The sequence below is a fragment of the Lithobates pipiens genome, unplaced genomic scaffold, assembly GCF_037356315.1.
Source record: "Lithobates pipiens isolate NorthernLeopardFrog02 unplaced genomic scaffold, aLitPip1_a1.2 Scaffold_16, whole genome shotgun sequence".
NCBI lineage: Eukaryota > Metazoa > Chordata > Amphibia > Anura > Ranidae > Lithobates > Lithobates pipiens.
Genome location: NW_027507748.1, coordinates 603,766,878 through 604,343,593, shown reverse-complemented (window position 1 = coordinate 604,343,593; position 576,716 = coordinate 603,766,878). Strand labels below are relative to the sequence as shown.

The window sequence follows — 576,716 nt, the reverse complement described above, 5'->3', positions numbered from 1 at the left end:
CACACTTTAGTGGGCAGTGGCCCCTTACCTATAGCAAGGAGGGGTTCGCATAGAGGTATATAGATTTCTTTATAGGTCTTCTCTTCTGGTAAATTCGGTCACCTTCTCCTTTAAATTTTATTCTTATTGCTCCATAGGACCCAATAGATTAATAGAGAGGGAATACCATAGTGTAGTATTTCACAAATAGCATTATGATTTAAAAAAGTGAAACAGTTGATGCTTCAGCCAAGCACTAACCATGAGTGAAAGAAAAGTTTTTGTGTTATCTTTCATATTCTCTGAAAAATGACCAAGAAATCATAAATTCTGCCCGGGTATGTAAACTTATCAGCACAACTGTATGTTGAACCCTATGTAGAATTTATTTCCCACTTTGGCCTTCTGAATTATTTGGTTTCAACCAATGAAATTTATCAATTCAACAATGCCATTACACAACTGGTGAAAACGCATGGCAATAACTGTACCTTGCTATTGGTCAGTGAATCGTTTTATCACATTGAGGGGCAATTATTGTGGCGCAGAATGTAATGTTGGGAACAATAGGCTGTTCAGAGCTGCATGTCAATTGGCTGTCGTGTTTTTTTTTTTTTTTTTTTTTTCAGTTGTTAAATGTATATGAAGCAGTTTACCACTGTTGCAATAATCACAGGTTCACTTTAAACAGAATTATTGGTCCCCGATTTTTATTTTATTTTAAACCAACACATGTTTAGCAGGTGGTTATTCATCTAGTAAGTAAGTTGTCTACGTTAGTTTTACCAGTGGCAATCAGGGAGATGATATACATGAGCTTTAACTTGTCAGTTTTGAAAAGGTTTTTGCTTTTGGTAATTAAAGCGGACGTGTGTTTCAGACATAACTGAGAATTCCTGTATTCTGCTTCACCCCATGGACACCCGCTGGTGTTTACAATTTACATTAACCTCTTAAAAGGTTGAAATAGCTGCCATTGTTGTGGAATGGTACTGTCACTTTAGCTGAACTGAGCCCCGGGAGAAAGGCGGTGACACACGAAGGCTATTCAAGTTTGATCTGTTTAGGTATAGGACAGCAAGAGGGGATTAGGTTTGGCGCGTGCTAGCTAAGATAACAAGCGCCTCTAAGGTCAAGGTATTGACATGAGAGGCATTTTATGTGCAAAGATGCTGCAGTTGGTGGCAGCAGGGCTTGACTGTCAGCTGTTGTGTGAGCCTGCATAAATAGTATCATCACCACTTTAATCTTCTGCAGCACAGAGGTATTGGCCATAGCTCAGTCTAAACCTCAGACGTTTGCTTGTGTGCGACACTGTCCCCAGGGCATAGGCTTGTTTTTTTATGGAGCTCAACATTTTACTCCATCAAAGCCCACTTTTTTTTTCTGTTTCTGAATTTGTTGATGTGGAGTGTTTTTGGTTTTTTATTTTTTGGGGGGGGGGGGGTTTGGTTTTTTTTTTTGTTTGTTTTTTGTTTGTTTTTTTCCATACAGTGTTTTACTTTTTTTGTCCAAATATTTTGCAAACAAATAACCTTTCTTTATAAATTTAGGTCAAAATGTATAATGCTAGATTTTGTTGGTGAAAATAACCCAAATCGGTGTTTATTTAGTCTTTAGGAAAGTTTGTCCATGAACTATGATATATATGTACTGGCGTCTCATTTCTTGAGGCCTGAAAATGCCAAACTGTCACCAGTGCAGTACAGCATTATATAACTGGTGTGACAATGATCAGGGGCATTGATGACAGTGTTACTTTTTTTTTTTTTTTTTTTTTACCACTGTTACTTTAAGCCCTTGTACACACGGTCGGAGAATCCGTCGGAATGTGTCCTATCGGACCGTGTCGTCGAATAATCCGACTGTGTGTGGTATGCATCGGACTGATTCCGTCGGACCCAATTTTCCAACATGTTGGAAATATTTTCCGACCAACTGGGCCGATCGGACATACTCCGATCATGTGTAGAGAATTTTGATCGGACCAAGTGCCACGCATGCTCACATCAAATTCCTACATCAAAGCTATTGGCTACTAGCCTGAATGTAGTCCCATCGTAACGAAATTACGTCATCATTCATTCTGAAAGATCGGATTTTTCGCCAACTTTGTCCAACCGTGTGTATGCAACAGTTTCGGACAAAATCCGACGGGCAAAATCCGACGGATTTGGTTGTGGAAATCTCCGACAGTGTGTACAGGGGCTTACACTGCTACTCTGGAGAAGTGATTTTTACACATGATTGCAATGTGATCACATTGACCATACGTGCCCAATGTGATCTGCTGTTTTTGGTCACAGCAATCACATGAAACTGGCAGTCAGACGGTATAGAGATCAGTCATCGACTGTGTCAGGTGGACACAGCTGATGAGAGATCGCGCCACTGCATGGCCCTGCGAGTGGTCACCTTTTGAGAGGACATCATATGACCAGTCAGAAGGACAAAAGGCCTGCCCGGCTGTCAATCTGCTATAGGCTGGGCAGTAAGGTGTTAATGTGGTGTGGGGAAAGCAAAAATAATCACCATAATGTGCCTAGTTATAAGCTCCTTTCCTGTACTAAAATGTATTCTTAATGCTGCACAAAGTGAGCTTTTCACAGTGTGTTTAAGAAGCTGCAGCAGGTTGGTAGAGCACACCTAATGTCTTGGCTACAGGATGTCCAGCATCATCTAGCCCAACCTTTTTTTTTTTTTTTTTTTTTACATATTGATTGCTTATTCCAGTGAATGTCACTGATATAAGCAACCATTTTTACTGAATAAAATTGATTCATTCAATGTATATTTTTTCTATTGGCTGTTATTGGCCACAGCGAATCGCACAGTACAGATAGACTGACCCTGTCTGTTCCATGTGATCACATGACCAATCGCAGCTAGCAACAATTGTACACGAATGGAAGCCATCGATTGTTTACTTTTGTCATGTGATCTGCTGTGATTGGTACCAGCAGCGGCCTGGTAGAATGTCGTCAGGTGGACACAGCCGGTGACCGATCACACCGCAGCGTGAAGAAAAAGAGGGGACAAACTGCAATACGGAATACAACAAAAAAACTAGTAACCCAAAATACAAGGTCTATCGGAAGCTGCAACTCTGTACACCAAATATACACAAAATCAAGATAAGAAAGAAAGGAATTGCGCTAACCTATATAGACTAAAATTGGTGTAAATATATGTACCAATCAAAGAGTGAAAACAGCTGGAAACCTCCAGTCGTTACACCTGAAAAGTAAATCGCCTAAACAAATTGTGTATATATGTGCAACACTAGCCAACAAAAATAAGATAAAGCTATGTATCTCCAGTGTTCGCATCAAAGAAAAAAACACGGTGTACTAAATTAATAAAAATGAAAAATACAAGGCATGAGTGATGAACTAAAACTCAAACAAGGTGCAAAACAATATAAACATAAATGGGGGTAAACAAATGAATATAAATGAGTTAATTACCGTATTTATCGGCGTATAACATGCACTTTTTCCCCCTTAAAATAGGGGGAAAGTCGGGGGTGTGTGTTATACGCCGATCCCCACTGTCTGCGAGTCAAAAATACCGAGCACTGCCGAAAAATACCGAGCCGTCTTGCTCGGCTCCGCTCGTAGTCCCGCCTCCCTGCTGTTTCTCTAGCGAGCGCTGCCGAAAAAGACCGATCCCACTGTACTGTGTACTCGGCTTGCAGTCCCGCCCATAGTGGGCGGGACTGCGAGTGGAGCCCAGCCGAATACACAGTACAGTGGGCTCGGTCTTTTTCGGCAGCGCTCGCTAGAGAAACAGCAGGGAGGCGGGACTACGAGCGGAGCCGAGCAAGTCGGCTCGGTATTTTTCGGCGGCGCTCGCTCGGTCTGTCTCGGCGGCGGGAAATTTAAACATGGACAAGGCTGTAAACGGCGCTGGCCAAGCTGCAAATGACACTGATTATTCTGCAATGATGGGCAAGGCTGCAGATGCACACTGATAAGGCTGCATTGACTGGCATTTAAATGTAAGGTTTTTTTCTCGCTTAAACTTCCCTCCTAAAACTTTTTTCCTTTAAAATGCCCTCCTAAACTTGGGGTGCGTGTTATACGCCGGTGCGTGTTATACCCCGATAAATACGGTAACATTATATAGTGTCCATATAATATAAATGGAAATTAATAATAATAATAAATAGTGTCCATATAGTTAATTGACCACCCGTGGTGAATTTACAGTGGATGACTGGATTCCAAACAAAAAGAACTTTTCAAAGTGCGAATGTGCTCTTGCCACCACCACACACATAAGTTGGCTCCTTACCGACTCAATATGAGAGGGTCTCAGCAGGCAAAAATAGATTGAATGGGCATTCACATTTAATGAGCTGCTTGTCCGGTCTCAAATCTTCCACAAGATGGGGCTAATGCAGTCTCTGCCGTCTTTCCCCTCCCGTACACCACTCTCCACTCAGCGCAATACCACATAGAAGATAAAGGCTCCAAATGGTGTAAAACCAACAGCTTTTTAATTCAAAAAATAGTAATGCACTTACAGAAATGACTTGGCATCAGGCTTAATAGGAAGTGTGCGCCGGCCGGACGCACACAAACAAACCAACCCGTACTTCCTGGTGATTAGCAAACAAAAAGACAGAGGTGACGTCAGCACGTCGCTCTGCCCTATGCGTTTCCTAATAACTTGCGTTGTTTGACATGCTTTACCTTGTTGGTGATTTAGATCTCTGTTCATTATTTGTACCCCTGTGTAGGTTAAATGTGTAATGTCTTTCTTTACCAAACAATAAAAATAGTTCAAGCCTGCGTAGAAATGCCCACTCCTCCAGACTGACCTATGCCATTTGCATATTTATACAGGGAGGAGCCGGAGTAGGCAAAATAGATGTAATTATACTTCAGCTTTAACTATCTGACTGCTTTACTCTCAGGGAACATGTACACTTCATGGACAAGTGTTTTGCCATTGATTTATTGTTTTTGCCCTTTGGGGTTTAATAAATAGAAGTCCCTATTGTCTTGTAAAAATACATTCATAACAAACAGTGAAAATTACTACATATCCCTTAACATTAATGTCACAATCAGGGTTTTAGGCTCGGAGGCCAGTGGCTGTAGCAGTAGAAAGGTTCATGCACAAACCAGCAGGATAAATACATTAGCAGATTATCCCTGGCAGGTGAGCAAGTCCGGGTGAGTTAGCAGATGTAGCATGTCAAGCAGAAGGGATGAAGCGGAAGCATAGGTGTGGAAGAAGCCAAAGATTGGTAACAAATGGTAATGAAGATATGGAGGGCAAAGAGCACAATAATCTGGAGAACAGGAATTCCAAGGCATAGCCTAAATAAGAAGTTCATGGGAGGAGCAAGGAGTTCACGGTTGACCAAAAACAAGATAGACAGTAAGGTTGTCTAAGGTATCGGGCCAGAAGCTGCCCAGCTTCTCATGTGGCTCCGCTAGAATAACTTCTGCCAGACACAAGAGGTCCTGGGTTCAGATCCGGGTAATTTCTCTGCTTCCAGGACAGGCCCTGGAAGTCTTAGAGCCAGGTTTGTGAGGGAAACCTTTGATGAAATTCTCTTGTTAATCTAGGGGCATAAATATTCTACTCGGGTTCACAAGAAATTTTCTTTTGGCCCTTATCCTTCTCATTGAACCAGACAGCTATTGGAATTTAATCCTAAAAATCCTGGAATGAAGATTTTTCTCAACCACAAATCTTCTCCACTTTGCACCTCAACAGGTTAAGGGGGTGGGAGAATTCTCCCAAAGAGTGTTTTCATAAAATGATTTGAGTGTACATGAAACATGGGGTGAATCTTCATACGGTCATGAAGTTTTAAGTAAAAAAGTTTTTGTTAACCAGTCTGTCGCCCACATGAAAGGTAGGAAGTGAGCTACCTACCTTTGTCTTTGAGAAGCCTCTGGAACATTCTTGAGCCACTTTCAAAGTCTTGATCAGTTTCTCCTTAATCGCCTGTAGTTAATCTGATGATAACAGCAGATATTGGAGTTGAGATGGGGAAGATCACAAATAAAAACTGGATTATACCTGGTGTTTTAAGAAACTAAAAAAGGACTTTGAGAAGTGGAGTTATGCTTAGAATTGTTTTATAAGCAAATTTTGCCATAGGAAGATGATCCACCCAGTCATCTAGAAAATAACTGACAATACATTGAAGGTATGACCCTTAGCTTGTGGATGAAAAGCAGAAGATAGATTTACACCTGGAAGGCTTTTCCAAAACTTTGAAGCAAACTGCAGCTCTGTCTGGTGGGTGATGTGGGCTCACCAGAAGCATATGGTCTAAGCACTAACCAGTCTTTACCAGTACCCTGATGGTGGAGATGGGTTTTACTGTGTGCTAGTGCCAGGTCACTGTCCTCAGTATCTCCCCACCAGGTGGTGAGCAAGCCAGTGTAAGACAGTAAGTGCTGTCTAAAATTGGAAAAAAAAGTTTTGACCGAAAGTCAACTTAAACAATAATCCTACCATCGGACCGGGCTTTATTCAGCATTTAGAGAGCAACAGTAGATCTCTGGGTACAGTAGCAGCAGTCATTCAGACACGTAATGTAAGTGTTTATATTGCACCTTTAGTTACTAAAACTGGAGCAAACAATCTGGTGCTGCTTTGCATAGCAACAAATCAGCTTCCAACTTTAGCCTGTTCAATTAAGCTTTCACAATAAAATGTAGAAGCTGATTAGTTAAATCCCCTCCCATTGTGTGATGAAACTGCTTAATTCCTACATGGTCTGATTGTCACATCCTTTGCATTTCAGGTTGTGTAAGCAATATGGTGCGTGCAAGCACAATTTCAGGAAAAAAGTACAATGCATAAAGGACTAATTTGCATAATATTGAGTTTTCCTTCTGTCACAGTATAATCATCCCCTGGCATCTGTAGTTGGAAAGCGTGAATCTGGCCTTCATGCATATTAAAAATGCTTGTGAGAACATAGTTTTCATATGATCACTCCTAATTAATGGGCTAAGTTAAGTTTTGCATCCAAACTAAACAGCTGTTCCTCTGTATTGGTGGTTGTTATACTAATGGAAACATAATAATACAATACTACTTTACAACATATTATATGCTTTGTCTTTTATATTCTCTCCACAGCAGACATTGGCTTGTTCCATATTAACGGCACTACTTATAGAGTTTTCAAGTTCCAGTAAAACCAGTAATATCGGCCTCAGTATGGAATTTCATGGGAACTGCAAAAGAATATTCCAGGTGAGGATTTTCCATAGTTTGGGGATATAAATGTAATAGAATGATTTTGCAAAATGGAACATCCACATATATAATAGCATGGAACCACTATTTAAAGGTGACCAGCTGAGATCAACTATCAATGCCTTTTGAACTGCGTAAGATAATTGAGAAATTCTACAAGTTAAACATAAGAATGGATAAGATTTATTACTATATTTGGAGAAAACAAGACAGTTATGTATGAATTGAGTTTACATATGAAAGTATTGAAGCTGCACACTTCTAATTTTCTGTTTATTAACAAATTCTGTCAGCAGTTGCAGAGGCATTCTACCCATTTCATGCATTTCGCCCGCCATGCTTAATCCATTCAGGGGAGTGGGCACTGCAGGCAGTTTTGAGTTTCTAATTTGTGAGTACCCATCAGCAAAGGAGCAACCAAGGCATAGCAGTGAGGGACAAGGTAGTTTGACTGAGATGTAGTCGCTGCCTAACATCCCAGAGATTTTTCTTTTGCCTGCTGAGGTATCCAGGATTGGAGCTGTCTCTCTTCCCCCCCCCCCCCCCCCCCAGCAGGCAGTGAAAGAAAAGCAGAAGAGTGACAGCAGAAATAAGACTAAGTTGTCCAAGTCTTTTGTCTGAATATAGACTCGTGTTTGTGCCATGCATGTTTGAGTCCGCTTACTGATGACTTACTACCTTTTGCTGGAAGTCTTTCAAGCATTAACTATTCTTCCAGTGAAATAATACTTTCTAAGATTTGTTTTGAGCTTTCCTCTTGCTACCTTAGTTTGAGGTCATGTCTCCGTGTTCTTGATCTTGGCGTTATATTGAAACTACTGCCCTCCTGAACCTTATTCACCCCCTTGATGTGTTCAAAGGTTTCAGTCCTATTTCCCATTTCCCTTCCTTGCTCCAGACTGTACATATTACATTCCTGAAGTCCCTTCTGATTTATTCCTCAGGCCTTTCACAATTATTGTTGTCTGTCTCTGGACTTGTTCTATCTTATCAATATATTTTTGTAAATGAGGTCTCCAGAACCAAATACAATATACCAAATGAGGTCTAACTAAATATCTATATAGGGGAATCAGGACCTACTTTCTCCTGCCAGTGATGCATTCTAGAATTCTGTTTGTTTCTCCCACAGATTAGCCACACTATTTGCTAAATATGCATTCATACCTTTTTTTTTTTTTCATCTGTAGTCCTGGCCAACACTGTACACCCCAGTATTTTACTTTAAGGGATTCGTTTTCACTGGGTGCATTATTTTACATTTAGAAATCATGAAACTCCGTTTACACCTCCAGCAATGCCAAAGTAGAAAATCTTGACCCCTTCAGACCCCCATAATTGGGTCCACAGTTCCCTTCACAGGGAAGTGATGCCCCCACTGATGTGAGTTTTGACGGAAACTCTTGGACATCTATGTTCAGGGAGTTGTGTCCTTAGGTCACGAGCTTGAGCTTCCCAACTCACTACTTGCCCTCCAAAGCAGAATTGCCCTTTCTATGCAGAAGATATTTACAAAGAGCTGAAGCTTAGCTCTGTTGGTTGTGGCCATGGTCTGAGTCTACTTAAAGTAATGTTAAGGGTTCATTTATTTTATTTTTTTTAAATAACAAATTTATCTTTCTTACCTACACTGTGCAGCTTGTTTTGCCCAAAGTGGCCCTGATACTTGTCTCCTGTGGACCTCCCCACATCAGATAATCCCCTAGGAGAAGCGCTCTCCCGAGTCCAGCATTTGGCGTCCATAGACGCCGAATGTATGACTCGGCCCTGCCCACCAGTGCCTACATCATTGAATTTGATTGACAGCAGCAGGAGCCAATGGCTGTGCTGCTATCAATCTATCCAATCAAGAGCTGAGAACTCCAGGCAGAGAAACCGCGCATCCCAGCCGGGTCAAGTTCCAGGGCTCAGGTAAGTAAAATGGGGGGGGGGGGGTGGGGGGGGGGCTGGTCACTGCCAGTTATTTTTTTCACCTTCATGCATAAACATGCAGCTTTACAACCCATTTAAAGCTGTTCACAGTTCCAAAACTGAACGTTTATTTCGGACCCGTTCTGGACCTCCAAAACCTTGAACCCCTTTTTTGAAGGTCACAAATTTCCAAATGGACTCTGAGATTTTAACTGCTCCCATCTGGGAGTACTCATGGCTTCTATCAATACAAAGGATGCATACTTGCACATCCTGATATCACCAGCATTTTGTATGCTTTGCAGTGGTGAATCAGCATTTTTAGTTTGTAGCCCTTCCCTTCTGGCTGGCCACAGCCTGGCTCCCGTGTTGGCCTTGCTTAGGTCCGAAGGATTCACATCCTGGGCTACCTGGACAACCTTCTCACGGGGAGGGGGTAGCCTTTTGTCTTTCAGAACCTCCAAAAGACGATCAACATCCTGGAGTTCAGAGCATATTACTTGTCCCTTCTACAATAGACCCTCTTGCTTTATGGGCTTCCAGTCAGAGTACAGTATGATGTCTTTTTTGGCCTCCTCCCGACCAACCAGATCATTGTCTCATGGTCTCATTGTTTTCTCTGCTTTGTGGTCACTGGTTTTTATGACGGGGCTGTTGAAGTATAAGTCCTGAGGGAGAGGAGGGGGATATTGGATTTGGTGATTCTCATACTGCAGACCGGAAGTTGATTCCTTTCATCATACGTGAAAGGCATACTTGGACTGGTGTAAGTAAAGAAAATCCTACCCTCCAATATTCTTTGGTATGCTTACTGGCTTTCTGCAGCCAGAAATTGGCATTTGATTACTTTTGAAAGGTCAGGTCTCAGCCTTGGGGAGCCCCCACCCTTTTTTTTTTCTTACTCACAGGCCTTTGATCAGGGGTGGCTCACATCGTTGCACCTCACTGGCCTCCCATGACACCATGGAGTCTTCCTCTCCATCCTCCAGCTGCCACCTATTGAACTGATCCTTGAGAGTTCTGTGATGGATCTTACTGGTAAGGTAGCTTTGCTAGGGTCAACAACTTTGGATAAGATGGATGTGGTGCAGGTTGTGTAGGTTTAAAAAAATTGTAAATAAGTGTAGCACAACAGGTATGTGGAGAATGTATTCACTTGTGTGTTCACATATCTGTTGTGCTGCACTAATTTATATTATTATTATTTTTTTTTTGTGTTTTATTATTCTTGTTGTGCTGCACTTATTTACAATTTTTTAGTACCAATTTATGGTGGTTGGAAGTGAACACACCTATAAAATTGTTAGCGGCAATTCAGCCTGGGTGATGAGGCATATTGTGTGTGTATTTTGTATTAAGGGAGGTTGTGTTGATTAGTTTCACCTGTTAAATAGGTTGTGTGGGTTTACCTCATTGCTGTGGTATCTTACAGGAGATCAGATTCACTTTTTGTTCTGTCTGTGTGGGACCCTAGAAGAGTGTCCCGACCTCAGTTTATTATTGCTGGGTGGATTTGCCAGGTTCTTTCTTATGCCTATTTTCTGAAAGGTAGCGCGCCTCCTTTTCCTGTTGAGGCTCATTCTACTAGAGCTATGGGCATGGCTTGGCCATTTCAGCATCAGTCTTCTCTTACTCTCTGGTGTAAGATTACTACCTGGCCTTTGATTCACACAAAGTTTTACTAGATAGATGTTTAACCCTCTGCTGATGCCAGTTTTTGCAACGTTTTTTAGGCGGTAGTTTAATGCCATTTCTGTTCTGAAAGTCGGGTTTTCTGTTGATAGTTTCTTGGTTGCCCTCCCTTCACTTTAATGCTTTGGGACATCTCGTCCATTATGAACATGGATATCTACTTTCTGTACCGTGAGATAAAGAAAATATAATTTTTAAATTGCTTGTAGAATTTTTATTGGAATACAGTATAGAACACAGGACCCTACCCTCGGTGACATGAACCTATAATTGCTTGTTTTTTGGGAGGGGTTGTATGCGATTGTGGTCTGTATTTGATTACTTTGCCAGTGTTTAGTCACCTGAAAGTGTGGCATATAACCCATCTGTTATAAATACGAAGACCCGTGTCTTGTACTCTGAGAAAAGGATTTTACAGGAAAGTCAAATCACTTTATTACAATGTTACTGAGAATTTTGTAACTCTAATGTACATTTACATTACATAGAGTAAGTACATATCCAGCTGTATTTGAAAGCAGACACCTACATATGCCGTACAACTTGATGCTAGTTGAACTTTCAGCTCAATGGGTAAGTTCACCTTTTTTTTTTTTTTTCTAATTTTCATCTCCCCTATGTACCATTCTAGCATTAGTGTACTTTTTTACAAAAATATCAAAGCTTTCCATAAAATCTACAGACACGTAGCTTACTGTCCTCCATCCATGTTTCCAAATGTGTCAATTGCTTCTGTCTTATGTCCTTACAGACTGTAGGTCATGACACAGGAAGAAGTTGTCCAGCTGACCTCACACACCCTGCATCATCGACCCTCCCACTCCCAGGTGCATGTTTTTAAATGAAATGCAATCAATTAGTGATCACCCTTCTCTAAATAAATACACAATCAGATTGCATAGTGTATGGCCATCTTTATACAAGTACATAGAAGGGAGTGGACAGAATCACTCAGCTGTCAAGCCCTGTTCACATTTTTGCATAACGAGAACTTGCATTCCCACATGCGTTTTCATTTTTTTTTTAGTGAAGTGGGAAGGCGTTTTGGAGAATTTTCACTCATTACACATAGGGTAGCCCATCCCCCTGAATGGGCTGCCCTGCACACAGCAATCTTTATTTTTTATTTTTTTGGGTGGAGCTTGGTGTGTGTTTTTACTGCAATTTTTTTTTTTGTGCAGCACATTTCTAAAATGAAGAAAGGAAACGCAAAGATGTGAATGGAGCCTCATTCTTGATGCGTTATCGCACCAATTTCACTTTCAGGCCCCATTCACATCTAGCATAGTGGGAGTGAATGTTTTGTGTCTCGTTTTTCCTGTGACACGCATAGGGCAGCCCGTTGATTTAAATGGGCTGTGCTATATGTGGCTTATGGGACATGTTTGCATTTTGCGGGTTGTGTTTTTTACTGTGCGTTTTACAGCATTTGCCACTCGTTTTTTCACATGTCAAAATGTGTGTTTGGTTTTTTTTTGTGTTTGGTGTGCCGTTACCAATTAATGGTGCTGAAAGTGCAACTAGTAATTTTAGGTGTATAAAGGTGGCCATACACTATACAATCTGGATGTACAATCTCCTTTAGATTTACCAAATTTATATAATAGGAGCAAACACATCTAGCCAATTACTCTGTATCCAATCAGGCAGGCCCTTGCACTACATAATTGATGGCAGATCTAAAGGAGATTATACAATCCGGATTATATAGTGTATGGCCACCTTTATACACCTAAAATTACTAGTTGCGCTTTCGGTGCCATTATTTGTTAATACACCAAACACAGAAGCAAATGCACATTTTGGCATGTGAAAAAAACGAATGGCAAATTCTGCAAAATGCACAGTAAAAAACACGCAACCCACAAAACTCCATGTCGCATGTGTAAATTCCCGCTATGCAGATTGTATATTGTGTATTTAGTGAAAAGGGTGATCGACTGATTACATTTCATTTAAAAATTGTGCAAGTGGGAGGCTAGATGATGCAGGGTGTGTGCTAATGAGCTGGTCAACTTCTTGTGTCACGATCTACAGTCTGTAAGGACGTGAGACCGAAGCAATAGATACGTTTTGGAATCATGGATGGAGAACAGTAAGGTACGCGTCTGTACAGTTTATGGAAAGCTTTGATAATTTTGCAAAAAAAAGTACAAGAATGCTATATTTGTGCATAGGGGAGCTGAAATTTGGGGGGGGGGGGGAGGGGGGGGAGAGAATTTAGCCTTTAAACTGGCTAAATGTATTTCTAGTGCATAAAAACAAACAGGGTTCTCCTAGTTAATTTTCTATAGAAAGTAGCTGTGGCCACATGTAAAGCCTGTCCTGCAAGTATGCTGACCGCAAGTATGCTTCACTTTAAGACCACTTGCTCTTTCTGCAGTAGCAGTGGTCTTTTCACATACAACCAACACCCCCTGCTGAGTCACAGGTAGAATTTTCCATATGATGAAATCTAGCTTTAAAATGGTCTTAAAGTGAAAATTGAAAAAATCTGCTGACAGGAAGGGTTTTTTTTTTTTTTTAAACAGATCTTAGAGGTCTCTTTTGTCGTAAATGTTCCCCCTGCCTGTCAGCGGGTAATGCGATCTCAGCCGCACATGCGCAGCTCAGACCACATTTTTGAGCTGACTCGATGAGACTCCATGTAAATGCGCGGGATTCACCTCCCCTCACCTCACCTCGGCTATTCAAGCGGCCGAAGATACGAAACCCAGAAGGCAGACCAAGCGATTTATAATATATAAAAAAAAAAAAATCCAACTTCCTTTTTCTTTGTACGAACAGTCAGAATCAGAGTCAAAAGCACTATACTAACGACCAGCTAATCAACCGATCATCTTACGGAAATTTACATCCGATTTTCTTATCCTGTGTACTGGCCATTCGGCTCTGAAGAAATTGTTTAAGGGTAGGCTTTTCTACTGATAATGTGGCTGATTTCTAAGGAAAATGTTATCCAAGATTTGGAATATATTTTGTAATGTATTTAGCTGTTTTTAGTTTTAAAAAAAAAAAAAAAGCTTTTTCTTCTGTTCCTTACTATTTGCTTGGTGAGGCCTTCATGTTTAGGGACTTAATGGCCAGGTAGAAAAGGGGGTGTCCTAGAGCTTTGACATTGACGTTTAAGTATTTGAATGTTCAATGCACTGGAAAGAGAGAACCCTGGAAGAAACTTCAAGCAAGATGCTTACCTGTAGGTGCATGCTTTAAAATACCTTTGCTTATTTTAGGTAAATTTTAAGCTTAGTTGACTGCCAGTTGAAGTGGTCATAAGCCCTCACATATACCCAGTAAAGTGACTGGCCTCAGATGAAACAAATCCTTCTACATACGCTGTACCTGTTTTATCTACAGCCATCTTTCCCTTACATCCATGCAAAGTACACAATTTAAACAGGATCTCTCCGCTCTGAAAAGCAGGGGGTGGAGAGCTGAAGTAACAGCAGTGAGGAGAGATCTGAGGGCTGATTGGTGGAAAGTGACCACGCTTCACACACGAATAAGGCTAAGGCTGTCAATCAGCTGGAGTTCCCTCCCTGTGTCATAAGTGACTCATGCTTATAGTAGAGGGACGAGGCAGAGGACAGAAATGACACATGGTGCTCTCTATTGAGAAAAGCACCCACTATAGACAGACATGCTTTGTTTATATTTCATGTCTGAGGTTTACAACCACTATAAGTTGCTGCTCTACCAAAAGTTAAAAAGCACAAACACAAATTTTGTTTGAAAGAAAAAAGCTCTTGTCTGTCTTAACTTTCGTAAGTTTTAGTGTTAAAATAAAAAACAAAGTCCAGCATTGAACCTCTAACGATCGTTGACACACTGCAAACCCAATTATTTATTGATTTAAAAAAAAAAAAAAGGCAGACAAACCTTAGGGCTGATTAGGGTTATGCAGATCAAATATATCTCCTTTTGCTCTTCATATCAATGAATCCCCGAGTCATTTTGCCTTGTATTTTTTCTGAATCATGTCTGTGCAGTGTTTAACTCTTGTAAGAAGCCATTCAGAAGAAATGCAAACACGTTAGAATGGTACTTTTGTATTTCTTTGCCCTTGACTACTTACTGTACAAATATCATCTGTAATTTTGACAGTGGGAAATGTCTAAGTGCCAGAGGGACCAGGGTTAAAGGGGGACGCCGGCTGCAGGCTTGGATGTGATTGGCAGCCAGATCACATCCACAGACATGCACAGACGTTTCGGCCACAGCACTGTAGAGCTGTAAATCTATTTCAGCAGCCTTGACTGCTGAATTGTATATTCAGACCTTTGCACCTCTTGCACACTGCAACCACTAATCGTTGAAGCTGTGAGTAAGCTTGCGAATTGTGACGCCAGAGGAGGGGTACACTTGATTGGTAGAAGCAGGGTGGTGGCTGAAGAAGCCAGCAGGATGACAAAGCCAGTGACTGCAATAAGGGCAGGTACTGTGATCATTGATGGGAAGGAGAAGTGAAAGGAACACAGAGGGGGAGGAGGCCATCCACTGTTGACTTTGTGGATGTGATCAGCAGCCATCCAGCTCCCTGATCAGTCACAAAGTTGTGCTGGGTAGCCACACTAGACTCACCAAATTTATACACTATTTGGATTTAACCAGCAGCTTGTTATCTGCTGAGCACATTCATTTAGTAAAATTCAACGTGTTGGTTACTATTTGAGTGAAAGTTTGCTAAAGCGACTAAGTTTACAGACTTGTCCAGTTGGTATAAAGGTTATGAAGTTGGCCAGCTACTGGCAGTTCTCTTCCTCTAACCTTTAAGACTGGTTCACATCAGAACAAGCATGTTTTTTTTACATCCCAGTCATTTCAGTGGGCTGCCAAATGGGAATGCTCAAAAAGTATGGGGTACCATGTGGTTTGGTGTCTGAAAACGTGCTGCATTTGTTAGATGCTTTTGGGGTGCCATTAACAATAAGGTAAAACAAGCTCTGGACTTCCGCACTCTTCAGAAAACCACTTTCTTTTATTGGAAAATCACATCACAGCTCAACAAACACAGCTGTGTTTGTTGAGCTGTGATGTGATTTTTCCAATAAAAGAAAGTGGTTTTCTGAAGAGTGCGGCAGTCCAGAGCTTCTTTTTCATCTGTTGCTAGTGGTAATAGCCAGCACCTGTTGCTCCCCAGCCGAAGAGACAGTTTACAGCCCACATGTGTGCTCCTGGAGCGGTGAGATCCCTTCTCCTTCATATTAACAATAAGGTAGCATGTTCTCGTGCGGTGTGGGAAACTCACCTTTGCCGCACCCTATTCTGGTTTCAACAGGCCCTTACATCAGTAGCAACGAAAGATTAAAATTAATGGATTACAATTGGGCAAAGGTGATATAATAATTGGCATTCACCTTTTTTCTAAAATACTTAAATTGATTAGCAATTTATTTCCTGTACAGTTCTAATTTTGTAGTAAGAAAAAACAAATTGTCTGAATTGAAGAATGAAAGGTTGCTGTATCTTTGTACAAAGAGGTGCAATTTGATTTCACCTCTTTATAAATAGACTCCATGGTGCATTTGTAGCAGTCTTATGTAATGTTCATTGCTTGGTCCTATAGGATACTTTTCCATTGTGCCAGCCAGACCATTGGCATAAGAGATGAAAGGTACAGTAGTTAGATCCTTTTGTTTTCAAGAAATGACTTCTGAGAAATGTATCCGCCTGCCCAGTATTTCTGTTTCTTTTCCGCGACACCCGATCCCGGTGTTGTCAGTCTGCTATTTTCACTGGTGTGGCACTACTTTGCTACACACAGAGAGCCAGCACATTCTGCCTAACAATGACTGCCTTAAAATAACTTTGGCCACTAGCCAAAACTATCGCTTCAACTATTTTTCCGGTTGCAGATGGCCAGCTTGTCTCGGATGCATTGTTCTGCTCTTGAGAAGTGCTTGACACCATAAAACTGTCCTTGGAGAACAAGGGAGCTTTATGTCTGGAGGAGCGTCAAGAATACCACACTTATTAAAGGGTTAGAGTACAATGTACCTAGAGGCAAGAGGTTAGGACATAGCCAATTACTTATCTAAAGAAAGACAAATACATATGTGGTATATTTGTTTGGGGGGGGGGGGGGGGACTGGTATCCAGAATATTCAGGAAATTAGAGAATAAAGTATTCCCTGCTGGTTAAGACGTGTTCTAGTCTCCGTAATAAGTAGAATTCAGTACAGTAGGTACATGGAAGTTGGGAGAATGTTTAGACTTATTTTATAAGGCATTGTAAAAGATTATTAATAGTATCCAAAACTTTTTTCTTTTAGTTTTGGATGGAGCAGGGAACAGTTTAACCTTGGCGGGTTATTTTTTTGCGGTCTGTGTACCATTCGTAAAATTTTCTTTCATTTCTAGTCCAGATACTCAACAGAAGTTTAGATGAAATCTCCTTCCTTACTGATTGTTATGAGACCAACTATTTTAAAGTTTTCAATTTCCATACTTTGTCATTTACAACGGATACCATTGCAAATAGAGGGGTTTAAAAGTCTTGGTTTAAAAAAAAAATGTAAACAAAGTTTCATGTTTGAATATTTAGCTCTTTTCTTTTGTACTGTTTTTACTCTTTTCAAAATCCTCACCAAAACTCAGAAAATTAAGACAAAACTAATAAAAGGCTCTAGCATTTCTGTATGGAGCTCTCACTTTTTCTCTCGCACAAGTCAAGTGAATAGAGAATGTGCTCCTTTCCTAGTTTTAGGTTCTGTAAAGAAAACATTTGAATTACTTCAGTACCGGGCACTTTTACCTCCTTTCAGCTTAAGTCAGCTTTCAGCACTGTCGCACTTTGACACTGTACCCAAATTAAATTTTTATAAAAAAAAAATTCTTGCACAAATAGAGCTTTCTTTTGCTGATATTTAACCACTTCAGCCTGGTAGAATTTACCCCCTTCCTGATCAGAGCACTTTTTGCGATACGGCGCTGCTTCAATTTAAGTGACAATTGCACTTGTGACGTTGCACCCAAACAAAATTGATGTCTTTTTCCCCACAAATAGAGCTTTCTTTTGGTGGTATTTGATCACCTGCGGTTTTTATTTTTTGCGCTATAAACAAAAAAGAGCGTCAGTTTTGGAAAAGAAAAACAATATTTTTTACTTTTTTCTATAATCAATATCCCCAAAAATATATAAAAAAAACAAAGCAAAAGGCCGATATGTATTTTTCAACATATTTTTGGTAAAAAAAAAAAATCGCAATAAGCGTATGATTGGTTTGTGCAAAAGTTATAGCGTCTACGAAATGGGGGATAGATTATTTTTTTTTTTTTTAATTGGTAAGGCAGCGATCTGCGTGTTTTTTTTTTTTTTTTTTTTTATCGTGACTGCGACAATATTGTGGACCCGTTTTGACACTCTTTTGGAACCATTTTCATTTATACAGCGATCGGTGCTTTAAAAATGCACTGATTACGGTGTAAATTACACTGGCAGGTAAGGGGTTAAACACTAGGGGGCGCTCAAGGGGTTAAGTGTGTCCTAGGGAGGGATTCTAACTGTAGGGGGAGGGGTTGTCTTGCTAGAACATGACAGATCACTGCTTCCGATGACGGGGAGCAGTAGGTCTGTCATGTTGCTAGGCAGAACAGGGAAATGCCTTGCTTACATGGGCAGTGTACAGCATTATCAATGCAGTGTACAGCATTATCCTATAATTTGTGTGGCAGTTACCAGGGACACTGACTGATGACACAGCACGTGACGGATCACGCTGAGCAATAGGGTTCCAGTCCGACTTTACAATGGTGCAGAAAGCAGTTAAACAAAGCACGATTCTTCAAATTTGAATGCACAATTTGAATGCTGAATTTTAAAAGTTTAACAGCACTTGGAGAAGCAGCAAAAAGTTTTTTTAAATGTTAAAAATAAAGGTTGTGTTTCAGTATCTAGTGTACAGAAATGAAAAGAGCAATAATAGTTGCATATTTTGATTGTCGGGTAAAGTATTATGTGGCAAAATGTATGTATAAGGGATTTGGGCACCTCGTATGAACTAAGTAAGAACTTTTCTATGCAAGTCTTTGGGAATACAAAACTTGCTTGAAGCAAGTCAAATGGAGGTCAGTTGCAAGTTAGATGCGCCTACTAGTGACCTCTGATGATCTCAGAAGCTTGTCAAACTGATACCTTTAACACAAGCCCAAAGGCCTTTTAATACAGGCTCATACACCTGCTTTTGTGAAACTCGCAGCATTCAACCTTTTTGTAATCCACTGACTTCTGTTTTTCTTATTTTTACCACTTTCCTGGTCAGATTAGTTAATGAGTAATTTTACCTCCCTCTCTCTCTCTTTTTTTTTTTTTTTAATTACCTGGTGTTGTGCACAATTCATTCTCCTCCACCTAGCAAGTCCACCACACTGCTGTCACAAGCTGGGTCCCACACCACTATATTAGATTCTGACATCATCAAAAGCCAGCTGTCTCTTCCAGGTTCAGGCAGCCTTTCCTCCTAATGATGCGCCACCGGCTCCACCCCTTCTCTGGACAGTATGGCATTTGAAGCATCCCAGAAAATGTGGCATGCATATTCAAGAAGACTTCAGAGCAGGAGAGAGCTCATTCCCCCCCCCCAAGCGAGAAGAGTGTCCATTGGTGGGCTGGACAGAAAAAGAAAACAAAAGGTTTGAGCCATTGGGACTCATCTGTATGGTGGTGCACTTATTATCAACTCTTTAACGCTGTATACAGTGAATTACTTTCACTGTATGCAGTGGATAAACAAGAAGGGCAGTCTCTGATGTACTTATCTCCCTGAAATAAGTACAGTTCCATCTGTTCACCAATCCTGGTACCAGTTCTGAAATAAGTACAGTTTCATCTGTTCACCAATCGTGGTACACCGCAAACCTTGTCCTGAACACTTGGCGGTCTACAGTCCTGCGGAGCCTTCACATTCACCGAGATCTGTGGGTGTCCAAGCTCCATCCACTGTACTGGACAGCATGCCGCTATAGATCAACACTGTGCAGTACCATCAGTTCTCTCCCTCTGTATCTGTGTTGCTGCTGCAAAGGAGCGAGAAGGGTGAGTGAGGGACCTCAAAAACACAGCCTCTTCTGTGTAGCACCAGGAGAGTAGAGGAGAAAGGGCACAGGATTGCACAGCCTGCTCCTCAGACAGCAGCAAGGTGGTGGGGCTATGGACCTGAGCGCTCATCTAGCCAGTGTGCACCCGACTACACAGTTTAAAGTGGTTGTTGCCTTTCTTAATACATTCACTGGCAGTCCCTTATTTATCACGCATATCCTGTTGATTAGGTTATGTATAAGCTGAAACACACTTCGGCAAATTAATGAGTTAAATTCCTATATAATAAAAGAAAATTGTGGAAATGTGTTTCTATCAGGAGTTTACCTTTTTAATGTGTTTTTTTTTTTTTTTTAACAGTAGGCAAAGGTAAAAACCCCATCAGAGTTTTTTTCTATTTTGCCATCTGTATTTTCACTAATTACTGTCCTATATGCACAGCAGGAAGCAACAGAAAATATTTTAACATTAGGAAAATCCTCTTAGTTGTCACTCCAATAAGCACCCTTATTGTAATATTTTCTCTATTCCATTTTGGTGATGACTTTTTTTCTTTTTTTAGATTTTTCCTTACTTCCAGTCAGTGACAGTGTGCATTAGAACCATTTTTACTGCCGTCTGTGCTTTAACAGGGTTACTAACAGCATTTTGACTTTAGGGCATGGGTACTCAACCTGTGGCCCTCCAGCTGTTGTGGGAACTACATGTACCATGAGGTATTGCGAGGCTGACAGTTAAAAGCATGACTCCCAAAGGCATGATTGGACTTGTAGTTCTGCAACTGCTGGAGGGCCACAGGTTGAGCACCCATTCTTTAGGGTCTGCTTCCAAACCCCCCCTGCACATTACATTTTGTTGTGGTGTGTTTGATTTTTTTTTTTTTTTTTTTTTTTTTATCTTTTAATCCAGGAAATATAGTGATTTTAAATCTTGTTTACTTTCATTTCATACATAATTCTACCTAATTTCTTACGGAAGAAAATAGTTTTGCCCTCCTAACCCTCCCTGAATGGTATTGTAACTGTACTATGTCTCCCTTTTATTCTGTAAAGCACTGCATAAACTATTAGTACGATATAAATTCTGTATAAGTTAAACTAAGCAGTCAAAAATATAGAAAATATATCTGAAAGATATATTTCTTAATTCTGATAATGTAATCTACTTTTTTTTTCTTTTTTTTTTTAAATCCGTTTATTTTTAGTTTTGTGATGGAATTGTTCATTGCATTGTGACACTTGATCCATTTTTTAGGTTAAAGGCCCCAGGGTGGTGGCAAGAATATGACATCTGGGGAACGGTCAGTTCATAACAATTAGATGGTTTGTAACGGAGTAACATGCTTTCTTTTACAGGAAGAGGATCTCCGCAGGATCTTCATGTTAACGATAGAAGTTTTACAAGAATTCAGCCGGCGGGAAAACCTCAATGCTCAGATGTCCTCTGTATTCCAGCGCTATCTTGCGTTAGCCAATCAAGTTTTAAGCTGGAATTTTCTGCCTCCAAATTATATCCTTTTCCATTTTTTTTAGGACTCACAGCTAGTGTGAGAAATGTCTTTATTGCCTGTAATAATTATGAAGTGTTAGAAGTTGTACATATTTCTGTATTGTGTCTGCACTGCATTGTAAAGCATAACTATAATATATAGTGTAACACGTTTTTTCGCAAAAGGGAACAACATTAATCTGAAGAGATGCAGTTTAACGTATAATTAGACTTTTTTTTATAGAGTGGTAGGGGATAGGTTGTCCTTGATGTCTGTGTGCCCATTAAAGAGAATCATGCTCTGTATTTGTCCTAAACATTCCTGTAAATGGGAATGAAAATGAGGGTAAATCAAAAATTTTGGGTTGCCATCATAACAAGGTTAGGGGAGAAATCCTCCATTGGGGACCCCCTTTTCTAATTAAAGCTGTCTTGAGAATTTCCCTAATGAGAAACAGATGGCAAAAATGCAGTTTGTTTTGTTTTTCTCCTGTACGCTATCCAAATGAATAATTGGACACTGGATATAAAAAGTCTGCACACCCTTGTTAAAATGTCAGGTTTCTGTGATATAAAAAAGAGACAAAGATGAATCATTTGAGAACTTTTTCTACCTTTTTAATGCGTCCTATAAACTGTACAACTCAATTGAAAAACAAACTGAAATCTTTTAGAGGGCAAGAAGTAAGAATAAAAAAATTTAAATAATGCAGTTACATAAGTGTGCACACCCTCCTATAACTGGGGATGTAGCATCATTTAAAGTGCCTCTGATTAACCCCAAATTAAGTTCAGCTGTTCTAGTAGGTTTTTTTCTGACCTTTCCTTAGTCACATCTTATAGTAAAAGCCATGGTCTGCAGAGACCTTCCAAATCATCAGAGGGATCTCATTGTTAAAAGGTATCAGTCAGAAAAAGGGTACAGAAGAATTTTCAAGACATTAGATATACCGTGGAACAAGGTCAAGACAGTCATCAAGTGGAGAAAATATGGCACAACTGACATTACCAAGAACTGGACGTCCCTCCAACATTTAAGAAAAGGCAAGAATAAAACTGGTCAGGGAGGCTGCCAAGATGCCCACAGCAACATTAAAAGAGCTGCAGGAATATCTGGCAAGTACTGGCTGTGTGGTATATGTGCCAACGATCTCCCGTAGTCTTCATATGTCTGGGCTAGAGTAGCAAGACGGCAGCCTTTTCTTGCCGAGAAAAACATCCAAGCCTGGCAAAATTTAGCAAAATGCATCTGAAGTTTCCTAAAAGCATGTGGGAAAATGTGTTATGGTCTGATGAAACCAAGGTTCAACTTTTTAGCCATAATTCCAAAATATATGTTTGGCGCAAGAACAACACTGCACCTCAATGGACCCAAAGCATACATCCAGATCAACAAAGGAATGGCTTCACCAGGAAAAGATTAAAGTTTTGGAATGGCCCAGACCTGAATCCAATTGAAAATCTGTGGAGTGATCTGAAGAGGGCTGTACACAGGAGATGCCCTCTCAATCTGACATATTTGGAGTATTTTTGCAAAGAGTGGACAAATATTGCCATGTTTGGATGTGCCATGCTGAATAGACTCATACCCAAAAAGACTGAGAGCTGTAATAAAATAAAACGGCGCTTCAAAGTATTAGTTTATGGGTGTGCACACTTATGCAACCATATTATTTATTTTTACTTCCCTCCACCTAAAAGATTTCAGTGTGTTGTTAAACTGAGTTGTACAGTTTATAGGTCACATTAAAGATGGAAAATGTTCTTAAATGTATCTTTAATTTTTTTACATCACAGAAACCAGACATTATAAGTATGTTTTTAGGTACTTTGTGGCTTTGTGTAAAACAAACTTTACTTTCAAGTTACAAGTAACCCAGGGATACAAATCATTCTTATGAGTATGTTTTGGAACAAAATCTTGTCTTTTTCAAATCTTGGAGTGTTATATGGACTGTTGACTTGGCCAAGTTGGGAATTATGTATAAGACTGTTATTTTAGGCAGGTGCTATTTGCTCTGTATTAAAATAATATTGTGCATTTCTTAATTGATCATTTTCTCAACATGGTATTTTTGTCTCGCATTGTGAGACATAAGCAAGTTTTTTTTTATTTTATTTTTTTAGTCGCATGTACATCAACTTTTAAACAGGACAAGTGAATTACATTTTTTATAGGGGATTCTGGAAAAGTAGAGTAGTATTACTTCTATATGTTTACATACATTGCTTTGTTATGTCCTGTAATAGTAGTTTTGAAGCTAGTTGGCCAGGTGGGTAAGGCCCCTTTCACACATGCTTATCCTGGGAGGATCCGTTTTTGGACATCCACTTGCTCAGTGGGGATCGCTCCATTGTTCCCTGCTGAGCCAGCAGATGACTAGTCTAGTCTGTCTCTGCACACTGTGCAGAAACAGATCGGTCAGATCTCTGTTTTCCTCTATGGGGAGATTGGATGAAAACGGACCATCTGCCCTTTTTCTTCTGATCCGCAGACGGATGTTAAAATGGGGTTTTCCTCCGTCATCAGAAATGGAGCATAGCGGAGACTGATGCCAGCGCATGTTCATCTACTATCCCATAGGGATACATGTACGTCTTTTTTTTTTTTTTTCGAAAACGCATGGATGAAAAAACTGACATGCAGTCTGCCCATGTGAGAAAGGGGCTTTATGGTTTTTTTTTACTGCCCATTGTTGCTCGTCACTACATAAAATGGCAACATTTAACAATTTCTGTTCTGAAAGTTCATTTTATTAAAAAAAAAAATAAATAAAAAATAAATGAAAGTGTCTCTAAAGCCCAAACATTTTATACCTTGAAGAGGAAGTAAACCCATCAGGGGTTACTTCCTCTTTGCTTCCCTGCAAAGGTAAAGCATAATGGGCTACTATCCATCGCATAGTAACCCATTATGTGTCACTTACCTGACACAGGAGCCAGCAATGTCACTGCTGTCCGCTCTTCCACGGAGCGTCCATATTATTTCCGGGTACCGTGGCTCTGGCGCTGTGATTGGCCGGTGCCATGAGCCTCCACTAATGGCATATAACTGTCAGCAGCGGCATGCTCGGTGCACCTGCGTGCCACTGTTTACGGCGCATGCACCATAGACAGCGGTACCTGTCTTTTTGCAAAAATATATACTAAACCGTGTAGGATATTTTTTCGCTGGCCCACCACTTTAAAAGATTAGATTTTTACAGTTACCCAGCATTCAGCTTTGTTTGGAAACACGACAGTAAAACAAAATGCTAATGTAGTTGATTCAGTCCTTTTTTTGTGCTTCCAGCCTTTTTTCACCTATGAGTTTCATTATTTGGGGAGCAATAAGTGTTCGGGACGTGTTGTCAGAAGACACAGAATAAATGTACAGGCTGATGGAAGTGTAAGGGAAATGCCTTCAACATGCAGTGATATACAGAGGCAAATGTGGAGGATTATGAGAATTCCCAGTTTGAGTAGAGCGCAGTGTTCCATAGGACCTGCATTATTGTTCTGGTAGTGTCATTACAGGATGCCTTTGCTTGGTCCCCTCCTGTCTCATATGTTTATAAGATGTGACTTTCATACCTCTAGTATAAATAAATCTGGGTATTGTATTACTTTTGTCTCTGCAAAGCCCTTTTGATATTATTGTGTTTCAAGCATCCTTTGGAGTCCTTTTGGCAGACCTCATTGTAGTTAAGCAATAGACAATGCACTATAGGAATGTGGCAGCCAACAAGAACGCTCCTTTTAAAGTGAAGATTGGGCAGTCTATATTAGCAGAGCAGCATTATAGAAATTATGTCCGTCATTAGCACAGAAGATCTCACCCACCCCCTCTTCCACCAGCATTCACAGTAGTCACAGGGATAACTGAAGATAATACAGCTTTATTACTTCATGTAGAGAATACTGAACTTCATTCCTGGAATAATTATGCATTCTCTAAACACTTGTACCTTTAAAGAAAATGTCTGCAGGTAAAAAGGCAATTTTGGGGTAATATTGCCAAGAATATTGTGCAGTGCAGAAAATTAGCAACTTCTCCACTAATTATGAAAAAAAAGCTTTTAAATTGGGCTGTTGTCTTGGTTCCAGAACTACATGTCTCCTTTAAGAGCTGCAACCATTGGGTTCTTGATGTTTTCTTCAGTGTTCCACATGGTTTGGTTTTAGGAATTCTACCTTTGCAACATTCTATTTTCAAAAATTGGTTTTCAAAGTTCTGAATCGCTGTGTTGATTTCTTTTTACACTCGAGCTTGAATTTCAAATAACTTTGTTTTGCCATTTTGCTCACCTATACAACCCTTTTGAATCACAGCAACTTTGATAATTCTGATATGTGCTGGTTTATTCAATAAATAAATCTCATTGCCTACAATACCAATGTAAAGCACACTTTTTTTTTTTTTTTTTTTCCAAGACCAACAAGATTTTCTTTTGGTTATATTGTTAGTTGCTTTTTTGTAGCTTATTTTCTATGCTCTCCGTAGACCAAAAAAGTAACAAAACTTACAAAATGTATCAAAACTTAAAATGCATTTGTTCAATTTGGAGTACAACAAATTTGTTTTAATGTAGATGAAAAATATAGGAGGTTGATTTACCAAAGGCAAATAGACTGCACTTTTCTTGTGCAGTCGCTGTCCCTTACTGAAAGTTTTAAAGCGCTGCTGATTTCCATAATCCAATCATGTGCAAATTTTTGTTTTTGTGTGATGGGATACTTACAAAGTGAAGCTTTACTGCCTTCACTAAGCTCTTGGGAAAATTAGTGCAACTGCATTTGCTAAGTGCGCACACTGTCTTTACTAAATCAAACCCCATTGCATTCTATAATGTGCCCTATTTATATTAACACTTGCATTATAATTCAGGTACAAAGCATTTGAAAATGATCTACAAATGAAATAAAGGCATTTTTTTCCCCAACAATGCTTGCGAATTAACAAATTAACAATTAACAAATAAAACAAATACCAATAGGAAAAAAAATTATAAAAATAAACAAAATGAACAGAAATGTATTAGTGGAGAAAAAGGAATTAAATAAGACTGATGACTACTAGGTGGGTAAACTAAGGGTTTGCTAAGGGGCTAAATGGGAACAAATTTTATTTATGCTTTAACTGGTTATATATGCTGATCAACTATTACTCCTTTGATCTGTACACAAATGAAAGAGTACTACAAAGTAACACTAATATTACATTGCTTCCTGATTCACACTTCTGAGCAAGATTTAAAAACACTGTTCAAAAGGTAGCACAGTTTCAAAAGCAATGGATTGTGTTCAGTAGAGACAAAACTAATATTTACTAAACTGCTAAGCAGCGATTTCTGGAATGATTCATTACAATTAAAATATATATAATATAATATGTGGAAAATTTCAAGGGGTGTGAATACTTTTTCAAAGCACTGTAGCTATTACAAAAAAATATAATTCAGCGTGATCTTAGCTTTTGGTGAAGTGACAGAGATGGTTTTGCTGTGATGAGCATTCAACAGTCCAAAACTAAAAAATAAAGCTTCTGCTTATTAAAGTAGAACCAACACAACGTCTCATGACTGACCTTGTCATTACTCATGTAGGCTACAGAGAATACCTTGTATAGGGTTTTTAAGAGCTCAAGCACTTGAGTTTTACATTCATTTGTGTGCCCTGGCTGTCATTCCCTTGTTACCAGCACATCTATAAATACACAGATATTACTTCCTTTCTTATCCTCTCTTCTCCTTCACCAACCGCTTAAAAAGTTTAGAAAACAATACGAACTTTCTACTGAAACCCACACCACCCTGTTTGTGCTGTCCCCTTTGCTTTTCTAAGTGGAGATTAATGGTAAACTATAAAAAAAATGTGTTTGCCTAAGTTACAGCACCTGTTCTCTGTGGCTGCTGTTTCCCCTCTTACTCCTGTCACATTAGCCCTCTGCTTATCAAAGTGATGGTGCAGCCATGGCATGCTATATTGTAACGATCAAACTGTTATCTAGCATTCCATGGGCATTCTTCTTTTTCAGAGTCTAATAACTTTTATTCCTTGGCCTCGTGTGAATTATGTGGTGTATGTGAAGAGGCTTAAACTTTGTTTCCAGTGTTCTTTGATGGATGCTGGGGCTCCTGAACTTTTTATTCTCTCTTCCCCCTTCTTTAAAGGCTTGCAGGAATGTTATTGTTGACCTTGACACCAGATAACTGGGCAGACATTATATAGCTATGTTTGAATCCTCCCAAAATGTGATGCTGAAGCCAACTGAGTCCTGGCGTGAAACCCTTCTTGACAGTAGAGTCATGGAGCTGTTCTTCACAGTAAGTCCTAGATTTCTTTACCTGTTGCATGATTGTCTGAGCATTTATGTTGAGTGAGAGTTCTATTTTGTCTAAGGTGACATGTCTTTCAGTGCCTGCAGTTAGAATTTTTATTTCCACTTTTTTTTTTTTTTTACATTACGTTAAAACTGTATTTTCTTACAGTAAGAATGAGTACAGACATTTTTTTGACATTTGGCAGTCTCTGTATAGTTTTGGAATACACCTTTAAACAAACCTTGCATTACGACTTTTATTTTTTATTTTTTTACCAGTTATCACACCTTTGAGGAAAAAATAAAGAAAAGTGTGTGTGTGTGTATATATATATATATATATATATATATATATATATATATATATATATATATATATATATATATATATATATATATATATATATATATTAAATACTACATCATGCTATGTTTTGTTTTTTACAGCTGAAGGCAAAAAAGCAAGAAAATGAGACATACAAAATTAAACAATGGGGTTTATTTACTAAAGCTAGAGAGGACAGAATTAGTCACAATTCTGCATAGAAAATGATCAGCTTCCACATTTTATTGCTAAGGCATATTTAAACAAGCTTGGATTAGAAGCTGATTGATTTCTGTGCAGAATTGTGACTAATTTTTGCCCCCTCTAGCTTTAGTAAATAAACCCCAATGTGTTATGTCAATTTTCTACCTTTTTAGATAAGGGAATAAGTGTGGGAGAAAAAAAGTAATATGCTTATTTTAGAGTATATTCTTAGGCATTTATGCAAAAGGTAAATGTGTGTTTTTTTTCTATGTGTTTGAAGGTTCAATTCCTTAGTCAATCAGACAGTAATAAACGTACAGTGCTGTTTAAGTACACATGGGCCTTTTCTATATCTAAAAAGAATAGAAAAAAACTTGACAAAGAAAATTGCAACAGGTTACCCAAAACATAGTAGTAATAATGGTTCTAACAATGGTAATGAAAGAAATGCAGAAGGAAAAAACTACAGTCAAAAAAGAACAAAGTATAGCAGAATACTAATTTATTAAACAAGCATATTTTCTATTTTAAAAAGAACTGGGTTGTAGGGTTTTATATAAACCTGTTTTTAAGGGCTTTTTTTTGTAATAAAGGTTTCTTTATTGGCTGGGCTACCTGGGCATTTTTTTATTCATGCATAAAATGCACTGTTCATTTTTGAATTAATTACAGTGTGGTTTAAAGGTAAATTATAAAAAGCAGTTATTTCAAATATATCATCATCAATACATTTGCTATTTTTTTTTTTTTAGAACTATTTACATTGGCTACACTGACCATTGGAGTAGTCATTGAAGATTGTTAAATATATATTTGATTGTACATTTTCATCAAAAAGACTTCGAGTAGAAATTTCCACCAAAAAAAGAGTGCTCACTCTGTTTTTTGTGCAGTGTTCTTCTGGGTATGATTGCAATAGTCTGGCCCCTCTTTCTTCTTTGAGGATGCTGACAATTGTGAATTATTATTTTTTTTTAGACTTGGTAGCAGCATTTTTTTACAGTATTTTGACAAAAATATATATTTTAATACATGAAATGTTGCCATTCCCTGGAAAACATTTAAAATGCATGTAGAATATGCTTACATTTTGAAGGGGAGTTTTTGTATACAAACATATTGAAAATTATTCTTCAACGATCCCTAACTTTACTCAAAATGGAATATTAATTTGGCTATATACCATCTTGCAGACTGTTTTTCATCTTTTGCTTATTTAAACTGTATTTTATTGATGTAGTTTTAACGAGAGTGAATGCAGCATGTACACTGTAATAAAAACAGAATTTCATGTCACAATCCTCTGATAAATAACCTTCCACGTCCGTGAAGTTAAGACATACATGAAATGGAGAAATAAATGCTGTGACATAATAGCATATTATGCTGCAGGACTGTTGTAAAACACAGTAATACTTAAAATGCTTTTTTAGATATTACATCACTTCTCTCACGCGTATTGAATTTGTTTAGTTATTGCGCTAAAAATATATTGGAATATAATTAATTGTAATTTCAAGCGACGTTGAATTTCTTTGGTAAATTCTGTAAGAATGGTTTCTACATAATTATTTAACCATGTGAAATCTGTGACAGATGAGCCTCATGCGACAAGAGAACCTTGCCTACAGTTGTATAATAGGTTAACTTTCCTGGCTTAATCAGAAAGAGAAAATTGTGTATCATCACTTTTCATGTGTAACCTTGGAGAATTTTTTCATGAAAAATCTAGTTACAGTCCACCAGGGGCAGTTTATTGATTATATAAATTCAAGAGTTTTTGGGGATGAAGTTTTTTTATTGGTAATTCTGGATGTGTAAATCCTGTATGTGTGTTTATACAGATAGATCTGCTTATCTTTGCGTACATCATACTTTTTTATTTTTATTTTTTGTCAACCCCAGGCAGAAATAGGACTTGTAATTTAAAGAAAACAATTTATTAACATTTTTTGAATTTTGCCTGTAATTTGACGTGGCTAAATTATATTGACTCCTACGCTCTTGATATTGCACTTAGATTATTATATTGTATAGTTTTATAACCGGTGTTGCAGGCAATGTAATCTATCTACTTCAGTTTTAAACAAGCACAATAATTGATGTAACATGTAAAATTAACATGCTGACTCACTGGGCAGCAACCATTAGAATTATTTTTCATACTGTAAATATCAAATCAAATATTAAAAAAAAATTCAGGCAAAACATATTTTAGACCATGGAAATTATGGTATGTTAAATCACCCATTTGACTTTTTAAAATCAGTTGAAGATGTTCTATATCACTATCTATCACTAGTCCTGGGTTCCCAAGTTTGCCTCCTGTCATGGCCAGGAAACTATCAATCGGCTGCTGTTCATCTATCCACATTTTCTCTGTCTCACAGCTCTAATGGCCTGCCTATACATCCCTACAATTCTACATCCTAACTCCTCTGCAACTGTAGCAAACCGTAAATGGCTTAAAATAGTTACCTTATGATATGTAAAATATTGTGTTAAAAACCATTTAGTAGCAGTTATCCTTTAACCAGATAGCATTGGCAATTGGCTATTACATTTCTCAGACGTGGCGCCCCATACTATCAAAGCTAGAAACCCACATCTTAAGCTGGCCTTACGTTATACAGTTTTCTTCAATTTCCTTAAGATTTACCTTCAACTATGTTTTGCAAAGGCCTGGCTGATTGCATACAAATTTGAAAGTGTTTAGGTTTGACCTCATATTCTATGCTTTTGCGAGATCTAAAGTAAGACAATTGTATAATGTATGGCAATCCTTACTCAGGGTCTCCCCTGAAAATTGCGGACCAATTAGCATGGTTCCTGACTGTTTGTTCACCATGACAGCCAATCACAGTGATCACTTGCAGGTTGGAGCTTTTAATTACCAGATAAACCCTTTTCAGTCTGTAGATTCCACCACAGTCCGAAGAAGGTATGCCTCTGATATTGCCATAGTAAAAAAAAAAAAAGTGAAAATTTAGGTAGGCATATCGCTCATAGGGTTGTCCTGCCGGTTAACTAACGCACGCTAGTACTGCAAAATGTGGCCTGAACTTCAAGACTTCTGTTCATGGAAGCAGGGGGGTTTAGCCAACTCCTACCATAGAAACAAGACCCGGTATTATCTTGGCTATCTTAGTGATGAAACGGTTCTTGGCACATTGGAAGCTTCCCACCAAAACCCACCTAATTTTGATACAATGATGCCCTGCTTCCAAACACTGCACTGCTGCAGTTTGTGCCTGCATGTTAGCAGACGTTCTGTAATTTGTTTATCCTTTCAGCAGGAACAAGTGCTTTTGAAATGCTTCAGTGGGTAATTGGTGGAAGTAGGTTTCATAAACATTATTGGATTGCATCTTTCAGTTTAACTTCAGAGGGTACACAGTGCAGGCTAGATTTCTTATTTGTCACTGAAACTACCTCGTTTACCCATCTCCTGCCCTCTTTTGTCTGTGAGACAGGTTTATAAAGTCACATGTTATTTTCTTCACTATTTTTTTGGACCAAGTCTGTGACAAACGCTGCATAAATCCATTTGCCTTACATATTTGCTGCACATTTGATTAGTTGAGTCAGTCAGATTTGTTGCCTATAACTGAATATCTGGATTTCTTTAAAGTGCTGTTCAACCCTAAAACATTAAATTTCCTTGTAGCTTACCAATTCTTAGATGTGATGGCTGCATTCATTATTTTTTTTCTATATTTAACCACTTCAGCTCCGGACCAATAAACACCTTAAGGACCAGAGGTCTTTTTGCAATTTCGCACTGCGCTGCTTTAACTGGTAATTGCGCGGTCATGCAATATTGCACCCAAACGAAATTTGCGTCCTTTTCTTCCCACAAATAGAGCTTTCTTTTGATGGTATTTGATTGCCTCTGCGATTTTTTTTTTTTTGCGATATAAATGGAAAAAGAGCGAAAATTTTGAAAAAAAAAAGATATTTTCTTCTTTTTGTTATAAGAAAAATCGAATAAACTAAATTTTAGTCATACATTGAGGGCAAAATTTATTCAGCCACATGTCTTTAGTAAAAAAAATGTCAATAAGCGTATATTTTTTGGTTTGCGCAAAAGTTATAGAGTCTACAAACTAGAGTACATTTTCTGGAATTTACACAGCATTTAATTTATGACTGCCGATCTCATTTCTTGAGGTGCTAAAATGGCAGGGCAGTACAAATCCCCCCCAAATGACCCCATTTTGGAAAGTAGACACCCCAAGGAAATTGCTGATGGGTATGTTGAGCCCATTGAATATTTATTTTTTTTGTCCTAAAGGATTGAATAATGACAAAAAAAAAATAATAATTTTTTACAAAAAGTTGTCACTAAATGATATATTGCTCACACATGCCATGGTTATATGTGGAATTGCACCCCAAAATATATTCCGCTACTTCTCCCGAGTATGGGGATACCACATGTGTGGGACTTTTTGGGAGTCTAGTCGCGCACGGCACCCCGAAAACCAATCACCACCTTCAGGATTTCTAAGGGTGCAAATTTTTGATTTAACTCCTCACTACCTATCACAGTTTCGAAGGCCATAAAATGCCAAAATAGCACAAAACCCCCCCAAATGACCCCATTTTGGAAAGTAGACACCCCAAGCTATTTACTGAGAGGCATGTTGAGTCCATGGAATATTTTATATTTTGCCAAAAGTTGCGGGAATATTACAAACTTTTTTTTTTTTTGCACAAAGTTGTCACTAAATGATATATTGCTCACACATGCTATGGGCAGAAGTCAAATTACACCCCAAAATAAATTCTGCTGCTTCTCTCGAGTACGGGGATACCACATGTGGGGGACTTTTTGGGAGCCTAGCCACGTACGGAACCCCGAAAACCAAGCACTGCCTTCCGGATTTAAATATAAAATGCTACCAAAAAACCTGTTAGCGATGGCAGGGATCAGGCCTGACTCTGCGATCGCTGCAGTTATGTGTTTAGTGTTTTGTAAGTGACAGTGATCGATCGATACTGCACTTGGGTGGGCTGGGCAGAGGGGCAAAACGCAGGTGCTAGCAGGTATCTGGGCTGATCCCGCTAACAATGCGTTTTTTTGGAACCCTAAACTGCTGGGGACGCTAGTATAGATCTGATCAGATATTGATCTGTTCAGATTCTATAGCACTACGGGAGGTGTATGCTTTGCGTGTGGGTGTTAGCGGTACTGGCACTAACCTAGCGCTGCCTGGGGCGACGCAGACCCTGACCCTAAAACCTAATTGATATCACCCGCCGGGTGATCAGGGGGTTAAACCTTTATTGGGTAATAAATGGTGGGTGCCCTGATGCTATAAAAAACAAACTAACCAGAGTCACCCGTAACACTTATACGGTGATCAGTGGTGAAAGGGTTAACTAGGGGCAATCAGGGGGTTCAAATTTTTATTAGGTAGTATATGGGGGTCCCTGGCGCTATATAAAAACCTGACGGGGAACCTAAATAACTAACTGGCTAACCAGCGTCACCAGTGACACTTATACTGTGATCGCTGGTGAAAGGGGGTGAAAGGGTTAACTAGCAGCAATCAGGGGGTTAAAACCATTATTGGGTAGTATATCGGGGTACCTAGCGCTATAAAAACCTGGCGGTGAACCTAAAAAAATAACTAGCTACCTAGCGACACATGCAGCGATCAGAAAAATGATCGCTTAGTGACACTGGCAAAAGGGGCTGAAAGGGTTAACTAGCGGCAATCAGGGGGTTAAAACCATTATTGGGTAGTATATCGGGGTACCTAGCGCTATAAAAACCTGGCGGTGAACCTAAAAAAATAACTAGCTACCTAGCGACACATGCAGCGATCAGAAAAATTATCGCTTAGTGACACTGGCAAAAGGGGGTGAAAGGGTTAACTAGCGGCAATCAGGGGGTTAAAACCATTATTGGGTAGTATATCGGGGTACCTAGCGCTATAAAAACCTGGCGGTGAACCTAAAAAAATAACTAGCTACCTAGCGACTGTAGCGACACTAATGCAGCGATCAGAAAAACGATCGCTTAGTGACACTGGCAAAAGGGGGTGAAAGGGTTAACTAGCGGCAATCAGGGGGTTAAAACCATTATTGGGTAGTATATCGGGGTACCTAGCGCTATAAAAACCTGGCGGTGAACCTAAAAAAATAACTAGCTACCTAGCGACACATGCAGCGATCAGAAAAATGATCGCTTAGTGACACTGGCAAAAGGGGGTGAAAGGGTTAACTCTAGGGGCAATCAGGGGGTTAAATCTTTATTGGGGGGTGATAGGGGGCTACCCTGGACCTAACACTAACTGTCCTGACAGTTTTTACTGTCACAACTGAATGCATTGATCAGTAAAGAAATTATCAATGCAATCAGTGACACTGTGACTGGGGGGGGAGGGGGGGGGCGATCGGGGGGGGGGGGTTTGTGTGCCTGTGTGTACCTACATGTCAGTGTAGTGTTGGTGCACACTTACTATTAGTCTTCTCCTCGTAGTCCGGTCAAAAAGACCGCCCCGAGGAGAATGACATCACTTCCTCCTTCCTGTGTAAACAATACACAGTGGGAGGAAGCTTCTCATTGGCCAGGAGCGATCCAGAGGGGGTGGCCGAAAACCAACGGCCATCCCCTCATCACGGAGCGCTCCTGGAGCGAACCGGACCGCCGTATCCAGCGGGAGGGGGGTCCGATCGGACCCCCCACCCGCTGGAAGGCAGGCACGTACATCTACGTGATTGTGCCTGCCTGTGCCATTGTGTTGACGTACATTGGCAATACGGCGGTCCTGAAGTGGTTAAGTTTTCTTCTATTTACATCTGGTGCGCCAACCAGTAAATCGGTTTTCAAAAGCACACACTGTCCAGTAGAATATATCAGTGTTGGAGATTAGAAAAACTATTTAGCCCCGACAGCGGTGCTTACAATGATCATCGTTTATGTAAAACCTTTATCCCTAAAGGGAAAAAAACTGTTTGCTGGAACTGCTTATAAAGTATTAGCTGAAAATTTTCTTTAATTTACCAGGGTATTTAAATCTGCTAGTACATCTAACACCCCCCCTCCTCCCAGACTGACAATGCTGCTGCCCAAAGGTGCCCCCTGCTTATTCATCCTAAATGTAGGCATTCAAATACAGGAGGTGTGCTACTGGCCAGAACTGCAAGTGAAAACAAAGGAAGAAGCTTAAGAAAATAAAACTGAAGCAGCAACCACATGTAATGATTTGTAAGCTGCAATATATTTTTGATTTTGGGTTTAATATGGAGTTTGCATGTCCTCCCATGGGTTTCCTGTAGGTCCTCTCACACTTCAAAGATATGCTAGTAGGTTTATTAGCTCTGGTCTAAATTCGCCCAGTATGTGTATGGATGAATGTGATTTAGGGACCTTAGATTGTAAGCTTCTTGAGGCCAGAGGACTGATGTGACTGTACAATATATATGTAAAGTGCTGTATAAATTGTTGGAGCTGTACAATTACCTGTAATGAATAAATACTACTTTAATTTGTGCTCCAAGTCTCGATTGCAAACACCAGTCACTGTGAAGCATGCTGTGGCAGATTGTAGATTTTATACATGACAATTTGCGATGAGGTGATGTTGGTTTTAGAAAATATTTAAATTGTGGTATAAATCTGTTGCTTGCTAAATTGTTTTTTCCTTTTAAAAGAATCATTTCAATCACAAATCAATTATATTCTGGTCCAACAGGTAGGTAATGGCACCACGTCCCATAACATCTCAAAAATGATGTAGATCGGTACAGAAAATTTATCATGCCTTTTGAAGTGCAATATATTACACTTTACTACATATAAAATATTGTTTTAATATTTAATTATGTAAAAATATTAACATCATAAAAAAAGCATGAGCAGAAAAACCAAATTTCTTCCCATCTCATTAGATAGTTCTCCCTCTAGAACTAATCCCCCTTACTTTATATTATCCGATCCATTAAGCATATTTGTGTGGGAGGGGATTTTTTTTGTAAAAATGCATTTACACTTTATTAACATTTGCGGGCGAGAATTTTTATTCTCCAAAGATAAATCCCACTCTTCACAATCACGCTTTATTCATGTCTTAGTTTTCAGCTTCACCTATATTTGTAAACAAATACTTTCAAGGATGAAGCACGCGAAGGGCAAAATTTAGAACCCAAATATCTGATTAGCACTTTGAGAATTGCTACTATGTTCATTGAACCAGATATTGATGTGTTGGTGTATAAACAAAACCATGTCCGATATCGCACTAGTTATAATAAAAAAAAAAATAGACAAAAAATGAAGATAAATTATTTATATCCGTGAACATGGACTTGTGATTTGCCCCACTTTTTGCTCATCAACCATCCTTATTGCTAATGTATCTTTAAACAATTCCTCTTCTTCCAATGTGCCCCAGGAAAGTCAAAAAGTTGGACACTCCCGTTTTTTTTTTAACTTTTTTTTTTCATAGCATTCATGTCCTTCCAAATAAAAATACCAGGAATTCCATGGTCAGATTAGTGCTTCAGTGAGGACTAGTAGGGCTACCTGAGATATCTGCGCCTGTAGTCAGCAAGCATGTATGTCTAAAAATATAGAATTATAAAATTTGTTTCTCTAGTCCTTTTTATTATTGTAGGATTTTGTAATGGGGTTCCTTCACGAATAAAATGTTACTATAATGTGGGTAGTCCTCTAGATTAATTTAGATAATATTTATAATTTAATAGCTATCCATCAGACAACTTGGACAGCTCAACTTGACCCTGAAGGCAAATATATGTGTACATGATTAAACATTTTACCTCATCTGTGCTTATAATAGACATGTGCATTCGTTTTCATCCAAATGCATTTTCGTTATCGTTTTAACAAACGATAATGAAAGTGCAGAATCCAAAAACGAAAGATCCGACAAATGCTTTATTTTCATTTTCATTGTGACAACAGTTCGATATAGATAGGCGATTCGACATGATACTTACAATAACATTCTGTGTCTATCTAACCTGTGGTCGAATGTGCCTAACCTTGACTCTTAGTCCAGGATTATTCTACATAGAGAGAAAAGATCGCTGCTGGAATTGGGTGGGGGAAGTAAAATAAAAATGATGATGATGAATGTTATTGGCTGATTGTAACCAAAGAGGAGGAGCAGTAAAATGGCTAGAACTAAGTACACACCTACAGCCAACTTTCACTTACGATTGCTAGCAGAGAGAGAGACGCACACACTGAATCATTTCAGAAGACAGTCAATCTTGGCTGGTCTGTTTATCAGAAAACCTGAATTATTTAGCAATTAAGCATAAGCAGCAGAACAATAGTGAAGCAAGCTACAGTTCAGCTTAACTTTTTCATAATAATCTGCTATTGTGTTAGTGTTGTGATCTTGATAGTGATACTAGTGTTGCTAGTGTTGTGATGTCCTCAGAGGCTGCCCGTGTTGTGGGGGGGGGGGGGGGGATTTATTATTATAGATTCTATATTATAGATAGGGTATATAAAATCTCAATCTTGTTACCTGTCTGATCAGTGATCACTATCACCAGTCCATTTTCTGTTTGAACTAGACACATTCAACATGAAGACAAAGATTCGACAAAGCAGCGAAAAAACATACAAACGTTGAATCTTTGGCTTATGGTGTCTGTTGAAAGCTCTAAGGCCGCGTACACACGGGCGGACTGTTCGCCCAACCTTGTCCGCTGAACAGTGTTTGGGCGGACAGTCCGCTCGTGTGTGGGCTTTCAGCGGACAGTTTCAGCGGACAGTTGGACGGACAAAGTCTTTCGGAAATTCCGAAAAACTGTCCGCTGAAACTGTGTTTGAGCGAACAGTCCGCCCGTGTGTGGGCCTGTCCGCTGTACTTTCGAAATGAGCGGACTGTTCCCGCTCGGAAAGTCCGCCCATTTCGAGCGCGTGTACAGGTAGGCGGGGCCCGCGAAGGAGACGTCGCGGGCTCCGCCGCCTGGAATGGGCTTAAAGGGGAACCCCAACGCCGAAAAAAATCGGCGTGGGGGTTCCCCCAAAGTCCACACCAGACCCTTGTCCGAGCACGCTACCCGGCCGGCCAGGAAAGGGGGGCGAGCGAGCGCGCCCCCCCTCCTGAGCCGTACCAGGCCGCGTGCCCTCAACATGGGGGGGTGCCTTGGGGAAGGGGGGGCCGCGCGGCCCCCCCACCCCAAAGCACCTTGTCCCCATGTTGATGAGGACAAGGGCCTCTTCCCGACAACCCTGGCCGTTGGTTGTCGGGGTCTGCGGGCGGGGGGCTTATCGGAATCCGGGAGCCCCCTTTAAGAAGGGGGCCCCCGGATACCGGCCCCCCACCCTATGTGAATGAGTATGGGGTACAATGTACCCCTACCCATTCACCTGTGAAATAAAGTACAAAAAAAAACACAACACAGGGGAAAAAATATTTTATTGCACAGCTCCGGGGGTCTTCCGTCTTCGGGGGTCTTCTCGCCGGACTCCTCCGCTATGTGTGTGTAGCTCTTTTACTAGCGGAGGAGTCCGGCTTTCTTCCTCCCCGCCGCCGGCCTCTTCTCCCGACTTCGGGGGTCTTGTCCCCCTCTTCGGTTCTTCTGCCGGGCCACCGCGCCTTCTTGTAGCTCTTTTACAGGCGGTGGCCCGGTCTTCTGTCGCCGCTGCCTTCCGTTCTTCTGTCGCCGCCTTCGGTTCTTCTGCCGGGCCACCGCGCCTTCTTGTAGCTCTTTTACAGGCGGTGGCCCGGTCTTCTGTCGCCGCTGTCGTCGCCGCCGCCTTCCGTTCTTGTTCTTCTTCTTGTTCTTCTGCTTCTTCTCCTGGAGATGTTGACTCGACGAGCTCTCCGGCCGGAATGCCAGAGCCGCGCTGTGCGGTCACTTATATAGTGACAATGGGGCGGTGTCACATGGGTTGGTCACATGGTGACCCCGCCCCCTTACGATGTCATAGTCCCCATGTGACATCAACCCATGTGACCAACCCATGTGACATATACCATGTGACACCGCCCCATTGTCACTATATAAGTGACCGCACAGCGCGGCTCTGGCATTCCGGCCGGAGAGCTCGTCGAGTCAACATCTCCAGGAGAAGAAGCAGAAGAACAAGAAGAAGAACAAGAACGGAAGGCGGCGGCGGCGGCGACGACAGCGGCGACAGAAGACCGGGCCACCGCCTGTAAAAGAGCTACAAGAAGGCGCGGTGGCCCGACAGAAGAACGGAAGGCAGCGGCGACAGAAGACCGGGCCACCGCCTGTAAAAGAGCTACAAGAAGGCGCGGTGGCCCGGCAGAAGAACCGAAGAGGGGGACAAGACCCCCGAAGTCGGGAGAAGAGGCCGGCGGCGGGGAGGAAGAAAGCCGGACTCCTCCGCTAGTAAAAGAGCTACACACACATAGCGGAGGAGTCCGGCGAGAAGACCCCCGAAGACGGAAGACCCCCGGAGCTGTGCAATAAAATATTTTTTCCCCTGTGTTGTGTTTTTTTTTGTACTTTATTTCACAGGTGAATGGGTAGGGGTACATTGTACCCCATACTCATTCACATAGGGTGGGGGGCCGGTATCCGGGGGCCCCCTTCTTAAAGGGGGCTCCCGGATTCCGATAAGCCCCCCGCCTGCAGACCCCGACAACCAACGGCCAGGGTTGTCGGGAAGAGGCCCTTGTCCTCATCAACATGGGGACAAGGTGCTTTGGGGTGGGGGGGCCGCGCGGCCCCCCCTTCCCCAAGGCACCCCCCCATGTTGAGGGCACGCGGCCTGGTACGGCTCAGGAGGGGGGGCGCGCTCGCTCGCCCCCCTTTCCTGGCCGGCCGGGTAGCGTGCTCGGACAAGGGTCTGGTGTGGACTTTGGGGGAACCCCCACGCCGATTTTTTTCGGCGTTGGGGTTCCCCTTTAAGCCCATTCCAGGCGGCGGAGCCCGCGACGTCTCCTTCGCGGGCCCCGCCTACCTGTACACGCGCTCGAAATGGGCGGATTTGCCTCCGCCTTACGTGGGCGAGTCCGTTCATTTCAAAAGTTGAGCGGACTGTTTGGCAAACAGTTCGTTGAAACAGTCCGCTCGTGTGTGGGCAAGTCCGCTCATGCAAATTTTGAGCGGACTGTTTGCCGAAACTGTTTGACGAACAAGGTTGGGCAAACAGTCCGCGCGTGTGTACGCGGCCTCAGAAGATTCGATGGAGCAGCTAAACGATAGGGAGTCATACAGTTTAGCTGCTTCGTCGAATCTTCTTTGAACATTCGACAGACACCATAAGCCTTCAATGACAGATTCGACTTTAATTAGGATTTTCAGACAAATGCAATTTTTTACGAAATAAAAACGAATTTCGGGAGTAAATGTATTTTTCGTACGAAAACGAAATTCCAAAATGAAATATTTCCGTGTGCACATGTCTAGCTTATAATCCAAGTATAACTATATACTTCATTTATATGTAAATATATAAAGCTCCTAAATGCCTCTAACCCAGATGAAATAAGACTCAAATGTGTCAGTGTATATATAGGACTATACTGGACATAGGTGGATCAGAAGTCCCAATGGTTCTAAACCAATCTATATCTGTTGGTTCAAAATGATGGTCAGCAGCAGTAGTTCACGGTCGCAAATACTAAAACAAAACGGACACAATATATATTATTTTAATTTAATTATTTTAATTTATTATGCTTTCAACGTATTTTATCTGTGCAGATTGAATTTTTTCCCAATAAAACATTCTATTTACTTGCGGGTTGGCAAATGACCATCTGACTCCCAAATAAAATAGATAGCTAGTAAACCCCTATACCAGTAATGGTGAACCTTAGCACCCCAGATATTTTGGAACTACATGTCTACATAATGGGAAATGTAGTTTCAAAACATCTGGGGTGAGAGGGTTTGCCATCACTGCCCTATACCATTGGGGAAGTGAACCTTTGTTGTAATCATGCAGCAACTAGTGTCATCCGTGTATACTGATGGCTTCCCTGTGCATACACCAAGGTTCGCAAAAGGGACCCAGCAGGTATAAAACATACCCAAGGCCATGACTGCCCATCCAGCAGGGGAGGGCACTACAACTGTCAAAACAAGCTGTGAGCACCACCACCTCCACCAGCGAACATGTACTTTTATGTATATCTTATTATCTTGCTATATAAACCCTCCTTGTGTCCTACATATCTTCAATCACTCAAAGTATGGGTTAAAAGGAAAATTATTTACAATGGACATTGAAGGGGTGTCTGGTGTGCAGCAGTTGTGGCAGTGCCAGCTTGACCTTATGGTAGCAGCTGTTTATCTGCTGTATATGTGCCATGGGTAAACTACTGAACCAGGTTAAATCATTTAAAGACTTAACAAAATCTGGAACCTGTGGCCATCAAAGGGCAAAGGACTAGTTGATTGCGCCAGTGGTCCTAAAAGCTGATCTTTTCCCCATTACTGATCAGCCATGCCTTGGAGCTCTTGTATACCATGAAGTCTACTCCTGTTTTTCAGGTGTAATTCAGAGTAAGGTGAAATTTTCATGGATCCGTTTTGGCACAATTAATATTTCTAGGTGTTCTCTATATCATTGCAAATCCTTTTTTTGAGTTCAGGTACACTTTAAGAACGCTTTAGGCGTGCCTTATTAATGGGGATGTCATTACTCACTTAAGGGCCCTAATTTCATTGTATGCCCAGCCCATGATTATTGTGCACAACCACCTGTGTCAGAGGAGCAGCGTGTTGTGTCTATGATTTGCATGGCTTGGCTTCTGAGACAACACAGAGTCTGTATTTCTTGCTTGTGATGAGGTGTAAAAGTCGTCCATAAGCAGTGACAGGCACACACATAACAGCTGTCTACTAGACTTCTAAACAGCTGCTGTAGTCAGCTGTGACCACCTCCTGCAAATATCCCCGTCTCAGTCAGTTAACCCTTTACCTTCTCAATTCCACGGTCCAGCTATTGGGTCTCCATGGTGAATGAGTCAGAATATAAACACCTCGTAACCATGCACCATATATTATCTATCTACTAAGAGATTTGCTGTCGGGAGAGAGAAGCGTGTTCTTTTTATTGCCAGCCGGATTGACTTTGCTTAATCCATCTTCTTGTTTTATGGGACATCTTTGATCATGGTTTAGATGAGGCATGGTGTAATTATTGCATTGTTTATGTAGGGCCCGTCTATTTCATATCCCGGCAGTATTGTATTACTAAAAATAACATTCTGTAGCCTACAGCAATATTGAATGTCTGCATATGTCCAGCTGTTTGCTACCAAACTGGACCTGTCCTCATACCTAGTGAAGCTGCAGTGTTGACTCCATCACTTTAATTTTCACTTTACTAAGATTTAAAGGAACCCGGGTCAATAATTTGAAAAGATTTGGAGGCAGAGGGTCAGCATGATTGGCAGGCTACAGTGATTGATTAAAGCATATATACACCCAAAAATAAAACTGTAATATTTTGCAGTTTACCAATTAAATTTGTGGTTGTATCTTCAGGCTTTTTTACCTTTTTTCATTTGGTAAGCCAGGTATTACATACTTCATGGCCCTTCATGTCTATGCTAGTTCCACCACTGTAGAACTCCTGTTTGTCACACAGGCTATACTTCCAACATATCTGCTGTGGTTACTTCCATTCCATGTTGGATTAAACTTTAAAAAAAAAAAGACACAGAATTTCTGGAAGATTAATGGCTGTTGTCTGTATTTGTTGAAAATATTCTTATCTTGAAAAGTGCACAATAGTAGCATTTGCTCCAGTTGCTGTGTGTTTTTATAAAGTCGTACATGCACTGCTTTTGGTGCAATCTGGAGCACTTTTAAGCCCTTTAAAATTAATGGCCTGAATTTGCATTGCACCTGGAATCGCACAGAAATGCGTCGCACAGGAATGTGCTGTGCATGCTGTGAACTGGCCCTAAAGCAGTGGTGGTCAACTTTATTGATATGGAGGCCTCAAGCTTGGCCCTCAATATCACCAAAGGGCTGCAAATAAAATTCAGTGGATATTCAGAGACAGCAGACACATGACAGGATATAGTCAATGTCTGTGGACATGCCAAAGGAAATTGTCAGACTGCAGACAATAATGCAAGAGATGATCAGAAACTGCGGACGTGATACAAGAGATGGTGAGAGACTGCGGACATTGTACAGGAGATGGTCAGAGATGATACTGCTACTAAAAATCACTGCTATAACAGGGGAATAGGGAAACGGAGTAGTGTTTTGCAGGGGCCTTGAGGTTCACACAAAGTGCCAAAAGGCCGCAGATTGGGCACCAGAGCTGTAAAGACCCTAAAAGATTGTGGTCTAGATAAGTGGTTCTGAACCTCAGTCCTCAAGTATCCCAAACAAGCCAGGTTTGCAGGTTTTCCTTTTATCTTGAACAGGTGCTTTAAATCGGTCAATGGCTTGGTATTTTGGACAGCTATTTTACTTAAGAGAAATTCCCAAAACATGACCTGTTATGGTACTTGAGGACTGAGGTTGAGAACCACTGGTGTAGACAGCTCAAGGATTCAAATAAATGAACAGATGAGTTAGTTTAGATTGGAGCAATGAAAGCTTATAATGAGCTAATAATCAAAGCAGGGGTAGGCAACCTTGGCCCTCCAGCTGTTTTAGAACTACAAGTCCCATGAGACATTGCAAGACCCTGACCATCACAGGCTTATCTCCTACAGGCAGAGGCATGATGGGATTTGTAGTTTCACCAACCACAGCTGGAGGGCCGAGGTTGCCTTCCCTGGCCATGGATCGGTGCCAGTCTGACCTGTTAGGAACCAGATTGCACAGCAGGAATTAGCAATGGAACAGAGATCTGCGGTAGGGGGCAGTGTGGTGCACGATTCCCACATCTGCCTTTTCTTTTTTGGTTTGTTTTGTACACACTTTATTTAAGGTGTACAAAATGTACGTGTGATTTATGGCAATGTACAGCAGCACGATGCGCTGTGCTTCTGTACATTGCTGTGTGATTGGGCACGAGGCACTGCGTTAAAAAGGCATGTCTTTGTCCATGCAGGGCGATGCAACGTGTATTTCCAGAGAGCTAAAAAAACAGCCCTGTCTTATTCATATGGGCAGCTTATATTACCGTATTTATCGGCGTATAACGCGCACTTTTTCCCCCTTAAAGTCAGGGGAAAATCGTGGGTGCGTGTTATACGCCGATCCCCGCCAATCTCCCTCTGTATAGAAACGAGAGAGTACACTTGGCTTTCTGTATGTCAGCGGTGCTCGCTCCTCTTGCAATCAGTGGAGGTGGGTGGGACTGTGAGAGGAGCCGAGTAAAGTACTCTCGGCTTTCTGTATCCTGGCTCCGCTCGCTCCTCTCCATCGGCACCAAATTTAAAATGGGGAAATGCTGCAAAGCCACTGGGCAAGGCTGCAATGATGGACAAGGCTGCAGATGGACAATGACAAGGCTGCATTGATGGGCATTTTAATGTACGTTTTTATTTTCCTTAAAATTCCCTCCTAAACTTGGGGTGAGTGATATACGCCGATAAATACAGTACTTATCTGATTAGATATTTACCATAGTTCTTCTTTAGACCTGTCTGGAGTGAAAAATAGGGGCGCCTATTGCTGTTACACTAACAAACTAGGTTCAGTACCCGTGACCACCAAGCTGGAGCAGTAATGCAGATGATAAAAATTAGACCCATTACATATGCTTTAAAGATATAGTGTCACCTGACCATCCATTTCAACAACAATCATCCAATTTCATGTATTTTATGCCTTATATTTACCTTTAAAAGCCTCCCTTGTGTAGACAGAGCCCTGAGGCTGCTGCTCAAAGCCGCCATCTTGGATGGGATGGGATTAGCCCCAGCAGACCCAGAGTTGTCGTTTAAAGTGTATATATGGTAAAAATGAAAAATCACATATTTACTTCTACAATGTATTTCAATTATTTCTAGCCTACTCCTATTAATCTGAATCAACTTGAAGTTTGTAAACTTACTTTGTGAAGATCCCCACACGTTTACTTCATTGAATTCTGTGACACCTAATCTCGATGCCCTGTGATTAGACACTGCTGTGTCACACATTTCACAGAGCCTGCCTTCTGAACTACAGAGGTGCTGAGAGGAGGAGTTTCAGGAGGAGGAATCAGTACAGAAATCACATATAATTTGTGTCTGTATCAAGTTGATGTGGGGCTCTCTGGGAGGTATGTATGAGTGGAAAGATTTTCTATCACACCTGTAATAGACAGTTAATTTATTTGTTCCTGGTTTTTATCCTGTAATGTTTTTGGAATTAACTTGTCCCTTTTAACTTTCTGTTGTCTTGTCTAAGCACCTTGGCATGCATTTCTATTGTAATTTATACTAATTTATATTTAGGCTGAGAGTACATGTGAAAAGAGGTTCGATCCAGGGGTTCCTTGTGTTTTTGAGTTTTATCATAGTACCTTTTCCTAATGCAGAAAATTTTACAAAGAGCATTACATGGGATACTTTTGACCCAGTGAAAGGGATAGCGTTTGGATACAGTAAGCCAAATTTAATTGCAGTCATTATAGGACATTTTAAACTCCTGTTCCCGTTTCTGCACATATGTAAATTGAATAGTCTGTGTTGCATCCAGTAAGGACGTATTAATAAGTGAGATCTGTGCACTGTGGGTTATTTGTGATTTCGTTTTTCAAGCCGTGTAAGTGGGGGCAGTTTTTCTGTTTGAGGTGGTATCAAAAAGTTTTGAGACTAGTGCATGCACGGTCGCAGGGAGCACTGGCTTTCAGAAGTCGGTGAGCCAATAGACATCGGGAGCTGTGCAACTGGTGCTAGTCTGACCACATGCGATGGCACATCTGCTATTTCATCATGGACAGCAAGTTAGAACAAAGGGCAAATGTGAAATCCTGAGTGAAACTGTGCAAATATGCCACCGAGATGTTTGACATGATTTAGCACGTTTACAGCAATGCTGCAAGAAGTCATTTGAGATGTTTTGAGTGGCAGGCGTGATTGTTGTCTGATCTTCATGCATGATTATCTGAATGGTTTCAACATTTTCAGGGTTTGTGCTCATTGAAGGTCTTACTGATCGCTCCTTGTCTTCCGCTCTTGAAGTGCACAAGCCACTCAAAACACCTCTAAAGACTCATTGCAGCATCGACTTAAACTTGCCAAATCATCAGACGTCTCTGGAAGATTTGCCCAGTTTTAGGTTTGCTCTTTGTTCTAACTTGGTGCCCATGATGAAATGGCAGACGTACACAAAACGATGTCTTTTGGCACATTGACTTATGAAGGTGGTTGCTCACCGTGACTGTGCAGGCAGCCTTATGCTGCCATCTGTTGGCGTGTTACAGAACTAGTCTCAAAACTTTGAGACCCCCCTCGTATTTTAAATGGTAAAGCCAGCTGGATTTCCCCTGTATCCCACAAAAAAGTGCTGGAGGAAGGGTTTGAGCAGGGATTTTTACATCCTTTCCCTAAGCTCCTGAGAGCAATGGGCTGTCATTCTGAAGAGTTGTAGGTAGAGATAGTTGTGACTTCACTTTTAGGGCCATCAATAGTACCTTCGTCTAAGTCATTGACTCATAATATTGACCTAAAAGGTTCAACATGACAGCCAAGAGAGGTCTGCAGTGGAAGCCTTTATAATTTTCTCATGGCAGGCTTACTTTAATACAAAATACAGGGAGAATATACTTTTCCCAATCTGGCTTGATACCAGTGATTGTTGCTGCTCAAAATTTGGGGGGGGGGGGGGTACAAACATCAATAGCAGCCTCACTGTGCCCATCGAATGTAGCCACTGTACCCGCCTGACCGGCACTTGCCCTGTCTCGGTGGGGCAGCGGATGACGGTGGCGAGCGGTGTCCTCTCATCTCCTCTGTGTCCTCGATGTCCTCTCCCATTCTCTGATTGAACGCCTTATAGGGGTCCAATTACAGCGCCTGTCTTTTCAGCCAATCAAGTGAAGGGTAACAGACCTGAGCACCTGATTGGCGGAGAGGCGGGTTAATAATAGTTATTCGCTTTTCGAACACACCTGGGTGAACTGCAAACATCAAGCATGGCACTTGCCATTTACCTATTTTGACTCCTATTAAAGCCTATGGCTCTAATCGGGTGCTTCAAAAACACTTCCCACCGCTGTAATTCAGGTACCTGAAGAGGGGCCAGGTGCCTGATTAGGGGGTGGCAGCGGCGGCCGTGGCTAGATTCATGCAATGCGTGAATATATCTATTGGAGATAGAGGGGGTGATTGGAGAGGGGGGGGGGCGCCTGAGTGCCCTTATGGCCGCACAACCACTGCTTGATACAGCCAGCACAGGAAATGTATATTTTTATGGACTTCCCTATATCTGGTTAGACATCCCTGGCCAAGCTATCTTGGCAGGAGAAGAGGATTGGCTGGTTTGAATTTTTCTGGCCACTCACTGTAGACTTACCCCAAGATAAATTATCTATGTACCTTTGGCTGACTTGACTGTACAGGTTCATGAACAATTCTTTCAGCTGTTTTATCTCAGAAGAACTATAGAAAAGGCAGATGACGTGATCATTTTGAGATTTTTATATATTTTTTTGTTATATTTTTGTTTGCCCATCATTTTCATCTTGTATGGAACAAACCCTAGACGTGTGTCTCATTAATCTTAGTACCGTATGTAGCTCAATGTGCCACATTTAGTTAATTACAGCGGTCTAATTTCTTTTGTATTCACTGCTTCGTGTGTGTGTGTAAATGTTATCGCGTGGGCTGTTGAAGTATATTTGAGCGTATTGCACGCATACTCATGATGTGGCTAAGAATTGTTCTCTTTCTTTCTCAATCCCCTTTTTTGTTTGGTTGTCATTACATTACCACTGCAAATGGAGCATTTGGGAGTTCTGCCATAACCAATGTCATAAATGTACCTTTTTCGATTTATATTTACTGCTGACCCTCATAAAATATAAGTAAAATTTAAACTGTATGGTCACATTCTGTGACTGCCGAGTATGCCCAGCTGCGTTCCAGTAGACATAATATACATTGTGTGGCACGATCGGGTTTCTGTAGTATTTTGATTAGGTGAAAATGTTTGGGACATCCTTCTCGTAGGAATTGGAGAATCTGAGCAATTCTTGCAATGCTGAATGATATCCATTTTTGTATTTTTTTTTTTTTTTTTTTATGTAAAAAGCCAGCGTCGCTTTTCTTTTCAAAGACTATAAAAAAAGGAAAAGCAATAAAATATCTGGTTTAATTACATGTTTTTCAGGACACTTTCAGGGAAAAGTTTACAAAACCTGGATTTGATGCAAAATTCTCTCTTGAGCGAAATGAGATATCTGCCAATCTGGACTCTTTGCCTTGAACATACTATTCTGTCTTGGTAAATCCCAGGATAATTTTTTTTTAATAACTCGCTAACCGATGACAAGGATCAGAAGTTATACTATTACATTGACCTTGATGGCGGCATATACATATTCTGCTGCAACAGTTGCAGCTTGTGTATTTCTCACATGACTGGTTTCCTTTAGTTTGAGTTCTCTGGAATGTGCTGCAGCCAGATTCAAGAGAGATCCAATTGTCTAATTCCTGAGAGCGCCAATGTATAGCTTCTCTGCTACGTTAATGACCAATCAGATGTGAGGAAATTTCTCTGTATCGATACCTGGAGACATAAGGCTGCCGGGTGTGCATTATCCTGCTTTTTTTATATTGCATTGGGCAGGTATGTTGACATGCGCTGCCTTTTCAATAAGTAATTTTAACACACATCAACACATCAAAAAGCAAGTATAACATTTCCAATCATTGCACCATACAGATGTGAACTAGCGTCATTAAAAACCATGGCCATCCAGCCATTGTCCTTTTTAACACTCGTGAACACATCAAAAAGCAACTTTTTTTTTTAATGTCCCATGCGCCACACAGATGTGAACTAGTGCCATTAAAAACTGTGGCAAACTTGGACACTTGTGCTAAAGTGAACCTGTCATTACAGAGTCAAACTAATAAATATCTATACTTCCAGATAGAAGAGGCTCTACACTTGCCTTTCCATTGGCCTGTGTACTAAAAACACACCTTAATTCTGCTCTCCTGCTTTATTCGACCGGATGAGTCAAATACATGTTTCCCTAATTGCACACAGTGATTCCTCCCTCCTGCTTTTTTGACCCTGTAGTGACAAGGTCACTTTAACATGTGTTGAAACAGGTAGGTGTGCAATAGCCCTTAAGCCTTTAAAAGTAAAAGCCCTGCCTTTTGGAAACCTGAAGGCTAGTAGGGCCAAAAGTTTTACAGGCTCCAAGCTCTATACCAGCCATCTAACCAGAAGGAATGAGATGACTAGGGCTTGGATGCATAGTCAGAGAAGTCGCAGTGAAACTATGATCCTTGGGGGTACACAGAACTATTTTTTATTTTAAAGAATCACTTGGAAGTTTACATATATAAGAAACTGTGTGTGTGTGTGTGTGTGTGTGTGTGCGCGCGCGATAGAATTCCCATAGAGATACAAAAATCTAAGTAATCGAATAAAAGAAAGCAAACGCATCTCTAGAAAAAGTGCATTATTCCTCTTCGAGGTCTATATTGTAAACCACACCAGAGATGTAGTCTCACAATGGCGACCTCAATTGTCTATTTTTAGTTTTTATAGAGAGAAAGGTACAGCAGGGAGGTAGAGGTGGGTCAAAGGGGGAAGAGGTGGGAAGGAAAAAAAATGGGGTTATGGGGAGGGGGATCATGGTTCCCTTGGGGAGGGACAGTCTATATAGAAGGTGAGCCTCCAGCTGGAGGAAAATGATCCTCAGCTAGTCAGGTCTTCCCCTCATCTGAGGACAAGTGTTATGTTTGTTGGCTGAAAGGATTAGGTCTTCCTGGGTGCGTGTGCAGGTAGAGGATTTTTAAGCTAGGTGGAATCCCATATGTCTTTGTTGTGAAGAGAGTACAAGGTTGAGGTCCTCTTCCCATTTGGATAGAAAAGAGGGGCAATAATCTTCCCCAGGTTGAGAGGAGGGAGTATACAAAAGCGGGTGCTGCCGACAGTGTTATATTGTTTTTTTTAACATTTTGTCAGGCTATTTTATATGCTGGACCAATTCTTACAATAGAATATGCACTGGTGGTAACGTATTAAAAGTGCAGTAGCCAGTTTTTGCACCGCTACTCATGGAAAACCAATCCGTAAAGCTTTGAAAATGAAAGATAGAAATTGGTTGCCATGCACAGCTCCAGATTCTGGCAATTCTCCTCATTGTCTCAGCAGTTATAAATGTTCTGAAACAGAGTGCCTCATGCCCGGTCTTTATTACTTGTGCATCATTAGTTCTGACATGAAACTTGCTTTTAAAAAAAAAAAAACATGAAAACTGAATCCCTTTACTTAAATTTTTTGTCAGTTTTCTACATCCAGGTTTAGTTCATTTTTCATCAAAATACGTTTGTTTTATACAGCTACACGCATTTAAGTTTTTGAAGAAAAGGGTCATAGATGGACAAAAAATAAAACCGTTTCTTACCCCAAAACTGACATAAACAGAATAGGAGATGCCTGTTTACATCTGTTTTTGTCTCCAAAAATGGAAAAGGACTCAAACTGTTAGTTTTTTTTCTACGGACAGAAACGGACTCCGATGTAAGTGAATGTAAACAGGCATACGTCGGTTTACATACGTCTGTCAGGTTTTCAGAGGCATCCAAACTGTACCACAAGTTATGTCTGTGGACAAACGAATCCAGCTTATGTGAAAGGATCCTTACTCATGTTTCTGTTTCCTGGTAAAATTTATATGCTTAATTTCGGGTCAATGCACACAAACATTTTTCTATTTTGTACTGGTCTGATTGTTTTTATTGTAATGCTTCTGCTACCTTTTGAAATAGTGTTAGTAATTTTTTTTTATTACTCCCACTTGGGGGCACTGTGCTGCCTTCCATTGTGTCTGTGGGCCAAATGTTAACCAGTTCCTAGCAGCAGGCCTGGGAAAGTGTCTCTTGACTGTAACAGGGAACGTTCTGGCAGCGTAGTGACTTATTGTCTTTCATATAAAGTGCTGTGAATGAATGATTGAGTGCGGTACGGTTGAAAGGCACGGCCACAGCACAGACCCTGATTAACTCCCTGCGGTTTTTACCTCCATCAAAGCTGCATCCATATACACTTGATTTGAAACTGTCATCTAAGTATAGCCAGACGCAGTAGCCCAGGCATAGCTGGCATAATCCAGATAACTGTCATGACTGCTGTTTTTAGACGGAGAAGTGAGTGGCGGGCTGGCATCTGTTTTAGCTCGGCCTTCAAGATGAAGGTATCACCCAGGAACATTTTAGCTATTTTAAATGATGAGCCCGAGACTGCCGGAAAAGTGGGCTGCTGCCGAACCTCGTGTGGATTAGAGGCCTACTCATCCAGACTGCATATAAAAACCTCCATAAGTCGGCTTCTTTGCCAGGGGTATATGTGTGGTCTTTGCTACAACTGGTGACCCTGCTGTGCTCCACTACAGGTTCACCGGAAGATCAGAGAGGATTCAGATATGGCCCAGGACTCATTACAGTGCTTGGCGCAGCTGGCATCCCTCCATGGTCCCATCTTTCCCGATGAGAGGTCACAAGTAGACTACTTGGCACATTTTATTGAAGGATTGCTGAATACAATTAACGGGTATGTACAGATTATTATTGTAGGATGTTTTACCTGTATAGAGAACGCTTGTGTGTTTATGTATATGTAACACATTAACATGGCTATGAAGACTTTCAACAACACTTTTTCTCCTGTCATAGTTCCTTGAATCATCAAGTGCTCTTTGTTATTTCTCTAGACTGTAATATGTAGATGTATTCACCATAGTCATTGGCGCTCTGCTCTATGCAGATGCCAGTATTCATTGATACTACTGAACTCTGGGTGTACCACAGGTATGGAGGGCTTGCTTCACAGGGGTGTTCGCTGTGATCAGTGTGTTGTGAGTAATGACACATACATCAGATTATTATTATACAGGATTTAATAGGGCTCCTCATTTTCTGCACTTATTTTTTTTTTTTTTTTTTTTAACTCTATTAAATATAAAAAATAGCACTGAAACTTTTTGAAGACCCCCTCATATATAGTGCCAACAGCTTGCGCAGAGATAACTTTATAGTAGACTGTCTGTGTCTGGGAACACAAAATACCACCGCAACATCAGCCATGGGTTTATCCTTGTAGGCTTTTGGATTTCAGCCTTTAAAGGCAGATGCATCCCTAATTACAATTTTGTATCCGTGTTACTTATATTCCCATAAAGATACAGAGATCACACATTTTCAATGCCAATTTAAAGTGGTATTAAACCCAAAACCAAAAATGTATTCTATTGCAGCTTACCAATCCTTAGATGTGGTGGATGTACTAGTTTTTATTTTCTTTGTTTTGGCTTTTCTCCTTCACCTGGTGATCTAGCTAGTAACACACCTCTGGTATTGGTGAGGAAATAAGCATAACAGACTGCAGCATTGTCAGTCTGGTTCAGTCTGTGCATCTAAATCTGTTAGATGTACAGATTTAGATACACTAACAAATTGAAGCCAAACTCCAGCAAATGCCGGCCATACATTATACAATTTCTAATTTCCTTTAGATTTACCTTCAACTATGTACAGTTCATCCAGAAAGTATTCAAAGGGCTTCACTTTTTCCACATTTTATGTTACAGCCTAATTCCAAAATGGATTTAATTTTCCTTAAAATTCTACAAACAATACCTCATAATGATGATTTGTGGTGCTGCGCTGTAGTGAAATAGTTGGTAAATATACATCAGTAGAAAGGTGACATCAATGAAACAAACCCACTCAGTGAGTGTAAATTCTACTGAATACACATAAAATATGACAAAAAAACAGTGAAACAGAAAGTGATTAATGCTTTCACTATGCAACAAGTAATGAGAATGTGTCACCTTCTTCTTTCAGTGCAGTGACACCTGTGCAAATTGGCCTCTCCCTTTACTGTTCTGAGAGGCCAATAGTCCGTATAGTGTAGTAATGTTTAAAACGATTTGATAGTAAGAATAGGAAGGGGTACTCGCATAAATACAACGATCAACAGCATAAAATCCACAAGCAGCGAGTTTGTATTCCTGCATCACTTTTGGTTATGTCTGTCTACCAAACCCGAGGCGCATCGTCATGCCCATTTGACTTCATCAGGCGAATTCCTGATGAAGTTGCATGGGCGTGACTATACGCATTGGGATTGGTACACAGGCACACTGTTCGTGAGACGCAGGAATGCAAGCTCGCTGCTGGTGGATTTTATGCTGTTGATCCTTGTATTTTATTTGAGTAGCGCTTGCTATTTTTACTATTAAATTGTTTTAAACACCATACGAGTATTCTTTCCTTCTACATATCACATGGGTAAGCCTGGGAAGATTCCCAGCTTTAGGATTCTTATAGAAGAGCTTACACCCCCCCCCCCCCCCAATATGAGCCAAACGCCGGATCAAAGAGGGGATGACCCTTAAGTTTCTATGCGCTATGTGAGCGAGGAGGACCATCTGCAACCAGTGGAGCTCACCAGAGCATTTACAGATGCTGTTGCCTTACAGTAGTAAGTTGAGAGGCCAATTTGCGCAGTGGTGTCACTGCACTGAAAGAGACGCACGTTCATATTACCTAGGGCAGTGATGGCAAACCTTGGCACCCCAGATGTTTTGGAACTACATTTCCCATGATGCTCAACTACACTGCAGAGTGCATGAGCATCATGGGAAATGTAGTTCCAAAACATCTGGGGTGCCAAGGTTCGCCATCACTGACCTAGGGCATGGTGGAAGCATTTATCACTTTTTCTGATTCACTGTTTTTAAAGATGTTTCGTGGACTTATGTAATATTTTATGTGTATTGAGTAGCACACTCCCTGTTTTTTGAGTAGGTTTGTTTCATTTCTGTTATCCACTTTGTGGCATTTATCATTTGATGATTTATCACCTATATATTTGGTTTTTGGTTATTGTTTCACTACATTACTTTGCACCTATTAGGAGAGTCGTATATATTTATACATTGATGTCACCTTTCTACTGATTTCAGTATACCGTATTTATCGGGGTATAACACGCGCCGACATATAACACCCACCCCAAGTTTAGGAGGGAAGTTTAAGGAAAAAAACTTACATTTTAAATGCCCATCAATGCAGCCTTATCAGTGTCCATCTGCAGCCTTGCCCATCATTGCAGAATGATCCGTGTCCATCTGCAGCCTTGCCCAAAATAACAGGATGATCAGTTTTAAATTGTTACCACTGCCAAGATAGACAGAGCTGGATGGCCTGTGTACTTGTCCCAGCTCCTATGATGGACACAATATCGGTCCAATGGCAGGACAGAAATGCTAGGAGGTGGGACTGAGTGTGACTGCGAGCAAAGCCGAGCCTAGCCGAGTACACAGTACACTCGGCTCTGTCTATTTTGGCAGCGCTCGTTCCCTCCTTCCCCTCCAAGGAAGCAGTTCAGTGTATAACAAGCACCCACAATTTTCCCCTGATTTTAGGGGTGGAAAGTGCGTGTTATACGGTAGTTACCATCTATTTCACTACAGCGCAGCACCACACATTATTATTTATCTTATTTCGGAGTCTCAGATTTTTATCTATTGGTGTTTGCCGTGGTAACTTTCCTGCCTCTTTTACAAGTGAATAACGCATGAGGCAACATAATATCCCATAATGACAATGTGAAAGAAGTTTGTTTAAAATCTTTACAAATTTTTTAAAAATAAAATACAAAAAAAAAATCCCATGGCCATGAGTATTGCTAGCCTTTGCTCAATACTTTGTTAAAGCACCTTTGGCACCTATTACAGCCGCACGTGTTTTTGCGTATGATGATAAAAGCTTGGCACACCTATTTTTGGGCAGTTTCTCCTATTCAACTTTGTAGGGCCCTTGAAGTTCCATCAGGTTGGATTGGGAGCATCAGTGCACAGCCATTTTCTGATCTCTCCAAAGATGTTCAATCAGGTTCAAGTCTGGGCTCTGGCTGGGACGTTCACAGAGTTATCCCCGTAGCCACTCTTTTGTTATCTTAGTTGTGTGCTTAGGGTCGTTGTCCTGTTAGAAGATGAACCTTCGCCCCAGTCTGAAGTCCAGAGCGCTCTGGAGCAGGTTTTCATCAAGGAAGTCTTTCCCTTCGTCCTGACCAGTCTCCCAGTTCCCATCTTTCCCTGAATCCTGACTAGTCTCACAGTTCCTGCCACAGAAAAACATCACCACCGCGGGATGCTGCCAGGTGATAAGCGGTGCCTGGTTTCCTCCAGACACAACGCTTGCCATTCAGGCCAAAGAGTTCAATCCTGGTTTCATCAGACCAGAGAATTCTGTTTCTCATGATCTGAAAGACCTACAGGTGCCTTTTTAGCAAATTCCAGGTGGGCTGTCATGTACGTTCTACTGAGTGGCTTCTGTCTGGCCACTCTACCATGCATGCCTGATTAGTAGAGTGTTGCAGAGATGGTGGTTCTTCTGGAAGGTACGCTTCTCTCCACAGAGAAACACTGGAGCGCTGTCAGTGACCATCAGGTTCTTGGTTACCTCCCTGACAAAGACCCTTCTCTCCTGATTGTGCAGTTTGGCCGTGCCATCCACTCTAGGAAGAGTACTGGTGGTTACAAACTTTTACCATTTATGGATGATGGAGGTCACTGTGCTCATTGTTAGCTTCAATGCTGCAGACATTTTTCTGCTGCCTTCCCCAGATCTGTGCCCTCGATACAATTCTGTCTCTGAGGACTACGGATAATTATTTGGACTTAATGGCTTGATTTGTGCTCTGACGTGCACAGTTAACTGTAGAACCTTTATATACACAGGTGTGTGCCTTTCCAATTCATGTCCAATAAACTGAATTTACCACAGGTGGACTCCAATCAAGTTGTAGAAACATCTCAAGGATGATCAGTGGAAAACAGGATGCACCTTGTTGAGTGTCATGGCAAAGGCTGTGAAAACTCATGTACATGTGATTTTTTTTTTTTTTCTCAATAAATTTGCAAAGATTTCAAACCAACTTCTTTCACGTAGTCATTATGGGGTATTGTTTGTAGAATTCTGAAAATAATTAAATTAATTTTGGAACCAGCTGCAACATAACAAAATGTGGACAAAGTGAATCGCTGTGAATACTTTCCGAATGCACTGCATGCAGATTGAAAGTGTTTAGGTTTTGACCGCCTTTTTATGTGGTTTTGGTAAATCTTAAGGAAAATAACAGTTTCAGCAATCAATTTTCCCTTTTTAGGATAAAGATTTTATATGAAGGCTGATAATTGTAAGCACCACTACCAGTGTTAAATGGCTTGTCTCGTTCAGGTAAACTGACACATTCTACTGGAGAGCTTGTGCTTTTGATAAATAACAAATCTCACCAGATGAAAATAGAAACCTAAAAAAGTAAATGAATGCAGCCATTACAGCTATCAGTTGGTAAGCTGCAATATAATTTTATTTTTTGTTTTAATACTGATTTACTTGGGAATGCATTCTAAACCTGAGAAGTGACATTTTCTTTGTACAGCTGATACCATTTTAATTATCAGTTATCTTTTATTGCGTTACAAAGCAATGTTGAGCTGTGGTTCCCTTTGCTATGTAGTATATGTACATATAGTGCGATCAGCCTTTAATGTTAAGGATATGTGGGTGTATTGGAAAGCTGTTTTGTAAGTGGATTGTGTTTTCTAAACCCAAAAGTACAAATGTAATGTATTACTGCCTACCATTTCTTAGATGTGGTGGCTGCATTCGTTTTCTTTCTTTTAGGCCTTTTTCCTTTCATTTTACCTGGTGATCCTGCCAGTAACACACTGCATGTACTAGGGTGACTACAGTCATTGTACTGTAGTATCTATGGAGGTGCAGCATTGTTAGGACCACAGAACACCTCCCTCACTTATTTTTGTTTGTATAACATTCGGGAAAAAATGCTTATTAATAAAGAGTGTAGAGCTGAAAGTTACCGTCTCACTAGCTAACTGGCAAGGTCAACATCTATTTTTATTTTGCATTTATCAAACCGATATAACAAAACACTTTTAATAGTCTGTACTGCCTTGTAGACAGGGTTGGGTAGACTATTCCACAAGCTCACAATATAAATGAGCATGCTAGATGAAAACTGGGAACTGTGGGGGCCTGATCCTTCTGCATGTATGGCTATCTTTATTTTGTTTGTTTTTTCTGTTCAGGGTAGAAATTGAAGATTCCGAAGCAGTTGGAATTTCCAGCATAATTAGCAATTTAATAACTGTGTTTCCACGCAACATTCTGACCGCCATTCCGAATGACCTTTTCTCCTCTTTTGTGAACTGCCTCACACACCTCACATGTTCCTTTGGAAGAAGTGCCGCTCTGGAAGAAGTAGTAAGTAGTGTCACAGTGATTTAATTCTAGGAAGTTTTGTCACGTTTTTACTGCTTGGGATCCTTTTCACATGGACCTCATCTGTTCAGTCTAAGACCCCTTTCACCCTGGGGGGGGGGGGGGAGTTAGCGGTAAAGTGCTGCATGTAATGGGGTTGCATCGGTATTTGGCCGCTAGCAGTGCGCTTTTAACCGCCACTAGCGGTCGAAGGTTAATTGTGCCTGAATGACACATCAAAATGAATGGACAGCACCGATCCCCCACTGCCTCAAAGATGCTTGCAGGAGACTTTTTTCCCGTCCTGCAAGCACACCTCCACTGTGTGAAAGCACTCGGCCTTTCACACTGGGGCTGCAGAAGAGAGAGTTTTCAGGCGCTGTTTTAAGTGCAAACACCTTAGTGTGAACGGGGTCTAAGAAAATGCTGGTAAAGACTGATTCAGGTTAACATCAGTTTGCACCTCCGTCTTCAGTGCAGTTCAATTTACATCCATGTTTGCATCTGTTTTTTCTAGTTGTTGAAGAAGTTAATCATGAATGACCGTAGTATAAAAGTTTTTTTTGCCTAAAAACAGACATAACATGAATGGATTTAAACAGATGGCATCTATTTACACCTGTTCAGATCTGTCTAAACTGAATAGGATACAGCCTTTTTATATTTAAAAAAAAAAATGGACCTAAACAGACACGGATGTAGGTGGATGAGTACATCTGCAGGCCCATAAGCATGAATTAAGCCTAGTACACACGGGCCAAATGTCGGATGGCATTGGCCATTTCAGTAGAAACTAGACGACATTCAGCCCATGTGTACAGAAGCCTAAATGACAGCCGATATTTCGTCCGACTTCTGTCTGCTGATCTGCTCCCGATCAGCACTCTCAGGCAAGCCAATGGCTGAGAGCGCAGACCAGAGTGTTCTGGTGGGGGGAGTGTCCCCCTGTCAGAATACAATAGTACAGCAGGGGAGATCGTTGTACTGATATTGTATAGTTAGTACATCGACTCCAACCGGAGCTTTCAGGCTTTTTTTTTTCGGTCAGCCTGCAAAAAATCTATTAGTGTGTACTAGGCTTAAGACCGGGTTCACAATAGAGGACAGAGCGCCTCACAGCAGGGGGCCCTGTCTCCATTCAGTTTCAGGTCCAATTTCAACCCAGCTTTTGGGCTTAATGTGGATCTGAAATGGACAAAAAGATGCACATACTATGCAATTCGCACCGGAACCACTCCAGAGATGTGTGAATCGGCTCCATAGAGAGCCGGTCACAATCTCCTTCTATGCGAAGAAACCCACATCCAATTCACAATAGTGTGAACCCAGCCTTACTGTTTCTTTCATTCAAAAATGAATAGATGAATAACAGACAAACTGCGATGCGATGTACTGCGAATTTGATCCGTTTTTTTTCTCCTGTGTGAGGTGCAAATTTGCCTTGCATTTTGAGGTGGATGGGTGCAAATTTACAGCGAATTTCAGGAGGCAGATAGTGAACAATTGGCAGAGATGTAAACTGTGTGCTTGCGAATTTACTGCAAGTTCAATTGAAGCCTATGAAGATAAAATTTGCATGTCACCATAGGAATTTGCATTGCACCCAACACGCACAGGACCCTTTTTTTTCTTGCACCAAATTGGCAACTCATAGATGTGAACCAAAACCATGGAATACTATGCTTTTTACATGACCTGCGAATCTGTGTTAAACCCACTGTAAATTCGCAACAGTGTGAACTGAGGCTTAAATTACTTGTCGCTATACTTGTTTCGAGTCCGCATCAGAATAACAGGCAGGGTTACTAGCATTTTCAAAAGGAGAATTCAGCAGCCTCCATTATTTTTCCATGCTGTTTGGGTTCCAAGGCTATTGTTTTAAGCTTATTGCTGCTATTAAATATAATGGCATAACATTATTAGAAATGGTCAAGGCTTGTGTAAAGTGGAACTCATGTGCAGAGTGGTCCTGACTGTCAAAGAGCTTAACATCTAAGGCCCCCAACTCACATTCACACATACTAGGACCAATTTAGACAGGATCCAATTAACCGACCAGCATGTCTTTGAAGTGTGGGAGGAAACCCATGCAAGCACAGGTAGAACATGCAAACACCATGCAGGTGGTGTAATGGTTGGGATGAACCAAGTGTTTAAACCGACGGCCAGGCTAGTGCTGCCAGGCAGAAGTGTTTACTATGCCACTGTGCTTCTCACATAATAGTTGCGGGTCACAGGCATTCAAAGGCCCTGTTTTCAAACCATCCAGATAATCCACCAGCAACATGTTACACATAAGTAACAAGAAGTAAATTTTATTTAATTTTTTTCATACTGTCCCTATGTACTGCACTGGAGACGGTATGTAAAAAAATAAATAAAATAGAAAATTGTGGGGAAAAAAAATGATTTCTTTATTGTGCCATAAAAATTAAAATTTCAAAAAACTTGCCATGCCTCCCACTAAATGCCTGACTGCTTTCCAAAAAGGTGTCATTTAGGGGGTATTTGTGCTGTCCTGGCACTTTAGGGCCTCAAGTAATTTAGATCAGCCGTCAGTACATCAGAATTGCTAATATTGGGATTTTCTTTTTTTTTTCTTTTTTTAAACCAAAGATATGTAGAGTACATTTTGGCCTAAATTTATGAAGAAATTAGATTTTATTGGATATGTTTTATAACAAAGTAGAAAATATAATTTTTGCCTCTATTTTTTTTTTTTTTTGTTGTTTATATTGCAAACCATAAGAGACAAAGTGGTTATCAAATACCACCAAAAGAATGCTCTATTTGTGTGAAAGAAAGTACATTTTATTTGTGTGCTGTGTTGCATGACCGCGCAATTACCAGTTAAAGTAGTTCAGTACTGATTAGCAGAAAATCCTCTGGTCAGGAAGGGGGTAAAACCCTTTGGAGCTCAAGTGGTTAAATGTTGATGTGGCTCTAACAGTTGTTTCAGGGCCATCTGGATGTGTCACATCCAGTTACAATAGTCATAGAGTACAATACAATAAGTTTGCATAGGCCATTTAAATCAGAACCTGCCATGCTATGTCTATAAAAAGAGTGCCCCTAGGAGGTATAAAAACAGGTTGTTTTATGAAGTGTTTGCGGCTGTGAGGGTCCTGTCCAGCTGCTGGCTCTTCAGCAGTCCTGCCATATGATCTGTTGACCGAGTCACAGCAGCTTTGAACTTAAGAGTCTAGACCGTAAAGATTATAGGGCGAGCACAGAGGCTTTAGAGGCGATGAAACGACACCCATATGTTTATATACACACAGCAGTCTGTGAGGTTGCTGAAGCTTAGAATGTATTCTTATGTTTTTCATGTACAGTCCTGTTTAATTTGAAAGGGTTTGATGTAGTGAGGCAACAGATCAGACTGGGTGACACTTGTCCTGTAACCAATAGACATGACATGATTGTCATCTGATCTGTCTGATTAGCCATGGTGTTTTGCTTCTGCAACAAGTCCCAGGTCTATTGCTATAGCCTTGGTCTTGTAAATAATGTGATTTTAACATAATGTCCCCATATGAGAACTACAGTACATAGTGGACACTGACGAGGAGGGGATAGTTTTTATGAATGGCAACAGAAATCAACTGCAATATAGAAATGCAACAATGCAGATGGTCTGATGTCGCCAGGAGCAGGTCACTGAGATGAAGTTACTTGTAGAAGTAATACAATTTGTTGGTATGTCCATGTTACACTTTTTTTTGTGATACTGTAGAACAACCTTAAAGTTGCATGTTGAACTGTGATTGTAATAAAGCATATCTAAGACCTTTATTAATCTTTATTTGATGCCCGATCTTTTGATTTCAGCTTGACAAAGATGATATGGTGTACATGGAAGCTTATGATAAGTTGCTTGAATCTTGGCTCACATTGGTGCAAGATGATAAACATTTCCATAAAGGCTTTTTTACACAACATGCCGTCCAGGTGTTTAACTCTTACATCCAGTGCCATCTAGCAGCTCCTGATGGCACACGGAACTTGGTAAGTGATCAACTCAATAAATGCTTTTCTGTCTAAGGAAGGTTTTCAAACATGATCTTTAGCCTTATTAAAGTCATTCTCGCTGATTAGCACCTTCTGTTTAAGCCAAATACATCTGTGAGAAAATACTAAATTATACTATGTGTCATTTTTATGTTGGTGTGTATGTAAAGTAAAACATTTTTTATTTTAATTTAGTTCAAGTGTCTAAGAGGAAAATCCCCTAAGTATTGCAGACCATATATGGGTCGAATACTGAATGATTTTGTTGATCATATATCAGGAATTGTGTGTTTGTAATCCAATGGTGCCACCATTGCTCTCGAAATTCCATCAACCAAGCCTTCGATTTCACCTCATGTTGCCACAGAAAATACATTTTGTGACTGGGAATCTTCTTTTATTTCCAAGTCACAGCTCATGCGCACTTCTGTTTGAATTCTGTTTCTCGCACGATTCCCCAATCATTGATTAGAAATTAGTTTTTCCAAAAATTTCCAATGTGCCGATCACTCAAATTCAATGCCCACATGAAAATCGGAAAATTTGTTGCGGCCCACTAATGGTGCGAAATTTGAACGAAGGCTCAGAATTACGATTTTCAAAAGAAAATTTGTTTGGGATTCAACCCATGTTTGGCCAGCTTTAGAGAAGATTCCCCTTCACTTCCAGTTTTACCTCTAGGATAGTAAGTGAAGAATAATCTCCCCAACAGGACACAGGTGGCCAAAAAAAAAACCATAAAAAACTGACAGTTTTAAACCCTTCCCACTTGATCATAAAATAAAAAACAGCTTTATGTTTCACTTCGCTTCCCATAATCTGCCTGATGACTTGAATTGCTAAAAACTAAAAAAAGCTCCAGTGTTTGTCAATGGAGCTAGAGTAATAGATGAGAGGCAATTGATTTGGTTGTATCTGCAGTCCTGTCCTATCAGCTAAAGCAGTGTCCTATTTTATACCAAAGTAATGGATGGGAAGGTCTATATAGCATAGGTTGTCCAGGCGAATATATATCACTAAATCTCTCCCCGCTATTAGGCCCGACTAGTGACAAATCAAAAATATGGGTAAAATTAAAAATGTAATTGGTAGGCAGGGTAAACCTTACCAGAATGACATTCATGCCACAATTGCTATACATTCTGCACAATACTCCTATGGTAATCCCACTTAAGTTTTTTAGAATAATTAACTCTTTAATTAGAGCCTTCATTTGGCTCAACAAACCCCCTAGAATTAAACTGGAGCAGCTACAGAAACCTAAAGAGGCAGGTGGACTTGCCCTTCCCAACCCCTGGCTATATTAGCCTCTCAGCTTCAACATATTGCCAGGACTATGACTAGAGTGGCAGAGGGGGGGTGGTACGGAAGATCCCACGACGACCATCCTTAAACCTAACACAGGAGCAGATAAGGTGGTTACAGGACTAGAGGCCTTATCGTTTGCCAAGTCGAACAGGCTCCTCCCCTCCCCATATGCCCTAATCCAGAAAATCTGGAACAAAACTCGCCAACTGCAAGAGGTAAATGGCTTTACTGAGCATAGCCCAATATGGAACAACCAGTATTATGGGGAGCTGCTCCTTTTGACTTGTGCGGAACGATGGAAACGATATGAAGTCACCCACTTAGTCCATATTTTTACTAATGGAAAATTGTTCTCCTTCACAGAGCTACAGAAAAAATTTAGACTACCTCAATCGATGTATTTTCACTACTTGCAGCTGAGACATGCTATCAAAGCACAGGCAGGGGACAATCCGTGGGTACTGTCCTCTGCCCCGATCTTCCATTACATGTCAGAAGTTTCCAGTTATAAGGGCTTCATATCTAGAACATACGCTATGCTACTTACTGCATTTCTGCCTGGCTTCTCTGCAAGGGTGACTTCGTCCTGGGAGAGAGATGTAGGAGTATTTGAGGAGGACCAGTGGGCAGAGGCTCTACAGTCAATACAAGGGTGCTCACTGAACACGGCACAGCGACTGTCACAGCTGTTTATAGTAATGAGGGTACACCTCACACCAGCTAGACTGCATAAGATGGGCATTGGGGACAGTGACACTTGCACTAGGTGCGCCAGAGAACACGGGGATTTGATTCACCTGTTGTGGCGATGCCCCAAACTGCATCGCTACTGGGCGGGGGTCATCAAAACTATAAAAGATGTATTCATGATTAAGATCCCACAAGACCCTAAAGTGTGTATCCTAGGTATTCTGGATGATCTCCTAATTGACGATAATCCAAAGAAGGCCATTGCTAGATCGCTTTTCCAAGCCCGTAAACGAATCCTTCATCATTGGAAGGCAAGTGATCCTCCTAGGGGGGGGGGGGGGTTGTCCCCCCTGGAACTGGTTATGGACAGATTACTAATCTAAGAACTGTATTAGTGGGCAGAAGCAGTCTGCATTGTTGATATAATAAGAGAAGTGGAGGGGAACGTCCGGGTGCTATTAACAAAAATATAACGGGCAAATGATAGAATGCAGCAGGTACTTGATTTCACTACATGTATGTTCTAATGATTCACTGGAATTATATGGTTGTTCTTTTCTTTATTTTTTGTAAGAACATGTATTTCACTTTGGTTTATGTCAATAAAATCCTTTTTGAGAAAAAGAAGCCCAGTGCTTCTTTCCGTTAGGTCATCAATGCCAGGTAGCATCCTGCTGAACAAAACCACAAAGCTTTCCCCGCCCTGCTGATCTCTTCTGGCCTCTCTCCAGTGTTGCCTGCACATCGTAACTTTGGAACAGTTTCCTTATGGTGACAGTGGTGGACCATGCCTGTGCAGTGTGTTTTGGCATGACCACAGCTAACATGACAGGGTGACAATGCAATAGTACAGTTGGGGGACAGTTGTCACACCACAATAAGGAAGTGCCTGAACAAGTGTTTTAATGGGAGGATCACCGGGTATTCGTTTACTGAAGTTTTAAAAGGATTGGAAACCACCTTTGAAATTACATTAATATTAAAACCTTAGTGATTGTAGTGATTGCATTTAACTATGGGCTTTAAATGATTAAATAAATCTAATTTGTTACTGTGATTTAGCAATTAGTTTGGCGTGGTATTTTTTCCATTAGGAAGTGTTTTTCTATATATATATATATATATATCTGCCATGGTCTTCACTGTTTTAGTAGTAGATGGAGTGTTTCCTTAGCTACAGTTTGTTTTATGTGGTCTGCAATCCTGGTTGCCATTTTCCTCTGTACACAGCTTGATGAGCATGCTGTGGGTTTGTCACCCTAGGACAGGGCCAGATGGACAGTCCTATCTGATGTTACAGCAATGGTGGCCATTTTCACAGAGTTTTAATTGCACTCTGATACTCGGGGTATAAAGATGAAACGCTGCAACTGTATATCACAGCCAGTCTGTAGCCATTGAGTGACACATAATTCATTCTAAATGTAGAAGTAAGTCCGACAATCCCTGGCATACTGCAGGCTCCCATCAAAGACTAACAAATTTGTTAATTCATATACATAAGATGCGGAGGGCATTATGCTAATGCAGTCGGAGCTGCACGTGTTGGGTATTTGAAGGGGAGCTCATCTCTATCAAATAAGTTATTTAGCTCAAAGTAACAAATTAAAGCACAGCTGACATTCCGCAGCTCGACTGGGTTTCAAAGCGGTAGTCAGGGCTTACGAATAGATGTGAGGCTCTCTGCGGTTGGCAGCTGCAGCTTTGAAGTCACCAAAAGAGATGTGTTTGCTGGTTTAGATTAAGGAGAGACAGGAATCTAAGAACTGTGTGCAAAGAAGTGTTGGAGTGTGTGGAAGATTTTCTGCACTGCGCTCACTTAATACTCCTTACACACGTTAATTGAGAAGCGTGCATCGGACTCCCCACAAATTGATGAAATACAACTTGCAATTTACATCAATTGTCGCCCTGTATAGAGGGAGTTAAAATAACTTTTCAAATCAAAATATAACTCCAGACAAGATAAGTTTACCTTTTTGGATAGCCTAGAAAGGGTTAAAATATCTGTCACACTTTAACTGCTCTGTCGTCACAGGGGAGATTTAACCTCATTATTTGTCCTGGGGATCACTGTCATCAAAGGAGAAAATGAGACACTCCAAAATACAGCTGTCACTGGAGTGAAGGGGATGTCTGCCAATGAGAACTTTTTGTTTTGAGAACTATCGGATAAAGGATTTCTCCATATATTGGGAGATTTCCACTTCCTGAAGACGAATTGTAGAGAAATCTGCTGGTGGAGACATAAATAGCAGCGGGCACAGGTTCTTCCTTTATTGAAAACAAAGTTTTGGCTGAAATTGCAATAAGATCTTACGGAGACAGACCTATGTTTACAATTAGTAATCCTTTTTTATACACCCATCAGTCACAATTGTTTCTTAGTGGATAGACCAAAACTATTGTTTAATAACCACATTGCATCTTTTGTTTGTGTACGTTACTAGTGATTGTAGGTGGGCTGTTTAACCATTGGTAAGATATTCCCACTGAAGTTCTGCCTGTGCGCCCCCTCCCCAACTTCCATGTGTAGTAGAGGAAGAGGCGGGTGTATTGCACTTGTTGCTGCACCATGTCCATATCCTATAAAGGAAAAAAAAAAAAACAGGCAAACTAAAAACCTGCACTGGCCGCACTGGGTGGAACGGGGATTTTTAAAAGTTTTTGTTTAAAAATGAATGTTTTTGTTTCCGGAGAATGTGTAGACTTTTTTTAAGCTTCTTTCCCCCATGTTTTCACTTTCTGTGTTTGCTCTCTCAGACTGCTAATGGTGTTGCCTCCCGAGAGGAGGAAGAAATCAATGAAATTCAAGAAGATGACCGTGACTTGTTCTCCGATCAGCTGGCCAGTGTGGGCATGCTAGGAAGGATAGCAGCCGACCACTGCATACCTCTGCTGACCAGGTAAGACTACTGCCTCTGGAACACTTTTTAGGCTCATTTCACAAAGTAATGATTATTTTTTAGCAATAACAGCCGAGAACCGATGAGAATGGCATTTGTTCTAGAGACAAAAAAAATACACATCATACCTTAGTGAATTGAGCCCAGTGTATCTGAATCGGACTGTGTGTGTTGAAAAATGTCTGTTTGTGAGCAATTAAGACCTTATCTCTGTATAAGCTCTTAAACCGCATCTTGGAGTATTTCATTGAGCGTGCAACTTTAGATTTGTAATGTACAGTATACATTTTAAAGTGTTTCTAAACCAAAAAAAAAAAAGAAATAGGAATACATTGTAGCTTACCAGTGCTTAGATGTTGTGGCTCCACTGAATTATTTATTTTTATTTATTTTTTTATAGCAGGTTGATAGCAGTTACCTTGTTTTGGAGCAAGTTCCTACACTGATACTGCTCCGGCCTCCTAAATCGGGCTCCCTCACAGTCTTGCTACATGCAGCCTGTCTGAGTAAATCGGAAATCTCTTCCAAAGGCTATCCTCACTTATGGAATGGATGGGTGTGAACACCTGTAAACGCTTTTCGGCCCCCTGGCTATCTTCAGATGTTACAACCTGAACTGCATTGTGCACTTCAATTTCCAAAAATCAAAGAGGATGCTGAGTTTTTAGTGAAGACAGTGGAAGCTTTTTCACTGTCAGAATTGTGTAGTTACTGCTTCAGCTACTGTCTACTCATTGGTTGAAGCAGTAAGTTCAAGTCTCTGGATATATGCACCTAGTGCTGCTCAATCCCCCCACATGTTCTTTGAAGCATGAAAAATAAGGCTATTCCTAGAAAGCATTTGCAAATTCTTGACCAAGCCGATTGGGCTTTTTATCATGATTTACCCAACTGAGCGGTTATTCTCTCCTCTTGATAATTTTGATGCCTTGTACGTTATGGGAGGGGAGTTTAGGAAGAAACGGACCGTTCCCACTGTGGATTGCTACACTAGGTAATCTACCCTTTCTATGGGCAGTCATTTCCTCCTCTAACAATGCTGTTGATAGGCATTTGACTCTTTTGAAGTTCTCCTTTGCCTTGCTACAGGCTAATGACACCTTGTCGGTTGTCGAGACCATAGCAAACTGGACCAGTGAAGTTACTGGTGAACATTTTTTGAATATAGATGATCCTAATCTTCCTGCAAGATTATAACTTCTGCCCTTGGCATTGCTCTTTTGTGTGGACGCCATGAAGAAGGTCACCAATCAAATTTTTTGAATGTCCTTTCTGGGCATATGCACAGAATTTTAGAGGTTAAAGCTTCTTCCTAACACTTTGGCTTTTGCGCTTTTGTGTACCCTTTTGCAAGAAGTTGCCTTTCTTCTTTGCTGAGCTAATTTCTGTGCCCCTCTGGTGCTGCTTAGGTTCTCTTGCCCACACAGAGCGCTCCCTTTGTATTCAAAGGGGTTACTCCATTAAAAGGGACTCTGTAAGAACAGAACCTTTTCTCCATTAACCCTGACAGCTGTAGTTCTGCCTTGGCTCCCACTGTGTTATTCCTGGGGGCTTCTCCCTTTTTAGGCTATATGGGGACAAAATATCCTGGAAGCCACTCCTTGCTTCTCTGGGGCTGTTCTTATTGCCTTCTGTGGGAATGTCATTCTCCCTCATGTCCTGTCTTGAAGGCATGTCAAACACTTTCAGTTCGGCTTATGGGCAGGGTCAGGACTGTCATCTATGGCTGCCATGAGTCCAACTGACCCCTCTTATGTTTCTAACAAGGCAGTCCCTCTTCAGTCTGGCTGAATTTTTTTTTATTCCCTGCCCTCGATTATTGCTTAGAGATGTCCCATGGTCTAAGAATCAACTCCTGTGTACTTCAGTACATTATGATTAAAGTGGATGTAAAACCGATTCGTTAAATTTTAGCCACGCACATACATCTGCAGTGTTTTCTTATCTCTCTTCAAATTCCTAAGTCTTGTGGCTTTCTCCTGCTCCGCTCTTTTAGCATGACAATGTCTGACAAGTTCTCTGTCAACTGTGATAAAACCAGGCTGAAACTTGTCAGGGTGGAAGCTATAAATAGATTAGCAGAGAGCCGAACTGAAAGTATCTGCCTATGTGGAGAGGGGGTGTGTGCCTTTCCTCCAATCAGCTGTCTCCCAGTGTAAGCAAAGAATCCACACCCAGTGCTGAATGAGGAAGTGAACATTCTAACAGTGCACATTCTAAAGGGTATGTAAACCTGAAGACAGCAGATATACATGTAAAACTTATGAAGGGAGATTTGTTTCATCCCTGTGTATCTTTTTTTTTTGTATATGAAGTAAACAATGATGAATACCAATGTTTCAAGTTATTTCAGAGAATATTGTGGGTTCATTTGTTTTTCTGTAGAAGGTTACCAACACATTTGTCCACGTGTGTATTACTTTACATGAAAAAAATCAGACCCATAGCAGGAATGTAGAATTTTCACTGGTTTATGGGGGGGTGTACAGATGTGAAGGCTGAAGTGGTTAAAGTAGACCCAGGGTCAAAACTGACTTCATGTAAAATCCTTTTATTAAAGGTTTTCAGGTTGCAATAAAAGGATTTCCAAATAAGGAAATAAAGAAAAAATAGCAAACATACGGAACATATTTATGCATCTAGCACAAAAGTGTAGCTTACAGATAGAATATGCAGTGGTAGACAACAAATTTAAAAAAGTAGTGGTGCCAGTATGAAAAAAAAAATGTGCAACTGTAAAAATGGGTGCAACTGCCCCCTTTGAAAGTGGAAGAGACCACCTTACAAATAACACCAAAAAGGTATGAAAGTAATGGCGCCAACTCAAAAACACTAATTATATACAATAAAAAGCAAAATTCTATTTCATATAGTGTAGTAATCAACATAAATCAAACAGTCCAAAGAGATAAAAATTTCCATTAAAAAAGACACAATCTTCACACAAAGATCTAATCACCGTGATTCAAAGATAAGTGACTTCAATTTTCTTTAAGCCGTGCTCCACCGCAAACAGTGTGTGAGAAATGAACACTCACCAACCATCTGAACTAGATCGCTTTCTAATAGTATTTCCAGCTGCTTAATCGTCAGCCCTTAGGGCCAGTTTACACCAGATGCAGTCGAGTGCTTTTTTTTTCCTGCATCAAAAATGCATGGAAAGTAGGTTGTGTGGTTTTCAATGGCATAGTTCACACCAGTGCTTGCAGTTCTAATGTGTTCCAGTTACAGAAAAGAAGTAGAGCATGCTGCATTTTTTCTGCATGGACTGTATTGTAACGCTGTAAAATGCATCAAAAACACACCTAAATGCACCAAAAACGCACGTCAATACACTTGTCCTTATTTAAGGTTGAGAAAAAAGAGGGGGAAATAAAGCACTGGACTGCATCAAAAATGCACCAAAAATGCACATGTTGAAAACCACCTGGGACACATCCGTGCTGTGTTTCTGTGGTGTGAACTGGCCCTTAGGGAGATCCAATACTGGTGATGGCTCTTAACCCTATAAAGCTATCATCGCGCAGTAAGTTTAATAATTCCAGATCACAGAAATATATAAAATGTGCACTTACATTCAAGGGTGTTATAAGTTAGCACCGACATGTACAGCTCAGTTCGAAGTGCGCTCGCCGTCTATCCAAGATGTGGCATGCGTTCCAAAGTGCTGACTCTGAGAACCAGAGTACCGGTAGTGACGTTCATAATGGCAGGCGCTCAGCCTCTCTGCATTTCACGGTATTTGCGTCATCAGGAAGCTTACCTGTCACCATTTTATTGACGCCTTATAATACCCAATTATTATTTTCTATTGGCTAGGGAGAATCTCCCTCGCTCGTTGTCGAATCAGGTGCCGGGAAATTAAACATTGCGTATTCATTGCATATACATTGCCGAATTCCAGTAGTTTTTAAGTTTATTAAAAGTCGGCAGCTACAAAAAGTGTAGCTGCTGACTTTTATTGAACACTCACCTGGCCCCATGGTCCAGTGATGCGGCTGTCTGAAGCCTCACTCCTCTCCCTCTCCTCTGCATTGCAAGTGTGGGCATGCGGCTGTGACAGCTTGCGGGTTCACAGCCGGGTGCGCATGCTCGTGTTGTGTGGTGCCTTCTCAGTGGCAGGGCACTCTTCTGGGACCTGTGACGTGTCCCAGAAGATAGCAGGAAGAGGAGCAGCTGCCTAGGAGGCGATAGCAGAAGTGGGAGCTGGGTACCTGTCAAACCTAGGTACCCCCTCAAAAAGAATGACCAAATATAGCATATAAGCGGGCGAGGGGTGCCTAACGTGGAAGTTCCACTTTTGGGTCGAACTCCACTTTAAATATCCTTACGAGCGGCTGTACATAGTGGTGTCAAATTTTTACTAAATGGATATGTTTAATATATCTATACATATTTAAAACAAAATACTGGTTCCTACAATATAATCAATTCAGAAAATGAAAACACATCTTTCATAACTGATAGGAATTCTAAGACCCTAACTTACAATAGGTCATATATTAACCTGACTGGTAGCTGCCTCATGTCCGCTTCCCATGAGTAGAATCTGTGTGAGGCTAAACTGGCTGCTCTCAAGTCTGTTAATACCAGTACAGGCTGCCAAAAAATGAAGAGCCCTAAAGCAGGTTTTCCCTTGTGTTCCCATCCCCTTACTTTTTCTTTGCTTCCCTGACCCTCTATTCCAGTGATGGCGAACCTTGGCACCCCAGATGTTTTGGAACTACATTTCCCATGATGCTCATGCACTCTGCAGTGTAGCTGAGCATCATGGGAAATGTAGTTCCAAAACATCTGGGGTGCCAAGGTTCACCATCACTGCTCTATTCAGTGCTGGGAGCCAAAGGGTATGGAGGGGCATGCAACTTATTCACTTTGACAGCACTGGACCAATCTTTACTGGTACAAAGGGAGTCCCTAATCGTGTCGATGCTATGACTTTTCTTTGCTCTCATTGTATGAATGGAGAGGCAGGGGAGCAAAAGGAAGCTAAATGTATGTTGCTTGGGATGGCTGCAATGAGATGAACCAATTTCTTTGCCCTTTATAAGCAAAGCACAGGTTCACTTTAGCAAGTTGTTGCTTTTGTCACTAAATGAGCCCCCAGCAATATATAAAAATATAATAAAGGCGGATATGATGGCCAAGTCACATAGATGGCATTCCTTATTTAGACTGCAAATCTTGCCATTTCAGCTTACTGGAGGACAGAGTAACGCGACTTCATGGGCAGCTACAAAGGCACCAGCAGCAGTTACTGGCCTCACCGGTCTCAGGCTCCGTAGATAATAAAGTTCTGGATGACCTGTATGAGGACATTCATTGGCTTATTTTAGTTACAGGTAAGTGACATGTCTTCTGTTTTGCAGTGATGTGCATGTTCTGGAGCTTGTGAACTGTTTAGAGCAGTTACAATGTAGCTCATTACATTCATTATGCCTAGTACACACGATTAGAAAATTGGACCAAAAAAATACCACTTTCAAAGCAATTGCACAATAATCTGATCGTTGGTACACAGCTTTGGAGAGCCGATCATGACTGTTCAAGTGAAATTATTTGCAGGAACAGACCGAATGTTTTTCATATCATACCAGACTGTACGATGATCGATCATTCAGTACAGTATTTGTTAGAAATAAAATCTGAAGACCAAGACCACGCATGCTCAGAAAAGACAGAATACATTACAATATAAATACAACACACTGCATCACTTCCGAAGTTGTATTCTTTTGAATGAAAATTTTTGTAATTTAAGTGATATCCTAATTTTCTATATGAGACTAGCATGCAAAAGAAAAAACAGACGATCATTCGTCCTATATTCTCATCGTGTGTACGAGGCTATAGACTCCCACATGAAATTTTTGATATTTGATTATTTATAGCTTACTATATGACTGTTTTTTTTTTTTTTTTTTTGTTTGTTTGTTTTTTTTCCCTTCCTTTCTGTGTTGACACAACAATTACAAACCTCTGAGGTTGTCCTCAAATAGTCTCTCACTGGAGTCATATAGCCAGGTCACCTCTGAGGTTGGTCCCCAGACATAGTTAGTCTGAGATCCTCTAGGAAGAGTTCACAGCCGAGGTCAAGTTAGTTTACAACATCTCAGGCACTTTGTATCATGTTTCAGGCTGTGTCAGAGCAGTCTGGAGAAAGTGCCACAGCCTGCAGTTTTGTGTTGATCATAACACAAGTCATCCTCCTGCTGCCAAGTCATTTCTTGAGCCTTTGTTATGCCAGCAAGCTGTACTTCTCCATTCATGTCTTTGTGCAGGCTACCTCTTGGCTGATGATGCTCAGGGAGAGACTCCATTAATACCTCCAGAAGTCATGGAATACTCAATTAAGCAATCAAATGACGTTGACATCAACACAACACTTCAGATCCTGGGATCTCCTGGAGAAAAAGCCTCATCTATTCCGGGTTGTAATAGGACAGACTCTGTGATCAGGTCAGTTTAAGTAGACTTTATTATGTGTTGAATTACAAACCCATGGAGGGTTAATGACAGGTTTACTTGCCTCTAGCTCTCTCATAAAAGTTCAGCCCTTTTTTTTTTTTTTATATTAACATAGTAGGTGGCACTGCTCTGGCTGTGTTGCTTGACCGTTGTAAAGGCAAAACTTTTTTTTTTCTTTTAGATTTGAATAGAGCAAGGAAGGGTTAAAACGTTTAGGTTTTTATTTGTCTGTACCCTTGCTGGAAGGATTCATCCCTTTTTTTTTAATTGCCCCTTTGAACATTGTCACAGAGGCAAATTATTCATTTTAAAATGTTTACCGGAACAAGAGGTAAGGGTAATTTTTCAATGGAAATTCATATTTTGGTGACAACTAAGAGAACACAACTGACATTTGTAGAGATTTCCTCTTATTGTGCATTTCCAGGTCAGGAGGTGAGAGGAAAATCTTCCTAACGGGACACAGGCAGCAAACAATAGACAGCTTATACCTTTCCCTACTCTATTTAAAACTATATAAAACAAAAGACCCAGTCACCATCATTGGAATGGTTTAATTCTTGCAAGTTTGGGGGTAGAGAGACAAAGTGTAATACCTATTATATTGCACAGTCCATCAGGTATCCTCTATGCTGTGCAACCAGTCCCCCAAAGCCTCCTCTCTAAGATGCTTAGACTGATGTCCTCACATACAATGTAGGTCCAATAGTCTGGCATTGTACGTGAGGATGGCTGTCCACAACCTGGAGCATCAGAGAGAAGAGGAGAGTGCTGGAAGAGTGAAAAAGTAAGCTAAGTATTGCACCTTTTTCCTTCACCACTAGACTTAAAGCGGAGCTCCATCCAAAAGGAGAAGCTTTGCTTGTGTGCACCCTCCCTCCACTGCCACATTTGTCACTTTTTGAGGGGGGAGCGGGAACCTAGTTCAGACAGGTTCCTGCTCTCGCTCCATCTTCCTGTAAGATTGGCACACTGCGATCTACATCCTTTCCGGCCCCTCTCCCAAACACGGGACACAGGCAGCAAACAATAGACAGCTTATAACCTTTCCCTAATCTATATAAAACAAAAGGCCAAGTTGCCCTCATTGGAATGGTTTCATTCTTGCAAGTTTGGGGGTAGAGAAACAAAGTGTAATACTTATTATATTGCACAGTCCATCAGGTATCATCTACGCTGTGCAACCAGTCCCCCAAAGCCTCCTTTGGGGGACTGCTGGCACAGGTCCCAGAAGACAGCGGGACTACTAAGAAAGTGCAGCGTGACTCGCGCATGCGCAGTAGGAAACCAGCTGTAAAGCTGCAAGGCTTCACTTCTTGTTTCCCTTACGATAGATGCATGCACCCGAAGCCAATTGATGAATCGGCTAGTGGTGACTACATCTCAGGATCAATGAACAGGTAAGTGTCCTTATTTTAAAGTGATTGTAAAGTCTCGCTTTTTTCTAATGACAAACTTGTTATATTTACCTCCTCTGTGCAGTTGATTTTGCACAGAGCACCCCGGATCATTCTCTTCTCGGGTCCCATTTTGCTGCTCCCTCCTATCAAGTCCCTTCTCAGCCAACAGCTTTCTATTGGGGCACCCGAGCCAAGTCAGAGCTCCGTGTATCCATTCGCACACTGAGCCCCAGACCTGGCCCCCCACCTTTCTCCCCTGTTTAGTTGACTGACAATGGTCCCAAAAATGTCTGTGTCCGCCATAATGTCGCAGTCACAATAAAAATCACAGATCGCCGCCATTACTAGTAAAAAATAAAATAAATAAAAATGCCATAAAACGATCCCGTTTTATAAACGCTATAACACTTGCGCAAACCAATCACACACTTATTGCGATTTATTTTTATTTTTTTGTTCTTGTTTTTTTTACCAAAAATACATAGAATACATAAGGGCCTAAACTGAGGGAAATTTTTTTTTTTAAATATATTTTTGGGGGATATTTATTATAGCAAAAGAGAAAAAAAAGCATTATTTTTTACAATTGTCGCTTTTTTTGTTTATAGCGCAAAAAAAAAAAAACGCAGAGGTGATCAAATACCACCAAAAGAAATCTCTGTGGGGGGAAAAAAGGACATGAATTTTGTTTGGGAGCCACGTCGCACGACCGCACAGTTGTCAGTTAAAGCGATGCAATGCCGAATCGCAATAAGTGCTCTGGTCAGGAAGGGGGTAAAATCTTCTGGGGCTGAAGCGGTTAAGTTAGCAGTTGTGTGTTTTGTTTTTTTACAGACTGGAATTGGCCCCATTACAAGGTTTTTTGTTTTGTTTTGTTTTTATCCTGGAATTCAGCTTTTAAAAAAAGATTTGGATTTACATGAGCATTGTAGTGTGTGATCTGAAGTCAAATATTAGTAAAGCAATATAAATCTGGCCTGAATCAGGAAATAGGCAGCATCTGCTTCTGTGGGATCCAAGCAGCCATAACGCACATAATTATGTCCATTTCTAAGATGTGGTGGCTGCATTCGTTTTCTTTACATTTTTTATAACTAATCCTGCCAGTAACACACTTCCTTGTCCTAAGGTACTCTCAGCTTGAATGTGATGTGTAAAAAGTAGTTGTATACCTGCACCCACAAATAGAGAAATCAGCAAGTTTGCATAACCGGCTTTGCTTTGAGTTTTTATACTACCCCAGTGGTATGCGTTCAATCTTTCTCAGGAGTTTGATCTTCCACCACATTGACTAATCAAAGTGTTGCACATTTTTACAATACAGGCTACTGTCTGCGGTCTTAAGAGCATCAGAAGTAGAATCCAGGGCCACGAGGGCAAACTTAACACATCTCTTAAGCCCTCAGATGGGGAAGGACATCGTCTGGTTCTTGAGGCGATGGGCAAAGACGTATCTTCTTGTAGATGAAAAATTGTATGACCAGGTAGGAGGCATACAAGTACAACTTTGTGTATAGTTTTGGATTATAGAACTTGTGGTATTGACTTTTACTTATGAATTTCCCACTTTGTCTTGTAGATCAGCTTACCGTTGAATACAGCATTTGGAGCTGACACAGAAGGTTCACAGTGGATCATTGGTTATCTTTTGGAGAAAGTGATCAGTAATTTGTCAGTGTGGAGCTCTGAGCAAGAGCTGGCCAATGACACTGTCCAGTTACTGGTGGCTTTGGTAGAAAGAAGAGAGCGGTGAGTAATGTAGAAATAATGCCATGATCTTACCTGCGGCAATTATTGATCCACTTGCTTTTAGAGATGAGATAAGATTACTCACCCTTGATGGATTGATTCCTTGTGATTTCCTCTGCAGAATTTAGTAGTCTCACCGTGATTTCCTTATATAGCCCATGGCTCTATTCGCACTCGTGCATTCATTAAGTTAAATGAACATGAAACTGCACACAGAGTGCTTTTCTTCATATGATTCCAGTGATGTCAGTGTCGGCGCCAGATTACCTGCTGACAACCGCCATTACTAGTATAGCGTCTACAGCTGCGTAAATTCCAGTATATTGTACCCATAGTTTTTATGCTCTCTAATTTTCACGCAACCCAAGTTTTCTTTTTTCACCGATCTAAATGCAGCCGATTATTTTCAATGTGCTTCTACACGCAAGTGCAAAAACGTTATGTATATTGAGCAGTAGAAAAAAAAAAAATATCTTGGTTGTTGGTCTGTATTTTTGTTCTGTATACACAAATATGCACAAGTTCCACACTTCCTACTTGTGTTTACATATACAAGTGATATACAGCCCATCACATTTTTCCTGCCAGGAATGTCTGATACTCATACCACAGTAGTGTGCAAGCCTGGTTTTTCCTAAAACCAAAAAACTATTTTATTTGATGACAATGTTATTGTCAAACTAAACGGTAAAAATTGCTGTGGACCATAGCTTGGTGTAGAGATTTTTAACAACTACACCCCCGGACCAATAAACACCTTAAGGACCAGAGGTCTTTTTCCAATTTCGCACTGCGCTGCTTTAACTGGTAATTGCGCGGTCATGCAATGTTACACTCAAACGAAATTTGCGTCCTTTTCTTCCCACAAATAGAGCTTTCTTTTGATGGTATTTGATTGCCTCTGTGATTTTTATTTTTTGCGATATAAATGGAAAAAGAGCGAAAATTTTGAAAAAAAAAAAGATATTTTCTTCTTTTTGTTATAAGAAAAATCGAATAAACTAAATTTTAGTCATGCATTGAGGGCAAAATTTATTCAGCCACATGTCTTTAGTAAAAAAAATGTCAATAAGCGTATATTTTTTGGTTTGCGCAAAAGTTATAGCGTCTACAAACTAGAGTACATTTTCTGGAATTTACACAGCTTTTAATTTATGACTGCCTATCTCATTTCTTGAGGTGCTAAAACGGCAGGGCAGTACAAACCCCCCCCCCCCCCCAAATGACCCCATTTTGGAAAGTAGACACCCCAAGGAAATTGCTGATGGGTATGTTGAGCCCATTGAATATTTATTTTTTTTGTCCTAAGGGATTGAATAATGACAAAAAAAAATTTTTTTTACAAAAAGTTGTCACTAAATGATAAATTGCTCACACATGCCATGGTTATATGTGGAATTGCACCCCAAAATATATTCCGCTACTTCTCCCGAGTATGGGGATACCACATGTGTGGGACTTTTTGGGAGTCTAGTCGCGCACAGCACCCCGAAAACCAATCACCACCTTCAGGATTTCTAAGGGTGCAAATTTTTGATTTCACTCCTCACTACCTATCACAGTTTCGAAGGCCATAAAATGCCAAAATAGCACAAAACCCCCCAAAATGACCCCATTTTGGAAAGTAGACACCCCAAGCCATTTACTGAGAGGCATGTTGAGTCCATGGAATATTTTATAATTTGCCACAAGTTGCGGGAATATTACAAACTTTTTTTTTTTTTTTTTTTTTTTTTGCACAAAGTTGTCACTAAATGATATATTGCTCACACATGCCATGGGCATATGTGAAATGACACCCCAAAATACATTCTGCTGCTTCTCCTGAGTACAGGGATACCACATGTGTGGGACTTTTTGGGAGCCTAGCCACGTACGGGACCCCGAAAACCAAGCACTGCCTTCCGGATTTAAATATAAAATGCTACCAAAAAACCTGTTAGCGATGGCAGGGATCAGGCCTGACTCTGCGATCGCTGCAGTTATGTGTTTAGTGTTTTGTAAGTGACAGTGATCGATCGATACTGCACTTGGGTGGGCTGGGCAGAGGGGCAAAACGCAGGTGCTAGCAGGTATCTGGGCTGATCCCGCTAACAATGCGTTTTTTTGGAACCCTAAACTGCTGGGGACGCTAGTATAGATCAGATCAGATATTGATCTGTTCAGATTCTATACCACTACGGGAGGTTTATGCTTTGCGTGTGGGTGTTAGCGGTACTGGCACTAACCTAGCGCTGCCTGGGGCGACGCAGACCCTGACCCTAAAACCTAATTGATATCACCCGCCGGGTGATCAGGGGGTTAACCTTTATTGGGTAATAAATGGTGGGTGCCCTGATGCTATAAAAAGCAAACTAACCAGAGTCACCCGTAACACTTATACGGTGATCAGTGGTGAAAGGGTTAACTAGGGGCAATCAGGGGCTTCAAATTTTTATTAGGTAGTATATGGGGTCCCTGGCGCTATATAAAAACCTGACGGGGAACCTAAATAACTAACTGGCTAACCAGCGTCACCAGTGACACTTATACTGTGATCGCTGGTGAAAGGGTTAACTAGGGGCAATCAGGGGGTTAAAACCATTATTGGGTAGTATATGGGGGTACCTAACGCTATAAAAACCTGGCGGTGAACCTAAAAAAATAACTAGCTACCTAACGACACTAGTGACACTAATGCAGCAATCAGAAAAACAATCGCTTGGTGACACTGGCAAAAGGGGGTGAAAGGGTTAACTAGGGGCAATCAGGGGGTTAAAACCATTATTGGGTAGTATATCGGGGTACCTAGCGCTATAAAAACCTGGCGGTGAACCTAAAAAAAAACTAGCTACCTAGCGACACTAATGCAGCGATCAGAAAAATGATTGCTTAGTGACACTGGCAAAAGGGGGTTAAAGGGTTAACTAGGGGCAATCAGGGGGTTAAAACCATTATTGGGTAGTATATCGGGGTACCTAGCGCTATAAAAACCTAGCGGTGAACCTTAAAAAAAAAACTAGCTACCTAGCGACACTAATGCAGCGATCAGAAAAATGATCACTTAGTGACACTGGCAAAAGGGGGTGAAAGGGTCAACTAGGGGCAATCAGGGGGTTAAAACCATTATTGGGTAGTATATCGGGGTACCTAGCGCTATAAAAACCAGGCGGTGAACCTAAAAAAATAACTAGCTACCTAGCGACAGTAGCGACACTAATGCAGCGATCAGAAAAATGATTGCTTAGTGACACTGGCAAAAGGGGGTTAAAGGGTTAACTAGGGGCAATCAGGGGGTTAAAACCATTATTGGGTAGTATATCGGGGTACCTAGTGATATAAAAACCTGGCGGTGAACCTAAAAAAATAACTAGCTACCTAGCGACACTAATGCAGCGATCAGAAAAATGATTGCTTAGTGACACTGGCAAAAGGGGGTGAAAGGGTTAACTCTAGGGGCAATCAGGGGGTTAAATCTTTATTGGGGGGTGATAGGGGGCTACCCTGGACCTAACACTAACTGCCCTGACAGTTTTTACTGTTACAACTGACACTGAATGCAGTGATCAGTAAAGAAATGATCAATGCAATCAGTGACACTGTGACTGGGGGGGGGGGATTGGGGGGGTTTGTGTGCCTGTGTGTAACTACATGTCAGTGTAGTGTTGGTGCACACTTACTTTTAGTCTTCTCCTTGTAGTCCGGTCAAAAAGACCGCCCCGAGGAGAATGACATCACTTCCTCCTTCCTGTGTAAACAATACACAGTGGGAGGAAGCTTCTCATTGGCCAGGAGCGATCCAGAGGGGGTGGCCAGAAACCAACGGCCATCCCCTCATCACGGATCGCTCCTGGAGCGAACCGGACCGCTGTATCCAGCGGGAGGGGGTCCGATCGGACCCCCCACCCGCTGGAAGGCAGGCACGTACATGTACGTGCTTGTGCCTGCCTGTGCCATTGTAATGACTTACAATTGCAATACGGCGGTCCTTAAGTGGTTAAGGAACAGATGGTATAAAGGAAGCTGCTAGTTCCGTTCACTTCCCATGACCATCATGAACAGGTGATGTTCTCCCTGTTGGAGTTTTTACTTTATAGAGAATGTAGCGGGAGTGTTGGGACATCTCATGTAAAGAGTGATACCTTCACCTTGAGACTAGCCTGGGCCAGGAACTCTAGTGAGGGCATTATACTGCACATGTTTACTTTATTATCTTAACTGTCTTTCTTGGGATCATCCCATACCTGTCCTTTGTTTTTGATTCTGGAATTCTTCTTTGCAGGGCTAATTTGGTAATACAGTGTGAAAATTGGTGGAATTTGGCAAAGCAATTTGCACGGAGGAGTCCGCCCCTTCACTTCCTGTCCAGCTCTGTGCAGAGGACGCTCATGAAGGCTCTGGTACTTGGAGGATTTGCTCACATGGACTCAGAAACAAAGCAGCAGTACTGGACTGAGGTGAGAAGACCTAGCAAGCATTGCGGAAGACTCATGGCCTTTTTGCATTTGTGCATTTTCCTGGGATCAAGTACATATTACTGCAGAAAAATACAAAACAATGTCCTCTAAATTTCTGAGTTCTGTTATGTACATCTTTGATTAGTAACAGACTGCTACAAAGAAAATTCCCAAATCGTTTCAATACCCTCCTATTGCCTCTATCTGACTGCACACAAAATTTGTAGAGTAAAGCCAGGTACACACAATCAGATTATCGGACAAATTTCCGTCCCATTTTTGTTGCATGCTAGACTCAAATCGAAAGTGAGTAGGTTACCCAACATACGAAAATTCTCGTACGACTTCAGAAGTGAAATGTTTTGTATGTGTTCTTTCGTTTCGGAGAATACATAGTCTTGCTCTTGCCGTTTTTTTTTTCCGGAGGAAAACTACTAATTAAATGAAAATTGGACATTGTTTTCACGTACGACAAACATTTTGTCTGCACATCCACTTTTGGTCATCCTAAAATTTGGAATCGGCTGTTGAAAGCACCATACTAATTATCAGAAAATCGGCAGATCATCGGACAAAATGTCATCTTGTGTACGGCCTTTACTCTGTGCATGATGCCCAATCGCTGCAGAGTGTGTTACAAATGGGGGTGTGGTTTGTGGGTGTGTCTACAAATGGGGGTGTCACAAGATTTTGTAGGTATGGTAGGAAAGTGGAGGTGGTCAGTAGATGAAGGTTTACAGTGCCCGCCTAAAAATGTAATCAATACCTTCTCGTGCCATTCATTATCGTTATTGGCACCCTGGGAACCATTAATCCCTCTTGCTCACCCCTCCTACAACATAATATATACTCCCTCTCCCATTAGTCAGGTCTGGGGTTTTGCGGTTTGTAGTGGATTCCAATTAAAGTTTTTAATATGTGAATGTGTACATTTTAAAACAATATGCCCATCACCCTGAAGCACGTGTAAGGAATTGTAGTGCTGGCCCAAGCTATGATCTTTGTTGGCAATAAGAGTAATTTGCATATTACAGTGCTTTAGAATTCTGCATATCAAGGTCCATGCAACCTTTTTAAAGGGTTTTCATTTTTGGAAAAAATGAAAAGATGACAAAACACTTCACAAGGGAGATGAGCAGACAAATCCCCAGACAGCTTGTTGTGTGGGCATCCAGAAATTCAATTTTTTTCTAAAAAGGAGAATATGCATTTTACTGTTTATAAATGTTATTTTGTAAACCAACTTTTTGTACAGAGCAGCTAAGAATAGACAGATAGCCATATAGACTTTTAAAAAAATTCCAGATTTGCACAAGAGAGAAAAAGCTCTCTCTATGCACATTGTAAATGAAACGTATCAAAAACATGACATTGTATATAAGTGCTGCCTATTAGCCTGTTAAACTGAACCCCATATTGTTTGTCTGGCAGGTGCTACAACCTCTTCAGCAGAGGTTTTTGAATGTGATAAATCAAGAAAACTTCCAGCAGATTTGCCAAGAAGAGGAGGTGAAGCAGGAAATTACAGCCACACTGGAGGCGCTATGCGGCATTGCAGAGGCCACTCAGATTGACAATGTTGCAATCCTCTTCAATTTCCTTATGGACTTTTTAACTAACTGTATTGGGTTAATGGAAGTATACAAGAATACGCCAGAGACTGTGAACCTAATTATAGAAGTTTTTGTAGAAGTTGCACATAAACAGATTTGTTACCTTGGCGAGGTAAGTGAAATTACAGCACAGGTGGGTGAGGCGAGACCGTATTGGGGCATACCCAGATCTTCAAGGTGCTATTTGTACTTTACAGCTCTTGTGCAAACCTAGGGAAAAGGGCTGTTTAAGTTGAACCCAATTAGATGCTCACATGTATAAATGAACAAATCTGTGCTCGGAATAGAAAAAACACACAGAGCTATTAACCCTGTGCTTTGATACCTAATAAATATATGCAGTATATTACCAAAAGTATTGGAACACATCAAATTTACGGGCATCCCAGTCTTGGTCCGTAGGGTTCAATATTGAGTTGGTCCACCCTTTGCAGCTATAACAGCTTCAACTCTTCTGGGAAGGCTGTCCACAAGGTTTAGGAGTGTGTCTATGGGAATGTTTCACCATTCTTCCAGAAGCACATTTGTGAGGTCAGGCACTGATGTGGATGAACAGGCCTGGCTCACAGTCTTCACTCTTTCATCCCAAAGGTGCTCTATCGGGTTGAGGTCAGGACTCTGTGCAGGCCAGTCATGTTTATTCACCCTAAACGCACTCATCCATGTCTTTATGGAGCTTTCTTTGTGCACTGGTCCAAATCATTTGGTAGTATGTTTTTTTTTTTTTTTTGGGTATGGGCTTGGCCCTTATTCCAGTGAAGAGTACTCTTAAGGCGTCAGCATACCAAGACATTTTCATAATCCCAACTTTGTGGCAACAGTTTGGGGATCACCCCTTCCTGTTCCAACATGACTGCACACCAATGCACAAAGCAAGGTCCATAAAGGCATGGATGGGTGAGTTTGGGAGGGAGAAACTTGACTGGCCTGCACAGAGTCCTGACCTCAACCCAATAGGAACACCTTTGGGATACATTAGAGCGGAGACTGGGAGCGATGCCTTCTCGTCCACATCAGTGCCTGACCTCACAAATGCGCTTTTGGAAGAATGGTCAAACATTCCCATAGACCAGGGATATGCAATTAGCGGACCTCCAGCTGTTGCAGATCCATGCCATAGACACACTCCTAAACCTTGTGGACAGTCTTTGCAGAAGAGTTAAAGATTTTATAGCTGCAAAGGGTGGGCCAACTCACTATTGAACTCTACAGACTAAGACTGGGATATCTTTAAAGATTATGTGCGTGTAAAGGCAAGCGTCCCAGTACTTTTTACAATATAGTGACTGTTTATAACCCAATTAGATTGCCTGCTTGCTGATAAAGAAGCATCAAAACACTGATGGAGTAACAACTCTGAGTTTTCTGTTACTCAGCATCCTGATTGATACCACTGTGCAATGTAGTAGCGCTGCCCCTCCGTCTGTCCAGTTCTGCAGGGCATTTCGGAACACTAATATAAAGAGATTCAGTTAGTATTCTACTAGCTGTAAGTTACCTTAAGCGATCTGTAAAGGAAATTTAATTCTATTCGATTAAACACTGGATTTTATGGGAGTATGTTAACTTCCTGGAGTTCAGCTACGTAGAAATGTGGCATGCCCACAGATCATATTTGATTAACCTTGAGTGGCCACAGATGCTTAGAATATAAACAGGGTAACTTAAAAATATATTCTGTTATTTTTTAGGTATGCAAATGTAGTTTATTTTTAAATGCCTTGCAAAAGTATTCACCCCCTTGGCATTTTTTGTGTTTTGTTGTCTCAGAACCTGGAGTTAACATGGATTGAGGATGTACCTCATTAATTTACAGAACATGCCCACAACTTTGAAGATTTTTTTTATTTTTTATTATTGAAAAGCAAACAAATAGGACAAAATAACAGAAAGTCAATGTGTATAACTATTCACCCCCCTCAATACTTTGTAGAACCACCTTTTGCAGCTATCACAGCTCCAAGTCGCTTTGGATAAGTCTCTATGAGCTTGCCACATTTTACCACTGGGATTTTTGCCCATGCCTCCTTGCAAAACTGCTCCAGCTCCTTCAAGTTGGATGGTTTGCACTTTTGAACAGCAGTCTTTGTCTGACCACAGATTTTCTATTGGATTGAGGTCTGGGCTTTGACTAGGCCATTCCAACACATTTACACATTTCCCCTTAAACCTCTCAAGTGTTGCTTTAGCAATGTGTTTGGGGTCATTGTCTTGCTGGAAGGTGAACCTTCCAGCAAGACAATGAAAGATTTTGCTTAAGAATATCCCTGTATTTAGCACCATCCATCTATCCCTCAACTTAATTGGCTTCTGTCCAAAATTGGCCCTAGTATATGAATGGGGACCTTGGATTGTGGGCTCCTTGAGGGTAAGGACCAATGTGAGTGTGCAATGTACAGGGATAGGGACAGTTGTAGATACTCAGGTTGAACTGGATGGACTGGAGTCTTTATTCAACCTTACTAACTGTGTAACTCTGACCAGTTTCCCAGTCTCGACTGCTGGGATAGTGTTCTTTGGGTGATGTGATGTGTTGGGTTTGCTCCAGACATAGCGTTTTCTTTGGCCAAAAAGTTCAAATTTAGTCTCATTAGACCAGGCACTTTCCTCCATATATTTTGGGAGTCTCGCACGTGCCTTTTCACAAACTCAATGTGCCATTTTGTTTTTTGCTGAAAGTAATGGCTTTCTTCTGGCCACTCTTCCATAAAGCCCAACTCTATTGAGTGTACGGCTTATTGTCGCCCTATGTACAGATACTCCAGTCTCTGCTGTGGAACTCTGCAGCTCCTCCAGGGTTACCTTAGGTCTCTGTGCTGCCTCTGATTAATGCCCTCCTTGACCGCTCCGTGAGTTTTGGTGTGCGGCCGTCTCTAGGCTGGTTTGCTGTTGTGCCATGTTCTTTCCATTTGGTTATGATAGATTTGATGGTGCTCCTAGGAATCATCAAAGATTTGGATATTTTTTTATAACCTAACCCTGACTTGCACTTCTCAACAATATTGTCCCTCACTTGTTTGGAGAGTTCCTTGGTCTTCATGGCAGTGTTTGGTTAGTGGTGCCTCTTGCTTAGGTGTTTCAGCCTCTGGGGCCTTTTAAAAAGGTGTATATATGTAATGACAGATCATGTGATGCTTAGATTGCACACAGGTGGACATCATTTCACTAATTATGTGACTTCTGGAGGTAATTGGTTGCACCAGAGCTTTTTATGGGCTTCATAACAAAGGGGGTGAATACATAAGCACATGCCAATTATCAGTTTTATTATTTCTGAAAAATAGTTTTATTTATGTTTTTTCAAATTTTACTTTGAGCTCAACTATTGTGTTCTGATCCATCACATATAGTTCAGATTAAAAAAACATTGAACCAAAAGGCTGTAATGTAACAAAAAAAGATAAAAAGCCAAGGAGGATGAATACTTTTGCAAGTCACTGTATAAGACTTTTATTTGGTACACTGTTTTAGGCCCCTTTCACACGACTGGCCCTCTTAGATCCGCATGTCCGTTTTTCAGGTGGCCCCGGCGGGCCATCTATTGACTTCTATGGGCAGGCGGATGTCAGTGGAGATGTGTCCACTGACACCCGCCTGCCATCCAATCCAACAAGATCCACTCAAAACAGACGGGTGGCGACACGTTCACCATCCGTCCAGCGTACAGGCTGTCCGTTTGCATCTGATCTTCCCATAGAGAACAGCTGGGCTCTGACAGGTCTTCTCTGGCCCCTCTTCGGTTCTCCTGACCCCTCCCCTCCTGTCGAGTGACCTCACAGCAGGCTGCTTGCTAAGGGGGCACCTGAACCAAGCTCTGACAGGTCCATCCCTGCACAGTGACCTATCTGCCTCTTCAGCAAGGATCAATGGATCGATCCCCCGATGAGCTAGCGGAGTCGGTCCAGCAGATCTGCCCCATGTGAAAGGGGTCTTATTCAAAACATTGCTATGTTATTTGGAAATATGCTGAAAAAATGTTAAAGAAAATACATTTTTTTATTTTTTAATAGTATTTTTAATACTTGACAATTTCAGTATAAAACGGATGTCACTGCAGTCTGAAGGTGATTGTGTTTATCTACAGACTAAAATTTTATTTCTTTGTTGAAGCATTAACTCGCTTGACAGTATTAAGAGCCAACAAACACACATTGTTGGCTGCTGGTTCTCAGTGGGGGAACTTTTGGGGGTGGGGAGATGCCTCAACTTCTGTTTTAAAAGCCTGTTTTAGCTTTGGTGCAGTTAATAGCTTTCTATTCTATAGGTTGGAGTCACTTGGGCTAATCAGGATAACTTGGTATAATATCTGCGTAAACCAATTTGACAAACTGTAGTCATGAGTGGTTTATCCACATATGGAAATTATTGCAGAAAATGTTAAGATACAGTTTTTGTAGTTCATGTTCCACCCTTTTACTGAACATTCTTTGAATCAAGCCCAATGGTTTGCAGTAGTAGTAGTAGTTTTGAAGGAAAATTGCCTATTCATCAAAGAACCGGTGTGAGAATTAAGGATGCGCTCAGGTGCGTTCACAAGTCCATGTGCCCACGCCTGCCAGGAAGCTGACACTCCACGCTAATCACGGGGAGTGAGAACTTTCCCGATCTGCGGGTGCACAGACCAGGAAATGTCTCACTATCTGTGATTAGCACTGCAAAGTGTCAGCTTCTTAGCAGGCAGGGGCACGTGGACTTGCGAACACTCCTGAGCTCATCCTAGGTGATAACCTTCAGATGGAAACGGACATCATGACCACTTGTGCAAAGTTCCTCCTGTCTAGCCTCTAACTGTCTAACCTGTTGCAATGTTAAAGTGATTGTAAAGGCAGAAGGTGTTTTATCCTCATCCATTCTATGCATGAAGATTAAAAAAACCTGCGTGTGAGCTCCCCTCAGCCCCCCTATTACTTACCCGACCTCCCTCTATCCAGCGATGTGCACAAATGCCTCGGTTATCCTGATTGGCTGAGGCACAGCAGTGCCATTGGCTCCCACTTCTGTCAATCAATCAGTCAGCCAGTCAGGAGAGAGGGGGGCGAGTCTGAACCACGGCTCTGTGTCTGAATGAACTCAGGTAGCTGCAGCTTGGTTCAGGTGCTCCCTTAGCAAGCAGCCCGCGGTGAGGTCACTCGACAGGAGGGGAGGGGTCAGGAGAGCCAAAGAGGGGCCCGAGATGAGGAGGATCGGGGCTGCTCTGTGCAAAACCATTTCACAGAGCAGGTAAGTATGACATGTTTGTTAATTTTAAAGAAAAAAAAAAAGACTTTAGTATCACTTTAAATCTGCGTTCTCCATAATTTCTTTTTTAATCCTTTTGTGGGGCCACAGGAAGCAAAAATGGAATGGTCTGGTGACCAATGGCTTAATATCTATTTTGTGCCCTGATCTGCCAAAACTTCATACAGGTGCCCATTTTAATATATGTAGCTGGGAACGTAGCTGCAGGGGTTTCTCTGTTGGGGGCTTCAAAAGTTTTACAAAAAATATGCTATGATTAAGGCTATTTGCCAAAATGCATAAGCTGCTTTTTTAATGTCACAACTATGTAGGCAATAAAGCCTTCAGCACAGATGTCCATGTTTGCCAGCTCTTTATTTTTATTTGAAAAAAATATGCCAATATATGTTTAAAGCTTCAATATCAGTTTATGGTGTGCATCCTTTACAATTCCCTGCTGCCCAATAGATGTACCTTCAGGCCAGGTTTAGGAAGCTGTAACTACATTTAGCGACTGTGTACACATTACAGCTTCATGTATTATCGTGTCTGGTTATTTGTCCCTGAGAAATATTTTCTACTCTTCCTTCAGTCCAAAGCCATGAATCTGTATGAAGCATGCCTGACTCTGCTTCAGGTGTATTCCAAGAACAATCTGGGCAGGAAACGCATTGACGTGACTGCGGAGGAGGATCAGTACCAGGATCTCCTGCTCATTATGGAACTTCTTACCAATTTGTTGTCAAAGGAGTTTATAGACTTTAGTGACACAGGTATGTTGTGCAGGCTATTGCTGCCCTTCCCCCAACACACACAGCTGTATGAGAATATATCTTGTATACTATAACCTGGGGTAACCAGATAACTAAAAAATGAAAACTGGATTTTGATGGCCAGACAGTTTTCTTGTCTGTCTGCTGACCTTACTAACAGGTCTGGGTAATGAGCTCAAACGGCAGACTACCAAAAGTAGCCTGTTTCAATATTGGTCTCTGTTCTGGGCCCAGCAGGAGGTTCAGCTATAGTTTTGTCATCTCTGTGGATATATTGTTTTTTTCGTTAATACTGCACCATCCAAAATGTCACTAGGGACAATACCTAGAGTATTTGAAATTAAAGGCAAATCACTCCTTCAAGTGCCCTTGTTGCATCATTGGTCATTGTTGAAGTGTCCCCATTATATTGGTCAACGTAAAAGTGTTATATTTCTGGTGGGCTACAAAGTGCCCTTGTTACGTTGGTCAGCGGGGAAGTGAGGCAGTAACTTGCCAGTGATGTTGCCAAGGTAGAGCACCAACTTCTCCTGCGATATGGCTATGCTGATGCTCCAATGCTGTTTCTGCAGTGTTCTTTTCTCAGAGAGAGAGCTGTGCCTAGCACTAAACATGTCGACATAGAACTTGTTCCTCCTGGCTGTTTAATAAAAGGAAAAATCGCATCTCTATGTGCTGTATTCTTGTTGCTGGTACAATTGAATGTGATTGAATTTGTTTAGTAATATTTAGTATTGCTGTTTAGTAATAACCATAATGGTCTGATTTTGTAAGGTGGCCAGACTATAGTATATACTATGTTGCCTGAATTTACAAGTGGTAGCGTTGAATTTTTAAAGTGACTCTCTGTCATGATTTTAAAACCCAAACCAAAGTCATGCCTGCAATAAAAAAAAGATTAAAAACCTACCTCTTAACATTTGTTTGCTGTCTTCTTGGAGCTGCACTAACTGAAATATCTTCAGCATCTGATATACTGTATGCTATAGTGTTGAATATCTGCTCCCCCATGTACTACTGTGTCATGTAATGGTGTGGAGTCGGATGTAGGAGCCATGGCACGCAGAGAGGGACCAGTGGCTCCAAACAGCTCAGAAAGGGTCAGATGTGGCCTTCACAAGCCAAGCTTTTTTTTTTTCCGGATAGAGTAGAGGAGGGTTATAACCCGTCTGTCTATTTTTTTGACATCTGTGTCCCATTGGATAGATTTCCCTTCACTTCCTGTCCCATAGCCAAAATGGGAAGTAAGAGGAAATCCCTGCATATGTGTCCCCATTATTAGATTTCCCCTATCTTACTTTTCTGAGGACAATCCAAAATTTGGGATTTTCTTTTACTTTCCCTTTCAATGATAATGGTAAACTGGACAATCCATCTCCTCTGTCAAAAACTGAAAAAAAAGTTTTGCATTTAGTTGTACTTTAGTCCTTTTTGCATGCATCGATTAAATTCACTGTTGAGGAATGCTTATAGAAGAGAAGATCAGACTGTATTAAATGAACAGAGCTGGAACTTTTTCATCATAAAATGCTTGGGATAAAATGTCGATTAACTCTTACTCTGACTGTTTTAGATGAAGTTTTTCGACCACATGAGCAGGGACAAGCAACTAACCGACCAGTTTCAGCGGCAGATGTAGTTTTATACGGTGTTAATATTGTGCTGCCACTAATGTCACAAGATCTGCTAAAGGTTGGTCTTTCACTCATAACTCATCATAGATGTGGCTTATTTGTTTTTGTTTTGTATTTCAACTCTCCTTACTTTTCATTTGTGATTACATAATGATTGTAACAATGTTTTTTTCTAGTTCCCGTCACTTTGCAATCAGTACTACAAGCTGATTACGTTTATATGTGAGATTTTTCCCGAAAAGATTCCACAACTTCCAGAAGACTTATTCAAGAGCCTAATGTATTCTCTAGAGCTAGGGATGACTTCGTATCCTTTCCATTTGAACCACAATCAACTGTAGTGGCTTCTTTCGATGAAATACACTTTACTCGATTGACTAACAATATAAAAATTTTCAGAGCAGAAGGATGCAGCTTCATCATTAACCAGTTCCTAACTGGCCTATAGCAAAATTATGGCCAGGCGGGAATTTCATCCGATCCTGCTGCTGGTACCATGTGATCACTGTGACAGATCAGAGCAGATCACATGATAATTGTAAACAAAGGATAGCTTTCTTTCATGCCATCCATTGTGCCGAATTGTGTTGCTAGCTGTAATTGGTCACAGTGATCACATGGTACAGACAGGGTACATCTTTACCATGTGATTAGCTGTGTCTAATCGCAACAAAACACACAAAAAAAGAAAAATCCTGATCACTTCCTCAGAGTATTATTGTTACTATGGTAGCATGGGATTGCTCTGTCATAGTGTTAAAAATCATGAAAAAATGAATGTAATAATTGTTTCTATTCATACATCAGGGGACACAGGGCCATAGTAGTTACTATGTGGGTTAATAGGCCACCCCAGGTGATGGGCACTGGCACGCCCCAAGATGGGAAGTGCACTTCCCATACAATCCCTCCCACTACTGGGAGCACCTCTGTTTTTTCGCCAGTGTCTAAGGTGTTGGTCACGAGTAAAGATGTGCTGTGCTGAGCTCCACTGGAACAATCCTTGCTGGGGCTAGCCATGCAGACCGGATCCATTCAAAGTGTCCTTTTTTGGGCCTAATGGAATGGTAACCGGGCCTCGTATCCGAAGAAACAAGGTTTTGCCTGCAAATGCTTCTCTTTAGAGAGCTGGACCCTGGGATCCAGTACTTTTTGGTAGTAAGGCCATAAAGTTTTACTGGCAGGGTGCTGTTGCAGGTCCAGGATTGTGGGTTACCTCTAGGTTCCCCTGCTCCTGAAGGTTTACGGAGTCCACCGTGAATGGTGAAGATTGGGTTTACCACAGAAAACCCTGCGACGAGAAGGTAAGTGGTGTTTTCTAAGAAATATCTTTGAAATTTTTTATGCATGTTTCCTTTAAGAAAAATAATGTTGTCATGCCTATGTGTCACCACTGGGGGCTGTATTGTGCACTCACCGCCTCATGCTGGAAACAGCGCTGTGTCGGGAGCCGATCACTTCCTCCTCCGGTAAGCAAGAAGGGGGACTTGTTTCCCTGCCTGTGGTCCCCCTTATGCTGGGATTCTCCCCCCTCCAGGGGTTTAAGAGCCCGATTCACTTAAATCCCCCCCCGCCATGCTAGCTCTGAGTACTAAGGTACCTGTAGTCCGCCGCTCGCACGGGGAAAACCTGTCCTTTTCAAAACGTGGGTGGAGCCGTAGGCAACGTGGGGGGTGGTGCTAATGGCGTTGGTGTTCTCAGTTGCCAGGTACACGTGGAGGAAGCTTATAAAAGTATGCTGCTGCTGGCTGAGGGGGGACACGAGCAAAGAGGTGGCATTACTTCAGGTTTGGGGACACAGGCATTTTCTCTCGACGCATTATTACTGTTCCAGGCTGGGCATTAATAGCAGCATTATATTGCTGGACTATAGCCTAGCAGTGTGCATTCTTCTGGTAATGTGCCTCTGCTTTGTGCATCAGGCTATGAGTGGAAAAGGGGCCAGGAACTCCTCAAAGGGTTCTAGGGGTTTGATTGTTTTACAACAACCTAAATCCATCTCCAAAATGTCATCCTCAGAGTGATGAGGCCGGTCAGAATGAGCCGTCAGGGAAGACTGATGTTGCAGCAGCGCTGGACACTTCAGCACCTATGTATATCGCACAGGAAGTTTTTTTCTTCTACCATTTCTAATTTGGAAAAAAAACTGCTGCTGTGATCACACTCCATAGTTGCTTCAAACGTAGCAGATCCCCATCCAGTGCTCAGAACCCTCATACTGAGGTGCAAGGCGCAAGGGATCAGGAAGGTCTTCCAAAAGATCTGGAAGATACTAATATATCCTCTTCCAAGGATCCTAATGTGAAGGGAGTAGTGTCACAAGACAGTTTTCTTGTACACTCCCTTACTAAATGGGTTCGCTCAACCATTTTGCTGCCTGTAGTGCAGTCTGTTGATGAGCCCACCTCTGGTTTGGGATCACTAAAGCCTCCCCCATCTGAGGATGCTTTTCCTATCCATTCATGGCTAAAAAAGCTGATCTATTCGGAATGGGAACACCCGGATAAGCAATTTTTTTCTCCAAAAAAGTTTTCTACACTGTATCCTATGGAGGAGGCATTCTATAAGAAATGGGGGGTGGGGGGGGGGTTCCAGCAATTGATGCTGCAATCGCTTCATTGAATAAAAATCTTTTCCGGTAGACAATGCGCAAATGTTAAAGGGTCCAACAATTAATTTCTTTTTAAGAACAACATGTCTCTGGCAAGTTCAGTAGTGCAGACGGTTCTTACGGCAGTTGGTGTATCTCAGTCCATAAAGGATCAGTTTGTAGAGATCCTTAAGATTCTTCCTGATCAGCAGGCCCAGCAATGGGCTGACTATCAGATGCACTATGTTTTATGGTGGATGCTATGAAAGATTCTATCATTCAAGCCCCACGGCTTATGCTAGGACTAGTGCATACACGCAGAGTCTTGTGGCCGAAGAATTGGTCAGCCGAAGCACTGTGTAAGAAGCTCTTGGCCAGTTTCCCATTTCATGGTGACCGTTTTTTTTTTTTTTTTTTTTGGGGGGGACAATCTAGATAAATATATCCAAAGGATCGCTAATGGGAAAAGTTTTCTCTTTTACCAGTAAAGAAGTAGTTTTAAACATTTCTCCTTTAAGCGTGCTTCCTCTCCAGTGCCAGGGGCATCTGGTTCTAGGTGGTCTCGATGGCCTCCACTGTCAGGTTAAAGAGGAAGACCTCAAGGGCAGCCACAAGGCCAAAAGAGGACTTGGGGCAGAAAGCCCGCAAAACAAAATGCTAAAGCCTCCTTGAGGGGCGCCCCCGCTCGCTCGGGTGGGGGAAGGCTTTTTGCAATTTTCAAAGATCTGGCAGGAACTATGTCAAGACAGATGGGTGGCTTCCTCGGTTTCTCTAGGTTACAAACTAGAGTTCCGAGAATTTGTCTCCTCATTTTCAAAAATCAAATGTTCCCAGAGAAAAGGAAGTCTTTCTTTCTAGCTCTGGATCATCTTATCCCAGGAGGTGATATCAGAGGTTCCCTTAGAGAAACGGGGCTCAGGGTTTTATTCAAACCTTTTCACGGTTCCAAAACCAAATGGGGAGGTAAGACCCATTCTAGATCTCAAAGGTCCTTTCGCATGGAGCCAATCCAATCGGTTGTTTCCATTTTGCAAGGAGGGGAGTTTTTGTCATCGATCGATATCAAGGATGCATATCTTCCCGTGCCGATATTTCCCACTCATCAGACATTTCTACTCTTCAAGGTAGAAAATCATAATTTTCAGTTTGTGGCTCTGCCATTCGGTCTAGCCACCGCACCATGGGTGTTCACAAAGATCCAGGTTAAGGACTCGGGGCATAACTGTCCTAGCCTAATTAGGAGATCTGGTTTAGACCAGAGACTAATTGATCTACTAAATGCAAAGTTTAATCTCAGCTGTAAGCTACCTGGAATTCCTAGGTTGTATACTCAGCCTAGAAAAATCCTCCTTAAAATCATCAAGGAGATTACAGTACTTGGGGCTGGTCATAGATACCATACAAAAGAAGGTATTCCTACCCCAGGCAAGAATCGGCTCCATAAAAGAACTGATTCAACTTGTCAAAGCGAAATCCTTCCATTCGGCTGTGCATGAAATTGTTAAGGAAGATGGTGGCCTCCTTCGAGGCCATCCTTTATGCGCAGTTTCATTCAAGACTGCTACAAAACACTGTTCTGTTGGCCTGGAACAAGACGTTTTCAAGCTTTGGACTTTCCAATGCGTTAATCCCCCGAGGTACGTTGGAGCCTCAATTGGTGGTTGAGACCCAGCAACCTCCAAAAGGGGAAATCCTTTCTACCAGTATCCTGGAAAGTGGTAACAACAGATGCCAGCCTTCTAGGCTGGGGAGCAGTCCTGGAAGAAGCTTCTGTCCAGGGGAAATTGTCCAAGTCGGAAAGGACCTTGCCCATCAACATTCTAGAGATTCGGGCAGTACGTCTGGCCCTAGAATCCTGGATGCTCAGGCTACGGAATTGTCCTGTCAGGATTCAATCCGACAATGCCACGGCTGTGGCTTGCATCAATCACCATGGGGGCACGAGAAGTTGTGCAGCCCAAAAAGAGGTGACTCATGTTCTAACTTAGGCAAAAAGCAACATTTCTTGCCTATCAGCGATTTTCATTCCAGGGATAGAAAATTTTCAGGCGGACTACTTGAGTTTTCAACAGTTGTTTCCGGGAGAATGGTCCCGACATCTCTCTATTGATATATCAAAGATGGGGTATTCCGGATGTGGATCTGTTTGTGTCAAGATTCAAAAACAAAGTCGACAACTTTGTTTCAAGGACAAGGGATCCACTAGCGTGCGGAACAGAAGCCTTGGTCTTCCCATGGGATCAGTTTTCACTGATCTATGAGTTTCCTCTGGTTCTGCTACTTCGGCGCCTTCTCCGCAGGATCAAGCAGCAACAAAAGGAGGTGATTCTGGTAGCTCCAGCGTGGCCCAGAAGATCTTGGTTTGCCGAGATCATAAAGATGATGGTAAGAGTCCCTTTTACCCTGCCATTGTGGCCAGACCTTTCTCGCTCAAGGTCTGTTATCCTATCCTACCTTACAAACGCTATATTTAACGGTTTGGCTATTGAAACCCACATTCTAAAGGACCATAGGTTATCCCCTTCGGTAGTTTCTACTTTGGTTAATGCTAGGAAGCCGGCCTCCAGAGTCATTTACTGTAGAGTCTGGAAGGCATATGTTTCCTGGTGTAGATCCAGGGGTTGGCACCCCAGGAAGTATGTGACATAGGTAGGATCCTTGAATTCCTGCAAATGGGATTGGAAATAAAGCTGGCCTCGAGTACCATCAAGGGCCAGGTCTCAGCCTTATCAGTATTTCTCCAACGGTCTCTTGCTTCTCACTCTCTGGTGCGTAGTTTTATTCAGGGGGTAACATGAATTAATCCCCCTGTCAGGGTACCTCTATCAAATCCTTTGGATTTGAGTTTAGTCTTATCGGCTTTACAGAATCAGCCTTTTGAGCCTATGCGGGAAATTCCCTTGGTCCTTTTGACAAGAAAAAGGAGGAATTTTCTTCTTCACTTGACAAGTCCATTTGGTAATAGTAGATTTTGATGCTGACTGTCCTCTTTTAGGACCTTCTGGCAGTACAAACAAAACATCTGTTTTGCGAACCTGAGCAGTCTCCTTTTAAATAGACTTTGACCGCTCTTACTACATCAAGGAAATGTAGTGCCTTCTTTTCCCTAGATCAAGGCTCTGGGAAGAAAGAAGCCAGACTAATATCCTGGTTCAAATGAAAACCTATCACCACCTTTGGTAGGAATTCAGGCTGAGGCCGCAATACCACCTTATCCTTATGCATGATCAAATATGGCTCTTTACAAGACAGAGACGCCAATTCTGATACTCTTCTGGCAGAGGATATGGCAACCAAAAATACAATTTTCATGTTAAAGCGCACTCCAGCAGGGCTGTTGGTGCCTCTTGGGCAGTGCATCACCATGCCTCTATGGCTCAGATCTGCCAGGCCGCAACTTGGTCTTCAGTCCATACATTTACCAGATTCTATCAAATTGATGTTAAAGGTCATGAAGTTATTGCCTTTGGGCATAGTATACTGCAGGCTGCAGTATAAAACCTCTAGCCTCTTAATGCCCTACCTTTTTTGTCTCCCTCCCTTCAGTTGCCATTGCTATGGGACATCACACATAGTAACTACTATGGCTCTGTGTCCCCTGATGTATGAAAAGAAAACAGGATTTTTAAAACCGCTTACCTGTAAAATCCTTTTGAAGTACATCAGGGGGCACAGAGGTCCCCGTCCCCCCCTTGTCTGGTATACACGTGTATTGCTTGGCTACAAAACTGATGCTCCCAATAGTGGGACAGGTTGTATGGGGAGTGCAATTCTTGTCTTGGGGCATGCCAGTGTCAATTACCTGGGGGTGGCCTATTAACCCACATAGTAACTCCTATGGCTCTGTGTCCCCTGATGAACTTCAAAGAAAAGGATTTTACAGGTAAGCCGTTTTAAAAATCCTGTGTTTTTTTTTTTTTTGTCATACTTTCACGAGTCAGTGTCGCTGATCCCCCACCACACCTGTACTGCACTGGTGACAGTATGTATAAAAAATAAATTTAAAAAAGTGAATTTTCTTTTACATTTCTTCATTTTCAAACAAATTGTGACAAAAAATTACAACTTCAGAAAACTTACCATACCTCTTACTAAATACCCTGGACTGTCTATTCTCCATAAGGTAAATTTGGAGGATATTTGTATTGCCATGGTGTTTTTGGGCCTTAGGACACTATATGAGCTGTCAGATCTTTAGGAGTGATCTATAAATATTCATAATCTCATAGTTTATGCACAAAATTTAACCGAATACATTTTGGCCTAAATTCATGGAGAAAGATCACTTATTTGCAAAATGTTATAACTGAAATGAAGAGGGGGGATTTTTTCAAATTTTTGCCCTTTTTTCTTCTTTAGGAAAACACATACTCTCTATTTGTGTTTTAAAAAAAAAAAGTACTATAGGTATAGTGTTGCATGACCATGCAATTGTTAAAAGTGCGACAGCGCTGAAAGATTAGCCTGGGAAGAAAGTGGGTGGAAGTGTCCAGTGTTTAAAGCGGATATAAATCCCCACATACACCCAGTGAAGTGAACAGCCTCAGATAATACAGTGAATATTTTTCTGTTTTTATTAATCATTTATTCTTAATTGATTCTGTATTTATTGGGGTTTTTCTGTTTTCTGGTAGGAATATTGGTGCCTAGTTACTCTGCTGTCAGTCTATTAAGTTGGACTAGCTGTCTTTTTTTTTTTTTTCCATTAAAAAATAATACTTAACTCTTAGTAAATCAGGATGAGCTCAGAAGTGTCACAACTTTGTCTGGAAGCATTAACCCCATTGGCTGAGCAGTGTGCTAAGGCTCAGGACACAGACTCTCCACTGCTGGCAGCAACACGGCACTTTCTCAAGGTGAGTGCTTGTGATTTGTTTGCAATATGGGGGGGGAGACGGAAAAGAAGCAAATGCTTACCCATTCCCTCTTATTTCAGTTGGTCTTTGACATGCTTGTTCTGCAAAAACACAATACAGAAATGACTACGGCAGCAGGTGAAGCATTTTACACATTGGTCTGCTTGAACCAGGTATGTATGTTTGTGCACCATTTGATACCTTTTACTATGGAATATAACACAACAGACCTCATCCATGTTTTTATTTGTAAATCTCGCTTTTTATCAAGGAAACCTGTTTCATGAAATCATTTTTACATCTTGAATTTGATGTGTGGTCTTTTACCTTGAATTATGGTGTGTGAGACTAAAGTACCTGAAAGAAACCCTTATAAACGTTAGAGCATGGAATCTTTTTGATATGGTCCTAGTGTCAAGGTGATCGCGTATTGTCTGCAGTCTGTGCATAATGTGTTAATATATTTAGTCTTTACATGAAAGACAAACAAATGGAACCTTAAGCTGAAGCTTTTTAAGTGGTACAGCAACAGGGTTTTGCTTTTATGGAAGCACCCCCAGCAGTGTAATGTAGTTTTTTCAAACCCTGTAATTACCACTTTTACTGAACAGCTTGGTCTTTTACAGTAAAAATGAATCTACTGAAAAGATGAACAGTAATCATACTGTTACAGGGAGGCAAAAGGAATACAAAAAAAAAACTTTAAGTGATAGTAAAGGTTACTTTTTTTTCTATGAAAAATGTTATACCTGCCCACTTTGTTATGATATTGCACAGAGTGGTGATTTACCTCCAGTTTTTCAGTCCCCCAGCAATGCTTTCCACTCCTCTTCCTCCAGTGACCTGAGTGCTAAGAGGGGGCAGCCAAGCCGGACTGTGTGCATCCATAGATACATACACAGCCAGTAAACCACGCCCCTACTCCCTCTTCACAGGAGTTGACTGACGGCCATAGTCTCCTGCTCAGTGTCATGTGAGACCAGAAGTGAGGAGTGTAGAGCTGCAGCTGGGGCAACACTGGAGCTGTGGCTTGGTCTGGTACAGTGCATCTGGAATGTATTCACAGCGCTTTAGTAATTTCTAAATCGATTCAATTCATTATTTCTTATTGTACATCACGGGACACACAGCCATAGTACTTACTGTGTGGGTTTAATAGGCCACCTTCAGGTGCTGGACACTGGCTTGTCCTAAATTAAAAAGTGCCCTCCCTATATAACCCCTCCCACTGGTGGAAGTACTTCAGTTTTTTGCCAGTGTCTTAAGGTGTTGGTCACGAGTAAAGATGTACTGTGCTGAGCTCCACTGGAGCAATCCTTGCTGGGGCTAGCCATGCTGACCGGATCCATTCAAAGTGTCTCTTTTGGCCGAATTGAATGGTACCTGGGTCTCGTGTCCGAAGAAACAAGGTTTTGCCTGTGAATGCTTGTCTTTAGAGAACAGGACCCTGGGATCCCCTACTTTTTTTTACTGGCAGGGTGTAGTTGCAGGGCGAGGCTAGTGGGTTTCCTCTAGGATCCGCAGATGATGAAAGTTTATCGGAACCCTCCGTGAAGGGTGAAGATTAAGTCTGTTGGTTTACCACAGAAAACCCTGCGTTGGGAAAGGTAAGTGGCGTTTACTTTAGAAATTTTCAAAATTTTCCTATGCCTCCTTTAAAATTGTAAATGTTGTCATGCCTATGTAGTCACCACTGGGGGACTGTATTGAACACTTATGTGACTCATGCTTCTCAGAAAGCCACTATGTGATCCAGGAAGCAGAAAGTTCTTCCTCCCCCGAATGGCAGCGAGTCCTCCAGTAAGCCGGGGGGGGGGGGGGTCCTCTCCCTACCAGACGCCACATGTGCAGTCTGTTTTCTCCCCCTCTTCTTGGGGGGGGGGGGCGGGGGGCTCAATAAAAAAAAAAAGGCATGAATGGACTCCACTCGGCGGCTTCTCGCCCCCCCTTGCCAAGCTTGCATGTGCCTGGGATCCTCCATAGGGTCAGCAGCACGGGAAAAGCACATTTTTTTTAAAAACGGGAGGGGTTGTAGACGGCAGGGGGGGGGGGGGGGGGGCTTAGCGCTGCATTTGCATCTTCCAACGTTCAGGACTGGAAGAGAGGCTTTTAAAAAAAGGCACCATTGTGTCTGTTCATGCTGCTGGAGGGACACAGGAGCAGAGTTTTTTTATTTATTTTTTTAAGATTTGATGACACAGGCATTCCCTTTGACACATTTATAGCAATTAAGCTGGACTAGTGTTCATGCAGTGGATGCATTCCTTTTGGTAGTATCTCTGCTTTGTGCATCAGGCTATGAGCGTAAGGGGGGTAAAAAACACCTCAAAAGGGGGCTCTAGTAAGACTACTACAGTCACACAGCAGCTTAGAAACATCTCAAAGATGTCATCATGCCCTGAAAGTGATATGGCTGATCAGAGTGAGCCATCAGGAGGGGCAAGTGTTGCAGCTGCTCTTGACACTGCAGCCTCTATGTATATTACCCAGGAGGTTTTTTCTCCAACCATTTCAAGCTTGGAGCAAAAAATTTATGCTTTATTTGCACTCCAGACTGGGGCTAAGCGTAGCAGGTCCCCAGGCCATTGCTCAGGACCCTCATTCTGAGGAGCAAGAGAAGATGATTTGCCTTCTAAGGACCAGGAAGAGGCTAACATCTCTGCGTCTGAGGAACCTGTTACAGAATATCAGGTCCGCAGGAAAGATTGTTGGTACAATCTCTCACTGGGTTGGTCCGCTCTACTTTTTCACTGCCAGCAGCACAGTCAGTTGATGAGCCCAAGTCTGGTTTGGGTTTACTCAAGCCTCTCCAATCTGACCATTCTTTTCCTATCCATTCGTGGCTAAGGAAGCTTATGTATTCTGAATGGGAGCATCCAGATAAATTTTTACCTCCAAAAAAGTTTGCTTTATCCTATGGAGGTAGACTTTTATAAAAAATTGGGTATTTCCAGCAATTGACGCTGCTATATCCGCTGTAATTTAAAAACCTGACTTGTCCAGTTGACAATGCTCAGATGTTAAAGGATCCAACAGCTAAGAAGTTGGCATTCCTTTTTAAGAACTATACTGGCAGCGATCGGAGTATCTCAGTCCTTAATGGACCAGTTTACAGATGTACTCAGTTATTCCTGATCAGCAGGCCCAGGATTTGGCCGGTATATCAGAAGCATTGTGTTTTACAGTAGATGCTATGAGAGATTCTATTCTCCAGGCTTCACGGCTTATGCTAGGGCTGGTACATGTGCGTAGAATCCTATGGCTGAAAAATTGGTCAGCCGAAGCGCCATGCAAAAAGCTATTGGCCAGTTTCCCTTTTCATGGTGAATGATTGTTCGGGGATGATCTGGATAAGTATATCCAAAGAATTTCTTATAGGAAAAGTTTCCTTTTACCGGTTAAGAAAAAGATTTAACATTTTACTTTTAAACGTACTTCTCCAGTGCCACGGCCTCCACCATCCTATTATAGAGGTAAACCTCTTGGTCAGTCCCAGGGCTAAAAGAGGACCTTGCGGAGGAAGCCCACAAAACAAAATACTAAAGCCTCCTGTATGAAGGCACGCCCCCGCTCGCTTGGATGGGGGAAAGGCTTCTGCAGTTTTCAAGAGTCTGGCAGGAAAATTGTCAAGACAGATGGGTGGCTTCCTCTAATTTCTGTAGGTTACAAACGAGTTCCCGGGTCTTCATTTTCCCGGATCAAACATTCCCAAATATCAAGTAGATGTGAGAGGTCATGAGGAATATATCGCCTTTGGGCGCAGGCTGCATGAGTTCTCTGGTCTCTTGGTGCCCTACTTTTGTTGTGTCTCCCTCCCTCCCTTCAGTTGGCATTGCTATGGGACATCCCACATAGTAATATGGCTCTATGTCCCTGATGTATGATAAGAAAATAGGATTTTTAAAATCCTTTTCTTTGAGGTACATCACGGGACACAATGGTCCCTTCCTTCTTTGGTATACACGTGTATTTCTTTGCTACAAAACTGAGGTACTCCCACCAGTGGGAGGGGTTATATAGAGAGGGCACTTTTTAATTGATGGCGTGCCAGTGTCCAGCACCTGAAGGTGGCCTATTGAACCCACATAGTAAGTACTATGGCTCTGTCCTGTGATATACCTCAAAGAAAAGGATTTTACAGGTAAGCTGTTTTAAAAATCCTATTTTCTTTTGTTCATTGACGGACAAGCATCTTCATCTTGACTTTAGGGTTATATCACCCCTTCAGGAAAGAACTAGGCAGAACACATTAACGGCAAAACTGCACATTACCGCCCAGGGTGTGGTCCTACTGGCTATAACCCCTCACACTGTATTCAGCAGCTCAGTTTCAGCTACGACCTGCCCCATCTTATCCAGGGGCGGCCAGTGAGCTAAATGCTCCGGGGCACACATATGACCGGGTACTACTGCTGTCCGTGTCACAGTGTGCCGTGGCCGACCCCGTACTGCTTGGAGGATGGGTATGTCCGTGGAATGCGTCCAGCAGTCCCTGCCGGAGGGGTAGTTCCACCTGTTTTGGCAGGATGGAGCAGCTGGGAATTCCCTGGGAGGTCGACTAGGGGGTCTCTCACGCTCCCTTTCTTCTCTCCCTGTCCCTTCCCTCCTCCCCATGCTATGGGCCGCTGTGTGACTGGGCACATGGGGGTGCGGTGCACGTACCTGGCCAAGGGTCCTCTGGGGGTGCTCCTGGTCATGGCAGGGGGCTGTGCTTGGTGTCGGGGTCCGCTCAGCCTCTTCCCTGTTTCTGGGCCATGGTGGGGTGTTTTGGTGTGTATGCCATGTGGTGAGGCCGCCACGCAAACCCTGGCCATTTTCCTGTAGCCACAGCCAGTTTTTTTTTCCTTTCGGACATTTTTTGGAAGCCCAGCTGCCATTTTCCTGGTGCTCTCAGACGTTTTTTGCTGTGGCGGCCATTTTCTATTAGCCTCAGCTTGTTTTCCCTCTAGTGCTGGGTGCTTGTTTTCCCTCTAGCGCTGGGTGCTTGTTTCCTTCTAGAACAGCACGCTTTTTACACAACACCTTGTGGCTGACAGGGGAGAGCAGACGACAGCAGCACAGAGCAGTACCTGGGTCAGGGTGGTGAGTCCTGTGGGGGGCCCCTCAGTCTGTGGCAGCTAGGAGGGTGGACATTTTGTGACTTGCCTTAGGTCCCTAAGTGGTGACAGGCGAGTGTGGGTCAGCATGGCGTCAGAAGCTGGTGCTTCTTCCCTAGACACCCCTGTTATGGCAAACGGTTCCCCTGCACCTGCGGTGCCTATGGACGCTTTGTTGTCCTCGAGTCCTTCGTTGCCAGGTTGGAAGCGCCGTGCGGGTACAAGGGGGGTAAAATACGTCCCCGTCTTCTGGGGAAAGCTCTGATTCAGACTCTGGTTCCGCTGTGGAAGGTGGCCCCTGTTCTGACATGTCAGAGGATGCGGACCAGGACCATTCGGACAGTGAGAATGACTCCGTGTCCGGGTCAGAGCAGGAAAAAACGTGGGAGCACTTATCACAGTGGTGCGGGATACCCTTAAGATGGAGGATATGGCGGGGGCATCTACAGAGGTGTTGGTCCCTTTCGGGTCCCACAAGCCAGCCCGCGCGGCTAAGGTGTTTCCTTACCCAACCCAAGTTTATTTACAAGGAGTGAGTTTATTTACAAGGAGTGGGGAAGACAACAGTGGGCCTTTTCACTTCCAAAAAGCATGGCAGTGTGTTACCCCTTTGAGGAGAGTTTTCTGAAGAAATGGACATCTCCTCTGATTGCTGAACCCCCCCCCCCCCTGGTATCCAGGTTAAATAAGGTAACCACCATTCCAGTGGAGAGCACCCCTGCTTTCTGAGGACCCTGCCGACAGGAGGGCCGAGGCGGTTGTCCGGTCTATGTTTACAGTGGTGGGGTCAGCATTGCGGCTAGTGTTGGCCACGGCCCTGGTGTCACAGGCGATTACTGAATGGGCTAAATTGTTGCACCATGAGTTGGAGAAGCAACAGTTTTCCCCGGTCTGCTTGGAGTTGGCGGACCAGTTGGTGCAGGGCCTCAAGTATGTCTGTGATGCGGGTTAGATACAGCCCCCTTGCTCTCTAAGCCTCAGTATCAGCAGTATTGCTACGTTGCCTGATTTGGCTGAAATGCTGGTCTGCGGACCAGGCATCTAAGAAAGCACCGGTGGATTTGCCTTTCCAGGGAGAGAGGGTGTTTGGAGCCTCACTGGATGACATTATTAAGAATGTTACTGGGGGTAAGAGTACGTTGCTCCCACAGTCCAGGAAACAGTCGCAGGCTGTAAACAAGGGCCCTCCTTTTCCACTCAGAAGCGGATTTTTCATCTGCCTGAGTCGGCAGGTAAGCGGTCTGTCTGTCAAGGTGCCCGCTGATGGGACAAAAGTGTCCCTGGTTTTGCAAGCCAAAGAAACCTGCAAGAAAGTCTGTTGCCGCATGAAGGTTTCGAAAGTTTACAGCTCGGTGGACCTCCCTACTTTCCGACCAGTGGGACTGGTTTCATCCGGATACAAGATGGAATTTCTTTCTTGTCCGCCAAACCTTCATCTTCTTTCAGCTCGTGGGAAGCCCTGTTCGGGGCAGTACAGGACCTGCTGCTGCGCGGGTTGATGGTACCTGTACTGAAGCCGGAAAGGTTTCAGAGATTCTTCTCCAGTCTGTAGTCCCAAAGAAGGTAGGGGTTTGTCCGGTCCTGGATCTCAAGGCCCTCAACAGCTTTGTGAAAGTACAAAGGTTCAGGATGGAATCAGTTCGCTCAGTGGTCGCTGCACTCAATCGGGGTATTTTCTGTCATCCCTGGACATCAAGGATGCATACTTGTCCTCATATGCATCAGAGGTTTCTGCAATTTGCATTTGAGACGTGCACTACCAATTTGTAGCTCTCCCTTTTGGCCTAGCGTCGGCACCGAGGGTCTTCACCAAGGTGCTAGCCCCAATTCTGGCTTTGCTATGGCAGGGAGGGGTCGCAATCATGGGTTACCTGGGCGACCTCTTGAGAGCAGCTTCCGCCTCAGAATTAAGAGAGGATGTGGCAATCACCATGCAAACTCTTCGGGAGTTTGGTTGGTACTCCAGGCGTTGAGTTGGCAACAGGGCTTGCTTCTGGACTCTTCAGAGGTGAGAGTTTTTCTCCCTTCGGACAAGCTGCATACTCTGCAAGCTGCAGTTAAGTTGTTGGTGTCTCGCAGGTGGTTGTGGCTGTGTTTTTGCATGCGAGTCCTGGGTCTCATGGTAGCCACTTTCGAGGCGGTACCGTATGCTAAATTTTACACTAGAGTCTTGCAAAAGGAGATCCTGTCCAAATGGGACAAATCTCCGTTGTCCCTGGATTGTCAAATTCAGGTGAGCCAGCTAGTCGGGTATTCCCTGCTCTGGTGGCTGAGGTCACCGGCCCTTCGGTCCGGGAAGTTGTTCCTGCCTCTTCATTGGACGGTGATCACAACGGATGCTAGCCTGACCAGTTGGGGGGGGTGGAATTTAGGGCGTACAGTCGGCCGATCAATGTGCTGGAGCTTCGGGCGATCAGGCAGTGCCTATCCACATGGCCACAGAGGCTTCAGGGGTGTCCGGTCAGGATTCAGTCGGACAACGCCACGGCGGTGGCCTATGTCAATCATCAAGAAGGAACAAGGAGCTCGGCTGCAGCACTGGAGGTTACTCACATCCTGCGGTGGGCAGAGCGGAACGCGTCGGCTCTGTCGGCTGTGTAAATGTCGTCAGATGCTGGATCAAGGGGAATGGTTGCTGTATCCGGATGTATTTTGGCTCCTTTGCCTAAGGTGGGGCATGCCAGATGTGGATCTCCTGGCCTCTCTACTCAATGGGAAGGTACAGAGGTTTGTGACCAGGTCAAAAGATCCCTGGGTGTTTCCATGGGGGCATTATCGGCTGATTAATGCCCCCCCCCCCAAACTTCTACCACGTCTGCTTCGCAGAGTGGAGGCAGAGGGGATTCTGGTGATTCTGATTGCCCCAGATTGGCCTCATCGTCCGTGGAACACTGACATAGCCCATGCGAAAGGACCTTCTGTCGCAAGGTCCAATACTTCATCCTGCTTTACAGTCGCTGGCTTTAACGGCATGGCTGTTGAAAGCCAGATGCTAAGGGACCGAGGTCTGTCAAATTCAGTAATCTCCACTATGCTGAGGGCACAGGAGTCCTCTTCTTGGAAGAGTTATCATTGTATGTGGCAGGCCTACAGCTCCATGTGTCAGGAGATGGGGTGGAGTCCGTGCACAAACTCAGTTTCCAGGATCCTGCTGTTTTTGCAGCGAGGAGTGAATCAGAAAATTGCCTTAAGCACCATTAAGGGGCAGATATCAGCTTTGGCTGTCTTTTTTTTCAGCAATCCTTGGCGACTCATTCATTGGTGAGTATGTTTGTTCAGCGGTTTTGACATGTGGCCCCTCCAGTTAGACCACCACTGCTTCCGTGGGATTTGAATCTGGTGCTCCCAGTGCTTCAGAAACCGCTGTTTGAAAACATTAGGGAGATCCCCTTATTGACACTCTCTCAGAAAGTAGTCTTTCTAGTGGCTATTACATCTGCCAGGAGGGTTTCTGAGTTGGCGGCCTCATCATGCAAGTCTCCCTACTTGGTCGTCCACAAGGATAAGGCGGTGCTGCAACCGCAGCCTAAGTTTCTTCCAAAGGTGGGTTTTGGCCTTTCATCTAAATGAGGACATTGTGCTTCCGTCCTTGTGTCCTCGGCTGTCACACCCCAAAGAGGTTGCTTTGCATTCCTTGGACGTGCTCCGGGCTCTACAGTGGGTGCATCTGTCTGCTACGGCTCCTTTTCGGAGGTCAGACTCACTGTTTGTATCGGTGGCTGGTCCGAAGAAGGGCCTGGCGGTCTCGTCGGCCACCATATCTCGTGGATTAGACTGATTGTGGTTCAGGCTTATGCCATAACGGGGCGGGCGCCTCCCTTTCCTGCCATGGCATATTCTACCAGGACAATTGGTGCCTCTTTGGCTTTCCGACATCAAGCGTCTGTTTTTCAGGTGTGTAAGGCAGCGATCTGGTTGTCCATTCACACTTTCACAACATTTTACAAGGTTGATGTGAGCGCATCTTTGGATGCTTGCTTCGGCCGCAAGGTTTTGCAAGTGGCTGTTTAAGGTTGCAACTCCTCCGTTGAGGAGCTCTGGTTGTTATGGGTGGAGTTATTTTCTTTCTGTTCCCACCCCTTGTTTTTTTTGTTTTTTTTTTGTTTTTTGGGGACGTCCCTAAGGTCAAAATGAAGACGCTGTGTCCATCAATGAACGAAAGAGAAAATAGGGTTTTTGTACTCACCATAAAATCCTTTTCTCTGAAGTTCATTGACTGACACTGAACTCACCCGTGTGGTTATAGCCAGTAGGACCACCCCCTGGGTGGTACTGTGTAGTTTTGCTGTTTTTAACATGTTCTGCCTAGTCCTCTCCTAAAAGGGCGATATAACCCTAAGGTCAAGATGAAGATACTGTGTCCGTCAATGAACTTCAGAGAAAAGGATTTTACGGCGAGTACAAAAACCCTATTTTTTTTTCCTCACAATTCTACAAACAATACTCCATATTGACATTGTGAAAGAAGTTTGTTTGAAATATTTGCAAATTTATTAAAAATAATCCCATGTACAAAAGTTTTCACAACCTTTACCATCACACTCACAATTGAGCTCAGGTGCATCCTGTTTCCACTGATCGTCCTTGAGATGTTTCTACAACTTGAATGGAGTCCACCGGTGGTAAATTCAGTTGATTGGACATGATTTGGAAAGGCACACACCTGTGTATATAAGGTCCCACAGTTAACAGTGAATGTCAGAGCACAAACCAAGCCATGAAGTTCAAGAAATTGTCTGTAGACCTCCGAGACAGGATTGTATTGAGGCACAAATCTGAGGAAAGATACAGTAACATTTCAGCAGCATTGAAGGTCCCAAAGAGGACAGTGGCCTCCATAATCTGTAAATGGAAGAAGTTTGGAACCACTAGGAATCTTCCTAGCAGGGGCCACCCAGCCAAACTGAGTGATCAAGGGAGAAAGGGCCTTAGTCAGGGAGGTGACCAAGAATCCCATGGTCAATCTGACAAAGCTCCAGTGTTTCTCCGTGGAGAGGGGAGAGTCTACCAGAAGAACAACCATCTTTGCAGCACTCCACCAATTGGGCCTCTATGATAGAGTAGCCAGACGGAAGTCAATCCTTAGTAAAAGGCACATGACAGCTAGTCTGGAATTTGCCAAAAGGAAGGACTCAGACCATGAGAAACCAAATTCTCTGGTCCAATGAAACCAATATTGAACTCTTTGGCCTGAATGGCAAGCGTCATGACTGGAGGTATCCAGGCACTGCTCATCACCTGGCCAATACCATCCCTACAGTGAAGCATGATGGTGGCAGCATCATGCTATGGGATGTTTTTCATCAGCAGGAACTGGGAGACTAGTCAGGATTGAGGAAAAGATGATTTCAGCAATGTACAGAGACATACTCAATGAAAACCTGCTCTAGAGCTCTCTGGACCTCAAACTGGGGTTGAAGGTTCATCTTCCGACAGGACAAAGAACCTAAGCACACAGCCAAAATAACAAAGGAGTGGCCTTAGGACAACTGTGAATGTCCTTGAGTGGCCCCGGCTGTGCACTGAAGCTCACCATCAATCTGATGGAGCATGAGAGGACCTGCAAAGAATATGAGAAACTGCCCAAAAATAGGTGAACAAGCTTGTAGCATCATACTTGAAAAGACTTGAGGCTGTAATTGGTGCCAAAGGTGCTTCGCCAAAATAGTGAGAAAAGGCTGTGAATACTTATGTACGTGGATTTTTTTTTTTTTTTTTTTTATGTGCAAAGATTTCAAACAAACTTCTTTCTCGTTGTCATTATGGGGTATTATTTGTAGAAGTTTGAGCAAAATAATTGAATCCATTTTGGAATAAGGCTGTAACATAAAGTGAAGTGATGTGAATATTTTCTGGTTGCACTGTAAGAGCCCTTTCACTCTGGTAGCGCTTCCGCTCTAGATTTACTGGCACTTTACTGTCGTTTTTAGAGGCACTTTTTGGCCGCTAGCGGGGGTGTTTTTAACCCCTGCTAGCGGCTGAATAAACAGTTAATTTCAATGGGCAGAGGCACTTTGGGAACGGTATATACTATATTTTTATTTTTTTTAACATCCTGTGAGGGCTATTTTTCAGGTACTATCTTTAGTGCTAAAACGTCTCCAGTGTGAAAGGGGGTCTAAGTGTTCGGGATGAATCCCAAGTGTTTAAAGTTAAACCGATAAAACACACTTTAACAAATATAGCCCTGTTTTCTCTTGTAATTACAATGGTCAAAATTTCTACTTTTCTTTGCTTTATTGTAAGTTCCCCCTCCAATAAATGTCCTCTGTAAATTTACATTCATGTTTTAAGCTTCTATCTTGGCTCTTTGGTCCTTTTTAAACTTCATGGAGTTTGTGGCTTATAAAAGTTTAAAAGATTTTTCCACTTGTGTTCATACGGTTCAAATAGTCTGCATAGCTTTCTGCTGATGGAAAAGTGAGCAGGCAGTGATAGTGTTCATCATCTAAATCAGACCACTAAACCCAGCTACAGATATGTTTCTATATTTGCTTAGCAGCATTTAACCCAATAACCTGCTGCCCTTTTATCATATCCAGTTTTCCAAAAGGGTGAAGCCTCCAAAGGAGGAACTCCAACTGAAAAATCTCACTGAACTTTGTGCTATTTAGGAAACTTGGCAAATGTGATAACTTTAGAAAGTCCTCTACGTTTATCTTTTGAAACTGTAATGCTTTTTGGCACCATTTTTTTTTTAAGCTGAGCTTTTATTTTTTGGGATGGTTTTATTTGTTTGTTTTTTTTAAGTTACTTGATTGCAGTCAATGTGTGTGAACATACCAATGCTAATTGCTCTCTCTAAGCAATATGTCAAAGAATTTATATGTCAAATTATCGCAATGCAAGCATACTAAGTTATCCCCAAAACCTCTGCTTTAAGGAGAGGAGCAACATTAAATATGCGTTTCTGCCTCATAGAGGTCCACACTATTGAATGCCTAACTACAGGAGAATTGGTTGGGGTGTTTGTATGGCAGATTACAAAAGAGCATTCTGATGTTACATGGTTAGGTTGAAAAAAGACACAAAGTCCATCTAATTTAACCAATTAAAAAAAACATACAATCCTATATACACAATCCTTTATCCACAGTTGATACAGAGGAAGGTGAAAAACCCAACAAAGCATGATCCAATTTGCTACAGCAGGGGGAATTATTTTTTCCTGATTATACCCCCCCCCCCCCCCCCGAGGCAATTGGATTTTCCCTGGATCAACTTTTCCTATAAATGTCAGTACCCAGTTATATTATGTACATTAACCTCTTAAAGCGGACCTCCACCCTCAAGTGGACGTTCCGCTCATCGGAACCCCCCCCCCCCCCCCTCCGGTGCCGCAATTGGCACCTTTCAGGGGGAAGGAGGGGTGCAGATACCTGTATAATCCAGGTATCTGCACCCACTTCCGGGAATAGCTAGCCGCAGATTCCCATAAACGCCCCCCTCTCGTTGTGTTCTGGGAAACACACAGTGAGGACCAGTCTCATTGCGCTGCGTGACTCGCGTATGTGCAGTAGGGATCCGGGCAGTGAAGCCGCAATGCTTCACTTCCCGATTCCCAGAGGATGGCGACTGCAGCCAAGAGACAAGCGATTGCTCGTCGTCTGCTGTCACGATCGCTGGACCCTGGAACAGCTAAGTGTCCATTTATTAAAAGTCAGCAGCTGCAGTATTTGTAGCTGCTGACTTTTAATATTTTTTACTGCCAAAAGAAAGCTCTATTTGTGGTGAAAAAAGGACATCAACTTTGGGTATAGCATTGCACGACTGCGCAATTGTCAGTTAAAGCGGCGCAGTGCCATATCGCAAAAAAATGGCCTGGTCATTAAGGGGGTAAATCCTTCTGGTCCTTAAGTGGATAAGGAACTATTTCAGGCCTTTTTTAAAGCAATCTACTTAGCTGGCCAGAACCACCGTTTCACAGCTCTTACTGTGAAGAAACCTTTCCGTATTTGGAGATGAAATCTTTTTCCCTCTAGCTAACCCTTGTCCTCTGTGATGACCTTAAAGTGAATAACGCAACACCAAGTTCAATAGACTTATGTATTTGTACATGTTGATCATAACCCCCCTTAATCTCCGCTTCTCAAGAGGGAATAGATTCAGTTCCTCTAATCTTTCCCCATAGCTGAACTCCTCTATGCCTCTTATTAGTTTGGTTGACCTTCTCTGTACTTTCTCCAGTTCCATGATTATCCTTTGAGAACTGGTGCCCAAAACTGAACTGCCTATCCCAGATGAGGTCTTGCCATTATATCATGTGATAGGTTTTGCATTATAATTTTTTTGATGTACTGCTTGGTGTACTCGTGGCACGTTTTCACACTCACACTGATCTAAACATGCTTTTCTTGATCTGTGCGGTGAAAACTTCCAGTTCTGCCCATCTGTCTGCATGGCCGAATAATGCCCTGAAGGTGTTATTAGGTTCTGTCACCCACCACCACCTATTTGGAACAGTGTTCACACAGGTGAACCACAAGTCTACAACTGACAGTTATTTTAAATTTTTTTGTGTGTGTGAAAATAAAACATTTAGTATAGGATATGCTTTAGGGCACATGTGGCCAGTCATACTATGCATGTAAAAAAAAACTTCTATGTGCAGCTGTAAATGTAAAAGGGGGGAGAGAATCTCTCTTAAGGAGCATTGAAATGCATCAGGGGTTCGAACCCTTCTCCATTCCTTCCAAAATTGGGAAAGGTTTTGGCTGGATGTACACTTTTACCTACACCTTCACCACTGTTCCTCTTTAGTTCTTCTTGGTACTAGTATATTGTAGTGCTTAAATATAAAGTTCTACAAAGATGCAGAAAATTGGACACATTCTTCATCTGTTTTGCATGTCAGATATATGTAATTTGCTCTTCTCATTCCTTTTTTTTTCCCCCTGTAGGCAGAGTATGCAGAGTTAGTCGAAACACTATTATCTAGTCAACAGGATCCTGTTATCTACCAGCGTTTAGCAGATGCCTTTAACAAGCTTACGGCAAGCAGCACTCCTCCCACTCTGGACCGCAAACAGAAGATGTCTTTCCTGAAAAGTTTGGAAGAGTTCATGGCCAACGTGGGGGGGCTTCTTTGTGTTAAATGAGACGCAGAACTGAAATTGCTCTTTACAAATGCACTGAACCTGCACCTGCTGATGGCAGTCTGACTCCCTCCTGACCTGTCCCCAGACCTTCATATGCATCTCTGGGGGTTTTAAAAACATTATTTAAGTTATATATGGGGGGCGTAAAGATGCATCAGCTATAGGACTATACACGCAGCACAGAGTTGTGCATAAACGGATGAATGGGTAGACTTATTTTTCTAAAAGGAATTTCCATATGCCTGCAAACAAATAATGGGCACAATTATTCTTTGCAGTGCCTTTCCTCTCCCAACACCTTTGGTCGGAAGCGTGTATTGCCTGATGAATGATTTTTTTTTAAAAACTTTTTTTTTTTTTTTCAAAAAGGTTAGATTGAATGTGCAATAGACACAAACTGAATTGGTGTCTAAACGCAATTCTCCTTTCCCCTAGCGTTCCTTTATTTCCCTACCCCCTCTGTCCGTGCTCTCACCCCCAAATTATGGATACACCAAATGGCATTTTTAAAGAAAACACACATAAAATATATTAAAAACATTATGGGAATATTTTTGTGTACATGAACCAAGAGTCGCATGTTTTTATGTGTTTTCCTCCTCCTACCCTGATGGTTGGCCGAAAGTCCAGGAAGAAGAAACGAGAGAAAAATATATATTTTTTTTGTTCTAGTATGAATTAAATTGTCACCATTTCATTGCCTTACAAAATGAAAAAAAAAAAATAATTTCTATGTGTGTGTATATATATAATATGTATATGGTTTTGGTAACCCACCCAAAGCGAGTTTAACAATCCAGTGTCTTGGATTATGGCCTTGAGCACCTGCGTAGGACGTACAACCCCACACACTTTTTCTGGATGAATGATCTTTATACAAGTGTACGTTGGAGATGATTTGCACACCCAGGCACAGCTTTTTGTGTTTTGTTTTGTTTTTTTTTGTTTTCTTTTTAAATATAATTTTTATGAAAATCTCCGTTGGACTGTTAGCTTCAGCAATACAGATGAAAAAGGGTGTAAATTGCAGATTTCTACATGCTATTTTTTAAGTTGGGGCATTAGGTGATGCAATCTCTGCAAACAGTATGGTCAAATGTTTCCATTGTGTGTCTTGTTTCTTTTCCTTTTTTAAAAAAAAAATTTGTATAAAATGTATAGTATAAACAGTTTAGACTTTGTGGCGTGTTTCTTTTCTACCACTAGAAGATTCTAGATTCTGTTGTAAACAGATTATGGCACTTGAAGATGGCAAAAGCCTGGTGTTAAGATACAAACCCTCAAACAGGTGGTGATTAGCAATAATCTTGTAACTTGCCCAATGAGGAAGCTGCAAATAGATTCAAACCACTTCTTTCTCAAAGAGGGAAAGCGACCAGTTAGATTTGGAAGTTTTTTTTGTTTTTTTTTAAAAAGTGTGCCAGTTAATGCTGCTGACATTGTACATGCCCATTATTGACCCTTACAGTATCCCTAAATAGCTTTATTCTCAGCTAAGCTTTGTTTTGGAAAATTGATTTAGGCCATTTATTACCATGTTCAGAGTGATCATGCACAGCCAGCCTGTATGACTATCTGTCCTCTATATGATGATGGTTTTTAACCACCACCTATTTGTACATGTAGACAGCCTTCTTCAGGGAACAGCTGGCTGCTGGTGGGCCCTGTTCCATTAGACTCAAGGATCATCAATTGCAGTTATACAGCTCTGATCAGAGGACTGTGGTTTAGTGCCAGACTGAATCACTGTCCAATCCAGACCATTGTGCCAATTAGGAGCTGGCTTTTTTTCCGCCCAGCCTCTGCCACTGTCATTTTCACAGTGATGGGGGGGGGGGGGGCGGGGGACTCAAAAAGCACAGCAGCGCTGGATGGAGGGCAGGGGATAGAACTGTCAATGCAAATGTGGCATATATGACCTAAATACGAACTATAATAATTGACTTTACTAAATGTTGCAAAAAAAGAAAAAAATTTTTTTTTGGTTTGGTTCATATATACTTAGTGCACAATAGGTGTACACCGTATTTTGAATTTATGTAAATATTCTTTACACTTTAATTTTTCTGTTGAAAGTAAACTTAATTTATGTCTCCTATACCTGAAAAACTTTAATAAAATAAAATGATACATTAATACCAAATTAACTTCTAAAGATAATCGGCAGGTGATTGGTTAAAGAGGAAGTAAACCCTGATGAGTTTACTTCCTCTTTCATTCCCTGCAAAGGTAAAGCATAATGGGCTACTATGCATCGCATAGTAGTCCATTATGTGTCACTTACCTGACACAGGAGCCAGCGAAGTCACCGCTGTCCCCTGTAGTCCGGCGCATCCATCCTCTCGGTGGGTCTCGCTGCTCCGCCACTGTCATTCGGCGAAGCCACAATGACGTCACTCCCGCGCATGCGCACGGGTGCCGCCACGTGCGGCATATCGCCTGCGTGACGCTGTCTACGGCGCATGCGTGCCTGTCTTTCGGCAAATATCTCCTAAACCGTGTAGGTTTAGGAGATATTTCTTGGACCTACAAATAAGCCTTAATCTAGGGTTTACAACCACTTTAAGAGCAGGAGTGGTCTTGGCAACCATTCACCAGCTTAATAATTTGAAAGTTGGCTACAGCAGCTCACCTCAGTCCAGTGTTTCTGTGCCTCCTGCCCTCCACTATGCTCAATGTGCCAGTGAGGTAGAGTGAAGGGAATGGGGCAGCAGGGTGTGATGGGGGGGGGTGGGGTGTTGGCGCAAAGAAAAACACTACTGAGGGGGGGGAACAGAGGAAGACACTGGTGCAGAGGGGGGAAGGGGGGCAAGGAAGAACACTATTTTATGGTGGGCAGAGGACACTACTGTGGTGGATGATGTGAATGGGGACAGAGGAGGACACTGATGAAAAGTGGGGGGCAGGTTCAGAAGACTACTTTGAAGGGGATTGGAGGTGATGTGAAGGGGGGACTGTGGTGAGGACACTGATGTAACAATAGGATTGGGATACATAAAGCGACTGGGACATGAAAGATCTGTGTCGCAAACATGCAATCCGGACCTCTGCCAGAAGAAACTTTCCCAAGTGTTCTTCCAGGACAGCCCTTGAGAGATGGAGCTCCTCCCATCGACACAGGAAACACATTGCCACAGTTCAAAAGGCGGTCCCTCAGGTCCCTGGTCAGTCATTTGTGTTTCCTCCGTCGGAGGAACATGTTGCCAGGAACCTGGAGGCCCCTCTCAGGGGCTGCCTGAGAACCTGCAAGCCTAAGGGACCGGGTCCTGGTTTATGGCTGCAGTTTGGGTCCATACCTTTTTTTCTTTGGCTCGGGTACCGTCCAGCTGAACCAGAGCAGACCCGTTACCCTCCTCCTTCCAGTGCCGAGGTGGCCAGGGGCAGAATGACGCCGGTTTCCCCCAGGAGTGGTGAGTGGAACCTTCCATCTTCCCTCCTCGTTGCAGGGGGTCGGAGACGCCGAGCGTTCACTTCCGGCGGAACCGCGTCATCACTGCGTGCCGAGACTTCCGGTTCCGGGTCTCTAGGGTACAAGGAGGAGAGGGAGAGCCAGCGCTGTGCCTGTGAAGCCCGACCAGCGTCCAGCTATACCGGATTAGCGGCGGGATTCCGAGCGTCAGAGGGGGACCATGGAGGCTATTCCCCAGGATACTCCAGCGGAGACAGGCACCAGCCAAACCCAGGTAGGCTGCTGGGCATGCTATTACTCTGGTGGAGTGGTGGTGTTTGTAGGCTGGGCCCTGTAGTGCCCCACGGTGGCGGTTTACTCACAGTGAGGTTGTTTGTTAGTGGTGATTCTAAGAGGGACATGGTGCTGACGCTAAGAAATCCTTTGTCTTCTTATTTTCAGGCTAAAGAGATGCCAAGGGAAGACAAGACAGGCCGCAAAAAGTGCCCTAATTGTGGGAATAGGTTGTCCTCTGGCTCTAACAAAGCCCTTTGCAAGCAATGCATTGCAAGCTTGCTTAAATCTGAGGCAGATTCCCCTTTAGCAAAGTTTTTGGGCTCCTTTAAAGAGGAAATGGCGTCGACCTTTAAGTCCCTCCGGGAGTTAATCACTGACGTGGGATCAGCTGCAGCTGCCTCCACGAGTAAAACAACTATAATCTCATCCTCACCATGCCTTACAACACCCAGCTCAGGGGAGCCCCATATGGTCAGGGAGCCTAGCCCCACGTTGATTAGCCCCGAATCCTCTGACACTGACTCGGGTCAGGAAGAGGATCAAGCAGCATCTAAAGCCTCAAAATATAGATTATCTCTCGAGGAAGTAGATGAGCTAATGGGGGCTATCTATGATACGCTGGAAATTGAGGAGGAAGAAACTCAGTTATCCAGACATGATCAAATGTATGAGGCTCTGGGGAAAAAGAAAGCAAGGGTTTTTCCTATACATAAGGTGCTTTCTGACCTTGTCCTTAAGGAGTGGTCTGAACCAGACAAGAAGGTTTTCTTTCCTAAATCCCTTAAGAGAAGGTTCCCTTTTGATGAGAGCCCAGAGGCGGTCTGGAATAAAAATCCAAAACTAGACGCCCCTCTGTCCAAAATCTCAAAGCAGGCTGATCTGGCCTTTGAGGATATGGGCCACCTGAAAGATCCCATGGACAGGAGAACAGACATTGTCTTAAAGAGGGCCTGGGATGCCTCTATGGCAGGCTTAAAACCAGCTCTAGCCACTTCCTGTGTAGCTAGAAACCTGGAGTTCTGGTTATCGCAACTACAAGAACACTTAAAGGCAGGCACTCCTAGGGGGGAGCTTTTGAAATCCTTCCCTATGCTTTTTAAGGCCACCAGTTTCATCTCTGACGCCTCCACGGACTCCGTAAAATTTACGGCTAAATCTGCAGCACTTTCAGTGGCAGCAAGGAGGTCAGTATGGATGAAAACCTGGGGGGGAGACACGGCGTCTAAAACCCGCCTGTGCAGCGTCCCTTTTACAGGAGACTTAGTCTTCGGGCCTGAATTAGACTCCGCCTTAGAAAGGACGGCGGACAAAAAGAAAACCTTTCCCGCAAAAAAGAAACATTTTCAAAGAAAAATTTTTCGTCCCTTTAAGGAACCCTCTAAACCAGAGAAGAGTTCAACCCCCAAAAAACATTGGTCGGGACATAAAGGGAAAGGAAAAGGGGGCATACTGTTTAGCCGCCCCAATCAGGATCCCAAACCCCAGTGACGTCAGGGTTCCTGTGGGAGGAAGATTAAGCAAATTTCTTCCTCAATGGGAAGAGACAACCTCGAACGAGTTTGTCTTAAATATAATAAAAAGGGGTCATGCGCTGGAATTTCACAGCAACCCTCCTTCCAAGTTTCTGGTGACAAAGCTTCCAAGTCACTCAGAAAAGGCCAGGGCCTTACCTTTACTAATAGGGGAAATGGTAGATCAAGAAGTATTGACACCAGTCCCTATTCAGGAAGAAGGGGACGGTTTTTACTCGCACATCTTTGTGGTAAGAAAACCGTCAGGGAGATTCAGACTAATTATGAACCTCCGTCCACTGAATCGCTCCATCCGTTACAAGAGATTTCGGATGGAGTCCATTTATTCCATAAAGAATCTCCTGCAGAAAGAGACATTTATGGCAACCCTGGACCTAAGGGATGCTTATCTGCACATTCCAATAAGGGAGGAATGCCAGAAATTCCTTCGGATGGCAGTGCAGATAGACACAAAGGTTTACCACTTTCAGTGCAGAGCACTTCCCTTCGGTCTATCATCCTCTCCGAGAATCTTTACCAAGGTTCTCGGAGAGGCTTTAGTTCCTCTGAGGCTTCAATCAGTCTCAATTATCCCCTACCTAGACGATCTGCTCCTAACAGCCCACTCAGAGAGTCGTCTTTCTCAGGACCTAGAATTGACTCAACTCAGTCTGAGTCGATTAGGGTGGATTGTCAGTCAGGAGAAATCCAAGACAACCCCAACACAGGAGATCCTGTATCTGGGGTACTGGATCAAGTCTGTAGATCAGAAAATTATACTGCCGGAAGAAAAGATTTTGAATCTGTGGCAGAGAATATCTTTTCTTCAATGCAGCCCCAAGTGTACGGTGAGGGAAGTAATGTCGGTCTTAGGTCTTATGACGGCAGCCATTCCAGCCGTACAATGGGCCAGGTTCCATCAAAGAGAACTTCAGGGTTTTCTGTTAGAACAATTAAAAGGCAGAGATCTGGAGGAGGAGGTATCGATCCCCTCAAGGGTAAAACGCTCCCTCTGGTGGTGGAAGAACAGGGAGAACCTAAACAAAGGGGTTCATTGGGTCCTTCCTATCACTTCAACACTAACAACGGATGCGGGCAGTTGGGGCTGGGGAGCCCACCTAGGCTCAAGCTGGGTCCAGGACAAGTGGACTCCGGAGGAGAAATGTTTCTCTTCCAATTGGAAAGAACTAACAGCAATCCTGAGAGCTGTTCTAGCTTTCCACCCCGCAATACAGGGTCACCATCTACAAGTCCGTTCAGACAATACGACGGCTGTAGCATACATAAACAAACAAGGAGGAACCAGAAGTCCTCGTTTGATGTTGGTAGCCAGACGCATTCTCCAGTGGGCAGAAGCCAATCTGGAATCCATTTCTGCAGTTCACCTGAAAGGGGAGCTGAACAACAAGGTGGACTTCTTGAGTCGACAGAGGATTTCGAACCAAGAATGGTCCTTACACCCAGAGGCATTCAATCTCATAACAGCTCACTGGGGAGAACCAGAGGTAGACCTTTTTGCGAGCAAGAAAAATGCAAAGGTTCCCAATTTTTTCTCGCTAAACCCAGGAGATCAACCCCTGGCGGTAGATGCCTTGCAAACTCCATGGACTTTCAGTCTGGCGTATGCATTTCCCCCTCTTCATCTCATTCCGAGGGTCCTAGCAAGATTCCTCAAGGAGAAAACCTGTTTGATTCTAGTAGCACCTTTTTGGCCCAGGAGACCGTGGTTCACAACGTTGCTACAATTGACAGATTGTCCGCCTCTAAGACTTCCCTACAGACAGGACCTCCTGTCGCAGGGACCTCTTTACCATCCGCAGGTCGCCACACTGAAGCTGTCAGCGTGGTTACTGAGGAGGAAATCTTAAGGAGTAAGGGCCTGTCAGACGAGGTAATTGCGACCTTACTACAGAGTCGCAAACCAGTCACGAGAGCTATTTACAAAAAAGTCTGGAAAAAATTCAATAGCTGGCTGAATAGCCGTGACATAAATACGGCTAATATTCTACAGTTTTTACAGGAAGGTGTAAACAAGGGTTTAACCCTAAGTACTATTAAGGTACAGATAGCTGCCTTAAGTGTATACCTAGATGAACGCTTACAGGAAAATCCTTTTGTCGCTAGATTCTGTAAGGCAGTCGCTAGACGTAAGCCAGTCAGAATCACAAAAGTCCCATCCTGGGATTTAGCAGTTGTGCTAAAAGCTTTCTTGGGGTCACCCTTTGAGCCTATCTCAGAGGCCTCCCTAAGGCTTATTACCTTTAAGACAGTTCTCCTGGTGGCAATCACTTCAGCCCGTAGGGTCAGTGAAATCCAAGCACTTTCCATCAGGGAACCATTCCTACAGATCCTAGAAGACAGAGTCATACTAAAGACAGACCCTGGGTTCTTACCAAAGGTAGCATCTAGCTTCCATAGGTCCCAAGATATTGTCCTCCCTTCATTTTGTCAAAATGCAGCAAATGAGAAAGAGGAACGTTTTCATTTATTGGATGTGAGGAGGTGTATTCTAGAATATCTTAAAATAACAAAACCATTCAGAATCTCAGACTCCCTTTTTGTCCTTTTTTCCGGACAGCGTAGGGGACAGAAAGCTTCAAAAGTAACCATAGCTAGATGGATTAGGCTAGCTATAGCAGAGGGGTATAAGGCCTTGAATAGAGATCCTCCTGAGGGTGTTAAAGCTCACTCCACAAGAGCGTTGTCTGCATCCTGGGCAGAAAGAGCTGGTGCCACCCCGGAGCAGGTATGTAAAGCAGCCACATGGTCAAGCTTTTCCACCTTTACAAGGCATTACCGACTGGACTTAATGTCTAGTCAGGATCAGGCCTTTGGGAGGAAAGTCCTCCAGGCCGTGGTCCCCCCCTAATCTGGTAAGTACTTGGGGATCCTCTCAAGGGCTGTCCTGGAAGAACACTTGGGAAAACTGGAGTTAGTACTTACCGGTAACTCCTTTTCCGGTGGTCTTCCAGGACAGCACGATCCCACCCTTTATTTGATTGTAGTGATGTACTAATGTTATTACCTGTTATGGTTTATATGTTTTTCAGTTCCATCCTTCGGTTCTTGGTGAATGACTGACCAGGGACCTGAGGGACCGCCTTTTGAACTGTGGCAATGTGTTTCCTGTGTCGATGGGAGGAGCTCCATCTCTCAAGGGCTGTCCTGGAAGACCACCGGAAAAGGAGTTACCGGTAAGTACTAACTCCAGTTTTTCTGACCAGACCTCCGTGAATTTTAATTCAATACCCCTCCAAATGTTTGCGAAATCTCTACAATCCTGGATGTCTGTCAACATTTGTAGTTTGATATATATAATTGAGGCCGCGGCTTTGAGGCCTTCTGCGGTCCTATGGTTCCTTCTGGAATCTGGCGCCCTCTTGTGGTGGCCGTTGGTATGACAACCAGCAATGCTAATGGAGCTTCCCCTGCCTATTTTTACTGCTCACCTATCTCTTTACTTGGAACCCCTAAACATTTATATATATATATATATATATATATATATAATGTATGTGTGTGTGTATATATATATTCTAACACCCTAGAGAATAAAATGGTGGTCGTTGCAATACTGTCTGTCACACCGTATATATGCGCAGCGGACTTACAAGCGCACTTTTTTGGGGAAAAATAATTTAATAAAAAAATAAGACAACCGCAAAGTTAGCCCAATTTTTTTTTTATACTGTGAAAGATAATGCCAAGTAAATTGATACCCAACATGTCACGCTTCAAAATTGTGCCCGCTCATGGAATGGTGACAAACTTTTACCCTTTAAAATCTCCATAGGCGACGTTTAAAAAAAAATTCTACAGGTTGCACTTTGAGTTAGAGGAGGCCTAGGGCTAGAATTATTGCTCTAGCTCTACCGATTACGGCGATACCTCACATGTGTGGTTTGAACACCGCTTTCATATGCGGGCGCTACTCACATATGCGTTCACTTCTGCACGCAAGCATGTCGGGGCAGGGCGCGTTTTAAAAATGTTTTTTCTTATTTTAACTTTTTTATTTTTATTTTTTTCACTGTTCTTTAAAAAAAAAAAAATTGTCACTTTTCTTCCTCTCACAAGGAATGTAAAAATCCCTTGTAATAGAAAAAAGCATGACAGGTCCTCTTAACTATGAGATCTGGGGTCAGAGAGACCTCAGATGTCATATTTACACTAAAATGCAATTTAAAAAAAAATTGTAATTTGAAATAAATAAAATGTCCCTCTAAGAGCTATGGGCAATGACTTGGAGACAGGTGGGGGGGGGGGGGGGCCCATCTTCCCCTCACTCGTCTCCATGTCAGGCCAGGGACAGGTCCAGATCGCCGTCACGGACCTGGCTCCTAACTTTAACTGGCTCCTAGATTCCAAGAAAATTTGTCAAGCCCTGAGATATGGTGTTGAGGAAAAAAGAGCATGAAAATTACATTGCAAAAGTCAGCAATAAGGATTACCCGAACACCCCCCGGTTCGGTTCGCACCAGAACCTGCGAACAGACCTAAACTTCGTGTGAACTTTAGAACCCTATTAAAGTCTATGGGACTCGAACTTTCAAAATCAAAAGTGCTCCTTTTAAAGGCTAATATGCAAGTTATTGTCATAAAAAGTGTTTGGGGGCCTGGGTCCTGCCCCAGGGGACATGGATCATTGCAAAAAAAAAGTTTTAAAAACTGAAGTTTTTTCGGAAGCACTGATTTTAATAATGCTTAAAGTGAAACAATAAAAGTGTAATATTCCTTTAAATTTTGTACCTGGGGGGTGTGTATAGCATGCCTGTGAAGGGGCACATGTTTCCCCGTGCTCAGAACTGTCCCTGCACAAAGTGTAATTTCTGCAGGAAAAAGTCATTTAAAATCACTCGTGGCTATAATGAATTGTCTGCTCCCTGTAATACATAGAACAGTCAATTTTAAAAAAAAAGCGTGGGGTTCCCCCAAATTCAATTACCAGGCCCTTCAGGTCTGGTATGGATTTTAAGGAGAACTCCACGCCAAATAAAAAAAAATGGCGTGGAGTTCCCCCTAAAAATTCATACCAGACCCTTTTATCTGAGCACGCAACCTGGCAGGCCGCAGGAAAAGAGGGGGAGGGGGGATACATAAAGCTACATAATTAAAATCACTGCTCCCAAAAAAACTTCAATTTTTAAAACTTTTTTTTTGTGATGATCCATGTCCCCTGGGGCAGGACCCAGGTCCCCAAACACTTTTTATGACAATAACTTGCATATAAGCCTTTAAAATTAGCACTTTAGATTTCTCCCATGGACTTGTACAGGGTGTTCTGCGGCTTTTCGATTTCGCCGCCAACACCCCAAATTGTTCGCTGTTCAGCGAACAGGCAATGTTTGAGTCGAACATGAGTTCAACTCGAAGCTCATCCCTGGTCAGCAATAGCAGCTACTCGTTTTCTATTCAAACTAGTCCAATGTTAATAGTGACAACCAAACCATGCTAGTATGCTCTGCCAGCTTTTGGGACTTTTCATTGAAGGATAAATCCAAGAACAAAAATGTTAAATATTGCAGCTGAACAGTCATTTGAGAGATGGTGGCTACGTTGGCTTTCTTTTTTTTCCCTCGAGACCCTTTTGCCAGAACTTTTTTTTTTTTTTACGAAAAGCTTCCCATTAGAGTATATGTGCATTCATAACATATTTTATGCACATTATTTTCTTGCCTCATATATGTAAACATTCAAATGCCCTGAGGTTGTTGCTGGGTGCCACCATGTCAGATGTGATGTCAGCAGCCCCAGTAGGCTGTCACTCAATAGGGTTGATTTACTTAATGAGTAGACAATGTTTACATTGAAAAGTGAGCTTTCAGTTAGCTAAGTGAATGAGGTGATGTTAAGTTGGCATTCATTTTGAAAACAATACCCAATCAAGGGAAAAAACATTTTTTTCTTATGTTCATTAACAGACAGAGCTCCTCTATTCTTGACCATAGGGTTTTATAGTGCTACCTACAGGATTAGGACACTAGGCACCACTTATTGAGAGTCTTAGCTGGTATAAAAGCACCTCAACGTTAGGCAGAAATAATGGGCTTGCCTATAGCAAAGGACAGAATTCCCTGCTAGGGACCTGTGCTACCATAGCCTTTTTGTCTTTTTCTTCAATAAACAGGCTGGATAATCTAGATCTAGTAGTCATCCCAGTCTGGCCACCACGTTCACACAGTTCTTTTGCTACTCACTGAGTCAGTTTTGACAGCGCCATCTAGATCTGTGGCAGCTGGTTAGTTAAATACCTCACAGGGACCCATATAACTGGGCACCTGCTGTCCATGTCGGTAATACCCTGGCCAACAGTCCCCCTCTTTGGAGAGAAGCGTCTGTTTTTCCAGGCAGTTCAGGTTTACTTGCCACCTACAGCCTCCTTCTGCAAGTCGGATAGTCTTTGTGCTCACGGACTGCCCAAGGAAAGGCCTGGTGGTCTCCTCTGCCACGATTTCCCAATGGATTTGGCATTGTGTTTCTCGAAGATGCCATTTCTGACGAAACATGCATAGGACAGGGTATACAAGCTGATGGCAATACGCATGTGTGCTGTTTGGCAGAAGAGCTTTATTGTTTCTGCTGCTTTGTGAGTACATTATATTTACAATAAATTTGGATTCATTTTAAGGGGTTACGCTATGTATGTTCTTTGAGATGCAACAAGAGCATTCCTGGAAGTGAAGAGGAATAACCTGGGAACGTTATTGTGATTTCCTTAGTTGGCTACCATCTGTTTAATTTTACAAAAGAGCATTTGTGACTTCTATAACCACTTCCCGACCGGCACACGCCGATGTATGTCGGCAGAATGGCATGGGCAGGCATATTGGCGTACAGGTGTGTCCAATCTTAAATGCTGCCCTGCCATCAGGGGCGCGCTCGCATGCCGGTCGGGAACCTCGTGGGTCCCGCGGACTCTATCGCTGGGGGCATACACGCAATCGTCTCGCGGGGCGGCTGAACTGGGAGATGCCGTTGTAAACAGCATCTCCCCGTTCTGCCTAGCAACAAGTGACGCTGATCTCTGCTCCAGGTGATTGGAGCAGAGATCAGTGTTCACTAAAAACCCAGCCCCCAACAGTTAGTAACACGCCCCTAGGAACACTTAACCCCTACACTGCCCCCCCGGTTAACACCTTCACTGCCAGTGTCATTTACACAGGAATCACTGCATTTGTATAGCAGTGATTGCTGTATAAATGACAATGGTGTCAAAAATGTCCGATGTGTCCGCCATAATGTCACAGTCACAATAAAAATAGCTGATCGCCGCCATTACTAGTAAAAAATTAACAAATGCCATAAAACTATCCCCTATTTTGTAAACGCTATAACTTTTGCGCAAACCAATCAATCGCTTATTGCGTTTTTTTTTTAACCAAAAATATGTAGAATACGTATCGGCCTAAACTGAGGGGAAAAAATTGTTTTTTTATATATTTTTGGGGGATGTTTATTATAACAAAGTAAAAAATAATGCTTTTTTTTTCAAAATTGTGTTTTGTTTATAGCGCAAAAAATAAAAACCGCAGGGGTGATCAAATACCACCAAAAGAAAGCTCTATTTGTGGGGAAAAAAAATGTCAATTTTGTTTGGGAGCCACGTCGCATGACCGCGCAATTGTCAGTTAAAGCGACGCAGTGCCAAATCGCAAAAAGTGGTCTGGTCTTAAGCCAGCAAAATGGTCCGGTCTGTAAGTGGATAATATGGGGTCTGTGGACTTGGTAGGAGGTGCATTTTAGTTTTAGCAGTGGCAAAAAAGTGTCCTCGATGGTGACACTCGCCTGTCCCACGATCAAGAAATGTACTCACCCAAGCCATCCCTTCCCCTCTGTCTTCTGTCCCTCGCCATTTCAACACTGGGCACCTGGTTGCGACAGTTTGCGGCTTTGCAGCCAGGTGTGCACTGTGCATGCGTGAGCTATGCTGCACATTGTGAATGGTCCCATAGTCTTCTGGGACCTGTGACATTTCCCAGATGACTGCGGTGGGGCAATTCCGCTTGTTTTGCCTAGAAGTGAGTAACTGTAAAAAAAAATAAAAAAAAAGTTAAACCGGCTCCATTGAGAGCCAGGCCCACTCGCTTGTCATGAAAATTGGATGGGGGAAAGCCACATCCAATTCTAACCCAGCCTCAAGCAGAACTTCCCCTTTTGGATGGAGCTCCGCTTTAAGCTTATGGTGTGATTCTGTTGGACATTGCATTCGCTATTGTATGTTTATTATATTCACTATTTTTAAAGGTTTAGCATTACACATGTATATATTTGTGGATACTAGTAGAAGCAGCTAGATTTTTTTTCTGTTTCTAAAATGTATTTTTTACATGCTTTTGTTTTGTTAATTACATTAGTGCAGAGTTCACTAGGGTCTAGCATTGTTTACATGTAACAAAATATGTAGTGCAGGGCTGCCCTCACTAAACTCAATTCACAGCACAACCTTTTAATAAAGTGATCTGAAAATAGGGAGAAAAAAAAACCTGTAAACGTTACTACCAAAATGACAAACTGTGACACAAAATCACAATAAATCTAGCAAGTAGTGTAATGTATGAAATACATCTAACACCCCAATCACGCTGATTGCGACACTTAAATTACTAGCACCATTTCAAAGTAGCATTTCAGTGCTACTTCAGGTGTGACTTGGAAGACATCTGAGGTCTATGCAACTTGCAAAAAATAGTGCAGGAACTATACTTCCAATGCAGGCAATAGGGTGCCATTGAAACTGGAATGTCCTCTACAAGAAAATAGAGTCTAACATGCTTGTTTTCCCCTAGGGATGAAATACTGTTCGGTCATCCAAATGAAGGGTTTTTTTTCGGTCTTCCAGAGCAGATTCCTCTGCATAACATTAAATCAACATCCATATGAAAGAAAGAAAGAAAAAAAAAAAGCTCTCCTTGTGTTCTGTAAATGCTGTTTTCGGCAATAATAAGGATTAGAAATTTCCCCCATCAGAGTAGTAAAAGCACATATAAGACCAATACGATATATATATATATATATATATATATATATATATAAACCAAATGAATGGCACCAGTTGCACTGCTCACCACTACTCTCATAGATCTCAAGCGCAGGTGTCATTAACCGCTTGTGGACCAGCCACCGCAGTTTTACTGCGGCAGGTTGGATCCGCTGCACGGAATTACATTATACTACGTGATCTCGCGGGGCTTGCATACCAGGCACACGCCCGCCACAATCTCCATGAGTCAGGTCACAGGTTGAGCAGACTCTATGTCCGCAGGGATACCCGCGATCGTCTCATGGAGAGGAAGAGCGGGGAGATGCTAATGTAAACCAGCATCTCCCCGTTCTGCCTAGTGACACTGATCACAGCTCCCTGTGATCGGGAGCCTGATCAGTGATGTGTCACACACAGCCCCCCCCCCCCCCCCCCCACAGAATCACTCCCTAGGACACGCACAACCCCTACAGCATCACCTAGTGTTAACCCCTTCACTGCCAGTCACATTTACACAGTAATTGATGCAATTTTAATTGCACTGATCACTGTATAAATGTGAATGGTCCCAAAAATGTGTCAAAATTGTCCGATCCATCTGCCATAATGTCGCAGTCACGATAACAATCACAGATCGCCGCCATTACTAGTAATAATTAAAAAAAAAACTATCCCCTATTTTGTAGATGCGATAACTTTTGTGCAAACCAATCAATAAACGCTTATTGCGTTTTTTTTTAAATATGTAGAAGAATACGTATCGGCCTAAACTGAGGAGAAAAAATGTTTTTTTTTATATATTTTTTGGGGATATTTATTAAAGCAAAAAGTAAAAAATATTGCTTTTTTTTTTCAAAATTGTCAATCGTTTTTTGTTTATAGCGCAAAAAATAAAAACCGCAGAGGTGATCAAATGCCACTAAAAGAAAGCTCTACTTGTGGGGGAAAATTATGTAAATTTTGTTTGGGAGCCACGTTGCACAACCGTGCAATTGTCAGTTAAAGCCACACAGTGCGGAATCGCAAAAAGTGCTCTGGTCTTTGGCCAGCCAAATCCTCCGGGGCTGAAGTGGTTAAAATCACAGGTTCTGGCCCTTTGTGTATTTGCCTACAGCAGAGCTTGCTCTTTATGTTTACACTTGTCTACTGCACTTTTAAAATGTTTTTTTTATTTATTTTTTTTATCGTTTTAATAAATGGTAATACAGTGAGCACTATCGTTACATAGTAGGTGAGGTTGAAAAAAAGGCACAAGTCCAACGTGTGTGTGTGTGTGTGTGTGAGTGAGATTATGTTTCAGTATTACATTGTATATCCCTGTATGTTGCGGTCATTCAGGTGCTTAGTTAAAAAAAAAAAAAAAAAAACTATTATATCGATGGTCCCCGCTGAAACCACCTCCTGTGGAAGGGAATTCCACATCCTTGCCACTCTTACAGTAAAGAACCCTCTACGCATTTTAAAGATAAACCTTTTCTTCTGATTTTAGTGCATGGCCACGTGTTTTATTAAACTCCTTATGTAGTCTCCTTTTTTTTTTTTTTTTTTTTTGTTCATTCAGGCCTGAGGTATGTATATATTGGAAGGTTAATAGAGGGACAGCCTTACCTGGAGATGGTTCAAGCTGTGTATGGCCTCCTATGATTTAGAGGTCCATATTTAAGGGTGAGTGTACATCTATCTACCACAAGCATAATCTACCTCTTCACTCACCTTGTGAATCTAGCAGAACACTCCCTCTCAGGACTAGGCACTCTTTTAGCAATGAAGCATATTGGGGGCGTGCTTAGACATTTCTAGCACCAGATTACATCTAATAAAATCACAACAGCCTTAGGGGACTCTCTCATCCATCTAATTGCTTTCTCCTGTTTACATAGGGCAGCCACATTCTCAAAGCGGGGAAAGGAGAGGTCTACCCTCTGTTCATTATGAGCAACACCTCACCTCCCCTATTCTCTATGAGCAACACCTCGCCTCACCTCCTTTCTGTTCAGTATGAGTAAAGCCTCACCTCCCCTCCTCATGCACACCTCATACCTGCCCTTACTGTTAGTATAGAACTGGCGAAAGATGTCAAGACGCTGACCCTGTACAGCCCGAGTACTCAGAACACCATTTCTAGTTTGTATACCTACAGCCATTAATTGGAAGTCGCATATATAGGTTAACTCAGTGGTTGTCAACTTATGAGCTAAAGGGGGTCTTAAATGTGGCCCTGACATCACCAAAGGGTTGGGCATAATGTTCAATATATGTAATGCTTGAGAATACTGCCAGAAACTGAATACCTAATGGAGGAAATGAGGGTTAGAGGGTGTGAACATGTGAAATTTTTTTGGCTGGGGAAATGAAGCAGAAGGCGATACAAAACTCGGAACAGACTACGTGAGGCTAGTAGAGATCAGTGCTATTACCCTAATCAGTGTTCTCAGTACAAACTGCAGAGGTCCAAGGGTTGTAGGTTGGGCACCAGGGGGCTGGCTACTGCAACATTTCATATATTGGTGAATCCTGGATTTGTTTTTTTGCTTGCAGCAACATACCAAATATTGGTGTCATGGCTTGTCCAATAAATAGAACACCACTCTGATCAGTACTATGACATCAGAACAGACAAATGTGGGCACAAGGGCCCTGCACAACTAGTGCAGTTCTGAAAGCGTTCATGAGATGGAGACATATGAAACACAGGATGAAAAATTGTATATTTTACAAAGAAAATGTTAAAAAAAAAAAAAGTAAACACTTGTGTATTTGTAAACACACACACAGAAAAATATGCAATGTGCTTAAAAAAAAATCCAGTATTTAAGCATGCACAGGGTGTATGTAATTATAACACAGCATCCTCCATGCGTCCCTGGGCACAAACATTGTGTATATAGTGTAATATACAGCCCTGACATTCAGGGATGTAGGCAATTCTGGAGGTGTGATGATACATTGAGCACACTATGGAGGACACTGTGTAATATGATCATCCTCAGGATAACATAGGGTGTGCAGGCACTGTATATGTTTATACTCTGTTATAAGAACACTTAGGCCGCGTACACACGCGGGGACTGTTCGCTCAACTTTGTCCGCTGAACAGTGTTTCAGCGGACAGTCCGCTCGTGTGTGGGCTTCAGCGGACAGTTTGACGAACAAAGTTTTTCGGAAATCCCGAAAAACTGTCCGCTAAAACTTGGTTTGAGCGGACAGTCCCCGCGTGTGTAGGCTTGTTCGTCAAACTAAGTTCCGCGCATGCTCAGAAAGAATTTATACGCCGAAGGTTGCATTGCAGTGTATAGGACGTCGTTTTCTAGTCCCGTCGTACGTGCCGTTTACGTCATCGCACACGGTTTCAGCGGACTGTTCGTTCGTCGTGTGTGGCCAAGTCCGTCCATGCTAATTTTGAGCGGACTGTCCGCTGAAACTGTTTGACGAACAAAGTTGAGCGAACAGTCCCCACGTGTGTACGCGGCCTTAGTCTATACAGTCTCCATAGCAGTGACAGAAGAGAAGCAGCATGGTTGTATATTTGAGTTGTATAGTAGCCATATATCTTATGACGACGGTATACCCAGAGTAGCAGAACAGAGGGTGGCTGATAAGTGTATATTACAATCAGTGTATATTATGACCAGTGTATATCTACTTTCTGACTTGGCACTTCTTGTTTACAAGTGAATATCAGTATCTTACTGGAAAATTACTTAGAATCCCTTATACATCATATAGTTGTGCTCATAAGTTTACATAACCTGGCAGAATTCATGATTACTTGGCCATTTTTCCGAGAATATGAATGATAACACAAAAACATTTCTTCTACTCGTGGTTAGTGTGTTGGCTGAAGCCATTTATTTTCAATTAACTGTTTACTCTTTTTAAATCATAATCACAACAGAAACTACGCATGCCATGGTGATTTTGGCCTGATAACATGCACACAAGTTGATACAAAGGGGTTTGAATAGCTATTAAAGGTAACCATCCTCACTTGTGATCTGTTTGCTTGTAATTAGTGAGTATGTATAAAAGGTCAATGCGTTTCTGGACTCCTTACAGACCCTTGCATCTTTCATCCAGTGCTGCACTGATGTTTATGGATTCTGAGTCATGGGCAAAGCAAAAGAATTGTCAACGGATCTGCAGGAAAAGGTAGTTGAACTGTTTAAAACAGGAAAGGGATATAAAAAGATATCCAAGGAATTTAGAATGCCAATCAGCAGTGCTCAAACTCTAATCAAAAAGTGTAAAATGAGGGATTCTGATGAAACCAAACCATGGTCAGGTAGATCAAAAAGAAAAATAAATACCACGCTAAACCTAAATCTACACTAGTACAACTAAAAATTGATGTAGCTCAGTCTTACAAGATACACGTAAACACAATAAGAAGATAAAAAAAAAAGCCGTGCACATACATAAATACTGTAAATAAAATTTAACATAAACACCTATGAGTGATTAATTGATTGCAATAGTAGTGAAAAAAGTTGATCTACCCCTCTAATAAATCAAACATACCACAATTTATAAAAATAAATTATAAATAACAAGTGTTAATAATGAAATTCGAAAAAACCCAGTGAAGTGATAAAAAAGTCCAATAAATGAAAAATAGTCCAGTGAAAACTTAATAAATATCTAAATTTCATAAGAATTAATGGAAAAATATTAGATAATAGTAGCAATAAAAATGAAATGTAAAAAATATATATTAGTGATAATAATAAAAAAAATTGGTGATAATATGAGTGTAATAATAATAAAATAAAATAAAAAGTGTTCAATCTTCTGTGCAACCAAAACACACCAAGGATCGTGACCACCACCACACAAAATATGCGCTTACCAAAAGGCAAGCGATTTCCTGCCCATAGTCAATCTCCACAGCACCTCCTCAGACCATGATCACAGTAGGCTCCCTTATTGAATGAAATAGGCCGGGACGTCAACAGCAGCACGTGAAGCAGAAAGGCAGTACTTGGGATTCCAGGGAAATGGAAAGAAGACTCACCATAGCATAATTCCGTATAATAAAATTAATAAAAGTAAAGAAATACACTTACCTAGAAAGCAGTAAAAATGCCCATAAAAAATGCCGGCCGGCATGCAATCGCCCGTCCAACCTACACTGTATCGCGATGACGTCAGCACGACTGCCACCCGACGTACGTTTGGTCGTAAAAAGACTTATTCGTGGGGTCAGGTAGACCAACTAAAATTTCAGCCATAACTGCCAGGAAAATTGTTCAGGATGCAAAGGAAAAACCCACAAATACCATATTTATCGGTGTATAACACGTACTTTTTTCCCCTTAAAATGGGGGGGAAATCGTGGGTGCATGTTATACGCCGATCCCCCGCCGATTGTCAGCTTCTCTGGGCTTTTCTGCCGTTCTCGGCGGCTTTCGGCTATTTTCAGATATTTTGGGCCGTTCTCGGCGGCTTTCGGAAAGCCAAAAGCCGCAGAGAACGTCCAAGAGCTACCAAGCGCCGCCGAGATACACAGGACATCCGCTCTGTATCTCAACGGCACCATTTTTAAACGGCAAGCCGGCAAAGACACTGACAAGGCTGCAATGGAAGGCTGCAAATGACTGACAAGGCTGTAAATGACTCACAAGGCTGCAATGCAAGACTGCAATTGACACTGACAAGGCTGCATTGATGGGCATTTAAATGTAAGTTTTTTCCCTCCTAAAAGTTTTTTTCTTTAAAATTCCCTCCTAAACTTGGGGTGCGTGTTATACGCAGATAAATACATTAACTTCAGGTGAAATACAGGACACTCTGAAAACATGTGGTGTGGCTGTTTCAAGATGCACAATAAGGAGGCACTTGAAGAAAGATGGGCTGCATGGTCGAGTCACCAGAAGAAAGCCATTACTACGCAAATGTCACAAAGTATCCCACATACAATATGTCAAACAGCACAAAGACAAGCCTCAAACCTTCTGGCACAAAGTCATTTGAAGTGATGAGACCAAAACTGAGCTTTTTGGCCACAACCATAAACACTACTTTTGGTCGAGGAGCCTATGATGAAAGGTACGGAGCTGGATCGTTGATGTTTTGGGGATGTGTGAGCTACAAAAGGCACAGAAAATTTGGTCAAAATTGATGGCAAGATGAATGCAGTATGTTATCAAAAAATACTGGAGGAACATTTGCATTCATCAGCCAGGAAGATGCACATGGGACATACTTGGACATCCCAACATGACAATGATCCAAAACACAAGGCCAAGTCGACCTGTCATTGGCTACAGCAGAATAAAGTGAAGTTTCTGGAGTGGCCATCTCAGTCTCCTGACCTCAATATCGCCACTCTGGGGAGATCTCAAACATGCAGTTAATGCAAGACAGTCCAAGTATTTACAGAAACTGGAGGCTTTTTGCCAAGAGGAATGGGCAGCTTTACCATCTGAGAAGATAAAGAGCCCCATCCACAAATACCACAAAATACTTCAAACTGTCATTGATGTTAAAGGGGCCAATACACGGTATTAAGAACTGGGTAGGGTCATTTTGGTAGTTTCTGTTACCATTATGATTTAAAAAGAGTAAACACAGTTGACTGATAATAAATGGCTTCAGCCAAACACTAAGACCCCTTTCACACCGAGGGCGTCAGGAAAAGTCCTGCCAGTTTCTTTGGAGCGGTGTGGTTACCGCTAGTGATGGACGAACTTCCGACGGGACGTTTCGCGAACGCGAAACGCGAACGGACACAAACGTTCGCGAAAACGACCGTTCGCCGCGGGCTCCATTGACTTCAATGGGAGGCGAATTTCGCAAACCTTTAGGTCGAATTTGCGGCCACGGGGTAATTATTAGGGGGTAGCACGTAGTCCCACCACCTGGACAATAGCATAATACATGTATGAGGTGAATTTGGGATCGATAACTACAAGCATTTTTTTTTTATTTGGGAAATTGTTCTGACAATTCAGGACTATGGAGCTAATGAAGGCAATGGAGGAGAGGGAAGGTCAGGGACCAGGGTAGGCAAACAAGAGGGTGCAGGAGATACAGAGCACTGACAGCAGCACCGTAATACAGAGCACTGACATCAGCACCGTGACATACAGCGCTGACAGCAGCTCCGTGACATACAGCGCTGACAGCAGCTCCGTGACATACAGCGCTGACAGCAGCTCCGTGACATACAGCGCTGACAGCAGCTCCGTGACATACAGCGCTGACAGCAGCTCCGTGACATACAGCGCTGACAGCAGCACCGTGACATACAGCGCTGACAGCAGCTCCGTGACATACAGCGCTGACAGCAGCTCCGTGACATACAGCGCTGACAGCAGCTCCGTGACATACAGCACTGACAGCAGCTCCGTGACATACAGCGCTGACAGCAGCTCCGTGACATACAGCGCTGACAGCAGCACCGTGACATACAGCGCTGACAGCAGCTCCGTGACATACAGCGCTGACAGCAGCTCCGTGACATACAGCGCTGACAGCAGCTCCGTGACATACAGCGCTGACAGCAGCTCCGTGACATACAGCGCTGACAGCAGCTCCGTGACATACAGCGCTGACAGCAGCTCCGTGACATACAGCGCTGACAGCAGCTCCGTGACATACAGCGCTGACAGCAGCTCCGTGACATACAGCGCTGACAGCAGCTCCGTGACATACAGCGCTGACAGCAGCACCGTAAGCAGCCCCAGGAGGAAGTCAGCACAGCACAGGGATGGTGTGATCCCCTCATAATAAGAACCCCCAGGAGGAAGTCAGCACAGCACAGGGATGGTGGGAGCCCCTCATAATAAGAACACCCAGGAGGAAGTCAGCACAGCACAGGGATGGTGGGAACCCCTCATAATAAGCAGCCCCAGTAGAAATATGACACCGCTCAACCTCTTCAAAGAGGAGGGTAGGGGCATATAGTACGGTGTGCTTTTTTGGGTCAGGGAAGTGAGCCAAATGAATTAAGAAGGTCTGTGTGCTTGATTCCAAAAATTGTTTATAGACATATACATGGTCTACTGATCACATGTGTTGAATTCCTCCGAGATCCATGCCTCATTCATTTTTAGAAATGTGAGGTAGTTAACACTGTGGTGAGCTAGGCGAGTACGCTTATCGGTCACAATCCCCCCTGCTGCGCTGAACGTCCTTTCGGACAGGACACTGGATGAGGGGCAAGCCAACAGTTCGATTGCAAATTGGGCAAGCTCTGGCCAGAGGTCAAGCCTGCCCACCCAGTAGTCTAGGGGTTCATCACTCCTCAGAGCGTCCACATCGGCCGTTAACCCAATGTAGTCGGACACCTGACGGTCTAGGCGTTCCCTGATGCTGGATCCGGATGACACCTGTCGATGGGTCGGCTGAAAGAATGACCTCATATCCGAAGTCACCAACACATCTTCAAACCGGCCTCTTCTTGCAGGCGCTGTTGGATTGGTACCCGCAAATCCTTCTCTGGGAGTGGGAATTGCTCCTCTGCCAGCGCACGCAAAAGCAGAATGCAGCATTTCTCGAAGCAAGGCCTGGAAGTGCTGCATTCTGACAGCCCTCTGCGACGGCGGTAACATTTCCGCCATTTTGTGTTTGTACCGGGGGTCTAAGTACGTTGCCACCCAGTACTGGTCCTTGACCCTCATGCTTTTTATACGGGGGTCCCTATTAAAACACTGGAGCATGAAGGCCCCCATTTGCACTAAAGTGGAAGCGGTGTGGTGGCCTGGCTCCTGCTCATCATCCAGGATAATGTCGTCCTCTTCATTCTCCTCTCCCCATCCTCGCACAACAGGGATCCCAGAAAGGTTTAAAGCATGCTCTTCTTGCTCCTGCTCATCCGCCCCGGCACCATCCTCCTCTGACTCCTCATCAGACTCCTGTTGTTGACTTGTCTCAGATAGAGTAGCCCCCCCTGGGAATTCATCCAGCATTGCGACTTCCTCATCTTCCCGCTCCTGCTCCTCCACAGCCTGATCAATGACACGACGCAATGCACGCTCCAGAAAGAAGGCATAAGGTACCATGTCACTGATGGCGCCATGGCTGCGACTGACCAGTTTGGTGATCTCCTCAAATGGCCGCAGAAGTCTGCATGTGTCGCGCATGAGCAGCCACTGGCGCGGTGAAAAAAAACCCAGCTCCCCAGAACCGTTTCTTTCGCAGAGTTCATACAGGTAGACGTTAACTGCACGTTTCTGCTGGAGCAGCCTATCAAGCATATAGAAGGTTGAGTTCCATCGCGTCGGGCAATCGCAAATAAGACGTCTGACCGGCAGATGGTGTCGCCGCTGAATGTCAGCAAGGCGAGCCATGGCCGTGTAAGATCTTCTGAAATGGGCCGAGATTTTCCTTGCCTGCCGCAAGATGTCCTGGACCCCAGGGTATTTGACAAGGAATCGCTGCACGACCAAGTTTAAGACGTGTGCCATGCACGGCACGTGCGTGATTTTGCCCTGTTTCAATGCGCTAAGCAGATTGGCACCGTTGTCACACACCACTTTACCAACTGTCAAATTGAGCGGTGTTAGCCACTCATCTGCCTGTGAACGCAAAGCTGAAAGGAGTGCCGGGCCAGTGTGGCTCTTTGCTTCCAGGCACAACAGACGCAGCACGGCATGGCAACGTCTCACCTGGCATGTGGAATAGGTTCTGGGGAGCTTGGGCGGTGCAGTGGAAGAGACGCTAGCAGCGGAAAAGGAGGAGGCAGCTGAGGAGGAGAGGGAGGAGGATGGAGTAGGAGGAGGAGAAGAAGAGTCAGGCCTGCATGCAATCCGTGGCGGTAAAACCAAATCTACACGGGTGCCACGGGTTACATGCTTGACGGCCGTCAGAAGGTTCACCCAGTGGGCAGTAAAACTGATATACCTTCCCTGCCCGTGTTTGCTAGACCACGTGTCTGTGGTCAGATGTATCTTGGCACCGACACTGTGTGCCAGAGATACATTCACTTGCCGCTGAACATGGCCATATAGCTCTGGGATGCCCTTCTCTGAGAAATACTTCCTTCCTGGGACCTTCCATTGTGGTGTTCCAATGGCCACAAATTTGCGAAAGGCCTCCGAGTCCACCAGTTTATATGGCAGTAGTTGGCGGGCTATGAGTTCTGACAAGCCAGCCGCCAACCGTTGGGCAAGAGGGTTATCCGGCGTCATCATTTTTTTACGCTCAAACATTAGGCCCACGGAAGCCTGCCTTTTTGCAGAAAAATGTGAGCTTGGCGTGATGGAAGGTGGAGTGGAGGACAATTGTGAGGAGAGAGGAGAAGGAGAAGTAGAAGACGAGGCTGGACGGTGAGAGCCTGCAGTGTGGCTTTGTGTGTTCCGTTGCTCCCACTGGGCTCGGTGATGGCTGCTCATGTGCCTTCTTAAGGCGGTCGTCCCTAGGTGAGTATTGGGCTTACCGCGACTAACGCGTTGACTGCAAAGATTGCAGATGGCAACGCTATTGTCAGCAGCGGACACGTTAAAAAAAGCCCACACTGCGGAGCCATGTGCCGGTGTCCTGGGAGCGCCAGATGTGACCGTACATGGTCGATGACTCGCTCCTGATACATTTGCAGTCTGCTTTGTCCCTGCTGTGCAATGTAAGTCATTGCTGCTTCTCCTCCCTATCTGCTGGTCCATATCTCCCTCTGAACTCCCCTCCTCTTCCTCTCTTGTGGGCACCCACGTGACATCACTAGACACGTCATCATCAACGTCACCTTCCCCACCGCTATAAGTAGAGTAGGCAGCAACACCGGGGACCAACCTCCTCCTTGGGCTGATCTGGGTACTGGCGTCAGACTGCTGAGTAGCGCTTGTTGCTACCTCCTCTTCCTGATCCAATACCAAGAGTGGCTGCGCATCAGAAATGTCCTCTTGATATGGATCGGAAAATAATTCCAGTGACTCAAGCGGAAGGTATGTGGTGGTGGTGGTGGTGGTCGTGTTGTTGGTGGTAGTGTCTTTGGGGGTGCACATAGCAGAGAGTGAAGAAGAGGGTGCAGATCGAGAGGATGAGGAGGGTGCAGAAGAGTAAGGCTGAGCGAGCCACTCAACCAAGTCTGGTGCATCCTTTAAAGTAATTGAACGCACCTTCTGCAACTTCCCACTTTGGCTCAAGCCTGTTGCTCCTGCCCTACCCCTACCACCCCTGCGGAAGGGCCTGCCTCTTCCTCTGCATGTCATTTTTTAAATGACCCTGTGACAAAACTCTTAGTCCCTATACCGCTGAAGGACTGCTGCAGTATAGGTGAGCGGTCAGCAGTGGTGCACGTCAACCCTATCTATTGTGGACCTATAGCGGTCCTTACAGAACAGCAGACTGTACCGCACTCAAGCCTATGTACCGTAGCACCCTATACCAAGTTACCAGTCCTTATAAGAACTTTTGTGGACCAAGCAGGTTGTGTATTAGTGTTTAGCAGACTGTACGTCAGTCCCTATACCGCTGAAGGACTGCTGCAGTATAGGGCAGCGGTCAGCAGTGGTGCACGTCAACCCTATCTATTGTGGACCGATAGCGGTCCTTACAGAACAGCAGACTGTACCGCACTCAAGCCTATGTACCGTAGCACCCTATACCAAGTTACCAGTCCTTATAAGAACTTTTGTGGACCAAGCAGGTTGTGTATTAGTGTTTAGCAGACTGTACGTCAGTCCCTATACCGCTGAAGGACTGCTGCAGTATAGGGCAGCGGTCAGCAGTGGTGCACGTCAACCCTATCTATTGTGGACCGATAGCGGTCCTTACAGAACAGCAGACTGTACCGCACTCAAGCCTATGTACCGTAGCACCCTATACCAAGTTACCAGTCCTTATAAGAACTTTTGTGGAACAAGCAGGTTGTGTGTTAGTGATTAGCAGACTGTACGTCAGTCCCTATACCGCTGAAGGACTGCTGCAGTATAGGTGAGCGGTCAGCAGTGGTGCACGTCAACCCTATCTATTGTGGACCGATAGCGGTCCTTACAGAACAGCAGACTGTACCGCACTCAAGCCTATGTACCGTAGCACCCTATACCAAGTTACCAGTCCTTATAAGAACTTTTGTGGAACAAGCAGGTTGTGTGTTAGTGATTAGCAGACTGTACGTCAGTCCCTATACCGCTGAAGGACTGCTGCAGTATAGGTGAGCGGTCAGCAGTGGTGCACGTCAACCCTATCTATTGTGGACCGATAGCGGTCCTTACAGAACAGCAGACTGTACCGCACTCAAGCCTATGTACCGTAGCACCCTATACCAAGTTACCAGTCCTTATAAGAACTTTTGTGGACCAAGCAGGTTGTGTATTAGTGTTTAGCAGACTGTACGTCAGTCCCTATACCGCTGAAGGACTGCTGCAGTATAGGGCAGCGGTCAGCAGTGGTGCACGTCAACCCTATCTATTGTGGACCGATAGCGGTCCTTACAGAACAGCAGACTGTACCGCACTCAAGCCTATGTACCGTAGCACCCTATACCAAGTTACCAGTCCTTATAAGAACTTTTGTGGAACAAGCAGGTTGTGTGTTAGTGATTAGCAGACTGTACGTCAGTCCCTATACCGCTGAAGGACTGCTGCAGTATAGGGCAGCGGTCAGCAGTGGTGCACGTCAACCCTATCTATTGTGGACCGATAGCGGTCCTTACAGAACAGCAGACTGTACCGCACTCAAGCCTATGTACCGTAGCACCCTATACCAAGTTACCAGTCCTTATAAGAACTTTTGTGGAACAAGCAGGTTGTGTGTTAGTGATTAGCAGACTGTACGTCAGTCCCTATACCGCTGAAGGACTGCTGCAGTATAGGTGAGCGGTCAGCAGTGGTGCACGTCAACCCTATCTATTGTGGACCGATAGCGGTCCTTACAGAACAGCAGACTGTACCGCACTCAAGCCTATGTACCGTAGCACCCTATACCAAGTTACCAGTCCTTATAAGAACTTTTGTGGACCAAGCAGGTTGTGTATTAGTGTTTAGCAGACTGTACGTCAGTCCCTATACCGCTGAAGGACTGCTGCAGTATAGGGCAGCGGTCAGCAGTGGTGCACGTCAACCCTATCTATTGTGGACCGATAGCGGTCCTTACAGAACAGCAGACTGTACCGCACTCAAGCCTATGTACCGTAGCACCCTATACCAAGTTACCAGTCCTTATAAGAACTTTTGTGGACCAAGCAGGTTGTGTATTAGTGTTTAGCAGACTGTACGTCAGTCCCTATACCGCTGAAGGACTGCTGCAGTATAGGGCAGCGGTCAGCAGTGGTGCACGTCAACCCTATCTATTGTGGACCGATAGCGGTCCTTACAGAACAGCAGACTGTACCGCACTCAAGCCTATGTACCGTAGCACCCTATACCAAGTTACCAGTCCTTATAAGAACTTTTGTGGACCAAGCAGGTTGTGTATTAGTGTTTAGCAGACTGTACGTCAGTCCCTATACCGCTGAAGGACTGCTGCAGTATAGGGCAGCGGTCAGCAGTGGTGCACGTCAACCCTATCTATTGTGGACCGATAGCGGTCCTTACAGAACAGCAGACTGTACCGCACTCAAGCCTATGTACCGTAGCACCCTATACCAAGTTACCAGTCCTTATAAGAACTTTTGTGGAACAAGCAGGTTGTGTGTTAGTGATTAGCAGACTGTACGTCAGTCCCTATACCGCTGAAGGACTGCTGCAGTATAGGTGAGCGGTCAGCAGTGGTGCACGTCAACCCTATCTATTGTGGACCGATAGCGGTCCTTACAGAACAGCAGACTGTACCGCACTCAAGCCTATGTACCGTAGCACCCTATACCAAGTTACCAGTCCTTATAAGAACTTTTGTGGACCAAGCAGGTTGTGTGTTAGTGTTTAGCAGACTGTACGTCAGTCCCTATACCGCTGAAGGACTGCTGCAGTATAGGGCAGCGGTCAGCAGTGGTGCACGTCAACCCTATCTATTGTGGACCGATAGCGGTCCTTACAGAACAGCAGACTGTACCGCACTCAAGCCTATGTACCGTAGCACCCTATACCAAGTTACCAGTCCTTATAAGAACTTTTGTGGAACAAGCAGGTTGTGTGTTAGTGATTAGCAGACTGTACGTCAGTCCCTATACCGCTGAAGGACTGCTGCAGTATAGGTGAGCGGTCAGCAGTGGTGCACGTCAACCCTATCTATTGTGGACCGATAGCGGTCCTTACAGAACAGCAGACTGTACCGCACTCAAGCCTATGTACCGTAGCACCCTATACCAAGTTACCAGTCCTTATAAGAACTTTTGTGGACCAAGCAGGTTGTGTATTAGTGTTTAGCAGACTGTACGTCAGTCCCTATACCGCTGAAGGACTGCTGCAGTATAGGGCAGCGGTCAGCAGTGGTGCACGTCAACCCTATCTATTGTGGACCGATAGCGGTCCTTACAGAACAGCAGACTGTACCGCACTCAAGCCTATGTACCGTAGCACCCTATACCAAGTTACCAGTCCTTATAAGAACTTTTGTGGACCAAGCAGGTTGTGTATTAGTGTTTAGCAGACTGTACGTCAGTCCCTATACCGCTGAAGGACTGCTGCAGTATAGGGCAGCGGTCAGCAGTGGTGCACGTCAACCCTATCTATTGTGGACCGATAGCGGTCCTTACAGAACAGCAGACTGTACCGCACTCAAGCCTATGTACCGTAGCACCCTATACCAAGTTACCAGTCCTTATAAGAACTTTTGTGGAACAAGCAGGTTGTGTGTTAGTGATTAGCAGACTGTACGTCAGTCCCTATACCGCTGAAGGACTGCTGCAGTATAGGGCAGCGGTCAGCAGTGGTGCACGTCAACCCTATCTATTGTGGACCGATAGCGGTCCTTACAGAACAGCAGACTGTACCGCACTCAAGCCTATGTACCGTAGCACCCTATACCAAGTTACCAGTCCTTATAAGAACTTTTGTGGAACAAGTGAGTTGTGAATGTTTAGCAGACTGCAGCAGAAGGGCAGCAGTCAAGTATAATATCCTTTCTATATTTGGAAGAAAGAATATTATACATGTACAAGCCTATTACTGTACCACTGATACCAGTCCTGAAAAGAACCTTTGTGGAACTAATAATAACAGCAAGTCTTTAAAATTACCCTCACTGCCTGACAACACTGCTTCCTTCCTGTCCCTATACAAATTGGCAAAAAAAGAGAACGATTAGTGGTTACTGGAACAGCTCTTTTGTGGACCTTGATAGTAACAGCTAATGATGATGATGATGATGATGATGATGAAAGACTAATCTGGCTGTCCCTGTAGCATACACCGTCCTTTCCCTTTCTCTAAACTAACAAAAGACACTCAGGCTGCTGCAAGAATCAGCAGCACAGCAAACCTATCAACACCTAACACCTATACCAGTCCTGAAAAGAACTTTTGTGTACCAAATAGCTAGTGGTTTATCTCTCCCTACTCCACACAGGAACCTGTCCCTATCTTAACAGAAGAAAGAATGTAAAATGGCCACCGGATCGGGTGTATTTATAGGTTAGGGGGAATGTACAAGTGTCCATGTGCTGTCATGTCTCAATTGGCTGTCCTGTATCACATGATAAACGTGTCACCAAAGGTTAAAGTTCTTGTATACATTAAACACGTAAGTCCGCCGCGGCGAACGACGGAAAAAGGCGTTCGAACGTGCGGACCGCGAATGTCGGAAATTCGCCGCGAAACGACCGCCGGGCGAACCGTTCGGCCATCACTAGTTACCGCTACTCCCCATTGAAATCAATGGGGCAGTGCTGCAATACCGCCGGCAAAATGTCGGTATTGTGGGCGGTTTTAACCCTTTCTTGGCCACTAGGGGGGGAAGCGCCCCGCTAGCAGCCGAAATGCGCTGCAAATACAACGGTAAAACGCCACTAAAAATAGCGGCGTTTTACCGCCGACGCTATGGGCGGCTTGGTGTGAAAGCCGTCTAACTATGAGTGAAAGAGGTTTTTGTGTTATCATTCATATTCTCTGAAAAATGGCCAAGAAATCATAAATTCTGCCAGGGTATGTAAACTTATGAGCACAACTGTATATATTTTTAGCAAAGACCCTAAAGAATAAATTGGCGATTGTTGCAATTTTTTTATGTCACACGGTATTTGTGTAGCAGTTTTTCAAATGAAATTTAAAAAATAAATAAAAAATTTTAACGCAAAAAAACACAATATATAACCCAATTTTTTGTGAACTATAAAAGATGATGTTACGCCGAGTAAATAGATAACATGTCACGCTTTAAAATTGCGCAGACTCGTGGAATGGCGACAAACTGCGATACTTAAAAATCCTTATAGGTGACACTTTAAAAATGTTTGCAGTTTACCTGTTTAGAGTTACAAAGGAGGTCCTGTGCTACACTTATGGCTCTCGCTCTAACATTCGCACTTCTGTGCATGAGCTTTAAATTTTTTTCTTCCTTGACTGCTTCTGGACCACCCGCCGCACATTTACCACAAGGCGGTCTGGCTGCGTAAAACAACGTAATTGCGCGTTGTTTCTTCTTCCGGGTTTGGGGCATGAACACGCGATGTCTGGCAGGACCCACCGATCATTGACAGGGAGAATGAACGGCGGTAAATGTAATGTAAATAAGGCAGACCACCGTTCTGTCAGAGAGGAAAATGGAGATCTTATGTTTCTGCAGAAAAACAGATCTCTGTTTTTCTCCAGTCAAGCCATCCCCCCACAGTTAGAAAGCATGCCCTAGGAGGACACTTAATCCTTTGATCACCCCTGATGTTAACCCCTTCTCTGCCAGTGTCATTAGTACAGTCAGTGCAAGCGCTTTTTTTTTTTTTTTTTGATCACTGTATTGGTGTCACTGGTCCCCAAAAATTGGCAGAATTGTCTGCCGCAATGTTGCAGTCCCGCTAAAAATCGCTGATTGCCACTATTACTAGTAAAAAACAAAATGCCATAAAAATATCCCATATTTTGTAGACACTATAACTTTTGCACAAAGCATTTTTTATTGGATGTGTTTTATAGCAGAAAATATTTAGTTTATAACGCAAAAAAAGAACCGCAGAGGTGATCAAATACCACCAAAAGAAAGCTCTATTTGTGAAAAAAAGGACATAAATGTAAATATCATTTGTGTACAGCATTGCACGACCATGCAATTGTCAGTTTAAGCAATGCAGCACTGTATAGCAAAGAATGCCCAGGTCATGAAGGGGGTGAAACTTTCGGGGGCTGGTTAAAAAAGTGGTTAAAAAAAAAAATCGGTGTTAATAGCCCCACTCGCTGATTTTTTTTTTCAGACAATCAGGTCTTTGATGAAAATCACAGCATTTTTAATAAACAGTTTTTACAGTGTCCCTTTTATTTTTTATCATTTTTATGTATTAATGTAGACATCCCTTGTAATAAAAATAAGGGATGATAGGTCCTCTTTATGGAGAGATCTGGGGTCTATGAGACCTCAAATCTCTCCTCTACCTTTAAAAACAAAATATAAAAAAAAAAAGTTCCTCCTGTCCTCCAAGATGATAGAGGTGAGGAGAGGTGATTTGGTCTCTGTTTATCTCTAGGGTCAGCCACACAAACTGCTGGATCGTTTTCTGGGCGTGCCGGTAAAAACGGTAAGCCCGAGAAACATAGATGAAAGCGATCCAGTGGCTAATTAGCTGCTTGGAGTGCTTTCATGAGAAAGCCAAGTGGCAAAACTAAAAAAAATAAAAAGCAGGGTTATGGATGATAGCATCAGTCATAACCCCAGTAAACCACTTGCAAGCCGCACCATATATTTATGTATTGGTCAGCAAGTGGATTTATTGTACAGTATAATAAGAGTATATTGTATATTATAAGTTGTGTATGGTATGATGATCAGTATCTGAGGACATACAGCTAGAGGAGATGATCGGGATCACAAAAAACTACACAAAGAGATGTATAGATAATTGACGGGACATCACTTCTGGTGTCACCACTTGCAGGACCTCACTTCCGGTGTCTTCTCACCTCTCCAACAGCTGCCTGAGGGTGGAGATGCTGAGCATAATGGGGAAGACAGCAATGGAGGTGCCCAGTCCGGGTGTACTGCCCGGCGTTCCGCACATTAAGTGGAAGTCATAACCGCTCACTCCACCTCCAGGCCGATCAAAACACACAGACCTCTCCCGGTTGCAGGGCGGAAGTGACACCATGAAGAACATGACAAGACCCATTTGTTTTCACAGCCTTGAGATGAGGCTGGCTCCCCCCCTCCCAGACACCGCCCCTGGAATGTTGTTCTGGTAATATCTTCCTACACTAGCCTGTGCCTCCCACACATGTGCTAACAGAGCCAAAACACAGCAATTAACTCCTCGCCTGCCGGAAATATTTACAGTGTAATGTGACGGCTCATTACTTAAAGGGGTTGTAAAGGTTTGTTTTTTATTTTCTAAATAGGTTCCTTTAAGCTAGTGCATTGTTGGTTCACTTACCTGTTCCTTCGATATCCCTTCTAGATGTTTTTTTTCTTTGTCTGAATTTCTCACTTCCTGTTCCTCCTCAGTAAGCTGTTCAGTAAGCTGTTCTGGCTGACTAAACACCGCTCGGATGATGGTGTGAAGTTTACTGAGGAGAAACAGGAAGTGAGAAATTCAGACAAAGAAAAATGACATTTAGATGGGAAATCGTAAGGAAAAGGTAAATGAACCAACAATGCACTAGCTTAAAGGAACCTATTTAGAAAATAAAAAACAAAACTTTAGAACCCCTTTAATCAGCTATCATAAGGAAGGGGTTTGTCCTTCTCTCTCCGCTCTGGCAGTCTGCACTCCTCAGTGTCGTTTCTTTTTATATGTAAATAAAATATTTGTACAGTGTGTGACTGCAACACGTATATATGCGTTGTGGCTTTGAAGTGGTTTACTGGGCTTATGACTGAAGATATCATCCATAACACCGGGAATTGTTTTTTTTTTTTCAGCAGGTAGCTGTTTTTCTCATGAAAACCTTCCAAGCGGCTCAGGAAGAGGCGGGAGGGGACGGTCCCGCCACTCGCCTGTGTCTCTCAGGCTTATCGTTTCCGCTCGTTTGCCAGAGAAACGATCCAGCGGTATGACCAGCTGGTCATGCGGGCGATAAAAGATTAGTCACCTCTATGGCCTTGGAAGACCAAAACGACATCATAATGTGACTTCCGCTTCAGGATGGAAGTAAACAAAACAACTTTTTTGTTTTTTTTAAAAAGCAAAAGATCAAATTTTGTTTTCTGATCTTTTGCTTTTAAAATATTTGGGGTCTTTTTCTCTCCATAAAGAGGACCTGTTATCGTTATTTCTATTACAAGGGATGTTTACAAGGCATTGTACAAATAAATAAGAAAAAAAATGTAAAACACCCCTATCCCTCTGTGTTCGTATACAGAAGCGAACACATACAGAAGTTCCACCCGCATAAAAGAATTTATACCACACACGTGAGGAATCGCCATGAACATTAGAACAAGAGCAAAAATTCATAGAGCTAGACCTCCTCTGTAACTCTAATCAGGTAACCTGTAAACATTTTAAACCGCTTGCTGACCGCTGAACGACAATGTACGTCGGCAGAATAGCACGGCTGCGCAAATGGGTGTACCCATACATCCCTCAACGCAGGCGCGCACACACCGCCGCAGGGACGTGTCCGCGGGTCCCGTGGACTCAATGTCTGCCGGTGGCCCATGATCATGGGACGGAGAGGCAGAACAGGGAGATGTAAACAATGCATTTCCCTGTTCTGCCTAGTGACATGACAGAGATCTACTACTCAATGGTCCCAAAATAGTGTCAAAAGTGTCCGATCTGTCCATTGCAATGTCGAAGTCACAATAAAAATCGCAGATCGCCACCATTACTAATAAAAAACAATTAATCATAAAAATGTCATAAATCTATCGCCTATTTTGTGGTCGTTATAACTTTTGCGCAAATCAACCTATATACACTTATTGCGAATTTTTTTTACCAAAAATATGTAGAAGTATACATATCGTCCTAAACCGAGGAAAACATTTTTTTTTATATATTTTTTGGGGATATTTATTATAGCAAAAAATATATATTTTTTTATATTTATTGCGCAAAAGAATAAAATCCACAGAGGTGATCAAATACCACCAAAAGAAAGCTCTATTTGTGGGAAACAGTTTTGTTGGGTGCAACGTCGCAATTGTCAGTTAAAGCGACGTTGTGCCGTATCATAAAAAATGCTCAGGTCATTAAGGGGGTAAGTTCTTCTGCGTCTGAAGTGGTTAAAGCATTGCCTATGGAGATTTTTAAGTACCATAGTTTGTCGCTTTTCCACGAGCGTGCACAATTTTAAAGCATGACATGTTAGGTATCTTTAAAAAAAAAAAAAAAATGGGTAACATATTGTTTTTTTTTAAACTCATTAACCATTTAAGCCCCGGACCATTTTGCTGGCCAAAGACCAGACCACTTTTTTGCGATTCGGCACTGCGTCGCTTTAACTGATAATTGCACGGTCGTGCGACGTGGCTCCCAAACAAAATTTACATCCTTTTTTCCCCCACAAATAGAGCTTTCTTTTAGTGGTATTTGATCACCTCTGTGGTTTTTATGCTATAAACAAAAAAAACAGCGACAATTTTGAAAAAGATGCATTATTTTTTAAATTTTGCTATAATAAATACCCCCCAAAAATATATAAAAAAAAAATTTTTCCCTCAGTTTAGGCCGATGCGTATTCTGCTACATATTATTGTTCAAAAAAATTGCAATAGGCGTTTATTGATTGGTTTGCGCAAAAGTTATAGCGTTTACAAAAAAGGGGATAGTTTTATGGCATTTTTATTAATAATTTTTTTTTTTTACTAGTAATGGTTGCGATCTGCGATTTTTATTGTGACTGTGACATTATGGCGGACACATCAGACATTTTTGACAAATTGTTGGGACCATTGTCATTTATACAGCAATCAGTGCTATACAAATGCACTGATTCCTTTGTAAATGACACTGGCAGTGAAGGGGTTAACCACTAGGTAGCAGTGTAAGGGTTAAGTGTGTCTGGGGGCGTGGCTACATGTGACACGTCACTGATCTCTGCTCCCTGACAGGGAGCAGAGATCAGTGACACTGTCACTAGGCAGAACAGGGAGATGCTTGTTTACATTAGCATCTCCCCGTTCTTCCTCCTCGTGAGACGATCGCGAGTATCCCCACGGCGATCGAGTCCGCGGGACCCGCGACCCGACTCACAGAGGTCCCGACCGGCGTGCATGCGATTTCACGGTTGCAAATTTAAAGGGACATACAGGTACGCCCATTTGCCTGTCCATGCCATTCTGCCAACGTACATCTGGTCGGGAAGTGGTTAAAGTTTTTTTAACAAAAATTGCGTTTGCATATACCGTGTGACATAAAGAACTGCAGTCCCTGTTAAAAAATTTTTTTATAATTTTTGGGGGTTATAAGTAATTTTCCAGTAACAAATACTGATTTATAAACTTGTAAATAAAAAGTGCCAGAAAAAGCCTGGTCTTCAATTGGTTACTGTTAGAACAGCTCTGTATTTTCACTAATCTATGGAAGGAGGAGCTGCCTGTAAGGGGCGCTCATTCACAAAGCTGTGGTAATGCAATGAATTTTACAACCATCTTTACCCCAACATGTGACCATACATGATAAGTGTGTCTGTGCAATGCAGTGTGATTCTTAATGACATACTAGTGCAGGTTACAACAGGTATACATTGCAGTGCAACGTGTGACAACACACTTATTTACACTGCATTCACACCAAAACACATTAGAACGTTACTGGACTGGAATGTGCATCTGTTGTCACACGGCATTGGGGGGGACACTTAAATAAATGAAGGGACACCAGAATGAATGCCCCATGTTAGTGTGGGGATACAAGGGTCCCAGAGATACACAGCAGACAAGAGGGAAAGTTTGCAAAGTTCAAAGATAAATGTGAAATGGATATTTTGATGATAGGCAACTCCTATCCTCATATTGATTAGTGGTTCCAAATTAATAACTACTGCAGTAGGGAACAGACACAAAAGATACACTCAGCATCTTTCCAAATAACCGTTCTCCTTTATTATGACGCATTTGAAAGCTTTTATACACATGATTACGTAGGTATCACATTAATATTATAATTGTACATTTATGGTAACAAGGGGCGTTACATAGGCAGGCTAATTCTAATCAGGACTTGAAAGAATGCAAAACATGTACTGAAAACATTATTAGTGCCGTGTGCACAGTGAGGGCAGTGTGCAATACATATAAGATAGAATACAATCATATACAGAACCTACAAATTTCCATTACAAATGTATTAATGATGATGGGTAGATTTCACTCTGAACAGACATAGAATTAAGAAGAGGTCAGGCTGTGTCTTGCTTTCTAAAGAAAATGAGAACTGTTTGGACTTTGAAGGCAATATTAGACCTAATTCACAAAGCTTCAATTCAACAACCCCTTGCCGCCGAGCGTACACAGATGTGCATACTCGGCTTTCGGGGGTTATACCGGGATGATGCCCGCACCTGCAGGCATCATTCCAGTACTGATTTTTAGAGCAATTGGCTTTCCAAGCCATAACAACCGATGCGGCTATTTATTCATTTTAAAATAAATAAAATAAATCAGAAATTTTTATATGTTTACATTCCTTGTGACAGCAATAAAAGTGATCATTTTATATATGATTTTTTTTTTTTAAAACAATTTATTATTTTTAAAATAAATAAGAAAACATTTTTTTTTAAAGCGCCCCCCGTCCCCGCGAGCTCGTGCAGCAAAGAAACCGCATACGGAAGTCGCACCCGCGTATGTAAACGGTGGTCAAATCACACATGTGGGGTATCACCGTGATCGTCAGAGCGAGAGCAATAATTCTAGCACTAGACCTCCTCTGTAACTCTAACCTGGTAACCGGAAAAAAGCATTGCCTATTTCGATTTTTAGGTACCATAGTTTGTCCTCATTCCACGAGTGCGTGCAATTATAAAGTGTGACATGTTTGGTATCTATTTACTCAGCGTAACATTATCTTTCACATTATGCAAAAAAATTGGGCTAATTTTACTGTTTCGTTTTTTTTTAATTCAATTCCCAGAGGATGCTGGGACTGTGACATCATACTGGGCAGGGACATCATCCGGCGATGTCCCTATATAAGTCGCCGCACGCCGCGTCCCTGTCATTGTGACCAGAGACAGCGACAAAGCAACAGCTCAAGAAGGGAAGAACAGAAGGCCAGAAGACAGCGGCGACAGAAGACCGGGCCACCGCTTGTAAAAGAGCTAGAAGAAGGTGCGGTGGCCCGGCAAGAAGAACCGAAGAGGGGGACAAGACCCCCGGAGAGGGGGTGGGGGGGGGGATGGATGAGATCAGTGGCACTCACTTGTTCTCAATGTGGACTCCATGCTTGCTGTGTCTCCGGCTCACTCCAGGCTTCACGTGTTTCCCAACACAGTGGAGACCTCCTCCTCTCTTCCTACTGGATCAGCTGGCTATTGCAGTCCCCCGGACACCATGCCCCCATCTGCCTGCTGCTGTAAATTCAATGGGCAGAGCGCTGAGAAGCTGGGTGGGCGATCCTGCAGCAGTTACTTAGAACAAAGGAGTCAGGGGGAGCTGAGAGGCGGAGCCAGCAGTTCTAGTACAGTAGCCGATGGAAACAAGGAGCACAAGGCTGGATGAGAGGGGCAATGGGGCGGCATATAGAACAGCCGATGCTCTGCATTTTCCTCCATGCAGCGCCTAAATGCTCGCTTCTCCTCTTCCTCCTGAAGATATTCAACGGCTGTAGGGTGGAAAATGCAGAGCATCGGTTGTTCTATATGCCGCCTGCTGCCCCTCTCATCCAGGTGTAGACAAGTTGGTCTGGGGATTAGAGTGTGCCCAGGCAGACCCGGCACCCCCTGCACACGCCTATGTATATATATCAGTGATGGCGAACCTTGGCACTCCAGATGTTTTGGAACTACATTTCCCATGATGCTCATCCACTCTGCAGTGTAGTTGAGCATCATGGGAAATGTAGTTCCAAAACATCTAGAGTGCCACAGTTCGCCAACACTGATATATATATATATATATATATATATATATATATATAGCTGCGAATGGGGGGGTGTTTGCTGTGGATGGGCGGAAGGGTGAGCTGTGGATGGGCGGAAGGGTGAGCTGTAGAATTGGGGGGTGCACTGCGAAGGGGAGGAGAGAGTGTGCAGCAAATGAGGGAGGGGGGATGAGATTTGAACAAGGGGGGGAAGGTGAGCCTTGACCACCTGCATTATTTGGCATCATTTTACATCTCTTTCCCAAAATGGCAAGATTGAAGGTGGGATTAGGGGCAGGGATTTGACTGGGCAGGGGGGGTTCCTGCACCTATTTTCTAAGGAAAAAAGCCCTGTATATAGTATATACAGCCCTGGCCAAAAGTTTTGAGAATGACACAAATATTACATTTTCACAGTCTGCTGCCTCAGTTTTTATGATGGCAATTTGAATATACTCCAGAATGTTACGAAGAGTGATCAGATGAATTGCAATTCATTGGAAAGTTCCTATTTGCTATGACAATTCACTTAATCCCCCAAAAAAAACATTTCCACTGGATTTCAGCCCTGCCACAAAAGGACCAGCTGACCTCATATCAGTCATTCTCTCGTTAACACAGGTGTCAGTGTTGACAAGGACAAGGCTGGAAATCACTCTGTAATGCTGTTAGGATAACAGACTGAAAGATTTAAAAGGAGGATGGTACTTGAAATCATTGTTTTCCCTCTGATAACCATGGTTACCTGCAAGGAAACACAAAAGGGATTCACAGGCAAGGATATCGCGACTAACTGCACCTAAATCAACCATTTAGCGCAGTGGTTCTCAACCCTGTCCTCAAGTACCCCCAACAGGCCATGTTTGCAGGTTTTCCTTTTATCTTTCACAGGTGCTTTAAATCAGAGTCAGTTTGTTTGGTATTGCTATTTTATCTAAGAGAAATTCCCAAAACACGGCCTGTTGGGGGTACTTGAGGACAGGGTTGAGAACCACTGATTTAGTGGATCATCAAGAACTTCAAGGAGTTGTGAAGAAGGCTTCAGGGTGTCCAAAAAAGTCCTGTGGCGGCCGCTCATAAGGGGCGCCATCCCCCAAATCCATGCACCCCCTAATCTCCATGCAGGGCGCTGGATGCATGGATTTCAATGTTTTTTTTTCTTTTTTAAAGCACTTGATTAGAACCCAAGGCTCTAACTGTCTTAAAAAAGGGTGGCCTCACTCACTTGTGTGACAGTAGCGAATTAATATTTGCTAATGTCTTCCTGTTTCTCCTCCCAGCCAATCTAAAGAGAGTCCTTAGACCCAATTACTGTGAGGATAAGTGACTGCTGGGACTTTGGAGGAGATGCAGGGGGGAAGCTGCCAAGCCGCGACCTTGATGAGGGAAGTGCAGGGTTGGCGGGCAGGCGAGAGATGGATCGGTCGTGCAATGAAGGGCACAGGTTTGTTTGCAGAGCTTGCTCAGGAATGGCAGCAGACAGGTGCGAGTACATTTGTACGCACAGTGAGGCGGAGACTTTTGGAGGGTGGCCTGGTGTCAAGAAGGGCAGCAAAGAAGCCACTTCTCTCCTGGAAAAACATCAGGGACAAACTGATATTCTGCAAAAGGTACAGGGACTGGACTGCTGAGGACTAAGATAAAGTCATTTTTTCTGATAAATCGACTTTTCGATTGTTTGGGGCATCTGGAAAAAACCTTGTCCGGAGAAGAAAAGGTGAGTGCTACCATCAGTCCTGTCTCATGCCAACAGTAAAGCATCCTGAGACCATTCATGTGTGGGGTTGCGTCTCAGCCAAGGAAGTGGACTCACAATTTTTCCTAAGAACACAGTAAATGAATAAAGAATGGTACAAAAACATCCTCCGAGAGCAACTTCACCCAACCATCCAAGAACAGTTTGGTGACAAACAATGCCTTTTCCAGCATGATGGAGCGCCTTGTCATATAGCAAAAGTGATAACTAAGTGGCTTGGGGATCAAAACATCAAAATTTTGGATCCATGGCCAGGAAACTCTCAAGACCTTAGTCCCATTGAGAACTTGTGGTCAATCTTCAAGAGGCGGGTAAACAAAAAAACACCCACAAATTCTGACAAACTCCAAGCATTGATTATGCAAGAATGGACTGCCATTAGTCAGGATGTGGCTCAGAAGTTGATTGGATAAATGCTAGGGCGAATTGCAAAGGTCTTGAAAAAGAAGTGTCAACACTGCAAATATTGACTCTTTGCACAAACTTATGCCGCGTACACACGACCGGTTTTCCCGTCGGAATAATCTCTGAAGCTTTTTCCGACGGAGTTCCGCTGAAACTGTCTTGCGTACACACGATCACACCAAAGTCCGATCGCCAAGAACGCGGTGACGTACAATATGTACGACGGGACTAGAAAAAGGGAGTTCAATAGCCAATAGCCTCCGTCTCGTACTTGCTTAAGAGCATGCGTTGGTTTTTGGTCCATTGAAACAGCATACAGATGAGTGGTTTTCCCGATGAGAATTGGTTCCGTCAGAAATATTTAAAATATGTTCTATTTCTAGGTCTGTCAGAATTTTCATTAAAAGTCCGATTAGGCATACACACGATCGTAATATTTGATGAAAAGCTTCCGTTGGACTTTTTCTGTCGGACATTCTGCTTATGTCTACACGGCATTAATGTAATTGTCAATAAAAGCCTTTGGGGTCAATTCACATAAATAACGGCAAATAAAGTGCGGTAAAATACTGCATGTGGTAAATCAGTTGTGAAAGTTTAATTTACTAAGTAACTGTTAAATACAAAATACGATATATGTTTGATTTAGCGTTAATTACCGCATTATTTAACCACTTCAATACAGGGCATTTTCACCCCCTTCCTGCCCAGGCCAATTTTCAGTTTTTAGCACTGTAACGTGCGCGGTCATGCAACATTGTACGCACATTTTTATCATTTTTTTCCCCAAAGCTTTCTTTTGGTGGTATTTGATCACCTCTGCGGTTTTTATTTTTTGTGCTATAAACAAAAGAAGAGCGACAAGTTTGAAAAAACACATAGGTTTTTACTTTTTGCTATAATAAATATCCCAAATTTAAAAAAATAAAAAAACACTTTTTTTTCCTCAGTTTAGGCCGATATGTATTCTTCTACATATTTTTGATGAAAAAATCGCAATAAGCGTATATTGATTGGTTTACGCAAAAGTTATAGTGCTTTTTTTTTTTTTTTTTTTTTTACTGATAATAGTGGCGATCTGTGATTTTTATCGTGATTGTGACATTGCGGTGGACATATCGGACACTTTTGATATTTTGGGACCACTAACAGTTATACAGCGATCAGTGCTATAAATATGCACTGATTACTGTATAAATGTCTCTGGCAGGGAAGGAGTTAACACTAGGGGGCGATCAAGGGATTAAATGTGTTACCTAGGGAGTGATTCTAACTGTAGGGGAAGGGGACTGGCTAGGGGAGGAGACCGATTGGTGTTCAATCTTAGTATGAACAAACGATCTGTCTCCTCTCCCCTGACAGGACGTGGATCCGTGTGTTTACACACAAAGATCCACGGTCCTGCTCTGTAACGAGTAATCGCGAGTGCCCGGTGGACATCGCAGCCGCCGAGCACGTGCATCGGCTCCTCGGCGCGCGCCCCCTATACTGCCGGGAGGCTGAGGACATCATATGACGCCCACCCAGGATGGGAGATCCCATCTGTGGATGACAATGGGCAGGTAGGGAAGTGGTTAATACAGTAACTTACCGCATTGACCTGGTTGCTAAGAAGCAGAGCAGGATTTGTCAAAAAAAAATGCCTGGGGATTGGAGGATCCCCAGGCTGTTTTTTGACAATGCTGGATGCTAAGCAGTGGCCCGGAAAGTTGGTTGCCACTCCTGGCATTGATAAAGGCTGAGTGCCTACTGCAGGCTCTGTTGTCTGACATTTTTTATATAGGTAAGGGGCAGGGCCACCTAGCTACGCCACCTGGTGGTCCCACCCCTTGTGACGTCACTAACCCAGCATGTACCAATCCGTAACCTCACAAGGGTGCAAGAACCACCAGGTGAAGTAGCCAGATGGCCCCGCCCCTTACCTATGTAAGAAATGTCAGATGGCAGAGCATGCTCCCCCTGTCCCGCTCGCTCACCCCCTCCCCCTTTCCTGACCTGCCAGGATGCATGCATAGATAAGGGTTTGGTATGGATTTTGGGGGGCCGGCTAATTTTGTTTACATTTTGGCGTGGGGTTCCCCTTAAAATCCATACCAGACCCAAAGGGCCTGGTATGGACTGGGGGGGGGACGACGCCCATGCTGTTTTTTTTCATAATTTTTAAATGTTGGCTTTTTTTTTTACAATCAGCCGTTAGTGGGGAAGCCCACTGACAGCTGATGAGTAACCAGTTGTTAAGGACATGGCGGGCCGGCTTCCCGGCCCGCTGCATAGCAACCAGATATTTGTCAAAAACAAGGACATAAACAACACTGTGTGCGTTCCACCCACTGTTCTAGGGTATCGCAGTATATTTGGAGGTAGGACAGTAGTCTGAGGCAAATGATTATATATATTATAAATATATGAACTAAAATATACAAAGGAGAGGTTAATTATACCCCTGAGAGACCGATTAGATATGGCCTCCATTAGGATGGTGTAGATGCTGATGTGGGTGTCATTGTTACCGCTGTCATCTAGTTTTTACTTTTATGTTTCCCATCTGTAGCCCATTGTGCATGGTCCCTGCACACATACTGTATGTACATGTGGCACATGTATGTGGGGACTAGGGATGAGCTTCGAGTTCGAGTCAAACTCATGTTCTACTCGAACATTGCCTGTTCGCCTGTTCAGCGAACAGTGAACAATTTGGACTGTTCGCAGCAAATTCGAAAAGCCGGAACACCCTATACAAGTCTATGGGAGAAATCTAAAGTGCTAATTTTAAAGGGTAATATGCAGGTTACTGTCCTAAAAAGTGTTTGGGGACCCGGGTCCTGCCCCAGGGGACATGGATCAATGCAAAAAAAAAGTTTTAAAAACGGCCGTTTTTTCAGGAGCAGTGATTTTAATAATGATTAGTGAAACAGTGATAAGTGATAAGTGAAACAATAAAAGTGTAATATTCCTTTAAATTTCGTAGCTGGGGGGTATCTATAGTATGCCTGTGAAGGGGCGCATGTTTCTGGTGCTTAGAACTGTCCCTGCACAAAGTGTCATTTGTGCAGGAAAAAAAGTCTTTTAAAATCACTTGCGGCTATATTGTCGGCTCCCCGTAATACAGAGAACACTCAATGAGTGTTCTCTGTATTAGCCGACAATTCATTCATTCATTGATATAAAAAAAAAAAAAAAGTGTGGGGGTTCCCCTAAATTCAATTACCAGGCCCTTCAGGTCTGACATGGATATTAAGGGGAACCCCGTGTCAAATTTAAAAAAAAATTGACGTGGGGTCCCCCTAAATATCCATACCAGACCCTTCAGGTCTGATATGGATATTAAGGGGAACCCCGCATCAAATTAAAAAAAAATTGACGTGGGGGTCCCCCTAAAAATCCATACCAGACCCTTTATCCGAGCACGCAACCTGGCAGGCCGCAGGAAAAGAGGGGGGACGAGAGAGCGCCCCCCCCTCCCTCCTGAACCGTACCAGGCCACATACCCTCAACATTGGGAGGATGCTTTGGGGGTCTGTGACCCCTCAAAGCACCTTGTCCCCATGTTGATGAGAAAAAAAAGATTCCATCGGTGCTAATCCACTCTTGCTATCCAGCGACGAATCTCCGGGGTCCAGCGATGGATGATCATATCCAGCGACGGGGGATCTCTCAGTCCAGCGCTGTCCATACATCCGTCTTCTGTCTCCACTGCGGAGATCCCAGCGCTGAACCCCTGGCTTCCCTCGCCAGCGTCAGAGGGGCGGGGTCAGGTGACGGGTGGCCCGCCCTCCTAATATAAGAAACGTCAGCGCTGGGATCTCTGCAGTGTCTCCACAGTGGAGACAGAAGACGGATGTATGGACAGCGCTGGACTGAGAGATCCCCCGTCGCTGGATATGATCATCCATCGCTGGACCCCGGAGATTCGTCGCTGGATAGCAAGAGTGGATTAGCACCGCTGGAATCTTTTTTTTATTTTTAATAAAGGAATTTTTCAAAAGTGTGTTTGTCTTATTCAACTATTTTTACACTTTCTTTGTGAAATGGTAGGGGTACTTTTGTACCCCCTTACCATTTCAAACAGGGGCGGGCGTGATCTGGGGGTCCCCTTGTTAAAGGGGGCTTCCAGATTCTGATAAGCCCCCCGCCCGCAGACCCTCACATCACCGGCCAGGGTTGTGAGGATGAGGCCCTTGTCCTCATCAACATGGGGACAAGGTGCTTTGAGGGGTCACAGACCCCCAAAGCATCCTCCCAATGTTGAGGGTATGTGGCCTGGTACGGTTCAGGAGGGAGGGGGGGCCGCTCTCTCGCCCCCCCCTCTTTTCCTGTGGCCTGCCAGGTTGCGTGCTCGGATAAAGGGTCTGATATGGATTTTTAGGGGGACCCCACGTCAATTTTTTTTTTAATTTGATGCGGGGTTCCCCTTAATATCCATATCAGACCTGAAGGGTCTGGTATGGATATTTAGGGGGACCCCCACATCAATTTTTTTTTTAATTTGACACGGGGTTCCCCTTAATATCCATGTCAGACCTGAAGGGCCTGGTAATTGAATTTAGGGGAACCCCCACGCTTTTTTTTATTTTTTATCAATGAATGAATGAATTGTCGGCTAATACAGAGAACACTCATTGAGTGTTCTCTGTATTACGGGGAGCCGACAATATAGCCCCAAGTGATTTTAAAAGACTTTTTTTCCTGCACAAATGACACTTTGTGCAGGGACAGTTCTAAGCACCAGAAACATGCGCCCCTTCACAGGCATACTATAGATACCCCCCAGCTACGAAATTTAAAGGAATATTACACTTTTATTGTTTCACTTTAATCATTATTAAAATCACTGCTCCTGAAAAAACGGCCGTTTTTAAAACTTTTTTTTGCATTGATCCATGTCCCCTGGGGCAGGACCCGGGTCCCCAAACACTTTTTAGGACAGTAACTTGCATATTACCCTTTAAAATTAGCACTTTAGATTGTGAATGTTCGAGTTCCATAGACTTTAATAGGGTTCTAAAGTTCACACGAAGTTTAGGTCTGTTCGCAGGTTCTGGTGCGAACCGAACAGGGGGGTGTTCGGTTCATCCCTGGTGGGGACTCGATACTAGCACATGTTTAGCCATTCAGGTTCTTTAATGTGTATATGTGAATATGATCGAGTAGTGTGTGTAAGCCAGTCTGGAGACAAGCGTACTTTGGATCCATGCGTTTACATTCACATACGGATGGTTTATTTGTATATATATATATATATATATATATATATATGTGTGTGTACATATGTGGGTGTTTTTAAAGTACATAGTAATGGTTCGCCTTTCACTGGACCACCCAGAAATGGGGGAAGGGCATCTGAGCCAATGTGGGATGTGCTTCCTAGATGAACCCATGTATAAGTAGCTGTAAGAGATAAACACAGTTAGTCTCTGAGGAAGAAGTTATACCTTCGAAACGCGTCAGCCAGCAGCGGTTCGCACGTCCTCTCTTCAGGACCCGGAGAATGCGATCAGTGGACGGACTGTCACATGGCAAAGATTCTTACAAGCGTGATTTTCTTTTTACCGTCGTGAGTAGTTTTTAAAGTGGTTGTAAACCCTTACAAACCACTTTGACCTATAGGTAAGCCTAGATTAAGGCTTACCTGTAGGTCCAAGAAATATCTCCTAAACCTACACGATTTAGGAGATATTTGCCAAAAGACAGGCACTGAGCGCGCCGCCGTCAACGGCGATATGCCGTGCGTGGCGCATGCGCGGGAGTGACGTCATCGCGGCTTCGCCGAATGACAGCGGCGGAGCAGCGAGACCCACCGAGAAGATGGATGCGCCGGACTACAGGGGACAGCGGTGACTTCGCTGGCTCCTGTGTCAGGTAAGCGACACATAATGGACTACTATGTGATGCATAGTAGTCCATTATGCTTTACCTTTGCAGGGAATCAAAGAGGAAGTAAACCCATCAGGGTTTACTTCCTCTTTAATAATGTTTTTTTCTCAATTAATGTATCAAACAAAAATGCACAAGGCTGGCTCGCCCTCTCTTTTCTGTTTTTCCTTTGATTGTTAGGATAGGCACAGATAGGCTGCATAGGCTGGGCACAGCGACTGCATAGGATGGGCACAGCGACTGCATAGGATGGGCACAGAGGCTGCATAGGATGGGCACAGCGACTGCATAGGATGGGCACAGCGACTGCATAGGATGGGCACAGAGGCTGCATAGGATGGGCACAGCGACTGCATAGGATGGGCACAGAGGCTGCATAGGATGGGGACAGTGGCTGCATATGATGGGCACAGCTGCTCTTTTTTATGTACAAAAAACAAAATCATACAAACTTTGAAGTAAAATAAAAGGGAGAAGCTCCAGGTAGGTAGTTGTCTACTGTCACCAGCTGCTCAATGGAGGACTTGCAACTAGCAGCGCTTGTGTAGAGTTCCCGCACGGCCTTCCCTCTACCACCAGGTGGCGCCAGTTGTGTCTGCAGCACGTCTACTAGGACCAGATGCATGAGGTGGAGGCGGAGACCGGAAGAGCAGTGCTCTCTGGGAAATGTAGTCCCCGGCTGGCATGTGTTAGATTTGAAGCTCTGGACAGTCAGGTGAGGTGGACAGCGGAAGAGCTGGTTGGGGTGTTTCTGCTTTTTTTTTATTGAGTCGCCGCTTCCTCTCAGTACTGGTCCTGCTAATAACTTTCTTCATTACCATGTCCCGGGAGTACGGTGCAGAGTGACTCTGGAACCTTCATCCGGGTCCTCCACGATTTGCTGCACGTACTCGGCAGCCAAATACACTCATAGCAACCAATCAGAACCAGCCTTGTGCTGGTGTCACTGCCTATTGGTTGCTATAGGTTACCGATCTTACTGCTACACCGGTCATGTGACCCCCTTCTCCCTCCAGCAGAGATATGGTGGGCATTTGTTTTCTATACAAAGCCTATTATGTATTTTAGTTGTGATTTTCTATGTGAGCCTTCCTAGTGGGGAAACGTTCAGAAATTGGTAAAGTAATTTATAGCAGAACTTTGTTATTATCTTGGAAAGAGCTGGGAATGGTTTACCCTTAAGCACTTCAGCCCTGGAACTGGAAGGTGTTACCCCCCCCCCCCCTGACCAGGCTATTTTTTTGCGATACAGCACTGCGTTACTTGAGCTGACAATTGCACGGTCGTCCGATGTTGTACCCAAATAAAATTGCCGTCCTCCCCCCCTCCCGCAAATAGGGCTTTCTTTTGGTGGTATTTGATCACCTCTGCATTTTTATTTTTTTTGTGCTATAAACAAGACTGACAATTTTGAAAACAACTATATTTGTTTACTTTCTGCTATAAAACATCTAATAAAAAAATTTCGGCCAATATGTATTCTGCTACATATTTTTGATTTAAAAAAAATACCAATAAGCGTATATTGATTGGTGTGTGCAAAAGTTATAGCGACTGCAACTCTATGGGATAGATTTATGGAAATTGTATTTATTTTTTAATAGCAATGGCGGCGATCAGCAACTTCTAGCGGGACTGTGACATTGTGGTGGACATTTGGACACTGACACTCTTTGGGGACCGGTGACAGGAATACAGTGATCTAAAGAAAATATGAACTGTCACTGTACTAATGACACTGGCTGGGAAAGGGTTCACGACAGGGGTGATCAAAGAGTTAAGTGTGTTCCTAGCCTGTGTTTTACTAAACTGGGGGGAGGTGCTTTTTATCAGGGGAAGGTATAGATCTGTGTTTCTGATTTGCAAGAACACAGGATCAATGGCTTCCCCGCTGACAGAACAGTAATCTGCCTTGTTTACATAAGCAGAATGCCATTCTGCCCCTGTAACGATGGCTGGGTGCTGGCCGACATTAAGTCCACAGTACCCGCAGATCAGCTCCCGCTGTGCATAATCACAGCAGGAGCTGGCCAGCGGCACTGTGCCCTCAACCTGGAAGTGCTGGATGACGTTCTAGGTACGTGATCCAGCGCAGGAGTGCTGCCTTGCCACCATATGTACCAAAGCGATACGGTTGGCTTGTTGTTAAAGTGGTAGTAAAGGTGTTTTTTGTATTTTATACCTACAGTTAAGTCCATAATAAAGCTTACCTGTAGGTACAGTAAATATCTCCTAAACGTATACAGTATAGGAGATATTTCCTTAAAGGGTCTGAGTAAAAAAAAAAAATAATTTAAGTCAGCAGCTACAAATACTGTAGCTGCTGACTTTTAATACAAGGACACTTACCTGTTCAGGGATCCAGTGATGTCATCACCCTGAGCCAATTCTATCAGCTTTGGGTGCAGTTATGTTCACTAAGGGAAACCAGCAGTAAAGCTGGATTCCTACTGTGCATGTGTGAGTCACGCTGTGGTTTCTGTATAGTCCTGCCAACAAGCGGAGCTTCCAAAAGGGTAGAGCTCCATTTTAAGCAGTGCCAGTGATGTCACTGGCGCATGCGCACTGCGCTCTCAGTGGACGGTGTGGTGAGCTGTGCTGCGACCTTGACGCCTGCGTGGCTCAGCCAATTAGATGGCCAAAGCCCGCAAACCCAGAAGACCGAGTGAAGACGAGAGCCCTGTCAGCAGTGACAGTGTGCCACTGGAGGGCTTTGTTTTCAGGTGAGTCTTTCATAACGTACTAGTATGCAATGCATACTAGTACATTATGGCTTTACCTTGCAGGGAGAAGGTTTTGTTAGTTTATTTGCAGTTTACTTTCACATAGATTTTTTTTTTTCTAGAAAATTACTCGTAAACCCCAAATGCTGTATACTTTTTTTTTTTTTTAAGGCAGAGGCCATGGAGAATAAAATGGCGGTTGTTGCAATTTTGTATGTTACTTGGTATTTGCACAGCTATTTATCAAACTCAAATTTTCAGGAAAATATAAACTTAAAGCGGAAGTACACTGCATCTCAGCACCATAAACCAAAATCATTATTTAAAGGATGAGTTCACTTTTAGAAACATGTTACATCATGTTCCACCCATTTGTAGGGTGTTTGTAAAATGTTCCCGATCCTGCAGGCGCTGCTGGATATCCCCCCCCCCTATTCTTTCTGCTTCCCTGCGGCAGCAGTACGGAGAGAAGTTTCCGGTACTAGCTGTCACTTTTTGAAATCTGCACGGCCTTGTAGGGCTCCGCTCACACGTCCGTGTCATTCACACAGCTCTGTGTGAATGAACTACAAGCCCTGAAATCCTTTGCAGATGTCGGCTTGTAGTTCTCAATGTTATTCTTCCTGTCAGATTGTATCTGCTTGCCTGTACGGGATGTTTGGGCACACAGATACTGACAGATCTGCAGGAGACTTGCCTGGCACCAGTGGTCTACTAAACACTGGTGCAATGCTACAGGCTCCAAAAAAGAAAATTACCTGCAAAAAAATGTGCATTTGTGATCTTTTTTTTTTTTTTTTTTCTCTAAAAAGTGAACTTTAAGTAATTTTTAATATTCAAAATAAACTTACCCATCCTTCATGTCTCCATGCTTTATTTTGCAAAGAAATCACTTTTGAAAAGCACACCCCTAGCATTTCTTGCAGTGGCCATCTTAAGTAAGGGTAGATGATTCATGTAGCATTTACTTCCTGTAATTCATCTGCCCTTAGCTCAGGCATGCAGACAGGAGGGTGTGGTTAGCTGAGAAAACCCCTCCTGAAGACTGCCATCTTTTTCCTAGGTCTGGAATAAACTGAAGAATTGTTTTTTAACCACTTCAGCCCCGGACCATTTTGCTGGTCAAAGACCAGACCACTTTTTGCTATTCGGCACTGCGTCGCTTTAACTGACAATTGCGCGGTCATGCAACATGGCTCCCAAACAAAATTGACGTCCTTTTTTTTCCCACAAATAGAGCTTTCTTTTGGTGGTATTTGATCACCCCTGCGGTTTTTATTTTTTGCGCTATAAACAAAAATAAAGTGACAATTTTGAAAAAAAACACATTATTTTTTACTTTTTGTTATAAGAAATATCCCTCAAAAATATATAAAAAAAACATTTTTTCCCCTCAGTTTAAGCCGATACGTATTCTTCTACATATTTTTGGTAAAAAAAAATCGTGATAAGCGATTATTGATTGGTTTGCGCAAAAATTATAGCGTTTACAAAATAGGGGATAGTTTTATGGCATTTTTATTAATATTTTTTTTTTTTACTAGTAATGGCGGCGATCAGCGATTTTTTTTTTATTTTTTTTTATTTTATTGTGACTGTGACATTATGGCGGACACATTTTTGGGACCATTGTCATTTATACAGCAATCACTGCTATATAAATGCAGTGATTCCTGTGTAAATGACACTGGCAGTGAAGGGGTTAACCAGTGGGTGGCAGTGTAGGGGTTAAGTGTTTCTAGGGGTGTGTTACTAACTGTTGGGGGCTGGGCTTTCATTTAGTGAACACTGTTCTCTGCTCCAATCACATGGAGCAGAGATCAGCATCACTAGTTGCTAGGCAGAACGGGGAGATGCTGTTTACAACGGCATCTCTCCGTTCAGCCGCCCCGCGAGACGATCGCAGATATGCCCGCGGCGATTGAGTCCGCGGGACCCCCGACCAGACTCACGGGGGCCCCGACCAGCATGCGAGTGCGCCGCCGGTGGCGCACTCGCTATGGCAGGGCGGCATTAGAGATTGGACGTACCTGTACACCAATATGCCTGCCCGTGCCATTCTGTCGACGTACATTGGCGTGCCCTGGTCGGGAACCGGTGAAACTTTTTTTTTTTTTTTTTTTTTTTTTTTTTACAAATAATTATAATATACTTTCCTATCTATTTATTAATGTTGTCGGCATGAAGATTAAATATAGTCAATGTTGATTGAGAGACTGAAGTTCCACCTTAAATGCATTTTAGTGCACATAAACACAATAGAATACCCAATGTTTTAGTAAAATATAAAAGATGAACCATTCCAACAGGGAGAGGGGGTGGGTTGTACCACAGTGAAGTGGAATGTATAATTTACCGGAGTTGACCATATGAGGTAGTGACAAGTAAATTGCAAACATATAGTCGGGAAAGGGAGGCATGCGCACACACCAGCGGGCAAAAGGCTACATTTTAAACCTTAACATGTTTGTAATTTATACTGGTAGTGTTGGGGTGCAAGGTTATGCTAATACATTAGGGATAGGTATCCTCATCCTTATAATGTATATAGTCGGGAAAGGGAGGCATGCGCACACAAAAAAAACCCCCAAGAAAAAGCTCTTCAAATGTGCCATGCCCTAATATTGGAAGGACTATCTCTATACCACAAAAATATTACAATTTAAATTTTTATTACAAAGAGATTTGAACAAAATAATGTAGTGCAAAAGTAGAAATCTTAAAAGTTACAGAGCCTAAAAATTGCTTTGTCACATTCATATAGGTATACAAACATGATGCAGAGGCGTCTTCAATCATTTCCCTATGTGTCAAAGCTTGTTAAAAACTCCCTCTATTAAATATATGATTTATATGGTATTATTGTGATTTTTTTTGTAATTCTCTATTTTTTTTCTTTTATATTGGAAATTAGTATATCTACCCAAAATAGACATGTTCCAAATATCTCCTGAAGAAGCGACTATTGTTTCGCGAAACTAGTTGAGAGCAATTGACACATTCATTGATTTTGGGCATCAATTTCCATTGTGGAGCACTGGCCTCCTCTGTATGACTAAGATTGGAGACGCCTCTGCATCATGTTTGTATACCTATATGAATGTGACAAAGCAATTTTTAGGCTCTGTTTAAGATTTCTACTTTTGCACTACATTATTTTGTTCAAATCTCTTTGTAATAAAAATTTAAATTGTAATATTTTTGTGGTATAGAGATAGTCCTTCCAATATTAGGGCACGGCACATTTGAAGAGCTTTTTCTTGGGGTTTTTTTTTGTGTGCGCATGCCTCCTTTTCCTGACTATATACATTATAAGGATGAGGATACCTATCCCTAATGTATTAGTATAACCTTGCACCCCAACACTACCAGTATAAATTACAAACATGTCAAGGTTTAAAATTTTGCCTTTTGCCCGCTGGTGAAATGGCGACAATCTACAGTACCTAAAAATCTCCATAGGTTACACTTATAAAAAGCCTTTACAGGTTGCCAGTGCAGAGTTTTTGGTTCTAAAGCCTAAAGGTTATTTTTCATCTTAATGCATTCTATACATTAAAGTAAAAAACCTTCTGTGCTGCAGGAGATCCTCCTTATACTTACCTGAGCCCGATCCAGGGCTGTGCATGAGAGCAGCAGCTCTCTTCTCTCTGTCTGCCTCTCTCTCTCTTCACAGGTTAGACTGATAGCAGCAGGAGCCATTGGCTCCCGCTGCTGTCAATCAAATCTTGAGGGAGTGGGAGGCAGAGCCTGGGTTGCCCTGCCTGTGTCAATAAACAGTGACAGGGCTGCTCTGGAGAGAGACATTAGGAAGACGCTTTCTATGGAAGCAATCACAGAAGAGGATGATTGGAGCTGCTCTGTGCTACTCTATTGCACAGAGTAGGTAAGTAAAACATGTTTGTTTTTTTTAAACAACAAAGCTTTAATAGCATGTTAAATGTGAGCCTTGGTGCTAGATTTATGACTTTCACTCTGACGTTTGTGGCAACACCTCACATGTGTGGTGCAATCACTGTTTATGTATTCATGCACGACCTATGTGCGCATTCATGTTTGTGTGTGAGCACGGGGGGGGGGGGGGGGGTGGTGGCTGCACTTTAAAAAAAAAAAATGTATGTTATTATTTATTTTATTCAAATTTATTTTTCTACATTGTTTTTTTTTTTTCTTCAAAGTTATTACTATCAAAGGATAAACAGTATTAATGGCATGGGCAGTTACAGGAGGTACTCTTTAGTGAGAAATATTTGGGTCTATTAGATCTTTGATCTCTCCACTGCCCTCCAAGGTAGCCAATCAAACAGAAATCTATTTGATTGGCTGCCTATCTACACAAACGCCCATTGCTGGTTGCAAATTTTGATACCGGGATCATGGGAGTTTCCCAGTCAGGCTTTGGGAGGTACGTAAATGTCCTACACCTATAGCTAAGATATTATCCAACTTTGGTCAAAGCAGCACAGCTTGTTTTTATGTACAGTCCCTCTTATGCCTGGTACACACCATAAGGATTTTTTTTTTTTTTTGTTCAACCCAGCGGGTTGAACCCAGCTGTGTCCCATTGAGGAGTTCTTTCTTTAATTTCCTGATCTAGGGACACAACAGGAAGGAAATCTCACCAAACTGGGGAAACCCTCACTTAGACGGCTGTTCCCACACAAAGTGTCCCCATTGGAATATTTTCCCTCTGTTCCTGTTTTTTGGTGATAACAACAGTTTTGGATCCTGCATCACTGTCAGGGCCCTCCTTTCTTGGTGATTTCTGCACCCCTCGTTTCTTGAGGTAGTGGGTTATCTTTCCCTAAAGAGGTGGCGTGATGTCTTTCCCTATGGAGGTGGCGTGGTGTCTTTCCCTACGGAGGTGGCGTGGTGTCTTTCCCTACGGAGGTGACGTGGTGTCTTTCCCTACGGAGGTGACGTGGTGTCTTTCCCATACGGAGGTGGCGTGGTGTCTTTCCCATACGGAGGTGGCGTGGTGTCTTCCCCTACGGAGGTGGCGTGGTGTCTTCCCCTATGGAGGTGGCGTGGTGTCTTCCCCTACGGAGGTGGCGTGGTGTCTTCCCCTACGGAGGTGGTGTGGTGTCTTTCCCTACGGAGGTGGCGTGGTGTCTTTCCCTACGGAGGTGGCGTGGTGTCTTTCCCTACGGAGGTGGCGTGGTGTCTTTCCCTACGGAGGTGGCGTGGTGTCTTTCCCTATGGAGGTGGCAGGGTATCTAGCTGTACAGAAGTGGTGGGGTATCTTGCCTGCAGCTTATACCGTAATTAGAGCTTTACTTTCATTCCTGCCCACACTAAAGCTGTTGCAGTGTTTGTGCTTTATTTTGATCTCTTTTTCATACTCTAGTGTTCATGAGCAATGGATGGCAGTGATGATGACGATGTTCCACAGCTCTCTGCCCATACTTTAGCGGCTTTGCAGGAGTTTTATGCTGAGCAGGAGCAGCAGGAATCTACAAAGTCTGGACCTGACTATGACCAATTCTCAGTTGGGGCAGTCGAAGAAGACTGGGTAAGAGAAGTCCTTTGTTATCTGTGTTTACAGGATAATATGATTTATATATGACTGGAATAGTCTATTGACTTGGAGATCTCTTATTACATGGCGCCCTGTAGTGTAAGAAGAGTTTTTTTTTCATTTTGCCTTGTGGCCCATTCAGTGTCTTCCTTCTGCATTGGACACTAAAGCAAAATGTGCATCCTGGTGTTGACCTCCGTGTCCATATCTGCAAGTGGGTTGGTGTGAGGAGGCCTCTGGAATATTAGAATACACCCGGCTTTATAAATTGGACTGCAGATTTAAAGCGGAACTCTGGGTTAAATTTTTATCAATTCTGTAAAAGTCAGATCCTAACTTTAACAATTATTGTCCTCTTTCTGCAATTAAAGTGTTAGTAAACCGGAAAAAAAAAAAGAAAGGAACCGGTTTCAGTATGCATCGCATACTAGGACATTATGACAGACTTACATGAAAACAAAGCCCTCCAGCGGCACACTGTCACCGCTGAAGGCACTTCCATCTTCACCTGGTCTTTCTTTTGGGTTTGTGGGCTTCGGCGGTATGATTGGCAATGACGTTGCTGTTTACGGCATGGCTCTGAAGGAATGGCACAATGACGTCACCGGCGGCATCTAAAGTAAATATCTCATAAACGGTGCATGTTTAGGAGATATTTACTGTACCTGTAGGTACGCCTTATTATAGATAAAAATCATACATGGGAGTTTACTCCCACTTTAAAGCAGCAACCACTGATCAGTCCTTTATTGCAATGTTTCTCAACTCCAGTCCTTGCGTACCCCCAACAGGTCATGTTTTCAGGCTTTGCATTATCTTGCACAGGTGATTTGATCACTTTCACTGCCTTAATAACCGCAGCCATTTCATCTGAGGGAAATCCTCAAAAACATGACCCGTTGGGGGTACTTGAGGACTGGAGTTGAGAAACATTGCTTTATTGGATGCAGTATTTCCAGGGCTCACTTTTCTTTATATCCTTTAAGCAAGAGAATTGGCTACTGTGCTGGCTTATTCCCCTGGCCATGTAACTTTTCCATTGTAGGAACGGTGGTCACTACTGTAGTAGGAGGACCCGGGCATCTCGGACTCCCAGTCTGTCCCTTCCAATCTCACTGCCTAATTTGACTGACAGGCCAGAGGACTCCTGGTCTGTCCAGTCCATGATGACATAACACCACGATTGACAAGCCAGGAAAGTCCTGGTCTCATGCCTATCCACACCCGTTTAATGCTGCTGGACCTAATGTGAGGCTCTTCACACTGGAATGTGTTAATAATAAGTTATAATTAATTATTGAATTCCAGGTATGGCATTTTTACAATGTTACGCTGGTGCAGCCTGGACCAATGTAAGTATGTATGTGCCACACCTGTGGGATCCCCCTGAAAGCTGAAAATCACTGTAGTATGTACCAGTAGTACAAAGATTGCCACTAGCTTCTGAGTCCTGTGGCAAGTGGATGTCCTTCTGCATTGTTAACACTTACTCGGCACAGACGCCATTGAAGGAACAATTTGCTTTGAATTTATAAAAAAAAAATACAATCTCTGGTTGAGTAGTATAGGCGGGACAGTGACATCACTATCTCCACCTTGTCCAATCAGAACACTTTGCAGTGAGAAAACGCGGTGTTCTGTGAATGCTGAGTGGGCAACCTCCGGTGTTCAGTGTGCAGCAGGACAGCCAATCGCCACAGGACCTGGAAGTTAGCAGCAATCCCTGTAGTACTGGTGCCTACTACGGTTACTTCCAACTTCCATGAGGATTGGCCAGGTATGGTCCATATTTAATAAGAAATAATTACAGTGCTTACAAAATTAAACAAATTATAAATTGATCCGAAAGTGTATGATAATGCCAATAAAGTCTCCAAGTATATTCTCAGGTAAAATCAGCCATGTAGAAAGCAGTTGATCTGATCTGGGAATGCCGTAACCAGCGTGTGTTCCAATGCAACATGAATTAACATCGTTCTGCCTCCGGACCGGAAATTACGTCAATGCTTTTCACCCTCCCACAGGGCGTCATCAAGGGTGAAGACTACGTTTTTATATCTGAGGGGAGCGGCCTCCCTGATAGAGAGCCAATAAAATTGAGATGGCAATAATTACATATGCATACCCAAAAGTGGCGACTGTAACCACAAGCACCAAATACAATTAGCACAACAGCCATTACGATGGAAATATGTTATAAGGGGAGCCTACAATGTCACTTCACGCATTTAAAAACATGAAATACATACTAAGTTTTATTTAACCACTTTCTGCCCAAGGACGACATATGACGTCCTTGACTTTCAGTGGGAATATCTGAATGATAGAAGTCAAATGGATAGGTTATGGCGCTAAACCCAAATAATTGTGCTCAAAATGACCTATCGTCAAAATTGGTGATATAAAAAGTGCTATATAGATTAAAGTGCGAGTGCTTCCTAATTATATTTGAAAAATTGAATAAAAATAAATGTAAAATACAATCAGTATTAAACCATCATATAAGTGTCATCTTACAATAAGTAAAACCCCAAATAATTCATATGGTAAATGTTCACATAGACCATAACAGATATTGTGTTCTTATACAAAAATGACAAAAGTTCTTTTGGACAGCACAAAAACTCTAGAAATATCCTTCAGTGTCCTCATTCAAAATGAAAAAGTGAACCGTGCAAATAGGTGCAAGGAAAGTGCAAAAAAGACTAAAAGTCAAATCTAAGTTCAACCAATAATCGCATAAGGACGCATGTGTATTCTCTACACGTATCCAATATTGGTGTTTTGGCTGATGATACTGCCACCGCAAAATACTGGTGCAAACAGTGCGGGTAATCAATGGGAAACGTTCATCCCCGGTGCGCCACTCAGTGCTATAGTATGTACATGCTCTCACCAGAACTTACCCACCTTGTGGGGCTGGATGGACTTTCACAATGTAAGCCACTGTGTCGCTGTCTGGCTGCTGCTGGTGCACTGGGGAAAGTTTCACTGTTCCGTTCGTGTAATCTTTACTGCAGTGGGTCGGCTGGCATCTGTTGTCCACTGTCTGGTGTTCAGCTCTGTGCACTCTCCAGCAACCCATAGCTGGAGAGTGCACAGAGCTGAACACCAGACAGTGGACAACAGATGCCAGCCGACCCACTGCAGTAAAGATTACACGAACGGAACAGTGAAACTTTCCCCAGTGCACCAGCAGCAGCCAGACAGCGACACAGTGGCTTACATTGTGAAAGTCCATCCAGCCCCACAAGGGGCGTAAGTTCTGGTGAGAGCATGTACATACTATAGCACTGAGTGGCGCACCGGGGATGAACGTTTCCCATTGAATACCCGCACTGTTTGCACCAGTATTTTGCGGTGGCAGTATCATCAGCCAAAACACCAATATTGGATACGTGTAGAGAATACACATGCGTTCTTATGCGATTATTGGTTGAACTTAGATTTGACTTTTAGTCTTTTTTGCACTTTCCTTGCACCTATTTGCACGGTTCACTTTTTCATTTTGAATGAGGACACTGAAGGATATTTCTAGAGTTTTTGTGCTGTCCAAAAGAACTTTTGTCATTTTTTGTATAAGAACACAATATCTGTTATGGTCTATGTGAACATTTACCATATGAATTATTTGGGGTTTTACTTATTGTAAGATGACACTTATATGATGGTTTAATACTGATTGTATTTTACATTTATTTTTATTCAATTTTTCAAATATAATTAGGAAGCACTCGCACTTTAATCTATATAGCACTTTTTATATCACCAATTTTGACGATGGGTCATTTTGAGCACAATTATTTGGGTTTAGCGCCATAACCTATCCATTTGACTTCTTAAATTTTACCTCCCCTCCTAAATTAGGAAGTGGGGGCTTCAGGTATAGGCAGCTCTAACCCCGTAAACAAATATTTTTTACCACGTTGTGGTTTGTTTTTTACACACTTAGGGTGAATATTCCATAGCGCGACTTTACCTATTTACTTACAATATCTGAATAATGCCTGCAGCTACAGGCATTGTTTACATATCAGATATCCTCTCTTTCAGTTGGCGATTCTGTGCACTGTAAGAATGATCATAGTGGCAGTTCGGCCGCTAGATCAATCTTACAGGCAACGTGAGGCAGAACCCACCGGTGCTTCTCCTGGCTCTCCCGTGCCGTGCCGGAAAAAGAATCGGCCGGTGACCTCTCTATGACGTCCGAGGCCCGGGCGCGACATTATGACATCACATTAGGGCCACACTTATAAACAAAGCCGCAATCATGGCTGGAAAGCTTTTTTATTTTTTTTTTTTTTTTTATGTCATATTTTCCAGTCTGGAGGAGAGATGTCTTATTGACCCCGCATCTCTCCATAAAGTAATTTTCTAGCAAAAAAAAAAGATTTTTACATGTAGGAGAGGAGTGCCACAATGGAAGTGGTTAAAAACTTCACAAAAAATCTAATTTAATAGAAAAAATGAAAATAAAAATAAAATGATGATAAAAGTAAAATTTAAAATAAAAATAAAAACGAAATAAAAATAAAGCTCAACAATAAAAATGTGACTAATTTAGAAAGAAAACAATTTAAATCTAGCTCAATATTCAATCCTAGAGGACTCATAGTCTCTAAACGATGGATCCACTGCGTTTTCATTCTGGGAGATGGCCCTTTTTAGATTACCTCCCCTCCAGTGGGCCTCCACTCTGTCTATCCCACAAAAAGCACTTATCTGAAGCGTGTTGAAAGCCAATTGAACAGTGTTAGCAGCTTGTTTAAAGTGATGGGTTTACATGTAACAGTGAGTTGGGAATCTTCTCCCCACACCCTCTGTTACTATCCAAAAAGAGCAGGGCTCCTCCTACACGGCTGTGTCATTCAGTCACAGAGTTCTGTGAACGAATGAAGTACAAGTCCCCACAGCCTTTGCAGCTGACAGTTTGTAATTCTCAATGAACTACAAGGGCGCTGTTGAGTGCTCTATGTCAGTGGTCATCAACCCTGTCCTCAGGACCCACTAACAGGCCAGATTTGCAAGATAACTGAAACAGGTGATATGATTTACTGCTCAGTGATTGCAGTATTCTAGTCTGCATCTCCCCAAGGTAATACATAAAACCTGGCCTGTTAGTGGGCCCTGAGGACAGGGTTGATGGCCACTGCTCTAGGTAGTTTATTGATGTTTCACTGCTCTTAGGCCAAAGATAGTATGCACAAGCCTTACAGTGATGAAAATAAAATGTACATTAGGCCCTTCTTAGAAGCTGTGCATCACTTAAGTTGTTTCTTTCATTTTCTTAATAGCAGTTAAGTCAGTTTTGGTATGACAATGAAACTGCACTGTGTCTGGCCAAGGAAGCATTGGAAGCCTCTGGTGAAAATGGAAGGTATGACATTTCCTACAAGTTAAAGCGTTTGTTACCACAACATATCATATTCTGTATATGTGACTGCTATACCATGTACTTGTATGGGAACGTACCCTGTTCTCTTTGTATTGCTTCCTTTGTATGAAATCCTTGGTGTTCATGCCAGTCCCTCTGCTTTCCTATTAAAAACTGACCACACTAAGCAGGAGAGCAAGTGCAGTTAGTTCTCTAGCTGTGCTGGGAACTTGGTATGCTCTCCTCCAATGATCAGAATTGTACTGACATGGCCCCTCTGCACAGTCATTCACTTGGAAGATTAGTGTGCTGTTGCTTCTTCTCCCCCAGCTCTTATGCAGCTGATAACAGAGGGAATGTGATCACTTATAAAAAAGAGTATTCATAATGTGTGTTTTTTTTATTTTATTTTTTTTTATACACAAATGTTTTACCTTTCATTTCTATTTTAAACTGAATGGATTGGTTTACAGGGTGATAGTTTACAATCACTTTAACCACTTTCAGACCGGACCAATTTGCTGGTCAAAGACCAGACCACTTTTTGCGATTCGGCACTGCGTCGCTTTAACTGACAATTGCGCGGTCGTGCGACGTGGCTCCCAAACAAAATTGACGTCCTTTTTTCCCCACAAATAGAGCTTTCTTTTGGTGGTATTTGATCACCACTGCGGTTTTTATTTTTTGCGCTATAAACAAAAATAGAGCGACAATTTTGAAAAAAACACATTATTTTTTACTTTTTGTTATAATAAATATCCCCCAAAAATATATAAAAAAACATTTTTTTCCCTCAGTTTAGGCCGATACGTATTCTTCTACATATTTTTGGTAAAAAAAATCGCAATAAGCGATTATTGATTGGTTTGCGCAAAATTTATAGCGTTTACAAAATAGGGATAGTTTTATAGCATTTTTATTAATAATAATTTTTTATTATTTTTTTTTTACTAGTAATGGCGGCGATCAGCGATTTTTATTGTGACTGCGACATTGTGGGGGACCCATCGGACATTTTTGACACATTTTTGGGACCATTGTCATTTATACATTAATCACTGCTATATAAATGCAGTGATTCCTGTGTAAATGACACTGGCAGTGAAGGGGTTAACCAGTGGGTGGCAGTGTAGGGTTTAAGTGTTCCTAGGGGTGTGTTACTAACTGTGGGGGGGTTGGACTTTCATTTAGTGAACACTGTTCTCTGCTCCAATCACATGGAGCAGAGATCAGCGTCACTAGTTGCTAGGCAGAATGGAGAAATGCTGTTTACAACGGCATTTCTTCATTTGGCCGCTCCGTGAGACGATTGCGGGTATGCCCGCGGCGATCGAGTCCGTAGGTCCCGCGACCGGACGGATGGCAGGGCGGCAAATTTAAAGGGACGTACATGTACGCCCATTTGCCTGCCCGTGCCATTCTGTCGACGTACATCATCATGCGCTGGTCGGCAAGTGGTTAAGGTAAAACTTGAAAAATATTTATAGTGCTAGTAAAAAGATTTTTTATTATTCTCACTAGTTACTGTATTACTGGAAATAGAACTCCAGCCCAACCAAATCCACATAAATCCACATTCATCTGCAGGTAAAACTGTTGCAATTTGTGCAAGCCTTTCCTGTGTTATACACACCTCTGCCATACTGTATAGCAAGAGAGTTCAATTTAGTGTTTCCTTGTTCAACTTCTTGCTCATTGGACAGAGCTCATGATTCTGGTTCTTTGTCCAATCAGGCTGGAGAAAGGTGGCTTATAAAGATTTATTGGTAAAACATTTGTCACCTGCTACACTGTAATCTTATTTGCAGCTAATGTGCTTGGCATATACAGGTGCAGCTCATAAAATTGGACTATCATCAAAAAGTTTAATTTATTTCAGTAATTCAATTGAAAAGTGAAACTCGTTTTATATAGATGTGTTACACACACAGTGTTATACTTTAAGCATTTCTTTCTTTTAATTTTGATGGTTATGGCTTACAGCTAGTGAAAACCTAAAATTCAGAAACCTTAGAATATTACATTAAGACATCAGTGCATCAAAAAACTCACAGATCGGATCGTTCCTCGGATCAGAGTCATGGATCGGATCATTTTTAAAATCAGCAAATAATAATTGAATTTGCAAAAACCTGTGAAAATTCCGCCCACCATATAGTCCCCACTGTAATATTCACAATCTCCCCCACTGTAATATCCACGTCATCTCCCCCACTGTAATATCCACGTCATCTCCCCCACTGTAATATTCACGTCCTCTCCCCCACTGTAATATCCACGTCATCTCCCCCACTGTAATATCCACGTCATCTCCCCCACTGTAATATCCACGTCCTCTTCCCCCACTGTAATATCCACGTCATCTCCCCCACTGTAATATCCACGTCCTCTCCCCCACTGTAATATCCACGTCATCTCCCCCACTGTAATATCCACGTCCTCTTCCCCCACTGTAATATCCACGTCATCTCCCCCACTGTAATATCCACGTCATCTCCCCCACTGTAATATCCACGTCATCTCCCCCACTGTAATATCCACGTCATCTCCCCCACTGTAATATCCACGTCATCTCCCCCACTGTAATATCCACGTCCTCTCCCCCACTGTAATATCCACGTCCTCTCCCCCACTGTAATATCCACGTCCTCTCCCCCACTGTAATATCCACGTCCTCTCCCCCACTGTAATATCCACGTCCTCTCCCCCACTGTAATATCCACGTCCTCTCCCCCACTGTAATATCCACGTCATCTCCCCCACTGTAATATCCACGTCCTCTCCCCCACTGTAATATCCACGTCATCTCCCCCACTGTAATATCCACGTCATCTCCCCCACTGTAATATCCACGTCCTCTCCCCCACTGTAATATCCACGTCCTCTCCCCCACTGTAATATCCATGTCACCTCCCCCACTGTAATATCCACGTCATCTCCCCCACTGTAATATCCAAGGCCGAGGCAGCGGATCACAGGGTGTGCCGGTCCGAACAGGTTGACCCGTTTGGATCACAGATCGGTGATGATCCGTTGCACCCCTACATAAGACCGATTAAAAAAAATAATAATTTAATACAGAAATGTTGGCCTACTGAAAAGTATGTCCATGTACAGTATAGTATGCAATCAATACTTGGTTGGGGCTCGTTTTGCATGAATTACTGCATCAATGCGGTGTGGCATGGAGGTGATCAGCCTGTGGCACTTCTGAGGTGTTATGGAACCCCAGGTTGCTTTGATAGCGGCTTTCAGCTCCTCTGCATTGTTGGGTTGGGTGTGTCCCTCATCTTGCCCTTGACAATATCCCACAGATTCTCTATGGAGTTTTTTCATTTTCCAAATGAAATGCAAAATTTTCCACAGTTCGTGATGATTTGGGGAGCCATGTCATCTGCTGGTGTTGGTCCACTGTGTTTTATCAAGTCCATATTTAGCTCAGGAAATTCTAAAGCACTTTATGCTTTCTTCTGCTGACCAGCTTAACCGGTAGCTGACCAGCCACCGCAGTTATACTGCGGCAGGTTGGCACAGCTGCACAAATCACCGTAGCTGTATGCCGCTCCTTTAAGACATCACAGCAGGTGTGCGCGTGGCACCACGTGTCCCCAGAGGCGATGCGCGTGCCCAGTGGGCGCGATGACCGCCAAGCACCTGCGCTCGCTCGTGACATAGCGAAAACCGAGATCTGTGTCTAAACGCACAAATCCCAGTTTTCTCAGGGGAGAGGAGACCGATCGTGTGTTCATACTAAATATTAACATCGATCTCTCTCCTCCCCTAGTCAGTCCCATCCCCCCTACAGTTGGAACACACCTAGGGAAGTTAACCCCTTGATCGCCCCCTAGTGTTAAACCCTTCTCTGCCAGTGACATACAGTAATCAGTGGCTATTTTTAGCTCTGATTGCTGTATAAATGTCAATGGTCCCAAATAGTGTCAAAAGTGTCCGATCTGTCCGCCACATGTCGCAGTCCTGATAAAAATCACAGATGGCTGCCATTAGTAGTAAAAAATAAAAAATAAAAACTTTTCTGCAAACCAATCAATATACGCTTATTGCGATATTTTTTGGAAAAAAAATGTAGAATATATATCAGCCTAAGCTGATGAAGAAATTTTTTATTTTATTTATAAATTTCTTTTTTGGATGTTTATTATAGCAAAAAGTACAAAATATTGTGTTTATTTTTTTCAAAATTGTCGGTTTTTATTTGTTTATAGCGCAAAAAATAGAAATTGCAGAGGTAATGAAATACCACCAAAACAAAGCTCTATTTGTGGGGAAAAAAGGACATAATTTTTGTTTGAGTACAACGTCACACAACCACACAATTGTCAGTTAAAGTGACGCAGTGCCATATTGCAAAAAATGGCCTGGTCAGGAAGGGGGAAAATCCTTCCGGGGCTGAAGTTGTTAATGGAGATATTGATTTAATTCTCCAGCAGGACTTTGCAGTTCTAAGCTACAAAATCAGCTTCCATACTCATGGGCTGATAAGAGCATTACTTACTTAGGGGTTCAATTAAAGAGGAAGTAAACCCTTCCAAACAACTTGGACCTATAGGTAAGCCTAGATTAAGGCTTACCTGTAGGTCCAAGCAATATCTCCTAAACCTATATGGTTTAGGAGATATTTGCCTGAAAATGGGCACCGCTGTCTACGGCGCATGCGCCGTAGACAGCGGCGCGCAGGCGCACTAAATGCGGCAAATCCAAGAATGGATTTGCCAAATTTGTCGACTCCCGTGCGCATGCGCGGGAGTGACGTCATCGCGGCTTCGCCGTATGACAGCAACGGAGCTGCGAGGCGCGACTCCCGTGCGCATGCGCGGGAGTGACGTCATCGCGGTTGCGCCGCTGTCATTGGTCGGAGCTGCGAGACGCCACCAGCAAGATGGACGCGGCGGACTACAGGGATCAGCGGCGACTTCGCTGGCTCCTGTGTCAGGTAAGTGACACATAATGAGCTACTATGCGATGCATAGTAGTCCATTATGCTTTACCTTTGCAGGGAAAAAAAGAGGAAGTAAACCCATCAGGGTTTACTTCCTCTTTAACCAAGGACTCGACAGACCTTTTCTGTCACAACTTCATCCCCTTTCGCACTCAATTACAGAATGACCTCCGCAAACTAGCGTCCTTTGAACTGTCGTGGCTGGGCCGCCTTGCAGCCTTTAAAATGCTCCATCTACCCCAAATATTGTACCTATTTAGGACATTGCCGATCACCATCCCCCTCTCCTACCTCAGATCATTACAAACTACTCTATCCGCTTTTATATGGCAAGGTAAGAAGGTTAGAAGCGCGCATAAACATCTTGTCAAACTTCGGTCTGCAGGGGGGGCGGGTTACATTGACTTCCACGACTACTATATGGCAGTCATACTGACACAACTGCGAGAATGGATCACTCCTACTCAAAGCACTCTTTGGGGACAGTTAGAAGCATCGCTTACCCCGGGCCAACATCTCCTTGTCTGGCTATTATCCCCCACACCCCCTGTTTTTAAGAACTCGCACTTCCCCCCCACGATGCTAGCCACTCTCAGGATCTGGAAAAGATTCTTACATCTAACCACCAATTACACCAACAGAGCCACCCTTAAAACCCCACTACTAGTTCTCCAAAAGAATATCGACCTGGTGTCCTTTACATCTTGGCACTCTAGGGGTATAATACATATAGAAGACCTCTTCTCAGAGGGGCTAGTTAAACCCTTCCCCGTCCTTCAACGAGAATACAGCCTACCAGACACGGATCTCTACTTATACCTGAGGACCAAACATTACCTCCAAGCCTCCCCTAACTGGACATGTAAAATCCCCCACCCTGCGTGGACTTTTCTTACAATCCCGACTTGCAAACACAAGGGCATCTCGCTCTTCTATACCCTACTCCAACAAAAACACATACCGTATATACTCGAGTATAGGCCGACCCGAATATAAGCCGAGGCCCCCAATTTACCCCCAAAAAACTGGAAAACTTATTGACTCGTGTATAAGCCGAGGGTGAGACATGGCTGTCCATCCCTGTGTGTCCGTCCATCCCTGTGTGTGTGTCCGTCCATCCATCCCTGTGTGTGTGTGTGTGTGTGTGTGTGTGTGTGTGTGTGTGTGTGTGTGTGTGTGTGTGTGTCCGTCCGTCCATCCCTGTGTGTGTGTCCGTGCAGCCTTGTGTGTGTGTCCAGCCTACCTGTGTCCCGAGCCTCCGTCCCGAGCCGCCGCCGTCGTCCCGAGCCTCCTCCGTCCCGAGCCGTCGTCCCGAGCCTCCGTCGTCCCGTGCCTCCTCCGTCCCGTGTCGTGCCGATGGATCGCCGCTCCAGGATCACCGCTCTTCTCGGCGGCCATTCTACAATTCAAAAGCCGCGCCTCCGCCTGTGATAGGCGGAACACTCAATTTCCCAGCAGCCTGTGTTCCGCCTATCACGGACATCCTCTCATCCTCGTCCGTAGTACGAGGATGAGCGGATGTCCGTGATAGGCGGAACACTGACTGCTGGGAAATTCAGTGTTCCGCCTATCACAGGCGGAGGCGGAGACGGAGGCGCGGCTTTTGAATTTTAGAATGTCCGCCGTCTGTCTGCTCGATACGCTGATCGAGCAGTCAGACAGCGGTGACTCGAGTATAAGCCGAGGGGGCACTTTCAGCCTCAAAAAAGAGGCTGAAAATCTCGGCTTATACTCGAGTATATACGGTACTTGATAAATCTTCTCCTATGCTCAAATGGGAGAGAGATCTAAACAACACGTACACTACTGAGCAATGGTCCACAGCTATCAAAGCCACCTACCATCACACTAGATGCACCACCTTGTGGGAATTGACTATTAAATTATCTCAACGATGGTATCTAACCCCAGATAGGGTGTCTAAATTTTCTGCCCAGCACTCCGCAAACTGTTGGAGGCAATGTGGGAACAAGGGGGATATGCTCCACATTTTCTGGAGCTGCCCCATGCTGACTTCCTTTTGGGAATCAATATTCCAATTAATATCCGATGTATCCCAAGTCACAATCTCCCCTCGTCCTGACCTAGCTCTACTATCCCTGACTCTGGATCAATATCCGTTGAAGGTGAGACACTCTATTTCACACATCCTGTTGGCCGCGAGATTAAGCATCACCAGAAGGTGGAGGAATCCCGCTCCACTGACCCTCTCAGAGGTGATCAGTACCACGCATCTACATCACATATATGAACTGTTAATAGCGCGTAGTAGTCCCTTTAAAACCCAGGCCCTCCAAAAATGGAGTCCCTGGGCCACATGGATCACACTTACCAATACTCTTCCATTGGGAACTTGACCCTCTTTACCCTGATATATTTAGACGGCATTTGACAGTGTTTCGACAGGTTTTGTCCGTTCCACTACTAGAGAGTTGAACTGTTAGATTGTTGTTCTTAAGTAACTACCGTAATATGGTTTACTAACATGCTGTTTCTCAAACGGGTTGGGTTCTCAGACCACACCTTGGGGGGGGTCTGCTCTCCCCCCGGACACAGAATAGATCCCGTAAGGGGTGTCTGGGGGGAGAGGAGGGTCCCGCCGAGGCCAAGAGGTGTTCTCTAGTTTTACTCCTAGAAGGAAAATATTTAAGGAGGCTTCATATGGTTGCCTCCACAGTTTTATCTATACTGCTCATTCAGCTACTGATCTACGATGTTACTCTGTATCTTACGATTGATATAAAATGTATTATTGTATGCACCATGCGATTTTGTTATCTGTAAAAAACGAATAAAAATTTACCTTTAAAAAAAAAAAAAAAAAAAAATGCCCAAACTCCAATAAAACGGCTGTTTATAAGCTCCAGTGTGCATGGAGCCTAACTGAAAAACGCAGCTATTCGGCTTTTATCAGCGTTTGAGTCATAAGCTTTTGCGGGAGTATAGTTTTGCTAAGAAAACGCAACAGCTAAAAAATGCAGAAAAACGCTAGTGCAAAACTTGCTCTACAGCTAGCACTACTAGCACTACATCCAGTATGTATGAGGCCTGATGGTGTGTACACACGATCGGAATTTTGGTCAGAAAAATACCGATGAGAGCTTTTCATCGGAAAATGCGACCGTGTGTATGCTCTATCGGACTTTAGCTGGCCGAATTCCCGCCAGCAAAAATTTGAGAGCATGTTCTCAATTTTTCCCAACGGAAAAACTTTCTATCCCGAAATTCTGATTGTGTGTATGCAATTCCGACACGCAAAACCTCAAGCATGCTCAGATTCAACTATGAGATGGAAGATATTGGCTACTGGGTATTGAACTTCCTTTTTCTAGTCCCGTCTTACGTGTTGTACATCACCGCGTTCTTGACGGTCAGAATTTGGTGTGACCGTGTTTATGCAAGACAGCTAGAGTGAAATCCCGTAGGAATTCCGTCGGGGAAAACCATCAGAGTTTTTTCCGACTAAAATTCAGATCGTGTGTATGCGGCATGAGTTTAAATAGGTGATAGAGGCCCTTATAATCCAATCCCCAGTGAAAGAACTGATGATTAGTTTTCTATTAGATCCTTTCCTATGTGCTTCTATTGCAGTATGGGGGGTTATCAGAATCATGATTTGTTTCTTTGTTCAGTTCTGGTGCCTGTTGTCATTTCTCTGCTCTAAAGGTTTATTCCCTGCTTGGAATTAATGAAATGTTGTATTGGCTGTCTACTTCCATTCGTTGATCATAGTTCTTTAATGACTGCTGCTGATGTGTTGCATGTCTCTTTCCAGGATAGCCTGTGTCAGTGCTCCCAGCATTTACCAGAAGCTTAAAGGACTGGCTGGAGATGACGTATCCATCTGTTTGCTGGAATATGATAGAAGGTTCTCAGTCTATGGTGATGATTTCATCTTCTATGACTACAATAATCCATTGGACCTACCAGACAGTCTGCAGCCACATAGCTGTGATATAGTGTTAGCAGATCCACCATACCTATCTGAAGAGTGCCTAACTAAGACTGCTGAGACTATCCGCTACCTGACTAAGGGCAAGATCTTACTGTGCACAGGTAGGATGTAATGCAAAGAATTGTGTCATTTTGTCACTTTTCAGTTTGTAGTGTGTAGGGATCTCATGACAACTTGCAAACGCCCCCCGTACACCCATTCACTGGGAAGATCAGTATACATCCAGTCCATCCAGTTCAACCACAAAAAAATAAAAATATCATACAATCCCATATACCCAACTCTATACCCAGAGTTGATCCAGAGGAAGGCAAAAAAAAAAACCAGCAGAGCCTGATCCAGTTTGCTAAAGCAGGGGAAAAATTCCTCCCTGATCCCCTGAGAGGCAATCAGATTCTTCCCGGATCAACTTTACCTATAAATGTTGGTTACTTAGCATAATTACTGTACTAATTTAGCCCATACTATATCCTTTTGTGTTTCAGGTGCTGTGATGGAGGATTTGGTGACAAAAATACTTGGCTTAAAGGTGTGTAAATTTATCCCAAGGCACACACGGTCACTAGCCAATGAGTTCAGATGTTATTCCAACTATGAGACTGGACTGGACTCCTAGTCGGCCTGGCTCTATAAAACCAGCAAGAGCCTGAGGCCTCGCCGGCGCTGACACCCACCTGATGTTTTCATAAACTGTGGTCCTCACAGCTAAACTACATGGGAAATGTTTAGTTTTCTTCAACCAAATGATTTGACCATTTGGTCACACACCAGGGGTGGCTGGATTACAGGTTCACAGGTTGTTATTTTACGTTACAGATTAAAAAAAAGATAATATGTTCCTATGAATTTGTGTCAACTGTATTTTTGACTTTTAAAGTCCAGCTTGAGGCTGCTTGTGAAAATCCATTTATGAAAGCTTTCTCTACCAACATATTTGAATATGCTATATAAACCCTGGGAGAAGGGAATTTCTTTATTGTCCAGAACAACAAATGAGAAATTGGTCCACATTCTTTATTCTGTACTGGGAGAATGACAGCTGGAAATTGGTTTCTATGTAGTTTATATTCCTGCAATTTTTTTTTTGTTCTTTTCTGCACTCGTTGTAACTGAAACAGAGGGTTATGCTGATACATTCTGTATTTGTGTTCAATTGGTTTGAAACATATGTACTTTTAAGATCCACTTTGGGACCACGCTTGTCATTCTCAGTGTAATTACTCTCACACCTGATGTAAAAAAAAAATTACAAATCAGGTCTTGAAGTGATTGTAAAGTCTTGTTTAAAAAAAAAAAAAAAGTAAATAACAAACCTGTTATACTTACCTGCTCTGTGCAGTTGGTTTTGCACAGGGCAGCCCTGCTCTTCCTCTTTTAGGGTCCCTCTTCACTGCACCTGGCCCGTTCCTCCTGTCAAGTGCCCCCACAGCAAGCAGCTTCTTATGGGGGCACCTGAGCCGAGCTGCAGCTCCATGTGTCCATTCAGACACAGAGCTGCCGTTCAGCCCTGCTCCCTCTCTCTCCTGATTGGCTAACTGACTTTGACATCCACTGGAACCAATGGCGCGGCTGCTGTGTCTCAGCCAATCATAAGGGACAGTCCCAGACAGGTGAGGGACATCGCTGGACAGAGATGGGGCTCGGGTAAGTATTAGGGGGGTTGGGGAGGCTGCTAGTCACAGAAGGCTTTTTATCTTAATGCAGGCTTTGATCAGCAGGGGATCGATCTGCTGAGCAGGCGAATGACAGGTCCGCCTCTGCTCGCTGTGCTGAGACAGACCTATCAGAGTCCTGCTCTTCTCTATGGGTAGATCGGATTAAAACAGACCCCCGGTCCGTTTTCATCCCATCCCATCCGCCAGACTGGAAAATAGGGTCACCATCCATCCGGATTTCACGGACAGGATCGGATAGCGGCGAATACCGGCAGACAAGTCACCACTGACATACGCTGCTCCCTAGGAGAAAATGGAGGGTCCGATCAGGTCTGCCTGAAAAACTGACAGGCAGACCTGATCGGAAAGCCCGTTAAGATAAAAACCCTTCTGCCTTTACAACTCCTTTAAGCCGGGTACACAGTACCAGCTGGGTTGCAGAAAAAAAAATTGACAGCTCCAGTTGGAGACACTGTCCAGCGATCTCCCCCGCTGAGCTGTTGTGCTCTGACAGGGGGACAGCCCTCCCGCTAGACACTCCAATCAGCACTCTCTGCCATTGGCTTAAAGCGCTTATTGGGAGTCGGTTGGTTGCTGGCTTTCTGGCATGCACATTCAACAGAAGCCAGCTGATTGGCCGACTTCTGTCATACAGACCGACATACACACGGGCAGAATGTCGGCTTTTTTTTTTTTTTCTTCCAACATTCTGCCCGTGTGTACGGGCTTAAGTTGTATTGTCTGTAGTGATATTGTGAAATGTAACTAGAAATTATATATAGGAAAAAACTAGTGCGCTCCACCTAAAATCTCATAAGGAAAGAAATAATGTATCAAGGAAGCAGCCAGCATAAAAAAGTGATCTCTACACCAAAAATGAATATAAATAAGTAAAAAATGCGGCGCTACCAAAAAAGTGCTAAAACCAATCCGTGAATAATATTCTTAAAAAAATATATATAAATCAACTAATTTCCACTGAGTGTAACATAAATACCATAAAATAAATCAATATCGATAATTCATAAATTCTCGTGTATATAATACATGTGCAACAATTAGTGAGCAAAAAATCCGTGAAGAAAAAATTAAACACCTAAAATGATCCACATAAATAATCCAAAACATGTAAAATACATATATAAAATTAAGTGTAAAAATGGTGAAGAGAAAATACGTGAAAAAATATAAAAAAATTGATCAAACAATCAATATATACACGTGATAGTCCATAATTAACGTGCACTAATAACTGATGCCATTGCAAAATATATAAATAAAGTTCATGCAGGAAGATGTGCAAAGATGATTCCCACGGGTGACAAATCACTGCAAACTTCAGTGCATTAAATGGGTGCACCACCTATTTCCCCCAGCCTCTCACCTCCAATAACTGGTAAACAGGCACTGTGTATAGGGATAACTGCAGGCTTCTACTTCGTTCACACTGCTCCACCGCTGATTGTTTTTCACTGTGATATTGAATATTAAATGCCCTCCCAATAGCTCCAGGATATCCAGATCATACAAGGTGGAAAAACACAGAGGGCTCTCATGTGCAGTAACTTCAATATTTATTGAAAACAACAGTAACAGTTCACTTACATTTAAAACTACAGCAGAGTGTGCAGCAGACGCGGACTTCCGGTTTCGGCCGTAAACCGGAAGTAATGGGTCCGACACCGAATTCCTTCCCTGACGCGTTGCGTTACAAACGTAACTTTTTCAAAGGGTGATAAGGAAGTAGGTGTCACAGGTATATATATACAACGAGCGCCGCCGCCATATTAACTCAGGGCGGCACCGCTAATGCTGACTGATGATATAGTGGCTGTGATGCCAATGTCCTATATAATTATTGTCAGTTATAAAAATATCCAAAACCAGGACTATATATATGGATCACTAGCCAAAGGGAATTAATAATTTGAACATTTTTAAAATCATTTAATCAAAACAATACCGCAATGTATACGGATTCGGCGAAAAGAGCGACATCTAGTGGTAAAAATAAAAAATTGCTCTTTAAAATACATTTAATTTAAATTAGCACCGTAATAAATACGGATTCGATAAAAAGAGCGACATCTAGTGGTTAAATAAAAAATTGCTCTTTAAATTAATAAACTGAAATATATAACACAGTATTGGTTATACGGACTCAATAAGCAGAGCGACATCTAGTGGTTTAAATATAAAATAGCTCTTTAAATATTCATGCTGAAATATAAAAAGCATTAAAAGGCAAAGGACCTAGTAAACAGAGAGAGAGATCATACTAATATTATTGATCAGTATTATAAATGATCCTCTCCATTAGAGCTAACTACATAAGAGTATCTTAGTATATCTCATGTGAATATCTCATGAGAATATCTCAATAATATATCTATATCTCCAAAAAAATACAAATAAATTGCATGAAATATCATAATAAAATTTCCTAAAACTACAAAAATCACCATATTATCATAAAATAAACATAAATACATACAGTACCAGTATATATAAGTGCCAATATATATCATATAAAAAATTAAAAATATAATTATTTACTAAAGTATATATAAAAACCATCTATAAAAATTTTGGTAAAAGGAAGTTTAAAAGTTAGAAATAAAACTATTGAGATCAAATTCGACATTATGTCCTAGTGGCGTAAGGGTACGAAGTTCATATATCCATCTTGACTCAGCTTGGCTGATTTTAATCACCTTATTATCGCCTCTCCAATGAGGTACAAATTTTTGAATACCGCAGATTTTTAATGTCGTGGGGTCTTTATTATGGAACTTAGTATAATGTTTAGAAAGGCTATGTTTATCAAAACCTTTCTTTATGTTTTGAATGTGTTCCCTCAATCGTTTCCATAATTTTCTCTTTGTTCTTCCTACATATTGGATCTTACAAGGACATTCTAATAAATAAACAACCCCTTCCGTGTAGCAGGTAATGCAATCATCAATTATATATTCTTTTTCTGTCACCGTAGATCTAAATGACTTTTTTTTGGGTTTATCATTAATATGTCTGCAAGCATAACATCTCTTGCAAGGAAAAAAACCTTTTCCCTCAAAGAAGGAAAAAGGTTTCTTTGGAGGGTCAGGGACATTTTTTGCCAGACTATCTCTCAACGTAGGTGACTTTCTATAAACAAATTTTGGAACTTCAGGTAAGATATTGGCAAGATGACGATCAGTTCTAATAATCTCCCAATGTTTCTTAATTATTTTTTCTATTTGTTTATGTTGTATACTGAAATTCATAATGATGGGTACCATATCTTGTTTTTCAGAATTCTTTGTACTGTCCTGTATAAGTATCTCCCTATCTAATAATGCTACGCTTTCAATTTGGTCCCTAATAAAATCTCTATGATAACCTTTTTGTATGAATCTGTCACCAATTAGATTAGCTTGCTCCAGAAATGTTGATTTATTGGAGCAATTACGTTTCAATCTGATTAGCTGTCCCTTGGGAATATTATCCAACCATCTTCGGTGATGACAGCTATCTATAGGAAGATAGCTATTCCTATCTACTGTTTTAAAATGAGTCCGGGTACTCAATGAATTTCCATTTTTTTCAATCACTAGATCCAGATAGGTTGCTTTTTCCTCATTAATACTCCATACTAATTTGATATTTTTTTGATTCATATTGAGGTTAGAGCAAAACTCGTTTAGGCTTTCTCTATCCCCTGACCAGATAAGGATGAGATCATCTATAAATCTTTTATACAGTTTTACCTGCTTTGGTAAATCATTATAGATCCTTTCTTCCTCCCACTGAGCCATATACAAATTAGCTACGCTAGGTGCATATTTTGCTCCCATTGCGATTCCGCAGATTTGTTTATAGTAATCATTAGCAAACCAGAAGTAATTTGACTCCAGGCAAAACCTTAAACATTCAGCAATGAATTTCCTTTGTTTGCATTTTAAAACACTAAAATTTCTCAGGCCCCATTTAGTAGCCTGTATTGCCTCTTCGTGATTAATTATTGTATATAGAGAACTCACGTCGGCTGTGACTAAATAGGTGGGTCCATCCTCTAATTTGATAGTGTTTAATAATTGGATCAGATGTTTGGTATCCCTTAAAAAGGATTTGGTTTCTCTTACTGTGGGTTGCAGAAAAAAATCAATATATTCCCCAAGTCTTGCACAAACAGAATTAATTCCATTCACAATGGGTCTGCCAGGAGGATTGGTCTCATTTTTATGTATCTTGGGGACCGTGTATATGATAGGTACCTTACATGTATTGGGCACAAGATATTTGGCTTCTTTTTTGTTTATCAATCCCTTATCAAATCCTTTCTGTATAATTTTTGTTAAATCTTTCTTATATTGTGAGGTGGGATTTTTATATAATTTCAAATAGGTGGTTTCATCTCCTAATTGTTTATTTAATTCTTTGTTATAGTCTTTTTTTTGACTGTATAACGATGGCTCCACCTTTATCGGCTTGTCTTATGACAATATCTTTTCTAGCTTCAAGTTGCCGAATACCTTTTTTAATATCGATAGGGTCATAAGTCTTCTTCGTCTTCAGTTCCTGTAAGTCTTTTGAAACCATTTTTTTAAAAACTTCAATGTGAGCATCATTCGTCCCTGGTGGATTGAAGAGGGATTTATTCCTCAGATTTGTATATAATATACCATTTAGATCAGGGAGTTTGACTCCTCTACCCATTCCAGGGTCACTTAGCATATATTTCTTTATATTTATGCTTCTTATAAACTTATTGATGTCTACATATGTGCTAAATTTATTCAGATTTCTTTTTGGAGCAAATTTTAACCCTTTATCTAGTACTTTTAATTCTTCTTTTGTCAATGTGGCTTCGCTTAGATTAATTATGCCTTCACCTATCTTTCTCTTTTTCTTTTGTTCTTTGACTCCTGCTCGGCGACCTCGTCTCGTTTTTCGTTTCTTCCATTTCGTCTCTCTGCTTTTTCTGGTGATCTTCTGGGCGTTTTGCTCCTTTGTGAATCCTCTTTGTTTTTGTTCCTTTGATGATCCGCTTTTCTGGGACTTTTGTTTTCCCTGTGCTCCGGGGAGCGTCTGTTGATTTTCCATGGTGTTATTTTTTGGTCGTGATACCGAGGGGGATCCCATCGGCGTTGATCTAAAAAATGATATGGAGTTTTTTCATTATATTGCCCTCGTGATTCATGGCGTCCGCGTATTGGGGTTCTTGTGTTACCATAATGTCTTTGATCATCATATTCTCTAAGTTGTTCAAACCTATTTCGAACTGGTACTGTATAAAATTCTCTTTGTGGTGATAATTCTCTTCGTCTATTATATTCTGGATAATGATCATGAGGAGATCTTCCTCTTCCATCTTGATATTGTGTATGTCTCCAGTCATCATCTCTTCTCATTTGTTCTTCATATTGATGCCTTTTATTCATGTCATCCCGATCTCTTAACTAGAAATTATATTTTAGTAAATTGGCATTGGCCTCTCATTGACATCATATTCTACAACCAAATATGATTTGTCCTTTTTGACCAGTAGTCAAAAAAAAAAAAAAGCATCCTAGGCGCACGTGTAATCAGATATCTAGCAGTATAACAAGAAGGGGGTCCCTGACCTGCAGAGGTCCCCAGTGACCTGAAAACAAAAGTGAAAAATTGTCCCAAAATTTTTTTTGGAAAGTATAAATATTTCTTAGCTCTGGGTCTTGCATGATTATTAGTTAAATCTGTTTTCAGAATAAGGCCCCTTTCACACTGGGGCGGTGGGTGCGCCGTCGGTACAGCGCCGCTATTTTTAGTGGTGCATTACCATCAATTTTGCGGCGCTGTTCGTCTGCTAGCGGCTGAGAAAGGGTTAAAACCAGCGCAAAACGCTGCTGCAGCAGCGCTATGCCGGCATTATAGCCGGGCTGCCCCACTGATTTCAATGGGCAGGAGCGGTGGAGGTGTGGTATACACACTGCTCCAAAGATGCTGCTAGGAGGACTTTTTTTTTTTTTTTTAGCGTCCTGCCAGCGCACCGCTCCAGTGTGAGAGCCCTCGGGCTTTCACACTGGAGACACAGCAGCGTCTCTTTTAGGACGCTTTGCAGGCGGTATTTTTAGCGCTGTAGTGTGAAAGGGGCCTAAAGCTGCACAAAATGCCTCTGAGATGATGATGAGATTGTTTAGGATTCCCCTCATGATACTATTAGGACTACTCTGTCACAATTTCTGCAGGCCCAAAATAGTTCTCTCTACAATGCAAGCAGTTAATAATTAACTGTCCTGCTGCCTGCTCTGTTGGACTCTGCTGCATTGAAGAATCTTGAACAATCTTCCAGGAGTGTCTGATCCAGGAGTCCCCTGCTTTGCTTTGTGGTTCCATCTGCCTGCCCTTGCGTAACTATAGGAAACAGTAGTGACATTGGGGGGAGATTTACTATATCTGGTACACACACAGTCTGGTGCAGCTGTGCATAGTAACCAATCGGCTTGTAACTTCAGCTTGTTCAGTAGGCTTTGCCAATAAAACCTAGAAGCTGATTAGTTACTATTCACATCTGCACCAGATTATGTTTGCAACAGTTTTAATAAATAATGTCCACCATAGCGACTGGTTGAAAGAGTCATAGAACACATCAGGGAACCAGGCATCTGGCACAGCAGAGGTGTTAAGTGCAGATCTTCTGATGCAGTGAGGTTTGGCATGGCGACAGGTTATCATTTATTTGTTTTGCAGGGAGAACTTCTTTTGAGGTTTTCTGATGAGAAGAGCTTGGGTATTAGCAAAATTCAAATATCTATTAATAAAAGAACCACATCCAATCTCAATCAACCTAACCTCCCACAAGGCTATTTAAATATGTCATTGTGTACCACTGCTGTTTGTTTATATGCTGTGAAAAACTTAAATAAACTATGTTAAAAAAAAATATGTCAATGTTGTCATTATGTAGTAAGAGGACAGATATCTTATGCATCGGTGCTAGGAAATACAACCGTCAAGATCATTTAATCGTAAAATAGATTAAACTTGTAGGACTACCACTGGAGATACCTGTATATTCATAGTTACATAGTTTGTAAGGTTGAAAAAAGACACACGTCCATCCAGTTCAATGTGTGTGTGTTTGTGTGATATTCATAGTTCTTAAAAGTATATGAGCTAATTTTATGTATCTTGGGGCAACTCCATCACAGAAGGATATACAAACATTCTGTTAAATTTCTAATATGTGTTCTGATATTGCCACATCTGCAGGCCTAAAGATCTTACGGTATAAAATAATACATATAATACAATACGTAATTGTGGTAGTAATGTTCTCTCAGGCAGAGAGCTGAGTATTTGATTGCCTATAACCACTTAAGGACAACCCCACGCAGATATACTGCGGCAAGGCAGCTCTCCTACGCGAAACAACGTAACGTACGTTATTTCGTGGACAGCATCTGGGGCGCACGTGGGCTGTCAGCAACCCACTTCCGGTGTTGGACGCAGCAGGAGCGGCGGATGTGATGTCTGCTGGGACCTGCCAATCTTTGACAGGAGAGGCAGAACACTGGTCTGCCCATGTAAACAAGGCACACTTGTTTACTACACTTTCTACTAAGCAGAAACACGGATCTCTGTCTTCCTCCAGTTAAGCCATCCCCCACACAGTTAGAAAGCACTCCCTAGGAGCACACTTAACCCTTTTATTGCCCCTGATGTTAACCTCTTCCCTGCCATTGTCATTAGTATAGTGAGAGTGCATTTTCTTTAGCACTGATCACTGTAATAGTGTCACTGGTCCCCAGTGTCCGACTTTGTTTGCCGCAAAAATTGCTGATCGCCGCCATTACTAATAAATATTAAAATGACATCTATCCAATAGTTTGTAGAAGCTATAACTTTTGCCCAAACCCATATATGCTTAGTGGGATTTTTTTTTACCAAAAATATTTAGCAGAATACATATTGGCCTAAATTGATGAAAAAAAATAGATTTAAAAAAAAAAAAAATATATTTGGTATGTTTTATAGCAGAAAGTAAAAAAAAGTTTTTTTTTCAAAATTGTTGGTCTCTTTTTTGTTTATAGCGCAAAAGATAAAAATCGCAGAGGTGATCAAATACCACTAAAAGAAAGCTCTATTTGTGGGGGGGGGGGGGCGGGGGGGGACATAAATTGTATTTGGGTACAGTGTCAAACATCAGTGCATTGGTCGATTAAATTAGCGCAATGCTGTTTTGCAAAATATGGCTTAGTCATGAAAGGGGATAAACCTTAATTCTGGGCACTTGTAAATTACAATTTTGTGCACTGAGAGAACTTGGTGTGATTTTAAAGTAGAACTAAAAGCAAAACTTTTTTTTTTTTTTTATATATATCCAGTATTTTTTATTGAAATTCTTTTCTTAATACAATAGATAAATTAAAAACACAATACTTACATACTAACCAGATACAACCTTGGTACACATCACATTAAATCAGATAACACGGGAGAGAGAACAAAAGAAGGAGATTGGGGAAATCTAGACATCGAAACGAAACAAAACATGGGATTTTAAAGGGTTCTAGAGTGGTGAGAACTCCAGAGATGCTCTGGAATTACTGGGGGTCAAGGTAATCAAGCATTCATTTCACTGACAGTAGTAAACATGATAAATAGGGTGGATCTGCACCAATGTGGGCTTGGACAGCAAAAAAACCTGACAGGTCGGTTTTCTAATCCCTCTCCATCTAAAACTTAAAAAAAAAAAAGGTTTTACCACGACCAACGCGGCATTGTTACAGTGACATCTTTCCCTATGATAGAGTGGTGGCTGCACATTTTGTACTTGCTGTATACCTGTCTCGCATGTTTGTATGCTATGAAACTTTCAATGAAATCTTTTATGGGGAAAAAAAAAAAGGTTTTGCCTTTAATTATTATTTAAGAAATTTGGTGAAATACAATTTATAGAATTTAATAGGGGGCACATTTATGTTTCTGCAACTCACTTGCCTGTGGGCTCCCTGCTGCAGATCATTCAACTGTTCTGTACTATGTAAAATGTCACAGCCTCCAGCAAGGACAGTGGGAAGCACAGTGGTGACATCACCAAATCCCCTAAGACTAGCCGTCAGACAGCAGTGCCTTAAAGTGTCTGTTAAGCCATGGAGTGTCATTTGTACAATCCCCTCTATTACATTAACTGATGTTCCCAGTGTATGTGGTTTCATAAAATAAGCACTTTTATATTGTATTTCCAAGCGCAGCTTGGCACTCACATGACCGGCCGCCTTTCTCCTTTCCCAGTCTGACAGCTTCAGTGGGAAGGGCTGAGAAACCCCCGCTGAGGTCAGCTGGAAGGAGGAGAAGAGAGAGTCAGCCAGTCACGTGATATGCCCAGTTCAGTGTATGTGGTTTTGTAAAAATAAGCCCTTCTACACTGTATTTCCGAGCACCACTTGGCACTCACGTGAGTGCAAAATGGTGCTCGGAAATACAGTGTAGAACGGCTTATTTTTACAAAACCACATACATTGGACTGGGCACATAAAGTTAAAGTAATAGAGGGGATTGTAGAAATTACACTCAGAAATTAGTGCAGCAGTTGGAGCTGACAGGCAGGGAGGGGAGCGTGGGAGGAGGACAGAGGGAGACACAGGAGAGCTGCAGATAGCAGCAAATGAAGGAGGCATGCAACCTGACCACGGTGTCAGGGTTTAGCAGCCATTATAAACCGTGGTCAGTTTACAGAGGGGATTTCCCCACATTCAATTTGCATGGCAGGAGGGTGTGACCAGCTCTCAATGGAGCCGGTTCACAGAGTTTTGGGGTGGCCGCGGTCTGCATTGAAGAAGGGTCCTGGGCGTCTTCTGGTCCGATTAAGGTGCGAATTCAGCCAACAATTCTGACCTGAATCGGTGAACAGGAACGCACCGGATCCCATGCTGTGAGCCGCGGCCGCAGCATGTGTGAATGGAAAGTAAAGATGTGTACTCCGAAAGCCGTGTCCAAAAAAAGCAGCAGAGGACAAATTGTTAGTCTAGTATTTGCTCGTAGGCTTCCTGCAGTCAATCTTTTCTCCATTAAGATTACCATACCTTATTAAACATTGTGTCTATATGGAGGCAACCATCTTGGTAGTGTAACAGGGATTGCTTCAATGTTTCAGAGCTCCCCGATGACTAGTTGTGATAGTGACCAAATAAGCAGCATGAGAGGTGCAGAAAGCACACATTCACAGGGTGAATGAAGCAGAAGCAGAGGGATGATGCTGTGCGGAGCTTGGGCTGAAAAGTTTATACAGTGCTTCCAGCCACTGCAACTGTTAGTGAAGTAAATAAAACATTTGGATCAGCTTGGTTCAAACAAACTATTATAGTTAAATGAAACATGGAGATTAGCTTTCATAATAAATACTAAGAATATAGAGGTCTCTTCACTATGGTCATTTTTCCAATGTTTACTTTAAATGTCCTCCATAGCTTAAATTCTTTGCATTGATATAGCTGTATTTTTGTGTTAAGGGAGATTGGTGTCTGATCTTATATCAATAATACATATCTGCGTTTTAATACTTGCCCTTTTTTTCCTTATATACCTTTCCTTCTTGACGATGTGAGGTCAATAATCATACAAAATGTCTAGTAAAAATAACATAAAAATACTTGAATTAAGGTATTTATTTTTAAAAGAAAATAATTTTATAACCTTGCTAAATAAAAAGGAATATAGCAATATTTTATATATAGTTTCCAGGCACATTTGATAAGAATCAGAGCACCTTCCGTTTCCTTTGCATCTTCTGCATGTCCATGTGTACCAGTCCATAAAGTCTGTAGCCCATTACAGTCAGCAGCATATATAGTAATTTATCTCGATCATCACCCTGACATATGGCTCCTGATAAACTAGAACAGGGCAAAGTGTAGTGTGAAATGTACAATTTTGTGTGAGTCCAGGCCCCAAGATTTTCATTTCAGTGACTGGAAGGATGCCTTATTTTGTCTCCAATTTGCACGTCTAATATGCATTTACAAGATTCTCTTAGATTATTGACAGTGTTAACCCGTATCCTGGAGTTTATGGGCAATAGAAAGATGATGCTGCTTCCGATAACTACAATGATCTGTGTCAGGTTGCCCCAAAGTGAAATATGAACCCAGATTTTTTGCTATGGGGAGCAGTATCTCCATTTTTCTCTCATCTGGTTTATGTAGCTGTACTGATTGAGGCACAATATAGTTCTAGGCCACGTCCCGATTTATCCACCACAAACTATGGAACAGCTGATGAACCATCTAATAGCATATCTATAAGTTGGGTAGCTGCTGTCTTAGTAGTCATTGGTGTAGGAGCGGTTTCCTCTTCATTCACTGCAGCCCTACTAAGAGATGGTCCCTTTAAGACTGTAATATGGTACCCGATTATGTCCAGTATAAGTATGTGGTATTTACTCCAATGGGGTCACCTAAAGTGAATGTTCCTCATATCTCTACAGAAATAGGATATGTTTGATGGAAATACTAATAGACTACAAGGAAACATCTCTCCTTCTTATGTCCTGCTTGTCATGTCATCTCCATATTCAGTTGGATGATGGTTTCTCACTTTTATTTATGTGCACTTTGAACTTTTCTTTCTCTAGGCTTGAGTTCACACTATCTTGTTCAGTCTCCTTCTCTACTTCTGGCACACAGGTGCAGCCCACTGGAATAGTGATGTAGTCTTCAACGTAGACATACCGACCGCCCGTGCATGAAGTTGTACGTTGGAGTATAACCGTGGGCATGTAGACAGGTGTACTTCGGAAGTTGAAGTCCTCTTCACCAAAGGGGCCTGTCAGACAACCTTTACACAGGCAATATGCTTCTGGGATATACTTGGGGTATCTTGTAGGGTTATATGTAATTCTAGGAGTTGAAAACAAATAGTCTTAATACTATGACATAACAAAATGACGTTCCTGTTTACTATACCTATAATCAAAGTACAATCAATTTCTACTTCCACTGTACTTTTCTATTCATTGTTCTGATGGAGCACAGTGTGTGCAACTGCCTCAGAAGGGCTTGAATGACTCGCATTATATGTGGCGCATTTATACCCACTGCGGGCTTCAATTTTGATTAGCTATTTACTTTTTTATATTAGAGAGGGAAAAATATATAGCTAAGAGTAAGCTAAAGTTACTACCTGAACGCAAAAAAGAGCAATTGCATGCCCAAAACAGACTGATTATTATTTATCATTGTTTGAATTAAAGTTGAACACCAAGCAGGTGCTATAAAACACTTGTTGACGCAACTGTGAAAAAGATCAATAAATCTATGTTCATATGCAACTAGTACCAGTCTCTTGTTATTCCCTGAACAGAAGAACTGATAAGAAACATGCTGACATAAGAACCAGCAAAGGAATGATCTAATCCATCTTCTCCTGCTCTTTCATTGACTAATCCCAGGCTGGGGGTAGGGAGTTGAGTGGACCATTGCTTGACTGCTGTAGAGAAGAGTCAGGTCTCTAACCTGGCTTGCTTTCACGTAAGGCACAGGGCTGGATCCTTTCAAAGAAAAAAGATGCTACATTATGTATTTCAGCTGTATATTTAGTTATTTGCCTGGGGTTCAGCTTTAAAGAGTTGGGGGGGCGAAAAAAAACTTGCAGTTTCCATGGACTTCATTTAAAGGAAATCTGTCAGAACAAGTTATACAGTGCCTTGAAAAAGTATTCACACCCCTTGACATTTTCCAGATTTTATCATGTTACAACCCAAAAGGTAAATGTATTTTATTGGGATTTCATGTGATAGGCCAACACTAAGTGGCACATAATTGTTATAAGAAGTGGAAGGAAAATGATTAATGGTTTTCAAAATTTCTTACAAATAAAAATCAAAGTGTGGCGTGCATTTGCATTCAGCCCCCTTTACTCTGATACCCCTAACTAAAATCTAGTGGAACCAAGTGCGTTTAGAAGTCACCGAATTAGTCAATAGAGTCCACTTGTAATATAATCTCAGTATCAATGCAGCCATTCTTTGAGCAGCATCATAAAGTGCAAGGAACACACCAGACAGGTCAGGGATAAAGTTATGATTTTTTTTTTCTGTTTAGATCATGAAAATGTATACACCATATAAGTGTTATATGTCACTGCAAGTATGTCACCTTTATCTGTAGGCAATATTTTAATAAACATGTAATGTTTGCCTGTACAAATGTGTTGAAAAAATCAAAGATTTTCATGGAGTGTACTTACTTTATTAAATGACTGTATAATGTTCATAAAAAGTCAGAGACTGTATACATATCGTAGCAGATGTCAGAGAAAGCTAATGGTTGAAGACTTGGAGACTTACTACATGGGATTTCATTGTTGTTACAGCTCCTTTATGAATCTTACATTGTGCTTACTACAACTGCCTTAAAAGTTACTGCCACCAAATGTTATATAACTTAACCACTTGAGATCCGCGCTATAGCCGAATGACGGCTACAGCGCGGACCTCCTTTGCCGGGACTACGTCTATTGACGTCGTCCCGTGTACGAGCGGCCTGCGCGCCCCCTGAGGGGCGCGCGCGGCGCGCTCTGTGATCGGCGAGTCTATGAGACTCGCCTGATCACTGATCCGAGCAAGGGGTCGATCCCGACCCCTTATCACGTGATCAGCTGTCAGCCAATGACAGCTGATCATGTGATGCAACGGAGTCGGTAATCGGCTATTATTCCTCCTCGCGCTGACAAGAGTCGGCGGCCGTGATCGGGACATCAGTCCCGATCACGGCCAGCCCTGCCAGTGCCCACCTGCCCCCTGCCAGTGCCACCTTAATAAAACATAAGTGCCACCCAGCAGTGCCCACAGTGCCACCCAGCAGTGCCCACAATCTGCCTCAACAACGGTGCTGCACCCCAGTGCCACATATCCGTGCCCATCAGTGTCATCTACCAGTGCCCAGCAGTGCCGCCCATCAGTGCCCAGCAGTGCCACCTATCAGAGCCACCTATCAGTGCCACCTATCAGTGCCCATCAGTCCCATCTATCAGTGGTACCTATCAGTGCCCCTTAGTGCCACCCATCCGTGCCCATCTTTGCCCATCAGTGCCGCCTTATCTGTGCCCATCAGTACTGCCTTATCTGTGCCTATCGGTGCCACCTTATTTGTGCCTATTAGTGCCGCCTTAACTATGCCTATCAGTGCCCACCAGTGCAGCCTATCAGTGCCCACCAATGCAGCCTATCAGTGCCCACCAGTGCAGCCTATCAGGTCCGCCTCATCAGCGCACTTCAATGAAGGAGAAAAATGACCTGTTTGCAAAATTTTATAACAAACTATTAAACATGATTTTTTTTTTTGCATTTTTTTTGTTTGTTTAGCAAAAAATAAAACTCCCAGCTGTAATTAAATACCACCAAAAGAAAGCTCTATTTGTGGGAAAAAAATGATAAAAATGTCATTTGGGTACAGTGTTGTATGCCCGCGCAATTGTCATTCAAAGTGCATCAGCGCTGAAAGCTGAAAATTGGTCTGGGACTGAGGGGGGTTTAAGTGCCCAGTATGCAAGTGGTTAAAGTAAAGAGCAGCACGGAAGATTGAAAAAGTGTAAAAAAAGTAAACAAAAGTTTCAGAACTTTTTCCACCTTTAATGTGACCTATAAACAGTACAACTCAGTTGAACAACAAACTGAAATCTCTTAGGTGGAGGGAAGAAAAAATAAAATAATGTGGTTGCATAAGTGTGCACACCCTTAACCACTTAAGGACCTCCTCACGCCAATGTACGTCGGCAGAATGGCACGGCTGGGTACAAGCACGTACCTGTACGTTGCTTTTTAAGTGCCCAGCCGTGGGTCGGGAGCGCCGCCGGCGGCACGCTCCCGACCTGGTCCTGTGCTCCGTGACTGTGGCCGTGGGACCAGAGCTGAAGAACGAGGAGAGGTCTGTGTAAACAAACCTCTCCCCGTGCTTCCCCTTGTGGCTGTCACCGATCGTCTCTTCCCTTTTTATATGGAAGGACGATCAGTGATGTCACATGCCAGGCCACGCCCCCTACAATAAACATATAACGTCATACATAACACCTACACTGCCTCCTAGTGGTTAATTCCTTCACTGCCAGTGTCATTTACACAGGAATCAGTGCATTTAAATAGCATTGATTGCTGCATAAATGACAATGGTTCCAAAAATGTCCGATGTGTCCGCCATAATGTCGCAGTCACAATAAAAATCGCTGATCGCCGCCATTACTAGTAAAAAAAAAAATTAATAAAAATGCTATAAAACTATTCCCTATTTTGTAAACGCTATAACTTTTGCGCAAACCAATCAATAACCGCTAATTGCAATTTTTATTTTACCAAAAATATGTAGAAGAATACGTATCGGCCTAAACTGAGGAAAAAAAATTTTATATATATATATTTTTGAGGGATATTTATTATAGGAAAAAGTAAAAAATATAGATTTTTTTTTTCAAAATTGTTGCTCTATTTTTGTTTATAGCGCAAAAAATAAGAACCGCAGAGGTGATCAAATACCACCAAAAGAAAGCAGCTGTATTTGTGGGAAAAAAGGATGCCAATTTTGTTTGGAGCCATGTCGCAGGGCCACGCAATTGTCAGTTAAAGCGACGCAGTGCCGAATCGCAAAAAGCGGCTTGGTCCTTTGGCTGCAAATTGGTCCGGGGCTTAAGTGGTTAAACTAATACATTGTTGTCTTTTTGGGTATGAATCTATCAGCATGGTACATCTTGACTTGGCAATATTTGCCCACTCTTCTTTGTAAAAACACTCCAAATCTGTCGCAATCTGTCAGATTGTGAGGGCATCTCCTGTGCACAGCCCTCTTCAGATCACCCCATAGATTTTCAATCTGATTCAGGTCTGGGCTCTGGCTGGGCCATTCCAAAACTTTAATATTCTTCTGGTAAAGCCATTTGTTTGTTGATTTGGATGCTTTGGGTTGTTGTCATGCTGAAAGATGAAGTTCCTCTTCATGTTCAGCTTTCTAGCAGAAACCTGAAGATTTTGTGCCAATATTGACTGGTATTTGGAACTGTTCATAATTCCCTCTACCTTAGGCCCCTGTTCCAGCTGAAGAAAAACAGCCCCAAAGCATGATGTTGCCACCACCATGCTTCACGGTGGGTGTGGTGCTCTTTTGGTGACATGCAGTGTTGAATTTGCACCAAACATATCTTTTGGAATTATGGTCAAAAGGTTCAACCTTGGTTTCATCATACCATAACACATTTTCCCACATGCCTTTGGGAGACTTCAGATGTGATTTTGTAAAATTTAGCCGGGCTTTGATGTTTTCCCATCCCAGACATATGAAGATTACAGGAGATTGTTGTCACATGTACCACACAGCCAGTACTTGCCAGATATTCCTGCAGCTGCTTTAATGTTGCTGTAGGCCTTTTGGCAGCCTCCCTGGCCAGTTTTCTTCTTTTGATTTTTTGATCAATTTCGGAGGGACATCCAGTTATTGGTAATGTCACTGTTGTGCCATATTTTCTCCACTTGAAGATGTCTGTCTTCACTGTGTTCTATGGTATATCTAATGCCTTGGAAACTCTTTTGCTCCTTTCTCCTGACTGATACCTTTTAACAATGAAATCCCTCTGGTGCTTTGGAAGCTCTCTGCGGACCATGGCTTTTGCTGTTGGATTCGACTAAGAAAATGTCAGGAAAGACCTACTAGAACAGCTGAACTTTATTTGGGGTTAATCAGAGGAACTTTAAATGATGGCAGGTGTGTACTGACTCCTATTTAACATGAGATTGAATGTGATTGCTTAATTCTGAACAGAGCTACATGCTCAGTTATAAGAGGGTTTGCACACTTGTGCAACCACATTATTTTTATTTTTTTTATTTTTACTTCACCCCCATAAAAGATTTCAGTTTGGTTTTTCAATTGAGTTGTACAGTTTATAGGTCACAATAAAGGTGGAAAATGTTCTGAAATGATTTATTGTTGTCCCATTTTTTTTTACAGCGAAGTAACCTGACATTTTAAAAGGGGTGTGTAGACTTTTTATATCCACTGTAACTAGCAAAATTTGTCTAACGACTATTCTTCCTTCACCAAGTCCTTGAGCACCTTGATGGGAAAACAATAAGCACTGGGGTTTGGGGCCTCACAATAAGCACTGTAGGCCCACATGTAACCCTTGGGCCTCAGGGACTAATGCCACGTACACACGACCGTTTTTTCCATCACAATAAACTATGACGGTTTTTCCGACAGAGTTCCCCTAAAACGGACTTGCCTACACACGATCACACCAAAATCTGATTGTTAAGAATGTGGTGATGTACATCACGTAAGACGGGACTAGAAAAAGGAAGTCCAATAGCCAGTAGCCAATAGCTGCCCTTGCGTTGTTTTTGGACCGTCGAAACAGCATACAGACAAACGGTTTTCCCGATAGGAATTGATTCCATCAGATTCAAAACATGCTCTATTTCTAGGTCCATCAGAATTGTCAAAAAAAAAATCAGCTGAAGCCCACACACGATCGGGATATCTGATGAAATGATTTCGTGACGGAAAGTCCAACCGTGTGTACACAGCATTAGATGTGGCACAATATAAATAGATTAGGCTCAGCTGGTTTTGCACAACCAACTGCAGTAAATATGTTCACCATGCATGGTTCAGGCTGATCACTATGGAATGCAATATACAAACAGTAGTGACTAATAGTATAACAAATGTCTGTTCATTCACCTATATGCCCATGGAGAAATGCTGTTTATATTGACCGGTAGCTGCTGCTTGCCTTCTGCTTGGGCCCTCCCATGGATCCCAGCTGGGCAGGTAATATTCTCTTTCTCCAATGGCTGCAGTTGCAGTGTGTGGTGGTAGGCACTGAGCATGCCTGCTGCTAGATGCCCATACATCTGCTCCAACACCTCCTCTTGGCGTTCAGCACATCCTTTGGGTTTTGGCTGTGCTCGTTTGATTGGTTTTGAACCATCTGTGCTGACAATCAACAGACCAAAAACTAGTACCAAAGGCAACCGCATCAGACACACCTGCAAAAGACATTTATGCACAAAGCAAATTATTACGTATTCTGTAAAAGATGTGTGAAGAAATAAAACATTTAACATTTCCTTTTTTTGAGCCAGTCTAAATCTACACAATCTAAGAGTGCCTGTAAGCTTAACATACACCTGTATATCTGACTGCAGTGGACGTAGATCTCATTTGCAGTGGATGTAGCAATCCCTGGCCAAGTCTAACTGAAATGAGTGGAAGAGTTTCAACTGTCCAAATTGTATAGAAAAAAGCAGGAACAAGCATTGCAAGCACCCATGTTACTCTAAATGACTGCATCCTCCGTGATAACCTTTCCATATCTGAATAGATATGCCGCAAAGGCGAGAACGGTACATACATGGGCAGATTGTCAGAAATGAATGTCTAAAACAACCTTTCCCTGCAGAATATTATCATGCCCATAGACATACACATACTTGCACACAATGCCAGGTTGGTAATTTGCAAATGGTTATATTCTTAGTAGATCTTGTGTACATCGGATGAACCTCCCCTATAGAGCTTCAAGAGGCCCTCACTCATCTCTGCCTTGACAGTAGTTCATTTTTTGGTGATTTTATTTAACTGCTTCCAGACCAGCCGCGCAGTTGTACTGTGGCAGGTTGGCTCCCCTGAGCGAAACCACGTAGCTATATGTCGGCTCGCGGAGTCCCTATAGCAGGTGCGCCCGCTGCACAGCGGAGGGTGCCGATGCTCGTGGCCGACAGTCACGATGACCGCCGGCCACGAGTGATCATGACCAGGAGACACAGAACAGGGACGTTTGTGTGTAAACACACACGTCCCTGTTCTGTTCTGGCAGGAGTGACAGATTGCGTGTTCCTGTTAGCTGGGAACCAAGATCTGCCACTTCCTCTAGTTAGTCTCCTCCCCCTTCAGTTAGAATCACCTCCCAAGGAAAACCCCTTCAACGCCCCCAAGTGTTAACCTCTTGACTGCCAGTGACATTTTTACAGTAATAAATGCATTTTATGCGCACTGATCGCTGTATTAATGCCAATGGTTCCAAAAATGTGTCAAAATTGTCCAATGTGTCTGCTATAATGTCTCAGGCACAATAAAAATTGCATATCGCCGCCATTACTAGTAAAAAAATAATAATAATAAAAATGCTATAAATGGCTCCCCTATTTTGTAGACGCTATAACTTTTGCGCAAACCAATCAATATACACTTAAATATAAAAATATATGATTTATTTTTTACCAAAAATGTGTAGAAGAATACACATCGGCCTAAACTGATAAAAAATTAGAAAAAAAAATTAGCCTTTTAAAAAAAAAGAATGGGGATATTTATTATAGCAAAAAGTATAAAATATTATGTTTTTTTTCCAAAATTGTTGCTCTTTTTTTGTTTGTAAAAGATAAAAAACGCAGAGGCGATCAAATACCACCAAAAGAAAGCTGTATTTGTGGGAAAAAAAGGACGTCAATTTTGTTTTGGTACAACGTCGCACGACCACACAATTGTGTGAGTGTCGTGTTTTAATTTGAGTTCTGCTTTAAAACCTGCAATGTTTTTATGTATAGTTTGTATTCATCTCCATTGATCTTTCATATTTGCTCAATAGATGTGCAGATTTATCTGCTTCATCCTCTGCAACAATACACAATGGTTGTGCTTTGGGGCTAGTTCAGATGTGCAACCAAGGGGCGGTAAAAGATGGTTTACCCCCAGTTTGTCACCCCCCCTAAATGCCCACCTAAACAAAACATACAGCCGCTCAGGGCTGTACATATGCTATGGCTGCAATGCTTTACTTTGTGTCCATGGAAAAAATTAAACCCTCTGTTGCATCCGGTGGGCAGTAGTGCCACTGAGCGCGACCCAGTAAATTTAATGAGGCCATGTTGCAACAACGGTTCATCCTTTTTAGGCCTCATGCACACTGGATGTTATAAAAATGCCTGTAGCCTTGGCTGTAGGAAGCTGTAGCTGTAGAATGAGTTTTGCAGTGCTTTTGCAGTGCTTTTGCAGTAGCGTTTTTCAGCTTTTTTCAGAGTTTACAGCTGAAAAACTCCTCTCAAAACACACTAGTTCTGGGGGTTTTTCCAGCCTGAAAACACCCCTGCCAAAAATGCTGATAACAGCCTATGTGTGCATGGACACATAGGATGACATGCTGGGCAGTTTATTGGCTGCAGGAAAAAAAAAAGCCAAAGCCAAAAACAGCAGCTGTAAAAACATCCAGTGTGCATGAGGCCTTATGCCGCATACACACGATCGGACTATCCGGCAGACTTTCCAAAAGAGCAGACCTACCCACACAAGACCGGACTTTTCCAGCGGGCTTGGTCCAGCGGACAATCCACCAGACTATGGCGGTAGTCCGCCGGACTTGCCCACACACGGAGAAAAGTCCGTTCATGTTGAACGTGGCTCCAGGTAGATGGGATTAGCGAAGGAAGTGAATGTCGCTGCCCCAATCGGCTAGATGGGCTTCTCGCTAGCCCCGTCGCCTGGTATGGATTTAAAGGGGAACCCCTACGTCAAAAAAATGGCGTGGGGGTCCCCCCAAAGTCCATAGCAGACCCTTATCCGAGCACGCAGTCCGGCCGGTCAGGAAAGGGGGTGGGGATGAGCTAGCGCCTCCCCTCCTGAGCCGTACCAGGCCGCGTGCCCTCAACATGTGGGGTGCTTTGGGGAAGGGGGGGGCCTGCGGCCCTCTCACCCCAAAGCACCTTGTCCCCATGTTGATGAGGACAAGGGCCTCTTCCAGACAACCCTGGCCATTGGTTTTCGGGGGTCTGCCCCCAGATACCGGCCCCCCACCCTATGTGAATGAGTACATTGTACCCCTATCCATTCACCTGGTGAAAAAAGTGTACATAAAAAAAAAAACACAACACAAGTTTTTAAAATAATTTATTAGACAGCTCCGGTGGTCTTCTTCCGTCTTGTGGAGTCTACCCGCCAGACTCCTCTGTCTCCGCTATCTTCTGCTCTTTTGATAGCTCTTTTACTAGTGGAGGAGCCCGGCTTTCTTCTTCGTTGCTGCCATCGGGGGGTCTTCTTCCGACTTTGGGGTCTTGTCCCACTCTTCAACTCTTCTTGCTGGGCCTCCGCTATCTTCTTATAGCTCTTTTACTAGCACTGGCCTGGTCTTCTTTTGCCGCCGTCTTCTCTTCTTTTCTTCTTCTTCCTTGTGATGTTGACACGTAGCTCTCTCTGGCCGCAATGGCAGGGACACGTTGTGCGGTGACTTATATATAGACAAGGGGCGGGGTCACCGGGCGATGTCACATGGTGACCCCACTCCTTATGATGTCACAGTCCCAGCATCCTCCAGGACTGTGACATCATAAGGGGTGGGGTCACCATGTGACATCACCCGGGGACCCTGCCCCTTGTCCCTATATAAGTCGCTGCACAACACGTCCCCGCCATTGCGGCCAGAGAGAGCATCGTGTCAACATCGCAAAGAAGAAGAAGAGAAGAAGGCAGCGGCAACAGAAGACTGGGCCAACACTAGTAAAAGGCCTGGCAAGAAAAATCGACGAGCGGGACAAGACCCTGAAGTCGGAAGAAGAGCCCCAGGCGGCGACGAAGAAAAAAGCCGGGCTCCTCCGCTAGTAAAAGAGCTAGCAAAAGAGCAGAAGATAGCGGAGGAGTCTGGCGAGAAGACCCCCAAGACGGAAGAAGACCACAGAGCTGTCTAATAAATTATTTTAAAAACTTGTGTTTTTTTATTTACACTTTTTTCACCAGGTGAATGGGTAGGGGTAAATCGCACCCCATACTCATTCACATAGGGTGGGGAGCCCCCTCATTAAAGGGGGCTCCCGGATTCCGATAAGCCCCCCACCCGCAGACCCCGACAACCAATGGCGAGGGTTTTCGGGAAGAGGCCCTTCACCTCATCAACATGGGGACAAGGTGCTTTGGGGCCCCCCTTCCCCAAAGCACCCCCCATGTTGAGGGCACGTGGCCTGGTAAGGCTCAGGAGGGGGGTGCTCGCTCATCCCCACCCCCTTTCCTGTGCGGCCGGGCTACGTGCTCGGATAAGGGTCTGCTATGGACTTTGGGGGACCCCACGCTGTTTTTTCCGCGTAGAGCTTCCCCTTTAAATCCATACCAGGCGACGGGGCTCGCGAGGTGTCAATCTCGTCGATGGAGGCGGCAACATTGACTTCCTTTGCTAGTCCCATGTACCTGGAGCCGCGTTCAAAATGAACAGACTTTTCTCCGTGTGTGGGCAAGTCCATTCATTTCAATAGTCCGGCACACAGACGGACGGATTGTCCGCCGGACTGCCGAGTCCGGTGGACAATTTTGAATCAAAACTTCTTTCTAAGTCTGCCGGACTTTTGGGAAGAAAAAGTCTGCCGGAGCCCACACACGGGCGGATTGTCCGGCGGACTCTGGTATGCCGGACCAAGTCCGCCGGATAGTCCGATCGTGTTTACGTGGCATTAGTGTTAAAACTGGCAGTGAGGAGGCAACATATCGCCTCCCAGCTGCCTGTCAACTAATTTCCTGCAAGCAATCCACTGCAGATCACTTTTCAAAGGGGGAAAAAATTTTATACCAGAAAGGGAAAGGGAAAAAAAACTTAATGGTTATTGAATGCCACCAAAAGAAAGCTCTATCTAAAGAAATTATATTAATTAATTTGGGTACAGTGTTGCATGACTGAGGAATTGTCAGTCAAATTATCACAGTGCTGAAAACTGAAAAATTACCTGGACAGAAAGTGGGTTTGACATGACAGTCATCAAGTAGTTAATTTGTGTGGTGTATTAGGCATTTAGTAACATCTGTGTTTCCTAAGTACATTGTATGTGTATTTATAGCAGGTAAAATAAGTATTGAACATGTCACCATTTTTCTAGCTAAATCTATATTTTTTTAAAGGTATGTTTAAGTTTAAAGACAAACATACATAAAAAATTAACCCCACAGCAGTGCACAAAGAGAACTGTGCACTCAAACAGACAAACAATACATAGTAATCAATTATCGTCACACATTTCTCTTGTGGTTTTTTAAATACATGGTCACAAAAAACGGAGTTTTGAATCAGGTAAATAGTAATCAAAATGAACATTGTGGACGTCACAACCAAAGAGTGATATAACTATCACATTGGCACTGGGGTAAGAGTCAGAGGACTAGCTATCCATTTGTCCCAAATTTTATGAAATGTTTTAGTTCTTTTCCAAATCTCAATGTATGTTTGTACATACATGGGAGCTGGGATCAATTCCATGACAGTAAAATGGACTTATTTGCATAGAAATATAAAATGCGTAGTAGTCTCTTAGCATGAGAGGGGATAGGCAGGTCTCCAAAAATACCCAGAAGGCAGTTCTTGGGATTCACATTGTTTGACAGACCTAGGCCGGAGAAGACAAAGGAACCTATAGCCATCCAAAAGTCCTGAATCATGGGGCAAGTTCAGAAGCAATGTAGGAAATCAGCGGTCTAGCCACAGCCTCCCAAACACTCAGCAGAGGGGGCTAACAACATTTTCTATAGCCTGGCAGGAGTAAGTTGGGAGTGGTGAAAGATCTGAAGTTGTATAATGCGGTCCCAAGAGGCTGTGACAGGATTTATATGTGTCACTAAATTCAGACAAGTCGGCCTCCGTAAAAGGAATGTCTAGGGAGGCCCTCTTTGTCTAAACCCGGAATCTAGGGTTACAGACTGTGGAATGGGCAGCATAATATTGGAACTAAACTTGGAAATAAGTTTGGTAGGGTCAGGGTGCCGTAACATTTTTTCCAGTGATGGCACTCTAATAGGATTGTCCAAATAACCAAACCGCACGGACAGCATGTCAGAGTTGATAGTATTAAACAGGTAGGAGCGTGGTAGGTCAAAGTCCATGCACAATTGGTAAAAGAACTTAAAGCCATGTGCAGTTTGTAAGTGGTACAAATACTTAATCCCCCTAGAGTACGATCGCTGTGGGTTAGGCAGGGAGTATAATTCTTGCAAGTTAGGATCGAACCACAAGGGATTATTAGGGGATGACGACTATGAATCTTTGAAGATTTTTTTTAATAGATAATATTGTAGAGGGTTTCTAAGGAGGAAGCAATAGCCTCTTCTGCAGTGGTACAAGTATTGGCAGCTAACGGATGTAGCCAGCCATGGATATGGACCAGTTGGGATGCTAGGTAGTATATATAAAAGTTAGGAAACACCAATGTAAATCTTTTTTTTAAACTCTTTATTTAAGGTATGCAGCTTGTACAGAAGAGTAAAACAATCAAACATGTCTACAGACCATTTACTGTATCAAATTATGGAAATAACTTTTCCAGCAAATCTTTGAACATTAGTGAGATAACATTCCAGGTTCCATTACCTCATTATAGAAAAACAGAGAACTGTGGTTTAAGGACTCCACAACAGTTAATTTCTGTAGTCTGATTGGAATAGTAGAGGACACATCCCAACTAGCACAGAACCCAGTTGTACTAAACATGTGTAGACCATTGTGTATGTTTAATCGGGAGGAGGAGAACCCTCTGGGGAGTAGAATGAGCTAAACTCTGTTGATCAGGAACCAGGCCTAACATTTTAGAGGACTGAACCTATTCATTCTATAACATGTAAGTTATGGCTCTTAGGCCGCGTACACACGGGCGGATTGTCTGCCCAACTAAGTTCGTCAGACAATCCGACAGACAGTCCGTCCAAACTTTTGAATGAACGGACTTGCCCACACACGGCACTTTTTGAGCGGACTAATACGGCGGACTAAGTCCGCCATACAATCCGCTCTACTTTTGAAATGAACGGACTCGCCCACACACGCAGAGGAAAGTCCGCTCATTTCGAGCGCGTCTCCAGGTAGGCGGGGCCCGCGAAGGAGACGTCGCTGGCCCCGCCGCCTGGAATGGACTTAAAGGGGAACCCCAACGCCGAAAAAAATCGGCGTGGGGGTCCCCCCCAAGTCCACAACAGACCCTTGTCCAAGCACGCTACCCAGCCGGCCAGGAAAGGGGGGCGAGCGAGCGCCCCCCCTCCTGAGCCGTACCAGGCCGCATGCCCTCAACATGGGGGGTGCCTTGGGGAAGGGGGGCCGCGCGGCCCCCCCACCAAAAAGCACCTTGTCCCCATGTTGATGAGGACAAGGGCCTCTTCCCGACAACCCTGGCCGTTGGTTGTCGGGGTCTGCGGGCGGGGGGCTTATCGGAATCCGGGAGCCCCCTTTAATAAGGGGGCCCCCGGATACCGGCCCCCCACCCTATGTGAATGAGTATGGGGTACAATGTACCCCTACCCATTCACCTGTGAAAAAAAGTACAAAAAAAACACAACACAGGGTTAAAATATTTTATTGCACAGCTCCGGGGGTCTTCCGTCTTCGGGGGTCTTCTCGCCGGACTCCTCCGCTATCTTCTTGTAGCTCTTTTGCTAGCGGAGGAGTCCGGCTTTCTTCCTCGCCGCTGGCCTCTTCTCCCGACTTCGGGGGTCTTGTCCCCCTCTTCGGTTCTTCTGCCGGGCCACCACGCCTTCTTATAGCTCTTTTACAGGCGGTGGCCTGGTCTTCTGTCGCCGCCGTCGCCGCCTTCCGTTCTTCTGTCTGTTGTGGACTTAGGGGGGACCCCCACGCCGGTTTTTTTCGGCGTTGGGGTTCCCCTTTAAGTCCATACCAGGCGGCGGGGCCAGCGACGTCTCCGTCGCGGGCCCCGCCTACCTGGATACCCGCTCGAAATGAGCGGACTTTTCTCCGGGCGGGAAAAGTCCGCTCATTTCAAAAGTTGGGCGGACTGGCACACACACGGGCGGATTGTCCGCCCAAATGCGAGTCCAGCGGACAGTCTTTCCAACATTCCGAAAGACTTAGTCCGCCAGACTGTCCGCTGAAAAAGTCCGCTGAAGCCCACACACGAGCGGACTGTCCGCTGAAATGTGTTTCGGCGGACTAAGTTGGGCAGACAGTCCGCCCGTGTGTACGCGGCCTCAGTCCTGAATTAGCAGGAATGTTTCCAAAAACTAGCCGCAAAGGAGGGGAATTTTCTCATTTATGTAATGAGAGGATGGGTGACACAGATGGTGTCAATAGGGGGGGAAGAAAATAGGAAAGGAGAGGCAGTAGAAGGGAAGAAAAGGGGGAAGGGAAAGGGGTGTGAAGTTCTGGCAAGGCCGATGAATCTAGACTCCAATTTATCTTAAGTCAAACTACCCAAATGTAGGACTTGTACTCGTCTGAGAATCAGAACAGATTCCAATGCGTTCAGCGGGTGTTGTGTGCCTCTTCCTTTTCCTCTAAGACAGCTCTGAGATGTTTCATCCGCTGAATATCGCAAACCACTGTGACCCTGCCGGTGGAAACTGCTGCTTCTACATACTGGGGATACACGCCCTGGCTGCATTCAAAAGGTGTTTCAGAAGAGATTTACGATAGCGCTTACAGGACATGGGAGTCAGGTTTAGGAGTATTGCTGCCGGGTTATCCTGGAGGACAACATCGGTAAGCTTATGAATGATCTGCAGCACTTGTGTCCAGAAAGGAGCCAAGACTGGGCACTCCCAGAAGATGTGGAGTAGTGTGCAAGTCTGCGTGCCACATCTCCAACACAGAGGGCTATGTCCTGGGAATATGGACGCCAGTACAGAGGGTGTCCTGTACCAGCGTGTTAGGATTTTATACGAGATTTCCTGATATTTTCTACATAAGGAGGACGTATGTGTGAAAAGGAATATACAATGCTTTTGGTCTTTCGTGAACGTGGTGTTAAGGTCCCTCTCCCACTTCCCTAGGTACTGGGGGTCATGTTGGGATGTGTGTGCGAGTAAGATGTTGTAAGAACACCAAAGGATTTTCTGTATAGGCTCCTCTCCCAGACACAAGTCTTCAAATGGCGTCAGATGTCTGTGGAATCCGCTGACTTCCAGGACTCATCTGTGGAAGTGTAAGAGTTGCAAAATCCTCCATCTCCCCAAGATGGAGGAACCCGAGCTAGGATTTATGTCTTAGAGGTCACATCATTCACTGGGTCTGAAAAAATAGGAGGCTCTGACTAAACTCCGATCTGGGTGGAGCTGGAAGAATCTATCAGAGATACCCGGTAGAAAATCTGGGTGACCAATTTTAGGCGTTAAGGGAGAGGGGAAGCTGGGAGTTCCTGCCTGTAAATCTATTTCTAAAGGTGCTATTGACATGAAATTTTCACCACATGTTGGCCCATTCTCCCACACAGTGGTCATCGACACTGTCCTCAGGGTCCACTAACAGGCCAGGTTTTATGTATTACTTTGGGGAGATGCCGACTAGAATACTGCAATCAGTAGTAGAGTAGAAAATTATATCACCTGTGATGTGTTTCAGTTATCTTGCAAACCTGACCTGTTAGTGGGCCCTGAGGACAGAGTTGATGACCACTGCTCCCACACAAACAGTCTTCAAATCTAGACATTTCCATGGATCTCTTCTATGAACTCTAATCCTTACTTCTTTCCATAGATTTTCTATTGGAATCAAGTCAGGTCATTGGCTGGGCCATTCTAGCAGCTTTATTTTCTTTCTTTGAAACCAGCTGAGAGTTTCCTTCGCTTTGTTTCAATCTTATTTTATAAAGTTTTCAAATGTATAGAACAAAAATAGAATTTATAATAATCAGATAAGGTGTATATGTATTAAACATCTGCAAATGTATTCAGGTTATAGTGTACACCTGTCGTAAACCAACAAAGTACTTTCATAAATATAAAAAAACGATATCGGCATTTAATAAAATTCAAGTGTTATAGTTAAAAATCGAAATAGTCAGATATTCCATACTTGTATTGAGGGGTATGAGTTGTTCACATTCCACTCACAAAAAAAAAAAAGGATCAAGAAAAATGAAAAAAAGAGAGAAAAGAAAATAGATAAATATTGAATAATGGGCAAATAAGTAACAAGGAAGGGGATGGAGACAAGATGAAAGCTAGGTTGGGTAGCGGGGAATTTTAGACACACTCCAGCATAGTTAAGTGAAGATGGTGGTATTATTTCCTTTAGCCCAGATCTGATACTCAGATGAATGTTTAAACTTGGACCAAGCAGTCCAAGTGTGGGAAAATGGTTCTTCCTTTCCCATTTCCTGCGCCAACAGCCTTTCCCGGCCTCCAATGGAGTTGCCTGTTGCCCTGAGACATTGATTTCCAATGCCGGGAAATGACAGCTCTAGCAGCAAGAAAGTGAGCACGTCCTTTTTCGCTGACTTTAGAGAGCCACTATGAGTGATGCATGGATAGTTGTATCCATAAATTTGCAGTATAAGTCAAAAATATGTTTCCAAAACATCCTCACATGGGGACAATCCCACCAAATGTGGGCCATGTTTCCCCTTGAGGCATGGCATCGCCAACCCATATTGGCTATATCCTGATTAAATTGATGGAGAGGGTTCTTTTACATGGTTCATTTTTTTAGTATTTTTTTGTTATTTAACTTTTTTGCTATTTTTTTAATTGAGGATTACCGATGTCACAAATGGGGCTGTAGGTTACAATATAACATGCCCTTCATGGAGATCCTAACTCCTTACAAAGAAATTGCTGGTTGAAGTTGATTGGAGTAGGTGAGGATCATCATATGACTTTGGGTATATTAACAATTTAGAGAGGTAGGATTTCGTTGTGAGGCATTTTTGAAAATCTTGGCCAGTCCTGGGATATGATCATCAAAAAGCAGGACTATCCCTGGAAAATAGGACCAATCTTAATTATTGTGTTTTGGAAACACATGATGGCAATGCATGTTACATAAGTTGAGACGTTGTGGTACCATTCTTTTTCAACGCACTAAGACATTGCACACATATTGCAGCACACTGTTATGTTATGTAACCATAAAATGTCCATCCACAAATGGAAGCCTCCACAAGGGGATTAGAAAATCCTGCAGGAGCTACAGAGTATAAAAGAGAAGAGAGGCAGGCACCTCTAAGTGTAGCAATATGGTTACATTTAAAGTGGTTCTGCACCTAAAAAAATATATTAAAAACCAGCAGCTACTAATATTGCAGCTACTGACTTTTAATAAATTGACACTTACCTGTCCCAGGGTCCAGCGATGTCGGCGGCAGATGATGAGCGATCGCTCGTCTCTCTGCTGCCCCCGCCGCCATCCTCTGTCAGGGAATCGGGAAGTGAAGCGTTGCGGCTTCACTGCCCGGTTCCCTACTGCGCATGCGCGAGTCGTGCTGTGCGTCTCTTCTGGTCCCCGCTGTGTCCTGGGAAACTGTGTGTTTCCCAGAACACAACGGAGGGCAGGGCATCTGCGGGGGGTCTGCGGCGGTCTGTCCCGGAAGTGGGTACAGATACCTGTATTATCCAGGTAACTGCACCTCCCTCCCCCCTGAAAGGTGCCGATTGTGGCACCGGAGGGGGGGAGGGATCACATGAGTGGAACTTCCCCTTTAGGGTGGAGAACCGCTTTAACGAAGGTACAACATTTAGCAACTCACATGATTAAAAGAGGCACATCTAAGTATGCAAGCATCTGGGGTAAAGCTGTCCACATAGACCATCCTCCGCACTGCTGGCTTTCACTGCTGTCAGTCTGCAATCATGACCGGGAAGACTACCCTGAAAGCGAGGCTTGAAGCGCTCGTGGAGCGCAGTGCGGAAGGGATGACATTGATGGCAGTGCGGAGGACGATCTATGTGGACAGCTTTACCCCGGATGCCTGCATACTTAGATGTGCCTGTTTTATTCAACCATGTGAGTTACTAAACGTTGTACCTTCATTAAATGTAACCATATTGCTACACTTAGAGGCACCTCTCTTCTCTTTTATACTCAGTTGTGATGTAACGCTGCTTGTATATCAAGACATTACTTGTATATCAAGTCAAAATTTATTAAAAAAATGTTGCTTGTCTTGAAAAATGCTCTCAAACCAAGTTACTCTCAAATCAAGGCTTTTCTTTATATACTTTCAGCATGTTAATGTAATTTTAAAAGTAATTTTCAATATTTTAAAATCTGTAGCTTTTATTAAAATAATACCTGGTGATCTTTCCATGAAGGGCCTTGTTCCAGCACTTCCTGTTATAGAGTGACAGTTCTCTGTCCCTGTCCCAAATCAGCTCCTGCATTGTCAGCCTATAACATAATATTCAGGGCTCGAGTCCTGCGGGAACGCATGGGAACGGCGTTCCCGTACTATTTTCACAACGGGAACGCCATTCCCATTAGCCGCCTGAGGCTATTTATCGCGTATTCGGCCGCCCGAGTGACTGGTTGCTAGGCTAGAGCCGCTCCGCGTCTAGCAACTGGTCACATGACGTCGGCCGTACACGTGGGCATGCACTAGCGGGAGTCAGTGGGCAGTGCGCATACGGCATTCCAGAGCAGCCAGCGACAGACACACGCCACTTGGATCCGGACTGTCCCCTCCTTCCCCTCTACCCAGTGCCAGACTTCTCTCCCGAGAAGGGAAGAGGATACCAGGTTAGTCACTAGTGTGTTATTAAGTTGCACTCTGCAATACCATGCCAATACTCTGCAATACCCTGCCAATACTCTGCAATACCCTGCCAAAACTCTGCAATACATACCCTGCCAATACTCTGCAATACCCTGCCAATACTCTGCAATACATACCCTGCCAATACTCTGCAATACATACCCTGCCAATACTCTGCAATACATACCCTGCCAATGCTCTGCAATACCCTGCCAATACTCTGCAATACCCCACCAATACTCTGCAATACATATCCTGACAATACTCTGCAATACCCCACCGCTACTCTGCAATACATACCCTGCCAATACTCTGCAATACCCTGGCAATACTCTGCCAATACTCTGCAATACCCCACCAATACTCTGCAATACATACCCTGACAATACTCTGCAATACCCTGACAATACTCTGCAATACCCCACCAATACTCTGCAATACCCCACCAATACTCTGCAATACCCCACCGCTACTCTGCAATACATACCCGGCCAATAATCTGCAATACATACCCTGCCAATACTCTGCAATACATACCCCGCCAATACTCTGCAATACCCCGCCAATACTCTGCAATATCCCGCCAATACTCTGCAATACTCTGCAATACCCTGCCAATACTCTGCAATACATACACTGTCAATACTCTGCAATACATACCCTGCCAATACTCTGCAATACTCTGCAATACCCTGCCAATACTCTGCAATACTCTGCAATACCCTGCCAATACTCTGCAATACATACACTGCCAATACTCTGCAATACTCTGCCAATACTCTCCAATACATACCCTGCCAATGCTCTGCAATACCCATCCAATACTCTGCAATACTCTGCAATACTCTGCAATACCCTGCCAATACTCTGCAATACATACCCTGACGATACTCTGCAATACATACCCTGCCAATACTCTGCAATACATACCCTGCCAATACCCTGCCAATACTCTGCCAATACTCTGCAATACCCTGCCAATACTCTGCAATACATACCCTGCCAATACTCTGCCAATACTCTGCAATACCCTGCCAATACTCTGAAATACATACCATGCCAATACTCTGCAATACATACCCTGCCAATACTCTGCAATACCCTGCCAATACTCTGCAATACCCTGCCAATACTCTGAAATACATACCCTGCCAATACTCTGCAATACCCTGCCAATACCCTATCAATACTCTGCAATGCAATACCCTGCCAATACTCTGCAATATCCTGCCAATACTCTGCAATACCCCACCAATACTCTGCAATTCATACCCTGCCAATACTCTGCAATACCCCACCAATACTCTGCAATACATACCCTGACAATACTCTGCAATACCCTGACAATACTCTGCAATACCCCACCAATACTCTGCAATACATACCCTGACAATATTCTGCAATACCCTGACAATACTCTGCAATACCCCACCGCTACTCTGCAATACATACCCAGCCAATACTGTGCAATACATACCCTGCCAATACTCTGCAATACCCCGCCAATACTCTGCAATACCCCGCCAATACTCTGCAATACCCCGCCAATACTCTTCCAATACTCTGCAATACTCTGCCAATACTCTGCAATACATACATTGTCAATACTCTGCAATACATACCCTGCCAATACTCTGCAATACCAACCCTGCCAATACTCTGAAATACTCTGCAATACCCTGCCAATACTCTGAAATACATACCCTGCCAATACTCTGCAATACCCTGCCAATACCCTATCAATACTCTGCAATACATACCCTGACAATACTCTGCAATACCCTGACAATACTCTGCAATACCCCACCAATACTCTGCAATACATACCCTGACAATATTCTGCAATACCCTGACAATACTCTGCAATACCCCACCGCTACTCTGCAATACATACCCAGCCAATACTGTGCAATACATACCCTGCCAATACTCTGCAATACCCCGCCAATACTCTGCAATACCCCGCCAATACTCTTCCAATACTCTGCAATACTCTGCCAATACTCTGCAATACATACATTGTCAATACTCTGCAATACATACCCTGCCAATACTCTGCAATACCAACCCTGCCAATACTCTGAAATACTCTGCAATACCCTGCCAATACTCTGCAATACATACACTGCCAATACTCTGCAATACATACCCTGCCAATACTCTGCAATACATACCCTGCCAATGCTCTGCAATACCCATCCAATACTCTGCAATACCCTGCCAATACTCTGCAATACCCTGCCAATACTCTGCCAATACTCTGCAATACCCTGCCAATACTCTGCAATACATACCCTGCTAATACTCTGCAATACCCTGCCAATACTCTGAAATACATACCCTGCCAATACACTGAAATACATACCCTGCCAATACTCTGCAATACATACCCTGCCAATACTCTGCAATACCCTGCCAATACCCTATCAATACTCTGCAATGCAATACCCTGCCAATACTCTGCAATATCCTGCCAATACTCTGCAATACCCATCCAATACTCTGCAATACTCTGCAATACTCTGCAATACCCTGCCAATACTCTGCAATACATACCCTGACGATACTCTGCAATACATACCCTGCCAATACTCTGCAATACATACCCTGCCAATACCCTGCCAATACTCTGCCAATACTCTGCAATACCCTGCCAATACTCTGCAATACATACCCTGCCAATACTCTGCCAATACTCTGCAATACCCTGCCAATACTCTGAAATACATACCCTGCCAATACTCTGCAATACCCTGCCAATACTCTGCAATACATACCCTGCCAATACTCTGCAATACCCTGCCAATACTCTGCAATACCCTGCCAATACTCTGAAATACATACCCTGCCAATACTCTGCAATACCCTGCCAATACCCTATCAATACTCTGCAATGCAATACCCTGCCAATACTCTGCAATATCCTGCCAATACTCTGCAATACCCCACCAATACTCTGCAATTCATACCCTGACAATACTCTGCAATACCCCACCAATACTCTGCAATACATACCCTGACAATACTCTGCAATACCCTGACAATACTCTGCAATACCCCACCAATACTCTGCAATACATACCCTGACAATATTCTGCAATACCCTGACAATACTCTGCAATACCCCACCGCTACTCTGCAATACATACCCAGCCAATACTGTGCAATACATACCCTGCCAATACTCTGCAATACCCCGCCAATACTCTGCAATACCCCGCCAATACTCTTCCAATACTCTGCAATACTCTGCCAATACTCTGCAATACATACATTGTCAATACTCTGCAATACATACCCTGCCAATACTCTGCAATACCAACCCTGCCAATACTCTGAAATACTCTGCAATACCCTGCCAATACTCTGCAATACATACACTGCCAATACTCTGCAATACATACCCTGCCAATACTCTGCAATACATACCCTGCCAATGCTCTGCAATACCCATCCAATACTCTGCAATACCCTGCCAATACTCTGCAATACCCTGCCAATACTCTGCCAATACTCTGCAATACCCTGCCAATACTCTGCAATACATACCCTGCTAATACTCTGCAATACCCTGCCAATACTCTGAAATACATACCCTGCCAATACACTGAAATACATACCCTGCCAATACTCTGCAATACATACCCTGCCAATACTCTGCAATACCCTGCCAATACCCTATCAATACTCTGCAATGCAATACCCTGCCAATACTCTGCAATATCCTGCCAATACTCTGCAATACCCATCCAATACTCTGCAATACTCTGCAATACTCTGCAATACCCTGCCAATACTCTGCAATACATACCCTGCCAATACTCTGCAATACATACCCTGCCAATACCCTGCCAATACTCTGCCAATACTCTGCAATACCCTGCCAATACTCTGCAATACATACCCTGCCAATACTCTGCCAATACTCTGCAATACCCTGCCAATACTCTGAAATACATACCCTGCCAATACTCTGCAATACCCTGCCAATACTCTGCAATACATACCCTGCCAATACTCTGCAATACCCTGCCAATACTCTGCAATACCCTGCCAATACTCTGAAATACATACCCTGCCAATACTCTGCAATACCCTGCCAATACCCTATCAATACTCTGCAATGCAATACCCTGCCAATACTCTGCAATATCCTGCCAATACTCTGCAATACCCCACCAATACTCTGCAATTCATACCCTGACAATACTCTGCAATACCCCACCAATACTCTGCAATACATACCCTGACAATACTCTGCAATACCCTGACAATACTCTGCAATACCCCACCAATACTCTGCAATACATACCCTGACAATATTCTGCAATACCCTGACAATACTCTGCAATACCCCACCGCTACTCTGCAATACATACCCAGCCAATACTCTGCAATACATACCCCGCCAATACTCTGCAATACCCCGCCAATACTCTGCAATACCCCGCCAATACTCTGCAATACCCCGCCAATACTCTTCCAATACTCTGCAATACTCTGCCAATACTCTGCAATACATACATTGTCAATACTCTGCAATACATACCCTGCCAATACTCTGCAATACATACCCTGCCAATACTCTGAAATACTCTGCAATACCCTGCCAATACTCTGCAATACATACACTGCCAATACTCTGCAATACATACCCTGCCAATACTCTGCAATACATACCCTGCCAATGCTCTGCAATACCCATCCAATACTCTGCAATACCCTGCCAATACTCTGCCAATACTCTGCAATACCCTGCCAATACTCTGCAATACATACCCTGCTAATACTCTGCAATACCCTGCCAATACTCTGCAATACCCTGCCAATACTCTGCAATACCCTGCCAATACTCTGAAATACATACCCTGCCAATACACTGAAAAAAATTCCCTGCCAATACTCTGCAATACATACCCTGCCAATACTCTGCAATACCCTGCCAATACCCTATCAATACTCTGCAATGCAATACCCTGCCAATACTCTGCAATATCCTGCCAATACTCTGCAATACCCCACTGCTACTCTGCAATACATACCCGGCCAATACTCTGCAATACCTTGCCAATACTCTGCAATACCCCACCAATACTCTGCAATACATACCCTGCCAATACTCTGCAATACATACCCTGCTAATACTCTGCAATACATACCCTGCCAATACTCTGCAATACCCTGCCAATACTCTGCAATACATACCCTGCCAATACTCTGCAATACATACCCGGCCAATACTCTGCAATACCCCACCAATACTCTGCAATGCATACCCTGCCAATACTCTGCAATACATACCCTGCCAATACTCTGCAATACTTACCCTGCCAATACTCTGCAATACTTACCCTGCCAATACTCTGCAATACATACCCTGCCGATACTTACTCTGCAATACTTACCCTGCCAATACTCTGCAATACCCTGCCAATACTCTGCAATACATAACCTGCCGATACTTACTCTGCAATACTTACCCTGACAATACTTACCCTGACAATACTCTGCAATACTCACCCTTCAATACCCAGCAATGCCCTGCCAATAATCTGCAATACCCAGCAATAATCTGCCATACCCTGCCAATATTCTGCAATACCCTGACAATACTTACCCTGCCAATACATATTCTAATACCCAGCCATACCCATCCATGCTCAGCCAAAATATTATTGGGGGAGATGACGTGGATATTGCAGTGGGGGAGATGTATATTGGAGTGGGGGAGATGTATATTGCAGTGGGGACTATATGGTGGTGACATTTTCACAGGTTTTTGCAAATTCAATTATTATTTGCTGATCCGATCCGTGACTCTGATCCAAGGAATGATCCGATCTGTGAGCTTTTTGATCAGTTGCCGATAATCTTGCACGGCAAGGGCAACGTTATTCCAGTTTGTGGGATATTTTCTAATTTGCTGTATTTGAATTTGGAACAGGGTGTATTTGTGTTAGAAATTCCCTGCAAGGGAAAGATCATCACCCATTGTGTTGATTATTCTGTTTGACAAGTTAACTTATTTTGTTTTTGTAAACTGGCACTTTACAATAAATGTTGTACTGTATTTTCTGTGAAATATATATGCATATGAGCGTACCTTTTTTTTTTTGGTGGGGGAGTGGATCTTGGGTGGGAGTTCCCACACTTTTTTCCCCAGGACTTGACCCCTGATAATATTCCCATGGATTCTATAAGTGGCTTTTGTACACACATTACGTAGGCATGATCTGTCACATATAGAAAATGGCATGCAGCCATTGTACAGTTCATGTATATATGGTAGCTATGAAGTAACTGCGGGAGATCAGAGCTGGGTTGCAACAAAGAATGAATAAAGGTATTAACTGGAAAACACAAAGTGTTTTAATAATTTAGTTTACCCAGTAAAATGCCCACTAAGAACTCCTCTGATGGTACATGACACAATGAGGATACACTTGCAAAATTTAAAACATTGTTTTAGAGGATGCAACCCATGAGGCTTCATTTTGCATATTTGGTGTGATCACCCTAAAGTCAATAAACTTTGAACACAAGTCTGTAACGTAAATCTAAAACCTAATAAGCAGATGCCTGGAAACAACCCACACTGAGCTTCTTGTAGGTAAAACAGAAAATAATGGGCACAATGATACAAGAGAAGATTCTGAATGATACCCCAAAAAAACCTCTTCAAAATATGGTCACCTTAGGTAGACCACCATCAACAGCCTAGACTAGATCTTCAACTGCTGCACATAGAAATATTTAATATTTTACCTAAGTACTATTTTACCTAAGTACGCATCCTCCCTGCAAACCACTTACCTCACTGTGCTCCACCGCTCTCTTCTATCTTAAAGTATAACTAAAGACTTGTAGTTTTGGTTGGAGGGGAGAAGGATTAGAACCCCTGTCAGTTTTTATAGCTATTTGTGCCCCGGAGATGCACCCTCTCTATTTGTCCAGTTTACCATTATCATTTTTTAAAAGAAAATCCTAAATTTTGGGTTGTCCTCAGAAAAGTAATATAGGGGAAATTTTCCAATGGGGACACTAGTTCTGGTTACATAGCTACATAGTTAGTATGGCTGAAAAAAGCCAATATAGTTCAAACAATAAAAAAGGTAAAAAAAAAAAAAACCTGCCAGCCCCTAGGAGATTTCCTCTCACTTCCTGTTTTGGCTATGAAACAGGACGCGAAAGTATATCTCCCAAACGGGAGGGTAAAAGTAAACCTTACAGGGGTTATAACCCATCCTTACTGTATCAAAAAAAAAAAATGTTGCCTAAAGTTTTACTTTAAGCACATAGGACTACCCTATCCCCATTGAAACAACATACCTATCTCACAACACTCTTAACCAACCTACCTTCCCCACTTTAATGAGGTGGGCTCCCATTACATCACATAACCTCTCTCAACTAAGAGAAGCACAAGATGACATACTGGGAACATGTCTTCTAGGTTATATCCTCTACAAGCTCATATACAGCTCCTAATATACCCTCCCCCCTTTCCTATAAAAAAATGTATCCCTAACTTCAGATGGTACACATATTGATTCTCACAATTGATATTGTTAACGTTGTTGTGTGAAAGTTTGTATCATTCCAGCTTTGTAATCCTTCCCTTATATCTCATGGACATTTGCATGCATTTTATATGCCCAGTGAGCCGCAGTTAGTGTGTACAGCCAGCCATACACGTGAATGGCTGCAAGTGGTCATAGTTGTGTAAATGTCGCTGCTTCTGTGCATCACACATGTGTCATATGTGATTATGGCCACGTATGCGGGGAAACATTGTGAATTTTATGCTAGGCATATAAAATGTTTGCGAACATCCTAATTCCTAAAACTCAAAAATATTTTAAGAGATAAAGGTATGATGAAGTATTTTATTTATGACCACATCATACGATAACTGTACTTTAGCAAACTAAAAAAGTAATTTACTCAGTAAAGTTTCCATCTACTTTTTTTTTTTTTTTAGCACCCTGCAATCAAAATACAGTCTCTGAACGTTCCTTCACATACGCTTCTCTTCTATATACAGAGCAGCATTTCACAGGAAAAGTCCAGCCTCCCTCTCCATGTACACTCACACACCTCCATCCCCTCCTGTGGTCCTCCCCCATCCTCACCTTGTTCTCTGGCTGCATCCTGAAGGTGTGAAGAAGGGACTGGTAATGGAGAGAGCAGAGCTGAAATCAAGCTGGCTGGAGGAAATGATCTGGAATGAGGAGATGAGGAGGAGGAGGACAGGGGGGACCTCACACAGCACAGATCATGGATTGCATAAGAGAGCCGGTACACCATCAATGTCTTCTATCACACAGCGGCTGGATAATTAGAGCAGAAGGAAGGAGGACAGAAGGAAGCAGCACCCAGGTGGGAATAGTCAGGAGATCTGGACTGCTCTTGGTAGAAGCTGGATAATGGAATGACCTGGGAACTGGCAGCAGATGGAGACAACAATCCACCCACTCCCAGTCCCCTCTCTCTCCCTCTCTCTCATTCTCTCTCCCTAGGTTGGGGTTGGACTGATGCCCTGGACACCAGGAGCTTTCACACAAACACTCTTGCTGGGAGGCTCACAGGGGTTGTGTGTTTAGAACAGCTGGAGAGGCCAGTCACAGCCAACATGACGGCTAACGTCTTACATAACATTCCTTCAAAAAATGCTACATACCAGGGCTCAGTTACCAGCACTCACTCTAGAAGGCTTATTTAATAACAAGTAAAAGGAACAAAATCACAGCGGCCAATCAGAATTTTAGGGAAGGTCAGCCACACCACATCGCACATATCCGTGCATATGTACTTTTTTATTTTTAAGTTCATTTTTTACTTAAATTATTTACTTTTACCTAACTCATGCTGCAGTGTATAGTGCTGCCTTGTAGAATGTTCAAACACCCCACACAAAAAATGCAACCTGTCCTGTATTTTTTCTCGCAAGCCCCAAGTCAGCGCGTTGGAGTGAACTGCAACCATTGAAACTGGTATTTGGTCTGACTTTGCATTGGGATTGTGGACAAGGGAAATTATTTGGTGGGATTTTTAAGGGTGCCAACAAAAAAGGAAAGTAATTACAATACTCTACAGTAAGTATGTAAAATTACAAGAATTTCATTGTTACATACAAAACATAATTAAAAAGTTTTGGTATAGGTTATGCACACATGTACAAGGATACATCTTGAATTTAAAACAGGTGATAAAATATAATCACTCGGTAATAGCTTTGGAGTGATTGTCCCGACATGTTTCGCCACTTTGGACTCATCAAGGGATGTTTTAAAGACAATTAGATGTAACACTGTCATGTTACATCTAATTGTCTTTAACCACTTGCTTACTGGGCACTTAAACCCCCCTCCTGCCCAGACCAATTTTCAGCTTTCAGCACTGATGCACTTTGAATGACAATTGCGCGGGCATACAACACTGTACCCAAATGAAATTTTTATCATTTTTTTCCCACAAATAGAGCTTTCTTTTGGTGGTATTTAATTACAGCTGGGAGTTTTATTTTTTGCTAAACAAACAAAAAAAGATGCAAAAAAAAAAAAAATCATGTTTAATAGTTTGTTATAAAATTTTGCAAACAGGTCATTTTTCTCCTTCATTGAAGTGCGCTGATGAGGCGGCACTGATAGGCTGCACTGGTGGGCACTGATAGGCATAGGTAAGGTGGCACCAATAGGCACAGATAAGGTGGCACCGATAGGCACAGATAAGGTAGTACTGATGGGCACAGATAAGGCGGCACTGATGGGCACAGATAAGATGGCATGGATGGGTGGCACGGATGGGTGGCACTAAGGGGCACTGATAGGTACCACTGATAGATGGGACTGATGGGCACTGATAGGTGGCACTGATGGGCACTGGTAGATGACACTGATGGGCACGGATATGTGGCACTGGGGTGCAGCACCGTTGTTGAGGCAGATTGCGGGCACTGATGGGTGGCACTGTGGGCACTGCTGGGTGGCACTGTGGGCACTGCTGGGTGGCACTGACGGGGGGCACTTATTTATTGATGAGGTGGCACTAGCAGGGGGCAGGTGGGCACTGGCAGGGCTGGCCGTGATCAGGACTGATGTCCCGATCACGGCCGCCGGTAATCGGCTCTTTTTTTTTCTCCTCGCGCTGTCAGCGCGAGGAGGAATAATAGCCGATTACCGGCTCCATTGTATCACATGATCAGCTGTCATTGGCTGACAGCTGATCACATGGTAAGGGGTCGGGATCGACCCCTTGCTCAGATCCGTGATCAGGCAAGTCTCATAGACTCGCCGATCACAGAGCGCGCCGTGCGTGCCCCTCAGGGGGCACGCCGGCCACTCGTGCACGGGACGACGTCAATAGACGTCGTCCCGGCAAAGGAGGTCCGCGCTGTAGCCATCATTTGGCTATAGTGCGGATCTCAACTGGTTAAACATCCCCCGATGAGCCCAGAGTGGCGAAACATGTCAGGACAATCACTCCAACGCTATTATCGAGTGATTATATTTTATCATCTGTTTTAAATTCAAGATGTATCCTTGTACATGTGCGCATAACCTATACCGAAACTTTTTAATTATGTTTTGTATGTAACAATGAAATTCTTGTAATTTTACATACTTACTGTGGAGTATTGTAATTACTTTCCTTTTTTGTTGGCACCCGTAAAAATCCTGCCAAAACATTTCCCTTGTCCACATTTATATACAGGGATGTTGGTGCCTTTTTTCTGTCATTGCCACCGACACATACTACCACTTTCCATTTACATTGGGATTGCGTTGAGCAATGTATCCCAACCCAGTAGTGTTAATGAGGCGTCATACTGGCTGCAGTAGAATAACAGGTGTTCAGTGACTGGACAAGGGGAGATTGTGATGTTCTTATAGGCTGTGTCCAGTTGCAGAACACTTTATATTATTTATTTTTTTCTGAAGAAGCTACAGAGAGAGCTGCTTGCTGTGATTGCTGTGCTCCAGCCCCGACTGTCACTTTCAGCAGCGGAAGTTCAATACTGTCAGGGGGTTGATGAATCAAACAATTTTCAGGAATAAAGCAGTAGCCACCAGTTGGGCACACTTGATTAGGGGTATGGTATTGGTACCTAGTTAAAGCGGACCTCCATCCTGAAGTGGAAGTTCTGCTCATCTGATCCCTCCCCCCCTCTGGTGCCACAATCGGCACCTTTCAGGGGGGAGGGGGTGCAGTTACCTGGATAATCCAGGTATCTGCGCTCACTTCCGGGACAAGACCGCCGCAGATGCCCCCCCCCCCCCCCCCCGTTGTGTTCTGGGAAACACACAGTTCCCAGGACACAGCGGGGACCAGTAGAGACGTGCATGCTGGCTTTTAATATTTTTTTTAAAAGGTGCAGTTCCTCTTTAATGCCCAAATATTGTTTTTGCCCAGAGGTCAGCTTTAATACACCAAATTTTACTTCAAATAGAAACCCTATTCATTTCTATGTGGCTAGTTTTTATCATTGTAATGGAGCTTTGTGTTACATTAAAATGTATAAATAATGCATTTTAGCAACTGTCTCTGATTTTGAGGGACTGTCCCCGATTTGGAGCAAAGTCCCTCTGTCCTTCTTTCCTCCTCATTTTTGTCTGATCTGTATAGTTGTATATAAAATGCATTATTTATCTTTCAAAAAGTGTTTCCCAGTGCTAAACCTTTCATCCAATTGCTGCATTTGTAAATTTCAAAAACCATTATAAGGGAATAGTAGAGGGTAAAAAAACACTTATGGGGTTAACTAATATTTTTTTTGTATAGTTCTCCTTTAAGGGGGTGTCCTACGCTACATACTTTTGCTAATAGGTGTTCCTCGTTACAATCTTAAAAACCTGGCAGGTATTATTTCAGTGCACTTACAATTGTGCTCATAAGTTTACATACCCTGGCGTAATTTATGATTTCTTGAGCATTTTTCAGAGAATATGAATGATAACATAAAAACTTTTCTTTCACTCATGGTTAGTGTTTGGCTGAAGCCATTTATTATCAATCAACTGTGTTTATTCTTTTTGATCACAACAAACTACCCAAATGACCCTGATCAAAAGTTTACATACCCTGGTGATTTTGGCCTGATAACATGCACAAACGTTGACACAAAGGGGTTTGAATGGCTATTAAAGGTAACTATCCTCCCCTGTGATCTGTTTGCTTGTAATTAGTGTGTGTGTGTATAAAAAGTTAATGAATTTCTGGACTCCTGACAGACCCTTGCATCTTTCATCCAGTGCTGCACTGATGTTTCTGGATTCTGAGTCATGGGAAAAGCAAAAGAATTGTCAAAGGATTTGTGGGAAAAGGTTGTTGAAATGAATAAAACAGGAAAGGGATATAAAAAGATATCCAAGGAATCGAGAATGCCTATCAACAGTGTTCAAACTCTAATCAAGAAGTGGAAAATGAGGGGTTCTGTTGAAACCAAACCACGGTCAGGTAGACCAACTAAAGTTTCAGCCACAACTACCAGGAAAATTGTTTGGTATGCAAAGAAAAACCCACAAATAACTTCAGGTGAAATACAGGACTCTCTGAAAACATGTGGTGTGGCTGTTTCAAGATGCATAATAAGGAGTCACTTGAAGAAAGACGGGCTGCATGGTCAAGTCACCAGAAGAAAGCCATTACTACCCAAATGCCACAAATTATCCCGCTTACAATACGCCAAACAGCACAGAGAAAAGCCTCAACCCTTCTGGCACAAAGTCATTTGGAGTGATGAGACCAAAATGTAGCTTTTTGGCCACAACCATAAACACTACATTTGGAGAGGAGTCAATGAGGCCTACGATGAAAGGTACACCATTCCTACTGTGAAACACGAAGGTGGATCGGTGATGTTTTGGGGATGTGTGAGCTACAAAGGCACTGGAAATTTGGTCAAAATTGATGGCATAATGAATGCAGTATGTTATCAAAAAATACTGGAGAAACATTTGTATTCATCGACCAGGAAGCTGCGCATGGGACGTACCTGGACAATCCAACATGACAATGATCCAAAACACAAAGTCAAGTCGACCTGTCATTGGCTACAGCAGAATAAAGTGAAGGTTCTGGAGTGGCCATTTCAGTCTCCTGACCTCAATATCATTGAGCCACTCTGGGGAGATCTCAAACTTGCAGTTAATGCAAGACAGCCCAAGAATTTACAGTTACTGGAGGCTTTTTGCTAAGAGGAATGGGCAGCTTTACCATCTGAGGAGATAAAGAGCCTCATCCACAAATACCACAAAATACTTCAAGTTGTCATTGATGTTAAAGGGGGAAATACACTGTATTAAGAGCTGGGGTATGTAAAATTTTGATCATTTGGGTAGTTTGTTGTGATTATGATTCAAAAAGAGTAAACACAGTTGATTGATAATAAATGGCTTCAGCCAAACACTAACCATGAGTGAAAGAAAAGTTTGTGTTATCATTCATAGTCTCTGAAAAATGGCCAAGAAATCATCAATTCTGCCAGGGTATGTAAACTTATGCGCACAACTGTATAAGTGTTAAAATTGAACTTTACTCTCCCAATCAACATTGATTATTTTCAATCCTTATGTTGCTAGAATTATTAAATAGAAAGTAAAGTATATCATATTTAAACCTTTTTTTTTTTTTTTTTTTTTTTACATTTCTTCAGTAACTTTCAGGTTTCTTGCCCAGGCAAATGAAACCATACATCCAAGGACTCAGAGTCTTCAGGAGGGGAGAAGGGGTTAAGCACCATCTACTGCATGCATGCCTAAGGCTAGGGCAGATGGATTACAGGGAATAAATGCTACACAAAACATCTGCCCTTACTCAAGATGGCCACAGCCAGAAATGATGGGGGTATTTTTCAAAGTGATTTCTCATAAAAACAAAGCATAGGATGGATGGGGGAGTTTCCTTTGAATATTGAAAATTAATTAAAATAGTGTTTTTGAGTTGTGGGGCTCAGATTCAGTAAAGATCTGCTTTAAGAAGGTCCATTGAAATAAATGGTAAATGCACAAAAATTCTTCACATCAGCATACGAATGGGTAGAATCCACACCTCCTCTACCCATATAGGACCAAATTATAACTTTAGAAACACCCTCAGCCAGAGTTTTGTTCTCCTCTATAGCTCTTCATACATCATCTGGTATGAACAATGCTTTCACCTACCGACTTATGGTGGTAGAATCATGGATGCCTATCTGGCCATATGCCTGGGTGTAATCCCTCAAGTATACATTCAACTGAGTCTATAATAGAGTCTTGCTGGTGCTGGTAGTTGAGAAACTGAACGATTTCCGGTAACAGCAAGAGTTTTTTATACTGTAATGTTGATGAACCACGTTTATCCCGTCCAGGGGCAGACTGACCATTCACCCACTCGGGCACTGCCCAAGGGCCCCCGGGCCACTAGGGGGCCCCATCAGGGTTGCCATCCTCAGTAAAACCAGGGACAGTATATAAAAATATGTGTTTTTTTTTTTTACATCTGTCTCTGAAATATCCCTTACCGACATCCTTTTGGTCTAAAAATCCTGAGATTATAGCTGCTCCACCTCTCCAGTACCTTCTCAGCCAATAGAAACATGTCTGTGTATAATGTGTGTACATGTATGTGTATACTGTGTGGTCCCATAATCTGATTGCCCGGGGGCCCCAAGAGTTTTGAGTCCGCCCCTGATCCCCTCCTTCTCTCTGCATTTTGCTTTCCATTCCTAGTTGGGGTTGCTGGCCTCATTTGGGCCTTCCTATGCCAAGTACTATGGTGCCGGTGAACTCTTGGAATGTGTTCCACTTAAGCCTGACCTTCTTTCACTTGCCCGATGCATCTGTGTATTCATGAGGGTTCATTGATGACCTTAATTAGAGCTCAGTTTCAATGACAGCGGATGGACCGGCCATCATCTCAACAATTGAGCCTTGTCCCTATTCAACAAAAATGCTAAACACTAAAGCCTCACATACTTCTCTGAAGTAGCATGTGTCAAATTTGTGAAAAGACCTCCACATTAACAAATGTGAGCAGATTCTTTGTATTCGGACACGACTTGTTCCCACTATATGTGCTGTCATTCATTTGATGAATTTCACAACACAAGCAAAATGAATGAACAAACCAAAAATCTATTGTTTTCTATAGATCATGTCGGTTGAATTTGGATGCGATACCCTGTGTGGTCCCATTCTGGCCATTTAAATGCAACATAGAAGGGCTGTCATATCAGGATTTGCACTTGTAGTACATACAAAAGCTGATTCGGCCACATGCTACTGAGAAAATTATCCCTACTCACAAGTGGAAAACTAAAGCCTAGTACACACAATAGGATTATCGGATGATATGATAGGCTCTATATCGAAAACGAATAGATTACTAAATTCCAAAAATTCTCATAAAAAAGAATAAAAATTTGGAGTGATGTAATGTATTTGTATTGTACTTTCGGACAAAAACTGTACAGATTAACCACTTCAATACCGGGCACTTTCCCTCCTTCCTGCCCAGACCAATTTTCAGCTTTCATTGATCTCACACTTTGAATGACAATTGAGCGGTCATGCAACACTGTACCCACACAACATTTTTGTCATTTGTTCCTACAAATAGAGCTCTCTTTTGGTGGTATTTGATCGCCACTGGGGTTTTATTTTTTTGCTAAATGAATTTAAAAGACGGAAATTTTTGAAAAAAACGTTTATCTTTGCTTTTGTTATAAAATTTTGTAAATAAGTAATTTTTCTCCTTCACTGATGGGCGCTAATTAGGTTGCACTGACGGGCACTGATAAGGCTGCACCAATGGACACTGGTGGGGTGGCACTGACGATGAGGCACTGATATGCAGAACTGATGGGCTCTCATAGGTGGCACTGATAGATGGCTCTGATAAGCAGTACTGATGAGGAGGCACTGGCAGGCTTGACCACTGGCCACTGATTGGCACCTCTAAAGTTCATACCTGGTGGTCCTGGGTGGCATCCCTGGTGGCCGTGGGTGGGCATCCTTAGTCAGCACCCCTGGTGGTCTTGGGTGGGCATCCTCGGGGGGGGGGGGCTGCGCTGATAATCAATTAGCGCAGACCCCCCCCCCCCCGTCAGGAGAGCAGCAGATCGGCTCCCCTCTATTCGCACCTGTCAAATGCGATAGAGGAAAAGCCGATACATGGCTTTTCCGGTTTACACCGTGATCAGCTGTGTTTAGACACAGCTGATCACATGGTAAAAAGCCTCCGTCAGAGGCTCTTTACCCAGATCGGAGATAGTGTGTCAGACTGACACACCATATCAAAGATCGCTGTGCTGCGTTCCCCCGTGGGTGTGCGATCGTGGGTTATCCTGATCATGTCATATGACATCTCGTCAGGATAACAGAAGCCCTTTCCGCACGTCATATTGCTATATGGTGGGCAGGAAGTGGTTAAACAAAAAATTTTAATTTTTTCCCTTTGGACAAAAGGTGTGTACTAACGATCAGATTATCGTACAATAAAAGTAATACTTTTTGTACAATATTCTGATTGTGTGTACTAGGCTTAAAGTGTTACTAAACCCAGGACTCTGCATTCACTATATCGGGTCTCCCACAGAACATGGAAATGCAATTATTTTAGTAAATATAAACTGCTAAATACCTTTTCTCATCAGCAGTATATAGCAGTCTTGTGACTTCTATCAGTGCTTGATTAAAGCTTGTAGGAGGAGTTTTCATTTTCTCACGATTGTCCTATCGGACTGCAGGACCCCTGACCCTCTGTCTGGACAGTGCTGATTGGCCCTGTGCTGATCGCATGCACCCTCCCAAGAAAAAAACTAATCAAAAAACTCTCTAGTATAACACACCAAACTGAGCATGTATAGTGCAGTCAGCACCAGTGAGCAGTAACTCTGTCATATCCGGACCTGTTTTGCAGTCAGTGGAAGAAGAGGAGGATTGAAGAAGACAGGATCAAACAGCCTATTTACACAATGCAGAGGATTAACCCTTTAGGTATACTGCATATACAGAATTATTTTACTGTTGTGAGTTTAGTAACACTTTAAAGCCCCATACACACCATCAGATTTCCTGCTGTTTTTTTTCTTCAGATTTACCAAAACCATGTAGTGCAAGGGCCTGCCTGATTGCATACAAACTGAAACTCCTAAGGTTTGACCTCATATTATATGGTTTTGGTAAATCTGAAGACAAAATTCAGAAGAAAAATCTGATAGTGTGTATGGGGCTTAAGGCCCCATTCACACCATAGAAATGCAGTCCAGATACGTTCCAAATGCTTTTCTGCATGCACGTTTTTGATGCGTTCCAGTGTGTTTTTGGTGCGTTTTTGATGCAGACCAGTGCATTCCCCCCCCTTTCTTCTTAACCTTAATACCTTTCTTCTTAACCTTAATAAGTACATGTGTGTTCCAGTGCATTTTTGATGTATTTTAAAGTGTTCTAGTACAGTCCAGTGCAGGAAAAATGCAGCATGTTCTACTTTTTTTTTTTTTTTTTAACTAGAAAGCACTGGAACTGCAAGCACTGTTGTGAACTATCCCACTGAAAACCATATAACCTACTTCCATGCATTTGTGATGCAGGAAAAAAAAAAACGCACTGGACTGCATGTGGTGTGAACGCTAACTTTCAGGTATGGCAATTGTTACATAAGAATTCTCCCTGGATAGAAATCACTATATAGGCACCACTACTACAGTAACTGCACCAAGATTCTAGGTCCTGTATCAAGCATCTGCCCTGCTGTTTACTGATTACAGGAGTTTGTGTGCATAGAATGGACACCATTCAGAGAACACTTACTATGAATGCAGAGTGATATCTGAATAGACTAGGTGGAGATCATAACGTCACCGTACCGCCTCCCTGCAACCCAATCAGAGAACACTTTGCATTAATTGAGAAAATGCTAAATTTTCCCTGAAAGGCACGCTAGCCGAGTAAGCGACCTCCCGTGTTTAGTAAGCAGCAGGGTTTAGATAACTGACTTACCAAAACCTGGTCGTCCCCTAGAACAGTGATGGCGAACCTAGGCACCCCAGATGTTTTGCAACTACATTTCTCATGATGTTCCAGAACTATGCAGTGTAGTGGAGCATCATGGGAAATGTAGTTCCAAAACATCTGGGGTGCCAAGGTTCTCCATCACTGCCCTAGAAGAAGCTTGCATGATGATGAGCAAGGTATAAAGTAAGTATTCATCTGCTTTACACCCCCCCAGACAAACAAGCAGTAGACCCCAGGGGGCACTTAAAAAGTATTTTAAAAGCTGAATTCTGGACAAAACCGGTCTTGAAATTTTAAAATGATTCCACCCTAATGAAGTGTGTCCCACATGTATGGGGTGCAGCGTTATGTAAAACTCTGGCTTTCACTCACCCCTGTACAGTGCAGTAGAAATGTCTGTTGCGATTACAGTTCTGGATGAAGTACTTGTATCACAATGGGTCACTCGCACTCTAGCTCCTCCAGTCAGTAAACAGCTTACATTCTTTTCAATGGATGCAAGGTACCCTGTGATTGGAGAAGAGATAGGTGAATGTCAATGTTCCCTCCTCCAATCGCAGAGAGCCTCAAAATAATAAAAAAAAAAGAATGCAAGATATTTACTAAATGGAGGAGCGGGAGTGCGAGTGACTCGCCGTGATCGGAGTATTCCATCCAGAACTGAGACCCTTAACGCTGGACATTTGGTGCTGTCTGCACTATACAGGGATGATTGAAAGTCAGAGTTGTACGTAACCCTAGACACAGGGGACATACGTCATTAGTGGGTATTTATGTTCACGGCGCACGTCAAAAAAGTTTTTGTCCGGAGTTCAGCTTTAATGTGCCCTGTAGCATCTAGCGCCATGTGTGTCGTGTCAGTAGTAATGTCTAATACGTTTTACATCATGGAAAGGATTCCGTCTCTGAAAGATTATTATCTGATATTCAGCCAGCTTATATAGAGTTTCCATTACAGTCACAAACATATGTGAGACATTACTGACCTGTTAATTGGAACCATCCCATGTTATTTTGTTAATACGGAATGCAGGGAAGAGAGTTTAATGAATAATTGCCTAATCTGCTGCGGTTATGGAAAATAAATAGAAAGCAAAGTTAACTCTCCCTCAACCTGATTTTAGATTTCTCCGTGTGCAGGCCTCTCCGCTTGGTCCAGCCACTTCAATAGACACAAACACTTTAAATGTAACTTTTTAAATGTTTATTAAATAAATTCAGGCCATCAATACAGGTTATACACAAACCAAAGGAAACATTGAACTGAACCAGGAGCAAACATGAATTAAGCCAGGATAGAATAAAGAATACATTGTTTTTTTCCTGACCTATATAAGGTTGTACAAGCTTTATATAACTAAGGCCCCTTTGACATAGGGCGGGGGTCCACCTGGTCAGTGGGGAATCTGTCCGGTGACCTCTACTGAGCAGGTGGATGACTGGTTGTGTCTGCTCCGCCTATGCAGAGCGGACACAGACACAGCCTGTTCACCTCCATGAGCGGTCAGATGTAAAACGGACCTCCGACTGCCATCCAATGAGATCCAGACAGGCGAAGGGGAACGACGAATCCCCATCCATCTGTTTTTAGCAGGTTGGATGTAAGCGGGTGTAAACAGACAAGTCCATTTTACATCCGCTGCTCCATATAGGAGAATGGAGAGTCTGCCTGAAAAACGGACAAGTGGACCCAATCAGACCACTTGTGTGAAAGGAGCCAGAACAAAAAGAACACAAAGAAAAAAAACAAAAAGTGTTTCTGTGCAGCTATATGGGAGCAGAATTCTGTGTGATCCTGTTCAATAAAATTATTTTTCTGCAACCAATTGTCATATTTCATTTGTTAGAATTATCATCCAGAAAAGGGGAGAGTATGTGTGTGTTTTTAGGCCTCATTCACACATCCTATAAGGTCCGGACAGCAGGCCTAAACAAACTATTTCCATTACAGGACAATGTGACTGGTGTGTGTCATGTAATGTACTATAGTAGCATTAGCAACATACAGTATGCGGCGCTGTGTTTCCGCACCAGTACTGGCAACTTTCCGTCTGCTGCTGGAAATGGAGTCGGGCTGAGTAGTTCTCCGCTATTTAGGAGAAGCCTTATATATTTTTTACCAATAAAGACAAGGCTTCCTCTGATTGGCCGAGGTGGCGAAGCAGGCAGATGACATCATGATTTTGACCAATAGAAATCAGTTACAGGATGTGGCTGTACACGGGAATGTGTTGGCACTTGCATAACAGTGCACAAGTATGGATGTGCAGCCCTGGACACAGACTCATGTGTGTAGTTATTCAACAGCCACATCCGGAATTCAATTTCTTTTTCAAGATAAAGTTTATTAAGATTATACACATAAATACAGGTAAATCACCAATATAGGTAAAGTACAGTGTACAATCAGCAAAAACAGAATTCAATTTCTATGGGGCAGCTGTACCCAGCAGCTGTGTCTCCTGGCCAGCTATATATGCCAGAATTTTATGTCATGCAGCCACAGGCGACTGTGTGCATAAGAGCTTGTTGGCTAAAACAAGCATTGTTGTTTTTCTGCTCGCAGACAATTTTTTCCAATTTGCACCAGCCCTGGTATGTGGGTGGACCCTTTGGCTAGGGAATGACCAGCGAAGTGGGGCATCTTCAGGAGACTGGTTGTCTATCCCGTAAAACAGTGGTCTAATAAACTGCGGCCCTTTGCTTACTTTTATCTGACCCTTGGGGCACCATTTTATTCACTGACAGTGGTGAAAGGTACAGTTCCTCCCAAAGACACCAAAGATGGGGCACAGTTCCTCCCAATGACGCCAACAATGGGGCCCAATGGCACCAATGATGGGGCACAATTGACTATTTTATTCACCGGCAGCAGTGAAGGCTACTTCTAGGTCTGGAACGTGTGCGCCGCCAAAAACCCACTCCCGTTGTGATTGAAAACAGCTGGAGCCAATGAACAGGTCTGCCGGGACCCACCAATCATTTGGGACACAAGCAGAAGAGAAGTCTGCCTGTGTAAAGAAGGCAAATTGTTGTTCTGTCAATGGGGAAGGCTTTGATCCTGTGTTTCTGCTAAGCAGGAACACAGATCTCTGCCTTCCCCTAGTCAAAGCACCTCCCCCACAGTTAGTAAGTAAAACCTAGGCATACATTTAACCCTTTGATTGCCCCGATGTTAACCCCCTCCCTGCCAGTGTCATTAGTACAGTTACAGTGCATTTTTTTTATCACTGTATTGGTGTCACTGACCCCCAAAAAGTTTTGAAAGTGTCAGTTAGGTGTCCAATTTGTCCACCGCAATATCACAGTCTCGCTATAAGTCACTGATCACTGCCATTAATAGTAAAAAATAAATAAAAAAAGTCCCATAGTTTGTAGACGCTATAACCATTGTACAAACCAATCAATATACTCTTATTGGGATGTTTAACAAAACAATGTAGCAGAATACATATTGGCCTAAATTTATAAAGAAATTCTTTTTTTTACATTTATTTTATTGGATATGTTTTATAGCAGAAAGTAAAAAAAATTTTTTTATTTTTTTCAAAATCGTTGGTCTTTTTGTTTATAGTGCAAAAAATAAAAACCACAGAGGTGATCAAATACCACCAAAATAAATCTCTATAAAAAGGACAAAAATTGTATCTGTGTAGTGTTGCACGACATTCAATTGTTAAGTTAAAGTAACGCAGTGCCGTATCACAAAAAAATGGCCTTGTCATGAAGGGGGCAAAACCTTCTGGAGCTCAAGTGGTTAAAGGCTAGAGTTCAGCACTTTCAATAAATATATATATATATATATATATATATATACACACACACACACACATACACAATCACATATGCTCATTATAAGTGCTTACTGCTTTGCAGTGCCTCACAGCCATAGAGAACAGCTAAGTACACAATTGAAAACACTTTTATTTTTATGGTTTTACCTGCCACAGGATTTGTAATTTTGTATAACCAATGTTGTAAATCATGCACCTCTTCTACAATGTACAGCTATACGAGTGTCACCCCTCAGCCTGTTCACTGGACAATGAATCAGAGCTAAAAGAAAAAGTAGCAGAGTGATTTTCCTAACAGAGATGTGTGGATTACAAGAATTACAAATCATTTGGCAGGTAAAACAATATGTGAGTATTTTGCACATTTTAGATGTTTGCCTAGAGTTCCATGTGGAGTCAATTTTAGAGCTCCCTCTAGTGGTTAATCTGTAAATCTCTATATTTATTGCAATGATAAAAATATGGAGTGAATATTAACAGTATAAAAAAATATATTTATGTGAACCTCTGGCCAGGCTATGGTAAGCCAATTTATAATGTTTGCATGCTAAGGATTACAGTACCTTTACCAAGCTCCCCCCCGGGTGTGATATCTGCAGCAGGCTCTGTAGTGTAAATTCATTAAAAAACTTTACAGCCAGAGCAACTTGGAATCAAGTCACTCTAAAGCTACCCTGATAACCCCACTCGCTCTCTACCATCTGTGATGCAGCAGTCTTTTTATCTCAGCTTCCTTCTGATCTCCTGCCATCTCCATGACAGCCTATGGAATCCAATATGACACCACCCTTGGTGCAGAATAAATATACACAACGTCCTGGACATGGGATGACAGTTCTCAAAGTATAGGGAAAAAAAGGTAATAGATCACATGTGCAGAGTTGTTTGTTGTTCCTGGATTTATTAAAAGAGAACATTTGTTCTAATAGTTCCGTTTTCCTCTCACAATTAAAGAATTATTCAGGGAGGAGATCTTCTCCTAATTCTTCATCAGCAAACTCTTCCTCCTCAACTCTTCTCTTTGCTGCTGTTTTTGGTCTCTCCATTTGTGGCCCGAGAGGGTCCGTGTATGAAGCATCTAATCATCCAAGTACAGAGAGAGTCATTAGAATGCAGTATATTTTTAACTGCTACTAAACAGGAAAAAAATGACATTCGGTTATGACACAAAGAGAATAAATAAAAGCAAGGAACAGCACACAAAGGGTATGATTCTTACAACAACTTTAAAGGGGAATTTACTAAGAACGGAGCAGCTATGCATGCAAACCAATCAGCTTCTAGCATTAATTTTCAAAGCTTAACTGAACAGGCTGAAGATAGAAGCCGATTGGTTGTTATGCACAGCTGCTCCAGATTCTGTTTGCTTCAATTTTAGTTATCCCCCTCTTTTTGTATACTGTACATACAGTATATTCACATCTCTGCTGTCATAGGAGCTTACAATCTAAGATGACTACCTCACATGCATACATACACATACTATGGTAATTTCGGACAGAAGCCATTTAACCTACCAGAATATCTTTGGCGCATGGGAGGACATAAAAACTCCATGCATCATGTTTAAGAATATAAGGAAACATTTGCAAAAAGTAAATCTGAAATATTACATAAGACAAAAAAGGTCCTATGTGTCACACATCACTGCAAGAGCCTGTGGATGTGACAGCCTCAACCCAGGCCCCAGCTAAGCCACGCCCCCTCAATGCGATTCTCTCTGCCCAAGAGCTTAATCATGGGGGCAAAGTGAAACGTGTTGGGGTGTGGCTTGGCTGGAGCCTGGACTGAGACTGTCATTTCACATATCTACAGGCTCTTGTAGTGATGTGCAGCATATAGGACCTTTTGTGTCTCTTGTACCATTGGAGCTGGGATGGGCTCTGTCCTTGCCAGTGTACTACAGGAGAGGACCCTGCTGAAGCTGATGTTACATATATTTACATTTCATCCGACAGCTGGCGTACCATGCTTCTTATCATATACTAGATTAGTCTATCCTTAAAGCATATCTAAACCAAAAAACAAAAGTGAAATATATTGCATTAGTAAGGCTATGTGGTTCACTTACACTACATCTCCTCTATTCATAAAGCATCTTGTATCCTTTTTATTGAATACAAGGCATTCTGCGATTGGATGGGGAGATCGTGAAGTTCCTCCGCCCCTTGCCTCTTCTCCTCCAATCACAGAATGCCTTCCTGAAAAGGATACAAGATGTCTTATAAAAGGAGGAAGTGTATTGTAATTTGTAATCGTCTGGGCTCTGGACGCTTGGTGCTTACTGTACTTTACGTTTTAGGCCCAAACCCTTATCTTAAAAAGGAACCGCCACAACTAACCCCTTAGGTGGATGTAGAGTGAAAGAATGGCCATGCCTTCATTTACATGGATAATATATAGATGACCGGTGATACTCATCTGCCACTTACCTATGTCTTTATTGGAGATCGCTTCATAGGGGTCATTCGGTCCTGGCAGAGTTTTCAGTTTAGCACTAAGACGATCTCCCTTTGAGCTGGTGCCACTGCTCTGCCCACTGTCTGGAATCATATGAAATATGACGTTTTATTAGAATTATTATTATCATTATCTTCTCCCTGTAACACTTCAAAGAAGCTACAAATAGGGTTTTAACTGTGTGGAGATTATGTAACATTCTAAAATATATCTGGACTGAACTATGTTCATATAGAAAAGAAATGAAACACCACAATGGTTTGCTGTTCTGTGGCTTCCTACCACATAGAGGTGTTACTGTTGTTGTCTTAAGAGAACCTTTTATGAAAGAAATACAATCCATTACTGAACATTCTAGTTGCTTGGCTGCTGTTTGGCTCACTGGATCTAAAACTTTCTGAATCAATGACCTTCAACAAATATGCTGAAAAAAAAATTCACAAAGAAATAAACTCCAAAACGAAATCTTCATGTACACTTTTACCACCACCCACACGCTTAGCCTATTATAAAAATATGACTAAGCGGGAGCACCGTTATCCCGAGTGGATGTATATGTTGTCCTCCCACTCGAGTGCCTCATGCATGCCCTAAGAGCCACGCAGCAGCAGCGTGATCTGTGACCCACTGGGTACACCAGCCACAGCGGAACAGCGATCACTGTACCGGGCAGGCCTTGGTACCATATGATTGTTGTGACCAATCACTGCAATCACGTCAGTAGCTTTCATTTACAACCATTCATTGTGTACTACTGAGATCTCTGTGATTGGCCACATTGATCACATGGTACTGGGCTAATCACAGCGCACCTGTATCAAGTGATAGCTGTGACCAATCACAGCTATCACAATTGTACACAATGGCACATGAATAGAATCCATTCATAAAAATGATTTCCTATATAGTGATCATCACTGTAATAATCATAATGTAAAAAAAAAAATCCTGATTATCTTCAGTGTCACTGGTAACAGTATGTAAAAAAAAGTTTAAAAAATGGTTCCAATTTTTTTTACATACTGTTTTCAGTCAGTTTTCCTGATCACCGCCATACCAGTCATAAGGTGACACTGTACTGCACTGTGGAAAAAAAATATATAATTTTTTAATTTTCCAAAAAAGCATGGCAAAAAAACTACAACTACAAAAAACTTGCCATGTGAAAAAAACGATCCACACAAACGCAGATTAAGTCAGTTGACACGTTTCAGCCTATATAGGCGTTTGTTCACTGTGGCTATTCAATAAAATGAAGAAATTATAAGGGCAACAACTGGAGTGCGGATCATTTTTTCCACATTACTCTACTCAGCCAGCGACTATGGATCGAGCACCTGGGAGCTCTGCTATCTATGTGGTGTATGGGAAGTAGCACTGACTTTTCTGTTTATACTAAAAAACTTGCCATGCCTCTTACTAAATACCTTGGAATGTCTACTTTCCAAAAAGGAGTTATTTGGGGGGTATTTGTACTGTCCTGGCATTTTAGGGCCTCCAGAAATGAGATATACATGTTTAATTTTTACAGAAGAACGAGTACATTTACAACATATACAAAGTAAGTAAATTACTGGGAAATAATCTTTGGCCTTGTTCACATGGACAGTAAAATCAGGCAGTTTGGCTGTGTTTTTACCACCCCATGAAAGGTGGCCGTACACATGTTAAACAAATAGCCACTACCCTCCCCTATAACAGGCCTTTGCAGCAAGGAGCACATGGAAGGGCAACGCATGCAAAAAAAAAATTCCCAGCTTACTTACCGACCAGCTTGCATCCAACCGAATTGTTCCGTTTAACAGTATGCGTTAAAAATAGGAGTTTTGTTTGCTCACATTTGCAAATACATGCGTAAGCTACAGACCCCATCAGGGCACCCCAGAATTTTCTGTAGTCATAACTCTAAATGTTGAGAGCCTCGACAGTGGAAGCATATGCATTATAATGGATAGGCAGAAGGCAGGGGAGCCTGGAGGGAGCCCATCCCTCCTGAAAGACACAGGGGTGCAATGGACACCCAACATATTGTATTAATCTATGGTCTTGTTCACATGGACAGTAAAAACAGACAGTTCAGCTGTGTTTTTACCACCCCACAAAGGGTGGTCATACACATGTCACAGCTGCAATGCTTTGTATTACAGCCTTGGCAAGTTCAACTCAGCTTGCCAAGTTTGACAGGTGGCATGGCCTATCAAACTCGCTCACTGAAGGCTTGGCTCATAGTTGCAGCGTGTTAGTTTCATAAAAACACCTGGAAGCCACTACTCTACTGCCCCATGAAGAGTGATCCACAGCAGATTGCTTTTTGGAGAGCGCTAGAAATTGGTACATGTATGAACCTAGCCTTTTTGTGTTGCTCCTGCTGTTTATGAGTGTTATACAAAATGATTCATATAAAAACTGGATTGTAGTGAAACTGGGAACATTTAACAACTTCATGTTTCTTAAAGATCTAAATCTATGGCCTGGTATTGGGCTGAACACATACTGTAGTAGTGGTTTCTTTTAATAATAAAAGCACAAAAAGTTGCACTGCCAGTTAATTTATACATTTATATGAATTCATGTTCTCTAGAGTCACTGCAATACATTCCCTGATGACGGCCATGCAGAGGTCCTGCATTAGCAGCACAGCAGAGGATTATTGGGACACATATGTTATCACTTAAACCTGCTGCCAAAAAGAGCCTTATCCATGACGGGCATGTCACCTTACACTTATTTTTTTATTTTACCTTTGGACACATTTTCATCATGAAACATGACTCTACCGAGAGGGGCTATAAAATACAGAATGTGCCATTGAGCAGTAACACATCTGGAAGACATTGGAAATGGTACAATGTATGAGAACCTTTCATTCATTCTGACCCATATGATCACAGGTGCCAATTGGTAAAACAAGTGAATTGGGCCTGATTTATGAACAGAGGAGCCTCGAAGTGTGATGCCCATAGCAGGGAAGTGACCGATATCTTACTGAATCTTCCCACACCCTCACCAGCACAGACATCATTGCCAGATCTTTTTCCATGCTCAGGATCTTCACTGGCTGGATCAAGATGTTGTAACTCCTGCCCAAGTGCATTGGAGCTCATTTACCCCGGGACTAAGGTGTGCAGAGAATGTACACGGAGCTTAATGTGCGTTCTAAAGAAGATGGAGAACAGGCAGGTAGGTTTGTTTTGTTGGAGAAAAAACAATGAACGTCTCCTGTAATTTTTGAATTTTCTGTTTAATTCTATATTGATAGAGTAATTGTGCTGAACCACTAAAATCTCCCTCTAGGGGCTCTCTAGATTTAGTACAATGACCACAATAAAGAAAAGAAAACTTGTGAGTATAATATGAAAGCCTCATCAAAAATGTATATAAAGTGGTTGTAAACCTCGGACATGAAATATGTACAAAGCATATCCCTCTATAACGTGTGCTTGTCTCAATTAGGGGCACTAAGTGTCATTTCTGTCTGCCGCTTCATTCCTCTGCTATCAGCATAAATCCCTTCTGATGCCGCGTACACATGATCGGAATTTTGGTTGGAAAAATCTCTGATGGTTTTCCAGACGGGATTTCGTTCAAGCTGTCTTGCATAGACATGGTCACACCAAATTCCGACCGCCAAGATCGCGGTGACGTACAACGGGACTAAAAAAAGAAAGTTTAATAGCCAGTAGCTTCCATCTCATAGTTGAATCTGAGCAAGCGTGAGTTTTTGCGTGTTGGAATTGCATACACACGATCGGAATTTCTGACAGAAAGTTTTTCCGTCTGAAAAATTGAGAACACACTCTCAAATTTTTGCTGCCAGAATTCAGCCAGCTAAATTCCGATGGAGCATACACACGGTCGCATTTTCTGATGAAAAGCTCTCATCGGTTTTTTGCTGGCTGAAATTCCGATCGCGTGTACGTGGCATTACAAGTTTTCCTGACACCAAGATAAAAAAAAACAGGGAGGGACCTCCAGCTGATTGACAGCCTCAGCTCTGTTCCTGTGTGAAGGGGGTGCGTCTCTTCCCTCCAATCAGCTGTCAGATGTAAGTTCAGCCCTCCGTCCCCTGCTTTTCAGAGCAGAGAGATCCTGTGTAAATTCTGCACTTTGAACGGATGCAGGGGAAAGACTTCTATAGATAAACAGGTACAACATATGTAAGAAGATGTGATTCCTCTCTAAGTATAACCTGAGGCCAGTCTCTGCACTGGGTATCTGTAAGGGTTTGCAACCACTTGCCGACCACTTGCCACAGATGTACTGTGGTCAGGTGGCTCGGTTGCACAAATTGCTGTACTAGTATGGTGATTCGTGAACTACCTTTTGTGGGTGCGCATACACTCCGATTGGCCAGCGGGGGAGCCAAACAGTGGGTTCTGGTGGACTCGATGTCTGCCGGCCACTCGCGATCGTTCCCCACAGAGACAGAATGGGGATCTGTTGAAGTAAACAAGGCAGATCTTCGTTCTGTCAGGGGATGACGCTGAGATCTGTCTTCCTGCTAAGCAGAAAGATAGATCTGTGCGTTTCCCTAGTCACACAGTCCCCCATACAGTTAGAAAACACAAACAGGGAACACATTTAACCCCTTGATCGCCCCTGATGTTAACCCCTTCCCTGCCAGAGTCATTAGTACAATGTCAGTGCATATTTTTAGCACTGATCACTGTAGTAATGTCACTGGTTCCCAAAAAAGTGTCAAAAATGTCAGTTAGGTGTCTGATCTGTCCGCTGCAATGTCACAGTCCCACTAAAAATCACTGATCGTAGGCCATTACTAGTAATAAATAAATAAAAATGCTATAAATCTACCCCCTATTTTGTAGACGCTATAATTTTTGCACAAACCAATCAATATACGCTTATTGGGATTTTTTTTTAAGAAAGATATGTAGCAGAATACATGTTGGCCTAAACTGATGAATACATTTGTTTTTTTATATATTTTTATTAGATGTTTTTTAGCAGAAAGTAAATACATTTTTTTTTTTAAATTGTCGGTCTTGTTTAGTTTATAGCACAAAAAAAACACAAAAAAATAAAACTCAAAAGAAAACGCAGAGGTGATCAAATATCACCAAAAGAAAGCTCTATTTGTGGGTAAAAAAGGACGTCAATTTTGTTTTAGTACAACGTCGCACGACCGCGCAATTGTCAGTTAGTGCAGTACTGCAAAAAATGGCCTGGTCATTAAGGGGGCAAATCCTACCAGGGCTGAAGTGGTTAAGGTAAGCACAAGCCCTCAAAATATAAGCTTTATTTAAAAAAAGTGTTCTTTTCCTTGAATCTGATTTTCTTCTAAGTAACTTAATCTATCTCACCTTCATCTTCCTTCCCGAAATGTACGGTATTTTCTGCTTCTCTTTTATGGTAAATATGTACAAACACAGCACTAAACTTTAAAGGAGCAAATTACTTTCCTGTGCTGTGGAATGGGTGGATGTCAGCTATTTCATATAAAACAAACTCTGTCTTCATGCCGATCTCCCTAGCCGCCAGCGGTAGGATTTTTTTGGGAAATGTTTTTAGACTGCTCATTTGGCTGAATGTGTATATTACACAGCACGATGCTTCTCTAAGAGCTGCAGCCACAGCAGATCCTCAATCCCACAAAAGAACTATTCAATTATACACAACATGTAAAAATAATCACATAAATAGATGTAAATGTTTCAGTGTTAGCGAGACTTCAGATTTGTCTTTAAATTATAGCAAGATCAAGCTTTCTCCCCCTCCCAAAACATTTTCGCACAGCTTTCATCCCATCATTCAATCCATTTTTTTAAGCTAAAAAAACGCTTGAAAAAAAATCACTGGATAAAAAACGCTGGTAATAGCTTTTTGTAGTAGTGTTTTAGGAGCATAAGCATTGTTGCAGTAAAAGGATAAAAAAAAAAAAGCTAAAAAAATGCTATTAGTAGCGTTTAGCAGCTTTTCTGCTGGAAAAACGCTCCAGGAAATATATATTTTTTATATTTATATATTTTTTTTCTGCTCCTAGAGACGCTGAAGCTCAAAAAACACTTCTAGCCTAAAGTAGTGTACATGGACACACAGGATAATACAATTTAGCTTCTAGGAGCTTAAAAAAAACTCTAGTGTACATGCAGCCTCATGCCGCGTACACACGATCGGAATTCCGGCCAGAAAAAGACCGATGAGAGCTTTTCATCGGAAAATCGACCGTGTGTATGCTCCATCGGAATTTAGCTGTCCGAATTTCCGCCAGCCAAAAATTGATAGCATGTTCTCAATTTTCCCGACGGAAAAACTTTCTATCGGACATTCCGATCGTGTGTATGCAATTCCGACATGCCAAAAACCACGCATGCTCAGATTCAACTACGAGACAGAAGCTATTGAACTTCCTTTTTCTAGTCCCGTCGTACGTGTTGTACGTCACCACGTTATAAACGATCGGAATTTGGTGTGACCGTGTGTAGGCAAGAATTCCGCCAGGAAAACCATCAGAGCTTTTACTGACGAGAATTCCGATCGTGTGTACGCGGCATTACAGTAAGGGGCTTTATAGAAATGGAAACAAATAAAAAAAAAACTGCTATTGCAATTATTCTTCAGAAAAGTGCATTGCAACCTCATTCACTTCAATTGCTACTTCATAGGCCACCAGCCTGGGAGTACTGTTAGGCCCCTTTCACACAGGGCTGTCCATACTTAGCATCTGCTTGCTCAGCGGGGATCGCTCCATTGATCCCCACTGAGCCGGTGGATGACAAGTCCGTCTCTGCACTCTGTGCAGGGACGGACCTGTCAGAGAGTCTGCTCTCCCCTATTGGGGGATCGGATGATTACGAACCGCCTGTCTGTTTTCATACGATCTGCCAGACGGATGAAAAATAGGGTTTCCATCCGTCTGGATTTTGCGGAGCGGATCAATGTCAGCGGACATGTCACCGCTGACATCCGTCGCTCCATAGAGGTGTATGGAGCGACTGTTCAGATCCGCCTAAAAAACTGACAGGCGGATCTGAACAGTCCGCATGTGTTAAAGAGGCTTTAAGGCTTAGACTGTTCCTCTTACACAATCACTTCCTTGTATAGGTCCCTAGGGAATCTCTAACAGGTCAGATATGATAGAACTATACACACTATATTACCAAAAGTATTGGGATGCCTACCTTTACATGAACTTCAATGGCATCCCAGTCTTAGTGCGTAGGGTTCAATGTTGAGTTGGCCCACCCTTTGCAGCTATAACAGCTTCAACTCTTCTTGGAAGGCTGTACACAAGGTTTAGGAGTTTGTCTATGGGAATGTTTGACCATTTTTCGAGAAGCACATTTGTGAGGTCAGGCACTGATGTGGATAAGTATGTCTGGCTCACAGGTCTCCACTCTAATTCATCCCAAAGTTCTCCTATCGGGTTTAGGTCAGGACTTTGTGCAGGCCAGTTAGGTTCCTCCACCCCAAACTCGCTCATCCATGTCTTTAGGGACTTTACTTTCTGGTTGGAACAGGAAGGGGCCATCCCCAAACTATTCCCACAAAGTTGGGAGCAAGAAATTGTCAAAAATGTCTTGGTATGCTGGGGCCATGTAAACTGGGGTATGTTGGGGCCAGGCCCAAACCCTGAAAAACAACCCCACACCACAATCCCCCCTCCACCAAATGATTTGGACCAGTGCACAAATTAAGATCCATAAAGACATGGATGAGCGAGTGTGGGGTATAGAAACTTGCCTGGCCTCAACCTGATAAAACACCTTTGAGATGAAATAGAGAGGAGACTGAGCCAGGCCTTCTTGTCCAAAATCAGTGCCTGACCTCACAAATGCGCTTCTGGAAGAATGATCAAACATTCCCATAGACACACTCCTAAATCTTGTGGACAGCCTTCCCAGAAGAGTTGAAGCTGTTATTATTATTATTATTATTATACAGGATTTATATAGCGCCGACAGTTTACGCAGAGCTTTACAACATTAGGGTAGACATTACAATACAATTCAAGACAGGGGGAATCAGAGAGCCCTGCTCGTTAGAGCTTACAATCTAGGAGTTATACCTGCAAAGGGTGGGCCAACTCAATATTGAACCCTACGGACTAAGACTGGGATGCCAATAAAGTTCATGTGTGTGTAAAGGCAGGCGTCCCAATACTTTTGGTAATATAGTAGCTTTGTCCTACGTTTTCCCCTCGATTTTTAACATATGTTAATGTCACAATAACAATCTGTTTATGCAATGGTATATAAATCTCTTTATATTACTTTAAAAATAAAAATAGTGTTTAAAGTGGTGTTGCATTTAAAAAAAATAAAAATAAATTAAAAGTCAGCAGCTACATATACTGCAGCTACTGACTTAATAATCGTACACTACACTGTCCCAGGGTCCAGCGATGCGGGGGATCGAAGCCCCGCTCATCTCCCCCTCTGTTCAGTCGCGCCGGCATTGTAACTGTGGGCGCCCGGTTGTGACTTCACAGCCGGGCACCCACTGCGCATGCGCGAGCAGCTCTGTGTGCCGTGATTGGCCGTGCAATCATCTGGGACCTGTCACATGTCCCAGATGATTGACAAGAGGGAGGGGGCAGAGCTGAGCCCTTCCTGCGCCGAGGGGAAGTGATGTCACAAGCCCAGGCACTGAAGGAGGCAGACTACAAGGGATCCCCTAGCAACAGCCATTTAGAGGTGAGTAAAAAATAAAAATAAAATTCCGAATGTTTATTTTTACTTTTTTTTTAGGAACATTCATGATTTTTTTGGGTGCAACTCCACTTTAAGCAGCCATATGTCCCTGGAAATGGTTGTAGAATACTCACAGCAACACAATGCAATGCACAGTATAATACAATAGTTTTTTTGTTGGATCCAATTTATAGTTTACATGCGGTATTAGAAATTTCCTGAAATAAGGAGGAGAGAAAATTTCAAAGCTTACTCATATCAGACCTAGATACTTTAAGAGTATGACCTAGATCGTTTTAGTTAGCAGGCTGAAGAGATGTATTTCAGTTGTGGAAAGACAAGAATAAAGACCTATGAGCACATTGGCACTCTGGTTCCCTCCTCCGTCACGACTGTGTCCTGTAGTAATGCAGGGGCTGGTGGGTGAAGCCATACAGTGTGCAGAGGCGGAATAGGTACCAAGACCAACTCCTATTGGACGCAGAATATTCTTCGGGAGCCATATCTCTACAAGAACGAAGACAGGACTTTCTCCCACCAGGCCAGTTAGTATTTTTGATCCTCCTTTGTAGGGTGACTTTTCAAAGAAAAAAATAAAAACAAAATATTGCAACAGAGTCAATTTAAAAGTTTGGGATTATCAAAAAGTAAACCTCTATGCTGCAGCATTCACTGAGGTTTAGGTCTGCTTGAAGTGGAGAGCAGTGACGGTCAGTCATTTTAATTGAATACATAACTGGATTAAATTGTAATTTTTTTTTTTTTTATTCATCTGGAGTTGGGATGTGAATTCACAAACCATAAATAAAGTACTATCATACATTCTCTGCAGAAACCAGTTTTCTGGGCTCCCTTTTAAGAAAGTCACAAGACCAAATTCAAGAGTGCCTTCTAAAAGTGCAATCAGAGTTCAGGCAGAGCTACTGCTTGGCTACCTCTATTTGTATATCTGGTATCCAAGTCTCTTCAGAAGTAATCACAAGACAAATGAAATGACATCGGAGAATTTGCAGAAAAAACATATTGGCAACATTTTATCATTTAGGCATTTAAAAAAATGAGGACAGTAAGGCCAAGAAACATTTTTTTTTAAGTTCCACTTTATAATATTGGCACCCGTGGGTACTACTAGTCCCAGCACTTGGATGTAGTCCTTATAAAAGCATGTGAACATGAGCTGGAAGCAGCTGATTGTGACCTCAGTGGCCGGAGAAGGACTGGGAACCCTGCCCTGTAATGTCACATGCAGCGCTCTGAAAGATGATTGTGTAAATTCCCTGGCCTGTACACATAAATCTCTGGTCATAAATAGAGGTAACTTGTCCTTTCCAGAAATTCTTCCTCCATCACCAATTATACTCTATTAAGCTGGAAGATGTGTTAGTGAAAACGACTGAAGAAAAAAATCAGTATTTATTGTGCAAAAGCTACCACCTGGTGATTATAGAATATAGCCAGTGGAACATGACCGATGTACGGTTTCAATGGATAGTCACATCTTTCGTTCAGAAAACCCACCTTCTGAAACTGTGTGATCCAAGGAGTTCTAGGAACTATTATAAAGAAAAAACTGCTGCTATAGTAATACCATCCACACAATACTGCTGCACATTTCATCCAAATGGTATATCGTCACTAAAGCCCCATACACATGATTAGAAAATCTGCCAGCAAAAGTCAGATGTGAACTTTTGGTCAGCAATTCCGACCTTGTGTATGCTCCATCTGACTTTTGCTGGCAGAATTCCAGCCAGCAAAATATTGAGATCAGGTTCTCTATTTTTCGGTCAGAAAAAGTTCAGATCGGAAATTCTGATCGTCTGTACAAATTCCAATGCGCAAAAATTCCTACGCATGCTCGGAAACAATTCGACGCATGCTCTGAAGCAGTGAACTTCATTTTCTCAGCTCGTCGTAGTGTTGTACGTCACCGTGTTCTTGGCGGTCGAAGGTTCAGAGAACTTTTGTTCTTTGGCTTTCGTGTGTATGCAAGCCAAGCTTGAGCGGAATTCCGTGCTTCAGCCAGAATTTGCATAGTAAAGCACCCTGGTTTTCAAGGTCCCTGGAGTTACATTGTTACATAGTTATATAGTTTAGTCAGGTTGAAAAAAGACACAAGTCCATCTAGTTCAACCATAAAAATAAACAAATAAAAAAAAAAATATCATACAATCTCATATACCCAATCCTATACCCACAGTTGATCCAGAGGAAGGTGAAAAAAACACCAGAAAATCATGATCCAATTTGCTACAGCAGGGGAAAAAATTACTTCCTGATCCCAGAGAGCCAATCAGATTTTCCCTGGATCAATTTTACCTATAAATGTTAGTACCCAGTTATATTATGTACATTTAGGAAAGAATCCAGGCCTTACTTAAAACAATCAACTGAGCTGGCCAGAACCATCTCCGGCGGGAGTCTATTCCACATTTTCACAGCTCTTACTGTGAAGAAACCTTTCCATATTTGGAGATGAAATCTCTTTTCCTCTAGATGCAAAGAGTGCCCCCTTATCCTCAGTGTTGACCGTAAAGTGAATAACTCAACACCAAGTTCACTATATGGACTCCTTATATATTTATACATGGTGATCATATCCTCCCCTTAATCTCCCCTTCTCAAGAGTGAATAAATTCAGTTCCTCTAATCTTTCCTCATAGCTGAGCTCCTCCATGCCTCTTATCAGTTTGGTTGCCCAAAGTACTCAAGGGAGTGTGATAGTACAAGCAAAGCTGGACATACATGGAGCAAACTTCTGCCAGGTTCCTAATGAAACAACTGAAATTCACTCCATGGAAGGTCCTGCCCAAAATCCTTTGATTGAAAAATCAAAGGAGCTAGGCTGCAAACCGTCAGCTGAACAGAGCCTGCATCCAATCCAATGCTGGCACTGTTGGGGTATTTTGACAGCTGTCAGTGCCTGCAGCAATTCAATCCTCCATCCACTTTGTTTAGTGTGGATGGAGGGATCTGTTAGATGTTTTTAATTTGACAAAAAAAGCCTATGTGTGTATGGTCAGCTTAGGTGTCTGCAGTTATATTTTGGTTTCAGTTTAGTATTTTTAGGTTTAAAAGGTATACTTTAAGTCCCACCCACCGCAATGAATCTAGCCACTTCCAGGAGATTCCAAAAGTAGACATGGATTTGTCAGGGGCTTAATGTAAACCTGTCCAATGAAATCCATCTGTCTGTCCCAGACTAATAAATAATCTGTTGCCGATTAAGCAAAAACAATTGAGTACTGCCCGTGATACTTTTTTTAATTTCCATTAATATTCACATTTTTCAAAAAAGCTTTAGGAGTATACCCTCTTCTTCAAGGTCAAAGTTCAATGAGTACTGCTTGGAGCTTGAAGAAGGGGGTACACCCTAAAAGCTTTTCCTGAAAATCTGGATGCTAGTGCAAATAAAATAAAAGGATCACAAACAGTATTCAATTGTTTTTGTTGCAACGCACTAATACGGCTACAATCTCCTCATGATATTGTATATTATACATGAGACTACACTCCCTACAGTATTTAATAAGTGAACTCAAAATGTAATTGCCCGAACATACACGCCCATCGCAAGCCTGGGTAACTCTAGAAAACACCTTTACTAATACCCCAGTACACCTGTCCCCCTGGTTGGACTCATCCCACGTTCCCTCCGACTATGGAGACCACCCATTAATAGGGGCCACCCTGTTGTGTTTCCGCAAAGCATGTGCTAAATCCTCGCTCTCCTCCTCCTCGGCCCAATAACCCCCATTAATCACAATCCAGCCTTCCCCCCTGGACTAGTACCCCACTTTCCGACTGATATTTGCTCGTAATGCTGAACACTTCTTTGACAGAGGCTCCTTTCTCAGTCAGGAAGCCTTGACACAGTGGATGAAAAGACCCTATTTCCCCTTTTGAACTTTTTGAATGTCCAATTAAGACACTTTTTCACCCACCCAAACAGGCTTTCAGAATGGACCCGACCACGCACTCCATTGAATTCTTGTGCTCAATGAAGGAAACTCAAGCTCATCTAATCTCATACATATACTCGCTTCTCTTTAAAATCTTCTCCAGGTGTTATAGAACGCCCCTCCTTATTCACATCCCCCCCGGGCCCCATCCACATGCTGGAGGTGTGAAGTAGATACTGGTTCCCTCATACACATCTGGTGGTCATGCCCATTGCAGCAAAAGTATTGGTCAGGTGTCCACAATCTTATTTCTAAAATTACTACCCATAACTTTGACTTTACCTCAGCCAAATTTTTACTGCATCACACATCCCTCCCTAAATCGTCCCACTTCAAATCCCTAGCTATGTACTTGGTAAATGCAGCTAGAGCATGCATTCCAATTTTCTGGGGTAAAAAGAGCCCACCAAAACTATCAGACTGGATCAAACAGATACAGAAGATTTCTGAGATGGGGGAGCTTATACACATAGCAAGGGACACTCCTTCCAAATATACAAAAATAGGGGCCTGCTGTCTACAATTTCAACATTCTACTGAGTATTCCACCTTTTTGTCAAACCCTCTTTGATTCTGTCTGGCTACTAGGTTAGCCTTAGTGCGGGACTCACCTCTTCTTTTCAATCTGAGGAAGACAGGAACCACCCCCGTGACTATTCTTCACCTTTCCCTTCCCCCTTGTGTCTCCCCATCCGTTTTCCCCCAGATCCCCTCCCCCTACTCTTAACCCTTCCGAGAACCCTCACCCCATATATTTCCTTACCTTTTCCATCCCATGTTATATGTCTTGGGTCCCCCCCCCCCCCTATTTTTTAAATTTTTTTTTAAAAATGAATCACCCCTTTCTTTCCGGAACCTGTAGCTAATGTTTGCGTTGGGAATCAGTTCCTGTGGCACTATTCCTATAATAAACATTATCCTATCAGGTGTGTGGGTTAGGAGTTCGGTGCTGGAAAAGTTATGTATGGTATCTTATGTTTATATATACCATGACTTTTCCTATACTCAGTCGTTTAGCAGCTCTCTGTTGGTTAGCTAAACTTTATAATCAAAGTCAAGCATCCCATTATTAAACCGTAGGAACCTTTAGGTGCCAAGAAACACTGTATATATTTTGTTTTGCTCAATTTCTTTGATGGAAATCTTGAGCGAATGCATATTGTTGTGACTTATTTCATGTTTTATGTTTGTATGTCAATTTGACGCCCAATAAAGCTCTTTGGAACCAAAAGTAAATTGCTCAATTATACAAATAAAACCTGCACTCTTGGACTTTTATAAGTGTTGGTCCCTTTTAGGCAGCCATGCCCTGTTGCAAAGGTTTTTTTTTCCATGCACAAGTTAGCTTGGTCAAGTAGAGGAAAGTTTTATGAAGGTCAGAGTAGCTGCAACACATTTTATGACATTATCATTACCACCATTATCATATGCCATATTATATATTCCTTTGTGCAATTCAGATATGATAAATAGGGAATTTAATGAACCTCATGTTCAGCTTGCACTTACCACTGCTGGCACTGCCCTCTCTGCCATCCCTTCGACTTCGGGCACTACTGTCTCTACCAGATCTCACACGCTGCAAAAAGAAGCATACGGAAACTCACTAAATTGAAAAGAAAGAATATAGGACACACTGAAAAGAAAAGGTGTTCACCAATCAGATTCTTTTTTTTTCTTCTAATGTGCAAATTAAAAAAAGTAAATATCCGAATACATCTAATAATGAGCCGTTTCAATTGGTTTGCAAAATTGTGAGAAACATTCTTACAACTATAAAAAGCACACAGAAGCCATAGGCATGCTAGTTTATGCTTGCTCAGTGCTGGAGGGCTCCATTTAAAAGGTAAGCCTGTCATGCTGTGCTAGTGTGTGGTATAAATGCTCTTTTCTACTTTTGTATGGTATGGTAAGCATTGAAGGTTAGCCTACATGTATTTAAGTAGGGCGAAGATGGATGTGGGACAAGTCACTCTGATGTAGTCTTACAGTGCATAAAAAAAATAAAATAAAAAATCACCCCCTTTAAAATAAATACATGTTGATGCTTTACAGCCTGTAATGAAGACAGACACTTTTTTTTTATCCAGTTGTATTTACTTTATTTTTTTTTATTTTTTTTACTTTTTAATTGTTTATTACATTTTCAAAGCATATAGAAATGATTGTACATTTCAAAAGAGGGAACTGAATGGGATCTATTTTATACAGACCAATGTGATTTGCACGTAGGTTATGATATTATGGATTTGGAAGTTGCGTCTCAGTGTTATATTCAGAAACGTTCCATTTCCCCCAGGTTTGTCAAATCTTGGCAGGGAGTCATCTATCACAGCAGTCAGGCGCTCCATTCTGTGTATATCAGCTATGGCAGAGAGAAACTGCATAAAAGTAGGAGGAGAAATAGACAGCCAGCATTGAGGTATAGCTTGTTTGGCCTCCAATAAGATAAATGCCATCAATCTTCTGGTAGGTTTGGGTGTATTAGGGAGTGGGAGACCTAAAGGAAGGTGTGTGGGGTTTAAGGGGATGGGTATATCTAGGACTTTACAGGAGGTTATGAACTTGTGTTCAGAAGGGTATAAGTGCAGAGCATTCCCAGAATATATGATAATGGTTACCCATGGATAAACCACATCTCCAGCACTGCCCAGACGATGTCAGCTTTCGAGCCAGTAAGAAGTCTGGGGTCCTATACCAGAATATAAGTATTTTGTAAGCAGTCTCTCTCTGTGCCACATACCGTGAAACTTTAGATGTAAACTCCCATATTTCCCCCCATTCACCTAGTGAAATAGGCCATTACAAAATATGAGACCATTTCCTCATGTATGCATGACTATTTTCAGTCAAGGGGGGAGCCGCATGTAGGATTTTATAGATAGATGAAATCAGGTGGTGTTCATAGGGGCCTCTTGAGCATAGCAGTTCAAATTCGGTTGGCATGTCTAAAGTCATTTGAGGGATTTTGGTGGCAAAAAAATGTTTCATTTGTAAAAAAAAAAAGTAGAGTATAAGAGAGATTTTGGGATTTTATATTTGGATTGTAGGTGAGAAAAGGAGAGAAGCTTGCGTGTTACTGGGTGTACTAAGTGGCGTAACTGAAATATACAATGGGGTTATAAAATAGACTGTCAGGGATTTCCGGGTTGAATAAAACGTTCACAAGTGGCGAGCATCGAGAACAGAGAGAGTATCTACCGGAGCAGTGTTTCCAAAAGTGTGAATAACATCGGGTTCAAGTAAACGCTTTGCAGTTGAGAGATGAATTTGCCAGAGGATGGCCATAACATTCAGCAAGGGTGGGCAGGAGAGGTGATCCCCATTTCAATTTCCGACCATCTATTTGGGGCTCATCTGGACGTCCAAGAAGCAATGGCTCTCAGGTGAGAAGCATAATAATATTTTAGTAGGTCAGGAGCTCCCAGACCTCCCCTGGTTCGTAAAGTCTGGACTAACGAGCTTGCTATCCTATGAGAAGTATTGTTCCATATAAAATTCTGAAAATTTCTCTGAAGTGTTTTCAGTTGGGGCATAGGAATCAATACTGGCAGTGTCTCAAAGAGATACAGCAGTTTAGGGAGTATCAACATTTTGAGGACATTAATCCTCCCAATGAGGGAAAGGGAGAGATTTGACCATGTTTTCAATAATTAATTTATTTCTTTAAATAAGGGGGGGGGGGGGGGGTTGGCCTGAAAGAGCATGGAGTATGGGGGAGTCATGTGTACACCCAGGTACTTAAGTGAGTGGGAACACCTTTGATATTTAAAATTTCCTTGTAGGGAGGTGAGGGTGTTTGTCAGGATGTTTATAGGGAGGGCTTTTAGCCTAATTAACTTTAAATCCTGAAAGACTACCAAATTAGTGTAGGATATCATGGAGTGATGGGAGAGAGATGTGGGGATGTGCTACTGTTAATAGGATGTCATCTGCAAATAAGGGCAGCTTGTACTCCCTGCTTCTCAGCATCACCCCCCATATCAGGGTGGGATCGAATGGCTGCGGCCAAAGGTTCTAGACTGAGTATAAAAAGCAAGGGCGATAAGGGACAGCCCTGTCTAGTGTAGTTACTCAGGGGAAATGATGGAGACTCATGGGAGGCAAGCTGCACTTGAGAAGTAGGTTTAGAATATAACGCCTTAAGGGCCTGCATACAGTGGTGTGAAAAAGTGTTTGCCCCCTTCCTCATTTCCTGTTCCTTTGCATGTTTGTCACACTTAAGTGTTTCGGAACATCAAACCAATTTAAACAATAGTCAAGGACAACGCAAGTAAACACAAAATGCAATTTGTAAATGAAGGTGTTTATTATTAAAGGTGAAAAAAAATCCAAACCATCATGGCCCTGTGTGAAAAAGTGATTGCCCCCCTTGTTAAAACATACTATAACTGTGGTTGTCCACACCTGAGTTCAATTTCTATAGCCACACCCAGGCCTGATTATTGCCACACCTGTTCACAATCAAGGCATCACTTAAATAGGAGCTGCTTGACACAGTAAGGTCCACCAGAAGATCCTTAAAAGCTACACATCATGCCGAGACCCAAAGAAATTCAGGAACAATTGAGAAAGAAAGTAATTGAGATCTATCAGTCTGGAAAGGGTTATCAAGCCATTTCCAAAGCTTTGGGAATCCAGCGAACCACAGTGAGAGCCATTATCCACAAATGGCGAAGACATGGAACAGTGGTGAACCTTCCCAGGAGTGGCCGGCCGCCCAAAATTACCCCAAGAGCGCAGCGACGACTCAAAAGACCCCACAACAACGTCCAAGGAACTGCAGGCCTCACTTGCCTCAGTTAAGGTCAGCGTTCATGCCTCCACCATCAGGAAAAGACTGGGCAAAAATGGCCTGCATGGCAGAGTTCCAAGGAGAAAACCACTGCTGAGCAAAAAGAACATCAAAGCTCGTCTCAATTTCTCCACAACACATCTTGATGATCCCCAAGACCTTTGGGACAACATTCTGTGGACCGATGAGACAAAAGTGGAACTCTTTGGAAGGTGTGTGTCCAAGTATATCTGGTGTAGAAGGAACACTGCATTTCATAAAAAGAACATTATACCAACAGTAAAATATGGTGGTGGTAGTGTGATGGTCTGGGGCTGTTTTGCTGCTTCAGGACCTGGAAGACTTGCCGTGATAAAAGGAACTATGAATTCTGCTGTCTACCAAGAGATCCTGAAGGAGAATGTCCGACCATCTGTTCGTGTACTCAAGCTGAAACGAACTTGGGTTCTGCAGGAGGACAATGATCCTAAACACACCAGCAAGTCCACCACCGAATGGCTGAAGAAAAACAAAATGAAGACTTTGGAGTGGCCTAGCCAAAGTCCTGACCTGAATCCTATTGAGATGTTGTGGTATGACCTTAAAAGGGCCGTTCATGCTCGAAAACCCTCTAATGTAACTGAATTAGGACAATTCTGCAAAGATGAGTGGGCCAAAATTCCTCCAGGACGCTGTAAAAGCCTCATTGCACGTTATCGCAAACGCTTGGTTGCAGTTGTTGCTGCTAAGGGTGGCCCAACCAGTTATTAGGTTTAGGGGGCAATCACTTTTTCACACAGGGCCATGATGGTTTGGATTTTTTTTCACCTTTAATAATAAACACCTTCATTTACAAATTGCATTTTGTGTTTACTTGTGTTGTCCTTGACTATTGTTTAAATTGGTTTGATGTTCCGAAACACTTAAAGAGGAGGGCCAGTTTAAAAAAAAAAAAAAAAAAAAAAAGTCAGCAGCTGCAAACACTGCATCTGCTGACTTAATAAAATCACTTACCTGTCCAGGGCGCCCGCGATGTCGGCCGCCCGAGGCCGAGCCGTCCGTCGGCTCTCGGGTCCCGGCGCCGCAATTCCCTGTAAGGGAAACAGGCAGCGGAGCCTTACGGCTTCACTGCCCGTTTCCTACTGCGCATGCGCGAGTCCCGGAACTACTGCGCATGCGCGAGTCCCGCAGCGCTTTCTGAATGGGATGCGCTGTGTTCTGGAACACACAGTTCCCAGAACACAGCGCGACCCATTACCCAGAAGACGCCGCGACGAAGACAGAAGACAGAAGATCTCCGCGGAGGAGGAAGAGGAAGATTAGGATAAAGTGCCTAGCAACAGGCATTTCTGGTAAGTAAAAAAAAAAAAAAATTTCTCATTTTATTTTTTTTAGATTTTTTTGTCATTTTTAACATTTTTTGGTTTTCAGGGTGGCCCTCCACGTTAAGTGTGACAAACATGCAAAGGAACAGGAAATGAGGAAGGGGGCAAACACTTTTTCACACCACTGTACATGGGCCAGAGAATCCATATCTGGATAATATAGCAAACATGAATAACCAGTTTAAGCGGTGGAATGCTTTCTGAGCATCCAGGCTCAACACTATAGCAGGTCGCTTAGTTTTGGTTAAGAGGTCAATAAGGTCAATATTACATCTGGTGTTGTCCCCCGCATGTCTAGTAGGGACAAAACCAACCTGGTCCTTTTGTATTAGCGAAGGGAGAAGTAAGGACAGTCTATTTGCCAAGATTTTCGTGAAAATTTTATGGTCAGATGAGTTTAATAGAACTATTGGGAGGTAGTTGTTAGGGTTGTTAGGATCATCGGGTCTTTGTCTGGTTTCGGGATGACTGTAATAAAAACTGGGTGTGAGGGATGTTCCCTTTCATCAAAGAGGCAAACAATTTTACCATGTGTGGAGTGAGAGTCTGAAGGAACGTCTTGTAGTAAGAGTAGGGGAGTTCGTCAGGGCCTGGAGATTTATGTGACAGTAGATGGTTAATAACCTCAGTGATTTCCTCAACAGTTATAGGTGCATTTAGCCCAGAGCGATTGTCAGGGGATATTGTGGGAAGGTTTCGAGAATCGACAAAAGTATTACATTTCATTGGTGTGAACTGAGAATTCGGGTCTGTGGATAAGCTTGGATGTTATAAGTTGCACTGAGCAAGTACAGCTGGATAAAACAAAAACAATGTCTGTCCTCATTTCAGGCTGCAAAGCAACAAAATGCGATTATCATTTAAAGTGAGGTGATTCTTTTCTATACCCACTGTATATTATAAAGCTATGGCTTTAGTTCGTATACTGAACTCGTGTCATAATGCCAGGATCTGGGTACCTCTAGAAAAATAAATGGCAGGAATTTGGCAGGCTTTTTTCGTGCATGGGGGTCAGATGGAGATACAACTTGTGCTAAACTGGCCCTCCACCAGCTCTCTCCTTCCCCTGGACGCTTTAAGAAAAAACTATGACTTGTTTCCACTGGACTGTTGGAGACATTGCCAGCTCCCGAACTTCCTTGACAAGATTCTCCCTAAATTGAGAGCTAGGTCTACCCTTACTGCATTTGAATTCCTTTACTCATCACTCCCAGAGTCAGGTCATCTCTTGTCCCAAATGCTCATGAATTCCTCTGTCACTCACCCCCCCTATTATATTAAAGAATGGGAGTGTGAAGTTAACGTGGAGTTTCCCCACCCAAAATCCCCAAAAAATAACAAAATTACTCATGCCTCCTCTATATGCTCGAGAGTGCAGGAGTCAGGTTATATATTTTTGACTAGGTGGTATAAAACTCCCACACGTCTCGCACAAATTTTCCCTGCAACAGTTGTGAGATGTTGGCAGGGCTGCAATGAAAGGGTCCTTTCCTGCATATCTGGTGGTTATGCCCCAAGATTAAGAAGTTTTGGGATTCTATATACCCTCCAGTAAAAAGACCACAGTCCGACCCTATTAAGCTTATGCCCCTCCACGGTCTCTTCCATGATACACCCTCTTCCTTTAAAGCGTATATGCACTGTATGACGCCATATTTACTTAATGTTGCTAAATGTTTGATTCTACACTTTTGGAAACAGGTGTCCTGCCAAAATCCAAGATTACTGCCTTCAGGATTATTATGAGCTTGGTACTGAGGCTTAGGTTGCTGCAAATTTGCCCACTTGTTTACCGTGAATGATTGTTGTTATCCAGTCCTTTCCGTCCTTTTTTTTTTGTCTGCCTCTCTGTTCGTTTATTATGCATTTTTGTTATTTATGGGTCTGTACACCTCTATTATATTGACATAACACTGGTATAATATTCTATTCTAGTGGGCCTTTTGGGTACTCTGGTGCTATCCAACTGAAGTATATAGCTCAGTGAACTCCTTAATCTGTGTCCTTTGGAAAAGTATTTTTGTGATGCTTTAGATCCTGTACGATTGTAAACTATACTAAGTATGTGTATTTAAAAAATATCAATAAAAAGATTATAGAAAAAAAATTTAGATTTTACTATAGCTTTACCTGAACTTACATGACATCTCACAAACAAGTTTGCTAGAAGGCAAGTTCTGAAGACTACAGACTGAAAGTAGCTGGAAGAAGGTTCTATGGTCCGATTGAAATAAAGAAAAAATATTTTTATTTCTCCAATCAGACTAAGCGCTATGTTGGACGTAAGCCAAAAGTTGCACATTATCATAACCGCTCCATCCCTTCTGTGAAACATTGGGCTGTCATAATCATGCTTTGGGGATGTGTTTCTGCAGAAGGTGCTGGAAGACTTGTGAGGGTAGAGATAAGGCAGGAAAACACAGGGAAATATTGGGGGAAAACCTGCTACAGTCAACAAGAAACCTAAGCCTAGGGAGAAGATTTGCCTTCCAGAAAGACAATGATACCAAGCGTAAAGCCAAATGTGTACAGGAATGGTTAATGTCCTGAAATGGCAGTGTCAGAATTCAGAGCTCAATCCAAAAGAGTATATGGCTGTTGATTTACGATCCCCTTGCAGCTGGACTGAGCTCGACCAGTTGTACAAGGATAAATTGGAAAAAAATTCTGCAGTATTACATTAAAACTAATAAAACTATTCTTCTACATGCTCTTAGTTAAGATTGTAATACATTCTCTTGAAACAACTGACATATTTCTGGAACAAAAGAGTAGCCTGGAAGGGAGGCTACTAACTGAATTATCTGTCTGAATCCCGATATGAAAACGTCTGCTAAAAGAATGAAGGGAATCTAAAGATGAAATATTTGTTAAATGGAAATTCTTGGCTTCAAAGAGATGCCATGAGCATTTAAGGACATTGTTTTTTGTGCAGGATGAGACGAAGTACAAAAATTGAACAAAAAGCAGAAATTATATATAATTAAAGAGGAACTTGCTAACAAACCACACAATGCTAAACCAGCTCTCTAACAAACTACACAGCTAATCAGGTGGTTTTACAAACTACATACAGCTGATAACCAGGCTCTCTAACAAAATGATGCACAGCTAACCAGGACCTTTCACAAACTACATGCAATAACCAGGCATTCTACCAGGCTACACACTGCTAAACAGGTCATTTAAAAAAAAAATACACCCTGCTAACTTCGACCCTGTAACAAGCTACACACAAGCTATGCAGGACCTTTCTTTCTTAAAAAAGTAAAAAAACAAGCGATAACTTTTCTTTTGAGCTGAACTCTGCAAGCAAAATATTCTACGAGTTAAAAAATAAATAAAAAAAAAGAAGTCAGTGACCATTCAATTTAGCATATGTTTATTATTGCAGGAGGAGGTGTGAAACCCCCCCCCCCCATATAATCCCACTGAATATATTCATTAAAAATACCTAAATGTATTTTTCATCTGGTCGACTTGTCATTGTACAAGCATACTGTATTGCACAATAGGGGGAGAGGCAGCACTATAAGTTAACCAGGTTAATCGTGGCCCTGGATGGTGCTGTAAAATAGAATCTTTTGATTGGAGGAGTGTGCACAGACTACCTCATCCATGGGATGCTTTTCTATCACTACCCAATCATAGTCTTAGCCCTTGTACACACGGTCGGAGAATCCGTCGGAATGTGTCCTATTGGACCCTGTCGTCGGATAATCCGACTGTGTGTGGTATGCATCGGACTGATTCCGTCGGAATATCCGTCGGACCCAATTTTCCAACATGTTGGAAATATTTCCTGACCAACTGGGCCAGTCGGACATACTCTGAATTTTGATCGGACCAAGTGCCACGCATGCTCAGATGGAATTCCTACATCAAAGATATTGGCTACTAGCCTGAACGTAGTCCCATCGTAACGAAATTACGTCATCACGTTCTGAAAGATCGGATTTTTGCCAACTTTGTCCGATCGTGTGTATGCAACAGTTTCGGACAAGATCCGACGGACAAAATCCGACGGGCAAAATCTGACGGATTTGGTTGTGGAAATCTCCGACAGTGTGTACAGGGGCTAAGCCTTGCTGAATTACTATGACTGCAACAGGCAAAAAGAACATCAAGAACTTGTGTCTGGATTAAAAATGATGCCGCACAGAATTACACAGGTAATTTGGCAGGCAACACAATCATTTAAGGTCATAGATGTCACAAAAGCACAGCTCACCAGCACAAGGTCATATTGGTATATGGTCTGGCATGCCTGCAAAAAATACATTGTGCCAACACAGGCATGCATTTCAGGAGTATGATAGAGTGGAGTTTTACCCCAGCTCACTTTATGACTCATTTGGTCTATGTTTAAGTAGATTATCTGTGTGACATGTCAGCATTAGAGCCAAGGAGAAAAGTTAGGAAACATATGCTATGAGGAAGATGAACTATTTATAAATTGATTCCTTATGTGTGCATAGTTTGTTTCCTCATCCTCTGAAAAGAGCTGGGAAGAAGAATATGGAAGGGAAAGCAGGCAAAACTAACGATCTTGTCTCAGCAACATCTTAGAAACATAGAAGAGTGAGGACAGAAAAAAGTCCCCCATTTGCCCCATTTTTTAAAAATGTATATGTTTATTTTTTGTTTTTATTATTGTTAACGTATAGATTTACTTTGTCCCAAGCAAGTCTGAATCCACTTACTGTTGACTGGCTCACTACCTCTGCTGGAAGTCTATTCCATTCATCAACTATCATTTCCTAGGAAGTTTGAGATCATGATTGCTCACATCTTTGACCTGCAAAATCGTATCCCACTTAAGGAGGCTTTTCAATTTGCAGAAGAGAAATTTTCATCCAACTTGAGTACAAGAGTAACCTAGGAGTTTTTCTCAACACTTATTTGGGTTGTGTGTTTCCCCCACAGCGCAAGTTTCTCGAAATCCAGAGGATTATGAAAGCCATGATGGCCAGAGATTCTCTGATTGATATAGAATGCAGTTTTTGTGTCTGCTATCATCTGCAATCATATTGGTCTCATAGCCCCCCAGGTGGTAACAAAGGTGATTTCAGTTCAACTGCCTTTACCAGTTAGATCATCATTCACTCAGAGCACAGTCCTGCCTCAGGTGATAGCTCAGTCTTCCACATGGTGGACCAGTCAAAGCAATCTTTCTTGGGAAAGTCCTCTATAACCTTTGCCCTCACTGATCATGAATACAGATGCCAGTCGGAGGGTATGGGGTGCCCATTGTGTAGGTCAGTGTGATTGGAATGTTACTCCGAAATACAGTTAAATTAAACCTTCAGAATTTAAGACCCTGTCATGAGCATATCCTGAATATTCTGTGTTGCCTCTTAGCCTAACTTTCCAAATTCTTCAGAGTTTAAGGCTTGGGGACTGCCTCTCCCCCCTACTACTCCCTTCCCTTTTTTTTTTTTGATCCCTGTTTATCTAACTTACCTTCTCCATGACTGCCCTCTTTTCAGTGGCGTCACGGGGGGCCTGAGCCCTCCACACATTATACTGTGCCCCCCTAATTAAATTAAACTGACACTGGGAGCATGGGTGTCTGCAACTCAGGGCCGATAATGGGCAGAAATAAGGATTATTTAACTGCTTTCGGGTGAAGATGAAGTAATCTACTGCACTGCGGCTGCCGACAGTTAAATTAAAGTCCGGGCCTCTTTTATATCAATCCGCTGAGCCATGGTCAGTATAGGAATCAGGGGGGTCAGTGTAGGGATCAGATTTTTGTAAATAATTTATTACATCTTTTCATAGGACAACACTGAAGAATCGACACTTTGCTACAATGTAAAGTAGTGAGTGTACAGCTTGCAAAGCAGTGTAAATTTACTGTCCCCTCAAAATAACTCAACACACAGCCATTAATGTCTATACCGCTGGCAACAAAAGTGAGTACACCCCTAAATGAAAATGTCCAAATTGGGACCCAAATGTCAATATTTTGTGTGACCACCATTATTTTTCAGCACTACCTTAACTCTCTTGGGCATGGAGTTCACCAGAGCTTCACAGGTTGCTACTGGAGTCCTTTTACACTCCTCCATGACGACATCATTGAGCTGGTGGATGTTGGAGACCTTGCGGTCCTCCTGCTTCCATTTGTGAATGCCCCACAGATGCTCAATAGAGTTTAGGTCTGGAGACATGCTTGGTCAGTCCATCACCTTTATTGTCAGCTCCTGTAGAAAGACACTGGTAGTCTTGAGGTGCTTTTGGGGTCTTTATCATGTTGGAATACTACCCTGCAGCCCAGTCTCCAAAGGGAGAGGATCATGCTCTGCTTTAGTATGTCACAGTACATGTTGGCATTCATGGTTCCCTCAATGAACTGTAGCTCCCTAGTGCTGGCAGCACTCATGCAGCCCCAGACCATAACACTCCCACCACCATGTTTCACTGTAGGCAAGACACACTCGTCTTTGTGCTCCTCACCTGGTTGGACACCACACATCTGAACCAAATAAGTTTATCTTGGTCTCATCAGACCACAGGATATGGTTCCAGTAATCCACATCCTTAGTCTGCTTGTCTTCAGCAAACTGTTTGCGGGCTTTCTTGTGCATCATCCTTAGAAGAGGTTTCCTTCTGAGACGACAGCCATGCAGACCAATTTGATGCAGTGTGTGGCGTATGGTCTGAGCACTGACAGGCTGACTATCCCACCCCTTCAACCTCTGCAGCAATGCTGGCATCACTCATATACATCTATTTGCTAAAGACAACCTTTGGATATGATGCTGAGCACGTGCACTCAACTTCTTTGGTCAACTATGGCGAGGCTTGTTCTCAGTGGAACCTGTCCTGTTAAACCGCTGTATGGTCTTGGCCACTGTGCTGCTGCTCAGTTTCAGGGTCTTGGCAATCTTCTTATAGCCTAGGCCACCTTTATGTAGAGCAACACTTCTTTTTTTTCAGATCCTCAGAGAGTTCTTTGCCATGGGGTGCCATGTTGAACTTCCAGTGACCAGTATGGGAGAGTGAGAGCGATAACACCAAATTTAACACACCTGTTCCCCATTCACACCTGAGACCTTGTAACACTAACGAGTCACATGACTCCAGGGAGAGAAAATGGCTAATTGGGCCCAATTTGTACATTTTCACTTAGGGGTGTACTCAATTCTGTTGCCAGCGGTTTAGAAATGAATGGCTGTGTGTTGAATTGTTTTGAGGGGACAGAAAATTTATACTGTTATACAAGCTGTACACTCACTACTTTACATTGTAGCAAAGTGTAATTTCTTCAAAAATAGATTAAAAAAACATTTACAAAAATGTGAGTGGTGTACTTACTTTTGTTAGATACTATATATATATATATATATATATATATATATATATATATATATGTAAAATTACATTTTATAGTTGGCCCTCCTACTTTTGTCCTTGTCCCACCCATGTGCCCCCCTAAATATTAAAGCTGAAGACGCCACTGCCTCTTTCTACATTTCCTTCTTCCTCCTCCCTGGTAGTTACATTATACAATACTGAACAACAAAGATTCAATCTCTGGTTTCCAGTAGTATAACTTTCTTTCATACATAAGGGAAGAAGAACATTGTTGGCGGTCACCATCCATGCTAAATATCTGCATTTTTTTGCCGCAACAGGATTGTGTGCATCAGTGCTTAGGAGTAGTTCTTGTTGCTCTCTTTTTGGAGATAGAGAAGTGTATTGTAATTGTCTGCTGTAGCAATTTTCCTCAATATACATATACACACACAGCATATGATTACCTGCTCCTTTAACTCCTTCATCCTCTCTGCCTTTTTCAGCTTTGTTGCATATTCTTGGACTTCCTTTAATCCAATATCGGTGCAGAGCCGGACCAGAAAGCGCAAACCTGTTTACAAAACACAGCACAAAAATATGACCTAGAAATGTAAAAATCCACAACAAACTTATTTCAACAAAAAAAAAATATATGTGTATGGGATAAGGTAACCCTGCTATATAGGTTATTTGGATTCACTGAGGAGCATACAGAAGAAGCCTAGGTAAATTCTTTGGTAAAATTGGGTTACATGACAGGTTTTGGCATGTCCTTGAAAACAAATAACTGTCCTGAAGTGAGTGCAGTTTTTTTTATAGTACGTTCTTCTCTTGCCTGTATTCAGGGGTTGACTACTGTGCATAGGTGCAAGTGTGGGCATGCCCCACTCTGCTTTACATATCAACCCATGCCTATCTGTCTGGTTCCTATATTTGTCTGCTTCTGTTTCAAACACCCGATCTAATTGTTGGTGGTGTAATATAGTTTGCCTGCTCGGATTTAGCAATTGGACCCGTGCAAAGGAGACAGCAGTGTGGTATATCTTTTTTAACTACTCTGGCAATGATTCAGTCTAAGATTGATGCTACACTTGGGCAACCTATGAGCATCTAATTTTGATCTCACAGCCAGCACTCGTCTGAAAAATAATTTTAGCCCTAGATGTAATGCACTCATGAAACCTTACAAACTCAGGGGCTGGAGATATCTTCTTCTAACAGCCTGTGATTTGCAGCAACTGTAAAAAGGAAACTAAGCCTTTGCTGTACATACATACACAGAAACTTTGTTTTATAAATAAACTATTTATACATGACAAAAGATTACCGTGGCACTATGGGTTATCCAAAGAGACAGCCCATCAGACAAATCTTGCTGTGAGGCTCTGTCAGGCGGGCGAAGGGTGATGTTACAATAATTTGACAGTGATAGGGAAAATATTCACCTGCTTTAATGTGTCGCTCCCTCACTGACCAATAGAGCGGGGTGCCACTATATCATTGATATAAAGGTTACAGAATCCAACTCACCAGTGAGGGAGCGATGTTCTGCTCATTTAGTCAGTGAGGAAGCAAACCATGGAGACAGGGGAGCATTTCTGTACCTTCTTTAGCCCTGTATAATGATCCTGTTGATGGCAAAATGTCACGATCACTAGTGTGACGTAACCCTAAACCATTTGATAAGGGGTGACGTAACAGGCTGTTTTCAGCACAGCTGAGAGTGATAGGATACTTCAGATGTGAAAAGCAGACTAAAGCTCCACCTGCTGGCCCTCTAGAAGACTACATAATGCTAATAAGCTATTTCAGATTTACTTAATTATATTTACCTACATTTTTTTACCATTTTAGCCCTGACTATAAGAAAAATATGTAGAAAAAAAAAAATACTTCACCTACCATTAAAGTGGTGGTAAACCTCAGACATGAAATATGAACAAAGCATATCCCTTTATAGTGAACACTTGTCTCAATTAAGAGCACTAGATATAATATCTGTCTGCTATTTCATTCCCCTTCTAGCAGCATGAATCACATCTGACAAGTTTTCCTGACATCAAGAAAAAAATAGTGACAGGGGAGGGATATCCAGCTGATTGACATCCTCAGCTCTGTTCCTGTATGAAGGGGGTGTGTCCCTTCTTTCCAATCAGCTCTCAGAGCTCTCCTCACTGAGCTCTGCACAGTGCAACTTCAGCTCTCCGCCCCCTTTTTTCTGACAACTTTATAAACTCTGCACTTTCAAGGGATGTAGAGAAGAAAAGACGGCAGATAAACTTGTACAACTTATTTAAGAGGATTTCTTTAAACTCTTTTTATCACCTGAGGGCAGTCCCTTCCGTACCTTACCCCTTATATGCAAGGGTTTACAACCACAGTTGTTATTTTAGTACATAGATAACAACAAACCCATAAAACGAAGATTCCTTACATTCAACATTTTCTGGGAACCTGCGGTGAATATCCTTGTATTTTTCAAGTGACTTTTGATAATTTCCTGCATAAAAAAAGGAAGGCAAACGCAACGATTCCATAAAAGAGTTAAACATGAAGGCATTTGTTAAAATAAAATCTGGCTTATTCTTAATATCTTTGTGCCTTACTAAATGACTGGTTAGCATGATTTGGGCAGGTCAGATCTCTGATTTTTAAATAATAAAATGTTGGAAGGTACAGTAAATGTGTAAACCTTGGTTTCTGTGCTTTAATAGTCAGTCTGTTTATGATGTACATTCTAATGGTTTATGAAGATAATAAATTAGAATAAATGCAATAGTTACCACTCCTCCTATAACAGCTTGCCACCATCAACTGCCATTTTACTTGTGTAGGTCTGTAAAAACAGCAAAAACATGGGTAAGTACCGTAATCACGTTACATCAACCCTTTTTTGACCAGAGGTCATAGATGCCAGGGGCCCATACAATATATTACAGTGCCTTGAAAAAGTATTCATAGCCCTTAAAATTTTCCACATTTTATCATGTTAAAACCAAAAACGGAAATGTATTTTAATGGGATTTTTATGTGATAGACCAACACAAAGTGGCACATAATTGTGAAGTGGAAGGAAAATTATGAATGGTTTTCACATTTTCTTACAAATAAATATCTGAAAAGTGTGGCGTGCATTTGTATTCAGCCCCCTTTACTCTGATACCCCTGACTAAAATCTAGTGGAACCATTTGCCTTCAGAAGTCACCTAATTAGTAAAAAGAATCCACCTGTGTGTAATTTAATTTCAGTATAAATGCAGCTGTTCTGTGAAGCCCTCAGAGGTCTGTTAGAGAAGCTTAGTGAGCAAACAGCATTATGAAAGCCAAGGAACACACCAGTCCGGTCAGGGATAAAGTTGTGGAGAAGTTTAAAGCAGGGTTAGGTTATAAAAAAATATCTCATAGAGCACTATTCAATCCATCATCCAAAAACGGAAAGAGTATGGCACAACTGCAAACCTACCAAGACATGGCCGTCCTCCTAAACTGGCCAGGCAGGAAGAGCATTAATCATAGAAGCAGCCAACAGGCCCATGGGAACTCTGGAGGAGCTGCAGAGATCCACAGCTCAGGTGGGAGAATCTGTCCACAGGACAACTATTAGTCGTGCCCTCCACAAATCTGGCCTTTATGGAGGAGTGGCAAGAAGAAAGCCATTGTTGAAAGAAAGCCATAAGAAGTGCTGTTTGCAGTTTGTGAGAAGCCATGTGGGGGACACAGCAAAAATGTGGAAGAAGGTGCTCTGGTCAGATGAGACCAAAATTGAATTGGCCTAAAAGCAAAATGCTATGTGTGGTGGAAAACTAACACTGCACATCACCCTGAAAATACCATCCCCACCAAGGAACATGGTGGTGGCAGCATCATGTTGTGGGGATGCTTTTCTTTAGCGGGGACAGGGAAGCTGGTCAGAGTTGATGGGAAGATGGATTGAGCCAAATCAGGGCGAACTTAAAAGAAAACCTGTTAGACTCTGCAACAGATTCTCACATGAGACTGGGGCACATGTTCACCTTCCAGCAGGACGATGATGGTAAACATACAGCCAGAGCTACAAGGGAATGGTTTAGACCAAAGCATATTCATGTGTTAGAGTGGCCCAGTCAAAGTCCAGACCTAAATCCAATTGAGAATTGTGTCAGGACTTGAAAATGGCTGTTCACAAACGCTCTCCATCCAATCTGACAGAGCTTGAGTTATTTTGAAAAGAAGAATGGGAAAAAATGTCACTCTAGATGCACAAAGCTGGTAGAGACATCCTCAAAAAGACTTGCAGCTGTAATTGCAGCGAAAGGTGGTTCTAAAAAGTATCGATTTAGGGGGACTGAATACAAAAGCACACCATACTTTTCATATATTTGTAAAAAAAAAATGAAAACCTTTTATCATTTTCCTTCCACTTTATAATCCTGTGCCACTTTGTGTTGGTCTATCACATAAAATCCCAATAAAATACAATTTACGTTTTTGGTTGTCACATGACAAAATGAAAAAAAATTTCAAGGGGTGTGAATGGTTTTTCAAGGCACTGTATAGATCTATCAGGTTTAATTTGTATTTATTTTTTCTTTTATTTTTACCTGGTTATAAGCTTCCCGTCCTAGGGTAACAAGGCTCACTCGCTGTACGATATTTATGAAGGAGCTGCATTTTCATCCTAGCAATGTAATATTAGAATACCACCCTAATACAGGATTATAGAATACCTCCCCATCTTTTCATAGTGCCCCATAGTGGGGTGTTCTGTAATTAACAGGGATATTTGGGAACAATGTAACCGATAAAGGGTTCAGGAGAGGCAGAGTGAACATGAAGTTATGAGCTCACAAGAATCCTAGCAGCATAAACATGCATTTTATGCACTTTTCGAGCACTTATAACAAAATATTTTCAATGGTATTTTCAACAGACTAAAAGGGTTATTTATTAGGGTATACAAATACTTTAATGCAACTTTATCTCTATGAGGTTTACTGAAATCCACGGTGAAAACATGTTTTTTTTTAGCAATATTCTAACACTTTAAATGGGCATAATAGAAAATTGAACCTGGACAGGTATATTGGGAGATGCTGGGTATGACAAATATTTATAATAATTTTTTTTTTTCCTCCTGTAGAAGACTTTTTATCATTTAGCTTGTCTAAGTTCGCTCCCAAAGTCTGACTTTGCAGAAACCCGTGTAGAATTTATCTGTGTTGAAGTACGTCACAGGGCAGCCACAAACTTTGACAACAGTGACTCTGTGCACGTCATGTTCTTCCCCAGTGAAGGCCACTCACATTACATAGCACAATAGAGCCAATTCAGTATAATTCAATGGCTTGATTGAAAACCTTACAAAAATATCAGGCACACACATTTTGTTTATTTTTTTATACTGTATACAAAAATAATCATGGTGTAAGGCTAAATTCAGAGCAGTCTCCTGCGTTTGGTTTATTTGTATGCAGTAGAAATAATCTGGGAAGTCTAAAAATGCGGCCCAGATCAAGTTCTCCTGCACTTTAACCCCTTGATGTGGACATAACGGAAATATGCGCCCTTCAGCTTAAAGGGGTTGTACCAGAGCAATGCTTGCCAGTTTGCTTACTTGTAATAACAACTGATGCAGCGAATCAGCCGATTGGCTGTTATTACAAGTAGTGGGGGAGGACGACAATGGATTTGGCTGTCGGAAAATTTGAGCTCCAGATCTCAAATTTTGTGTGACGGAAATTCCGATTTAAAATTTCCGATGGAGCCTACACACGGTCGGACTTTCCGACAAAAAGCTCCCATCGAACATTTTCCGTTGGAAAATCCGACCGTGTGTACGGGGCATTAGAATCAAACATATTTCTTCGCCTATGAGTTACAGGTATTTGCCTGTATGAATCAATGGCATGTCTGCCTATTACTGCACATCTGAGTCATTACATGTGTACAGGGGTAACTGAGCGGCCATGGACATTAGCTGTCTGCATCCATGGCCGCTCATTTGTCCCTATACACATGTATTTAGATGTGCATTAATAGGTGTACAGCCATGACATCTGTAAACATGCTCAATAATAATCAGCGCACAGTCAGGCCGCGTACACACGAGAGGATTGTCCGTCCAACTTAGTCCGCTGAAACGTGTTTCAGCGGACAGGCCACTCGTGTGTGGGCTTCAGCGGACTTTTTCAGCGGACAGTCTGGCGGACTAAGTCTTTCGGAATTTCCGTAATACAGTCCGTCCAACTTTGGTTTCAGCGGACAGTCCGCTCGTGAGTAGGCTAGTTGGACGGACTAAGTATGGCGCATGCTCAGAAAGGATTTACACGGCCGAAGGTTGCATTGCAGTCTATTGGACGTCGTATTTCTAGTCCCGTCGTACGTGCTGTACACGTCATTGCGCAAGCTTTCAGCGGACTGTCTGTTCATCGTGTGTGGTCAAGTCCGTTCATTCAAAAGTAGGACGGACTGTCTGTCGGATTGTCTGACGGACTTAGTTGGACGGACAATCCTCTCGTGTGTACGCGGCCTCACAATAAAGTCTTTTTCATAAAGTTGTATTTGTGAAACTGATTAAACTGATCAGGAGGTGATGTCAGACGGGAATTGGAAATGCCTGATCTGCCCTTTTTGGAAACATTTCACTGCACATGTGAGCATTTTAATTAATAATAAATGTTTTGTTTGTGAATTTGCTACGCTCTTGTGGCCACTTTTATTTTTTTCTTGTGAAAACTCTGGCATACATGTGGGAATATTCATAATGGAGAAAAATGTAAAAAAAGAGCGAATTTGCCCTGCTTTATTCAGCGCTTGGATGTGTGAGTGCTTATTTTGGTAAGGTGTATCTAGCATGTGGGATTGGCTGTATGACACTAAGCATATGGGATTTATAGTTTGCACTGATATCACAAATGTGAAGTTTGGCACAAAATCACTCATATGTGCGAGCACAATATCCAAGCAATTTTGAAAATGACTTGCTAAGCTATTGATAGACTTGCCAGGCTTCACAAGTTTGTTGCACAATTGCAGCAAGTCTGCATTACATGACTTCAGATCAACTTTCTTTGCACACATTCTACAAGTCTGCTGCAAGTTCTGGTTCAGTTATGTTGTGAAATAGTCATCCCACCACAGGGGGTCACTGTGGCTGAATTTTTATGCCGTAGAATTGCAGAACTCTTGCTGTAGACTCACCACTGCAACCTTGCTCTGGCTAGAGACTTACCATGCAAATTTGCTACAAATTGGAAAAGTGTCTTAAAAACTAGAACTTGTGCTTCAAGTGCTCTGCAAATGTACAACTTGCCAGTGAAAACGTGCAGCAAGTTAACAGACTTACAATTCAACTGCTACACATGTGTGGCAAGTTATCCTTGCAATCTGGGTAAGTTATTTATTTATTATTAAAAGTGGCTTTGAGCATACTACACTATTTTGGTCTTTTGGTTTTTCTGGGTTTATGCTGTGGAGAGGGCTGGAATGAAGATGACACAAGAAGATGTATTTGACCCACATTCATAAGGGGTATAGAAATTTGGTTAGAGCTCATTAAAAGTGTATCTTCATTGCATCTGAACCACAAACCAAAAATACTATTAACTTCATTTTTAATATTTGAAGCAGATTCTCCCATCCATCCATATCTCTGTGGTGTTTTTTTTTTTGTTTCAAAAACAAACCCCTAGCAATTCTAGCTGTGGCCATCTTGAGTAAGGACAATGAGTCAGTAGCATTTACTCCCTGGAATCCATCTGCCCTTAGATCAAGCATGCGTGCAGTAGAGTGTGCTTAGCTGAGCAAACTTCCTGGCATGAAAACTAGGAATTCAACTAAAGAGACGTTAAAAAAAAAAAGTTTAAAAACAAGTAAATAAGATATATACTTTCCTATCAATGCTAGCAGCATGAAGATTAAAAATAATCAATGTTGATTGAAAGAGTAATTTCCCCTCTAGTTTATGAGGAAGATACAGTAAAACCTCGGATTGTGAGTAACGCGGTATACGAGCGTTTCGCAATATTAGCTATTTAAAAATAAAAATCCTGACTCTATTTGCGAGCGTCATCTCGCAAGACGAACAGGATTCAAGTCGCTGGGGTGTGCAGTACCGCATGTGGCCAGAGGTGCGAGGGCACCGTTGACACTTGGAGAAACTCAGTTTCTGAGTGTCTAGCATGTTATACTTACCTGCTTTGTGTAATGGTTTTGCACAGAGCAGCCCTGATCCTCCTCTACTCAGGTCCCCCACTGGCGCTCCTAGCTCTTCTCCACCCACCGAGTGCCCATAATGCACAAGAGTACGGCTCGGCCCTGCCCCTGACTCCCTCCTCGCTGGCTGTGATTGACAGCAGTAGGAGCCAATGACTCCTGCTGCTGTGCCTGAGCCAATGAGGAGGGAGAGAGCTGAAAGAGCCTCTGCTCTTCGCTGGATCAACATCGGCCTCAGGTAAGTATTTAGGGAGGCTGGGGAGGAAGCTGCATCCAGGTTTTTTTACCTTCATGCATAGAACCTTCTGCCTTTAGAACTACTTTAGGCTAGTCATAAATGAATCGAAATTCAGACACTTAAGCCGGGACTGTACAAATTGATTCCCATGTGACCATCCCTGTTCGACCAAGTCAAATTTGATAAAGAAATAAATGCAGACTTCACAATGCCTGTGCATGCTTCATTGCCCCCTTTTGCTATGGACCCCTGTGTGTCAGGTCTGACCTGACAATAAAGAACAGACTCTCTATAACCATAACCAACTTTATCTCAGTAATTTTGGTCATGATAAAAAATGCAAAAATAGAAATTATATTATACATTGGTGAAAACTTTATGTCAAAATGAGATACAAGATTTAGGCAGCTGAAGTTATATGAAAATATTGGCAATTCAGAAAAAAGTCAAGTCCACACCCACCTCTAGAGCCTTCCTACTGGTCAACAAGGTTGTCAATCACATTAAAAGAGCAAATGGGAGACCAGACCACTTTTTGTGATTCGGCACAGCGTCGCTTTAACTGACAATTGCACGGTCATACGACGTGGCTCCTAAACAAAATTGACATCCTTTTTTTCCCACAAATAGAGCTTTCTTTTGGTGGTATTTGATCACCCCTGCGGTTTTTATTTTTTGTGCTATAAACAAAACTAGAGCGACTTTAGACCTAGAGGGAAATTACTCTTCCAATCAACATTGATTATTTTTAATCTTCATGCTGCTAGCATTGATAGGAAAGTATATATCTTATTTACTTGTTTTTAAGTGTTCCTAGGGGTGTGTTACTAACAGTGGGGGGTTGGGCTTTCATTTAGTGAACACTGATCTCTGCTCCAATCACATAGAGCAAAGATCAGCCTCACTTGTTGCTAGGCAGAATGGGGAGATGCTGTTTACAACGGCATCTCTCCGTTCAGCTGCCCCGTGAGACGATCGCGGGTATGCCCGCGGCGATCGAGTCCGCAGGACCCGCGACCAGACTCATGGGGGTCCCGACCAGCACGCGAGCGCGCCGCCGCACTTGCGATGGAAGGTAGGCATTAAAGATTGGACGCACCTGTACGCCAATATGCCTGCCCGTGCAATTCTGCCGACGTACATCGGCGTGCGCTGGTCGGGAACTGGTTAAAGCAGGTTATACAGCACAGTGCTTGTATCCATGTAATTTGGTCCCCTGTATCACCTGAAATACCTGCTGATCCTGCCCCGCCCCCCGTAAACTGACCACGGCTAATCATGGCTCCTGAGCCCTTACATCGTGGTCAGTTTTACATGCCTCTCATCTGCAACGGGGGATTCTCGGCTCCTTGCGCTGCAGCTGTCAGACAGGTAGAGGAGAGAGGCGGTCGGTCACGTGAGTGCCAAGCAGGGCTTTGAAATCAGGTATAATCTGCATTTGTTTTTTAGTTCACACACAAACGTAACTGAAAGTATAGATATACAAAATAAATTATTGGCATTTTAACACTTCAAGAGACCTGTCATTTTACAAAGGTGACATGAAACCGCATGCCAACATGCATAAAAACCCAGCTCACATTAAATGCACATTAACACATATGCATTTTTTGCAATAAGGTGTGAAAGGAAAAGGAAAGATCAAGATTTGCACATAACTTCAGCTGACCGGATCTTTTTATATCTGTATCAGGAAGGGGGGAGATAGATGAGGGACCTTCTTATACAGTTACGTGACTCTGCTGCACACATACCAAGATTCCCAGTCACCATCCACCCAAAACTCATATTACATACTGACCATTGCTGCAAGCTGTACTTACTGTATAAGAGCAGCTCTTTCAAAGTACTTAATGGCTTTCTCACAAAACTGTGTGTCAATGTAGTAGGCTCCCAGCCACTGAATGACTTCAATGTTTGAAGGGAAATAGCGATATGACTGCGAGGCAAAAAGAAACAGTTTCACTCATAAATAATGTCTTTTCCTGGCACTTGGGGAAAAACTGAGCCATGTAAATATTTAAAGCGAAGCCTGCCAGCAATTAGTCACATATGAATGCAGCCAATGTATACTGGGTGTAAACCGGCCTGATGAAGAGGAATGTTTATGGTTCACAGGAACGGTAGGAATTATGCTTGACTGTTTACCTGCTCAGTGGCACAAATATCCTGAACGAAAGTGCAGTTTTAAAAACAACAGTGATAATACAAGTACTTGGCTTACATTTACTGAAAACCCGCTTACATGGCACAGGTAGGCCCTGCTCACATTCAAGGCCTGGTCACACCAGCAAGCCACTGAACTCACAGTGCATTGCATGGTTTACTTCTTTTTTTTTTCACAGAACTTTATTAAAATACATTTCTATTCACCACAGCGGCTTTGGGATGTGGTGGCTTGCTTTGCATTGAGCTAAAAAAATAAAAAATACTGCAAACAGAACTTTTTTTTAGTACACCATAGCAGCATTGTAGTGTGAACTGTCACCCTTGGAAACCAGACATTTTGTCTTGTCTAAGCATTGTGGTTGTGCTGGATATAGCTCACAGCATAGCCCCAAAGCATCTTGTGTGAATGGGCCCTTAGGGAATTGTTAAAGAGGCACTCTCATGGTAATTTATAAATAAAATCTGGTCCAGAAAAGCATATTCAAATGTCCGGAAATGTTATAGAAATGTAGCACCCTCTTGTGTGCAACTAGCATAAGTACATTTATTTTGTGACTCATGGTAGTTGTGCAAGTCTGTAATTGGGTCGGGTTACTCTAGATCAGGCCGGAGCATACAAGGCAGGTCTCTGGTACCTCCCCCTGGTTTTAGAAGCTTCTGGAAGTTAGTGGGCGGAGGCCAGAAGGTCCCGGACCATACTTAAGGGATTCTGGCCAATCCCCAGGCAGAAGGGCCTGGCAGGGTAGCTGGATCAGCCCTTGAATATTGTGGAGCCTGGCCAGCAGGGGAGTCAGGTGGAAGATGGAGTGAGGAAGCTGTGTTGTGTGGCCTGGGAGGGGACCCCGGTTTGAGGGGTATCTGCCTCCAGGCTAGGAGCTGAGAAAGGAAGTAATATTGAGGGATCTCCACTATCCCATGGCCTCAGTTGGGAGACATCCTGGCTTGTGGAGAAGGACCTGTGCAGTAGGCCTGAATAGTTGTCTCTGAAGGGCAGCAGTATTTCCAGGGGCAGTGTGAGAACTTCTACACCTGCCAAAGCAGAACAGGTTAACGTTGCCGAATGTATTATCGAGCAAGCTGTGACCCAATCCCTTGTCCTGGCATATTTCGCTAAGTGGCCAGTTGCGCTGGTATTTTCAAAAGAAGGGGACAGAGAGCTCCTGCAAGTAGGGATTCTGCTGCAATTCTATACCTGTAAAGGGGAATTTCTTTGCCAAGTTCATAGAGACTGTTGCTACTTCAAAGATAATACAGTCAAGTGTATGTTCATTTTGCTGGATCACAGAGAAGGAAGTTGTCCTCACCATTGTTATTTAAGTTAAGTGGGGCATCCCATTATCTCTATACTGTATCCAAGTTGTTTTCCCCCAATAAAACAACAAAACCAAGCTCTGAGTTATTTCCTGGTCTCTGAATAAAAAGTGGAAAATGCATGTTGCCTGGCTGTGCAGTCTATAGGGAGACTCAAAAACTCAGCGGCTCCTTAAGGGATAGTGCTACATAAATCTAAATTTTTCATAAGAATCTCACTTCTTTTATATTTATTTCTGTTCATCTGTTCCTCCACAAAGACAGCTGATTGCAGGCATGTGACAGAGCACATCCACCACCACCCTTGTATGTAGTGAGCATGCCTGTTGGGTGTGCCTGTGTCACAATGGGGACGCGCTCTACTGTGATTACAACTATCCTGGCTATGTTTTTTTCTTTCACAAGCACTGGAGTGGACAAGCCACCTCCCTCCCTAGTGACTAGTGCCCAAGGCAAGCACTGTCAATATGACTACATAATTGTCTCCTTGGTATATGCATGGTCTAACAGCAGCAGGGGAAGGTGGTGCGCTACTGACCATGCTATCTCAGGAAAAAGACAACCTAGGAAGACAGAAAATTTCAGAAATCGCAACATGTTTGGTTTATAAGTTGCATAATGCACTGATATTCTATCAGCTGTTGATTAAAAAAACAGAGCTGCATAGCAAAACTTGGGCCACTTGTGGTTTCTAGTTGCTAGTAACCAAAGGACTGAAATTGGGGTGAAGAGGCTCAACTTGATTACAGTGGTGTAATTGCACTCCGCTGTTTGCTCAAAACCAGAAAATCATTGACAAGGTGGGTGGCACGCTGTTAAGGAGAATTTAACACCATATAATCATTCTGTTGACAGAAAACCAGGGTGTTTTGGTATGCATTATGTGAGTGAGGCCCTGCAATGGTGAAAATTTAGAATAATTTGTGTAAAAAAAAGGACACTGTGCTATATGTTTTGTCAGGATTTGGTAGTTCCAGATCGGGACTGGGAGCTTGATGGTGCCATCCCACCCAAGATAATTACTTTAATAAGGCAAGGGTGAAGAGGACACAGCGAACAAAGAGACTTTTTGCAGTTTTCATACCAGAACACCTGGTGATCGGGGATCGCTGGGTGCTTTAAAAGAAAATCAAACCGGATCTGGCCGATATGTAGCATAAGTAACATTTTTAGAACTTCATTCTCTCCACGGGTTTATTTTTGCAATTCCAGGATGAAATGGTATATATCCCTTCATGCTGTATATGCTCTTGTGCCAACTATCTATAAATCTGTACATCTGCAAATCTGTAAATAAGAGACCTACCTCACAGTAGTACTGAAAGGCTTGTGTTTTGTCACCCTCTGTATCATACAACTCGCCAAGTTTAGCCAGTGCTTGTGAATCAGTAGGAACTATACTAATAAGCTGCATTAGCCATTCTATTGCCTGATTAGGATCCTCAAGCAATTCATAGCTACACAAGCAAAGTTAAGGAAAAATAATAAGAAGAACACATTATACGACAACTTAATTCTAAAAAGAAGCCTTGTTTGTCAGATCCCTTGTAGCATGAAAAACTATTTTACATACGTGGATCTACCCAGAACCCCCCCCCCCCCCCCCACACACACACTATTTCTTTGTTAACAGACAAACTCTCCCATGTTTTCTGCATGGAATGGATGGAGGCCTCCCTATACAAGGAGCCATGGGTCCAAAAATTCTTTGATATCTGGGAACCTTTTATTCAAACCTTGCTTACAGATAGCCAACAATCGATAGTACACTTTTTTTTCAATAAACCCAATTGTTTCAAACCAGACTGTTAACCATTGACCCTCCAATTGATATCCTACCCTCCAGTAAGACCTCCCCTCTTTCCATCAACTGCTAGTTGTTAGGCCGAACGCCATCTATCTTCTTGTCTTAATGTCCAGCTCTTGACGCAGCACTGATACCTGGTTCTGAAACTATACTGACAAATTGTATGAGTCAATTTTAAATTGTTTTACTGGCCAAATGCCATGGCCATTTTAATTTATTAACTTGATTTCCGCATCAAGGAAAAAAAAAAAAGGCCCTATGTATAAATAATAAAACTAAAGAGAAAAAAAAAAAAAAAAAAGAGTAGTGGTTCCACATATTTCATAGGTATAAACAAATGGTAGGTTTGTCTTGCTTGCATTTGGGATTACACTGATTAATCAACACTGTTTAACAGAAATACAGTGCATGTATAGAATGAGCAATACATCCATCAGTAGTATAAAGAGGAAGAAAACGGTGGTATCCAGAGACTGATCAATGGAATGAGAAGGCAACAGTAAGAAATCAATTACTGATTCTCTAATACTGATAATACCTTTTTAAAATAGTTTTTATTTATTTTAATTTTGGAAACAGTGGGGGAGTGGTTACATTTTTTTCAGGTTTTTATGCTGCCTAGGTACCTTATGAAGTGATTTCTGCCAATTTTCCAGCAGTGAAGGTAATAAATACAAAAAAAATATCATGAAAAGTTGTTTTGTTTGTTTGTATTTCAAATAATGAAACACAATAAAAAGTATCTGATAAAAAAAAAAAAAAATTGCATCATGCTCCATGTGTCCCAGTTAGATAGATCTCTGCTAACCTTTTTGGTGACAGGGACAAGAACAATGGGTGCTGATAAACCCAGGCACCTCCAAACAGTAAAAAAGACAAAATGAATGACAGCTTCCATTTACAGCCTTTTCCTCTTCTGCTGCTGCTACTTACTTTACACACCTCTACATCATTCCAATCACCTGCCAGATCCCTTGAAATTAAACAGTACTTTTGGGAATGGGGGTACACATGAGCCACTCAAATAGAGCACTGTTGAGTAGGTTCAGAGAGAAAGGGTTGAAGCTCTGTGTTAGGTCTGACATAGCCCCACAGAGACCTTACATAGGGCTCTTATTATAGGGCTCTGGCAGGAAGGGCTACAAGGTGGGCATGCATCTGCTGAATATACCAAGAAAATAGATGAAAAAGGACATCTGCATCTAGCTGCAGGGTTTTCCTGCTGCAATCTACTGTATATTGCCCTCACCATCAAGCTTTGCGCATGTCTCAAATGACAGCATAGATTGAGGCACAAGAAACCTGCAGCTGGGTGAATGTGTTTCTATGGTTCTTTCTTTGCTCCATCAAGTGTAATACATATATTCTAATCTAAACCATGAGTGAAGGGTTGGGTGACTAGGGAGAAAAATGCTTTTTCAGAAAAGCTATTATAATGTAGCTTAGGCCATGTGTGATATGTGAGGAATCTTCCTTTTGATGGAAACTCAGCTAACCAGAGAACAGGACCATACACTTGTTCCTGCACTAGGGAAGCCAATGGTAGGGGAGCCAAGAAATGTTATTGTTTATATTTGCTGGACCAAGGAAGTGGTGCGCCATTGGGGTTCTACCACCTTTGGGCCCCATGGCAACCATGTAAGCTGCTATGGCTATTTTTACACCCCTGTATTATTGTGCCAATCCATTACAAATAAGCTAACTATCCTATGTGGGTGTTCAACAGCTATTAGCAGAGAAGTGTAATTGTTCTAATACAAACTGTAAAGTGCCTATGCAAGCAACAGAGTCACTCCCCTCAGAAGCAGCACATACCTTTCCATTACCCCCTGCTGCTCTGTTCAGGTGCAGGGAGAAGAAGCTGCCCTGTGTAAACTAGGAGTCCCTTAAGTAATATCCTACACAGGAAGGGACTCTCCCTGGTACTCAATAGTTGGCTCAGCACTTCTCCCAAAATTACTAGGTATTTTCTTTGCTACTGAAAGCTGAGTGAAGCGTTGGAAGAGCGAAGAAGAGGTGAATATGTGCTGCTGGGAAGAAGTGATCAAAGCAAATCTAATGTTCTGCACTGCAAAGACAAAGTGCAGGTTTGCTTTAAGACAAATGTCATAAAAGTAACTCATACGTGCTCGCCCTGTTAAGCACAATCCCCCAACACACAGTTTTATTGAAGGATACAGGCTTGCTATCTGACTAAGAACTGGCGAGCTGTTTCGGAGGATTGCATGTAGTTTATGGAAACAATCCAGAGCTTCCTCAAGGCGATTTAATTTCTTGTACGTCAAACCTGGAAAAAAATACCAGTACAAGTTATTTTTTTATATGGAAGGTTAATATACAAAAATAATATTTAATATGTTAAATACAGATGGACAATAAGGCAGTTTAGATACCTACAAGAGGCCTACATCACAAAATAAAAAGGAAGCTGCTCCCACTGAGCATTTTTGTATTATCCCATCGCTATCAGGATTTTTATGGGCACCTTACACCTTTTAGAAAGTCAAAAAGTGCTGCACTATACATCTACATTAATATACAGTGACTTATTCAGAAAGTGACATATATCGATAAACCAGAAAGTGCATCATAAATGTTTAATGGGATTTATTTTAAAACATTTACATATATATGTAGATACTTCAAATGGCCTACTAATATTAAATCAATGAATTTAAGACATTTGCTCAAGTCATAAAAAAATCACAGCTGGGATTTTTATTTTTTGCCTAACAAACAAAATTTAAATCATGTTTCATAGTTTGTTATAAAATTTTGCAAACAGTTAATTTTTCTCCTTCATTGATATCCGCTGAGGCGGCACTGATAGGCTGCACTGATAGGCACAGATAAGGCGGCACTGATGGGCACAGATAAGGCGGCACTGATGGGCCCTGATGGGTGGTACTGATAGATGGCACTGATGTGCAGCACTGTTGAGGCACTGATTGTGGGCACTGATGGGTGGCACCGGTAGGCGGCACTGTTGCCTACAGCTAGGTGGCACGGGCAGGGAGCACAGGTCGGCACTGAGGAGCTGGCGGCAGCTCGCCGTGAGAGGGACTGATGTCCCTCTCACAGCCGCCGGTGATGGGCTTTTTTTTTTCTCCTCACGCTGTCAGTGCAAGAAAAAGTAGCCGTTTACCGGCTCTGGTGACATCACATGATCAGCTGTCATTGGCTGACAGCTGATCACGTGGAAAGAGGTTGTGATCGACCCCATACTCCGATCTGTGATCCAGCGAGTCTCATAGACTTGCTGATCACAGAGCGTGCCCTGCAGGGGGCACGCAGGCCACTGGGGCATCAACAGATGTATTCCTGGCAAAGCAGGTCTGCGCTGTAGCCGTCATTAGGCTATAGCGCAGATCTGAAGAAGTTAAACACTCCATATCTACTAATAATTATAAATGAGTTAATATCATGATGTGTTATAATGGGGTTTACTAAATACTTCCTATTGAGAGATGTGTAAAATATCTCTGACTATATTAACAAATAAGAAAGATGGTGCTTGGAGTGCGTGTCATGCCTCGGTTTGATTTGTGTAACTAAACATGTGCCATTCCAAGCCTCAATCCCATAATGGATCAAGATTCGTTAGGGCAGGGCATGTGACCTGCTTTCACCAACACCAACTACAGGAGGAGCTTGACACATATATGGAGATGCTTAAAATGACCTACTAATATTAAATCAATTCATTTATGAACATGGAGTGGAGCATTAATTATTTTATTAATACCTCCTAATTGTCTAATACATCTTTCTTTTTGTTATTTTAGGAATCTATTAATAGGAAGTATTTGGTCAACTCCATTATAATTATTGGTAGATATAGAGTGTTTTATTACATATAGTTCCATGTTCCATAAGGATAGATATAATGGAAAAAAAATGTATAACTTGGGCAAAGTTTTAAATTCATTGGTTTAATATTCGTAGGTCATTTTAAGCATCTCCATATATATGCACATTTAAAAAAAAAAAAAATACAACATTTAAATTCAACTAGTGGGTGTCTCCGCAGCGGAAGTGGGTAGTTTGTAGCACTGTGAGACACGGCTGTAATCAGTGGGAGGCTGTGAACACATGGGCGTTACTTCCGGGTTCATTACACTCTGTCAAGCTCCTCCTGTAGTTGGTGAAGGAAGGTCACATGCGCTGCCCTAACGAATCTCGATCCGTCATAGGATTGACGTTTGTAATAGCACATGCAAAATTACACAAATCAAACCGAGGCTTGACACGCACTCCAAGCACCATCTTGGAAATGATTTCCAGGGTAGGAAGTGTCACTGATAGAAGACAATTAGTGATTAATGATTTTAATAGCTACTACTAAATAGACACAGTGAAAGATGGGATAGTCGTACTCCAGATGATGTCTTATGCCGCGTACACACGAGCGGACTTTTCAACATCCAAAGTCCGAAGGACTGAGTCCGTCAGACTATCCGATCGTGTGTGGGCTGCAACGGACTTTTGACTCACCAAAGTCCGAAGGACTTTAGAATATGGAACATGCTTCAAATTTTCCCGACGGAACTCCGCCGGACCCGGTCCCCTTCGAAAAATCCGCTCGTGTGTATGCTACTCCGACGGACTAAAACCGACGCTAGGGCAGCTATTGGCTACTGGCTATGAACTTCCTTATTCGAGTCGGGTCGTACGTCATCACGTTCGAATCCGTCGGAGTTTAGTGTGATCGTGTGTGGCCAAGTCCGTTCGGCCGAAAAGTCTGTCAGAACTCCGTCGGAATTCCAGCAGAACTCCGACGAAACTCCTTTGGAAGTCTGTCGGACATAAGTCCTCTCGTGTGTACGGGGCTTTATGAGGCGAAACATCTCGAGCTGATGTTCATCTACTGCGATTATTGGATTTTATGATTATATATGCCTATTTTCTTCATGTTGGATGTAAGTGCAATATTCTTTTAATAAATTTGATAAAAATGGTTTTACACTATGTGGAGATTCTTTTTGCTTCTATGACAATTGACCTACTGAGTGAGAAGTTTACCGTCACTGATGTGGGAACGGATGCTGGATCCGCTACACAGTTTTAAAGTTTGGGAGAGCTTAGTCTCCTGATGCCCATCTGACTCTATGTTAATAACGTTTCAGTCCACACTATCCGGGAAGCGCATTTGAACCTATATACTGGTGACGATCTTTGTAATATAAAGGCTTTCTTCTATCAATATGGAAGTTTGATACACTGGGCTTTTTAGAGTTAAGAACATTTTTCTTTTTGGTGTCACGTTTGGACTATATTTTATATACATAGTTGAATGGTCCAATCTGTATGATACACTATTTGGCTGATCAATATACGTCACTTTCTGAATAGGTCATTGTATATTAATGTACAGTGCAGCACTTTTTCACTTTCTATAATCATGCACAATGTTTGTCAAATTGTGGTGTTTGCAGATGTTTAATCTATAGGTCTATAGCGCAATATACTATCATAATTTATTACCTTACACCTTTTGCAGACATGCCTGGTTATCTGGCCAACAGATCTTGGGAGAAATCTATTATACCCTATAATATTTGCTGGATTTTCCTGTCAATTCCACTATTGTTCACCCATTAGGCTTGGAGGATGTACATGCTCAGGTGACACAAATGTGGATTTCTGTGAAATTGTTGGGTAGCTGACACATGGTTCAGTAATCCAAAGTCTGATGTCTATAGCCTTTAAAAATAAGTGAAGTTTCTAAGCACATCTCCTATCTAAAGTTGTGACTTTACTTACTGCAAATACAAAGACATTTAGAAGGGGCAGGTGCTGAGGTTTAGACAGGGTGGGAGGGTATCTGTGCCAGGTGGCCCTTCCTCCCTAAAAGTTCTACCAGAATAGATCTCACTGTAGTCACTATTCAAGGGTTTAAGCAGTTGCGCGTGTCACAGCTACTTGAATACAGTAGCTGACAAAGGATATTTCTCCATCCACGCTGCTTAGCATATATGGAGGAATCTTTTAAAACTGAAGAATAAGAGAAACCTATGTGTGTACGGCTAGCCTTAAGGCCCCATTCACACCTGAGCATTTTGTAGATTAAAGCCTGAAGCAACAAAACGCTGGAGGGGAAAAAATCAATTATTCTCTATGGAGATGTTTCACATCTCCACTCCAAAACGCTTGAAGCCAGAAGCCTCAAAACGCTTGACGCTCAAACAAGTTCTGGAACTTATTTTTTAGGCAGATTACAGGTGTTTTTTCTGCGTTTTACATTGGTGACCTTTTCACCTGTACAAAATCGCTGCAGAATGGTGCGACTTTCTACCTAAAAACGCTATGCTCAGTTGTGGATGGGGCCTTAATCTACACACTTTAACAGGCGTGATAGCTGGAGGAGAACATTTGGTGTCTGAGTTATTTTAGTTTATGTCTGACCCATGTCATTATCACTCTCCCAATAAGGGGTAAGGGGGGGGGGGGGGGGCAGCTGGCGAACCTGTCAAAGTGAATAGCTGAGTGTGCCACCTCAGGTTCTGAAGGTCTTGTGATAGCTCTTTGCTTTTACTCAGCAGGAGATGTTTCTTGTGGGACACCTTGGTAATGGGACACCTTTTTATAGGCCATCAGTTGAGACTGAATTAGCTGATATTAATATGCACTGACAAGGGGCAGGATTGCTTCTAATTACTGATAGATTTCAGTTTGTGTCTTGGCTTTCCATGCTTTTTTTGCACCTCCCTTTCTCGATGTGTTCAATACTTTTTTCCTATGTCATTCCATTTTATTATACATAATCTTATTTCGGAACTTATTTGATTTGGACTCTGTGTATGTATGGATTGCATGGGTTGTTAGCGACAGGTGGTGAAGATTTCATATCAACAGCAACTTTAGAAATATATTTACCTAGAAAAATGGTGACAAGTTGAATACTTATTTTGCCTGCTGTATATTTTCTACATATTAGTAATATATATATATATATATATATATATATATATATATATATATATATATTGTGCTCATAAGTTTACATACTTAGAATGTATGATTTCTTGGCCATTTTTCAGAGACTATGAATAACACAAAAACATTTTTTTCACTCATGGTTAGTGTTATTTATTTATTATCAATCAACTGTGTTTACTCCTTTTAAATCATAATCAAAACAGAAACTACCCAAATGACCCTGATCAAAAGTTTACATACCCTGGAGATTTTGGCCTGATAACACGCACACAAGTTGACACAAAGGGGTTTGAATGGCTATTAAAGGTAACCATTCTCACTTGTGATCTGTTTGCTTGCAATTAGTGTGTGTATATAAAAGGCCAATGCATTTATGGGCTCCTGACAGACCCTTGCATCTTTCATCCAGTGCTGCACTGATGTTTCTGGATTCTGAGTCATGGGAAAAAGCAAAAGAATTGTCAAAGGAACTGTGGGAAAAGATAGTTGAACTGTATAAAACAGGAACAGGATAGAAAAAGATATCCAAGGAATTGAGAATGCCAATCAGCAGTGTTCAAACTCTAATCAAGAAGTGGTAAATGAGGGATTCTGTTGAAACCAAACCACGGTCAGGCAGCTGGCAGGAACATTTTTCGGGATGATCGGAAATCCCACAAATAACTTCAGGTGAAATACAGGACTCTGAAAACGTGGTGTGGCTGTTTCAAGATGCACAATAAGGAGGCACTTGAAGAAAGATGGGCTGCAGAAAGCCATTACTACGCAAATGCCACAAAGTATCCCGCTTACAATACGCAAAACAGCGCAGAGACAAGTCTTCTGGCACAAAGTCATTTGTAGTGATGAGACCAAAATCAAGCTTTTTGGCCACAACCATAAACGCTTCATTGGGAGAGGCGTCAACAAGGCCCATGATGAAAGGTACACCATTCCTACTGTGAAACACGGAGATGGATCGTTGATGTTCTGGGGATGTGTGAGCTACAAAGGCACTGGAAATTTGGTCAAAATTGATGGCAAGATAAATGCAGTATGTTATCAAAAAATACTGGAGGAACATTTGCATTCATCAGCCAGGAAGCTGTGCATGAGATGTACTTGGACATTCCAACATGACAATGGCCCCAAACACAAGGCCAAGTTGACCTGTCATTGGCTACAGCAGAATAAAGTGAAGGTTCTGTAGTACCCATCTCAGTCTCCTGACCTCAATATCATTGAGCCACTCTGGGGAGATCTCAAACATGCAGTTCATGCAAGACAGCCCAAGAATTTACAGGAACTGGAGGCTTTTTGCCAAGAGGAATGGGCAGCTTTACCATCTGAGAAGATAAAGAGCATCAGCCACAAATACCACAAAAGACTTGAAGCTGTCATTGCTTTTAAAAGGGGGCAATATACAGTATTAAGAACTGGAAATGTAAACTTTTGATCAGGGTCATTTGGGTAGTTTCTGTTGTGATTATGATTTAAAAAGAGTAAACACAGTTGATTGATAATAAATGGCTTCAGCCAAACACTAATTATGAGTGAAAGATTCGTTTATGTGTTATGTACACACACATACATACATACATACATACATACACACATCTTCTACATATTAGTAAGAGCACACAGGCACAAAGTTAAAACAAAAAAAGGTAAGTCAGGTCAAATATTTCTCAGTCCCCTCACCAAGGTTATATAGAGCTTCTGTGCAGGATGAGTCAGTCCGCAAAGCTTCTTTATAATATTCCACTGCTTTTTCATATTCTCCAGTTATAAACATAGCATTTCCTTTATTGGTTAGTGCTAATGGATTGTAGCGGTCTGAGGCCACTGCTAAATCTGCATACAGGTCTGCCTGGGTGTGCTCATTTTCCTGCAGGAAATGGAAAGAGCAGTCAGTATCATTAAAAGGGAAAAGGAAGGTGTGATGTAAAACAAGCAGAAAATGTAGAAAGCATTTTTTTTTTTTTATTATGAGTCAGCGGACTTGTACTGTGAGAAGGAGAATGAAAGACCTAAGCTCTTTGGGTCCAGAACACTTATTTTATCCTTGCTTAAAGCGGATTTCCACCCAAAAGTGGAAGCTTCGCTTATCTGCCCCCCCCCCCCCCCCCCCGTTACATTTGGCACCTTCCAGTGGGGAGGGGGAAGTGGGTACTTGTTTTTGACGGGTACCTGTCTCCACTTCCACAAGATCTTGCTGCAGTGAGATCACTCTGAAGTTAGGCCCCTCCTCCTTCCCCCTGCCACTGGGCCTTTTAGAAAATGCAGCACATTTCGCGCATGTGCAGTAGGGAACCGGCTGTGAAGCTGAAAAGGCTTCAATGCCAGTTTCTCTTACCACGAATGGCGGCAGCAGCATCCGAGAGCTAATGGCTGGGGTGCCGACATCGCTGGATTCCAGAACAGGTAAGTGTCCTAATATTAAAAGTCAGCAGCTACAGTATGTGTACAGTATGTGTAGCTGCTAACGTTACATTTTTTGCTGGGGGGGGGGGGGGCAAACTCTTTAAAGCGGAGTTCCACCCATATAAAAGTCAGCAGTTACAAAAAGTGTAGCTGCTGACTTTTAATAAATCGGCCACTCATCTGTCCTACGGTCCAGCGATGCGGGCGAAAAAAGCGCCACTCCTCTACCCCTGCTCTTCTCGGCGCTGGCATTGGGACTGTGGGCACGCACTGCGCATTCGTGAGCCGCCTTGTGAATGGCCAAGCAATCTTCTGGGACCTGTGACGTGTCCCAGAAGATTGCATGGAGGGAGGGGGTAGAGGTGAACTTCCTTCCGGCTCCATGGTGCCCTGGGAGGAAGTGGGAGCTGGATGCCCCTAAGAAGAGGGTATCCGCTCCCCCTCACAAAAAAATGACATGCCAAATGTGGCATGTCAGGGGGTCACTATCACTTAAAGCGGAAGTTCCACTTTTGAGTGGAACTCCACTTTAAGAAAGCCAGCTCCTCCAAAGCAAGTGCAGCCATAGATGAGCAGAAGTCTTCTCGAGAATGGTGGTGAGGCATCTACCTGGTCTCAAAAGTTCCAGAACTTGTAACAATGCCCTGTGTGCTGCCAGCAACTCCCACTTATAGCATTCATTAACAAAGCTATTTACTTTCCTGTACCATCCCCACCGGAAAAGACACAGTGATTACTGCTAGCAGCTATAATGGCCGCTGGCAATAATTGCAAGTCAAATCTGACAAGCTGGTTGTACCAAAGTTGATTGATTGATCAACTTGGGTACATTCAGCCTGCCTATACATGGTTCAAATCTTGACCAGTCCCTGCTGTCTATAGCCAGCTTTAGCCTCAGCTTAGTTGGATCTAATCCACCTAACCCCTTTCTGGACAAGGAATAGATCTCCGCTTAGTTCCTGTCTAAGCTAGCAGCCCAAAAGTAAATGCATTGTGAGCATGGAAGAAAGGCTTTTTTAAGAAAAGATAACATGAAAACAATCAGCTTCTAACTTCAGTTTGTCAATTAACCTTTGAAAATAAAACCTGGAAGCCGATTGACTTTTATGCAGGGCTGCACCAGATTTTGAAATCTCTACCTTTAGTAAATAACCCTCTTTAAGTTTATGGCCCACTGTTATGCAAGGTAAAACTTTAACTGCATTGTTGGATAGTCTAAATAGATATATAACTGGTTTCCTAGACTAGCCTCTGTGTTAGCCTACTCAAAAAAAAAAAAACACAAAAAACAAGCATTATACCGCTGGAAAATATGCAGAAGTGAATATGATTTAAATCTATAAAATGGCTTTAAATGGGTGTGAAAGTGTATGTATAGTGGAGTATATGGTATGGGAAAATTTAAGACCCTCTGTAAAGTTTTTGTTGCTGCAAGGAAACTTTACCAGATAGTGTGTTTTGGGGAACACACACCCTGCATGGCTGTCAAATTGAGACCAGCGGCGGTGTCTGTCCAGCCAATGCATCCCAATGGAGCCGTCTGGGACTGCTTGCTCGCAGATGAACAGAACACCTGTGTATCCCGTAAGGGCAAAGACAGCCCTTCGCACTGGTGTGCACAGAAATACACTTATGTGAACAAGGCCCTAGAGAAGAATTCCTTCCACTTTGGTGAGATTGTCTCTTCTTTTCTGTCTCTAAGGACAGTAAAATCCACCAAACCAGACAAAGACACCAAAAAGTATAGATGTAAAAAGTCCATTCAAGTAAGCAATGTACATCCTAGGTACCTTAAAGCGGAGGTCCACCCTAAAATAGACCTCCGCTCATCGGAATCCCCCCCCCCTCCGGCGCCACAATTGGCACCTTTCAGGGGGGAGGGGGGTGCAGTTACCTGGATAATCCAGGTAACTGCACCCACTTCCGGGATAGCTGTCTGCGGAAAGGGGCGTAGATTACGCCCCTTTCCGCAACTGCCCGCCCCTTTGCGCAAGTGCCCCGCTGCCTGCTGGGAAACACACAGTTCCCAGAGGCAGCGGGGACCGTCCAGATTGCGCCACGTGGCTCGCGCATGCGCAGTAGGGAACTGGGAAATGAAGCCGAAAGGCTCCATTTCCTGATTCCCATACCCAAGATGGCGGCGGCAGGACCTGACAGACGACCTAGCGATCGGCTTCGGGTGCCGACATCGCGGGCGCGCTGGACAGGTAAGTGTCACTATTTTAAAAGTCAGCAGCTGCAGTATTTGTAGCTGCTGGCTTTTAAAAAAAAAAAAAAACGCGGAGTCCCGGTGGACTCCCGCTTTAACACGATAAAGATGGGTCGTATAATCTGTCTGGGCACTGGGCAGAATGACTACATGAGTATTACCTAACTGCTCTAAAATTGGGTCCGACAACCTACCTGAACAGACCCAAGAGTGGAGAGATGCTCCCAGCCTCTTCCCAACTCTATAGTTATGAGTACCTCCCTTCTATGCTTGATGATTTTTTTTTTTTTTATCTTTCTTTCTTTTTTAAATTTACCTCTGTCACATCTTTGTATACTATACGTTGTGTTTATGTAACCTACAATCATTATTCTTTAATAAAAATTGGATTCATAAAAAAAAAAAAAAGTATGTAGCATAGGTACTAATATCTCACTTACTAAGAAGTACAGGAAGGAGAGATTGGTTGCTGCTGCGCTCTTCACTCTGCTGTCTTTTTTCTCAAACATTTTTAAGGTTTCCACAGCCTGGAGAAAAACGATGACATATTTAATCGTTGTACAACATACAATACTCATCACACAAGTTCTCACTATAGGCCACAACAAGAAGCATTAATGTAAAAAACAGGTGATGAAAAGTTCATGCCGCAGCCTATTCTATACTTCTCCATATTTAAATCTCCTGTTTGACTTGCAAATTAAACACTGAACACGGCAGGGTATCAATTTTGTGTGCACCTAATCATACAATAGTAGACTATTTGCCTGACTTGGCTTCATCAGATCTTTGCTGTCGAAAAATCAGACGGACTTTAGATTCAGAACGTTTCAAATCTTTCCGATGGACTCGAGTCCGGTCGAAAAATCAGTTCGTCTGTACGCTAGTCCAACGGATGAAAACCAACGCTAGGGAAGCTATTGGCTACTGGCTATGAACTTCCTTATTCTAGTCTGATTGTGTGTCATCACGGTCAAATCCGTCAGACTATGGTGTGATTGTGTGTGGCAAAGTCTGTTCATTCAGAAAGTCCATCGGAACTCCGCCAAAAGTCAGTCGGGAAGACCGTCGGATCTAGTGTGCCGGAAAGTCTGGTTGTGTGTACACGGCATTAGGTTATCTCTTCACTTGTCTACAACCAAGCTTTGGGGATATTGACCTCCCAGTCCTGTCATGGTCAGTTCAGCTAGTGAAGAAATGGAAATCCACAAGTACAATAGTTACATGTGTGCAGGTAAGCTCTCGTCATATATTGTCCTGTTCCACTCAAAATTAAAGAATTTACTTAGGTCTCAGATTTGGACAAATATGTGCAAGGGTAAACTTTATAAAATGTGCATTTGTGTGAGAAAACAAACTCCCGCTGCAGCACAATTGCAATGCATGTGCTCATAGGTGCCCACATCTCTGTCATCATCTTCACCAGTGTCCCTGGAACCCTAAAAACTTAGGAGCTCTCATCTTCCTAAATATTCTGAGGACTATTTCACCCCAAAGATCAAGGTAAATGTTAATTTGTGTGGCATTTGGGGGGGCGGTCAGTTGGAGGCCTATAGTTGCCCCCCTCCCCCTGAGCTCCGCCCAAGAGGCGCAGCCTTCAATCTCCTTAGCTTACCACAATTACTTGTTGATTGAGAGGCTGGGCTAATACAGTTTCGTATTACGATTTTTCTTTCTCAGGGCACGTAAATGTAGAAGACGGGGTGGTTGGAGTTCCCCTCACTTTAGGGGAGGGGGCTGCATTGCAGTCCTGCTAAGTGATTGCTAAACCTTTAATACTTCCTGCTATATTACCTATTCTACTATACCTATTAGTTTGTGTTTTAAATGTTTCTTTGACATATATGACTTGTGCAACATTTGCTTTTTCTGCCAATGGCACTGCTCATCTAGATGTGATGCCTTGTCTTTAATAAATAAATATTATACAAAAAAAAAAAAGCTAATTTGCATGATTTGGGCTTTCTGCCACAAGCCACAATAACTATGTGCATAGCAACCTTTACAATCACCCTTGCATCTAGTCTACATACTATGCGCTAGTGGTCAAAGACAGTACATACCATATCGTACTGACAGGGTAAAGCAAACAGAGAAGAAAAACTGCATTATAGAAGGAAGTAAAAAAAAAGGAAATAACAAACCATAATAGGAACATCGGAATTATATAGTGCATACATTATTTAAGGTGTTCAATTATGTTATGTTAGTTAACAAAACTGCTACTTCAGTTTTTGAATAGTGCCTCAGGCCGAGTCACCCATTGGCTACTTATTTTCTTTAGCTGACTCCAGTGGTGAGATTCCTGGCCTGGAAGTGGAACTCTAGTTTTCGTATGTTTTTTTTTATATTGTGCCTTATAGCCTTTAAGAATAAAAAAAAAAAAAAATATATCAGCTTTTGCTGAAATACTTACCTTATTTTTGGCACAGTCCTCCTACAGGCTTTCCTCTCCAACATTCAGCACTGCTTGTCTAGCTTCTGTAGCTGGGGGACAATACTCTACACCAGTGGTCAATAATCCTGTCCTCAGGGCCCACTAACAGGTCAGGTTTGCAACATAACTGAAATACATCCCAGGTGATATTTGCTGATCAGTACTTGCAGTATTCTAGTCTTAATCTCCCCAAGGTAAAACATAAAACCTGGCCTGTTAGTGGGCCCTGAGGACAGGGTTGATGACCACTGCTCTACATGAAGGCTTTCTTGTTTTACAGCAAAGAAAATATAGCACAGGAAAACCAAGACTCTCTGCAGTCAGGAAGCATCATTCTAGGTCGGCCTTTCTTACCCTTCCCCCCAGATGAACCCCTAAAATAATTTTTAGATCTTGAGAAACCTCTGCTTAAACCAATTCATCAAAGGTCAGTAGGAAGAATGCCCCTTACATTTCTGGTCAGTGGGAAGACTGCAACCCTTACAGAAAGCTAAAAAGGTAATTGGTGTTTTTCTGCTGGCTCTGCCAAGGAATGTTGGCCCCAGGGCTACGCAGGCCCCACCAAACTGAAGGTCAATCAGCCACTGTTCAAGGAACCCCTAGCAACCTCTGGAGGAACCCAGGTTTAAAATGACTACCTTAACTACTTTCAGACCGGACCAATTTGCTGGTCAAAGACCAGACCACTTTTTGCGATTCGGCACTGCGTCGCTTTAACTGACAATTGCGTGGTCGTGCGACGTGGCTCCCAAACAAAATTGACGTCCTTTTTTTCCCACAAATAGAGCTTTCTTTTGGTGGTATTTGATCACCCCTGCGGTTTTTATTTTTTGCGCTATAAACAAAAATAGAGCGACAATTTTGAAAAAAACGCATTATTTTTTACTTTTTGTTATAATAAATATCCCCCAAAAATATATAAAAAAACATTTTTTTCCCTCAGTTTAGGCCGATACGTATTCTTCTATATATTTTTGGTAAAAAAAATCGCAATAAGCGATTATTGATTGGTTTGCGCAAAAGTTATAGCGTTTACAAAATAGGGATAGTTTTATAGCATTTTTATTAATAATTTTTTATTATTTTTTTTTTTACTAGTAATGGCGGCGATCAGCGATTTTTATTGTGACTGCGGCATTGTGGGGGACCCATCGGACATTTTTGACACATTTTTGGGACCATTGTCATTTATACAGTAATCACTGCTATATAAATGCAGTGATTCCTGTGTAAATGACACTGGCAGTGAAAGGGTTAACCAGTGGGTGGCAGTGTAGGGGTTAAGTGTTCCTAGGGGAGTGTTACTAACTGTGGGGGGGTTGGGCTTTCATTTAGTGTACACTGATCTCTGCTCCAATCACATGGAGCAGAGATCAGCGTCACTAGTTGCTAGGCAGAGTAGACAAATGTTGTTTACACAGCATTTGCTCTATTCGGCCGCTCCGTGAGACGATCGCGGGGATGCCCGCGGCGATCGAGTCCGCGGGTCCCGCGACCGGACTCACGGGGGTCTCGACCAGCGCGGGAGCGCGCCGCCGGCGGCGCGCTCCCGATGGCAGGGCGGTATAGAATATTGGACGTACCTGTACGCCAATATGCCTGCCCGTGCCATTCTGTCGACGTACATCGTCGTGTGCTGGTCGGGAAGTGGTTAAAGAGGAACTGCAGTCTACTCACATAATCTGTAATAAAAACATCTTTGCCATTCTGAAGCTTCCCTCCAACCACTTTGCATATTATTTTATATATACTGCGATTCTGTACTTGCCAAATATGCTGCAGAAATCTCCATCCACTGAGTCTGGCTGCAATCATTTTAACTGTGGGCAGCTGAAGCTGCTGCCTGTTCACTTCTTGGATTTACATAGAGGCACACCTCCAGCTCTGCAGCTCTCATTGGCCCTCTTATGACTCACCCCCCCTCCCTTCCTGGACACTCTCAGAGAGTGAGAGACAGGGCTGTGCATGATGTCATAAGCCTAGGCTTTTTACCAGACAAGAAACAGGAAGTGGGCTGTATAAGGTATTTACTGGCAGAAAACTTTTTTACTATCCAAAATGAAAACAAGGCAGAACACTTAATAGATGGAAAGATAAAACAATTACTGAAGTTCTGCTTTAAGGTAATGTTCCTATTATGTAACAAGGAGAATACAGCATAGTTAAAAACCAAGGCTCTTGATGAAGAACTCACCATTAGAGTCCCAGACATATAAGAGAATTTGGTGGGAATGGAATACAACTAACTTTACTAGGAAATACCATGCTTGTTTGAGTGAACGTCACCACTAAAGCAATCCTATCATGTTGAAATGAAAAGCCTACAATATAATACTAAAGGAGTAAACATTGAATTGCATACAGTAACTAAGTGTATGGATAGCAATGTCAACTGCACAAACACTGCCTCTTGCTCCCTTTGTCAAATTCCACAAAGGGAATTAATATACATACCGAAGACCAAATTAATTGTGCAGTGCATGCTGGGAAAAGTTTAGAGTGACCACTTCAACACTGAGCCATTTATGAAATTTTGCACATACACGTGTATTTTAGTTGCTGGAAAATTACTTAGAGCCCCAAAACATTATATATTTTTAAGCACAGATCCTGTAGAATAAAATGATGGTTACTGCATGTTTTTATGTTACGTGATATTTGTGCAGGCACTTCCCGCACGCCGTCATATGACGTTGCAGACTGAGTGGTGATATATGAATGATGCCTGCAGTTACAGGCATCATTCAGACATCTTCTTTTACAGCTGGCGATTCCCTTCACTGTTATAGACAACAGCTCTGAGACTTTTAAGAGAATGCATTCTTCTCCTTTAAAGATTAAGACCTCTTTAACACTGGGATGCTTTTCAGGTGTTTTAGCGCTAAAAATAGCGCCGGAAAAGCACCTCTAAAGCCACCCCAGTGTGAAAGCCTGAGTGCTTTCACACTGGGGCGGTGCGCTTGCAAATTGGGAAAAAAAGTCCTGCAATCAGCATCTTTGGGGCGGTGCGGGAGCAGTGTATACATCGCTCCCAAAACGCCCTGCCCATTGAAATGAATAGGCATCACTGCCGAAGCGCCTGCAAAGCGATTCAGCAGCGCCGCAACATGGGCACTATTAACCCTTTCTTTGGCCGTCAGCGGGGGTTAAAATTGTCAAAAAAGCAGCCGCTACAACAGCGGTAAAGCGTCGCTAAAACTAGTGGCGCTTTATCGCTAATGCCCACACCGCCCCAGTGTGAAAGGGGTCTAACTCCCATTGGACTATCAAAGACTGAATCAGCTATTTAGTCATAAAAGAACACTTCAGCTTACGTTTCAGTACCACTTGTATATGTACCTAAATCTATTTATAGATTAGCTCTAAACAATCCCCCAAACGGTAGTAATCAGGCTGGGAGAGAGCGGATCATCACTGTTAGCCAATCAGATTCTACTGGATTGCACCATGTCAATCTTGGGGCCTGTGTTGATAGGTTTTTGTTCAGCCCAGGAGCTTTTTTTTCTCCCCTATACAAGTTTATCGCTTTAAAAAAGCAGCTTGAAGCAGGTCACATGTAGGTTAGATGGCGGTCAACTGCAAGTCAAATGTACCTATGAATGAATTCTGAATGATCTCAAACAGATTTAAAACTGATGTCAAAAGCAAGCTGCCTTTGTCCATTCACACAAGTTCAGAGGGAAAGGAGTAAACAGAGTGGTGATCTTATCAGTATATTAATGCTGCTTCATTCACAAGCCGCTGGGTGCATTTTTGGAAGGTGAGTGATTCAATGGAAGGAAAAGCTCCTGCAGCACAGTGGCCAAGGCAGATGCCTCTTTTGCCTGTGCCTTGGCCCCGCCTTGGTACCATGCACTACCAAAGCCATGGAAGTGATAATCTGGTAAGTAACAAGACTGAGAAACATTGGCACTGGGAGTGCTTACCTGGCATCTGGGATGTGTCTGGGTTATATTTAACAAAATATTCAGATAGGACTCAATGTAAGAACTATATATACCTGGGTAAAGTTCTTCTGTCTCAGATATGTTATAGCTTTATTAATTTCCAGATCATTTGCAAGTTCCACATATTGTGAAGTCTTTACAGCTTCAACACACCTGCAAGAATAAATAAAACAAACATAAATACGGTAGATATGTGCCATAGTAACTGCAAATATGGAGGCTGTTTCCAGGCCATCACTTTCACATCCAGGTTTCCCCAATCTGCAGAAAGTGACACAAAAGGTATTAAAGCCATTGGATGAGAATGCTAGTCAGAAACCAGCACTATTAGAAGAAGGGCAGCGATGGTAACCCTGTGTTTTTCTCATTACAAGTTTCCCGAAAGTTGAACACCGGGTTCACAGCTAAATACGCACACAAAAACATATATCTGACCTGCTTTACCTACTAAGATTTGTATTTCTGTCCAGCCAGTATTAAGACTTCAACAGGCCAGCCATACTCCAGTTGTTGACCAGACATTTCTCTACGTAATAAAGCCATGTAACTCTCTGCACCAAGCACATCACCCCCTTTCACTGTCCAACCCAACCCTCTAATTGGACAGTATAGGAGCACCTTAATTAAGCATAGTACACACAATCAGAAAATCGTACCAAAAACACCGCTTTCAAAGCGATCGTACAATAATCTGATTGTTAGTACACAGCTTTCGAAAGCCAATCAGGACAGGTCGTGTGAAATTATCTGATGGAACAAGCACGAAAATTTTTCTTGTAAAATACCAGATCGTACGATTATCATTTAAACAGCACTGTTTTCATCTGAAAATACAATCCAAATACAATATAATACATTACATCACTTCAGAATTTTTATTCTGTCGTACGAGAATTTTCTTAATTTTAGTATCGTTTTCATTTTCCATATGGAGACTTACAGCCAAAAAAAAAAAAAAACAGACAATCATTTGTCCGGTAATCTCATCATGTGTACCAGGCGTTATGCTTCTTTTCAGCAGGTTCCTTGTCAGCATACATTTGCATTACATTAGCTGAGTTTGACTAACTACAAGTGCTGCCCTCCTTCCAGTCTGAGTAATGTTGTAAAGGGGATCAAAGGAGGCTGACACCTATACCTAAATGTGTGTGTATGCATCTATATCTATCTATATATCTATCTATCTATATATACAGATCAATATCTCTCTCTCTCTCATACATACATATACATATATATAGATCCTAGATTGTAAGCTCAAACGAGCAGTGCCCTCTGATCCCTCCTGTATTCATTTGTATTGTAATTGTACTGTCTGCCCCCATTATGCGCAAACTGTTGGCGCTATATAAATCCTGTATAATAATGTGTGTGTGTGTGTGTGTGTGTGTGTATATATATATATATAAAACACACACACACACACACACACACACACACACACACACACACACACACATAGTATCTCACAGTGAGTACACCCTCACATTTTTGCAAACATTTTATAATTTGTTTTCATGTGACAACACTGAAGAAATGACACTTTGCTACAATGTAAAATAGTGAGTGTAGAGCTTGTATAACAGTGTCAATTTGCTGTCCCCTCAAAATAACTCAACACACAGCCATGAATAGTCTAAACTGCTGGCAACAAAATTGAGTACACCCCTAAGTGAAAATGTCCAAATTGGGTACAAATTGTCAATAATTTGTGTGGCCAACATTATTTTCCAGCACTGCCTTAACTCTGTTGAGCATGGAGTTCACCAGAGCTTTAACGGGTTGCCACTGGAGTCCTCTTCCACTCCTCCATGATGACATCACGGAGCTGGTGGATGTTAGAAACCTTGTGCTCCTCCACCTTCCATTTGAGGATGCACCACAGATGCTCAATAGGGTTTAGGTCTGGAGACATACTTGGTCAGTCCATCATCTTTACCCTCAGCTTCTTTAGCAAGGCAGTGGAGGTGTGTTTGGGGTTGTTATGTTGGAATATTGCCCTGCGGCCAAGTCTCCGAAGGGAGGGGATCATGCTCTGCTTCAGTATGTCACAGTACATGTTGGCATTCATGGTTCCCTCCAATGAACTGTAGCTCCCCAGTGCCGGCAGCACTCATTCAGCCCCAGACCCTGACACTCCCCACCACCATGCTTGACTGTAGGCGACACACACTTGTCTTTGTACTCCTCACCTGGTTGCCGCCCCACACGCTTGACACCATCTGAACCAAATACGTTTATCTTAGTCTCATCAGACCACAGGAATCATGTCCTTAGTCTGCTTATCTTCAGCAAGCTGTTTGCGGGCTTTCTTGTGCATCATCTTTAGAAGAGTCTTCCTTCTGGGATGACAGCCATGCAGACCAATTTAATGCAGTGGACAGCATATTCTTTTCAGACAGTTCTTTGCCATGAGGTGCCATGTTGAACTTTCAGTGACCAGTATAAAAGAGTGAGAGCCATAACACCAAATTTAACACACCTACTCCCTATTCACACCTGAGACCTTGTAACACTAATAAGTCACATGAGACCAGGGAGGGAAATGGCTAATTGGGCCCAATTTGGACATTTTCATTTAGGGGTGTACTCAATTTTGTTGCCAGCGGTTTAGACATTAATAGCTGTGTGTTGAGTTATTTTGAGGGGACAGCAAATTTACATTATACAAGCTGTATACTCACGACGTTACATTGTAGCAAAGTGTCATTTCTTCAGTTTTGTTCCATGAAAAGATATAATAAAATATTTACAAAAATGTGAGGGGTGTACTCACTTTTGTGAGATAGTGTGTCTGTGTATATGTATATATATATATATATATATATATATATATATATATATATATGTATATTTATGATTTTTTTTTTTTTTATATCTGCCTGGAGTTTATCCTTTTAATGAAATTGTATTTAAGTTGCAGCTTGGCTTTTTTTTCAGAAGGCTGTAAATAGAGAGATACATAAGTGAAAAAGAGCCTATAACTCCACCTGCAAAATATTAATATACAGTAGATCATATTTACTCAGTACAGTATATATTTTAAAATTAGATTTTTTGATTCCCGATTATAATAAATCATTAAAGAAAAAAGTTTAAAACCACTATTCCTAAAAGTAGTTAGTCACATTCAACTGGACACAACCAATCCAGTTGAATGTGACTAACTAGTAGAAGGTATACTATGACCTGGATAAATGAGAACCTTCACATATATATATATATATATATATATATATATATATATATATATATATATATATATATATATATATATATATATATATATATATATATATATATATATAAAGAAATAATAAATCTAAAAATAAGAATAAATATAAAAAGCACAGAACATGTTTTATCTGCCTTATTTTACAATGTTTGAAACATCTTACCAGTCATAGCCAACATCAAAAGAGTTTTCAATAACTGGAGCAATTAGTTTGGCTGCAGCCATGATGTATTTTTCAGCCAAGGCTTTCCTAGAAGAAAAAAAGAAAAAGATCCCTGTGAATTTTAGCGAAATATTGAATATTTTCAAAATGAAGGCAAGGAACATGTATAAAGCCATAAGCCCATGGCACCTTGCATCCTACACGTTACTTTGTCTCTGAGCATCTAATGCCTCATATACACACACTGGATGTTTATACAGCTGCTGCTTTGTGTTCAGGCATTTTTCTCTACAGCCAGTAAACTCCCCAGCATGATATCCTATGTGTCCATGCACACATAAGCTGTCATCAGCATTTTTTGGTAGAGATGTTTTCTGGCTGGAAAAAACCCAGAACGAGTTTTTCAGTAGAAGAAATGCTCTAATGCTGATAAAAGTTTGAAAACACGGCTATTCGGCGTTTATCAGCGTTTTTGAGCCATAAGCTTTTGTGGGAGTATAGTTTTGCTAAAAAAAAAAAAATGATAAAAAAGACGCTGCAAAACTTATACTACAGCTTTTGCACAGCTAACTCTACTGGCGTTTTTATAATGTCCAGTGTGCATGAGGCCGCTGCTTCTCAGGAGAGGCGTAAAACAGAATCAGCTTACTTCCACATAAGGAAATCAGCTTTCAAGCTGCACTATAGAAAATGTCAAGTAAAAGACGTAAAAAGGAAAACAAGAGGCACCCAGTTCTTTATTTTACATTTCCTAGTACACTGCAATGAGAATTTCAGAGACAGAGAATGCTGCCCAAGCTGTACTGGAGCAGACAAACTTGTTGCCAAGCCTTTTTATTTGGATAAAGAGTAGAAGATTTAGATATTTCCTCACTTCCTGTCTCGGGGTGACAATGCTCACTTCAGTGTACTGTATGCACAGAACAGAGGATTGTCAGAAGGAATAGTATCAGGATTACAGAACAACCATACCTCCAAACTTTTTGAGATTGGAACGAGGGACACCTATCAGCAAAAGAATACAGGCATAGGACACACACCCTGGCCACGCCTCCTTAAATATATAACTATAACTATATAGATCAGACCAAAATTAGGAATAAATGAGAAGGAATAAGGGACATTGCTCCAAATCAGGGACAGTCCCTCGAAATCGGGGACAGTTGGGAGCTACGGAACAACCCCCTCTCCAAATCACTAAAACGTGTACTGTGATCCTAATATACTTCCTGATAACAATGTTGAGATAAGATTGCAGAGTGCACAGGACAGCCTAAAGCCTGCAATAGATAAAGCGATTCTCTTTCCTGCAACCCGTGGTTGCTTGACCAGGAGAACACAATGGTACTGCGTCCCTGCCAGGAGAACACAGTGATTACTGCAAAAATAGCCACTAGCAATAATCACATGTAAAATCCGACAGCCTGGCTGTACCTAAGTTGATCAATCGATCAACTTGGGCACATTCAGCCTGCCCATACATGGTTCCAATCTTGGCTTGCCCCTGCTGAACCGGCCCGAGATTCGAAACTTCTATGGCCAGCTTTACTTCCAGAACATATAAAGTAAAAACACTTTCAACTGTATATTTAATAGACCAATAGGGAAAAAATTAAAAGACCATTTTTGTTAGGGCTTACATACATACTTTGTGGGCAAAGTTTATATGTAAAATTACCTTATTACATAACTCAATAAAATCAACACACCTTCTTACAAATATTAATAACGTTTCAGTGTTTCTGTTCCTAAGTCCTCTAATCGTGGCTGAAATGTGCCATTCACCTTGCTTTACTTAGTTAGGAGCAGTTCCTAGTAATGGGTCTTATTTATAAATGTTTCATCCAAGATTCATACATTTTTCTAACTGAAGTCAACTGAAAAAAGCAAGAATCCTTGGTAAAAAAAAAAAAAAAAAACTGTGTGGATCTTGTATGAAAAGGAGGATTGAGGAAAAATAATGCGGTCATAAACAAATTACCGTTCTTGCTCCATTTGGTGCAGGCTGTCATTTTTAATAGCTTCTATAACAAGATTAGAGTGTGGATCATCCTAAAATAAAGAAAAATAACAATGGTAAAATGGAGCTGGAAGCCAAAACCACACTATGAATATATTAGGTACACAGCAATAAACAAATGTTACAGGGCAAGTAATCCCAAAACAGACAACAGGTTTAATCACAATTTGGCTTTTCCATGAAAACCTATCCCACTAAGACTCAAGCTCTGTTTTCCAACTGCTGCCATGGCATGCCTTACGTTGCTTTATGCATCACCTACCAACCTACCACCTCCTGGATTCTTCATTTGGATTAGTGGGTAAACAAACCTCTTAAAATCCACCCAATATTGAGTCTCTAAGCTACTTCTAGGAAATACAGTCCAAGGTTTGGTTTGATTATGTAGCATACAATAACAGCAACAGTTCCAGGTGCTGTTGGAGGGGTTTGTCCCAAAGTTGTGCTATTCAGCTGGCCGGAGTCACACTGTTGCAGGTCAGGAAGACTGGTGTACACAGGCAGACAGGGAAGGGATGGCTGTCATTAGCGGGGTATTTTTGTAGGCATCATATACTACTTTCAGGTTATAATCATTCACATCATAACCTTGATTTCACCAAATGAAAATTTTCTGCCATTTAGAGAGTAAAAGTGAAATTGAGAGGGAGAGACCTGATCAAATTTCTTAACCAAAGAGAAAAGGTAGTTGTGAGGCTTCTGAAGGGTACATGACATTTGTTTCAGCCAGTAGAGACACAGAGGGGTGATTTACTAAGAATGAGGCACTGCACCAGTTCATACATTAATTGGTGTGCCGGAAAAGTCATTAATTGAACACACGAACCGGCGCACATTGAAGCGCAAATTACGATACCCGCATATGTAAACTGCAACTGGTGCTAGGGTAACTGCAGTTTTCTCATTGATAATAACGCACGCCCAATACAATTGGTTAATTTCATCTCATTGGGTGTGTCTCGTTAGGCAATTAGTAGGTGTTCTCAGTTAATTAACCCTTTTGATGCTAATCTCAATCCTATTACTTCTAATATATCTATGAAATGTGTTTTTTACTTTTTTTTCCCCCAAATCTTTCAATACATTACAGAGAACAGAGAAGTGTTTCTAAACTCAATAAATACATTTTTTTCAGATCTTGATCTTTAACCACTTCAATACCAGGCACTTACACCCCTTTCTGCCCAGGACAATTTTCAGCTTTCAGTGCTGTCACAATTTGAATGACAATTGAGCGGTAATGCAACACTGTACCCAAACTCAATTTTTATCATTTTTTTCCCCACAAATAGAGCTTTCTTTTGGTGGTATTTGATCACCTCTGTGGTTTTTATTTTTTGCTAAACAACATTTTTGAAAAAAAAAACATTTTTTTTTAAGTTTCTTTCATAAAATGTTGTTTTCTCCTTCACTGACGGGCACTAATGAGGCGGCACTGATAAAGTGGCACTGATAGGCAGCACTGATGGGCACCAATAGGTAGCACTGATAGGCACTGATGGGCACTGACAGGAGGCACTGCTTGGCACTAACAGGTGGCACTGATAGGCTGCACTAATGATTAGGTACGGATATGTACTGACAGGTGTTACTGTTGGGCAGTGATTGGCATTGTGGTGGGCAGTGATTGGCACTGTGGTGGGCACTGGCACACTTTATTGTTGGGGAACTTCTGGGCACTGATTGGCAGGCGATTGTTACATTTGCGGGGTCTGTGCTGATAATCAATGTACTGATTATCAGCACAGAACCCCCCCTCTGACAGGGAGAGCCGCCAATCGGCTCTCCATGTCAGCGAAAACTGAGTAATGCCGTTTACCGGCACTTTCTGGTTTACGCGATGCTCAGTTGTGATTGGTCACAGCTTATCATGTGGTAAGAGGCTTCTTATCACGATCGGAGATGCGGGGTATCAGACTGACGCTGCACTCGTGATCGCCGCGATGCGCACCCCCACAGGCACGTGCCGGCATGTTATCCTGCTTGAAGTCATATGACGCCCAGTCAGGATAACAGAACCACTTCCCGGACGTCATTCTGCATACGGCGGGCGGGAAGTGGTTAAAGGTGACCATCCACTGCAATGAGTTAGACTTAAATAAATTAGATAGTGCAAGAGCCTGTTTTATTTCCTATATTTTGAATTATTGTTTTTGAATTATTGTTTAAGTGCGTCTTCCTAGTACCTATTTTGCATAAATATCCAGTTGTACAGAGATTGGCCAATCAGACTGCATAGTGCATGACCATCTTAAGTGACAAATTTGGAATGTAGATGTGCCATGACCCACTTGTATTTTCCCAACGATATTTCTTGGGCACATGAAAAACCACCCTTTTTCAAGAAATGCTAGGGTTATCAGGAATCTTCAAACTACGGCTCTCCAGCTGTTGCGGAACTACATATCCCATGAGGCATTGTAAGACATTCACAGACATGACTAGGCAGGATGGGAATTGTAGTTGCTGAACAACTGGAGGGCCATAGTTTGAAGATCCCTGTGCTAGACCATTGTTATGCCTCCAGAATTGGGAGTGTGGCATCTACCCACTTCTCTCTGCTGGTGAACACAAGAACCTACATCGATATATATATATATATATATATACACACACACACACACACACACACACACACACATACATATACACATATATATACACTAACACACACTGAAGCAGGAAGCAATATACATTGGCCCGGAAGTGAATCTGTACACAGGAAGTGGGTGTGTGTTTTGAGGCCAAATCATCTAGACATACACACATGACCCACACAAACACCACCCCATGTAAAATTAAATCAAAAATTATCTTAATCTGCAAATAAGGATCATCTCTTCCTCAGAGAACAGTGAGCGGGGCATGGTGGTGGGAAGAAATTAGCAGCAGTATAAGAAACTTCCTGAAGGAGCGTGATGTCATTCCTGTGTGCTGGCCACCACTTCCAGGAAACAGATATGCGCCACAGGTACATAACTCTGCAGTTGCGCATCTCACATACACAGCGGTCGTGCATTTTGATGCATTTGGCACATTTACATGCAGTAACCCAATTTTTATGGAAATTAATAGTAAAGCAGATGCAGATTTCCAGGACTGGACTAACAAATGTTTATAGTGAAAGGCAACTGGTGTTTTCTATTAAACAAGGTCTAAATGAGCCATTGACATGCATCACAGTTGAACTTAGGAATGTGTCTTTGCAAAGCTAAACTAAATTAAATCCTTTCTTATTTTTGCTTGGGGATAGAGTGCAGAGGGATTAGAAGTCTTGTCAGTTTTTGGGGATGTCTCTACCCCTGATAGAGTCGACACCTCTCAAATTTTGCCAGTTTCTCCTTCAAATTTATTCACTTCCCGTCAAACAGTAAGTGAGGGTAAAACCCTACCAATGTCTTTCCTTGGGGACACACAGGTCAATCTAAATAGTTTCCCCCCATTAGGTAAACACTTTGCATTTTGCTGTGTATACCACAATTATTAGGTATCTTGGACTTTGGGGTTTAGTAACTAAAGGCAAATCCACTTTTCACTACAAGTGCACTTGGAAATGCAGTTGCTGGAGATCCAAGGGGGACATGCAAGGAAAATAAAAAAAACAGCATCTACATGATTGGATGATAAAATCACCAGTGCTTCCCCTCAGATTTACAGTGAGTACACTTGTATTGCAGAGTGGATTTGCCTTTAATAAACCCCAAAATACCTAATAATTTGGGGTGTACACAAAGTGCAATTTGCCTAATGGGGACACTAGTTAGATTGACCTGTGTGTCCTCCAGGAAAGACATTGGTAGGGTTTTACCCTCACTTCCTGTTTGGCTATGTGACAGAAGGTGAAGCCAATTTTCAGAAAAGGGACACAAAGCCCAACCTAAAAAAAACAAGCAGGGGTTCTAACACTCACTTGGTTTCCCTAAAATGCCCACAATTAGAATATAATTGTCTTAAGCTAGATCTTATCTCAGTGCTCTAAATTAATGGCTCTCAACCTCAGTCCTCAAGTACCCCCAACAGGCCATGCTTTCGGGTTTCTCTTCATCTTGCACAGGTTCTTTAAATCAAAGTCAATGGCTTGGTATTTTGGACAGTTATTTTAGCAAAGATAAATTCCCAAAACATGTCCTGCCGTGGGTACTTGAGGACTGAGGCTGAAAACCACTGTGCTAAAATGGAAAATGTAATGCTTACCTCTCTGTAATTTTCCTGTCTTGGTGCCTATCCATGGCAGCATAGGGAAGTATTCGTAAATCACCCCCAGATGTTTGGTTTGCAGAAGATACCTTGGGAGTGGTGTATGCTGGGAATGCTCTATTATACATGAGACTGGGCTTGCCAGGTAAGTCATACAAGGAAGACTGGAAGAAACTGTGTGACCTTTGTATTCACGAGGAGGTACTTTGTATCACTTTGTAGCCAAATTAATGGTGGTAAGAAAGACTTACATGTTTTAGAAATACTGGCATAAATAAGAGACGGGTACATTAAAATGGTGGTAAACTCTGTTCTACCACTTGTACCTACAGGTAAGCCTATAATAAAAGCGTACCTGAAGGTACTGTGATTATCTCCTAAACTTGAGATATTCAGAGTGAATGCAGTCATTGACTCTGAAGGTCCCACATACAGTGCATACTAGCACATTAAGACATTGCCTTGCAGGGGATTCCCCCCCCATCAACTGCGGTTTACTACCACTTTAAAGGTAGAGTGGAGCTTAGATCTCACAATGTAGACCTGGGATCATGTTAAAGGGTGATGAAACCTCTAAATTCCACCCACAGTTAAGTATCCTGGCTACTTTTAAGAAAACCAGTAATGAGTTTGGACTGCTTACATATAGCACACAGCAAATACTTACACCAGGTGAGATATACTTGTCTTCATCGTCAATTCCAAGGGGTGCAGCTATTAGTTTTTGGAAAGCCTTTTTCATTTTGTCACGATCTCCAATAGCAAAGTAGCACAATATCAGGTTGTAGCCGGCCTTCACGTTCGGAGACTCACTCATGATGTGCTCAAACGATGTAATGGCATCTGTGTACTGCCCTGTTTTGATAAAGGTCACCCCAATATTCTGCATGATCTTAATCCTAAATGGAAGGAGTGTTAAATAAACATGGATATCAGTTTTATATGAAATATTTTACATCCATTGTAAATGCTCATGACACTTTTCTCTACTAACAAGTTTCACAAGTATACAATTTAGGAAAGAATTAAAGTGGTATTAAACCCAAAAGCAAACATTTCTTATATTGCATCTTACCAATTCCTAGATGTGATGGCTACAATCGTTTTCTTTTTTAGGCTTTCCCTCCTTTATTTTTACCAGGTGATTTAGCCAGTAAGTCTATTGTTTTTCAACAGAATAAGCTGTCCTGCAGATGTAGCCGATAAAGGCTTGAGACAAACTTTACAGAGGTGCCTACAATGGTCAGCTTTTATTAACATAAAACCTTTATCTCAAAAAGAACAAAATCATTGCTATAACTGTATAAAAAAAAAGTGTTAACTAAAGCGTGGCTTAAATTTGTTAGTGTATCTAAATGTGCTAGCACACGTAATACTACCCTCCTCCAAGTCTGACAATTCTGCTGACCAAAGGTGTCTCTGTTGCTCATTCTTTCAGTGTAGGCACCCTAAAACATGAGGGGGGGGGGTTATTTACTAAAGGCAAATCCACTTTGCACTGCAATTGCACATAAAAGTGCACTTGGAAGTAATGTCGCTGTAAATCCGAGGGGGACATGCAAGGAAAACAAAAAATAGCATTTTAGCTTGCACCTGATTGGATGATAAAATCAGCGGAGCTTCCCCTCATTTCAGATCTACCCCTTAGATTTAGACTGTCAGTGCAAAGTATATTTGCCTTACGTAAATAATGCCCATGGTGCATTACTGGACATTTCACAAGCAGAAAACAAAGGGAAAAAAGCCTATAAAAAACAAAAACGAATGCAGCCCCCACATGTAATGGATTTGTAAGCCGTAATACATTACATTGATTTTTGGTTTAAAACCGATTTAAGAAGTTTATTCCTACCGATTCCTTAAACAACAACAGCGGCCGATTTAATATCATTAGATCATGTAGCGAGGAAGGGAGATACAGGTACGCTCTCCCTACAGTGGATCAGGTGGAGGGATGTGTCCTGCATCACATTGTTAAAATAATCAGCAAAGTGCATCACCACCACACCTAAGTGCTCATCCAGAGCAACTTTATTATTACATAAATAAAGAAACATTCCTCAGAAACTTTGCTGTATTCATGTCATCTATAAAGTTGTTCTGATAAGCATTTAAATGTGCTGGTGACATTCTTTGCAGATTGGATCCCCTTGTCACAAAACCATTTGCCGCTGCAGCACAAATGGCTTGACAGTCTCCCAGCTGTATGGAGTGCACCTAAACTACTACCTTATAATATTACAAGACCAAACTATATCCACTGATCTGTCTTTACTAAATTTCCCTTGTATTTGGTGGAATAGCTATACAATCCATAATGCAGAAGGTTTGTAAACTTGTGTGTTTATAATTGTATTCATAATTTGGTGCTCTGTTACATGGTTAGTCAGGCTGAAAAAAGTCCATCTAGTTCAGAGGCAGCTAAGCAGCAGACAGAAATGGTGCTTAGTGCTTTTAATTGAGATAAGTACACGCTATATTGATTAAATAAAGAAAGTGAAAAAATTGACTTTCCAGGCACCAATCATAAAACAATAACTTTTTTTTTTAAACAATGAATACATAAATAGCAACTATACCTCTCCAATATGGATCAGGAGTGTCAAAACCATGCCATAGGGGACATGCATGACTATAATAGATAATACCATTCAAATGAGCTTATTTGAATGGTATTATCTATTATAGTCATACATGTCCCCTTATAGCATGGTTTTGACATTCATGGTCCATATTGGAGAGGTTTAGTTGCTATTGCAATTATTTTGCAGTGTTTTAAATGTTTTTTATCTTTATGTATTAAAGTGGAGGGCCAGACTAAAAAAAAAAAAAAAAAAAAAGTACATTAACATTCTTAAAAAAAAAAAAAAAAAAAATTTTTTTACTCACCAATAACCCCTGTTGCTAGGCAGTCTTCCTAATCTGCCTCTTCCTATTCCGCAGCGCTTCCTCCTCTCGGCGAGCTGCCCCGTTGTCTTCTGGGACATGTGTGTGTCCCAGGAAACAACGGGCCATTCACAAAGTGCTGCGTGGCAGGAAACGGGCAGTGAAGCTTAGTTAGGATGGCGGCGCCACCACCTCGGGTGGCTGACATCGTGGGCTTGCTGGACAGGTAAGTGTCCTTATTAAAAGTTAGCAGCTACGGTGTTTGTAGCGGCTGACTTTAAAATAATAAAAAAAAAACGTCTGGAACACCCCTTTAATTGTTAATAAAAAGTTATTGTTTATTTTCTATGACTGGTGACTCGAAAGTACATTTTTTCACTTTATTTAATCAATTAATGTTTAGGAAGTGGCACTGCGCTACCTTAGGCCCCCACAGTTCCATCCTGTGTTGGTGCTTTTCTAACGCTTTGATTCAAAGTACACACTATAAAGGGATATGCTTTGTTCATATTTCATGTCTGAGGTTTACAACCACTTTAAGACAGAATAATTTCAGTTCTGCTAATCTATCTTCATAGCTGAGTACCTCCATGCCTCTCACCAGTTTGGTTGCCCTTCTCTGCTCTTTCTCCAGTTTGCCAATATGGTTTTTGTGAACTGGTGCCCAAAATGTAACTGCATATTCCAGATGAGGTCTTACTAATGATTTGTACAGGGGCATATGTTTATCTCAGGTTAAAATACATTACATACATAAAATACTGACCCCTGTTTTGTTCTCAATATATATGCATCATGCAGGCTTCTATAGTAAGCTAAAGTCCTAGGTTAGAGCCAATGTCCTAGGTTAGAGCCAATGTCCTAGGTTAGAGCTACTGTCCTAGGTTAGAGACAATGTCCTAGGTTAGAGCTACTGTCCTAGGTTAGAGACAATGTCCTAGGTTAGACCCAATGTCCTAGGTTAGAGCCAATGTCCTAAGTTAGAGCTACTGTCCTAGGTTAGAGCCAATGTTCTAGGTTAGAGCCTAGGTTATCATAACATAAATACAATAAGTGCTGCGCTTGAAGGCACCTATTTAAATAGGTGAAAGAAATAAATAATGTGTATAACTAACAATACAAACGAGTGAATACAAAAGTTCATAAAGTATTTGAGAATAGTCCCAAAAAATTGTTCACTCTGGTGCGTCTCAAGCTGAATTACAAGTCCGCAGATGGCATTCAGGGTGAATTATCCTGCTACGTTCTCCACCCTTGGCGACTCTTGGAACTCAATTATAAGCAAGTAGAAAAAATAAGTACCCTTACCAGATGGGTTGGACACATCCACCTTATAGTAGTGTGTCTTGCGAGCTTATGGGGGGGCTCCGGCCACTCACCCCAGTACACCGACCCGATATGTTGTCCTCTCAGGGTTCCTTGCGGTCTGCGGATAGGAAAAGTGAGTGGGATTTCCGTGCCAAACGCTGCGATCGAACTTGATGCCAGAGACTGCTCCCCACATTGCTATTTTTTATGCATCACGTGATTTTATAATTTTATTTTTGTTCATCGAAAAAATTTTTTTCAATAAACCATCATTGGTTGTATTTCACCATGCGAAGCGTATTCTATGCTCTATTTCCTTTATGGTGAACTCTTGCGGGACGTCTGGCATCAAGTTCGATCGCAGCGTTTGGCACGGAAATCCCACTCACCTTTCCTATCCGCAGACCGCGAGGAACCCTGAGAGGACAACATATCGGGTCGGTGTACTGGGGTGAGTGGCCGGAGCCCCCCATAAGCTCGCAAGACACACTACTATAAGGTGGATGTGTCCAACCCATCTGGTAAGGGTACTTATTTTTTCTACTTGCTTATAATTGAGTTCCAAGAGTCGCCAAGGGTGGAGAACTTAGCAGGATAATTCACCCTGAATGCCATCTGCGGACTTGTAATTCAGCTTGAGACGCACCAGAGTGAACAATTTTTTGGGACTATTCTCAAATACTTCATGAACTTTTGTATTCACTCATTTGTATTGTTAGTTATACACATTATTTATTTATTTCACCTATTTAAATAGGTGCCTTCAAGCGCAGCACTTATTGTATTTATGTTATGTGAACTTGGTTTGTTTGTGTGCTAGCAGCTGGGCTGTGTTCTTCACAGAATATTTTGTAGTTTTATCACTTTTCCTTTCACTTGTTTCTGTTTGAATTAGCGCGGTGTTTTCCTTTTGTTTTAGAGCCTAGGTTAGACACAATGTCCTAGGTTAGAGCCAATGTCCTAGGTTAGAGACAATGTCCTAGGTTAGAGCCAATGTCCTAGGTTAGAGCCAATGTCCTAGGTCAGATTCCATTTCTCTGTGGGAATAAATATTAAGAGCAAGTTTTTAAAGAAAACTGTACCGAGAAGTACAGTGTGTTGCTACTGGCTTCCTTCTTCAAAAATGAGTTTCTTGGCAGTCAATGACCTCAATTCTCTCCGAGTCCCCAACCTGCAGCAGGCATGCAGCAAGAGGAATGTCAGTGCTCCTGAGCTGAACAATTGCTCTCAAGTTACTAGATCAGCATGACAACCAGGAAAGTATTTTCATAAGGAAAGGTCAGCAATGGCAGCCATATTTTTTCAGAAAAACATTATACCATTGCTGAGAGTAATTAAAACCTATTATCCTTATGATTTAGAGCTTTTTTTTAATATAGATATAGTTTTTTTCTGCTGCAGCTGCTTGACCCACACTGACAGTATTCTAAACTGTTCCAACGCCTGTCACTTTGAAGAATAATGTATATAAATGTGTGTGAAATAAAATAATTATTAATTCCTTACACTTATCAGAATACAAATGTTTTTCATAACAGTGATCCTTTAACAAAATATACATTTCTAGCAAGCATGATATTGAAAAAAGCAGCTAAAATCATATTTTCAATATATTGCTTTTGTTGGCCCCAAAGTTTGCACAGGCTACAAGAGTTTGAAGAATATCTAGGAGAAGTATACACATTTTGCTTGTTCCCATAGAGCTAAAGCACACTAAGGGCAATTCTGAGATCGCACTGACTACATCAGTACAAAGACAACAAGTAAAATTTCACAATGATATTATAGATGCTATCATTTTGGAAAAAGCCATCGAAATCAGATTATCAAACAGTATAGAGTAATTTTATTGTTCTCCAATATTTGTACAGGCTATTGAAGTTGGAAATGTCCAGTGGAGGTGTACACATTTTGCTTGTTTACATGGAACCAAGGCACACTGAGGGCCGTTCTGTGACTGTTGTGTAGACAACACTTCAATAGAAAGACAACATGCAAAATGTCTTCCCCTTTGGACATGATGGATACTGTCATTTTACTGTCCTGACATAAAATATCAAATATATCACAAGATGTCATGGGTTTCACAGTACTAGAACCTTGGCTATGCCTGCTAGGTCCTCCTGAGTCCTTAGAATTAGGCTACATTCGCACAAGCGAGTAGCCCCAGGGAGAATGCCAGTGGCAGAAATCTGCCGATTCCTGCAGCTGTTTCTACCAAGTTGAATAGTTAGCTGCAGCTACCAAGCCCTGTACAATTCAATGACAGGTCAGCAACAGCCACAGAAATCTGGGGCTGCTCTCACAGCCATCGATTACCTGCGGTGAAAGCTGCTGGAGGCACAATATGTGTGTCCAGCAAAGATAACTGCAACCAATTGCTGGCTCTGCAGACAGCGATGGATAGCTCTCACTACTGGCAACCTCTCATTAAAGGGTACAAGGCTTGGTGGCTGCAGCTAGCCACTCACAGGTACCAGAAACAGTTGCAAGAATCAGAAGATTCCTGCAACTTTCGTTTGCACTGGAGCTAGTCACCTGTACGAATGTAGTCTTAAACGTTTATCTGCGCATCTATTAGCATGAGGTATTACTTACTGTCAAGAAGCTAAAGGGTGTGGATCCAAGCTGGGGTGCCTACCTTACAACAATGTAAGGTGGCAATTAATAAAATGCTCTCATATAGGAAAATGATCTATGACCACAGATGTTGCTCAAAAAATGTCTGAAATTGTGGGGTGTGTGGCTGGTAGAATCTTCTACTTGCTGTCCATTAAATGTAGCTCCTTCGTGATTAGTGAGCTATTGTGTCTAAGGGTTTTTACTAAGTTCCAAATAGCCAATTTGAGACAACATACAACATTTTAGTTTTTATAGTTTACCAATCAAATATACTCTAAACATACTCTAATTATATAAGCTTTGCTATATTATTTTGAGTAAGTACAAGTGTATGTGCATGTCTTTGTCACCATTGATGCTAGTACTTTATGCCCATTTCAATCTGATAAAAACTATTTTGGCTTACAAAATATCAAACATATCAGAAAACAAGTTACTTGCCTCATCTCTTTGTGCACACCAGGGATTTGATCAAGAGCCATACGATAATATTTTATGGCTTTGGAATAGTTCTTCTGTTTCAGATAGATGTTGGCCATATTGACCTTCAACCGGCCTGTTAAGAACAAACAAAAAAAGTTTGAATAAAAAAATATATATATATCAATGGGAAGCACAAGTTTTCCCTTTACTGTCCAAGCAACCATTTGTATAAGGTAGAGGCACAAAGTAAGAGAGACCCCTGGTGTATTTCTAGAAGAATTTGAGCTCCAAAGAAGAAATTCAAAATTCTGAAGTTCAAGATGGGGCAGTTTCCCCATTCGTGTTCTGGGAATGACGAACAGTTTAGAGTAAAATACTTGAAAGCATTCTGCCACAGGAACTGGGGTAATTATACATCGGTCCAGAGGACCCAAGAAGGTTTATTGGAGATCTGCTAATCTGCGCAGTGAGACAGGAAGGTCGGAGTTGAGAAACCAGATAGCAAATCTTCAGATTCGATCCTGTTCCACCTCTTGCAGCCAAGCATCTGAGATGCAAGCTGTCAAAAGTGTTAACAAACATCGCTCCACTATGGAAAGGACCTCTATGACAAGGAAGACTTGCCTGAGGATTTGGTAGACTTTGAGCCTGACAGCTTGCGGATGGCCTGAGAGCAAAGCTTGGGGAGTTTCAACATAGGGGGTGTGGGAGCAGAGAAGTGAAATAGACAATTCTTAACAGATAAGAGAAGGTTTTGCAGTCTGCTCCCTAGGTTTCTTCTACGAGGAAAATGGGTATTCTCTTGCCACCAGCAGCATCCTTGATAATGGTATAAAGAGTATCTCTGAAAAGATATTGTCCCTCCAAAGGCTTGCAGATCAGATGCTTCTTGAATACTGGTCTCTGAGTCCAGCATTTTAACCAAAGTGCCCTATGCAAGCCAGGAAGCTTCCAGGCAGAAAATCACAACTGAAGTCTAAAGCCCCAGCAACTTTCTCTGTGCATTCTATAATTAAAGGACCAACTGCAGCAGTGGTAAGATCTCTTGGATTTTGACCAGTCAGCCATTGGATAGCCCTCATAAGTCCCATGCAAGAAAAAGAGAGGTTGAGACTTTAAACGAGGTAGATCTAGCATTGCTAAAAAAATGAGTCAGTGTAATCGGCATTGACTCATCTTTATTCATTAAAAAACACGTCATGGCAATATGAGTACATACATAGTAAATAAGCATAACAATCACATATTATTGACCAAATATTCATAAAAACAATCATAGCAACTTGGAAATGCATATTGAGGTGTCGGACAATTATTTATAGTAAAGAATTGCTTGAAAAGCAACATGGTGGGGTAGCTTGGGAGTGTATGAAATAAAACCATCTAAAAAGAAAATGGTACATCAAAATTGGCCCGACGCAAGTTTTGTGGTTTTCTATCACATCATCAGGGGCAAGTGCAACAATGTCTGTAAAAAAACATAAATGATATGGTCCAAAGTTTCCCCCAAACACAAGGGAGACTATACATGTAAAGGAGGAAAGAAATTAAGTCATCCCACTAAGTACTTACATGTCAATTAAGTCTAGACCATGTGAACATGAAAACTGGTGTCTGCTAGGAATGTTCATCCTAGGAGCTGAGGAAGGGGCCTGCAGGAAAGCCGGACGCACACAATGATCCCCAGAGAAAAGGAAACAAGTGGTCAAAATGAAAACCATTTGGGCTCCAATGCTGTAAAAGTAAATAAATCAGGTAGACTAAGAGTATATGAAGGTGTATTATATCATTGAAAAGTATTGAACAGTAAATGGAGCCTGACACCAAGATAAAAAGTGGATACAAATGAAGAGTGGAAATAATGAAAAAAAGGGGCATACCTAGGAAAAATAATGAAGGACAGTCAATGCTGTCTTCAACCAAACACTGAAAAGCATAGGCGGAGATTCCAGCCAGGTGACTACCTAAAGCTGTGACAGAGAACCATGATCCATAGATCTGTGCAGTATGCTGCTGGAGGGGCTACCAAGAGAGCTAGCGGAGTGAAATGGGGATCCTTATGTGTTAAGCATGACCAAATAGACTCCTCCCAGTGTCACGCTGGCACAGCAAAAAAAAGGGGGCTGGGGCCCTCCTGCCGGAGCGACCGAAGCCGTCCATAACAGTTAGACACATCTCCCCATGTGTTGGCCATAATTTAAATCCCACTTACACCAGCAACAGGATGCTCAGATAGGGTGCCGTGTGCATGGCGCAGGGAGGCGTGGCGCTGATGCGCAGTGGGTTTTATTTCATCCACTCCCAAGTAACCCCACCATGTTGCTTTTCAAGTGATTCTTTACTATGGACAGTTGTCTGATAACTCAATATGCCATCTCAATATAACATCTCAAAGTTGTTATGATTGTTTTTATGGTCAATAATATGTGATTGTTATGCTTATTTACCATGTATGTACTCATATTGCCATGACATGTTTTTTAATGAATAAAGCATGTCTTGTTACATCGACTCATCTTTTATGTTCTACCTCATTTAAAGTCCTAAACCCTCTTTTTCTTTTATATAGATAGGGATGGAGCTGTGTGATCCCTCACACCTCATCTGAAGTCCCAAACCCCCCTCTTTTTGTTTCCTTATAAGTCACAGACATGATAAAATAAGAGCAGGACCCACAAACAAGAACAGCGTTACAGAAAGGGCTTCCAACTGCTCATCAGTTGGATTCTTAAAAGACAGGTGCATCTTGCATCTGTATGAGAGTTGCTTTGTTAAGGTGGGACACTTCTGGATCCACAGTGATGAATAGACTACTTTTGTTCAAGATCTTCCCCAAAGGGGTACAAGGCTAAGAAGAGCTTGGGGGAGCAAATAGTTTATCAGGACGCACCTACTCCCCACAGTGGATTAGTTGGAACAGCAAGTACAAAGGGAAAGACCCACAACTGGGAACAGCACTGGAAAAAAAACAGGTGATCTGATAGTTTCAAAGTTGCACACGATATCTATTGTATAAGAGCTGAGACAGTCTCTTAATTTGTAAGTAAAGACAGTGAACTGTGAGCTTATTAGTCAAAGACTGGAGTGACTCAGAATCAGACGAGAGTTTCAGCAGCTGATGGCTCAGAAGCTGCCAAGGCCATACGTAAATCAGATACCAGAGAAAATTTGGTCCTGCCCAAACGGCAGTAAAAATCTCACCCACAAGGGCAGAGAAACTGTCCACTATCAACAGAGTTAAAAAGAGGACTCCAATGACAGATTAAACTCTAGGGGTAGAGGGTAACAGGATTCATGGCTACAGGCCTTGAATGTACACTACAAGGAGCCATAGAGCAATTAAAGTACCCATTACAGCTGGACTGCCACCCCCCAACCACCCTATCCCCTCCTCTCACTTCTACAATCAGACACGTTGCAACTATGTGGTGGCATGTTGTGAAGATATTCCTTGTGCCTACAAGTAAACCTTGTTAGAAGCTTACCTGTCGGTACAAGTGAGCAAGCGATGTTTACTACTGCTTTAATAGCACTACCGCTTTAATAGCAATAACCCCTTCTGCTGAAAAACAGCAGGGAATTGACAAGATGCCCAGAGACCTTTCTAATTGAGGTAGCTCCCAGTGCTTGGCCTGACTGCCTTACTTATAAAGTGAGTTTTCAGAGACAGTGCAAGCACTGGATCAATGCCAGCGGCTCTGGACCTGGAAAGTGCTGAGCAGATGACTTCTACCAGAGTCGAGTCAGGAAACTGCCTTCGTGAAAACCAGTGTCTGAAGGTCACTTCCAGGCTATTCCTGCAATGTCTAGTCCAGAAGGATCTGAACTCCAAAAGTTGAGCTAAGGGCAGCAACACTGGCAAACTGCAATGGAAGAGACAAGCTCCAGCAGTGATATAGACTCTGTTTCTAGAAGAAATTTTTGAAGTGTAAGGAAAAAAGGTGCGAGCAAAAATAAGTTGGTCTTGCACACAACAGAGCTGAGGCGAAGATCTCCATCCTTCTAGGACACTAGCAAAAAATTGAGACATGCTGCGAGTAGGAGGGGAGTAGAAGGTATAAGCCTACAGTTTGTTTACCAGTGTCTAATACTCCTTTAGATGGCAGTTTCACAAAGGTGAATGATTTCCTGTGTCCTTCAGTGGCTGAGAAAGAAAGTGGTTCAGTGTACTTGTCTGTGCTGTATGGCAGAGTTTTGTAAATCTCAGAATTTGAGAAGTACAGAAGTATAAATGCTGTGGCAGGTAAACCGCTTCTGTATACGTATTTTCATCTGTATTTAGCTGTTTAGCTTTAAGTTATTAACCTCCTACAGACCAGCCACTGTAAATATAAGGTCTGTCCACTCTCTCCCATGTCCTCCAGGAACTGAGATCCTGGACTTCGTGCATCATAGATTAAATTTACAGCGTGGCTGTATACCAAGTGATCATTGTGACCAATCACAGCAGCCATGTCATACTTACTGACCACTGATCAGGAAGCACTGTTTGCTTGGTATGTAAAAGCCTCCCAACCACCAGTCAGCATCAGTTAAATCCAGTATAGGGACAACAATATTAAATTCTTCCCCCCTACTGTCATTCATCCCTCTCCTGTATATAACTGCCCCTTGCAGTCTCTGATCTGACCTGTAAATTAACACCTCACCTACCTTAGCATCTGCACACTAACCTGCAAAATTTTTCCCTCATTTCCAAAACACTGTGTTAAAAAAAAAAAAAGTAGTAAGGTCACTTTGGGGTGTCTATTTTCCAAAAAGGGGTAATTTTGGGGGTTTTCAAACTGTCCTGGTATTTGTATCTGCTATGTTTTAAAACAGAATTTAAGGATACAATTTTTTGGTCTTTTCTCCTTTATACAATAAAAAAAAAAAAAAAAGCCCCCAAGGATTATTAAACATCACCAATTAACAGCTCTATCATTCACAAAAAATATCAAATTAATTTGGGTAAAGTGTTGCAAGACAAGTAATTGTCAGACAAATCATCACAGTGCTGAAAACTGAAACATGGCCTGGATAGGACGGGGGTGAAATATGCCGGTACTGAGGAGGTTACACTAACACAACATTATACGGACTCTTCAAGACTGGCTGAAGACAGAACACACGAAAAGAGAACTAGCAATGTTTCGAAATTTTTTTTTTTTGTATCACATACCGCATTTTCAATTAAATGAAAACATTCCTAAACGTTACCAGTTTTATTTTCCATCCTGTGTGTCTCCACATTCCTGAGGCTGAAAGTCCCCCCTATCCAAATTACACACAGTGCTATCGTTGTCTTCTCCTGACATGAAGAACTGCCCCAGTATTTCACCTTTCATGCAGGAAATCCAAAATAAACACAAACTACAGGAAAACAACTTTATTTTCACGGACATGAGCAAAACCTGTTTAGAATGACCTAAAGGAGATGTTTACGAAGATTTTAGTTATAGGACTTAGCAAAGCAATTTAGAGAACTCTAAAAAGGGACTTCATAAAAGTCCCTGCCCACAAAAGGAGTTTAAAATGAGTTGTACTTAACAAAGTTATACTGATATGCACTCTTTAGGTCAGTATGGACAGAAGCAAAATAAACTCAATAGATCACAGAAGAAAACTAGATCACCCCCAGGAAACTCACACAAAGAGTGAAAACATATGAACTCTATGAAGATAGCGTTCCTGGTGGGAAATGAACCAAGACAAGGGTCCTGACCACTAAGGGCTTATAAGGTCATTAGAGAATGTTAAACAGCTGTTTAGCGTAGGATTGGGGAATTTTTGATTACTTATCTGAAGGCCCCCTCCATGACTCTAGTTGACACTCTTTGGCCAGGACAAAGTTGATTTGCCAGGACCGATTTCCCCAGTTGATCACTTATTTCCCCCCTAATACAATGGCTCCTGTAGCCCTCTTCCTTTCTCAAGCATGAGCAGAGGCGTGCAAGTTATCACAATGAGTCTGGTTTTAGATGTGTTTAAACCCAACCACTGGCTAATGTCTGCAGAAAGCTTGCAATGTATGTAAACCCTAACAATGAACTTCTCTTATCCGCTCCCGTTTGGTCTGTTAAACATACCATTAAAAGCATTTTGTTATATCTGTTTAACAAGTACAAAGCCTATACATTACGTGCTGTCCGGTCTTCTCTGGCAACTACAGATTATCTCCTCTCTATGTTATAGAGTTGAAGAGAAGGGAAGGGAAGGTGCACTTAATGTCCTGGGGTGACAATGCTGTACCTGTATACATACATTACAACAATGGAGCATTGTCATCCTAGGACAGAATGCGTCTTGCTGGCAGGATCACCAGGTAACAACAAAGGGGGGAAAAAAACATCAAAAAAGAAAATGAATGCAGCCACCACATTCTAAGGACAGAGAAGCTGCAATATAAAAAAAAAAGTTTGTTCTGAGATTTGGATACACTTGATGTCATGGAGCTGATGATTCAATCTACTTTGTTTAGTGTTATACACCTATAAAACATCAGTGTTAACTGTTCCAGTGCAGATTACAGATGTAGATGTAGATGAAGTTCCTAACCAAAGTAAGTTCACTGTTGGTTTGCACTGCGGACAATAGCTACAGATTGCATACATGTCAATGTTGATCAGGGGAGTGGCTGTTGTATTGAAATGTCAAGTTTAGTTTCTATCTACATCTACAAACAGCTGGTATAGCCTACTATAAGCTGATGCTTTACAAGATATTATTCATATTTCCTCACAGTGCAATAAAAACACAGGGAATACCTATTTACATTTCGTATTTTGCTAATATCTACTTTGTGAAATTTTTGACCACTCCTACATGCAAAACATCTTCAATTACAAGGGGTCTGTGGTTTTCCTTACATGAGCTTACCGTTTTAAATCTGCTCAAAATATTTCAATGCGATTCAAATCAGGGTTTTGACTAGGCCAACCCATAACCCTCCTTTTCCTAATGTTGTGCTATTCTTTGGTGGATTTGCTAATGTGCTCTAGATCATTGTATTGAAAGATCTGTTAACAGTTCAACTTTAACTCGGACAGATAGCCTCATCATGCATACTTTGATATGATGAAGAATATATAGCTGACTCGGTGACTGCACGCTGTCCAGGCCTTGAAGCAGCATAGCAACCTCAAACCTTAACATTTGCACCACCATGCTTTACAGCAGGTACAAGGTTCTTCATCTGCAGTGCTGTCTTTGGTTTGTACCAAACATGTCTACTGCTACTGTGATCAGACTACTCTATCTTTGATTCCACATTGTTCCAGAAAGCATGCTCTTTTCTTATATGTTCAAAAGCAAACTATAGTCTTGCTGTAATGTTCTTTTTGGACAGAAAAGGCTATTTCCCGGCACATCCAATGAAGGGTACATTGGTGCAATCTATTTTTAATTGTAGATGTATGCCCTTTGACACCAACTGTTGCAAGGGTAATCTGCACATCCCACTTTGAATTTTTGGGATTCTTGGAGACTTTTTTTAGCATCAAATTGTCATATTTTTTGTCCTGAATTTTCTGGGCCAAGCAGTGTTGGACAATTTCTATGCCATTTAACTAAATAAGAGAACACCACAACTTAGATATCAGAAGTTTAAATAAGACAGGTTCCACCTGAATATTCTTCAAGGTGATACTAACCCTTTCATGCCTAATGTTGCGTACACATGACCGGACTTTCCGTCGGAATGAACTCTGACGGACTTTTCGACTGACTTTTTGATGGAGTTCAGCTGAAACGGACTTGTCTACACACGATCACACCAAAGTCCGATTGTTTAACGTGATGACATACAACGCGACTAGAAAAAGGAAGTTCAATAGCCAGTAGCTGCCCTTGCGTCGCTGTTGGTCAGTTTGGACCTGCATACAGACGAGCGGTTTTCTTGATAGGAACTGGTTCCAGCGGAAAGATTTGAAACATGTTCTGTTTCTAAAGTCCATCAGGTTTTTTGATCGAATTGTCCGACGGATTTGTTTTGTCGGAGCTTTGCTGTTGAAAAGTCCGGTTGTGTGTACACGGCATTAGACTATTTCTGATATTTGTTGCTTACAAGTTAAAATCCATATTTTTTGCTAGAAAATTATTTAGAATCCCCAAACATTATATACAATTTTTTTCAGCAGCGAATCTAGAGAATAAAATGGAGATCGTTGCAATATTTTATGTCACACTGTATTTGCGTAGCGGTCTTTCAAATGCAATTTTTAGGGAAAAAAAGACACTTTCATGAATTTAAAAAACATGAAACAGTAAAGTTGTGGAATGGCGACAAACTAAGGGACCTAAAAATATCCATAGGTGGCGCTTTAAAAAAAAATAAAACGGTTGACAGGTTATGGTTACAGAGGAGGTCTAGGGCTAGAATTATTGCTCTCACTCCGATTGCGGCGATATCTCACATGTGTGATTTGTTTACATATGCGGGCACGACTCACGCGTGTGTTTTCTTTGCTGTGTGAGCTTGTGCTTTAACCGGTTCCCGACCGACACACGCTGATGTACGTTGACTGAATGGCACGGACAGGCAAAAGGGCGTACCTGCACCCTTTAGATTTGCCGCCATGCCATCGCATGCACAGCGGCCGGGACCTACACGAGTCGGGTTGTGGATCCCACGGACTTGATCGCCATGCCGATCATGCCTAACGATCGCGTCTCATCAGTGACAGTGTCACTGATCCCTGTGATCGGAGATCAGTGACCTGTCACACGTAGCCACGCCCCCCACTGTTAGAAATATGTCCCAGGACACACTTAACCAATACACTGCCCCTAGTTGTTAACCCCTTCACTGCCAGTGTCATTTACACAGGAATCAGTGCATTTGTACAGCACTGATTGCTGTATAACTGACAATGGTCCCAAAAATGTGTCAAAAATGTCCGAGGTGTCCGCCATAATGTTGCAGTCATGATAAAAATCGCAGATCGCCACCCTAACTAGTAAAAAAAAAAAAAAATTATTAATAAAAATGCCATAAAACTATCCCCTAATTTGTAAACGCTATAACTTTTGCGCCAAACCAATCAATAAACGCTTATTGCGATTTGTTTTTGTACAAAAAATATGTAGAAGAATACGTATCAGCCTAAACTGAGGAAAAAAAAATGTTTTTTTTATATATTTTTGGGGGATATTTATTATAGCAAAATGTAAAAAAGAATGTGTTTTTTTCAAAATTGTTTTTGGTTTATAGCGCAAAAAAGAAAAACCGCAGGGGTGATCAAATACCACTAAAAGAAAGCTCTATTTGTGGGACAAAAAGGACGTCAATTTTGTTTGGGAGTCACGTCACATGACCGCACAATTGTCAGTTAAAGTGACGCAGTGCCAAATCGCAAAAAGTTCATTGGTCAGAAAGGGGGTAAAATCTTCTGGGGCTGAAGCGGTTAAAAAAAAAAAAAAAAAAAAAAAAAAATGTTTTCTTATTTATTTTAGTTTTGTTTACATTGTCACTTAAAAAAAATAAAAAATTAATCACTTTTATTGCTGTCGCAAGGAATGTAAACATTCCTTGTGACAGTAATAGGTGGTGAAAAGTACTATTTATGGATGGATCGGGGGTCTAAAAAACCCCAATCCCTCCTTTTCACTTACACAAAGTATTCAGATCGCCAAGACAGCGATTCTGAATACTGTCATTTTTAAACGGCACCATTGGCAGCCGAGTAAACCGGAAGTGACGTTATGACGTGTTTACACAAAGGAGACTGTAAGGAAACCATTTTCATCTTCCTTCCAGTCTCATTCTAGCTGGCGGAAGTGGCGAATCGTGGATTGGGTCTCCCGGTGGGACGGGAGGCCAGGGAAGAGCGGTGGAAGGGGGGGGGGGGCGTCCCCTCTCACTCCTTCGGAATAACAGCCGAATGGCTTTTAGCTGCATCAGTTGCTATCCCTGAAGAGCCGACTGCCCACTCTAAAAAAAATGGTACTGGGATGATGCCTGCAGCTGCATGCATCGTTCCGGTATAACCCCTTAAAGCTGAGGAGGCATATGTGCGTACGGTCAGCACTAAGGGGCTAAACACACACTGTTTAATTTACATTGTCCCTTCTATTTCTGTATATGGATGATGGCATTGTAATTATAAAAACAAAAAATATATAGATATATCGAAGTGCCTTTTTTTCTAATCAATATACAGCTGTCACATGACCCAGATCTTTCCCTATCTGTCTGCAGGGAATCATAAGCAGGAGGAGCTGCTAGTCCTCTGCTGCTGGTCACATGTTCCAAATAAAATAAAATAAAACATACTTTAGCATACAGTAAAAATAAATAAATATTAATAAACTGTTTTTAATTGTCATATAAACATATATTTGAAATCAAATCCTTATTATTTTGTGGAAATAGCATGGTGTGGAAGAATGTCTGCTAGTCACAGGCTGTGTCACCCCCCTCCAGCCTGTGTCTTGGAATAACAGGGGGGTAAAGACACCATTAATCGACATGTAACATCCCAACCCCTATTGTGTTTAGCTGGTTAGTGGGCATGTAGGAGGGAGGGAGTGGGCTGTCATTTACCACTGTGTATACACCCACAAGTGAGACTCCAGTCACATGGACTGCTTAGATGTGATAGGGAAGAAACGCGAAGCATAGGAATTTACTGAAAACAGAGCATGTGCAGAGTTGCCACCACAGCTGCAAAATTCCCAGCTGAATTGGGGACAGGAGGGGGACACGTAGAGAAGCAGGATCAAGCAGTTTTTTTACAGAATACAGTAAACAAATCTCATAGTGACTGAGCGACTGTGAACGGCATGCAATACACCATTTATTGAAAGTTTTTTATGATGTGGGTTTAGTGACACTTTAAAGACGTTCAAATCATTGGTGCCTAATCTGAAACTTGATTCTGATATTATGGATTTCAAGTGGTGGTAAATGTAGGGCATTACCTAATTTCCCATGTAACAAATCTGCATTTTCCTTCATTCAGAATATAAGAAAGAAAGAAATCATGCCACTTTTATGTTTCATTTGTTCACGTAGATATCCTGTATCTGTAGGCACGACTGGAATGAAGATGTAATGTAATACTGGAAAAAAAAGTGACCAATTTTCATGGGATATAAAGTACTATTTCACAAGACTGTATATGTGAACTGTTCTGGCCACATTGGAATTTGCAATTCTGACACCAGTGGAGAGTTTATTTGCAGTTTATTTAACCACCGCCCACACAGTGCCAGAAGGGGAGTCAATAGACATCCCCCCTGTGATCGCACATCGGCGGCATGCACCGCGATAGCCGGGTCCTTTCCGACGTGGCTGATCATAGAACAGGGAAAAGGGCCAATCGCAGCGGGCCCTTTACCACGTGATCAGTTGTCAGTCAATGACAGCTGATCACAGAAGTAAACAGAAGCCAGTTATCATTTTTTTCATCTCCTCACAATCAGCGTGAGGAGAAAAGCAGAAAGCTAGCAACCAGCTTCTGTTACAGGAACATCAGTCCCTGCCTCTGTGTCTGCCAGTGCCACCAGTGTCCATCAATGCTGCCCATCAGTGTCACCTGTCAGTGCTGCCTATCAGTGTCCATCAGTGTCACCTCTTAGTGACCATCAGTGCTGCCTATCAGAGCCCATTAGTGACAACTATCAGTGCCTCTTCATCAGTGCCCACCAGTGCTGCCTTATCAGTGGAGCTTCATCAGTGCCACCTATCAGTGCGGCCCCATCAATGCCTATCAGTGCCCATCAGTGCAGCCTCATCAGTTCACATGAGTGAAGGAGAAAATGTACCCATTTATTAAAAAAAATTTAAAAAAATTAAAAAAAATTAAAACTTATCGATCTTTTTTGTTCTTTAAAAAAAAAACCCAATGGTGTTTAAACGCCACAAAAGGAAAGCTGTATTTGTGTGAAAAAAAATGCAAAAATTGTTTTTGGGGAACAGTGTTGCATGACCCAATTGTCATTTAAATTGCGACAGCTCTGAAAGCTGAAAATTGGCCCGGGCAGGAAGAGGGTATAAATGCCCAGTGGGCAAGTGGTTAAAAAAGAAAAAGTTAATAAAAGGCACATACCTGCATGGCTGAACATTTTATTTTTCACAATCACTATATACGTATTCAAGGCTTCTGTATACATCTCATTGTTGGAGTACTGGGTGGCCAGGTTTAACAGCACCTGTTATACATTTAAGAACAATAAATTAACTGGCAGTTATAAGTAAGGAAGAATGCTTTAATAGTTATGATGATGTACGCAACCCTAGGTAGATGTGTGAGTGTGTGTGTAGGGGGAATATAGATAGTTATCAAAGGTTATCAGTAACCCTCCACATATTCACATATCCGCTGTAACTACTCCATGGCAGACAGGAAGTAGAATTCTAAGCCGTGGTTTCTAGCAAGTGAGTTACAGCTTTCAGTTTATATTGGTTGGTCCTCAGTAAAGAGTTACTTTTATGCCATCTACACACAGTTGGACTTTCCGATGGAAATCAGACTGTGTTGTTGGAAATTCCGATCGTGTGAGGGCTCCATTGGACTTTTTCCGTCTGAATTTCCGACACACAAAGTTTGAGATCTGGATCTAAAATGTTCTGACAACAAAATCCGATCGTTTGAATTCCGATTGTGTGTAGACAATTCTGACCGACAAAGTGCCACGCATGCTCAGAATAAATTACGAGACGAAAGCTATTGGCTACTGGCCTCTTTATAGTTCCGTCGTACGTGGTTTTACGTCACCTTGTTCTGAACAATTGGATATTCCGACAACTTTGTGCGACTGTGTGTATGCAAGACAAGTTTGGGCTAAAATCTGTTGGAAAAAATCTGAGGGATTTTGTCGTCGGAATGTCCGACCGTGTGTACAGGGCATTAGAGCTGCAACTAATGATTATTTTAATAATCAATTAGTCAGCCGATTATTGTTTTGAATAATCAAATAAAAACCTCAAAAAATTTATGGTGTATAATTTAATTAATATGCAAAGTTTAAAAAAAAAATACAATTTATTCTTGAATATCTCTATGCAGTGGTAAATATAAATAATCAGCTATATCCGCTTAGGTAACAAAATATCTAATCTACTCTGAATAACAAACAGAGAGATGTATATACTATTAGAGGTTGAATCTGGTACATACTGTATTATCAGACTCAGATCACAATTTTTGTCCCTATAGCAAGCCATAAAGTATAGTAAAAAGTGCCCCTATAGCAAGGTAAAAACAACTTCTGCCTTTAGAATCACTCACTTCCTCCTCCTGTCCAGGGCTACATGTCCCACAAAGCATTGCTTCTCACATATTCACAAGTTCTCAGAGACTTATGTAGGGATGGTGTACTGAGCTGTATGTGTGCTACACTGTGTATACTGACATGTATGAATGTGTACTGCTGAGCTGTATGTGTGCTGCACTGTGTATACTGACATGTATGAATGTGTACTGCTGAGCTGTATGTGTGCTGCACTGTATTTTCTGGTATGTAAACTAATAATGTATTTTGTATGCAGGCTAACTAATTGGCTGACCAATTATGAAATTAGTTAACAACTATTTTCATAATCGATTATGTTGATTAGTTGTTTAAACCCTAGTTACTTTCATATTAAATACAGGAGTTTATGGAACTCATAACAAAGATTAAGAGAGTTTTCTTTTTTAGAATTATACTTACCTAGGTAGACGCAGCATCGATCGGATGTTGTATCTGTCCCCTGCTGGCTCTAAGGCTGAGAACCGAGTGATCAAACACTGTTGATCGCTCATTTCTCAGCGCTTCGTAAACAGAGAGCTAGTGACTGTCTGTTACCACTGCAAGCTCTGCCCCTCCCCCCTTGTGTGCACAATGGAGCGCTGGACTGTGGAGGGGGTGAGAGCGCCTGGCGTAGGCTCTTAGCGGATCCCTGACAGGCTGATCTGGGTGCTTGTGCAGGCTCCTGGGTGGATCCTGACCATATGGTCTCCTGAAAACGTGTCACAGGAGTGCAGCACAAACTTTGGCTGTACTTTTCCTTATAGCTGATATTGTGTAGGTTTATGGATGTCTACTGTCCTGACTTAAAATATCTTTTTTAAACTTACTTGCTCTAGAAAATGGACATCTGGAATCTGATTGGTTGCGCTATGCACCCTTGCAGCCTCATGCATACACCATATCTATTATATATAAGAACAATCTATCTGTACATACCGAATATGTCAAGTCCAGGTTAATACTCTCCGGGGACAGTGTCTGCTCTCTCTGTCTGACCAAAACTCTCTCCTTTCTCCCAGCTTCCTTTGCTTTGTCCAGGGCCTAATAAAGAAGAAGGAGAATATTAGGATATTATACACAGCTCAGACAGAATATGATTGCTGAAATATAAACTCACCGTTTTTAAATCTCCATTGCTGTTAGCAATACAACTTTCTTCGATTAATTCATTAACTTGTTTCTCTAATTGTCTAATCTTTTCCTCTGGTCTAAAAGAAATATGAAGACTCATAATCTGGTAAAGCAGAAAGTCTCAACAATATATATATATATATATATATATATATATATATATATATAAAAAGTATCTATATTTATTTACATCTGTATAAAATTTTCTATCAAATGATTAATGCAAGAATTAGCAGAATGATTAAAGGGAAGGTAACCGGAATCTAGAAGTACTTCATTGCAAAGGCATGTTAAAATAGCACCCCCTTGTGTTTGTTAAACATCACAACTCTACTGTGCACTTTCGACAGTTACAGAATACATACTATACATACATACATACATACATACATACATACATACATACATACATACATACAGGGTGCCTCAGGAAATAATCCCCTGGTATTTACTATCTTTACCTTAACCCCCTCTTTTAAAAATGAATTAACACACCAGTGAGATTATTACCAGTGAGCATTTCCCTGTATCTTATACCGAAACCATTTTTCTTATAAAATGGGGAAGGGCTAGAACAGCTGTCAGGTTTTTATTCCGGTTTTGTGTCCCTCCCTTCTGGGGAAACATTCATTAGTTCCCGTTTGTTCCTCTTCCTCCGTTGTAAGTGGAAGGGGCAGGTTTACAGATGTAAACACTACATTGTTTACATTTGTGAGTGTCTCTATATGACCAATCACAGCTATCCCAACGTACAGAACTGCCTGGATTGGCTCTGTAAACGGTGTATGTGAACTGAGCAATCTGGGGATAGCTCAGTTCACAGGCATTACTGAGCACTCAGTGATGCTTTATTCAGTGCAGTTTATAATCCTGCAGGAATTTATTCTTGAAGTGTTATAAAATACAGTAATCCTATCATTACCAAAAAGCTAAACCTTATATCATTAAAAAGCAGTCATTTATCTCCAGTCAAATTGCTTTGCTTAGGCAAAGACACAAGATGAGAGGCTTCCATAAGGGCAGATCAGTGTCAGGCATTTGTGAGCACAGCCAAGAGCTGCATAGGCACCAGGATGTACAGAACATGAGAGCAGCATCTGAGCCAGCATCATAGTCCAGGCAGAGGAAGACACTCTTCATGACAGCACTATTAAGTCTGTAAAAGGTAATAAGTACCTGTAAGCATTACACTTAAACTTTACTTACCATGCTGTACTTAACATGAAAAAATATATATGACGCTGCTAGGTCAGCTTTATTTATACGCATACAGTTCCCTTTATAATTACTAGAATGAAAATAAACATATACTCACGTATCTTCATTCTTGGGTACCAGTGGAGAAATTGGACCTCTAGACTGACCTAGGGGGTGAAAAGTAGATAATGTACAGTAAGGCATACTGCTCACTCAAAGAAATTTATCACGTATGAACCCATAATTATTCATATAATGTATAGTTACTGGGCAAATGCATCTTTTTGTAATTAACTGGATGAGTAGAAGTCATTGGCCGAGGCACATTATCCTGAGAAAAAAAAAGAAAAAAAATATATAAAATATTCACCAAAACAATGGTCCTAACATGCATAGAACATACATATAGATAACACCATTGTCTCTATTTAAGAAGCACACTTTCTGCAGTACACAATCCTGTTTCCACCGCACAATAAGAAAAAAAGAATTAAAGGAGCTATTTATCAAGCTACACCTTGTAGACTGCCTTGCACAAACTATAGGACAACTGGTCTGCACATAGGATGGGAATCATCTTATTAGAACACTGATGTAATGTTGGGCTAGTTATATTTTGTTCAGTTTTATATTCATCTCACTTTAAACTAAAGCTGCACGATTCTGGCCAAAATGAGGCCAACAATTTTTTTGCTTAGAATAAAAAGATCACAATTCTTGCAACATAAAATCTTTCACATTATACAAAAAAAAAGGCTAACTTTACTGGTTAGTTTTTTTTGTTTTTGTTTTTTATTCATTAAAGTCATTTTTTCCAAAAAAATTACATTTGAAAGACCGCTCCGCAAATACAATGTGACATAAAATATTGCAACAGCCACCATTTTATTCTCTAGTGTGTCTACTAAAAAAAAAGTATATATATATATATATATATATATATATATATATATATATATATATATATATATATATATGTTTGGGGGTTCTAAGTAATTTTCACTTACACACAAAAGTCTATTCCATTGACAAATTGTTACAATGTTTATACTTAAGTTCAACTGATAAAGAGTGTTGTGATTCTTGGCAGACTGCCCAGTTTTTTCCTTCCCTTCTTTTGGCTGTGGCTTCAGAAGAGCAGAGAGAATTCTTTGCATAGAAAGAATCAGGAAATACTTTAGTCAAGATCGCGATAACGATTCTTGACGATTAATCGTGCAGCTCTACTTTAAACTTAAACTTCTATTCTTCTCTCTGGTGAATGAAAACGGGTCATTTGGGAGTTCCACACTATAGGATAACCATGACCATGGACAAGGAGTAAATCTTTTTATTTTAGTTTTGAATAGAGTGGGAAAGAAAATAAACACTATCATGTTTTAATGCTGTCTAGGTGGCCGCTGGGGACATTCACCCTCTGTATGTGTCCTGGAGACCCCTGTCACCAAGATAAAAGTCCAAAGCAGATCTAGGTCACAGCATACCCTTGTAATAGCAACATAAACAATAGTTATATTTGACAATCCAATATAAGCTTACGTGAAAGCTTAGTCTGTGATTCAGAAGGCAGGCTCTGTGAAAAATGTGTACAGCAGTGCTCACTCACAGGGCATAGTAAAAGCCGACCCACCACGATCTTCCCTTATTGCCTGTGCTCCCTGCCATGCCACATTGCCCATTACTTAACTGTCCCCTTGCAGCACCTATCCCACTGTAGCTCCCCTATTGCCAGCTTCTACTCCTCTCCTCTCCCATTGCTTCAGTTTTCTGCAAGGGAGCCACAGGGGGATCAAATCTCCAAATATATACCCACCCCTCCCCCCAGTGGTCCCCCAGCACCACTTCCCTGTAGCACTGCTAGACGGCTTCCTCTCCTCCCATACCCCACAACAATTGCAGCTGGCAGGAGATCTGTGTCAGCTCCTTCCTGATTGAACACAGTGAGTGAACAGTACTGCGTTCACACATCATTGAGTCATAGTAAAGATCGTTTACTATGCTTTCATTTTTGAATAAATAAGAAGCCTCTGTACTGAGGCTTCCTATTCACTCATCTGCAGTGCAGCTGAGGCTGCAGAGAAAGACTGAGGACTTCTGTCCTCAGTCCCTTTCTCTATCTGAAAAGAAAGAGACATTAGGGGTCTTTTGGACCCCTGAGATTTCACCAAAGCCCCCCAATAAGGCTGTAAAAAAAAATGTGAACAGGGCCATAGTAAGAAGTTATCAGGAATTGTGTAAGTTATGTTGTGTTTGTGTCCACTAAAAGGATATTAGTGTATTTTTCACAAAAATAGTGATTTGATACCAGTTCCCTTCCCAATCAAGACACTTCTTTCTCCCATTTTGACTGGTTATTTGTCATTTTTCTCTCAGGGCCTAAAAAAACAGTAGCACTTTTTTAAAATTAATTCTACAGTTTATATGCTTTCAGACAATAAATTGTTACAAATATTAGTTATTTATTAATATTTTGACAGAATAAAGGTGGATAAAGCACCTGGACCCGATGGCATCCACCCTCAGATCCTAAAAGAATTGAGCTCTGTAATTTTAAACCCATTGTATCTAATTTTTAGGGACTCATTAATGACAGGAAGAGTACCACTGGATTGGTGTAGGGCCAATGTGGTGCCTATATTTAAAAAGGGAACAAAGTCTTTACCAAGTAACTATAGACCTGTTAGTTTAACTTCTATAATTGGGAAGATACTGGAGAGATTAATAAAAGACCACATAGACGAGTTCTTGCAGGAAAAAAATATTTTAAGCAACAGACAGCATGGATTCATGAAAGACAGAAGTTGTCAGACAAACCTGATTTCTTTTTATGAGGTGGTAAGTAAAACCTTGGACAGAGGGGTGGCGGTGGACGTGGCATACTTGGATTTTGAAAAAGCGTTTGATACAGTTCCGCACACAGGGCTCATGTGTAAGGTAAAGTATACAGGTTTGGAAATATCAGTTTGTAAATGGATAGAAAACTGTCTAAAAGACAGAATTCAGAGAGTAGTGGTTAATGATTCTTACTCTGAATGGTCTAAGGTTATTAGTGGTGTACCCCAAGGTTCAGTGCTGGGACCCTTACTTTTTAATATCTTCAGAAATTATATTGAGTCTGAGATCAAAAGTAACATTTCTGTCTTTGCAGATGACACCAAGCTATGCAATGGAATAACCTCCTTACAGGATGTCTCCAATTTACAAGCCAACCTCAATGCACGCTTTAATTGAGCAACTGTGTGGCAAATGAGCTTTAATGTTGATACAGTGCCTTGCGAAAGTATTCAGCCCCCTTGAACTTTTCAACCTTCTGCCACATTTCAGGCTTCAAACATAAAGATATAAAATTTAAATTTTTTGTGAAGAATCACCAACAAGTGGGACACAATTGTGAAGTGGAACGAAATCTATTGGATTTTTTAAACTTTTTTAGCAAATTAAAAACTGAAAAGTGGTGCGTGCAAAATTATTCGGCCCCCTTTACTTTCAGTGCAGCAAACTATCTCCAGAAGTTCAGCGAGGATCTCTGAATGATCCAATGTTGTCCTAAATGACTGATGGTGATAAATAGAATCCACCTGTGTGTAATCAAGTCTCTGTATAAATGCACCTGCTCTGTGATAGCCTCAGGGTTCTGTTGAAAGCACAGAGAGCATCATGAAGACCAAGGAACACACCAGGCAGGTCCGTAATACTGTTGTGGAGAAGTTTAAAGCCAGATTTGGATCCAAAAAGATTTCCCAAGCTTTAAACATCCCAAGGAGCACTGTGCAAGTGATCATTTTGAAATGGAAGGAGTATCAGACCACTGCAAATCTACCAAGACCTGGCCGTCCCTCTAAACTTTCAGCTCAGACAAGGAGAAGACTGATCAGAGATGCAGCCAAGAGGCCCATGATCACTCTGGATGAACTGCAGAGAACTACAGCTGAGGTGGGAGAGTCTGTCCATAGGACAACAATCAGTCGTACACTGCACAAATCTGGCCTTTATGGAAGAGTGGCAAGAAGAAAGCCATTTCTCAAAGATATCCATAAAAAGTCTCGTCTAAAGTTTGCCACAAGCCACCTGGGAGACACACCAAACATGTGGAAGAAGGTGCTCTGGTCAGATGAAACCAAAATCAAACTTTTTGCCCACAATGCAAAACGATATGTTTGGCGTAAAAGCAACACAGCTCATCACCCTCAACACACCATCCCCCCTGTCAAACATGGTGGTGGCAGCATCATGGTTTGGGCCTGCTTTTCTTCAGCAGGGACAGGGAAGATGGTTAAAATTGAGGGGAAGATGGATACAGCCAAATACAGGACCATTCTGGATGAAAACCTGTTGGAGTCTGCAAAAGACCTGAAACTGGGACGGAGATTTATCTTCCAACAAGACAATGATCCCAAACATACAGCAAAATCTACAAAGGAATGGTTCACAAATAAACGTATCCAGGTGTTAGAATGGCCAAGTCAAAGTCCAGACCTGAATCCAATCGAGAATCTGTGGAAAGAGCTGAAAACTGCTGTTCACAAACGCTCTCCATCCAACCTCACTGAGCTCGAGCTGTTTTGCAAGGAAAAATGGGCAAGAATTTCAGTCTCTCGATGTGCAAAACTGATAGAGACATACCCCAAGCGACTTGCAGCTGTAATCGCAGCAAAAGGTGGCTCTACAAAGTATTAACGCAAGGGGGACGAATAATTTTGCACACCCCACTTTTCATTTTTTTATTCGTTAAAAAAGTTTCAAAAATCCAATAGATTTCGTTCCACTTCACAATTGTGTCCCACTTGTTGGTGATTCTTCACAAAAAATAAACATTTTATATCTTTATGTTTGAAGCCTGAAATGTGGCAAAAGGTTGAAAAGTTCAAGGGGGCCGAATACTTTCGCAAGGCACTGTAAATGTAAGGTTATGCACTTGGGGGCTAAGAATATGCATGCATCGTACATGCCAGGGGGAAGTACAACTGGGGGGGATCCATAGTGGAGAAGGATCTGGGGGTTTGTTTAGATCATAAGCTTAACCGCTTGCCGGCTGCAGAGTGGCTCCCTTGAGTGAATTTCCGTAGCTGTACGGAGGGTGCTTTAAGGGATATAGGGGGCGCGCTCGCGCCTCTGCGTCACTTAGGAGCCAAAGCACGTGGCCAGCGGCTGTGATGTCCTGTAAACACACAAATCCACATTCCGTCAGGGGTGAGGAGAGAGATCTGTTGTTCCTATTGCTCAGGAACAAAGATCGGTCTCCTCCCCCAGTCAGAACACACACCTAGGGAATACAATTAACCCCTTGATCACCCTCTAGTGTAAACCCCCCACCTGCCAGTGACATTGACACAGTAATTAGTGGCTATTTTTAGCTTTGATCACTGTATAAATGTCAATGGTCCCAAAAATAAAAATCGCTGATCACCGCCATTACTAGTAAAGAAAAATAAAAATGTCATAAATCTATCCCCTATTTTGTAGATGCTATAACTTTTGCGCAAACCAATGAATATATGCTTATTACCTTAATATACCTTATTTTATTTTATTTTTTTTACCAAAAATATGTAGAAGAATACATATTGGCCTAAACTGATGAAGAAAATATTTTTTTTATTTTTATTTGGGGATATTTATTATAGCAAAAAGTTAAAAAATATTGTGCTTCTTTCAAAATTGTCGCTCTTCTTTTGTTTATAGCGCAAAAAAAAAACAAAACGCAGAGGTGGTCAAGAAAGAAAGATCTATTTGTGGGGGAAAAAAATGACATACATTTCATTTGGGTACAGTGTCACACGAACGCACAATTGTCAGTTAAAGTGACGCAATGCTGTATTGCAAAAAAATGGCCTGGTCAGGAAGGGGGTAAATTCTTCCGGGGCTGAAGGCGTTAATAACAGCATGCAATGCCAAGCTGCGTTTTTCAAAGCGAGCAAAATCCTTTCTTGTATTAAGAGAGGTATGGACTCCAGAGGAGAGAGATATTTTGCCCCTGTTCAAATTATTAGTAAGACCTCATCTGGAATATGCAGTTCAGTTTTGGGCACCAGTTCACAAAAAGGATATCAGGGAACTGGAGAAAGTGCAGAGAAGGGCAACCAAATTGATAAGAGGCATGGAGGAGCTCAGTTATAAGGAAAGATTACAGGAACTGAATTTATTCACTCTTGAGAAGAGGAGATTAAGGGGGATATGATCAACATGTACAAATATATAAGGGGTCCATATAGTAAACTTGGTGTTGAGTTATTCACTTTAAGGTCAACACTGAGGACAAGGAGGCACTCTTTACGTCTAGAGGAAAAAGAGATTTAATCTCCAAATACGGAAAGGTTTATTCACAATAAGAGCTGTGAAAATATACTAACATTTAGGCTACTTTCACACTGAAGCATTGCGGGCGCTGGCGGTAAAGAGGTGCTATATTTAGCCACACTTTAACGTAGTTTTAGCAGCGCTATTCAGCAGCTAGTGGGGTGGTTTTAACCCCCCGCTAGCGGCCGAAAAAGGGTTAAAACTGCCCACAAAGCATTACTGTAGTGGCGCTTTGCAGGCGGGTTTGCAGCGCTGCCCCACTGTTTTAGGATCGGTAAATACACCACTCCTACAGCGCTCCAAAGATGTGGCTTGCAGGACTTTTTTAACCGTTCTGCAAACGCACCGCTCCAGTGTGAAAGCCCTAGTGGATTTCACACTCTGAAGACAGCAGCGGCTGTTTCAGGGTGCTTTGCAGGCGCTATTTTTAGTGATGTAGCAACTGCAAAGCGCCCCAGTGTGAAAGGGGCTTTATAGGTAAAGCTGATCCAGGGGAAATCCGATTGCCTCTTGGGGGGGATCAGGAAGGAATTTTTCCTTTCCTGTATATGGGGTTGTATGTTTTTTTTTTTTGGTAGAGCTGGATGGACTTGTGTCTTTTTTCAACCTGACTAACTATGTAACTCAATACCATTTTAAGGGTTGTAGTAATTTAGCAGGAATTTTTTTTAAGTTTTGCTATGTTTGTGTCCACGAATAATAATTTTAGTGCATTGATTTTGTACTAATGATTCTAGTGTTTTTCTTTTATGGTCCCATGCCTTCAGAAAATGTATGGTTTGAGGGGGATCTTTCATAAGCTCTGAAAGCTGTTAAAAGGTGAAAAAAAATGGAAACATTGCAAAAAATTATCCGGCCACCTGAGTTTAAATGTGGAGGGCCTGGCAGCAAAAGGGTTCAAGGAAATCTGTACTGATAGAAATGTGCAGGCCTCCATTGCTAGACTCCCTTTCTAAAAATGGTAGTTGCTGGCTGTGATGCACTGGCCACTCGCTGACAAGTATGTAGATAATGAAATCAGAGCATCTGATCTGCACACTTGTTCTGCTCAAAGAGTAATTACCTACTGAGGACAGAACATCAGCATGACAGCCAGGACATTAGCAATTTCAGAAAGAGGATATGTTGGTAGTCTCAGCGCACACACACACACACACACACACACACACACACACACACACACACACACACACACACACACACCTCAACAAATTTTCCTTGAAGTATTCTGAAGTGTTTAAATACTAACAGAATCTTATGTCTCTGGGGTCTCATACCTTGGAGATTCAATTTCAAATTGTTTCTGTAAGTTTGTTCTTAAGTTGCATTTGCATGGAAGTTGAAAGAGGTACAATTTTTTTTAAAGAGTAACTGGAGCAGTCAAAAACTTACGTTTAAAGTTTTGAATAGCATAGAGAAGGGCTAACCAGCCATGCAGTGAGGTAGGATTGCTGACAGGTCCACCGCACACTAGGTGGCAGCGTGTGGTCACCAGCAAGAGAGCAATTTGGCAGTTTCCATGGCCAGTGTGACGTCACGCTGCCTCCATTCTTCAGTACAAGTCGTATGTAAGTCAAATGTTTGGAACTTGGGGACTGCCTATATTGAACTACCAAATAAGAATAAGTAGGGAGGCACCTACTAAGCTGCTGAAAGAAAAAAATATATATTTTTCTTAATATTTAAATGTTGGCAATATATTCAGGCAATATGTGCAATGGCATTCCAGCCAATAGTTTACAGTTTTTTTTTGTTTTTTTTTAAAGTTGCACCCCTGTTTATCAAAAAGCAATATTTTTGTTTGTTTATGAAACTTTGTTTTATTTATAGATGTTGTATATCACAACAACTAAACCAGTGTCTGTAGTGCATGTTCAAACCTTAAAAGTGGAGCTCCAGCCCCCCCTCCTAAAATTAAAAGTCAGCAGCTAGAAATACTGTAGCTGCTGACTTTTAATATTAGGACTCTTACCTGTCCAGGGAGCCTGCAAAGTCGGCACCCCAAGCCGATCCGTGCATCGGCTCTTGGGTGTTGCTGCCGCCATTCCTTGTAAGGGAAACTGGCAGTGAAGCCTCTCGGGCATGCGCCAAGCTCCCTGTGCTTTCTGAATGGCCTGGCGGAGGGGGAAGGAGGAGAGTCTATCTTCCTGCGCCAAGGTCTACTGGGAATTGGGGACGGGAAATAAGCAGAGCTTCCACTTTTTGTTTTAATACTATAAATAATAACATGTTATAAGATTTTTACTCCAGGAGTACATAATGAGTTTGGCAATTCTAGAGAAAGGCTTAAATAATGCATTACAGTCTAACGACACCCATTAAATTTTAGTCTACTATAATGTACTGGGGATTTTAGTCAACTAAAATACGTCTAAAACTAAAATGAAAACAATTCAGATGACTAAAACTAAATCGAAATTTGACCTCAAAATAAACACTGTTTTCTACAGCAATTTTCACTGCGTAAAACTTAATCACACAATACCAGCACAGCTCCAGTCATAGGTCTTCCTGTTAATGAAGTCAGATTCGCTCTGGGCTGAGGAGAACACAGACATTTCAATAAGTTACACAATCTTTAACTCTTTGATGACATAGAAGTCAATTCACTAACAATTGAGTATTACATGTGTTTTCATGTAAATTTAATGCATGGGAAGTAAATCTATTGCAGATGTTTTTTGAATTAAGTGCAACTTATTAAAAAGGGCAATTAACACCAGAAAGGTGGCGCAGCAGCTTTACTGAATTCCTTGCATTGCCTTCAAATGAAAGCAAACTTAAACCCAAAAAATTGCACTTTACCATTCCTTAGATGTGGCTGTATTTCTTCTCTTTATATTCACCTAGCGATCCAGCCAATAAGTCTGTTATTCAACTTCATTCAACAGACCAAGCGATCCAGCAAAAGTTGCAGTTAAAGTGGTTGTAAAACCTTACAAACCACTTTGACCTACAGGTAAGCCTAGATTAAGGCTTACCTGTAGGTCCAAGAAATATCTCCTAAACCTACATGGTTTAGAAGATATTTCCAAAAAGACAGGCACCGCTGTCTACGGCGCAGGCGCACTGGGCGCAGTGGATATGCCGTTAGTGGCGGCTCCCATGCGCGGGAGTGATGTCATTGCTGCTCAGGTGCTGTGAGTGGCCGGAGCAGCAATACCCGGAAGTAGACGGACGCACCAGACTACAGGGGACAGCGGTGACTTCGCTGGCTCCTGTGTCAGGTAAGTGACACATAATGGGCTACTATGCGATGCATAGTAGTCCATTATGCTTTACCTTTGCAGGGAGACAAAGAGGAAGTAAACCCATCAGGGTTTACTTCCTCTTAAAAGGACTGAAACAAACAATTGAACACTGGGTCTATGGTGCTTACAAAGGCCAGCCTTTATTTATGTAAAACCTTTATCCTAAAGGTAAAAACACTGTTTCTGTAACTCCTAATAAAGAATTAATTGGAGTTCAGCTTTAATTTGTTAGTCTAGTAGTCCATATAAATCTATTAGTGTAATGCCCCGTACACAAGATCGGACATTGATCGGACATTCCGACAACAAAATACATGGATTTTTTCCAAAGGATGTTGGCTCAAACTTGTCTTGCATACACACGGTCACACAAAAATGGTCAGAAACTGCAAACGTCAAGAACGCAGTGAGGTACAACATGTACGACGAGCCAAGAAAAATTAAGTTCAATAGCCAATCTTCTGCTTGATTCCGAGCATGCGTGGAACTTTGTGTGTTGGAATTGTGTACACACAATCGGAATTTCCAACAATGGATTTTATTTGTGATCCAGATCTCAAAATTTGTGTGAAGGAAATTCCGACTGAAAATGTCTGATGGAGCCTACACACAGTCGGAATTTCCGTCAAAAAGCTCCCTTCGAACATTTTCCGTCAGAAAATCCGACCATGTGTATGGGGCATAACACTATCCTCTCCCCAGACTGATAATGCTGCTGTCCAGAAGCATCTCTTCTGTAGCTCCTCCAGTTGTGTGGAGACACCCTAAAGCCAGGTACACATTGGCCGTATATCGAGAGACAATAACCGAGCCAAAAAAAAGTCTGACATTCGGCCTGTGTGTATGTCTGTCTGACCAGCTTGTGTTGGACGTACATACTGGAAAACCAGCAGCCGAATGACTTTCGATCAGTGCTCTCAGCCAATTGCAAAAAGCACTAATCGGCGTGTTCTGGCGGGGTGGGGGTGTCATCACTCAGAACACAATAGCTCAGTGGGGTAACTCTCTATACTAACTTTGCATGGTTAATTTAGCAGCTCCCTACCGGAGCTGCCAGTTTTTTTTCTCCTTCAATCCGCTGGGTTAAACGAAAAAAAAAAACGAATATTGTGTACCAGGCTTAAGGCTCGGTTTACATATATGAGAATTTAATGCAATTTCAACCGCAACCGATTTGCATGATATGTGAACCAAACTGGCTTTCTATGGCGCTGATTGACATATCTGAGGGCCGGCCACAGTTTGTTTTTCAAAAGAGTCCTGTACGATTTTCAGTCTAGCTCAGGTGCAATTTTAAGTGTCATACACTTAACAAATTCTGAAGCAGTGAACCAAACCGCACCAGACTCCTTTCAAAAATTGCACTGAAACCGGCCCCACGCATGTGAACCAGCTCTAAGACAGGAAGTGTGAAGTGAAATTAAAGGGGAAAAATAAAAATAAAAACAAATCTAGCCACCATAGTTAAGGATTTGTAATCTGCAATATATTACGTTTTTGGGTTTAATACCACCTTAATTAAATATGTTTTCCAGATAAAATAAAAATACAAAATCAGATTCATTCTAATTCAGGACATGCTTACACCAGCATATTGGTAATATGAAATATTCAGCTAAAGAAAGAATTAATAAAATATCTGATATTAGAAATTGTAAACAGGAAGTTTTACTTACTCCAAATCCAGTCATCAAAGGACGGCCAGCAGCTGTCCCGAGGACTTTAGCTGTACCCTGTATGAGACAAATTATCCTTGTAGGTACATACCATATAATATATTAAAGTAGAATGCAAGCACCCCCCCCCCCCCCAAAAAAAACCAAAAAAAAAACATTTTGGAGTGATTTTCCTATACTTCCTAGACTCTCCCCAAATTAATCCAGACTAAAGAAAGATTTGGCTAGAGACCCACTTTAAAACTATATTGCTCAAAGAGCCAGAAAGAAATGTAGTAATACAATCTCAGCATATTATATGGTTTTATTATTACCTGCTACAGGTTGCAAGAATCTGGCTTGTTTTGCCAAATAATTAAAATTGTAAGGAGTCAAAAGAGAAGTGATCATTTTAAAGTGTGTCAATTAAGTCTGAATTTGTTTTCTAGGCAATAGCAATTTTTTTGCATTTTATTGGGTACAGTCTGGTTGGTACAAGTTGGCATCAACCATCTCTGGCATTGCCCCTGCCATACCACAGAAGCAGAGCTGTTTTTCAAGCATAAGTTCCCCTTTTTTGCACCCGTATTCAGAGAGTAACATGTAACATGTTACTGTTGCAGCAGCCCCCGCTGCCCCCCTCCCGATCCCCCAGTTGTGAGAGCGAGTGGGGGATCTTGTTCTCTCACTCGTCAAAATAAAAATATAAAAAAGAAGTTCAGTGAACGGGAGAACTACAAGTACCAGTACTTGTTTGTAAAGTTTGCTGAAAAGTCACATCTTTCTCCAAATCCTGAAAGATAAAACAAAAGTGAGTTCAAAAACCTGCCATTCTACAGAGGGGTGCTTTCCTAATTTCCCCCACTATTTTCATGACATCATAGCTATGAGAGATGGATATAGAAGTGGATCAAGCACTCGTGCATCAATGAGCTGCATCGATTGGGTGTAACATGTAACATCTTACTGTTGCAGATCCCCCATTGTGACAAGCAGAGGGAGGATCTTGTCCCCACACTCGATTTATAATTCCAGACTCATGATTGTATATTCTGCAGCGTGAAACTACTGTGCTGCGATTATGACTGCTAGACTCACTTATTTTGGAGTGAGATTTGGAGCCCTTTCACACTGACAGCGCCCGGGCTTTGGCGGTAAAGCGCCGCTAGTTTTAGATGCACTTTAGAGGTGCTTTTCAGCCAATAGCAGGGCGCTTTAAACCCCTGCTAGTGGCCAAATTAAGGATTAAAAGCGCCTGCAAATGCCACTGCTGAGGTGCTTTGGTGGCACTGTCCATTGATTTCAATGGGCAGGGGCGCTTTAGGAGCGGTGAAAAGATGCTGCTTGCAGAACTTGCACAACTTTTTTTGTCGTCTTGCCAGCGCAGCGACACGTGTGAAGGCACTTGGGCTTTCACACTGGGATTGCAGATGAGGCATTTTTCAGGCGCTATTTTTTTAGCGCTAAAACGCCTGAAATATGCCTCAAGTGTGAAAGGGGTCTTAATGATATCGCTACTGTGCTGCTCACTGTTCTCTTTGCTGGTGTGAAAGCAAAAGAAAGTGCAAGGATCTCTGTGCTTTTGCGTCATTCATTCTGTGATCTGTGTTACCTTCACCTCTCCTGGTTATTGAACTTCACCCCACCAGTCAAATCAGTAAAAATAAATAAATAAACAATCCACTGCAGGGAGGCCACATACATTACAGGCCGCATTACTGGCGATCAGTCTTTTGCTCTGCCTTTTCTGAGTTTTCACATTACAAGCCCTCTTTAAAGAGGAAGTAAACCCTGATGAGTTTACTTCCTCTTTCATTCCCTGCAAAGGTAACGCATAATGGACTACTATGCATCGCATAGTAGTCCATTATGTGTCACTTACCTGACACAGGAGCCAGCAATGTCACCGCTGTCCCCTGTAGTCCAGCGCATCCATCTTCTCAGTGGGTCTTGCTGTTCTGCCGCTGTCATTCGGCGAAAGCCGCGATGACGTCACTCCCGCGCATGCGCATTGGAGCCGCCGCGCGCGGCATATCGCCGTTGACGGGTGCCGCTCTCAGTGCGCCTGCGCGCCGCTGTCTATGGCGCATGCGCCGTAGACAGCGGTGCCTGTCTTTCGGCAAATATCTCCTAAACCGTGTAGGTTTAGGAGATATTTCTTGGACCTACAGGTAAGCCTTAATCTAGGCTTACATTTAGGTCAAAGTGTGTTGTAAGGGTTTACAACCACTTTAACTCTCACTTTCTGTCCCAGTGACAGCATTTCACAAAAACAAGTAGTAATGGAACATCTATCTGATAGGATCAAAAACACATTTAGTTGAGTGAGTGGGTAGAAGTTAGTCTTTAACCACTTGGGATCCGCGCTATTGCCAAATGACGGCATTAGCGCGGACCTACATTTCCGGGACTACGTCTATTGACGTCGTCCCGTGTACGAGCGGCCTGCGCGCCCCCTGAGGGGCGTGCGCGGCGCGCTCTGTGATCGGCGAGTCCATGAGACTCGCCCGATCACTGATCCGTGCAAGGGGTCGATCCCGACCCCTTATCACGTGATCAGCTGTCAGCCAATGACAGCTGATCATGTGATAGAACGGAGCCGGTAATCAGCTATTATTCCTCCTCGCGCTGACAGCGCGAGGAGAAAAAAAAAAAGCCGATCACCGGCGGCCGTGATCGGGACATCAGTCCCGATCACGGCCATCAATACAAGGGACCACCTGCCACCTGCCAGTGCCCACCTGCCTCCCGCAGTGCCATCCTGAAGTAAAAGTAAGTGCCCCCCGTCAGTGCCCATAGTGCCCACAGTGCCACCCACAGTGCCACCCACAGTGCCCACAATCTGCCTCAAAGGTGCTGCACCCCAGTGCCGCCCATCAGTGCCCAGCAGTGCCGCCCATCAGAGCCACCTATCAGTGCCACCTATCAGTGCCACCTATCAGTGCCCATCAGTCCCATCTATCTGTGGTACCTATCAGTGCCCATCCATGCCACCCATCCGTGCCACTTATCCGTGCCACCCATCCGTGCCATCTTATCTGTGCCCATCTTTGCCCATCAGTGCCGCCTTATCTGTGCCCATCGGTGCCGCCTTATCTGTGCCTATTAGTGCCGCCTTAACTATGCCTATCAGTGCCCACCAGTGCAGCCTATCAGTGCCCACCAATGCAGCCCATCAGTGCCCACCAATGCAGCCCATCAGTGCCCACCAATGCAGCCCATCAGTGCCCACCAATGCAGCCCATCAGTGCCCACCAATGCAGCCCATCAGTGCCCACCAATGCAGCCTATCAGTGCCGCCTAATCAGCGCACTTCAATGAAGGAGAAAAATGACCCGTTTGCAAAATTTTATAACAAACTATTAAAACATGATTATTTTTTTTTTTTTTGCATCTTTTTTTGTTTGTTTAGCAAAAAATAAAACTCCGAGCTGTAACTAAATACCACCAAAAGAAAGCTCTATTTGTGGGAAAAAAATGATAAAAATTTCATTTGGGTACAGTGTTGTATGCCCGCGCAATTGTCATTCAAAGTGCATCAGCGCTGAAAGCTGAAAATTGGTCTGGGACTGAGGGGGGTTTAAGTGCCCAGTAAGCAAGTGGTTAAATATTAAAAAAAATATGTTGTCATGTTAGCAGTCTGTACTGCCTGGAGTTCCACTTTATAGGATCTGAAGGCTCAGTATGACAAACAGGTAGTTGGCACCAGTGGCGTAGCGAGGGTTGTCAGTGCCCGAGGCAAGGCAAGTAATTTGCGCCCCCTAACCCGTGGACTTTTAGCACTCCCTCTACCCCTTTTTTATTCCATTACTACTTCTCACTCCTTTTCTTTTTTTTCTCTCTCTTCCTCTCTACAATTTATTCTCCTTCCCCCCCTTTTCTCTCCCCTTCTTCTTTCTCTCTCTCGTTTCACTTTTTTTTCTCTATCACTCACTTGTTCTATTTCTCTTTTTCTTTGTTTCTCTCTTCTCTCCTATGTATTCTATCTTTTTTTTTCCACTCACACACTTTATCACTATTTCTAGTTTTTTTCCCCATCTCTCCTTCTAGCTTTCCCTTTTTTCTCTGTTTATCCGTCTTTCTTCTTCTTTCTGTAATCTCTTGGTTGACGGGGAATTCAGCGGCGGGGGTGATTTGTCAGGCAAATGGCTGGTGTTTGCACTGAAATCATCCAGACACCATGCTTGATATGGTGTCAAGATGATCAATTCACCTTCTTTATATTACTACATTTAATATATAATAAAATAGTTCAACTCACCATAATGCAGAATAAGTGGGAACCCTGAGCTTGTCACCTGCCACCAGATGCAGCGTGCCACCATTGCCTGCCACCAGATGCAGTGTGCCACTTGCCACTCATAGCCTGCGACCAGATGCAGTGCAACTTGCCACCCATAGCCTGCCACCAGATGCAGTGTGTAACTTGCCACCCATAGCTTGCCACCAGAAGCAGTTTGCAATTTGCCACCCGCAGCCTACCACTGGTCCGACACACGGGAACTCTGGGAAGGTAAACGCCCCTCCCGCCACTTGCTTCTGATGTGGCTCCTCCCATGCCGGGGCCTGCCCAAAAGTGAAGGACTACAAGTCCCAGCATGAACCTCTGTTATCTAAGGATTTGACCACATAGATTTCCCAGGTTCATGCTGGGACCTGTAGTTCTTCACCAATTTGAGGGGGCCACATCTTCAGCTCTGAGGGGTTCATGTTGGGACCTGTAGTCCTTTACTTTTGGGGACACCCCCCCCAAAAAGTGAAGGACTACAAGTCCCAGCATGAACCCTGCCCTGATGTCTAAAGATGTGTCCTCCTTCCATCCCTCCAAGAGTGTCATCTCATCTGCCCTCTCCTCTTATGCCAGCATACACATCTGCTGACCGTCCTATCTGCAGTCTGCACTGGAAGGCTTGCTGGTGGCTCCAAGCCAGCTGACACACACACTGAGCTGAGAGCTCTGCTGTGAAGTGCTGACAGTTCAGCACAGAACGATGGCTGCTGGGGGAGTCTTTCTGCTGCTCCGTTGCTCTCTGCATGCCGCCCGCCAGAGAAGATAAAAGGGAGGAGGTGGGCAGAGCTAAGCAGTAGGCGCGGAGGAGGAGGAACTTAAATCCTCCTCCGCCCTGAATGCTGGGGCCTCTGCCTCTCTCCTCCTCGTGTCATCACTGGTTGCTAGACGGCAGGCAGGCTGTGACAATTGTGCGGGCATGCAACAGTGTATGTACCCAAATAAAATGTATGTCCTTTTTTTTTTAACACAAATAGAGCTTCTTTTGGTGGATTGATCAACCCCCCCCCCCCCCCCACCCTCTTTTTTTCTTTTTTTAGTGCTATAAACAAAAAAAAGACTGACATTTAAAAAACAAAACAAAAAAAAATAACAATATTTTTTACTTTCTGCTATAAAATATATCCAATAAAAATAATTGTATTTCTTTATAAAATTTAGTTCAATATGTATTCTGCTACATATTTGTGGTTAAAAAAATCCCAGTAAGCGTATATTGATTGCTTTGCTCAAAAGTTGTAGCCTCCACAAACTATGGGATTTTTTTTTTTACTAGTAATGGCGACGATCAGCGACTTATAGCGGGACTGCGATATTGCGGCGGACATTCTGACACATACTGACACTTGAAACCAGTTACACCAATACAGTAATTAGTGCTAACAATATGCACTGTCCCTGTACTAATGACACTGTGTTTTTGTACAGCATGGTAGGTGTTTTTATTAGGGGAAGACATGGATCCTTGTCCCTGCTTTCCAGAGACACTGGATCCATGCCTTCCCTTCTGTCAGAATGGTAATCTGCCTTGTTTACATTGCAGATCTGTCTCTGTGGCTGATGATCGGCGGGTGCTGACGGGCACTGAGTCAACTGTACCCACTGACCCACTCCCAGTGGGAGTGAGATGCAGATGGTACGCATTCACACCCCCTACAAGGAAGTGCTTCTGCGCACAGCGGCCGCCCTGTAGCAGTAAAACTGCTATAGGACTGTAGGCAAGTGGATATATCCCTAACATTAAATGAACATTATGATATTGCTCAAAGTACCAGAGGTCTCCGTCCATGGCTTGTTTGTAAAGCTTGCTGAAAAGCCACATCGCTCTCCAAATCCTGCAAAATAAAACAAAAGTGTGTGTAAAAGCGGTGCTTCCCTAATTTTCCCCACTATTTTCACAATTCTGTTTGAACATCATAGTTATGAAAGCTGGATATAGAAGTGGATCAAATACTCATGCATCAATGAGCTCCATCTATTGCCTTTCCAATACTCTTCCAGCAATGGATAACAGGGGGTCCTGTAATACCTTGGCTCTAGAAACTGCTGATTAAGCCTAACTAAAGTCTCTTTTTTTAAAACTGTAAGCAGGCAGGCTCTTTATTGCATGCAAAGACCCCTCTGTAATAAAACAGACCTATCTGCCAGTCTTCTTTAGAATGTACACTGAGCCGTACAACACTAAAAACTATAAAAATCACAGTGCCAGGAGCTGGACCCCCAAACTGCAGCTTAGCTTCCCCCTGCATATACTCACCCACATAGTGAATGCAGCATTGTCCCACTATGATTTGCTGTTTCGGTGACAAAGCCCACCATCTTGCTTCTTTTCAGCTGGCTGCCTCTACTGAGTTTTCACAGCCAACTGCCAATAACATGCTGGGTGCCTCCCGGCCTGCCCTCTGGTGCTTTGTGTGCCTGGGAGATGTGACATGAGTATCCCAGGAGGTGGCAACACCAGGGACAGGCAATTCTGGCCTAAGCCAGACTGATGGTATATAGGCAAGGGCAGGGAACAATAAAGTCCACCCAACACCTTTTTTTCTTTTCAGAATGATAAAAAAGGCATTTTCAAGGCAAATGTTAACTGTCCTAGGAAGAAATACAATTTCAATTTGTTTTATGGTAAATGCAGTTGGGGAGATACCGGTAGATTTTTCCTGCACCATGCTATACAGTACTGAAGAGAACTGGAGGGACTGAGCAGGCCTTATTCATCCTATCTCTAAGCTCCTACAGACAGAGCAATGTGTTGTCAAGCTAAAGGGCTGTGGACAGAGCTAGATGTGGCCATCCACTGATATGGCCATCAACTGCACCAGCATCTAAGGCCGGCCATAGATGGTTCGAATCTCAGCCAGTTCAGCAAGAAGTGGTTGAGATTTGAACCATGTATGAGCAGGCTAAATGTATCAAGTTGATCGATCAACTTGGGTACAACCAGTCTGCCGGATCCTATATGTTATTATTGCTAGCGGCTGGTATATTCGCTAGTAATAATCACTGTCTTTTACCAGCAGTGACAGCTTCCCCCAACCCCCTGCCGGGAGAATACAATGTCTCAGCAGGAGAGATTCCCCTGTCAGCACTGTCTGTGTTGATGGGGGAATCCAGTGAATTTCTTGGCTGCAACCTGTGGTTGCAGGCAAGAAATTTTCATGGTGTATGGCCTGCTTAAGCAGCATCAAACGTGACAATGCCGTAATCCTTTTACTGTAGAAGGATAAGCATTGTCATCCTATTTAAAGATGTACTTATCCAATGATGTCCAAGAATGTCCCTGTCCAATGATTTTATTGGCAGGATCAACAGGTAGTTACAATATGTTCCCGAGGGCACAGTCTTATTGGTATGGAGAGCCTACATCACATATGTGAATTAAAAGTTTGACCAATGTTCTACTTTCATGAATTAGGGCAACCCATTGGATTCCCACCTCAGTGTCATAGGCTGGGTTATATTCATTGTATCCAGAATACAAGTCCTCTTCATCTTCCTCGGGCACCAAGTGAACATGTTGCATCATGATGGTGTTGGCTCAGGTACTGGCAGCTGGGTAGGAATGATACAAAAACAGACAAGAGTGAGCATCATAAAAACAGTGGGCTCAAGTCATGAAGCAATATTTCCCTCTTTAACATTTGTGGTAAAATAGCTCATATCGGGTTTCAAACATTTTTGCAATTCACAAAAAAGCGCTACTAAAATAAGGCATGTGGTATTTCATTGGAACGTTTGGTATTTACCTCATGAAACCATTCGGTATTTTATCTCATGCGATATCCCTTGGGATGGATACAGTGGGGAAGGATTCGTTTTTTATTGCTAATAGAGGTAAAATGGTTTAACCACTTCAAGACCAAGCCTATTTCAAACATTTGTAGCTTACAAGTTAAAATCAGTATTTTTTTGCTAGAAAATTACTTAGAACGCCCAAACTATATTTTTTTTAGCAAACACCCTAGAGAATAAAATGGTGGTCGCAATATTTTATGTCACACTGCATATGCGCAGCGGTCTTTTAAATGCAATTGTTTGAGAAAAAATACACTTCAGTGAATTAAAAAAAACCCTAAACAGTAAAGTTAGCCCAATTTTTTTGTGTAATGTTACGCCGAGTAAATAGATACCTATCATGTCATGCTTTAAAATTGCGCACACTCATGGAATGGCGACAAACTACAGTACCTAAAAACCTCCTGTTTAGAGTTACAGAGGGGTATTGCACTACAATTATTGCTCTCACTCTAACGATCGTGGCGTTACCTCACATGTGTGGTTTGAACACTGTGCACATTTGCGGGCACAACTTACAGGGTGCATGAGCATGGCGGGATGGGGCGCTTTAAAATGTACATTTTTTTTTTCTTATTTTTTTTTTTTTACACTGTCCCTTTAAAGTGGTTGTAAACCCTCCCCCACAACTTTGTCCCAATCAGCATAAAAAAAGCCTAATGAACACTGCTTGTAGATATCTCCTTACTTGCTTAGTATTGTTGTAATCCTTGTTGTTCTTTAGAATGAAGTCACTGAGCATGCCCAGATCTCCCCTGATTTACGGCACACTCTCTATGTGCTTGTCTATCTGTTATCAGGACTTCCTATGGCACACCACTGATATCCCAGGAGGCTGCAGAATCACTCAGAGCTTCCTCCTACACACCATGGGACCTCATATGGAGTGTAAAGCAGGGCATGGGACAGCATTACTGCAGTCTTATCAGCTGAAGCTGATAGGACTCACACAGGCAAAAACTAGGTAATCAGAACAAGTAAATACTATGAAATAAAACAAGTCAGCTATGAACAGGGAAGCAGGGTTGCCATAGAAACGTTGGATTGAGAAGGAGGCTTGGTTAACAGTACAGGAAGTGTTCAATGTAAGGGCGGAAATACACTGTGGACTCAAAAAACAATACTTAAGATGGCGCTGCCTAACCCCTGGAAACAAGTTTTTTAAAGTTTCTTTAAACAGTAAGTAATATGCGATTTGGGCTGGATTACAGTGGCTATAGTCTGATAATTACTTATTATAATGGACTAAATGAAAAGAAGCATCAGAGTGGGAGAGTTTACTTCCTCTTTAAAAAAAAAAAAAAATTCTGATCACTTTTATTGCCGTCACAAGCAATGTAAACAGGTTCTCTTTATGGAGGGATCTGGGGTCTAAAAGACCCCAAACCTCTCCTCTGCACTTAAAAGTATTCAAAACGCCAAGATTGGCGTTTTTGAAAACTATGAATTTTTTAAAACTGCGCCGTTGGCTCCTGCATAAACCGGTAGTGATGTTGCTACTGGTTTATTACATCAGAGACCCAATCAAAGCCAATTCCGTATTTGTTTGGGTTTCCGGCCAGCCGGTGGACATGGCAGCTGCTGGCTCGGGTCTCCCGGTGAGATGGGAGAGCCTGGGCAAGCCGCGGAAGGTGGCGGGAGAGGGGACATCCCCTCCCACTGCTTGTAATAACAGCCGAGCAGCTGTACTGGTACACAAAGTCTAGCGGCATTAATCATGTGCATAGCTACTGGGTTTTTATATATTTTTTTCGCTATAAAACAACAACAAAAAAATAGAGCGAAAATTTTGTAAAAAAAATAAATAAATAAAAAAAGAAAATGTATTCATCAGTTTAGGCCAATATGTATTCTTCTGCATACTTTTGGTAAAAAATCCCAATAAGCGTATATTGATTGGTTTGCACAAAAGTTATAGCGGACTTGTGGACTTTTAATGTTTTTTATTGTTTTTACAGGTATTGGCAGAAATCTGCGATTTTTTGTGGTACTGCGACATTGCTGCAGACAAATATATTCATAGCTTACTAGTGCTAGCAGCATGATTAAAAATAGTCATTGTTGACTGAGAGTGTAAAGTTCCACTTTAAATACAAAAATAAATAAAAAATTCCCTGCAAAGCAATGTCATAATGTGCTAGTATGCATTGCATACTAGCACATTATGAGAGCCTTACTGTTGAACAAAGCCCTCCAGCGCCGCAAAGTCACTGCTGAGAGGGCTGATGTCTTCCCCTGGTCTTCCTTCCAGGTCCGCGACCTCCAGCTACATAAGTGGTGGGGGGTGCGATGACGTCACTCCCGTGCATGGACATGGCAGCCGCGGTTTACGGAACGGGCTTCAGAGCGCATGTGCTGGTGATGTTGTCGGCTAAATGCACTCTGAATATCTAATAAACTGTGCAAGTTTATGAGATATTCACAGTACCTACAAGTAAGCCTTATTATAGACTTACCTGTAGGTACAAGTGGTGTAACATTGTTTACTACCACTTTAATGCGGTTTTCATGGGGTATTTACTGAGCGTTTTTGCTTTTTGAGGTAAATACCGCATAATGGTGATAGTGAAATGACATTTTCAGCATCGCATGTGATATCTGGGAAAAAGGTGTTTGATCACCTGCAGTAAACACCACGTGATCTGCTTTAGTGAACCGAGCTACTTTTTTTGAGAACACTCCTCAGTCATTGAAATCATTGAAATCAAGCACCTATTATACAATAGTAATTAGGAAACCTTCTAAGACCTCTAGTAAGCCACTGATGAGCCCATTAATCAAATATGTTGACTGCAATCAGCAAAGTCAGATACGCTCCCTAATCGCAGGTAACCATTGGATGTGTGGATACATTCAAACGACTGACTCCTGTCATTCATTTGTATCGGTTTTCCGGCTGCAGCTGTTTGCCTACACTGTTAGGCCCCTTTCACACGATCGGCCCGCTCAGATCTGCCTGTCCGTTTTTTTAGGGCGATCCGAGCGGGCCACCCATTGACTTGTATTGGCAGCCAGATGTCCCCGCTGACACCCACCTGCCATCCGATCCGACAAGATTATTATTATTATTATACACGATTTATATAGAGCCAACAGTTTACGCAGTGCTTTACAATGTATAGGGGGGACAACACAATTACAGTACGGTTCAATACAAAGGGTACAAGAGGGTCCAGCCATAGAATGCCTGCTGGGCACTGATATGCAGCACTGATAGGTGGCACAGATGAGCAGGCAAGGAAAGGCTGTACTGACTGGCATCACTAATGGGGACTGATAGGTGGCACTAATATGCAGCACTGATAGGTGGCACTGATGAGCAGGGAAGGAAAGGCTGCACTGACTGGAATCACTAATGGGGACTGATAGGTGGCACTGATATGCAGCACTGATAGCTGGCACGGAAAGGCTGCACTGACTGGCAGCACTAATGGGCACGGATTATTGGCACTGCTGGGGCTTTCCTGTAATCAGGGCACAGATGCCCCGTTTCCTGTCCTGGTGTCCCCACCGAGGAGATACTGCTGATCGGCACTCCTCCCCACATAGCTTCCTTCCAGGCAGCCTTTTAATGGTCTTGGGGAGACCTAATCGTTCCCTATGTTTGGTGAGATCACAGATTAGTGATCATGGTGTTCTGGTAAGCAGATTATTTTCTCACCTGGGTGTGGAGCTGGAAGCATTTATATGAAGGATTTTCTCACTGCTAACTATCACCTTTATCTGGATGGGCATTCATTGTTCAATATATGGACTTTAATACCATTGGGACTTTGGTTTAGTTTTTTTTTCACCTTGTTTTTCTCCAATGCAATTTGGGGGTTTTGCTTTCGTTTTCTTTTTTTCACCAAATTTTTATATCACTCACTTTATTGATCACTGAGTGTATCAGCGCTGCATTTGCTTTGTATACCTATCTATTTGAAGTTTTTTGTATTAGACTTTAAGTGCAAGTAGCTGTTTATTGTTTATTTCACGTTTTATTGTTTTTCACTATGTTGGCCTAAGGGCCTCCTTTTTTCTTCTCTGATCCTCCCTTTCTTCCACTGTCCCCAAAATATATCCTGATAGTACAGAGCCTTTGGAGTCGCTCTGCACATGCTCAGTTTAGTGTACTGCTAGAGAGTTTTCTTCTTCTTGGGAGGGTGCATGTGATCAGAACAGGGCCAATCAGCACTGTCTAGACAGAGGGTCAGGGGTCCTGCAGCATCATAGGACAGTCAGAGGAGAATGAAAACTCCTCCTACAAGCTTTAACCAGACTGCTCTATACTGCTGATGAAAAAAGGTATTTAGAAGTTTTTATTTACTAAAATAATTTCATTCCCACGTTCTGTGTACTGTGGGAGACCAGATATAGTATATGGAGGGTCCTGAGTTTAGTAACACTTTAAGGGCCTGTCTGATTGGATACAAATTGATTGGGTAGTGCCTCGTATAACATAGGTTTAGTACGTGGAAAGTACTTGGTATCATATATGGTGCCCTTTGGGGCTCATTTATGCGTGTGATTGGGGTGGCGGTAAAACCCTGTGGCTGATCCCTTTTTTTACAACCCTCAACCGCTTCCCCTTTTGCTGCTGAGACACATGCCGCGGCCACATTACTTTGCTTCATGGCCGCAGCAGGAATAATATCCCTGTCGTGCTCGGCGAGCTAAGCCGCCAGATGAGCGTGACCCATTTAAGTGAACGGGGTCACTGCACTGCCTGGTGTGGTGACCGCACACAATGCGCACAGTTGTGACACCATTGTCCGGTAACAGGTGGCAAATCGCCGTCTGTCTATTGCTGTCTGAAGAGTGATCCCAACGTGGATCGCACTTCGAACAGCAAAGCAGGTGTAAAGGAGGCCTTATAGAGAGATGAAAGGATGTCAGGTAACCCCTTGCAACCTCTAGAAGAACACGAGGGTGACAGGAAAGTCTGCCCCAGGCTGTGAGGACGCCCCCCGTACCTGGCAGCGGTGTCCGGACTATCCCTCTCTCTCTCTCTCTGCTCCGGATCGCACATCAGTTTGTTGTTAGCTGCCTGAGAGCTCCCAAGGGATCCGGACCCAGGATGCACCGCGCGCACAATTTCCACTCGCTGATTGGTGGAGCGGCTCGTGGAATTCGGAGACTACACACGCTGCACGGGGTTGCTAGGTAACCGGACAACGAACGGAGCCTGACTACAGCACCAATCAGAAGCGATGTTTCGTCAGATTAGGCGACCCGTCAGAATGTTTAACAGAAGTGACGTTACGTCCCACCATCTTGCTACACCCCGCACTCCTCCACAGTGAGGATACACTGAGAATGGGGGAAGTGGACACCTTGTTAGACCCACCGGAGTCTTACATTTTACACTTATTTTTAACAGCAAAGTGAGTTTATATCGTACTCAGAACTCCGTCTGACGTAAGATTTTGAATTTTAAAAGCAGCGGCCATCCTACGGATCTCACAGGTTTGCTAATCTGACAAAAGTTCGCTGCTTCAAAAATTAAACATTCATACGTAGTTCTAAGTACTGTATTTTAATATATAAACTCACTTTACTGTTAAGCATAAGTGTGAAATGGAAAATTCCGGTGGGTGTAACAAGATGTCCGCTTTCTCCCTTCTCGGTGTATCCTTACTATAGAGAAGTGCGGGTGTAGTAAGATGGCGGCACCGAAACGTCACTTCCACTACCCATTTTGACGGGTCGCCTAATCTGATAAAACAGCGGCTGACAAGATAGGGTGGATAGGACGATAGGGTGGTGACGTCACGGCGGCTGAGGTGATTGGAGGGGGAGAGGTGACTGGAGGTAGGGCGGCTGCTCTCTCTCATTACTTGTATTTAGGATGTAGTGTACTGGGAAGGAGGACGGTGTATGTCTGTTAATGGGACACTTGTATGCAGTAAATAGAGTTGTGTGTGTTCTGATAATTGCACACACAGAGTTGCGGCCCATTCACATCACACATACGCCATATCATGGCACTTTTTTTTTTAATTTTTATTTTTTTAAAGTAGAACTATAGGCAAAACTTTTTTTTTTCTTTTTGAATTCATTTTGGTTGTTAGCGATCGTTCTCCAGAGAGGCAGAATGGCGATCTTCCTATGTAAACAAGGCAGTTCGCTGTTCTGACAGGGGAGGACATAGAGATCTTGTGCTCCTGCTAATCAGGAACACGGATCTCTGTGTTCTCCCCTGTCAGAGCAATCCCCACACAGGCTGGATTCACATCTATGCATTTTTAGTGCTTTTTGCAGATTTGCGCTACAGAACGTGTTCCATAGGAAACCATGTTAAATGGACTGTAGTGCAAATCTGAAAAATGCAAAAAGCACTAAAACTGCATAGGTGTGAATCAAACCATTGTAAGCACACCCTAGAGAAACCCTTAACCCTTTGATCCCCCCCTGATGTTAACCCCTTTCCTGCCAGTGTCATTAGTAAAGTAACAGTGCGTATTTTTTAGCACTAATACCTGTATTAGTGTCACTGGTCCCCAAGAAAGTGTCAGTCAGTGTCTGATTTGTCCGTCGTAATCCCGCTATAAGTCTCTGATCGCTGCTATTACTAGTAAAAAAAAAAGAAAAATTCCATGAAAATATCCCATCATTTGTAGACATGACAAATGTGTAGCAGAATACATATTCGCCTAAATCTATGAAGAAATTTGATTTTTTTTTTTTTTTTTTATTGATATTAGAAATGTATTATGGAAGAAAGTTTTTTTTTTTTTGTATATAGCGCAAAAAATAAAAACCACAGAGGTGACCAAATACCACCAAAAGTAAGATCTATTTGTGGGAATCACCATCATCTTTTTTTGGGTACTGCGTCGCACGACTGCGCAATTGTCAGTTAAAAGTAAGTTAAGCAATGCAGTGTCGTATTGCAAAAAATGGCCCGATCATGAAGAGGGTAAAACCTTCCGGTGCTGAAGTGGTTAATGTTGCTGTTGAAATACACTACATTGCAATGTGGGGAATAAGATAACAAATCGCCATTTTGTGAAATTTCAGTAAAGTCAAAAAGAAATGTAGATCGTGTCATGTTGTCACGGTCCAGAATGAGACTCTGAGGCCAGTGACTAGCAGTAAAGAGGTTCACCAGTAATCAGCTGGTAATAGCCAAGCAGATCCCCCTAAAGTGCATGTGGCAAACGCAAGGCCCGTGGGCCAAATCCAGCCTGCCAGGCCTTGTCAAGTTCTTCGGCTTGTTCAAAGCTTTGACAAAAAAAAAAAAAAGTCGATTGGTTAACCTAATCTTCTATGCAGAGCTGCACCAGATTTTGCACTCTCCAGTTTTAAGCCCCATACACACTATCAGATTTTCTGCTGATTTACCAAAACCATATAATATGAGGTCAAACCTTAGGCGTTTCAATTTGTATGCAATCAGGCAGGGCCCTTGCACTACATGGTTTTGGTAAATCTGAAGACAAAAATCGGCAGAAAATCTGATAGTGTATATGGGGCTTTAGTAATAGTAAAGCAATCAACCTCTGTGTGTTTTCCTATTCAGTGTCATATCCCTTTAAAGCGGGAGTTCTGCCATTTTTTTTTGTAAAAGTCAGCAGCTACAAATACTGCAGCTGCTGACTTTTAAAATATGGACATTCACCTGTCCAGCGTGCCCGGGATGTCGGCACCTGAAGCCGATCTGCCGCTCGGCTCTCGGGTGCTGCCGCCGCCATCTTCGCTGTGGGAATCGGGAAGTGAAGCCTTGCGGCTTCACTTCCCGGTTCCCTACTGCGCATGCGCAAGTCATGCTGCTCAATACGGACGGCCCCTGCTGTCTCTGGGACCTGTGTGTTTCCCAGGAGACAGCAGGGAAGGGACAGAAAGGGGCGTAAATACCCGCTGATTCTGCAGCTATCTATGCCCGGAAGTGGGTGCAAATACCTGTATTAGACAGGCATCTGCACCCCCCTCCCCCCTGAAAGGTGCCAGTTGTGGCACCGGAGGGGGGAGGGTTCCAATGAGCGGAAGTTCCACTTTAGGGTGGAGCTCCGCTTTAATGTCAAAGTTACTGTGCAAAGCAAGCTGTTATAAAATTAAAGAACAACTAACCATAACAGAAATATGGCAGAAGGCCGTTATGCTGTTTCACAGTTTTTCTGTAAATATATAACATTTATGATTTTTTTTTTCTTTTTTTTCAACTTAAATGAGAACTAATTTCCCTACGTTCTCTTCCTAAGGTGTCAGCGGCTGCATGTGCTATAAAACTGTATGTATATGTAATATGTAGCTAGCTGCAGGTTACATACATAGTTCTACAGTATACCGCACTGTGTTCCGGCCCCGGGTATGGGTGGAGACTTCCCGGAACACAGACTAGTCTACAGTCTGGTCTACAGCAGCGGCGCTCAGCCAATCACAGCAAGCAATGTAGACTGTCTGTGTTTCTGGAAGTCTCCGCCCATACCCGGAACACAGTATGGTATACTGTATGATGTATGTAGCGAGCCACAGATACAGAACAGATATACTGTACATACAGTTTTGCACATACAGCGGGCTGACAGCTTAGGGAGAGAGTGAGACATAGTTTGGTCCGGCAACAAACTATTGTGTACAGTAGTTCAAATGCTGAAGAAGTGCAAAAAAAAATTAAATAAATAAAACTAGAAGAACTACAATGAACATTGAACAAACAACTGGAACATATGTTCCAATTGTGTCCAATATCACAGTCTGACTCTAGCTATACCAATTAATTTACTATGTTCAACATAGTAAATGAATTGGACTGTGCTACTGATTTCTAAATCTATTTCAGAGTAAAAGTGTCAGATTTTGCTTTAAGAACAAAAGTTGTTCAGCTTTCTCACCGGAGAGACGGTTTCTCTTCTCATCAAGAATATGAGATGCTAGACTGAAGTCTCTCACTCCCTGTACTGGTGCTTGGGGCAGATAAATATCTGCGTGCAATCTGTGCAAGCAAAGGAAAACGTTGTTTGTTGATGCGCCAGTACTCAAGGGGATTGTCGCATCTGACAATAGGCTGTTCAGCTAAATAAGTGTCCACGGCCTCCGATACCTTCCTAAACATGTTCTAAAACCTTTGACTGGAGCTCCCTGCAGAGTTGTCTGACATTGGAGTGGGTTGGGACATACACTCCCCGGTTCACCCACCCTCTGTCTACTATGTTTTTTTTTTTTTTTTTTTTTTTTTTTTTTTTAGATGAAAGTCTTTTCAGCAGTTCTTGTGCTTTTCTTCAACCCTCCCTCTCTTTCTCTCTCTGTTTTCTTCTCGCACATGTCTTTTCCTCCTCTCTTTTTTCTCTTCTCATGGCTCACACCCATCTCTGGGCAGTTTCTCCACCTTTCTGGTTTCTTTCTGACCTAGACTCTGTTTTCTCTCTTTTTTTTCTGTTTGTAATTATATACATACAGAATTGTTACTTAGTGTACAACATGGCCCTTGGCCAAAATTGCTCTCGAGACTGAGCAACAGTCGTCAATATTAGTACTATATTACATATCAAGGGGAGTCTAGCTATGGGTGATGGCCACCAGGCTGACTCACCATATATGGTTATTTGTGACTGTTCATCGAATGTAACTCCTATTGTTGTTCATTGTGATGTTTGTTTAACCACTTGCTTACTGGGCACTTAAACCCCCCTCAGTCCCAGACCAATTTTCAGCTTTCAGCGCTGATGCACTTTGAATGACAATTGCGCGGTCATACAACACTGTACCCAAATGAAATTTTTATCATTTTTTTCCCACAAATAGAGCTTTCTTTTGGTGGTATTTAGTTACAGCTCGGAGTTTTATTTTTTGCTAAACAAACAAAAAAAGATGCAAAAAAAAAAAAAAAAAAAATCATGTTTTAATAGTTTGTTATAAAATTTTGCAAACGGGTCATTTTTCTCCTTCATTGAAGTGCGCTGATTAGGCGGCACTGATAGGCTGCATTGGTGGGCACTGATGGGCTGCATTGGTGGGCACTGATGGGCGGCACTGGGGTGCAGCACCTTTGAGGCAGATTTTGGGTGGCACTGCTGGGTGGCACTGTGGGCACTGCTGGGTGGCACTGTGGGCACTGCTGGGTGGCACTGTGGGCACTATGGGCACTGCTGGGTGGCACTGACAGGGGGGCACTTACTTTATTTCAGGATGGCACTGCGGGTGGCAGGTGGGCACTGGCAGGGGGCAGGTGTCCGTTTAAATTGCTGGCCGTGATCGGGACTGATGTCCCGAACACGGCCGCCGGCGATCGGCTTTTTTTTTTTCTCCTCGCGCTGTCAGCGCGAGGAGGAATACTAGCCGATTACCGGCTCCGTTTTATCACATGATCAGCTGTCATTGGCTGACAGCTGATCACGTGATAAGGGGTCGGGATCGACCCCTTACACGGATCGGTGATCAGGCGAGTCTCACGGACTCGCCGATCACAGAGCGCGCCGCGCGCGCCCCTCAGGGGGCGCGCAGGCCGCTCGTAACCGGGACTACGTCAATAGACGTAGTCCCGAAAATGTGGGTCCGCGCTATTGCCGTCATTTTGCAATAGCGCGGTACCCAAGTGGTTAAATAACAATAAAAACTTTTTCAACCCTAAATAAATGTCTAGCTGTTGGGTAGCTGCAGTTTTTGTGGCACTGCTATGGACCGGGGTGCATTCATGTAAAATTTCTTCAAACAAATCAGATATCGAGGGAGTGTGTTCCTCTGGTATACTTTCCTCTGTGCTACACCTTGAAACTCCTCCACCAGATGCTTCCATGACCTTCATTTTTCCCTGTATCATTTCCCATGCACGCTGCTTTTTCTCCACATTAAAAAAATAATTGCTCTTTAAATCGAGGATGTGGAAATGTTGCAATGCAGTACAGAGGGTTGTATTCAGTGTCTTGAAACCACTTGTTAATGGCCTCCAGTAGAGTGGATTTAATCATTTTTATACCATGGTCTGTTTCTGCCTCTTTTCCTAGCAGACGCTTCAGTGCAGCAATCAAGGGGATAACTTCAGCAATGGAAGCATTAGCTGAGCTTATTTCTTTTGTTAACTGTTCAAATGGAGATAGAAGAGACAAACTATTTTCAACTAAGGAAAAAAGTAGAAAAATCTGCACTTAGTAAAACTGAATAAAAAAATCAGCAGCTGAACACCATAACCAGGATACTGGGCACAAAGAAAACAAAAGAAATAAAGTGCAGCGCTTGGCCACTAAATGTGAATGTGGCCTAACAAATATAAATATAAAAATAGAAAATATAAAACAAAAGAACTGTGAAGTCAAATACACAAATATTAAAAAAATCTTAATGAAAAATGCTTCTAAAACTCAAACGTCCAATGAAATCAAAAACAAACTGTGAATCCAAATAACCATATATAAATTGATGCAACAAAAAAATAATATATAATGTCCCATGTGAATATAAAGCAAAAGTAGCTAAACTTGTTTGTTCAAAAATAATACTTGACCACGTGGACCCTTCACCTCTAGACACCACTAATAGATGGAGGCTTACCAGATCCTCAGTGACACCCTGTTAAGGGAGGTCAAACTGCGCAGATTCGATCATGAATCACATAGACGTCTCGATACAGGATGCCGAAGAACGTCCCAATCGTTCGGATGTCACGTGATCTTCAGATCCGCTCGAATACTCTCAGCACGCCTCCAAATGATGTATCACCATAGAGAAACAAAATGCGCCAAATCGTGTGATACAGTTTCAACAGAATTTATTTAAACCGAATAATCAAGCGCTTAAAATGACTCCACCGAGTCATAAGAGGATACAGATAACGTTTAAAAAAACGAACGAAATGCTAGCAAGGTAAAAAACTCATCAACATGAGTTAATAATGTGAACGCAGATGCACAATGGGTGTGAGCGTGGCTACCCGACGATCGTTTCGTCAAAGGTCTGACGTCATCAGGGGTACGCCCGCACCATTGTGCCAAAGCTTTTTATAGCCTACTGGTAAGGAAAGGAGCCATGTCATAGTATAAAACGAACGCCCCATCACGGGCTTGGTATACTAACCACCAGGAAGTATTAAACATTCAAACGGGGTCAGTATCACAAAATAATCAAGTTAATAAAACAGCCGTATAACAATACAAACCGATCGGGATATTTAAGTATCCAAATCTCCATTTATAAAAAACGTTGCTATAACTTAAAAATGGAAATTAGAATAAAGAATAAAAATTAGATACAAAAAAATAAAAAGTGAAAAAATAAAAATACCGCCATCTAGTGGTTAAAAAAAGAACTCCAATTAAACAGTAGCTATATGTCTAAACCAGCTGCCCATCATTACCAATAGTCTATTTACAAAATAGCCTTGTAGATAAACAAATAAAAAGCATTTGTATAAAGGGAAAACTAGTGCGCTCCACCTAATATGTCATAGGAAAATACAAAATTGATGTACATAGGAAGCAGCCAGCATAAAAACAGTGATCTCTGCACTAAAAAATGAGTATATAAATTAATAAGAATGCGGCGCTACCTAAAAGTGCTAAAACATATAAATGAATAATAATCCCAAAATAAATGTAAATCAAATAATATCCACTAAATGTAACATGGATATAATAAGAAATAAATCAATATAAATAATCCAAATTAAAATACGCGTGCAAGCAATAAATGTGCAACAATTAGTGAATGAGAGTCCGTGAAAAAATCAATCAAATGATTAAATAGAAATAATCTGCATAGATAATCCAAATGTAAACAGGCATATAAAAAATGTATGTATAAAAATATATAAAAATGTATAAGGTGAAAATTCGTGAAAAAAATCAAATATAGTGATTATTTAAACAATCAATATACACACGTGATTGTCTATAAATAAAGTGCGCTGATGACTGATAAAATTGCAAAAAATATATAAATAAAGTTCATGCAAAAAAATGTGAAGGATCAATTCCCAAGAGTGGCAAATCACTGCAAACTTCAGTGCTTAATGGGTGCACCAACTATTTCCCCCAGCCTCTCACCTCCAATAGCTGGTAAATAGGCACTGTGTAAAAGGATAACTGCTGGCTTCTTGTTTATTCAGTCACACTGCTCCACCGCTGTTTGTATTTCACTGTAAGGCTATGTATTATATGCCCTCCCAATAGCTCCAGGATATCCAAGCCATATAGAATGGAAAAACACAGAGGGCTTTCATGTGCAGTATCTTCGCTATTTTATTGTAATAAAAGGTAAAATCCACACTTACATTAACAAATACAGCAGAGTGTGCAGCAAACGCGGACTTCTGGTTTCGGCCGTAAACCGGAAGTGATAGGTCCGACACCAAATTCCTTCCCTGACGCGTTGCGTTACAGAACGTAACTTTTTTTTGAAAAAGTTACGTTCTGTAACGCAACGCGTCAGGGAAGGAATTTGGTGTCGGACCTATCACTTCCGGTTTACGGCCGAAACCGGAAGTCCGCGTTTGCTGCACACTCTGCTGTATTTGTTAATGTAAGTGTGGATTTTACCTTTTATTACAATAAAATAGCGAAGATACTGCACATGAAAGCCCTCTGTGTTTTTCCATTCTATATGGCTTGGATATCCTGGAGCTATTGGGAGGGCATATAATACATAGCCTTACAGTGAAATACAAACAGCGGTGGAGCAGTGTGACTGAATAAACAAGAAGCCAGCAGTTATCCTTTTACACAGTGCCTATTTACCAGCTATTGGAGGTGAGAGGCTGGGGGAAATAGTTGGTGCACCCATTAAGCACTGAAGTTTGCAGTGATTTGCCACTCTTGGGAATTGATCCTTCACATTTTTTTGCATGAACTTTATTTATATATTTTTTGCAATTTTATCAGTCATCAGCGCACTTTATTTATAGACAATCACGTGTGTATATTGATTGTTTAAATAATCACTATATTTGATTTTTTTCACGAATTTTCACCTTATACATTTTTATATATTTTTATACATACATTTTTTATATGCCTGTTTACATTTGGATTATCTATGCAGATTATTTCTATTTAATCATTTGATTGATTTTTTCACGGACTCTCATTCACTAATTGTTGCACATTTATTGCTTGCACGCGTATTTTAATTTGGATTATTTATATTGATTTATTTCTTATTATATCCATGTTACATTTAGTGGATATTATTTGATTTACATTTATTTTGGGATTATTATTCATTTATATGTTTTAGCACTTTTAGGTAGCGCCGCATTCTTATTAATTTATATAAATAAAAAGCATTGACAATTCTTCCAATGGTGAGGTACAGCTGACATTCCAAAAAGACATAATAACCAAAATCAGTACTACATATCTGTCCAAGTACATACACTTTGTATCACCAAACAGCATTTGATAGAGGTGACCACTGGAACGGGCCAAGGAGAGGGACATCAACCATTATTAATAAAACAGTTGATGTCCCACTCCACATTAAGCCCCCCAGGAATGTGTGTACCCAATTTATATATCCAATTGGTTTCAGCTCATGAAATGGTAAGCTTCGCGTTACTGCCGCGCCAATGAGGCACATATTTTTCAATAGCTAAAAAAGTAGTACCCCTTGGGTCACAATTATGTTTCAAGTCATAATGTTTACTCACATTGTGTTTATCAAAGCCCTTACAGATATTAGTTATGTGCTCACCCAGACGTATATGTAACATACAAACTGTGCGTCCCACATATTCTAAGCCACAGGGACACCTGAGGAGGTACACAACACACTTAGTGGAACATGTAATGAAGGTTTGGATAGGATATGTGAGCCCCGTACCAATCGAAGCTAACTCTGTGAATCTTCTCCCCCGTAATGTATTCAACTTACAGGCTCTACATTTTCCACACGGAAAAAAACCTTTTAGCTCGCCGAAAAAGGTTGGTCTTGTAGGGGGGTCTGGGACGTTAGGAGCAATCATGTTCCTCAGATTGTTGGCACCCCTGAAGATAACGTTTGGTCTATCTGATAACAAGGGGCCTAGGACACGATCATTCTTTATAACTGGCCAATGTTTTTTTATAATCCTTTTAATGGCCCAGTGCTGACTAGAAAAAGTTGTGATAAAGGCTAGACCATAATTGTCTGCACTGTCAGCCCTTGGGTGCTGATCAGCTAATAGTGATTGGCGGTCCCAATTACCAACCTCAACAATAGAGTCGAGAGTGTCACCATCATATCCCTTGGCTATAAATCTATTTTTAAGAATTGATGCCTCCCTATAGAAATTGTCAGGAATGGTACAATTACTCTTTAAACGCAAAAATTGACCTTTAGGTACAGCCGACAACCATGATTTATGATGGCATGAATCCAGAGGGATATAGCTGTTCCTATCAGTCTTTTTAAAAAACGTAGTGGTGACTATTTTGTTTTCCACAATGGAGATTTTTAAGTCCAAAAGTTGGATATCATTAGGGCTCAATACATGACTAAGGACTATGCCTCGATCATTGCTGTTCAGATGGGATAGAAAGAGCTCTGCAGATGTGCTGTCACCATCCCATATGAACAGAATATCATCAATGAATCTTTTCCAGGCCACCAACTCTGGCGGCCTATTCCCCAAAACAATGTCCTCCTCCCATTTTGCCATAAAGACTAACATCTACTGATGTGCGCTCAATGTTGCCAGCAGCTCGTAATCTGCAATGTATGCAGCTAAAACACGCTTTTGTTCGAAAAGACTTTGCAGCATATAGTAGGTGCTGTTCCAACAAGTGGCTACATCTTGCTGCAGTCATTTCGGTGGCATTCCAAACTGTATCTGCAAAGCTTGTAATCTGGAATAAGCAAGCGGACAATAGTTAAAGTGACCCACAATTCTTCTTCCTTTTGGTACAATATCAGATATTCACAGCCAATTACGTGTGTGCCATACACGGTATGCTTTTAAGTTCACTGTCCTCCATTTCCTTTGCCATGTTCCGTGCATTATCTCAGACAATCAAATGCACTTTAGACTTCTCAATGTGCCAAGTGTCAAGCATGGTTTTTAAAGCATCAGATATTTCTGCTGCAGTATGTGATCCAACAAACGAACGTGCGTTAAGTAGGATTTTTGCAATTGAAATTGTCATCTATCCACTGCGCTGTCAGGCTAAGCATGCTTGTTGGACTGACGTCTGAACTCCAAATGTCGGTAGCAAATTGCTATGTCGGTAGTCATGAGCACATGAACGTGTTTACTAACATTGCAAAACAATTCAGGTAGACTAGTATCTGCAAAGTAGCGTCCGCTTGGTATTGTGTAACGTAGCTCAATATGTTGCATGAGCCTATGGAATCCCATGTCTTCCACAACAGAGAATGGCTGGTCATCTAATGCAATAAATTCCATAATTTTATCTGTAATGCCGCAAGCTTTGGGACTGTCACTTTTTTAACCTCAAAGACTGTGGCCACAGATGGTGTTGAGCCTGGCCCTGAGGCACTTTTTGGAAGCGGTACTGTTTTCTTGTATTCTGTATGCTGAACTGGATGACGTGTTTGCAGGTGTTGGATCAACCCTGTTGTTGAAAAATGCCCTGGCACTGTAGAACTAATACTACAAGTTCACATACAGCTGAATATCTCTATTTCAATAGCAAAGTTTGTATTACATATTATTATATAGTACAGTGGATTGTTCGTCACTGTCAGTAAGAGAATGCTCACTGGCGAATAGTAATAGTAGCCATCCAGGAGGGACAGTGCCCACTCTCCAATGCAGCCCTGTATGCAGTCGTCTCCCAAGTCACAACTGCGTCTCGTCTCAACCATGAGGAACTTCCACGGGGAAAGTGCTCCCAACTCCAGCGACAGCGAACTCCAGCGTCTACACCGCGGGGAACGTGCTCATGTGTCCAGCGTCTTAACAAGAGGAATGTGCTTGATGTCATGTTGGTGTGCGCACCACTACTGCGTATGCACAATTTTCGGTGCCATTATCTGCAATTTTTTTTCTTTCGGCCAATATGTTTCGGCAGCCGAAATTTTCGGTGCATCCCCAGTTGATACTGAGTAGTAGCAAAGATATGCAAGGAACAAGATATTGGCTGGAGAGAGCACAATATTCTGGCAAACAGGCAGTGCAGAGACATGGCCTAAATCAAGAAGTTCATGGGAGGAGCAAAGATGAGAAAGTTTTCCAGAAACAAGCTACAAGGCAAGGTTGTCCAAGGGATCAGACAGGGAGCTATCCAGCATCTCAGGTGGCACAGTAAGAAGAACTACAGCTAGACACCGCAGAGGTCCCAGGTTCAGATCCAGACCCTGACAATACCCCCCTCCTTTCCAAGACAGGCCCTAGACATCCAAGTTTTGTGAAACCTCTTGTGGAACTCTTTTGTCAATCTGGGCGCGTCAACATTCTAAGGTTCGCAAGAATTTTCCTCTGGTCAGATATTGCCCATTGAACCTGATGCTGTAATTTGTTCCTACAGATCCTGAAATCAAGAATTCTTTCAACCACAAATTTTTCTTCACCTTGCACCTCAACGGGTGGAAGAAATGGTTTGAGCAGTTATATGTGGGAAAAAAAGGGTGAACCTTCATACGGTCAGGAAGTTTTAAGCAAAAGATAACCGGGTGGATTTGAGCACAAATCTGGATAGGTTCCACAAACTTTGACCCATCTTAGCAAATGGAACATGAACCTTCACATGTGTGGTAGATAACCAAACTTTGTCACCCACATGAAAAGTCGGGAATGATCTGCAGTGTCTGTGGGCTTCTTGTAATATTTGAGTCTCCTTCAAAGTATCAATCAATTTCTCCTAAATCTTCTACAATGTAGTTAATTGTTGGTAACAGCAGGAATTAGAGTTGAGATAGGGAGATCAGGAATGATGTCCAGTGTTTAACTGCTTCAGCCCCGTAAGATTTTACCCCCTTCCTGACCAGAGCACTTTTTGCGATTCAGCACTGCGTTGCTTTAACTGAAAATTGCGCGGTCGTGCGATGTGGCTCCCAAACAAAATTGATGTCCTTTTTGGTGGTATTTGATGACCCCTGTGGTTTTTATTTTTTGCACTATAAACAAAAAAAGAGCGACAATTTTGAAAAAAAAAATGCATTCTTTTTTATATAGCGCATACAAAATAGGGGATCATTTTTATGGCATTTTTATATCTGCGATTTTTAATTGTGACTGCGACATTATGGCGGACACATTGGAAATTTTTGACACATTTTTGGGATCATTGTCATTTATACAGTAATCGGTGCTATACAAATGCACTGTTTCCTGTGTAAATTACACTGGCAGTGAAGGGGTTAACCACTAGGGGGCAGGCTAAGGGTTAAGTGTGCCCTGGGGTGTGTTTCTAACTGTGGGGGACGTGGCTACATGTGAAACGTCACCAGAGACAGACTGACCATTCTGGCACTCGGTCATGGACCCGCTCCGAGACAGTTAAGTGCCGGGCGATGCACATTAGCAGCAATTGATAGGCACACTGGCAGTATTTGATGGGACACAGTAGCAGCAATTGATGGACATGCTGGCAGCATTTGATGGGGCACAGTAATCGCAATTAATGGGCACAGTAGCGGCAAGTGATGGGCACGCGGCGCATGGCGGGCATGGTCACGCTGGCTTCGTTTGATGGGGCACAGTGGCTTCGTTTGATGGGGTACAGTGGCTGCGTTTGGGTACAGTGGTGGCAATTTATGGGGTACAGTGGCTACGTTTGTTTGTTTTATTTTAGTTTTTTTTCAGTTTGTTTGCGCCCCCCCCAAAAAATTGTGAGCACCAGCAGCCATTGGTGTGTGTGTGTGTGTGTGTGTGTGTGTGTGTGTGTGTGTGTGTGTGTGTCTATGTATACTGTATGTTTCTTTTGTGCCTACTGCCCCTAAACAGAAGTCAATCTAACAATCCTATGCCCGTGAAAAATCCACAGCCATTCAGAGGCAGCTGAATGGTGAACTGCTGAGCCTGGCATCGGATCAGGCAGCAAGGCAGGTCTGGGTGTGTGCCTGTGCCGTGATTTGGCACACATCAAGTATGGCTTTTATTCACATGCCTCACTGCCATATCTGAAGCCAACCACAGCAGTTCGCTATTTCACTGGCTCTAAGCCCTTGTACACACGGTCGGAGATTCTGACAACAAAATCCGTCGGATTTTGTCCAAAACTTTTGCATACACACGGTCGGACAAAGTTGTCGGAAAATTCGACATGATTACGTTATTTCGTTACGACTGGACTACGTTCACGCTAGTAGCCAATAGCTTTGGTGTAGGAATTTGATCTGAGCATGTGTGACACTTTGTCCGATCGGAATTCTCTACATGATTGGAGTATGTCCGATCGGAGCATTTTGTCTGAAAATTTTACCGGCAAGTTGGAAAAGTTGGTCCGTCGGATACTCCGATGCAGACCACACACAGTCGGAATATCCGACAAAACAGTCCGATCGGACACATTCCGTCGGAATCTCCGACCGTGTGTACAAGGGCTAAGACTCACTTGCGCAGTTTAGAGCCTGCAACAAATGGATTTTTTTCTTTTATTATTTAAAGGCCTTTTCCTGCCAGCTGCCTGCCACACCAAGCACTAAGTTGCAAAGGTGTGTGTAAGGGGACACTGATAGAAGGTGACACACTGGGGGGGCTCTGCCATAAGGTAGGAGTCTGATTGTATAGGGAGAATGTTAGGACTTTGGTGTAAGGTAGGACTGATGTGAGCGTGCCACTCATCCTGACTGCTGTACTGTATATTTTGTTTTGTTTGTTACTTACTCCTGGCATGGCGGCCACCTGTAAGCCTGGGGGCCCCATAATCTTCTATTTCCCAGGGGCCCCATGAGTTGTCAGTCCGCCCCTGAACTTCACTGATCTCTGCTCCCAATCACAGGGAACAGAGATCAGTGACACTGTCACTAGGCAGAATGGGGAGATGCTTGTTTACATTAGCACCTCCCCATTCTTCCTCCCTGTGAGACGATTGCTGGTATCCCCATGGCGATCAAGTCCACGGGACCCGCAATCCGACTCATGGAGGTCCCGGCCGGCAAGCACGCGACGGCATGGCGGCAAATTTAAAGGGACGTACCTGTACGCACATTTGCCCGTCCGTGCCATTCTGCTGACGTACATCGTCGTGCGCCGGTCAGGAACCGGTTAAGAAAAAAGGGCTTTGAGAAGTGGAGTTATGTTTAGAATTGTTATAAGCAAACTCTGCTGTAGGAAGAAAGTCTACCCAGTAATCCTGATAACTGATAAAACATTGAAGGTACTACTTAAAAGTTTGATTGGTCCGACCATTAGACCATATTCCAAAATTGTAAACTGTTGTCTTCTGTCAGATAATACTGCATCAAGAATTTCATGTAAGACTTCTTGAACCATCAACTGCGCAGTTTGTTCAGCAGTGGGGACCCCCTTAACTGGTATAAAATGAGTCCTCTTAATAGGATGGTTGATGACTACCAAGATAGTGGTCAGCGCTTTCAAGAGAGGAAGATGGACCATGATATCCATAGAAACTGACCCCCCCGTGGTTTTCATGGAACAGGGAGTGGGTGAAGTAACCACAAAGGAGAAGATTGGGTTGTCTTATTGCATGCACAGGTCAGAAACAAGGCTGCATAGCTCTTGACACCTTTCTTGAAACCAGTCCACCAAAAGGAACATGATAAAAGTTCTTCTGTCTTAGAAACGTCTCTCATGCACCCAACTGAGGGCTTCTACCCAAACCAATTCATGCACTTGAGTCCAAAAAACATTCTTCTCAAAGTTAATGTCCTTTGGAGGATGATTGAGAAGTGGGTCATCCTCATACCCCTCTTTGACAAGATTAAAAAATGTCTTAGAACCTATGGCCCTTTAGAAAGTCAGACAAGATGGGGTTTGTTACCCACAGACAGGCATTAGACCAAACATGGAGTATAATAGCTATAATCTCGGCAATTCATTTTATTTAAGATGTACAGGGGTGGAGACGAGGCATGCTTTTATCTTTAGATCTACAAAAGGCATTCAACTCTCTTCCATAAGAATACCCTTTTTTTCACACTACGCAAACATGGCTTTGTTCCACATTTTTAAAGATATGTACACTTTTTAAAGATATGTATAAAGAACCAGTCGCCTCCTTAACAGTAAAAGGGCACAAATCCCAATATTTACAAATGCATAGGGGGATCCATCAGGAATGCCCTTTTTCCCAAGTGTTCTTCCAGGACAGCCCTTGAGAGATGGAGCTCCTCCCATCGACACAGGAAACACATTGCCACAGTTCAAAAGGCGGTCCCTCAGGTCCCTGGTCAGTCATTTGTGTTTCCTCCGTCGGAGGAACATGTTGCCAGGAACCTGGAGGCCCCTCTCAGGGGCTGCCTGAGAACCTGTTAGCCATAAGGGACCTGGTCCTGTTTTTTGGCTGCAGTATTGGGTCCATACCTTTCTTTGTGGCTCGGGTACCGTCCAGCTGATTCGGAGCAGACCCGTTACCCTCCTCCTTCCAGTGCCGAGGTGGCCAGGGGCAGAATGGCGCCGGTTTCCCCCAGGAGCGGTGAGTGGAACCTTCCATCTCTGCTCCTTGTTGCGGTGGGGTCGGAGACGCCGAGTGTCACTTCCGGCGGAACCGCGTCATCACTGCGTGCCGAGACTTCCGGTTCCGGGTCTCTAAGGGTACAAGGAGAAGAGGGAGAGCCAGCGCTGTGCCTGTGAAGCCCGACCAGCGTCCAGCTATACCGGATTAGCGGCGGGATCCGGAGCGTCAGAGGGGGACCATGGAGGCTATTCCCCAGGATACTCCGGCGGAGACAGGCACCAGCCAATCCCAGGTAGGCTGCTGGGCATGCTATTACTCTGGTGGAGTGGTGGTGTTTGTAGGCTGGGCCCTGTAGTGCCCCACGGTGGCGGTTTACTCACAGTGAGGTTGTTTGTTAGTGGTGATTCTAAGAGGGACATGGTGCTGACGCTAAGAAATCCTTTGTCTTCTTATTTTCAGGCAAAAGAGATACCAAGGGAAGACAAGACAGGCCGCAAAAAGTGCCCTAATTGTGGGAATAGGTTGTCCTCTGGCTCTAACAAAGCCCTATGCAAGCAATGCATTGCAAGCTTGCTTAAATCTGAGGCAGATTCCCCTTTAGCAAAGTTTTTGGGCTCCTTTAAAGAGGAAATGGCGTCGACCTTTAAGTCCCTCCGGGAGTTAATCACTGACGTGGGATCAGCTGCAGCTGCCTCCACGAGTAAAACAACTATAATCTCCTCCTCACCATGCCTTACAACACCCAGCTCAGGGGAGCCCCGTATGGTCAGGGAGCCTAGCCCCACGTTGATTAGCCCCGAATCCTCTGACACTGACTCGGGTCAGGAAGAGGATCAAGCAGCATCTAAAGCCTCAAAATATAGATTATCTCTTGAGGAAGTAGATGAGCTAATGGGGGCTATCTATGATACGCTGGAAATTGAGGAGGAAGAAACTCAGTTATCCAGACATGATCAAATGTATGAGGCTCTGGGGAAAAAGAAAGCAAGGGTTTTCCCTATACATAAGGTGCTTTCTGACCTTGTCCTTAAGGAGTGGTCTGAACCAGATAAAAAGGTTTTCTTTCCTAAATCCCTTAAGAGAAGGTTCCCTTTTGATGAGAGCCCAGAGGCGGTCTGGAATAAGAATCCTAAACTAGACGCCCCTCTGTCCAAAATCTCAAAGCAGGCTGATCTGGCCTTTGAGGATATGGGCCACCTGAAAGATCCCATGGACAGGAGAACAGACATTGTCTTAAAGAGGGCCTGGGATGCCTCTATGGCAGGCTTAAAACCAGCTCTAGCCACTTCTTGTGTAGCTAGAAACCTGGAGTTCTGGTTATCGCAACTACAAGAACATTTAAAGGCAGGCACTCCTAGGGGGGAGCTTCTGAAATCCTTCCCTATGCTTTTTAAGGCCACCAGTTTCATCTCTGACGCCTCCACGGACTCCGTAAAATTTACGGCTAAGTCTGCAGCACTTTCAGTGGTGGCAAGGAGGTCAGTATGGATGAAAACCTGGGGGGGAGACACGGCGTCTAAAACCCGCCTGTGCAGCGTCCCTTTTACAGGAGACTTAGTCTTCGGGCCTGAATTAGACTCCGCCTTAGAAAGGACGGCGGATAAAAAGAAAACCTTTCCCGCAAAAAAGAAACATTTTCAAAGAAAAAATTTTCGTCCCTTTAAGGAACCCTCTAAATCAGAGAAGAGTTCAACCCCCAAAAAACATTGGTCGGGACATAAAGGGAAGGGAAAAGGGGGCATACTGTTTAGCCGCCCCAATCAGGATCCCAAACCCCAGTGACGTCAGGGTTCCTGTGGGAGGAAGATTAAGCAAATTTCTTCCACAATGGGAAGAGACAACCTCGAACGAGTTTGTCTTAAATATAATAAAAAGGGGTCATGCGCTGGAATTTCACAGCAACCCTCCTTCCAAGTTTCTGGTGACAAAGCTTCCAAGTCACTCAGAAAAGGCCAGGGCCTTACCTTTACTGATAGGGGAAATGGTGGATCAAGAAGTATTGACACCAGTCCCTATTCAGGAACAAGGAGACGGTTTTTACTCGCACATTTTTGTGGTAAGAAAGCCGTCAGGGAGATTCAGACTAATTATGAACCTCCGACCACTGAATCGCTCCATCCGTTACAAGAGATTTCGGATGGAGTCCATTTATTCCATAAAGAATCTCCTGCAGAAAGAGATATTTATGGCAACCCTGGATCTAAGGGATGCTTATCTGCATATTCCAATAAGGGAGGAATGCCAGAAATTCCTTCGGATGGCAGTGCAGATAGACACAAAGGTTTACCACTTTCAGTGCAGAGCGCTCCCCTTCGGTCTGTCATCCTCCCCAAGAATCTTTACCAAGGTTCTCGGAGAGGCTTTAGTTCCACTGAGGCTTCAATCAGTCTCAATTATCCCCTATCTAGACGATCTGCTCCTAACAGCACACTCGGAGAGTCGTCTTTCTCAGGATCTGGAATTGACTCAACTCAGCCTGAGTCGATTAGGGTGGATTGTCAGTCAGGAGAAATCCAAGACAACCCCAACACAGGAGATCCTGTATCTGGGTTACTGGATCAAGTCTGTAGATCAGAAAATTATACTGCCGGAAGAAAAGATTTTGAATCTGTGGCAGAGAATATCTTTTCTTCAATGCAGCCCCAAATGTACGGTGAGGGAAGTAATGTCGGTCTTAGGTCTTATGACGGCAGCCATTCCAGCCGTACAATGGGCCAGGTTCCACCAAAGAGACCTTCAGGGATTTCTGTTAGAACAATTAAAAGGCAGAGATCTGGAGGAGGAGGTATCGATCCCCTCAAAGATAAAACGCTCCCTCTGGTGGTGGAAGGACAGGGAGAACCTAAACAAAGGGGTTCATTGGGTCCTTCCTGTCACTTCAACACTAACAACGGATGCGAGCAGTTGGGGCTGGGGAGCCCACCTCGGCTCAAACTGGGTCCAGGACAAGTGGACCCCGGAGGAGAAATGTTTCTCTTCCAATTGGAAAGAGCTAACAGCAATCCTGAGAGCTGTTCTAGCTTTTCACCCCGTAATACAGGGTCACCATCTACAAGTCCGTTCAGACAATACGACGGCTGTAGCATACATAAACAAACAAGGAGGTACCAGAAGTCCTCGTTTGATGTTGGTAGCCAGACGCATTCTCCAGTGGGCAGAAGCCAATCTGGAATCCATTTCTGCAGTTCACCTGAAAGGGGAGCTGAACAACAAGGCGGACTTCTTGAGTCGACAAAAGATTTCGAACCAAGAATGGTCCTTACACCCAGAGGCATTCAATCTCATAACAACTCACTGGGGAGAACCAGAGGTAGACCTTTTTGCGAGCAAAAAGAATGCAAAGGTTCCAAATTTTTTCTCGCTAAACCCAGGAGATCAGCCCCTGGCGGTAGATGCCTTGCAAACTCCATGGACTTTCAGTCTGGCGTATGCATTTCCCCCCTCTTCATCTCATTCCGAGGGTCCTAGCAAGATTCCTCAAGGAGAAAACCTGTTTGATTCTAGTAGCACCTTTTTGGCCCAGGAGACCGTGGTTCACAACGTTGCTACAATTGACAGATTGTCCGCCTCTAAGGCCGCGTACACACGCGCGGACTGTTTGCCCAACCTTGTTCGTCAAACAGTTTCGGCAAACAGTCCGCTCAAAATTTGCATGAGCGGACTTGCCCACACACGAGCGGACTGTTTCAGCGAACTGTTTGCCAAACAGTCCGCTCAACTTTTGAAATGAACGGACTCGCCCACGTAAGGCGGAGGCAAATCCGCCCATTTCGAGCGCGTGTACAGGTAGGCGGGGCCCACGAAGGAGACGTCGCGGGCTCCGCCGCCTGGAATGGGCTTAAAGGGGAACCCCAACGCCGAAAAAAATCGGCGTGGGGGTTCCCCCAAAGTCCACACCAGACCCTTGTCCGAGCACGCTACCCGGCCGGCCAGGAAAGGGGGGCGAGCGAGCGCGCCCCCCCTCCTGAGCCGTACCAGGCCGCGTGCCCTCAACATGGGGGGGTGCCTTGGGGAAGGGGGGGCCGCGCGGCCCCCCCCACCCCAAAGCACCTTGTCCCCATGTTGATGAGGACAAGGGCCTCTTCCCGACAACCCTGGCCGTTGGTTGTCGGGGTCTGCGGGCGGGGGGCTTATCGGAATCCGGGAGCCCCCTTTAAGAAGGGGGCCCCCGGATACCGGCCCCCCACCCTATGTGAATGAGTATGGGGTACAATGTACCCCTACCCATTCACCTGTGAAATAAAGTACAAAAAAAAACACAACACAGGGAAAAAATATTTTATTGCACAGCTCCGGGGGTCTTCCGTCTTCGGGGGTCTTCTCGCCGGACTCCTCCGCTATCTGTGTGTAGCTCTTTTACTAGCGGAGGAGTCCGGCTTTCTTCCTCCCCGCCGCCGGCCTCTTCTCCCGACTTCGGGGGTCTTGTCCCCCTCTTCGGTTCTTCTGCCGGGCCACCGCGCCTTCTTGTAGCTCTTTTACAGGCGGTGGCCCGGTCTTCTGTCGCCGCTGTCGTCGCCGCCGCCGCCGCCTTCCGTTCTTGTTCTTCTTCTTGTTCTTCTTCTTCTTCCCCAGGAGATGTTGACTCGACGAGCTCTCCGGCCGGAATGCCAGAGCCGCGCTGTGCGGTCACTTATATAGTGACAATGGGGCGGTGTCACATGGTATATGTCACATGGGTTGGTCACATGGGTTGATGTCACATGGGGACTATGACATCGTAAGGGGGTGGGGTCACCATGTGACCAACCCATGTGACATATACCATGTGACACCGCCCCATTGTCACTATATAAGTGACCGCACAGCGCGGCTCTGGCATTCCGGCCGGAGAGCTCGTCGAGTCAACGTCTCCTGGGGAAGAAGAAGAAGAACAAGAAGAAGAACAAGAACGGAAGGCGGCGGCGGCGGCGGCGACAGAAGACCGGGCCACCGCCTGTAAAAGAGCTACAAGAAGGCGCGGTGGCCCGGCAGAAGAACCGAAGAGGGGGACAAGACCCCCGAAGTCGGGAGAAGAGGCCGGCGGCGGGGAGGAAGAAAGCCGGACTCCTCCGCTAGTAAAAGAGCTACACACAGATAGCGGAGGAGTCCGGCGAGAAGACCCCCGAAGACGGAAGACCCCCGGAGCTGTGCAATAAAATATTTTTTCCCTGTGTTGTGTTTTTTTTTGTACTTTATTTCACAGGTGAATGGGTAGGGGTACATTGTACCCCATACTCATTCACATAGGGTGTTGAGGGCACGCGGCCTGGTACGGCTCAGGAGGGGGGGCGCGCTCGCTCGCCCCCCTTTCCTGGCCGGCCGGGTAGCGTGCTCGGACAAGGGTCTGGTGTGGACTTTGGGGGAACCCCCACGCCGATTTTTTTCGGCGTTGGGGTTCCCCTTTAAGCCCATTCCAGGCGGCGGAGCCCGCGACGTTTCCTTCGCGGGCCCCGCCTACCTGTACACGCGCTCGAACTGGGCGGACTTTCCGAGCGGGAACAGTCCGCTCATTTCGAAAGTACAGCGGACAAGCCCACACACGGGCGGACTGTTCGCTCAAACACGGTTTCAGCGGACAGTTTTTCGGAATTTCCGAAAGACTTTGTCCGTCCAACTGTCCGCTGAAACTGTCCGCTGAAAGCCCACACACGAGCGGACTGTCCGCCCAAACACTGTTCAGCGGACAAGGTTGGGCGAACAGTCCGCCCGTGTGTACGCGGCCTAAGACTTCCCTACAGACAGGACCTCCTGTCGCAGGGACCTCTTTACCATCCACAGGTCGCCACACTGAAGCTTTCAGCGTGGTTACTGAAGAGGAAATCTTAAGGAGTAAGGGCCTGTCAGATGAGGTAATTGCGACCTTACTACAGAGTCGCAAACCAGTCACGAGGGCTATTTACAAAAAAGTCTGGAAAAAATTTAATAGCTGGCTGAATAGCCGTGACATAAATACGGCTAATATTCTACAGTTTTTACAGGAAGGTGTAAACAAGGGTTTAACCCTAAGTACTATTAAGGTACAGATAGCTGCCTTAAGTGTGTACTTAGATGAACGCTTACAGGAAAATCCTTTTGTCGCTAGATTCTGTAAGGCAGTCGCTAGACGTAAGCCAGTCAGAATCACCAAAGTCCCATCCTGGGATTTAGCAGTTGTACTAAAAGCTTTCTTGGGGTCACCCTTTGAGCCTATCTCAGAGGCCTCCCTAAGGCTTATTACATTTAAGACAGTTCTCCTGGTGGCAATCACTTCAGCCCGTAGGGTCAGTGAAATCCAAGCCCTATCCATCAGGGAACCATTCCTACAGATCCTAGAAGACAGAGTCATACTAAAGACAGACCCTGGGTTCTTACCAAAGGTAGCATCTAGCTTCCATAGGTCCCAAGATATTGTCCTCCCTTCATTTTGTCAAAATGCAGCAAATGAGAAAGAGGAACGTTTTCATTTATTGGATGTGAGGAGGTGTATTCTAGAATATCTTAAAATAACAAATCCATTCAGAATCTCAGACTCCCTTTTTGTCCTTTTTTCCGGACAGCGTAGGGGACAGAAAGCTTCAAAAGTAACCATAGCTAGATGGATTAGGCTAGCTATAGCAGAGGTGTATAAGGCCTTGAATAGAGATCCTCCTGAGGGTGTTAAAGCTCACTCCACAAGAGCGTTGTCTGCATCCTGGGCAGAAAGAGCTGGTGCCACCCCGGAGCAGGTATGTAAAGCAGCCACATGGTCAAGCTTTTCCACCTTTACAAGGCATTACCGACTGGACTTAATGTCTAGTCAGGATCAGGCCTTTGGGAGGAAAGTCCTCCAGGCCGTGGTCCCCCCCTAATCTGGTAAGTACTTGGGGATCCTCTCAAGGGCTGTCCTGGAAGAACACTTGGGAAAACTGGAGTTAGTACTTACCGGTAACTCCTTTTCCGGTGGTCTTCCAGGACAGCACGATCCCACCCTTTATTTGATTATAGTGATGTACTAATGTTATTACCTGTTAAGGTTTATATGTTTTTCAGTTCCATCCTTCGGTTCTTGGTGAATGACTGACCAGGGACCTGAGGGACCGCCTTTTGAACTGTGGCAATGTGTTTCCTGTGTCGATGGGAGGAGCTCCATCTCTCAAGGGCTGTCCTGGAAGACCACCGGAAAAGGAGTTACCGGTAAGTACTAACTCCAGTTTTCTCCCATCGTAATCATTTTGGCAAATGAGCCTCTAGCTTATAAGGTAAGCACTGGCCCAGTTATAAAAGGGATCCTCTGTGGAGACCGTGAGCACAAATGTGTTTTATTTGCTGACAATATCTTACTGATTATATCCTCCCCGATTATCACCATTCCTAATCTGCTAGCTACCTTACTAAATACAGTATATCAGGCCTTACAGTAAATCACTCAAAATCCAAGGCTATGAATTTGTCTCTAAACCGTCAGATCTTGGTGGACATGAAGAGGAACTTTGATTTCAAATGGCAACCGAAAGCTTTACCATACTTGGTCATTTACCTAGCCCAGTATTTACATACCTTGTATCAAAAAAAGACCCTCTGCTTTATAAAAAAATAAAATATCAGTCCACCTCAACAAATGTTGAGCCCCCTCCATGGTTTGGTAGGTTGTACTCCATTAAAATGAATGCCTTGCCTAGAATACTGTACTATTTTAGGACACTCCCAGTGGCCATACATACCTTTTTAGATCTTCTGATTTGTCAAAGAAAACTATTGAAATTCATCAAGGGTAATAAGAGACCTAGAGTGAACTGATGAACATTGAGTGGAAGTGATCTCTTACCTTCTTAAAGTGGAGGGCCACCCTGAAAAAAAATACATTAAAAATTTGAAAAAAATCATTAAAAAAAAATGAAAAAATTTTTTTTTTAACTTGTCAGAAATGCCTGTTGCTAGACACATCATCCTAATCTGCCTCTTCCTCCTCCGCGGAGATCTTCTTTCTTCTCTCCTCCGTGCGGCGTCTTCTGTGTAATGGGTCGCGCTGTGTTCTGGGAACTGTGTGTCCCAGAACACAGCGCGCCCCATTCACAAAGCGCTGTGCGACTCGCGCATGTGCAGTAGGAAACGGGCAGTGAAGCCGCAAGGCTCCACTGCCTGTTTCCCTTAGCCAAAATGGCGGCGCCGAGACCGAGGGACGGGTCAGCCTCAGACGACCGACATCGCGGGCGCCCTGGACAGGTAAGTGTGCTTATTAAAAGTCAGCAGCTACAGTGTTTGTAGCTGCTGACTTTTACATTTTTTTTTTTTTTTTAAACCGGCCCTCCTCTTTAAATAGTTTTAAGCAGCACAACTGGCTCTATTAGTTCGCTCCTGTACGCAAAACTATAAAAACATGGGAGTCCTGCATCAAATATCTCTCTGGAACCTTCACCTTCTTAACTTCCTCAACACCTTGATCTCCTGGTTGTGTTTCTCAAACCATTCTTGAATTCATCAGACCAGGCCACCTTCTTCCATTGACAAAGCAAGCTCCACGCTATAGAAAATGTATATTTGGCAGCAGCCTACAACCAATATTCTACCTGTAAGTAGGGTATAAAAACAAATAGGGGCATTTTGCCGGTGCCTGGAAAGCGTCTTCACATGGAAACCAAGCAGCTAATGTACAGGTGAGTGGAAACACTGCTCAACCCACATTTGTAACCTAGCCTATACAGAGGGATTTATCATTTATAAGTATTGAGATGTATGTGTAGTAGCATATGTATGTAATACTGTTACCATTTTATGAATTATTGTGCAGTAATTAGCATGCTACCTTTTATAAGTAGTGTATGTTTAATTTACTATAAATGATGATCTTTTTAGTGATTCATACCCATAGTCATTACATGCCTGCTTCCAGGAGCTTGGGCTACAGCTCTCACCAGACCCGCTGGGCCTGTTCAACACTCCTCATCCATCTGGGCCACAACTCTTTCAGCAGAAGCCTCCATCTATCTCCTCATTGCATCGGGAAAACTATGCAGCTTCTTCTCTCCAAAACCTACCAGACTGTAGGTGCCAGTTGATGGACTCTGCCTTTCCTCTCCTGCGACCCATGGCTTGAATGGGCAACCTTGCCTTTAGGCCTGTATATCTCTACAATCTGACTTGGGTTCATGCAGCCTTCCTGGCTGTCACCCGCTGTTACATTTTGTTTTTGAATAACCATTTTTACATGTTTGCAATATGCATTTAGGTGGTTCCCTCTGAAGAAGCTGCCCTTCATTATTTGGTACACCTCCCTAGTAGACATTTAGCACTGCCTCTTCTCACTTGCCCTACTCAGTTGCCCTTTGTTCTCTCAACCACGATTGCCTTTTGACTATATGCCTACATGACTTGTTCTGGGCTCACGTCACCCTCTTACCAGTTACCTGCTGTTGTTAGGCATTGTTTTTACCCCATCTGTCCACAATGTGTGTTATGGACCCCCGGCAGAGATGCTTCCTATGTGTTTGTCGTCTCTACGGAGAACTTTTGGTATGGCTCATAGTGGTCTGGCCTACCTAGCCTCCTTCAGAAATGACAGTCTTCTGCCGACCCCACCCATAATAAACACGTGTTGATATAAGTGTTTCTCCCTCCTTTTCCCTTTTCCCGCCATTCCCCTCCCCCCTTTCTCCCCTTGTGCACTTCATCACCTGTATTGTTTTCTGGATGATTGTTCTAATAATATTGCCTACTGAAACTTTTTAGGTTCTCTGAAGACGCATTAAAACTTGAATGTTGGGTTTTCTCCTGCCCATTTATTATGCTGTAATTACACTTGTTCAGTATTGTGGCTGATTATCATTCTACCTGCATTTTTTCCTGTTATTTGACTTGCTTCTCGCCCAACCCCCAATGATTTTCCACTACCCTCCCACACCCTCCTCCCCTGTCCCAGTTGATCTCTGGATTACATATAACTCTCAAGTGAACATTATTCAGACCTAGCTTGACCAAGTGGGAATACCCACCCCCCTCTCACCCACCCCCCTCTTTTGCTACCAGACAATTCTTTCTCACTGCCCCTCCTATATGCTATTCTCTCATCCTACTCTTCCTCATATTTTTCCTTTCTTCCCTCTCCCTCCTGCTGCATCTGTGAACATTTGCGTCACCCCCCCCCTTTTTTCCCCTTTTCTTGCCCTTCTCTACACCGCAATGTAGAATCAGACAGATGAGCAGAAGGCAGAGCAAATCCAGAAACAGGCCAAGGTCAAAGAAGCTAGAGTTCAAGCAAGGTCAGGGCAATGCCGGGTCAATAACAAAAGCCAGCACAGGAACACAGGTAATAGCTGTAGATCAGACAGCACTGGCTAACAGAACTTCTGCATTTGAAATAGTTCCATTGGTGCCCACTTTAGCGACAAGCATGCGAGTATGTGCATATGCATTTGCGAACGGTTATACACAGGCAAATGGGCAACCATACATGTGCCTGTGCACCCGTGTACATCTTAAGGCGTCATCTGCACAATGGCTAGTGCCTTCCTGACAGCACCATGTTGATTAACTGTAAGATATAGAAATATATAATCATTTTAAATTAGGCGTTCAACTCCTATTTTTCCTTTTGTATAATATGTAGATCTGAACTTGGACCCTATTATAGTGGATGATTTATTCATTGTACTTACTTTCTTTATATAGTTGTACTGTTACACTTTAAAACTTCCTGAAGAAGCCAACTTGGCGAAATGTGTAGAAAACATAAGTGTACTGGGTTCCAAGTGCAATGTAACAATATCCCTTATTCAACTACTTATGTGTATTTGTAATATGTATGTGTTTATGGATATTAACTTTTGATTGAATAAACTGTATAATGTTTTAAATTTTCTGGTGGACGTACCTGTCACCCATAAAATCCCAATTCCTTCTTGTTTTAAAAAAAATGAATATTTAGAGGAATGTGGTGCTAATGCACTATACCTCCAAATACAGAGTTATAGATAGTTCAATATTTTAATTGATGATCTGTCACTTGTCTGCAATTGCTTGTGCCCAAATTGATCACAAATCAAGTATGTGGCCTCCTTTTAGAGGGAAATCTGTGTATCCATAACAGGAAGTGGGAGCCAAATCTCCCCAACCTAGACCGCAAAAAAAAAACTGACAGAGGAATTAACCCTTCCATACTCTTCCAAAAAAAAAAAAAAAAAAGTTTTGGCAGATACAAAATGCATCCTAGTGTAGCGATGACCCCTGAAAGGGTTGCTGGAAAAAAACTGGGTTCCCCTTATCTTTTTTTAGAGGCTGCTCGCTCTGTTTCTAGTCCCTGTAGCACATCTACAAACTCAGGCTCTGCTCTAGATTACATTTTACTATTCTTTTTGCAGCTTTCAGCCAAAAATGCATGGAGGAGGGTCAAGGTTGCAGGATACCCAAAGCACACGAAGAGACTTAGAGGACAGCTTTCTGAAAAAAATCTTATCCCAGCAGTATAAGGCCCTTTAGTAGAAGCCTCAAAGATAATGCTGATGAAGAGAGGACATCCAGGCAAATCTGTGACCCTATGAGAGCAGTCACAGTCCTTCTGTAGCACACACTGGCACCCCCCCCCCCCCTCGAGGAGTACTTCTATACCTGGAGCTATAGGTGAAAGTTCCCTTCTCCCCATTCCAGCTTTCACAAGTAAATTTCCTCTGACCTTTAAAGGTGCAGAATTGTGTCTGCTCTCCCTGCTGAGACATAATCCAACAGTAGTTGTGCAGCAAGTGGACAAGTACTGTAAAGTTGCAGAAGGTAAAAGAAGTTAATATAAAAAAAAAGTAGAATATAATACAGAACATCAGCAACATATCAGATATGCTTGGTCGGCGATAATAGTCTAGGGCAGTGATGGCGAACCTTGGCACCCCAGATGTTTTGGAACTACATTTCCCATGATGCTCATGCACTCTGCAGTGTGGTTGAGCAACATTGGAAATGTAGTTCCAAAACATCTGGGGTGCCAAGGTTCGCCATCACTGGTCTAGGGTAGCCTAAAGACCAGTGATGAGCATAACCCAGGTGTATCAGAGAAAACAGGACTTGTCATGTGGAAATAGTACATAAAACACGAGAGAAGGTTACATAACCAATACTCTAGCAGCACTGAATTATTAAAAAACGAAAAAACATCATTGCATATTTTATACGGTAAGTTAACTGATTTCTATGAACAAATGTTTGGGGGGTGAGGAGGAAAGTAGGGAAATAGCAAGATAAAGTTGAAGATAAAACAAGGGAGTCACGCTCCAGGGTGAAGTTACTATGAAGCAGCTCAACTCAATGTCAACGCAGAACAGGTCAGATCTTGTAGATGGCCATCATCACACGTGAAGTATCTCCGGGGCCTACACTTATGCCTGAATTGGAGATTGGAAGTTTTAATATCGGTATTGGTCTGTATTTTTAGGGCCTTGTGGTGCAGAGATGTCAGTTTTTCTGCACGCCTTCTGCAAGGGCACAAAAAAAAATCCCAATTGTTCTCTATGTGTCCTGCTCACACCACAACACTAGTATAACGTGAAGGTTTTTTCTGCGCAAGAATCTGCAACGTGTATAAAACTCACTGGCGCATATGAAATTTCATACTGATGTCTCTACAAGTGAAATCTGCACGTTTTCGTTTTTCTGCACGTATGGTGTGAATGAGGCCTAAGGCTCGGTTCACACAGGGGCGACTTGTCCAGGCGACTTCGCCGCCTGACAAGTCGCGCTCCGTTCTGTACAATGGAACCGTTCTAATAGGAGCGACTCAAGTCGCTCCGACTTAGAAAAAAGGTTCCTGTACTACTTTTGCGGCGACTTCGGGCGACTTGCATTGACTTCTATACAGAAGTCGTTTTGCAAGTCGCCGCTGATCGTGTGCAGGTCGCGTGGCGCCGCCCGCTGTGTGAACCGAGCCTAAAGGTAAAGGTCTATTACAATAATATTTAACCACTTCAGCTCCGGAAGGATTTTCCCCCTTAATGACCAGGCCATTTTTTGCGATACGGCACTGCGTCACTTTAACAATTGCGACGTAACCAAACAAAATTTACGTCCTTTTTTTTTTTTCCCTCACAAATAGAGCTTTCTTTTGGTGGTATTTTATCACCTCTGCAGTTTTCATTTTTTGCGCTATAAACAAAAAAAGCGCTATATTATTTTGCTATAATAAATATCAGCAAAAAAGTGTAAAAAAATAATTTCTTCATTAGTTTAGGCCAATATGTATTCTACATATTTTTGTTAAAAAAAATTGCAATAAGCATATATATTAATTGGTTTATCTGCCTACAAAATAGGGGATAGATTTATGGCATTTTTTTTTTTTTTTTTTTTTTAACTAGTAATGGTGGTGGTCTGCGATATTTAGCTGGACTACGACATTGTGGCAGACAGATCGGACACTTTTTTGAGACCACTGACATTTATACAGAGATCAGTGCTATAAATTGCCACTGATTACTGTGTAAATGTCAACTGGCAGGGAAGGGGTTAACACTAGGGGGCGATCAAGGGGTTAAATCTGTTCCCTAGCGGTGTTTCTAACTGAGGGGATAGGACTGCCTAGAGGAGGAGCCAGATCGTTGTTCCTACTTAGTAGGAACAGACGATCTGTTTCTCCTCCCCTGTCAGAACAGGATTTGTGTGTTTACACACAAATCACGGTTCTGGCTCTCGTGCTCTTGATTGCGGGTGGCCGGCGGCGAACGCGGCCACCGGTCACGCGCATAGGCTCCGCGGACACGCTGCAGGCGTGCGAGCGCCTGCTATAGTGTTTTGAAGAGCAGACGTACCATGATGGCGATTCATGCTGCCGTGCCAACCTGCCGCAGTATAACTGCAGTGGCTGGTCGGCCACAGGTTAAAGTAATCCTATTCTGTTTTGAATCTCGGTTTGCGGCAATAATTTTACACACTTTTTTGTTTCCTTTATTATTGCTATTGATCATATTGTTACTTTGTGGGTTGTACTTGAGTGATTGTTTTGTGGGGTAATACAACTCCATATCCCCGGTTTCAAATTTTGATTTGGTTTTAGTCCTGTCTTTTCACTAAAATGCCATTTTTAGTTTGTCATATTTTAGTCATCTGAATTGTTTTAGTTTTAGTTGTATTATAGTCGACTAAAATTACTTTTATTGTTGTGGGTTTAGTAACACTTTAACCATTTCTCCAGAAATTATACTCCTGGAGTAAAAATCTAATAATGTAGGCTTTAACAGACAGGCGGAGTTCTGAGAAAAGCGGAAGGTCAGGTGGGGTAAACATTAGCTCTTCACATTTTTGTTCTGTTTTTGATTGTTGATAAAAATTGGAATTGATTTTCATCAATTGACTTAAAGTGTTTGCGAAACCCACAACAGTAAAATTAGTCTTTATACAGAGTAAAGCATGCTTGTTATACTCGCTGTGGAATCTAAGGAGGTAATCCTCTGCATTGTCTTCTTGATCCTGTCTTTTCTGATCCTCCCCTTCTTTTTCTGTCCCCAATCCATCAGCTGATAGTACAGAACCTTGGGGGGCACGTTGCACATGCTCAGTTTGGTGTTTTTGCTAGAGTTTTTTTTTTTTTTTTCTTCTTTGGATGGTACGTGTGATAAGCACAGGGCCAATAAGCACTGTCCAGACAGAGTCAGGGGTCTTGCAGCCTCATAGGACAGTCAGAGGAGAATGAAAACTCCTCCTACAAGCTTTAACCAGTGCTCGGCCAGACACTGATAGAAGTCACAAGACTGCTATATACAGCTGATGAGAAAAAGTATTACGCCGTTTTATATTTACTAAAATTGTCACATTTCCATGTTCTGTGTACCGTGGGAGATCTTATATGCTGAATGCAGGCTCCTGGGTTTAATTCAAATTTTATTTTCGTTTTAGTTTTCTTCACTGAAAACATGCAGCTGACAAAAATTATGACAAATATTTTCATCGACTAAATTAAGGGCCGGTTCACACTGCGGGCGATGCGAGGCGACACCGACTTGCCTCGCCACGACCTGCCGCGACCTCAGCGGCGACTTGCAAATGACTTCTGTATAGAAGTCAATGCAAGTCGCCCCGAGGTCGCCCAAAAGTAGTACAGGAACCTTTTTTCTGAGTCGGAGCGACTCGAGTCGCTCCTCTCAGAACGGTTCCATTGTACAGAACGGGGGCGACTTGTCAGATCGCGGCGAGGCAAGTCGTGTCGCCTCGCATCGCCCGCAGTGTGAACCGGCCCTAACACTGCCTAGGAGTCCCATTAGGTGATGCTGCAAAGACCCGATTGTTGAGACCTGAGTGCAGGGACCCCTTCTGGTTATTAACTGCAAGCACAGGAATTTTGGAAGACCCCAGTGCCTTTGGGCTGGTTTGACAGATTAGAGTTGCCTTGATTGTGTAACGTTGAGGTGTGCGAGATCACAAATGTTCATCACACATGTATGAAGGAGTGTGAGCTCCCCTGCTTTTTCTTGCTAAATTTCACATTAAGTTCTTTTAATTTGTTTACTTCACCTTTTTAATGAATGTTGTGTCATTTGGCAGGTTTTATTTTTACTGAGTAACTAATTTTTAATTATCATTCAACTTCAGTCAAACAAGGTCAGAAAAAAAAGCAAGTCACAGGTGTCATTTGAAAAAAAATAAAATATTTTGAAGGCCATTGCTGAGTCACGGTGAGTTGGAGGAGGAGACAACTCCTAAAGGTTGTTTTGGCGTGCGCGTGGTGCCTGTGGACTGTGAAGCATTTCCAAGCACACAGGTCAAAATACACAGCATTAGCAAAGCAGGATTTGAATCGGGAAACCCTTGGTGTAGGATTAATTGATTACATGTCATGAGTTGATAAACACGTGGGCAAGTCAGTTTAAAGGGCTGTTCCACTTTTAGTGAGTACAAAGGATAGGACCCCCGTTCGTTTATGTGATATAGAAATGCTTTCTCTGACTCCATAGATTTCATGCTTCCCGGCACCGTCAGCATACGTCCCAACTTTTTGAGATGGGAATGAGGGACACCTATAACCAAAGGCCAATAAGTTCTTACCCTCACCATGATCTAGATGTGCTAGGGATCTGAAATTTTTCAGGTTTATAGGTAGATATCTTAGTAATATGCATGCCAATGTTTTTGTAGGATGTGGTTAATTATAGTTAGAGCCAAGAGAAATGGAGTAGGTGTCATACCGGACATACCGAGCCATGATTAGGTTCCTCCATCTTCAAGGGAAATCTGTCCAAATCCATGAAGAGATGTCAGCTGTGTATAGAAAACTTTCCATCACATGAGACTGTCAAACGATGGAAGAGAGAATTCAAGTGTGGTCGCACAAATATACAGGATGACCCAAGGGTAGGTCACCCGTCAACTGCCACAGAACCAAGTGTGGTGGTGAAAGTTGAGCAGCTAGTGCTTGAAGATAGACGTGTGACTATTAGTTTCTTAGCTAAGGAGGTGAACATTAGGGGGTCAGTTTACAATATATTACATAACATGTTGCATACAAGCAAAGTGGCTGCACGTTTGGTTCCCAGGTTACTGACACCTTTCCAAAAACAGCATTGAGTGAAATGTGCACAAAGCATTTGGACCTGTACCAAGTGTCACTTTTGTGATTGTGGCTATGAATCTCTGCCCCATCCACCTTACCTGACCTGGCACCTTCTGACTACCTGTTTCCAAATCTGAAGAAACATTTACAGGGAAGACATTTCCGCAATGATGAGGCAGCCATTACTGAAATTGATAGCTGGTTTTCCTCCAAATCTGCATACTTCAACGCAGATGGTATTAAAGGTCTGTTCCACAGATGTGAGACGTGTGTAACCATAGGAGGTGGATATGTAGAGAAGGAAGTTTCAGATACCTAGCAGCACATCTGGATCTTGGTGAGGGTAAGTACTTATTGGCCTCCCCTCTATTAGCAAAAGTATGTAGGTATAGGACACATCCTCCGCCACACCCCTTTAAAGGAGAATTGTATAAATGTGCTTTTTTTACTGCTAATTTTTTATATTGGCTGTTGTTTAAATGAATTTAAAAATGCAGCAATTTAGAATTTGGATGAAAAGTTTAGCCCTGGGAAACGCTTTTTTGATAGATAAATAGTGCATTTCAAAGAGGGACAGTCCCTTGAAATCAGGGACAGTTGGCAGCTATGCCATCAGCATAATGCAGCTCTGGCCTATACAAACTATGTATTTCATCAGTAGGCTTCCATGTCAGACCCCCAGCAAGCCAAGAGAGGCCAGACAACTCTAAGCACTCTTAGCCCTTGTACACACGGAATGTGTCCTATCGGACCGTGTTGTCGGATAATCCGACTGTGTATGATATGCATCGGACTGATTCCGTCGGAATACCTGTCGGACCCAATTTTCCAACATGTTGGAAATGTTTCCCGACCAACTGGTTCGATCGTACATACTACGATCATGTGTAGAGAATTTTGATCGGACCAAGTGCCACGCATGCTCAGATCAAATTCCTACATCAAAGCTATTGGCTACTAGCCTGAATGTAGTCCCATCATAACGAAATTACGTCACCACGTTCTGAAAGATCGGATTTTCCGACAACTTTGTCCGACCGTGTGTATGCAACAGTTTCAGACAAGATCCGACGGATTTGGTTGTGGAAATCTCCGACCGTGTGTACAGGGGCTTACAGATGACTTGCATGTGTCAGGAGTAAGGGACCATGCTACTAAAGGCCCCTGTCAGTAAAATCGTATTTAATGTTCTGTGACTCATCGCACTCTTTATATGCAGCATTTCCCCAAAGATCATCTTTAATGGCTGACTTATCCCACCCCAAAGCTTTCGAGCTGACCCATTCCATCCGCGTGATATTTGTCTTCTCATGAACTTTGCACAGATCTTTTTTTCTTACAAAATCCTGTCCTCAAGCGATATAAAAGCAAGCTACCAGTTACATAAGCGCTGCTTTATTGATAAGATATGACTGCTGACTGCTGGATCAGATTATTATAACCTGCATTGATTAAGTCTGACGGATGCCTCTTCTCCTGCTGGTAAATATGTTGCTGTATCCCTCAGAACAATAATCAATACTGCAGATATGTATTCTTTAGAGTTGTGTTAGCATGTCAACCCTGGAACTCTGGCTTAGCCATGCCAGATTTGTATGAAATGAAGGCAGGGAGTTGGAGAGATTTTTCACTAGCCAATCACTGTCTTCTTATTATTATCTTTTAGGCTGGAGCTTTCCAGAGCAGCCAATAAGGAAGAGGATTACACGAGACTTCCTGACAGCAGAAAGTAAATAGTGGGGTTGTGAAAGTCTGCTGATAGTCTAGTGCTGGATCCTTCCTGCAGTCTGCACTGCTAGTCAAAACCCAGCCACTGAAAATGACTGACCTGAAAGAAGGCTATATTGTGATTATTGGCAGGTAAATATTTTTTGTGTATGCTTCTGCAAATCTTATAGTTTAATAATATTTTATAGAGCAGGTATGCATAGCATATGGGAAAAATGAGTTGTGGCTTTATAGCTTTTTCTGGATTTCCAAGCATCATTATGAGCTGCAATCCACATGCTAAAAAAGGACACGCTGGGACTTGTGGTGCCACAACAGCAAAGAATTCAAGAGCTGTTGTAGACATGTGCCAATGTTTTACTCAGTCTAACAAAGGGTTAGTCTTTGTGATACTTTTCCAGTGCAGAGAAGATAAATCATAAGCAGGCAGCATGTCAGAGGCAGGACATTGGGGGTGGGGGCGAGGGTTTACTAAAACTGGTGCACACAGAAGCCAGTCAGCTTCCAAGTTTTATTGTCAAAGCTTTTAAAGGATAAATTGATCTTTAAAGCGGGAGTCCACCGGGACTCCGCGTTTTTTTTTTTTTTTTTTTTTTAAAAGCCAGCAGCTACAAATACTGCAGCTGCTGACTTTTAAATAGTGACACTTACCTGTCCAGCGCGCCCGCGATGTCGGCACCCGAAGCCGATCGCTCGCTCGGCTGCCGGGTCCCGCCGCCATCTTGGGTATGGGAATCAGGAAATGGAGCCTTTCGGCTTCATTTCCCGGTTCCCTACTGCGCATGCGCGAGCCGCGCGGCGCAATCCGGACGGTCCCCGCTGCCTCTGGGAGCTGTGTGTTTCCCAGCAGGCAGCGGGGCACTTGCTGAAGGGGGCGGGCGCTTGCGGAACGGGGGCGTAACCTACGCTCGTTCCGCAGAGAGCTAGCCCGGAAGTGGGTGCAGTTACCTGGATTATCCAGGTAACTGCACCCCCCTCCCCCCTGAAAGGTGCCGATTGTGGCGCCGGAGGGGGGGGGATTCCGATGAGCGGAGGTCCATTTTAGGGTGGACCTCCGCTTTAAGTCCAGCCTGAGCTTTTTAGGCTGGGCTTTTCTTGTGGGTCACAGGAGTGCAATTCGTTTTGCACTCCTGTGACCCGTTTTCAGCGGAGATTAGGCAAAACAAAAAACCCATACTTCTCTTTTAAAATAAATGCATAGCTTTTTGCAGGAAAAAAATGTGCATTTATATATATATATATAAGCCAGGAAAGCAATGAACCAATGATAAGTAGATTGCTGGTGCCATGCAGGTCTCCTGTAGACCGTCAGTGTAAGCTGTCTGACTGTACATTGTACGGGCAAGCAGATACGCTGGTAGAAAAATCAATGAACTACCACTGTGCTCAACAGCGCCATGATAGTTCATTGAGAGCTACAAGCCTACAACCACAAAGGATGTTGGTACTTGTAGTTCATTCATTCACAAAACTCTGTGAATGAATGATGCGGCCGTGTGGGCAGAGCCACGCTGCTTTCAAAAAGTGACAGCTAGTACGCAGAACCTCTCCCCGTATTGCTGTCATACACAGGGCTCAGATCGCTGAGCCAATGCAGGAGTAGGAACGTGTTACGCGTTCCGTCCAAAAACAGGTGGTACATGCAACATGTTTTCAAAGCTGAATTCATCCTTTAGGCTCCATGCACACTGGAGCTCAAAATGGTACTTTTGTACTAGCGCTTATGCACGTTTTTTAGCATTAGTTTTTATGGGCGTTTTTAATAAAAATACACAGGGGACGCTCCAAAAATACCACAATGCATTGAAAAAAAAGAACGCTAATTAACGCGTGTTTATGTGCGTTCATCTGCATTTTTTCGCTTTTTTTGTGGTCAGAAAAACAGCCCATAAACTCGATTGCTGATAAAAGCTAAAATATTTCCAAGTGTACATGAACACATAGGATAACAGAGTGGAGTTTATGGGCTGTTAAAAAAAAAAAAAAAAACGCCCAAACTCCAAAAAACTACAGTTTATGAGCTCCATTGTACATGGAGCCTAAATCGAACAAGCTGGCATTAGAAGCTGATTGGCCAATCGTTTGACAAGAATAATTGCCTCTAAAAACTTTTGCAAAAACGCTGCTTTAGGAGCATTTTTGATGCTGCCTTTCTCTTGCCAGGAGAAGGGCATTTAGAAAAGCTGGGCCATTGTCCAGTGTGCATGAGACCCAAGTGATTTAAGAACTGGAAGAGCCATGCATGGGACAAGTTGTGTGCCATTAAAAATTGCCAAATTGGGAATGCTGTGGTCATGTTCGCATAAGACTGAACAAAACTCTTTAGCTCAAATCATTTCAGTTTTCATTTGAGACATACAGCAATTTCATATAGAACTTGCTGTCCCAGTCTTGGAAAAATGTGTGCAATTGCCGAAAATGGTTTCCATCCCCTCCAAAAAACAGGAAATAGAGATGACCCTGGATAACCCTCCAGCATGGTTACATGTCTGATTGTGCTGAGGTGGGGAAATCCTCCCACTAGTTTTGTGTAGCTCAGCATGTCCCGGAATGTCTCTATATGATAAATCCATTGCTTGTTATGCAATGTAAAATCTATATTTTGTGGCTGGATAGTTTTATTTAAAAAAAAAAAGAGAGAGAAACATCAATGAGTATGTGATTTATTGAGATCAGGTCACTGATAGATGAAGGTTATTTATTCAAATCTTTTATTTATATCAAGGACAAAGACACACGAAATACAACATCCATAAGAAATAGAAACACAGGGCATCATGGTATGCAATGAACTGAGAAAACCCACCTAACATATATGAGGTGTGCAAATATCATTAAACAACAGTTAGTCTCTAAGGCAGGGGTGCTCAACCTGTGGCTCTCCAGCTGTTACAGAACTACAAGTCCCATCATGCTTCTGCTTTCGGGAGTCATGCTTGTGTAACTGTCAGCCTTGCAATGCCTCATGAGACTTGTAGTTCCTCAACAGCTGGAGAGCCACAGGTTGAGCACCCCTGCTCTAAGGCGTCACCCAAGCTCACCTGGGGCCCTGAGTTTCACCAAAGTGAGAGAATGTAACAGTTTCTATGGGTCCCAACCAGGCTGTAGTAGGAGGTATCCTTCTGCCTAGGGGCTTCCTGTACCACTGGATGGTTCCGCGAATTTCGTTCCTCATTTCTTATTTTCGTGTAAAAGCAGAGCAGCATAGGCTATGGGGTTCTCAATAGGATCCCCCACACCCAAGCTGCGTGCCACAGATAGAAGAAGCAGAGAGAAAAAGAAAAAGAAAGAAAGGGAGGAGGGAGAGCATGAAAGGGGGGGGGGGGCGTCAGAGGGAGACTAAGGGAGGGGGGGAAGGAAGGAAGGGGGGGGCCAGGGGCGCAGCCAACGCATCCAGTTCTAGTCGTGGGCGCAGGCCAGCACCTCCCGCCGTCGATCACCCTCCAGTCCCAGCAACAAACTGTCTCAAAAGAGATGTTCTAATCCGATGGGCCATTCTCCAAAAGGGCCCGTCCTTCATCCTAGAAGATAAACATGTTCCAAGCGGACCATGTTTTGGTAAACTGTTTGCTTTGATGGTGGGCCGCTAGAATTAAATCTTCCATTTTATTTGATCTCCTCCACTTTCTTAAGCCACAAACTAGTAGTTGGAGGTTGTGTAGACTTCCAGCACAAGGGGATGCATGCTTTGGCCGCATCCAGTAAGTGGGGGATCAGTGAATATTTTTTTTTTTTTTTTTTTTTAGGTCTTGCGCGAGCTAGTAGAGGCATGAAGTAGGTAAAGGGCTGGGTCTGCCAATACGGGGCATTCAGTAAACCTCTGTATCGTAAGCTGTATGGTCTTCCAGAACTGCTCCAGACCAGGGCAGGTCCAGAAAATGTGGAGGAGTGTTCCCCTCTCTGCCTGGCGCCTCCAGCACCTGTCCGAAGAGGAAGGGAAGATTTTCTGTAATTTCGCAGGGGTATTATACCATCTGGTGACTATTTTGTAATTGGTTTCTTGAGTTTTTGTGCAGATGGAGGATCTGTATGTAAAGTGAAGGATATTTTGTGTTTGATGCGTCGTGAAGGTGCACTTCAACTCCTTCTTCCACCCATTTAGGCAACTGAGTTGGTGGTTACCTGAAGGCTCAATCAGCATTTGGTAGGTGGCAGAGAGGGTATGTGGCAGAACACCCTCTTCCGAGCACAAGATCTCAAGAGCGGTTAATGATTGGTCAGTACTACTGGGTGGAGGTATCGATTTAAGAAAGTGGCCGAGTTGGAGAGCCCTCCAATAGTCCAGACGGAAGGGGCCTTCCGGACTCATGAGATCACCCGCGGATGCCCATTGTTCGTTTATCATGAAATGGGAGGCTTGGTAGAGGCCAGATGCCTTCAGTGAGCGGAAGATAGGGTCTGTGTATCCCGGGGTAAACTCTGGGGTGCCCAAAATTGGGCGTAGCGGGGAATTTGGTGACGCAAGGCAGGAGCGGGTAAAGATAATTGAGCAGAGTCGCGTGGTCGTACCTATCAGGGGATGGTTCTTCACATCTTTTGGTAGTGAGTTGTGACACCAAGGGGCCCTGGTCAAGGGTATTGGACACTGGGTTTGTTCAAGTCGGGTCCATAATTTAGTGGTTTGGTGGCGATTCCAGTCGATAAGTCTGGTCAGGTGCGTCACTTGGTGGTATTTACGGAGGTCTGGGACAGCCAGTCCGCCAAACTGTTTGGGCAACATGAGCTGTCGTGTGTTAAATCTAGGCCTCTTATGCGCCCATATAAAATCAAAAAACAGGGCTCTGGTCTGGTCAAAGTACCTAGAAGGGATTTGGATGGGAAGGGCTTGTAGAAGGTATATAAACTTGGGGAGGATGCACATCTTAAGGCAGGGCTCGACAAAACCCAGGCGCCAGGTCGCATTTGTGACTAGAATTAGCGACCTGGCGCCTGGGGCAGCACAGCTGGGGGTATCCTGTCTCCGTGGACTCTTCCCCCGGTGTGATCGTGTCGGGCCGCGCTGCCGGCGGCCTGTAATTGAGCCCCCGGCTTTGAGGCCTTCTGTGATCCTATGGTTCCTTCTGGAATCTGGCGCCCTCTTGTGGTGGCCGTTGAAATGACAAACAGCAAGGCTAAAGGAGCTTCCGCTGCCTGCCAGCCCATCTCCTTCCCTTTACTTAGAATTCCTAAACATTATATATATTTTTTATTCTAACACCCTAGAGAATAAAATGGTGGTTGTTGCAATACTGTCTGTCACACCGTATTTGCACAGCGGACTTACAAGTGCACTTTTTTGGGGAAAAATAATTTATTTAATAAAAAAAAATAAGACAACAGTAAAGTTAGCCCAATTTTTTTTTATATTGTGAAAGATAATGTTACGCCAAGTAAATCGATACCCAACATGTCATGCTTCAAAATTGCACCCGCTCATGGAATGGCGACAAACTTTTACCCTTTAAAATCTCCATAGGCGATGTTTAAAATATTCTACAGGTTTCACGTTTTAAGTTACAGAGGAGGTCTGGGGTTAGAATTATTGCTCTCACTCTACCGATCGCAGCGATACCTCACATGTGTGGTTTGAACACTGCTTTCATATGCGTTTGCTTCTGCACGCAAGCTTGGCGGGACAGGGTGCTTTTACAATTATTATTTTTTTCTTATTTTAACTTTTATTTTAATTTTTTTTCTACTAAATGTGAAAAAAATAAAACACAGTAAAAAATGTGTGTCACTTTTATTCCTATTACAAGGAATGTAAAAATCCCTTGTAATAGAAAAAAGCATGACAGGTCCTCTTATATATGAGATCTGGGGTCGGAGAGACCTCAGATCTCATATTTACACTAAAATGCAATTTCAAAAAAAAATTGTCATTTGAAAAAAATAAAATAAATAAAATGTCCCTCTAAGAGCTATGGGCAATGACTTGGAGACAGGTGGGGGGCTGGGGGCTATCTTCCCCTCACTCGTCTCCATGTCAGGCCAGGGACAGGTCCAGATCGCCGTCACGGACCTGGCTCCTAACTTTTTTAGCTGGCTCCTAGAGTCCAAGCAAATTTGTCAACCCCTGTGGGATATTGCATCTCCCAAACCAAGAATAAAGTCCTGTGTGCCATTTGACAAGGAGGGTTCGAACAACACCCAACAGCGGGGGGAAATTGAGGGAGAAAACCTGGGATAGTTTGGGGGGGGGGGGGGATAAAGGTGCCTAGGTAGTTCAGGGCCGAGTCTGTCCATTTAAATGTAAAACTAGCTTGGAGGTCCGTGAGGAGACGTTGGGGGACTCCTATTCCCATGGCTACGGACTTGCTGAAATTCATTTTCAAGTTTGAGAGATTACCATATGTTCTAAATTCGTTCAGTAAATTTGGGAGAGAGACCCTTGGATCAGTAATTGAAAACAGCATGTCGTCTGCATACGCGGCAATCTTCTGTTGTGAGTCTCCCATACCCACCCCAGTAATGTCTGGGTTAGCTCGCACGGTACGCAAAAACGGTTCCAGTGACAGGGCGAAAAGGAGCGGGGATAATTGGCATCACTGGCGCGTTTTGTTCTTGATTCCAAAGGAGTCTGACAGAACCCCATTGGCCCGAACACGCGCTGAAGGGCCATCATAGATTGAGTTTATTCATTGTAACATGGTGTTGCCCAATCCTATATGTTTTAGCACAGAGGCCATAAATTGCCAGTTCACCCTGTCAAAGGCCTTCTCCGCGTCCGTGCTTAAGAAAACTCACGGTATCTTGGTCTTATTAACCAAATGCAGAAGATTTAGGACTTTAATTGTATTGTCCCGCGCCTCCCTGGTTGGGACAAATCCAACCTGATCCAAATGGATCAGGGAGGGAAGGTGAAGCTGGATCCTGTTAGACAGTAATTTAGTAAAAAATGTTAGATCTACGTTGAGTAGGGAGATCGGTCTATAGTTCCCGCACATGGTCGGGTCCTTCCCTTCTTTGGGGATCACTGCGATATGTGCTGCCAACGTGTCTCGGGTAAAGGTGGTATTCAAGCCTATTGAGTTGAAAAGTTTGTGCATAAATGTCTCCAAGGATGGGAGTAGGGAGTAGTACTGTGCAATGAAGGTTATTTAAAATAGACCTCTAGCCAATTGAAACAAACAATTTTTATTTTTCATAGAGTTAGCATAAGTAAAGCCGGACATAGACTGAATGATTTCCTTTTCTGCAACCATAGTCAATGTTGATAAGGGAATCCTTCCCACGGAGCCATTGGGCTTTATTTACTAAAGCTGGAGAGTGCAAAATCAGGCTCACTTCTGCATAGAGACCAATCAGCTTTTCAGGTTTCATTGCCAAAGCTTAAAGTAGAAGTTCACCCTAACACTAAAATCTCTAAATCTACAGGCATCCATGATCTAAGACTAACCTATCTAGCCCTGTAAAGAAAAAATTGCTAATCGCTTTTTTGAAGCCGCTACAGTCTGGTCTGCAGTGGCGGAAGCTCTGCATAGGAGACAGCTGACAACGGCTGGGAAATGAATGGGAAGTGACGTCACCCATAGAGTTACTATGGGGCTTCCGTTGTTGGCTGCCTTCTCTCCACACGCCTACATAGCGAAGCTGCAGCTGACAGCACAGGGTGGGACCGGAGTGGCTTCAGAAAAGCCATGTGTAGTGATTTCTTCTTTACAGGGCTAGATAGGTTAGTCTTAGATCGTGGATGCCTATAGATTTACAGATTTTAGTGTTGGGGGGACTTCTATTTTAATTGAACAAACTGAGGTTTGAAGCTGATTGGTTTCTATGCAGAGCCTAATTTTGCATTCTCCAACTTTAGTAAATAAACCCCACTGTGATCTCCCGGTAGGGGGTGCGGGGAAAGCCACCCCAGGGAGAACACTGTGATTATATATATATATATATATATATATATATATATATATATATATATATATATTATACATATGTCATTTGTACAGCAGAATTCAGTCTGGTGGAGAAAGGTTCAGCTGTTTGAGCCAGTCAGGTCTCTATTTCTTTCCTTTTCATCAGTTGTGAGAGATAACCTGTTCTAACTTTGTAGAAAGCCGTGACTGCTTTAGGAGGCCAAGAGTGGAATAACCAGGAATGAATTGGGGATTTGGAAATTGTTGAACCCCAGTAAGCACTGCCTTTCTTTCAGACCAGAAGGCTGAGGCCCGTTGGAGATGGCCTGAAGTTTGGTTGGGTCCATAAGCAGCCCTTTATCTGTGACTATGTAACCAAGGAAAGGTCTCCCAGTTTGCTTGAAGAAGCATTTCTCTATGTTTCCGTACAGGCAGCAGTTCAGAAGACGCTGAAGAACCATGCATATTTACAAACCATGAGTGTTCTGAAGAGAAAATAAGTATGTCGTGCAGATACAAAATAACGCACATTAAACACATAAAAGGTCAGAGAAAATCTGTACAGACACAGAAAGAAGAGTTCAGTCCCATGCCCGCGTCATAGGATTTGATTGACCGTAGGAAGCGCCAATGGCTCCCCCTGCCATCAATCTGCCCAATGAGGAGGGAGAGAGCCAGTAGAGCTGCTACTCTTGTGCACAGCGCTGCATCGAGATTGGGCTCAGGTAAGTATAATGGGGCCTGGGTGGATCCTTTTTTTTTTTAAAACATAAGACTTTAGAACCACGTTAAGTCCTATAAGTTGCGAGGTGGACCCTCCATGGAACGAACCATTTTTCCAGCACATCCCACAGATGCTCGATTAGATTGAGATATGGAGAATTTCTAATCAAAGTCAACACCTCAAACTTGTGTTTCTCAAATTAATTTGTAAATTCATCATACCTGGTCACCTTCTTCCATTTGCTCCACAGTCCAGTTCTGGTGCTCATGTGCCCTTTGTAGACACTTCTGGCTGTGGACATGAGTCAGAATGGGCACCCTGATTGCCCTGCGGCTATGCAGCCATATACACAACTGTGATGCACTGTGTGTTCTGACACCTTTCTATCAGAACCAGCATTAAAGTGGAAGTAAACCCATCGATTTAAACAGTTAAAAAAAAAAAAAAGGCATGCCGGGAATGCTAACTGCACATTGGCTGTGCTCTCAGCCAAACTATCAAACCATCCAATGGCTGGTGTCATAACGAATTACATGTGCAGCACCATAGCAGTTGAAGATTAAACAGAGGCAAAGATGGCAGCTTCCTTGGCTGAAAACGATAGGGGAGTTTACTTCCACTTTAACCTTTTCAGCAGTTTGAGCTACAGTAGCTGTTATATTGGATGAGACTACATAGGCCAGCCTTTGCTCCCCATGTGCCTCAATGAGCCTTGGCTGCCCATGACTTTGTCACCGGTTAACCAGTTTTCCTTTCTTGAACCACTTTTGGTGGGTCCAGACCACTGCAGACTGGGAACGTCTGACAAGAGCTGCAGTTTTGGACGTACTGTAACTCAGTCGTATAGCCATTACAATTTGGCCCTTGTCAAACTCGCTCAAATCCTTATGCTTGTCCATTTTTTTCTGCACGCTAACTTCAGGGACAACATGTTCACTTGCTGTCAAATACTGTATAGCCCACCCACTTTCAGATGCCAATGTAACAAGAAAGGCAAAGGGAATAACATAGACTGACACGCTGTGTGTTTAGGGCCAGTTCACACTGCCCCATACACTAAGCGGCAGAAGTTTAGTGTGTGGGCAGTGAACCATTCCGGGTCTAGTGGGTCAACGGCAGGGGGCAGTGTGATGTGCATTTCAGTGCATCACACCCTCTTCCCCCCCCTTTTTTTTGAACAAACTTCTACTCTGTAACTTTTATTTGAAGGGCACTAAAGTGACAATTCACGTCACTGTACAGCTCTGAGGCATGTTGCTGAATATTCAGTGTTATTCTTTAACCTTTACCATATAAAGGTGGACTCAGGTCTTAAAGGAGAAGTTCAGCCAAAGCTTGTTTGGCTGTACTTCTCCTGTGGATCACAGGAGTGCAGTCCGTTCTGCACTCCTGTAACCAGTTTTCAGCAGACAGTGGGCTGAAGTCCACTGTCGGTTGGCGTCACAGAGGCGGTCCAGGCTCGGGCAAGATCGTGACCATATGGTCAGGATTCGCCCCCACATGCCTGGACCAGCACCCGTCTCACCCTCTCAGCGAACTGCTAAGAGCTTGAGCCAGTCACTCCTGCTCTCTACAGCCCACAGCTACAGTGAGTGAGGAGGGGGCAGAGCAGGGAGCTGCTGACTGACCATCACCAGCTCTCTGCTCAGGGAGCTCTGAGAACAGAGCGATCAGCGCTGTTTGATCGCTCAGGTCTCAGTGTTAAAGATGGCAGGGGACAAATGCAGCATCGGAGCGATGCTGCATCCACCTAGGTAACTAAGATTCCTAAACAAAAAATAAAACCTGTACTTCTCTTTTAATAGCTAGACAGTTTTAGTTATGTAAATAATCTAAACCAAAAGAAGATGGGAAAGATGACCTTGCTTGATTTAGGCGTAAAGGTTAACCAAGTGTTGTTTTTAGTTTCATGCTCCTACACCTTCTGAGGTACAATAGCAAACTCAGTAAATAATAAGAAACATTTATGTAGGTTTTTAATTCACAAATTGTAGGTTTAAACTTTAATTTATCATTAAAGAGCATGCCTTGGACATGTAGAAGAAGGAAAATAATAAGTTACTGTTTATCAAGCATACTCTGGATAGAGATAGCAATATGTTAGCTTAAACTTTTTTTTATTTTTTTATTTTGGCAATATTTTACATCCTGTTAAATCAATGGGGTTGATTTACTAAAGGCAAATGCACTTTGCACTACAAGTGCACTTGGAAGTGCAGTCTCTGTAGATCTGAAGGGAAGATCTGAAATGAGGGGAAGCTCTGCTGATTTTTATCATCCAAACATGTGCAAGCTAAAATGCTGTTTTTTATTTTCCTTGCATGTCCCCCTCAGATCTACAGCGAGTGCACTGTCAAGTACACTGACACTGCACTTATAGTGCAAAGTGGATTTGCCTTTAGTAAATAACCCCCATTATTTTCTAAATACATTTATTTACACATACATTCAAAAGAGGATAGACAAGTGCATGTAATATTTAATAGCATTTTATAAGTAAGTCAGCTTTATAGTCATTTTTGGTAACAGTGGCCAGTGGGAAAGGTTAGCAAATGTATTCTGGCTCAGAGGACTTCTTAAAGTAAAGGCTGCATTGCTGACATACTTTTGAAAGTGTTTTCTGGCTGCTATGTTGATGCACAGGTTTCAGTCCTTGAAGTCACTGCCATCTAATAAGATATGCAGATTAGAAAAGCTGTAGAAGAGTGAGACTTCTTCTACAATCAGGAAATTAAAGTATTCAAGCAAGAAGGCAACACGGCAACCAAGCAACTAACATGTTCAGGTGCAGCATTGATAATCAGTGTTTTTAATGAAAGGTTTCCATTAAAAGAAAAGTCTGGGAAGTTAAAAATAAACATAGTACATACTCATCTAGATACCTGCAGCAGCGGATCAAATCGGTTGTCCTCCGTCAGCTCTAAGGCTCGGTTCACACAGTACGCGGCACGACTTGCAGCGTCGCGACCTGCCGCGACCTCAGCGGCGACTTGCAAAACGACTTCTGTATAGAAGTCAATGCAAGTTGCCCGAAGTCGCCACAAAAGTAGTACAGGAACCTTTTTTCTAAGTCGGAGCGACTTGAGTCGCTCCTATTTGAACGGTTCCGTAGTACAGAACGGGGCGCGACTTGTCAGGCGGCGAAGTCGCCTGGACAAGTCGCCCCTGTGTGAACCGAGCCTAACACAAAAACTGTTGATCACTCAGTTCTCGTGTTGTCTCCAAGCACAGAGCGGTGTCTGTCGGTCACTGCTTTGATCCCCCAGTTCTCACTCTGAGCTGAGGACGAATGAGAGTTAAGCATGCTGACAGACTGAGCCAGCTGCTGGTCAGGCATCTGGGCAGATCCTGACAATGCTGTGGGGATCCTTGCAGAGCATGGACCAGCTATGCTGACACTGGGTTTTAGCCTTCTGTCGGCTGAATCTGGGTCACAAGACTGCAGAACTAAGAGCTTTGGCTATACTTCTCCTTTAAGGCCAATACACACTTAGGAATTTTTTGAAAAATTAAATGTATGTTAAGATCAGTGTTGTTACAGACGATGACACTGAGACTGTATGAGCAAAATGTAGAGCTGTGAAATGTGCCAATTACTACTATAATGAAAAAAAAAGGAAGAGGAAATCTGCGCTACAGTGTATACTCAACGAAATTATGTGATGCAGCAATTCTAATTTATACCCAAAGTGTAATATACATATGAAGAAAAAAAAAAGAAGAGAACTGCGCAATCCCTAATATTTCTATTAGGATATAAGCCACTCTACCTTAAAGAAGTGTATCTTGTGATCTATTATTCTAACAAACCAATCTTATGACTAAATAAACCATAAAACATTACTTATAACTAAATACAATAAACATATATATTGCCCCTCATAGGTTGTGAACCAAAAGGAAAGAAATATACAATTCTAAGTCAATGATTCAAAGAGAGAAAACATGTAAAGTAGAATCCAACAGTACTGATAATATATGTGATAACATAAAGTCCATTAAAAGTCCAACTGGAAAGACACCCCGTGTGGAAGGGATCTATTCAATCGTAAAACTTTTCAATCAACGTGAAGTAAAACCAGGTGCACCTCCACCAGACAAGTAATAATAGCCCCTTACCAGATGTCCCAGTAAGGAGCGCTTAATCGCAAAATAGGTCTGAAGATAGGTCAAACTTGAGCCCTCCAAATGGAACACTTTAACGTAAAACAGGTTAGGGGATACGCCAGTCATGAACCATCCAGCAGGGGAAAATGCTGTTTGAAGCAGGACTCAGATGTGTAGCATTGTAGAATCAAGGAAGGTTCACCATAGGGAGGAAAAGATGCTCCAAATAGTGTAAAATCATTTATTAAAACGCAAATATAAAACAAGAGATGCACTTACAAACATGAAAGAACATCGGGCATATCATCAAACTGGGCAAGCGTCGGCCGATCGCGAACACCAATCGATATCCCTTCTGGTACCAGTTCACATGAGGCAAATCAGCGTGTCACGCCACCCAACGCGTTTCGTGAAAAATTCACGTCGTCTGGGGTATGGGCGACACGCCATATTGCCTCCATTATATAGTAAATGCTGGTACAAGCCACCTCCTCCGTTGTACGAGAGCCTATTCCACTTCCGGGATCAAAGGACCAGGCCTCGCTCTCGTATCCAATAGAGTGCGAGGTCAAAGGGCCAAGGCGGCGGAAGTGACGCTCTCGTTTCCAATGACATACAAGAACAGGGGGCCAGGGCGGCGGAAGTGATCCATGCAATCACCCGCCCCTCTCTGTTTACGACTGAAAAGCGACGCCCCTTACAGCGGCGTGACAACACGCCGTACGTAACGAGCGGATGACGCCACATCGTACGTCACGAGCGGATGACAACACGCCGTACGTAGCGAGCGGATGGACGGCGCACGTCACCCACTACAAGGAAGTATGTGCGCTCCATCTAATGCCATGTCTCGCTTTCAAGGTATATAGACTTTTTTCTTCAGCCACTTGTGAAGAAAATCCCATCATACGTGAGGGATACCAAGCAAATCCTCAATATGTTAAATACCTTCAAACCAACCCCAGGCTTATGGCTCGTGACAGCCGATGTCACATCACTTTACACCATTATTCCCCATGAATTGGGTTTTGAAGCCGCCAGGGTTTATTTGGAGCGAGACTCTGGTCTAACACAGATCCAGATCGATTTCATTTTGGCCCTTTTAGATTTTGCAGCCAAGCATAATTATTTCTGGTTCGATAACCAGTTTTATCGTCAAGACAAAGGGGTTGCCATGGGAGCCAAATATGCCCCTAGCTTGGCTAACTTATTTATGGCCAAATGGGAGGAGGATGTCATCGACTCTCCCAGACGACTGGAGATAGTGCTGTGGGCACGATACATTGATGACCTCCTCCTCCTCTGGGATGGTGACGAACATGAGCTCCATGCTTTTATGGAAGGGTTAAATAACATGAGAGGCATCAAATTTAGCTATGAAGCCAGCCAGGAAGGGGTTAACTTTCTAGATTTAAACATCAAGGTTAATAGTGAGAGTTTTATTACCTCCACCTTCTTCAAATCCACAGATAGGAATTCCTACATTCCTATGGGCAGCTGTCACTTGGACTCTTGGTTAAGGTCGGTCCCTTTGGGACAGTACCTACGCATAAGGAGAAACTGTTCTGATACCAACAAGTTTGATGAGCAAGCTAAGTTACTATCTCAGCGGTTTTCGGAGAAAGGCTACGCGGTAGACCTGCTGACCGAGGCTTATACAAAAGCACGGGATAGAGACAGATCTAGCTTGCTGGCAGATAGGGAGAGTAAGGTCGATGCGAATCAGTCTCTATTACCCTTCGTTACTACCTTCTCGATGCAACATCAGAAGGTTAAACAGCTTATCCGTAGACACTGGCATATTTTGACCACCGACCAAACTCTAGGAACCATCCTACCGGAAATCCCTAGAGTGATTTTTAAAGGAGTCTCTTCATTAGGCAGTATGGTTGCCCCTAGTGTACAGAACCCCCCTGCGAAAGACAGATGCTTCTTTCAGAACCTCAAAGGGTTTTATAGATGCAGGAATTGTCAGGTGTGTTCCTATAATAAGAATAAAAATTCTAAAATCCTTGAATTCGTCTCCACTAGTACCCAGAGAAGGTATACAGTGGAGCTGTTCATCACATGCTCGTCAGAAGCAGTGGTTTATCTCATCCAATGCCCTTGTGGGCTTCAGTACGTGGGGAGAACTAAGAGGGCCCTCAAGGTCAGATTGAATGAGCATATCGCCAACATTAAACAGGGTTTTGACAAACATCCCCCTTTCTAGACATTATGACGAGAAACATGGAAGGGATCCGTCCAACACCCTGTACATGGGGATTGATAAGTACAAACTCCACTGGAGGGGGGGAGCTCTGGTCAGAGAGATCTCACGGTTGGAGATGTCGTGGATCCATAGACTAAAAACTTACACCCCTTACGGTATGAACACAGACACAGACGTTAATGCATTTATTAATAATGCTTAACGGGTCGTTCCTGCCAGGGTTCTAGGCACACACGTAAAGTGTTTATGACTTTTCCATCAGACATTGTGGGATCTGGATATTTGTGGATTTCTCTACCTCAATGTAGTGTTTGATGGTCTTTTCTGTAAGCTCCCATTTTTTCCATTATGAGAGAGAAATATCTTTTTTCTCATAATGTATTGAGTTTTGCATAATATAGTTGTGTATGCCCCTTTCACTTTTAGCTGTGGGTGAACTTCGTAGCCTAGTTAATACTGCTATTATAATATTAGGAAGTGTTTAACCACATAATGAGTTAGCTATGTATTACAAAGTGCCTGGTATGTTTTATCCATTTTGACTATTAATTGTTAGTTATTATTTATTATTTTTTAATTCTGTGGTTGGACAAGTCCCCTCCTCCCTTTTAATTTAATTTTATCTGAGGTATATATATATAATTTTTTATTCTTCCTCCTTCGTGATATGGAGGAAGATTTATTTGTTATGGAGGTCCGTAGCCACGACTACACTGTATTGAAAGCGAGACATGGCACTAGATGAAGCGCACATACTTCCTTGTAGGGGGTGACGTGCGCCGTCCATCCGCCCGCTACGTACGGCGTGTTGTCATCCGCTCGTTACGTACATTGTATTGAAAGCGAGACATGGCATTAGATGGAGCGCACATACTTCCTTGTAGTGGGTGACGTGCGCCGTCCATCCGCTCGCTACGTACAGCGTGTTGTCATCCGCTCGTGACGTACGATGTGGCGTCATCCGCTCGTTACGTACGGCGTGTTGTCACGCCGCTGTAAGGGGCGTCGCTTTTCAGTCGTAAACAGAGAGGGGCGGGTGATTGCATGGATCACTTCCGCCGCCCTGGCCCCCTGATCTTGTATGTCATTGGAAACGAGAGCGTCACTTCCGCCGCCTTGGCCCTTTGACCTCGCACTCTATTGGATACGAGAGCGAGGCCTGGTCCTTTGATCCCGGAAGTGGAATAGGCTCTCATACAACGGAGGAGGTGGCTTGTACCAGCATTTACTATATAATGGAGGCAATATGGCGTGTCGCCCATACCCCAGACGACGTGAATTTTTCACGAAACGCGTTGGGTGGTGTGACACGCTGATTTGCCTCATGTGAACTGGTACCAGAAGGGATATCGATTGGTGTTCGCGATCGGCCGACGCTTGCCCAGTTTGATGATATGCCCGATGTTCTTTCATGTTTGTAAGTGCATCTCTTGTTTTATATTTGCGTTTTAATAAATTATTTTACACTATTTGGAGCATCTTTTCCTCCCTATGGTGAACCTTCCTTGATTCTACAATGCTACACATCTGAGTCCTGCTTCAAACAGCGTTTTTCCCCTGCTGGATGGTTCATGACTGGCGTATCCCCTAACCTGTTTTACGTTAAAGTGTTCCATTTGGAGGGCTCAAGTTTGACCTATCTTCAGACCTATTTTGCGATTAAGCGCTCCTTACTGGGGCATCTGGTAAGGGGCTATTATTACTTGTCTGGTGGAGGTGCACCTGGTTTTACTTCACGTTGATTGAAAAGTTTTACGATTGAATAGATCCCTTCCACATGGGGTGTCTTTCCAGTTGGACTTTTAATGGACTTTGTTATCACATATATTATCAGTACTGTTGGATTCTACTTTACATGTTTTCTCTCTTTGAATCGTTGACTTAGAATTGTATATTTCTTTCCTTTTGGTTCACAACCTATGAGGGGCAATATATATGTTTATTGTATTTAGTTATAAGTAATGTTTTATGGTTTATTTAGTCATAAGATTGGTTTGTTAGAATAATAGATCACAAGATACACTTCTTTAAGGTAGAGTGGCTTATATCCTAATAGAAATATTAGGGATTGCGCAGTTCTCTTCTTTTTCTTTTACTACTATAATGGCACATATGTCATCATGCATTTTGCAAGTATTTTCTCTCGCTAAAACAAATGCTCTTTAAAAACACTGTACCTGCAAAGATGCAAAGGAATACTTACCTCTTCTGCTGCCCATGCAACAGAACACTGCTCTGATGAAGAGTAATCCCCAGGTGAAGTACAGTATCTTCGGAAACCAACATGCCTCGAAGTGTTGGACTCTTAAGTTTAATGCTGTGCTTATTGGTTCCTCTTACTGACCCCCACATCACTACAGGACACAGCAGTGAGATGCAGATCAGTAGGAGAAACCAGTGCTGCATGTAATACAGTCTCAGCCTGGACTGAGAGGCTGTGAGTGCATAATCAGAGCACAGCAGCAAACTGAACAGCTTTTCCCTCATCATCTATTCTCATATGTCCTGAAATTCTCCAGCCCTTCTTCTTGAAGGTAGATGCTTCATCCTTGGGTGTGGGTGCCGTTCTTCAAGTATGTAACGGGAAGCTCCACCTTTGTGCCTTCTTCTTCTCTAGGAAGTTTTTGGATGCTTGCAAGCCGCCTGCCCTGACCTCGGCTCGTTTCCTGGATCCTCTTCTGTCTCCTGCCATCTGTACTCTGCATATGCGAGTGATCTCCATATCATCAGCTGGGCATACCAAGGGGCCGCGACATGGTTCCAGCTTGCTGCAAGTACATGCCCACCATCAGGAGTCCTGGTGAAGAAGCTGTAGACTTCACTCCCTGGGGAACCCCATGTTGGCATTCTACAAGGGCTCACTACTACAGAAACTTGACAGACAGCCACAGTTCTTTTGTTTCTCAACCACAATGTCACAACACCCTTGTTAAGATAGCATACCTCCCAACCGTCCCGGATTCGCTGGGACCATCCCAGGATTTTATGTAAATTCTGGTGTCCCAGCGAATCAAAGCCATCTCTTGGGGAGTAGCCACTTGGCTCCATCGGCTTTCCTGGCGGGGGCGTGCTGGCGTGGGCACCAGCTGGGCTTTTTTCAAGTGGAAAATTCTGCCCCCTCCAGTGTTGCTTATTTCTCCCTGCTTTACAATCGACAGTGCTATATAATTGACTGGACAGAACCCATCCACCCCATCAGAGCATAGAAAGGAGGGGGTGGGGCGGAAGGAGGGGGTGGGGCAGCGCTTAGCCGCATGGCAGAAGCTCCTCCAGCCCCACTGGCTGTCTGCACAGATGATGTAAGTTGTAGCTGCTCTTTTGCAGCAGCACGCTGGTATCTTTTGGTCACAGAGCAGTCTCCTGCTGGATAGTTTTGGCTTTATTACCTGCAATCTCTAGAGATAGCAGTGTGTGAGGACCCCCAGGAGGTTGGCCGTATCTGAGGGGCTATAACTGTCTCATCTGTTTCCAGCAATCCTTTCAATCAACCGCTTTTTTTTTTTTTTTTTTGGGAGAGGTTTTGTGGCAGGAATAGAGCTGTGTACTGGAATGGGTGGGGAGAACTTTGTACTTGGGAGGAGAACTTGGGAGTACACAGCACAGCCCTGCACTCTATAAAAGCGCACCCCTCAACCCTGCACCATTTATGTAGCAGTCTCCTTAACCCTACATTCTGTACACAGCATACCCCTCTTCCTTAATCTCTTTATGTAGCACACCGCTCCATCCTGCAGTCAGTATGTAGTGCACCCCTCAACCCTGCACTCAGTATGTAGTGCAACCCTGCACTCACTACATAGTGCCCCCCTCAACCCTGCACTCACTACATAGTGCCCCCCTCAACCCTGCACTCACTACATAGTGCCCCCCTCAACCCTGCACTCAGTACATAGCGCACCCCTCTACCCTGCACTCTTTATGTAGCGCCCCCCTCAACCCTGCACCCAGTATGTAGCACACTCCACAACCCTGCACTCAGTATGTAGCGCACCACTCAACCCTGCACTCAGTACGTAGCGCACCCTTCGAACCCTGCATGCAGTATGTAGCCAAAACCCCTCAACCCTGCACTTGGTACATAGCGTACCCCTCAACCCTGCACTCAGTACGCAGCACACCCCTCAACCCTGCACTCAGTACATAGTGCACCCCTCAACATTGCACTTAGTACGTAGCGCACCCCTTAACCCTGCAATCAGTATGTAGCGCACCCCTTAACCCTGCAATAAGTATGTGGCGCACCCCTCTCCCTGCACTCAGTACGTAGAGCACCCTTCGAACCATGCACGCAGTAAGTAGCAAAAACCCCTCAACCCTGCATGCAGTATGTAGCAAAAACCCCTCAAACCTGCACGCAGTATGTATAGCGCACCCTTCAACCCTGCACTCAGTACATAGCGTACCCCTCAACCCTGCACTCAGTACGCAGCACACCCCTCAACCCTGCACTCAGTACAGCGCACCCCTCAACATTGTACTTAGTACGTAGTGCACCCCTTAACCCTGCAATCAGTATGTAGCGCACCCGTCACCCTGCACAAAGTATGTGGCGCACCCCTCTCCCTGCACTCAGTACGTAGCGCACCACTTCCTCAGGAGCGGATGCGTAATATGTATCTGCAAAAAGATAAAAAAAAGTGTGTGTGTGTGTGTGTGTGTATATGTATGTATGTGTATATATATATATATATAGAAAGATGCCAATATGGCATATTGATAGTCCCAAATAACAGGTAAACAGCGCAAAGAGTTACTATAGGAGGAAAGAGTAAAAACTCCATCCAACGAATACTTACAAAAAAGGCTCCAAATTCAAACATGCGGTACTAGACAGTGGGGGCTTCTGGGAGTGTCTGTCCCGGGAGCTGTGGTATTGTGGACCCACAGACATGCATGGACCTGGAAGGGTGGGGGTCTCAATGTGGTAGTTTAATCAAATGGTATCTCCCAAGATTTCTATAACAATAATAGAATATATATAACGGAGTGTTCAATGCAACTACTGACATGAATAGATGAAGCCCATTACCCTTGGTGACTACAGAGAAGGAACAAGGGGAGTAGAGTGCTGTGAGATATTTGTTAGTGCATTAGAGATTTTTAATTTTAGCACAGTATATTTGCCTTTATTAAATCAACCCAAATGGGACCTCTTCAACACAATGGACATCAGTACTTTTAATGCCGCGTACACACGTTCAGACTATCCGGCGGACTTAGTCTGGTGGAAACCACCGTAAAGACCGCCGGACTGTCTGAACGAGCGGACCTGCCCACACACGGGACTATCCGCCGTACTTTTGAAATGAACGGACTTGCCCACACACACGGAGGAAAGTCCGTTCATTTTGAGCGTGGCTCCAGGTAGCTGGGACTAGCGAAGGAAGTCAATGTCGCCGCCTGTGGCGGCGAGATTGACACGTCGCTGGCCCCGTCACCTGGTATGGACTAAAAGGGGAAGCCCTACGCCGAAAAAATGGCGTGGGGGCCCCCCCTAGGTCCATGTCAGACCCTTATCCGAGCACGCTACCTGGCCGGTCAGGAAAGGGGGTGGGGACGAGCGACCACCCCCCTCCTCCTGAGCCGTTCCAGGCCGCATGCCCTCAACATGGGGGGGTGCTTTGGGGAAAGGGGGGCCGCGTGGCCCCCCACCCCAAAGCGCCTTGTCCCGATGTTGATGAGGGCAAGGGCCTCTTCCCGACAACCCTGGCCGTTGGTTGTCGGGGTCTGCGGGCGGGGTGCTTATCGGAATCCGTGAGCCCCCTTTAATAAGGGGGCCCCCGGATCTCGCCCCCCTCCACCCGATGTGAATGAGTATGGGGTACAATGTACCCCTACCCATTCACCTGTGATTTTTTTTTAAATAAAACACAACACACAAGGGTTAAAAATAGTTTATTGCACAGCTCCAGTGCTCTTCTTCCATCCTGGGGGGGGGGGGGGGGTGGACTTCTCGCCGGACTCCTCTGCTATCTTCTGCTAGCTCTTTTACTAGCGGAGGAGCCTGGCTTTCTTCTTCGTCGCTGCCCTCTTCTTCTTCCGACTTCGGGGGTCTTGTCCTCCTCTTCGGTTCTTCTTGCTGGGCCTCCACGCCTTCTTCTAGCTCTTTTACAAGCGGTGGCCCAGTCTTCTATTGCCGCTGTCTTCGCCGCCATCTGTTCTTCTCCTCTTGAGCGGTTGACTCATAGCGTGCTCGGATAAGGGTCTGATATAGACATGGGGGGGGGGGGGGGGGCGTTTTTCCGGCGTAGGGCTTCCCCTTTAAGTCCATACCTGGTGACGGGGCCAGCAACTCTTCCTTCGCTAGTCCCAGGTACCTGGAGCCGCGCTCAAAATGAACAGACTTTTCTCTGTGCGGGAAAAGTCCATTCATTTCAAAAGTACAGCGGACTAGCACACACACAGCCGTATTGTCCGCCGGACTGCGAGTCCGGCGGACAAATTTTGGTGCAAAACTAGTTTCTAAGTCCGCCGGACTTTTGGGTCTGGCGGACTCGAGTCCGCCAGACAATCCCATCCGTGTGTGGGCTCTGGCGGACTCGAGTCCGCTGGACTTTTCCACCGGATTGTTTGATCGTGTGTACGTGGCATAACTAGGACTCTCACTTTCTGCTGTGTCTGTTCAGACAAAAGCTAGTGTTCTGTTGTGTGCATTTGACAGGGTCATATTAACTCTCCCTGGCAGAGAATTGTGTTTTTCTGCAAGTGTCATATTCACATTGAAGGTCCCACTATTTCTGCTGTCGAATAGAGAAAATAGAAGACTAAATGCCCATACACATGGGCCGAATGTCGGGAGACAAAAACCAGCCGACATTGGGCCCATGTGTATGTCGAACACGCATGTTGGAAAACCAGTAGCCAACCGACTCCTGTTCAGCGTTCTCAAGCAATGGCAGAGAGAGATGATCGGAGTGTTCTGGCGGGGGCATCCCTTTGTCAGAACACAACAGCTCAGCAGGGGAGATTGCTGTACTAATATTGGATGGTTAGTACAGCGGCTCCGACCAGAGCTGACAGTTGTTTTTTTTTCGTGCAACCCAACTGTTAGTGTGTATGAGGCTTAAAGGACCCTTTAGAGTGACCACCTGGGGAATACAAGGAATGACGTATAGATACTTATACCTACTATTAGGAAACTGAGATAAAGGCTTCCATTGGTAACCTCCTTCTGAAAATACGAGTAGACTGGCTGTGATGTTGATTTCCTGGCTTCAATACTCTTTGTCACGAACTGCAAACATCTGAAGAGAGCCTAAGGGAGCCTCTCTATTTATTTCAGCTAGTTTATTTTATTTCTATTGAATATGCCAACTGAACAAACATTTTACCCATGTCTGATTTTTATTCTTAGATGTTTTGTTCTAAGTAAATATAATGTTCTGTGAAGTTTTGCGCCTGTAGCATGAATAGGTATCTGTCTTCAGCAGTGTTTTATTTTGTGTTTTTTCTAGTCATCAGAGCAGCAGAAAGTAGCTTGGGAGGCACAAGAACCTCATCCTAATGCTGGTCATACACTATACGAAAAATCGGCTGAAATTCGGTCATTTAGACAGTTCGTACTTTTTTCGGCCAGTTAATGGGCACTCCGGGGAACACTGCGCTGCCTAAAAATTAGAATGAATAAAAAAAGAGCAGCTAACACAACAACTAGATAAATTTGTTTCAAAGGTATGTAAATATGTAAAGTGTAGAGCTAAAAAGTAATTGAGACAATGGCCTGGCTAAACAAATACTAGGCCACCATACATGCAAAAGTGAAAAAATAGATTAGTGACTAATGCTAATCATATGCTAAAATAATGTCAAATCTGAAAAGCACAATAAAAAAGTGACCAGTGCAATCATATCATCATCACACATACATAAACATAAAATAAACTTGTAGTGAACTTGTGCAGAAACAAGTTTTTGCAATAAAAATAAAACACTGAACAAATTGTGCAAAGATCTTTAAGTGAAAAAGTCCATCGTGCAAAAATCCCAAGTGATTGATCAGAAGTTCGGAAGTTCTTCAAACAACAAAGGATCTGTATTGACTCGCAATCACCAGTGTGACAACACCACCACCTATAAAGATGTGAGCTTACCAGATAGCTCAGACCCAAAAGAACCTACCTTCTATGAGCCAATAGAGCATAAAGTGTCAGCTGACAGTGTGGAATATGATCCCTGGAAATGTGTCCCAAAACTTTTGGAAAGAGGTCCGTCTCCGCACAAGAGTATATAATGTTCGTAGTCTCCGGTCGGCATAGACCGGAGACTACGAACATTACATACTCTTGTGCGGAGACAGACCTTTTTCCAAAAGTTTTGGGACACATTTCCAGAGATCATATTTGACACTTTAAGCTCTATTGGCTCATAGAACGTAGGTTCTTTTGGGTCTGAGCTATCTGGTAAGCTCACATCTTTATAGATAATGGGCACAAAATCGATAATTGTTGGGACGGTTTTGAGCCCAAAAAAAAACAAGCACAACTTTGGAAATGTTTCCCATCCAAACTGTTTGCACTAGGTATATGTTAAAAAAATGAACAAAAATTTTATTAATTTATGTCCACTATTTTCAAAAATGGGTTAGGCCGATTTTTCCTATAGTGTATGGCCAGCATAAGCCCTTCCCAGCAGAACATATATAGATGTATGGGGAAAAAGTGAGGGGCCTTCGCAGGTACACAGGACTTGTAATTATGGTCCCCCTGTGTCCTGTGTCTGTTGCTGTGTCTTTGCTTTATATATTGCTTATATTGAAGTAAGTTACAACTCATTAGTGTTTTTACTTCTTTTTTTTTTTTTTTTTTTTTTTTAGTGGTCTTATTGGTCGGAGCTGGGCCATGGTGTTTGCTAGTGGAGGCTTTCAAGTAAGACTGTACGATATTGAAAAAGAACAAGTCACTGCTGCCCGGGAGGATATAAGGCAAGTATTTTTCAAAGTGTTGGATATTGTGGCAAGGCCAAGTAGCAGCAGGCAACGTATCTGACATTCCCTGAGTGGGGTGGCAAAAGGGAGAGCCTAACAATTAGGACTGCAAAGGCAAATGTGTGTAGTGCATGTTGACAACTACAGTATCTTGCAAAAGTAAGTACACCCCTCACATTTATGTAAATATTTTATTATATCTTTTCATGTGACAACAGTAAAGAAATGACACTTTGCTACAATGTAAAGTAGTGAGTGTAAAGCTTGTCTAAAAGTGTAAATTCTAAGTAGCATTAGTGTTAGTGCAGGTGATCAGGTACATATATATGACATTATTCATGGGGAAAAAATCCATAGCAATATAAGCCAACAACAGAGCAACACCTAGGATCAGAAGGTGCATTTTTGCTTAGGCTCTGAGCCAGTGCACTGAGCAGAATTTTAAATTTGATTTCTTGTAACCTCAGAGACTTGCATGTAGTGCAGATCCCAGGATGGAGGAAGCTCATAGCCTTGTAGGAAACCTTTGGGCAGTGCACCCTTGTGTATATACTGTGTATTCAAATATTCCTCTCTAAAATGAGAAAAGGCATGAGAATAAATGACAGTCCTGAAAGTGAGTGTCACCCAATCTATATTTAAATTCAACTGAATAAAACCCTTAAATTTATTTTTAAATGCAACTAATGTAAAAACGTGAATTTAGACTTTTGTAATCCAGTCCTCTGCGCAGAATCATTTAGAATGAAGGAGGGAATGCAGTGCTTTGGACTGATCAGATATGCTGCAGTGTAGACCTGGCAGCATTGTGTAAATCTCAAGACTGGATGGGTGGAAATCGCACCAATATTATACTAAAAAATAAGACAAGAACATTTGTAATTTAAGATTGGTATTCCCACTCCCTCTGCTGGTGGTTTCTGGTATTTTTCTTTCCCATGTGCATTTATTGTAAAAAATAAAATCCAGGATACACATTCTTTTTAAAATGATTTTTAATTGTTTTTTCACTCGAACACCCATCTTTTGACCGCCCCATTTTTAAGAAATGTTTTGGTCTTACTCTTTTTTTCATTCGGCAGGCTGGCTAATAGTGCATGGAAGGCTTTACTCTTTCTTTTTAAAAATGATGCAGGTTACAGAATTGTAAAGGAGCAATTTTATTTCCCTCAAATTACATGGGCAGAGTACCACTTTAAAATAACATAAACTTTCCTTACTTTTGCTGTGAAACAGCTACATTATAGGCCTTCTAGTATTTTGTGTTCTAGTCCGCTTTTGGTGTGTGAAAAGGGAGCATAGCCAAAATTCTCCATGCTTTTTAGTATTTGACATCAGTTCCAATGCTGACACTCTTTATTTTTCTGGGCGATATTGCAACTTGCTGAAGCACTGCAAACATGCTTGACAGGTTTCTATACAATATACAGTACAACTGCTTCATATGGTATAGAAGATAGGTACTCTTTAAAATATCAGTCTATCTTGTATTCTGCCTCTAAGCCAGTGTTTCTTAACAGGGAGGCTGAGGCACCCTGGAGTGCTGCCAACACAGGACCCAGTATGTCATGAATTGCCACGGTGTCAGTGGGCCAGCTGCCAACTCCATAACAACCATTGATTCTCTAGAGCAGGATGCAAAATGTCATTTGTTGTAAAGGTGTTAGTGGCTGGTCCGCCCCCCCACACCATGGCAATGTATGACACTGATCCAGGAAAGGTGGCATGCAGGGCCACCCACAGCATCCAGGAGAGGATGGAAGTCTGCCTCCCTCTCACAGTTTGCCTTGCTGCTGAAGCCAAAAAGGTAGGGCTCTGATTTGAAGAGGGTACTGTGCGACTGGTTGGCTCTGTGATGGGGAGGGGGGTGGGACTTTGTGATTGGAGGGAACTGTGCCATGGGGGAATTCTGTCATTGGGGGACCCTGATGTAATGAGAGGACTCTGTGATGGGGTTACTTTGTAATGGGGGTACTCTGATGAGATGGGGACTCTGGCATGAAGGGGGATCGCTAATGTCAAGGGGGACTTCAAATGTGAAGTTAACAGGGTGCCGCAACTGAAATGGTTGAGAAGCACTGCTCTAAGCTATAATAGTATGTTACATATTAAGGCGTTTCCAAAGTCCAATTTTTTTTCCTAAACATATTATACTTGCCTATTCTATGCAAAAGTATTGCACAGAACAGCCCAGAACCTCCTCTTCTGGGGTCCATCGCTGGCACTCTTGGCTCCCCCTCTTCTCCATCTGCCCCATAGCAAGCCACTTGCTATTGGGGCAGACGTCTAAGCTCAAAACTGAGCCAAGCTGTGTGCATCTATTGACACACACAGTGCAGTGCAACTCAGCCCTGCCCCCCCGCTCCCTCCTCTCAGCATTTGATTGACAGCAGCAGGAGCCAATGGCTCTCGCTGCTGCCTTTGTGCCCATGAATAGAGGGAGAGGGGAGAGAAGAGATGCTGCAGTGCACAGCACTGGATCAATTTGGACTTGGTTAAATGTTTAGGCAGGTGGGGGAGCAAAGCAAGCTATAAACAACTTCTACCTTAATGCAGAGAATGTATTAGGTTAAAAGAATGTTTTAGCTTTAGAACCGCTTTTAGGCCTCTTTCACACCAGTGGGGCGATAGGGTCCGCCTGTCCGTTTTTCAGGCGGACCCGATCGGACTACCTATTGTTCTCTATGGGCCGCGGATATCAGTGGATATGTGTCCACTGACATCCGCTGGGCATCAGATCTGCTAAAAACAGACAGATGGGGATACATTCGCCATCCATCCGGCAGATCGGATGACAATCGGATGCAAATGGACATGCAGGCCATTTCCATCCAATGGCCCCATAGAGCTGTGCCCTATCCGCTCTGCATAGCGGCGCGGACACAAATCTGTCATTTGCCTGCTCAGTGGCGATCAGCGGGGGGAGAGCCCCTGCTGAACATATGGATCCACTTGGATGGATCCACTCCAACTGACAGGGGCTTAAGCCAGTGCTATAAATAGTCTTCAGAAATTTGTGACAATGCCACATTGGTACACTGTAATTAGAGCCGCCTTACTGCCCTTTTAAAGAGTTATAGGCAGAATTCTTGGTTGGTGATTGGAAACTGGAGTTGGAAGCACCCAACTTCAAGTTTTCCGTGGCAAGAAAAGTAGCTGAGGTTAATATAGCCCTATGCCTCTTGAGTTAGAGACATTCTATTGAAGAAATATTCTGCGTACAGGGCCGGTGCAAGGATTTTTCACTACACAGGCAACGGTGCAATCCCCCCCTCCGATTTGGCATACACTTTATTTGTGCTCCATTAAGCTATAGTGGTTCTAGTGCCTAAACATGCATGGAAAACCTGTGCATCCCTGTGCAGGTAAACATGGCCCTCCATGGGCGTATACTTTAGTATGACACATGTGAACAATGCTTTCGTAGCAATTTACGAGGAATTTTGTAAGTTATGTTGTGTTTATGTGCACTATTAATGATTTTAGTCACCCCTCCTCTCCGCACCCTCTGCCGATAACGGTGATCTTGCGGCGAATCCACCGCAGAGACCACCATTATCGTAAAAAGATGATACATCGGTTGTGACAGCAGCTGCTGCCCTTACAGAGATATCCATCTTTAAACTGCTGACGTATATGTACAGGAGCCAGTCGGCAAGTGGTTAAGCTTTTATATTTAGTAGGAAATTTGTCAAATATACCCTGTTTTTATCTGCTAATAATGATTTTAATGTATTTTTTATGAAAATATTGTTTTAATAAACATATGCACAAATATCATTGCGCCCTGAAAGTCTGTAGCACCTTATTTGCATTTTACTGGTCATGTGCTTTCAGAAAATATATGGTTTGGGGGGGTCTTTAACAAACTCCTAAAAGCTGTAAGGGAAAAATAAAAATGGCCTGGCCACCTCAGTGTAAAAATGGAGCAGAGGGCCTGGTAGTAAAAGGGTTAAAGTGTTGTGTGTTTTTGTTTGTTTTGTTAAACTTGGGGCCCTTTCACACGGAACGCAGTTGGATTAATTTTGAAGTGCACGCCAACTGCATAGACAGCCCAAGATCAAGGTAATCCTATAGACATAGTTTACATCAGTGCAGTTCAGCGCAGTTAAAAAAAAAAAAAAAAAAAAAAAAGTAGAGCATGCTGCATTTTACTGCATTGCAAATCCAGGTAACGCGCTACAAACGTGCTTCAAATGCGAACACAACGCATGCAGAATGCATTCAAGCGCACATCAAGTGTGCGGAAAGCACATTTCAGATGCATGTAAACTTGCATTCAAAACCCACAGTTGTGGACAGTTTCTGGTATGAATGGACCCTTCCCTGCTCTGTGCAGTGGTTTTGCACAGAGCAGCCGAGATCCTCCTCTTCTCGAGGCCCTCGCCAGCACTCCTGGCCCTTCCCTCCTGCTTGCTATGGGGGAACCTGAGCCAAGCTGCTCCTCTGTGTGTTGATTTCCTCCCTGTCCCCTCTCTCTCTCCTCATTGGCTTTGACAGCAGCGGGAGCCAATGGCGCCCGCTGCTGTGTCTCAGCCAATCAGCAGACAGAGTCCCGGACAGCTGACGCTCTTGTGCAAAATCACTGGACCCCAATGGGGCTCAGGTATTGGGGGGCTACTGCACACTAAGGAGTTTTTTAACCTAATGCATAGAATGCAGTGGTGGCTGGTGATCAATGATTGGGGGGGGGGGGGGAACCAGTGCCAACGACCCCCCCCCCCCTCTGGGAGCTGGACGGTAATGCAGCAATTCTCTCCCCCCCCCCCCCCCCCCCCGGCAATCGGGTCTCAGGAACTGCTTACTGATTTACCGGGAGGAGAATCAGGAAAACAATAGCAAATATTAATTCACTGTTGTCACACAAGTGGGTGGGCTCACTACACTCTGAGCCCATCCTTTTTTAAGCCAATTAGAGCCTCAGGCTCTAATCACGCTTAAAAAAAACCCCCAAAAAACATTGATATCCATGCATACGGCGCCACTGCATGTAGATTAGAGGGACGGACACATGGATGGATGGATGGTCCACCACTGATAGAGTGCATTAAGATAAAAAAAAACTTTCTGCCTTTAGAGACACTTTAAAGTGGAAGTAAACCCTCCTATCGTTTTCAGCCAAGGAAGCTGCCATCATGGCCTCTGTTTAATCCTAACTGCCATGAAGCTGCACATGTGATCAGTTATGACACCAGCCATTGGATAGTTTGACAGTTTGGTTGAAAGTACAACATATGTGACAGTTAGCATTTCCGGAATGCTGGGAATGTAACTGTTTTTTCAAACTGCTAGATCGATGGGTTTACTTCCACTTTAAGAATATATACGTGAATACATTTTTTTTTTTTTGCTGAGGGTTCAGGGTTCCATTTTTGTGTTTAGGCTTGTGGAGGTTTGCAGATCATCCGCAGAAAAGAGGGTAAGGTGATCTTCTTAGAGACACCAGCTGCTTATAAAGAAAGCTGTCCCTGATATTCCATGATTCCTCTCAGGAATGTTGTTTTTTTTTTTTTTTTTTGGATTACTTGCACTTTTTAGTTTTCTTGACCAAACTGTTACTAATTTGGACAATGTTTTGTGTGTATACTTTATATTATTGATCATGAGTCACAACTTTTGGACATGAGATATTAAAGAACGCTTAACATAATGGATGAATGCAGCATGCCATGGCAGAAAGTGGGCATGACCAGCAAAAGGTGGGCATGGTTTAAGAGATTGCAGGGCTGGGGGGTGGGGGAACAGAGACTGCAGGACTTGACAGGAGACATGGAGATTGCCGGACATGGGGAATGTAGGACCAGAGAGGGGACACAGAGTCTGTAGGATAGAGGAGAAGACAGATTACTGGGGAGGAGACATGGAGGACGAAGAACTGGGAAGCAAAACAGAGACTGAAGGACTCGGCAGGGAACACAGAGACTGAAGGACTCGGCAGGGAACGCGGAGCCTGAAGGACTCGGCAGGGAACGCGGAGCCTGAAGGACTCGGCAGGGAACGCGGAGCCTGAGGGGCCCGGCAGGGAACGCGGAGCCTGAGGGGCCCGGCAGGGAACGCGGAGCCTGAGGGGCCCGGCAGGGAACGCGGAGCCTGAGGGGCCCGGCAGGGAACGCGGAGCCTGAGGGGCCCGGCAGGGAACGCGGAGCCTGAGGGGCCCGGCAGGGAACGCGGAGCCTTAGGCCGCGTACACACGCGCGGACTGTTCGCCCAACTTTGTCCGCTGAACAGTGTTTGGGCGGACAGTCCGCTCGTGTGTGGGCTTTCAGCGGACAGTTTCAGCGGACAGTTTGACGAACAAGGTTTTACGGAATTTCCGAAAAACTGTCCGCTGAAACCTTGTTTCAGCGAACAGTCCGCTCGTGTGTAGGCTTGTTCGTCAAACAAAGTTGCGCGCATGCTCAGAAAGGATTTTCACGCCGAAAGTTATAATGCAGTGTATAGGACGTCGTATTTTTCGTCCCGTCGTACGTGCCGTTCACGTCATCGCGCACGGTTTCAGCAAACTGTTCGTTCGTCGTGTGTGGCCATGTCCGTCCATGCTAATTTTGAGCGGACTGTTTGCCGAAACTGTTGGACGGACAAAGTTGGGCGAACAGTCCGCCCGTGTGTACGCGGCCTGAGGGGCCCGGCAGGGAACGCGGAGCCTGAGGGGCCCGGCAGGGAACACAGCCTGCATGACTCTTTATCACCCAAGGTGAAGTACAACCAGTGTGTAAAAACTCCCTAAGAACAGGTCAGAATCTTTCTGTTGGTGTTGGGTGGGGACCAAGGAAATTCCCGACGCAAAAGCAACTTTTTGCAAGGAAGTGCCAATATCCTAATCTAGGAGATATCTGCCCAACCAGACCTTATTAGACGGCCAGGCTGATCATGTCTTAGTGACAAAACATAGTTCTATAAAAAAAAATATATAGATGATGCTAACAAAATTGGTGTTTTTTTTTTTTGTTTTGTTTTTTAGCAAAGGTTAAGTTTATGCTACAATTCATATTATTGTTGTATTAAAGGTTCTTTTGTCCATCTTTAAACTAGGAAGCAAATGGATGAACTCACAAAATCAGGGATGCTGAGAGGAAGTCTGAGCGCTGACCAACAAATGTCTCTTATAAGTGGCAGCAGTGACTTGAAGACGGCTTTAGAGGGAGCTATATTCATTCAAGTAAGAGAATATGTTTTATTCATGCTTGTCATGATTTACGTAAGAACACACTAATTGTGTATAATTACATTGTTATTTATTCATTTCTAAGGGCCCCTGGCTCTTTTAAGTTACGGTACCTATTAGAAAACCAAACAGTTTTTGATTGCAGACCTTTTACAATATTTACATCCGGTCACATTCCATTTATCCACCTCCTCTATTTGCTCTGCCTGCCGTTTTCACTTACCTGGGTGAAAGAATATGGGGGATGGCACAAATACTTGAAATAAGATCTGTAGAGCAAAGTAAGTTGCCAAAAAGTTGGATGTAATTTTCTAAAGATCCTGCCCCAGTTCCCTCCATCAGAATGATTATTTCTTGATTTGAGTGTAGATTCTTTCAAATGCAAGCCGGCCACTGTGGCTGAGAAAGCATGCCGGTGTACAACAGAACTATAAGAACAGCTATGGGGCCGTTCCTCAACTCTCTCACACACATACATTCATAAGTCCTATGCAAGTGCTTGTATTGACACCCATGATAATACAGTTATCTGGTAAATGTTTCACAGTTGACAACAGTCCACTGGCCAGTCATTTCTAGCCAGGCAAGTTACACACAATAGTGAGTGAGCACACGCACAAATTTTATCATGCAAAAGAGCACATTCTAGCAATAGTGTTCTGTATATACAAATTGATACAGCATTTGAAAGGGCATGTATAAAACAAACAGTGAATGACAATAATTCAATATACCCTAATATGTACAGTCATGTGACATAGTACAGCAATAGCTATCACTACCAAAACATAAAACCTAGTACACAAGATCAGAAAATCCGGATGAAAAATTCTGCTTTCAAATCGATCATACGATAATCTAAACATTAATACACAGCTTTCGTGAGCCGATCAGATAATTTTGGCCGAACTGTCATGAAGGGACAAACACGAAAAATTTTCTCGTATGATTTTTGTTTTAATCAGTACAGTTTTTGTCCAAAAATACAATGCAATACATTATATCACTTCAATTTTTATTCTGTCTTTTTTGTAACTTTAGTAATCACTTAATTTTTGATGTGGAGACTAGCAAAAAAAAAAAGACTATAATTCGTCCAATAATCTTAATGTGTTTGCAAGGCCTAAGAAAGCAAAAAGCAATAGCAGGTGGCTATTCAGTCAGGAAAAAAGTGAAGTGAAGCCAAGGTAAAGGTATATAGTACCCCTTTCTGACAGAAGGTTTCAGTACATTGCTGCTGATATCAGAAATATCAGTTAGTACACAAACTTGTGCAACACTTATCTGTGCACCCATTTTATGCAGACTTTTAGTTTTTTTGTATGAAGGTTTCTAATACCGTGTACACACGATTGTGTGTGGGCTCCAGCGGACTTTTTCTTCCCAAAAGTCCGGCGGACTTAGAAATAAGACTTGCTTCAAAATTGTTCACCGGACAATCCGTTCGTCTGTGTGCTAGTCCGACGGACTAAAACCGGCGCTAATGCAGCTATTGGCTACTGGCTATGAACTTCCTTATTCTACGTCATCACATTTGAATCCGTCTGACTTTTGGAGTGATTGCGTATGGCCAAGTCCGTTCGCTTGAAAGTCTGGCGGACCTCAGCTGCGAAATCCATCAGATTGTCCGCCGGACAGTCCGATCGTGTGTACGTGGCATAACAGCTCAAAGAGGAGTTCCACCCAAAAAGGGAAATTCCACTTTAAGCATTCCTCGATCCCCTTATTTGCCTAATTTGGCATGTCATTCTTTTTAGTTTTTACAGGTATCCAGCTACCACTTCCTGCTCTCATTGCCTCGCCGCCTAGGCGACTCCTCCTCTCGCTCTCTGCAATCTTCTGGGACATGTCACAAGTCGCAGAAGATTGCCTGGTCACTAAGAGAGAACAGCGTGGCTCGCGCATGCTCAGTGCACACCCGGCTGTGAAGCCGCAAGTTGGCACAGCCGGGTGCCCACACTTCCAATGGCGGTGCCACAGAGAGACGGGGGGGGGGGGGGGGGAGAGGAGCGAGGCTTTGGGCGGCCCTACCGCTTGATCGCGTGACAGGTTAGTGTCTGTTTATTAAAAGTCAGCAGCTACACTTTGTGTAGCTGCTGACTTGTAATAAACTTACAATCGAGTGGAACTCCGCTTTAACTAATTGATGTAGCTATATTAGTATCCCCAAGATGATCCATCATTTCAGTCCTGTTTTAAAATCTATAAAGAATTGTTAATCAGTGTTTAATTAGGCAATATTAGTTTCATTTTGTTTTGGCATGAATCAATGTGTAGCAGTTTTAATGCTTTACTGCACCTCTAAGAAGAACCTTTATACCTGGCACAGACAAGTATGAGCACATTTACGGCTTGCTCATTGTAAGAGTGCCAGTTTGCGCAAGAAGCAGTAGCACAGGTTTTTGTACAGCCTGGTACAGAAGTGCGTGCTTTCTCAATCCTGCAAATTTCCATTATCAACGTTAACCCGTCACTAGCCAGGACAGCTTTTATTACCATATGATATTACAAATGTTCAGTATAACCTGCATGTCAAAATGATCTGAAGATCCAGATGTATAGGCAGATGAAACTGGTTTTAAAGTCAGACAGCTTATTACCCTAATGCCTTCCCTGCATTAAGTTAAAAACCTTTCACTAGCTAATAATGAGAATACTTATACCCCCTGTCACTTCTGTTGATCCAGTGCTGTGCCCATCTGCAGCAGCGCTGGTTCCTCTCCCTCTTTTCACAGGGACTTAGGCTGTCAATGAAATCCTGTGAGGAGAGAGCAGGGGGTGGGGCTGAATCCTATATGGTGTCTATGGATACACACAGCCTGGCTCAGAAGCATGCTGCACATTTTATCCCATAGCACACAGCTTGCTATGAGGGCACACTTAGGGAAAATTGGCAGGGGGACTACAGAAGAGGTGGTAAGGGGCTGCTTTGCGCAATAAGTTTGCACAGAGAAGGTAGATATAAACCTCCTTTGTTTTCATTTTATGTAAAAAAAACTTGAGCCTTTATCACTTTAAGGTGGTTGTAAAGGCTCACATTTTATTTTCTTAAAATAATAAAAACATTATACTTACAGTGGATATAAAGTGTACACCCCCCGGGTAAAATGTCAGGTTTCTGTGATGTATAAAAATGAGACCAAGATAAATCATTTTAGAACTTTTTCCACCTTTAATGTTACCTATAAACTGTACAACTCGTACCGTACAAGTTGAACAACAAACTGAAATCTTTTAGGTGGAGGGAAGTAAAAATAAAAAAATAAAATATGGTTGCATACAGTAAGTGTGTACACCCTTAAACTAATACTGTGTTGAAGCACCTTTTGATTTTATTACAACACTCTTTTTGGGTATGAGTGTATCGGCATGGCATATCTTGACTTGACAATATTTGCCCACTCTTCTTTGCAAAAACACTCTAAATCTGTCAGATTGCGGGTGCATCTCCTGTGCACAGCCCTCTTCAGATCACCCCATAGATTTTTAATCAGATTCAGGTCTGGGTTCTGTCTGGGCCATTCCAAAACTTTAATCTTCTTCTGATGAAGCCATTCCATTGTTGATTTGGATATATGCTTTGGGTCGTAGTCATGCTGAAAGATGAAGTTCCTCTTCATGTCCAGCTTTCTAGCAGAAGTCTGAAGGTTTTGTGCCAATATTGACTGGTATTTGGAACTGTTCATAATTTCCTCTACCTTGAGGCCCCTGTTCCAGCTGAAGAAAAACAGCCTCAAAGCATGATGCTGCCACCACCATGCTTCACTGTGGGTGTGGTGTTCTTTTGGTAAAAGTTTGTCGCCATTCCACGAGTGGGTGCAATTTTATAGCATGACGTGTTGGATATCAATTTACTCGCCGTAACATTATCTTTCACAATATAAAAAAAATTGGGCTAACTTTACTGGTGTCTTATTTTTTAATTTAACCACTTGCCGACCGCCGCACGACGATATACGTCGGCAGAATGGCACGGGCAGGCATATGGGCGTATATATAAGTCCCTGCCTGCCCGCGGGTGGGGGGCCCGATCGGGCCCCCCCCCGGTGCCTGCGGCGGTCGGCATTCCTTCGAGAGCGATCCGGGATGAGGGGGCGGCCATTCATTCATGGCCACCCCCTCGCGATCGCTCTCGACGAATGGAAATCCCCCGTGACATCACTTCCTCTCCTGTAATGTAAACACAGGAGAGGAAGTGATGTATTCTCTCCTCCGTGTCGGTATTTTTCGTTCCGACACGGAGGAGAGCGGATCGGTGAGTTGCACCAACACTCTACACACACAGTAGAACATGCCAGGCACACTCACACCCCCCCTTTACCCCCCGATCACCCCCCCAATTACCCCTGCCCCCCAGTCACAGTGACACCAATGTCATATTTTTTTTTTTTTTTTTTTGCATTGGTGTCATTTGTGACTGTAATAACTGTTAGGGCAGTTAGAGTTAGCCCCCTTTAGTTCTAATGTACCCCCCTAACCCCCCCAATAAAGGTTTAACCCCGTGATCACCCCCCGTCGCCAGTGTCACTAAGGCTGGGTTCACATTGCAGCGGTTTATGAGAACGAATGTGATTCGCACCGCACTGCAGTGCAAATCACATCCGATCTCTGTGCGATTCGAGTTCAGCCATTCGCCGCACCCGCCGCACCCGCCGCAAATTCGCACGGGACCCTTTTTTTGGCCCGCAGCAGAATCGGATCGCATGGGTGTTCACACCATGCGATCCGAGTTTGCAGATCGCACTGCGATATGCGAACTGATCTGGGGGTGTCAGTAACATTTCACTGACACTCCCAGCAGTTCGCATAGGGCAGTGTGAACTGCCGCCGGGAGGCATGCGATGCGGGAACCCGCCGCGGATTTGCGGCGTTTCCGCATCGCTCCAGTGTGAACCCAGCCTAATAAGCGATCATTTTTCTGATCGCCGTATTAGTGTCACAGGTGACGCTAGTTAGGCAGGTAGGTATTTAGGTTCGCCGCAGCTTTTTATAGCGCCAGGGACCCCCATATACTACCGCATAAAGCCCCCTGATTTCCCCCTAGTTAACCCTTTCACCTGTGATCACCATATAACTGTTACAGGTGACGCTGGTTGGTTAGTTATTTTTTTATAGTTTCAGGGCACCCGCCATTTATTACCTAATAAAGGTTTAACCCCCTGATCACCCGGCGGGTGTCATTTGTGACTAATAACTGTTAGGGCAGTTAGGGTTAGCCCCCTTTAGTTCTAAGGTACCCCCCTAACCCCCCCAATAAAGGTTTAACCCCGTGATCACCCCCCGTCGCCAGTGTCACTAAGGCTGGGTTCACATTGCAGCGGTTTGAGAACGGATGTGATTCGCACCGCACTGCAGTGCAAATCACATCCGATCTCTGTGCGATTCGAGTTCAGCCATTCGCCGCACCCGCCGCACCCGCCGCAAATTCGCACGGGACCCTTTTTTTGGCCCGCAGCAGAATCGGATCGCATGGGTGTTCACACCATGCGATCCGAGTTTGCAGATCGCACTGCGATATGCGAACTGATCTGGGGGTGTCAGTAACATTTCACTGACACTCCCAGCAGTTCGCATAGGGCAGTGTGAACTGCCGCCGGGAGGCATGCGATGCGGGAACCCGCCGCGCATTCGTGGCGTTCCCGCATCGCTCCAGTGTGAACCCAGCCTAATAAGCGATCGTTTTTCTGATCGCTGTATTAGTGTCACAGGTGACGCTAGTTAGGCAGGTAGGTATTTAGGTTCGCCGCAGCTTTTTATAGCGCCAGGGACCCCCATATACTACCGCATAAAGCCCCCTGATTGCCCCCTAGTTAACCCTTTCACCAGTGATCACCATATAACTGTTACAGGTGACGCTGGTTGGTTAGTTATTTTTTTATAGTTTCAGGGCACCCGCCATTTATTACCTAGTCTCACTAGTGTACCCCTAAATTTAGGGGTGTCTACTTTCCAAAATGGGGTCATTTGGGGGGGGTTTGTGCCATCTTGGCATTTTATGGCCTTCAAAACTGTAACGCCCTTAGAAAGCCTGAAGGCGGTGCTTGGTTTTCGGGGCCCCGAACGCGGCTAGGCTCCCAAAAAGTCCCACATATGTGGTATCCCCGTACTCAGGAGAAGCAGCAGAATTTATTTTGGGGTGTCATTTCACATATGCCCATGGCATGCGTGAGCAATATATCATTTAGTGACAACTTTGTGAAAAAAAAAAAAAAAGTTTGTACTTTTCCCGCAACTTGTGGCAAAATATAAAATATTCCATGGACTCAACATGCCTCTCAGCAAATAGCTTGGGGTGTCTACTTTCTAAAATGGGGTCATTTGTGGGGGTTTTGTGCCATCTTGGCATTTTATGGCCTTCAAAACTGTAATAGGTAGTGAGAAGTGAACTCAAAAATTTACGCCCTTAGAAAGCCTGAAGGCGGTGCTTGGTTTTCGGGGCCCCGTACGCGGCTAGGCTCCCAAAAAGTCCCACATATGTGGTATCCCCGTACTCAGGAGAAGCAGCAGAATTTATTTTGGGGTGTAATTTCACATACGCCCATAGCATGTGTGAGCAATATATCATTTAGTGACAACTTTGTGTAAAAAAAAAAAATAAATAATTTTTTTTTGTCATTATTCAATCGCTTGAGGCAAAAAAATAAAATATTCAATGGGCTCAACATGCCTCTTATCAATTTCCTTAGGGGGTCTACTTTCCAAAATGGGGTCATTTGGGGGGGTTTTGTATTGCCCTGCCATTTTAGCACCTCAAGAAATGAGATAGGCAGTCGTAAACTAAAAGCTGCGTAAATTCCAGAAAACGTACCTTAGTTTGTAGATGTGACAACTTTTGCGCAAACCAATAAATATACAATTATTGACTTTTTTTTTACCAAAGACATGTGGCTGAATACATTTTGGCCTAAATGTATGACTAAAATTGAGTTTATTGGATTTTTCTAATAACAAAAAGTAGAAAATATCATTTTTTTTCAAAATTTGCGGTCTTTTTACGTTTATATCGCAAAAAATAAAAATCGCAGAGGCAATCAAATACCATCAAAAGAAAGCTCTATTTGTGGGAAGAAAAGGACGCAAATTTTGTTTGGGTACAACATTGCATGACCGCGCAATTACCAGTTAAAGCAGCGCAGTGCCAAAGTGTAAAAAGACCTCTGGTCATTTACCAGCAAAATGGTCCGGTCTGAAAGTGGTTAAAAAAAGTGTATTTTTTCCAAAACAATTGCGCTTGTAAGACCGCTGTGCATATACAGTATGACAGAAAGTATTGCAATGACCGCCATTTTATTCTCTAGGGTGTTAGAAAAAAATGTGTAATGTTTGGGGTTTCTAAGTAATTTTCTAGCAAAAAGCAAACTGTTTATAACTTAACCACTTCAGCTCCGGACCAATAAACACCTTAAGGACCAGAGGTCTTTTTGCAATTTCGCACTGCGCTGCTTTAACTGGTAATTGCGCGGTCATGCAATATTGCACCCAAACGAAATTTGCGTTCTTTTCTTCCCACAAATAGAGCTTTCTTTTGATGGTATTTGATTGCCTCTGCGATTTTTTTTTTTTTTTTTTTTTTTTTTTGCGATATAAATGGAAAAAGAGCGAAAATTTGGAAAAAATAAAAGATATTTTCTTCTTTTTGTTATAAGAAAAATTGAATAAACTAAATTTTAGTCATACATTGAGGGCAAAATGTATTCAGCCACATGTCTTTAGTAAAAAAAATGTCAATAAGCGTATATTTTTTGGTTTGCGCAAAAGTTATAGCGTCTACAAACTAGAGTACATTTTCTGGAATTTACACAGCTTTTAATTTATGACTGCCGATCTCATTTCTTGAGGTGCTAAAATGGCAGGGCAGTACAAATCCCCCCCAAATGACCCCATTTTGGAAAGTAGACACCCCAAGGAAATTGCTGATGGGTATGTTGAGCCCATTGAATATTTATTTTTTTTGTCCTAAGGGATTGAATAATGACAAAAAAAAAAAAAAAAAAATTTTTTTACAAAAAGTTGTCACTAAATGATATATTGCTCACACATGCCATGGTTATATGTGGAATTGCACCCCAAAATATATTCCGCTACTTCTCCCGAGTATAGGAATACCACATGTGTGGGACTTTTTGGGAGTCTAGTCGCGCACGGCACCCCGAAAACCAATCACCACCTTCAGGATTTCTAAGGGTGCAAATTTTTGATTTAACTCCTCACTACCTATCACAGTTTCGAAGGCCATAAAATGCCAAAATAGCACAAAACCCCCCAAAATGACCCCATTTTGGAAAGTAGACACCCCAAGCTATTTACTGAGAGGCATGTTGAGTCTATGGAATATTTTATATTTTGCCACAAGTTGCGGGAATATTACAAACTTTTTTTTTTTTTGCACCAAGTTGTCACTAAATGATATATTGCTCACACATGCTATGGGCATATGTGAAATGACACCCCAAAATAAATTCTGCTGCTTCTCCCGAGTACGGGGATACCACATGTGGGGGACTTTTTGGGAGCCTAGCCACGTACGGGACCCCGAAAACCAAGCACTGCCTTCCGGATTTGAATATAAAATGCTACCAAAAAAACCTGTTGGCGATGGCAGGGATCAGGCCTGACTCTGCGATCGCTGCAGTTATGTGTTTAGTGTTTTGTAAGTGACAGTGATCGATCGATACTGCACTGGGGTGGGCTGGGCAGAGGGGCAAAATGCAGGTGCTAGCAGGTATTTGGGCTGATCCCGCTAACAATGCGTTTTTTTGGAACCCTAAACTGCTGGGGACGCTAGTATAGATCTGATCAGATCAGATATTGATCTGTTCAGATTCTATACCACTACGGGAGGTGTATGCTTTGCGCGTGGGTGTTAGCGGTACTGGCACTAACCTAGCGCTGCCTGGGGCGACGCAGACCCTGACCCTAAAACCTAATTGATATCACCCGCCGGGTGATCAGGGGGTTAAACCTTTATTGGGTAATAAATGGTGGGTGCCCTGATGCTATAAAAAACAAACTAACCAGAGTCACCCGTAACACTTATACGGTGATCAGTGGTGAAAGGGTTAACTAGGGGCAATCAGGGGGTTCAAATTTTTATTAGGTAGTATATGGGGGTCCCTGGCGCTATATAAAAACCTGACGGGGAACCTAAATAACTAACTGGCTAACCAGCGTCACCAGTGACACTTATACTGTGATCGCTGGTGAAAGGGGGTGAAAGGGTTAACTAGCAGCAATCAGGGGGTTAAAACCATTATTGGGTAGTATATCGGGGTACCTAGCGCTATAAAAACCTGGCGGTGAACCTAAAAAAATAACTAGCTACCTAGCGACTGTAGCGACACTAATGCAGCGATCAGAAAAACGATCGCTTAGTGACACTGGCAAAAGGGGGTGAAAGGGTTAACTAGCTGCAATCAGGGGGTTAAAACCATTATTGGGTAGTATATCGGGGTACCTAGCGATATAAAAACCTGGCGGTGAACCTAAAAAAATAACTAGCTACCTAGCGACACATGCAGCGATCAGAAAAATGATCGCTTAGTGACACTGGCAAAAGGGGGTGAAAGGGTTAACTCTAGGGGCAATCAGGGGGTTAAATCTTTATTGGGGGGTGATAGGGGGCTACCCTGGACCTAACACTAACTGTCCTGACAGTTTTTACTGTCACAACTGACACTGCATTGATCAGTAAAGAAATGATCAATGCAATCAGTGACACTGTGACTGGGGGGGGGAGGGGGATCGGGGGGCGATCGGGGTGGGGGGTTTGTGTGCCTGTGTGTACCTACATGTCAGTGTAGTGTTGGTGCACACTTACTATTAGTCTTCTCCTCGTAGTCCGGTCAAAAAGACCGCCCCGAGGAGAATGACATCACTTCCTCCTTCCTGTGTAAACAATACACAGGGGAGGAAGCTTCTCATTGGCCAGGAGCGATCCAGAGGGGGTGGCCGAAAACCAACGGCCATCCCCTCATCACGGAGCGCTCCTGGAGCGAACCGGACCGCCGTAACCAGCGGGAGGGGGTCCGATCGGACCCCCCACCCGCTGGAAGGCAATCACGTACATCTACGTGATTGTGCCTGCCTGTGCCATTGTGTTGACGTACATTGGCAATACGGCGGTCCTGAAGTGGTTAAACAACAAATCTCAAAAAGAGGATCGGTCCTTATGTGGTTAAGGTGATTGTTAAGCCACATCTATAAAATGCTTCTATAAAATGCTCCTATCCCCTCTGTATTATAACAATAAGTTCCCCTGTGTCTGTGTTATATCATAAATATGCTTATCTGTACTGATAACACAGCATCTTCCTGTGATCAGTTGCTTCCTCTCTCCTGTCCTCTGCCTAGCTGACAGTTCAAGTGGGCGGGGCCAAGCACTGCAGCTGGCGTCAGCCGGGGAGAGAGGGAGAGCCGAGGAGTCACATGATCACAGGAAGATGCAGTGTTATCAGTACAGATAAGCATATTTATGATATAACACAGACATGGGGGAACTTCATGTTCTAATATAGAGGGGATGTGAGCTTTTTAATGTTAACTGTTAACACGAGCACGCACTCAGAGAGAGGAGGAGGGAGAGGACACAGGAGATGGAGCAGGGCTGCGTATGACAGAGGCATGTACTGACTCTGGTGTCAGAGCTCAGCAGCTCTGATATATCCGTGTCAGTGTACAGGGAGATGGTAAAAACTGGCAGGATCAGACAGGTGATACAGGGGGCCAAATAACACAGCACATGCACTGTGCTGTATAACATGCTTTAAGGAACAGGATCTGTGTTTTTCTTTTTTTTTTTTTTTGGGGGGGGGGGGGGTAGGTTAACAAACACTTTAATGTTACTGTAGGCCTCTTGGCAGCCTCCCTTACCAGTTGGAACAATGAGATCCCTCTGATGCTTTGGAAGCTGTTTGCGGACCATGGCTTATGCTGTAGGATGCAACTAAGAAAATGTCAGGAAAGACCTACTAGAACAGTTGAACTTTATTTGGGGTTAATCAGAGGCACTTTAACCAATTGCTGACTGCCACACACCAATTTACATTGGCAGAATGGCATGGGTAGGCAAAAGGGCTTACCTGTACATCCCTTTGAATTTGCGGCGAGGAGAGGCAGAACAGGGAGATGTAAGCAGGGTATTTCCCTGTTTTGCCTAGTGACATGACAGGGATCTACTGCTCCCTGTCGTCTGGAGCAGTGATCTGTCATGTTGTAGTGAGTCCATCCCCCTGCCTATAGTTAGAACACATCCAGGGAGCACACTTAACCCCTTGATCGCCCCCTAGTGCTTAACCCCTTCCCTGCCAGTATAATTTATACAGTAATCAGTGACTATTTTTAGCTCTGATCGCTGTATAAATGTCAATGGCCCCAAAATAGTGTCAGAAGCATCTGATCTGTCCGCAGTCCCGATAAAATCGCTGATCGCCGCCATTACTAGTACCATAAATCGAACCCCTGTTTAGATGCTGTAACTTTTGCGCAAACCAATCAATATTAACTTATTGCTATACAAAATTATGTAGAAGAATACATATCCGCCTAAACTATGGAAAAATTTATTTTTTTATTTATTTTTGGGGGATATTTATTATAGCAAAAAGGTAAAAATATTGTTTTTTGTTTTTTTTTCAAAATTGTCAGTCTTTTTTTTTTTTTTTTTTTGTTTATAGCGCAAAAAATAAAACGCAGAGATGATAAAATGTTACCAAAAGAAAGCTCTATTTCTGGGGCAAAAAGGACATCAATTTTGTTTGGGTACAACGGCGCACGACCGCACAATTGTCAGCTAAAGGGACGCAGTGCAGAATCCCAAAAAATGCTCTGGTCAGGAAGGGGGTAAACCTTTCCGGGGCTGAAGTGTTTAAATGATGACAGGTGTGTACTGAGTCCAATTTAACATGAGTTTGAATGTGATTGCTTAATTCTGAACACAGCTACTTTCCCAGTTATAAGGGGGTGTGCACACTTATGCAACCACATTTAAATTTTTTTTATTTTTACCCCCCCTAAAAGATTCCAGTTTGTTTTTCAGTTGAGTTGTACAGTTTATAGGTCTCATTAAAAATTCTGAAAGTATTTATCCTTGCTTTGTTTTGGGGTTTTTTACATCGCAGAAACCTGGCATTTTAACAGTGTGTGGACTTTATATCCACTGTAACTGTTTTGTATAAATGGTATTGCAGCAAGCTTCTCCGAAACTTCCTCTCCTTGGGTCTCCCGCTGGTGTTTTAGGCTCCTCCTCTTATGTGTTTGTCCTCATAGAAAGCGCTTGCTAGGGGGCAGACGAGCGTCCTTGCTTCCAAGACAGGCTGTGTTTGACACACACAGCTTGGCCCCGCCCCTCACTTCCTCCTCACAGGATTTGATTTACATCAGCAGAAGCCAATGGCTCCCACTGCTGCACCTGTGTCTTGTGAGGAGAGAGAGAGGCACTGCTGCAGATGAGCACAGCTGTGCATTGAAAGAGGAGCCAGGTAAGCATTTAGAAGTGGAATGGGGGAGCTGATACTGCAAGGTTTTTTTACCTTAATGCAGAGAATTAATTAAGGAAAATCAACCGTATGCCTTTAGAACCACTTTAAATGTGGCAGTAAAGGCATTTTTTTTATTCATACCTACAGTTAAACCTATAATAAGACTTGCCTATACAGTGCCTTGAAAAAGTATTCACACCCCTCAAAATTTTCCACATTTTGTCATGTTTCATCCAAAAACGTAAATGTATTTTGTTGGGATTTTATGAGATAGACCAACACAAAGTGGCACATAAATTTGAAGTGGAAGGATAATGATACATGCTTTTCAATTTTTTTTACAAATACATTTCTGAAAAGTGTGGCGTGCATTTGCATTCAGCCCCCTTTACTCTGATACCCCTAACTAAAATCTAATGGAACCAATTACCTTCAAAAGTCACCTAATTAGTAGAGTCCACCTGTGTGTAATTTATTCTCAGTATAAATACAGCAGTTCTGTGAAGCCCTCAGATTTGTTAGAACCTTAGTAAACAGCATCATAAAGGCCAAGGAACACACCCGACAGGTCAGGGAAAAAATTGTGGAGACGTTTAATGCTAGGTTAGGTTATAAAAAACATATGCCAAGCTTTGAATATCTCATGGAGCACTGTTTAGTTCATCATCTGAAAATAGAGTATGGCACAACTGAAAACCTACCAAGACATGGCCGTCCACCTAAATTGACAGGCCGGGCAAGGAGAGCATTAAAGTGGTTGTAAACCCTTACAACACGCTTTGACCTACAGGTAAGCCTAGATTAAGGCTTACCTGTAGGTCCAAGAAATATCTCCTAAACCTACATGGTTTAGGAGATATTTGCCGAATGCGCCGTAGACAGCGGCCTGGCGGCTCCCGTGCGCATGCGCGGGAGTGATGTCATCGTGGCTTCGCTGAATGACAGCGGCGGAGCAGCGAGACCCACCGAGAAGATGGATGCGCTGGACTACAGGAGACAGCAGTGACTTCGCTGGCTCCTGTGTCAGGTAAGTGACACATAATGGGCTACTATGCGATGCATAGTAGTCCATTATGCTTTACCTTTGCAGGGAATGAAAGAGGAAGTAAACTCATCAGGGTTTACTTCCTCTTTAATCAGAGAAGCAGCTGAGAGACCCATGGAAACCCTGGAGATCCACAGCTCAGGTGGGAGAATCTGTCCACAGGACAACTATTAGCCGTGCACTCCACAAATCTGGCCTTTATGGAAGAGTGGCAAGAAGAAAGCAATTGTTAAAGGAAAGCCATCAGAAGTCCCGTTTGCAGTTTGCGATAAGCCATGTGGGGGATACGGCAAACATGTGGAAGAAGGTGCTCTGGTCAGATGAGACCAAAATTGAACTTTTTGGCCTAAAAGTAAAATGCTATGTGTGGGGGAAAACTAACAATGCACATCACCCTGAACACACCATCCCCACTGTGAAACATGGTGGTGGCAGCATCATGTTGTGGGATGCTTTTCTTCAGTAGGCACAGGGAAGCTGGTCAGACTTGATGGGAAGATGTATGGAGCCAAATACAGGGCAATCTTAGAAGAAAACCTGTTAAGAGTCTGCAAAAGACTTGAGACTGGGGCAGAGGTTCACCTTCCATCAGGACAACGACCCTAAACATACAGCCAGAGCTACAGTGAAATCACAACTGCTCTGTACATTCAGGTGGATTATACCTTGGGTTTTTTTCAGGACAGATTGGGCTTTCATTTGGTAGTAAATGCTAATGGATATCTCCTGATTTTTATTTGTTTTTATTATCAAAGGAAAACTGGCCTAAAATAGTAAAAATAATAATATATTTTTTAAATATAGCTGTATATTCCTTGCAACCACCATAACCTACTACCAAAGAACAACCCAAAATAAATTCTCCTGCTCCTGATGAACACAGAGATACCACATATGTGTATATTAGTTGTTGTATGTACCCGTAGTACAACCCAGAAACAATAGTGTGCCTTTTTGTTTTTGTTTTTATTTTTTATCCTATTTAAAAACCACTAACACCAATTTAAAACATTTAAAAAAAAAAACCTTTAAAAAAAATACTGATACTGACCTTTGACCCAGACATTGACCTTTGACCCTGACCTTGATCCAATCACTAACACTGGCATTAACCTAAATCAAACCTTGATCTAGGTTTTTTTTTATCTTACTTTTTTTCTACACACTTATTTTTTTCTATCTCTGCAAGGACAGAGAATGATACACTGTATATTTCTTGTCCTTCTACAGACACAGAAAATGAGCGGGCTTTACAGTGACTGATCACTGTGATAACCAATCAGAGGCTGTCACAGCGATGAGGTGATCCAGAACCAGACATTCCAGGTCCTCATCATTAGAATGGGGCTCTCGGTGAGACCCCACTCCCTGTGCGGGGAGTGCGCAATGCGACACGCTCCAAGCACAAAGGGAGGTACGCAAGAATGCGGCTCTATGGCAAAAAGCCCAGTGCAGTAGGCCCACACATTTGTGTTAGGTTCGGTGCCAAGGGCTTAAATGAAAGCAGTGTAAGTACTTGAATCTGACCTGGTATCAGCCTCTTGAAGTCCCTGTAGAGCAGGGCTGGCATGTGAGAGGTCTTAATCCAAGGAGGGAGTCTATTCATGAGCTGGCAAGAAGCAAGTTGATAGGAAGGAACTGAGTGAAAGAGAGATGAACTTATCACTGTGCTGCTTCTCCTCTCATTGTCTATTCAGACTGGGGCGGGTCTGGGACAACCTGGGCTCAGAGGAAGTTGGTTGAATGATGTTGCCTGTTACGTTTTATTGGGCTATGCATTTCGATCTGTTTTTAGGTGAAGTTCTGCTTTAACAGGAAAAGTGGATATTTGCTTACAAACAGAACAGCCTATATGGCTCTACAGAGTTCGATGAACAGCTTTCACTGCAGGTAACCTCTGTTAATGCATTTTTTCTTTGTACGCACAGGTTTGTGACATGCTTTCTGTAAATAGAAGAACAATAACTTGAGCTATTGAAGCTGCTTAAATCACTACAGTTATTAGAGCCAGTTGTCGATTTTACATTCGTTCTTGGCAGGGTAGCTAGAATTAATATTCCGTCCATGTCCTGACACCCAGTTGTTGTATGTACACCCTTTGTAATCCTTATTGACAGCTTGGATTATTAGCTGTATCTGCTGTTATCTCAAATGGGCAAATGACTAATCACGTGGCTGCTTTTGAGTTGGCATAGGTTAAAATCCCTAACGTATATCTGCAGCACCCTGCTAAATCCAGATCAGGAAGAAATGGGTTGTTCTGAAGGCAGAATAGGTTCTCATTTTTTTCTTAGGTAGGTGAACCTAATAGGTGGTCACTAGGACACTTTTTTTTTTTATTGTAACATTCTCCATGCCCCTATGTTTAACCGCTTGAGATCTGCGCTATAGCCGAATGATGGCTACAGTGCGGACCTGCTTTGCCGGGACGACGTCTATTGACATCGTCCCGTGCACGAGCGGCCTGCGCGCCCTGTGATCAGTGAGTCTGAGACTCGTCTGATCACAGATCGGAGCAAGGGGTCGATCCCCGATCCCTTACCATATGATCAGCTGTCAGCCAATGACAGCTGATCATGTGATCACAACAGAGCCGGTAATCGGCTATTTTTCCTCCTCGCGCTGGCAGCGCAAGGAGAAAACAAAAAGCCGATCACCGGCAGCCGTGAGAGGGACTTCAGTCCCAATCACGGCGAGCTGGGGTCAACTCATCAGTGCCCACCTGCCCCCTGCCAGTTCCACCTAATTATAGGAAAAGTGCCACCTATCAGTGCCCACAGTGCCACCTATTAGTGCCCACAATCTGCCTCAACAACAGTGCTGCACCTCATATGCCACATATCCGTGCCCATCAGTGTCATCTACCAGTGCCCAGCAGTAGACATGTGCATTCGTTTTCGTCCGAATGCATTTTCGTCCGAATTTCAGCTATTTTCGTTTTGACAAACGATAACGAAAGCACAAAATCCGAAAAATTAAAGATCCGACATAAATAAATGCTTTTTTTTTCGTTTTCATTGTTACAACAGTTCGATATAGAATAGGAGATTCGACATGACTCTGACAATAACAATCTGTCTATAGAACCTGTGGTCGAATGTGCCTAACCTTACCTCTATTAGTCCAAGATTATATAGAGAAAATATTCGACAGAGAAAAAAGATTTGACAGAGAAAAGATTCTGCAAGTTACTGTCCTAAAAAGTGTTTGGGGACCCGGGTCCTGCCCCAGGGGACATGTATCAATGCAAAAAAAAGTTTTAAAAACGGCCGTTTTTTTCGGGAGCAGTGATTTTAATAATGATTAAAGTGAAACAATAAAAGTGTAATATCCCTTTAAATTTCGTAGGGGGGGGGGGTTGTCTATAATATGCCTGTGAAGGGGCTCATGTTTCTGGTGCTTAGAACTGTCCCTGCACAAAGTGTCATTTATGCAGGAAAAAAAGTCCTTTAAAATCACTCGCAGCTATTATGAATTGTCGGCTCCCGTAATACAGAGAACACTCATTGAAAGTCATTGATAAAAATAAAATAAAAAAAAAAGCGTGGGGGTCCCCCAAATTCAATTACCAGGCCCTTCAGGTCTGGTATGGATATTAAGGGGAACCCCGTGTCAAATTTAAAAAAAAATTGACGTGGGGTTCCCCCTAAAAATCCATACCAGACCCTTTATCCGAGCACGCAACCTGGCAGGCCGCAGGAAAAGAGGGGGGGACGAGAGCGGCCCCCCCTCCCTCCTGAACCGTACCAGGCCACATGCCCTCAACATTGGGAGGATGCTTTGGGGGTCTGTGACCCCTCAAAGCACCTTGTCCCCATGTTGATGAGGACAAGGGCCTCATCCCCACAACCCTGGCCGGTGGTTGTGGAGGTCTGCGGGCGGGGGGCTTATCAGAATCTGGAAGCCCCCTTTAACAAGGGGACCCCCAGATCCCAGCCCCCCCCCCCTGTTTGAAATGGTAAGGGGGTACAAAAGTACCCCTACCATTTCACAAAGAAAGTGTAAAAAATGGTTAAATAAAACAAACACACTTTTGAAAAATTCCTTTATTAAAAATAAAAAAATAAAAAAAAGATTCCAGCGGCGGTAATCCACTCTTGCTATCCAGCGACGGACGGTCATCTCTCCAGCGCAGCGAATACATCCTTCTTCTGTCTCCGTGGAGGAGACACTGCAGGCATTCCGGCGGCCTGACGTTTCTTATATACGGAGGGCGGGGCCACCCATCACCTGACCCCGCCCCCTCTGACATCAATTTTTTTTTTAATTTGACGCGGGGTTCCCCTTAATATCCATACCAGACCTGAAGGGTCTGGTTATGGATATTTCGGGGGAACCCCACATCAAATTTTTTCTTAAATTTGAGGCAGGGTTCCCCTTAATATCCATACCAGACCTGAAGGGCCTGGTAATTGAATTTGGGGGACCCCCACGCTTTTTTTTTTTTTTTTTTTTATCAATGACTTTCAATGAGTGTTCTCTGTATTACGGGAGCCGACAATTCATAATAGCTGCAAGTGATTTTAAAGGACTTTTTTTCCTGCATAAATGACACTTTGTGCAGGGACAGTTCTAAGCACCAGAAACATGCGCCCCTTCACAGGCATACTATAGACACCCCCCCCCCCCTACGAAATTTAAAGGAATATTACACTTTTATTGTTTCACTTTAATCATTATTAAAATCACTGCTCCTGAAAAAACGGACGTTTTTAAAACTTTTTTTTTGCATTGATCCATGTCCCCTGGGGCAGGACCCAGGTCCCCAAACACTTTTTAGGACAGTAACTTGCAAATTAGCCTTTAAAATTAGCACTTTAGATTTTGAACGTTGGAGTCCCATAGACTTTAATAGGGTTCTAAAGTATGCTATATACTAGCTCCGTCGAATCTTCTTTATACATTCGACACACCATAAGCCTTCAAAGACAGATTCGAACGTAATTCATGTGGATTTTCGGACGAATGCAATTTTTGAACGAAAAACGAAATAAATAAAAACGAATTTCGGGAGTAACTAAATAAATTAAGTTTTCGGACGAAAACGAAATTCCGAAACGAAATATTTTACTCTGCACATGTCTACCCAGCAGTGCCACCTATCAGTGCCCATCAGTCCCATCTATCAGTGGTACCCATCCGTGTCACCCATCCGTGCCCATCTTTGCCCATCAGTGCCACCTTATCTGTGCCCATCAGTACTGCCTTATCTGTGCCTATCGGTGCCACTTTAACTGTGCCTATCAGTGCCCACCAGTGCCTCCTCATCAGCGCATTTTAATGAAGGAGAAAATTGACCTGTTTGCAAAATTTTATAACAAACTATTAAACGTGATTTTTTTATTTTTTTTTGCATCTTTTTTTGTTTGTTTAGCAAAAAATAAATCTCCCAGCTGTAATTAAATACCACCAAAAGAAAGCTCTATTTGTGGGAAAAAAATGATAAAAATGTCATTTGGGTACGGTGTTGTATGACCGCGCAATTGTCATTCAAAGTGCATCAGCGCTGAAAGCTGAAAATTGGTCTGGACAGGAGGGGGGTTTAAGTGCCCAGTAAGCAAGTGGTTAAAGGGCACTGGGGTTGATATGCTACAGTCATGGTTGTTAACATTGCAAAGTGAATGTTAGTAAATAAGGTGAACCTTTGTTTATTTTAAGTGCCCAATTATATATCAGGTAAATAAAAAAAAATGCAGGATTTTTGATGGCACATGATTGGGTATTCAGCTGAAAAAAATCACCTTATTTGTTAACATTCACTTTGTAATATGAAGAGTCCCTACTCCATTAGTAAACCAAAAAGCTAAATAAGCTAAAAAAAAAAAAGAAAAATCCAGTTTTTATTGATTTACTGGGAAAATGAAATCTGGGTAATCTGTTTTGCCTGTAATTGTGTTGTGTTGTATGAATGCTGCACAATCAAATGTATTAGCCCTTGTAAACGCGTTCCAACGGAAAATGTCCGATTGGACCGTGTTGTCGGATAATCTGACTGTGTGTTGGCTCCATCGGACTGTTTCCGTCGGAATATCCGGCCGACAAAGTTTTAAAGCTGGGCTATAAAATTTTCCGACAACATGATCCGAACGGACTTTGTCCGATTATTTGTAGAGAATTCTGATCGGACAAAGTGCCACGCATGCTCAGATCAAATTCCTAGACCAAAGCTATTGGCTACTAGCCTGAACATAGTCCCGTCCTAATGAAATAACGTCATTGCGTTCTGAACGAACTGATTTTCCGATAACTTTGTCCGACCATGTGTTTCCAACACCAGTTTCGGACAAAATCCGTCGGACAAAATCCGACCGTGTGTACAAGGGCTAAAAGTGATAGTAAAGGCTTTTTTTTTCTTTTCTATAAAACATGTTATACTTGCCTGTTCTGTGCAGTGGTTTTGTACAGAGCGGCCCGATTCCTCCTCTTCTTGGGTCCCCCACTCCTGGTCCTCCCTCCGGCCGAATGTCCCCAGAGCAAGCAGCTTGCTGTGGTGGAGCGGCTGCTCTGGTTTCCATTCACACATCGGAGTGGCTCGGCCTTGCCCCTCTCTCGGCTCTCCAGGGGCTTTCACTCCTCATTGGCTGAGGCAGGAGCCAACGAGGACTGAAAGTCCCTGGAGAGCCGAGGAGGCTGCCGTGCACATTGCTGGATCACGATGGGGCTCTAAGTACAGTATTTGGGGTGGGGGGGGGGCGGGCTGCTGCACACAGGTTTTTTTACCGTCATGCATAGAATACATGAAGATAAAAAACCGTGAGCCTTAACAACCACTTTAAGGTAAAAAAAAAGACCTTCTGCACTTACAACCACTTTACAGGCACTTTGTTTTTTTTAGGAAGCAGTTTTCAGTGTGCTGAAGGGTTACAGTGGGTAAAACATGTATTGAACACATCACCATTTTTCTAGGTAAATATGTTTCTAAAGGTGCTATTGACATGAAACGTTCACCTTATGTCAGGAACAACACATGCAATCCATACATACAAAGAAACCAAATAAGAAATTAAGTTATGTGTAAATTTAAGTTACGTGTATTGGACACACTAACTGAAATTTATTTAATACTTTGTACCAAATAATTGGTTTGTAATGACCGTTTCAAGACACCCCCTGTGTGGAGAAACTAGTCGCATGCGTTGCTCAGGTGTGATTTTGTCCCTTTTCTTCCACACAGTCTTCAAATCTTGGGCCTCTTCTATGATCTTTAGTTCTAGCCATAGATTTTCTATTGGATTCATGACGGGTTATTGGCTAGGCCATTCTAGCAGCTTTAGTTTCTTTCTTTGAGTAAGTGCTGTCAGAAATGCATTGTCATAATAACAATAAAGTTGGAGTGCTTGACCTTTCTGTTTGTAGTCTTCTTCAAAGCTATATTAACCACTTCAGGCCCAGAAGAATTTGCTCCCTTAATGACCAGGCCATTTTTTGCAATACGACACTGCATCGCCTTAACTGACAATTGCGCAGTTGTGCGATGCTGTACCCAAACAAAATGTATGTCCTTTTTTTCCCCACAAATAGAGCTTTATTTTGGTGGTATTTTATCACCTCTGCGGTTTTTATTATTTGCGCTATAAACAAAGAGCGTCAATTGTGGAAAAAAAATGTTTTTCTACTTTTTGCTATAATACATAAAAAACTATAATATATAAAAAACGCATTTATTCCAAAGTTTAGGCCGATACGTATTCTTCTACATATTTTTGGTAAAAAAAAAATGCAATAGGTGTATATTGATTGGTTTACGCAAAAGTTATAAAGTCTACAAACTATGGGATAGATTTAGAAACTTTTATTGTTTTACTAGTATTGGCGGTGATCTGCGATTTTTTTTTTTTTTTTTTTTTTTTTTTTTTAAGCAGGACTGCGACATTGGGCAAACAAATCTGCCCCCAAATTACACTTTTTGGGGACCAGTGATATTATTACATTGATTAGTGCTATAAAAATGCACTGATCAATGTAAGAATTACACTGGCAGGGAAGGGGTTAACACTAGGGAGCGATCAAGGGGTTAACTGTGTTCCCTAGGTGTAGACTAACTGTAGGGGGGGATGGATTCACTGGGACAGGACAGAGATCACTGTTCCCGATCATATTAAAAACAGGTTATTTTTCTCCTTCATTGATGTACGCTGATGAGGCTGCACTGATGAGCACCCATAGGGTGGCACTGGTGGGCACTGATAGGCGGCACTGGTGTACAGTTAGAGTTGACACTGGTGGGTGGCACTGAAGGGCATTGATAGTTGGCAGTGATGGGCACTGATTGGTGGCAGTGATGGGCACTGATCTGCACTGGTAGGTTACACTGAAAGGCAGCACTGCTAGATGGCACTGATTGGCACCACTGGTGGGCATTGATAGGTGGCACTTGTGGACATTGATAGGTGGCACGTATGGGCATTGATAGGTGGCACTGGTGGGCACTGGCAGGGGGTACTGATTGGCACAGAGGAGGAGGCAGATGTGCCTCCTTCCTCTTCGGGACCAATGTCCCTTGAACATAAGCCGGTGATCGGCTTTAAAAAACCTATTACCGAGGCTTTGTTTACACACGTGATTAGCTGTCATTGGCTGATAGCTGATCACATGGTAAGGGGCCGGGATCAGCCCTTTACTCGGATCGGTGATCACCCGAGTCTCGGTGACTCTGTGATCACAGCGGGGAGCTCGCAAAGGGGAGGAGGTCCCATAACGGCTTCCCGGAAATTCAGGTCCGCTCTGTAGCCATCATTCAGCTATAGGGCAGATGCAAGCGGTTAAAGGAAAATCATTAATTCTGTTCTGCTCTGTTTTTTGGAGTTTGTCCCTTTGAGAATTTTCGTACGAAAAGTCGGAATCAGCTGTCGAAAGTTGTGTACACACTTTACAAGAATCGTACGAAAATTCCTCGGATGAAAATGTTTTCCTGATTTTTTTTATTTTTTTTTTATAGTGTGCATGTCTTTAGTCAGCATTGGCAACATTGTCAGTACAACTAAGTTGGGGAAGAACCTTTAAACCAAGGAGCTACGCGCAGTCCATAAGCTTCAGATGGTGCACCAGCATTGATCGAAGTAGAATCCTGAAATAGTTAAAAGCAAACTGCATAGTTGAAAAGAGGGAAGAAGAATTTTTATTTTGAAAGTCAAGCAAAAAGCAAATGACAGAAAAAAGCAGAAAGGGAAACTGCTGAAATAATACAGAGACTGATAAAACACTCAAGACAATCAAGCAACCCAGCGAGACTTTAGAGAACTTGGCCAGATTTGTCACAGTGACCTGGCAAGCGTGCATCTTCTCAATAGCAAGAGACAAACTTTACTACTAGAAGAGAAGCAGTGGAAATGTGGTCACCTAATTTGTGAACCCCCCACAAAATATTATCTTTACATTGCAAAGCGCTGTGCAAACTGTTGGTGCTATATAAATCCTGTATAATAATAATCTGTTCACAAAAACCTGCCACCTACCTGTTTAATCTAAAAAAGAACAAGAATAAAGATTCTTAATAAAAAATAAAATAAAAAAAAGGACAAAAATAAACTCTATTGACTATAGAAGGAAAGGGGGGATGGAGAGAAACTATCTGTGCATTTTAAAATGTTTACTGTATTATTTTTTTCTCTGAAAACATGCCCACCAAAAGTTGTTCTATTGTGGCAACTTTTATAAACATATGCCTTTTTTCTTTTTTTTTCTTTTTCTATTGCTGTAGAATGTAGATTAGCATGTGTTGTATTATTTCAATTTGTATCCCCTGGCAGCGTATGTAGTAATAGTCTGGATTAATGTGCATTAAGTGGAGACAAGGCATTCGGGAGAAGTGCCTGTAAAACTGCGTGTAAATGATGACACACACTGGTCTTAATATAAGGATCCTGCACAAATCTTTTTCCTGCTACTGATTTATATGCTAGTGAGGTGTGGTGTAAGCACCAGAAATATAATCTCTTCTCAGAAATACTCTTTAATGTCTTAATACCCTTTAACCCCGCTGCCATTTATTGCTTCTTCATGTAAAAACCTATTCCATGCAGATTAAAAGGCACATGTGGTGTTCCATGCCCTTTTTTATCCGAGCACATTATATAATGTTATTATTTTGTAAAAGGCTCATAGTAGTTAGAGGTGATTGAAGGCAGCTTGTTTGTAACAGTGCACAAAGTGCCAATACCAGGGGAGTATTATATACATAGAGAATTTTTTCCTTGGTCTGTTGTGTTCATGAACAAGCTCAGCAGTATGTGTACCACCTGTACTGGTAAATGTTAGTCCACGTACCACCTACACTATTACAAAATTGCTTTAGTTATACTGGCTGGCTCTGCTTAGCCTTATCCAGGAATTCAGGCAAAAATCACGTGCCACGTCACTTCCACCACTTGTTGGAACACAGGTAGATCGCTGTTGGCGCCCCTGCCATTTTACAAAAACGCATTTTTATCTTCTGCTTATGTAAGTGCAACCTGTATATTTTTAATCCATTTTCTAAATGGTAAATAAATTGTAAAAAACTGGGGTATATGGCGCTACCTCTTATTTAAAAAACTAACATAACATAATACCAAAATCCCAAAAAGAGAGTATATTTAGGTGGGAAACCCTAATAATGCCAGCAAGTCCAATAATACATCAACTTATTCTATGACCTATCCTGTCTTTCAAATAATAATCCTAGAAGTCCAGTAACCAGACTAAGGAGATATTGTCTCCTTCTCAAAAGAGATGCAATACAATAATTTCAAAACCACTACCTCTAATTCTATACCACTACCTCTAGTTCTATAAAAATTAGATGAAATAATAATCTCTGCTGTTCACAACTGAAGTCGCATAGATTGACCCCTTGCGATTTAAACAAAAGTGTGACCTTATCTATTGTAATATATGTGTATCTTACATCCATGTTCAAAGGAATTATAATTCACCAAAAAAATATATATATAAATTCTGTGAAATAAATAATATCTAAATGACGACTGTGATACTCAATGCGAGTTTACCCTTAAAGTCGCATGGGTATTAATAATGTGACTTATCTAACAACACCTCAGCTAAATTTGTAAACGGGTATAAAAGTGCAAATGTATAAATAAGAAAAAAGTGTACAAAGTGCAATTTGAAACCAGTAAAGCAATTAAAATAAAATTAAAATTCTAAAGTGCAAATTACTGTGAACATATATCACAAACAAAGATATTGTATATTCCTAAAAAATGACCAACTGAGAAATAAATCACAATAAAAATAAAAAATAAAAAATAAAAAATAAATATAAAAATAAAAAACAAAAATAAAAACAAATACCAAATTAAAAAATTAAGAGGAAAAACCCAAACAAAAAACAAAAAAGGAGTTAATATTAAAAAAGAAAAGGCAAAAAACAGAACAAGAGAAAAAAAAAAAAGAGGAAAAAAAACCCCAAAAAAACAAAAAACTAAAAAAAACCCCCCAAAAATGTCTATAGTGTCCACTGTCAAAAAATCTTCTATTGTGCAAATCCAGCAGTAGATGTTCATAAAGTGACTTTAGTGCTTGTTGTGAATTCTTCAAAGTGACTTCCGTGCTCCCCCACAAGGTACCCCACTCGCCAGAGGAATACACCCCTACAGGGGTACTTCGCCTTTAAATCAGCTTTGAGAAAATCCAGCTCCTTGGTCCATATGCTGTGTGTTCATTCGTATTCAGCAGAAAATTCCATATTGCCCTCATAGGAAAAAAATTATAATCTCCATAGTGTATTATGTATATAAAAAAAATTATTTGGAGATGCTAATAATATATTTAAAAAAACGTTTATTTCCACAAAAAATGTATATAAAAATAAATAAAAAATACAAAAACACAAATAAAAAGTATATATGCGCTGGCGTTCCCTGGGAGTACTGACAGATGCTTCCGCAACTGTGGTCAGCGAGGTGATGTCATGCACACCTGGTGGGCTTGCCCAAGGTTGGTGGGGTTCTGGTCTAGGATCTTTGGTTTACTGCAGACACTTTCATCTAACGATTCGAAGGGACGCTAGGCTAGCTCTCCTACACTGCCCGGTTCCTGGCCTGCGCGGCCCTCAACAGAAGCTGGCTGCCTATCTATTTATAGCGGCCAAGCGGGCCATTGCCCAAGCCTTGAAGTCATAACGGGTAGATTTTCAAGGGGTTAAGACACGTATGACTGCTATGTTACTTCAAGAACGTATGTCCAGTATTGTCCATGACTCTCATGCTAAATTTCTGAAGATCTGGGAGCCGTGGATCTCTTATGAGTTCCCCACGCTCCAGGCGGCATGCCTGGGCTTGGTCTGAATTCTCCTGGCGGGGCGTCCGAGCCCGAGCTTTCCCCCCTTCCTTTTCTCCCCCCCTTTTTTTTTCTCTTTCTTTTCTGTCTTCTCTTTCTCCCTACCCTTCTTTCTTCTGTTCTCTAGTTCTCTTCTCTCTCATTAGTAATCTCTCCCATTGCTAATTAAAAACTGCTACCTCCCATGGACGGGGGTGGCAGGAACAGGGCTTACTCGCAGAACATAATTAAGAGACGAGTTGTTTGACACTGAATCAGTCTGGATTCCATTTTTTACTCATCTCACTTTATTATCCTGAGTTTATTAGAAATATATTGTGATGGTTAGCCCTTTGGATTTATATTCGTGATTAGTGGCCCCTGCGAGGGCTCACAAGGAGATGATTATGCTCTTTTGTTTACTACTGTTTATTCAAAAAACTCACAATAAACATATTGAAACAGAAAAAGTATATATGCGCTAATGGCTAACTAGCCCAAAGGGGACAGGAACAATCCTGAGTTGTACTTAACAAATTGCTCCAATCAAAGTGAGCAGTATTCTTAGATTAGTTCCGTTTGCAAAAGATAAATTATTTGTAAGTTCCCCTAGGGTAGAGCCCTTCTTAGCGACTCTCCTAGACACGCTGCGGGGTCCGTTCGGTGCATGCGCAGCGTGCGCTCCAACTGCGTTCCACACACCGTAGGCAACCCGGAAGTAGCATAGTAAGCGTAACTCCGTCGAACGCGTTTCGTCATTGACGTCTTCAGCGGCGGTGCCACGCCACTACACACTACGCATTAAATAGAAAAATAAGAAGATTGAAAAAACGACATAATGATTGCTCCCGTTCGTAACAGCCAATCAGAGTATGAGAGGCGGAGTGAGCGTACGAGACTATAGAAAAAATTACATATTCATTACTCCCGTACGTAACACCCAATCAGAATCTGGGAGGCGGAGTAAGCATACGAGACTTTAGGAAAATGGACAGATTATATAAACCTTATTCCCGTAATTTATACTTTATCTCAATTTAGATGTCAGCCAGTAAGGGTGATCTATCTGAGGGGGAACCCGGAAATAATTTATCCTTTTTTGGTTAGTAACCTCATACCAAAGGAGTTTTAACATATAGAAAAATTCAATACAGGAATATATCATAATAACTTACAACTATATACTAGCCATTTTAAAAAATACAAAGATAAATCTCTAAATCTACCCCTCCAAAATAGGGCATTCTTATATATATATGAGATATCCGGAGGGGAAAGAGAATTAAAAACGGATAATGGTAGCAAAAATTGGTATCTCAGTCCTTTATCACAGCCCATCATAACCTCATTGCAATTCAGATACTATGCGGTAAAGGTGTGTATCTGAAAAAAAAAAAAATATATATATATATATATATATATATATATATATATATATATATATATATATATATATATATATATAATTCAATTCTTTTTTCTCCGATCCATGGACGAAAAGGAGAAAAGAGGAAAGAAATATATATAATAATATAACATTAAAAAATAAATACTATAATACCAAGAATATTAATATTAAAAATAATAAAGGAACAAAGGGGACCAAAAACAGTAAATGCGACAAAAAATCATATCTGTGGGAAAAATCCCATCTCATATATATATATATATATATATATATATATATATATATATATATATATATATATATATATATATATATATATATATATATATATATATATATATATATATATGTATATATATATATGTATATATATATATATATATATATATATATATATATATATATGTATATAATATATGTGTGTATGTCATGAGGCTAAAATACTAACTGGCATTTGATGTGCCCCACACAAGAGAGGCATTTATAATATTTATCTGTGATAAATTATCAACGGATTAGATTATAAACTATCATAAAGAGGAGTTGTTTATGGATTGGCTATAAAGCAATTTAAATCTATATCCAGGTTGAGGCCCCGTGGCGCAAGAGATCCCAACCTGTATATCCATGCAGTTTCATTTTGCGAAATCAAAGTGGTTTTATTTCCACCCCTCCAATTCCCCTTAACACAATCTATCCCATAAAAAATTAGCCCAGATGGGTCTCTTTGATGGAATTCATCAAAATGACGGGACAGATTGTGATTCGGGAAGCCGTTTTTAATATTTTTAATATGTTCCCTAATCCTAACAAAAAGGGGGCGTGTGGTTCTACCCACGTATTGCAGATTACACGGGCACTCTATAACATAAGTTACGTGGGTACTCCGACAGGTAATTAATTCTCTTATTTTATACTCTTTGTGATCTGTTTTAGCCCTAAAGGTTTCTTTTTTGCGTGGCTGTTTCTTGCTAATTTTGCAGGGGAGACATCTTTGACACCTATAAAATCCCTTCATATCATTAAATAGTGGAAGACATCGGCCTAGTTAAAAATTTTTTTAAAAAAGGCCGACATTCAGCCCGTGTGTATGTCAGCCAGTCTAACAGAAGCCGGCTTCTGTCAGATGAGCATGCTGGAAAACCAGCAGTCGATCACTGATAGGAGTGTTTTTGGGGGCAGTCACAAAACAATAGCTCAGCGGGGGAGATCATTGTAATAACATCGGATCGTTAGTACATCGGCTCCAACCGAAGCTGACAGTTTTTTTGGGGGTTTTTTTTGGTTCAACCCACTTTCTGGCAGAAAAGGTCAGACGGAATAATTTTATCGGATATTCTGGACTAGTTATTTTCCCTCTGCTTTCCTTTTTTTGCGCAAAGCTTTCACGATTCAGTTCCATCCTTTTTATATGGTTAGTTAAGGCTTATGGTTAGTGGTTTATTTTAAAGTGTATGTAAACTCCAACAATATATTTCTCTTATTTGCTCCCTTGTGGTCTGTTAAATATGCAATTAAAAGTAGTTTATTATATCTCTTCAGCAAGTACCAAAAAAAAAAGCTGTTCATCCAGCCTGAAATCTTGTGAGGTGATAACTTCATGTGCTCTCTTCCTCTGGATTGTTCTCAGTTAAAATTGTTCCCATTATGGAGAAGAGAGGGAGACGTTGCATAGTATAACGTAGTGGTATTTAGTCACAACACACTTCCTTTCCTAGAGTAACAGTGCTGCTTAGTACAGTTGTCACCCTAGGAGAGGAAGTGTGTTAATGGCAGGATTACCAGGTAAGAAAAAAGAGAAAAATATACTTGCTTTTGCGTTAAGATAAGGGTTATATAGTAAGCTGTCTGTAGATGGATCAAAATTCAGCTGATTAATCAAGAACAGGCTGAATTTTGATCCATCTATGGGCAGGCTGGTTGTACAGAAGTCGATCTCTCAATTGACTTCTGTATAACCAGCTATAGCTGGTGGTGCTGATAAGTGTAGTCTTACTTAGGGGAAACCTCCCCAACTGTCAGAATACAATAGCTCCATGGGAGGGATCCCATCTACCTCGAACATGTGGATGGGGGAATAGTTTCATTTTCTTTCATTCAACTTGTTGGTTGACAAAATAAAAATGAATCATGTATGGTCTACCGTAAGCCCTGTACACATGGGCAGAATGTCGGGAGACATTGGGCGGTTAAAAAAAAAAGGCCAACATTCGGCCCGTGTGTATGCCACCCTGTCTGACAGCTGGCTGTTTGGCACACTTTTGTCGGTCGTACATGTTGGAAAACCAGCAGCTGACTGACTCCTGATCAGCACTCTCAGCCAATGGCGGAGAGCGCTAATCTGAGTGTTCTGACGGGGGGGCGCAGTTAGAACACATCTCAGCAGGGAAGATCACTATACTAACTCCTCATAGTTAGTACAGCAGCTCTGACTGGAGCTGACAGATTTTTCCATTTAACCCACTGTGTCAAAAGAAAAAAAAACTCATAATGTGTTCCAGGCTTTAGAGTTAGGTTAATTATTAAAGTAGAAGTTCAGGCTTTTACTAACTAAGCTTGAAGTGGTTCTAAAGGCTGAAGGTTTTTTTTAAAACCCTGTGTGCAGCATCTCCCCCCCCCCCCAATCCTTACCTGAGCCCCCTCCGATCCAGCGATGTTCACTATAGCCTCAGCTCCCACCTCATTGGCTGAGACAGCAGCGTGAGCCCATTGGCTCCTGATGCTGTCAAAGCCAGTGAGCCAATGAAGAGAGGAGGGGGACTGAGCCGTGACTCTGTGTCTTATGGACGCATAGGGCAGTAGCTCGGGAGCAAGCATACAGAGGTCCCCCCAGGGCAAGTGGCTTTCTCTGCGAACACTTCTCAAGGGGGAGGAGCCAGGAGTGCCGGTGGGGGACATGGAAAGAAGATCGGACCTGCTCTGTGCAAAGCCACTGCACAGAGTAGGTAAGTACAACATGATTGTTATTTAAAATAAAAAAACAACAAAGCTTTAATATCACTTTAAACATACTCCCTACACCATAAGTACCCTGTGAAAGAAATATGCTTATATTTACCTATTCAGAGAGCACTCGGGACCGGAGATCTCCTTAGAGGCCGGCTTCAGGGGAGAGGAGAGATCGCCGAAAACAGATGGAATGACTGTGGTGAGTGCCCCCATAGGTTTACTATCGGGCATCCATTGTCAGCTGTCCCTCCTTTCTCCTGAAGCAACTGCTGGGAGACGATCATGTGACTGGACTGGCAAATATTTTTTTCATCTGTAGACTGGGGTGTACAGTCCCACCATCTATAAAATGCAGAGAATGAAACCGGTTGGCAAGATAATGTAACTCCAGCACATATGTGAATTCCGAAGCATTTTTTATATGTTCTAGTCTGTTTTTCCCCTCCCTTTTTTTATTAAATCTTTTTATTAAATTTCTTAACAGACAAAACAAAACACAAGACATCATACACACTGAACCAAAAATATAATAATACAATTTCAAAATCCAATATAACAATTATTAATCCAATGGAGAGAGAGAAAAAAAGAGCAAATTAATTTTAAAGTAAACATTAGTTCCTTCTTTCCCCAATGACCCCAAACATTTCTCATATTATAAACAATGGCCACCATGGGCATTCAATGCTGTGTACGGTTTGTCCAGCCACTTTGCCCACACTTTATCATACTTACTAGGACAACACCTATTCATGTATCTCTATACAATGGAAGATTATTATTTACCAATTGTTTCCAATATGAGAGCGAAGGGGATTGAGATTTCTTCCAATGCAGCGCAATAGCTTTTCTTGCGTAAAATAATGTTATATTAGCAAACACTCTCTCGGACACTGTGGGAAGAATAGTCTCTATCAGGCCCAGTAGACAGACATTGAAACCGGTAAGGATTTACTAGGATAGACTTCAATAGATCCACCTCTTCCCCCAAAAAGATAACTATATATTAGAGCTGCACAATTAATCATCAAGAATTGTTATCGCAATCTTGACTAAAGTGTTTCACAGTTCTTTCTATACAAAGAATTCTCTCTGCTCTTCTGAAGCCACAGCCCTCAAAAGAAAGGAAGAGAAAAACTGGGCAGTTTGCCTAGAATAAAAACATTCTTTATCAGTTGAACTTAAAGCGGGAGTCCGCCGGGACTCCGCGTTTTTTTTTTTTTTTTTTTTTTTTTTTTTTTAAAGCCAGCAGCTACAAATACTGCAGCTGCTGACTTTTAAAATAGTGACACTTACCTGTCCAGCGCGCCCGCGATGTCGGCACCCGAAGCCGATCTCTCGATCATCTCTCAGGTGCTGCCGCCGCCATCTTGGGTATGGGAATCAGGAAGTGCAGCCTTTCGGCTTCATTTCCCGGTTCCCTACTGCGCATGCGCGAGTCACGCTGCGCAATAAGGACGGTCCCCGCTGCCTCTGGGATCTGTGTGTTTCCCAGCAGGCAGCGGGGGACTTTCGGAAAGGGGCATAATCTACGTCCCTTTCCGCAGAGAGCTATCCCGGAAGTGGGTGCAGATACCTGTACTGTACAGGTACCTGCACCCCCCTCCCCCCTGAAAGGTGCTAATTGTGGCGCCGGAGGGGGGGAGGGTTCCGATGAGCAGAAGGTCCACTTTAGGGTGGACCTCCGCTTTAAGTATAAACATTGTAACAATTTGTCAATGGAATAGACTTTGTGTGTAAGTAAAAAAAAAGGTAAACCAAAGAAACACAAAAAACACTGCGCTATCTTAACTCAAAAGCCGCTAACACACTAAAAATGTATGTTTTAGTGCAAATAGTATATAGGAAACAAAGCGTCGCGCTAAAAAAATAACTGAAACATAAATGTGTGCGAACCCAAATAGCATGTGTGAATATGCAGTTAACAACACACCATATAAATCATGTTCATACTAATTGCATGTGCATATATACATAGAGACCTATGCAAAATATATATATTAGAGTCCTTTGAAGAATCATAGGATAGTCCTTCAAAAAAGCCAATCAAAGGTCCCTTTCGGTGAATGAAAAAGTGATGAAAATGTGAATATCCTCAAATCTTCAATATATACAGTGTGTACACCCTTGTGTCGACACCACCACCTGGAATGAATAGAGGCTTACCGGACATCTTTGACCCCAACGGACATACGCCCAAGGGGTCAAGATAAACTTTACTCGGAGGCGGCTGTGAAGCTCTCCGACCAACCGACAATGGAACTTGAAGCTGGATGATGAGAATCTCATGCAAGGGCAAATCCCACGAAACCGGTATACATCAAATGGAAAACAGGTCAAGATTTAAGAAGTTGACAAAGCGCTTTCACATAAAAAATGGCAGCAGTGGAGTCCTCCGGACGCGAGAAGACGAAATGCGTCGGAAGGACTCCACTGTTGCCATTTTTTATGTGAAAGCACTTTGTCAACTTCTTAAATCTTGACCTGTTTTCCGATTGATGTATACCGGTTTCGTGGGATTTGTCCTTGCATGAGATTCTCATCATCCAGCTTCAAGTTCCATTGGGCACATCAAGGTAGTTAATTTATACCTGGGATTCTTCAATCCCCATAAAAAAGATTAGAAAAGTTTGTTTGATTTTGTAAAAAAGGACATAGGAAGCCACTGGGGCCAGTGTCTAAATAAGTACATACATTTTGGTATAATTTTCATTTTTAGTAGAATAATACGTCCCAATAGACACAATGGTAGAGACTTCCATACTTTCAATTTCGACCCAATATCTCCCAGAATTGGCATCAAATTCAAAGGAATAAATTCAGAAGCTTGGCGGGAAATTACAACTCCTAAGTATTTGAAATTTTCCATCCACTGCAATGGAATATCATTCAAAGCCGTACTATGGACCACCATATCTATCTTTTTTTTTTTCCTTAAATCTCAATTCCCAAAATCCTATGTCATCTATTGAAGATGTGCATTCTGGTGTATTTCTAATGTGTTCCATACAGAAAAAAAATGCATGATGTTCTACTTTTGTTGACTGGACTAAAACTCGCTGCACTGGTGTGAACTAGGGCCATTGTATTCCATGTTAAACATGGATGTGTTTTTGATACAGAATATAAATGTGCTGGACTGCATCTGGTGTGAACCAGCCCTAAGAAGAGTATTAAGAGGTCCTCAGAGCAGGACTGAAACTGTTAGCAATAGGGATGCACCGATACCATTTTTTTTACAATGAATACAAGTACCGATACATTATTTTAGTACTCACCGATACCAATTACCAATACTTACCGCAACTGTTGTGTTTACACTTCAGCTGTCAACAATGGTACAAAGCATAGAAAAGTTATTTACAAATTAAATGCATTTTTTTTGCACTTTTTTTTTATGTGAAACTTGTAAAAATATTAACTGACAAGGTAAATAAAACCTTTGATAATAGTTTAAAATAGAACTGAACAAAAAAATCGGCAGGAAAATAATAATTAAATGTAGAAGGGGAATAAGAAATTCATTTAGGCTGATTAGCGTAAATTGGGGGTTAATAAAGGGTTAAAACAGGAACATTTAATTTAAAAAAAAAAAACTCTTTTTTTTTTTTATCTGACAGGTTGCTTTAAAGAGGTTGTAAACCTCAGAACCCCCCCCCCCCCCCTAAAAAAACGAACAAACCCTGCAAGACAAAGGCATAATGAGCTAGTATGCATTTCATACTAGCTTATTATGAAATACTTACCTTTAGAACGATACCCTGGATGGCCGCTGGCCCTCTGAGTACAGTGGCGCATATACTGAATATTTTCTAAACTGTACAAGTTTAGGAGATATTCAAGGTACCTACAGGTAAGCCTTGTTATAGGCTTACCTGTAGGTGAAAGTGGTGTAACGGGGTTTACAACCACTTTAAATTGACTTCATCTGCAGATCAAAGTTCATCCCTTTGAACTGTAGATGAAGAAACAGAAAACTACAAAAAGAAACGATGTTTCTTTTTACCCTTCTGTTTCAGTAGCTGAGCAGTGCTGTTGATAAAAGGCTGCTGTTTTTTATTTTATTTTTTAACCACTACAGCCCCGGACCAATAAACACCTTAAGGACCAGAGGTCTTTTTACAATTTCGCACTGCGCTGCTTTAACTGGTAATTGCGCGGTCATGCAATATTGCACCCAAACAAAATTTGCGTCCTTTTCCCACAAATAGAGCTTTCTTTTGATGGTATTTGATTGCCTCTGCGATTTTTATTTTTTGCGATATAAATGGAAAAAGAGCGAAAATTTTGAAAAAAAATGATATTTTCTTCTTTTTGTTATAAGAAAAATCGAATAAACTAAATTTTAGTCATACATTGAGGGCAAAATTTATTCAGCCACATGTCTTTAGTAAAAAAAAATGTCAATAAGCGTATATTTTTTGGTTTGCGCAAAAGTTATAGCGTCTACAAACTAGAGTACATTTTCTGGAATTTACACAGCTTTTAATTTATGACTGCCTATCTCATTTCTTGAGGTGCTAAAATGGCAGGGCAGTACAAACGCCCCCCCCCCCCTCAAATGACCCCATTTTGGAAAGTAGACACCCCAAGGAAATTGCTGATGGGTATGTTGAGCCCATTGAATATTTTTTTTTTTTGTCCTAAGGGATTGAATAATGACAAAAAAAAAATTTACAAAAAGTTGTCACTAAATGATATATTGCTCACACATGCCATGGTTATATGTGGAATTGCACCCCAAAATATATTCCGCTACTTCTCCTGAGTACGGGGATACCACGTGTGGGACTTTTTGGGAGTCTAGTCGCGCACGGCACCCCGAAAACCAATCACCACCTTCAGGGTTTCTAAGGGTGCAAATTTTTGATTTCACTCCTCACTACCTATCACAGTTTTGAAGGCCATAAAATGCCAAAATAGCACAAAACCCCCCAAAATGACCCCATTTTGGAAAGTAGACACCCCAAGCTATTTACTGAGAGACATGTTGAGTCCATGGAATATTTTATATTTTGCCACAAGTTGCGGGAATATTACAAACTTTTTTTTTTTTTTGCACAAAGTTGTCACTAAATGATATATTGCTCACACATGCTATGGGCATATGTGAAATGACACCCCAAAATACATTCTGCTGCTTCTCCTGAGTACAGGGATACCACATGTGTGGGACTTTTTGGGAGCCTAGCCGCGTACGGGACCCCGAAATCCAAGCACCGCCTTCAGGATTTCTAAGGGCATACATTTTTTATTTTACTCCTCACTACCTATCACTACCTATCACAGTTTTGAAGGCCATAAAATGCCAAGATGGCACAAAACCCCCCCAAATGACCCCATTTTGGAAAGTAGACACCCCAAGCTATTTGCTGAGGGGCATGTTGAGACCATTGAATATTTTTTTTTTTTTGTTCCAAGGGATTGAATAATGACAAAAAATAAAAATATTTATTTTTTTTTACAAAAAGTTGTCCCTAAATTATATATTGCTCACACATGCCATGGTTATATGTGGAATTGCACCCCAAAATACATTTTGCTGCTTCTCCTGAGTACGGGGATACCACATGTGTGGGACTTTTTGGGAGCCTAGCTGCGTACGGGGCCCCAAAAACCAATCGCCACCTTCTGGATTTCTAAGGGCGCAAATTTTTTATTTCACTCCTCACTACCTATTACAGTTTCGAAGGCCATAAAATGCCAAAATAGCACAAAACCCCCCCAAATTACCCCATTTTGGAAAGTAGACACCCCAAGCTATTTGCTGAGAGTCATGTTGTCTGAACGAAAAAAAGAGATTGATCGGTGGGTATGCCCACCATTAGAATACCTCCCTTCATCCACCCACTTCTAATGATGGACATACATGCACCATTTATATATGCCGAAGCATGGGGGCATCCTCCCGCAAAAAAGTTATGCCGCGTACATACGTTCAAACTTTTCCACGGGCAAGCCCTCCGTCTGAATTTTGACCGTATGTACGCGGCATTAGGAGCAAAATCGCTCCTCCACCCCTTATGCCCCCATGCTTCGGCATACAGTGGTGTGAAAAAGTGTTTGCCCCCTTCCTCATTTCCTGTTCCTTTGCATGTTTGTCACACTTAAGTGTTTCGGAACATCAAACCAATTTAAACAATAGTCAAGGACAACACAAGTAAACACAAAATGCAATTTGTAAATGAAGGTGTTTATTATTAAAGGTGAAAAAAAATCCAAACCATCATGGCCCTGTGTGAAAAAGTGATTGCCCCCCTTGTTAAAACATACTATAACTGTGGTTGTCCACACCTGAGTTCAATTTCTCTAGCCACACCCAGGCCTGATTATTGCCACACCTGTTCACAATCAAGGCATCACCTAAATAGGAGCTGCTTGACACAGTAAGGTCCACCAGAAGATCCTTAAAAGCTACACATCATGCCGAGACCCAAAGAAATTCAGGAACAATTGAGAAAGAAAGTAATTGAGATCTATCAGTCTGGAAAGGGTTATAAAGCCATTTCCAAAGCTTTGGGAATCCAGCGAACCACAGTGAGAGCCATTATCCACAAATGGCGAAGACATGGAACAGTGGTGAACCTTCCCAGGAGTGGCCGGCCGCCCAAAATTACCCCAAGAGCGCAGCGACGACTCATCCAAGAGGTCACAAAAGACCCCACAACAACGTCCAAGGAACTGCAGGCCTCACTTGCCTCAGTTAAGGTCAGCGTTCATGCCTCCACCATCAGGAAAAGACTGGGCAAAAATGGCCTGCATGGCAGAGTTCCAAGGAGAAAACCACTGCTGAGCAAAAAGAACATCAAAGCTCGTCTCAATTTCTCCACAACACATCTTGATGATCCCCAAGACTTTTGGGACAACATTCTGTGGACCGATGAGACAAAAGTGGAACTCTTTGGAAGGTGTGTGTCCAAGTATATCTGGCGTAGAAGGAACACTGCATTTCATAAAAAGAACATTATACCAACAGTAAAATATGGTGGTGGTAGTGTGATGGTCTGGGGCTGTTTTGCTGCTTCAGGACCTGGAAGACTTGCCGTGATAAAAGGAACTATGAATTCTGCTGTCTACCAAGAGATCCTGAAGGAGAATGTCCGACCATCTGTTCGTGTACTCAAGCTGAAACGAACTTGGGTTCTGCAGCAGGACAATGATCCTAAACACACCAGCAAGTCCACCACCGAATGGCTGAAGAAAAACAAAATGAAGACTTTGGAGTGGCCTAGCCAAAGTCCTGACCTGAATCCTATTGAGATGTTGTGGTATGACCTTAAAAAGGCCGTTCATGCTGGAAAACCCTCTAATGTAACTGAATTAGGACAATTCTGCAAAGATGAGTGGGCCAAAATTCCTCCAGGACGCTGTAAAAGCCTCATTGCACGTTATCGCAAACGCTTGGTTGCAGTTGTTGCTGCTAAGGGTGGCCCAACCAGTTATTAGGTTTAGGGGGCAATCACTTTTTCACACAGGGCCATGATGGTTTGGATTTTTTTTCACCTTTAATAATAAACACCTTCATTTACAAATTGCATTTTGTGTTTACTTGTGTTGTCCTTGACTATTGTTTAAATTGTTTTGATGTTCCGAAACACTTAAGTGTGACAAACATGCAAAGGAACAGGAAATGAGGAAGGGGGCAAACACTTTTTCACACCACTGTATATGCTCTTTTTTAACTGTGGTGGTGAAATCACCTCCTACAGCACTGGAGTCACGGCTTTATGTATCGTGGGAGCAAACGCTGTTGCTGTCAAGATAAATAAATCCGCGCTGCAGCTGAATGGCGTACCTGCTAAGCAAATTATGGTTAACGTTAAAACAAAGTAACATCACAGTATAACAGTAAAACCTTACCATACCATACCTGCAAAGCAAATGCCCAAAAAAACTGTAAAAAATAAAACATTTTTTAACACAACCTGTGCCTAAAATATATATATGCCGAAGCATGGGGGCATCCTCCCGCAAAAAAGTTATGCCGCGTACATACGTTCAAACTTTTCCACGGGCAAGCCCTCCGTCGGAATTTTGACCGTATGCACGCGGCATTAGGAGCAAAATCGCTCCTCCACCCCTTATGCCCCCATGCTTCGGCATATATGCTCTTTTTTAACTGTGGTGGTGAAATCACCTCCTACAGCACTGGAGTCGCGGCTTTATGTATCGTGGGAGCAAACGCTGTTGCTGTCAAGATAAATAAATAAATCCACGCTGCAGCTGAATGGCGTACCTGAAAACATGAAAAATGGTTAACAATAAAACACAGTAAACGGTAAAGTATAAAAAATTAGAGAGAAAAGAGAGAGAGAGAGAGAACAATAAAACGACAACTATTTTTGGTTTTTATATTTTATATATTTTTTGGTTTTTTTTATTTTACTTTTTTTTTTATTCACTTTTTTTTTAACTGTAAACTGTAACAACTGTAACATTTCGGGTCTCTCAAAATGCGATGGTATCTTGGGAGACTCTGTGTTAGTGTGCCTAGCCTGTGAAATGCTGTACCCTACGCTAATACTTCACTAGTGTGTGGTAGCGTTCAAAACACTCACCAAGGCAAAGACCAGGATTGCCAGGACAGCGTGGACAATAACAACGGGTGTCACGCCTAAATCCGCGCTTGGTACAGACACGACATCTTTTTTGGGGGGCTCGTTGGGTAGGGGTACTTGGGAGGACATAAGAATAATGCCTCTCATGCAGCCGGCTTACTGCATTTGGTTGGGAAGGTGAGGTGCAGAACCGTCTGGATACAGAAGCTCTGTGACAACCTCTCTTTGGAAGAAAATAAAGGTTAAAGTCCCGCCTGAAGTTTTGTATAGCACAAAAGCATTCAGCAAAGCCAATTGAAATAAGTAAGCAGACACTTTTTTGTACCAGCGTCTGGCCTTACGGGAAGCTAGATATGGCGCCAACAACTGGTCATTGAGGTCCACCCCTCCCATATTTTTGTTATATTCGTAGACACAGAGGGGTTTCTCCACAATACCAGTCGCCGTAGAAATTTGGACCGTCGTGTCTGCATGAAGGGAGGTAAGAACGAAAACATTCTTATTATTATCCCTCCACTTCATAGCGAGCAAATTATTACACCGATAGCAGGCTCTCTTCCCCCAGCCTAAGACGGGAATCTACAAGCCGCTGGGGAAAGCCCCGGCGATTAGGTTGCACGGTGCCACATGCTCCAATCTGATTATCAAACAAGTGACTAAACAGTGGCACGCTGGTGTAATAATTGTCCACGTACAAGTGGTACCCCTTTCCGAATAAGTTTGACACCAATTTCCACACTATCTTGCCAGCGCTTCCTATGTAGTCAGGGCAGTTCTCCGTCTCTACGTAACTATCTTTACCCTCATAAACCATAAAGCTCCATGCAAAGCCTGTGGCCCTGTCACAGCACTTATAGAGCTTGACCCCGTATCTGGTACGCTTGTTGGGAATGTACTGTTTGAATGACAAGCGACCAGTAAACTTAACCAGGGACTCAAAGCAGACAACTTTTTGGGGAGTAAACAAGTCTGCAAAACGTTGGTTGAAGTGGTTTATGAGGGGCCGAATTTTGTAGAGCCGATCGTATTCAGGGTCTCCACGAGGACGACAAAGTTCATTGTCACTGAAGTGCATGAACCGCAAGATCTGCTCGTATCGTTTCCTGGACATGGAGTTAGAGAACACGGGCATGTGGTCAGTCGGATGCGTGGACCAATAAGCCCGCAACGTCATGAATTTATGTGTGCCCATGTTGAGGGAAAGGCCCAGAAAGGTCTTAAATTCGGAAACCGTAACTGGTTTCCAATCTCTGGCAAGAGACGGCAACTGGGGATTAGCGGCGATGTGTTGACCAGCATATAAATTGGTTTGGTCCACAATAGATCTATAGAGATCTTCCATGAAATACAGAGAATAAAAATCGAGTGGCGTAAAATCATCTGTATCCACCTGAATACCGGGTTGGGCAGTGAATGGGGGAAGTACTGGTGCTGCAGAAGTGGTGGGCACCCAATCAGGATTGGCGATTTCTGCAGGAAGGGCACTATGGGAACGACGGGCCTGTCTACGTCTTCTTGGTGGCAGCGGGACACTACTTGTGCTTGCCACCTCGCCAGCTTGAACTGCACTTATGGGACTCGCCACGTCACCACGTGATACTGCAGTGCTGGATGTACATCCAGGGTGTACTAAGCCGCTGGTGCTTGCCAGTTCACCAAAAGGATGAGCGGCGCTAGTACTGGCTCTATACTCCATACGAGGGACTTGCGGTTCCTGCACCTCAACAACATCAGAAGATCGGGGTCGGGTACGCCTGACGTTAGCAGGGACCTCTTCTTCGTCGTCAGAGCTATCTGACATGGAGGCGCTGTCCTCTACAGGTTCGTATTCTGAGCCTGAATCTGACAGATCAGTGTCTTCCTCTTCACTATCTGTCATGCTCAGAAACGTGTAGGCCTCTTCACTAGTGTACCTTCGCTTTGCCATTTTGGGCTCTAAATTTAGGGGTACAGTAGTGAGACTCACAGGTAAAGCACCTAGCCTGTCAGCGACTGTATAAAACGCTACAAAAAAAACTGTTAGCGATCGCAGGGATCAGGCCTGACTCTGCGAACGCTGCAGTTATGTGTGTTGTGTTTTGTAAGTGACAGTGATCGATCGATACTGCACTTGGGTGGGCTGGGCTGGGCTGGGCAGAGGGGCAAAACGCAGGTGCTAGCAGGTATCTGGATTGATCCTGCTAACAATGCGTTTTTTTAGAACCCTAAATTGCTGGGCACGCTAGTATAGATCTGATCAGATCAGATATTGATCTGTTCGGATACTATACCACTAAGGGAGGTGTATGCTTTGTGCGTGGGTGTTAGCGGTACTGGCACTAACCTAGCACTGCCTGGGGCGACGCAGACCCTTTCTGACCCTAAAACCAAATTTATATCACCCGCCGGGTGATCAGGGGGTTAAACCTTTATTAGGTAATAAATGGCGGGTGCCCTGACGCTATAAAAAGCGAACTACCTAACCAGCGTCACCCATAACACTTATACGGTGATCACTGGTGAAAGGGTTAACTAAGGGCAATCAGGGGGTTAAAACCTTTATTGGGTATTTATATGGGGGTACCTGACGCTTTATAAAAACCTGACGGGGAACCTAAATAACTAACTGGCTAACCAGCGTCACCAGTGACACTTATGCAGCGATCGCTGGTGAAAGGGTTAACTCTAGGGGCAATCAAGGGGTTAAAACCTTTATTAGGTTATATATCGGGGTACCTAACGCTATAAAAACCTGGCGTTGAACCTAAAAAAAAACTAGCTTCCTAGCGGGACCAGTGACACTAATGCAGCGATCAGAAAAACGATCGCTTAGTGACACTGGTAAAAGGGGGTGAAAGGGTTAACTGGGAGGGCAATCAAGGGGTTAAACCTTTATTAGGGGGGGGTAGGGGGCTACCCTGGACCTAAAGGGGCCTAACACTAGCTGCCCTGACACTTTTTACAGTCACAACTGACACTAAATGCAGTGATCAATAAATAAATGAACACTGCATTAGTGACACTGTGACTGGCGGGGGGGCCGATTGGGGGGGTGATCGGGGGGTGACTGGGGTGAAATGTGTGCCTATGTGTACCTATGTGTCAGTGGACTGTTGGTGCACTTACTTGTATGTCTTCACTCCGCGCTGTCCGGTCAAAAAGACCGCCACGAGGAGTGTGACATCACTTCCTCCTCCTGTGTTTACATTTTCACAGGGGAGGAAGTTCGTCACTGGCCAGGAGCGATCGAGAGGGGATGGCCAGAAACCAACGGCCATCCCCTCATCACGGATCGCTCAGGCAGCGAACCGGACCGCCGTATCCAGCAGGAGGGGGTCCGATCGGACCCCCCACCCGCTGGAAGGCAGGCACGTACACTTACGTGCTTGTGCATGCCTGTGCCATTGTAATGACGTACAATGGCTATACGGCGGTCCTTAAGTGGTTAACAGCTCCAGTTGCCGGGACTTCATTTACACTTCATCTGTCAACAAGGGAACCCCACTGACAGCTGAATGAGTCAGCGGTTGTTAAGGATGCGGTGGCCCCACTCCTTAACAACTGATAATTGCCAGCTTTTTTTCTTTTTACATTTCAGCTGTCAGTGGGGGAATCCCGCTGACAGCTGAAAGAACCAAGCCTGAAAGTATTGGTTTCTGGTATCAAAGCATTTGCACGAGTACCGATACTCACACAAATGCTTATTATAGGCACCAATAGCAATACCAGTATCTGTGCAACCCTAGTTAGCAAGCTGGTGTATGTGCTGTGTTTGTGTGTTCAATGCTTCCTGTACACTGGAATAGAAGCAAGGGCAATAGGTATTTATTTCTAAAATATACAAAAAGTTGCATTTATTAATATGGCTATGCTGCTGACCTGCGACACGGGATAATAAACACTCTGCCGCACAAGTGTAACATAGTTAATAAAATGCTGCAATCTGCAACAGACAACCCACACCCAAGGGTGGTAATGCGTATCCTAAAGCCTAATATCACGGCAAGGGAAAATCATGTTCTGCTATTAAAATGGCTTCTTAACCAGATTAACTAGTAGAAAAATCACTTTGCGTCCTTACATGTTATAATCTCTTGAAATTATCTAATTATGTTGGAGACATTTAACAGTGCATTAATTCATAATTATCAGAATGTTGTGTGTCTGCTAACAATTTACATCGTTAAAGTACATTTAAAAGCCACCAATTACACGATTAGCTTCCTTTTACCATGAAATGCCAGTCAGTATGTAGAATTATCTGACGCCTCAAACAAACTAGATATTCTACCCTTTCCACCTTCATTTTGCAATTTTCCAAAACAAGACCCCAAAAAAAACAAAATTGACTTTGTATTATCTAGAAAAGTTTTACTTTCGCTCCATAGTTTTGTATTAAGTAAATTAATTCTGTTTCCGTGAAAGCTAGTAAAATTCACCCAGTCATTGACTGATGTGAAGTTAATTAAAAGCTGTAATTTCAGTTTTTTTGTGGACCCTGGTAGAGTGAATCAGTGATTTAAAGGACACAATAGTGACAAAGGTGGCGGTGGCTTGGCATGCAGCAGGGAGACACAAACCTCACAGGCTTCCAGGAATAGTGCTAAAAAGAATGGAAGATTGTAGACAACCTGCCAAGGTGAGTATAATACATCTTTGCTTTGCAGGTGAGTACCATTACAAAGTTTTTTTTTTTTTTTTTTTTTTTAGAGATTGCTTGGCTTGCTATGAATTAAAGGAGACATACAGCCAAAGTGTACTTCACTAAAGCACGCTGTCAGCAGACATCATAGAGTCAGTCCAGGCTGGGGAAAGAACACAACCATATGATCGGGTCCACCCAGGAGCCTGTACCTGGCTCATGCTCCGTCCACTCCAATGAGCACGGGGGGGGGGTTTGGGGAGCAGACAGTGGTAACTGACAGTCACGGCTCTCGCTCAGTTCTCAACCTTGGAGCTGGCGGGGGACAGATGCTGCATCCACCTAGGTAAGTGTGATAAAAATTAAATCCAATACTTCTCTTTTAACCACTTGCAGACCGGACCAATTTGCTGGTCAAAGACCAGACCCCTTTTTGCGATTCGGCACTGCATCGCTTTAACTGACAATTGCGCGGTCGTGCGACGTGGCTCCCAAACAAAATTGACGTCCTTTTTTTCCCACAAATAGAGCTTTCTTTTGGTGGTATTTGATCACCCCTGCGGTTTTTATTTTTTGCGCTATAACCAAAAATAGAGCGACAATTTTGAAAAAAACGCATTATTTTTTACTTTTTGTTATAATAAATATCCCCCAAAAATATATAAAAAAAATTTTTTCCCCTCAGTTTAGGCCGATACGTATTCTTCTACATATTTTTGGTAAAAAAAAATCGCAATAAGCGATTATTGATTGGTTTGCGCAAAAGTTATAGCGTTTACAAAATAGGGATAGTTTTATAGCATTTTTATTAATAATTTTTTATTATTATTTTTTTTTACTAGTAATGGCGGCGATCATCGATTTTTATTGTGACTGCGACATTGTGGGGGACCCATCGGACATTTTTGACACATTTTTGGGACCATTGTCATTTATACAGTAATCACTGCTATATAAATGCAGTAATTCCTGTGTAAATGACACGGGCAGTGAAAGGGTTAACCAGTGGGTGGCAGTGTAGGGGTTAAGTGTTCCTAGGGGTGTGTTACTAACTGTGGGGGGGGTTGGGCTTTCATTTAGTGAACACTGATCTCTGCTCCAATCACATGGAGCAGAGATCAGCGTCACTAGTTGCTAGGCAGAATGGAGAAATGTTGTTTACACAGCATTTCCTCCATTCGGCCGCTCCGTGAGACGATCGCGGGGATGCCCGCGGCGATCGAGTCCGCGGGTCCCGCGACCGGACTCACAGGGGTCCCGACCAGCGCGGGAGCGCACCGCCGGCGGCGCGCTCCCGATGGCAGGGCGGCATTGAATATTGGACGTACCTGTACGCCAATATGCCTGCCCGTGCCATTCTGTCGACGTACATCGTCGTGCGCTGGTCGGGAAGTGGTTAAATAACAAAATTGCAGCACATGTATCTGATATAAACATCACTTGCAGTTTTTCCCAAATGGATATTTAGTAGAGACTGCTTTTGTGCAAATAGAAAACGGGGAAAGCCAGTCAATGGTGCTAGTCCAGCCCTCAATTTTTCCACTCGCCTAGTGGAAAATGAGGGCTGGCGAGCGTGGGCTGTCTGGGACGGGGGGGGGGGATTTAGCTGGCATGCGGGGTTGAATGGGAGCCGTTCTCCCGGTGATCGCGGAGGGGAAAAGAGAGGAGAGCAGGCAGCCGGATTATCAGAGAGCAGGGACATGACTATAATAGCTTATTTCAATTGCCGTGTATTCCTCACAATTGCTGTCACATACAGCCCCACCTCCTGGCCCGATATTTTGATAGACAGATAACCCGTCCAATCCCAAGACATGTGACATACATCAAAGTTCCTAGGCCAGGAGACAGGGCTGTATGTGATGGCGAGCGGCGGGAACACGTGGCAATTGAAATGTAAGCTGTTACGGCGATGTGCCTGCTCTCTGTAATCCGGCCACCTGCTCTCCTCTCTCTTCCCCTGCACAGACAGGCTGCATTGATGGACACAGGCGAGGCCGCGTTGATGGAAACAAGCGAGGCGGCATTGATGGACACAGGTGTGACGGCATTGTTGGGCACAGGTAGGTGGTATTGTTGGGCACAGGTGAAGTGGCATTGATGGATACAGGTAGGCTGTGTTGTTGGGCAGCACTGATAAAGTTGTTAATATTTATTTTTATAACTAATTCTGCATAAAACATGTAAGTGTCATTTCATGAGATCACTTATGAGTGCGTGTTTAGGGGCGGGGCAGGGTAGGGGTGCGGTGGGGCAACTGGTGGCCTGGCCACTAGCTCAGGACTTGAAATTTTGAGCCCTGTGCTAGTCAGTGGTTCACTTTTCTGTGTTGAAAAGGAATCAAACTTATATGTGTGTGCCAATGCAGTGGATCCCTGTAACAGATTTTTCTCAGAAAGATGTGTGGATCATTGGTGTCAATTTATTAATAAACAATCGACACTTATCTAAATATCAGCTGGTAGTTGCAGCATGCATTATTAGACTTTTCTTTAACCACTTAAGGACCGGAAGGATTTGCCCCCTTAACCACTTAAGGACCAAGCCTCTTTTTTAGATGTGGTGTTTACAAGTTAATGTTTTTTTTTTTTTTTCTAGAAAATTACTTAGAACCCCCAAATATTATACATTTTTTTTTCTGACGCCCTAGAGAATAAAATGGTGGTTGTTGCAATACTTTCTGTCACACCGTATTTGCGCAACGGTCTTACAAGTGCAATTTTTTTTTGGAAAAAGTACACTTTTTTTAAAATTAAAATATAAGACAACGGTAAAGTTAGCCGAATTGCGCCCACTCGTGGAATGGCAACAAACTTTTACCCTTAAAAATCTCCATAGGCGACATTTAAAAAAATTCTACAGGTTGCATGTTTTGAGTTAGAGGAGGTCTAGGGCTAGAATACCTCGCATGTGTGGTTTGAACACCGTTTTCACATGCGGGAGCTACTCATGTATGCATTTGCTTCTGCACGCGTTTAAAGAAAAAAATGTTTCTTATTTTACTGTTTATTTTTTATTTTTACACTGTTTTTGAAAGAAAAAAAGTGTCACTTTTATTCCTATTACAAGGAATGTAAACATCCCTTGTAATAGAAAAAAAGCATGACAGGACCTCTTAAATATGAGATCTGGGGTCAAAAAGACCTCAGATCTCCTATTTACACTAAAATGCAAAAAATAAAAAATTTGTCATTTAACAACGTCAGCCCCGCAAAATTTACCCCCTTCCTGACCAGAGCACTTTTTGTGATTCGGCACTGTGTCGCTTTAACTGACAATTGCGCGGTTATGTGGTGTTGCACCCAAACAAAATTTTTTCCCACAAATAGTGCTTTCTTTTGGTGGTATTTGATTGCCTCTGCGGTTTTTATTTTTTGAGCTATAAATAAAAAAGAGCGACAATTGTGAAGAAAAACACAATATTTTACAATATTTTTATTTTTAACACTAGGGGGCGATCAAGAGGTTAAGTGTGTTCCCTCAGTGTGTTCTAACTGTAGGGGGGATTGGCTGCCAGGGACATGACAAAGATCACTGTTCCCGATCACTGGGAACAGTAGATCTTTGTCATGTCACTAGGCAGAATGGGAATCGCCTTGTTTACATAGGCAGTTCCCTGTTCTACCTCTCCTCACCGCAATCGTGGGTCACCCGTGGACATTGAGCCTGCCTGACCCGCGGGCACACTCCTGCAGTGTGCAGCAGGTGCGAGAGCGCGCTGCCAGCAATTGCGCCTGCACAAGCCGACGTACAATGACAGCGGTTCGTGCAGGGGAGCGCTTAAATTGCATATGTGGTATGTGTAGTTGAATCTAAATAGAAAATCATATGCAGCACAACTTTTCTATGTGTGGCCTTAGTTCTTTCTTTCTAAGATCACTGTTGTTAACTAAACATACCTAATAATTCTTACACAATTACAGCCTAGTATTATATATATATATATATATATATATATATATATATATATATATATATATATAATATAAAATCAAAAGTTATGGGACACCTTCTTTTACAGTCATATGAACTTTAATGGCATCCCAGTCTTAGTCTAAGCCCCTGTACACACGGTCGGAGATTTCCACAACCAAATCCGTCGGATTTTGCCCGTCGGATCTTGTCCGAAACTGTTGCATACACACGGTCGGACAAAGTTGGCGAAAAAATCCGATCTTTCAGAACGTGATGACGTAATTTCGTTACGATGGGACTACATTCAGGCTAGTAGCCAATAGCTTTGATGTAGGAATTTGATCTGAGCATGCGTGGCACTTGGTCCGATCAAAATTCTCTACACATGAACGGAGTATGTCCGATCAGCCCAGTTGGTCGGGAAATATTTCCAACATGTTGGAAAATTGGTTCCGACGGATATTCCGACGGAATCAGTCCGATGCATACCACACACAGTCGGATTACCCGACGACACGGTCCGATAGGACACATTCCGACGGATTCTCCGACCGTGTGTACAAGGGCTTAGTAGGGTTCAATATTGCGGTAGCCCACTCTTTACAGCTTCAGCTCTTCTGGGAAGGCTGTCCACAAGGTTTAGGAGTGTGTCTACGGAATGTTTGACCAGTCTTCCAGAAGTGGATTTGTGAGGGTAGGCACTGAGTTTGGACAAGGAGACCTGGCTCACAGTCTCCACTCTAATTCATCCCAGTCAAGTTCCTCCACCCCAAACGCGCTCATCCATTTCTTTAATGGACCTTGCTTTGTGCACTGGCGCGCAGTCATGTTGGAACAGGAAGGGACCATCCTCAAAGTGTTACCAACAAGTTGGGAGCATGATATTGTCCAAAATGTCTTGATATGCTGATGCATTAAGAGTTTCCTCCACTGGAACTAAGGGGCCGAACCCAACCCCACACCATAATTATCCCTCCACCAAATGATTTGGACCAGTTCACAAAGCAAGGTCCATAAAGACATGGATGAGTGAATTTGAGTCCTGAACTCAGTGCTCTCCTCCACCACCACACTCTCCTGCCCCCCCCCCCCCAGTGCTCTCCTCCACCACCACACTCTCCTGCCCCCCCAGTGCTCTCCTCCACCACCACACTCTCCTGCCCCCCCCCAATGCTCTCCTCCACCACCACACTCTCCTGCCCCCCCAGGGCTCTCCTCCACCACCACACTCTCCTGCCCCCCCAGTTCTCTCCTCCACTGTTCTTGCTGCCTCCCTGCTCTCCAGCTCTCCCCATGCTCTCCCCCTTGTCCCCCAGTGCTCTCCCCCTTGTCCCCCAGTGCTCTCCCCCCCTGTTCCCTCCAGTGCTCTCCCCCCTGTTCCCCCCAGTGCTCTCTACTCCGCCCAGTGCTCCCCCCTGTTCCCCCCCCCACAGTGTGCTCTCCCCCGTTCTCCCCTCCGTGCTCTCCCCTGTTCTCCCCCCTGTTCTTTCCCCCCAGTGCTCTCCCCCCTGTTCTTTCTCCCCCCAGTGCTCTTCAGCTCTCCCCATCACTCTCCAGCCCCCCCCATTCTCCCCACCCCTGTTCTTTCTGCCCCCCTGGTGCTCTCCAGCCCCCTCCAGTGCTCTCTACCCTCCGTGCTCTCCATCCCTGTTCTTTTTGGCTCTCTCCACTCCCCACCCCTGTACTCTATACTCCCCCTGCATTTTGCCCCCACCCATGTGCTCTCCACCCCCCCATAGTGCTCTCCAATCCCCCGTGCTTTCCACCCCTGTTATTTCTGGCCCCCACTGGTGTGCTCAAGCTCCCCCCCATTGCTCTCCACTCCCCCCTGCTCTTTGTACCCCCCAGTACTTTCCAGCCCCTGTGCTCTCCACCCCTGTTTTTCTGCCCCCCCAGTGCTCTTCACCACCCCACACTCTTAGCCCCCCCCCCCAGTGCTCTCAGCCTACCGTGCTCTCTACCCCTGTTCTTATTGGCCCCTCCAGCGCTCTCCGCTCCCCACCCCTGTGATCTCCACTCCCCCTCGCTCTTTGCCCCCACCCATGTGTTCTCCAACCCCGCCAGTACTCCTTGCTCCCCCTTCTCTCCAACTCCCACCCAGTGCTCTCCACTTCCCCAGGACCAGAGGGCAGGCTGACTGGGGCCGGAAAATGAGGACGGCTGAAGGTGCAGGTGGCCGGGGACCACTCCATCTCACAGCAGACCGATCCTCTGGAAGGAGCACCGTCCCCATCCAAAACGAGAACAGACCCTGCCTGCTGCTGGCCGTCATGGATATCCTGCTGGCATGCAAGGTACCATACCGAGCATCAACAACACACCTTCCCACAGACAGGGACTGCAGACTGGGACATGGGGCACAGTGAGGCTGCATTTGGTGGGCACAGTGAGGCTGCATTTGGTGGGCACAGTGAGGCTGCATTTGGTGGGCACAGTGAGGCTGCATTTGATGGGCACTGGTGAGGCTGCATTGAGCTCTTGCCTCAAGTCTGCAGTCTCTGACCATCTCCTGTAGCATGTCTGCAGTCTCTGAGGGAGTCTGGAGAGGAGTCAAGAGTGGGAGCACCGCCTGGATGGGGGTCATGGGAGAAGTCAGACTTGTGTGGACTGTGGACAGGAGACTATAGGATAAAACCAGAGCAACCAAGCTGGAGCCGACTGACTGAGCCCTGCACAGTGCACCTGAGAGGAGGTCAGTGAAAGCACCGCCAGGCCAGTTGGGGGGGGGGGTCACTGATGTAAGGGGGGAGTGAATGCGATAACGTAAGGGGCACTGATATAAAGGGTTTCTTCCTTATATTAGTAACCCACCCCCCTTACCTTAGAGTATTCTTCCTGCAGAAGGTGGTCCCCCCCCCACGTTCTGAGTTTCTGGGGTCCCCCTTGATGATTGATCACTTACCACTATTAACTGGAATTTGAATATATATATATATATATATATATATAATGTGTATATGTATGTGTGTGTAATATGTATATGTGTGTGTGTATATATATATATATATATATATATATATATATATATATATATATATATATATATATATATATATATATATATATATATATATATATATATATATATAAAGCCCTATGTGATTTCATATCTATATCTAATACTCTCTTCATCAAATGTGCTTTAAAATGTATGGTTTTCCCTTTCATGAACAAGAAAATAATGACGTCATGCTGTTGGGCTGGTATAATAATGCTGTGAAATTTTTTTCCAGGGCTGGTTTTTGAAAGCATGGGCGTCCGCAAGGTTACTCAGGTGGCTGCGTACCATGCTCATACAGCCTATAGAATGTACATCTTTTTACATTGTAATACATCTGTTGTTGCCATATTTTTATCTTGATGAAAACAGCCTATACAGTGACAGTATGAAATCAAAATATGGCCACAACAGATGTATTGCAATGTAAAAAGATGTACATTCTCTAGGCTGTATGAGCATGGTACGCAGCCACCTGAGTAACTTCCAATACAAAGTGAAGATGAATTATCTCTTATATAACACATGTATTTCCAGTGGAAAGTTTTTCATGAGATTGTCGAAAAGGGGCGGAGCATGAATGGCCTTAAAATGATGCCCCCCCTTGGAAAAAGTTCTGCGGACGCCCATGGCAGAGGTGTTATTAAAGCTTTACTCCAAGCTAAACTAAACTGTGTCTGATGTACCATATGAGCATGGGAGCAAGCAGACCAATTTCTTTACTTTATTTTTGGCATAGGCAGCTCTACTGGAGTTAGAAAAAAATGCAGCATGGTCACAAAAAAAAAACAAAGATCTACCAAGCAAGGTCTAGAGAAGCTTGACTATTCTTTCAAAGCATCATACTTTGTGCACTGAATGCTCTCGACTTACAGCTAGCGTATCCTGCTGGCTTCTCACGGTGATTGTATTGTATCATTTTGATATTAACTCCAGTGGAATGTGTTTTCTTTTACAAACACTGAACCGCTTCCAAATCCTGTGTACACTAGCATTGTGTCCTTCGTTTATCTCCTAATTTATAGTTTTACATCAAGTTGATCTTCTGATAAGACTTTTTAGTCAAGAAAAACTACTGTATTGTGTTACATCAGGTGACACTTCCTGTTATTTGTCATTCAAGTATTTAACACAATTGCTGTATCTAAGGCCAGCCATAGGCGGCGTGACCACGGTTTGCAGGAAAGAAGATCGCTTGATTCCCCCATCAACATGGACAGTGTTATCGAGGGAATTCTTCCCGTGGAGCCATTGTGTTTTCCCAGGAGGGAGGTGGGGGAAGCCATCCCTGCCAGGAGAACACAGTGATTATTACTAGCGGCTATAACAACCACTAGTAATAATCACATGTAAAACCTGCAAGGCTGGTTGTACCCAAGTTGATTGATCAACTTGTATACATTCAGCCTGCCCATACATAGTTTGAATCTCGGCCGGTTCCTGCTGATTTAAATTGTGTGTGGTCGGCTTAACCACTTTCAGACCGGACCAATTTGCTGGTCAAAGACCAGACCACTTTTTGCGATTCGGCACTGCGTCGCTTTAACTGACAATTGCGTGGTCGTACGACGTGGCTCCCAAACAAAATTAACGTCCTTTTTTTCCCACAAATAGAGCTTTCTTTTGGTGGTATTTGATCACCCCTGCGGTTTTTATTTTTTGCGCTATAAACAAAAATAGAGCGATAATTTTGAAAAAAACGCATTATTTTTTACTTTTTGTAATAATAAATATCCCCCAAAAATATATAAAAAACATTTTTTTCCCTCAGTTTAGGCCGATACGTATTCTTCTACATATTTTTGGTAAAAAAAATCGCAATAAGCGATTATTGATTGGTTTGCGCAAAAGTTATAGCGTTTACAAAATAGGGATAGTTTTATAGCATTTTTATTAATAATTTTTTATTATTTTTTTTTTACTAGTAATGGCGGCGATCTGCGATTTTTTTTATTGTGACTGCGACATTGTGGGGGACCCATCGGACATTTTTGACACATTTTTGGGACCATTGTCATTTATACAGTAATCACTGCTATATAAATGCAGTGATTCCTGTGTAAATGACACTGGCAGTGAAAGGGTTAACCAGTGGGTGGCAGTGTAGGGGTTAAGTGTTCCTAGGGGTGTGTTACTAACTGTGGGGGGGGTTGGGCTTTCATTTAGTGTACACTGATCTCTGCTCCAATCACATGGAGCAGAGATCAGCGTCACTAGTTGCTAGGCAGAATGGAAAAATGTTGTTTATACAGCATTTCCTCCATTCGGCCGCTCCGTGAGACGATCGCGGGGATGCCCGCGGCGATCGAGTCCGCGGGTCCCGCGACCGGACTCACGGGGGTCCCGACCAGCGCGGGAGCGCGCCGCCGGCGGCGCGCTCCCGATGGCACGGCGGCAACGAATATTGGACGTACATGTACGCCAATATGCCTGCCCGTGCCATTCTGTCGACGTACATCGTCGTGCGCTGGTCGGGAAGTGGTTAAGGAAACTTATCTATAGGTTTTTTTTTTATATTCTCATCCAGGAAGCTCAGCTGGAGCTTTGATGGCACTTCATCTAGTTTACATCGCTACTCTGTGCATTCATCTTCACAGGAATACTACTGAAAGTGAGGGCTCCCCGAGGGTACCCTAAAGCTGGCCATAGACAGTTGGAATTTCAGCCGGCTCAGCAGGGACTGGACAAGATTCAAACCATGTATGGGCAGGCTGATTGTACCCAAGTTGATCGATCAACTTCAGTATAACCAGCCTGTTGGATTTTTCATGTAATTATTGCCAGCTGCTATAGCCACTAGCAATAACCACTTTCTGTTCTCCTGGTGGGTTAAAAAAGCTTTTAGCTTTATTCTGAGGTAGCTTGGGTGCTCCACAGAGAGCCATTTATAGTAGGTTTTAGGATGCCCATAAACAGTTGGTAACCAGATTTTTTACTCAGATCTTACCAACAGCCTTTCACCTGAAAGGCACATACAAGTTTACACTAATATATTAAATATGCAAAACTTTTTGCATTGAGATCTAAAAAATGTATTCTGGTCAATAACCTTTTTTCCTGCCTGCCTTAATTGTTTTCAAACGAAGGGTATTCTGTTACCATTAAGCCCAACGTATACAGTGTTTAGACACATAGACAACATATACACTGTTTTAGCTGATCGCATTACTAGCAATGTATAAACGGTTACTGGAACTTGTGTCAAGCAAACATACAACTTGCACAATAAAGCAGAGCCTCTGCCAGAGGTGGTGCGGTGTATTTTGGATGCAAGGGTGAGGGTAGTGGAGTCCGGGGGCTGCTAGCTGGAATTTCTAACTACCTCTGCCTTGCTTCATGCTGTCACATTCTCCAATGTCCCACAATGAAAGGGGGAAGTCACTCTATATTAGACCTGAAAGTTCTCATGTAAAAAGTTTATGTATGGATTTGACCTGCTCAGCTCTTGCTTCCCTCTTCCGGGAGACTTTTTGGCCTCAGTGGACATGAATGCCTACTTGCATGTCCCCATCTTCCAATCACATTACCAAAATACCTGCATTATGCTGTGTGACAGCATGCAACATTACTAGTTTGTTGCCCTTCCCCTTGGCCTATCCTGCACCTCAAATCTTCACTAAAGTGCTAAATAAAATTCTTGCTTGCAGGGCTTCCCCATAGTAAGTTATCTAAATTACCTACTTCTGAGGAAAAAATAGACACTTTCAACGAAAGTCTACCAAACTGTGCATACCCTGCAGATATTCAAGTGGATCCCAAATCCACAAAAATCATATCTGGATCAATCTTATCACTTGTACTATCTGGATCTGATTGTAGACAAAGCTCTGTCAGTTTTTTCCTACCCCAGGACAATTTGCAGTTTTATCACTTCCACATTTAGAACTGTACAGTCCAGGAGCCATGCAAGTTTTTTGTATGAGGGTCTTTGGCCAAGTGGTCTCCCCCTTTGGGGCAGTTCTGTGTGACCAATTTCTCTCCAATTACATTGCAGCTCAACATTCAGGCAGCGTGGGGCAAGAGGGTGCAGTCTCTCAATTCTCATATGACTGTACATTCTCCAGTGACCCCATGGGATCTCAACCTGTTTCTATTAAATCCTAATGATCACCACCCATTGAGCTGTTTATGGATTATCTTATAACTATCCTTATTTGCAAGGTTGCCTTTCTTATCACCACCACTTCTGCAAGGCTTTTTTTTCCTACGCAGTTTCTTAGCTTCATTTTAACCAGGACATTTTCTACCATCTCTCTCTCTCCTGCTCCTAAACATCCCAAGATGATTTCCCTCCATTGCCTTTTAGACCTTGTATACGCGGTCGGACATTCCGACAACCAAATCCGTCGGATTTTGTCCGAAACTGGTGTTGCATACACACGGTCGAACAAAGTTGTCGGAAAATCTGATCGTTCAGAACGTGATGACGTTATTTCGTTATGATGGGACTGCGTTCAGGCTAGTAGCCAATAGCTTTGGTCTAGGAATTTGATCTGAGCATGCGTGGCACTTTGTCCGATCGGAATTCTCTACAAATGATTGGACAAAGTCAGATCAGATCATGTTGTCGGAAAAATTTATAGCCCAGCTCTAAAACTTTGTCGGTTGGATATTCTGATGGAAACAATCTGATGGAGCCCACACCCGGTTTAATTATCCGTCAACTCGGTTTCTGACGGAATGTCTGACCGTGTGTACAAGGGCTTAGAGTTTATCTCTCAGCTACAGCTCCCTTTCATCAGTCCAACGCTATGTTTGTCAGTCCTGAAGGTAAGAAAAAAAATAATAATAAATGCACATATTTTTGCAGAAAAAAAATTTGTGGATCACAAGTGCAATGTCAGGCTCCTGCAAGCTCTTTGCACATACCTCCGTACAGGCTTTCAGAGAGCTTGAGGAAGTGTCAATGGATTAGGAGTCAGTTTGACTGCTTTTAAATGTCCTAGTGTTTCAGAATACAGTAATACCTTGGATTATGAGCATAATTTGTTCCAGAAGCATGCTTGTAATGCAAAGCACTTGTATATCAAAGCAAGTTTCTCCATAAGAAATGTAAACTCAGATGATTCATTCCACAACCACTGCTAGTGTATGCAGTACTGTATGTGGCCAGAGGTGCGGGGGTGACGCTCGGAGACACTTGGGAACTGTTGACACTTGACACATGTTACGCCCGCCCCACCCAGCTGGGAGTGTCTCCAAGTTCTCCAGCGCCCCCGGACTTCTGGCCACATACGCTAATACATACACCAGCTGCTAGAGTCCTGCTCGTCTTGTGAGACAGTGCATGCAAATCAAGTCAGGATTTAAAAATATATATAGCTCATCTTGCTAAACGCTCGTATACTGCTTTACTAGCAAACTGAGGTATCACTGTACTATCCTATGTCCTGCAATGTACAACTAAGTAAATAGGATTTTACCCCTTTCCTTAGCATACTTTACACAGCACAGGTCCCTCACCTTTGTTCTTATGATCCACTCCAATTATTTTAACCACTTGCCGCCTGTCCTATAGACAATTGACGGTGGCAAAGTGGTTTCATAATCCTGATCGGACGTCATATGACGTAATCAGGATTATGAGCCACTGCGCCCCCCTGGGGGCACGCATCGCGGCGATCGTTGTTGCGGGGTGTCAGTCTGACACTCGGCAACTATGATCTCGGTAAAGAGTCTCCGACGGAGACTCTTTACCACGTGATCAGCCATGTCCAATCACGGCTGATCACAGTGTAAATAGGAAGAGCCGTTGATCGGCTTTTCCTCACTCGTGTCTGTCAGAGAGGAGAGCCGATCGGCTGCTCCTCTGACGGGGGGGGGGGTCTGTGGGCATCCTCGGGGGGACAGCCCCCCCGAGGATGCCCACACTGGACCACCAGGGACGCCACCAGACCACCAGGGAAAAGGTAATCCTCCCTAGACCACCAGGGATGCCAGTCAGCACAATGGATGCCAATCAATGCCCATAATGGATGCCAATCAGTGCCCACAATGGGCATCACTGATTGGCATGCATTATTGTTTGGCACTGATTGGCATCCATTAGTACAGTATAACACCAATGCCGCCTATGAGTGCCCACCTGTGCCGCCTATGAGTGCCCACCTGTGCCGCCTATGAGTGCCCACCTGTGCCGTCTATGAGTGCCCACCTGTGCCGCCTATGAGTGCCCACCTGTGCCGCCCATCCATGCCTATCTGTGCCGCCCATCCATGCCCATCTGTGCCGCCCATCCATGCCCATCTGTGCCGCCCATCCATGCCAATCTGTGCCGCCCATCCATGCCAATCTGTGCCGCCAATCCGTGCCGCCCATCCATGCCAATCCGTGCCAGCTATCAGTGGCAATTTGTGCCACCTATCAGTGTCCATCCATGTCGCCCATCCGTGCCACCCATCCATGCTGCCTATCAGTGCCACATATCAGTGTCCATCAATGCCACCTCATCAGTGCCACTTCATTGGTGCCACATCATTGGTGCCCATCAGTGCCGCCTTATCAGTGCCCATCAGTGTAGCCCCATCAGTGCCCATCAGTGAAGGAGAAAACGTACTTATTTACAAAGTTTTGAAACTGAAACAAAATAAAACATTTTTTTTTTCAAAATTTTCGGTATTTTTTTTATTTGTAGCGCAAAAAATAAAAACTGTAGAGGTGATCAAATACCACCAAAAGAAAGCTCTATTTGTGGGAAAAAAATTATAAAAATGTTCTTTTGGATACAGTGTAGCATGACTGCGCAATTGTCATTCAAAGTGCGACAGCTGGGCAGGAAGGTGTATAAGTGCCCTGTATTGAAGTGGTTAAACTGAGGCTTGCGGAGTGTGGGGGTGGCTGTAGTATACTGTGTGTCCTGTAATGTACAAAAATCCTATTCCCAAACACGAGGCAATGAGACTGAATTACTAAAGTAGTTTAAAATCTTTACTCAATAAATGAGCTGAAGATCTAGTTCAGTTATCCAACTGTGTGAAATGCACATTCCTGTTTGTTTCATCTGCATATAATTTGATATTCAAAATAAACATATCAACCCTAATGATGCTGCCGCTCACCTGGTTGTGTGATTATTTGCATTAATCGTTAATAGTTTTTGAGAATAATTTCTCAATTTGGTTCATGGCCAACCCTACTGTTTTCCTGTTTTTTTTTACCTCTTTCTTATGCAATGTCTGTTTGCAGAAAACAAAAGTTGTGTGGTTCTAACCATTAATCCAGAAGTCTTCTAATAAAACACAAAAATGTAGGAATTTTTAGCTCAACGCCAACAATATTTTGACTATGTAATAGCAGCATGACATTTCATCATAAGGAAGCCTTTCATGTAATTAACTTTCTTCCATTAAAGTCACGTTTCAACTTGAAGTTTATTGTTACAGTTCAAGTTAATAGAGTTAGTATAGCTATTGAAGGGGGAAAACAATTTGGAATGGCATTTAAAAATGTTAAAAAACTCAACCTAATAGTACAGTTACTCATTTAACTAGTTAAGGTCATAAGGCAGTTTCTAAATGGCCTGGGTATCTTGTGATTAAAACACGCTTACAGCTGTGAACTTGGTTTCATTTTTTCAGGCTGTGATATTCTTTTTAGTAAAAGTAATCTGGGAGGCTATACAACCACTCATTTACATTTACAGTATTGAGAAGGGTCCCCATTATCGCCACCTGCAGTGGTTCCTGGGCTCTCCTGGCGCGCCTAGGACTGCAGTAAATGCATTCACTATCAAGAACTGGAGGGCTTCAGGGAACATCTGTGATGAATTAGTCTGGTAGAAATGAGCATGCCATCACTTCCTGCTTCAGTTCATTCATTCCTTGGCTCATGTAGTACAATCTATGGTTGATTAGCTGCAGGGGAGACATTGGGGGTTCAATTGATCCCAATGTCTCCATAGAGAGAACCTGCCATCTGTTAAAATTAACTTTAATTATAATGTAAAAAACAATGCTACAATTTAGAGTGCTGTCGTTTTTTACCATTTCATGGCCATGTAAAATTTTGAGCTTGGAGATGTTTGGTGGCCATTTAAAGCAACCCCATTTTAATTTAATATTAAAAAAAAAAAAAATATATATATATATATATATATATATATATATATATATATATATATATATATATATATATATACACACACACACACATACATATAACCGGTATTTATTTACCCAAAAATTGGTATTATGTTGGTTTTTGTGTACACTAAAATTAATATTGGTGTATTTCATAAACAGTTGCGCAAATATTGTGCAGCATAAAACTTGCAACTGCCACCCTTTTATTGTACAAGGGCCTATCAGAGTTCCAATGAATTTTCGAAAATGTGGATTTTAACTTGCATGAAAAAATGTAACTACAAAGTGGTTAAAGAGGAACTAAAATCTGCTGTGGGGACGGGATTTTGTCATTGCGTGCAAGTGTGCACAGCATACTTGCACATTATTGTACCTTACCTACAAGGGTGTTGTCCGATTCAGGCTGTCAGTTGCCACTGTGTCCCCCATTATCACTGTCTTCTTAGATGACGTGTTTCACAGACTCCGCTGTTTCTTCAGATCTGAAGAAACAGTGGAGGCTGTGAAACGCGTCATCCGATTGGTTGCCCAAACACGTCAATTCCGGTCCTCGTTGTTTGCGTCCCACACTGGAACGCACTTCCGGTTCCGGTTTCCATTCGCTGCGGAGAAGGCCAGTGTGCTGACCTCTCAAGCCAAACTAGTCTCCAAACTAAATTGGAAACATTGGTTTGATTCAATATAACTATGCAGGTACAACGGCTGAAGGGATTAAATCTGCCTGCCAATCCAGTCCCCTATATCTCAGGACCAATTCAAATACAGTTTCCTGCATACTATTTGGTGGTAATTGAGAAGAAAACAGATTGAAAACCAGGACAACAGGCATGGCAAGAGTGTGGATTTTTTCTTTTATAGGTGGGGCTTACAGTGTTACTAACCAAGTAACATGAAAATAGTACCCACAGCTTATAAAGCTTCTTTTTACATTAAAATACTGCCACTTTATACCTTTTTGGCTGATCTGTATACCATGGTCACGTGATGAACTGCAGGGTCCGCCCGAGTGCTGAGTGTTCAGGTAGGATGAGATTTCCACTACAGCCTGTGTCCTCATGCTCTTATGGGAGGCGGATCATTTATCAATTAAGATGTGACATCCCACCCACTGTTCATTTTTTAGTTACTGGGCATGGAGGAGGAAGGAGTGACTGGGCTATCATTTAGGATTTGTATACACACCCAAATGTGTGATGTCAATATCATGTGACCTTTAAAAGCTCAGCTCAACAAGGAACTGTTCTCTCCAGCAATAGAACCAAATTGAGCAGGTGCAGCTTTACTACCATCACTGTGTCTTATCTGGCCTTGCCAAGAGACCCTGCAAGAGAGGGAGGATTTGTGCATAGAGGATCAAGGGGCCTTTTTACACAATGCAGAGTATTAAGTTTGACAGTGAGTATAAAAAGCATGTGCAGATTTTACTGTTGTGGGTTTAGTAACTCTTTAAGGTGCCAGTTTTTCTTTGCAGATAGGCTTCCAAGCAGTAACTGCAGCCCTTCCAGGCACACACATGACATGAATTACATTTATAAGATGTCAAAGATGCTGACTGCTCCTTTCCAAATACATAATTTATGGTTGCATCAGATCTGATTCACTGTCCTTCTGAAATCCAGTTTGGCACTGATTGACGTTCATTAATTTACTTGAGAATGTTTTTGTATTGTTTTTAAATTACTCATTTAGCCATTTCACAAGAAATCTTATCCACGTCCTTCATTTGCCAATATAGAAATGAATTGATGGCACAGCTTCTGTGCTGCTTAGGGCACGCATCTTTATAAAGCCAAACATATGCAAAAAATATTTTTTGCATTTTGCATAGAAAGTGGAAGGTAGAACCTCCATCGGGTTTGTATTCCTGTGTGTACCTCTTATGGGAAGATTTCCACTTGCTTTCTGTTTCTATGTCATAGTGTTACAGGGTACTGCAGGAAAAATCTTCCCCTCTTCTAATATATATATATATATATATATATATATATATATATATATATATATATATATATACTATACACACACACACACACACACACACACACACACACACACACACACACACACACACACACACACACACACACACACACACACACACACACACACACTATATTACCAAAGGTATTGGGACACCTGCATTTACACACACACACATGAACTTTAATGGCATCCCAGTCTTTGTCAGTAGGGTTCAATATTGAGTTGACCTACTCTTTTCAACTAGAACAGCTTCAACCTATCTAGGAAGGCTGTCCACAAGGTTTAGGAGTTCTAGTGGGTTGAGGTCAGGTCTCTGAGCAGGCCAGTCAAGTTCTTTTACCCCAAATTCGCTCATCCATATATTTATGGGGAAGTTTGAGGATTACCCCTTCCTCTTCCAACATGACTGCGCACCAGTGCACAAAGCAAGGTCTATAAAGACATGGAGGAGTGAGTTTGGGGTGGAGGAACTTGACTGGCCTGCACAGAGTTCTGACCTCAACCCGATAGAATACCTTTGGGGTGAATTAGTGGAACCAGGCCTTCTCGTCCACATCAGTGCCTGACCTCACAAATGTGCTTCTGGAAGAATGGTCAAACATTCCCATAGACACACTCCTAAACCTTGTAGACAGCCTTCCCGGAAGAGTTCAATTTCTTATAGCTGCAAAGGGTGGGCCAACTCAATATTGAACCCTATGGACTAAGACTGGGATGCCATTAAAGTTAATATGTGTGGAAGGGAAGATGCCCAATACTTTTGGTAATATAGTATGTATGTATAATACAGTTTCTCACAAAAGTGAGTACACCCTTCACATTATTGTAATTTTTTTTTTTTTATATCTTTTCATGTGACAACACTGAAGAAAGGACTCTCTGCTACCATGTACAGTTGTGAGTGTACAGCTTGTATAACAGTGTACATTTGCTGTCCCTTCAAAATGACTCAACACACAGTCATTAATGTCTAAACTGCTGGCAACAAAAGTGAGTACATGCCAAATTGAGTCAAATTAGCCATTTTCCCTCCCCGGTGTCATGTGACTTGTTAGTGTTACAAGGTCTCAGGTGTGAATGGGGAGCAGGTGTGTTAAATATTTGGTATTATTGCTCTCACTCTCTCATACTAGTCACTGGAAGTTCAACATGGCACCTCATGGCAAAGAACTCTCTGAGGATCTGAAAAAAAGAATTGTTGCTCTACATTCAGATGGCCTAGGTTATAAGAAGATTACCAAGACCCTGAAACTGAGCTGCAGCATGGTGGCCAAGACCATACAGCGGTTTAACAGGACAGGTTCCACTCAGAACAGGCCTTGTCATGGTAGACCAAAGAAGTTCAGTGCATGTGCTCATCGTCAAAGCCAGAGATTGTCTTTGGGGAATAGACGTATTAGTGCTGCCATCATTGCTGCAGAGGTTGAAATGGCGAGGAGTCAGCCTGTCAGTGCTCAGACCATATGCCACACATTGCATCAAATTGGTCTGCATGGCTGTTGTCCCAGAAAGAAGCTTCTTCTAAAGATGATGCACAAGAAAGCCCACAAACAGTTTGCTGAAGACAAGCAGACTAAGGACATGGATTACTGGAACCATGTCCTGTGGTCTGATGAGACCAAGATAAACTTATTTGGTTCAGATGGTGTCAAGCATGTGTGGTGGCAACCAGGTGAGGATTACAAAGACAAGTGTGTCTTGCCTACAGTTAAGCATGGTGGTGGGGAGTGTCATGGTCTGGGGCTGTATGAGTGCTGCCGGCATTGGGGAGCTACAGTTCATTGAGGGAACCATGAATGAAAACATGTATTGTGACATACTGAAGCAGAGCATGAGCCCCTCCCTTTGGAGACTGGGCCGCAGGGCAGTATTCCAACATAACGACCCCAAACACACCTCCAAGATGATCACTGCCTTGCTAAAGAAGCAGAGGGTAAAGGTGATGGACTGGCCAAGCATGTCTCCAGACCTAAACCCTATTCAGTATCTGTGGGACATCCTCAAATGGAAGGTGGAGCAGTGCAAGGTCTCCAACATCCACCAGCTCCTTGATGTCATTATGGAGGTGTAGAAGAGGACTTCAGTGGCAACCTGTGAAGCTCTTGTGAACTCCATGCCCAAGAGGGTTAAGGCAGTGCTGGAGAATAATGGTGGGCACACAAAATATTGACACTTTGGGCCCAGTTTGGACATTTTCACTTAGGGGTGTACTCACTTTTGTTGCCAGCAGTTCAGACATTAATGGCTGTGTGTTGAGTTATTTTGGGGGGCCAGAAAATTCACACTGTTATACAAGCTGTACACTCACTACTTTACATTGTAGCAAAGTGTCATTTCTTCAGTGTTGTCACATGAAAAGTTATAATAAAATATTTTAAAAAAATGTGAAGAGTGTACTCACTCTTGTGAGATACTGTGTGTGTGTGTGTGTGTGTGTGTGTGTGTGTATATGTATGTATGTATGTATGTATGTATGTATGTATATATATATATATATATATATATATATTAGAACTTCACGATTCTCAAAAAAACAGTTTTATTTGAAAAATTTACAATCTCTGAGAACATTAGGTTATCAGAGCTTTGTTAGTTTAATGTTGTCCATTGATGTTTGCAGATATAGTAATAAATTTGCCTCGGTACAGAATAGATCTGCACATTTTATCCAAACACTTATTTGTTTGGCAGCGCAGTGACATGGTTACACTGGCGGCTGATTTATGCAGGACCAGATGTCAATCTGTTTTTGAAAAACACTTCCACTTTCCTAAATGTGTTTTTATTTAATCCGTGTATGTAAATATGTCCTGATGACTCAGTAATGGTGTTGCAAACCCTCTGGAGCCTTGTCCTATCTAGGTTACCTTCACGGGAATACTTAATCTGTGATCTTGCCTGTCTTTTATTACTGCTACTGTGTATAGCAGTGTGTACTCACACTGCTGTTTCCCGGCCACTGTACCCGCCCACAACCAGGCAGCGGCACGCCACATCGCACGCTCCAATGACTGACGTCAGTTCCGGTGGCTGACGTCAGTTCTGATATCCGCCATTTGCGTTCCATGCTGGTTACGTGGAACCGGCGGCGCTCAAAGAAAATCGCGAGTCACCCAGAACTTAGATCACGTGGGGGGGGGGTGAATCGAGATCACTTCGCGATTAATCACGCACCTCATTATATATATATATATATATATATATATATATATATATATATATATATATACACACATTTTAATGGAATTTATGTAATCTGTGATATGAACAACTATAAGGCCGGGTTCACACCGCTGCGATGTGGGAACGCCGCGAATCCGCGGCGTTTTCCCGCATCGCATTACTCCCGCCGGCAGTTCACACTGCCCTATGCGGACGGCTGGGAGTGTCAATGATATGTTAATGACACCCCCAGATCCATCCGCATATCGCAGTGCGATCTGCCGACTCGCACAAAAAATCGTATCGCATGGTGTGAACCCCCTATGCGATCCGATTCTGTTGCGGACCAAAAAAAGGGTCCCGTGCGAGTTTGCTGCGGGAGCGATGCGAATTCAGCCATACTATCTGTATGGCTGAACTCGCATCGCTACGGAGATCGGATGTGATTTGCACTGCAGTGCGGGTGCAAATCACATCCGGATCTCCCCCCGCAGCAGTGTGAACCCAGCCTTATACTTATTATGTGAACTTTGACTCCTGCGCCTACAGAGATCAATGACGGCTTTTTTTATGTTCATTAAATGCTTGTAAATTAATATTTTTCTGTTGTGCTATAGCATTATACCATAAGTAAGTCTTGTTACAAATAATACATTTTGGTGAACACCTGCTTGTTAATTTTTAACTAATTACATTTTATTTAGCTAATCATTTATTGCTATACATGCATATACTGTATTTACAGTGACATTACAGATGCATGGTTCTTGCATAGATGCTAATTGCACTGTCCAACCTACAGATGTACTAAGGGGCATCTACATCTTTGTATATGACATTTAATTTTACATATAGAAAAGTAAACAATAATATAATTGAAAATATAAAAATTACATTAAAAATCTCTTTAAAAGTAGATTTGAGCCCTACCTGGATGACTTTATTATATTTAGTTTTCTAAAGCACTTTGTATGATTAGCAATTACCATGTTTTTTTTAAAATATAAAATACTGTGTTTTTTTTATTTTTTTTTGGGGGGGGGGGGGGCACTATTGATCTCCTTCAGCTTCTTTTAGCCACTTCCTGTCTACAAAGACTTGATCTGGCATTGTCTGCACATCATTGCTCTGAACCAGCTTCCTCATGGTGACAACATGAGACAATGCCTGTGGAATTCATGTCAGCACAGCTGCTTGTAGACTCCATCAGCGATTCGTGTCACAATGCAAGAGAACGATTGGGGGACAGTTATCACTTTATAAGAGAAAGTGCCCGAACAAGGATCTTTATGGCAGGATCACCAGGTGTTCTTTTCGTGAAAAAGTTGATTTAAAAAGTTTCAAAACATCTTATAAAATGGCTTAAAATTCAGCTTTAAAGTACATGTAAACCTGACTTGTAAAAATTGCTATATGTTATGTTATCAGAACCTCTGTTTAATATACACTGCACTGTGTTTTTTTTCTATGTAGAAACTTGCATTCTTTGTAACTGCATCTGTTTTCCTGGCTGAAAGCCTGTTCACTGCCACTTCCTATGATAGGGTGCCTTTCAGGGTCTGCATGCAGGAGCCACGTTGTTACCCTTTGCTGCATGGTCCTGGTGTGGACTGCAAAATGAGCTTTAGATTCAGCTCCTAATTAAAGACATTCAGGAAAGGGCAGTAGAAGAACATGACAGGTAAACTCCACATCTTTGCACTCGCATGCTTGCACACACACCAGAAACTTGCAACAGAGTAGGTTAAAGAAACCCTTTAAAAACCTACATATCTAACAAAGCTGTTCATAATTCAAAAATATAGGTCTGAGGGTTTACTAATACCTTAAATTCTTTAACGCATATTAAGAATTGGGAAATTGCTAATGAACCTTCACCCAATAAACAAATTTCTTTAATCAGTTTCTGTAAATCAGAAAAGAAAAGTAAAGCTTCCATGGTCTCTTCAATTATTTGTTTTCTTCTATCTTTAGTAAATATTAGTGAGTCTTGGTGATAACACAGCCAACTTTACTGTCATAATATAATAAATCCTCTGTGAAAATCCAACCTTTCCATACCGGTCCTAATCCTGCTGGCTGAAATGATAAGACTTATGCCCTTTACACTCGGTCGGACTTTCCGACGGAAAATGTGCTTTTGGACTGTGTTGTCGGAAATTTTAATCGTGTGTGAGCTCCATCTGACTTTTTCCGTTGGAATTTCCGACACACAAAGTTAGAGATCTGGAGCTAAAATTTTCCGAAAACAAAATCCGATCGTTTAAATTCCGATCATGTTTAGACAATTCCGACGCACAAAGTGCCACGCATGCTCAGAATAAATTGCGAGACAAAAGCTATTGGCTACTGGCCTCTTTGTAGCCCCCTCGTACAGGTTTTACGTCACCTCGTTCTGAACGATCAGATTTTCCGACAACTTTGTGCAACCGTGTGTATGCAAGACAAGTTTGGGCCAAAATCCATCGGAAAAAATCAGAAGGATTTTGTCATCGGAATGTCCGTCCGTGTGTACAGGGCATTAGAATCACTAAGATACTCCTTTATCTAATATATTAAAACCAAAGCCCCAATTTTAACCTTTGGTAAAGTTCCTGCCCTGACAAAAGTTTAGTACTGTTAATCTTTCAGTCAGAACATTTTAGAACATCATTCATCTGCACATAGTATAGGCCAGGCTTTTTCATCCCCTTTAGCATGGATAGAGGAACCCTTAAAAAATGTCAGATCTAAGGAACCCTTGGTAATGAATACTTCATCTACAACTCACGATACATTAGCATAAACAGCAAGTTGTAGATATAATGAATAAATTAGGACTATGATATATTTGGCATTTTTGACACCCAGGACTTCTCAATGCACCAAAATCTTTAATAATAATACAATTAAACAATAGTAATAGCTTGTGAAACATTTAATGTTGTTTCAAATTCTTTATTTATTCTTTGAAGAAATGCAATATCCAACAAGCTGTGCAAATGACAGCAGCATACACCATATATTCTGACACATGCAGGCCACTGTTAAGCCGCTTACACACGGGCGGACTGTCTGGCCAACTTAGTCCGTCGAAACACATTTCAGCGGACAGTCCGCTCGTGTGTGGGCTTCAGCTGACTTTTTCAGCGTGCAGTCTGGCGGACTAAGTATTTCGGAATTTCCGTAATATTGTCCGTCAGACTTTGGTTTCAGCGGACAATCCGCTCGTGAGTAGGCTAGTTCGACGGACTAAGTATGGCGCATGCTCAGAAAGGATTTACACGGCGAAAGGTTGCATTGCTGTGTATTGGACTTCCTATTTCTAGTCCCGTCATACGTGCTGTACACGTCATCGCACTGTTTTGCATCCGTGTGTGGTCAAGTCCGTTCATTCGAAAGTAGGACGGACTGTCCGTCGGATTGTCTGACGGACTAAGTTGGCCATACAGTCCGCCCGTGTGTACGCGGCTTTAGGCAGTAATAGAATCCACTCAACATAAGAAAGAACAATGTCTGACAACCCTCTCCTCCAATCCCTACACTGGCTCCCAGTCACGGAGCAAATTAAATTCAAAATACTAACCACAACATACAAAGCCATTCACAACTCTGCCCCGAGCTACATCACCAATCTTGTCTCCAAATATCACCCAAATCATCCTCTCCGCTCTTCTCAAGACCTCCTACTCTCAAACTCTCTTGTCTCCTCCTCCCATGCTCATCTCCTGGATTTCTCCAGAGCCTCTCCCATCCTCTGGCACTCGCTACCTTAACCTGTCCGGCTATCCCCTACTCTTGCTACCTTCAGGCGATCCCTGAAAACTCATCTCTTCAGGAAAGCCTATCATGTCTCCAACTAATATTTTACAACTTCCATCAGGTCATTCCCCACAATTGCAACCTTTTGTACCACCTGCCCCACCCTATTACATTGTAAGCTCTTCTGAGGAGGGCCCTCTTAATCCTCTTGTATTTTATTGTATTATAACTGTATTGTCTCCCTTTTTATATTGTAAAGTGCTGCGTAAACTGTTGGCATAATATAAATCCTGTATAACAATAATGCCAGGGGTATTTGCCCATCAGTAGACTGGTCGAGACTCTATGAGAACAAGAGCATAGACTAAAGGCTTGTACACACTATAAGAAAATCGGACGAACATTTTTGGCCAAAGAATTTTCATATGATTTTGTGTACACAACTTTCGACAGCCGAATCCGAATTTTCGTATGAAAATTCCCAAAGGGACAAACTCCAAAGTTTTTCTGGTACGGGAATAGAATGAATGATTTTCATTTAATGTGTACTGTTTTCATACGATTTTCATGCTAGAAAGATCAGAAGAAAAAGACTGGGCAGGATCAGAAGCAATAAAGAACATGTCATAGGAGAGTATGCGTAAGAATTTTCGTTCATCAGTTTCTGATTTGCTGTGAAACATCGAGAAAAAACAGATGAACATTCGCCCGATTTACTTTATAATGTGTACCCCACTTAAGACTGAACTGCAGAAAACAAGGTTTCAGTCACCAGGACATGAACAGGGACAAAAAATAGGAGAGGGCAAGAGGGGGAAGAAGGTAGGGAAAAAGGGAGGGAGGGAGGCAATGACAGTAGTGTGAATGTGTTATCAGTGGAAAAATACTTTTTTATAGTGACAGGCAGTGGAAAAATGCCCACTTACATAGGTAGTTATTTGTTCCCTTACATTGTTGGTCAGAGAACAGACTAGGTTGTCAATGGGGAAAAATGTCCACTTTAGAGATAGATTGTTATGTCAGTGGCTACTTATTGTAGAGGCCAAAAATAATCATTGCTGGAGAAATATATAATAACCTCTGGAGGAACCCTAGAGTTTCATGGAACCCTGGTGGAGAAAGGCTGATAAAGGCAGGGTTTTTTGAAGGGATAATGATAGTATTCTGTTCTTCATAGCATACTAGCTCATTATGAAATACTCACCTTTGATCAAAGCCCCCGCAGCGGTCCCAGCACACTGCTCTGCCCGGAGACATATCTCCTGGAGTTATTTCTGGATATCGCGGGCTCCGGTGCTGCGATTGGCTAACCGCGATTACATTACTCCCACGCATGCGTGTGGGAACTGCCGGTAACAGCACATCAGCTGAAGCAACGGCACGAACAAGCCCTTGCTTCACATGCTGATACAGCGGATATTTCCTGAACCGTGCAGGTTTAGGAGATATCTATGGTAGCTACAGGTAAGCCTTATTATAGTAAAGGGTTTTCCAACCACTTTAACCACTTCCCACCCGGCCAATGCATATATACGGCCAGGTGGGAGCCGTCTACTCCTGATAGGACGTTCAGGAACGTCCTTCAGGAGTAGCGGGATCGCGCGTGCCCGCGCAGCGGCGCGATCCCGATGTGCTCGTGTCACCCGGACACGGCACATCTCAGATCGGCAGGAGGGCTCTGTGATTGGCCCTCCTGATCACATGACGGCCGTGTCCAATCACGGCCGTCATGTGATGTAAACAAACAGCCGGTTGCTAGGCAATTGGCTCTCCTCTCCTCACACGGAAGTGAGGAGAGGAGAGCAGAACGCTGCAGCCGGCTGATGATCAGTGAGTATGGGCTGCTTTTTACAGCTTTTTACTCACTGATCATCAGTGTAGTGTCAACACACAACACACCACACAGTACAAACACAGTCCCCACATATGTCCCCAAAACACACATGTCCCCAAAACATACATGTCCCCAAATGATAAAAACACATGTCCCTAATAATAAAAACATGTCCCCCACATATGTCCCACTAAAATCACATGTCCCAATGATCTGCACACATATGTATGTGATCACCTGCACACATATGTACATGATCATTTGCGTACATATGTCCGTGATCACACAAACCAATTATTATACACTTAACTGAATTTTTTTTACCAAAAACATGTAGCAGAATACATTTTGGCTTAAATTTATGACAAAATTTGATTTTATTGGATTTCTTTTCAAATAGAAAAAAGAAAATATTGTTTTTTTTTTCCAAATTTCCGCTTTTTTTGCGCTTATATCGAAAAAAAAAAAACGGAGTCGTGAATAAATAACACCAAAATAAAGCTCTATTTGTGCGAACAAAATGATAAAAATTTCATTTGGGTACAGTGTAGCATGACCGCGCAATTGTCACTGAAAGCGCTAGAGCGATGAAAGCTGAAAATTGGGCTGGGAAGGAAGGGGGCGAAAGTGCCCTGTATTGAAGTGGTTAAGTAAATGTAGATGTGGTACATGTCCAATGTACAATGAAATGTTAGTTTCTTCTTCTTAGTAATGGAGCAATTGACACGCAGGCAAACAGGAGTTGGTTTACTAAAACTGGAGAGTGCAAAATCTGTTGCAGCTGTGCATCAGCCAATCAGCTTCAACTTCAGCTTGATCAAATTAAGCTTTGACAAAAAACCTGGAAGGTGATTGGTTTCTATGCAGATCTGCACCAGCTTTTGCACTCTCCAGTTTTAGAAAACTTACACAGCTGTACAGTGTACAATTTCTCGTCTAAATCTGTGAAAATTAATGTTGCGTTCGTCTTTTTATAAAATGATGTGTATTAGAGCTGCAACTAACGATTAATTTGTCTGTCGACTAATCTATCGATTATTTCTTCGATTAGTCAACGACTATCCGATTATTTTTTTTTATTTTTATTTTTTAATGAATCTAGTGTTTTTTTTTTGATTAGCTATGCATTGCAGGGCAGGGCAGAGTATTGGCAGGCATTGCAGGGCAGGGCATTGCAGGGCAGGGCAAAGTATTGCAGGGCAGGGCAGAGTATTGCAGGGCAGGGCAGAGTATAGCATAGCACATAGTATAGCATAGTATTGCAGGGCAGGGCAGAGTATAGTATAGTATTGCAGGGCAGAGTATAGCAGAGCAGGGCATAGCAGGGCATGGCAGAGCAGAGTATAGCATGGCAGAGCAGAGTATGGCAGAGCAGAGTATGGCATGGCAGAGCAGAGTATGGCATGGCAGAGCAGAGTATGGCATGGCAGAGCAGAGTATGGCATGGCAGAGCAGAGTATAGCATGGCAGGGTATGGCAGGGCAGGGTAGAGTATGACATGGCAGGGCAGGGCAGGGTATGGCAGGGCAGGGTATGGCATGGCAGGGTATGGCATGGCAGGGCAGAGTAGGGGGGCATGGCAGGGCAGAGTAGGGTGGCATGGCAGGGCAGAGTAGAGCATGGCATGGTAGGGCAGGGCAGAGTAGAGCATGGCATGGTAGGGCAGGGCAGAGTAGAGCATGGCATGGCAGGGCAGAGTAGGGCATGGCATGGCAGGGCAGAGTAGGGCATGGCATGGTAGGGCAGAGTAGAGCATGGCATGGTAGGGCAGAGTAGAGCATGGCATGGTAGGGCAGAGTAGAGCATGACATGGTAGGGCAGAGTAGAGCATGGCATGGTAGGGCAGGGCAGAGTATTGCATTGGCAGGGTATGGAGGGATGGCTGCATCCATCCGACCTCTCCCCTCCACTGCACAGATCAGTACAGAGAGGGGAGAGAGAAACCGGCGTCATGTCATGACGCCGGTTTGTTTACAAGTGATCGCTCCATCGGAGCGATCACATTGTAAACACCTGGGTGTAGAAAGATGGCCGCCGCTTCGGAGCTAGGCCGAAGCCGCGGCCTCTCCTAAGGCCGAGACCGCGGATCGCGGCATGTGCGCACGGATCGGTGACGATCCGTTGCACCCCTAGGGACGGCGGCATGGAGGGGGAGAAGAGAGGGGGACGGCGGCACGGAGGGGGAGAAGAGAGGGGGACAGCGGCACGGAGGGGAGCGGTAAATGCTAAGCACTGCCCCCCACTGTGACGCATCGACGCCCTGCACGCACGTCGACGTATTTTCTTAGTCTACGTAGTCGATTACGTTGACGCGTCGTGGCAGCTCTAATGTGTATGTAAAGATCTGCAGCATATACCTTTATAACAGAAAGCTGTCCAGATTGTAATGCACAGTTACATTCCATAGGATAGGATCGGTTTGGCATTCTACAATTAAATTCTAAAGAAAATTTAAAGCGGAGTTCCACCCAAAAATGGAACTTCCTCTTTAAGGGAGGTGACCCCCTGACATGCCAAATTTGGCATATAATTTTTTTTGGGGGGGGGGGGCGATACCCTCTTTCCAGAAGTTCCCGGCTCCCACTTCCTCCCGGCGCACCACAGCATCGGAAGGGAGATCGCCTCTCCCCCCTCTCGGCAATCATCTGGTACACATCACAGGTCCTAGATGATTGCCTGGCCAGCCACGGCGCGTGGCTCGCGCATGCTCAGTGGGTGCCCAGCTGTGAAGCCACAGATGGGCGCCCACACTTACAATGCCGGTGCTGCAGAGAGGAGGGAGAGACGAGCGGGGCTTCGCTCCCCCGCATCGCTGATCTCTAGGACAAGTAAGTTTCCAATTTATTAAAAGTCAGCAGCTGCAGTATTTGTAGCTGCTGACTTTTATTTTTTATTTTTTTGCAGAACTCTGCTTTAAGCAGGCCCTTCCCTGTTCAAGGTTTTGAAGACTGGCACGGTTGCAATAATATCTAGCCATGACATGTCCTAACAGGGCATCATGGTAAAAATAATTTCCACTGCAAATTTATTTGATATATGCTTAACCACCTCAATACCGGGCCAATTCTGACACTTCTCACTTACATGTGAGAATCTACTTTTTTTTTCTTTTTTTTTTTGTTAGATAATGGTGGGTGTTGCAATTTTTTATGTTACATGGTATTTACGCAGCAGTTTTTCAAATGCAATGTTTTTGGAAAAAATACACATTAATGAATTTTAGTGAACACAAGCACAATATAATACTACATTTTCAAATTGTACAAAAAATACTAGCTGACATTCTGCACGTGTACGTCAGTCTGTCTATTCGGCCTGTTTCTGTCGAACGTGCATGCTGTGAAACCAGCAGCCGACCGACTCCTGATGAGCGCTCTCAGCCAATGGCAGGAAACACTGATCAGAGTGTTCTGGCGGGGGCCATCCCCCTGTCAGAACACAACAGCTCAGCGGGGGAGAATGCTGGATATTGCCTACTAGCTCCTTATGAAATACTTACCTTAAAATGAAGCCCCCGCAGCGGTGCCCACACACCACTGAGATTGCTGACATCTTCCCCAGTGTTTCTTCCGGGTTCGCGGGCTCCGTGCTGTGAGGAGCCAAAGCCGTCATGACGCCACTCCTGCGCGGGAGCAGCCGGTCGCGGCTCTGAAGAAACGGCACAGGCGGCCATTCTTTCAGATCGCATATACAGAGCGGGTATACAGTAAATATCTCCTAAACGGTGCAAGTTTAGGCGATATTTACAGTATCTATAGGTAAGCCTTATTATAGGCTTCTCTATAGGTACAAACAAACCAGGGGAATTTACTTCCACTTTAACACAGGCAATACATCTAATTTAAACCAACCTTGGGAATTTGAATTCACTTGATGATACATGAAATGTAGAAAGAAGAGTTTGCCCAAAGTACGGGAAGCTGCCTACCCTACTACTTTGGTGGATCCATGTAGTCTTGCTGCAGATGATGACATAGAACTCAGACTGCAGTAAAGTGAATGAACTTCCCAACATTAGTACATTATCAATGTTTTCTGTATAATGTTGGCATGGGTAGTTCACTGATTAATCTCACTTGTTAACTGGCATTATTTTTTCACTAAAATACGGAAATGAAGAAAGAGGCAGTCTGCTATTTAAATTGGACTTTTGGGTCCAGAAACATACCACTTTTATTATACATCACTGACTGCATTATAGATTTATCTTGGTCATTGGCATGCAAGTAATTGCTATCTTGGCAAAGTAAATTGTGATACTGAGGGGTGAAACTTGTTGTACAGGTTAGCCTTTATAAATAATGTAATATTTATGCAATCCTCATGTGACACTAAATAAAAGATTAAAGAAAACCTTTGGTAATATAAATATATACCATTATTGAACCCTTCTTCTGAAAATGCTGGATACCTGGCTGTCCTATTGATCCAATGTCTTTAGTGCTTTTTGAGCCAGTATACAGATGCTCTTCACTTGCTGCCTCCTTCTTCTGGGTAAGTGACTCAGACGATCAGAATGATGGCCAGACAGCTAGCATTTTTAGAAGGACATTAGGCGTGTCATATTACCCTTACTACAGGTTTCCTTTAAAATCACTGTCAGATTTTTTTTTTTTTTTCATTGTTTGTTTTCTGATTTTCCTTAACTTCCTATCCTGATGACACCTGACAGTGGAAAAAGGCACTGAGGAGGTGCCCCCAGTGTGGTGATAAAGTCATCAGTGAAAACCTGCTAGAAGTTTAAGCCCTTGCTCACTTTGTCCATTACTGAAAAACAAGGATTAAGCTGGAATTTAACTTTAAAGATTACATGAAACTATGGCTCATCAGGACCGCATCCCTGGAAATTACTTAATGGCTCATGTATATGGGTGTTCATGTCCAATGCAAACTTTCCCATGCAAATGCAGTCCTTGGGTTTGAATGCAATACACAGAATATGGTAAGAAAAAGGATGAATTTGACTTGCTTTGCTTGTTCAAACACAACAGTATAAGATGTGCTGCGTCCAAAAAAAACGCAACGCAAAGCCGATCCTACACCGGCACTGCGCAGGCATCAACAGAATTCCATTGAAGTCAATGGTAACCGCCTGATTTGTGTTTCTGGCAGCCATGCATAGGGCAAAACAATGTTTTCACACGATAGTTTACTATACCTTGATTATTTCATCTTCAAAAAATAAAACATTAGAAAGTGAATGTTCTGAATACAATTTTTTTTGAGTTAAATGGAAAGTCACAAAGATCTGTAACATGGGGCAAAAAATAAAGTCAGAATGCCTTCTTATTGCATACTTATGGTAGACAGTTTTGAAGGCACTTTACTGGCTGTTTCCCAGGCTGATGGCGCGTACACACGACCGGTTTTCTGCTGAAACTGTCTTGTGTACACACAATCACACCTAACTTCGATTGTCAAGAATGCCGTAATGTAAAACACGTATGGTGGGACTAGAAAAAGGAAGTTCAGTAGCCAATAGCCTCCATCTCATGCTTGCTTCAGAGCATGTGTCGTTTTTGGTCCGTCGGAACAGCATACAGACGAGCGGTAGGAATTGGTTCCGTCGCAAATATTTAAAACATGTTCTATTTCTAGGTCCGCCAGAATTTTCAGGCATACACACGAGTGGAATATACGATGAAAAGCTTCCGTCTGACTTTTTCTATCGGACATTCCGCTTGTGTGTACCCGGCATTACAGGCAGGAACTTTAAGTGACAGTACCCAGCTATATATATATATATATATATATATATATATATATATATATATACCCATATTGCTATTGCAGACCACAAGTACATTACCTCTCAATCCCGTAAATGCTGTGATCACCAATATCAAACTTGTTTGCTGTCCTGGGTTGGAAGAGACAGTTCTGGTAACTCTAACATGAATAAGAAGGTATTCGTTTTGTTTTTGAAGAAATAATTGCATATTAAAAATGGCTATTATCTGAAATATGAAAGCTCAGGTAAAAAAAAAAAAAAAAAAAAAAAGTATTTGAGTTGAAATAAAAAATTAGAAACTGGACAAATGTCACACCAATTCAAACAAACTTCTGCCCATCTATAGCTAGAGTTAATTTGCCCAATCCAGATGAGCACAGTTTGGTTTGAATGTCAATGGGCAGTGTGTGGTCTTTGCAGCCACCCATTGGCTAACCAGTCTCATGGCAGTTTGGCCAACTTGAATTTTTCCAGCCCATCACTTATATTCATGCAAGATGAACCCTTGAAATAACTTCCGGTCTCAGGGAACCCCTGCTAAAAAATACTATAGCTACAACACATTGGTGTCATGGTCACTGGGAAGATTGCTCCTTGCGCATGTAGACATTGGGAAGAATTATCCCCTTACAGATAGCTAAAAGGAGCAGTGGTGTCAGTGGGAACTTATCTGCAAGGCAGAAATTGCTCCTTGCTCAAGGAGGCCCCTTACCTAGGGTTCTTTGGAGCTCTATTTGAGAAACCCTGGTTTGAAGCCTGCATTTATGGCCAATACAGCCACGTATGTTTATGCAATACTTGTTTGGTGGTTGGATCTTACGACTGCCATCTTATGTCTAGATGCATCATTTTTGAAAAAAAAAAGACGCGCAAAGACCTGTTTGAGAATACTTTTTTAAATTGGAGTTGTTCTTTCTCATCGGAAAAAGCTCTGATGGTTTTCCAGACGGAATTGTGACGGAATTCGGCTCAAGCTGTCTTGCCTACATACGGTCACATCAACTTCCGATCGTTTACAACACGTACGATGGGACTAGAAAAAGGAAGTTCAATAGCCAGTAGCCAATAGCTTCTGTCTCGTAGTTGAATCTGAGCAAGCGTGATTTTTGGCATATCGGAATTGCAAACACACGATCAGAATTACCGATCGAAAGTTTTTCCGTCTGCAAAATTGAGAACATGTTATCAATTTTTGGCTGGCGGAAATTCGGACAGCTAAATTCTGATGGAACATACACACGGTCGCATTTTCCGATGAAAAGTTCTCATCTGTCTTTTTCTGGCCGGAATTCCGATGGTGTGTACGCGGCATTACAGATATTGACATTTCATATAGTATTACATGGAAGTGTGTGTTATTTATCTTTGTGAAAGCAACATCATCTTTCATGACATTAGGAGTGCTTTTTTTTCTCTTCTATTTAACAGTCTAGCCAGATATCTCAAAGCACAGAAAATAGTCGCAGGCTTGTCTACTCCTTCTGAAGTCGACTATTAGATCGTGACGTTCTCTGCAAAGTTAAAAGTTTGTTCTTTCAGAAGGGCCACGGTGCCCCTATCTGGGTTGGTGGATTGTGCATTGACAAACACTTCATTGGAGTGGTCCAAAAGCAAACTACAATTATAGCTGTCTAAATGAGTCTTTCAGCAAATAGGGCATTCATGCCTTCATGCTTCTGTATAATTAGGCCAGGTTTGGGTTTCTTGCAACCTTGAGGTTTTTTTTACTTCTAGTTATCATATGATCCGAATTGCGAGGCATTGCCTTTCACTGTCCATTCACACAATGGCTCTATTCTTTATACTGCTTTTATGGCTTTGCACAGAAACCTAAACCTTTGATGGTTTTCTTGCTGCCCTGAACAAATATGTTTACACTGGCTTATAACAAGCTTAAGATTTGCTACAATTCACAAAAAAATTGCAGCAATTCAAAGTGTGTCATATAGCTGGGTTTCACAAACACAGAGCAGTAAAGCTGCCATTCAGACTTATGGATTGCAAACTAGATCTAGGGGGAGAAATCGAAACCCATTGTTGGGAGTCAGAGGATGGCAGCTTATATTTTAGGCTTCTGTTGTAGTTTTTTTGCTTTGCTTTTGACAAGTTCTCTTACATTTATCTTAACCTAAACAACTAGGGATTGTCTTTTTTTACAATGATTCTCAACTTTACCATTCAGTGGAAATTGAGGCTTTAAAAAAATGTACATTTCTTTGAGAACACAGGACGTTGGGCACCTTCTTGTAGCTTATCACTTGATCAGTGTGGACATAAGGGTTACTTGTCAACATGTGACTAAGGTGTTGATCGCATGTTGTCTACTGATTAACCTCGGTCCCTGTTCTCCTTTTTAGGGACGAATCAGGGCTGAATCGAAGCCGAAGATGCACAGCATTTCTCTGCAGTGCACTCCGCAGCATCCCCGGAGATATGTGAACCAGCTCCATAGAGAGCCGGTCACATTCTCCTGCTATGTGTCCCCGCATCCAATTTGTATAGGTGTGAACCCAACCTGATAGAGAATTACTGTTCAGGCAGAAGGCCTTTTTGGTAGTGGCCACATTTATGTGTATGGTGAAACTGCATTATTGGAAAAGCCCAGATACAATTTTTGAGAGCAAAGAAAAAAAAGAAAGTCCACCTACAGTTCACGAAGTTCATTGCTAAAGCTGTCTGTGCACAGTAAATCTTTGGCAGTTGCAACAAGCATTCCTGAACTGAAGACTCTCATAACACATATAGAGGCTATATTGCATTGAACACTCCTGAATAGACCATACATAAAAGCTCAGAATACAGCCTGATACAGTGCCTTGCGAAAGTATTCGGCCCCCTTGAACTTTTCAACCTTTTGCCACATTTCAGGCTTCAAACATAAAGATATAACATTTTTATTTTTTGTGAAGAATCACCAACAAGTGGGACACAATTGTGAAGTGGAACGAAATCTATTGGATTTTTGAAACTTTTTTTAACTAATAAAAAAATGAAAAGTGGGGCGTGCAAAAATATTCGGCCCCCTTGCGTTAATACTTTGTAGAGCCACCTTTTGCTGCGATTACAGCTGCAAGTCGCTTGGGGTATGTCTCTAGCAGTTTTGCACATCGAGAGACTGAAATTCTTGCCCATTCTTCCTTGCAAAACAGCTCGAGCTCAGTGAGGTTGGATGGAGAGCGTTTGTGAACAGCAGTTTTCAGCTCTTTCCACAGATTCTCGATTGGATTCAGGTCTGGACTTTGACTTGGCCATTCTAACACCTGGATATGTTTATTTGTGAACCATTCCTTTGTAGATTTTGCTGTATGTTTGGGATCATTGTCTTGTTGGAAGATAAATCTCCGTCCCAGTTTCAGGTCTTTTGCAGACTTCAACAGGTTTTCATCCAGAATGGTCCTGTATTTGGCTGCATCCATCTTCCCCTCAATTTTAACCATCTTCCCTGTCCCTGCTGAAGAAAAGCAGGCCCAAACCATGATGCTGCCACCACCATGTTTGACAGTGAGGATGGTGTGTTGAGGGTGATGAGCTGTGTTGCTTTTACGCCAAATATATCGTTTTGCATTGTGGGCAAAAAGTTAGATTTTGGTTTCATCTGACCAGAGCACCTTCTTCCACATGTTTGGTGTGTCTCCCAGGTGGCTTGTGCCATACTTTAGACGAGACTTTTTATGGATATCTTTGAGAAATGGCTTTCTTCTTGCCACTCTTCCATAAAGGCCAGATTTGTGCAGTGTACGACTGATTGTTGTCCTATGGACAGACTCTCCCACCTCAGCTGTAGTTCTCTGCAGTTCATCCAGAGTGATCATGGGCCTCTTGGCTGCATCTCTGATCAGTCTTCTCCTTGTCTGAGCTGAAAGTTTAGAGGGACGGCCAGGTCTTGGTAGATTTGCAGTGGTCTGATACTCCTTCCATTTCAAAATGATCGCTTGCACAGTGCTCCTTGGGATGTTTAAAGCTTGGGAAATCTTTTTGTATCCAAATCCGGCTTTAAACTTCTCCACAACAGTATTACGGACCTGCCTGGTGTGTTCCTTGGTCTTCATGATGCTCTCTGCCCTTTCAACAGAACCCTGAGACTATCACAGAGCAGGTGCATTTATACAGAGACTTGATTACACACAGGTGGATTCTATTTATCACCATCAGTCATTTAGGACAACATTGGATCATTCAGAGATCCTCGCTGAACTCTTGGAGTGAGTTTGCTGCACTGAAAGTAAAGGGGCCGAATAATTTTGCACGCACCACTTTTCAGTTTTTTATTTGCTAAAAAAGTTTAAAATATCCAATAGATTTCGTTCCACTTCACAATTGTGTCCCACTTGTTGGTGATTCTTCACAAAAAATTAAAATTTTATATCTTTATGTTTGAAGCCTGAAATGTGGCAAAAGGTTGAAAAGTTCAAGGGGGACGAATACTTTCGCAAGGCACTGTATACCTATTTTCTTCCTAACTAAATTCTTACAAGTAATACTACCTGTGTTGAACTAAAGAGTAATTCAAGTGACTTAAACCAAAAACGGGACTTTGAGGTCACTAGACCTCAGGACTTTTTAGGTGTTTGTGTATTTAACACATTTATGACTAAAGCGTCACCATAAATTACATATTACAATTTTATTACAAATTTTACAAAAAGAAATACAAAACTTATCCTTGTTACACTTCCAAGACTTTACACATAAATTGTCAATACCACTCTTTTCTCAGCATGTTTCGCTCCAAAAGAGCTTCCTCAGGAGACAATGCGTAGTGGCTATTGAAAATACAAGCAACAAGAAATATATATTAAGTATTTATACAAATAAATTTTGAAATTTAAGAAAAACTAATTGTGCTTTGCATATATAAATCATATCCAAAAATAATAATAATAATGGAAGTAAATAATCATAATGAATATATAAATCTAATAAAAGGTCTAAAAAAAAAAAAAAAATGGGAAGCCATTACCTGATCCAAACTTCTATGATAATTCAGTTAAAAACAGGATTAAAAAAGAAGAGGAATTGGTTGATGGTTGGTCAGAATCTGATATTTTCCCCTCCTTACATATAGATATGTAGATGTAGACTAGAATTAGATGTTTTTCTGGGGCCAAGCAGAAAACTAAATACATAAATAAAGGGATTAATAGATAATATAAAATTAAACTTATCAATACAATAAAGTTTAAAAGCTCAATAAAATACCTTTTTATAGATTATATTGAATAGTTGAATCAATCCAGTGGTGAAGGTCAATTTCGCTTTTCTCTATGGAATGCGTTGGGACATTTCCCCTTTAAGTCTCTGGTTGGAAAGTTTGAAATGCAGCGTTCTTTTGCTGCTAAAAAACACATTTTGTACTCAACCAGCTAGCTATTTATAAATGGAAAAAAAAAAAAAAAAAAAAAATATATATATATATATATATATATATATATATATATATATATATATATATATATATATATAATAAATCTATCCTATTGCTTCGGAAACTGAAGTTCTAAAAAATGGGGAAGTTAAATAAACAGCTTACCAGGATCGTATTGCTCCATAAAGTTTTTGGCCGGAGACAGACAAACCTCCAAACGTTCGGTTCTCTTTCTTTTTTAATCCTGGTCAGATTTTGGTGGAAACGAACTTCTGGTTTTTAGTCTCATCCGGCACGGCAACGTCTGACGTCATCGCCTGCGCCATGGACACTTTTCAAGAGAACTCCCAGTGCGCACGTGCGGCACATGCTAATGACTGGAGAGGAATCTCCAGCGGCCATATTGCAAAAGGAATGCCCTAGATTTTGCCAATACAGTTTAGCGGTTAACCTAAATGACACCGAAGCATCACAAATGTATAGGTAACCAGCTAATTACAACTTTTTGCCCTAAGTAGTGTTGGAGGGTGGGCAAATACGGAATTGATTCTACTTCACCAAGACCACTATTAAAACCAGAATGGAAAAATGCCTATTATCATTGTGCGAATCAGGGGTCTCAAAAAATTAGGGCACCACAAAGAAACTGAGTATTGATTAGAAACCATAGCTTGTGTGCCCTTTGTGTCCATGCATATCAAGTAGGAAAGGGAAAAACAGGAAAATGTATTCTGATCCATCAAAGAGTTATATATAATTGAATTACAAAAAAGGCTTAAAATTTAAAGTGTGATTCAGGCCCGGAGGTCTCAAAGCATTTTGAACTGAGATCCACTTGGCTTCATGTTGTAGAAAAATTTGGTCATAATCTCCACCCCTTTCTGTAGGGGGTGCATACGCCAGGACAAAAAAAGCATCAACGTATCATCAAACGCATGGCATAACCCCATGTGCCGACTAATTGGCGTTTCCATTTTCTTTTTTCGCACCAGAGATACATGATCCCTGATGCGGTGGAACGGGGGGCCTTTGGTTTTGCCTATATAAAAGGCATTACACCCACATATCATTAAATACACCACCCCCACTGATTGGCATGTTGCTAAAAATTTCAGAGCATATGTTCGTCCATTGGGGAGAACAACCTCTTTGGACACACACACACACATATATATATATATATATATATATATATATATATATATATATATATATATATATATATATATATATACACAGTAGCCGCACTTGTGGCAGGGTTTTGTACCCTTATTTTAAAGGGGTTGTAAAGGTAAATGTTTTTTCACCTTAATGCATTCTATGCATAAAAACATCTGACAGTGCCTGCGCCCCCAGCCCCCCTATTTTACTTACCTCACCCCTCGAAAGTCCCGCGCTCGTCCCCGACGTGCTTTCCACCGTTCAGCCTGGCCGCTGATTGGCTGGAGTGGATGGATGGAAAGCAGCGCAGCCATTGGCTCACACTGCTGTCAATCACATCCACTGACGCGGAGCGCCGGGGGGCAGGGCCGTGTGATGCACCGAGCAGCTATAGCCGCCGGCTGTATCACGGGAGCGCGCCCGCATATGCTTCTCACCATGCGAGGGAGCTCGCATGAATGTGAGAAGCACCTGCGGGAGGAAGCCGAGACAGCCGCCGAGGGACCCCAGAAGAGCAGGTTCGGGGCCACTCTGTGCAAAACGAGCTGCACAGTGGAGGTATGTAGACACAGGTATGTAGCTGCACAGTGGAGTTTGTTATTTGAAAAAAAATAATAAATTCACTTTACAATCCCTTTAACCACATTTTTGGGAGGGGCAGTGTAATGACTGTGGACAATTGCATCTTTTATAGATCTTGATCTTTTAAATGTAATTTCAGGATATTCTTTTAGATGCTTAGAAACACATGGATCTCCCATCAGTAGATACCAGTGTTTTTGAATTACATCTTGCATCTGTTGATGTTGTCCCGAAAACTTGGTAATTACCCTTAAGGTTGTACTTGATTCTCTGGCCTTTTTTCCATTTATTAAAGAAATCCTATCCTGTCCTTTTTGCTCTCCTATATGCTTTTTTTTATACATTTATTGCTATAACCCCTGGCTCGCAGGCGATTTTGTAGGGCTTTTGCTTCCTTTTCAAAAAGTGTATTTTCACTGCAGTTTCTTCGTAACCTAAGATATTGTCCATATGGGATATTGGTTATCAAAGAGGTGGGATGGGAGCTGGTTGTATGTAATAAAGAATTACCCGCAGATGGTTTGCGGAATAAGGTAGTTCCCACTAAACCACCCGGATTCACAAAAATTTCTATATCCAAGAAGGCCAGTCTTTGTTGACTGGCTTCCATTGTAAAGGAAAGATTAAATTGATTGGGTATCAATTTATTAAAAAATAAAGTTAAATCCTCTCTATTCCCTGTCCATACGAAAAAAACATTGTTAATGTATCTTCTCCAAAATGGTATATGCTCAAGAACAAATTGCAGATCTTTTCTAGCAAACAAATCACACTCCCACCCCCCCAGATCCAAATTGGCGTACATGGGGGCACATTTGGTCCCCATGGCTACCCCCTGCATGTTGAGGTAGTGGGAGCTATTAAAAAGAAAAATATTGTTTGTCATGATAAAATGCAAAAGGTTGAAAATGAATTTATTATAAGGTTTAGGTACTCTATCATTAGCCATAATGAAACCCTCTATTACCTCAATCCCTCTGCTATGGGGGATGGAGTTATAGAGGGCCTCCACATCCAGAGCCATAAAGAGTAGTTCAAGTGGTCAATTTTTTTTACTGAATAATGCTGAGGCTGGTTAACAAAGTATGCTGTTCTTATGCTGGTGATAGTAGAAATGGCTTACCAGAGGATCTTTTGGGGGGGGTTGATCTGAACTTGCATGGCAGCAGTCACCTGAAATACTATATCAAATGATCAGCAACATTTAACATGCGAGCCTTCCCATATAACAAAGAAATACGAAAATTTACAGTCCTTGCTCACCTTTTTTCATATTTTTTGTATAATCGATATGGTACAAATCTCTGGCTTTATCTCTGGCTTCTTTCGTTGGTGTGCGCAGCCTATTTGCATTAGGGTATGCACCCCGAAGCATAAACACACATGCATGTATATCAGCAAAGCAGGGGATGGTGTGAGTAGAGCAGAAATTATGTCAGTAGTGGCAGTGGACTGTGCCAGTAGTTTTTATTTTTATTATTTTATACAATATTTATTTTTTATTATTGTTTTAGGAGCCCATTGGGGGCTTTGGTGAAATATCAAGGGTCTAAACAGAGAAAAGAGGACTGAGCACAGAGCTCCCCCAGTCAATTTCCCTGCAGCCTCAGTTGCACTGGACAGTGAACAAATGGGAGGTGCTCTGTGTTGAGCGACTTTCTGTTCATTGACAAACTGAAGCACATAGTAAGCATGGTTTACTATGCTTCAGTTAGGAATGAACACGTCAGCGATCGGTACAGATCACTCACTGTGTTAATTCATCCATCCTGAAACATCCCCCGCAGCAGCTGATGGAAGAGGAGAGGGGGAAGCTAGCATCACTGCAGGGGGGGGGGGGGGGGTAAGAGGAGGTGCCAGGAAGCAGGGCGACTCAGCTCCACACATGGTGATTAGGGTGTGCCCAGGCACCCCCTGTGCTCATGCCTATGGCTCCTTTTGGGTGTCGGCCTTTGACCATATTGGTTGGCTGGTGAGGGTTAACTTCATACCTGCACATGCGAGGATGTAATTCATCCTGCTACTCTGGCATTGTGCAGGGATGAATGCACAGTGCCAATGAATCCCGTGCCAGCATGAATGCGCAGCTCGGCATATATTCTACAGAAGATTGCAAACAGATGGGTCAATCATTGCAACAAAGAACCTGCCTGTTAGCAATTTTCATTTGCCTTTTAGTTCTTTTATAATTACACATAAACAAGGGCTAAATATACCTTTCCGTTCTATTCTATTAACAGGATATCAATATACATGCAATACCATTGCGTGTCTAGAATAGATTCCTCTCAGATCCTGACTTGAAATAAGAGTGCAAAACAATTATCACTCCAACTTCAAAGCAGAGCTGTGACCCAAAATAATAATAATCAATAAAGTGCACAAAGTGTAAAGTTTATGAAAAAAGTTCATATAAAGTCCAAAAATTGTGCAGGAGAAATATCAAACAGCCACCAGGAGTTTTCATAGGGCACCACTCGTGCATGTGACATCTCTCTCTCCCTTCAGGAAGAAACTCACCAAAACAATATGCCACCCATTCTCATGACTGGCAAAGAAAGCCTGTGTAAAATAACACTTATTCCTGGGATGAATCTCCACTAGGTCACTCTTCCATCCAACTTATATCACCAAATGACATAAAGAATAAAAAAAGAAACAAGCTCCAATGGTACAGCAGAACCTCAACAATCATTTTTATTAATTAAAAAGCCACTCACAAAATTCCAATAAATAACGCTCATCACACCTTATAAGTGGCATCAGGCAGTAGTGTAAGTGGCCACATCTAATTCTCACCACATCCGGAAACCTTTGCAACTTCCGGTTACTGCGTAACCACGCCCGACACATTTCGTCCTTTTAACTTTGTCACAGGTGGTGGCTACATGGCACTGCAACCCAAGTTATATACCCTCCTAATATTTACCATTAACCGCTCCAAAGAAATGCTTGGCGGCCGTAACTAAATACTAGAGCTGTAACTTGGTATCGCTTTCCAGACTTATCCGCCTGTGTATTTAACCCCTATTTTGTCAAATCTGCCAGAGATCTTAACCCTTACATTGCTGCAAATGTTAACATGGGCAAAATAGATATATATATTATACATGTTTTAAAGCGCCGCTACTCTAAAAGCTTCATTTTATATAAAAAAATACAAAAAATACAGAGTGAGGTATATATAATAATAAGAATAAACTTTATTTTATATAGCACCTTTTTAAAGGTGGCTTCTCAAAGAACTTTACAAGGAAAACGCAAACAATACACAGGCTAACATAACTTAAGGGAAAGAGAAAAGGGAGTGAAGAAGGGGATGGGAAAGGGGAAAAGACAGAGGGGGTTTAACTTAAATGACAGAGGCATTACCTTACCATAAAAGAGGACCATGGGGCACAGATCATTTTTGGGTAGTTGAGAAGAAGGGAAAATGAGTAGTAGTAAGAAAATTCCCATTAGATATGCTGATAGTAGGTGAGGAGAAGATAGTGGTTTTCACCTGGATATTTCACATCTCCTGGTAAGGCTCCTTGGTCCCTCCTGAGCTCTACTGCCTCACAATAAAAAAAAAAGGCATAACCTATGTTTTGAGCTATAACACTTACAGCATAGATTCCCTGAGAGTCTGCTTATGGCCAGGGAATTCTTCCATTTCCACTACTTCATTAATGCATATCAGCCAGCCTACCACTGTAGGTGCTTCTTTTGGTCCTCATATGACCAGGATACACATTCTTGCCACATTTACCATATGCAGTGCTAAAGATTTAAAGTATAAATATTTGGATACACTTGTATGATGTAGCAGATCTTGAACGGGAGTGAAGTCAAGTGGACAGCTTGAGGTTGCTATTACTATGTGGTGCAACTCCTTCCGATACCTTTGCAATTTAGACATTGCCACTATATGTGTCTGACCACACCTATTTCCATTTCACTATGCCAGTTCCTGTCAGGCACAATGGGAAAATGTTTGTGTAGTAATAAAAGCGTTGTCCACCATGATGATCTCAACTTGCAGCAATTTTTTTTTTGCACATTTACAGTAAGTGAGCCTTTGTGTATACTTGTCATTTGAGCCTCGCTCCTCATCCAACAACACACAGCCCAAGTCCTGTTCCCATTTTTTACTCACTGTTCCATCATCTGGAGGGCATTTGTTTAATACGTTTTTGTACATCTCTTAGATTCTAAGCTCTAACTAGCAGAGTCCTCTGATTCCTACTGTATTAAAGTGTATTGTATACTGTCTATCCTCAAGTTGTAAAGTGATGTGTAAACTGACGGCGCTATATAAATCATAATAATATAAACAATAATAATATATGAAACAGATGACATGTTTTTGAGGGCTAACTGCCAGGAATATAGTTTCAACAGAAGTAGATTGTGTTATGTATAGGTGTTTGACAGTAAGGCCCCTTTCACACTGGGGCGGTGCGGGCGTCGGCGGTAAAGCGCCGCTATTTTTAGCGGCGCTTTACCGTCGTTTTAGCGGCGGTCTGCGGGCGCTAGCGGGGTGGTTTTAACCCCCGCTAGCGGCCGAAAAAGGGTTAAAACCGCCCGCAAAGCACCGCTGCAGCGGCGCTTTGCCGGCGGTATTGCCGCGCTGTCCCATTGATTTCAATGGGTAGGAGCGGTGAATACACCGCTCCTTCACCGCTCCAAAGATGCGGCTAGCAGGACTTTTTTCACTGTCCTGCCAGCGCACCGCTCCAGTGTGAAAGCCCTCCGGCTTTCACACTGGAGTGAAAGGGGCCGTTTTTTTTCAGGCGCTACACAGGCGCTATTTTTAGCGCTGTAACGCCTGAATACCGCACCAGTGTGAAAGCAGCCTTAGTCTGCTCAATCTTGGATGTGCCCTTTTTTTGAAGAAGTGATCTGCTAGCATTTTGGGTATTGGTCATTGATCATTTAGCACTTTTCCTCTCATGCCTGTAGGAAAGTCTGGGTTGTGGTGAATTGGGGACCACAGTGCTAAAGTGGATGAGATAGATATTGTATTACAACAGGGGTCTCCAAACTTTATAAGTAAGGGGCCGGTTTACTTCCCTTCAGGCTTTAGGGGGGCTGGGCTGTGGCCAGTGGAAGTAGAATATGCCCCAGCATCAGTGTCCCATCATTGGTTTTAATGGGTGCAATAGTGCTCCATTGATGGTGTCAGTATGGGGAATGGTGCCCTATCTTTGGCATCAGTTAGTGCAATAGTGCCTCAAGGGCCAGATAAATACGAGCAAAGGGCTACATCCAGCCCCCGGGCCACAGTTTGGAAACCACTGCTTTACAAGATTTGTGAAAACTGCAGAAGGTGGATTTTATGAGAAGGTGTTTTTTGAATGTCTTTGGGAAAGTTTGAGATGAGTTACAGTATAGATTTGAGGGAAGTAAAGGGAGAACAATTGCTCTAAACTGATACAGTATTTAAATCCAAAAGCAAAAATGTATTATATTGCAACTTAAAAATTCTTAGCTGTTATGGCTGCATTTGTTTTTTTATTGTATTTCTTCTATTTTTATCTGGTGATCTAAGCCAGTGTTTCTCAACCTTTTTCCAGTCAAGACACCCTTTCAGATTCTACACAAATCTTGAGGCACCCCATTCTAAAATGTAAAAAAATTATAAACTAATAATTTTGCATAATGTAGCAACTTTCACATGCGTAGGACACCCAACATTAGTGGTGATTTATTCTTTCAAAGCAAATATACCTTTGCACACTGGTACTGATTAGTATTCCAATGTTTCTCTTCTCCCTCGGTTTCTCTCTCTCAATCATCTAATGCAGAGATATGCAATTAGTGGACCTCCAGCTGTTGCAGAACTACAAGTCCCATGAGGCATAGCAAGATTCTGACAGCCACAAGCATGACATCCAGAGGCAGAGGCATGATGGGACTTGTAGTTTTGCAACAGCTGGAGGTCTGCTAATTGTATAGCCCTGATCTAATGTGACCCTGAGGCTGAAGGAGAGTGGCAGGTGCCCAACATCCTCCTTATTAACCAATGACATCATTGGTTGTTAGGACACTGGTGGCTAGAATGTTTTAATGGTGCACAATGAAGACCTGTGGCTTTGTGTAACTAATAGGCAGGCTTAATCCACTCACTGGCTTGTATACAGTTTTTGGCCAATTTATAGGTATTCTTCAAGGCACTCCTGAAGACACCTGGAGGCACACAAGGCCTGGGCACCCTGGTTGAAAAAGGCGTATCTATGCAGTAGGTGTTGTTTTCCGAACAAGCTCTCTTGCAGATGTATCAGTTACAGGGATGAGACAAACCATTCAACACTGGCAGGGGTGCCTACAATTAACTGTTTCATTTATTTATGTAAAACCTTTATCTCTAAAGGAAAATAAAACTACTGTAACTGCTTATAAAGTGTGAGCTATTGCTTTTCCTGCAATGTATAAATGTACTGAAATCTGCTAGTCCATCTAATGCCGCATACACACGAGCGGATTGTATGGCGTACTTAGTCCGTCGAAACACATTTCAGCGGACAATCCGCTCGTGTGTGGGCTTCAGCTGACTTTTTCAGCGTGCAGTCCGGAGTACTAAGTATTTCGGTTTTTTCGAAATTCTGTCCGTCGTACTTTGGTTTCAGCGGACAATACGGTCGTCAGTATGCTAGTTCGACGGACTAAGAATGGAGCATGCCCAGAAAGGATTTACACGGCGGAAGGGTGCTTTGCTGTGTCTTGGACTTCCTATTTCTAGTCCCGTCGTACGTGCTGTACATGTCATCGCGCAAGCTTTCGACGGGCTGTTTGTGTATCCGTGTGTGGTCAAGTCTGTTCAGTGGAAAGTACGACGGACTGTCCGTCGGATTGTATGACGGACTAAGTACGCCATACAATCCGCTCGTGTGTACGCGACATTACACTCCCCTTCCCCCAGACTGACAATGCTGCTGTCCAAAGGTGCCCCTGTTCTCATTCATCCAGATTATGGGCACCGTAATACAGAAGGTGTGTTACTGGCTAGATCCCCAAGTAAACACAGAAGGAAAAAAAGCCCCCCAATAAAAGAAAAGAAATGCAGCCACCACATCTAATCATTGATAATCTGCAACATTTTTTGTTTTGGGTTTAATGTGGCTTCATGGGAGGAGTGGAGATTGGCAGTCTACTGCGCTCACCAATTGACATGCCCAAAAATATACAGCTTTTTTAATAAAAAAAAAAATCATGAATGTGCCTAAAAAAAAATTGAAACAATTTTTTGTTTTTTACTCACCCCTAAATTGCTGTTGCTGGGGGGTCCCTTTGTAGTCTGCCTCTTTCAGTGCCTGGGCTCTTGATGTCACTTCCCCTCCACGCAGGAAGGGCTCAGCTCTGCTCCCTCCCTCTTGTCAATCATCTGGGACACATGACAGGTTCCAGATGATTGCATGGCCAATCACGGCGCCATCGAATGGAGGGGGAGACGAGTGAGGCTTCGATCCACAGCATTGCTGGACCCTGGGACAGGTAAGTGTGCGATTATTAAAAGTCAGCAGCTACCAGTATTGGTAGCTGCTGACTTTAAATTTTTATTTTTTTTTAAATGGGAACCTCGCTTTATCTTTTATCCCTTGTCTGTGTTCCAATTTAGACTGGTGCTATGACCGCTGCCACGTTTCCTGCTTCAGGCCGGCTCCTTTCTCTTGTACCTGTGCATGCAGGGACTAGTGTTGTGTCTCGCTACACTTTTTGCATCACTAGAAACACACAGCCCCATAGCTTAAGATGGCAAGGTCCTGACATGCTGACTGGAGACTGCACTGTCCCGTTAACATTTTTCTTTTGTTTCATTATAGGGAAGAGTTATTTCATCTTTGCATAGGAGTAAAATGTACAATGGATAAAAGGGGAAAAGTTTATATTAATCAGTTTTGCACCACTGTGGAGCAGATGCTATGACAGAGGAAACAAAATGTTTTGCCATGGTGTGTCTAGCTTGTCTCATCAATGGAGTCTGTGGCTTTGAGTGAATAGATAACTAGACATACTGAATTAACCCTGTCTATTTTTTATAAGTAAATACATGTGGCTTCAAATGTGTTCAATTTGACAATAATTTCATTTCATTGTTCTTCTATTTTATTCAGTTTAGGAAACTTTTTTTTTAATATATACAGTATATGGGGCAAATAATTCATGCCACAGCTTGACACTGGAGCTAATAAAGATAATTGAGCTTTGGGTGATTATTTTTTTTATTGTGTTTTTAAGGAATGCGTTCCTGAGAATTTGGAATTAAAGCTGAAGATTTTTTCTGACCTAGATGCTCATGTCAACAATACTGCCATTATAAGCAGCTCAACGTCCTGCCTGTCTCCTACCAAGATGTTTAATGGACTTCGGCATGTCAAGAACTGCATTGTGGCCCATCCTGTAAGTCCCAAACATTTTGGATAAATTGAAGGATAATCCCTGTGGTGTTATGTATTTTAATGACAATGTTTTGCCTGTCTGGGAGCCTGAGAATGCACAATAAACAGATGTTGACTTAAATTTTTTTCAAAAATATTTAAAAGGGCACCTCAAGTATTACTAGCACAGCCTAGTGTTTCAATACATAAAGGACAGCTGACATTAAAGGATAAATTAACTTTTGTAAAAAAAAATACATGCACGTACTTTTTGCAGGTATAAAAAGGTACATCTATTATTTTTTTTAATTGTAAAGCATTGCACCCGCGATCAGCATATCGCGGTGCAATCTCAGGCTCCTACAGACTGTCAGTGTAGCTGTCTGCCTCTACCCACAACATGGGTGTTTTCATAACCTGCTGAACATCAACATCTCACATTTGGCTGTCATTGTAGCTGATTAAAAGAGAACTACTGTTAACCACTTCAATACAGGGCACTTATACACCTTCCTGCCCAGACCAATTTTCAGCTTTCAGGGCTGTCGCACTTTGAATGAAAATTGCGTGGTCATGCTACACTGTATCTAAACTAAATTTTTATCATTTTGTTCCCACAAATAGAGCTTTCTTTTGGTGGTATTTGATCACTTCTGGCATTTTTATTTCCGCTAAACAAATTTAAAAAAAAACTATAATTTTGAAAAAAAAAGTGTTTTTTTTTGTTGCCGTTACAAAACGTTGTAAATAAGTACATTTTCTCCTTCACTGATGGGCACTGATAAGGCGGCACTGATGAGGTGGCATTGATGGGCACTGATGGGCATGGATGGGCACTGATAGGTGGCACTGGTGTAATGTACGGTACTGATGGATGCCAATCAGTGCCAAATAATAATGCCTACCAATCAATGATGCCCATTGTGGGCACTGATTGGCATCCATTGTGGGCACTGATTGACATCCCTGGTGGTTTGGGGTGGCATACCTGGCGGTGGGCATCCCTGGTGGTCTGGTGGCACCCCTGGTGGTCCAGTGTGGGCATCCTCGGGGAGACTGCACTGATAATCGATCAGCACAGACCCTCCTGTCTGAGGAGCAGCTGATCGTCTCCCCTCTACTCGCGTCTGTCAGACGTAAGTGAGGAAAAGCCGATCACTGGCTCTTCCTGTTTATATCGTGATCAGCCGTGATTGGACACGGCTGATGCTGTGGTAAAGAGTCTCCATCAGAGACTCTTTACCTTGATTGTAGTTGCGGTCTGTCAGACTGACACACCGCAGCAACTATCACAGCAATGCGCGCCCCCAGGGGCGAGCAGTGGCTTAATATCCTGCAGACGTCGTATGACGTCCGGTCAGGATATTGAAACCACTTTGCCGCCATCCTTTTGCTATATGGCGGGCGGCAAGTGGTTAAACTAGCAGCTAGCACTACTTGAAGCTTGTTTAAAGGCAGCTGAAGCCTGCCAACAGCTTGTTTAAAGTGACAATCAGCACTCCCATTAAGATCTCTGTATAACATTTTCAAATAGGAACTGATTCTGACGCTTTCAAGACTTAGAGAATGGCTCGTAGATTGCCAAAAGCTTTGCAAAAGCTTGCTGAAAGTTTCATAAAAGCTTTCTGTTCACACTGCTCTTAGGCCACTTTCACACTGAAGCGCTGGCCATGTTGACTTTACAGTAGTTTTAGCGGTGCTTTTCGTCCGCTAGTGGGGTGCTTTTAAGCCCCGCTAGCGGCCAAAAAAGGGTTAAAAGCGCCAGAGCGCTTTGCAGGCGCTTTGGCAGCGCTGGCTATTGATTTCAATTGCAGGTGCGGTCTCCATTCCAAAGATGCTGCTTGCACTTGGGCTTTTCACACTGGGGCTGCAGAAGAGCCAGTTTACAGGCCCTTTTCAGGCGCAAAAATGCCTGTAAAATGCCTCAGTGTGAAATTGGCCTTATATACAGTGGGGGAAATAGTCATTTTAAACAATAAGCTTTTATTGGATCTTAGATATAACAATTGTACAATAATACTAACATTTGTACAGGAGTATCATATTAAAATATAGCAAAGTATAATTGAGTTCAGTGGTAGAGTATATTACTAGTAAAACCAACAAAATTGCTTTGTGATCAGCCGATCATTACATTGATGTTCTATTTAGAAATACACTGAGTTTGTGTAGAAAAATCTATTATTTAGTTTGAAGAGAAGAATAAAAATGACTTAGTACTTGGTGGAGAAACCCTTGTTGGCAAACACAGAGGTAAGATGTTTCTTGTAGTTGGTTACCAGGTTTGCGCACATCTCGGGAGGGATCAATGTTTTTTGGCTGTCGCTTGGCAGCTTGAAGCTTCAACTTCCTCCATAAATGTTCACTTTCAATAAGTCTTTGTTAAAGTTTTGGAAGATACATGGTACAAATGTTCAAATGTAATCAATGTTGTAAAAAAGTACCAAGTGCAGCTGTAAACCCTAGAAAGCAGTAACGCCAGTGATGATACAGATCAATAAGTATGGCGCAATATGAGTTAGGTTTACAATAAAAATACAGTTATAAGCTACAGGGGTAGGTAGGAAAGGGGAGGTGGAGGGGAAGGGGGTCAAAAGTGTAATAACCGTAAAGCGGGAGTAACTATCGGAGTAGATATGGGGGTCAAGTCTTGCACAGAGAATAGTCAAGAGACGTAGTTGTCAAGGCCTTCCAGAACAGGGAACCGAGAGAAGAAAAAAAGGCAGAGAGAACTAGAACAGAATAGAAAGAAGATGAGGAGAACAAAAGGACGTTGGGGACACTTCAGCCAGGCACCAGGACATTTAGTGCCTATAACAGTGCATAGGTTTGAGGGCACATGGAGGGGTGGGTGTATTGTATCCAATGGCCCACATTTTTTGGAATTTTTTGTACGTATCGAGGAGAATACTAATACGTTTTTTGTTAATGAAATAAAGTCTATGCAACGATGAACTTCCGTGGAGGAAATAACCCTTTGTTTCCTCCATAAATGTTTTATAAAATTAAGGTTTGGAGACTGGCTAGGCCACTCCATAAAGCTTAATGTGCTTCTTCTTGAGCCACTCCTTTGATGCCTTGGCAGTATGTTTTGGGTCATTGTCATGCTGGAAGACCCAACCACAACCCATCTTCAGTGTTCTTCCTGAGCGAAGAAGGTTGTGGAATGTGGTAAAGTTGGCCTGTACCTTTAGCAGAGAAGCAGCCCCAAAGCATAATGTTTCCAGCTCTGTGCTTGACTGTAGGGATGGTGTTCTTCCGCCAAACAGTCAAGTTCAAGCCAAAGAGCTCAATTTAGGTCTCATCTGACCACAGCACTTTCTTCCTATCCCTCTCTGAATCATTTAGATGTTCATTGGCAAACTTCAGATGGGCCTCTACATGTGCCTTTTTGAGGAGGGGGACCTACTGGGCACTGCAGGATTTCAATTCATGGTGGTGTGTTGTGTTACCACTGCCGTGAGGTCATTTACAAGCTCCTCCAGTGTAGTTCTGGGCTGATCCCTAACTTTTCTCCTGATCATCCTTACCCCATGAAGCGAAACCTTGCATGGAGCTTCAGACCGAGGGTGATTGATGATTAGTTTGTATTTCTTCCATTTGTGCATAATCGCTCCAACAGTTGTCTCCTTCTCACCAAGCTTCTTGCTGATGGTTTTGTAGCCCATTCCAGCCTTGGGCAGGTCTACAATCTTGTACCTGACATCCTTTGACAGCTCTTTGGTCTTCCCCATGAGGGTGGGTTTGAACGGCAGAAAGATTCTGTGGACAGGTGTCTTTTATACACCCAACAAGTTGTCGTTAGGAGCACCTTGTTAAATTTACAGGACTAAACTGTGTACCATAAGAGCAAATACTGTAGCCAGCCTATGAGAGCCAGAATTGTTGGTTGGTAGGGGATCAAATACTTTTTTGCTCACTGAACCACAACTCAAGTTATAACTCATTTATATCGTGTTTTTTTCTGGATGTTTGGTTGATAATCCGTCTCTATCATTTAAAATACACCTTTGATAACAATTAGACCCTTCATTTTCTTTGTAAGTGGAGAAACTTACAAAATTTGCAGGGGATCTAGTAATAATTTTCCCCACTGTAAGCTGAAGGCTATTTGAAAAAAGGAATAGTGCGGCACCCCAGTCTGCATTATGAGCAGCTTTTCCATTGATACATTGCAGAGTGACAAGCTAGATTTTTACCTTCATGATCCAAAATAAAAATTTAAGAATGTTTTGCAAATCAATGTTCTGCATTAACACATATATAATGTATCATCTTGCATGGCTAGACATGGTTTAATCACTGCATATCTAAGCATGTCTGCCTATAAAACAGGCTATAGTCATTGCTAGCAACACTGTGTAAATAAATTAAGTTGTGCCTATTGTATGCTTGTGCTCCACTTTTCTATGCAGTATTTTTTTTTTTTAATGTTTTTTATTTTATTTTTTTAAAGACAATCATATTTTCAGACATGCACGTTAACAAAGTATTTTTAGCGAGTCCCCGTATCCTGCGTAATAGATATTGTAATATGGATATTAACAATTATAATTACTTATATTTCCATTATCGCGTTCAGGTAAAGTTTGTTTAACCACTTGCCGACCAGCGCACAACGATGTACGTCGACAGAATGGCACGGGCAGGCAAATGGGCGTACATGTACGTCCCTTTAAATTTGCCGCCCTGCCATCGGGAGCGGCACGATCCCACGCTGGTCGGGACCTCCGTGAGTCCGGTCGCGGGACCCGCGGACTCGATCGCCGCGGGCATCCCCGCGATCATCTCACGGAGCGGCCGAATGAAGAAATGCCGCTGTAAACAACATTTCTCCATTCTGCCTAGCAACTAGTGACGCTGATCTCTGCTCCATGTGATTGGAGCAGAGATCAGTGTTCACTAAATGAAAGCCCAACCCCCCCACAGTTAGTAACACACCCCTAGGAACACTTAACCCCTACACTGCCACCCACTGGTTAACCCCTTCACTGCCAGTGTCATTTACACAGGAATCGCGGCATTTATATAGCAGTGATTACTGTATAAATGACAATGGTCCCAAAAATGTGTCAAAAATGTCCGATGGGTCCCCCACAATGTCGCAGTCACAATAAAAATCGCTGATCGCCGCCATTACTAGTAAAAAAAAAATAATAAAAAATTATTAATAAAAATGCTATAAAAATATCCCTATTTTGTAAACGCTATAACTTTTGCGCAACCCAATCAATAATCTCTTATTGCGATTTTTTTTTTACCACAAATATGTAGAAGAATACGTATCGGCCTAAACTGAGGGAAAAAATGTTTTTTTTATATATTTTTGGGGGATATTTATTATAACAAAAAGTAAAAAATAATGTGTTTTTTTCAAAATTGTCGCTCTATTTTTGCTTATAGCGCAAAAAATAAAAACCGCAGGGGTGATCAAATACCACCAAAAGAGAGCTCTATTTGTGGGAAAAAAAGGACGTCAATTTTGTTTGGGAGCCACGTCGCACGACCGCGCAATTGTCAGTTAAAGCGACGCAGTGCCGAATCGTAAAAAGTGGTCTGGTCTTTGACCAGCAAAATGGTCCGGTCTGAAAGTGGTTAACCACCTGCTAACCAGGCACGAACACCCCCTTCTTGCGCAGTCATACTACACTGTACCCAAACAAATTTTTTACCATTTTCTTCACACAAATAGAGCTTTCTTTTGGTGGTATGTAATCACTGCTGGGTTTTTTATTTTTTACAAAAAAAAGACCAAAAATTTTGAAAAGTTTTTTTTAAACTTTTTTCTGTCAGTAAATTTTGTAAGTAAGTAATTTTTTGCCTTCACTGATGCTCATTGATAAGGCGGCACTGATAGGCTTAACTGGTGGGCACTGATGAGGTGGCACTTATGGGCACTGATGAGGAGGCACTAAGATGCCGCACTTATGGGCACTGATAGGTGGCACTGAGCACTGATAGGCAGCACTGATGGGCACTGTTAGGTGGCACTGTTGGGCACTGATAGTTGGCAGTGGCGGGCACTGATAGGCGGCACTGGTGGGCACGGATAGGCGGCATGGATAGGCAGTACAGATGAGCACTGATGAGCATTGATGAGTGCCACTGATGGGCGACACTGATGGGTATTGATGGACAGCAGCGATGGGCATTGATGGGCAGCACTGATAGGAGGCACTAATTAAATAAAAAAAATAGTAAATGCACATTTTTTTTCCTGCAAAAAGGAGTGAGAAATCCTGGACAAAATGAGGGTTTGTGAATGATAGTCATTACGGGTTTGCAGGGGAATAAGAGATAAGAGTACTTTACTGCTTCCTAGTCCAGAAGAGTAAATTTCATAATAGGAGCATGTGCAACTCTTTTATGCTTACGCCACTCCTGAATTGCTTTTTTTTGCAATTCATATTGTATCCTTGAATTCAGTCTTATAATGGGTTAATATATGCAGACCTTTTCTGTTTGACTGGTCATGAAACAATAGTTTTGCATGCAGTACGAAAGTAATTTGAACTCCAGTACCAGCAGCAGCTTTGAATTAAAAAAAAAATGTTTTAAACCTACCACTATGCAGTACCACCCCAAGGTAAGTGATCTTTGCTTTCCTTGAATCAGAAAAGTGTATCAATGGTCAACATTTAAAATCACGTATTCATTTCCACATTATGTCGCAATTATTTCTACCGTACTATTAAAATGTTACTAAATCCACAACAGTTTGATCCTGTATTCTCTGATCCTCCCTTTCTTCCACAGTCCCCAATCTGTCTCCTGATCGTACAGAGCCTTGGGGGCACTCTGCACATGCTCAGTTTGGTGTGTAGTACTAGAGAGTGTTTTTTTTTTTTTTTTTTTTTTTTTTTGGGAGGGTGCATGTGATCAGCACTGTCCAGACAGAGGGTCAGGGGTCATGCGGCCTCATAGGACAGTCAGAGGAGAATGAAAAATCAGACAGATAGAAGTCACAAGACTGCTATATACTGCTGATGAGAAAATGTATTTAGTATTTGCATTCCCATGTTCTGTGTACTGTGGGAGACCAGATATAAAATCCCAGTGGTAAGATGTGACAAGCTCATAGAGACTTATCCAAAGCAACTTGGAGCTTTGATAGCTACAAAAGGTGGCTCTACAAAGTATTGACTTTAGGGGGGTGAATAGTTGTTCACGTTGACTTTCTCTGTTATTTTGTCCTATTTGTTGTTTGCTTCACAGTAAAAAAAATCTTCAAAGTTGTGGGCATGTTCTGTAAATTAAATGATGCAAATCCTCAAACCCAAAAAGGCCTGGCGGGGGCTGGGGGGTTAATACTTTTGCAAGGCACTGTATATTTACTACATAATTGCACAGCACTAGCTTGTACATAGTTAGGTTAGACCCAAGCCTTAAAGTTAAATTTTTGGGGCCATACTCCTCTATTTTCTTTCATATCAAAAATAGCAAGCTGCAGTGGCATTAGAAGCAGATGAGTAGAGCATAGCATCTAGTTTTAGAAGTTGTGCTATTGGCATTCTCATGGAGATATAGAAATTTGATGACTAAAGCCAGCCATAGATGATGCAATTCCCTTTCCTGCAAGCACAGGTGTCAGGTAAGGAAAAAGACAAAAGGGTGCTTCTAAGTGCACTATTTAACAGTTTTAATGGTATACAATGGTTAAAAACACTTACAAGATCCTGAGTTGAACAGGCATGTCAGTAAAATTATGGATTGGGGAAAAGAGCCAGCCAGCAGCTGTAGAAAGTGGAGGGAACCAAGGAGGCAAGATGGCTGCCTGACTTCCAGAACCATGTTGGAACACACGGACTGGATGTGACGTCAAGCGGGGAGCAGTAACGTGTTTCAGAGCATTCCTTCACCTCGCCAGACCTAATAGATCAACTTTGGTATGATCAGCCTGCCCATACATGATTCGAATCTTGGCTGGTCCCTGCTGAACTGGCCGAGATTCGAACCAACTATGGACAGCTTTAGCCTACCAGTCTCCAATCAATACAGAGAAATCAGTTTTGCATAGACTAAGCCTTTAACAAATTATAACAAAAAAACACACTTCAAAAAAACAAATGGTGTAATTTTTGTTGCATTGTTGTTTGATTTGATGGGGGTTCCTTTACTTGGTGGTTATCCTATATAAGAAATATCCATGAAGACAGTTCTCAATGTCCAGCGTCTATAGTTGGAACACTGATAAAGTCACAAATAAGCTTTCATCTTGTTTCCTGAAACAGGTAAATCCACCTTATTACGTTCCCTTGGTTGAATTGGTTCCCCACCCACAGACGGATCCTGTCACAGTGGAGAAGACATATCATCTGATGAAGAAAATTGGTCAGTCTCCTGTGAAATTAATGAAAGAAACGGACGGGTTTGTGTTGAATCGGCTCCAGTATGCAGTGATTAGCGAGGCATGGAGACTTGTTGAGGTACATTATGTGCACTGTCATCTGTTTTTTTCACTTGTTAATTTATTTGTGTAACATGATGTAAGACTTGTGTTGGTTTTATACAGTTGTGCTCATAAGTTTACATACCCTGGCAGAATTTATGATTTCTTGTCCATATTTCAGAGAATATGAATGATAACACAAAAACATTTTTCACTCATGGGTAGTGTTTGGCTGAAGCCATTTATTATCAATCAGATGTGTTTACTCTTTTTAAATCATAATGGCAACAGAAACTACCCAAATGACCCCGATCAAAAGTTTACATACCCTGGGGATTTTGGCATGATAACATGCACACAAGTTGACACAAAGGGTTTTGAATGGCTATTAAAGGTAACCATCCTCACCGGAGATCTGTTTGCTTATAATTAGTGTGTGTGTGTGTGTGTATGTATAAAAGGTCAATGTGTTTCTGGACTCCTGACAGACCCTTGCATCTTTCATCTAGTGCTGCACTGACATTTCTGGATTCTGAGTCATGGGGAAAGCAAAATAATTGTCAAAGGATCTGTGGGAAAAGGTAATTGAACTGTAAAAAAAAAGGAAGGGGATATAAAAAGATATACAAGGAATTGAGAATGACAATCAGCAGTGTTCAGACTCTATACAAGAAGTGGAAAAAGAGGGGTTCTGTTGAAACCAAAACACGGCCTGGTAGACAAACTAACATTTCAGCCACAACTGCCAGGAAAATTGTTCGGGATGCAAAGAAAAACCCACAAGTAACTTCAGGTGAAATACAGGACTCTCTGAAAACATGTGGTATGGCTGTTTCAAGATGCACAATAAAGGAGGCACTTGAAGAGAGATGGGCTGCAAAGTTGAGTCACCAGAAAGCCATTACTACGCAAATGCCACAAAGTATTCCACTTAAAATATGCCAGACAGCGCAGAGACAAGCCTCAAACCTTCTGGCACAAAGTCATTTGGAGTGATGAGACCAAAATTTAGCTTTTTGGCCACAACCATAAATGCTACATTTGGAGAAGAGTCAACAAGGCTGAAGATGAAAGGTAGGGAGGTGGATCGCTGATATTTTGGGGATGTGTGAGCTACAAAGGCACAGAAAATTTGGTCAAAATTGTTGGCAAGATGAATGCAGTATGTTATCAAAAAATACAGGAGGACCATTTGCATTCATCAGCCAGGAAGCTGCTCATGGGACGTACTTGGACATTCCAACAATGATCCAAAACACAAGGCCAAGTTGACCTGTCGTTGGCTACAGCAGAATAAAGTGAAGGTTCTGGGGTGGCCATCTCAGTCTCCTGACCTCAATATCATTGAGCCACTCTGGGGAGATCTAAAACATGTAGTTCATGCAAGACAGCCCAAGAATTTACATGTACTGGAGACTTTTTGCTAACCGGAATGGGCAGCTTTACCAGCTGAGATGATAAAGAGCCTCATCCACAAAAGACTTCAAGCTGTCATTGATGTTAAAGAGGGCAATACACGGTATTAAGAACTGGATATGTAAACTTTTGATCAGGGTCATTTGGGTAGTTTCTGTTGCCATTATGATTTAAAAAGAGTAAACACAGTTGATTGATAATAAATGGCTTCAGCCAAACACTATCCATGAGTGAAAGAAAAGTTTTGTGTGTTATCATTCATATTTCTGAAAAATGGGTATGTAAAAACTTATGAGCACAACTGTATGTCTGCAGGTGAAGTCAGTGCCATGTTGCCTGCTGTTGTATGGGTGGAATTTTACTGTAAATACAGCAGAGCATTTATACAGCAAAAGAAAACACCTTTGAGCATTTATCAGTGAATACTTTTTTTTTTTCTTACTCATGTTATTCTTTCTCTGTATCTCTGGGCTGGATTCACACTTCAGTGCTTTGCGGTGCCCTGCATTAAAATAGTGCATGCACCGAGTGTCAATGTACCACAGTAGTGGGAATGCAACCTAGTAAAATGCATTTAGGTTTTAAATCACTGATTTTGCGGTAGTAATCATGTGACCATATATTAACAGTAACTTTTTAGTTTTTTATAGTATAGCACAGACTTTGAAAAAAATCTTCATAAATCTTGGAGCCAGCAATAATGCACCATCTTTCATAAAACAGTACACGTAAACTACTAAAAGTTCTTTATTATTATTGTAGCATTTACCCCCACAGGAGCTGCTTGATATAATGGGTTTCTGTTCTGCCATTGCTCTGTAAACTCATGATACACATGGTTATATAAATCGAAGGCTGCACACAGCTGTATAACTTTAGTTTGCTACCATACTTTATTGGCACACAGGAAATAGGCCAAAGGCAGCTTGATGATGAATAAAGTAAGTGTGTTATTGCAGGACAAGCGAAAAGCAATCCACAGAACAATAAAAAAAGTAAATGAACATGTGTCACGTACCTGGTATGAGAGCCCAGAATGCAGGGAGCGGCTTCTCGTAAGCCTCTGGCTCGAGAACCCCTGAAGGTGGGAACAGGGATTCAAGAGTTCAGAGGGCACAAGTGCCTGGCTGGTGTAAGGCAGATCCGGATCGACAGCAACAGGCACAGGTAGAAGACTGGAACAGCGGATGGCAGTCAGCAGGTGGCAGCAGGCACTGGCAGTCAGACCAGAACAGCAGATGGTAGTCAGCAGATGGCAGCAGGCCCCGCGGGTAACCGTGCGCCCGTTCGTGACCCCGCGCACTCGCGTGCGCCCGTTCGTACCATCGCGCACCCTCGTGCGCCCGTTCGTACCAACACGCACCCGCGTGCGTCCGTTCACGTTAACGCGCACCCAAGGATACCGACAAGTTCTCAGCAAAGGAATCCTGCGGGCAGATCTCCCATGTGCGATCGGATCACCAGGACGGCCATGACATTGCCCCCCACCCCCAAGGGGCAGCCTCCGGATGCCCAACTGTGCCATCTTACCCGGATGGGACCTTTTAAAGGCAAGGATTAGTCTTCTCGCATGGATGTTGGATTCCGGTTCCCATGAATTTTCCTGAGGCCCATATCCCTTCCATTTAACCAGAAATTGAGTCTGGTTACGTCTCTTCCTACAGTCTAAAATGGATTCAACCTCGTATTCGATTTCTCCATCGATAATCACGGGTTCCGGAGGGCTGGCATTTCGGTTGGCAAAAGAATCCAGAACTGCGGGCTTGAGTAGAGATACATGGAAAACTGGGTGGATCCGAAATGATTCTGGAAGCTTCAGTTCGAATACCACACTATTCAACTTCCTCACAATCGGAAAGGGACCCACAAATTTTGGGCCCAGTTTCTTAGACGGGAAGGCCAGCTTTAGATTCAAGGTGGACAACCAAACCTGATCCCCGACCTTGAGATCCAGTTCTCCCCTTCTCTTCCTATCAAACACTTCCTTATTGTATTCCTGTGTTTTGGTCAAAGTCTCTTGCAGAAGCTTATTGTTTGTCTTGAAGAAGTTGAGGTTCTCCTGCACAGCCGGTACCGGACATTCGGGGAGATTGTTAGATAGGAATAGTGGGTGAAAGCCGAAATTCGCAAAAAACGGGGATTGCTTGGTGGCAGAATGAACAGAGTTGTTGTAAGCAAATTCAGCCAAGGGCAGAAGCGAGGCCCAGTCATTTTGAGAAAATGAAGAAAAGCAACGCAGATACTGCTCCAGCGTCTGATTCGTCCTTTCAGTCTGGCCCTTGGTCTGGGGATGATAGGCCGAGGAGAAGCAGAGTTCAATTTTCAGGGCCCCGCAGAGCGCTCTCCAGAACCTAGAGGTGAACTGCACCCCCCTATCTGATGTGATATTAGCGGGGATGCCGTGGAGCCTCACAATCTCCCTAATGAAAGTCTTGGCAGTCTCTGTGGCCGAAGGAGTGCCCCTCATGGGCAAAAAGTGAGCCATTTTGGAGAGCCTATCTACCACCACGAAGATTGTAGAATAATCCTCTGAAGGCGGTAACTCGACGATAAAGTCCATGGAGATCATCCTCCATGGTCTATCGGGGACGGGTAACGGCTTCAGCAGACCCCAGGCTCTCGACTTACTGCCTTTGCTCCGAATGCAAGTGGTGCATGCCTTCACATATTCCCTGCAATCTTTCTTCATCTGTGGCCACCAGAAGGTACGTTGAAGCAACTCCATGGTCTTATGTACCCAAAAATGGCCAGCCAACAAATGGTCGTGACAGGAGCTCAGAACCAAGATTCGCACTTCCTGAGGAATAAAGATCTTATCCTTGTACCAAAGGAGATCATCTCTGGATAATAGCGGAATGTCAGGTGGAAGGACAGTACCTATGGAGGCCTGCTTAATTTGAGACAGTAAGTCTCCCTGGAGCAAAAGGAAGTTTCCTGCGGAGAGGATGGTATCCGGAGTCGAAGGACTTTCTGGTTCACTATACATGCGGGACAGGGCGTCAGGTTTGGTGTTCTTAGATCCTGGACGGTAGGTAATATGGAACGAAAATCTAGAGAAGAAGAGCGCCCACCTGGCCTGTCGTGGTTTCAGTCTCTTAGCAGACTTAGGATATTCTAAATTCTTATGGTTGGTATAAACCAGGATCGGGTGGGTGGCGCCCTCAAGAAGATAGCGCCATTCCTCGAGTGCCACCTTAATTGCCAGTAGCTCATGATCACCAACATCGTAATTCCTTTCCGCCTCAGATAGCTTGCGAGAGAAGAAGGCGACCGGGTGCAGAAGAGACTTAGGCCCCTGTCTCTGGGAAAGCACCGCCCCGACCGCTATTTCTGAAGCATCCACCTCTAAGATATATGGCAGAGTTTAGTCGGGGTGCTTAAGGACTGAGGCTGATACAAACAAGTCTTTCAGGGTTTTAAAGGCCTCCTGCGCCTTGGAGGTCCATTGGAACCTTTGACCTTGTTTGGTCAATCCGGTGATGGGGGAAATGATAGAGGAAAACCCCTTAATGAATTTCCTGTAGAAATTAGCGAATCCTACAAATCGTTGGACCCCCTTCTTGTCAGAAGGAGCAGGCCAGTCCTGGATAGCAGAAATTTTCTGAGGGTCCATCTCAATCCGTTCCACTGAGATGATCAGACCGAGGAACTGGATGCTTCGTTGCTCGAAGACGCACTTTTCAGGCTTGGCATACAGACCGTGAAGACGGAGACGAGCTAAGACATTCCTTACATGTTCTTGGTGTTCAGCTAAAGTGGAGGAAAAAATCAGGATATCGTCAAGATAGATTATTACAAACAGGTCAAGGTAGTCTCTAAAAATATCGTTTACAAAGTGTTGGAATGTGGCAGGGGTGTTGCACAAACCAAAAGGCATAACTAAATATTCAAAGTGCCCGAAACGAGTGCAGAAAGCAGTCTTCCATTCGTCACCCCTCCGAATACGGACGCGGTTGTAGGCACCCCAGAGATCCAATTTGGAGAATACTTCAGCTGATCCTAGTCTCTGAAATAGTTCGGGCACTAATGGCAGGGGGTAACAGTTTTTAATAGTGACCTTGTTAAGTGCCCGATAGTCCACACATGGGCGTAGGGAATGGTCTTTTTTTTCAACAAAAAAGATCCCTGCACCCGCCGGGGAGGTGGAAGGTCGGATGAATCCCTTCTCCAGGTTGTCGTCCAGATAGGATCTCAGGGTACCCAATTCTGTTTCAGATAAAGGAAAAATTCTTCCGAAAGGAATCTCTGCCCCAGGAAGCAATTCTATTGGACAGTCGTATGGCCTATGTGGAGGTAAGGTTTCAGTGCCGTTCTTACTAAATATGTCCAAAAAGTCATGATAGTCCTTGGGTACAGCTTGTCGGATCTCAGCGTCCGTTTCCAAGCAGAGTAGGGAAGAAGAGTCTTTGTTGTCAACCGGAAAACAATGCCGAAGACAGTAGGCTGAAGGGAACTCAATTCTTCCTGTGGTCCAATTGATGCGTGGGTTGTGAGCCCTCAACCAAGGCATGCCTATTATGACAGGGAACAAAGGAGACTTAATGACATCTAGGCACAAAAGCTCCTGGTGAGCCCCAGAAATGATAGCGGACAGCGGGGAAGTCTCCTGAGTCACTAGTCCAGACTTAAGGGTCGAGCCATCGGCCAGATATACTGAAAGTCCTTTCACCCTAGGCCGAAGAGGAATGTTGTTCTTGAGGGCAAAGGACAAATCCACAAAGCCACTACAAGCCCCGGAATCAATAATTGCGTTGGTTTGAATAGTCCTTCCTGGAAGCTGCAAAAGAATAGGAACAGCCAGATGAGAGGTGTTGACAAAACGGGTGAGGAAGCAGGAGGGATGAAAAGGCACTTACGCAATTTAGCAGGGCAAGTGCAAACAAAATGTCCCGGTTCTCCGCAGTAAAGACAAAGGTTGCCGGCCCAGCGGCGTTGGCGTTCCTCAGGTGTCAGAGATGGTCGGAGCAACCCCAGCTGCATGGGTTCCGAAGAATCCGGTGCGGCCGTAGCAGGAGCAGAAGGGGCCGAATGGGTGGAGCTTGGCACGCGTGGCATCATCCAGACGGGACGAGAGGTTGTGGAGGAACGCTCCTGGCGACGCTCTCTTAGGCGTCTGTCGATTTGAACAGAAAGGTCTATGAGGGCTTCCAGAGTCTCAGGGGTACCCACTCGGGCCAGTTCATCTTTCAAAGACTCTGAAAGGCCCATACGAACCTGGTATCGTAGAGCTGCGTTATTCCAGTCCGTGTCGGAGCTCCAGCGTCTAAACTCCGACACATAATCCTCCACAGGCCTGCGACCTTGTTGTAGAGCATGTAAAGCTGCCTCTGCGGTAGCAGCAAGCTGAGGGTCCTCATACAACCGTGACATCGCCAGGAAAAAGGCATTCAGGGTATCCAGAGATGGATCCTTCCGTTCCAAGAGACTGTGGGCCCAGGCCTGAGGTTCGTCTGTCAACAGGGAAATGACAAATCCTACTTTAGTTGCCTCGAGAGAGAAGGTCCTTGGTTGCAAGGCAAAAAAGAGTTCGCAGGAATTACGAAAAGCTCTGAATTTATTCCGGTTGCCAGAGAATTGTTCCGGAGTAGGGACCCTAGGTTCGGGCGGCATCATCACCACCGACGGTGGAGCAGAGGATCTGGAGACGGCTGGCGTAGTAGCAGATAGGGCCTGGACTTGTTCCTCCAGTCGGCCGTAACCTTCCTGCAGGTTCTTCACCGGTTGGGTAAGACCAGCAAGGTGGCGGCAGAGCTCGTCCATAGGGGAGGCTCCCTGCGTGGGCTCGGACATGGCTGTTCAGTACTGTCACGTACCTGGTATGAGAGCCCAGAATGCAGGGAGCGGCTTCTCGTAAGCCTCTGGCTCAAGAACCCCTGAAGGTGGGAACAGGCATTCAAGAGTTCAGAGGGCACAAGTGCCTGGCTGGTGTAAGGCAGATCCGGATCGACAGCAACAGGCACAGGTAGAAGACTGGAACAGCGGATGGCAGTCAGCAGGTGGCAGCAGGCACTGGCAGTCAGACCGGAACAGTAGATGGTAGTCAGCAGATGGCAGCAGGCACTGGCAATCAGACCGGAACAGCGGATGGCGGTCAGCAGATGGCAGCAGGCACTGGCAATCAGACCGGAACAGCAGATGGTAGTAAGCTGGTGGCAGCAGGCACTGGCGATCAGACCGGAACAGCAGATGGTAGTCAGCAGGGTCGGGTACAAGCCGGGTCGGTAACAGGCGGGCAACAACGGTACACAGGAAGAGACAGAGACGTGGTCAGACAGGCAAGAGGTCAGTGGCAGGCAGCAAGCGAACGTAGTCAGGAACAGGCCGGGTAACAGGAATCAAAAGGCAGCAGATAGCAGATAACAGAATCACCGGACACGCTGTAGACTGGACAGCAAGGAGGAACAGAGGCAGAGTCCTTAAGTAGCCCTAGCGGCGCCAAAACGGTCGTACGGCGAGTCTGCGTGCCCCCGCGGGTAACCGCGTGCCCGTTCGCACCATCGCGCACCCGCGTGCGCCCGTTCGTACCAACGCGCACCCGTGTGCGTCCGTTCGCGTTAACGCGCACCCAAGGATACCGACAAGTTCTCAGCTAAGGAATCCTGCGGGCAGATCTCCCATGTGCGATCGGATCACCAGGACGGCCATGACAACATGGTTGAATGTTAGATTAACTGATAGGAATACTAGCCTCAACTGTGTCAATTGACTTAAACCGCAATAAGGCTAAATCACATTAAACTGGTGTACACAGCATTTATAAGAGCAACATCTACCATGAAAAAGCTTGAACGGTACAAAGAAAGTGTTTACTCTAACTATTGGCAACAAGTATTAAAAAAATGTCTGAGCGAACTCTACATATACACCACTAAGGCTCGGTTCACACAGGGGCGACCCGTCAGGCGACTTAGCTGCCTGACAAGTCGCGTCCTGCTCTATGCAATGGAACTGTTCTAATCAGAGCGACTCAAGTCGCTCCGACTTAGAAAAAGGTTCCTGTACGACTTTTGGGGCGACTTGCATTGACTTCTATACAGAAGTCATTTCACAAGCCGCCGCTAAAGTCGGATCCCGGTCGCCTGAGGCAGTCACGCTGCAAGTTGTGCTGCCTCAGTGTGAACGGGCTCTAAGAATTAGTGGGTGAACAAATTCTTGAGAAGGGTACCCCTGGGGATGGCTGTTAAGTACCTGGTGTCTGATTATCAAATTTAAGCTGGTTAATATTGGGGCCCCTGTGTACGGTGGTGCATGTGTTACTGTCTCTTTAAATTGCATGTAGTGGATGACTGTTTCTACTGACATTAACTGCAGGCAGTAAGGGGATAAACATAGTTGGTTCTGTTCACCACTCCTGGTACCCAACGGATCTGGTACAGAACACTTGGTGGTCTGTTGTCCCCGGTGATTCGGTCCTCATGACCAGGTCCCCACAAGACTCTGTTCTCACGGTTCTTTCTGGTTTAGTCTCTCTGAATGTGGGCACAGACAGGTAGGAGCAGCAGGTCTGTACCCTGCAGTACAAGAGGCCTTCAGTGGCTCAATCCTCAGTCTCTAGGGACACAGCAGTGTCCTCTGCCCCCTGGTGGCCTCTGCCATCCCCCCACTGTACATACATACTGGTAAGGGGAAAACTTCCAATGGGGACACATGTTTTAGTGTGTCAGGTCATCTGAGTACAGGTGACAGATGCACCCCGTAGATCAGGCGTGCACCGCAAGGTAGTGGACCCTACGGCTGACTGCTGCCGAAGGAGTTCCAAGTGATTTAGCAGAGCAGGTATTCTGGAGCACCAACACAGATCACACTGGGAGCTAGAGCATGCGATTTCCAAGGGGGCAGAAGCTAAGAGCTAGCGGGTGCTCACCAGAGGATCCTAGTGGTGGGGATGGATTTAGCTGCAGTCTGGCTGAAGGTTGCAACACCCAGGGCCTCCCAGCTCACGGTAGACTACAGAAATGTAGAGAGGAAGCAGCAGACTGCAACAACAAAGGATCGTCAGGAGGCCAAAGGTCGGGGCAACAAGCAGGTAAGGATAGTCAAGGAACACGCCAATATTGATCTGCAGGGCTGGCTTGCAAAATGTAGTGTTGCGTGATAGGGCCTGGGGTGGAACCATGCTTTGAGGAGGGATTACTTAAGCAGCCAGGTCAAGGGAAGCTGGTCTCTTAAGCTGAACAAATGGAGATGTAAGCTGACAGACAAACATTACTGTGGATCAATGACATAGTGTTTCTAGAAGTGTAAGTACATTTTCTCATTGGGATAAAGAATGTAAAAAAAAAAAAAAAAACTATAACCTTCTCTGGCTTTACATACAGTTGAACAATCACCCAAAGCATTTTGTGGCTAGTTCAAGTGAAGTATTTTGTGTGCATTGCAGTGTGTTGCCATTGACTTTCAATGCCACCCCAATACACATAAACCAGTAAACAAATGCGCCTGATTTCAGGTTTGATGTGTGGACATGTAACTGATCCAAAACACGGCGGCAAGGCTGATAACAGGAAAAAAACCCTGGGAATCCATTTCTCCTTCACTGAGGAGCTTACATTGGCTAACCGTAAAAAATCGGATCACGTTCAAGACCCTTTGCCTCACCCACAAATGCGTGCATAGAGAAGCTACGCAATACCTAATGGAGAAAATAAATCATTACACACCAAACCGCAGTCTTCGATCAGCCAACAAAAACCTCCTCCTCGTGCCCAAAGCCCGGTATAAATCCAAGGGAGATCGGAGATTCGCTGTCCAAGGGCCTCAGCTATGGAATGCTCTACCAATCAACATCCGCCTGGAAGAAAATCACCTGGCTTTTAGGAAAAAACTCAAGACCTTCCTCTTTTAGCAGATGATCAAAGCTCGCCAGAGCGCCTAGAGGCGATTCAGTTCGCATTGTGCGCTATACAAGTATTTCATTCATTCATTCATTGATGGCCAGCTGAAAATGCATGGGGAAGTACTAGGTGTGAATGGGCCCTGAAGGATACTTCTGTAAATGAAAGCTCCAGTATACCTTCCCTCACTAAAGGAGAGCCAGGAACATACATGGCAGGGGCCAGCACAGAGGCGGGTGGAGACAAAGAGGTGCAGGCACTAGAAAAGAGTAGATGGGTAACTGGACGGTTAGAGGGGAAAGTGCCAAGGGGGCCAATCCTGGGCTGGAACATCCCAACAAGTACTCTCTATTGAGTGACATTAGTGAAACCAGCCAGGGACTAGCACTGCTGGAGCGAAGGGACTCCCCTCCCTGCCAGGGGAAGAACTCCTCCAGTGAAAGTGGGGGGGAAGTGAAGGGAAAGGAAAGACAGATTCTGTTAGTAGGGAACTTAATTCTTAGAATGACAGAGGGGGCAATCTGTGACAAAGACCTGAGGTGCCAAACTGTATGCTGTCTACCAGGTGCTCGGGTTTGGCACATCACGGATCTGGTGGACAGATTACTGGGAGGGGCTGAGGAAGACCCGGCTGTCATGGTGCACGTTAACACCAATGACAAAGTCAGAGGCAGATGGAGTATCCTAAAGAACGATTTTAGAGACTTAGGAGCTTAATTGAGGAAAAGGACCTCCAAGGTAGTATTCTCAGAAATACTACCGGTACCTCAAACCACATCAGAAAGACAGAGGGAGATTAGGGAAGTAAACAAGTAGCTGAGGAGCTGGTGTAGTAAGGAGGGGTTTGGGTTCCTGGAGAACTGGGCCGACTTCTTAGTCGGTCACCGGTTCTATAGAAGAGACGGACTGCACCTAAATGAGGAGGGTGCAGATCTGCTGGGAGTAAAGATGGCCGAAAAGTTAGAGGGGCTTTTGAACTAGGCGACGGGGGAGGGTCCAGAGGTAGAGATAGCGTGGAGAACATTACAGAGGGTAGTATTGTACCAAGGTTAGTATAGTAACAAGTCCTATTTGCAATCTCGGAACACCCAATAAGAGGATAGTATGAAACCGGTCTAAACTGTGGCATGTTCACAATGCCAGGAGCCTGGCGGATAAGATGGGAGAACTAGAGATACTGTTGTACGAGGAGGATTTTCGATTTTGTGGGAATTTCAGAGACTTGGTTCACAGCTCTCATGATTAGCTGGCAACCATTCAAGGGTATTCCCTTTATCGCAGGGATAAATAGGGTAAAAAAGGGGGAGGGTTATGCCTGTGTATCAAGAATAATGTACAAGTGAATGTGAGAGATGAAATCACTAAGGGAGCTAGGGAGGAGGTGAAATCCTTATGGGTAAAGCTCCAAAGGGATGAAACTAAAGTGAAAATAATACCGGGAGTATGCTACAAGCCCCCTGACCTGAGGGAGGAGGGGGAGACAGGCCTCCTATCACAATTTGAATTAGCATCAAGAATGGGAAGTGTCATCATAATAGGGGATTTTAATTATCCAGACATAGACTGGGCGGAAGGAACCGCCAGTTCCTAGATGTCTTAGGCCGCGTACACACGGGTGGACTGTTCGCCCAACTTTGTTCGTCAAACAGTTTCGGCAAACAGTCCGCTCAAAATTAGCATGGACGGACATGGCCACACACGGCACTTTTTGAGCGGACTGTTTCAGCGAACTGTTTGCCAAACAGTTCGCTCAACTTTTGAAATGAACGGACTCGCCCACGTAAGGCGGAGGCAAGTCCGCCCATTTCGAGCGCGTGTACAGGTAGGGGGGGCCCGCGAAGGAGACGTCGCGGGCTCCGCCGCCTGGAATGGACTTAAAGGGGAACCCCAACGGCGAAAAAAATCGGCGTGGGGGTCCCCCCAAGTCCACAACAGACCCTTGTCCGAGCACGCTACCCGGCCGGCCAGGAAAGGGGGGCGAGCGAGCGCGCCCCCCCTCCTGAGCCGTACCAGGCCGCGTGCCCTCAACATGGGGGGTGCCTTGGGGAAGGGGGGGCCGCGCGGCCCCCCCACCCCAAAGCACCTTGTCCCCATGTTGATGAGGACAAGGGCCTCTTCCCGACAACCCTGGCCGTTGGTTGTCGGGGTCTGCGGGCGGGGGGCTTATCGGAATCCGGGAGTCCCCTTTAATAAGGGGGCCCCCGGATACCGGCCCCCCACCCTATGTGAATGAGTATGGGGTACAATGTACCCCTACCCATTCACCTGTAAAATAAAAGTACCCAAAAAAAAAAACACAACACACGAGAAAAAATATTTTATTGCACAGCTCCGGGGGTCTTCTCGCCGGACTCCTCCGCTATCTTCGTGTAGCTCTTTTACTAGCGGAGGAGTCCGGCTTTCTTCCTCCCCGCCGCCGGCCTCTTCTCCCGACTTCGGGGGTCTTGTCCCCCTCTTCGGTTCTTCTGCCGGGCCACCGCGCCTTCTTGTAGCTCTTTTGCAGGCGGTGGCCCGGTCTTCTGTCGCCGCTGCCTTCCGTTCTTCTGTCGCCGCCTTCGGTTCTTCTGCCGGGCCACCGCGCCTTCTTGTAGCTCTTTTACAGGCGGTGGCCCGGTCTTCTGTCGCCGCTGTCGCCGCCGCCTTCCGTTCTTGTTCTTCTTCTTGTTCTTCTTCTTCTTCTCCAGGAGATGTTGACACGTCGCTCTCTCCGGCCGGAATGCCAGAGCCGCGCTGTGCGGTCACTTATATAGTGACAATGGGGCGGTGTCACATGGTATATGTCACATGGGTTGGTCACATGGTGACCCCGCCCCCTTACGATGTCATAGTCCCCATGTGACATCAACCCATGTGACATCAACCCATGTGACATATACCATGTGACACCGCCCCATTGTCACTATATAAGTGGCAGCGCAGGGCGGCTCTGGCATTCCGGCCGGAGAGAGCGTCGTGTCAACATCTCCTGGAGAAGAAGAAGAAGAACAAGAAGAAGAACAAGAACGGAAGGCGGCGACAGCGACAGCGGCGACAGAAGACCGGGCCACCGCCTGTAAAAGAGCTACAAGAAGGCGCGGTGGCCCGGCAGAAGAACCGAAGAGGGGGACAAGACCCCCGAAGTCGGGAGAAGAGGCCGGCGGCGGGGAGGAAGAAAGCCGGACTCCTCCGCTAGTAAAAGAGCTACAAGAAGATAGCGGAGGAGTCCGGCGAGAAGACCCCCGAAGACGGAAGACCCCCGGAGCTGTGCAATAAAATATTTTTTCTCGTGTGTTGTGTTTTTTTTTTTTTTGGGTACTTTTATTTTACAGGTGAATGGGTAGGGGTACATTGTACCCCATACTCATTCACATAGGGTGGGGGGCCGGTATCCGGGGGCCCCCTTAAAGGGGGCTCCCGGATTCCGATAAGCCCCCCGCCCGCAGACCCCGACAACCAACGGCCAGGGTTGTCGGGAAGAGGCCCTTGTCCTCATCAACATGGGGACAAGGTGCTTTGGGGTGGGGGGGCCGCGCGGCCCCCCCTTCCCCAAGGCACCCCCCATGTTGAGGGCACGCGGCCTGGTACGGCTCAGGAGGGGGGCGCGCTCGCTCGCCCCCCTTTCCTGGCCGGCCGGGTAGCGTGCTCGGACAAGGGTCTGTTGTGGACTTGGGGGGACCCCCACGCCGATTTTTTTCGGCGTTGGGGTTCCCCTTTAAGTCCATTCCAGGCGGCGGAGCCCGCGACGTCTACGTCGCGGGCCCCGCCTACCTTCACACGCGCTCGAAATGGGTGGACTTTCCTCCGAGCGGGAACAGTTTGCTCATTTCGAAAGTGGCCTACACACGGGCGGACTGTTCGCTCAAACAAGGTTTCAGCGGACAGTTTTTCGGAATTTCCGAAAGACTTTGTCCGTCCAACTGTCCGCTGAAACTGTCCGCTGAAAGCCCACACACGAGCGGACTGTCCGCCCAAACACTGTTCAGCGGACAAGGTTGGGCGAACAGTCCGCCCGTGTGTACGCGGCCTCACAAGACAATTTCATGGGTCAGATGGTAGATGCACCAACTAGAAACAGAAACCTTACTAGACCTATCTATTAACATTCTATGAGGAGGTGAGCTGCCATCTAGATAAGGGAAGGATGGAGTAAACAGTTCAATCTCTGTATTTGCAGACGATACTAAGCTAAGCAGGGCAATAACTTCTCCGCAAGATGTGGAAACCTTGCAAGATCTCAAAAAAATTATGGGGTGGGTAACTACATGGCAAATTATGTTTAATATGGAGAAATGTAAAATACATTTGGGTGGCAAAAATATGAATGCAATCTACTCACTGGGAGGAGAACCTCTGGGAGAATCGAGAATGGAAAAGGACATGGGGGTCCTAGTAGATGATAGGCTCAGCAATGGCATACAATGCCAAGCTGTTGCTAACAAAGCAAACAGAATATTGGCATGCATTAAAAAGGGCATTAACTTGAGATAAAGCGATAATGCTCCCACTCTCCAGCCTCACCTGGAGTATGCTGTCCGTTCTGGCCTCCAGTCCTCAGGAAGGATGTACTGGAAATGGAGCGAGTACAGAGAAGAGCAACAAAGCTAATAAAGGGACCAGAGGACATTAAATATGAAGAAAGGTTACGAGAACTGAACTTATTCTCCCTGGAGAAGAGACTCTTGAGAGGGGATATGATTTTAATTTACAAATACCATACTGGTGACCTCACAATAGGAATAAAACGTTTCCGTGGAAGGGAGTTTAATAAGACAAGTGGCCACTAATTAAGATTAGAAGAAAAGAGGTGTAACCTTAGACTGCATATAGGGTTCTTTACTGTAAGAGTGGCAACAATGTGGAATTCCCTTCCACAGGCTGTGGTCTCAGCGGGGGCATTGATAGTATCAAAAAACTATTAAATACAGTGCCTTGCAAAAGTATTCGGCCCCCTTGAACTTTTCAACCTTGTGCCACATTTCAGGCTTCAAACATAAAGATATAACATTTTTATTTTTTGTGAAGAATCACCAACAAGTGGGACACAATTGTGAAGTGGAACGAAATCTATTGGATTTTTGAAACTTTTTTAACTAATAAAAAAATGAAAAGTGGGGCGTGCAAAATTAATCGGCCCCCTTGCGTTAATACTTTGTAGAGCCACCTTTTGCTGCGATTACAGCTGCAAGTCACTTGGGGTATGTCTCTATCAGTTTTGCACATCGAGAGACTGAAATTCTTGCCCATTCTTCCTTGCAAAACAGCTAGAGCTCAGTGAGGTTGGATGGAGAGCGTTTTTGAACAGCAGTTTTCAGCTCTTTCCACAGATTCTCGATTGGATTCAGGTCTGGACTTTGACTTGGCCATTCTAACACCTGGATACGTTTATTTGTGAACCATTCCTTTGTAGATTTTGCTGTATGTTTGGGATCATTGTCTTGTTGGAAGATAAATCTCCGTCCCAGTTTCAGGTCTTTTGCAGACTCCAACAGGTTTTCATCCAGAATGGTCCTGTATTTGGCTGCATCCATCTTCCCCTCAATTTTAACCATCTTCCCTGTCCCTGCTGAAGAAAAGCAGGCCCAAACCATGATGCTGCCACCACCATGTTTGACAGTGGGGATGGTGTGTTGAGGGTGATGAGCTGTGTTGCTTTTACGCCAAACATATCGTTTTGCATTGTGGGCAAAAAGTTCGATTTTTGGTTTCATCTGACCAGAGCACCTTCTTCCACATGTTAGGTGTGTCTCCCAGGTGGCTTGTGGCAAACTTTAGACGAGACTTTTTATGGATATCTTTGAGAAATGGCTTTCTTCTTGCCACTCTTCCATAAAGGCCAGATTTGTGCAGTGTACGACTGATTGTTGTCCTATGGACAGACTCTCCCACCTCAGCTGTAGTTCTCTGCAGTTTATCCAGAGTGATCATGGGCCTCTTGGCTGCATCTCTGATCAGTCTTCTCCTTGTCTGAGCTTAAAGTTTAGAGGGATGGCCAGGTCTTGGTAGATTTGCAGTGGTCTGATACTCCTTCCATTTCAAAATGATTGCTTGCACAGTGCTCCTTGGGATGTTTAAAGCTTGGGAAATCTTTTTGTATCCAAATCCAGCTTTAAACTTCTCCACAACAGTATTATGGACCTGCCTGGTGTGTTCCTTGGTCTTCATGATGCTCTCTGCGCTTTCAACAGAACCCTGAGACTATCACAGAGCAGGTGCATTTTTACAGAGACTTGATTACACACAGGTGGATTCTATTTATCACCATTAGTCATTTAGGACAACATTGGATCATTCAGAGATCCTCGCTGAACTCCTGGAGTGAGTTTGCTGCACTGAAAGTAAAGGGGCCGAATAATTTTGCACGCACCACTTTTCAGTTTTTTATTTGCTAAAAAAGTTAAAAATATCCAATAGTTTTCGTTCCACTTCACAATTGTGTCCCACTTGTTGGTGATTCTTCACAAAAAATTAAAATTGTATATCTATGTTTGAAGCCTGAAATGTGGCAAAAGGTTGAAAAGTTCAAGGGGGCCGAATACTTTCGCAAGGCACTGTAAGCACCTGAACAACCACAACATACAGGGATATACAATGTAATACTGACATATAATCACACACATAGGTTGGATTTATGTCTTTTTTTCAACCTCACCTACTATGTAACTATATGTAACTGTCTTAATGGGAAAAAATATATATGTGTTAGTCTAGGCCTCAGACCAGACTGCAGTAAATTCTCGCTGCCTTGGCCTATGCATGCTAAGCTAAGCCTTCTGGGTACTGCAGGTAGCACTCAGCAGCGAATCAAGCACTTTCTGAACTCCAACCTCCTGAGCTATGTACTTTTTATTCTCTTAGCAAAAAGTCCATTTGAAAAAACAAAGCAAAAGGGTAAACTGTATGTGTTATAATTTTGTGTACCGCAAGCTTATTTGGCATTGTTTTTGAAACCCTAAAAAAACGTGTTTCTTAAGCCTAGGTCACACTATCAGTTCCCCCCACCCCCCGCCAGAATACTCCGGTCGGCCATTGGATGATGGCACTAATCGTGAACCAGTCAGCTGCTGATTTTCCAGCATGCTCGTCTGACTTCTGTTTGACTGTCTTCCATACACACAGGCCGAATGTGAGTGGGTTTTTATTGAATCGGCCGATGTCGCCTGGCATTCGACCTGTGTGTGCTAGACTTTAATAGATCTGTATCAAATTCAGTTCATGATAATCCATGTGTCTAAAAAATTTACTGTGAGATCTTATTTTGAGTCCTGATGGACTTTTGTTAGCAAGCCTCTATTGTAAGCACAACCCTATTGTCATCATCAGTTAACTCATTTTTATAAGGAACTCAGACACACACCATTTAAACTACCATTGTGAAAGAGAAAAAAAAATCTAACTTGGAATGAACTGTTAAAAACTTCAATGATTGTATCTTTCCTTTTTTTTATACCCTAGAGCAGGCATAAGAAATTAGCGGACCTCCAGCTGTTGCACAACTACAAGTCCCATCATGCCTCTGGGTGTCATATTTGTGGCTGTCGGTCTTGCTATGCCTCAGGGGACTTGTAGTTCTGCAGCTGGAGGTCCGTTAATTTCATGTGCCTGTCCTAGAGACTCATAGGATTTAACACTGTTTTTTAAAATTAGTTTACTTCAGTAATTTTCTTGCCTAACTTTTTGTCACCTGGTCTGGGTTGCACGTTGGTAAATACTTTTGATTATGATCACATTATGTATTTAATGAATTAACTAGGATCACTTTACGTGCTTGTGACAATTTAAAGGCCTTTGACCTTGTGTGGCTCATAATACTAGCCTTTCATAAAAGCCAGTATAATCACCTAGGTATAGCAGTAGCCTTGTTGGACAGGACTCGGGACAACCAATGTGATAGATAACCAGTTGTTATTAAAATCAGGTCAGACATAGATAGAATGGTATTAAAACTCAGGCGGAGCATGAAGCCGAATGTTATTCAACTTGGAAAGATTAACGGCAGCAGCTGGATAGTGCAGAACAGTGTGGAGCTGAGCATCTTCTGGCTAACTTGAGACTGTGCAGCACATTTACCAAGACACAAAGTACTGTATTTTTCGGCGTATAACACGCACAGGTGTATAACTCACACCTTCACTATAAGAGGGAAGTTTCAGGAAAAAATTTTAATTTTAAATAAGGAACTGTGAAGCAAAAAAAAGGGTCAGTGCCCATCAATGCAGCCTCCCCATTGTGAAGAATGCAACCTTCCCATTGCCATGAATGCAGCCTCACAAGTGCCACGAATGCAGCCTCACAAGTGCCACGAATGCAGCCTCCCCATTGGCACGAATTCAGCCTCACAAGTGCCATGAATGCAGCCTCCCCATTGCTATGAATGCAGCTCCTTCATTGCCATGAATGCAACTTTCCCATTGCCATGAATGCAGCCTCCCCAGTACCATTAATGCAGCTTCACAGGGGCCATGAATGCAGCCTCCCCAGTGCCATGAATGCAGCCTCCCCAGTGCCATGAATGCAGCCTCCCCAGTGCCATGAATGCAGCCTCCCCAGTGCCATGAATGCAGCCTCCCCAGTGCCATGAATGCAGCCTCCCCAGTGCCATGAATGCAACCTCCCCAGTGCCATGCATGCAGCCCCCCCATTGCCATGAATGCAGCCCCCCCCCATTGCCATGAATGCAGCCCCCCCATTGCCATGAATGCAGCCCCCCCCATTGCCTTGAATGCAGCCCCCCCCCCATTGCCATGAATGCAGCCCCCCCATTGCCATGAATGCAGCCCCCCCCCCCCATTGCCATGAATGCAGCCCCCCCCCCCATTGCCATGTATGCAGCCTAACCATTGCCATTAGTGCAGCCTGATCCATGCCCATCTGCAGCCTTGGATGGGACAGGGAGGAATGTAGCCTCCCCATAGCCATGAATGCAGCCTCCCCATGTGCCATGGATGCAGCCTCCCATATGCCATGGATGCAGCCTCCCATATGCCATGGATGCAGCCTCCCCATGTGCCATGGATGCAGCCTCCCATATGCCATGGATGCAGCCTCCCATATGCCATGGATGCAGCCTCCCCATGTGCCATGGATGCAGCCTCCCCATGTGCCATGAATGCAGCCTCCCCATGTGCCATGGATGCAGCCTCCCCATGTGCCATGGATGCAGCCTCCCCATGTGCCATGAATGCAGCCTCCCCATGTGCCATGAATGCAGCCTCCCCATGTGCCATGAATGCAGCCTCCCCATGTGCCATGAATGCAGCCTCCCCAGCTGCTGATGTTCTGCATATGCTGGTGGTGGTGGGAGGCGTGGAGGCATTCTCCGCCTACCAAGAGCTGCTACAGCTCAGTCTGGAATCTGGGCTGCGGGGACAGCAGCATCACTGCTTCTAAACCCATACATTGCCAGACGGGGGACAGAGTATTCTTTCTATTTCCTGGACAAGCTTGTGCACACTCACTCTGCGCCCTCCTGCACCCCGATCTCCAGTGCCCTTCTGAAAGAAGCCGGAGCCCAGCTAATGCTGCTGACACTGTGCAGCGTGGGAGTTGAGCTGAACTGTGAAAAGTTTGTGAAGATAAGCTGATTAATGTCGGGACACAGGACGGATTTTCTTGCAGGACATGAGACACTGGAGGAGTCAAAACAGCAGGCGAGTGTGTGTATTGGGGCTGCTAACTTTGCAGTCTCTCCCCCATAGCTGACACAAATCTCTCAAGCAGGCAGACATCACTGTAAAAGCATCCCCCATCAGTCTCTGTCCACATACTGTGAACTTCATTTTTGACCCTTCCATTTAACCCTGTATTATCCAAAATGTATACAATGAAAAGTATAAACTCACCACAGAAACTAATAATAATCCTCAATAAACAGCAGAGCTCAGTGTTCACAGCTATCTGCATGCTAGCACTGTTGTATGAACACTTATTAATTTAGAGAATCATTTCTGTTTATGGAGTATTTTTTTTTTGCGTTTTACTTACAGGCTCAGGTCACACATACAGGTATGACCAAACATGGGCATATTTTTCACGCATCATGTGTAAGGAATCCCAATCTTTCCAATAGTATGCCTTACCTGCAAACAACTAAAAGTATGTCCACCATGTCAGTGCCAGTGTCCACGTCATGGCAATACATGGGCATTGCCATGATGTGGATCCTGGACTGCAACTATAGACTATAGAATACACCCTTGTGTATAAAAGGGAACTTTGCTTAACAGGCCAAAAGCTGTGTAAGAGGCCCCAAAATTTTTGATGGCCGCCCTGTGCAAGGCCGATCCTGGGTGGGTGCTGAGGCAGAGGGGGGATGCGGTCCGGCCCAAGTACCACACTGGGGGGTGTCAGGCCAGCATCGCCCACTGTGACAGCTTATATTTGAATCACTGGGTGCCCACCGTCAAACAAGTCCCGGCTCCTTTGATAGACAACACACTTGTCTAATGCCGGGACATGTGCTGTCTATAATAGGTAGGAGCCAATTCAGGAGGCAGGACTGGTATGACAGCAGGATGGCAGTGATTCAAATTAAAGCTGTCACAGCAGGCAACACCAGCCTGTGTGATGGCCTGGTCAGCTTACACTGGTGAGGCTGCATTGCTGGGCACTGGTGAGGCTGCATTGCTGGGCACTGGTGAGGCTGCATTGCTGGGCACTGGTGAGGCTGTATTACTGAGCACTGGTGAGGCTGCATTGCTGGGCACTGGTCAGGCTGCATAGATGGGCACAGCTGAGCCATGCATTCTTTATGTAGTGCACTCCTGAGCCATGCTTTCTCTAAGTAGCGCACTCCTGAGCCATGCATTCTTTCTGAAAAGCACTCCTAAGCCATGCATTCTTTCTGTAGCGCATTTCTGAGCCATACATTCTTTCTGTAGCACATTCCTGAGCCATGCATTCTTTCTGTAGCACATTCCTGAGCCATGCATTCTTTCTGTAGCACATTCCTGAGCCATGCATTCTTTCTGTAGCGCATTCCTGAGCCATGCCTTCTTTCTGTAGCGCACTCCTGAGCCATGCATTCTTTCTGTAGCGCACTCCTGAGCCATGCATTCTTTCTGTAGCGCATTCCTGAGCCGTGCATTCTTTCTGTAGCGCACTCCTGAGCCGTGCATTCTTTCTGTAGCGCACTCCTGAGCCATGCATTCTTTATGTAGCGCACTCCTGAGCCATGCATTCTTTATGTAGCGCACTCCTGAGCCATGCATTCTTTATGTAGCGCAATCCTGACCATGCATTCTGTATGTAGCGCACCCCTGAGCCATGCATTCTTTATGTATGTTTACAGCATTTACTTAACTATAAAGCTTCCTATCCGTGTGAAGTTGACAGTTTATATATTTTTTTATGTATCTGGCACTCTCAATTTCTTTGAAAGCATTTTTTTTTACACACTATCCCCAAAAGGTTGCCCCTGGATTACAGCAACCCTCATCTTGTGCTGCTTCATACTATTTTTAGCACTCTGCCATCAAAACCGGAGTTAATGTAATCAAACCCACACATCCTGGAACCCCACATCTGCCATCAACCTCCCCCGCGAATGCGCCCCCCCCCCCCCTCGGGCTGCCAAGTCTAAAATGCCCTGGCCTATTTTTTGCCCCAGTCCGGGCCTGCTCACAAGGGCCATGAGTGCAGCCTCACCATTGCCATGAGTGCAGCCTCACCATTGCCATGTGTGCAGCCTCACCATTGCCATGAGTGCAGCCTCACCATTGCCATGAGTGCAGCCTCACCATTGCCATGAGTGCAGCCTCCCCATTGCCATGAGTGCAGCCTCCCCATTGCCATGAGTGCAGCCTCCCCATTGCCATGAGTGCAGCCTCCCCATTGCCATGAGTGCAGCCTCCCCATTGCCATGAGTGCAGCCTCCCCATTGCCATGAATGCAGCCTCCCCATTGCCATGAATGCAGCCTCCCCATTGCCATGAATGCAGCCTCCCCATTGCCATGAATGCAACCTCACAAGTGCCATGAATGCAGCCTCACCATTGCAATCATTGCAGCCTCATCCATGCCCATTTGCAGCCTCCGAGGGGACAGGAAAGGGGGCGGGACAAGTGGCGAAAGATTACTTGAGAACAGTGAGAATATACTGTTTACATGGCAGCCTCTTTAATAAAAAGTCCCACTTCCTATGATAGACAGAACAGTTGTCCAATGCCAGCCCAGGAGACGGAACTTCCTATTACAGAGGCTGCCGAGTAAACAGGAGATTCTCACTGTATGTATTCTGTAAAAATACAATGAAATTTTAATTTTTTAGTAGAGTGAGGAAGGAATATACTAGGATGTTACTGTTGTTGGCGTTCCCATGAAGGACTTCTGACATAAACTTTTTTTACTGTTCTGTATCTTTCTTTTTCTATATACAGGTTTGCATTTGCTACCTTTTAATAACATAACCTTTAATAATCCCTGTGTATCAGGGCTATGACTATCATCCCTGCTTAATGACTACTAAGGTATGCGTAGTTAGTTTTGTACAGAGCAACTTTTTTTTACCCAGACAGACCTGACCCATACAGAAGCTTGCAGTGGGAGAGAGCAGCAGTAAAGTGGGCTCTGTGCAATACTCCTAAAGAATACCTGAACTGAAGCAATACTGACTTACCATGCCTTGTTCTGTACTATCTCTGTGTGGAGGCCATCTTCAAAAAGGCAGAACTTTGCTTTCTCATGCCTGAGCTGCCCCCTGAAAACTGGTGATCTGAAGACTGTTGGATTTAAACTTGAACTGAATTATTTGCTCTTTGATGGCAAAATCTACTGTATAGGCAAAAGAGAGGGACAGCGATGGGAACAGCGTGTGTTCACACATACGACAATCTTTTTTTGGGGTGGTGGGAGCAGACACTTGTATTTACGAAAAGCCTGGAGTCCTCTACATCTCACATCCTAATACAAGCACGCCTTATAGATGACCTCTTCATCTTATGGCAGGGACCCAAGGAAAAATTTGAGGGGTTTGTGTAACATCTAAATATGAATGACATAGGGATGTTTTTCACTAGTAAAATACAGAGAAAAGGTGGAGAAAAATATAAAGGAAAGTAATTAGTTCAGAGTAGAGGTAAAGAAAGTGAGGTAAGAATGTTAGAATAGATATGGACTAGATATGCGTTGTGTCAATAGTCACCTCTTAAGCCTAAAATGTATGCTCCTAAATGAGCATGGTGTACATCAAAATAATATATAAGTGATCTTAGCTGGGATATATCTAGATGCTTATAAAATAAACCCAATACATATACAAAAAATATCTGGTAACAACAACTATAAATGTGCAAAAATCTCAATAAAAGTGCCAAGTGAAAATGTGCAAATATAAAACCACACAAATATAACACTAAGAAAAAATAGCAGCAAATGAACATGAACTGATATTCTATTCAGTGTATTTCATTGTGCAAACACTGCAAGCAGCAAACAAATTGAATAAAGTGCTAGTGCTATGAATGATTGTATAGCTCAAACAAACAGTCCATGAAACTGAACGTGCAAATTCTGCCAGTGTAAGCTTCAGCAATATTTCAAAACTCAAGTGTTGGTGCTGTCATAGATCATGCAAACACAGGGGTGCGGTAATCATTTCTTCCCTCCGTCCAGTAAGTGAGTGGGTGTGCCCTTACCTCACAGCTGTAAGGCTACATCCAGGGCCAGACTTACCATTGGGCTTGACTGGGCTCAAGCCCATGGGCCCCGCCCAATAGGGGGCCCCACCGAGGTACATAGTACTCGGCTCGGCTCCACTCACAGTCTTGCCCAATCCCACCCTATGATGGACATAACACAGGGACTGGGCGTGACTGTAAGCTGAGCCGAGTACACTTGGCTACACTCGTCTCGACGAGGACCCGAGAGCCGCTGTAACAACATATTCCGTGACCCATCACAGTTTGCTACGGAAGTGACCATCCATTGCCGCTATCTTGCTACACCCCATACTCATCCACAGTAAGGATACACTAAGAAGGAGTAAAGCGAACATGTTGTTACACCCACCGGAGTTTTGCATTTTAGACATATTTATAACATTAAAGTTAGTATATAGTGAAATACAGTACTTACAACTCTGTCTGACTACTTATATGTTGAATTTTAAAGCAGCGAACTTCTGTCAGATTAGTAAACCTGTGAGATGAGCAGGGTTGCAGCTGCTTTTAAAATTCAACATCCAAGTAGTCAGACGGAGATCTAAGTCCTATATTTCACTATATAAACTGACTTTACTGTTATAAATACGTGTAAAATGCAAAACTCTGGTGGGTGTAACAAGATGTCCGCTTTACCCCTTCTTAGTGTATCCTTACTGTGGACGAGTGTGGGGTGTACCAAGATGGCGGCGACGTAACGTCACTTCCATAGCAAACTGAGAAGGGTCAGAAAATATGTTGTTACACCACCGAGAGGACCCAAGAGCCGCCGAGATACACAGGACTCTGTATCTCGGCGGTGCCATTTTTAAACTTCAAGTCTGCAATGACAAGGCTGCAAATGACACTGGGGCAAGGCTGCAAATGACACTGACAAGGCTGCAGATGGATGGGCAAGGCTGCAGATGGACACTGATAAGGCTGCATTGATGGGCATTTAAATGTAAGTTTATTCCTTAAACTTCCCTCTTAAAAGTTTTTTCCTTAAAATGCCCTACTAAACTTGGGGTGCGTGTTATACGCCGGTGCGTGTTATACGCAATAAATACTGTAATATATAGAAGGTAGGGCCCGAAAGTGACTCAAGCCCAGGGGCCCCCACCAAACTAAGTCCTGCCCTGGCTACATCGTTATCACAATAAAAATATGTATCTCCTTGCGTCCCCAAATCTGGTATCTCAGGGTAGATGTACCTCATAGAGCATAGAAATGATAATCCATAGTGTAGTAGTTTTATGTATTCAGATTTATTAAAAACTAGCAGCAGGGTACTCGCATTTAAGAGCACTCATACACAGCGGTATATACATAAACCGAACGGTGCACTCCAGCGTCACTTCCGGTGTGTCTCTCTCTTTCCGACGCGTATTCGTCACCATCACGTGACTTGACAGGAATACTCTCCTCCCTGGAGAGGCGTGTGCCCGCCAACTGGGGGAAGAATTTACCTCAAGCTGGACATACATCCATAGGAGCTCAGGGTGCAATGCAGAACAGGAAACAATAGGAAGCAATGAGGGAATTTATTATGCAGTGAATGCTGACAAAAATGCATTGCATATACATTGCAGCCATCATCCCGATAAAAGTGTATATAGATTCAGTAACAAAACAAAGATCATATAAAGAACATTCAATAAACCTATGTGTCTTTATATTTAAAAAGTGAATAGACGAATCACAGCCCACTGGCGCTGCCAGTTTGGCACAGAATGAATGGAAAGAAAGCAAGGGGGGAGGGCAAGGGACGCTACAGAAACGGCTTGTATGTGAGCACCTCATTTAAACCTGTGGGGACATTGGCATTGAGTCACTCAATCCATACAGTTTCCTGTTGGGTATATATTGTTTGTATACATATGGATGGTTATCTATACCTACCCATATAATTTATATTCCCTGTTGGGTCAACGTTGTCTGCCTATATAGTTGTTAAAACTGGCATTAGCACATCATTGTTATACGCGTCCCCATAGCTATGGTGTGCTCTCTACACCTGGGCCCACATCCTTTGGTCTGATACATTAGGGGTGGGGTACGGCAAACATATGTTACTTACTATTATATTATACTTTATCATATTTAACTGTATGAATATTTGTTTTGGTACTTTTTAGATACTGTCTGTGAAAATATTTTTTTTTATTCTCTGGCCATATAGAATGTAGCCTAAACTCCTGAAGAAGCGTTTAATACACGCAACATGTACAGGAGAGCTTTTGTATACGTTCACTGTAAAACTGAATAAAAAGATTACAATCTAAAGAGAAATAGACATAACCCTTACTAGAAAAATGATTATAGGTCCCTGAATGGTGGTCATGGAGAATATTTTAGGGAATATAATTTAAAGGGATATTCTTAAAGCTGAATCTGGGCTGAGCAAATACTGTCTAAATACAAGAGGCATGCGTATTTATACTCAAATCATGGTCTCCCTTACACATCTATGTGGTAATCCAGAAGTACAACTGCTTCACTTTGTCTCTGTGCAGGAGTTTCCTGTAATAAAGACCAACCACTGTTGTTCTGTGTCCTGGTACAGGGTGACTGGCCTTGTATCCACCCCCCTATAGTTTTTTGCAGGCAGTCTGTAGTGGGTAGGATATAATTGCTACTTTCACAAGGTCTGGGTTTACAGGGCATTTGGTCCTTAGTGTTTCTTAAGAAATACTGTATATAAATACTGTATATATAAATTAAAGTTTTTGTGCCTGGAATTCAGCTTTAAATAAAACCATATAAATTTGAACATTGGCACTACAGATATACAGTACATAAGATCACTTTGCCTTATGGTATATGCACCTAAGCAACTTTGTCCTTAGCTTTATATTTCTTAAAAATTAAAGCAACTTGCATGCAAAACTTGCATGCACCTTAGTTTGCACCTGGGGATAACCTACTACCTGGATAATCACCAGCCAGGCAAAAAGCAATATATGCAGCTTGCCTCTGCAGAGCTTTACAATCTGGCAATAGAATACCCCCCCCCCCCCCCAAGCTGCTTGGACATGCATGTGATAATCATGATATGGACAGGTCTTAGCTGGAGTTTAACATTTGGCTTTGTTCCAGATTTTTAGGGAACCTCTCTGGAAAATAACTATAGTTAAAACAGCTTTGTGATCCTTGCTGTAACTGTATATGTAAATTTGTCGTGTAAACAAGTAGAAAAGGGTAATACTGTATATATTTTCCCAAAGCACAACCCAAATAATGAACATTGTATGCTCAGGCTCTCGCCTGCATTTACACCATATTTTTCTCCCTCTGAGCCTTTTCTCCCTTTCTTGCCCCCTACCCAATTGTAACATTCCTATTCTCTTCCCTTCTACCTTGTTGTATTTCTAGTTATTATATGCGTTATATGGTTGAAAACTGCTACTGTACATGGAATATTGAGATATCTGCGTAACAATTTTTTAATTTCCTAATACTTGGAAAAACATGTGAATAAAGAAATATTTGACCCGGAATGGTTTATGTAGACTGTTAACAGGCCTTTTCTTAGATCTTACTGAATTTTTCTTCCACAGGATGGAGTGATAACACCAAGGGACGTGGACATTGTCATGTCTGAGGGTCTTGGGATGAGATATGCTTTTCTTGGACCTTTGGAAACTGCCCACCTTAATGCGGAAGGTGAGATCACAGAATGTCCCCCACCCCCCCCCCCCCCCCACTCCACTGGCTTAAATCCTAATAATATCATATACAAAAGGTTAGCCATTACTAATGCCTTATGGTAAAGATCTGAAAAAAATCTGATTTTAAAATGATCAATTTTTCCCCCATGTCATGTGAGCACCAAGTAGGCTGTAAGTAAGGTCCGCTTCATACTTTTTGGTACAGTAAGTGCAAAAAATAGTTAATGAGATCGGTACCATTATATTCAATGACCAGGTTCTTGCATATGCATTTTCACTCTGTGTTTCTATTCAAGTAGTGTTTGACAGACATGTGTCTGCCTTTAGGAGAAATATAACTAGTGGCTATGAGCAACACAGCTTGTATTTTGCTGTAAGAGGACCATTACTGGCTGTTTCCTGACACTTCAGTTGTCTATACTGCACACATTAAAGGACAGAGGAAAGAAAGAAAAGGCATGAGAGTATGAGAGTTATATGCACTATTTAATTTGCCTTTCCCATACTCCTCCTCTAATCACTTTCCACCCGCGCTATATAGCTGAAAGACAGCTACAGCATGGGCTTCCAGTGTCAGGAGGGGATCCATAGACGTCCATCCGTAATCACGCTCTGTGATCGTCGGCTGATTACAGATCTGGGTGAAGGGCCAATCACAGTGGAGTTTTACCATATGATCAGCTGTCAGCCAATTACAGCTGATCACGAAAGTAAACACAAGCCAGTTATCCGCTTTTTTTAGCATGATGAAGAAAGCCAATAACAAACCCAATCAGTGCCTCATGATCAGTGTCACCTATCAGTGCAGCCTTAGCAGTGCCTCCCAGTGCAGCCTTATTAGTGCCACCTATCAGTGCCCATTAGTGCAGCCTTATCAGCGCACACCAGTAAAGGAGAAAAATTACTGGTTTGCAAAATTTTATAACAAACTATGATTTTTTATTTTTTTTTAAAGTTCTGTCTTTTTTGTTTGTTTAGCAAAGAATAAAAAACAGTGGGGATTAAATAAGGATGTATTAAACTGCATATTGGGATGATTGGATTATTGGCTGCAATGCTCAGAACTCTCATTAGATGTCAGTATATTTTTTACACACATGGGGATTGGGGGGGGGGGGGGATATCATGGCTACACATCCAAAGGAGCATATTTAACCAATTTCTAATAAAAATGTGTATAATTATTTTTCTACATGGGGATTATGGGTTAAATACAGTGCCTTGCGAAAGTATTCGGCCCCCTTGAACTTTTCAACCTTTTGCCACATTTCAGGCTTCAAACATAAAGATATAAAATTTTATTTTTTGTGAAGAATCACCAACAAGTGGGACACAATTGTGAAGTGGAACGAAATCTATTGGATTTTTGAAACTTTTTTAACTAATAAAAAAATGAAAAGTGGGGCGTGCAAAATTATTCAGCCCCCTTGCGTTAATACTTTGTAGAGCCACCTTTTGCTGCGATTACAGCTGCAAGTCGCTTGGGGTATGTCTCTATCAGTTTTGCACATCGAGAGACTGAAATTCTTGCCCATTCTTCCTTGCAAAACAGCTCAAGCTCAGTGAGGTTGGATGGAGAGCGTTTGTGAACAGCAGTTTTCAGCTCTTTCCACAGATTCTCGATTAAATTCAAAAAAATCTAAATTTTATATCTTTGTTTGAAGCCTGAAATGTGGCAAAAGGTTGAAAAGTTCAAGGGGGCCGAATACTTTCGCAAGGCACTGTATGTATGCACATCCTATGTAATGCATTAGACCTGTTTCTGATAAAAATAAAATATATGTATAATTATTTTTCTATATGGGGATAATAGGTGGAATATCATGGCTCCACCTTCCAAGGAGAATATTCAACGTATTTCTGATAAACATACATGTATAATTATTTTTATGCATGGGGATTATGGGGGGGGATATCATGGTTACACATTCCAAGGAACATATTTAACCTGTTTCTGATAAAAAAAATATGCATATAATAATTTTTCTACATGGGGTTGATTGGTGGAATAACATGGCTAAATGTGCAAAGGAACACCGTTGACCTATTTCTGATAAGAACAATAATCATGGGGATTATGGGTGGAATATTATGCCTAAACATGCCTTGATACACAGTTAACCGGAATGTGCATATAATTATTTTTCTACATGGTGATTATGGGTGGAATATCATGGCTAAACATGCCTAGGAACACAGTTGACCTGTTCCTGATAAGAACATGGCTATAATATTTTCTCTACATTGGGAATTATGTGTGGAATATCATGGCTACCCATTCCAAGGAACATGTTTAACCTATTTCTGATAGCAATATACATATAATTATTTTCCTACATAGGGATTATGGGTGGCATATCATGGCTACACATTCCAAGGGGCATATTTCACTTATTTCTGATAAAAAATATGTGTCATTTTCTCTTTCGTTCATTGACGGACACAGCATCTTGATCTTGACCTTAGGGTTATATCGCCCCTTTAGGAGAGAACTAGGCAGAAAGTGTTAAAAACAGCAAAACTGCACAGTCCCACCCAGGGGGCGGTCCTACTGGCTATAACACCTCACACTGCATCCAGCAGCTCAGTTTTTTCTGCCTTGTGTAGGAGAAGGACCTGGCTTCCGGTGGGACTATTGGTCCTGTGAATTTTTTATTTTTTCTGCATTTTTTATTCCCGTGATCTACAATCAATAGCCAAGCTGGGTGACAGGCTATATAATATAGATCCTGGTAGAGTCCCCAGCCTGGTCATCGAGTGTAAGCAGACCTTGGCTACGTGCTGGGTCAGCCACGACATTCCCTGTCTGATCCAGGGGCGGCCAGTGAGCTTTTTGTGTGACTTGCCTTAGGTCCCTAAGCGGTGACAGGTGAGTGTGGGTCAGCATGGCGTCCAGAAGTTGGCACTTCTTCCCCAGACATCCCTGTCATGGCAACCGGTTCCCCTGCACCTACGGTGCCTATGGACGCTCTGTCGGCGGTCCTGGAGGCCTTTGTTGCCAGGGTGGAAGTGGCGTGCGGGTGCAAGGGGGGTAAAAAGTGCCCCCTGCCCCCACCGTCTTCTGGGGAAAGCTCTGATTCAGATTCGGGCCCCGCTGTGGCAGGCGGCCTCTGTTCTGACATGTCAGAGGATGCAGACCAGGACCGTTCAGACAGTGAGAATGACTCAGTGTCCGGGTCAGTGCAAGAAAAAGCGCTTGTAGGAGCACCTATCACAGCGGTGTGGGATACCCTAAAGATGGAGGATATGGCAGGGGCATCTACAGAGGTGTCAGTCCCTTTTGGGTCCCACAAGCCGGCCCGCACAGCTAAGGTGTTTCCTTACCCAACTTATTTTGATAAATTTATTTACAAGGAGTGGGGGAAAATGCAGCGGGCCCTTTCAGTCCCAAAACGTATGGCGGTGCATTACCCCTTTGAGGAGAGTCTCCTGAAGAAATGAACATCTCCTGCAATTGTTGACCCCCCGGTATCCAGGTTAAATAAGGTAACAATGATTCCGGTGGAAGGGACCCCTGCTTTTAAGGACTCTGCCAACAGGAGGGCCGAGGTGGTTGCCCTGTCCATGTTTACGATGGTGGGATCAGGATTGCGGCCAGTGTTAGCCAGGGCCCTGGTGTCACAGACGCTTACTGGATGGGCTAAATTGTTGCACCGTGAGTTGGAGAAGCAACAGGCTTTCCCGGTCTGCGTGGAACTGGCGGACCAGTTGGTGCAGGGCCTTAAGTATGTCTTACGGCTGATGTATGTCTGATGCGGCCTTAGATACGGCCCCCTTGCTCTCTAGAGCCTCAGTATCAGTAGTAGTGCTACGTCGCCTGATTTGGGTGAAATGCTGGTCTACAGACCAGGCATCTTAGAAAGCACTGGCGGACTTGCTATTTGGAGCCTCGCTTGATGACTTTATTAAGAATGTTACTGGGGGTAAGAGTACGTTGCTCCCACAGTCCAGGAAAGGTAAGGAGCCACGCCGTAGGCAAGGGCCCTCCTTTTCCGCTCAGAAGGGGATTTTTCGTCCACCCAGGTTGGCAGGTAAGCGTTCCCAGCCCGCTGAGGGACAAAAGCGTCCCTGGTTTCGCAAGCTGAGCAAGCCTGCAAGGAAATCTGTTACCGTATGAAGGTTTACCCCCGCCCGACTCTCAGGTGGGGGGTCGCCTTCAGGAGTTTGTAGCTCGGTGGACCTACTTTCTGACCAGTGGGTCTGCAAACTGGTTTCATCAGGATACAAGATAGTTTCTTTCTTGTCCGCCAAACTGATTTTTTTTTCCGTCCAACCTTCATCTTCTTCCGGGGTCGCCGGGAAGCCCTGTTCGGGGCAGTACAGGACCTGCTGCTGCGCAGGGTGATAGTGCCTGTACAGACACCGTAAGGTTTCAGGGATTCGACTCCAATCTGTTTGTAGTCCCAAAGAAGGAAGGGGTCCATCCGGTCCTGGACTTCAAGGCCCTCAACAGCTTTGTGAAAGTGCAAAGGTTCAGGATGGAATTGGTTCGCTCAGTGTTCGCTACACTCCATCAGGGGGATTTTCTGCCATCCCCGGACATCAAGGACGCATATTTGCATGTCCCCATATGCATCAAGCATCAGAGGTTTCTGCAGTTTGCGGTCGGGGAGGAGCACTACCAATTTGTAGCTCTGCCTTTTAGCCTGGCGTCGGCACCAAGGGTCTTCACCAAGTTGCTAGCCCCAATTTTGGCTTTGCTAAGGCAGCGAGGGATCACAATCGTGGGTTACCTGGACGACCTCCTTCTGAGGGCAGCTTCCGCCTCAGAATTAAGGGAGTATGTGGCACTCACCATGGTTGGGTACCGAACCTACAGAAGTCGGTGTTGGTGCCAACGCAACACCTGGAGTACCTGGGCTTGCTTCTGGACTCCTCAGAGACGAGAGTCTTTCTCGCTTCCGAGAAGCTGCAGACTCTTCAAGCTGTGGGGAAGTTGTTGGTGTTCCGCATGTGGTCGTTGCTGCGTTTTGCATGCAAGTCCTGGGTCTCATGGTAGCCACTTTGAGGCCGTACCGTATGCTCAATTCTACACTCAAGTCTTGCAATAGGAGATCCTGTCCAAATGGGACAAATCTCTGTTGTCCCTGGATTGTCAAATTTGGGTGAGCCAGCTAGTCAGGGATTCCCTGCTCTGGTGGCTGAGGTTGCCAGCCCTTTGGTCCGGGAAGTCGTTCCTTCCTCTTCATTGAACAGTGATCTCAATGGACGCCAGCCTGACCAGTTGGGGGGGAGTTTAGGGTTTACAGTCGGCCCAGGGGCACTGGACTCAGGAAGTATCCCGACTGCCGATCAATGTGCTGGAACATCGGGCGATCAGGTGGTGCCTCTCCACATGGTCACAGACGATGCAGGGGTGTTCAGTCAGGATCCAGTCGGACAAAGCCATCAACCATCAAGGAGGAACAAGAAGCTTGGCTGCAACACTGGAGGTTGCTCAAATCCTGCGGTAGGCAGAGCGGCGTGTGCCGGCTCTGTCGGCCGTGTACATTCCGGGCATAGAAAACTGGCAAGCGGGCTACCTAAGTCGGACCAAGGGGAATGGTCGCTACATCCGGATGTATTTCGACTCCTTTGCCTAAGGTGGGGCATGCCAGATGTGGATCTCCTGGCTTCTTGACTCAATCAGAAGGTACAGATGTTTGTGGCCAGGTCAAAAGATCCCTGGGCGGACACAGCAGATGTGTTGGTGGTTCCGTGGGGGCATCATCGGCTGATTTATGTTTTCAGCCCACTCAAACTTCTACCACGTCTGCTTCGCAGAGTGGAAGCCGAGGGGTTTCAGGTGATTCTGATTGTCCTAGATTGGTCTCTGCGTCCATGGTACACCGACATAGTACGAATGGTGTCGGATGTTCCTTGATGGCTGCTGATGCCAGAGGACTTTCTGTAGCAATGTCCAATACTTTATCCTGCTTTCCTGTCACTGACTTTGACGGCATGGCTGTTGAAAGCCAGGTGCTAAGAGACCGAGGTCTGTCGGATTCGGTAATCTCCACTATGCTGAGGGCAAGGAAGTCATCTTTTAACATAGATTTATCATCGTACGTGGAAAGGCCTACATCTCCATGTGTGAGGAGATGGGGTGGTGTCCGCGCACATACTCAGTTTCCAGGATCCTGCTGTTTTTGCAGCAAGGAGTGGATCAGAAACTTGCCTTAAGCACCATTAAGGGGCAGATATCAGCTTTGGCTGTCTTTTTTTCAGCTACCCTTGGCAACTCATTCATTGGTGAGTATGTTTGTTTGTTCAGGGGGTTTGACATGTGGCGCCTCCGGTTCGACCACCGCTGCCTCCGTGGGATTTGAATCTGGTGCTCTGTGCTTCAGAAACCGCTGTTTGAAAACATTAGGGAGATCCCCTTATTGACACTCTCTCAGAAAGTAGCCTTTCTAGTGGCTGTTACATCTGCCAGGAGGGTTTCTGAGTTGGCAACCTTGTCATGCAAGTCTCCCTACTTGGTCCTGCGCTCACAGCCTTCGTTTCTTCCAAAGGTTGTTTCGGCTTTTCATCTAAATCAGGACATTGTGCTTCCGTCCTTATATCCCCGGCTGTCACACACCAAAGAGGTTGCTTTGCATTCCTTGGATGTGGTCTGGGCTCTGCGGGTGTATCTGTCTGCTACGGCTCCTTTTCGGAAGTCAGACTCCCTGTTTGTATCGGTGGCTGGTCCGAAGAAAGGCCTGGCTGTCTTGTCGGCCACCATTTCTCTGTGGATCAGACAGATTGTGGTGCAGGCTTATGCCATAAGGGGGCGGGCGCCTCCCTTTCCTGTCACAGTATATTCTACCAGGGCAATTGGTGCCTTTTGGGCTTTCCGACATCAAGCGTCTGTTTCTCAGGTGCGTAAGGCGGCGACCTGGTCGCCCATTCACACTTTTACAAAATTTTACAAGGTCGATGTTAGCGCATCTTCAGATGCTTGCTTTGGCCGCAAGGTTTTGCAGGCGGCTGTTTAAGGCTGCAACTCCTCTTTTGAGGAGCTCTGGTTGTTATGGGTGGAGTTATTTTCTTGCTGTTCCCACCCCTCATTTTTTTGACACTGCTTGAGGACGTTCCTAAGGTCAAGATGAAGATGCTGTGTCCGTCAATGAACGAAAGAGAAAATAGGATTTTTGTACTCTGTAAAATCCTTTTCTCTGAAGTTCATTGACGGACACTGCACTCACCCCTGCTATTTATGTTTGCACTGCTTTTGACAAACTGAGCTGCTGGATGCAGTGTGAGGGGTCATAGCCAGTAGGACTGCCCCCTGGGCTTTACTGTGCAGTTTTGCTGTTTTTAACACTTTCTGCCTATTCCTCTCCTAAAGGGGCGATATAACCCTTAGGTCAAGATGAAGATGCTGTGTCCGTCAATGAACTTCAGAGAAAAGGATTTTACGATGAGTACAAACATCGTATTTTTCTACATTGTGATTATGGGTGGACGATTATGGCTAAACAAGTCTAGGAACAAAGTTGACTTGTTTCTCTTACGAACATGGGTATTATTATTTTTCTACATGGGGATTATGGGAGGGGGGATATCATGGTTACATTCCAAGGAACATATTTAACCTATTTCTGATAGGAAAATGCATATAATTATTTTTCCACATGGGAATTATCTTTGGAATATCATGGCTACACATTCCAAGAAGCATAGTGAACATTATTCTGATAAAAATATGTGTATAATTATTTTTCTACATGGGGATTATGGGTGGAATATCATGGTTACAGTTAACAAAGAACATATTTAACCTCTTTCTGATAGGAATACAGGGATTATGGATGGGATATCAAGGCTACACATTCCAAAGAGCATATCTAATCTATTTCTGATCAAAAAAATATATGTATAATTATTTTTCTACGTGGTTATTATGGCTAAACAAGCCTAGGAACACAGTTTATCTGTTTATGATAGGAACAGGGGTAAAATGATTTTTTTACATGGGGATTATGGGGGGAATATCACGGTTACACAATACAAAAACATATTTAACCTGTTTATGATAAAAAATATACATGTAATATTTTTTTTCATAGGGATTTATGGGTGGAATATCATGGCTAAACATGCCTAGGAACACAGTTGACCTTTTCCTGATAAGAACATGGCTATAATATTTTTTCTACAAGGGGATTATGCGTGGAATATCATGGCTATACATTCCAAGGAGCATATTTAACTTATTTCTGATAAAAATATATGTATAACTATTTTTCTACATGGTGATTATGGGTGGAATATTATGGCTAAACCATACAAGGAACACAGTTGACCTGTTTCTGATAAGAACATGGGTATAATTATTTTTCTACATGGGGTTATGGGAGGAATATCATGGTTACACTTAACAAGGAACATATGTAACCTGTTTCTGAAAACATTATGGGTATAATTATTTTTCCACATGAGGATTATGGGGGAATATCATGGCTATGAACTAGAGTTGGGAAAACCGTTCGAGCTGAGCAAAAGTTTGGCCCAAACATCGCTTGTTAAAGCAGGCAGGATAATCGCGCTGCCCACAGACAACCACAACCATCACAGAGGGTGGTCAGGAATAGACCCTTGTCCTCATCTGCCCTAAAGCAACCCCCCATGTTGAGGGCATGTGGCCCCGCAAATCTTCCCCCCCCCCCCCATCCTGACCTGAAGGGCTGCATGCTCGGATAAGGATCTGGTATGGATTTTTTTTTTTTTTTACATTGTGGCGCTGCCCCAATGCCATTTTTTTTCTCTTGCTGGCAAAGTTTTTTTTTTCTTTCAGCTGACAGTGGGCAAGGCCGTTGATGGCTGATGATTCATCCGTTTCTGGGGAGCTGGGGGTCAAGCATCCCGCTGAAAACAACACACATTTGGGTGTTCGCCAAATGGTCAGCTCAGCTCGAAATGATATTCCACCTTTAACCCCCATGTAGAAAAAAAAATACAATTTTACAGCTGCAGGTATATAAATCAGCAAGTGAACAGTTAAACATTAGCAACTACTTATTGCAACATTGTATCAAGCACTGCAGAAAAGAATAACATATTTTGAGTAACAAGAGTCATTACCATATATGTGTGTAAAAAGTACACATACATCTAGTTAGAGTTCTGAGCATTGCAACCAATTATCCAATTCATCCCAATATGCAGTTTAGACATTAAATACTACCAAAAGAAAGCGCTATTTGTTTAAAAATAATGATAATAATTTTGTTTGGGTACAGTGTTGCATGGCCGCACAATTGTTTTTCAAAATGCAACAGCACTGAAGGCTGAAAATTGGCCTGGGCAGGAAGGGGGTTTAGGTGCCCAGTAAGCAAGTGGTTAAAGAAGAATCCCACAGCTCCTTATGAATGAATGAGTGACTTGTATAGCACTACCTATGTGAACTGAATCGCCTCAGGGTGCTTCCTTGCCACCGGTGTCCATCTGCAGCTTTTACGTGATACACTTACAACACATACAACATTGACATACACATACACATATTACGGCCAATTTTTTTGGACAGGGTCTAATTAACCTACCAGCATGTCTTTGGAGTGTGGGAGGAAACCCACGCAGGCACAGGGAGAACATGCAAACTCCAGGCAGAAAGTGTCGTGGTCGGGATTTGAACCAGCAACCTTATTGCTGCCAGGTGAAAGTGCTAACCACTACACCACTGTGCTGCCCTGTCAATCGCAGGGTCTGACATGACCCAGTGCTTCTGCTCTTAGCAGTTCATGACTGACACTCCAAGCAATTCCAGATTAATTTCTTTTTTGCTCAGCATGCATGTGCTATGTGCCAAGAGTTGTCAACATAAATTTTATCTGGAAGCACTGTGACATAGCCCTGGGTAATGGGATGCAAGAGTAGTACATTTTAGCTACTAAAGAAATGGGCCAGGTGTCCAGTTCTGCTTCCCCAAATACCACTGTCCCCAAACTGTTTGGGTGGAGTCTGTTTTGTTAGTTATACTAAAATACGTTCTTTACTGCTTACTCCTGCAGTAGAGTAATTAAAGTACTTTAATGCAAGTGCATTATTAAGTCATAATCTCCAAAAATCAGCATTAGCCTTGCTTCCCTCCACCCTCTGTAAAAATGCATAGTATTTAATCACACCATAACTTATCTTAGTGTTGTTTTTTATATGCTTGTATATTTTTTTTAGAAGTGGGAGTCTGCCTCTTTAATATATGAGTAAAAGATGTTGTGGTAGCATGTATAAAAGTGTGTATCCCTCCTAAAGCTCCAAAAGTTGTTCTGACAAGCAGGATATGCATACAGAATTTACAATTCATAAAGCATGGTCTATAGCAAATATATTATGCTTGTGATTTTTTACCTGAAAGATAAAGGTCCAGTACAAAAGTACAGTACTCCCTGCAACCAATCAGATTAATTTTGTACTGATCTAAATTTTGTAAAAATTAATTGATTGGTTTTATATATATATATATATATATATATATATATATATATATATATATATAAACCAATCTATCCAATATTTTTTTGTAATCGGGCCCTAAAACGTTTCTGTCTCTGTGCCTTTTTTCTTGGATTCAGTTTTGTTCATTGTGAGCTGTTTTTAGTGAACTTGTAGAACATAGACACCTTAAAGCGGAGCTCCGGGCTCCTTCAGAAAAAAAAAGGTACAAATACTGTAGCTGCTAACTTTTAATCCTAGGACACTTACCTGTCTCAAAATCCAGCAGTGTCTTCACCCCAGCCAATTTTTCAATCAGCTGTCGGATGCTGCTGCCGCCATCTCCACTGAGGGAAACCGCCAGCAAAGCCTTGCAGCTTCACAGCCAGTTCCCTACTGCGCATGAACGAAGCGGGCTGCGCATTGAGTGGCCCCGCTCTAAAGTGTATGTATATGTAGAGTAATATCTGCGCTTAGTGAGTAAAAGATAAATGTTATTAAATAATGAAATGTGACCTGCAGCTGAACACTATAACCCAGATATTGGGCACCAGACAACAATACAAATAAAATGCAGCGCTAGGTTATGCACAAAATTACCTTATGTATGACTAATGTGTCAAGAAAGTGCAAACTTGCAATTCAGTGCAATGAATGTGCAATAGTTTACACAACCAAAAAACATACAGTGGTGTGAAAAAGTGTTTGCCCCCTTCCTCATTTCCTGTTCCTTTGCAGGTTTGTCACACTTAAGTGTTTCGGAACATCAAACCAATTTAAACAATAGTCAAGGACAACACAAGTAAACACAAAATGCAATTTGTAAATGAAGGTGTTTATTATTAAAGGTGAAAAAAATCCAAACCATCATGGCCCTGTGTGAAAAAGTGATTGCCCCCTAAACCTAATAACTGGTTGGGCCACCCTTAGCAGCAACAACTGCAACCAAGCGTTTGCGATAACGTGCAATGAGGCTTTTACAGCGTCCTGGAGGAATTTTGGCCCACTCATCTTTGCAGAATTGTCCTAATTCAGTTACATTAGAGGGTTTTCGAGCATGAACGGCCTTTTTAAGGTCATACCACAACATCTCAATAGGATTCAGGTCAGGACTTTGGCTAGGCCACTCCAAAGTCTTCATTTTGTTTTTCTTCAGCCATTCGGTGGTGGACTTGCTGGTGTGTTTAGGATCATTGTCCTGCTGCAGAACCCAAGTTCGTTTCAGCTTGAGTACACGAACAGATGGTCGGACATTCTCCTTCAGGATCTCTTGGTAGACAGCAGAATTCATAGTTCCTTTTATCACGGCAAGTCTTCCAGGTCCTGAAGCAGCAAAACAGCCCCAGACCATCACACTACCACCACCATATTTTACTGTTGGTATAATGTTCTTTTTATGAAATGCAGTGTTCCTTCTACGCCAGATATACTTGGACACACACCTTCCAAAGAGTTCCACTTTTGTCTCATCGGTCCACAGAATGTTGTCCCAAAAGTCTTGGGGATCATCAAGATGTGTTGTGGAGAAATTGAGGCAAGCTTTGATGTTCTTTTTGCTCAGTAGTGGTTTTCTTCTTGGAACTCTGCCATGCAGGCCATTTTTGCCCAGTCTTTTCCTGATGGTGGAGGCATGAACGCTGACCTTAACTGAGGCAAGTGAGGCCTGCAGTTCCTTGGACGTTGTTGTGGGGTCTTTTGTGACCTCTTGGATAAGTCGTCGCTGCGCTCTTGGGGTAATTTTGGGCGGCCGGCCACTCCTGGGAAGGTTCACCACTGTTCCATGTCTTCGCCATTTGTGGATAATGGCTCTCACTGTGGTTCGCTGGATTCCCAAAGCTTTGGAAATGGCTTTATAACCCTTTCCAGACTGATAGATCTCAATTACTTTCTTTCTCAATTGTTCCTGAATTTCTTTGGGTCTCGGCATGATGTGTAGCTTTTAAGGATCTTCTGGTGGGCCTTACTGTGTCAAGCAGCTCCTATTTAAGTGATGCCTTGATTGTGAACAGGTGTGGCAATAATCAGGCCTGGGTGTGGCTAGAGAAATTGAACTCAGGTGTGGACAACCACAGTTATAGTATGTTTTCACCTTTAATAATAAACACCTTCATTTAGAAATTGCATTTTGTGTTTACTTGTGTTGTCCTTGACTATTGTTTAAATTGGTTTGATGTTCCGAAACACTTAAGTGTGACAAACATGCAAAGGAACAGGAAATGAGGAAGGGGGCAAACACTTTTTCACACCACTGTATGAAGCCATGCAAATGTGCAATAAAACAAGCAACAAAATGCATATAAGAAAATGCACAGACGTGCGTTAAAGTGCAATGTGAGTGCATAAAAAACTGAGCTGATAGCAAAAAGTTCATGTATAGCTGAAATCCAATGAAAGTGATCTCAAGTGCAATATGGAGCGTAGACCAAGTGCCTGACACCGTGATTCCCATCGCCCCATTAGGATAAAAGGCTTACCAGTGAGCCTGCAACCTTCCTTACTCAGGGGGGGTCAAACAGTGCTTAGTAGGATCAAGGATCCATTGATGAAATACTCAAGAGTCTGTGCACATGAGATGGTAGCCAGACAGACAGCATCAATGGCAGGAAGTGACAATATGTAAAGAGGGAAAAAAATAAATAAAATTAGTGTAGAGCAGGGATATGCAATTAGCGGACCTCCATCTGTTACAAAACTACAAGTCCCATCATGCCTCTGCCTCTGGGTGTCATGCTTGTGGCTGTCAGAGTCTTGCTATGCCTCATGGGAATTGTAGTTCTGCAACAGCTGGAGGTCGGCTAATTGCATATCCCTGGTGTAGAATGTCTCTTTAAGGCCTTTTATTGGTAAAAAAAAGCTGCAATGCTGCATACATAAGAGACCGGAAAAAATGTGCCAATTCGAGTGAACACAAAGTAATTTCTTGCAAGTAAAAGATCCATACAAATTTTAAGGTATGGATTATGGAGAAAAAAATGCCTGAAGACAAAAACAGCAGCTGTAAAAATGTCCAGTGTGCATGAAGCCTAAACTTTAACAAAACTTTGTAATATGAGGACAAACCCAAACAATTCATTTAATTTTCAAATCTGACACCCCTTGTGCTATGTAGTGTATGGTAAAGCAAATTTCTTTCCTGTTGATTTGGGAATCTCTTGTGCCAGGCAATTGTCTTCTCCCAGCGGGGGCGGGCAGGGGGAGCCATCCTCTGCGGGAGAAGACATTGATTATTGCTAGTGGCTATAGCAGCCACTAGCGATAATTGCAAGAGAATATGGCAGACTGGTTCTACCCAAGTTGATAGATCGATCAAATTGGCACATTCAGCCTGCCCATTAATGGTTTGAATCTCATCTGGTTCCCACTGAATTCAATTCAGATTCAAACCATGTATGGCCCACCTAAAGGAGATCGTACAATCAGATTATATAGTATATGGCCAGCCTTAGAGAGAATCATTAATATGAGCCAGTTGGGCACCATAAGGTTTCCTGCTCACAGTCTCAATGTTGCTCCGAGATCGCAAAGCTCCACCCAATGCATTTCATTATTAATGACATCATCAGGGTACCCGTGAAGGGAAATGAAGGGTCCACATGGAGTGCACCCAAGAGGGCAGGTGAAGTGTCCCCATGGAGAGCACTTCTTAGGCATAAATGTGCACAAAGGATTTGGCTGTCTAAACGTTGCACCAATTTATTGAAGCACTTTTTGATGGGCAATTGTTGTTCGTTGCCCAATATCTGGGTTATAGAGTTCAGCTGCAGGTCACATTTCATTATTTAATAACATTTATCCTTTACTTTATATATACATACACTTTAAAGCGGAGCTCCACACAAAAAGGGGAAGCTCTGCCACATTTGGCACTATTCGGGAGGGGGGAGCGGATAAATAGTTTTGTGGAGTAGGGTGTGTGCCTTTCCTCCAATCAGCTGTCACACAGTGTAAGCCAAGAATCCACTTCTACTGCAGAATGAGGTAGTAAAAATTCAAACGCAATGTAGGAATTCTAAAGAATATAGCAAGCTGAAGACAGCAGATATACATGTAAAACTGATGTAGGGAGATTTGTTTAATCTCTGTGCATCATCTGAGGCTGTTCACATCACTGGGTATAGGAGAGGGTTTACAACCACTTTAAAATAAACTGTCACCAGCCTATAATAAACTTTGAAGTCATCCTCATCTAAGATGGCCACCGTGCACCTCCTGTTCCAGGGTGTTTTTTTAGCTTTCTCCGTCTCACGTGGTTTTCTCTACCTGGCTTTGCCTTCAGTTCAGAACATAGCACAATAGGAAACTCCTGCATATCCTTAGAGACCTGGTTAAAAGGTGAATTGGACTAAATCCTAAAGACAAACTAAAGGGGACATTGAGAGCATCGAAACGAGAAAGAAACCTGAGAAATGAATAGACTGCAAGGCTGCAGCCCAGGGAAAGAAGAATCTGTTCTTTATTGTAACAAGGACAGTTGTAAAATAACATCCAATAGTTTCACCTGATAGCATTGTGAACAGATTCCACAGCTGATGTCTCCTGCAATCCTCCCAGAACTTCTCAGTCATATGGAAATTGATGCAGATGGCCTACACATTTTACAGCCGGTTCACACAGGGGCGACACGACTTTGAACACGACTTTTGGAGGCAACTTGGACACGACTTGAACACTACTTGGGGCAACTTACAACACGACTTTGTCGCCCCAGGCCAGGCGACTTTTGCCGTGGCCAATCAGAGAATGAGCTTTGAAGGGGGAATTAAAAAATAATAATTTGGCGTGGGTCCCCCCTCCAAGAGCATACCAGGCACTTAGGTCTGGTATGGATTCTAAGGGGAACCCCCCTACACCGAAAAAATGGCGTGAGGGTCCCCCCAGATCCATACCAGACCCTTATCCAAGCACGCTACCCGGCTGGCCAGGAAAGGGGGTGGGGACGAGCGAGCGCCCCCCCCCCCCCCCCCCGAGCCGTACCAGGCCCTCAATATGGCCCCCCTACCCCAAAGCACCTTGTCCCCATGTTGATGAGGACCTCTTCCTGACAACCCTGGCCGTTGGTTGTCGGGGTCTGCGGGCGGGGGGCTTATCGGAATCCGGGAGCCCCCTTTAACCACTTGCTTACTGGGCACTTAAACCCCCCTCAGTCCCAGACCAATTTTCAGCTTTCAGCGCTGATGCACTTTGAATGACAATTGCGCGGGCATACAACACTGTACCCAAATGAAATTTTTATCATTTTTTTCCCACAAATAGAGCTTTCTTTTGGTGGTATTTAGTTACAGCTCGGAGTTTTATTTTTTGCTAAACAAACAAAAAAAGATGCAAAAAAAAAAAAAAAAAAATCATGTTTTAATAGTTTGTTATAAAATTTTGCAAACGGGTCATTTTTCTCCTTCATTGAAGTGCGCTGATAAGGCGGCACTGATAGGCTGCATTGGTGGGCACTGATGGGCTGCATTGGTGGGCACTGATAGGCTGCATTGGTGGGCACTGATAGGCTGCACTGGTGGGCACTGATAGGCATAGTTAAGGCGGCACTAATAGGCACAGATAAGGCGGCACCGATGGGCACAGATAAGGCGGCACTGATGGGCAAAGATGGGCACAGATAAGATGGCACGGATGGGTGGCACGGATAAGTGGCACGGATGGGTGGCATGGATGGGCACTGATAGGTACCACAGATAGATGGGACTGATGGGCACTGATAGGTGGCACTGATAGGTGGCACTGCTGGGCACTGATGGGCGGCACTGCTGGGCACTGATGGGCGGCACTGCTGGGCACTGATGGGCGGCACTGGGGTGCAGCACCTTTGAGGCAGATTGGGTGGCACTGTGGGGTGGCACTGTGGGTGGCACTGTGGGTGGCACTGTGGGCACAGACGGGGGGCACTTACTTTTAGTTATACTTCAGGATGGCACTGCGGGAGGCAGGTGGGCACTGGCAGGTGGCATGTGGTGCCTTGCATTGCTGGCCGTGATCGGGACTGATGTCCCGATCACGGCCGCCGGTGATCGGCTTTTTTTTTTCTCCTCGCGCTGTCAGCGCGAGGAGGAATAATAGCCGATTACCGGCTCCATTCTATCACATGATCAGCTGTCATTGGCTGACAGCTGATCACGTGATAAGGGGTCGGGATCGACCCCTTACACGGATCGGTGATCAGGCGAGTCTCACGGACTCGCCGATCACAGAGCGCGCCGCGCGCGCCCCTCAGGGGGCGCGCAGGCCGCTCGTAACCGGGACGACGTCAATAGACGTAGTCCCGGAAATCTAGGTCCGCGCTAATGCCGTCATTCGGCAATAGCGCGGTACCCAAGTGGTTAATAAGGGGGACCCCAGATCCCGGCCCCCCACCCTATGTGAATGAGTATGGGGTACAATGTAATTGATGTAATTGATGTAATTGACCCATTCACCTGTGAAAAAAAATGTACAAAAAAAACACAACACACAAGGGTTAAAATAGTTTATTGCACAGCTCTGGGGGTCTTCTGGGGTCTTCTCGCCGGACTCCTCCGCTATCTTCTGCTCTTTTGTTAGCTCTTTCACTAGCGGAGGAGCCTGGCTTTCTTCTTCGCCGCCGCCGCCCTCTTCTTCCGACTTCGGGGGTCGTGTCCCCCTCCGCGCCTTCTTCTAGCTCTTTTACAAGCGGTGGCCCGGTCTTCTGTCGCCGCTGCTGCCGCCGCCTTCTGTTCTTCTCTTCAGGAGATGTTGCCTCGTCGCTGTCGAACAGAAGACTGCGGCGGCGACAGAAGACCGGGCCACCGCTTGTAAAAGAGCTAGAAGAAGGCGCGGTGGCCCGGCAAGAAAAACCGAAGAGGGGGACAAGACCTCCGAAGTCGGAAGAAGAGGGCGGCGGCGAAGAAGAAAGTCGCGCTAGTGAAAGAGCTAGCAAAAGAGCAGAAGATCGCGGAGGAGTCCGGCGAGAAAACCCCCGAAGACGGAAGACCCCCGGAGCTGTGCAATAAACTATTTTAACCCTTGTGTTTTGTTTTTTTTGGTACTTTTTTTTTCCACAGGTGAATGGGTAGGGGTGCATTGTACCCCATACTCATTCACATAGGGTGGGGGGCCGGGATCTGGGGGCCCCCTTATTAAATGGAGCTCCCGGATTCCGATAAGCCCCCCCGCCCGCAGACCCCGACAACCAATGGCCAGGGTTGTTGGGAAGAGGCCCTTGTCCTCATCAACATGGGGACAAGGTGTTTTGGGGTGGGGGGTACGGCTCAGGAGGGGGGTGGGACGCTCGCTCGTCCCCACCCCCTTTCCTGGCCGGCCGGGTAGCGTGCTCTGATAAGGGTCTGGTATGGATCTGGGGGGACCGCCACGCCATTTTTTCAGCGTAGGGGGGGTCCCCTTAGAATCCATACCAGACCTAAGGGCCTGGTATGCTCTCGGAGGGGGAACCCACGCCAATTTTTTTTAAAATAAATTTGGCGTGGAGTTCCCTTTTCAGAGCTGATAATTCTGTGAGAGTCGCCTCCGTATAGACGCAGATCCAACTTGTAGGCGACCTCCATTGAAATCAATGGGTACAAGTCACCTACAAGTCGGATTGAAGTAGTACAGGAACCTTTTCTGAAGTCGGAGCGACTTCAGTAGTGTGCATTAAGACGGCTCTCATTCACTTACATTGATTTTTACATGTTGTCCGACCTGAGGCGACTAGGGGCGACCTGAAGTTGGATCTGAGTCGCCCCTGTGTAAACCGGCTCTTAGGCTTTATTTTTCTGCCAGAACTTCCTAAACTTGCCTTTGACATTAGGGGATGCCCTCTGAATCCCCTCAGTAGGACACAGCTTAAATAAACCTAATTGGTTAAACTCTGAAAAAGAGGCTGCAGTGGTTATAAACAATACAATAACCCCTTTGGGAACAAGGATTCTTTATGAAAAGAGTGAACTGTGGTCTCTTTTCTCTTTTCCAGGTATTTGATCTCCCTCCAAAATGCCTTTACTCTTGCCAGCAGCTGCAAATGCTTTGATGTACAGGTGTCCTAAAATGTGTCTAGGTCAGTGTTGTATAATCCAAGCAGATGCCTTGGGCCTAGTGGATGTCCAGGAGGCCCAACTAAAACCTTCATATGCCTGCAGTAAACCAGGGTGACAGAGCAATTAAAGCTGTGCACCAGGCTGTCACTGCACAATAAAGAATGCTCTTGTAGGCAGTTGGAGACTTTTCATGCAAAGATTTGTTGGACTACACAACACCCCCTCCCTATGTTGAGGAGAAGGGTTGGTATTCTTTAGACCTGATACACTTCCTGTCCTAAAGGTGTCCTAGGGTGACAATGTTGCTTCTTCTTAGATACAGTATAGTATCTCCTTATGATAGAAAATTATTATTATACACGATTTATATAGCGCCAACAGTGTACGCAGCGCTTTACAATGTATAGGGGGGACAACACAATTACAGTACAATACAAAAGGAACAGGAGGGCCCTGCTCATAGAGCTTACATTCTAAAGGGAGGGGTTGGTGGTACAAAAGGTAATGGCTGCAGAGAATGATTTGATGGGGGTGGCTCGGGGACAGGTAGGTGGGTGTGGGATAGGCTTCCCTGAATAAATTAGTTTTCAGAGAACTCCTAAAGGTGGACAGGGTACGGGCTGATTGGACAGACTGGGGCAGGGAGTTCCAGAGGGTGGGAGAGGCTCTGTAGAAGTCTTGAAGGCGAGCATGAGAGGAGGTAACAAGGAAGCTAGAAAGCAGGAGGTCCTGGGAGGAGCTGAGAGGACGATTTGGGCAATATCTGCAGATGAGGTTGGTGATGTAGATGGGAGTGATGTTGTGGATGGCTTTGTATGTTATGGTTAACGCTATTGAGCTGTTTGCAGGATAAATTAAAGGAAAACAGCCTGAACATAAGAAAATGTATGAAGCCACCACATCTAAAGGACTTGTACACTGCAATATATACAATTGGTGTTCTTTAGTTTAGATAAATGTAGAAACACTAGTGCAAAACAAGATGGCGCTCAGATTTTAAGTTATTTTTCATCCGGTAATCATCTTGTTAACACTTTCTTTGCTCCCTGATGAGCAATCAGACAGTGATCAGACATTTGACTGGTGGTTGGGAGGTGTTGTATCACCTTCTCACTGCCTGTTTTAGCCCTTTAAATGCTGAACTACCACACCATAACCGCATTGGTTGTGTGCAGTTGTGTAGCAGTTTTAGTGTAGCAACCCTTCCCTTGAATGAGTTGCGGGAGAATGAGGTATAATTCTAATTTGTCCAGCATACTCATATTGGCATCAAATTTTCTGAAGAAATCACAATAAATTATGAAAAAATTATGGAAAAAAAATGGGTAAGGGAAGTAGGGGATGGCACAGACTTTCCTTTTTCTGTTGTACTAATACTCTACGGTAAGTGAATATTGTCACCCAAGGACAGGAAATGTGTTACAGGCATGACCATCAGGTGAAAATAATATAAATAAAATGCTTAAAAAAAGGTCCAGTAAGCTGCAATATAATACATTTAGTTATTTGGTTTAGATACAATTTAATATGCTTCTTTAGGACCATGTATCCACATTTTTCTGTTCCTAAATATAGTTAGTTATTTATTTACCCCTCAAAAATATTTTTTTCTCATATAATGGTTTCTGGTCCTTTTGTCTTTATACCTTTTTATTGTTGCTTCAGGGTTCAAGAGTTACTGTGAGCGCTATGGAGAAGGCATCCAGCGGGTACTGGCAACTTTTGGACCAATACCACATTTTTCTGGCGATGTTGCAGAAAAAATTGACCAGGTATGTGGATGCTGATCATTTCTATTCTCTAAATAGACATGCACAGACATAATGAGAGAAGACACCAGAGGGTGCTAAGTTTACTGTGGAAAAATTAGTTGAATAAGGACAGGTGTTTAGGTGACTGACTTTTTTTAGGTTCACACAGGAATAAAGTATTACTGATTTGTAAAGTAAAAAGAATAATATAGGCTTCTTTGGAAGAAGCATTGCATCAGCAAGCAAAATGGCTGCTTCTGGTTTGTATATTGCTATGTATTTAGTGGGTATGTTGTAAGGGAGCTTTACTGATCTTCTTCTTGCATCATTGCTGTTGGGATGTGTTGTAACACAGACAGCACCAGTTTGTCATGACTAGCAGATAATAGCTTGGATCATATCCATCTGAAACTATGATGCAAACCATTTTTGTCTCTTTGCAGGCGTTGTGGGATGACCAACCTGATCAAAGTGATCAGCTGAAGGCACGGAGAGAATGGAGAGACGCATGTCTGAGTCACCTGGCTAAGCTGAAGAAAGAAATGAAAAAATGAATAAAGTGTTTACATCAGATTCAGAGTGTCATTCAGTGCACCTCATGCTAATCCCAGTTTGTTGGCATTGGCCTACAGTGCATTCGCCAGAGTTTTGCAGTGTACTGTTAGGAACTGCGCACTGAATATATAGGTAAAGATAGGAGCCTGCATTTCTCAGCTCCAGCATTTAATCATTATGAAAATAATAAATTTTTGATATGAAGATTTTCATTATGAATAGATTTTTTTCTTTTTTTTTTTTTTTCTTTTTTGATTTAAATCTGCTTTGAAAATACTGAGGCTGTGCAGCAGTTTGCTGTCAATGTCATGCACAACTAATCAAGGCTCTCTAGTGGTAGCTTAGTACATAGGATTACACTGCTTTTAAATTGATATCAGTTCCTGGGTGATTTGCAAGTCCATTCTAATCTCTCATTGGGGAGAATTGACAACACCACTACAAATTCTGTTCCTGTGACATAATTAGGACAGGAAGACATAGACAAAAATAATAATGTAACAGAGAGTTTAAGCTTTCCCCATTTACTGAAAAAAAGTCTGTGTCCCCACTGGGGAGATTTCCCAGTGCTTCCTGTTCTGAAAAGAAAGTGAGAGAAGAGCACAGACCGCAATACAAACCTGTTTCTGTCTCTCTCGCATTCTGTTTAAAACTTATAAAACTTTTGTTTTAATTCAATCTTATTTTATTCAGAAAAAAGGCTGAGAAAGAGAAGGTAAACAACACAAGCAGTAACAAGATACACCAACAGTATGCTTCGTATGTGCCTGAACAAAAACATGTCTAATGGATTGAAAGCATGTAAATAAAGCCTACCAGAAAACCGTTAATTATATCAATCCATGTTTGGGGGAGAAGGGGAAAGGGAGAAGAGAAAGAGAAAAAAAATAGATTAAAAAAAAATATATATATATATATATATATATATATATATATATATATATATATATATATATATATATATATATAATATATATATATACATATACATATAGACACATACATACAGATAGAGTAAAATGAATACAGCGTATAAGCTAAAGAACCTTTCATCTTCAGTACTGCCAGGGGGGATCAAAGCTGACCCCTGCGCAGAACTCCAGACGAAATTATATAAAAATCTGTGGGAAAGATATTACGTAGGGTTCTTACACCAGTTCAGGAACACTAGATAAGTTGGAGCCATGGTACATTAGCTAGATGTATTCCTAGGGGTGTATGGAAATATATAAAGAAAGAAAGAATCAGGGACATATAAGAGGGGGCATAGAGATAGGGGACGAGAATCACTCCATCATGGACCGGGGGCGACGCCGTCCAGGCCATGTTCAGCCCAGGAGATAAACTCAGGAATATCGGAACATGGACCATGATGTCCAGGTGAGAGTAAACTGTTCATTTTTACCACATTCCTCTGCCAACAGATGTTCCAGGTCCCTTATGCGGTCCACCTCCATAGCCCAGTCCCCAAGGGAAGGCATGATCGTCGATCTCCAGTGACGGGGGATCACTACCCTGGCCGCCGCCAGCAAGTGTCGTAAAATATATTTTTTGATGGATTTGAATGTACCAGGGAGTATAGATAAGAGAGCCACCTCAGGTGAGGGGTGTATAGAGGTCGCCATCAGCTTACAGTAAAGTTTGAATATCTGTTGCCAATACTTTTGTACCGGAGGGCATTCCCATCATATGTGTAGCATGGTTCCCCGGGAGCTAAGACACCGCCAGCAGGTATCTGGTACTCCCGGGTTGAAATGGTTTATCGTCGATGGGCATCTGTACCATCTCGTTACCAGTTTAAATCCCTTTTCCTGGGTCTTAGTGGCGAGGGATATTTTGTGCGTCAGGATAAAGCATTTCTGCCAGTCAATAGGAGAGATAGGGTGTTGTAGTTCTGTCTCCCAGGCCGCCAGAAACGGAGGGAGGTCAGGGGAGGAGATATTGAGCAAGAGGGAGTAAAGTTGAGACACCACATGCGTTGGGGGTTCTGCCTGCAAGAGCAGTTCCTCAAACCCTGTCGGTTCAGCAAGGATATCTGGGATGGAGGGGAAAGTCCGGATGTAGGAGGTGGTTTGTTGTCTCTGCATCCACTGCATGAGATGTCGGGAGGTCAGATTGGTAGGGGTATCTGTCCTTAAAGTGGGATCTGCCCGAAGAACTTGGGCAAGTCTCCTATGGTCTTCTCTTTGCCATGGTCCAAATTTTGATACACCCATAGCTGGAGGAAAGGCCAGGGTCCCAAAGAAGGGAGTCATAGGCCCCATATATTTTGATAAGCCCCTTTTGGTCAGCATACGGTCCCAAATCTGGATTGTGTGACGAGTAAGGTCATTGAGAGGGCCCGACCCCCCCCCCCCCCGGACCGTGGGCAAGGTCCATGGGAGGGCGGAGAGGTCTATTGGGTTCATATAACTTTCTAATTTAACCCAAAGCTTGGTGGAAGAGTGATGGAACCAATCTAGTATGCGCGTGAGCACTGCTGCTTTATGATACAGGGAGGCGTCCGGGGCTCTGCCCCCCCCCCCCCCGATCCCTTGGATGAGATAGTGTTTCATACCGGAACAGTTTGAAACAGATACAGGAAACGAGGAAGAACGTCCATTTTCAAGGCATGCACTCTACCCAGCCATGAGAGCCGTTTTGACGTATATGTAGTTAGATCTGCCTGGGCCCTAAGAAGTAGGGGGGCAAAATTCAGAGCAAAGAGCTGGCACGTGTCCGCTGGTATTTGGATTCCGAGATACTTAATGGAAGAGGAACCAGTTTTGAAGGAGAAAGCAGTCGAGAGTCTTCGTATATCTGACTTAGGCATGGATATATTAAGGATTTCTGATTTACTATAATTAACTTTGAAATTGCTAACCGCTCCGAATTTTTGGAATTCCCTCAATACTGAGGGTAGGGATGTGCGTGGGTGAGTCACGTACAGGAGCAGATCATCAGCGAATAGGGCAAGTTTAGTTTGAGTGGGCCCAACTGTTATGCCTTGGATAGAGGGATTGTTGCATATAGCAACGGCCAAGTGTTCCATAGTTAGAACATAGAGGAGGGGGGACAATGGGCACCCCTGACGTGTCCCATTGGAGATTGAAAAAGCTGGAGATAATGAACCATTCAGTCTAATCCTAGCATACGGAGAGGAGTATAGGGACATTATTCTTGCTACCATATTAGTTCCCAAGCCTATTTGTTGCAGGGATAATCTGAGGAACTGCCAGTCTACCCGGTCGAATGCCTTCTCCGCATCGACTGTTAAGAGGCATAGTGGAATATCATGGGACCGGGCATAATTAGTCAGAAGGAGGGTCTTTAGAGTATTGTCCCTAGCCTCCCGGCCGCTCACGAAGCCAACCTGATCTAAGTGTATTATCCTGGGCAACAATGGTTGCAATCTATTGGCTAGGATTTTGGCAAAGACTTTCAAATCGACACCAATCAAGGATATTGGCCTATAGTTTGCACAGAGAGTGGCGTCTTTGTCTGGTTTTGGTATGAGGCAGATGTGGGCCTCAAGTGTTTGTGGAGGGAACTTAGATCCCTCCGTCAAGGAGTTGAACATCCTAGTGAGAAAGGGTGTAAGAAGGGTGGCGAAAAGTTTGTAAAACCTAGGAGTGAAGCCGTCGGGGCCTGGGCTCTTTCCACTGGGCGTTCCCGCTATGGCTTTGGCAACTTCGTCCTCAGTGATGGGGGTTTCTAGGTCAGCAACGGTGTCTCCGTCCAATTGAGGGAGCGCGGTTTCCGAGACATAGGATAGTTTGTCTGCCAACTCGATAGAAGGGGAACCCACTTGTCGAGACAGAGGGATATTGTACAGAGACTGATAGAAGTTCCTGAATTCCTCAGCCATCTTGGAGGGTGAAGAGACCAATTCCCCCCGCGCCCCCCTAATATGGGGCACAAAAGCGGAAGATGCCTTGGGATGCAGGGATCGAGCCATTGACCTACCACATTTATCCTGAAACTTATATTGGTGGAAAGCAATCTTATCCAAATATGTGCGTGCGGAGGTCTCATATAGTTCCCTGAGTTGAGATCTCGCCCTAGAAACGTCCGCCAGCGTGGTCACTGTCGGGGATCGTTTATGTTCAGTTTCTAGGTTCCTAAGAGTTTGGATTGCAGCCGTGATGGTGGCTGAGCGTTCCCTCTTTAGGCGTGTACCCAGTTGGATGAAGGTTCCACGTAGGACTGCTTTTAATGCCTCCCATTGAAAGGGCAGCGACGTCGTATCAGAGGCGTGGTCAGCAAAATAGTTAGATATGGTATTTGTAACCTGCGCCACACACTCCGAGTTTGTAAGTAACGAATCGTTCAACCGCCATGTCCACTCCCTAATTGGAGTAGAGGGGATTGAAAATGTCATATGAATGGGAGAGTGGTCAGACCAAACCATAGGGTCCTATGGTGCATTCAGGGGACCAATCTAGGCAGCTGTGGTCACACATTAGGTAGTCTATGCGACTATAAGTGTGATGTACGTGAGAGAAGTGGGTATAGTTACGGGATGTGGGGTGTAGTACCCTCCAAACGTCAACAAGACGCAGATCGTAGAATGCGCGTTTCAGTGCCCTCAGTTTGGGGAACGAGAGACATGATCGCGAGGTGGAGGAATCCAAGAGAGGTTCTAGAGGTGTGTTAAAATCCCCTCCCAAGACAAGCTTACCCTCCAGGAATCCTGACAGAATCTTCAAGTACTGCAACGCAGATGATACTGGGTTGACATTTGGGAGGTAAATATTAGCTACCGTAAATTTGGTGCCCCATAACATGAATTTCACGAAAACATACCTTCCCTGGGGGTCAGACAAATGATCAAGCACTTCTATAGGGAGCGTCTTATGAAAGGCAATAGACACTCCCTTGGTTTTCTGAGTCGGGTTAGTACTATGGAACCATCTGTTAAAGTATCTGCTGGAACAGGAAGGAGTGGAGGCAGAGTGAAAATGTGTCTCCTGTAGCAGAAGCACATTAACTAGGCGTTTGTGCATCTGGTAGAGGATTTGTCCTCTTTTAGCGGCAATATTAAGGCCATTTGCATTGTATGAACAAAACTGTAGCCTGGGTTGAGACGTCGCCGTGTGGGCCATGATAGAGTGACAAAAAAAAAATTAAGACAACAATAGGAAGGGTAGTGGAGCAAAGGGAGAGATGTCCAAAGACACACGGGAGGAAGAAAGGAGGGGGGAGAGATGTAAGAGAGGTAGGTCAGAAAGAGCCCCTGGGGTAAGGCGGCTCTAGAAGAATCCTAGATTGTCTGTGAAAACATAACACTTAGTGAAATATCACGTAGTAGGCACGGATTGTGCCGATCCTATGGAGGGGGAGAGAACTAGGTTAGAATAGCTGAGTTGTGATCCCGACAACTTAGCAGGCACATATAACATAAGTAACATACCCAATGACCATGGCGTCTAATGCTCAATTTCATAGGCACTAAAAAATAGAATGTATAGCTAATACCATGGTACCCTCGGGCTACATAAACATTATAGAAATATAAACAAAAAGAAAGAACAGGAGTGAACAACAAGGTATGTACTGGCTAGGGGCAACATAAGGGCTCAGGTATTCCCATGTGGTGCCAAGGAGGTTGAACACACCAATTACCACATTCATAGCAGCTTTATCCAAGATTGTTGTCATAGCCTAGCTCTGATAACAATGTAAACGTACATTAGTTGCCCTCGACAAGGGCTACCGATCTCGAGCCACAGAGAAATTGGGGGTTGGTGCTGAGGAGAGACTTGGAATGCCCAGAACAAACCAGGGGACCATGTTCGAGACACATCAAGTCAATCCGCAGGTCCAACGTTTTACGGAGACATAATGAATGTGTCCACTACAACCCAATAAACAACATCAGTGGTAATGTCCACCCTTCCAGAGCCCCAGCAAGCACAACTGTACCAGCGGAGGGCAGTGGAAGCTTCAACTATCCCATCCGGACAGCCAAACCACCCATAGCATTCAAATTACACAGTTATCAGGAGTCAATGGGAGGGGAACAAACGTACAAAGGGGAGGAAAAAACAGAGCATAGGGAACATTGTTAAGGCAAACCTGGCCTGTATCAAGGACAAGACCCGTAACCTCCTAGTGAGGAGAGAGAGTGCAGATTAGTCTTCTGGTGATGTGGCTCTCCATATTCTGGGACCAGGGGGAACAAATCTAGGACGTGAGTGTCTCCGGAGTTGCAGGGGAGGACCCGGTAGTCTTTGACGATCATCTGGAGGATCATCTGGAGGATCCAGCCAATTTGGGACGGTGATAGGGTCTCGGTCCAGAAAGAGGAAGAAGGCAGGAAGCTGGTCCGGATCTGATAGGACAAATTTGTGGTTATCCTCCCGGGTCACTTTGATGCTAAAGGGGTGACCCCACGTGTACGTTGCACCTGCTTGGCGAATCAATTCCAGTAGTGGGCGGACCACCCGCCGCATGTACAGCGTGTTGCGGGAAAGATCTGGGTACAGGTGTATGGAGGATCCGTGAAAGTCCAGTGGGCCCAGGCGCCAGGCTTTGCGCAAGATCTCTTCCTTCAGGGTATAGTAGTGTACCCGGCAGAGGACATCACGAGGGCGATCCCTGCCGTCTCCCCCCACACCCCCAACCCTATGCACTCTATCCAATTCAATAGGGGACGTAACTTCCCTCTCCAGGACCTGATTTAGGATAGCAACAACAGTGGGTTTGAGGTCATTACCCGAGGTTGCCTCCGGGACACCCTGCAGCCGGATGTTATTCCTGTGGCTCCGGTTTTCACTGTCTTCTATTCGGAGCTGGTGTTGCCGCAACCGGGAGAGGTGAGCCGTAGATGCGAGTTCAAGTGCTGTTATATGGGACGTATGGTCATCTTGGGTGGTGGCCATTGTAGAAATTGCAGTCTCCGATGCCGAAACCCGCTGTTTGAGGGCATTCAGTTCACTTTGGAGAGAAGTTTCCATTTTGGAGGCCCAGGACTCAAAGTCAGCCCTGAAGGCAGAGAGTAGGGCAGTGGATGTGGAGCCCGGATCCCTGTTCAAGGCTGAGGAAGGCATCTCTTCTGAAGCAACGGTTACGTTTGTGGTAGGGGACAGTGTAGATCCGGCCAGGGGATCCGGAGGGTCCATCGGGGGATTCGGCTGAGCAACCGAGTTGTTCCCAGGGGTAGGGCAAGACGCTGTAGTCGGGGGAGGAGGCTTCAGTTTGCCTGGGGTACGGCTTGTCGAGAGCTTGTCTTTTCCTGCACGGGAGTCTTGTGAGGTTGTACGGAGTAGGTAACGTTGGATAGAGCCTTGTTGTAGTTCAGCAAAGTCAGCAGGATGAGAGCTAGAAGCCGCCATCAGCAAGTTGGGTATGATTAGTTGGGAACACAGCCTGCAGTTGTCGGGGTAGCACAGAGCTCAGCGGTACATATCTTCAGCCGGCCATCAACAGCCACACGCACCCGTAGGTAAAGTGGTAGAGCAGCTTATGCGGTCCGTGTTGGCGGTGGAAGTGGGCTCTTGTTGCAGGGTCAGTGTCCGGGTGGAGCAAGATGGCCACTGGATTGGAATTGGGAGCAGCCCTCCTATCGGGCGTTTATAGGAAGAGGGGAGAGCAGAGCAGGGGGGAGCTGGAATATGGTGTGGCAGTCTGGGGTGCTCTTGGGGGCGGGCCGCGGCCAGGCACGAAGGAATGACATCACTGGGTGGAGCAAGATGGCTGCTATGACTGTAAGAAGCCAGCCGGGTGTAGCAAGATGGCCGCTATACCACCCAGCCACAAGTCTTCGGGTGGAGCAAGATGGCTGCTTTTTCAGGCCTAGGTCCGTTCCCCCCCCCCCCCCCCCCCGCACCACATAGACCAGGGATGGGTTCTTGTTTGGGCGAAGAGAGGGACGCCCTGCTCCTCCAAGCCAAGGCCAGGCCGGCCGCACCGCCCCTCCGCGGGATGCACTCTGTAGGACACACCGGGGATCCGCAGGCCCCACTATGCCGCACTAGGCCGGATCCAACCTCGGCCTCTACGAGCGCCCCCGGAGCTCAGCCAGGCCACCGGAGGGTGCAGAGAGGATGTAGGACAAGGCTGGGAGGGTGGATGAGGGTTCCCTAGCTCCCGGTTCGTGCAGATGAAGGCCGGTGTCTGCAGGCCTCGGAGCTCCAAGATGGCGGCCGCGAGTGTCCAGGGGAGAAGGCTCTCGGGCTGTCCAGAGCAGGAACTCTGGGCAATACCAGCTCCAAACCCCACAGGGCACCCAGACGGTCAGCTGGGTAAGGTGTCTGGCTCCCAACAGCTCCAAACAGATGCGGATGGCGGTGGATTAGGCTGTAGGAGTAGCGGAGCTCTCATAGCAGACGTCCGCCGCTGTTCACATCCGGACACGCCCCTCCTAAAACTTTTGTGTTAGTTTGGGCTTTAACAATAGCTGCAATCAACAGTAAAAATGCTTATTGGGCATTAATATTAGGGTAGGTTTATCTAGCAAACCTTTCTAGCTCAATAAATTCCTGTTTATAGAGACCTGTTTAAACCAGTGGCCTCCAAACATTATCCGTCCCTTGGGGGATTATTCCTCACACTGTTGCTGACTAGGAATGAGCCCATGGTCGAACGTAAGTTTGACTCGAACATCAGATGTTCACTGAACAGTGAATTTTATGGGGCGTTCCTGGCAAATTCGAGTGCTGCGGAACGCCCCATAATACACTGCGAGATCGCAATGCACCTGATGCACTGCACCCGATGTTCCAGTGTAACCTAAATTCTACAGTGCATTCCGTGGTGTACTATCTCTTATATACTTCAGGCGGTGTATTAATATATATATATATATATATATATATATATATATATATATATATATACACAGTTTTGAACATCAGGTGATCGCTGAACAGCGAATTTTATGGGTGCATCCGCTGCAAATTGGAATGCCGCTGAACGCCCCATAATACACTGCAAGATTGCAGTGCATTGCTGTATGATGATTGGCCAAAGCATGCACCTGACCTGCATGCTTTGGCCAATCCCAGCACCCTCTGCTAAGAGAGACATAATTGGCCAAACACAGGGTGCCCTTGACCAATCATGGCTCAAGGGACTAAGTCTACGCCCCACACTATATAAGGCTGCCTACACGGCGGCTCTGTGTAGTGTTGTTGGTGTGGACGGAGAGATAGCTTGATTTAGATTAAGCAGGCAGGTTATTCAGTTAGTGGCAGTGTATACAGTCTAGTATATGTGTGTGTGTGTATGTGTATGTATGTATGTATGTGTGTATATATATATATATACTGTATTGGCGTATAACACTAACTTTTTCACCATGAAAATCGGGTGCAAATAGCGTGTGCGTGTTATACGGCAATACAAAAATGTAAGTTTTTCCTGAAACTTCCCTCTTAAAATGAATGTGCGTGTTATACACCTGTGCGTGTTATACACCGATAAATACGGTATATATATATATATATATATATATATATATATATATATATATATATATATATATATATATATACTCTGCATCCAGTGTAGCCTAAATTCTACAGTGCATTCCGTGGTGTACTATTTCTTATATACCTCAGGAGGTGTATTATATATATTTATTAATACACCTCCTGAGGTATATAAGAAATAGTATATATATATATATATATATATATATACACACACACAGTCTCGTGTGTGTGTATGTGTATATGTATGTATATATATATATATATATATATATATAAACACTGCATCCGGTGTAGCCTATATCTACAGTGTATTCCGTGGTATACTGTTTCTACTACTTTTCTGGTGGTGTACACAGTACACAATACAGCGCAGCCATAGTGCAGGCGCTACTTCACTTCTGGTGGTATACACAATGCAGTGCAGCTGTAGTGCAGTTGCTACTACTTTTCTGGTGGGGTACACAATACAGTGCAGTCGTAGTGCAGTTGCTACAAAATTTCTGGTGGTGTACACAGTACACAATACAGTGCAGCCTTAGTGCAGTTGCTACTACTTTTCTGGTGGTGTACACAGTGCACACTACAGTGCAGCCGTAGTGCAGTTTCTACTACTTTTCTGGTGCAGTACACAATACAGTGCAACCGTAGTGCAGTTGCTACTACTTTTCTGGTGGTGTACACAGTACACAATAAAGTGCATTCGTAGTGCAGCTGCTACTACACTTCTGGTGGTGTACAAAGTGCACAATACAGTGTAGTGTGGTGTATCCAAACAAAATATACAACAGAGGCATGTAATTACAATTTTCAATCTAATATTTCACAGCAGGGCCTGTTCCTGTGCCCAACAAGAGTATCTGTGAGGGGTTACAGTGTTGTGCCACCAACACCACCATCCAAGGCCCAATTTGTCTGCCCCTGTTTATCAGGGGCATGTAATTACAGTTCTTGATATAATATTTCACAGTCCTGCATTGTACATGATGAGGTCAGAGTACTGTTGGAGCGCTAATGAGAACAGACCTCGGTGACCAGTTGCATGTAGAGGAGGAAGCCTGTAGAAACAAGGGACATGGTAACTGAATCAAATAAAAAAATCAACATTTAGTTTGGAATTCTGTTTTAAATAAACCTTTGGAGGGGTTTTGTTATATCTGTTTGATAAATTAAAAATATATCTGTTAATCTTGCTACAAATCCCTTGTTCTGATAGGTCAGCAAGGGGTAAAGAGATAAGAAATGTATCAATTACATTCCCAACTGAGGACTACAAATCCAAGGCACTCTGTTATTCAGGATAAAAGAGGGGCTAGGTTCTGTAGTACTGACATGCTTCTGTTGTTCTGATATAGAAGAGTTAGTAAGCATTTCAATTTGCCCACGAAGTGCATTGGCTGTTTTTTTGGTGTAAACCAATAAATCAATTTGGACTCTTTTATCATTTCTTATGGTGCTTATTCCATTGGTGCATATACTATTTTCTGGTAACTTCCTGGGTACCAACAGGAGCGTAGCCCTGTATTTTGCAAGTAGCCTAACCTGAGCCAGTGAGTTTCCTGAATGTTTCTGTCCTCTCACTGCTTTATCTGACCTCACATTAAAGTCCCAGCACCTCTTTTTTTTTTCTTCATTGGAGAAGGCATTGTCATTCTAGGAATGGAAAAGTGTTACTGGCAGGACCAGCAAAAATGCTGCAACTACCACATCCAAGAACTGGTAAGCTGCAATAAATTTTGATTATTGGGTTTAGATATGCTCGAGTAAATTTTACCATGTGCCAACATACACACAGTCTAGCCTTTGATTTAAATGGTGCTACCTCACATCTGTGCAATTCTTTTAAGTGCATTGTTCATTTGCTGGTGCCTTGACGTTGTAGGACCTGTTGATTACAATGGCACCCCCAGCCATCTGTCTTATGCTGCCTCCTTCCTACCATAGTCACTTGTCCTGGGGTCTGTGTTGAAGGGCTTTTGTTCGCATTGGATGGGTTTTGCCTTACCATACAAGTCTACTGGAGTGTAAAACCTGCTTGAAGTAGGTCAGGTTCAGGTCAAATGCACCTGTCGATTGATTCTGATCTCAAAAGCATCTCAAACTGATGCCATCAACACAAAATCCATCAACACATGCTCTTAGTATTACACTTGAGATGAGATGTTATTCCCGCAATAGACATGTCAAGGCTGGTGTGGAAGAATTGAAGGAGACAGTTTTCCTATTCTGCCCCAGTACCTCTAGAACAAATGACTATAAGGCAAAGGCACAAACAATGTGGGGAAGCAACAAGCGGGGTCAGATTGCTTTGCCAGGCAGAGTGTGAAGAAGGCCAAAAAATGCATGTACTTTATTTATTACACTTATTTTGTGTTTTTCTTTGGATTTACTGTTTAAAGGGTAACTCCACTTTTGTGTGTGTGTGGGAGGAGCTAATAAAATAATATAGTGTATACAATTACAGCACAAGTCATATTGTTGTTGAATATTATTAAAAATTATCTTTCCCTTTCAATCTGCAGCCTTTGCAGATTTTTTACATTTTTTATTTAATATGTTTTTATTGAAAAAAAAGCAGAAAAAAGAAGCAATACAGTTTACAAAGACCACGTACCCAACAAGTAAGTGAGCATCAAAAAGGCAATGTTGACCAGATAATCAAGGAAGGTTGAACAGAAGTCCATCCTTCATGGGTAAACAGTACACAGCCATATGAAGCTTAAATAACCTGTACATTAATCATCAAAAGAAAGAAATGGGGATACAGTAATTATATAAAAAATAATTAAAAAAAGGAGAAAAAAAGAACAAAGAAAAAAAGAGGGGAGAGAAGAAGTAGAGTAAGAAAAAGTGGTGGTCTCAGTACAGACAATCAGAAAAACACAATAAGAGTATTATTACAGCTATATTGGCGTAGAAAGACAGAACCCTCAATTTTGTATAGACACAATATTTAGGTATGCAGAGGAATATTTAAAGGTAAAGGCTTGCAATTTGTGGGAGTTCCCAAGTTTACATTTTTGGCTGGCCATACAGGATGCATTTTTTTTCCTGCAACCACAAAACCAGAAATTCGCATGATTCCTCCATCGACACTGACCGTGTTGGCAGGGGAATCCCCCTGCCATGGAATTGTCTTCTCCCGGTGGGGGAAGCCGTCCCCATCGGGAGAAGACAGTGATTATTGCTAGCGGCTATAGCAGGCACTAGCGATAATCGCAAGAGAATCCGACAGGCTGGTTGTACCCAAGTTGATCAATTGATCAACTTGGTACATTCAGCCTGCCTATTAACAGTTCGAATCTCGGCTGGTTCCTGCTGAACTGGCCGAGGTTTGAACCATGTATGGTCAGCCTAAAGCCTAATACAATTGGCCGGAATGTCCGGATGACATCGGCCGGTTCAATAGAAACCGACCGACATTCGGCCCGTGTGTACTGCAGTCGGTCCAACAGAAACTGGCTTCTGTCGAAGGGGCATGACTGAAAAAGGTCTGCCAATTGGCTCCCTATTCCGACTGCCAATGGCTGAGTGCACTGCCCGGAGTGTTCTGGTGGTGTGGGGAGGTTAATACAGCTATAGTTCCTCCTGAGCTGTCAGCTTTGCCAGCGTGTGTACTAGGCTTTAGACACTGTATATTTACAGGAACACTCTTTGGCCAAACAATATGTTTACACTAGAATAATATTCACAGGAATATAAGCCTTTAGTAAATGTTGTACTAGAATTGTGATACATGTCTTGTACCTCAATACAAGTTTATTGCTAAATAAATATTCTACCTTGTTCAGCCACGTTAATCACATGGAAGCTGTCAGCTTTTATGCACAGATACAGTAAGCCTACATCTGGACATTAATTTATTGCAGATCTTATAACAAAAAATCTGCTTACGCACTTTCATTCTGTCTAAACATTTTCAATTTTACAGACGTTGGTAGGATAATGGATTACCAAAATTTTCTGTTTGGCCCATTCACACCTGAGCATTTCTTTTCTGAACATCTTGGGAAA

General features: G+C 43.0%; 5 protein-coding genes across 8 annotated transcripts in view; 3 read left to right on the top strand and 2 right to left on the bottom strand.

The window, feature by feature from the left end:
- The window catches only part of XPO4 (exportin 4), a 208,062-nt gene extending 95,523 nt beyond the window's left edge, over positions 1-112,539 (top strand). Inside the window, exons 5-23 of the mRNA XM_077484003.1 lie at positions 7,096-7,212; positions 21,211-21,364; positions 27,536-27,648; positions 51,623-51,780; positions 57,353-57,527; positions 61,356-61,532; positions 66,297-66,439; positions 71,636-71,781; positions 72,721-72,898; positions 75,632-75,791; positions 75,887-76,056; positions 80,318-80,492; positions 81,924-82,217; positions 87,915-88,095; positions 89,669-89,787; positions 89,906-90,036; positions 97,058-97,175; positions 97,256-97,348; positions 111,172-112,539. Of these exons, the coding sequence (XP_077340129.1) occupies positions 7,096-7,212; positions 21,211-21,364; positions 27,536-27,648; positions 51,623-51,780; positions 57,353-57,527; positions 61,356-61,532; positions 66,297-66,439; positions 71,636-71,781; positions 72,721-72,898; positions 75,632-75,791; positions 75,887-76,056; positions 80,318-80,492; positions 81,924-82,217; positions 87,915-88,095; positions 89,669-89,787; positions 89,906-90,036; positions 97,058-97,175; positions 97,256-97,348; positions 111,172-111,369 (3,000 nt within the window). The 3' untranslated portion in view covers positions 111,370-112,539. The remainder of the gene's footprint in view (positions 1-7,095; positions 7,213-21,210; positions 21,365-27,535; positions 27,649-51,622; positions 51,781-57,352; positions 57,528-61,355; positions 61,533-66,296; positions 66,440-71,635; positions 71,782-72,720; positions 72,899-75,631; positions 75,792-75,886; positions 76,057-80,317; positions 80,493-81,923; positions 82,218-87,914; positions 88,096-89,668; positions 89,788-89,905; positions 90,037-97,057; positions 97,176-97,255; positions 97,349-111,171) is intronic.
- A 45,663-nt stretch (positions 112,540-158,202) lies between these two features.
- Positions 158,203-180,936, top strand: EEF1AKMT1 (EEF1A lysine methyltransferase 1). Its single transcript, XM_077484002.1, has 5 exons — positions 158,203-158,278; positions 165,634-165,798; positions 171,099-171,181; positions 179,911-180,191; positions 180,576-180,936. Exons 2-5 carry the CDS (start codon positions 165,646-165,648, stop codon positions 180,704-180,706), a joined length of 648 nt encoding a protein of 215 aa, XP_077340128.1. The 5' UTR covers positions 158,203-158,278; positions 165,634-165,645; the 3' UTR covers positions 180,707-180,936.
- An 11,422-nt stretch (positions 180,937-192,358) lies between these two features.
- Positions 192,359-220,731, bottom strand: IL17D (interleukin 17D). Its single transcript, XM_077484001.1, has 3 exons — positions 220,323-220,731; positions 199,436-199,743; positions 192,359-193,606 (listed from the first exon to the last, which is right to left on the bottom strand). The coding sequence occupies exons 1-3, from the start codon at positions 220,338-220,340 to the stop codon at positions 193,282-193,284; spliced, it is 651 nt and encodes a 216-aa protein (XP_077340127.1). The 5' UTR covers positions 220,341-220,731; the 3' UTR covers positions 192,359-193,281.
- A 10,644-nt stretch (positions 220,732-231,375) lies between these two features.
- IFT88 (intraflagellar transport 88) lies at positions 231,376-350,969 on the bottom strand. 2 transcript variants are annotated; one of them, XM_077483999.1, is made up of 26 exons: positions 350,809-350,969; positions 345,495-345,610; positions 343,831-343,893; positions 337,792-337,848; positions 335,350-335,403; positions 326,835-326,898; positions 326,686-326,734; positions 325,357-325,447; positions 325,176-325,280; positions 323,054-323,156; positions 311,043-311,157; positions 304,453-304,684; positions 299,550-299,620; positions 297,569-297,655; positions 294,224-294,323; positions 288,227-288,313; positions 284,855-285,041; positions 278,414-278,522; positions 275,735-275,885; positions 272,772-272,887; positions 265,301-265,353; positions 264,952-265,017; positions 262,982-263,088; positions 250,563-250,632; positions 236,413-236,523; positions 231,376-235,058 (listed from the first exon to the last, which is right to left on the bottom strand). In XM_077483999.1, exons 2-26 carry the CDS (start codon positions 345,582-345,584, stop codon positions 234,937-234,939), a joined length of 2,460 nt encoding a protein of 819 aa, XP_077340125.1. In that variant the 5' UTR covers positions 345,585-345,610; positions 350,809-350,969; the 3' UTR covers positions 231,376-234,936. The 2 variants fall into 2 exon arrangements, with proteins under 2 accessions (XP_077340125.1, XP_077340126.1); XM_077484000.1 differs by lacking the exons at positions 335,350-335,403; positions 337,792-337,848; positions 343,831-343,893; positions 345,495-345,610; positions 350,809-350,969 and adding an exon at positions 334,257-334,488.
- Positions 350,970-351,534: 565 nt separating this feature from the next.
- On the top strand, positions 351,535-563,493 carry CRYL1 (crystallin lambda 1). 3 transcript variants are annotated; one of them, XM_077484005.1, is made up of 9 exons: positions 351,535-351,646; positions 385,407-385,600; positions 409,162-409,269; positions 416,305-416,431; positions 506,526-506,687; positions 514,897-515,091; positions 542,478-542,583; positions 562,649-562,755; positions 563,178-563,493. In XM_077484005.1, exons 2-9 carry the CDS (start codon positions 385,560-385,562, stop codon positions 563,286-563,288), a joined length of 957 nt encoding a protein of 318 aa, XP_077340131.1. In that variant the 5' UTR covers positions 351,535-351,646; positions 385,407-385,559; the 3' UTR covers positions 563,289-563,493. The 3 variants fall into 3 exon arrangements, with proteins under 3 accessions (XP_077340131.1, XP_077340132.1, XP_077340130.1); XM_077484006.1 differs by lacking the exon at positions 351,535-351,646 and adding an exon at positions 385,108-385,222 and having other exon boundaries at positions 409,162-409,273; positions 416,309-416,431; XM_077484004.1 differs by lacking the exon at positions 351,535-351,646 and adding an exon at positions 385,109-385,222.
- Positions 563,494-576,716: the final 13,223 nt, after the last annotated feature.

Bases quoted from the DNA above. Each gene is read 5' to 3' on its own strand.
- EEF1AKMT1 (XM_077484002.1), top strand. From the start codon at position 165,646: ATGGATGGCAGTGATGATGACGATGTTCCACAGCTCTCTGCCCATACT. The intron at 171,182-179,910 runs GTATGACATTTC...GTCTCTTTCCAG, and splicing joins GCCTCTGGTGAAAATGGAAG to GATAGCCTGTGTCAGTGCTC. The intron at 180,192-180,575 runs GTAGGATGTAAT...TTTGTGTTTCAG, and splicing joins CAAGATCTTACTGTGCACAG to GTGCTGTGATGGAGGATTTG.
- IL17D (XM_077484001.1), bottom strand. The intron at 193,607-199,435 runs GTGAATGAACAG...TTCAACTCCTAG, and splicing joins ATTTCTCCATGGGCATATAG to AATTACATATAACCCTACAA.
- IFT88 (XM_077483999.1), bottom strand. From the start codon at position 345,584: ATGATGCAACATGTTCACTTGGTGCCCGAGGAAGATGAAGAGGACTTG. The intron at 294,324-297,568 runs GTAAGATGTTTC...TTATTCTTGCAG, and splicing joins TTTGATGTTGGCTATGACTG to GTGTGTTGAAGCTGTAAAGA. The intron at 272,888-275,734 runs GTAGGTCTCTTA...TTTGCCTCGCAG, and splicing joins CCTTTCAGTACTACTGTGAG to TCATATCGCTATTTCCCTTC.
- CRYL1 (XM_077484005.1), top strand. From the start codon at position 385,560: ATGACTGACCTGAAAGAAGGCTATATTGTGATTATTGGCAG. The intron at 416,432-506,525 runs GTAAGAGAATAT...TGTGTTTTTAAG, and splicing joins AGGGAGCTATATTCATTCAA to GAATGCGTTCCTGAGAATTT. The intron at 562,756-563,177 runs GTATGTGGATGC...GTCTCTTTGCAG, and splicing joins TTGCAGAAAAAATTGACCAG to GCGTTGTGGGATGACCAACC.